Raw genomic sequence first — 576,716 nt, 5'->3', positions numbered from 1 at the left:
CTGAACAGATGTCTCTTCTTCTGTAATCACCTCTGTTTGCAGTCTTACTATGTTTCAAATGCAAGGTCAGACAGAGCTGCAGCCAGCTCCAAGTTAGTGAGAGTTGTAACTGTTGTGAAGTTCATAAGAACATTGAAATTAGTCATAGAATCACAGAATCATAGAACAGTTTGGGTTGGAAGGGACCTTAAAGATCAGCTAGTTCCAATACCCTGCCATGGACAGGGTCATGTCCCACTAGGTCAGGCTGCCCAAGGCCCCATCCAACCTGGCCTTGAACACCTCCAGGGCTGGGGCAGCCACAGCTTCCCTGGGCAACCAGCGCCAGTGCCTCACCACTCTCATCGTTGTGAGAATTAATTAATAAGTTTTGCTGCAAATGGTTTGTATGCTTAATTATCTTGTAGTATAAATCTGTCTTGTATCAAGAGATAACATGCAGACAATCTCCAGACATGGATAAATAACCTGAAAGAATAAACACTCTCTTAGAGTTGCAAGAATTTATTGACAAGCTTAGTTGTCTAGCAAGATGTGGTTGTCTTAGGTCAAGAGATAACCTGAAGGAATTCTCCAGACATGGTTGGATAATACAAAAAATAATGAGCATTCTTTGAAGATTTATATGGTTCTTTGTGTAAAACTAGTATATATACCAACTGCTTTTGTAAGATGCTATGTCTTTTTCAGAAGGGCATCCAATTCAGCGCTGAATTGTAAAATAAAAATATTATTGCCTTTGCTTTGAAGACTTTGTCCTTTTCAATATTTTACCAGTGAATGAGTGTTTTTCACATCCTGAAGAAATTCCTCCTTATATCTAGTTTAAATCTGCCCCTCTCCAGTTTTATACCCACTGCCCTTCGTCCTATCACCACCAGCCTTTGTAAAGAGTCCCTCCCCAGCTTTCCTGTAGCCCCTCCAGGTATTGGGAAGTCGCTGTAAGGTCTCCTCAGAGTCTTCGCTTCTCCAAGCTGAACAACCCCAACTCTCTCAGCCTGTCCTCGTATGGGAGGTGCTCCAGGCCTTGTAAAGTAATGGAATATGTATAAGATTTCAGGGAAGATTTATCCGTGTGCTTCTAAGTGGGAAATGCATGCTGTCCGAGCTCTCGCCTCGCTGCGCAGCATCGATGGAGATGGCTCCCTCGCGTTGCCCAGCCCTGACAGAGGATGCTCGCTTCCTAAAACTCCCAAACGTATCTTAAGAGAGTTTATTTGCCTGCATTTTCAGTATCAGAGCGCTGAGGGCTGCACAGCCAGAAGGGCACAATCTCCTCATTGCTCTCTACAACTACCTGAAAGGAGGCTGTAGAGAGGAGGGTGCTGGCCTCTTCTCTCAAGTGACAGGGGACAGGACAAGAGGGAATGGCCTCAAGCTCCACCAGGGGAGAATTAGGCTGGACATTAGGAAAAAATTCTTCACAGAAAGGGTCATTGGGCACTGGCAGAGGCTGCCCAGGGAGGTGGTTGGGTCACCTTCCCTGGAGGTGTTTAAGGCACGGGTGGACGAGGTGCTAAGGGGCATGGTTTAGTGTTTGATAGGAATGGTTGGACTCGATGATCCAGTGGGTCTCTTCCAACCTGGTTATTCCATGATTCTATGATTCCTCCCTCGACCTGCTGGCCGCGCCCCTCCAGCCGCAGCCCCCGCCTTACCCGGCGGGAGGGGCCGCCCCCGCCCCCTCGACGCGGCGAGTCTTCGCGTTCTGACTGGGCAAACGGAGCGCCACTCAAATCCAGGCCGCGCCCCGTCTCAGCTGACACATCAGCCACGTGACAGGGCAGGCTCTCCGACGATTGGTCAGTTCTGCCTGTCACTCCCGCCTGATCCCGCCCCCCGCCCCCATCCTCGCCTGCTGATTGGCTTCTGCTCTTGTCCGTCACCACGCGTGGGCGGGGCGTCCGCGCCCCCTCCTCGCTCTCGTTCAGTCTCGGCGGCGGTGATAGTGCTGGAGGCCATGGGGCGGCGCGGCGGGGCTCCCCGGGCCCCGGGGGCGGTGGCTCTGCTGCTGGCATCGGCTCTTCTCGCCGGTGAGCGAGCGGGGAGGGCGGGAGAACCCGGTCGCGGCGCTGGGAAAGGGGTTGGGGCGCAGGCCTGGGGGCCCTCGGGGGCAGCGGTCGTGGGGCGAGTGATGTGTGGGGTTTATTGGGTGGGGAGGAGTGATATGGGGTGGAGGGGGGGTTATGGGGTGTGGAAGGAGGGGTTATGGGGTGTGGGGGAGTTGTGAGGAGTGGGGGTTATGGGGGTGTGGAGGATTGGGGGGGCTGTGGGGGGCTGAGGTCTATGGGGTGTGGGGGTGTAGGGGTATGTGTGGGGTGGAATGGGGTTATGGGGTGTAGGGGGGTGGCATGGGGGTTATGGGGTGTGGGGGTATGTGGGAGTGTGGCATGGGAGTTATGGGGGGTAGGTATGTGGGGGGACGGCATGGGAGTTATGGGGTGTAGAAGAGGTGTCATAGGAGTTATGGGTTTATGGGGTGTGTGGGAGGGTGGCATGGGAGTTATGGGGTGGGGGGGCAGCATGAGGGATGGGGGCGTTATGGGGTGCAGGGGTGTAGGGGGACGGCATGGGGGTTATAGGGGTAGGGATGTGGGGTTACACGGTTTGCAGGGTGGCAGGGGAAGCTGGGGTGTTACGGTGTTTGTGTGTGTGTGTGGATGAGGTTGTAGGATGTAGGTGGGGGAGTTATAGCATCTAGATGGGGTGTGGGCGGTGGCAAGGGGAGTTCTGGAGTGGTGGGGTGGCAGGGGTTTATGGGATGTAGATCATAGAATCACCAGGTTGGAAAAGACCCATCGGATCATTGAGTCCAAGCATTCCTATCAAATACTAAATCATACCTCTCAGCACCTTGTCCACCCGTCCCTTAAACATCTCCAGGGAAGGTGACTCAACCACCTCCCTGGGCAGCCTGTTAAAGATGGCGGGTTATGGGGTGGTGGGTGGCATGGAGGTTATGGGGTGGGGGTTATGGGGTGTAGGGATGCGTGTTATGGGGTGCGGGGGGGATATGGTGTGTAGGTGTATGGGGTGGGTATGTTTAGGAGGATGTGGGGCAAATGTGTGGGGTGTGGAGGGCTGCCCTCTTGCTGCAGTTCCCTGCCTGTGTTCTCCCCACTCACCTCAGCTCCTCTAGATGCTGTGCTAGGAGACTTGCCTCTCCCTTTCTAGCTAAGGGCAGTGTGGAGCATTTTATACATGCATGATTCTGTTACTTTGTTTGAATTTTCATGATTTGGGGAGCTGCTTTTGTGGTCACTGGAGGCTTCCTGTCATTTGTTGGGAGTCAGGCTTGTGATTGGCAGTTAAGACTTCTTAGGCCCCATAAATAATTTTCACTCAGTATTCCTTAGCTCTTCAGTCCAGGTTCTTTTGAGAGCCAAAGTTGTCCTCATGTACACCTTCCATAAGGTTTGATTAAGTTTTCTGTGGGCGGGTGGAAAATGGTATACAAGATGGATTGCATCTCAGGATTTACTCTCTAGAACTCACTGGGCCAGTGGAGTATCGTGGTCAAGCAATTGTAGTGTGTCGAGGAAAAGCCTTGTGTTCCCAAGTTCAAATCCAGTTTTACTCACTGCGATCTTTAACAACCCTAGCAGGGCAAATTTGGTTAAATAAGGTAATGCTCTAACTTTATCCACATAGGCAGTCTAGTCCTGAGTAAGCCAACTTGTCCTAAATAACATGTGTGATTGTCTTATAGCCTTGTGGAAAATTAAAGCAACGTGTGAAAGTCTACAGAGTGAGCAAAAATGTTTAGAGCAATTTTCTATATTCTTTTCTAAACAAATAGGTCTGGAAACATTAATTTTACTCCAAATCCGGGTTGATACACTATTAAAATTGATAGCAGGCTGTCCCAGATGAACACGTATCAATTTAAACCAACAAATGCTCGGATTTACTCCATATATGTCTGTTGGGTTGGCCTGTTCTCATCCTTTTGCCACCCTTCCCTGACCTGCATCGCAGTACTTCATTCCTTTAGTGTGTTTATCATAATACAGCTCAGATTTACAGTCAACATTTGTATGCGTCATCACGATCCAGGCTTTAAAACAACATCTTCAAGGTCAGATTGTTTAAATTGATGTTAGGGAAGATTATAACTGCGCAACACATCGGTTTACTATTATTGCATTGTTTTTGTAAGTAGCCTTTAGATTTGCAGATGCTCTGCAAAACTTTTGTATAGGTGCTTGGATTGATAACTAATTTTCAGTGGTCATGCGAATAAATGCTTCCATTTTCTTTTTTTTATTTTTTTTCCCAGAAGATTATCTTACTCATGTAACTTTGGAGTATGTAGTTAGACTGATTGTATAATTGGAGCTTAAACTTAGATTCCCTCCAAATATTTCTACTTCTCCTACTTGATTTTCTGGAGTCTGGTATCAGATTTAGTTTTCTGGTAGAAACTTACACAGATTATTCATGGGGGGGATATGTTTGAAGTTCTGCTTTGTGCATGTTACTGCTTATACATACCAAATCTGTTCTAAATTTATTTAGATGAATGCTTGTATACATAGTATTGCAGCTACACTTAAGTGACTTTAAAATAGGAAGCTGCATTAAAATCAGCCCGTCTGTCATTTCATGGAGCCCTTTCTGACTTTATTACACAATAAATTACTGCCATCATAGTACAGATCAGAAATAATGCTTTAGTCAACTTAGCTATTCATGGTAATGGGGAACAGAGTGAACTGAGATCCCAAATAAGTGAAAACCCAACACGAGGAGTGTTGCAGATTGTGGCTTCAGACAATCAGCTTAGTTCCAGTACTGCATCAGAGGAAGCAAAATGTCTCTCAATATTATATGCTTGAGAAAGCAGAGCTGAGACACCAGAGCTGTTCTGCAGAAGCCAGATTGTTTGTGGCAGTGCTCTGTTTAAGCCAATACTGACTCTGCTGAGCCTCCTGGCTCTGGGTTCAGTGGCTCAGGCTGTTGTCTGCATGGAAAGGAGTTACGCCAAGCAAACAGAGCCGTGTTGGTGCATGGCTGCTGGTGAGCTAACAGGATTTTGGAGTCTGCCTGGCTCTACTGAGAGTTAGCTTTACCAACTCTGCACTGTAACACTACTCACATCCTGCTGTGAATACGCAGGAGTGTACTGTGCTGTTAATTAGTTGTCCTGCTTTTGTTAATGTGGATTTGTCCATCTTTAGTCATTGCTGTATAGAAACCTTTATGTTGTATTGCAGAGCATTAAAGCGATTGTTTCTTACTGCTTGCATTACATAAACTGATGGGCATAAGAAGAGAGGAAGAAGTGAAAGCTCTGATTTTTTTTCTGTATTATGTAAAGGTAAGATTGCAAGAACTGACAGTTTTGCTTTTTTTTTGTTCCTTTAGGTGTATGTGCTGATGAATTTAGTGTCTTACGATCACCTCAATCAGTTGTTTTTCGAGATGGAAGTTGGCCTATTCCTGGCGAGCGGATCCCAGATGTGGCTGCATTAACCATGGGCTTTTCTGTTGAAGAAGTATGTTTCAGGTCTTGATTTTGAAACGCCTCTAAAACTACAGACCTACTCACTTAGCATGCAAACCTTCCTGTCATGTGCTGGAAGACAGAGTATCATCCTGTTTTGTCTTGAGGCATGTATGACTTGTACGGGGTAGTTTCCAAGCACAGAGCTCTATCAGTCATATGAGTAGCAACAGGCTGTGCTAGCTAATTTGAATCATCTCCTATAGAAGGAAACAAGCCTGCAGAGTCTTTACAGTGCTGCTCTTCAGTTCCTCTTGAGACCTAGCTACATGCTGTATTCCACCATCTGTGTTCATGTATTGAAAGTCTCTGGAAACCACTGTCATTCTGAGCTCTCGGTGGGGCTCTGCTCTTGGGTACTTTGCAGATTGTGAGAAATAGGTTGGCTAGGAAGGCACTTTGTCAGGCCAGCAAGCTTGTCTGATGAGTACAGTTAATACAAACGAGTAGACTGGATACTTAAGAAGTAATCCAAAGACCTGAAACCCTAATTTTTTGTAGTGTTTTCTCAAATTAGCTTTTTGAATGTAACTTCAGTGATGTTTAAAGTGGGACACGTGCTTAGGAGGGCTTGGATTGATTCCATTTTGCCTGCTGAATGTTTTGCTGGGCTTCAGCAGCTGTTGTGGCTCTTGAAGCAGTACATAAAAGTGTAATAGCCAGGCATCTTTAGCAGGGTCTATGTGTGGTGAGATACCACAAGCTGGGATATTATCACAATGCTGATGAGGGAAGCCAGTTCCTATTTGTTCCATTCTGCAGCTAGGCGTGAGGTCTGATGAGTCTGTTTTGAATGTAGGTCTGTTTAGCCTGTGTTTCAGACTTTTCTGAAAATATCTTGCTGTCAATGAATTATGCTTTTTTGTTATTAAACTAGTACCAAACTCTTATGAGCAGTATTCCTAAGAAGTATATTTTGATTATTTTATCAAGAAAAAACAATACATCAGATGGTGTCTTGTGAATTGCATGTAAAGACATCCAGCAAAACAGGGGGGGTTGGCCCGTTTTGAACACTTCTGCCATACTGGTCATCTGGAGATACGGACTCATTTGCTGTGATGGGTCTGTAGCATCCTTTAGAAATAGTCCTCTATGAGTATTATTTCAAATCCTAGAACTGGGCAGGGAAGGAAGTGATTTCTCTATTCAGTTAAGCTGCGAAACTGAAAGTTATCACTGCTGTCACTAAGGCAGGCCTGCAGTGTAGGCAGCTTCCAATCCTGTTATGGAGAAGACTGCAGCGCCCAGACACTCATTTGCAGTTTACATCAAGGCTATAGTCTAGGAACATAAACTGACAGTGCAGTAGGTGCACCATAGCAAATTTAGAATTCTTAATGTGTTATTCTGGGGATTCTCAGAAACGGTCATTCAATATTCCTCCCCTGTTAAGGCAAGATAAAACTGAACCATTTTTTGTCACTTGTGATACGTTAAAAGTTTTTTTGTTTGTTTCTTTGAGGTCATGTAGATCTTAACATCTATGACACTTAATTCTAAAATTCAAATAAATTTGTTTAATGGAACTTAAGCAAGTACTTATGTCTTTTGCAGAAATGGAGAAATCCATTTGTTTGAATTCATTCCAAAAAAATGCATTTGTGCCTGAATGCACCAGCCAGATAGTCTTGCCTGTGCTCTTACTGATACATTATATAACTGTAGTAAGCTCCTAAGGGATCTTTTTATGTTTTGATGCAAATTTGTAAGTTTTAGATGAGTATACTGTCAGTATGATTGATGCTACCCCCCACCCCCCCCTTTCTCTCTAGTGCAGAAAATATCAAGGTGTTGGTGTTTTAATGTGACTAAGCCTAGTTTTATGGTGTTTTGTAAAAGGGTTTAGATTATGGGTTTTGTGTGGTTTGTTTTTTTTTGGTTTTTTTTTTTTTTAATTCAGCCTTCACTGATCAAACACAGACTATGATATTTCTTATTTAATTATATCTTGATATATTCAGGATGTATAATGCTTTCTCAGTGTAGGCTTTGCTGTGAAGTTACTGGCAGCTTTTAAACTGTTTCCTCATGGTTAATTTGAGACAGAATTGTTCAAGATGGAAGAATTCTAGTGTTAAATCCATGAAATTTCTAGTAGGCTGTCCTGCACAGAGATATTAGAAAGGTAGTATGTTATTTTGCTGTAATGGTGGATGAGACCTTCTTCCTTTCTCCCTGTGAAATACAAGTCTTACTATTTTTGTAATAGGACCTTCCCTGGCCTGGGCTTGGAGTGGGTGATCTGTTTCACCGACCACGAGCTACTGTGCTGGTAACAGTGAAAGGTGTAGACAAGCTGGCATTACCTGCAAAAGGGATTTCTTATCCAATTGAGAACGTGAGTATTCGTCTTTGGAACTGTTGTGTGATTTCTGAGTCCTGTGATCTAATGAGCAGCACATGACTCTCTCATGTAGTCCTTGATGTTTACTTGTTTCTTACTTCACTTGAAGTTCACTTACTGCCCGCCTAGAATGATGGATCAGGCTAAATAAATAATCCGGTCTGAATCCTGTACAAGGTGAGAGGCCTTTAAGATCCCCCAGGGCCTCCTGTGTTGAGTTGAATAACTTATTGACCAAAGTATGTTCTCCTTGAAAAGCATATAGTTTTAATATGTTTGCACCAAGAGGCAGAGAATCCACTGCTTCCAATATTAGCTTTTACTTTTTTTTGCTTCAGCTGAGTGTTTGTGATAGTGTTCTATATGATGTTGATTCCTTGATGTCCTGTATCGCCCCCTAAGCAGTCTGAATTTTCTTCAAGTACTTAGGATAATAGTATAGAATCATAGAATGGTTTGGGTTGGAAGTGACCCTAGAGATCATCCAGTTCATACTCTCCTGTCATGGGCAGGGACACATTACATTACCTGTCATTGTCTGTCTTTGCTGGGACTCTTTCTTACACTTGTCACACGATCACAGAACTGTCAAGGTTGGGAAGGGGCCTTTTGAAATCATCTAGTCCAACCCTGTGATCAAGCAGGCATAGCTAGAGCAGGTTGTCCAGAACTGTGTCCAGTTGGATTTTTAATATGTCCACAGACCCCACCAGCTCACTGGGCAGGCTGTGCCAGTATTTGACCATGCTTGCAGTAACAAATGTTTTTATATTTATGTTCAGATAGAATTTCCTCTTTTTAAATTTATGCCTATTGCCTCTTGTCATGTGATTTTTGTCCACACACATCTTAACAGGAACTTAGAAAATATTGGTAACAGTACAGTGTCTTCTCTTTTCTCCTTAATAAATACATCGTCTGCTTTAATCCATTTTGCTGCAATGTTACACAGGTTTTTTTCAGGCTGAGCCATTGTTGGTCCAGTGTGAACCCATGGACCATTTTCAATTAAGTTGTTTTTCAGGTTATTTCTAGTTAGTTAATTCTGCTTCTGCCTGTCTTGGAAAACTGTTTTGCACCAGTTTACCATGCATTTTGGCTTTGTGTGACTGCTGCACTCCCCTAAAGAATAATTTATTATTTCATCAAACTGTGGAGTGACCAGTGGCAATGTTGAGTACGGTTTTGTTTGCTATCAACACCTTATTGCACACCTCAAGATGTGGTGATGATTTCCCTTGGAAATCACTTTTGTATCAAGCAGTCTTTTAATCTGTTTTAAAATATTGGCATTTAATTGGAATGTTATGTGTCTTTACATTGAACTCTGGTCAAATTCAGCTTAGCATAGATCTACTTTGACATCAGCTTTCAAGCACAGCTTATTTGTTGAGCCACAACTGTATATTGGCATTGCTGAAATGATATTTGGACCAAAATTGAGTTAGGATTGCCTTGTACCTAACTGTGTGGGCATTACTGACTTGCAGAAACTGTAGATATGCTTGAAGTCTTTAGTCATATTTGTGCTTGTGACTTTATCAAAGTTCTCATGTTCATAATGCATATTTTCTTTGTTTCCCACTAATTGTTTCAGTTAACTGCTACTATGGCTTCAAATGAGCTGCTCCAAATGTGAGCTGGCAAAGTATTGGTTCTCTGTTATTCAAGAATAGTTTCAAAGATTGTCAGAGTTCCACGTTCAGGACTCTTGGGTGCAAATTATGGCAGCTTACAAATGTACTAAAATGTATTAGGAAAACTAATTTTTATGCTCTTTAACTATTGAATGGAAATGTACTATTCTGCCTCTTTTTTTTTTTTTTTTTTTTAGATATAACCAGGAAGTAAGTGTTTGGAAAAACTGGCAGTTTTATTAGCTTGCCAGTAGTGGCACTGTACCATGCTAGCATTTCTTTTATTGTCAGTACTTTTTATATGGCTCTTTTCTTTGGTGTTTCAGCATTTGGTCTTAATACTGGTGTATTTTCATTCATCAGTTTTCTGTGGTTCATAACTTTGTTTGTACTAGGATTGTTTTCCCCTTTTGTATTGCTTCTCTATTTGTAGGTCTTGTTTTACTGATAAACAAGGCTGTACTCTTAGCTTATGTAAGCCTCTTCATTACACAATCTTGGCCCTTTGGCATTATTAAAACGTATTGTCTCTTGTCATACGTAGAAATAAACTGTCTGTTCATAGATACACAGATACACATAGATACAATGTTTTGTTTTGCACGCTGGCTCCTATTATTTGTTATGTCACTTTAGAAATAACCATACTCTTTGCTGAAAAAGAGGTTGTCCTATTTTTCCAGACTTCTGTAGTTAAGCAAATTATCTCCTTTTTTATTGTTAGGCCCTGTTTAGCCCCAACATCTAACTTTGTCTTCCAGGCTGTTCCTTTCAGTCTCGACAGTGTTGCAAATGCTATTCATAGTTTGTTCTCTGAGGAAACTCCTGTGGTCTTGCAGCTGGCCCCCAGCGAGGAAGTGAGTATTGCTCCACTTCGGGTTAAACAGTAAACCTCTTTCCACTTATGTGGCTGAAGCAGAACCGATTGTTTATATGAAATACTTTGCATTGGAGGGAGATTGCAAGTATGATTGATTATTAATATGTGACTGTAAAAAATAAATATAACCTTGGTTGTTATTAAACAACGGCTGTTCCCACAGAGAGTGTACATGGTGGGCAAGGCAAACTCCGTATTTGAAGATCTTTCTGTCACGCTGCGCCAGCTGCGAAACCGCTTATTCCAGGACAACTCCATTCTCAGCTCCCTTCCTCTCAACTCCCTCAGCAGAAACAGTGAGGTAACAAAATGTAATTGGTGTGAAGTCCTGTGATTTTTTTTCTAATATTCTTAGTTAGGTTGTGCTTTTCCTATGTTTTTTCCCTTTTTTTTAATTCCTTGCTTTGTCTAATACAGCCCTCTAATTTTTTGTAACTGAACTCTAAGAACTAAGTTTTAAATTCGTTTGTAAGTAACTTTATTGAAAGAGTCATTTCTCGTGCTGTAATAAACATAACCTGTTATAAAATACTGAGACTTACAACAAAATGAGGCTTCTCTAACTTTGGTTTCATCAAAGGAAATGCCTGTTTCTTTCTCTCTCCCTCTTCCCCCAGGCTGACTTGCTTTTTCTGTCAGAACTACAAGTCCTACATGATATTTCAAGCCTGGTAAGATATTTTTGAAACACTTTCCCCATCTTATGTCTCAAACTTCAGATCTCATTTAAAGGTGGAGAAGCTGTAGCCAGAATACTTGCAACCAGTGGTATCTGTACAAGCGCATCATCAGTTTAAATAATGCATTTTCAAGTTATTTGTATCAGCCCTGTCCCTGGCAGAAGAAAAAGAGAACATTTAATGATCTGTAGTTTATTTTGTATTGTGTTTGGTGAGAACAGGGGGAGTTCTGAGCTGCTGTTCCTCCATACCCAAAGACACAGGAAATATTCAATGAAGACTTTGCCAGTGCTTTCCTTGTTTTCTTACTTGAGAAGCAGAGTGGTAGTTAAGGATATGTTCTTTGCCCTGTCTACCATTTAACTTCAAAATATCACAGTAACATTTTATCTGAAAAGACTGTAGGGACTTTTGTAGTGTGAATAGTGGTGGTGACAGAAATGTTCCAATGGAAGTGTGAGCTTTTAACTCTGATCTTTTTAAGCCAAAAGCTTCTTAGGGTCTTTTTACTATGAAGCTACTTTCTTCTTGCTGAGGTTTAGGGTTTCTTTGAGGGATTTTGGAAGGGGTTCCTGGGTGGGATTTGATTTTGGTTTGTTTTGTTTGTTTGTTTTCCCTTTAAGCTGCAGCCCTCAGCTACTTGAGGTGAAAGAGTCATGAAAAACTTAGAAGTTCACATTAGGTGAAGGGCTGCTGGAGAGAAATGGGGCTCTTGAGAAAATGAGGTAGAACAACTTGTTTTCATCTTGTAGACTAGAAATGCTGTAAAGTGGAGGGAAAGATTAGGAACAGATTAGATTAGTTGCTTTTGGAGACTGTTCTGTGCGCAGGCCAATGTTAGTGCTGCAGCTTCACACCTGTAGAAGTGCAAGAGTAGCCCTACTCTCCTTTGAGATAACTTGGATTATATTGATTGGATTTTATGACAATGGGATGGTGCTCCTTAAGTAAATTACTTTTGTACATAGACAACAGCAATGTGTAAGTTGTAACCTACTCAATGCTGCAAGGGCCAGCTTCAGCAAAGGGAAGAGAAGTATCCAAGTATTGTAGTTAAATTTTCTTTTTTCTCCGAGGTCTATTTTTACAGCAATTGCAGAACAAGGATTCTGATGTGAATAAGTATAATATTTCTTTTTAGTAGAGCTCTCTATTGCATGTACATAACCTCATGTTAGGAGTTGATGTTATATGATAATCATTGCTTCTGTAGAATAAGAAACAATTGTGAACATCTTCTAGTTAAGTTGAAAAGAAATCCTGCTTCCTGATCAATACGGAATATGACTGGAAAATGAGGCTGGATTAGTCCCAGCAAACTGATCTGTGAAATGTGTTTTTAAAGTAACCTGTGTATGAATTTGACTTCTTTCTGCCCTCATTGGTGTGCCAAAGCTGTCTCGACACAAGCACTTAGCCAAGGATCGCTCTCCTGACCTGTATTCTCTGGAACTGGCTGGTTTGGAAGAGATTGGAAAACGATATGGCGAAGACTCTCAGCAGTTCAAGGATGCTTCTCAAATTCTTGTAGACTCTTTGCAAAAGGTATAGTTTCTACCTGGTAAACAGGAATACTAAGGAAATATTTTTTTGTTAACTACAAGGGAGTTAGTTTCTTGACTGTCTTGCACTTTAAATTGTCACTTCTTTCGTGATGGCTTGAATGGTGCTTGTTTTTGTTGTTGGGTTCTTAAAATGCAGTTGTTCAGTTATAAAATCAAATGTTCCAATTTGTTACTCTGGAAAGTGTTGATGTGATTCTACAATGTGTAAGATATTTTGCCTAAAGGAGTAGGAGTATATTGAAACCATATATCAACGTGACTCAATAAGTTTGTTTTTTCCTCAACAAATATCTTGCATTTAAAACCACCAGTATGTCTCATGAAAACCAACTCTCAGAAATACGGAAATTACTTCATCCCAAGGTACAGAGGTTTGTTCCTCCTTGGCAACAAAGCTGTATAAATCTAAATTTCCAGGTCCCTGGAATGATTGCTTTTCGTCTATCAGTGTGCTCAAGGAAGTAATTTAGCAAGCCTTGTATAATCATTAGATAAGATCTGTATTAAGACTAGTTACTTTTTGAGAGCTTCAGAAGCATGGTGGACAAGTGTAGAAGAAGCATGAATTTGCTAAGCAAGGTAACTTTCCTCTGAACATTATTCTTTGCCTCTTTGTAGTTAAGCAAATATATTTAAGCACTAGACATACTAGTCTTTGGACCAAATTGAAATATTGGAGTTCATTTTCCCAGTGAAAAGCTAAGAACCTAAATATTTTGTTGAAACTGGCAGACATATAAATGGGAAACTGTATGGCGATGGGCCTTTTGTAAAAGGGATGAAAGAGCCAGTTTCTGCCCAGAAAGCAGTCATAAGCTACAGCTGTCAAACAGTGATTAAGGGATTTTAAAGAGATGTTGCACACCAGGTGAAAGTTGGCACTTTCTTAGTGGAATTCTAAAATACTGTAAATGTTTACAACTTCTGTAAGCTTCTTATTCCTGAAGCTGACATCTTATGGTTTAGTACATTTTGCTAACAAAACTCTCCTTGATTCCTGGCTACAGTTTGGCTTGTAATATAAGTCACTTTTGCTTTTCCAGTTTGCAGATGAGATGTTTAATTTGTATGGTGGGAATGCGGTAGTAGAAGTGGTGGCTGTAAAAGCCTTTAATTCTCCCCTCACGAGGAAGTCTCGCTCCATTCTCCAGTCTTCACAGGTAGTAGATGTGCATTTTTCTATTTTGCGTTATTAGAAGTGATCCAAGCTGCATTACTCCTTCACTTGAGTTTAACTGTTTTAAGGACTATAATACTGGCTGATTTTAGGCATGAGTGTGAAGAGGTCAGGTTATCTGACTTGATCTTCACTTGTATAGTAATTTAGATTGAAGAGGGCTTCTGGAGGTCATCTACTGCAACTTACTGCTCAAAGCACAATTAATTTAAGAGTTAGATGAGGCTGCTCAGTCCTTGTCTAGCCAAGTTCCTGGTAAGTCCACCGCTGGAAATCCTAGAGCCTCTCTGTTTCAGTGCCTTAATCACTTTCACTGTGAAAACTTTTTCCCTTATGTCTTGTTAGAATTTGCATTTCTGCCATTTTCTCCCCAGTAGTGGATGCAAGTCCTGCCTCATTATGGGGGAAAAAGTTGTTTTCCCTTGACTTGCTGCCTATGCTCCTGATGCAGCCCAGGGTGCAGTTGCCCTTTGTCACTGCAGGGGCACCGCTGACTCCTGTTCACCTTGTCCACCAGGACCTCCAGGCCCCCTCTGCAGAGCTGCTGCCCTGCTGGTCAGTCCCCAGCCCGTGCTGTCATGTGGTGCTGCTCTGTCCCAGGTGAAGGGCTTCATGTTTGCCCTTCTTGAATTCAGTGAGGCACCTGTCAGCCCATTCCTTTGGATTCCTTTGTCAGTCACGTAATCACTTTTGCATTTTGTGTCCTAGCGTCAGAATTCTCTGGACAAAAAATGCATCTTTCCTGTTCTTGTTCAGATTTTCAGTGTAGTTGGGATGCATATTGCATGCAAGCTGCCTTGAAAATAATACACTTATTTTCTTCACTACAGAGCGAAACAGAAACTCCGTATAACCTTGCTTATCCATATAACTACGATTACTCTGTGATCTTCAACATTATTCTGTGGATGATGATAGGTCTTGCGTTGGCTGTGATAGTTATCTCCTACAACCTCTGGAACATGGATCCTGGGTATGATAGCATTATTTATAGGATGACAAATCAGAAGATAAGAATGGATTGAACTACAGTGTATTTCAGCGCAAGGAGTTGATGAAGAGTAAGGTCTTATTTAAACTGTGTGGAAAACGAGTATTCTGATATAGTTAATTGTGGAATTTTTTTAAAGGTGTATTTATTTCCAAGTTTTTTTGGTTTTTGCCCTTCTCAAGCTTATGTTAAATGTTAGTAGTAGCACTAGATGGGATTTAGAAATTGAAATCTGCTTGTTTGAAAAAAACAAAAAAACCCAGCCAATAATCCCCAACCTAATTGTTATTAAACTAATGTCATTCCATCTTTTTTGTCATGTAACACGAGGTTTTGAAATGCCCTGTACTGCCTGTGACTGTGTGCAAAACAGATCAGTTGAAATTATGATAGAAACATGTTGCTTGAAACTTTTACACTGGAGGATTAGAAATTATAGCTAAATTGTTGTGTTGTATATTATGAACCAGTTGTAAATGTTTGATGTAAATATTTATAATGCCTATATGTAATTTCTGAGAGGATAGTAATTATTCTTCACTAAAATACTAAATATAGAAATATTTCTACAAGACTACGATTCTAGTGGCACAAATGGCATTTTGGTCTTGCATCGATGGCTCATATGGAAGCTGTAGGCAGAAGGATACTTTACCTACAGAGACTATAAATTTTGAAGTAGCACCAGTCTGATTGTGGTCTAAGGTCACCTGCAGCTGAAAGTTCCTATTATGCTTCATATTCCTTCCATTTGTGTTGATGTTGTTATAAAAAAACCTAAATCAATTCTTTTTGATTATAAGAGTGGACCAACACTTGATTTAAATATACCTGGATTATAGTCCTGCTTCAGTCATTCAATAAAACAAAGAACCTTCATTTTGGAATGTGTTTATTCTTTGTAGCTTCATAGGTGTGGCTACTTCTGTTTAATATTAGTTTAGCAGAAGAGGGTCCGTGCTGGCAGCCTCCTGTATGTGGCAGTTTAGTTTTAACTGTCTTTCAAGAGCAAATATTGGAAGATCACTTTGTATGGATTAATTTTCCTAAACCATATAGCGAGCAGTTAAAACAAGGTTAATCTATGGCTTGAATCTTTTTTATAAAATACTTTTTAATATAAACTACCTAGTTTTTGGAAACTAATTTTTTCTTGTGGTAAAAGGAATTCTTCCAGACTACAGCAATGTGGATGGAAATACTCTTTTCATCTTCTTGTCTTTCTAGTGTTCCCTGTTGTTAGGAGAGATTTGTTCCACTTCCAGAAAAGATCTGCTTGTTGAATTCTTGTCTCGTTTACTGGGAATGTCAGATCTGAAGAGGTGAAGTTTTCATGTTTTGGACATCCTGGACAGTGTGTTGTGTTGAATTGAGTAACATGCTGCAGCTTTGCACAAAATGTACACAAAAAGTGTATATTTTACAATCATTTGAAATTACTTTTAATAACATTACAAGTTAATCTGGGTGATTAATAGAAAGGAAGAGTTGCACTGCCTGCTTCTTTGACAAGAATGTGTAGTCTAATTATTGAGCACTCTTAACACTTGCAGTGTTCAATGAGAATCAAACCTGATTAAGCTGTACAACTTTATTATGAAAACAATTAAAATACAGCTCTATTGTTCTATTTGATGGGCATGAAGCCTAATGTTATAAGTAGACTATTACATGATAGTTGTTTTTCTAAATTTCTTTGACTGTTTCGAGATCACTTAATACAGAAGACAATAACTCAGAACTTCATAAAGAAGCACAGTCTAGGGTAAGAAAGGGAGTAGTGTATTAATAGTAGAATCTTTCCAACCAAACTATACTGTAAAATTACCTATATGGCAGGAAGAAGAATGACCACTGTCAGGTTACTGTCAGTTTGCAGTGAAAGGTTAAAAGGGCTAACAAACAAAAAGGTAAGGCAGAGGTAAGTGCTCTGGGAATATTTAGAAGCTTGCATTGTTTTCAGCTGTCTTGGGCGTAAAGCAGTTGAAATGGAGTAAGCCACTTTATGGGATTCTGCTTGTCCTAAACAATACTAAGAGGTTTAAAAAGTTAAAATGCTCTTTAAAAAAAGAATGCCACAATAAAGTTCCTGTGGGCACATCCCACTGGACCAGGCTGCCCAAGGCCCCATCCAACCTGGCCTTGAACACCTCCAGGGATGGGGCAGCCACAGCTTCCCTGGGCAACCTGTGCCAGTGCCTCACCACCCACATCTGGTACTAGGATTCCCAATGCCTTTTCAAGATTAGGCTCTCTGGGCTGTGGGATTGTTCATTTTAAACAAAGCAAAGTATTGGTTGTCTGAAAATTAGTCATGCTGCAGACTTTTTGGTGAGGATTTACTTCAACTTGATCTTACTGGTCTATGTTGAATTAATGCATTCCTAGTTTACTTAATTCGGAAGTTTAATCAGATTAATAATCCACTTCTGTAAAGATCTGGACCAGTATCCAGAGTTAGTTGTTTAAAGTGACTGTATAATTAATTGTAAGTCTAATGCCTGCATGCCAGCTATACCTGGTTAGCTGTATTGTAATTGGCCTGAATTTGTCAGCATGGAGTTCTGTCAGCTCTGTTCCAGCTGCTTGCTGCTGCTGCAGGCTCTAATTTTACTTGTTAAAGCTGGTCTTAGACTACTGCCACTTTCTGCCATCTGTTTGAAGGGTGCATTTGAATTCCCACTTCTTTTAGCACCGCATTTGTTCATTCTCATGGCTGTAAGCCCTCATCTGGTCCCAAAGGTGTTGTTGAGGACTCTAATGTGTGCTGTTCCTTAAATACCAGTGTGTGTTGTGCAGCACAAGCTCCTTTTTGAACCAGTCTAAAGCCACTGTGCTTTAGTTTGAGCTTGGTAAGCAAGACACATTATGCTGTACAGTGTTGCTCATTCTTAACTGCTAATCAAGGAGGCAATTACAATACTGATCCCTATGCCAGAAACAGCCTTTTTGTACTTAGAATGCAGTAAATTAGAGTGAAGGTGCTGTTGACATCATTAGACCTGCTATTGATCATTCTATTTAAATTTAATCATCCCAATAATATAAGGCTGTAAAAGGATCTGTGATATGGCAGAAACTGTATGGTTTGCATGGTGCAATCAGGGATGTGATGAAGCTTTCACTTGAAGCTCTGTGAAGGAAAACAACAGTGAGAGCAGAAACCCACAGTTTTGTTTTTCAAAGGGAAGTTATCACTGTTCTTTTGAAGCACTCCTGTGAGGCCAAGAGAGGGGTGCAAGGAAAAAATAGCCTGTATTGGGGTCCTGTCTGCTCGAAGTGAGACAGGAAGGAGAGTCATTGTGCAATAGTCAGCAGCAAGCAACTTTCAGCCAGGCCTGGAAGAGCTTGATATAGTGCTGTCTGTAGTATTTAGGATGCAGCTGCTGCATGGAGTGATAATCCCATCACCAAAGGATTTTTTCTTGGGGAGCTTGTTCCCAGAAGGATGCTAAAAGGATGAGATGCATTTAATAGGGTCGGCTTCAGAGCTTAGTCACATATTGTCCAGTATTTGGATTGGAGAGTCTGGGTATCTGTTCTGATGAAGCACTGACGCTTCTGAAAAATAACTCTGAGTCAGTGTTGAAGCCTGAATGTTTCTTTTAGTATTTAAAATGAAAAGAGAAAATGAACTATAAAATAAAGGATTCTTTGAAGATTCAGTACACTGCTTTTTCTACATAATCCCCCAAAGTCTGAATTTGGCAGAAGGGAGGTGTAATTCTCACCTTTGTGTATGCCTCAACTCCTCAGACTTCCCTGGGGCAGGAACAGCAACTTTCAAAGTTCTTCCAGCCACCGTGCTGCCCTTGCAACAGGCAGGCAAGGGAAGCCTAAATGAGCAACTGGAAATGAAGAAATCTTACTCAAATGCAAATATGGAGCAACCTTGCAAGTGGTTGCTGAGATTTATAGGTCAGCCTTAATGGAGGCAACAAGAACACTGCTTGAATTTAGTGTAAGGTGTCTCAAAACAAACCCCCCACAATTACAATGACCTTTAGAATCCTATTACTATCACTTTTTTTTTTTTGATATGGTGAAATGAGTTTTAGCTTTGAGCTAAAATTCATGAATGTTCTCTAGAAAAATACATTAGGTTGCTGCAAAAATAATTGTCCTTCTCAACCATCAAGTTTAAAGCAATATATCTTGGCTTAGAATAACACTTATTAGTCAAAACAAGAACAATTTGAATCTATGTATTTTTGCTAACAAGGAACAAGTCTGTTTATACCAGTAATGCATAATTCTGGAGCCCTCAAACTGATTAATTCTTCAAAGGCATTTTGAACTGCTGGTTGGTTGTGGAAAACCTCTTGCAGAAAGTTGTTGAGATGCTTGAAAATGTGGTAATTGGTGGGAGAGCGGTCGGGGGAGGAAGCTGGGGGAGGTAGAGCTTCGTAGCCCAGTTCATGCAGCTTCTGCAGAGTCATTTGTGAGACATGGAGCCAGGCACTGTCAGAAAGAAGAACTGGTCCTTTTTGATTGACCAACGTTGGATGTAAATGTTGTGTTTCTTGGTTCATTTTGTTGCTTTCCTGGCCATATTTCTCTGCTGTGATAGTTTCACCAGGATTCAGGAGGTTGCAGTGGACGATTCCACTTGATGACCACCAAACAGTGACCATAACCTTTGATGCAGCTTGGGTTTGGGGAGTTGTTTTGGTGCTTCATCTCAGCCCAGCCACTGTACAGAGCACTGTTGGTTGTCATATAGAATCCATTTTTCATCCCATGTCAAAAAACAATCAAGAAATGGATTGGTTTTGTTGCACAAGAAAGCGCAGAGCAGACTTCATAATGGCAGCGGTTTTTATTTTGATTTAACTCGCGTAGCACCCATTTGTCAACCTTTTTTGATTTTCCAGTTTGGTGCAAATATCAGACAGCTGGTGAGTGGTCAACATTTAGTTCTGCAACCTCCTGAGTTGTTTTGTGTGGGTCTGCCTCAATGGTTGTCATCTACTGCAGAAGAACGTCCGTGACACTCCTCATCTTCAACTCTCTCATTTCTGTTATTAAATGTATCTGTATGTTCATTCACCAGCCCTGGCCAAATGTGCTTTGTTGATATTGCTAGCAGTTTTACTGCTTTATATCCCCTTTTGAATTCAAAATTGCTTGAATTTGCTTCTTTCCTATCTTTAATTTGACAGCAAAATATAAAAGAGAATGAACAGTGAGAACAAAACCACTAGTGTAAATAAGTAGAGTGAATTTTGGGCTTTATAATGGTGTACAGCATGAACACAGTTAAATAAAAGTTTAATCAAAAATAAGCATCGCAGTTTACAATGACAAAACCAGCAATTATTTTTGCACCAACCTAATATAAAGGGCTTCTGCAGCTGACAATGCGATGGAGAGAAATGAGTGAAAGTTAGGGGGTGTACACAGAAAATGTATTCCTGGAGAAGCAGGGCTGGTGTGTGACGAGTCACTGGATCGGAGAGCAAAGACTCCCAACAACTCCTTTCATGCAGGGCTAGTACAGACACTGGCACCGCTGCTGCGAAACCGTCTCCAGGAGCTGCTTGCAACCACCACAGGTCTCGGGACCACTCCCAGACAAGTCTTTGGTCTTGGTGTGAATGACTGCAATCTCCTGGTGTAGTGACAAATTCAGGTCGCTCAGCTTGTGGGGTTTTTTCAGGAAGGAAACAGCAGTACTTATTGGAGTGCTAGCAGGTAAAACATTTCCGCACTTCTCAAGAGACTTGTGCCCTGGCACAATGCAGCTGCTGTGAAATCACTGCTGTTCTTTCTACTCAGGCTTGTGTTACGTGTGTCCTGCCTGACCAGTGATGAGGTACAGGGTACAGAAAGCCCAGGTGAATACATTCCTCTCAAATAAACAGAGCAGAAACTGATGGATGGTGAAGCCGTGCATCCAACTAGCCTGCTCCAGTGCACTCTCCTACCTGAACTGCTGGAAAATCAACTGCTACAAATGGTGTCTATGACAGGCAGGAGCTGGGGCTGCTGGAAGTGCTCTGAAACTGCAGATTCTGATAGGTGTCTACAACAAAATTATCAGGAGTTCTTTTCTATAATAGGTCAAAAAGGCATGTTAAACTGTCTCTACTCAAGAGTGGTTGAGGACAGGTTTTAGAATAAAAATCCCATCCTTAAATAGGGACTTACCTTGCCAGTGTGCTTTCAGAGATTAAAGAGATTCTTCTGTTGCTGAAGAACAGTTTCACATTAAAGGAGCCTGGCAATCAATTCTACTAATGCCATCGGTGTCACCTGATATCACCAAAAATAAATAGCTAAGTTCTTGGCATGAATACACATTATAAAATATGTAGAATGCTTCATAAGGGAAACAAAATTCATGATTGCACTAAATGTTTTTATAAAGGCAGTACGATTCCGCTTTAATTATGCTCCAGTGCATAAATTTATGATGACTAATTTACGTGCCCTTAATCTAGTCAGCATATGCGTTTCATTAGGCAACAGTGACAGAAGAAGTGTGGCTAGGATAAATTCTTAGTAATTTAGGTCGTATCTTATGTAAGGTCAGTAACTTGAACAACTGCCGTGCTGCCTACCTAGGAACCTGCTCAACCCCCTTATTTTATGTACTTCCTTAAAATGCCGTGGTCTAAGTGCCCAAGGAATTGATGAAGTCTGTTGCAATGGCCCTGTAATCAATTACAGCGTTTGGAACACAGCAGAGCTAAATGGGAGCTCTAACTACACCCTACAGTAGGTCATCAATCAAAATCTTGACTAATGTACAGCACCAGCGCAGAAAGAAAAAGAGGTTTCAGTGATCAGACAGCTCTCAACTGCTAAGAATCTATTTCTGTCACAATTAGTCTGCTGCAGCAAAAAAGGAGGGGAAAAAATACCCCAACATAAAACTAGCTGTACCAATTATTTTCAATTGACCTACCTCAAATGATTCCGCTAGTTGACAGAGCCAAGAGGAGGCAGCAAGACTGCACTGCCAGTGCTCACCAGGGCTGAGCTGCCACCTCCACAGCAGCTGGAGCCCCTCTGACTGGGGCAGCCAACCTCCAGAAAGTCAGCAGCTCTGCAAACAGGCAAGTTACTGGAACCTAAGCCATGTTGATGAACGTGCAGCTCTGCTCTCTGGAAATCTTTAGGTTATTATACATATATATTCATAATATCATAGAATTATTTTAGAATTATTTTTACATTCTTTCCATATTTTAAAAGAGTTGGTTTTTTTAAAAAAAAGTATGCTCAATATTTTGTAAAGATGAGGATTTATAAGGAATGGATCCACATAAGATGTCCAGTAAAAACACCTGCAGGAAAACTCTGCCCGTACCACTAACGTCCCAAAGGTGATGCTGACTACCAGAAAGTGGCTTTGATGTGTGTTACTTTTGGAGATAAACAAAATAAATACACCAAAAAAAAAGGCACAAGTGAATCAGAAAAATAAACATATCGGGACATAAATAGTGTCAAAGCATAATGGCCTCGGTGGCAACCTGCAGCACAGAGGTCACTTCATTTTGCTTTTGTCCCTGAACTACTCTTTTTTTATCCAGGGTAATGGAAGAGTCAGTACTAAAGCAAATTCAGAAGGAGTCGTGCACAAAACTGAAAGAAATTCTATCATCTCCTGCAGGCAGCTGCTGATGCTGCAGGACACGTGCCAAGCCTGTGGTCACCAGCTTCTCCATCTTCTCTCCTGGCTTTCAGGGAAGGCAGGGACAGGCTCTTGCAGGGTTCCAGGCTGCTGGGTGCAGGCAGCCCAGCCCACTGCTGCTTCCTTACGCTTCCCCACCACCCTGCCGAGAAGCAACTTGGCCAAGCAGCTGTGGAAAGCCTGAAACTTTAGAAGTTGTTTCTGGGCACAGCTCCCTGAAAGCCTCTTCCCTGCTGTATCAGGGCAGAGCCAGAGCCTCCTGTGCTCCTAGCAAGGAGCTGCCAGACAAACTGCTCCATCCCAGGAACCTCACTTGGGAAACCAGCCTCTGATGTGTGGCAAAGGAGTCATGATCATTGTCATGAGACCAGCTTCCTTATCTTGAACAGACCGTCTAGGTTTAAACACCACAAACAACCATTCTGCATTTTAGTTCCTCCTCTACTCTCGCTCTTTTTTCCCCCTCTTGTTTTTTCTCTTAATCCCAGAGGTTCCTAGATCATCCACACAGGAATCACATTAATTTCTTCCTTCCACCCCCATATTTGGCCACTTCCACACCACAGACCTGATTCTTGGCAAATTCCACAGCTGCTGAACTATTCAGATTGTGGGCAGTGGTAAAACAAGTCCCACCCACTATCAATTCCAGCACTGTGTAGGAGCCCTTGGTTACTGTAGCCTGAATGAACTATTTGGCAGAGAGCAAAAACAAGTCTAGAAAGCAGAAGTCCTTAAATCCTATCACCTACCAAATTCCTTTATGAATTTCCCTGTAATATGCAACATAACCTTAGCTAGGAAATAAGTACACTTACATTCTTACATTTTTTTCTTCCTCAAACTCTTCCTCTGCAGTCTGTTAAAACGTGGGATTTATCACGTTTCTATTTTTCTAAGCGTTGTAGCCTCTGCACTTTGTCCTTCAAAAAGTTCTTTATAATCTGCATCTCTTGCAAGTAATGGAGTGCACAAATAGACAAAAATATTCTGATGGAACAAAGTATTACAACATAAAGTGCCTTATTTTGCTGGTAACTGATGTTTAAAGTGCAGCTGGGTGTTCTCTAGCCAGAAATAAACATTTCTGATCTTGGACTCCCCCATGAACTGCAAAAAAATAATGGTGGTTAAATTATTTTAAAAGCTACAAATCAGAGTAGGGATCTAGAGAAGACTGAGAAACACCTGAAATACATGGGATAAGATGATGGGAAGACAGGGGAGGGACCATTTACAAAGGTGTGTAGTGATAGGACGAGGGGCAAAGGGTATAAACTGGAGAGGGGCAGATTTAGACTAGACATGAGGAGGAATTTCTTCACCATGAGGGTGGTGAGGCACTGGCACAGGTTGCCATGGCCATGGACACCTCCCACCAGCCCAGGCTACCCGAGGCCCCATCCAACCTGACCTTGAACACCTCCAGGGATGGGGCAGCCACAGCTTCCCTGGGCAACCTGTGCCAGTGCCTCACCATCCTCAAAGGACAAAATATCTTCCCAATATCTCACCTAAATGTTCCCTCTTTCAGCTTAAACCCCTTACACCTTGTTCTATCCCTCCACTTCCTGATAAAGATCCCTCCCCCTCATCTTTTCTGCAGGCCCCCTTTAAGTACTGGAGGCTGCTAAGAGGTCTCCCCAGAGCCTTCTCTTCACCAGGCTGAAGAACCCCAACTCTTCTCAGCCTGTCCTCACAGGGAAGGTGCCCTCAGCCCTCAGATCATCTTCATGCCCTCAGCCCTCAGATCATCTTCATGGCCCTCGTCCGGACTCACTCTAACAGGTCCATGTCCTTCCTGGGCTGAGGGCTCCAGAACTGAACACAGTACTCCAGATGAGGTCTCACAAAAGCAGAGTGGCAGAATCACCTCCCTTGCCCTCCTGGCCACATTTCTTTTGATGCAGCCCAGGATACAGTTGGCCTTCTAGGCTAGAATTGCAGATTGCCAGCTCATGTTGAGCTTCTCATCCACCAGCACCCCTAAATCCTTCTCTTCAGGGCTGCTCTCCACCCATTCTCTCTGCCCAGCCTGTATTTGTGCTTGGGATTGTCCCTACCCAGCCATGGGACCTCGCACCTGGCCTTGTCGGACTTCGCAAGATTCGCACTGGCTCAAGTCTCCCTTTAATCTCAGGTCAGGAATGTAATACCATAACCATCTGTATGAGTTTACATACTATTATTATCATCACTACTATTATTTGGTTTTCTCCCCACCCTGTGGGAATACCTACTCCCTGCACTCTGCTTTCAACCCCTGAGGCTCTTGGGCAGGGGGGTGTGTCCCCACCAGCCCGCTCACCTGCCCCTTAACACAAAGAATAGCAAATGCTTCTATCCCTATCAGAAAGCTGCTTATAGGCACAGGAATGATCAGACCTCGACTCTGGACCGGTAGCCAGCGTAACAGCCAGTCTTTTTCAGACACACTTTTATCACCTCTGAATTTGAAAACATTGGTTTAAGTGTGGAAAGACAGAAATACAATTTTTTCCCAATGGGGTAGAAGCTGGAAAATGAAATCTAAAGACATTTAGAGATTGCCAAGGTTTTCACTCCAGTGGTTGACTCATTTGTCAGAAGCAGAAACTGTGTAACCACCTGTAGATATACACAAGGCAAAGAAGTACTGATAAGGTAATGATACCCTAACCCACATGTTCAAGGCTGGAATCTGAAGTGGACACCAACCAGATTATTTCTAATGGCAAGAGCTTTGAAAAAAAAGCCTCATTCATTCAGAGGGAAAGCAGCATTGTGACAGCTGTGGGGGCAACAAGCAGCCCTAGAGCCAGCAAAGCAGGCTAGAATACACCCACTAAAAGATTTTTTAAATTATTTTAGAACATCCTTCAGATGAACAGAGATCTGACAGAGCTCTGCAAAGGGAGCAAGGCAGAACAGCACAAAGCTACTTTTGCAGGAAGTCAGGACGCCAACTTGAACTCAATAAAAGAATTGAGACTACTGATCCATGAAGACAAATGGTTAAATGACTGAGTACTTCCTAAGGATGGAAATTTTGTTCAATTACAAGAACCTTCAGTCATCACTGGCAAAATTATCTACATCCTTCTAATTCAAGAAGTTAAATGCGATGCTGTTCCTGTTCTGGATCAGCTTTTTTAGATCAGCCTCTCCAATGTCATGGTAAACAGTTCAAGCTTCTACCTCACCTGCCTTTGCAAGAAGACAAATAAGAGTCAATAATATTAACTACAGGGGTACCTTTAACTACAAACTACATGAAAGACTAGAAAAACAGCTTTCTCCCACTGAACCTTGCTTTTGGGACAGGAAAGATGTAGTTCTTTATGACTATAAGAAATGAAGCATTGCTTTAAGCAATTACTGATTATTTATACAATCAGGAAAATGAACAAACTTTGTTTTCCTATGACTTGGGACAAATCAAAGCCACAGAATAAATACATAAGGCTTTGCTTTGTTTTTTCAAGTTAGCAGTGTGCGTTTGTAAACAAAATCACATACAGAAATAGCCAAGTAAGTGTAAATACACAAGGTGAAGCCTTGGAACAGGCTGCCCAGAGAAATGGTTGAGTCAGCATCCCTGGAGGTATTTAAAAGACCTGTAGATGTGGTGCTTAGGGATGTGGTGCAGTGGTGGGCTGGGCAGTGTTAGGTTAGCAGTTGGCCTTGATGATCTTAAAGGTCTTTTCCAACCTAAACGATTCTGCGATCTGGCCAGTGGCTCTAGTGGAGAGGAATAAAGTTTAAGATTATACAACATTGAGTTTAAGATTTTTAAATCCAGTTTATTAAATATTGCTTTTTGGGGACATGTTTACAACAAGCCCAAATAAATTGTTTAAGGATTCAAAGCAGTCATATTAAAATACAGCTTCAATATAAAGTTTGTCACAGTTTTACAGTATTCAAAAATGACAGACCTGCCTTAAAAAAAGACTATTACACCAAAACATAAGAAAAACAGAAAAACAAACAAGTTTGGCATTTTCATAATCTTTATAGTATAAAACAGAATATTAAATCTATTACCAGCAAGCTGATACTTCAATCTATTACCTAGTCTGAAGTGTCTCCCATTAAAACACACTATACAACAGCACTATACAAAAAGTCGTGGTGATATTCATCTGATGAAAGTGCATCCCTGAAAGTTTGCCAGTTTATTATAGTTAGCTCTTAAAAAAAGGGTAAAATTAAAATGTCCTCTTTTAACCGAAGGCTTTATTTTATATATATATATTTTATTTTTTTTTTTGCTGTTTTGTCTCACTTTCAGCCTTCTTTTAAAAGTGTCTACGGACGCCCACCAGGGGGCAGCGTAAGATTAACCATCAAATCACGAACGGCTGCAAATATTGTGCATTCACCTGGAACAGGGAAAAGAGACAGGTTAGCATCACGCCACAGACAGGCCTTCATCTAACAACCTCGCGAGGCAGCGCTACGCTGACTCCCACCACGCCGGCACGATGCCGGTACAGGCAGGGGCTGACGATACACGGTGACCCCGACTCTCAAATCCCAGCAACCTCCGAGGACGTCAGCATTTGTATTGATTTTAACTGAAGTAGCTCCGGCTTTCCCAGCAGGACCGCTCTTGTTGGGCATGAAATTGCAAGATGCTCTTAATTTTTAATTGCTTTTCAATGTCAGATTGAAGCTAAACTAGAATTCATCATGTGTGGCACGGCAATATGAATTTTTCTGTATGTTATTAATTAAAAACACTGCATCTTACAAAGGGAAAAAAAACATTTTTCAAGTTCTATTTGTATTGATTAAGAGCAGAAATTAAACATTTTAAAAGATTCAAGTCTGAAACAGCCAGGAGATGTCTTTTGTCCTAAGCCCAGTTTTGGAAACATTTTTAATTCCAAGACTGGGCAAAAGTAAGAAATCTGTTTGTTTCAACTGAATTACTCTGGCTTCACCCTTGATATCTAAACTGCAAAATAAAATACAAAGCAAATGGACTTCTGTTTCAAACGACTGAGATCTAAGATAGAGAGGAAAAATCAGCCACAGCTGTCTCAAGTTTTGAATACCAGCATTTTTTGACAAAAAAACACACACATTCTGAAACAGCTTAAGAAAGTTAAAACCAATACAAGCAAGATGGTTTAATTAGAACAAGAAAAGGTGAAATATTAGGCAGCTGTGACTTCCACCTACAGTCTCCTGATAAGAGAATATAATTAACAGCCACTATTGTACCCTAATCACTGCAGGCTGAATTTTTCCTGCTTATTTCAAGAAACATTAATTAGAAGACATCAAATTTTGTTGCTGAAGAAGCAATAGCGTGACCAGAGAGACAACAGCCGAGCCTGTTTGGTTGCATTAATCCTAACTGCCAAACTAGGGATTCCCAAGATTATTTTGGGCAAGGCATTATCATATCAAAGCTCCAAATCTGGGCTAAATACCATCCACTGCACCACTGAAAACAAGATATTTTTCAAAGCTCGGTCATGAAGTTCTTTAAGAAATGTCATGAGTCCCTTGAGCTCCCCCTCTAAGGGTCACTTCCAACATCTGTAGGCACTTTTTTTTCCTTACCAGACTGAGGTCCTTTATATAATGCAGGTTTTAGACTTATAGCTCAAGTTCAACCCTATTATTCCAGGGCATTGATTCCATCTCAGTTCATGTAATTATTTCCCAAAAATAAAATACTTTTTTTTTCCCCTATGTTGGCATAGGTAAAGTGATCTCAGAAAGCCAGTGTACTCACAATGAGTCAATGTTTTACTGTTAAACACAGCAGGATGTGTTTGCCCACAGATCTGAAAAGAAAACTCTTCCAAAAGAACTTACTTTTCAGGCACTAACATTTTATTAAGAGGAAAATTAAGCTGAATACAAAATACTTTCTCACAAGGAGAGAAAGGTAAAAAATATACAGCCAAAATGAGGCAACACTGATTATGGGTTACAATGAAAGTGCCAGTAGTATCAAATGTGCATGATGGGAAGCCCTGGTTCTGACTGAAACAGTGAAAAATTCACTTAACCAAGCAAATTGCAACTAGTGCAGCAGAAGAGTCAATAAGGTAGGAAAACCCTAGATACAGCACAATAGCACCACAAGAGAAAGTACTACTGTGGTAAAAGAAGTCTCCCAGCTACTACTACTCTTTGACCTGTTGGCTCTCCTACCATCTTTCAATGGCAAAGAAAAGAAGGTATCTTGCTCTCTTTTATCAGATATAATAAGTTTTAAGTGTCCTGAGGGAAGATTTGACTTTGGCTGGGTGGTGGTGGAAATCAATACATAAATCCATATAGACTCATTCTTTCTTTCAGAAGTCAGAAGAACGACTATTAGATATATCCTCTGCTCAGCTAGCTACCTTCTTCTGGATGAGGTCCTGCTTAGGGACACAAGCTCTTTTTATGTGTTTTTTTCCCCCGTCTCTACTCTCCTCTGTGTACCTCTTTTCAAAACTACTTCAAAACTTGTGTGACAAATAAAAATTGTCTATCCTGATCTATCTAACAATCATCAGAAGACTTCTCACCTGGGATACTCAAGAGCAGCTTTGAAAATTACTCCCTGTGTGGCAGTATTTTGTGGAGGGCTTACTTTAAAACACAATTTAGCGCAGTAACAAACAGGAAAACAAGTATCTCTCCTTCCCCACACTAGGGGAACTCAGTGAGGAAGCACCTTCCACAAGAAACACCTTAAGTTTAGTTAACGTATCTTGAAATAAAAGTGCTCTACAAACAACAGTTCTGTACCTCATACAGAACTCTTACAGGTAATCCCACACTCCTTCAAGGCTATTCCCTCTCCTATTTACCTACACTATTACTATATGTTAAACAGAAAATGCATGTTAATTTCATCTCATCACAATTTTCAGAAATGTACGCATATCCACATTAATTTAAATAAACATTGCTCATGTTCTAGCAATCAAAATAAACCATTGAGCACAGTTAAAATTACCGCATAACAACGAGATGAATAATTATACATTAGAGAAGTAGAATTCAATCTCTGGATTCACGATTTCAATCTATTTACTGGGTTACTGCAAAAAGGCTTTGTTCCCCAGTATGTAACAACTACATCAGAACTGAAAATTACTGTTCTTATGAGCCATCTGTGTTACTAGGACCCCAAACCACTGCTTACAGACAACATGCTGCCCAAAGAACCTGCTACTGTTGTTCCACGTTTCAGATATTAAAAAAAATAAATAAAAAGCATGACAAACGAGGGAAAGCAAAGCACAACGTTGCTCACAGTGCACTACCTACAGGCTGATGAACATTCAGAACAACCTATTTAGGTCAAGAACTTCACAGCACGTCTGGTGGACAGTATTGCATGCGCCTTTGTCAGTGTGCACACTGACAAAGGAGTATACAATCACTCCAATTACTTTTTAATCATTCACAGCACGCGGACAAGTTCTGATAACTATTTTAACATCCCTTTATATTCTACTGTTAAGCTCCGTAACGTCATAATTAACCAAAGAAACTGACACTTGACCATATAGCTTATTTCCTGTGACTCATTCTGGGGCCATTTCTTAAACAGTATGACTCCTACTGTGCAGCAACAGTTAGGCCAACAAGAGGTGTGTTCTATCACTCTGGCAGAAGAGCAAAATCCAGCCTGAATCATCATTGTAACCTTCTGGCATAAATGTCTGCTGTGCTGCCAGTACTTGCTATTAATTTATGCACCAGCTGTCGCACCAGGAGTTTATAACTGCTAGAGAAGTATGACAGAAACCAGAATTAAGAGAGATTTAGTTTTACACTGGAGATTTGTCACAGGAGTCTGGGTGAAGAGAATATATCTACTGGACATGTACAGTACCTGGTCGTGGTGAATTCAGTTCAGCAAACCTCTTTAGAATATTGCTAACCATCATTGGAGCAGCAACAGAAGAGTTCTGCTGCCTGGGAATGTCAGCCTGTTGCGTTGTACCCGAAGCCATATCATAAATAATTGGAACAATAATACTAACAGCTTCCTGTGGGACTGTAGTTTTCTGTGTTAGCTGAAGCTGCAGGAAAAACAAAAGTGTGTGTTAAATCGAATGAACATCCATCTTCAGTGGAACTTTCAACATTGTTAAACACTCTAGACCTACAGACAGCATGCACTTTCACCTCATCAGTTTTCAGACATCAACTCTGTAACAAAAAGTTGTCCATCATATGTAGACGATTTTATTCTCAAAAGCACCCTACAGTGAGCATTGCTTCAGAGACAACACCAATACAGATTTGGTCTAAACACCTCATTCCTGCTAATCTCTCCCAGCACCACTAATGTGTATATTGCTTAATCTAGGTGGTTAGAGCCTCAAAGAAGAATAAAGTCCCCAGAAGGTGAGCATTTGAAGACAAACACAGCCCAGAGAGAACTGAGCGTTAGGATACATTGTCAATATCCCTCCAAAGACACAGAACACAAAGAGTTGCCATATTTTTATAGGAGTGAGAATAGGAATACTATCTGAACCTATTACAAGAGAGATGCATGCAAATCTAGGATTCCAAACGGCAGAACATTTTTGGCTATTATGGTTCCCATATATAGCATATGCTTATGTTTTGCTACTAACTGGTGATGATTTCAAAGACATGCAGCCCGCAACATTTTAAAACAGATAAGCTTTACTTACAAAAAATAACATTTTGGATTTCAGCACAACAGCAGGTGTTCCTGGAGGCGCAATTGGTGGTGCACTAGGAGGAATTGTTAAACAAAACTGCACATTCCATTTCAGCTGACTTGCCTGATCAGGGAACTGTTTAGAAAGAGAAGCACAAAGAAAAAACAACAAAGGTCTCATGTTAGTGACATACATATTAAAAAAAAAATAACTGTAAATAAAGTTGGGTAAACTCAATAGAATGTTTCACTTACCAACTCAAGTTTCATGATGTGTACGCAGTCCCTGAGGATGTGCGTTGGAGCCCCTAGTAATTTTGTGAAGGCTATTAGGGTGTTCGCTTTAAAAGGTGGTCCTGCAACCTAAAGACAGACACTATTTAGCGCTGCCTATTTACAAAATAGCTGTATCATTTAATAAAGTATCCCAACATGCACAGCTTCTTATGTTTTGCAGCCCTTACACGTGCCAAGCAAAATCAATGAACAACTTAAAACATTAGCAGAGATTAAAAGCAATGCATATAAATTTAAACATTAATGATTTGAGTATGTACCCTTGTTTCAAAGAACTTCTCCAAAACTTGTAACTCCTCCGATTTCCACTGTCCTGTATTTTCAGGTGTTACTTTCAGTTGCAAGGTCTGGTTGGTTTTGGGATTGAGAGCAACCCTGCACTTCAGTGCCTCCGTCTTAAACATAATTACACCTGGTTCATTGGAGTTTATTAACTGTAGCTGCATAAAAAGAAATATCACATTCAATAAGTCATTCATTAAATAGCATGAGCCCACATGCATTCACTCCCATGACTCTAGTGATCAATCTGCCCTCTTTCCAGAACGAAACATGTGACATTTATATACAGGTAAAATTGCCTTAAGAATTAAGCTTATGCAAGATTTGTCTTCTTCCTCTGTCACTGAATCAATGCCAAAAGTGAAGAGGTGGGCATTGTCTGTCTCAAATCCTAATGCAACATTCATGACTGAACAGTTCAGTTATTGTGAACTGGTAACTAATTTCTTGGTCACCCCTGCCGAGTACTGGCATCCATAGGGACCCTGTGGCTGTTCCAGTTAACTCCCAACAGACATGCTAAACTCACAGAAGTCATAGCATCGGAAAATCAGATCTGCATCTGAAAGTCTTGCTATCAGACCAGTTATCATATTCTACCTGACCAAACAGGTTTTCCACTTGTAATTTGTGTGGAAAAGAAGAAGAATTATACACTTTCTCTAAATTTTGACACTTTAGACAGCAAGGTTCAGAAGCGTAGCATGAGTGCAACAGCAAATACTTATTATATTTAAAGCATTTCAGTATGTGCCTGATTTGAAAGACATGAAGTACAGCAGAATTAAAAAAAATAAGTTATAAAGTCATACTTGCAGGTCAATATTAAAGCAACCTAAACCATACCGTTTCCTGCTGTATGATTCTCTGAAGATGCCTCCTCATAATAACTGATCCAAGGAATCGCTCAAGAGGGGAGCAGAGATAGCTGCCAGCGAGTCCCGGCACAAGCCCAGGGGTAGGAGAGGGCAACAGCAGAATATTCAAGGCACTGTGGGTAAGGATTGTAGGTATGGATGCAGCCCAAGACCGCTGAGGTAGTTTACGAGGTGGAGGCATGCTAGTCGGCATTGCTTGGGAACCTATTGATACAGAAAAAGTACTTGGAGTAAGGAAGGATCTAAACTGAAACATATGTGTTCACTTTGTTGTTGCTATGCAAGCAACAAGTTCTCTTGACCAAAGCTTAACCGTTATTATTCAAAAATTGGCTGCATAGTGATAGACAACAAAAAATAATTAGAATATTGACCCTCCACCCATGCAAAACGTCTCAGTAGCACCAAAATCCTATTCCTTTTTCCTCTTTCTGCAGCATGCCAGCAGATATCAGGTTTGTACAACAAACTCAATGAGATGTAAAGATGGTTAAATCAGCCATGCAAGAGCAGCATTACAACCCCATGATGTGAAAAGTTAGTATTTGCGTAGGCAAATACACCTATCATTGCCTTCATCTTGAACAATTTTCTCTCAGTCACAGAGCTCCAGTTTCAGACTAAAACCTGCAGTGCAACAAGAGGGATCAAGCCTCCTGAAGTTTATGCTATCTGATTTGTTTTGAAATTTGTTACAGAAGACTTGAACAAGGACAAAATAAAGTCTTCATTTCCTGAGATCTTTTATTGCACAAGGACAGTAAGGACTGGTAGGCTGACACACCAAACTGCCAAAAAAGAACAGAACTAGAAATGTTAAAAATGAGTGTTTCACAGTCATAACACTGATAAAGAAACCTACTTGTTCCAGCTCGTGGGGAATGAGAGACATCTGGGATAGGTGAGTGAAGGGAAGGGTTGGCTGGTGACATTCCAGGCATTCGTGCTGCTGGTGATGGACCAGAGACCTGGGGAGATCCTGGCCAGTTCCCTGCACGCTGACTGGGTGACATCATGGTGTATGGTGAGCTTGGGTCTATGGTACCTACAGATGTTACAAGATTATTGTTATTTTTTTTAAAAGTACAAGGTTTTCTAACCTAGAGATCTAAAAAAGGCTTACCAAAATCTGTAAAGCATGACAGGGTCTGCAAGTCTTTAGACTACACTTTACAACCACATAAAAACATAAGGCAGGGGGAAATCGAGACACAGATTCGAGGGTTTTCTGGTCATATATTTTAAAAAGTAAAATGAAAATAAATGTGAAGACAAATTGGCACGTTTAACATATAACGGCATCCAAACTAAGAAGAGCTGTTGCCTATAGACTTGCATTTTTACTGCTCCTTAGTAAGTGAAAGCCTCAATGAGACTGTTCCTTATCTATTCAGCATCTTGCAGTTACCTCTGCAAAATATCTTTTTTTTTTGTACTCCACTAATCAGAACAAGCTTCTTAAACAGTCTGTTGTATATCTACCTCACTTTGTTCATACTGACAGTTAAATTGGCATGCTACAATGATAATCTGAACCGTTCGTTTATTGTGATCTATGGAACAGTTTCCAACGCCCTGCAATTACAAAAAAACCCTATTGTTTTGGCAGCTTTCAAAAAAAAACCACAAAACAACTTAATAAAGGAACAACCAAAAGGCAGAGTGTGTGCGCGCGTGTGTGTGTGTGTGTGTAACCAGCAAGACTCTGACAATGTTTTCAAATCGTAAATATTTGAATTCCTAACCTGCTCCAGGTATTTTTCCAGGAAATGTAAGCAGTGGAAACACATTAATCAATGTAACAAGAGACAATGCTCATTAGAAGCTGCAGCCATTGTTCTGCTACAAGACCACATGGAATTTCCCCACATTAGTAAGCAGGAAGGAGTGACCGATAGTCTATTTTTAAAATGTTAGGAACACCTCAATGTGCCATGCAGCTACTTTTGACAACTGTTAAAAGTTACACCACATGTATGAAAACAGTTAATTCAGAAAAATTCATGTTTTGTAATTGGTTTAAATAGCTGAAGAAGCTCCAGAAGACTTAATTTCAAGAAGCAAATGCGCTCCCCCTATCTCTATATACACACACCTGCCAGTAAAGAACTTACCGTGTGGGCTGGCAAAGTTAGCTGTTTGTCCCATTGTGATTCCAAGAGAGGAAGGTGAAGGAGTTGGACCAAAGGATGCTGGTGATGGTGCCCTTAAAGCTCCGCTAGGCGAGCTTGCAGCATGCAAAGTTCCTAATCAAAGACATCATGTCACTCAACATACACAGTTCCCATTTTCCTGTTATTTTTTTCTATCAGCTACTATAGCTCTATCTCCTTTTTAGGGATACAGCAAACAAGATTAATGAGAGCTTGCTTTTACACTCAAACAGCTGCATTTTGTACGCGCAAGAGCACTGTATCTTCCAGATTATTTCACTACATAAAGGAAATTTTGAAGATATTTGATGTGAACAACGGCATTTCCCCCCTGCCCAGCCCTTCCCCAAATTTAAGTATTTTTAGCTGTTGCAATGTAACAGCTGGAAGCAGGAAGCAAAGCCTTGGTGATGACAAGCTTTTCTAAAAAAACAGGTATTTAAAATTAACAGGTTTTGATCTGAGCAAGTTGTAAGCCATAAAAATTAAACGGTCCCAAATCCTACACAGCTAAAGATGACAGTTTCACTGAATGCTTTTTTTTTTAATCTTAAAAAATGTACTTTCCAAAGCATGTGCGGTAGTACTTGGCTACTTTTCCACAATGTAAGGTGCAGTCTCTTGGTTACCTTGGCGCTAAACACAGCTCAAAAAACACATGCATACAAGAAGAGCTGTGTGTCTATTTCCAGCACGTGATCAGCACACAAACTCAGCCATCTTACCTGGTGACTGCGTGTGCATCATAGATGGAGATGGCGTGACTGTATTGTGATAGGAGGTGGGTGGTGAAGTAAGAGGATATGCTCCCGATGCTCCTGCCTGTTTTGCAAATGGCTGAAATTGTGAACACAGGATAAAAAAAAAAAATCTTTGATCGTTTTATGCTAAAACATAACTATGTGCAGGAGAATACCAATGAGTTTAGTCCCCACCTATGAAATCTGATAGGTCCATCAACATAGTTATTTGATTCTTCATAACACCCTGTTTAGTGAGTCATCACTATCTTTTTTCAGGGGCTTTTTGTGGTTTTTCCTCAAGACATAATACCTCTGCACCTCACTCCTTTTTATCTGCCTCCTGACTCCCCCTCTCATCTTTTATCTTAAACAGGTGCTTTTCCTCCCTCAGTTTGTTGTTTCTAAGGCAGTAAGTCTTATGTGACCTTCCAAAGCTGCTGTTTGTATGCTATGGGCTGTTTACACTGGAATGAGAAATGGCAAAATAAATTAATATGTTTTTCCCCAAGGGGAATTCCACAGCAGAACAGTTTCAGAGTGTCCCTTTCTATTTTTTACTATTAAACCATTTAGAAACTAAGTTTTTAAAAACCTACAGCCATGGAAGACAATAAACATTTCCTATTTTGCCCAGGGCATACCTGTTGTTGTGGTTGCTGTGGTGGCTGCTGGGGTTGAAGCTGTGATATTAAAGAATCCATCATGTCTCCTCCAATAGGAGAAGGTGGGTTATCATCTTCATTTACAGATCGTCTTCGTGCATCCTGATTGCTGTCAACAAACGTGTTCAGGAACGTCTGCGGAAAAATCAGTTTTGTGAGCAGTTTCCCCATTTAAATTTTATTACATGAATGAGCACAGTATTTGCTGTGCTCATTCTAATTCTAATTCATTTCTAATACTGCCTTTATAATCTACAGTACATAAAAAACAGGCAGGTCTCTAGACCTAACTACTAGTGACATTCATCACACACGCTATGAATAGCTTGCAAAATGCTTCAATTCATAAACAGAGTTCAATTTCCTTTTTATTTTAAAAAGAGGGTCTTGCACTGCCAGAAACAGGAAACTTTCTTCATTAACATGAAATATCTCTAGTTAATTGAAATACCAATATTCTTTTTTTCCTTAAATATAAGGAAAAGCCTATACCTGGAAATACCCATTTCAGAACAACTCATCAGTATACAGAACCTATCGGGCTGTTGTACCACAACTACAACTGCGCAGATCACCTCCTCCACAGCATTTTCTTGTACCCAGAGGAATTTGCCAGCCCTCTTGAATTAGTTCCTCCACTACCTTCACAATTTCATTCTCTTATACTTTTCCACTTATATCTACAGTCCCCTATCTCTTCCCATTAGCCTTCCACTTAGAACTGGAAAAGTGGTAGCTATTTAGGATTAGCTAAACGCAGTGCTAGAGAATTAGTGTTCAGTTGCAACTGTCAGAAGGCAGAATTAGCAAACTTGTTTCACAATGGGTGCCACTTTCCAATAGTTCAGTATAACCAGCACTGGTACAAGCTGCCCCCAGCTAAGCTACTCCATCAAACTGCGTGCAGATTTTTTTGCCAGCTCCCTATTCAGAAGGCTCTTGCCACACACTGATGGAAATTGTTTTAAATGAGAACTTTCTCTCTAGAATCATCTGACATAAAGCACTTCCTCACCTGCAACATACGAGCACTGTCCTGCCACACAATGCAGTTTCTGAGGAGCAGTTGTTGTTAATCCAGGAGAACACATCTAGCCTGGTCACAAAGCTTCAGCAAGTTTTAACAAGCGGATGCCTGAAGTAGCCTTTATGTTACTTTGTTGCATAGATAAGAACCCTCCCCCAACACTTGATACTAATTTTCTTAAAGGGCAGTGTTTTAATTCAAACTAATTAACAAATGTACTTCAAAAATTCCTTCTGTGCTCAGAATTTTGGAAGGATTGTAGCTCTTTGCAGTTTCACAAAACTCTTCACCTCAGACCCATGCATAAAGTTAGAAGCTCCCTTATTTACAACATGCCAGAAAACACAGAAACGGTCACCTTTAATCCAGGTGCAGGGTAAAAACCTTCAACTATTTTGCTGTTGTCAAAGAGACTGTACGCTCCATCACGTATTGCTACAACACCACGACTCCGGCAGTAGATGTCAATGCAGTACATATTCCTAAAAGCCAGCCTGATATGCGTGGGTGACTGTGGTAGAATTGAGAAGCACTGATAGGCAGTGTTGGTGCGTTGAGTCAGACCCAGCATGGGCACAGTTGGAAGTTTGTTGATGGCATTTAACGGAGCCTGAGTATCAAACAAAACCTGAGAGAGAACAGATATTGAGAGATGAGGTAGCCTACCTTTAAGTAAAGGTCAGTGAAAATGGGGCACAGGGAGGGTACAATCTTCCCCAAGCCATGTAATTTTGAAGAGAACAGTTTAATGAGAATTCAGCTTTTAATTATCCTGCATTTGTCTTGAGAGAAGATTTTAAAACATTACCTGTAACAACTGCACCACATTTGGTGTTTTATTAAACATCTCCTGGAGCTGATGCAGAATTGTGTTGTGACAATTACTGCAACCAGAGTTCGGGCCAACAGTTCCCAGTGAAATGTGGAACTTCTGGAGTATGGAGTTCCACTGAATGCTGATCTGCAATGTCAAGAACATAAAATGGTCTGGGAAACTACAGCAACTATGAAGTTATAAACAAGAAAGCTGGTCTGCTGTCATTTTTCATCAAACCTCAACAGATTCCTAACTCGCCTCCCTCAAAAGTTGTTGTGTGCTCTTAGCTTTAACAATCCATTTAGCTAGCTCAATTGCTGGCAACTGCAAAACTGGGGAATTATTTTAGCAAGTCAATCAGAAAGAACAAAAGTCTTTTCTGCCAAAGGTGAGACAGAGAAAACTAAACTTCGGGCACTTGTGCTGCAGAAAAGTGATTAACGAGTTGCTGGAGGTAGACTGGTTTTCTCAGTCATACTACACAAACCCAAGAACTGGACATGCTAATATGAAAGGAAGTGACATGGAAAATCCACACAGCTACTCCTGCTACTTATTGCCTGTCCCAGTAAAATGCACACAGAGATAATCTTTAAAAATTCAGTACAGAACATGAACACAAAAACCTTCCAGAAGTTAATTTCAAGTGCATCAGCTACTTTGCACTGGTTGCACACAAAAATACATCCTTACTCTGTAATAAACGTGCACTTACTTCCTCTTCTATCTTGCATTTAATGCAAAGGTGTGAACAAGCACACAGTTATCAAAGTAATTAATAAACTGTAAATTCAAATACTAAAGACTAAGCTAGAGTTCTGAGCAAGGGAATAGCACTTCTACAAAATAATTCAGGACTACCTCATTTGAAAGCTCAGTGCTACACTTAAAACTTTGTTAGAGTTCTTTCTTCTAAGGCAGCATTAAGCACATTGCTTACATATATGCATACATCCCAGTACACAACAGCGACCAGTAGCAACACTTAGCAAAAGCCTGCCACGCCAGCTTTCATCAAGCAGAAACACTCAACTGTCCTTCCCACAATCTGAAGCATCTTATATAAATTCTGAACACCTAGTAGCATGGCAAATTAGTAATCTGACATCTTCCATCTCTGTCTTTTCTACGCTCATCAATATTAATACCACAATAATGCAATACAGGCAAATATTTTGTAGCACAATTATGAGAACTCTAAGTCTACCCATTCTGTTTTCAAACATACATTTTAAGTGCACTTAGGAATGACTTACTGAGCTTCCCTTGGTAGTTCCATAGCAAAGGATAAGTTTTCGGTAATTGTAGATACGAACTTCTGAAAAAACGTTTAAGTGGTTGGGTATGTCTTTGAAGAGAGGAGGGAAAAGAGGGTGAGAAAACCATACTCATCTGTAAACTCATCATTTTAATGAAAAGGAGATGATTTCTGTACCTGGTAAGGTTCGTGCAAACTCCAGGACACACTCATACAGCCGAGCAATACTGCTCCAGTCATTAAGGAACATCTCAACAACTTTGCGACCTCCAACTGGTTCAGACAATTGGTTTTCATATGTCAGGTAAACATGACGGGTTGGTCCTGCAGTGTTAGGAGGTGGTAAATATTGATTAAACTAGTGTTTCTTAAACAGCGGTTTACAGACTGAGTGAACTGTGGCAAGTGACCAGGAAGCATATTTAAATAATAAAATTGCATCAGCTCAGCAGTCTAAAATTTGATTCACGTGCACTGTGGTTTATTAGCAAACTTAAGAGTTGTCAAGTAGCACCAAAACATTAGAACTACTGGAACAGTAATGTAAAACACGAAGAAACAAAATTTACCAGTCTTCTTAAATAAAACTTACCTTGCTCCCTAGATGAAGTGCTATTAAGTGGACAGTTTGCAAATACCAGCTCAGCCACCCATGTGCGATTATTTCTACCTTGTAATCGGAAAGTGCAATCAAGAAGAGATCGGTCCAGAGCCTTCTGTGTTTCCTCATTTACACCTTTACAGGGAGGAATTCTATTCATGAAGATAAAAGGATCTCAATTAAACACAGTACAGTGCTAAAATTAAAAACACTACCTTTTAACATTTCTTGAAGGACTTCCAATGCTGGACATGAAAGAATGAACAAATCAGCAGCAAAGATAGCTGGAGTGCACAGTGAGATATTCTGTTCCTCTTCAAGGACTGTAATAAGTGTGTTACCAAGAGTTCAGACCAATTTTTATATGCATTCAACACTTGCAAATTACAAACATTTAAGGGATCTGTTGAATGCCCTAATCTCCTGGTGAAAGTAAGAGAACACTGATATGAAGTTTTTATACAGAGAAACAAGCCAAAAAAGATAAAAACAGTAAGTTCTGTGGCAACTTGTATTCCTAAAACTGTTTGCCTTCTAGAACAAGCTCACTCTAAATGCAATAAACAACTTGGCAGTTACCTTAGTACCCAACTGATTTATTCATATCCCAGTGAGAGAATTGAACTCAGGGGACAGGCTAAATCAAGCTTAAGTAAAAACATGTCAAACTTTTTCAAATCCTTTGAGAGTCTATCCAGACATTTCACGTACCACCTTTCAGCTCCTAAGTTCTCAGTACTACTCTGCTCATTAGCAACACTAAAAATGTAGGTTCTGATGCATTTAGAGACTGACACCTTTTATCACTGCATATTTCTGCAGCATAAAAGTTAAGAAGGTTTTACTCTACAAGGCATCCTCCTGGTTTTGGGCTTGTTTAAAATCTTTTAAATCAGTAGATGATGTTTTACTTCATAATACAATCCAAAGTTTAACTGGTGAGGCTTGAAGTAGGCCCAAGTAGTGTGAAAAACTGGATGGACTGCCAAGTAGAAAGCACTGTGGTCAACAGCTGCATGTCCAGTTAGCAGCTGGATGATTGTGGCATTCCTCGGGGTTAACAAAGAGGCCAATACTATTTAACAATTTCAATAACCTATGTGATGCAAAGGAATAGAAAACTTGCAGATGACACCAAACTGTATGCAGCACTTAATACGCTGGAGGACAAGGCTGGCATTCACCTCAGCTGGCTGGAGCAATGAGTTAGCGAGAACCTCATGAAGTTCACAGAAAACAAATGCAAAGTTCTGCGCTTGGACCTAAATAATCTCAAGCAACAGCACAAGGTGGGGACTGACTGAACTTGGGGGTCTGGCAGATAGCCTGAAAAGGAGTCAGCAGCGTGCCTTTGCAGCAATGACAGATGCTGCATCCTGGGCTCTATTAACCAGGCAATCAAGTGACTACTAGTCAGCATTTGAGATCACTGTGCCCAGAGCAAGCACAAAAACTCCTGGAGATTGGAGAAAACAGTTGATCAGCTGTGCTTTGAGAAAAAGGTTGGACTAGATGACCTCCCCGGGTCCCTTCCATTCTTAAACTACTGTACGATTCTCTTATGCTTCCTCTACAGCTTTTTCCTTGATTCCTTCCATTTTCCTCTGCAGTATCACATAATGGTAATAGTCAAATAACATACGGAGCATGTAGGCCTCTGATCTGATCTCAAATTGCGATTAGGTGCTCATGAATCATTACCACATCTTCCTTAGCACTGCCTGGATTGTAGGACTGAGGACTGTCAGATTGTTTCAGAGCTTCCCAGTTCAGGCTTATGAAGGAATTATACTTGGCTCTGTGTCTACTCTTATTTTCCTCCTTCTCCAGCACTGGCTTACGTGAGAGTGCAAGATGCAGAATAACTAAAAAAAACCTCACAATCAAAAAACTCAAACCTCCAAATCCTTCCCATTCTGATATTTTTAGTGATACTTTCCAAACAATGCTTTTTTTCCCTTTCAAATGTATGTACAGTAATAAATCAAAACACAGGAGTATATCCTCTTACTTTAATAAACGTATGGCATGGCTGAAGCCATCTCCTTCTACTTGTACTCCTTGGTGAGGAATGTCCATATTGGATAACTAGGAATGAAAAAGAAAAATGTTATTCCAAGCGAAATAACTGTACCTTTTCAATGATTTTTTTTTTCCCCTGAAGGGGACAGATGTTTCACATCGTCAAGCACTGGAAAGCCAGAAAACAGTCTATGCAAATCTGGTATAAAGTCGTCTCCCACCCTCTCCCACAAGTGTGTCCTTCATCCTCTCATTTTCCCTCTTCTCTCAACTTTTAAAGCTTTAGTAGTGCTTAGTACCAGAGAACTAGCTACAAGACAAAAGCAACCCAGTGTAGAACATCAGTCACTCATTCCTCAGCTGGCGGAGGAAGGACAGTGAACACATGACCGCAAGTTTGCTTAATAGTCGCATCTAGACAAGAGAACTAGGAGCATTAGAGAAGAAGAAAACAAACTATTTCTTAACACATACCTCCATACGAAGCCCTATAAATGGCATATTTGTATCACACATGGCTACAATATGAGCTAGCACTTTATTGAAGGCACACATGTCTCCTGACCGTTTTGGCTTCTTAGGTTCTACAGAACATGGATCATCAGATAACTAGAATTAAAATAAAGACAAATTTACTTGCATATTTCAAATAAACATTTTGAAAAGATGTCGGAGAATAATCTAACTTATTCAAATTTAAAATGAATCCCAACCTGAGCACAGATCCCTGAAAGGATCTGGTCCACTTCAGAACTGAAGCAATTCAGTTTTATAATCACTTTCATCTTTAAAACAGCATTTGCATATCATTAAGCTCTATCAGCCTGACCCTGAGAAGTAACTCTCTCAGTCCCTGCAAGTCTTTCAAAGATCATACCTAACACAGCACAAAGAATATCATGCAGATATCGGTGCTTTGCATACACAATCCACTCTAGCCATCTCAGCACAGTGCTCTTTAGAACAGCTGAGAAGTCCTGCCATAAATTAAGAGATAATTGTTACAAAACAGTTTGCCAACATCTCCCTAGGGAAGCAGTCCAGAGAATCAAGCTGCAATATCAGTAAGATGTCAGCCAAGCAAACTTTTAAACAACGCTACTAAAGCTGGTACTGCTGCGCAGAACATATGTTTAGATTTCACACCCTGTAACTAGCCCAATGGCTTCTGAAGCACATACCTTACGCTTGACACCACTTTTCACTTGTTTCCCACTTTTTGTGTCTAGAACCAACTCTTCAATGTTTGGTTTGAACTGCTGTAGTAAAAGTGCAGTAGCAGGGCTGTCATCTCCTTCAGCATAGCTCACAGAGAGAAAATGGTACTTATACTCCAGTTCTGTGGAGTTGCCAGGAACATCGAACATCTCTACAACCTACATTTAAACAAAACAACAATTGAGAAAACTGTCAAGCAAAGAATATCGGTTCCTATCTCCCCCTCCACCTCCAGAATAAAAGGCATTAGTATTTTTAAGACATTAATACTGTGGCTAGGAAAGGGATCCATGGAGGGAAGGAAGACTAAACTTTCAGGAAACAAAGAGAAGTGAAAAGCTGCTGAGTAATAAACCTTTAGGTCTCATCCTCTCTATGCTTAACAAATGCACTGACTGAGAGAAGGGAGGGAGAGGTAAGAGTTGAGGATTACATCACCTTAGTTCCTAACCTTATAGTTAACAGTACAAGCTGACTGGTATATCCATGCCTGCGAGCAAAAGAGAGAAGCATTCAGTTACTTACAATGTAGTACTGTGGAAGGCGCGTGAGTTTGATAAACAACTTATGTTTTGAAAGGTTTCCCACTGGATGGCTAGCATAATTAGCTAGTTGAAGAGTTTCACTGCTCACTGTAGGCAGATGTTTTATAGACTGCTTGCAACGCTGTTGTCCAAGCCAGAACCTTGCATTGAAATAAAGGTATTAGTACCCCGAGACTGTTTTATGTTATTACAGTATATTTCTTTTTAGAGTATTAGTGTCAAATGAAGAGTCAGTCATATTCTAAGTCAACATCTATCATTGCTGCACAAGTTATACACAGAAAATCACACAAAAAAATTAAGAGTTTATGTTTTCTTATTACTATCTTTACATATTGTCTTAAGCTGCAGTAAAAGATAGGTGTTAATTTAAGAAGAAAAGCCCTAAAATTATTATCTGAAGGAATACATAAATCTATTTTTATACATCACAACACACAATTACACTATAAAAACGAAGGGACAAATTAAAAAACAGGCAGATTACAGTTATTTTGCAATGTGGAATCTTTGATTATTTTTTGGTATAGAAAAAAATCTTTGCTCCCCTATGCTGGTAAGCAAGACAGTAAAAAAGGCCACCAAAGTTGGATTAACATCACTCTGAATTATGCTATAAATAAACTAATTCCCCTGAATAGGTTTGGACATGAAGGATCACATGCAAGACACCAAATTTATTCTTATGTTCAAAATTAAACTTGTTCTATTCCAACACGTTTTAACTAAAGTGGCAAGGGCAGAAAGTCTAGCTAGGCTTGAAAGTGGCTCAGAAATGCATGGCTTGATTTTTAGTCAAACTTCCGATGAAAACAGCATTGGAAATTTTGGGTGTTCAGCATCTCTCCATCACAACAAACCTTATTTATTCTTGTAGATCCACATTTGATATAGCTGTCCTAAAAGATGTTTCATAGGACTGCCTAGCTTCCTCAAAAACTGCAACGCTACCCATGCCATTATCTCAAGTACAAGATTTATAACAAAGGGAGGTTGATTAGTTTCTCCAGGGTGCCAGTGCTTCATGCGTCATCGTGCTTCTTTTAGAAGCAACATTCCTCAAACAGAGGTTTCACCCTGCAATTAGCTCAGAGTACTGGGAATTTCCAAAACGACAGAGCCGGTGGAACTTGGTGTTCACGCAGATGCAAACTCTATTTGTATTATTTGCTACAACCTCTTCAGGGAGCCTAAATCTCAAGGCTTTGTGGAACAAAGATTACAGGTTTAAACCAGCAGGCACTGAACTATTAGAAGATAAACAGATATTATTTAAATCATCCTAAGCCACTTCCTGCTTTTCCCTCTGTTGTGAAAAGTGAGATGATTCTTGACGAGGAACAAGCAGAGTTCAGCTGTACAAACAGAGTGGAATAAAGGAGATAGAAAATGAACATGAACACTGAGATCCTCTGGAAGCAAGTGGTCTGCTACTGACTTAAACTGAAAAGACTTCACGCAGAGCATGTGCACAGCAATGCATGAGGCTGCGTGTAATGAGGCAGACTACAGGAGAACTATGGAATCAACTCCAAGCAAATGCAGAATATCCTCCACTCATTTACAGGACACGGCAAATACTCAAAGTTGCTTAACAAAATGTCCTGGTTTCAGCTCGGATAGAGTTAATTTTCTGTCCAGTAGCTGCTGCATGTTTTGGATTTAGTATGAGAATAGCGTTGATAACACTTATTGGTTTAATTGTTGCCAGGTAATGCCTATGCTCAGCTGCGACAGAGCTAATTTTTCTCCCAGCGGCTGCTGTGTTTTAAATTTAGTGCGAGAAGAATGTTGATAATACACTGATGTTTTTAGTTGCTGCTAAGAAATTAAGGACTTCTTCAGTTTCCCATGCTGTGCTAGAGAGCAGATGTACAAGAAGCTGGGAGGGAGCATAGCCAGGCAGCTGACCCAAGCTGGCCAAACTGCTGTTTGATAGCACATGAGGTGATATTCAGTATATAAACAGGAAGTTGGCTGGGGTTCACTGCTTGGGGACAGGCTGGGTATCAATCATCGGGTGGTCAACAATTCATTGCACACCACTTCTTTTGTATATTCTATATTATTATTATTATTGCTATCCTTATTCTCTCTTCCTTTGTTGTCCTATTAAACTGTCTTCATCTCAACCCACAAGTTCTTTTTTCTCAATTCTCCTCATCCCACAGGGGAAGGAGAGAGAGAGACAGAGAGTGGCTGTGCGTTCCTAGTTGCCAGCTGGAGCTAAAACCATGACAAACAGCAGGAAAGTATATTCCCTACTGTAATAAAACATAAAGCCATGCAAGTGTGATCATCCAAAATACAAACACGGTGATTTATTCTATGCAATCTAAGTGAATCATTCAAGTCTCTTACTTGAGCTGCTGGAGCCAAGGAATGATACGCTTCATATCATCATTAACAGACTTCTCTATGTCATCGAGCGTCAGTTGATCTACAAGAACAATTGGTGAGTGAATGGTCTTAATATCGACTCTTCAAACAAAATCCTGTCCTTTTAATGAAAGTGTCTTATAGATTTTAACAAAAAGCCACAGAACCATACAACAGTTGGAAGGGACCTAAAAAGATCATCTGGTCCAACCTTTTATGTGAACGGGAGCCTAGTTGAGGTTATCTAACACTCTGGCCAATTGGATCTTGAAAACCTCCAGTCATGAGGACTGCACAGCATCCCCTAGGGAGGTTGTTCCATTGGTTGTTTTCACTGTAATTTTTTTTTCTTATGCTGAGATGAAAACTCTCCTGGTGCAACTTGTAATTGTTGCCCCTTGTCTTCTCCATGTGGCTCATTTTGAAAAGAGAGATTGAAGTACATAACAAATAATCTGTAATGCTTGTAAAGCCATAGCAGTATGTTCCTAGGCAAATAAACTAGAACTCACTTCATTTCTTAAGTGATCTGAAACTTGAAGTTAAGTCTTGAACAGTAACTCAAGATGTATACGGTCACGTAATACAACTCTCAATCAGGTTCATATGAAATGACTGCATCCATTAACAGCACTACCCAGGAATCACGAGTCATAAAGAAAATTTATTGTAATGATGTCTAACAATGTTTAATTTGTTGTCCTCTAAAAATATATCTAGTTTAACTGTGCTCTTAAGCACAAAGACCTACTTCTCTGTTCCTCAAACTCAAATACCTAGATGATGATCCAAGTGCAGTGTTCATTTACTTACAGAACTTTGCAGATTTGACAGAATTATTCATACAAAATTACCTCAAAATGCAGTATTCTTGGAAGATATTAAATACAGCCTGGTTTTGCACCTACTTACCAACACCATACAGCATCAGTTGAAACATTCCAGAGTGGAGATCAACAAATACATGTAGGCACTCTGATCGACCACATGGTTCCAAAATCGGAATTACAAGTGTTGGAAGAGCTGTCTCGATGAACGCTAAACAAAAATTGATGTTAATAATTTCACCCCAAAATCAAGTTAATCATATTAAAACTTAGTCCATCATAATCACAAATCTTGTTTGTTTTCATAGAAAAGCACTTGTACATTATCATACAGTTAACAAAAACAGAGAACTGAATACAAGGATGTCTCTGTGAAAACAGAGCTAGTAACAAACCAACGAGAAAAGTCAGACCAAATTTGAAGATTATTAATTCTTGAACATCTTTTAACTCAAATGCTTCACAATTACAGGCTCAATTTGAATCCAAATAGTTTCAAGTTTAAGCAAAGTCTCAGCCAAAGCTAGCTCATGAAAGTAAAGGATTTGCTTTCATTCCTGAACACATACAAGTTTAACAGTAGACAATTTTTAAGCCATCAAACCAATCTATAACATTCTATCAGCTTCATCTGTTACACTACCTTTAGAGGTATAAGTATTTCACAGTCATTCATGCAGAACAGTTTAAAGTTGTCTTGTTAATTCTGAACACATCTCCACTTATTTTTTTCATATTTTTTATTTAAATTAATGAAAACACACAATAAACATTAAGAAAAAATGAAATAATTCCTGGCATAAATGGAAATTAACTTGAAACTAACTTCTGAAGATAACACCTACAATTGTCATTAGCATTGTAGCTCTTGAGAATGGCTTTCAGCTCCTGGAGTTTTTGATGAGATCTTGCATGGACACTATCTATTAGGAGTTTTTCTATCGATAGGTGGTCAATCTGTAAAAAAGGAAAGTACTTATGCAAGTTCAAATTTGATGTATAGACTTCCGCATTAGCACATTCAAACAAAGCTACATAACTTAATAAAACAACTGCCTAAGAAAGAATTTGCTCAGAACTGTAGAGAACCAAATGAAATATTAACTTCAGTATTTGGATCACTACAAAATACAGCAAATTAACATAAGATTCTGTCTGCGCAGCAGACAGTGGGAGGGGTTTTTAGAGATGATGAGAAGAAAATGTAATACAAAAGAAGTTTCACAAACTAATCTGTTACCACTCCCTGTGCAGACCTACTTGTTTTGGATGAAGGCCAGGATACTTCACAGCTCAGCATGCACCCCCACCCCAAAATAAAAACCCCAACACAAGAACATGGTTGACCCCACACATATATGTAGCTGTACCATGAAATACAACACACTAGTTTTTGTCCAGCTAATGGGGTAACAGAGCAGTCAGTGAAGATGCAGTGGCAGATGGTGAATATGAGCAACCCTATTGAACCCAGAGTATCTAAAGGCCTGTTGCACCGCCAATGCTGAAGCTTATGCCACTGCTTATATTAACTGCAGCTTACTTGTGAAACCTAAAGCATTCACACTTGTATACATTCACATTACAGTCATATTATTTACATATTTTGCATAAGTAAAGCTACAGATTCCTGCCAAACTTATGTCTAGTTAACCTCACACTGCTTTCAAAACCGTTCAAGGTGATGTAAACTCAAATTTTATTCTAGCCTAAGAGATAAATGCAGAATAGGTTTATACCAGAACAGAGGTATACAAGATTTCAGTACATGCCTTCATATATACCAGATGACCCTCCCCTAAAGACCGAGTTTCCAAGACAAGGCCTTAAAAATCAAATGTTTATCCACCCACAAGAGCATTTCAACTCAGCAGCTGCTATGAGCTAAATGTTACTCGCAAACAAACGGCCACAAGTTTTGTAACTACATCCAATTTTCAGTAGGTTAATGTATAATAACCTGCTCAGACAAACATATTTGTTCGTGCCACTGTTTTATACAGTATCTTAAATAAACAGAAGCTCAGTGTCCTGTCTACGTCATTACAGCTGAGATCATTATTCAAACATGATCTCTGGGAACTGGCATTAATTTTGCTAAATCCCAAATTTACAGCAGCCTCGTATCTTAACCTACAGTCTGCACTCCTGATTCAATGAGCTTAGATTGCATCAGCTCCCATGGAACTTCAGCAGATGTTCTAGATAAAGCATATTTTCCTGAGTTTACACATAAATACTGCATCATCACTAAATTAACTGTATATTTGGCAGCCTAAATATGCTAATTTGGGCTGTTAAAGTAACACATTCATGATATAGTAGAACTTCTACTCTAGATACACAGCAGAAGGCTACTACTCTTCGCTACGTTTTGCACATTCCTCTGTTGCCCAAAGATAAAATGTTCTTGGTATTCACCATATAGAGACCTGTCCATCAGATATGGTGAACAAGATGCAGGCAAGAGGCTCAAATACAAAGTATGTGCAGTAGGTGAAAGCTATTATCAGTAGAAAGTTCTGTAAGACAGCTGAAGAATTCAAACTGGAGAGTTTTTCCTGTGTGGAAAAACTATACTGAAAGTTTGAAAACTACTCCATTCCCTCCAGTTTAATAACTCTTGACAAACTCAAACACTGTAATAAATAATGACAAATACACTTTCTGATATATCACAGCCAGACTTGCTGAGGAACTTAGAAGACTTGCAATGAGAAGGCAGAATCTCTTAGATATCATTAATCAAGATATAAAATTCTTACCAATGAAGCTTTAAACAAGTAAGAAGTTTACTGCAGTTACTCATTTTGGATGATTTCAGCAATGCCACCCTTAACATATGGCAATGTGAACAACAAAGGCGCATTCAGATAGGGCACATGACAATCTGGTTAGCGATCGTCTATAAACAAGCTTCACCCAGCACTGGTAACATGTAAACCACATTAGATTTTCTGCACAAGACTTCCAAATCATAACGTAAGATTTTCTAAAGTGAACAGCACTGCTGGGTAGCGAACTTGAGCAACCTGGGGAAGCTGATATTCAGAGGAAGTTTACACAGCATCTCCAAGACACGAATGGGAAGAACTGGCTGTCTAAAAAAAATTTCAAGCCAAACACTAAACAAAACTGAAACTTTGCTGCTGTTTCCCTCCAGCCTCAGCATTCTATCTCATAAGGGGTATAAAATGTACTGTCAAGTAGCTGTAATTTCTAAGGCCAAGTCAAGGCAAATAACTTGTAACACAAGATTTAAGTTCCAACATAAACACAACCTAGACTAACTGCTGAGAAGAAATCTTCAAAACATCTCCTTAAATAGAACCCAAGTGAAACAAACTGACAATGCAAAGCATTTTTAACTTTTTGATTTATAAAACTAGGTGCCTCTTGTGAAGCAAACCTTTACCTTCATGGCTCTTTCCATCAGTTTGGAATCACAGGCTGGCAGTGGAGGCTCATGAGATATTTGTAAGGGTTTTGAGACATCAGTCTCATCAATCTTAATAGTGACCTTATGAACAGATGCTGTCCCCGTTTTTCTGCCAAGCACCTGTTGACTTAAAATAAAAAGAATAATTAAACCATGTAAGTGGAATAGCAGAAAATATGCTTGTCAGTAGCTAATCCTTGCTTCTGAGAGTTCTGCATAAAAATAGGATTGTTAAAAAAAGCATTTGTTTAAGTTTACACTTCAATACAGAACTGATGGTAAACTCTAACTATATAAAGACAGTTTAGATGGCTGCAAATTCAACACAATCAGAAAAGCATTCGGATTGCTTTTTCAAATTTTATCTAGTACAAATTAAGCAACAAATACAGTGAAAGATTGTCAAAGAATTGCTTATTTCATTTACTGAGTCAGCTAACCACATAAATATTTACGAATATATCTACAGTTCTCCCGTACACTGATGCACATCCCTCACTTCTTTGCAAGTCAAGCAACATGTTTAGGTACATAAGTAAAAAAATTTAGGAGTCTCACATCAAAAAGAAATTACAATTCTGAAAATTCTGGCTCAAGCTTAGTAAATAAAAACTCTCCTGTTATTTCATTTATTGCCTGTTTATAGCCCTTTTAAAATTAACTTACTTCCAAACAGAGAGCGAGAGACATTTCCCTGCATGATATCGCTCCACTTGCACAAGGTCACCCCAGCGCTCTCGAATCAGCATTAGCGTTTGTGAATGCAAAACTTCCAACTGAAGTGCTAAACAGAAGGAGTCTAACAAACTGAGTTAAGAAAATATAAGAACTTCAAAGAGTCTGTATGCTACATAAATCCATTTATCAGAAAAGTTAGACAAAATGCTGTCTGAAAACACACTAACGTACTAATCCAGAGATAAAGACACACAAACAGCATCAAATATTTCTCTTTTTTTTTTTTTGCTTTTCTAATAACTCTTATTTAGGGCAGACTGTTAGGCAAGAGTGTCATGATAGCTTTGTTTTGTAGATTTTTAACTCTGATCCCCTTTTAAGGAAAATAAGTTTACTACCAAAGAAATCCAATTCACCCTATAGTTACCACTAGCCCCATCTTCCATGGTCACCCTAAACCAACATGATTCTATTTGTTTCTGCAGAAACTATTCACTGAAAACTGTTTCACATTGTCAAGCAACTTGTCCTTTGTACGCAAAATGTCGTTGCACTACTTCCTGCAAAAGCTATACCCCTTTTTATTAATTGTATCGGTGCAATACAGTTAACACATCATCATCACCTCATTGCAGTTCTTGGTAGTAACAATTGTCAGCTCCCATACCTTCCAAGTTAGCACCATATTCTGTCTCCAAAATTAGCACATGAAGCCAGCTGTTGCTGCTCTGACTAACCACATAACCTGCTGACCTGGCTACTTCACCTTTACTTTTGCCAATTAAGCGTGTAAAACAGAACTTCACATGCTGGCACAGGAGAAAAACTGTTTCCACAGTCATCGTTTTTACTTCACATCCTGACATTTTCCCCTGGCTTAACAAGGAACCCATCCTTCTTGACCTCCAGCTACTATGAAAAGAGCAAGACTATGTTACACAGCTTATTCAGAAACAACTTTCAGAAGGATACGTAGACAGTTGTACATGTCCTGAAGTGGCTTTTCATCAGCAAACAGTCGTGACTGGACCAACTGATGAATGAAGCTGATCTGCATGCTATGAACCAAGGCTCGACCATCTTTTGTGAATTAAAAATAATTCACATTAGACATGAGGAAACCAGATATTTAAAATAATTAAATAAAATAATAAATTAAAAAGAAAAAACATACAACTGTACTGAGCAGTATCCGTACCAGAATGTCTAACAAGGTAACAACATCCTTGGTTTACTCTAGAAATTTCAGGCAGTTTACTGCACAGTCTACCGCTGTTAAGGAATCAAAAGCATACAGAGCAAGGAGAAAACAGTACAAATATATACAGCTGCATTATCTTAAGTTATGATCCACAAAAGACAATGTATAAACAAGACCCATACAGCATCAGAGATGAACATCATGCCAAAAAGAAAGTGCAGAGGTTTGATTTTTTTTTACCACCAGTTTCCTTGTCTTCAACCAAAATTTCCAGTTTGAGAAGGCGCCAAGGGATGTCAGGGTCATCACCCATTACTGTCAAGGTGGCCTCAAACTCGCCCTCAACTCGGAACTTCACACGGCCATTGGCTAAGGAAGAAAAAAGTGTTTTATGTTTTATTTCACCCAGTCTCCTAAAAGGCCTCAAAGTATCAGTGTTCCTCCTCCTGGCATTCACAATGGATTACTTCCCTATAGTTTCTGCTCTGCTGCACAAGTTTCTGTGGAACTCTGAAGACTTCACAGCTGCTTCTGGAACGGAACCAGTGTCAATAAGCAGCATGGACAGATGTCCCAAACTGTCCTGAACAGCAGGACAGTTATCTGATGGTCAACAAGGTAACTTGTTAAACACCCATGCTACTATAACACAGAGCCGACCACCAGCCTGAAAAGTTACACAGAAAAACCACCTGGCTTAATTTTGCCAAGTCTTTGCTATATCAACAATGAATACTTTAAACAATCTTCAAAAGAGGTTCAGAATGGACTCTCAGCTCAGGCTGAAATCTAGTCCTGGAAACTCATCTCACTGCAAAACATCTATTTAACATTAAAATATTATAACTCCATTTTCACGTGAGAAAGATAATCTTTTGCATAATTCACATATATGCACACAAGCAGAGATTACACACAGTATTTATCTAATTGATTTATATATCGTCAGACCTTTATGAACACTGCTATTAGTCTTAAGAACTGGGAACCAAGACTGCCTAAGCTACATAAGTAAGGTCATAAAGAGGATGAGTGCCAGAGCAAAGAACAAGTCCTTACTATAAACTGCAGGTCTACCTTCTCAACCACTTAACAAAATATGCTATATACCTTTACAGTTATAGACATACAGAAATATAGCTGTAGAAATTGTAAACATTTTAACTTAGAAAGTTTCCTTTTCTAAAGCATCCCACATTAGCTCCTAAAACAAAGCAAATCCCAAACCAGAAACAAATAGTCATTGAAATGTTTAGTTAACCGAAAAATCTGAAGAGCTCAGACATATCCATTTATACTTCTGTTAGACAAAAACATCTCTAATACTCATATTGTAAGCATTCACACAGAGACCAGTGAAAACCAAGACTTATCAGAAACATCGTTCATCTAGGTCTGAGTGAGGGGTATGGTTTACACACAGGTAACCTTATCTCCATGCCAGTCCTAGTCCAATTTATAGCCATCTTTCCTATAAAAAAGATTGTCTTAATGTCTACCACTGCTCAAGCTAATGTGAAAACAGATTAAGAGATCTGGCACTGCAGTGAGCCACAGAACAAAAGGCATGCATAAATACAAACAGATAAGCATGAAGATGAATATCAAAACAGATTAAAAAAGCACCACTAGAGTTACTTGTTTAACCTAACATTCAAAGAGTTCCTACAGAAAGAACTAACAGTTTAATTAAATTGCATTTTAAAATTAACTTAAGGTAAAGCAGCTTTACTGTTAGGCCTAAGACTCTTTCATAACACATGCTGAAAGAGCAAGGCAATATCTACAGCCTTTTACCATTACCCACACAGGATTTCTTCTTGTAATATTGAATTTGAATATTTGTAATATAGAATCATAGAATGGGTTGGGTTGGAAGGGACCTTAAAGATCATTGAGTTCCAACCCCTCTGCCATGGGCAAGGACACCTCCCACTAGATCAGGCAGCACAAGACCACATCAACCTGGCCTTGAACATCTCCGAAGATAGGGCAGCCACAGCTTCCCTGGGCAACCTGTGCCAGTGCCTCACCACTCTCATTGTGAAGAATTTCTTCTTAATGTCTAGTCTAAATCTTCCCCTCTCCAATTTAAAGCCATTCCCCCTCCTCCTGTCATTACATGTCCTTGTAAAAAGTCCCACCCCAGCTTTCTTGTAGCCCCCCTTCAGGTACTGAAGAGATGCTATAATGTCTCCCCAGAGCCTTCTCTTCTCCAGGCTGAACAAACCTAACTCTCTCAGCCTGTCCTCATATGAGAGGTGCTCCAGCCCTGTGATCATCTTTGTAGCCCTCCTCTGGAACCGTTCCAACAGTTCCATATCCTTCTTATGTCGGGGATTCCAGAACTGGACTTAATACTCCAGCGGGTAGTCTCACAAGAGTGCAGTAGAGCAATATTGCATTTTCAGCAATATCATCAGCGCCCTGATTTTACAAAAGGGGAAAAGATACATTTTGATGTCATACAAGATCCTAGCCTTACTAGATTAAGCATTCCTAATAGTCTAATTAAAGCTATCTTTAAGCTGCATTAAAGCAACAATTTTAAATCAGCCTGCAATAACGTATACTTTAAAAAATAATTCCAGTTCTTACCAACTGTAAGATTTGCCAGCTGTGGAGGGAGATCTGTAGTCACTAGTCGATGTCGAAGAATCTGGTTTAACTGATGAAGTGTGGTTTGCTTCTCACTCTTTGTTATTGGGTCAGGAGGGATTATTTTATCCTGTTAGAATAAACACAAACATATCAATATATCTCAAACATATATAACACAGTGACAGCAGTAGTGGTGAAAGCTAACCAGACTAGAACTCTGAAAATATAAATCCTACAGGCCATTCATTACACGAGTGAAGTTTTATACCTTACATTCACATTTGCTTTCTAGTTGATTATGTTTTACCTGAGACTGATCACTGAATAAAATCATTCAACTTGGTTAAATTAAACAAATTCAGGGCCTTACATCAGGCTAAACTTGTTTGTTTTGAAAGCCAATCCTTATCCGCAGCTATAGATCTAACTCACAGGTACTACGGTTTATGTTACTTCACCAAATCCCATTATTCTGCATTTTATCACTAAGAAAAGGCAGCAGCATAAAAGAGAGCAGCAAGTCTGTCAGTGCATTTCCAAATACAGGCAAAACCTCCAAGAACAACACATGTCAGTATTTCCTTTTCACACTTCATTTTTCTTGAATGGTGGCTTAACACGTGCAAATACTTAAAAAGAACCAAGGAAGAAGAGTTGCTACTACACATCCTAGAGCAGAACTAGCTTACATGGCGAGAATGTTTTACTTGAAAAGTATAACTTGTTCTAACAGAAACTGCTCTGAATGAGAAACTGACACTACAGAAACTCGGCACAAGGCCTATATTGAACTAAGTTCCATTTGCACAATTAGTTTCACTAACATGCATCTGATACTGTAATGGGGATATTTCCTGCCCCACCCTCCCCTTCCTACCCCTCAACATATGGTAACATGATTTACCCTGATGCAGGTCGGCAGACGTGGGTACGATCCAGTTGTCAGGACATCAATAGCATATGGGATAGCAAAACTAGGTAGACGAGCGTGAACCAAAGCATCTCTAGCTAGCGATGCCAGACGATCAGCAGTGTCCACAAACAGAATGGCTTGCTGATCCAAAAAACTTGATATCATCTGTAGAGAACAAGGAGGGGAAAAAACCCCCACAACAACGTGTGTCCAAAAAATGCACAAATCAATGCCCCTTTATATTCAGTTTATCTGGTGCACACAACCAAGATGATTTTATCTGCCACTTTCAATTCAAGTAATCATATCTATAAAACAGAGAGAACAACTGTTCTGGCTATTTCTTACATTCGTACACAAGGACACTTTAAATCTGTGTGTCATTTCTGATACTGTGGAGGATCTGTAAAGCCTCACAGCTCTTTATCTGATGATTGCTACTGGAATGCAACCATACTTGTTCGTAATCACTCAGGCCTTGTTTTTTTTGCAACATTCCGAACTTTATTCCTATTGAACTAATAGCAGGATGGAAGCGATAATAAGAACTAACATACCGAGATCACCATCTTGCCTGTCCTATCACCTAATCCTCAAGCACTCCTGAAACTACCTTTCGCTTTCTGCTGCTGCTGAAGATTATGCAGTTTCTAAATAGGAAGAAATTGCTTACAATTTAATATTTATTTGCGTACAAAATAGGCTTTTTAAAAAAAACACTTCTATACTAAAGAGAAGCAAAGATGTACCTTAGAGATTATTTCATACCAAACTCTATTGCCAACTTACCGCACATTTTTCCACCTTTCCAGCATTATTAGCCCATTTGACTAAGGCTAATAAACGAACAAACAGTTGACGAGTGCGACTTGCAAACTGTACTATTTCTATTTTTCTGGAAATAAAAACAAATGTACATTAGGCCAGTGCTCAGATATATAACAATAAAAAAACCCGTAATGATAACTTCTAATTTGTTAATTGTCACTAACATATGGTTTCTTTGATTAAACCATCAGAAACCAAAATAGCTCACTATTGTTAATACCTAAATGTTAACAACATACACGGATTCTAACCAACCAAGATTGTCTGGGGAAACAAAAAACCAAACTCACGTGATTTAATCAGCAGTTTTATTAAGAAACCATTCCACAGTGAACTCAACTGAATTATTTTTCTAACTTTTACAGGATTTTCCCAGGGCTTATGATTCAGTTTAAAGCAGACAAGGCAACACACTTAAGGGTTTCTGGATCTGGCAGTAACATTGCACTGACCTTCACTAAAACAAATAAATAAATAAATCAGATACTGAATACAATATCACTCTAGCAATTCTAAAACATATCTACACAGCATGTTACAATGTACTACCATTTTGCCAAGAAACAGTGTGGTAGCAGGGAAGACCACAAAAATCCACTACCCTTTTATATTTCTATCCATTTCTGCCTTGCAAAGAAACTGGGATAAGGAGAAACAACCCCTAGCCAATACTCCTCCCACTGTGCTTTGTATGAAATAGTCAAAATGAGGCAGGGTGCGTTTGCATGTCTTAAGAGTTATATTTTGCAAAAGAGAATGTAACAGAGACACATCCCGATTTTCCCCCTTCATTACAGATCAATGTTGTAGATGTATTACACAAGGTGCAGATAAACAATGTAGACCTGTGATATGAAACAGTCCGAAATATGGTTTCACTTACTGTTTATAATTTCCTCCCTTTCTACAGCTTCAATCCACTATTTTCATCACTATTTTCTACTTATTTTGAACAAAAACCAAACCCAAGATGTTTTTCTGAGATGCTTTTCTGAATTAACAAAAGCATTTGGACAAAAAAAAACCCCACGAATCTGTGCAGCAGATATTGGTCTCTACCAAACAGAAGTTGTACCTCCTTCTATTCTGATCTGTAAAACATATACTCACAAAATACATAGAACCTGTTTCTGCTGAAAGTGTTGGTGTAATGAGGTTAACTCTTTTGTGCAATACATAAAGCCTAATCTCCTTGTAGCAGATGAACATCTAGGCCAGAAGCACAATACCATCTGGTCCAGTTTCTTGCATTACATGCTACAAACCTCATCCAAGGACTTGGGCATCAAGCCAATAACTTCTTTGCCTTCTACAGCATACATTTTAGAATTACATTCAGCCTGATACTAAAATTTCAAGCAGTGGACAAGCCACTGTATGTATTACATATACTGTTCTAAAATTAACTACACTATGAAAACAAGATGTTGAGCATTTTGAAACATTCAGAAAAACCGTATGGGATTTGAAAGACTTCAGAAAGCCAGTAATCCCTCAAACTCCATATAAAAGCTGCCGAAAACTAGAAGTAGTTATGTCAATCAAACTTCTGTGGTGAAAATGGCAGTACAGCAAGTTCAAACTAATATTCTGTGGCCAGAAATCAATGGTAGATAAAAACAAAATAAACTCCAAAACCAGGAAAAAAGCACAGTGATTAAATAGTTATTGATAAAACTGACTGATAATTCCAGTAACTGTTCTAACAACATCACGTATATGAAGGTACAGAAGACTTGTTACTTCTACTTCGCATAATCCTGCTTTCAGAACCATTCTTGACTGACAACTGCAATCGGAATTCACATCCATCTACTTCTCTACTATGAACCCCAAGTTTTTCAGTTTTGCTGTGTTCCTTGGTTCTTCATTTTAGCTCTAGGACCTCATGCTGGGCAGCACAAAAAAAATTATTTGAGAAAGATGAAATTCTGAGGAAGAGTACATTTACAAGGCCTATAGAAGCAAAGCAAAGTACACGAAAAAGCTTTCTAACGACCACAGTACTCAGTACATTCTCAGTTCCTCAGTCATTACTGGTAAGTTCTGATCTTGTGTGCTTAGACCCTTCAGCCTAGTGGCTGAGTCTGGGAGAGTAAAAGAAGAATATCAAGTTAAGGACCACTTAAGCAAGCTTGACATTTACAAGTCCACCAGTGCGCATGGGATGCATCCAAGGGTGGTCAGGGAACTGACCTGTGCCACTGTAAAGTTGCTCTTTCTCATTTTCAAAAGGCCATAGCAATCAGAAGTCTTGATGACTGGAAAAAGGTAGATATTGTTCCATTCTTTAAGAAGGCCAAGAAAGACCCAGGGAACTACAGGCTAGTCAATCTAAACTCAGCCAAGAAGAAAATTAATAGAACAAGTCTTTCCAGTAGCTATGTCCAGATGACATGATAATGAACACGAAAGTAGCCTGGGAAGAGCCAAAGAGCCAGCACAGATCTGCCAAGGGCAAACCATCCCTGAACAATGAGACTGCATTCTACAGGATGGACAGCTCTATGATCAACAGGAGAACTGAAGAAGGATTTATGTTGACTTTTGCACAGCTTTTGACACGCTCTCCCATAGTATCCTTGTAGGCAAACTGGTGAGATGAGAAATTACTAAGTGGACTACAAGGTAAGTGAACAACTGGCTGGACTGCCAGGAATAAAAGGCTGTGAGTAGCTACCAGCTGGATTTCTTTAATAGTGGTTACTAGTGGCGTTCCTTAAGGGTCAATACAATTTAACACATCCATCAACAACCTGCATGATGTGAAACAACATGCTCTATGGACGTTTGCAGGTGATGCCAAACAGGTCAGAGCAAACAGAAGGACCCCAGCTGGCTGAAGGAACTGACTGACAGGAGCCTAATGAAAGTTGGGCAAAAAACACAGTCAAAGTCTTGCATCTGGAACAAATCTCATGTAACAGCACAAGCAGGGTACGAAGCAGTAGCTGGGCAGCAGCTCTGCAGAAGTGGACCTGAGGATCCTGGTGGACAGGTGAACAGGCATCAGCAATGTGCCCTTGCTGTATTAGGAGCAGTGCAGCTGAGGTCAAGGAAGGTGATGCCAATCTTGAGTCCAGCAGCTGTGAGAATGCATCTGAAGCACAAACTATATACAGTTTCATACTCCTTAAGAAAGATATTGCCGTACAGGTGTGGTTAGGGGCTGGAACACAAAGAAAGGCTAAGGAAGCTGTGTTTGCTTCTGCTTGAGAAGGGTGTGGTGAGATCCTACTGCCATCTTCAAGTATCTAAAGGGGCATTACAGAGAAGATGGAACCAGATTCTTCTCAAAAGTGCAAAAGGCTGAGGGACAACAGCCATAGAACAAAACGAAAAAAAAAAAAAGTTAGACACCAAGAAAACAAACAAATACACAGCAGGACGGTCAAAGATTGAAGTATGCTCCTCAGAAAGGTTGCAGCATTTCCATCTTCGAAGATATTTAAAACTCAACTGGATATGATCCTGGGCAATCCAACCCAACTTTGAAACTGTATTTTACTTCAAGCAGAGGGTTGGACTAGGTATCTCCAAAGTAGCATTTCCAAACAGAGTTATCATCCATGTCTATGAAAGGAGTGAAAGAACACTCATTTTATCATCAGAAAAGAATGGAACTCAATGGTTCACAAAAATTAGGTGTGCCATTGCACTGTGGTTGAAGTCATAAATAATGTTCTCTTCTTCCAGCAGCTCTGAATGCCTTTTTTTAAAATCTTATGCAGATGATAATCTTCACTGCAAATTTGAGAATCAAGTCTTCTTCACTAACCACTGCAAAACCAGTAGGAAAAGTGCCTGTTTTTATGAAAGCAGTATCTTTATATAGCTCTTGGAAGTATTTAAACCATAATTCTCTTTTAAATACTTCTTAGTAAGAATGTTCATTCAAGAGTGCAGGTGTAGAATTTTTACCTTCCATTTCCTCACAACAGAAGACAGGGCCGTGTAAATTCATTATAATCCAAGTTCCACTTAAATCTCTACACGCATTCATATGTTTATCTAAGAGTTTGCCACATATTACGCTTTACTGGAAGATAAGGAATACTGAGCAAAAAAAAAAAGTCTCCATTACGAAGAAGCAAACCCCTGGATTTTCCCCAGGGCTCAGCACTATTTATTTCACAACAGAGTTCTAACATTTTTTTGGTGTGCCTTTTTTTTTTTTTTAATTCAACCACTTCTTTCTTGTTGCAAAACTTACTTATTCCTATCATTGATAACCAATAAATGACACTTTACAAAGAAAGGCCACATTATAATATGATGCATAATTTCTTGTCAGTTGTTCTTATCGCAGTGCCTTTTAGCTGGGCACTGTAGTAATGAACTTGCATTTTATGTGAATTTTATTAAAGAATATATCACATCTTCATTAATGTGTGTGTATCATGTCACCACACTAGCTTCGAGAAAGAGGTCTTGCAGCTACTGCTGCAGAAGACCAGCTACTGCTGCCATTACAGCTCTCAAAGTTAGGAAAATAAAATAATGTGGATAATTAAACTACATTCCTTAGACTTCCTCCAAGAACTGGAAAACCAAAAACAAAAAACAAAATCAAAAAAAACCCTAACCACAAGCCAAACAACAAAAATCAGATTGTTTCCCTTCATAAAATATTATGCATAAGGAAAAAGGGCACAGAGAATTATCCCAGCTCATAATTTCCTAAAAACGGGATTAATTCCACAACATGTTATGAGAGTTTTGGAAGATTTGAGATAACTGAATTAATGATCATCCTGGTACACAGAATTCTTTATTAACATTCTTAGGAATATCATAGCTAATATACTTCTCCAAAGAAAATTAGGTCAACTGGCATGTCAACACAAATAAAGGAAACAATTTTCTGACATAAAATTTATTCATAGAGACAAAAATGTAAATCAAGGGCTTTCATCTGCAGGTGGGAAGGGAGGAAAGGCCTGTTCTGGTCTCTTACATTTGTTCCCCAATAATCTTCACACTTCAAAACCACACAGACCAGAAGCAGAAAACAATGCTTGGGATCAGAAAGATCAGTAACATCGAAAAAAAAAGCAGAAAAGTTTTTACATTGTTTCCACTGTTTAACTGCTTCTTCTGAACAAAAGGTTTCTTTATCACACTAACTAGAATCTATTTAGGTTCTTCAGTTCTCTTCCACATCCATGAAAAGTAAAATGCCTAAAATGTCCTTAACAGAGTTCACCTACTGTAAGAGCAACAGCAGGCTACTGAGCAGTGCAACCACAAAAAAAAGCCCAAACAACAAAACCAAAGCCCAATAAAAACTAATATCACCATTGATGCTGAGAAAAATCTTGAAACTATGTAGTGACAGCAAGACACACAAGGCTCGTTTTCTAGCATAAAATCTAAAATTAAGAAAGAAATATTTTATTTAACCAGTTCTATATTATTCTTAACATCCTAAACAAAGTTCTGTTTTTTAACATACATTACAGGTTGTCTTATTGCAACTCACCTTTCCATATCAGTCTTTCTTGGTAATCTATATCAAAAAGGAAATTAAAAAAAGTGCATTATATAGTGCTCTATTACATTTCAGACTCCTAGAAATTTTGTTAGTAACCTTCAACTAAGTACAAGAATTTCTACATACTTATAAAGAGCATTTCAAAATTTTTACAGTTGTAAATGTTTCCTAAATACAATGAAATAACATGTTTGATTAAGGAAGTATGTAGACAGCTTTAGACAGCAGCCTAGTTAAGGGGGAAAAGTACATAAAGTCAGGTGTTTAACAGCACCACAAGCCACCTGCCACTACTCTGTACCAGGTAAACTGGAACTGGCCAAGCTAATTCAAAAGCTTGATGAAGGGTGTCAAAATCCCAAGATTTCTGCTAATCTAGTCAGACACACAGTATCACTGCCTGTGCTTTGTAATTGAAAACTCTCACTAAGCATCCATGACTAGAGTTAATTAATTCATAATAGTAATCCTAGAACATCTGCAGGTGTTAAATTGGTTGTTTCCCAACTTCCCCAAACTGAGATTCTCTTCCCTTTTTCATCAATCTGAAAGTGAAGAAATGCAATACTCCAGAACTTCATCAACGACCTGTGTGACAGATACTGCTGCATAGAGGGGACTGCATTTCTGTCATGTTCTACAGGTATCACAGGCATCTCATTTTAAAAGATGTGGTTTTTTAATTCTAGGACTAGGCTGGTGCTGGTAGAAGAAATCATATGGTTGGAGGTAAGGGGGAGAATATTTTCTAGCTGGGCTTACTAACTAGCCAAGTCCATATATCATGGGGAAATACGGTAGGAAAAAAAAAAAATCTAGCTCACTCTGCTTTTGGAGGAGACATCATATAGCTTATAAACTACTTGGTGAATCCAAGCAAGAACGTTTGTTCAGGAGCGCAGGTGTTGTTCACACCATCCATTTTATTTCATACCTTAACTATATTCTTAAGGCAAACGGACCTGTTCTATCCCTTAAAACAAGAATAAGAGACATCACAGGCACACGCTCCTGTAAGAACGCGTACAGTATCAATTACTGTCTACACACACCATAAACACACAGGAAAGACTCCTTGACTGACATTTGGAAGTCCTCGCAAGGCAAACTAAAATTCTAAAACTCCTCGTCCTTTCCAAAGTTTGAACATTCTTAACCCCAACTCAAACAAAACACTGTTTGCATACTTACCAGATACGGCATTTTATAAAGAACTAGACTTACTTTTTTCTCTTTGGTCTGTATGTCACTTCTTAAAACATACAGTTTCCCCACAAAAACCTCTAAGGTTAAACAAAGTAAAAAGGAAAGTGATTTATTCAGAGTTTGAATGCTTTCAGGGAAGTTTTCATGGCTCAAACCCACGCCTTTGTTTTGCCACTTAGAACACAACACTGGCACAGCAGTTCACGAAGTGAATCTAAATAACTTGTCTATTACCCCAAAATAATCAAACGGCACTTTTAAAAGTACCCAGGTAACTCAAAGAGTTGCAGCACCTGATGACCTCTCAGTGCCACACGTTTCAGTTTGACATAATTTGGTATCAGTACAAAAGTTACAATCGTTTTTTTTCACAGTAACTTTTGGGGGTAAATGTAAATATTTAGAAGCCTTACAGCAACCTTCCAGTACTTAAAGCAAAGCTGGGAAGGGGCTCTTTATCAGGGAGTGCAATGACAGGATGAGAGGTAATGGTTTTAAGCTGAAAGAGGGGAGATTTAGATGAAATATTAGTAAGAAATCTGTGTGAGGGTGGTGAGGCACTGGCACAGGATACCCAGAAAAGTCAGAGATATCCCATCCCTAGAGGTGTTAAAAGGCCAGGTTGGACAGGGCCTTGAACAACCTACCCAGTGGGAGGTGTCCCTGCCCATGGCAGGAAGGTTGGAACTGGATGATCTTTAAGGTTCCTTCCAACCCAAACCACACTATGATTCTATGAGTTAACCAGACAACGTACATCCAGCTGCTTTACCATTCCTCACAATCATTTTCTCTCTCTGACACACCACTCGTCAGTTTTCCCCAGGCTCCCCCAAACAGCCCTTCACACAGACAAACCCACAGGTCAGTTCCCTGGGGTGGGAAAAGGGGAAGGAGCAACCACCTCCTCCGGCTACAGCCCCCTCCCCCAGGAGAGATCCCTGGCAAGGCTTCCTCATCCTCCCGGGCCGCTGGGAGATGGAATCACTAGCTCGGGGGAGATTCCTAGCAAGGCTTTGTCACCCCCCCGACATGCCGGGAGGCGGCACCGCCAGCCCAGGCGAAGGAGAGGCGCAGGAGCGGGCCGGGAGGGACCGAGGGCACTCACAGGTCAGCCAGCACGGTGAGCTCGGCATAAGTCCGGTGCAGGAGAAAGTCGATGAGGGTGCTGAGCCGGTACCCGGGGCTGGCGGCCGCCGTCACGACGCCGGGGCCCGGCGGGACGGGAGCTGAGGCGGGGCCCCCGCCGGCCGGCACCAGCTGGTTGCTCTCCAGCTGCACCGGCGCCATGGCGGCGGCGGCGCCTCAGCCCCGCGCGGGGACCGCTCGGCAGCCCGAGGCGCCCGGCGGCACCGGCGCCCGAGCCCGGCTCGCCCCGCGCGGAGAGGGCGGGGATGCCGGGGGCGGGCGCGGGCCCCGGCGCTGGGGCGGGCGGCGGCACCGAGGGGGGCTCCGCGGCGCTCAGAGCCCGCCGGGCGCAGGGGCCGCCGCCATGATGGGGGCACGGAACCGGAAGCGAACGCCTGCGGCGGACCGGAAAGAGAACCTTTCCGGGAACGCGGAACTCGGAGGGGAAGGTGGGAGGGGGGGAGGCCGGAAGCGGGAGAACCGGATAGTGCGCGAGCGGGCGGGGCCGGCAGGGGGCGCGGTCGTAGCCGTACTAGGCGTGGTCACACTGAGCGGGCGTGGTCAAAGCACAAGTGGGCGTGGCCTAGGCGGAGGGGGCGGGGCTAGGGCTGCGCTCGACGGGGGGAAGTGAGGGGGCCGCCATTTAGTGGGCGTAGCCGAAGCCCGGGTGGGAGCGGCCAGCAGGCGGCTGGCAGAGTGGGCGTGGCCTCGTCTGAGTGGGCGTGGCCGGCGTTGCGCGGGAGCCGCCGCCGCGTGAGGGGCCGCGCGCGCGCGGGCGGGAGCGGAAGGCGGGAAGCGGGAGCGGCGGTCTGGCTGTCGCCTCGGGCGCCCTGTGAGGGCCCGGGCGGGAAGGGCCTTATCGCTCTCTACAGCTGCCTGAAAGGAGGAGGTGGCGAGGTGGGTGCTGGTCTCTTCTCCCGAGGGACCCGAGGAAACTCTTCTCCCGAGGAAACGGCCTCGAGTTGTGCCAGGGGAGGTTTAGGTTGGATAACAGGAAAATTTTGTTTACTGAGAGAGGGGCGAAACCTTGGAACAGGCTGCCCAGCGGAGAGGTGGAGTTACCATCCCTGGAGATTGGATCAAAAGAAATGTGGCGAGCAGGGTGAGGGAGGGGATTCCACCCCTCTGTTCCTCTCTTGTGAGACCTCACCAGGAGTACTGTGTCCAGTTCTGGAATCCTCAACATAAGAAGGAGATGGAGCTGTTGGAGCGGGTCCAGAGGAGGGCTACAAAGATGATCAGAGGGCTGGAGCATCTCCCATACGAGGACAGGCTGAGAGAGTTGGGCTTGTTCAGCCTGGAGAAGAGAAGGCTCTGGGGAGATGTTACAGCATCTTTCCAGTACCTGAAAGGGCTGCAAGAAAGCTGGAGAAGGACGTTTTGCAAAGACTTGTAGTGACAGGACAAGGGGTAGTAGGTATAAACTGGAGAGGGGCAGATTTAGACTAGACATTAAGAGGAATTTCTTCACCATGAGAGTGGTGAGACACTTGCACACGTTGTCCAGGGAAGCTGTGGCTGCCCCATCCCTGGAGGTGTTTAAGGTCAGGTTGGATGGGGCCTTGGGCAGCCTGATCTGGTGGGAGGTGTCCCTGCCCATGGCAGCGAGGTTGGAACTGGATGATCTTTAAGGTCCCTTCCAACCCAAACTATTTTATGATTCTATGAAAAAGTGTGATGATGTGTCACTTTGGGACATGGTTTAGCAGACGTGGTGCTTTTGGGCTGACGGTTGGACTGAATGATCTTAAAGGTCTTTTCCAACCTTAATGATGTCATGATTCTATGATTCTCCAGGAGGAAAGAATGGAGCCAGCTGCCATTCCTGAAGTGCTTCCCAGCAGCACCAAGTTTGAAAAACCTGCACAAGATAATGGAGGAGAAAAATAGGGATGGGTCTCCCATTGTATCTGGACATGTTAAAGAAACATGGGGTGAAGGAGAACCAGATTACAGATTTAGCGTCTGAAAGAGCCTTTGATGCTGTTCTTCAGGCTGTCAAGGAAAGAACAGTAGGTGTTAGCCTGGATTGGCTAATCCCTTTCTAATGAGTTGGGAAATTCGAAGCATCTGTGAAGGGTTCAAAGCGATGCTAGGTAATGGAGACTAGAGGTAGTTGGCTATGCATTCTCCTTTAAAGTTGCTGTTAAAGCTTGGGAAAGAATTGTCTATGGGGTCTGGTGATGACCACAAAACTATGGGAACTGTTACATATTTCTGTCTTCCAGATAAGCCCACACTTCTGAGGGGAGAAGGAAGATCAGTAATTGGATCCGAACATGGATTTTTTTTTGTGTACCAGTTACCAAAGTGGAATGTGTAAGGAAAGGAATGGTATATGTCCTGAGTGGTTTGTATCATGATTCACTCAAGTGTTAAACCATAAATTTGTGCCTTATGTTTACAAAGAAATCCCCAAAATACACACACTGTAGGCACTAAATATCCAAACTTCTCTAAGTAAGTGCAATAAAAAAGTCCAACATGTTTTGTATTAAATGTAGACTTAAAACCCTCTTCTCTTACTCATCTCTTTCCAAGGGGAAAGTAAGCAAGAAACGGAAACATTTTATTTCCAGCCCGAAGGATGCATTATTAATGGTTTAATTAAAAAAAAAACCAAAAACACAACGTATACACCTATGCCAGCAATGAGGTTAGTCAGTGATGTTCCCACAGGAAGCATGTTTCTTGCTCCAGGTTAATAGCCGGTTGCCAAATGACAGCAGCTTTGCTGGCAGGCAAACTCTCCCATAAGTTCTGAGAAGGACCTAAACAGTTTATTGAGCAAGATGGACCGTTCAGGCCGTGCTGGCACTCCAGCTCCTGCGTCTCTGTACAGGCTGCCAGCTGATGACTCCATTCCAAGGAGAGGAGGCATATGTAGTGAAGCGCTGTCTCTCACCCCTCTGGGTGGGAAGGGGCTGGGCTGGGTTGCTACAATTGTGAATGGTGCCATCCCAGAGCTTTGTGGACTGTTTCAGTGGCAGAGACACAAACCTGTGAGCCTTGGAGAGGCGGTGGGTGCTGATAGTGCTCTGGGAGTTTTTTACTCCTAAATTCACTAGAACTTATTGAGACTTGAGTTTTGCATTTGTTTTTGTTTCTATTTGGCTTTTTTTTTTTTAGGCTAATGAGTTCTTTTTCACTGAAGGTGAAAGAAACATGTACTTTGCACTGTTTAAAAAAATAATCTATAAAGGATGGAACAACAAATGCTCTCTGGGTCATGTTTTGCTACAAGCAAGTTATTCGCTGAATATATTTTAAGTTCTTGCCTCCCTGTGGCAAAGGCGCATTTTTCCTAATTTATGATAATAATTTCTTTCCATTATATGTCAGAATAAATGCAATCTGCCCACTTTATGGTCAATTTGTTCCACTGTTGAAGAAAATACCAACTTACATGTACTATAATGTGACTAGACTATCTATGAGTGCTATAACTTGTAAATACAGGCTTTTTATTGTTCTTTTCCCTTCTTCTCATTTCTTCTCTTCCTATTTAGTCCATAATAAAATTCCATTTGATTTCAGCAGCACAGGCTCAGGCTTTATTGATGAAAAGGCAGGTGGGAAATTGTGATACAATTTGACTTTGGCCCTGTTAGAGTTGTTCTTGCTTGGAGAAGCTCTGGTTTTGGTTAATTTGTCAGTGTTGGCTGGGGAGGGGGAGGATATCCTCAGCTCAGTTGCCTTTCTCCACTTCTCTTGAAGAGGGGAGATTAATCAGAGCTGTGGCAGGGATCATGCTGAGCTCTCCTCTCACATGGCTGCATAGTTAAGAAGCTCTTGATGTTTTCTAAGGAAGGAGGAGCAGAGACAGAGAAATCCTGAAAGCTCAGGGCTTGCACTTCTGTGGACACAACAATCGTGCTTTTGGGAGCCTTGGCAAGATCGGTTGTTTCAGCAGTAAGCTGGGGGGAAGTATTAGGAGTTAAAAAAATCAGGTGACTGTAAAAGAAATACATACATCTGCTGCTTCTTATTGCCTTTCTGAGGCTGGCAGCATTACCACTCTGACACAAGCGCTTCTAAGAAGGATGAGCATTGTGTCTAAATTCAAACTCCCAGCTTGTAGGAATTGGAAATAGTTTTTGGAATCATATTGGGGTGGCAAAGGCAGAACTACAGGAGAGAAAAAGCTGGGGCAGTGGGGCTGCTGAAAAAAGTAAGAGGGCTTCTGGGGGAGAGCACGCTCCCTGCACAGTGCTTTCACATGGACCTGAATAGTTGCACGGTTGTTGGGTAGACTAGAGATAACACTTGTATAATGTATCATTTTCCCTAAGGATAGTGAAGAGAGTTGGATCTTTCACGCTATAAAAAGGGGCAAAGCTTCGTTTCTGATTCAGGCTTTTGGTTCCTCCAGTCCTATAGATCCTCAATTTCTTAACATTTAAGTGCATGGATGAAAAATGATATATCTGATTGTGGACTGCACATCAGGCCTGCAGTCATTTTATAGGCAAATTTGTTGCACATCATAGATAACAAAATTTATTCTTCAAGGTAAATGATGCTTTCTAAATGCAATTCTCCAAGTAGCAAACCAGACTCCAGGTACGGTACAACAGTGCGTTTCTGGAGAATAGTGAAGCAGAAGTAATGACTCATCTGAAACATAATCCAAATTACAGTGTTTCATACAGCAGTGTGTGTTACTAAATTACAGACCCTGAAAGATCCATTGTGAGTTACAGAATTTGCAGTTCGCAAGGGTTAAAGGATAATTCAGCATAAAATAGAATCTGATTTTATTTGATAGGTGTGGTATATTTTTCTGTTAGTTGATCAACCATAATTGATCTGTTTCTATACTGTCTAGTTACTGAGATTATTGTATTTTAGTAAAACTTCTGAATCTGCTGTTGAGGACTTTTTAAAGGCCATGACATTTTAACAGTCTTGAGATTACTGTTGTGCTTTCCTGTCGGTTCTTTGCTAAGAGGTCAGCAGTGCCCGTTTGTGGGGCAGAGGAGGATGGCTGTGTTTGTGTGGGTTTTTCAGACCACTGAAATACAGATTTCTACAGGATTTTCATTTGTGTTCATTCTCTCAATTCAGCAGTTTTTAATCTTCTGCCATTTTAAGCCAATGGCATTTTCTAGTAGTAATGGGAAGAGAACAGGCCTGGCTAGTCTCATGCATGCAGTTGGCTCTCGCTTCAGGATTTCTTGGAGGCAGGCACTGCCTCACACATTCATGCAGTGCAGCACTGGGACTCCTGTCCAGCTGAGTGACCTGATACATGGGGCATGGCTGACACATATATTTAGCTTGGTGACCAGCTCTACCTGCCTCATCTCATCATAGAGCATGGGCAAGGTCTTGGAGCTGCAGGGGATCCCAGGAAGTGCCTGGCAGGAGGATCTGGCAGGGACACAGGGAAACTGGGGGGACGTCCTTGCAGGGGGCTGCCCAGCTTTGTAAGCTGTCTCCAGATGTCAGCTTGGCCAGCTCCTGCTACCTGCATCGTGTCCACTGCTGAGCGATGGATGTCTGGCAGGTTGCACGAGCAGCCTGGTAGTCTGCTACGTTAGGACTGTGCTGTTGTCATAGTGCACTGCGTAGCCTGGCTGAAAGGACATTTGTGCTCAAGAAAGGCTTGGGAATTCCCAGCCCAGGAATACTGCCAGATCTTTCCAGTGCAGATGGTGCCAAGGAATCAGAACATCAGCTTCTTCCAATGTTGTTATTAATAACACTTTGTGACTCCAAGCAAGCCATTTCTTCTCCACGCTTGAGCTTTCCCACTTGTGAAATAGCCACAGTAGTGATTGCAGCCTCTGTACATGAATATTTATCCAAGCGTGCAGCCAAATATTTTAAATTGTCTTCTCTTCGTTACCATAGTGGGGAGCCTAGAAGCCTAACTTCAGACAGGGATTTGTTGTCAAAACCTGTTGATATTTAGCTGTGGTGTGAGCAGTATCATAGAGCTAATGGGAAGGACAGCAGATGGCTTTTTTATTTCCAGAGAAGTTAGACATTTGCTATTCTTTGGAGCCGTGGGACAAATGTTCAGTGGGAAGGAGGTATACAGTATAGCACTCTACAAGACAGCCTCCCTAGCTATCCTCTGTTTGTGTGTTTTAGAGCTTGGTCATTGCATTTCTCTGTCAGTTTTTTTATCAGACAACTGTTTAATCACACAGGCACCTCCTGGACTTGACATTTAAGCATTCTTTTAATAATAAAAAACAATAGCACACAAATATAGTGCAAAGATTTCTTGTTAATCACTTAATTTATAGTGTTGTGACATTTAGCAATGTTATATACAAATGCCTATATGAATTATGACTAATAAGAGTTTGATATCTTTCATCCTTTTCAGAAGACATCAGAGAATCAGATACAGTGTGGGAGAGTTCCCACACATAATATCAGTTCAGGGCTGAATATTATGAACTTGGAAAGCTTCAACTTTGTATTCAATAGAAGTTAAGGTATGTATTTAAATTCTAATGAGATATCATGCATCACTATACTTGAAACACATACCAACAGACAAAAAATATGTAGACATTTCCATTGTAGCACTTGCATGAATGTAAGACTCTATGATGTATTGATAAAAGTCCAGTTGAAAAATATCAATGACCTTTTCATAGCAAATTATTTTATAGCCAGTATCGTTATTAGTGATAACATTATTGCTTGACAGTACAGTACTTTGCAACACAAATTGCCCATTTGTGAATTGTACAAGGCTGTTGTATCTACAGTAGAGCATTCTTTGCAAAAGTGTGTGTGTTAGAGAAAAGGGATTCATAGCTTGTTACTGCACAAGTGCTCTGCTTATTTTTCTGCTTATTAAGAGGGCTACAAAGGGAACCAGTTAAAAAATAAACAACCTATAAGTTTTTAAGAGAAGTTGTGTCTCTTTGATCTACTTTGTTTGTAGGATTAAGTTTGGCAACTATTTTTTGGAAGCGTAGAAAACATATAGTAACAGATTGAGAGTCCTTAGTGAGTCACTTGTAGTTTATGAGACAGTGTGCTGCTGTGAGACAGAGGATCTCTTGTGCAGCGTGTGGTAAAGTACACTACAGTTCTAATTATACGTTGTGAACAACTTAAGAAAAGAAACATTCTTCAAGTCATAAAATAGAATGTTTGATTTTATTTGAATTTACAAAAGTCTCCTGTCTTACAATAATGCAAAATGGATTATTTTTTAAATGCTGGACATAGTCTGAGCTGCTTTGGGGGCCTATTTACTAACAATGCTGATAGCCACTGTAAATTTTAAATTGATTTGTCTTTATCATTTGGGGGCCTATTTACTAACAATGCTGATAGCCACTGTAAATTTTAAATTGATTTGTCTTTATCAGACTGGAACTAAAGCTAGCTAAAGTCCTTGCTATCCTTAAAGGAGTTTATTTTCATTATTATTATTATAATCAAGTTAATTACAACTCAATTTACTATTTCAACCATACAAGCTGCATTTTTTCTGTGGGTCAAAAATGCTTTGTTCACAAGTAATTCTGAAATAGGAGCAAAACAGTAACATTCTTCCCGGACCCCACATCTTTGAAAAGTTAACAAAGGAAATAGAACCCCTGATCTACTGCATGGCAGTGAAGTGATGAATTGCACTGTTCAATCATTGACTTGTACAACTTGACAATACCATCCATAACCTGTGATTTCTCCCTGTCTTAACAGTCCCTGGGTGTTACTCACAGAATTTGAAAAAAACATACGTACGCTAAAAAAATATGAAGTGAGCACTTATTCAACCTAAAAGTACTTTTGGCCTAAAAGATTTATCTGTGCAAACACCTAAAGAGATGGAGAGAGTATCAGGGAAGTAGATCTGATTAGTCATACCCAGTGGGAGAAGGACTGCAGCTGTGAAATATTATGCCCTAAACACAGAAGTAGACAGCTCGATTGTGTTTAACTGCTGCTGGCTAATACATTCAGACAGTGCAAACTCTCACGCTCTTCTAAAGACAAGGGTGGGTACCAGAACATGCTTAATTGCGAATGCTTTGAAGATTGGCAGCTGTGGTCAGATAACATTTAAATGCTTAAAATGGAACAGGTTGCCCAGGGAAGCTGTGGCTGCCCCCTGCGTGGAATTGTTCAGGGCCAGGTTGGATGGGGCCTTGGGCAGCCTGGTCTGGTGGGAGGCAGGGGGATTGGAACTGGCTGATCTTTAAGGTCCCTTCCAACCCAAGCCATTCTATGATTCTATGAAATGCTGACCCTCCCTTTCAGAAATAAGGACGCAAAGAATTATGCCTGAGCTACCATTTTCCACCCAAACTTTGGATGTAAAGGGAGTTGTCTTGAGTTTCTTTGTTAAGATGCTATCCATGAAGTTTCCTTCTTGCAGAGCTTTTAGAACGAGCTATTTTTTTTTCAGAAAAGATAAACCAGCAATTTTTTGTTGCAGTTAGGAGAAACTTACCTGAACTCCACCTGTGTCACAAATCTCTGAAGTGTCAGCTATGGCAGAAGGGGATGCTGAAACAGGTTTGGCTCCAGGGACTGAAGAGCTACTTACATGTCTAGTTGTGAAAGTGCAGACTTGGGTGATTGTTAGCGAACTTCAGCAACCCCTCACTGTCCATTAAAATTGAAAGAAAAGTACAGTGAAAAGGCAGAATATTACATCCATAGCAATGCAGGAATACAGACTCTCTAGTGGATTATAGGGTGTTTTGCTCATGAATAAGAGGAGAAGGTTGCTCTCAGATGCCATAGGGGCCTGTGCATGGGCAGCAGTTCCAGTCAGTGCTAGTTTTGAAAGATCAGTCAGTGTCGGTTGAGGGTGGAGTCACCTCTGTGTGAGGATCCTAGTTCCCCTGGAAGCACAAACTTCGTATACCTAACTAAATATTGGCTGTTGTGCCAGAGGCATATGCAGTGCTTTGTGTGGGGTCAGGCAGCACCTGACTAAGCAGTTGTTTTAGAGACTTTTCTGAGTCACAGGCCTCATCCTGAGAACTGCATATAGCCCCACTGATTGCAAAGGTTGCAGAAGGCACAGTAGAAACTCAGTAAATCCTAGCAACATTTTATTTCCAGTTGAGGTTCGGTTGGGAAAGCTGTAGCTCCTTCTATCTTTTTCTTTTGTTTCTTAGGAAATTATCCTGAAACTGGGCACTTCTTGTGAAAATGCCTTCTCAACAGAAAATACGGCACTGTGTGATGATTCCTTAATGCACACTGAATAAATCACATGGTGAAATGACTGAGCTTCACCTCTGTACGTCACTTATTAAAATTGGTTCCTTCAGGCTTGAGAGCAGGATTGGAAAGAAGAGCAGTAGCAAAGCTGTCTTTCTCCCTCTAGTGCCTACAGAGTCAGGCTTTTCAGAGTGTGACAGCTCAAAGTAAGACTGAAAGAGATGAAAAAAAAAAGATGTCTTTCTGCAATGTATTTGGGACAAGTAAAACCACATTCACAGCTAATTTGAAGCAGCCTTCAGAATGCAATATAACACCTTACTAACTTACTTGTACTTAATCCTGGTATTTTTAGAAGCCATCATGCAATTCAGCAGTACTTTCAGCCCATATTTCCTTTGTAATGGATTGGCCTGGTTTCAGCTGGGACAGAGTTAATTTTCTTCCTAGTAGCTGGTATAGTGCTGTGTTTTGATTTAGAATAATGTTGATAATACACTGATATTTTCATTGTTGCTAAGGAGTCAAGGACTTTTCACCATCTCATACTGGTCTGCTAAGGAGAAGCACAAGAAGCTATCAGTCAGGACAGCTGACCCCAACTGCCCAAAGAGATATTCCATACCATATGACATCACACTCGGTATATAAACTGGAGGAAAGCTGGCCAAGGAAACCGTGGCATGGGAACAGAGTCAGGCATTGGTCCATGGGTGGTAAGCAATGCTGCTGTGCATCGCTTGTTCTGCATATTCTTTTATCATCATTATTTGGGGCACAACAACCCTGTGCAGTGCTACAGACTAGGAGAAGTCTGCCTCGAAAGCTGCCTGGAGGAGAGGGACCTGGGGGTGTTGGTTGACAGCCGACTGAACATGAGCTAGCAGTGTGCCCAGGTGGCCAAGAAGGCCAATGGTGTCTTGGCTTGTATCAGAAATGGTGTGACCAGCAGGTCCAGGGAGGTTATTCTCCCTCTGTACTCGGCACTGGTGAGACTGCACCTCAATTACTGTGTTCAGTTCTGGGCCCCTCACCACAAGAAGGATGTTGAGGCTCTGGAGCGAGTCCAGAGAAGAGCAACAATTCTTCACAGAAAGGGTCACTGGGCACTGGAACAGGCTGCCCAGGGAGGTGGTTGATTCACCTTCCCTGGAAGTGTTTAAGGCACGGGTGGACGAGGTGCTAAGGGGCATGGTTTAGTGTTTGATAGGAACGGTTGGACTCGATGATCCGGTGAGTCTCTTCCAACCTGGTGATTCTATGATTCTATGATTATTATTCTCTTCCTTTTCTGTCCTACTAAACTGTTTTAATCACAACCCATGATTTTTACCTTTTTTCTTCTGTTTCTCTCCTCCATCCTGCTGTGGAAGCGGGGAGTGAGTGAACAACTGTGTGGTTGTTTTAGCTCCCTGATGGGTTAAACCACAACATGCATGACACTGTTCTATTTCTAATTTTTAATTCACAACTCATTTTCTGACAATAAGCTTTGCTCACACACAGAAGATAATACTGATTTAACTAAATTAACTGATTTAACTAATTAAATTAATTTAAGGGAATTAAACATACATGCTCCTTTTTCTCCCCCCCCCCCAGCGTGCCCTTTTTAACTTGGCTAAAGAGTGTGCCCTTTGTCACAATCTAGCATGAACTGGTGAAGGCCTGCCTTCACTGCTTGCCCCTGTCTGATTTTCTGCTACATGATGAGATTTTGATTTAGTTGAACGTTTTTTAATCTGAAACTAGGAGGGTAAAGTCACCTTCATAGACTTGGGGTTCTTTGCCAGAGGGCTACCTCCTTGACCAGTTTTGTAGGGCAAGCACCCCTGCAAGTACTGGATCACAGCAATTTGAATGGATAGAGTTGGAGGCTTTTGAAGACAGTGCCTCTTCCTTTGGTGGTTTATTGTTTTTGATCATATGGGAACTCAGGGTACAGCTGTATCAAGTGTAAACAGTCCTATTTTGTCTGTGCCTGGTTTTATCGTGATGCAGTATCTCCCAGCCAGAAGGCTTAAGTTAGCTTTGGGCTGCAAATGAAAACAAAGTCCTCTAAACCATGGTTTCTCTTTGTTGTGGAATATCTAATCAGGACTCTGGAACAGGCATTTGGAAACCTGTTCTCTGTGCAAGCATACGAATTAAACTTATCAAGTAGATTGTGTTAAGGCTGTGCTGGAACAGAATGGAACTCGCAGAGGTCTCTTTGATGTTTTGTGGGGTTTTTTTTCCCCTAAATGTATAATATGCTTTCTTACAGAGACATGCAGAAAACCCCCTTCAGGATCTCACAGAGCACTGGTCAGAGGTACCATACATGTACCAGTGCAACAAGAGGTAAGAAGTTGGAACAAGGGACACGGAAAATTTTCTGGAGGGAAACAAAGAACGCAAACCAAAACCAATTCTTCTTTCTTCAGCTTGCTAGAATGTAGATAAGAAGAAAACTAATGTTTCTAGGAATTGGTTTGTGTACGTGGCAAGGCTGCTGGGAAATGTGAACACAGGTACTCAGAACATAGTGATGCTGCATCTTTCCCTGCACAGATCCTTTTATTCCATATGAAGAGTGTCCTTTTGTAGTTTAGGTTAATCTGTTTCTAAAATGTGAAAGAAAAGAGACCAGATGGTCCTTTAGTGCAGAATATCTGCTGCAGAGTAACTATCAGACCAATTTCTATATGTGAAGAAGTTCTAGCTTAATTGCGGTTAATCCAGTCAGAAAAGAGCAACAAATCTCTATGCCTAAGAAGTATTTATCAGTCTAAAATGTGAAAAGAAAGCAATGAAAACTTGTCCAGAGAGTGCTGAGTCTAAGGCCTCATCTGGAACTCACCCTTCATTTTACCCCAAGGTTTGGCTGTGTAAGAGATTCACAATTTGTGTTTGTATTGTATCACTGCTTTGTTTGTCACATTACATGAGGAAATTGTTTCTAGGACTTCACTGTGGTGGTAGATTGTATACCCGCCTCCCGGAGAGGGAGGCAAAAAGATAAGTGAATGATGTGGCAAGTGTTTATCAATTGTAGGTATTTTACGTGAGTGCCTGAGTATGGGAGAACTCGGACTCCTCGCATGCTGTCAACTGCACCTAACCTTGATACCCAAAGGAGCTGATGTGAATAGAGCTCCTGTGCACATGCACAAACACAGGTAGTAGAGCTGTGTCTGTGTGCGTAGCAGCAGGGAGGGCTGAACCTGACCAGGGCCATCACCCTCTCCTCTGATAAGCCATAAATCACAGTATTCAGAAAGTGCAGGAGAAGCAGGAAAGAGCACTGAAGATTGCTACTGTCATCCTCCCCCCTCTCTGCCTAAGTAGGAAAACCTGTCTTCAAGCACAGAACAATTTCATTCAGTGGTCTGTTTAGTCCTTCCCTTCAGAGCACTGTTTCATTTTCAAACACAAAACACTCAAACTATCTTGTAGTGATTAAATCCCCTAAGCAGAGCAACCTGCAAATGGTGTTTCTCCAATCTTACTCCAGCATCGCAACATGTCAGAAGGTCTTTTCTATTCTCCTAATTTTTTAAGGAGTTGTCTGGCTCGTTCTCTCAACGCCTGGTAATCTTCTACAACCCACAAATAACTGTTCTTAAACTGGGTCCATCTCTGAACAGATGTGGTTTGCATTAAGATGTGTGATGCTGCAACAGGAAACCAACTTGCTTCAGAACCAGATTCACTATTTGCAGTAGTGCTGGACCATGAGTAGAAACTCGTGACAAACTTTGACTCAAAAAAAATACATTAGTCATAGGAAAAAGGGAGAAAGTTAGAGAAATGAAGAAATCGTAGGAACCCAGAGGAAGCCAGATTGCTTTTAAGTTGGCAAGAGGCAAGAGAAATGTGATCCATAACTTGTCATGACTGATGGGAATGAGAGCTAACTGGGATACTGATTAGGCCACTGGAGAACTCTGGTTTAAGGAGTCTTAGAAAAAAGGTTCTTTTTATTGAACTGATTGCTAGGGCAGGTACCTATTGCTTAGATGTTTGTAGTTTAGACTATATTTTTCTGCATACATTCTGAATGCTAAAAGTTACAATGAAGATAGGAAATGAGAGTAGTTCTGCTTAACCCATGAAAAGAGGTTGAGTGCCTGGCTGAAATAAAGTATCTGTCATCTTCCACAAATTTTGTAATCAGAACAGAGATTACATTTTGAAGGATTCAAAGATCTCCACTTACTATTTAATTTTTGCACCGTTTGGAGTGTGTATTCTGCACATGCTTCTGTCGCAGCCTGAGCAAGAAGGGCTGGGGCAAGGCTGTCATGGGAAAAGCAGAAAATTAGAAAAGCCAGTTCATCGTTAGGAGAATGCTGAGATGCCACATGTGCATTAAAAAATTACTCTTCCAAACAGAGAGAGGACCTGCAGTTTCTGTAATTGCTGGTGTTTGTGTCCACAGAGCAAAAGAAATGGAGCTCTCAACTTGTTAGGTAAGAGAGGGTGGTGGTGTCAGTAGGGACAAACTACTGTTCCAAGATTAAGGGCATAGGGAGAAGTCCTCTTTGTTTTGGAAGAACAGTGGAACTGGTTGTGATAATTACCCCAAAAGTTTCACATTAGTCTCTTTTTTTTCCCTTTATGTAATCTGTACTTTACAGATTTATGGGGTGTAAGATTATCTCCTTTGACCTCCTATATATCACAGACCCTTTTGTTACACTGAGCCAACCCTGTTACTGAGCATAACATGATCAATGAAGTTTACCCTGTCCTTGGTATTGCACATATTGAAGAGGTGTCCAATCTTGGTCTGAAGATACCAAAAGGTGGAGCACCCAAGGTTTCATTTCAGAGAGGAATCACTTTCCTAGTTTGACAGCCATGCTGCTATTAGCTCTGCTTATGCGCTCCTCCATTAGACTCCACAACGGCACAAGTCATCGTTGATACAGTTTTCAGTGTTTCACATATTTGCTATAACATCCCAAGAGACAGATTTTCCTACAGGAGGAAGTTTCAAGTGCTGTACTTGGAGGGGTTCTCTGTAACACTCTCATGCTATGAATTGTGGTAGAACATGCCAGCTGAGCAAAGAAGAGAAAGAAATTGAAATACAAATTCATTACTGCATAGCTAGAACAGTGAAAATAAATTCCCTCTGTTTCTAGGCATCTATAGTGTATTCCCAACTAGGGATAACATTAGTGGAGACAAACTGAGCTCTTTTGATCCCTTTCTGCTGTGAAAAGGGTCAATCCTTCATACTTGCTCTTCATACTCCCTCCTACATGATCCTGACTCATCCTTGGTCTGACTTTCATATTCACTGAGCTGATCCAGCTCATTAACCCATCATCCAAAATGTCCCTTTTTTACTTCTCTGAATTTATTTTCTGCCAGTTCAGTGAGCTGAATCGGCTCAGCAAGGGATCAAGTAAGTGTCCAAAGTGCTGTGAAGAAGCATGGGTGGGCAACATAAAGGTGGAAATAGGGGAAGAGGAAAAAGACAGGAAAAGGCACACAAGGTAAAGGAACAAGACTGCTTCTTTCACTGACAGAAAGCCTTAAAATCCACTGAACTCACCTTGTCTGATCACATCTTTAGGAATGTGATCGGAGTCCCTATGGAGTTAATGTCAACAAGGGATTAGAGTGCCTATGGAGTTAATGTAGACAAGAGAGTTTCTTTAGGGGGTGGTTAAAAAGGAAATAAAGGGAAGTAATCCGATTCCGATGCATACGTTAGGCAAGGTAAATATGTCTGTTCTTTACTGCAAAGACACCTGTGGATTAAAGCTTTAAAACATAGTTAATGACTAAATGCCAGGAAAACAAAAGTAATGGTCTTTAAATGCAGCAGTAGTATTCCAAGAGCTCTAAAAGGCCTCACGTACAATCAGAAAGACCATCTAAGTTCAGAGAGCAGAGCATAGGCTCAGGTAAGTCAGCTGCGTGAAGTCAGTGTCGAGCATATGTTGGTGAAGCTGATGTCACTTGGAGTTTGCTCAGGCAAAAAAAATCCGGAATGATCCTCCAGCATATGCCTTGTTTCCAGCAGACTTTCCCATGCCATTCCCTGCGTGCCACCAGCTCTCTCCCTAACTTTGTTTCTCTCTTGCTCTTTTCACTTCCACCATTATTTGTAAAACTACTACTGAAAATGACCTACATAAATAAATAAATTGAATTAATATATTATGAGGGAGAGAATGAGTGTGTGAGTGTGTGTAGGTGGATGACATGGAGAACCAGGCTGGTGGGAGCAGCAGGAGCTCTCAGTTCATTTGCTGTCAGTGGCAGAGTCCCAGGGAGGATAAGGACATGAAGTATGTGGTTGTGCAAGGTGCAGAGTCCCTTCGTCTTCTGTCATTTTTGGAGATAAATGACAGCATTTCCATACTTTGCCAGTAGAGGCTTCAAGGAAGGAAGAAGAGGGCAGCAGCCTATACCTGGGATTTTCAGCCTTTTTTTTAGTTTGCAAATCCCTAAGGGTTTCTCCCATATAGCAACTCTTTTCATAATTACCTTTCATAGAGCCTTTTAAAATAACCAATGGACCCTCAGGGGCCTGTGCAACTGAGTTGCTCACTTCCGGGTAATGCAATACAGGAGAAACTTCCTTCTTGCAAGAACAAGGCTGGAAGTGTAATTCCAGAGTTGATGTTGGTTGGATCCTCTCAGTTTTAATCTCTTCTCCATGGAAGACACTAGCCATTATGTTAAACAAATAGCTGAGCCACTGGCTATTTGCCATGCCACTGAATCCTAGGATGTTTTCTGTAGGAGAGCATGGGTCAAACTCTGCAGTGCAGTACGGATGCAATGCTCCCTCAAGATTTCCCACATCAGGCTCCAGAGGAGAAATGCACCCATTGCGCTGTGTTGCAGAGCCATGCACGTGAGCAGCTTTGCTCTTCAGGATGGGGCATATACAGCTAGAATTCAACTGCTGGCAGAAAGACATTTATATTATTAAATGGATAAGTGCAGGGGGAAAAAAAGTGGTTTAATTATCAGCAGTGTTTCCAGTAAGCGCTTCATAACCCTGACATAGCAGCAGTCCTCTCTTTTTCTTTTTTTTTTGTAGAGTAGTTAAAATCTTCATATGATATTTCCAGAATAAAAGCTTGTATTATTGTACCTGGTAGATTCAGCATCTTTTTGAAGAATGCTTGGAGATGCGTGTCCATATTTATCCATTTTGCATGCAGACATGTTTCCTCTCGCCTTTTCTGAGAATGTGGCTCTAGAGCACTCTTCATAGGAGTCTCTGTATCGCTTTCAAATGGTAAATAATAGGACTAGAGCTAAAGAAGTCTTTTCCTCCAAAACAAGTGCAGCTTGTTCCTGATCACTTCTAAAAATCCATTGTTGCCTTGACACAACTCACTCTTGACAGTTGTCCACTAGAGCTGTTGTGGGAGGTCCAAATAGCACGCTGCAGCCAGCCCTGAGGTAGATTATCCAATTGCTGCAAAACTCTGGAAAGCAAAACACAATTTGTCAATTTTTTTTTTTTTCAGTATTCAGGGTAGCAGCAGAGAACACAATATAAAGGATGGAGTATTGTTGGTTGAAGGCTATGCCTTGGGGAAGTTGTCATGTTCTGAATTGATTTTTACCTTAAACTTACCGTTTTTTAATGCAGGAGTAGGGATTACAGTAATAAAACCTAGAAATCATAAGTACACTTATAATGCTGGTCAAGTGCAAATCCCTCAGATGATAAGAAAGGGGCATGGTCTGCCTATCAATCACTCACAGAAAGAACAGTCTCTACAGATTACTCTACAGTGATTGCTCTTAATCAACCCTTTACTCATCTGAGAGATGCTGTTAACATGTAAAGTAGGCCAGGTTGCCATCTGACTTATTGACAGTCAGTCGAGAGGCTGAGTCTAGAGTTTGTTGCAGATGTGTGTGTACGTCCAGGGTTACCTAATTTGGTGCAAGAAGAAGAAGAAGGAGAGAATTGAAAGAAAAATCTGGGGAGTTGCACAAGAAACCTCATAAAAGTGAATCTGGGTGCCTCCTGAATTAATGCCTTGTGAATGTCACTGCCAAGGTAAAGGGCATCACCCTGCACTCTTGCAGAAAATACTGCTCCTGTAGGACCCAATTGCTCAACATTGTTTAGACTAGACATAAGGAAGAATTTCTTCATGACAAGAGTGGCGAGGCGCTGGAACAGGTTGTCCAGGGAAGCTGTGGCTGCCCCATCCCTGGAGGTGTTCAAGGCCAGGTTGGAAAGGGCCTTGGGCAGCCTGATCTGGTGGGAGGTGTCCCTGCCCAGGGCAGGGGGAATGGAACTGGATGATCTTTAAGGTCCCTTCCAACCCAAAGCATTCTATGATTTACATGCCACAGAGGCTTGCTCTGTGCCAAGGTAGCCAAAAGGGCTGTACAACAGCATGGCCAGCCCTACCAGCTGGGTTTGAGCCTGAAACCACGGTCTGTTGGCCAGTACTGATGCAGGAGCTGTGATCCTTGCTGCCCTGGATGTGCCACCACCTTTCTGTATCTTTCCTGGCCTTGGACATCTGCTCATGCTCATGGTGTTAGTGTCTTGAAACAGCGGAAGAGGAAGTGAATCTTGGCCATAGGCTGATATGGGCAGCAGTAAAAATGTGGCTCTGTTACAGATTAAGTGTTTTATCTTCGATTTGATTGCTTCTTCAAGTGCCTGAAAACAACAGAAATAATGAAATTATCGACATGACACAGAACCCTGCATCCCATTTTCAGAGAGGACTGGGCCATACAAGTACCTAGGGCCTCACAGATGGCCAGATCTTATATAGAGTATTTAGGGGGCAGACAAAGCACCATGTTTAATGGGATTTCTAGAACGATTCAATTACTTAAGGTTCACATCGATTTAAGAGTAGGTGCCTAATGATATAATCACTTTTGTAAATCTATCAAGTGTGCATTTGTATGTGTAGATGTCTAAATATTTAATTTATTGTGGCAGATGGCAACTCTGAAAATAAGGCTTACTGTCCAGCTCCAGTCCAGGAGCAGTCATGTAGATGTGGGACTGCCTCTCAGCAGGGGTTATGAAGTCTGGCACCACACGGAGCTAACTCAGACATGTGACTTCTCAACCAGAACTGCACTTGCATGCTTTTAAAAATGCTACCTTATTCAGCTAGAGCAACAGAAATAGAGTTAGAACACCACCCTGGCAGTGCCTTCCGCCCCTCTGGATAAGGATTATCTTCATGTCACCGTGTCACAGCATCCACGAGAAACAACAGAGGCAACTGCATTGCACTTTTTTCCAGGTATATAATTGTAAGCTTCTTTGTCAGCTTCTCAATTCTTGAATCTAAAAAAAAAAGAAAAAAAGCAATTAAAAAAGCTTAAAAGGCACAGAGATAACATGCTACTTACACACCTGTGTGAAGTTAAATAATTCATACTGCCTCAGCCACCTTGCCTGATAATGAGGACAGCAATATGGAGCAGTATTGCTTCTCCCTTTCACCTCCACTCTCTCTGTCAGTGCTGCAATCCGGTACCCAGAGCACCATCCTGAATACAGATTTTCTTTTTCCTGCTATGCTTATTTCCTTTAAGGCACTTTTTTCCCTCTTGTGGATTGACAGACTTATCAACACCAGCGAAGAGTCATTTAATATGCCTAACATAAGCTGAACAGTATCCTGTCCTGTTGCACTGTATTCTTTTCTTGTAAAGAATTTTGTTTAGCTGCAATTATCTGCATTACCTGCTTAAATATTTAGCAAATGCGATAGTTTGGTAGTCAGGCATTGCTGTCATCTATTTCAAATTTTAACTATATAAGCCAATTCCTTAGCTTCCTGGTTGAATGTTTTGTTTTGTTTTGTTTTGTTTTGTTTTGTTTTGTTTTGTTTTGTTTTGCTTTTCCTCCAGGCTATCAAGAGCCGATATCCCCAGGAAGCAGGAACACAGCAGCACCTGGGGCGGGATGCTGCACTCCTGTGCCTGCGGCTCTGGCAGAGACATGGAGGGAGATCCTCACGCAGCAGGCCTGCAGAATCCATCCCAGATACCAAATGTGGAGATCAGTGTCACGCAGCAAGGCTTTGACTTTTCATTTTTCATTCATTAAAAGGCAGTCAGGAAGAAAGAAGCTCCGTTCTCATCCTCCGAAGTGCTGTGATGCTCACCCATATGCGGGCACATATACTGCTGCCTTTGCACTTAATATCGAGGAATATAGTAGCATAGTAAGGAGAGTACTGTACCAAATTTACCTGGGTTACAGAGTATATTTTTATGAAACCTGTTGCAGAAGGATTGTTCCTTTTTCCTGTATTTCGCAAGAAATATTTCTTCTCCTTTCTCTCTCCATTTTAAAATCTCCTCTGTCATTAGGCAAAAGGTTTTCCTTACTAATCCCCACAGGTGTAGTCCCAGTGTGCTGCAAATGCTCTGCTGGCTGTCCTGGGTTTTCCCCAGATTGTCACAAACTGTTACTCTGAAAGTGTTTATCTAAAATAAGAGTACTCTCCCCAGCTACCATAACTTTCCTGTGGGCAAGACTCTGTGGAGCGGCTGGTTGTCAGGCAGCAGCTTGCACAGGCGCTTTCATCTGAGGCTACAGGCGACTTCCAAGTGCTGGTGGAGAGAGTGCAGGCAAGGCTGTCAAAGTTGCCATCGGAATACAGAGCAGTCACGAGAATGTCACCTCTTGGTGATAACAGCAGAGGAAAAAAATGCACTTACTCCCTGCCGAGACCGTGGCAAGGCGTGTCCAACTTACCCGCAGTCCCGAAACCAAATGGAGAAAAGGAAAGACTTGCATTTCTTTTCCCTTCTTGCTATTTATAAAACCATCTCTAGCACACCCCAAGGCCCCACGTTCTGTCTCTGACCGATGTGCAAAAGCCTGCAAAGGGTGACTTTGTCCAGCTTCCAAGCTAATGCAAGACTGTAGCTGGTATATCCTGGGTTTTATGCCCTTGATATTTGACACATCAGACTGTGTGACATCACAGGATATCCCGCCCGCAGCTTCCCAGAGTTACAGGGAAATTTTGTGGGAGAATGTGTCTTTTTACAGAGATTGTCATGGACAGACAGCAGTGGCACTGTCACCCTTGGGGAAGCAATGGTGTTGCTACCTCAACAGCACGTTCACCTTGGTGGATGTGTTCTGACTTAAATGCTTCCTAGAAAAATTCTCTCAGTGTATAACTGATACTGGCACATCAGGGACACAATTAACATTCTGCTTGCATGGAAGGGAAATTTTAAAAAAACCCTAACTCAGTCCTAGTATTTTTTGTTTATCATTCACCAAACGTACACTTTTAAATTTTAATACTTGCCTAAGTGTTGTGTGATTTTTAGATTGTTTTTAAAGTTGGTGGGTTTTTTTTCCTCACATCTCTGGTTAGCATTTCCTAATTTGCAAACAAATTTTTTTTCATTCAGGTGGTCTATGCCCCAATTTAATAGGACGATGAAGTCTTTATCAGTATGTCCACATGTATGTACTTCATTCATGAAAGCAGCAGTCTCAGCAGCTGGGGACAGCCCTTTGTCCTTCCTTAAATAAGAGGCTAGAGAAAAGTCCACGCACAAGTCAAATCTCATAGGAGAACTCCTTGAACATTTGTAGTTACAGAACAGCATTCCCCTTCTCTGGCAAAAGTTGTCTCTGATCTTTAGGTGAGCGTGTGGGGTGTGGACACAGCAAAAGCAATGAGCAATCGTAGTCCTTGTAGTTTGCAGACAGGTATTTGTCCCTGTAAGAAGAATATCCTTATGGCAAAGGAAATCAGTCCCAGGAATATAAGAACAAGCAAATTTTTGAGCTATGGACTGCTAGAGATAGGGAAGTGCTGGGAATATGCTTGCTATATTTTTCAAAACTTTTCAAGGCTTCCTGCTCTGGCTGTTATTGTAGAAAGGGGTGCTGGGCTAGATAGTCTATAGATGTAACTCACTGGGATATTCGTTATTAGAAGTAGTTAATGCCTGAAAGAACCAGGTGATCAAGAAACCATTTTTTCATGTATTTTTGCATCTCCATTTGCTTCAGCTAAGACGATAGGTCTCAGATCATAATCAAGCCAACAGCTAAGGAATGTTTTGCCAGCACAAGCAAGTACTTTCTGTTCCTTTTTTTCAAGTTGTATAACTCCACTGAATAGCCTCCATAATCTATTTCATTGTTAAGAAGCAAGTATAAGCCACATACTGTGGATTACATACTCTGTCGTGGTCAGAGGGTGGCAGATGCAGATGAGAGTTGGTCAAGCAACCAATTAGGAAAAGGTGCTTGTCATATAACAAACAGAAGTGACTTATGCAATGTTCTCTTCCCTCTCCAGTAACTGTATGAATCACCTCATCTGTGTCCAAAGAGAAGACAATTCAGTTTCTCGGTTCTTTGATGATTTTTCAATTTAAAAGTGCTGTAGGATCAGGACATTATTTAGTGTGAAGAGGTGTACAAGCTGTTATTCAGTTTCAGCATGTGACTACAGTACAATTCTAGCACTCTGTCTCAAATACACTTAGTGTGATAAACATACATCTTGACTAGCTCTCACTCGCTGCCAACTCATATTTTCTTCTTCCAAAGTCATTTGTTGTTCTCTCTTGCTCTGCTTTGTTACTTTTAATTGTTTGTCTTAGAAATGAAGAGTGAGGAAACAAAATTTTTGCTGGAGGAAGGAGTTCAGACTCATTTTAAAAGGGCCAAGGAATTGGAATTACTAAAATATTACTCTTCATGATATCGGCTGCAAACCCATCTCAATTAGGCTAATAAGGGCATTCGCTTTTTTTTCTTCACCTTCACATTTGGGCAATATTGACCTCTTCCCTGTATCATGAGGACCTGGAGTCCTCAGTACAGGAAGGACATGGATCTGTTAGAGTGAGTCCAGAGTAGTGTCATGAAGATGATCAGAGGGCTGGAGCACCTCCCTGGTGAGGACAGGCTGAGAAAGTTGGGCTTGTTCCACCAGGAGAACAGAAGGCTCTGGGGAGACCTTAGCGCAGCCTCCAGCACCTAAAGGGGGCTACAGAAAAGATGAGGAGGGAGAACTTATCAGGGAGAGCAGTGGAAGGATGAGGGATAACAGTTTCATGCTGAAAGAGAGGAGATTTAGATTAGATACTAGAAAGAAATATTTTACTGTTAGAGCAGTGAGACACTGGCACAGGTTGCCCAGGGAAGCTGTGGCTGCCCCATCCCTGGAGGTGTTCAAGGCCAGGTTGGATGGGGCCTTGGGCAGCCTGGTCTGGTGGGAGGTGTCCCTGCCCATGGCAGGGGGGATCGAACTGGATGATCTTTAAGGTCCCTTCCAACCCAAACCATTCTATGATTCATTCTATGATTCTATCATTCAGAAGTTAAAGGAAGGATAAATGCTGCTCTGGAAAACGTTAGCTTGTCAGAAGTGACACAGTGTTGGTACCAAGAATGCTTCTTTCATCCCATTGCCTGGCTTTTCCATGACCCTCTTCCTGCTCCCAGCCCCATCTATTTCCATATTACATGGTTGTTACCAGGGACTGGAAGAGTATGAGAGCACATTCATCCTAGTATGGATTTATTTCAAGGCACATTTCTCTCGTTCACATTTTGTCTTGATCTTCTGTTAAAAATCATAAGATAAAATCAGGCAGCTTGACATTTTTATTGTGTTTTCCACACCACAGGTTGTATTAACCTGTGTGGGATTCCTGTACGTAATTCACAGCTAATTTATGTGGCAAATATTAACTCTGTTGTACTATCTTGGATTTAAGTTTGAATTAACTACCTCGGTGTAAGAGCAAACCTCATTTCAAAATGAAGACATGATTTTTCCCCATATGTAGTTTATCTTTCTGCACAGATGTAACATAAGGGAACAAATATATCTTTCTGCTGTTTCATTTTCTGAATTTCAATTGTACACTCAAAAAGTGGGGGGTGAATAGAAAAGAGATTCCTGGCAGATCTGGTTACTGCCATTACCATACGTGGCAAAATCGTTAAAGAGGCAGTTAGGCTTTTAAAATAAAATGTTTAGATTCTATACATAGGATTGTGCTTGATATTTTCAAACAAAATCCACCTATTTCTGTCTGCATCTCATGCAAGATTGCGCATGTCCTGCAAAAATCAATTGAAGGGTTTCTGTGTTATGAAACATGGGGACTTTTTGAAAATTATTTCACTTAGCTTAAGGCTATGCTGCTCTGTGACTGCCTAACCTGGATCTGTTAAAACTCCTTTGCAACTCAGAATTCAACAGCATTAGCAGTTTTGATCGCACTAAGTTGCTATTGGAAATGCTTGTGCCGAGTCTGACTTCAAATATAACAAAAGAAAACAGAACTTATCTCTTCCTATTGATTATTTAGCCTGAATACAAAATAATGAGGATGTAATCCTCCATCTTTATGTTAAAAAAAAATATTTGGAGGAGCCAGAATGCAAGTTGTGGTGGATGAAGCAGAAAGAGCACTTTTGCCCACTGGAATATTGGCTTGATAGTGAACAGAATCATTGAGAGTTTTACCAGAGAAGGTCTGAGAAAGCCCATCAAAATGTCTGCACGCAGCCTGGCCCTGCAGCATCGGAGCAGCAGAACGCACTGCCACGAGGGAGATCTGTCTAGGCATTTATACCATGCTCATCGCCATGGTAACAGAAAGCCTTATGAAATGTAGACATTACATACAGAAGTGTTCTGCTTTCCTGTCTCTCTCACACTCATTCTTTCCTTCCCCCCAACACTGGGGCTTTTATGGATACTTTCATAGTGAGGAGGCCCAGTGTCGAAGTTGTGACTTGCGCTAATTCCCAAAACTGGTATTCCTGGCCAGACTGGTCTGGTGCCCCCTGGACTGCACCCATCAGCACTGAGTCCTCCAGCCCTCCACCCATCACAGGTGCTCCTGAGCCTCTCACGTGTGCCTGGTGATTTCAGTGTATGGTAAGAAATCCCTCAATGATATCTGAAGGACATAGCTGTGGAGAAGATTTGGACATTAGTAAAAAATTTTTCACCAGAAGGGTCATCAGGCACTGGCACAGACTGTCCAGGGAAGTGATTGATTCACCATCCCTGGAGGTATTTAAAAGACAGGTAGATGAGGTGCTTACGGATATGGTTTCGTGGCAGATAGGAATGGTTGGACTTGATCTCTAAAGTCTTTTCCAACCTGGTGATTCTATGATTCTATGTCTCTCACCTCCCCAGGAACATGGGACGTGGCAGACATGAGGCAGGACGCACCGACCTCAGACTTTGGTGGTGGGCTATCTCCTAGATGAGTGGAGCAGTCGTGAAGGAATGAGTACAGGAGTCAAGTCTTCACTGCTATACTGTGGAGGAACACCACTCTCTGGGCCTTAAAATGGTTCAGAGCATGGATGTGCCCACCTCCACATAGCTGAGTGTGGTTTTGAAACTCTGGACTAGCACGTACCTAGTGTGCTAGGATGTCCTACTAGTGTACCTAGGATGTCCTACTTCTTGAGAGAAAGCATTTTCTATTCAAGAAGCCCCATTCCAAAATCATTCAAGATGGAAACTCTTCTTTGTGTGTTTATACCTGGCACTGACTGTGTGAATTTTAAATAGGGGTCAGGCTGGACATTAGGAAAAAATTCTTCACAGAAAGGGTCATTGGGCACTGGCAGAGGCTGCCCAGGGAGGGGGTTGAGTCCTTAGTGATTGATAGGAATGGCTGGACTCGATGATCCGGTGGGTCCTTTCCAACCTGGTGATTCTATGGTTCTGTGGTTCTATAATACCTCCATACCTCACTGGCATGTTGTGAGACGTTTTGCACCCTTAGCAAGTTTGCGGATGACACTAAGCTGGGTGGAAGTGTTGATCTGCTGGAGGGTAGGGAGGCTCTGCAAAGGGATCTGAACAGGCTGGACCGCTGGGCTGAGACCAATGGCATGAGGTTTAACAAGGCCAAATGCCGGGTCCTGCACTTGGGGCACAACAACCCTGTGCAGTGCTACAGACTAGGAGAAGTCTGTCTAGAAAGCTGCCTGGAGGAGAGGGACCTGGGCATGTTGGTTGACAGTTGACTGAACATGAGCCAGCAGTGTGTCCAGGTGGCCAAGAAGGCCAATGGCATCTTGGCTTGTATCAGAAACGGCGTGACCAGCAGGTCCAGGGAGGTTATTCTCCCTCTGTACTCGGCACTGGTGAGACCGTTCCTCGAATCCTGTGTTCAGTTCTGGGCCCCTCACCACAAGAAGGATGTTGAGGCTCTGGAGCGAGTCCAGAGAAGAGCAACAAAGCCGGTGAAGGGGCTGGAGAACAGGCCTTATGAGGAATGGCTGAGAGAGCTGGGGTTGTTTAGCCTGGAGAAGAGGAGGCTGAGGGGTGACCTCATTGCTCTCTACAACTACCTGAAAGGAGGTTGTAGAGAGGAGGGTGTTGGCCTCTTCTCCCAAGTGACAGGGGACAGGACAAGAGGGAATGGCCTCAAGCTCCGCCAGGGGAGATTTAGGCTGGACATTAGGAAAAAATTCTTTACAGAAAGGGTCATTGGGCACTGGAACAGGCTGCCCAGGGAGGTGGTTGATTCACCTTCCCTGGAGGTGTTTAAGGCACGGGTGGATGAGGTGCTAAGGGGCATGGGTTAGTGTTTGAGAGGAACGGTTGGACTCGATGATCCGGTGGGTCTCTTCCAACCTGGTTATTCTGTGATTCTGTGATTCTGTGATTCTGTTTTTTCGTTAGTATCACTCTAAAGTACCTGGGAGCTTACCAAATGAAGCTGATACCAAGGAAAGTATCCTAACTGACTTTAAAAGTCAGTTAGTCTATTTCTGCTTCTGCCTATAAATGAGATCCACCGTAAGAGCTGTGTAATTGTTAAGCTTTGGCGCTCCTAACCCTTGTCCATATGATTTGCAAAGCAGGGTTTAATATGGTGCTTCAAGTTAATATGCTGATAGAACTTCATTTTCTAAAGAAAAAGGCTGCCTACAGGTCTTCAGAAGGAAATATTTAGAAATCCTCTGCTTCATTTTGTGGCAATCTGTTGTACTGCCCAAGAAAAACGTAAGACCAGGTTTTGGGCACTTTTAGAGCGGTTAGATTCAGGAGTGCTGTGGAAAGAAAGTGCTTGTTTCCTGTTGCTTCTCATGGACATCTTCTCCATGCTATAAAATATTGCTGTGATGGGTTTCAAGGAAATATACACCACTCTCCTTAACTAGATGGAGAATTTATGAATGGGAGGGAAATTTAGAATACATGGAATTCTGGAATGCGGAACTGGGATGACTACAGCCAATGGAAAGGCGCACTGCAATTACAGTACATTGTTATCTTTCTGAATCTGTTAGTCTATCTGTTTAAAAATGGTCATATTGTCAACATAGTACTTCTTTTGCTGTAGCTATGCACTTAAGTAGGCATGATACAGCACCAGAAATTTCTACCTAGAGATCTGGTATTTCGTACACAGTATGATTTCTAATTGCTTGAATAATCATAGAATCATAGAATAACCACGTTGGAAGAGACCCACCGGATCATCGAGTCCAACCATTCCTATCAAACACTAAACCATGCCCCTTAGCACCTCGTCCACCCGTGCCTTAAACACCTCCAGGGAAGGTGAATCAACCACTTCGCTGGGCAGCCTCTGCCAGTGCCCAGTGACCCTTTCTGTGAAGAATTTTTTCCTAATGTCCAGCCTAAATCTCCCCTGGCGGAGCTTGAGGCCATTCCCTCTTGTCCTGTCCCCTGTCACTTGGGAGAAGAGGCCAACACCCTCCTCTCTACAACCTCCTTTCAGGTAGTTGTAGAGAGCAATGAGGTCTCCCCTCAGCCTCTTCTTCTCAAGGCTAAACAACCCCAGCTCTCTCAGCCACTCCTCATAAGACCTGTTCTCCAGCCCCTTCCCCAGCTTCATTGCTCTTCTCTAGACACACTCCAGGGCCTCAACATCCTTCTTGTGGTGAGGGGCCCAGAACTGAACACAGGATTCGAGGAGCAGTCTCACCAGTGCCGAGTACAGAGGGAGAATAACCTCCCTGGACCTGCTGGTCACGCCATTTCTGATACAAGCCAAGATGCCATTGGCCTTGGCCACCTGGGCACACTGCTGGCTCATGTTCAGTCGACTGTCAACCAACACCCCCAGGTCCCTCTCCTCCAGGCAGCTTTCTAGACAGACTTCTCCTAGTCTGTAGCACTGCACAGGGTTGTTGTGCCCCAAGTGCAGGACCCGGCATTTGGCCTTGTTAAACCTCATGCCATTGGTCTCAGCCCAGCGGTCCAGCCTGTTCAGATCCCTTTGCAGAGCCTCCCTACCCTCCAGCAGATCAACACTTCCACCCAGCTTAGTGTCGTCTGCAAACTTGCTAAGGGTAATACTGCACAATGGAATAATTTCTTACTCGGTAAGAGTTGTTTCTCACTGCTTGAGATATAATAACCTCTTGGGAAGTCACGGAGATGCAAACTATAATGATCTATATAGAGCATTTTTGCTCAGTCTGTATTCTTAAAATGCTTGGCATTCAGAAAAAAAATGAATCAGAAGAAACTGTTAAGTAAGTTGCAGCAACTGAATGAGGTAGCTTTTCAGAATTATATATAGAACCCTTTCTAGACACCCACACTCCCTATATTAAAAACAGTGATTCAGAAAATCAGCCAGCAGATTCCTGAACCATCGTATTGTGTCTAATTTTTGCAGTCCATGTTTAAAAAGACGCATTTTTACAAGAATGAAATAAGCATTACGAGACACTTTTTCAATAAAGCCATTTTGTAGCATAGTCTCTTTACTTGGATAGGAGCTCTTTTGAGGTTGCTATTTTTAATATACCAGTTTGATTTGTTATATGCATCCATGCATTTATAAAAATGAATTTTCTTCTCAGAAGTATATATAAAATAATTCACCAGTAAACGTACACAGGTAGTATTAAAAAAAACCCAGAATGAGCCTGAAAAGAGCAGCAAAATCACATATCCAATATGCCTACAGGAAAGAACCCGGAGTTAGGAAGCTATTGTGGTTAAGCCTCTCAGCATGTCAAGTATTTGCCATCCAAATCCAGAATAAACTTCTACTTTTTAAAAGAAACGTACCCCAGTCACTGAGCAGGACTGAAGTAGCAGACTGCAGCCCAGATGCTGTGTGTGTCACTCTTCCAGACCTCTTTATTGGTTTGTCGGTCAAACCACAGTAGGCAAATGTTAGTTAAACTACTTGGAGGGACAAATTTGGTTTTTTTCACATAAGCTGAGCTGAGTTAAAGGGGAGGAGTCTCTGATATGACACCATCTGCTCCGCTGGCATAGGACCTCCCAAGGATGGGGAGTGTCTTCAGACCTCATTGCCAAGGACCCAGCTGGCATCAGGACCCGGTACAGGAGAACAGCTTCCTGCCCCATCCTCCAGCAAGGTTTAGGGAGCAGCTCCGAACAGGAGCTGTAACGTTATTTAGAGAGCTGCAGATTTTCCATATGAAGGCGTTCTTCCTTCTTACCAAGCAGTGAGACAGGTCAGAGTAAGAAATCTCCTGCTGCAATACACAGCAAACCCTGATGGACAGGAGCCCCATCAGGGGAGGCTCACAGACCCAGTCCTGAGCGTCAGAACTGCAGCTGCTCTTTGCAGAAGAAGACAAGAGGGTTTTGTATCCTTTCCCTTTCCTTCTTCCTCATTTGCAGCAGGGTGGGAGGTTGCCAACCCAGTAAAAGCAACAGAAATGGTGGCTGTGCACATTATGCAGGCATTTCAGTGGACTGGAATCTAAGGCAGCACCAATGCAAGCTAATATATTTCAAAAGGTCATGTGCCCTGAAACAATTTTATATTGGTGTATATATATCATAGAATCATAGAATGGTTTGGGTTGGAAGGGACCTTAAAGATCATCTAGTTCCAACCCGCCTGCCATGGGCAGGGACACCTCCCACTAGATGAGGCTGCCTAAGGCCCCTTCCAACCTTGCCTTGAACACCTCTAGGGATGGGGCAGCCACAGCTTCCCTGGGCAACCTGTGCCAGCACCTCACCACCCTCATTGTGAAGAAATTCCTCCGTATGTCTAGTATATATATGAGCCTAGGTCTATTTTTTATGAAGTTCTTGGTATTACTGACACACCTACTTAGGAGCGTGAACCCAGGCTGCAAAGCTCTAAGCAAATCAATAAATCAGTACAATCAGTGGCCACTCCACTTGCCCAGACTGAGAAGCCGCAGTGCAAGAGCTGTCAACCCTGATGGCAGCTGCCCTGAGCGAGGCAAGAATCCCCCAGAGGGAGGGCCCCCTGTTCAGACCCTGCTGAAGAGCCATAAAAGAGAGGAACCACCTACCACAGAAACCCTCCTTCCCCACCAGAGGAAAACATTGTATGAACTTTTTGAATAACCTTGTACAGCTGAGTATTTCATTTTTGTACTGAGTTATAATCTAGACTCAATACAAAGCAGCACTGACGGTGGCTGTGCATATTTATAGGCATGTAAGCAGGCTGCAAGCTGAGTAACAATTAACAAAAAAGGTGCACCCTCTGGACGTTTTAGGCAATTAGGGCTACCTAGTTGGCCTGAAGAACAGAATCTATTTATTATTATTATTATTATTCCTGGCTTCTCTGCTCCAACTGCAGTGGAGGAGCTTCCTAAAATACCATTCAGTGTTTCATCCACTGCTGCGTGTGATCTTTCTCTTGACTGAATAAATGGTGGGAAGGTCTTCTCTGGCTGGAAACTAAGAGTAAATCTAGTACTTCAGGGAAACGACAAGCCCTTTTTTCTACTGTAGTGTTAGCAAGGTAGAGAGGTCTGCCATATGGGATATGACATAACTAAAGGTAGCTGTCATACAGCCTGAAAGTCAGGTCAAGAATAAGGTAAATATTCACAATAACTTTATTTGCTGTTTCAGACTAGAAATAAGTGCTGTGCCATCTTCCAACGTAATGTGGAGATCAGGCTTTGCTGGACAATAATGTAAAGGGAGAAACTGTGGCGCAAGGGCAATTTCTAGCAGAGTTCCTGTAGATGGTAAGGAAAGGCAGAACTCATACAGGAGGAATTTAAAGCAGTCATTTACATTTTGAGTGTGGCCTCTTGTGTACCATTTCTCCAGTGCTTTTGAAAATGAAGCTGGTTCTCGCAGAAAGGGATGTCTTGCAGGCCTTCATTTCATAGAATCATAGAATCATAAAGGTTGGAAAAGACCTCTAAGATCATCAAAGCCAACCACAGCCCAACAGCACCATGCCTACATTTCCCTGTGGAAAATCCCCCAGCCATGCATTAGCAAGACAATGTTTTCTATGCAGTCCCTTTCTAGCCTGTCTCAGGCCTGCGCTGGAGCAACATGCTTTTAAAATAAGCGTTAGATCCAGGCAGTACTTGACCTCTCTGTAGGAATTGCCAGCAAATGGAACAGCAACCTGGATCATGTGGCCCAGTGGAAGTAACTCAGCCAAGATCTGAGATGGTTATCCATGTATGAACAGTCCAAGAAGCACTGGGCTAAGTCCACAGTGGTGATGCAGACAGGAGATGGAGAGATTTATTCTGTTCCTGTCTTGTGGAGAATTAAAGCTCTTGGAGGTGGCACCAGGAAATAATGAAGTGTCAGCCCTCAGACAAAGCTGTGTTCAAGGAGAAGGAGATACCCCTAATAAACCTTTCACTTGCTTTCTCTGGGATTTTGTCAGCCTGCCACAAGCCTGCAATGCCTTTGTGTAAAACTCCACCTAACCTGGAGCCAGACAAACAACCAGCACTTCTACAAGATGCACGAGGTCCTAGCAAGTGACAATTGTCTTGTTCATCCTGCACAGGAGCATCAGAGGTGTCGATGCCTGCCTGCGTGTTGGTTTGTGTGAAGGGTTGCATTTAAAACTGGGCTCTGACTGTATGAGCTGACCAGTGTGGGGCATTGTGCGGGGTTGTGTAATCTGGATGAAAGACCTCATTGTAGTGGGTGCTGCTTATGGCATAGAAAATTGTTGTGAGATTTTCAGGCTGAAGTCTCCTGTTAACACTATCTCAACACTATGTGGCTTGTGCATAGCTGGTGCCGTGTTCCCTTAAGGAGCTATCAGAAGGCAGTCCAAATGAAAGATGAGCATGCTGGAAGAGAAGAGAAGAGAAGAGAAGAGAAGAGAAGAGAAGAGAAGAGAAGAGAAGAGAAGAGAAGAGAAGAGAAGAGAAGAGAAGAGAAGAGAAGAGAAGAGAAGAGAAGAGAAGAGAAGAGAAGAGAAGAGAAGAGAGAAGAGAAGAGAAAGAGAAGAGAAGAGAAGAGAAGAGAAGAGAAGAGAAGAGAAGAGAGAGAAGAGAAGAGAAGAGAAGAGAAGAGAAGAGAAGAGAAGAGAAGAGAAGAGAAGAGAGAGAAGAGAAGAGAAGAGAAGAGAAGAGAGAAGAGAAGAGAGAGAAGAAAAGGAAACCAGTGTTTTGCACTGCAAAATCAGAGGTATACGGGAAGCCCCATCATCTATTACTGTAGCCATTTACAATGCAGGGTTACATCCACTGTGCACAGCATTTTTCTTTCTTCTATTATACGTTCTTACCCAGCAATTTTGTACTTAATGGTAAGTGCGTGAAGAATATTAATGCATACATAAATTAGGACAAAACCTCAAAGTTGATAAAGCCCGATGTAGACAGTCTGGAGCATTAAAGAAGAAACCAGGAAAATAACAAAAAAAGATCAAGACCTGAGTTGGACTAAAAATGTTTTAAGCCTATGTCTGGACTACAAAAATATCGACAGTTACTTTAGATCACATTTCAGATATTTAGAAGCAATACAAAGTTTCCTCTGTTAGTAAATTATTCCCTTAACTGTCCACTACAGAGTTTCTTTCATTTCCTTTCCCAAACATCTGGCAGTAGATGCTGCAGAAGCCCACAGTCAGCAAGATATGCAAGCAGGATCCTAACTTTAGTTCATGAGTCATCTCTGTGGCTGCAGCGGGACAGTTCAGGTGGTTAAAGTTAAGCATGTACTTAAGCACTAAGCTGAAACTAAATGAATCAGTGCCAGCAAGAGGTTACTGCCTAGGGGGAGAACCAGTCAGCTGCCCAATGGCGCCTCCTTAACCATTTATAAAACTGATTAATTTAAAACATAATTAAAAGACACATCTCTACTGTGAGAGCAGTCATTCATAAAAGCTTTTAGAAAGAGGACCTTTGTCAGCCTCTACAGACTTTGCAGCCCCCCTGTTACTCTCAAGGTGTAAATTCAAAACACTTCTATCAGGTTCAGCAGAGCAGGGACTGATCTAACAGGGTCAGTGAGTCTGCGGGTCACAGATAGAAAAATAGAAGTGGGGTACCTGCTTTGTAATGGAAGTTCTGCTTTTCTGTTAATAACAGTTCAGCTACTGGTCTATAACTACACTTTAAGGCAAAAATGTCAGTTCATGGAGTCATCATTTCTAAACAGAGTGCTTCCTCTCTGCCATCCAAACATTCAGAGAGCTTAAAAATACTGATTTTTTTTAAATCCATTTGGAGTCATTCCATGCAGGCCACGGCGAGCGTGTTCTTTGAAGCCCTAATTACCACCATGCCTGTAATTAATTCTGCTCAGACTGTGGCTACGTCTCCACTTTCCCTCTGGCTCTACAAACCCAGCTGCAGGTAAGCAGCTGGCAGGGAAGATGGCTTTGGGCTTTGCATTGAGCACATCTGAGCGGTGCTCACTTAGACTATGCCCTCTATTATCATGCCTGCACAGGAGCTCTATGATGCTTCCGAATAACCCTTTTACTAGAACCGGATAATTATTTGTAACTGAAAGAATGGTTTCAAAACTCTTTTTAGGAGCATCAGGACTCCTTTTTTTCTGAATATACTGAAAAGAAATTTAACTTTTGCCAAATAAAGAGCAATTTTTTGCTAAGCCCTAATATCTATGTAGTATTTCTCCTTTCACACTTTTCTCCAATCTGTCAAAGTCGTAAGACTGAAAATTATAAAGCCAGCAGCTTTGCTAGAAAATGTCAGGCAGCCACACATTTTTCAGAAGAACAACAGAATCTATTTTATGGTGGGCAGCATTGTTTAAAATTGAGTTTTGAAAGGCCCCAGTTTTTCATTTCCAAGTCAAGGCTAATGGAGAAATTTCACTTCCAAATGTAAGATAGGGAGCAACCAATAACAGGGATTTAGAAAAGAATTGCCATTTCAGCAATCATTTTGAATATTAGTATCTTTTGACATTTTAATACTGGTGGCAGTGATTCACCTAGAAGAGAGACTTAACTAGGATTTGTTTATAAATCTTTCAAATACTAGGTGTCAATCATCAGTCTTTCATGTCTCTGTTTTTTCCTCTACGGGGTCTCTATAAGCTCTCGGGGTTTCTCTCATACACTGAATCATAGTGTGGTATGGACTTTATTATTCACTCCCCATTCAGCATTAAGCAAACTTTTCCTTCCTTCATTAGTTTTATTCCTTGCCTATCGAGCATGGCCTGAATTGGAGACGTGTGCCTGGGGTGGAGGAACCGAGCAAATGCCACATGATGGTGTCTCCTTTTCTATGCGGCTTTAAACACTGCATCACTCAGAGGCTGAGATGATGCACGTGAAAGGCAGATTGTAGCCCAGTTGGTTGAGAAAAATAGTATGAAGATAAGTAACAGCATCAATGCAAGCTCAGAAGAAAGTTTTGAGTTGCCATCTTCAAGAGAAGTTAGCTCAAGGGACTTATTTTCATACACTGCATGGAAAGGTTGCTTTGGCCAGGTCCTAAGGAATGGATGCAAGAGAACATTGTCAGACAGTAATGCTTTCCTGCTGCTAAGCAAATATCATGGCCTTTATTTGAATACACATGCAGAATAAATCCTTGGCAAACAACCCACAAAAGCTACCAGCAGTTTCCTTGAAATTAAAAACATACAAATATTTATTCATTGCAAGAAATTTTCACTGCAATGCCTCTGTTCTAGCTGAGGAGCCTTTTCCAGTTCTGCCACACAAGGAATTACCCACCTTTCTTTTAAACCCCTGCTGGCAAAACCCGAGTGGCAGCCTGCCGTCCTGGGCTGGGAAGGTGCCCGCCTTCATTTCAAGGCAGGCAGAGAGAAGACAATTCACACTATGGGAGAGGAGCAGCATTGAAATGGCAAATGGAAATAACCTACCGTGGCAAGGGAGTAGAGCAGAGTAGTCGAGAAGCAAGACCATTCTCTTCACAGGATCATCATCTGCAGCATTTAAACACATATATATTCCTTGCAGGTGTGTTTCCTCCCTTTTTTTTTGGCTAGAGGAAATAAAGTAGCAGGGAGTACAAAAGGGCTGGGCAAAGGACCTCAGTCAGGGTGTCAGACTCAAATTACAGCTTGTACAGCTGTCCATAAAGCAAGACAAGGCTGCCCAAAGAAGACTAGGGAGGAGAGGACAGTCGGTCTAGTAGAAGAAATCCTTCTTTCTGCTCCCTTTCCCTCAGCACCTCCTTTCCCTTCCCATACCTTTCCCCTGACTCTTCTGTCCTGTTTTCATTCCTCATTGTAACTTCAAAGAATTTCTTGTAGTTTGTCATCAATCTTGTCACGATTTCCCATGCCACCATGAAGAGAGTACAGAAGAGAGTATTGGCGCTGAGCAACTTGCAGCATGGTCTGGAATTAGCTTTTTACATCCTCGATCTCCCTTCTTGTTCCAACCCTGTCCCCACTCAGGTGCTTCAGACTGTACGTGTCTACAACATGGTCACACACACTGCTGCTGAGAGCTGTTGATGAGCTCTTCTTCTAGCAGTCATTTATTTAGCATCCAGCAGGTATATACACTCCATAAAACTTCTTTAAAATAGTTTTCCTTTACATTATCCAAAGCAATTGTTTAATAGTAGCCTAAATTTCTTCAGCTGAAATGCATAACAGGACTTACACATCTATCACAGCTGCCACAGACAGAATCATAGCAATCTGCTGGATTACTGGTCTCTAGAGCTACGTTTTATCACTACAAATGCTTGAAAGAGCTGCTGCAGTGCAAAGGCATACATCCAGGCCAATTACTTATCGAGTGCAAAATTTTCTGAAGATCACTTCCATTTAGAGAAACCTAATTTTCAATTGCTCAATGCTAAAGAAATGCAAGAGTGTTTGGTGCACTAGTCATATTAGTGTGCCTCATAAGTCTGTCTGGAATAGGAAAGGAATATAAACAAATCATTTCATACAGTGTAGTTCTGTCTCTGATGGAGAGGAAGTGAAACTGTGCAATGACACTATTTAACCCTTGAAGGATCAAATAGAATCACAGAATCACAGAATCACAGAATCACAGAATAACCAGGTTGGAAGAGACCCACCGGATCATCGAGTCCAACCATTCCTATCAAACACTAAACCATGCCCCTTAGCACCTCGTCCACCCGTGCCTTAAACACCTCCAGGGAAGGTGAATCAACCACCTCCCTGGGCAGCCTCTGCCAGTGCCCAGTGACCCTTTCTGTGAAGAATTTTTTCCTAATGTCCAGCCTAAATCTCCCCTGGCAAAGCTTGAGGCCATTCCCTCTTGTCCTGTCCCCTGTCACTTGGGAGAAGAGGCCAGCTCCCTCCTCTCTACAACCTCCTTTCAGGTAGTTGTAGAGAGCAATGAGGTCTCCCGTCAGCCTCCTCTTCTCCAGGCTAAACAACCCCAGCTCTCTCAGCCGCTCCTCATAAGACCTGCTCCCCAGCCCCCTCACCAGCTTTGTTGCTCTTCTCTGGACTCGCTCCAGAGCCTCAACATCCTTCTTGTGAGCAGCATAGCTTAAATGACAGCATTGTTTTACGTGTTTTCTCATCCCAAGCAGAAGTAGAGGCAAGGGGATATGCACTCAAGGAGAAAGCACCTGTCAGAGTGTATACCTATCTCCTTTCAAAAACATTATAGGTGTGCATGGTTTTTTAATAAAATGAGATAAATGTCATTAGGCCATGGCCAGTTGTGCCCTCTCATTAAAACTAAACAGCAGATGAAGTCCAAATTTAAGGAGGGTGAAGAACTTGTTTTTAAGCATGTATTTTAAACTTACATGAGCATCTCAGACATGTTAAGAGTAAATGTAATTTGAATAGACTGCATACTCTTTCATAAAATAATGCAGGGGAAGTTTAGCAATCTGTGATGATGTGTGACCATTTAAATAACTCTCTGAAGAGTGTTTGTTGCCATTAATATGCTAAGTAGCCCCTCACCAGCAGCTTCAGAATGAGTGAGTTGAAATCAGCAGTCGAAGCCATTGTTGAAAGAAAGAAAATGTACAGACATCAAGGTCAAGCGCAGTAGGTGCCACAGCTGTACAAAAGTCTAGCCTGTGCGCTCTATTGACAAAACAACCCTGCCCTGGATACTGCTATATCGAAAAACCTTCATTTCTCACTGCTATAGCAGAACCACCACCCTTTGGAGGAAAGGAGTGCTGTCAATAGAATGTTGCAAGTATAGCGTAACCATGTCTGCACAAGGGGTTGCTTCTGGCAGCAAAGAATGCTAGATGTAGGTGTGTTGGCAATTTCTTAGAGCTGGCAAAACACCCTGACTGAGGCCTGGGCTTCTACAGTGAACAGTACAGTGCTATTTCTGAACAATTGTCGCTCTGAGTGTTTACACAGCTCTAAATGTAGATTACTGTTCAGAATAAAAATCAAGTAGCATCTACCTTTGTCTTTAAAGGGAGCCAACTGACGCTATTCTAGACAAGAAATAGATCGCAAGATGCTAATGGTAAACTAAACCAAACCAAATTTCATTACAGGTGTCAAGGCTTAGCTGTAAAGAAGCAGCTGTGTGGTCAGCATCACACTGCACAGAAATATCTGCATCAGTCCAGAACAAAGCTGAATTTGTGGCATTTTTCTTCTTCTTTCAAAAGCTTTTTGTTCTTTGTCCTTTGGAGAATGGAATGCAGTTCCTTCTTTCATCACTACCTTTCCCTCTCAGTCTGATGCAATTTTTAATGACTGCTTTGTGATGAGAATGCATTTATGATTCTGCAAACACAGAGAAATATGTTGCTCACATTTCCTCATCCTTCAGGTCCTGGGAGAGACATGGTGGAATTCCTCTGGCCAAGTGTGTGCTCCAGCAAGCCACTGAAGGCTCTCTGCAGTGTCAGCTGGACAGGCCCTTGTAGGGCATGACTCTCATTTTAGAATAGCTGTCTGTGGAGAGTTTAGCCCCTTTAAAATTTCAGTACGGTATGTGTCACCTTTAGATGTATGTATCTACACCGCGATGGGATGAACTGTGTCCTGAAAGGGCTTGTTTCACTTCAGTTCATAGAATCATAGACTCATAGAATCACTAGGTTGGAAAATACCCACAAGATCATCGAGTCCAACCATTCCCATCAATCACTAAACCATGCCCCTCAGCACCCTATCCACCTGTCCTTTAAACACCTCCAGGGAAGGTGACTCAACCACCTCCCTGGGCAGCCTCTGCCAGTGCCCAATGACCCTTTCCGTGAAAAATTTTTTCCTGATGTCCAGCCTGAACCTCCCCTGGTGGAGCTTGAGGTCCTGTTCCCTGTCGCTTGGGAGAAAAGGCCAGCTCCCTGCTCTTCACAACCTCCTTTCAAGTAGTTGTAGAGAGCAATGAGGTCTCCCCTCAGCCTCCTCTTCTCAAGGCTAAACAACCCCAATTCCCTCAGCTGCTCCTCGTAAGACTTGTTGACTCGAAAGGGAGCCTGGCCAACTACATGAGCAGAGCTGTCTACTCTGGAGGGTTCTAAAGTTATAACAGACCAATCTTGTCCCATAATGTCCTTCTACCTCTACCTCTTCAGTAACACCATTGCACAGGTGTGCATGCTTAGCATGTGCTTTATAGTTCCATAATTCTACTTTAACATCCCCGAGACTGCATTTGACAAGAACCCAGCTGCAGGCTGGCCTGCACACAGAGGTCTAAGCTCTTGAGGTCTATGCCTGCAGCTACTGGAACTCACTCCATCATGGGAACAGGCCCTTTAGGGCTGCAGGTAAAGCTAGCCTTGAATGAGAAGGCAATTGCATTAACAGTATGATAATAAAATGCTGCTGCCCGTCAGGGAGCTGCTGGTAATCGATCCCACACACTCACATAGCCAGATTCAACAGCAACATGGTGTATCCCAAGGTGTGGTTTGACATTACAGCTAAACCTGTCTAACAACCCAGTGCAGCTGAAAAGGTAGTCCTGCTTCCCCTCTGCTGTGTCCAGCTCCCTTCCTCCTCTTCCTCACTGGCACTGGGGCTCCTCCAGCGCTACTGGGAGTCAGTTAAAGCTCACCCTTCAGCAGGAGAGATTTGCTTTCTGCCATTTGGCTCCCTGGTCTGGCTTACTCTGGGGAGGGCAGGGGGACCTAGATGAGGTCAGAGTGATGGGAAAGGGCAGGGACTGCCCTGGCTGAACCTCCAGGGAGTGATTTTCTACCAAGGCACAATAGATTTCAGTTGAAGCATGCTCAGAACATTTTCCCTACCTCAGGTGATGGGAAATAACACTGTAACTTTACCACTTACCTTGAACTTCTGCTTCCCAGCCTCCTAAAACATTAAATCCATTTCCTACGAAGGAGATCAATGCTGCCCTTTAATGTGCTAGATGTGCTCCCACCAAGCACGGGAAGCCTTCTTCTCTAAGACAGAAACAGCAGGTAGAGTTCAAAACCATGGGACTACACGTGCTTCTCTGCTGCCTTTTCTACATCAGAGCTTGCACTGACAGGAGGTGGGTGCCTACAAACCCTGACTAGGCTGTTGTCTCAGATTCCACCTGCCCTTGAAATGGACGTTCAGCAGAGCTAGCAGGTGAGCCACGGAGCAGCACATCACTAGCCCTTTCTTCTACCAAAATGGGTTGTGGTTTTCTGAGTGCCCTTAATATTAATTTACAACAAATCCGTAATCTTTTCAAGTAATTGCTGCTCTATAACCATTTTTTCATTCTTGTAATTATAAAAAGGAGATTAGTTTGATTACTTTGTGTAATTTGAAACAGTTGCCAGTATGTGGTCCCTTTTCCCATCCTGTTACTTTGGTATCTGGAGCCAATAAAGAACCAGCAAATTACCTGGTGCAAAAACTACATGCAAGAGCTAGACCTTAGTTGAGTCAAGGCTAAGTCCTTTCCCAGGGACCTCAAATGAGGCTTCATCAAAAAGGCAGGTATGGGAACAAAGACCATGCTGAATCAGAGAGGCTTCTGTTACCAAGTCATTTTCATGCCCTGACCCAAAAAGCATCAACACAAAGCCAGGGGCCGGGGCCTTTTTTTTTGTTAAATGAGATTGTCCAATTCGTCTTCTATCTATGCAAGTGATAGAACCAGCCCAAAAGACTTCTAACCAATTTGCTGTGGATGTCATTTGCCAGCATCTCTGGCAGCTCTGAGGAAAAGAGCACGTGGCCCCCTCTACTTCCTCTGGGGCTGCTCTGTCAGTGCTCAAAGCAGATGGTGGTGGGAAGGCCCTTGCAGTCTCTTCTCCCTCTGGAAGAAGGTGAGATGAGGTAGATCCTGCCCCTCATCCCAGGAGGTTCCGCTCACGTCCCACATTGCCTGGTAGCAGCTTCTGATTAACTCCAGTCCTGGGCAACACGTCTGTATCCTTCTCAGGAGCAGTTACCATCCCCAATTCCTCCAGGCTGCACTCATTAATGTTTATAATTACAAATTAAGTGGGCCTACTGAGTTCATAATGAAGGCACATTTTTAAACGCTGTAATCAAAGCCCTTTCAATTGGATTAAGACTTCAGTGTATTAATGGTTTAATTACAGGAACATATAAGCACAAATAAGCTTTTGGTGTACTCCCATCCTTCAGGCAGGCCATGGCAAAGTCTTTCTGCCCATTTGTTTTCACTAAATATTTGATGCTAACTGTGGGCTGAGCCTCAATGACCACGACTCCTACACGGTATCCCAGGCAGTGAGAGTGAGAGTCAGCGCCAGACATGCTCAGCTCCTGGGTGAGTTGCCTCTAGAGGCACTTAGTCAACATGACAAATATCAGTGATTGTGAACAATTCCTTAGGAGGAGGCATCACGTGAAATAAAAAGTTAAACTGGTGTACTGTTTGACAAACACTCCAAGTCAGCACAGCCACTGAAAAATATTGTCCTGCTCTCCTCTCGTCTCCAACCATCACACTCAGCCATGCGACCTCCTCCCATCTGCTGGCAAAATTGGTCCAGAATCCACATGGCAAAGTAGCATCAGGAGACAGATATGGTTGAAAACTACTCTTTTATACTTCCTTTTTTTTTTCCTCCCCAGCTATATCAGTTCCTTGAGCAACTGCACAAATATTTACAAGAGCATGAAAAAACAGGGAGCACAGGGACAAGACGCTGGGGGGGAACAGAACCACTTAGTGCGACGGGAGTAGCAGCATCTGCTTAAATGTTGGTAAAGTTAAATCCTAAGGAGAAAGGTGAGAATGACTGTCAGCAGAAGTTTAAAGGTAGTTATTAATCTTGAGTTATTAATCTTGAGGTATTAATCTTGAAGACAAATTGTTGCTAGAATTTGGCAAATGTTAATAATTTCTGCACTGCAGCTCTAGAAAGGGCAACGTATTTAAACAGCATTAAAAAAAAGTGGTCTGTCAAACAGGCTTCAAACAGTCCCTGTTGGCAACTCTCCTAATTTGGGGTACGGTGAGACATAGTACTGCAAAGGAGATCTGAGCAATAAGCAAAACTAAAATAAGTTTTAGTTCTGCTTTACCTTGCTTGCAGCCTAGTCCTTTTCTAGTTACAGTATTTGAACTTCTCCCAAGCCCACACAAGGACTGGTCAGTAGAAAGGATGTGCTGCAAATGCCAGAGACATTAATTGAAAGAAAAGACCATCAGCTGCACACACACACACACTTACCAATTTCACTACTTCAGTTTAGGAAAGACTGAGATAAACAGGTACAATCTTCTTTTTGGACAATATTAGAATGTAAATGCCTTTGGCTTGTCAGGTGCAAAACTGGAGAGCTTTTGAGCTACATCACCGTCAAGAAAGGGAAACTGTGGCTGTGCCTCTATACTAACATTGCTATAACCAAACAGGTATAAAAATACCTAGAGGTATTTTTAAAAATACCTAAAGATATTAAAACCTGGGGGCTTTTTTTGCAGGAATTACATACAGCATACTAAGTGTAGTCATAGTTGATAGCATTTTTTCTAGTTGCAAAGTAATTGTTTTATTTTACTGTGGGGTAGTTTGCTTCATCTATCTGGGATGTGTCTGCGGTGATGTCCTAGCCCCACTGATGCCACTAAAAAGCTGTCAGTGATTTCAGGATGAGCGGGAATTCACATTAAATGACTAAACACAATGGGAAAAGAATTTAACAACTGCAACTCTGGACACTGAATTTTTACTATTATGTAATTTCTGAGATTTCTGAGATTTCATGGACATCTGTATTACATTTATCCAGGTAAGAAGTAAACCCAGAAATGGTTACTATTTCAAACATAAAAACAAACAAATAGCCTTGACCAAGCTGAAGCAACTATGACTGTATCTAAATGCAATTTATCTTCATTATAGAGATTCAGCATTGAAACATGGGTTCTCTGCTGATGAGCATACTAGAAATTACCCCAGCTCCATTTTCAGATATTAATAATAATGATACTAAATTATATTTTATAACTGTGTTGGTTATAATATACAGTATTAGTACATATTTTATTGAACATATTAAAATCATAATATAATCTTATCCAAAAATAGTAATCATCATCATCATCATCATCTCCTTCACCCAGGAGCCCCTGAGGGGATGCAGGGAAGTTTCAAAGCCATTGACAACTGCTTCAGTGGAAGTTTAAAGAAGCTGTTTGCTCCTTCAGCACTGAATCCTCCCGCTCATGAAACACTTGCAGACAATACCAAAGTGGATTTTTCATGAGGTTAATGTCACTTGAAGTATTCATGGGTTTTGCTTTCATTTTCAGTCTGACTGAATTTTATGCTGTAATCATATCAACCCTTTTATTTTAAGTTTTATTTCATGTCTTGCACCAAGGGATGGTTTCTATCACTATGTCTGTAGTTAGTGACAGGCAAGTTTACTCTCTGAGCTGTGTAACAAATTTATAGATCCCATTTTACTCTTCACAGTATTTAGTTCCTCGGACAACAAGCCAACATTTTACTCTTCTAGAGTAGAGTTTCATTTCTTTCTTATGAATATTGACTCCTGAATGATTAAACTTCAGGCTTATTTTGCAAAATTCAATTTCTGCTTCATCCAGCAGCTCTCAGCAGCTTGATGATAGGGTTGTGTGATGCATAGTCAGTGCTGGCAGCCCTGCTTATCCATGAGGATGCCCCTGCCACATCCCGAGGGGTACAAGGAAGAAACTTCCTCTTTTGCCTTTCTCAGAAGGACATGGAAGGAAAGAACAGTCTTGGAGCTACCCTCTTTGGAAGAGCAAACAAGACATCAGCTGCTCCCCGAGGTCTCATTGGGAAACACAGAGCTCAGAGGAGCTCTGGGTATTGCGGTTCCTCCCCATAAATGTTGCCTAAAAATAGAGCCGAAGTGTGACTGTTCAAGATACAGCCTTGCGGTAAACAAGGAAATTGAGCACATAGCCTTGCAAAGCTTTGTTTATTTTTCTATTGTGGTGTGTAAACTGTTAAAATCTATTGATTGCAGCTTCTTATTTCTGGGCCAATTGCCAAGAAGTTTAAGAAAACCTTCTGTTGCTCCACTGGTCTAGCTTGCTGCAAATCTCATGGGCTACTTGCATGTTTACAAGATTTTCTCCAGTAGGTACTTTGATTCATTTAGCTTAGGATTTAAATAAATATATTTGTAGCTACATGGCAACTAGTATAAACATTTACATTACGATTGCTGAAAACTATCCATTATAACTTAACTTTCAGTTGCCTGTGACTTGGGTAAGCATTTTCCAGTTTTTAAATCAGATTAAAAGCATAAGTCCATTTTCAAGGCAAAAAACCCCAACCCACAACCAAACAAAAAAGCCACAAACAGCTCAGACTTTTCAAAATACCGAAACACAGGCAGTCTAGCTAATATTAACCATTCTTGTCTTTAAATTTATCTTGCTTAAACATTTCTAAGAAAACCTGGGAATCATCAGTTGTGGACAAAAATATCTTTTGCTTTCTATGAGAAAGCCCATTCACAGACCTGACAGACTCAGAAGTCTTTGATGTGTACGAGGAACTTGCTGAGAGCTACAAGGAGCAGCACATGCCGGTCTTGTCACAAAGAAGTGAATCTCAGGGAGGATATATACAAAATTGATGATGCTTTTCCAGGCTTACATCACAGAGGGCAACCATGATTCTGGTATTTCCAACATCTGAATTTTCAACCTGAAGGATCCTACAGCTCAGCTTATAGGGTAGACATCAGCTGGTGTGTTTGCATGCGTGCCCACAGTCATTTGCCATCCATGCCTAAAACTTTCCTATGGCATCTTGGAGAAAGGCCACTCAAGAGGGAATGTCAGGGCAGGTACTTGAGGGCCTTGCAATAAGGGATCTAGAAAGCCTAGTGATCAACACTTCTCCTTTCCCAACTTCCTCCGGATGTACAGAGCTGCATCCTCCCACAGGAATGGGAGGAGGGGTGAGATAGAGATGTGTGAGACAGTTGACCCCAGCTATCAAGAAAATCTGCTGCCCTCCCTTGTTTAGAGATGAACACAAGCTGAACTTGCAAGCTTTTCTTCAATGATATTCACCGTAACCTCCCTCCCTGCTTATCTGTTATATACAGTGAAAGTAGAACATCCCAAGTAGGAAGACTCAAACACAGCTGAACCTTCTTTGGGGCAATTTTCAGTGTCTCCTCTACATTCCTCCTTTAGCCTGTACTTCTTGGGATCTGGGATACTTTATTTTACCATAGGTACTCTTTAACCCTGGTAGCTCTTCTCCACAGTTCACCTGTGCTCTGTCCTTCTTAGGAAATACCCTGATATGCAGGTAGCCAGTCAGAAGATCTTGCAGGGATTCTCAAGACTACGTGGAAGAGACTCCAGGAACCTCATTTTTTTGCCACACAACCACAATCATTTACAATTATCTTGCCATTTCTGGCACCCCTGTCAATTGATAGGACTAACAGTCAGCACTGGGAGCAGATTAAACATGTTGAGCTGCAATACTCTGAGGCCGAAGACATAAACCGAGCTGCTTCCCTTCTCTAACACCAAAGCATCACAGACAGCCCAGAAAATTTAGAAAGAGGACAAAAGCAAGAGTATGAAGACTTGATCAATGAGGTTTTAGCAATGTGTGTTGAAGGACTGTAAAAGGTCACGTGAGCCTTTCCAGATAAGCAAAGCATTATTCACACAAGTTTTTTAATGGAATCTGCATCCCGTGTCTTCCTGTCCTGCCTCCTCTCAGCATGCCTGAGAGTTTTCCCACCTAGTATAGCATCTTTGGTCCCCTTACCACCACTTACCTTATAGGTATCTATCAGCAGCCTAGACACTTCCATAAAGGAGTTTATTCCTTAAACCTGTCCATCCTACTCTCAGCTTCAACTCATTTCTCCGACATTCTTGTTTTTTCTCCCAGCCTGGGAGGATGATGCCCACACATTTGTCATGCAGAAGGAATGTCAGACAGTCCATGAAGGTAGACTGGAGGGCAAACTTTATGGGTTTTACCCTGCAACTGACTGACCCTTCCCCCACCAATCTCTCATGCTTTCATTCAGCTCTGAAAAATCCTGGTTGAGTGTTACAGTGGGACTTCACACCAGTCGGAGATGTCTCTTCCTTTCAGATGTTTAATGGGTATTTGTCTTTAGTGTCTCACCTGGAAGAGGATCTAGGAAACTAACCATAAAACTGAAGCACCTAACCTCTGTGATATGGACATCCAACTTTACTTTACATTTTTAAAACATCATGGTGCCAAGTGCAATAACGTTTACAGATGTCTTTTTACTAAATTTACACCTACAGTTTTTGTGCTGCCAATCTCACAAATGACGAGCACAGGCTTACTAAAAATAAGCTGAAAACTGCACAGAGGAACAAGGCTGGGGTGGAAAGGATGTTGTTGTTGTTAAGAATGACATGAATGAAGGAAGCAATGAATTCAACTGCCTTTCATACCTCAGCAGCACAAGAGCTGTGAAGGGGCCTTGACACGCTCAGTGCAACAAAAGAGAGAATGAGAGGGCTCCCTATGACATGTTCTCCAGCATGCAAAAAAAGGAACAGAGACTATAAGAAAATGCCAGAGGGAAGGAAGAAGTAAACACAGAGGAGGCTGGAGAGTCCCTGAAACAGGGAAGGGGGTGGGGGGGGAAGGCATGAGGCTGAGCATTCACTCTGTGAAATCACTCCGGTCACAGCTTCGCCTCTCTTCTCCCTGGGGTGGACAGCAGGAAACTGGGTTATGCTCCCACAACTTCTAGCTGCATATGCACATGCCTAGGGAAAGACTGCAGCTAAACCAGGCAGAGAACATGTGGGATGATGCCATGTGGATAAATGGAAATTTTGCCCATTTCAAACTGTCAGGACAGAAGACAAGGTATGAGCATGTAATGGAGTTAGACGTACTCCTAACTAAATACAATATGTATGTTTTAAATGTCTCAGCCCTAAGAACATAGCATTCTTAAAGCATGCCATAAGGCAGGAATCAGAATAGCTGTTATCCCTTGTCCTTTCAAATGGACAGATCTTTCCAGCAAAGTCCCTCCTTCAGCAAGAGGCTCCAGGAGGACATGAGAAACCGTAGGTCCAGGGCAGCTGGAATGAAACCAAAAAGAGAAAAGGGATTCCCCCAGTGAACCACATGTAGTGGAGGCAGAAGGGCACAAGGGATGGGGCAGCAGGGAGAAAAGGAGAGACTTAGATGGCTTTCACAGCACTCTGGGTAGGAAAGTTTGATTTACAGCTCTGTGACTTGCACTTACATCCAGTGGTTGAAACTGCCTCAGCAGTACAAATCTATGCTTCCCAAGTAGTGATTATTCCTTCTGAACAATAAAAAGGCTCAGAAGCTGTTACTGTTTGTGCTGAGGAATTTGGCACTGGCAGTGGTTGTTATTGCGTGCATTTATAGAAGTCCCCATCACCATCAGTACCTGAGCACACAAGGAAGTTGACAGAGTCGAGGCAGCCAGGTGCAAACCTGCCTACGGCATGTAATGTTCATTGCTTATAATTTTGTAGCTCGTTTGAGGCAGCCTCTGCCCATACTGCTGTACACTATGTACTGAAAAGAAAGCTTCCAGCTCACACACATTTAATTCCATTGATAATTTTAAAATATTTGTCAAGAATTATCAAGACCTATGCCAGAAATTATTTGTACATCGAAGGCATTTATAAAGTGCAGGAGGCTGCCTAGAAAAGCTAGTTTTAGTCTGCAAATGCTGTGGTATCATGATAGTTTTTCATTGACAGTTGTAGCATGTGTGTTCACACTTTCATTATAAATCCTTGTTCAGCTCCTGAAGGAGCTGAAGCCATTCTTAGGTTCTCTAAAAGACCTTTTTAATTCTCCGCTCTCCCTGTGGGGTACTGAAGGCCAGCTATTCTTTCCAGTTGAAGAGCAGGTACCTAGAGTTCATAACAAGTTCTTTGTAAGTGGACAAAAGTGGGCTAGAGGCAAAGATACTTGTTAGGAGTTATTTCATTACTTAGAGAAATTGAGAATTGTTGGGTCTTATCCTGATTTGTCACCCCATTTCTAACATACTCTATGGACTGTTATTCTTGAAGAAAAGACCTTTTTAATGAGAAAAAAAATCATATTTATATTTATATGGTTAAGCTGGCTCCTCACAGATAAGATACGGAAATACGACTACCAGTGACACAGTTTACTCATGGTTGAATAATCTTCCCACAGACTTTGGGGAGTGAATGATCTTGGCAGTTAGACTCTCAGAAATTTATTTATTTAAGTCTTAGCCTATGCTCTTGACAAAGCATTCCCCTTCTCAACACAGAAGAAAGAAGTGAACCCTTTATTTTCAAATATTTTTCTTTATTTTGCTGCTTTTCCCAATATTACATTTTAAACTGGCCTTTAAGCTATGTATACAGCTGCAAGTATAGAGCATGCATACAGCAGCTGTATACATAACTTGTACAGACCAGCTATCCTAGAAGCAAATAACGAATCCAGTGTGTGATTTTTCTTCTTTTAACTATTGTATGATTTTGATTTTCATGATCTGTTTGTAATACATTTGTTGAGGACCACTTAAATTATTGTTTAAGCTGGAAGGCACTCCTAATGTGGTATAAAATATTAAACATGTTTATGTTTTCATAACATAATACAATTCCCCTTTCCAAGCCAGATCCCATGTGCTAAGACAACTTCTTAGATCTTTCCTAATATACATCCACTTTGAAGTCAGGATAATTGGAGACTGCTAGTCCTACTCCAGCACATAGAGGCAATGAGCAGTTGCCTTCATGTTTTAGAGTGCAATTTGTACAGTAACTGGGGGAATTAATGTAATTTAATTTCCTGTGTGTTGGTGTCCCTCATCTCTAGATCGCCTCTCTCACTGAGATATCCTCAGGCACCACTCATATCGCATTGCTTCACCCCAAAAACCTGCCAAGCTCTGTGGCTGCTGGCTGAGTAAGGAGAGACCTGCAGTGGGCTGGGGCGCAAGCCACTCACCAGCCATCGTCCGGAACAGGCGTGACAACCAGCTCCCCTCTCCCAGCAGGATGCTGAGCTGGTCACTCTCTTCTATCCAATCATTCATGACAACTGCAGGAACAAGATTTTTCTGACTTCTTTGTACCACGGGTTTCAAACACAACTGGGTGAGCTGGGACTAACAGAGCAATTGCATTTATCTGAGTTCCTTAGGAAAGTCAAATAAAATTAAGCCAAAAAAGGTGGAAATTAACTCTGTCACCCTGATTTCCTAAACAAGAAAAACACAAGACATGCCCTCAACTGTCTTTATGTGCTCCTTCTCACAAAATAAAATAACACCTTAATGATAATCTTAACAGTTCATGCTTCTCTTTCTTTTAGCTTTCACTCTGTTAGTGAGAGACGAGCAAATTTTTAGAACAAATTACTTCATTTTTGATTGCTTGTTTGTTATTCATGTTCTTCCTAGTATGTGCATTTTCAGCTTTTATATCTTAAAGTGAGGCAACTTTGTCATCTGCAAGTTCATCACATTAATGATTTCATTAATAAAAAGGCAAAACCTGATGCATTTCCTTTAATGTTTTTTGAAGTGAATTCTCCAGGATTAGAAATCCCAACACCTTTTTGCTGCTTGCATTACCAATATTTATTCTTTGCATTTGTCAGTTATTACAACCTTTTCTCCTGCATTACCTCATTTCTTATTAGAAATGCACACTTTTAAAGTGTTAGATACTGTTTCTTTTCACTGTGTTTTGACTGGCAAAAATAAAACAGGAGCACAGCTGGTGGAATTATGCTGTCTTGGTGCCACACTAAGGGTCTTCTTTAATCAAACCCTTTGCTTTTCTTTCATCTTTATGCAGAAATAGCTCTTTAAAGTAATAAGCATTATTTTTAAGAGGCATTCAAGCACTATGTGGGGAATTCCCTTTGGTGATACACTTCTGAATGTTGCATGCCGTTCTGTCTTGTAATCTATGCAGAAAATTGTTAAGTCCTTATATCCCCTACAGGAGAAGATTTTACTTGGCCAGAAATCTCTTCAGGGCTGTCCATCCGAGCCTTTAAACCACTTCCACCATGCACATGATCAGAAGCAAACTCCTCACAGCCTAAAGTATACCAATCACATCTACGTGGCATCTCATCAAATGATGTACAACTCAGCAACTATTGTCCACCACAACTGCAGAGGAAATATGAACTACAGGAGAATAATCCTGCGTCCTCTCCCCAAGTGTCCAGAAATGTGATATACTTTATCCTGTGCATGATAGCGAAGAAATTTGCCCCAGGAAGAATTCACACAAAATATCTAGAGGAAGAAACATCTACTTGCCAGTGGGTGAAAGTTCCTTGCAAAAGGCTCATTTCATCCTAATCCTTCAGTCCTGACCCTCAAGAGAAACCTCCAGAAGATAAGCCTGGGAACTCTGGGCTCATATATAACTGCACAATCACAGAAGCCAGAGACTTAGAAGAGATATATTTTTGACATTTTATAAACTCTCTTCTCCACTGTTAAGCTCTCTGTGTTCTACAGGTTATAAAGTATGAGTCTCTCTTTTTTCCCCCAGGAGGCAGCAAGCCTGACATTTCTTTGTTCATTCTGCATTTTCCCATCTCCTTAAGTATGCCTCATATTTTGCAGATACCAATCACCCTTTTTTCAAAAAAGAAATTATCCAGGTGCAACATAGCTAGTGAAACTATGACCAATCATTCTCAATACCTATTTATCTTACAGACTCATAGAATCATGGGATTGTTTTGGTTGGAAGGAACCTTTAAAGATCACCCAGTCTAATTCCTAGGTCTTTGAAATCTGTGGCTTTTATTTCTGTCCTGAAGAATGACTTTTTTTCTTGCCTGAAAGTTTGTCTGAATTCTTCAACTATGACAGTTGGCATGTACGAGACTCATAGCTGCAGTAAAAAATTCTCTTTGTCTGATATTCCATAACCAATGAATTTATGCATTTTTAAGGTGCTAAAAAAGCCACAGTATACTTTATACTTGTTTCTTAGTTTATAATTAGGCATGCACAGTATATAATCACTTAACAATACATTACATTACCATGTATGACAGGGAAGGACTTAAGGCTGTGTATTTTCTTTTCACATTCACTCCTGTGTGAGCTGATGTGTAGTTGTACCATCATGTAATACAATTTTATATATTTATTTAATACTTCTAATAGAACTGACACTGATCACTCATATTTTGATTAGCATGGGATAGACCTTTTAATTATAATTTGCCTAGATCAAATACATCGCCCATTTTTACTGTACAAAATAACAGAATGTATAGATTATTTCTTCTTGCACTGCTAGGGATATCTATGAAATCAAAAAAAGGTCTCTGTACATATAGACGGAATAGCAAGTGAGAGGTAATTAGTGCAGTGAGAATCTGGGAGAAGAATTTGCTTACTGCCTTTGAAATTTTCCACATCTTAGGTGAGCTGATCAAGCAATAAGTGCTTTATGACAAGCTGCAAGGCTGCTTATATGCTTTGGGGTTTCATTTGTTTCAGATAGCATTTCCATGCTAATACGCAGTAGTTTCCTAAGTGAATGTGTAGCGATTATTTAGGCAAGACTAAGAAATTTTTTTTCTTGTTTACAAGACAATTGGTTTTTAAATTTTGTGTTAATATAAGCTGAGTAACACACTCGATGTGAAGTAATTTTTTGCCCCTTTACTCTACAGTGGGCTTTAGGAGAAGAAACTTCCTTAAGAGATATGTGCCAGAGAGAGGAAAATGTGCTGGTGTACTGTAGCTATGTGGGAAGCAATTAGATAGGTAATTGGAATATTTATTAAGCTTCAACTTTTATAAAAGCTAAAACTTTCATTGTGCATTTTTATTTAATGAGATAAAAAAGTAAGGGCCTTAGCAAGAATAAGAGAGCTTTCTAGCCTGTTCAAAATTCAGTGGGTTATGTCCTAGTGCACCAAACTGGGACATGGGATGAATTCAAGCAATATTCATTGAAAACAGGCAACTTATTCTTCCTTTATTTTTTTTCTATACAGCCAATATGAGACTGAATAATGTGTCAATCAGAAACTTTGATGGTCTTTCATGAGCCCACAAAAGAAAGATGAGAAAGGCAACAATACATTTCTTGTTATTTCTCTGCTTCTGTTGCTGTTTCAATGGTGTTACAATGGCAATCCTCAGTTTCTGACCTCCCTTCTTGGCCTTAACTAAGATTATAGAGTTAAAAAACAATATTCATTCAAGAAAATTAAGAAACAGAGTTTGAGAAAACTCATTTCCGCATGGTTTTGAATTAATCAAGTACTTATCACAGATAATAAGAAGAACTAATATAACTGCAAATACCAAATTTTGGCATTGAAGGCATCTATACGGCTTTCAAGGATGACCTTCCCTCATCATCAAAAGCAGGTGAACAAAAAAGTATCAGCCACATGCAGAAACTGAAAATAAACAAGAATGATCTTCATGAATTCTTCACATGTATGAGACTGAGCTGATCTGTCATGTATTGGTTCTTGCAAACATCACTGGCATCTAAATTCAGCATCCTTAAGGTAACTCCAAGATGCTATACCTGAAATGTGTTCAGCATGATAAGGCCCGAGTCTGTAGTACCATCTTAAAACAATTCTTTGAAGAATAACTTTATGTGCAGCTCCCAAGAAAAATCTGGAACCAAAATTTTCAGTCTATACATTAAACAATAGTCATCTTGCAATTTCTACTCCCTGATACAATGAGTTCAACCTTTGAAGGACAAGAATGAGGAATAATGCTTGACTGAAGTCAGACAGTGAGTATCCTCATGTGCAGGACAGATACTCATTTAGAATACCAGCCATTTCCCAGAGAGCTGACCAGAACTCAAATCATACAAATGTCACTGAACTCTAAGCAAAGGGCATAAACGCAGTTGAATCTAACAGCTGTTTGCTATTACAATGAGTGTTCTCAAGTTCTACGTAGGTAGTATTTGGACAGTATATCCCATTGTTAAGCATAAGCTAAAGAAACTGTTCTCTGGAAATAATTGTTTCTGCTCAGACTCCCGTTATCACATCTCTTTTCTCAGCCTATCTTTGTCTCCCATTAACTGCCATGGCACCTCATCTATGTCTGGTAAAACAGATAAGTTGTTGTCATCAACCCTACTACACGAATTACTCATTGTATCTGCTCTCTGAATATTTCAGATGCTCTGAACAGCACATTTCTCTTCCTCTGGCCCGGACAGTTTGTAATACCCTCGCAGTCTGTGTGCTGACTAAGGGAAATATGAGTTGCAGGGTTCCTCCTGGCCCTGACCTCAGGCACTCACTTGTTAGTAAACTCCTTGTGTGCAGCTTGCTTACAGCTGCAGAACTCACTTCTGGGCAGACACCCCTCTTGCTGAGACCCCAAATTTCATATCACCTAATCATAGAATCATGGAATCATTAGGTTGGAAAAGACCCACCGGATCATCGAGTCCAACCATTCCTACCAATCACTAAACCATGCCCCTCAGCACCTCATCTGCCCATCCTTTAAATGCCTCCATGGAAGGTGACTCAACCACCTCCCTGGGCAGCTAATGCTGGCAGCCTCGAAGTTATGTAGCCATTCACACTTTCTCCACAGCTAAAGGAAAAAGGGAAAGCGGCTCCAAAGGGAGGGCAATGATGGAGCAAGGCGAGTCACGCTCCGGGAGCACTTGCCTTTCCCCAGGGACTGCCCTGGGACACCAAGCAGCCCCACCTGACAAGGTGCCCCACTTGTAGGTGGTTACAGTTCAGTGAGATGTATCCAGTTAAAATGACTGTTGTTTAACATATTAGGAGCCTCCTTCTCCTTTAAAATAGAGACAGACTTATGATGGATTTAGCCCACTAAGTAGGGGCTAGATCTGTGCTAAACTGCAATCAGCCACATTCTTTCAGCCATATGTTTTTGATACTTGTAACATTCCTTGAATTAAAGTTCAACGAAGACTTCAAAGTCTACTATAGCTTAGTGAAATGAATACTACTAATGGCATTAATCCAGGGACTTCGGTTGGACTATCCACCTGAGAAGAGTAAGGAATTAGTCATTTTTAATGACATATAGCCATAACTTAAGGACTACTGGAATTTTTGTTCATCTACTAAAAAAAATCTCATTCAGAGAAAAGAAAAAAACCAGCATAAAATATGGAAGATTTAAGATTTTTTTCTGTCTTTTCAGAAAAGTAAGGAGCAACGATATTGCCTCTGGGAAGTTAATACATTATTTTGTTCATTTAGGGTTTTTTAATTTATTTTCTGTTTAAAACTTTGAGATTTTCTATAAATGGTTTAAAAATATAGAAGTATCCCTAAACATGCGTTACTACATATGCATGTATAAGTACTAACACAAGGAAAAGCAAACAATCAAAGGGACATTATGATATGAAATTTGCCTCTCATTTTAACTTAGGAAATGACCAGTAATAAGTTTAGAAGTAGAAGAAATACAGAATTCTGGTAGCTAAGATTTCAAAAAGGAAAGTAACTTGTTGGTATCAGATTCATCCATTTGTTCTCAATTTGTAACAGAGAGCAGTGCAAAGGATAGAAGTAGTGACAAGTCAATTGGACTTGCAAAGTGTATTTTGCTTAACATTCAAAAAAGCAAAGCACAGAAATAAACTTTTGTTTACAGCATAAACATTACCTTTTGTTCCTATATTCAGATCCTAAATTATATTTACTTTCCAAAAACAATAACAGAAAACAAAAAAATAGAAAAGAATTAGTGCACTGAGAAAGAGCAGATTGCCTCTGGATGATAAAGTATCTACTTATATATTGTTTCAATAGACCAACTGATATGTCTAGTAAGAACAGACAAGCTTTGATGCATACAATCCTGTTTTCAGATCTAATAAAAGATATTACCTCTCCTCACCAGTTCTGGCTTGATTATTGCCTTATGCCATTCTGGCTACAAAGACAGTGCTATTGCTCAAACATTATTACTACTACAAACCTCCCAGCTTAAACAACACTACTACAACAGAAGTCCTAGTATAAGTTACCTCATATTTATCAAATGTAATTTAAATGTATGTAATCTCTCAGGAAGGCTATAGGGCTACATAAAAATATGGTGTAAATTTTACCTGCATTATGTTCCGGAGTGACCTATCACAGTGAGATAATGAAATAGCAGTATAATCGCAGCTGCCAAAATTCAGTCTTTACAAATCAGCAACGTAAACTGACATTCGCTTACTAGATTGTTTCATGAAGAGGCAAATAATTCTTTTTTTAGAGAAGTTTTTGACAACGGGAAATATTTTTGCAGGTGACTGGCAATAAAGCACAGATGCTGAGAAAAGCTTCTGGCAAAAAGAGAAGAGTGGAGTGACAAATATGTAACTAAAGGTTCCAAAATCCTACTACTTCAAATACTGTGCTGTTAGATTCCAATTTAGACTGGAAAAAAAAAAATCTTCAGTCCCAAGAAAGAAAAAGAAAATTGATTTTATGAAATAACAAACTTCCTTCCTGCACGTATTTCTAGATTTAAGCCTTTCTGACAAGCTATTTTACAAAGCTTGGATAAAACTATTGAAACAAGATCTGAAATGGATCTCTGCTTTGTTTCAAATCATGTTAGTGTTTTTGTTTCAAATTTTGTGGTTTACTCTTAAATAATATTTTCCTAACATTTGTTTCTCTCTGATCACATCACTGTGGGTTGGTTTCTTCTTTTTCCCACTCCAAAACTGCAGTAGTATCTTTTCTCCTACCCGACTAACCTGGTTTGAAACTGTTCACTGTTTCTTAATGATACTGCTTTCACACAATCATGTTGTCTTGCTGTCGCCCTGCCTATCAGCTCCTCTTGAGCCTTTTAGCTGACTTCAATAAACTTTGAACAAGGGACAAGGGCTTCCAACGACACGTTAACTCCTACAAATTTTTGGAAGACTGTTAGCAAGAGGAGGAGGAAACACAAAAGAAGTGCCCACTGTTGGAAAAGCAAGTACAATTTTATAACTCCTGCTTGCTATTAGCTAATTAAGCTCCTGACTAGTCCACTATATTTAACATAAACCAGGCACTATAGCATGTGAGAGATGTAACTCAAGGCTGGAGGGAGATCAGGGTTGGAAGGGTGTGAGATGCCCAGCCTTAGGAAAACAAGCTGTTTTGGTTCTACTGTGCACGTAGCAACTCTTGTGTTTAGAAACCCAACGTAAGTAATAATGACCATCACATAATACATGAGGAATATAATTTTGTGAACAACAGTCTCCCTCAGGTTTGCACTGGTGCAACGACAAATGCTCTATGTGTAGAGATGCATTTAGAAAAACTGAGAAAATGGCAGTAATACATGAATCTACAAGATTCCTTGCAGTTTTTTTGACAATGTTCTCATCTAGCACGCTTGGGAATAACACCAACAATTTTTAAGAGCAGTTCCCTTCTTCCCTCATTCTATTCGTAAGGGTGGGAGGAAGTCAGGCTTCTTCAAGGTTCATGTGGATGAAGAAGACCATATGGTTGTCAAATCAATTTGTTGAACTCAGTCCAAATCCTTTGAGATGGATGCTTTTCACATGGACACCACATGGTTTACCCAAGGAGAGTTCAGCAAGAAACAAACTAGACAGTAAAAAGAAAGTATTCTGAATTGATCTCTCACTGAAAGATGGATGAGATGCACTTTTGTGCCTCTAAAAAAAAAGTTTTCACAACCAGTCTCTGATATTTGGTAGATACAGGGAATTTCTGTTGATGCTACTCATTTAACCTTGTTTGAACAATTAAATGAGTAACAGTAAAATGCCATATTTTTCTTACCGTAAGAATTGTTCCTAATCTTTCTTTCTTCACCATTCTTTCTTCAATGTAAGAGACCATAGGTCCATACAAAATCATTTTCTATGATTTCTACCCAAGCACGCATCCTTTTGTACCAGTAAGTATGGAGCATAAAGTGGGTTTAACTGCTTCTATGAGTCTTTCAAGAATAACATGCTCACTTCAACATCACTGTTAACATCTCATACAACCAGAAATCAAAAGTGAAAACACAGAAAGCTCTAACTGCGAAAAGAAGTCTAACACTGATGTGAGGAATGATAATTAAAGCAGCCATCTCAGGAGAAATAAAAGAAATGTCCACGCTCAACATTTATTTGTAACAGAAAAGAGATAGAGCATCACTCCAGAACAGTTTTTTCAACTTACTGAAACATTACTTGTATGGTAATTTTTTTTCTTAATTTTCAATGCTGATTGATATATACAGTAACATATATGTATGCAAGTCTGGTACCTCAGGGTGACGCCTCGAACCACCCCCCCCCCGCCCCAAGTTTTTTAAACTCAGGATAGTATGTAAGGTAGAGATTACATCTGAGTTTTGGACTACGTACAAAGTAGCTAAATATTAAATTTACTGCATTGGGATCCTGGCTTTGTTCCATATAGAAAAGCCTAAATAAATGGTGTATCAATACAGTAATTATATGGTGAACATTTTAAACCCATCTTAATTATTTGCTTTTAGAATAACTTTATTGGGTTTTGCTTATCAATTTAAGGGCTACAGAGGGCAAAGTTCTCACTGAGCTGCTTGGCATTCTCCCATCGGATACACTAATGACCTGCCATATTGACTATAAAATAGAGATGTATCAGGGCCCTGAGGTCACTAACAGGGCCCCTTGGCAGCCTCCCCAGAGCCTACTCATACCCCTGCCCAGGATCCCATCTCAGTCTAGGCAGTCATGCAGGTGCCTGATGCCTGGAGCTGCCTTGGTGGCCCTGGTTGCTCCTAACTGGGCTGGTGGGACAGGACTGGGCTGCCAGGATCTGCTTGGACACCCTGGCAGGCCCCTGATTCTCCCAGCCCCAGGGAAGAGCTGGTCCACGGGATACCCTGATGAAACCCATTTCCTGTCGGGAAAATCTCTGCACATCTTTGGGATCATCTTTTATTTTTGTCACATCAACCAATGCAATGCAACAACACATGCACAGAGTGTGAGGCGAGTGTGAAAATATCAGATACCATCCACCACTCATGTGTTGTATTTGGAACTAGTTATTATGTCCAGTATGAAAACATCATTTAATCCTCTATGTAATGTTCTGTGACTACTATGATATAATTACACTTACATTACTTACATTAGAACTGAGAATTGTGAAAAATATGAGCTCTTCTCTGTAAGGGATGACATCCTACAATTCAGTGTTGTACAAAATGACGTGTACCTGCACATCATTATCACTGAAGTACTACCCAAAACATATGCTGCACAAACCAAACACTTGGGCGAGTGCAAAGTACTATCTTCCTTACTGGTGCTTACAGACAGACTCAAATAAGTCAATGAAAAATTACATAAACCAAGAGCACTACTTGTGTGCTTAAGTGGGTCAGGCACAAAAATACTGAACATGTTGCAAGATTGATCCTTGACATGATCCCTTACAACGAATCCTAATGTACAAGCAGTAGCCTGTTTGATTTTCAAGCAGTGTTTCATTTTCTTTTTAATAGAAACTTTCCTTATCTGCTACAATGCTTATTTTGTTTTCTGAGAGGTACAGATAGTACATAATGCAGTGTCTAAGGGTATGATCCAGGAGAAAAAAAAAATCTTTCATGGGTGTGTGCTACTCCTCTGCATTCTTCTGTTATTGCTTTTTTATGCTACCCAGTTGCAAAGCTCCATAGCATAACCCTGCATCAGTTTCATTTTTGTCTATGGAAAAGCGCAGTGCCAATCAGAGTTTAAGAACTGGGGATAAATGCACCAGTTAACGTAACATAGATTTTCTAAATTCTGAATCATTCTCTCACTGAAATCTTTTATTTTTCATTTCTTTTGGGTTAATCAATGAACAATATAACCAGCTAGTCTGAAACTGGTTTCACTTTTTGTTTGACAGGCTGTCTGCAGTCTGCACTACGTGAGCTGGGAAAACTGCAGGGAAATGCTTCCATTCCCCTTTTTCACACTGAATAAAAAATGTTGCAAAAGCATTCCCGATATAAGTAATGGTTAAGTACGGAGGGGAGTTAACTAGAACTACTGAGGAATAAATTATTCTGTCATAGTTCTTTGTGTAGACACTTGTTTTAGAACAATCAGTGAGTTTTGTGAGTGCCCACTGTCTTCTATCTTCATACCACGGACACTCTTTAATCAGCAATTTATTTCACTCATATCCTTTTGTTTCCATAGTTGCTGCACAAAGATAAACTGATAACACTCATTTGAAGTACCTGAGAGGAAGTTAAAAAAATGTGACGATGCCCAAGAGAACACTGGAAGCCTGAGCAGAAAGGGACAGGCATAGATTTTGGTTAGGGAGAAGAGAAAGAATTCCCCAGTCAGAAGTCTGGTGTGCAGTTTGTTGTTCAGTAACCACAAAGTGCCAATATCTTCTTTTATTTGGTGCCATAAATAGCTGTCTACTTCAGCCTATCGTGACCTTTGATTAGCACGGCTACAAGCAACTGCTGGTCTGTCAAAGTACTTCAGAAAATACTTTCAAAACAGGAAGGAAGTCAAAAAAAGAAGAGAGCAAACATGAGGCTGTGTATTCCTTTTTTTCCCCAATAGAAGTGCAGAATTCCTCTTATATTTCATTATGCTTCTGCAAATTGTACATAAACGTAGAATCTAAAACTGGGAAAACACCACCAAATGTCACAGAAAGCTTAAGAGAAATCGGTTCTTAGTTTGTTCCAAAGCTAAGGTTTCAATTAAATTAATCAGAGCCTCTACTCTTTCTCCTGGCTGAAGGAACCCTTCTTCACAAGAGGGAATACTTGCTGCAACTTGTACCAGTATTGTCTCTACAAGTATTGTTCCTATCTTTTTTTTGTTGACTTTTATGTGAACTGACAGTCAATTTCTTGGTGGACAATTGCCCCCATTATAAAAATCCACTGATGTGTCACTGTACGGCTCTGCCAAAAAAGCCACAGCAGTTACAAGGAACACAATGTTTGGCCTGTCATTAAAACAAGGGTCTGCTTAACAGTAAAAAGAAATGAACATCAATAAACACAGAAGTTTATTTTTAAGGATAAGAACCATACAAAAAAACCGCCAACCAACTACAATTGTTTGAGGTGCTGCTGTGCCTCTGTAAGTCAGCATAAACAGCAAAGAGCTTGAGGGAGGGTACTATGGCAGGCAAGGAAAGTTAAATGCGTTATAGGCACAGTAATTTAAGACCCCTTCCCACGAGAACAGACTGGATAGATTGGAAATAGGAGTGAAAGCCCAAAGTACTTGTTAAGGAACTGAAAAGGAGAGAGAAGGCCACAATAACATGCTCAAAGGCATGAAAATCACAGATATAAAAAGGCTGTTCTTCCTATGATTTACACATATCTCTAACCCAAACATGAATAAGCTTACACTTACACAGATATTTATTGTTATGGTCTGGTTTTATTGTTGGTGAAGAAAACGCATGTAAAACTATTCTTGCAGTAAACAAACTGTTGTATTTGTACAGCATGAAGCAGCTGCATCCTTTGTTTTGTTTACTGAGTGGTTAATGCAGAGACACACTTCAGATTTCCTTCCCAAATAATGCAACCTAGTGATTAGCAAAAACCACACTAACTCTAACTTAATTTAAATAGAAAATAACACTGGGTATCACCATTTGGGTTTGAGCTCTAACAGAAAAACACCCACCCACAGGTCCTGCAATGAGCAACTGGTATTTTAGTCTTTGTCACCGCACGGTCCAAAAGATAAACATTTTGCACACGAGTGAAGGCTGTTAGTCCCAGCCTCTTGAGCAAATTCCAACCTGTGTGACCTGAATTCCTCCTGTGTTTTCAGCTGGACACTGTATTTTTCACTTCCTGCTCTGAAATTCTTGAATGATGTGGTTAAAATGGGACTTTGACCTTGGAACACAAACAAAAGATTAAGCACCATTTCAGGTACTCTCCGAGACCAGGTTCCCTATATCTACCTAACTCTGCCCTTCCACAAGGCATGCTCTCCTATATTTTTCCAGGTTTTAAATCCAGGTTTAAAGCATCCCTGATTGCTAGCTGATTGAGGCAGGTGATTTTCCCACTCTACTCTACACTGATGTGGCCCCACCTTGAATACTGGGTGCAGTTCTGGGTGCTGCAGTGTGAAAGGATGTAAAGCTTGTAAAAAGGATGTAAAAAGGGAGCGTTCAGAGGAGGCCACAAAGTTCGTTAAGGGTTCGGAGGGGAAGCCGTGTGAGAAGTGACTGAAGTCGCTTGGTCTGTTCTGCCTAGAGAAGACTGAGGGGGGACCTCATCCCACTTTACTGCTTCCTCACAAAGGAAGGAGGAGGAGGAGCAGTTGCTGATCTCTTCTCTCTGGTGACCAATGATAGGACCTGAGGGAACGGCAGGAATATGTGCCAGGGGAGGTTTAAGCTGGATGTTAGAAAAGGGTTCTTCACCCAGAGGGTGGTGGAGCACTGGAACAGCTCCCCGGGGAAGCAGTCATAGAACCAAGTCTGGAAATACTCCAGGAGCATTTGTTAAATACCCTCAGACACATGGTGTGAATGCTGGCGTTGTCCCGTGCAGGGACAGGAGTTGCACAGATTCTGTGATCTACACAGGCTGTGGTTCTACCGAGTCCACACTCTAAAGCAGTCATGTACGCAAAGGTGAGCGCACCACAGGAAAAAAATAACAACAAAAGACCCATTTAGCTTTTCAAAATGCCGGTGTCCCCTAACCGGGGATCCGTAGGAGGTAAAGGAGGATGTCCTGATAGGATGAGGGAATGGCCTCAGGCTGCACCAGGGCAGGTTCAGATCGGACACGAGGAAAATTTCTTCACAGGAGGGGCTCTCAGGCGCTGGCACAGGCTGCTCAGGGAGGTGGTCGAGTCCCCATCTCTGGAGGGATTTAAAAGACAGGCAGATGAAGTGCTTAGGGATATAGTTCAGTGGTGGACTGCTACGGTTGGGCTCGATAATCTGAAAGGTATTTTCCAGCCTAGGGATTCTATGATTCTACGAACGAAGCCACCCCCGCGGGCCCAAAGTCGCTCCCAGGCCCTGCCCAACGCCCGCGGCCAGGCCCGAGGCGATCCCAGCTTTCCCCAGGCCACCCCGGCCCCGAGTCCCTCCCCGACAAGGAACCCAAGCGCGGCGGCGGGGGCGCTACGGGGGAGGGGAGGGGGAAGAGCGGGGGGCGGGCGCGCCGGGCGCAGCAGGCAGCGGCCGCGCTGACGTCATCATCCGGGCCCCCCGGCGCGCGCCCGGCCGGGGGTTACAATGGAACCCGCCGCGGCCCAACCGGCGTGAAGCGGCGGCGCGCGCGAGCGCGGAGGGGGGGCGGGGCCGCGGCGCTGAGTGACAGCCCAGCCGTGCGCGCGCGGCGTGTGTGTGTGTGTGTGAGGCGGGGGCGGGGAAAGCCGCCGGCCGGGTCTGCGCCGCGGCCGCCATCTTTGCCCAGGGCCCCGCCAGGCGGGAGCGTTTGCGCCGCCGCGTCTCGCCTCGCTCCCTCCCTCCCCTCCTCCCCCGGCTCTCCCTTTCCCCCCCCTCCCTCTCCCACAACCCCGCACGCACCGAGCAGTCAGCGCGCAGCGCTCCAGCCGCCCGGCCCGGCCCCCCTCCCCAGCCTCTCCCCCCACCCCCCACCCGCCTCAACCTCCATCGCCTCTCGCTGCCTCAGCCCGGCGCGGGGTGCGCGTGCACCGCTCACCCACCCACCCACACACCCCCGCCCCCCATCTCCCCGCGCGGCCCCCGGACGGGGCGGAGCGGCGCGCGCAGGCCCCGGCCGAGCCCCATCGCAGCGCCCGTCGGGCACCCGGCCCGGTGACGCAGGAAAAACGCCCCGCCGGAGCGGCCCCGCCGCCTGAAGCGCCGGAGGGAGCAGCGGCAGCCGCTTCCGTTCTCCTTTCCCACCCCCCCGCCTCGCCGCCGGCGCCCGCCCGAGAAGAAGGAGGAGGAGGGTAGCCGGGACGCGGAGCCGCCCCCTCCCCGCGCCGGCTGCACCGCGGGGCCTGGCATGGGAGCGAGCCCCGCCGGCCGCCGGGGATGAGGCAGCGCCCGGCAGGGCACTGCGCCGCGGGACCGGGGGCAGCCGTGCGGGGGTGAGTGCCGAGCGCCGCGCCCGGGCGGGGCCGAAGGGCCGAGACGGGCCCGCGGGACGGGGAGGGGGACCAGAGACGCTGCCCGGGGTGCGGAGCCGCAGCTACACGGGCCGGGAATGCCGCTTCCCGGGGACGTCGCTCCACTGGGCTCCGTGGGCCAGGCATGGCGTTCCCCGGGGATGTCGCTTTATGGGCCGAGATGGCGCTTCGCGGGGTTGTAGCTCTCTGGGAAGGGCCTTCCCCAGGGATGCCGCTCCGTGGGCCGGAGATATTGCTTTATGGGCCCGGAATGCCGCTTCCCGGGGACGTCGCTCCACTGGGCTCCATGGGCCAGGCATGGCGTTCCCCGGGGATGTCGCTTTATGGGCTGAGATGGCGCTTCCCGGGGTTGTAGCTCTCCGGGAATGGATCTCCCTGGGCCGGGGATGGCGTTCCCCAGGGATGTCGCTCCGTGGGCCGGGAATGGCGCTTCCCGGGGATGTCGCTCCCTGGGCCGGGGCCGGTGTGCCCCGGGGCGGGGGTAACGGGGCCTCGGGCCGTGCGGGGCCAAGGGAAAATGGCCCCTCGCCCTCCCGCCGCGCTCCCGGTGCCCCCGGGCGGCGCCTGCCCCGCTTCTCGCCTCCCCTCGCCCCGAACGCCATTACTGAGGTGGAGCGAGCCGGGGCCGCGTAGGCCCGGGCGACGCCTGGAAATCGGGCCCTGCCGAGGCGCCTTCCCTACGTTCTCAATGAAAAAGCGCCCGCACCGGCTCGTTTACGCCCGCTGTAAACATTATCGACGCGCAGGCCCCTCCTCTGGCCTCGGCTTCCAGCGGGCCCTGCTTCGGTGCGTAGAAAGCGCCGGTGACTTTTCGCGTCTTCGCCCTCCTGCCGCTTCTCCCTTGAGTTCCGTGCCGGGTTTGTCTGTCGCGATGGATTTTAGCCCGAAATGTGCGGCTTGGGGGAGTCGCGGGCGGTTTGGCCGCGGCCGTTTTGTTATTGTCCTCAGGAAAGCGGAGGATTTTACCATTTGGATGGGCTGCTGGGGTGGGTTTTTTTTGTGTTGATAATGACTCTGTTAACTGCTGTGGCAGTTCGCCGTTGCAGTCCTTAAGGAAACCGAGAATTTTACGGATTGGATGGGTTGTTGGTGGGAGGTTGCGTGTTGATAATCTCTCCCTTAACGTGTGCTGTCCCACTTTGTACCGCGTTGTTTGTCTACAGAGAAAACAGCCTTTGAAAATAATTCATTTTATTCTGAAGTAGATTTTGTTCTCAGGGAAGCATCGGAAACCGTTGAGGTGTTTTTTTCTAGATGCCGTGTTTCATTTTCAGGTTGCTCCCTCAGAAGTCCGGTAAAGTATTTTGAAGACGGACGGTAACACAGAACGGTGTAAGGGAGTAAACTCTTGCAGAAAAGAATTGTTCTGAGTAAACGTTCAAGGGACTCCCAGGCTCACAGTAGACATGTTGGGTCTGTCTTCGGCTGTCTTCATGTTGTCTTTGCAACTTGATTTATATTCACAGTTCTGCAGTTGTGTTCGTGTTACTGGACGTTTTTATAAGCCCGAAGACCCTCTGAAGTCATGGAGCTCAGCCGAAGCTAGCACAACGCCCTCTTTTACTGACCTAGTTGCAGAACTGGGGCCTGCATTTTTAAAAAGTTGTTGAAATTACACATTAATATGTAGTGTTAAGTACACTAGTAGCAACACTCTTTGTGACTGACGGCCTATGTAACTTGTCTTTTCCAGCAGGCTTCTCAAATGCCTGACAATTGTATATTAAAATTTTTATGTTTAGGAAGGGACTGTTGATGGGTGTTTGGAAGGTGGTTGGCCTGTATTATGGAATTGAAATGGTGTCTCTAGTAAGAAATATTTAGACTTGAATATGTAGGCAGCTAACTTCATTCTTCATCTTTTAAGGTTTGACTTTGAGAAATTGGCAGGATTCCTCACCATAAATGATCAAGTGACATATTTCAGCAAAATCTTAAGTCATGTGTGAGAGTATTGGAGTGTTTGTTTTCTTGTGGTTGGTTTTTTGTTTGGTTGGTTTTGGTTTTGTTTTGTTTTTTTTTTTGGTTTATTGAGTCTAAGTACTGTTTATTCCTTCAACCAACAAAGTACAGAAGCTAACGTAAGGGGTTTGGGGAAAGCATATAAAATACGTGTATTGGTTATTCTGTGGTAATACACTGAACAGTGGAGATGTTTGATGATAACTTTGAATGAAAACATAAACATAATCATAAAGCTGCAGTGAAAGAAAAGTATCAGTGTTTTTGGACTAGAGGGAAGGATCTAGCTAAAAATAAATGTGAGGTTGTATCATAGTAACTTTTAAACTTTTTTTTCTCTTTCCAATATCTTTTGTACTTTTCTTTTTTGTAATTTTTTTAAATGGCGTTTCTTCCTGGGTAGTCTCTGTCTTGATCTTTCTAGGCTGCTGCTGCTTCATGTCTTGCAGAATTTGCCCTTCTGCCCATTGAATTGACAGGAAGGCTACATATCTGGAGGTGGTAATCAATAAGGATAGCAGCAGCAGAACTGTTTGCTCTTTCTGTATCTGTGGGACACTGTTGCCTTTATATAAACATTTTATTTTCCATATTTTGCGGCATTTGTACTCAGAAATAGACTGATGCATCTACTCTCTGTTTTAAATGCACACTTTTAGGTTTATGGATTTTATTAATACTCTGGAATTTTTACAAGAGAGACTTGGGATAAACAAAAAGAATGGATTAGTGTCTATGCAGCAGGATTAAATAAACCTTTAAAGGTGTCTGTAATACCTTTGTTCTAAGACATCTTATATTTAAAATTAACATTAGTTTAGGACTTTCTCACCTGTATACAACTTTGGGTAAAAATAGATAGGAATTTAGTTATTCATTAGTTGAATAAATTACTTTTAAATGGCTTTAAAGTTATGTTTCTGTCAGGCGTGTGGTGAAAATATATTAATTTCCATGGGAAATACTTCTGTCCTTCCTACTGCAGTTTAGAAATAAGCTCCGAACTTTTTTCAGGTATTTGAATGGCAGACACTTTTGTGTTAGGCAGTACTCTTGAGTGTGTTTGTGTGTATATATATATTTTTTTTCCAGAAATACTGTTTCATATATCCTAAGAGACCAAGAAATTGTAGTTATATTTTGAAGAAATCCTGATCAGGATAGCCTTGTTTGTGAAATAAATGAATCAAAGGTGTCCCTTACTGTTTTCTTACTTAAAGCCTGATTTTTTTTTTTTTTTAAAAAAAGGGCAAGCTACCTCAACCCCCCAAAACTATTACACTTGCTTTAGTTCTTCTTCTTATCACAAACATTGTTTAAACCAAACCAGTAGTCTTGTTTATCCAGCAGTTGCAGAGACCTGTGTGAAGCGGTTGTCTAAAGATGTTAAGAAACTTTGCTGCATTTTCTGGTCACTTGAAAACCTGCACGTGTGGAGGCTTTTGTGTCCTTTATGGTATTGTTTCCTGGATGTTAGCATTAGTACTAATGTGAACATGTGGACATGGTTTCTCTTGTTCAGATGTCTTAAGTTTTTCTTGTAATATGGGTATGTGGTCTTTTGAAACCTGTTGTACCTGCATCCAGTTTTATTATCCGTATCACCCTTGTTTAGAATTAGAGTTACACATTGTAAGCTGTACTTGAGGGTATGTTTAGGGAACACAGCTTCATAATGTCTGTCTTTTATTGTAGTACCTTGCCTTTTGCAAAGCTGGCAATGCTATGTGCTGTTGACATGAGACAAGTCTACAGTATCCATGATGTTTGTGGTGTAGAAATACACTTTTTCTACATGACCAAGCTTTTTATGTATACAGTCTCCCTGACAGAAATGTAATGTATTAAAAATTAATCTATACTGCTATACCTGCCCTTTATCATCAGTGTAGAACATTCACCACAATCTTTTTTTTTTTTTTGCTCCATTTTTCTTAAGAGCTCTCCTTAAGAGGTTCTTATTCTGCAGTATCCAGTAGTGATGAATGTCAGTTGCATAGTGGTCTTGCTGAGCAATTGGTTATATTTAGGAAGAGCAGCTTGGTAAATCTTTGTATTGCAGAATGGTAGTTAAAAGAAAGTCTTTCCATAGCAGAGGCAAGGGATGGTGAGGTCTTTCATAAGCATATGCTTGTGTGCATTGAGACTTAAATTTTTCTACCTGTGAAGTTTGAGCTGCTTTGGATTAATGTGTTAGAAAAATGCTGTGACTTTTTTATATATTACATCTAGGCTTTGTTCCCTTATTAATGTAGGAACGTTAAAATTCTCACGCTGTTATAATGAATGACAGTTCTGTAATGAGTTTTAAAACAGTTTAAGTTGTATTGGCAGCTTCCATTGTTCTGAAGGCTGTAGCATGACTTGAGAATATGGCTAACAGAGGTTCCCTCTGCACATCGTGACAGAACTATGCTTTGACTTAAATCTTCTTGTTCTGAGTCTTTAATAGATAGACAGTGGCAGAAAAACGTTCTGTCATGACTTTGCACCCTCAAAATGTCAGCTACTGCATTTCCGAGACATTGCTTTGTCCACTTGAGTCCATTGGTGCTTCGAGAACTTTCTCTGGATCTGAGTTGGTAAACTTGTTTAAAATATTGAGTGTCAGTAAGGTTTCAGGAGAGCTGTAAACTTTGCCCATGCTACGGAAGAGGAGGAAAGTGAGGTCTTAAAGTAGTCAGTTGTGACTTACTGTAAAATATTTTTGTTTCTTTTTGTTCTTAAAGAAGCTTAACAGCACAGCCAGTTCCTTTTGAACTTTCTGTTGTGAACTTTATGATATTTGCTTCGTATTTTAAGAAGCCGTTAGTTACTCCTTTCATTTGAGAATTGTATTAAATCTGCTTGATATCCATGCTCTTTGGTTGCCAGCTGTTGATGTGTTTTTGAATAAAAATTGAAATGCTGGGAGTAAAAACCATTTGGATACATGTTTGTTCACAGGCTTACTTTCTAAAGGAAACATTACTGATGCCTGGCTTTCTTAAAAGGTTAGTTAGCATTAGCTATGAGAATGATTACTTGCTTTTGTTTAACTTCTTTTGCTATACTAACACCTCCAAGAGCGATCCATGGGATGTAATTTAAAATATAGTCATGGTTTGAATGCTAGTATCTGCAGCTTGCTTCATGAGGTTAAAACAAAGCCTGCTCTAGCAGTAATGGAAAGCTATCAAGAATGTTATTGTGAGAAACTTGTATTTGTAGCATCCTTGATCTGCTTACAAAACCAGTATGTAACTGCCAACAGAATAATGTGATTTTCTTGTATATAGATCTTCTCATGGACATCTTAGCAAATCATACTTTTTTGTAGTTAGCATTTAGCCAGGAATTCACTCAAAAGAGGGGACCTCCACATTGCATCATTCCTGAAGGTTGTACATCTGTGAACAAAGAACCCTCACAGAAAAAACGTGTTTTCCACGTACTTTTTTAAACTGAGGTTTAAGAATATGTTGAAGGCAAGACACAAGTGTGACTCCTTACTGTTTGCTTGTGTTCTCTGCTCCTCTCTGCCATATACCATAAAAGACTTACCTGGTAACTTCAACAGAAGTGGTGTGACATTCGTGCTTCAAAGTAATGAAAAGTATATGGAAGGAGTTTCAGGGCTTACTGTTCGTTAAGCTTCCACGTAAAATAACCAAAAGTCAGGTAAATTGAAAGCTGTCCCTACAAGAGCCTCTAAGACACGTAGCACTTTTTTTGTAACAGCTGAATTGCAACATGTAATGACACAAAAATGTACATTATAAGTTCCATAGGCTTCAATACTTAAGTCGCTTAATTGCTGCTTAACCTTTTCTCTAATTCAGTGGAACTACGTGTGGGAAGAGGAAAAGGCATTGTTTTGTGTTAGGGTCATTTTAGCTATAATGCTCTGAAATAATGGAAGGAGATCATTGAAAATGTGTTCAGTAAAGAAAAAACAGTAGTGATGTGTGCCGAGTAGAATCCATTTGTTAGGGCTTTCTTGGTTGGAGAGAAGTGTCCTTGCCAGTCCTGTGGTGTGGGATAGTGGTGACAGGCCCATATTGGCTGTGAGTGGAATTTTGGTTTTCTTGCCCAGAAATGAAAATTGAAAGCAAGGGTAAGTAAAGTCTTTTACGTTTGTAATATAAGATGAGAATGGCCATTTTTGTTAAAATATATTGGCATTTCAGTAAATGAGCCTTGTATCTTTCAGTGTTTATTTTTTCTGCTCTCTGAGCAATGAAGTACTTCAGTGTGTTTTTGACTAAGCTTCAACAGAACAAGTCCATGAATTTGAAAGTTAAATAAAGATGGATCTTCTTAGCATAATTAAGTGAATAGGTTGGTGAAAGACCAAAGTTTTGATAAACCAGAAGCCTAAACTGTATTTTTTTATCCTATATTTGACTTTGTGTATTTGTAATTCAGAAATAAAATGTTAACTGTTTCTTGATGCTTTGATTTTTCCTTTTAGCACTTTTTTTCTGAATCCTTTAGCTATGAGGATTTACTTCAGTGACTTTTTCTACAGTTTCAGGCTCCAATTTTCCAGAGCCCTTCATATGCCTTGATGTTTCAGGCAATGCTTGGTTAATCACAGTGGGACCTTAAAATCCAAGATACTTTTCCTGAATGCATGTAACTATGTGTGTGTGTGTACACACATGCGCATGCGCACACATATATGCAATGGGACTTCTTTTTTAAGATGATGTACTGACTTTTATTTTCTCTAGGTGAGGTAGTAATGTTAGATTTTTTAAGTGCTTTATAGTTCTCTTGTTCTGTCAGAGTTTCTTCGTGATAGTTCTGGTAATTAGGCAGGTAGATAACTTCCAGACTGCCTGAAAATTCTTACTGTTCTTATTGTAGCAGTTCAGCCAGATTGCTGTAGTTGGCAGTTTGTAACCTGTCTACGTGAGGATCTAACTGGATACTTGATGTGCTGTTTGTTTATGTGCTTCGTATTGGGTGCAGTATCTCACAGGAAGATTGTGATGTTAAGGTATATACATTATCTAGACCAGCAGCAAGTAACCAACAGTTGAGAGTACAGAATCAAAATCTCTCGTGTGAGAACTACCTCATGCTTTTAAGTATGGGCTTATACCACACCTGAAATACGGTTTGGGGGATTTTCATTGTTGGTGAGCCACTGTGGTTCTTCATGGGTCTGAAAGTATGCTAATAGGAGTAGTTGATACCTACAATGAGGGCAAAGTCTTTAGTTCTACTTTTGATTATTCTAACGGCAAAATTTTGCTTTGAATGTGAGTGTATTATTGTATATCACAACTTCTAAATGGCAGTTGTCCACTAGGATTCTTTATTCCTGATTTCTTTAACATAATTAGCTTCTCTGTGTATTTAAGTTCTTTTCTCAGAACGTCTGTGCCAGAATGGGAGGGGACCTGGAGAAGCCTTAACTACTATGTTGACATTTAAACAATTCAGCTGCAGTATTTCTTCCATTTATAGGAGTTAGAAAGATATTGGTTTTGGGGTACATTTCTGTAGATTATTACAGTAGGTATAAAAAACTTCTTTGACAAGCTCTGGAAATGTTTGTTTTCTCTTTAGATAACTGTCTTATGGTTTTTAAGGTGTTTTCTCTTAAGAAGTGAGGATTTTTTTTTTGTTTAAATGTTTATAGTTTGCTACTTGCCTGCTTGGTCTGGTGTTATTAGTCTGCTTTAAAGAAATGCTGTGTTGAGGTTTAATTGCTTTGGTAAAATTAATGTCTATGCATTACCTTTTTTCTTTTCCTTCCTGAATATCCTCTGTTTAATTTGTTCTGCTTTCTCATGCTATTTTTCCTTGAAAATGTTACATATAAATTCAGAATGCCCAATTGTTTTAGTGACTATCTTCCTGTGGACTTCTTTTTTCTCTCTGTCTCTCATGTACTCCTGGGTAGCTACTGCTTCTGGGTAACTAATGCTTTGTTTCACCAAAATTGATGAGGTTAGTTTTAGCCTTTTCGAGAGACTGTCTTGCTGAGAAGAAAGTGTCTTCTTTACAGACAACAGGTTGTCACAGGGAGTATATAAATAGTTGGGTTTTTGCTTTGTTTTGCTTTGAATTTGTGAATATGAGGTTGATGTTTGTACCTTATTTTTGCTCAGATGCTTTAGAAGTGCAAGTGAAAGGTTTGATTCCTTCCCCCAAGTTAAAACATAAATTGAATTTGGATAGGAGTATTACTCTTTTCCCCAGCTATAGTATGTGTTATTTCATCAGGACTTGGGGTTGTAGTAATTCAGGGTGAATTCCTCAGCAGAACTAAAAGCTTGATTTTTAAAATACTTGTGTTATGCATTTTTCAGTTGGATTATCAGATGGCTTTGGTGAAGTTACTTAAAGCTTGTGTGTGACAAAAACCAAGTAATGCAAAGAGCCTTGAAAAATGCACAAGTAATGATCTATTTAAACATTTTACTACTTAAGGGGGATGTTTTCATTTGAGCCACAGGTAATTTCAGAAGGTTCCTCTTTTAAGTTTACATTAAAGTGGAAAGTGGGGAAATATGAGACTTAAACTTGTCGTTTAACCATTGTTGGTTTCCCCCACTTCATTATGAACTCTTTCTCCCACTGGATCCTCGACTCATTCAGTTTGGAAGATGGATTGAATTGGATTGTCATTCAATATTTTATCTTTGGCATTCATTCTGTAAATGCATGTATTACATCAGCTTAAATCCCATACTGAGTAGAAATACGACTCTGTTAATAAACTTGATAGGTGCGTTTCACTCAGTCTGTACATTTCCCAAATAGTGACGTATTTCTCGCATCATGCTGTAGATTAAAGGGCTTGTGTTGTCTTTTGTTTTATTGATGAAGAATTGAGGCACAGAGGTTGTAAACTTCAAAAGTATTCCTGTCGTAACTTTTTAACGAATTTTTGTTAGAAGTTCAGGTGTACAGACATGGTTTACATTGGCTTAAGTTACTGTTGTGCTCCCTTGCTCCTTCTCAGTTTTGCCTTTATCTTGGTACCCCAAAAACTGAGATGAGGGTGATGAGGTTAATCTGAAAAATATGTGATTTCTTTAGCAAGGATATGAACAAGGCACAGACAGAATTAACTTCTCAGGGGTTCTATATACCTGCCTTATAACAGAGAGAGTTCTCTTTGACTTTTGGAGTTCTATTTCGTTTCTTGTGAAACATCATTTAACTTCTGCAACAAATAAGGTGCGGATGATTTTTCTTCTGGGTGTCTCAGTTGACTGCAGTCTACCCAGGGGGCTTAGTTTGATGGAAACAAACTTTAGTTTGATGGAAGTTAAATTACAGTGGAAACAAGATTACTCTGAAAAATACCAAATTATGTAGGAGAAAAATGACAAAATGAGCCTTTGACAAATTGAGAGAGCATGTTCTCTTTCACACAGATGCAAAATTTTGTTACAGAAAAATTTCTTCTGCTAAGAAGTAGCAAAACATTGGCTATCACAGTGGCTACAGCTGTTGTATTCAGTTACTCATACTCTGTCATCTCTAATTCTGGGGGGTTTGACCTGAATTTCTAGATAATATTTGAGTTCTGCACTCTTATTTACAGTTTCATAACTCTAGCTTTTTTCTTTTTTTTTTCCTTTTTTTTTTTTTTGTCAGCAGAAGTAAAATTTTTGCCAGCTTCTGTGTTTTACATCATCTGCATTGTAGCTTTGTCTCTGATTTATGTGCTTGTGGTGAGTTTATTCTAAGTGTTACTGCTAAATTAATTTTCCTGACTCACTGGGATCTGTTAAGTATTCCACTGGCTTTATCATAATTTCCAGCGCAAAGGTAGTTTTTTGCTTTCACCTTTTGAGACTTCTTGCACTTAGCCTTATTTATGCTGGCTACTTACTATATCTTTCATGACTGAACTTGTGCTGTTGATGAACTGACGTTCCTGGCATTTATAGTGTACTCAGCTGCTTTCTCTGTGTGCATTTTCCTGCAATATCCAGTATTCTTGAGAAAAATTATGGTCTTTATGACATTTCTGTGTTGTCAAGACTCATCCCTGCTCTAACATATGTGAACCATAGCTAAATATGTGCTAACTGTAATTATCTATATTCAGTTTCCTTCATTTTTCCTTCTCTTCCAGGGTGTATCTTATGATCAATTTGCACTGGTGCTAGGAAAGTTGGTTCTATCCGTGGTTATATTCTGCCCTTTTTGTGTGCCATTGTTGGTGCTCAGATGACATGTGATGGAGCTGAAAACTAAAATTCTTTTAATTCCTTTCCTCCAAGTTGCCTTACAGCCAGATCAGCTTCTTGATCTGGCTGGCTGTGGTGACACAAGGGCTAATACAAGTGGCGAGAAGCTGGTTATGATGAAAGCGAGCAAGATCACCCTCCTTCTCTTCTGTTGACAGTGGAGACTTCCCTGCTTTCAAATAGACTGTGAAGTGGCACCTTCAGCTACGGCTTGTCCACGTTCAAAAATAGCCTGAATCTTCTGTTCTAAAATTTACCAGGATGTAATACCCTTACTGTGGGATTGCTTTTTTTTTAATGAGGTTCCAACAATGGAAGCTGTTGTGTTGGTTTAAGCACTGTCCCTAAAAAGAACAGTTATGATGTTCCTCTTGTCTCTTTTGGCTTGTTGGTGGATTCAGCTGAAAACTGGTGTCTATTTTGCATACTGAAGGAAGGTGCCCTTTAGCAAGGGGGTTTGGCAGCTAACTGTTTTCAGTGCAGGGAGATGAGTATTAATGTGTGATTTGGATTGATTTTTGGGGGGAGGGAGGGTCGTGTTTGGATTTTTATGACTTTCTGGTTTTCAGGCATAGCTGCAACAAAGTTTTAAAATCTATCCTCAGTCCTTAGGATGTGGTAGTAGTTGATTGCCGTCTCCTGCATTTCTCCATGAAGAACGTTATGACGTTGCTTTTGATAGGCTTTATGGACAAAGGAGTATTAAGTTTCCGGGAGAGGGAGGAGTCACTTTTTGGTTCTGTATGGAGCGAGTGTATTGGAAATAACACTCCTGTTTCCTGCGCTACTTGGTTCTTAATATACTTTCTAGGGGCTTCCTTACTTGTTGCTATACAACTTCCTCTTTCATTTACCTGTTTGGTTCTTTATCAAACCACAGCTTTTGTTGTGTTGGCAGAAGGAGCATTAAGACAGAAGACAAACTGCTGTTCCTGTTGCCACTTTTTATTTCCCTGCAGAGAGGCCAGGATTTTTAAGGGGAGTTGTTACACGAGTTCTCTGGAGCAGATAGATCGTTTTCTGATTCCTTGAACATTCAGTCTGCTTAGGCAGATGGCTTATGTGAGTTTAGTTGGAATGGATCATGTTTGAGGCAGTTTTTAAAAAAAAAAAAATTTAACTATCATCTTACAACACCTCTAGTGAGCTTGTGCAAGCTTGATTTTTCAGAGCAGGTATTGTTGAACTAAAGTGGTTGTAAGGCAACAGGAAATGTCAAAATATTTACTTGCTGATAGTTAGCCTTAAGATTTTTGTACCCTTCTATGCTGAGTTCAGCAGTTGGAAACTTAAACTAGTTGGGAGTTTGGTTAAATTTGTTAAGCAGTTACAAAGAAGCTTACTGAAACATGAACTCTAATGCTAGTATTTTTGTTGTGTATTTGGGACGTTTTAAGTTAATCTTGATGATGGCAATGTCCTGTGCTTACTTAGTGCTCTCTGATTGAACATTAAATAGCATCAGAGAATCATCGTTTAGGTTGGAAAAGACCTCTCACATCATAGGGTCCAGTCATTAACTGAAGGCTGCTAAGTCCACCACTAAACTGTTTTAATGAGTGTTTTAAATCCCTCCTGGGATGATGACTCAATTGTTTCCGTGGGCAGCCTGTGCCATTGCTTGACAACCCTTTTGATAACGAAATATTTCCTGATACCCGGCCTAAACCTCCCCTGATAAAACTTGAGGACATTTCCTCTTGTCCTATCAGTTGTCACCTGGGAGAAGAGACCAACACCTACCTCACTACAACTTCCTTTCAAGTAGTTGTAGAGAGCGATAAAGTCTCCCCTCAGCCTCCTTTTCTTCAGACAACCCAGTGCCCTCACCGGCTCCTTGTAAGACTTGTACTCCAGATCCTACAGAAGCTTCATTGCCCTCCTCTGGGCATGCTCTGGTGCCTCAATGTCTTTCTTGTAGTGAGGGGCCCAAAGATGAACGCAGGATTCAAGGTGCAGCCTCACCAGCGTTGAGTACAGGGGCACAATCCTTTTCCTGCTTCTGGCCACACTGTTTCTGATACAAGCCAGGATGCTGTTGGCCTTGGCCACCTGTGTACACAGAGTTTAAAACGAAGTGCAACTAAGGCTAGCACAATAATGAGGATACTTAAAATATTAGAATTTAAAGCATTTCAGAATACTTTGGTATTTCACAAAGTTAATTTTGTCGTGATTCAAGAATGTAAAAGGTTTACTACTTAATATCTGGTTTAGATGCTGTATCATGCTTTATTTATTATCATGCAGTTAACCAAGCAGTAAATTGTGTTACGTTTTATACTTGGAGGGAAAATGTTGTAATGTGGTGATAATGTCGTAGGATATTAGGAGTATAGACTTAGTGTGTTTAACATATTGTAGTTTTCAGAAGCTCTTAAATTCTCCGTAGAAAACATGAAGAGAGTCAGAAGGGACTAGTCTGATTTTTGAAGACTAACTTTAAAACCTCCCTTTTGTGTCAGAAGCCTTATAGTAGTGGTGGTGGCGGCATTGGGTACTGATGGTGCATGGCACCCAATGGTGCCATGTCAGGTGCTGAATGTGTGATTTAACAAAGAACAGCGTCCAACTAAAATGTATAAGTAACAATGTAGTAATATCTGTAATTCATTGGCTGAATAATTTCACGTAACACTTCAAATATTTATAGTGCTGAGTTTTGCAAAGCCTTAAGTGCAATACGCTATAAATATTCATGTTTTTAAGCCACAAGCAGAATGAAGCTGGATGATGCTGTTATGCTCCCATTCAAATACTTGAGAAAGAATGAAGGTACCAAAAGCCATACAGCACCTACCACTAGCCTGGAAAATGTATGAACCTCTTCAGAAGTAACAGAAGCCACAATATGTTTATGTATCTCTGTTTATGTATCTACGGGTGCTGCTGAGCATGAGAAATGATGATTTAAATATTGGTACAGTTTGACAGGATCTTCCAAGGATGGTATGTTGAATTTCTTCTTTTTCTTTCTCTGTTCCCCCGGAATAACCAAAGTTGTGGATAGTAGAGCAGATGAAAGGGTGTGCTTTTGACTTAAACTTTTTTACTAAGTTTTTGTTGGGTTTTTTTCTGCATTTAATATTTTTCATAATCCTGAGGCACTTGGACTAGATGATCATCATAGGTCCCTTCCAACTGAAAAATATTCTATTCTTAAATATCCTCTTCTGTTCATGGGAGGAGGAGACAGCGGGTACTTCATAGCTTTAGCTCCAACATTCCTGCCTACAAAATTGTGCTATAACAAATCTGAGATTTCTCTCAGAAATCTCTCAGAAATTTCTCTCAGAGCGCTGCAGCAGCAGGAGAACGCAACTTCCAAGGAAGTGTCAAAGGTCGGCAGAGCTAGAGAGTGATGATTGTTGGCAGTCTTTTAGGGTTTGAGCCCAACTCCCAAAAAGAAATGGGTTCTTTCTGGAATTTATAAAACTGATGTTCTTTTCTTGTCCACTATAGGACCTGATTTAGGGAGAAATTGTAGAATCTAATGCAACCTAAAATAATAATAATAACCTCCTGCATAATTTGCGGAACTGAAGTTCTAGATATGTATCAATGGTTTCACTGCTGTCCTCACAATATAAGATAAAAACTCTAAAGCTCAAGAATTTGACCGTTAAAGAGGAAAGGATTATCCCTTCCTAATGATGGAACTGAAGGAGCCTCTGAAGTGGTTAAGAAACTGGAGTTAGCAGTTTGGAGGACGACTGTGTTGATGCATCAACGTGTTTTTTATTTTTGTTAGCCTGAATGTGAATATTGTAGACTTCTTACAGCAAATCTGAACAAAATGGAAAAAAATGGTCTTTGCTGTGAAATAATACAATGTCTAAATATAAACAACACCAAGTAGTCTCAAGCAACTATGAAGTGTAGTATTGATGATGTTAGTCTCACAAAATTAAAGTGAAACAGCTTTTACAAACATATTTTGGCCTTGTTCTTATTTGTTTTAGTACTTTAAAAATAGGTACTGCCCGACACAAGCCTGTAAATATGATAGACTATTTTCTTATGTAAGCTCCATTGCTTAAAAGGTTACATGTTAACAATCAGATTTAATTTGTTTGTTTTAATATTACCTTTTAGAAGCTAGTTATCTTCCTGGCTTGTATGCACTGACTTTCTTGCTTTCAAGAAAACTAGACTTTGGTAAAAATGGTGTTTACAGTGCTCTTGCTGATGTGGTTTAACTCATTTTAGGAGCCTTTTGCTGAAGTGCTATCTTGGCTTTGGTTTTTAGTCCTTTACATATCTGGTAGTAGGTTTTTTTATACCCTCCTGTTTTTTGTTTCAAACCTCTTAAACCTAGAACTTCATCCTCATTTAGTTCTGTATTTTGTCTATATTTCTTATCTGCTGTCTACTTCAATGCTCAATGCAAAACCACAACCATGTCACAATACTTAGTTCCTTATATGTTGGAAGATACAATTACCGACCCTCTTCAGTGGGAGCACTGGATGGAAATACTACTTCAGTGTTACCCACTGTTCTGGGAATGCATTCAGCGTCTTCTCTTCTCCCTTGGTGTGAGCAGTAGTGTCACTGAATATATTACTCTTTGTCACTTATGTTTTAAAAGTTATGCTTAAAGATGGTTTCTGCGTATGGACATCATTTTGGGTTGAAAGTGTGGCTATATATAGTTGGTACTGGTATCAGCTGATGTTCTTAGCTCTGTGTGCTATTTCAGACAGCCAAGAAATGTTTTCTTGCGTGACTAGATGAAAACCAGCAAAACACTTGTTTTAGATGTATTGGTGCTGTTCTTGAAGACTACAGCTTAAAAGCTCTTAGCATGAAATAGTATCTTACTGTATTTATAACTTCAGGCGCTTCAAAACTGAAAAGGAAATATTAAGTTATGTGTTGAAAATGTGTAGGGAAAAGGCAGGTCTTCGCTGCTTTTTCTGAATTTGTTTATGTGCTTGATTGGTGAAGATTGCTTTTTTGAAATTAAAACTTCAGTTACAAATACAGTTCATATAGTACTTGTCTGTTGGCTTCTCAGTTCTTTCTCCTTTGATAGGCCCAAAAGTTGAAGAAGAGAGTAGAAATAGCAGTCTTTAAAGGACATCTTTATACCCTTACTGCAAGGCAATAAGATAAATAGCAGTTAGAAACCCCAGAACAGCTAGACTGCCTTGGAAGTGTACGGTCTCTGGTGTTCTATCCTGTGGACAGTCTTGTAATGGGTTTACGTATTTGATTCGGTATGTTGAACTCTCATCTCACTGGGGCAGCCAGTTGTTGTGGAGGATATCTTTGTTGCTACTTTTTTTTTTTTCCTAGATGTAAAAGGCTGTTATTCACAAGCTTCTTAATGGTTCTGTGACAAAAATTTTATACTTCTGTTAAATAGACAACAGCTCTGAATTTTATTTTTGTTGCGTACATGCCTTTTTGGTGCTGACATGCACTTGCTTCTCTAGAATAACTATTCTAGTCATGTTTCCCAATATATATATAAAGTTTTGGCTATGTCCTTTTTTCCTAGGTGAATGACCTGACCCTGGGTTATGTTAGTGCACATTTTATTATGTCAGTCTTATCAGATGATCCGAATTGTTTTGTGACATGTTCTCATTGCTAATCACCTCAGTAGTTTGTATTGCCATGTGCAAAATTAGCAATTTTAGTTTTCTCTGTGTTAGTGGTAATATCGAGTAGCATGGGACTGAATTGTTATGTGAAGGGTTCAACTAGGAATGTTGTCCCTGTTTGTTAAAGTGATGTTGTTAATTCCTTTTTCAATCACTGGAGATTTTTTTTTTTAATCTGTTTGGTTTTTTTTTACTGTAAATCAGGCATGCGATAAAAGTGCAGTACAGAAAGTCAGGTAGTCTCTAGCACCATTCACTTTTATGATAAAGAAAAGTATTGATTTGATCTTATTTATTAGACTGTAGCAAGTTGAATTAGTGGGTGAGAGTTTCACTAAAAGGAGCTAGGTCCAGAGATGGGAATTTGATTTCTTCTCTCCATTTCCCCTATTCCTCCCACCCTTCCTTGATGTGCTATTTTTTTTGGACTATATCCTCTTTTTCAAGATCCGAGTAGAAGTTACATTTGTAGATTTCTTTGAATTCTTGATCATACAGTAAAAAATCTTGAATGCAGCTTACTTGGTTTTCTGATTTTAAAATATTTAATATATTTTAAGATATGACATCATAAATATTGGGAACTGCGTTTTTTTATTACAACATTGATACAACTTTTGTGTTTAGAATCAGAGCAGAAATATTGTTTAATATCATGGCAGAAAAGGCTGAGAAGTTTAAAATCTATTGAATTATTTATAGGGTAACTGCTAGGATGTTTTTAATGTATTAGTTATGAATGATCATCATATACCTGTACTGGGAAATAGATATTAGGTAAAAAATAAATGTAATAAATTAGAATAAATTTGGAGACCTTGCATGAAATGAATTTCATTAAGGAAAAACCAACTTGGGATATGTAATTCTGTTTTGTTAGTATACTGCAGTAAGTTTACCCAAAACTAATATTGAAATACAAGAAAAATGAGGTTTTGTTTTCTACCTGCACTGGTATACAAACCTATATGTTCTCCTGGAACAGCTTTAAAGACTAATTCCAGTAGAAAATTGAATGTGTTGCTATCACTGTCCAGTTGTTTTCTGAATCACTGCTTGATCTTGATTATGACTAACAAAAAAGGAAACTCAGTGCCAGTACAGAAATATAGTTTGTCTGTCTGCTTTTATGAAGAATGTGAACTGACAAGAATTGTAGACTGTATTGTGTGCATCCTCATGTAGAGACAACTTAGGTGTCTGCTCTGTTATCTCTTTCAGACTTTGTAACACATTCCATTCTGTACGTTCCTGAAGGTTTTCATCACCCGTTTACACTGTGCTTTGGCAGCTGGTAGGAAGCCATTGATACCTCAATGCTCAGAAATTTTTAGATGCTCTTTGTTCCCTAGTGCTTTGCTGTAAAAATTTTTGTCTTGCTTAGAAAAGCCTTTGTTATTTAAGTGAAATTAAGCCTATGTTTCTTGCGACCCATCATACTGAGAATTTATTTTGATTTTCCTGTTGACTTTTTGAGCATCCAATAAAAATGTTCTTTGTAGCAAAAAGGCAGAGCAGTCAAGTTGAATATGAAGTAACATTCAAAGTTAATTATGCTTTTTTAAAAATTAGGTAAGATAATATCTTTTTAAAAGAAGTCTAATAGCGTAGCATCTCCCAACTGATTAGCATTTGGCTTAATGCTTTTAAGGAACAAATGGTGTTCTTAAAGTGATGTGGACAGTGAACTTTGCTATGTAGCTTGGGGAGGTGGAACTATCAGATCCATTTTAGAATTGGATAAACAGCTTGAAAATGTTTGATATAACCATGACCAAAGTACAGATTTAATCATCAGAAATAAGGAACCAACAGAATTTAATCAGTCTTTGCTGCAAACTTCAGACATACATTTTCATGAAGTAGTGTTAAGTAAATGTGATATAATAATATAAATGCTCCATAGATGATGGGCTGTCAGCTGCAGATGTGTGTATTCCTTTTACTCTAGAATATTATTTAAATGTAAACATTAAACCGTTATTTGTCCTTGCTTATAGTGTTCTACTGCTGCCTTTAAAGGACTGAGGCTGTAGTTGGACCCACAGCATCATCTCAATCCTAATTGGCTGTGATGCCAAGAACACAATTTTTTGGTTGTCGAAGGGCAGCTTTCTGAAAAAATGGACTGTAGTGTAATTGGAAAAAAAGTATAGCATTGTTTTGCTTAGCAGTGTGAGACTGAATCTGACTCTGTCCGAAGCAAATGTACCTACTGAAGTTCTTAGATGTGATTTTTTATTTTTTTTGGTTAGAGGTTGTTTCCTGTTGTAGTTCATTCTTTTAAAACAAGGTGAAAGGAAGTTTGTACACTTCTTTGCACGTTCATTGTGAATTCAAGAAAAGGGCTGCGTAGTAAGTGGAAATCATAGTTCAAAACATTTAAGCAAATTTTAAAAAAGATGTTTAGCATTTCCAGATAGAAATTACTTACTGAGTTTTCTTTTCTTGGGTTATAGTGCATGTGTTTACCAGTGCTTTTATTTAAACATTTTTTTCTTTTTAAACTTCATTCTGTTCTTGGAAAGTCTTCTGTGTGTTACTGTTATAACCAAAATCCTCATCTCTCAGCAGAAAAACCCACATTATCATCCAGCTACTTAGCAGCGCTTTAAATGTAGCTTCTTAATCTGTCATTCAGATATATTGAATATCTTTGAGGGTACAGTTTCGTACCAGTTAAACTAGTGTAACTGCCACTGAAAGCTTCTGAGAGTGAGAATGGTCATACTGGGAGAGAGCCCCAGTCTTGCTCAGTGCTCTGTCTTGACAGTGGTCTGAAGTGTGTGCTTACAGAAATGCGTGGCGGCAAGGCCATAGCTCCATCAAGGGAGCACTGTTACTTGCCTTAACGCTTGCTGGTTTGTGTGTAAAGCATTGCCTGCTTGGATTCTTTGTGCTGTATCTTTGGCATTCTCCTCTATTTGCTGTCACGTGAGTGAAACACTCAGAATAGGAACTGAAAGTGAATTTTCTGATTGGTAGCCAGGCCTCTTGTTACCTTAACTAACTAGTGGAACACCGTCTAATTGTTAATGCCCCAAGAATTATTGGCAAGTGGATGTCTTAGAAAAAGGCATTTGGTGCTGCTGTCTAGTTTGCTTTCAGGGCCTGACCTTCATCAATTATTGCCTAGAAGTAAGACCATCCTTTGAGTGGTGTAAAGGGTTTCCTTAGCTTTTTTGAAATCTTTGGGGAAGCTATTCCATGTGGAAACTAGAAGTCAATAGGTGTTGTATATATTGGTTTTGTTACCTTGGTGTGCGGGATCAAATGCTGGGTTCTCAGACTTAGCATGATTACAGGTTGCTTTGCTTAGTATTTGTTTGGGTCCAAGCTTGACACTTCAATGAGAATTTTATATTGAGACTGAAAAACTTTTGACCGAAAGGGGTCAGCTTTAGCCAGAGAAGCCTGAGGAGAGACTTGACTTCCAATCATCTGAAAACGAAATTTGAAAACCATAAGTGTAGGGTACCTGTTGCACAGGAAACGGTTAAATGTAGACAGATTCTGCTCTTTATCAGTACGACTCTAGTCCAGTTACAGGAGAAACCAAGATCAATATCCAGTTTTCTGTCTGAATTCTTTTTTTCAAAAGTTGAAATACTCCAAGTGGTTTTGCTGTAATAGAGCTATGTTTTTTTTAAAAAAAAAGTTATTTGTATCATTAAGTCTTTTGTACCTAGTTGGTTTGGTGTTTTAATAGTGATGGGAGAAATACTGAATTCTCAGTCCCTGTTCTTGATTTCAGCCACATGCAGGAGTATTTTAGCTTTCTTAGCCTGGAGTGTAAACATGGCATTTTCATTTCTTTAAGGTTGTTAAACTTTTGTTTTCACCAAATCTCACTCACATAAAGCTCCAATCTTTGAATGTCCTCAGAACTTTAATTTTTCAACCAGAACTTTGCATAAGTTTCCGTCGCTCTAAAATACGAGCAGGAAGACAGTACGATCAGACTGTCATACTTGTAGTTCTATAATACAGGCATTCATATTTGTTACTCTACAGGGCAACATCATTACTTAAAACCAGCATCTTCTGCAGTATTCTTCTGCAGTGTCTTCAGCATAGAATATTGTGTAGCTGGTACTTGAAGATCTGAGTGCATTTAGATTACTCCTTTGAAACCGTATTTATGGGGTTGAGAGTTGTGGTCCTTTGTCCTTTTCCTGACGGAAAGTGGTGATGCTTTCTTTTGGAAATTCATTTTTTGTGCTTTTACTGCTTGCTTAAGTTCATGTAAATGGCAAGTGTAGTAGCATCTTGTATGAAGAAGTCACATACCATTAAGGAGATGTAACTTAGCTACACTTAATTCTCAATACTAAGTTTTGAAGTTAAAAAAAAATCCTGAAAGAACTGAAGTATGTTTCAGGACATCATATGACATTTGGTCATGTGATACTGAGGGCAAACAGAATTGTATGTTTGCATGGATGTTCCCAGTGTTCCCAAAACTTATGCTGCCAGGTGGCTTAATTTCAGATGTAGGGTGTTGAAAGATTAAAAAAAAAGGTTACTTGAAATAACCTGTTTTTTCAGTGACAATAGTTTTAGTTCATAACGATTGTAGTTACTCAAAATCTGTCTTTTTACTCTATGACTTAGAAATTTGTGGCTATGAAATAATATGTTGGAACCTGATGCAGTTGGCCACATCCCACGTACACTCAGTTCTTTACTAGGAAAAGGAATCTAAGTTAATTTGCTTTGTAATATAAACTATTTAATATAAATTTCTGTGATCACTGCTAATTCGGGTATTTTTTAAACATTGATAGTTACTCGTCTAGCTGTCCTGACGAGTAGATTAATGACAAGTTTTTCATTAATCATTGAATGAATTTCATGTTCAGTGCATATCAGTGCTAATGAGCAAATTGCTGGGACCACCAGTTTGCTATTCAGATTATATAAATATCCTCCTTCCTGGAATACACAAGGCACAGAGAAGAAAGAAAATGATAAATGCATGTGGGTGTCTATAGATTGTAACTACTGAATTAGGTCAGTGTTACAGTTTTGGGGAGGTGTTTCTAGATGAGAAGGCATTTTGATTGAAAGAAAGGAATAGGGTAGAAGGTTAGGTTCCCAAGAGTAGTATCTTTAGACTAGAATCACATCATAACCCTTGTTACAAGTCAGTATTTATGAGGAGCAAATCCCAGAATCCTATATGAAACAGATCTATGGTGCTTTCCAACCTAAGATATGTGTTGCTGCAGTTAAGCATTTTTTGCACTACAGCACTTAGGATGAAAAGCTCATCTTCTCTGAGGTGCTGTTAACATAGGAATATCATTCTGTAAACAGTGCTGCAGACACAATAATTGTATTTTTTCTTAGCACAGTTGTATGATTTTCAGAAAGCTCTGTTATTCCATGTTGAGTAGGCTGGTATCCTGCCATACACTGTTACCACACTACAGAGTAGATTTTGTGGCATGTACCCTCCCTTGTATATAACCACAAAACTTGATATAAAGGAGAAATAGGTCTATGTCCCTAGATAGGGCTTAGGTAATGCGCAGGTATAGTGAATTGTGTTTTGAATTCTATTCCTGTCATCTGTCACCTTGTATTTGCATTTTTTCTGGGACCCTATATTGTAAGAAGCTTATTCAGGAGAAAGTCTATATTGGGGTATTTCATTTGCTAGGAGGTGTCTTTGAGAAACTCAGATGCAAGTTGTTCTACAAGTCAACTGTATTACAAAATTATATGTGTTCCTTGATCATTATGCTAAAATGTTGTCCTTTGTATGTGCTGTTACATGTTATTCTGCAGCAGAGAAATATGTACATATAAATATATTTTCTGCTTATCTAGCACTTACCCAGGAACCCAGATCTGATGTTTTTTCGCTGGCTTTTGAAAAGGTGCTTGGCTTCTTTTCTTCCCCAAACAAAATTAACTACTTCTGCCACACAGGCACAAGGTTGCTTGCTGTGGAAACTGAGGTGAGGCTCAGATGTGCAGCTGTACTGAATGGTTGGGCCTGAAAGCAGAGGTCTGATCCCTGAGGGCAATGCCATGGCTGGTGTCTGCAGTCTTCCAGTGCTCTGTTGGAATGTGACTTGCAGCAGGTGGTGTCTTCTAAGTGGGGAGTTTGCAGAGTCAAAAAACCTATAGTTATTTTTCCCTGGAGTTAGTAAAATGACAATGAGTCAGGTGAAGCAAAACCTGACTTTCACCTATGATTTAGTGGTGGATCAGGATGACATAGTGAGATGGAAGAAGCATGGCAAATAAGAATTTGCTCAGTAGGCAATCCAAAGCAAATGTCAGTGGAATTCATTTGACTTGGTATTCATAGTCTCAATACAGCGTAGTTAGTTTGTCATTTAAGAGGTATTTGTCTCTGTCTTGACACTGTTGAAACATCCATCCAAAGCTTTGGGTAAAGATTTTTTTTTATCATGTCCTAGTGACCTGAATAAAAAATCAAATGCAATAGAAACTATATATACTTATATATTGGTGTGTGCAAATAAAAATTAATATGTCTCTGTGTGTGTGTATATATATATACACACACATAAAAATTAATATAGGCTCCATTAGAATTCAGCTGGATAACAGGCAGTTGGAATTGTTGCTGTTGGGCTGCCTCAAAACCAAGATGATGTTGCATCAGTTTACATATGTTCATAAATAATCTAATTAATTATAAATCGTTGTAAAGGCTGTTCTTTAGCTGAGCCAAACTCTGCCTTAATGAATTTAACCCTTAAAAATGGAAATAGATTAGTCTGATACAAGAAGTGATGGGAATTCGAAATTTCATGGTTAATCAGTTCAAGAGAGATTTAAAGCAGAAGTGTTTTTTCTGTGGGCATGCAGTTTGTTTTCTCTGAAACAAATGGTTAAATTGGTGGCTGACAACAGGACTTGTAAATTGTTCTCTTCTAATACTGTTTAAAATACATAAATTAGGTTATTTGTGCTTACGAAAACGTTTGTATTGTCTGTAATAAGAGGGAAAACACCCGAACAAGGCTGTCCTTTCAATTTAGAATATGCAGATACAAGAAGAAGCAATCGTAACATTTGTCGGAGGTGACATGGTTTTAGTTAGCTGCAGCATAACTTGGAGTTTCTTTTGTATACCTGAGGAGTGGCAGGGGAGAAACGAGGAGCTCAGCTAAGCAGTTGGCCTTGTTCTATGCACATGGCTGAGCCAAGTGAAGTTCTCTGGAGGCTCTGAAATACACTCTTCTGGGAATGTAATTTAAGTCACGTACATAAAGTATTATGATTAGTCTTAAGCGAATAGTCACTAACTAATAGGAAGAAAAGGGTAAGTTAGTCCTTTATGTAAATGGTCTGTATTTAGCAGTGTCTGCAAAAGTATGATTTACTCTATCAATTTACAAGATTTTGAACAAGTTGGTTAGCTCAGTAGTAGTTTTCTTGTATCTTCTAGTTAAATTATGTCACTTGCCTTGAGCAGAAAGGGATTGGCAGGAATGCTTTGCCAACCAAGACCCTTAAACAGAGACAAAATCTGAGGCTAAATCCGCACTAGCTTAAGTCAGTCTTAACAGAAGAGCTACAGTTTTGTCCTGACACTTTGACTGGCATTAGGATGAGTACTCTGGCCTTGCAGTGTAGTACACCAGTTCAGGTAATTAAAGAAATTGAAAAATAATCAATGTTTGCAAGTTTGGGTTGGGTTTATTTTCATAGTTTATGTTCCTTTAGTTCTCTGAACTGTCTCACTTAATGATAGTTCAGCCAAAAACATTAGAATAAGAGTTAAGATTGAAGCCATTTGCTGCCAGTCGATACTTCTTTCTGTAGTTTAAGGCAGCCTGGTCCAGGATTGCTCCTGAAAGGAGCTGTTTCAGCCTTTCCCTGCTTCTTTGCTACCTGACTCCTGCCAGTTCAAGTTTTGTGTGAGGCTGTGTTATGAAGCAGACCTGTTAAGGAAGAACAGTGGTGATTAAGGAAGGTTTATTGTGGGAGTAGGGTTGACTTTGGGTTCTTGAAAAGTGCAGTTGAAGTTGACAGAAGGTTGATTTCGTTTGTTTGTGCAAGTGCCTAGAAGCGTCAGTCAGGTAGTGCACGGGAGCTGTGTGCATTGAACTGCAGTAGACTACAGTGTGTGTATGTGTAGGCATGGGTATATATGTGCAGGAAAATTAGTCTTGCTAATACTTCCTACCTAGTGATCTTTCTAAACATCAATGGAAAAATACTCAAAGAGGAGGGCATTTAAAAAGAGCATTGGTTAAAATAAGTTAGTTTTAAAGCTTGCATTTAAAACATCAATTTCTTTCTAAAGAAAATTTGAGTCGGTAATGCCTTTGTTCTGAATTTAGCAGGCTTACTAAGCCCTGTGAGTTTGAATTCTGAAGGATGAGGATGGATTACAATTGACTATATTCACAAAGAATACAGTTCTTTGATATTAGGGAAGTCTAAATTTGTTGGACTTGTTAATATTGGAGACTGAGTACGGCAGGAATAGCATATTCAGTCAAATTATTTATTGTATATGTAACTGGGCTTGCAAATTTGCACAGTTTAGGGCAGTATTTTAAAGTATCTTGGAGAAAGATTACAATGTTGAAAATAATTTGAGATGTTATAATAAACCAGTTACAAATATGCAAAGTGTTACAGCAGAAATTTAATTCTAACTTGTTAACTCAAAGCTTTTGCTGACTGAATTGTAAACTTAGCACTGTGAAATTAATCTTGCTTAAGGCTCATACGATTCCCTCTACCTACCTACTTGGCTTTTGAACTTTGAGTACTATTGTTTATTTCGTGCTTGGAAGTCAGAGTTGCTCTGAAAAATTACACTTCGTCTTCTGTGGTTTTACAGTGCCCTGTGGTGTTGAGTGGAATTATTGGTGTAGCTTAATGCAGCTGTTATATCTGTATTTAAATGACACGCAGTGAAGTTGAAATACGTAGTGATTATTGAACTATTGCTATATCATGATACAAGGCTAGCACATAAATCTGATGTTACAGTTTCCTTCATAAAACCTGCTGAAATACTTGGTGGAAACCTGATGGGCTCTGTAGTGGACCTGGAAGGCCAGAGGAGAACAGACTACAGTTCACATGCTCTGAGTAAATACAGATGTGCTAATTTTGGTTGTAGAGTATCCATGAGCCTTAGCTGAGGTAAAAGCAATTTCTAAGGCCCTCTCAGACATCTGCAGTTGGACTGTGTCAGGAGAAGAGAACTGAAAAAGATGACAGATTTGGCTGTTTATGCTCTTAACTAGGCAATTTCTACCTAAACCTTGATCAGTGCCTTGAATTCAAATTGGAAATGTACTGTAGCAATGGAAGTAGAGTCGAGTCAGAGTACACAGCTGCATTTTTGATCTGTGTGTCCCAGTTTAGCCCCCCTTCCCCTGGGGAAAGGGAAATGAGAGACTTATTGGTTAGGAAGTAAAACTGCTTTAATGAAACAATAATAATAAAAAGGAAATAAGAAAGTATGTACAAGTATATAAAGAATAATAAAGTATATACAAGTATATAAACCAAGTCAGATTTCCGGGTGATTGTACATCACCACTGATGCTGCAGGGCATGTGCAGGGAAAATCCTGGACTGGAATCGGCAACAGAGAGGGAACCTGAAATCAGGAACTGGATTCAGGAACGCATGGACTGGGATCAGGAGCAGACAGACAAGATCCTCACTGGATGTGGGCCATCAAAGAGGGCTTGACCCTCCTGATGCCTCTGCTTTATACAGAGTATGGTGTATATGGCATGAAACACTCTGGCCAGTTTGGGGTCACCTGTCCTGTCTGGGCAGGTGTGACCCTTTCTGTGACTTTGACTTGTGGCATTCTACCCACCCTAAGATGGCTTTGATTGGCATAGGAATAGGAATAAGTATAGGCAATTGCCTCTTTACATACCAGTGACTCGTTTCCTTGGTGATAAACATCAGGCTTTATTACTTCTAGAGGCAGTCACTGTCTAAAACACATTGTTGACTTTCAGAAAATGATGTTACTTAGAAGAGGCTGAATAGTTAGAAAATGGATTCTGCTTTAGCTCAGGCCAGAACAGTGTGTCAGTCTCTTAGTGGCATAGAGGTAATTGAGTGTAATTTTTACTTGGAACATGAAAACCATGTTAAATATTTAAAATATTTCCTTCTTCTGATGTCAGCTGTATTCAATAAAAATAAATGCTAAGTCTAAAACAAAAGTTTCTTTATAACAGTGTGTTTGTTTTTGTAGTAGTCTTTTCTAGGTATGAATGACATTTATGTGCATATGTCGGTATAATGTATTGTTGTTTTGGGGTTTTTTTCAGGTTATGCAATGGTCTCTGCAAGATGTCATGTTCTTGAGTTGGAGCTTTTTAAGACGAGCATATGCTGGTACTTCAACTTTACTAAGCGGACTATAATTTCTTCTTTCACAACAACTACATAAGCAGACAAAATTGCAAAGATCTGCCCTGTGTCGAGTATGACAGCCACGACTCGTGGCTCTCCGGTAGGAGGGAATGACAGCCAGGGCCAGGCTCCTGATGGACAGTCCCAGCCTCCCCTCCAGCAGAATCAGGTATGATATTAATGAAATGATCAAGCTGTCTGAAAATGAAGGGATTAGTTCTTTAGAAATGATGTTTTCGAATTATTTGAGTTTGTATATTCCTAGAGATGTCTAGTCAAGTTAGATATACATTTTGTGCATGTGTTTGGAAGTACAAAAATATTTTGAGGAATGAAGGCAGTGGTGTTGACAAAGTAAATACTCTTGGGGAGCACTGCATTGCAAAAGATGCACCGTTTTCAGGCAGTGACATAGTTCTTTCAAGCATGTTTCTTTGGGTTAAGAACCCTTCTTGCAGTACTATCAGAAGCTTCCTCAGAACCACATTGTAGGCTTAACGGTCACAGAAGCTACTCTCTGAGTTCTCTTTATGCTCAGCTCTGCAAAAGCACTTTTTGGATAAAACGTCTTACAGAGCTGATACATGCTTGTAAGTTCAGCTTCATTGTGCTAGACTTCTTGAACAACTTAGCGTTTCTGTTGAACAGCTTATCTGTCTTCAAAAGACAAGTATGAACTTTTAAATACTACATCATAATGTGGTGATTCTTTTTTTGTTGGGGAAAAATAACCAGAAAAGGTGGTTTTAAACAGTGCAGCAAAACCCATTTAAAAGTCACACTTGTGTCATGTAATTCAGTATGGCGATGATATTTGTTCAATACCGTAACGTTTAATGATTGTTACTTCCCAAGGATGAATTGTTTTTTGGAATGTTTGTGATTGCCTGACCGTGGCTACTATGTAAGCCCCCACTCTGTCACTCACTCTGTCTCAGTGGGAGAGAGGAATAGAATTGGAAGAGGAAAGTGGAATATTTTATAGGTTGAGATAAAGGCAATTTAATAATTGAAGGGGTAAGGGAGGAAACAGGTGATGCAAATGCTGTCACTCACCACCAGCCTAGTCCCCAAGCAACTGCTACCTCGTTAAAAATTGTCCTGTGTTTTATTGTCAAGCATGACGCTATATGGTATGGAGTATCTCTTTGGTCAGTTCACATCAGCTGTCCCGGCTGTGTCCCCTCCCACCCTCTTGCCCGTTCCCAGCCTGCTTACTGCTAGGGGCAAAATGATAAACCCAGGGCTTTGAATCTGTGCAAGCACTATTCAGCAACAGCCAAAACACTGATGCGTTATCAATACTGTTTTGTTCACGGATCCAAAACACAGCACCATGAAGGGTGCTGTGAAGAAAATTACCTCCCTGACAACTAGTTGCAGTGCAACATGTCAAAAGTGTTCTTGAGGTTTTGGTACTCCTTTTTTCTCCTAAATCTTGCTGTTCTGATTTGAATTGTTATTGTCAATTCATACTATTTCTGAATATGAATAAGCCCGTGTCTACCAAATGCATTGTATTTTGCATGGCCCATCAAAACAGTCTGAACTGATTGTGTTCTTGAAGGTTAGTTAGCCAGCAGTAATAATGTGTTACTCGTGTTTAGCAAACTTGTTCAGAAAATGTGTCATGATCATTTCCTTCTCTTTTCCTGAAGTTGGTCGTTCTACCTGAAATAGTCATCTTTCCTGCAGAAGATTTATAGAAGCTGGACCATCTCTATTGTCTTTATTTTCACTTTCTAGTGAAAGTGGTCTGCTGAAAGTAATGGTCTGTTACAAAAATACCTATGTTCGTCACTGGAAAAGTGGCTAATTTTTATGCTGTCAAGATAGAAAGCATGTAGCACTTCTTATGCTCTAGCTTTTGTCAGTAAATCCTGAAACAAATTGATTTTGTTATATTTTATGATGACAGGTACTTCCTTTATGTGATTCTTGGAATCAGTGTGAAGGAAAAATACCAAAATAAGTGGCTTATAAGTGCAGGCAATATTTAAAGTATTTTCTATACCGATTCTAGACTTCTTCACCTGATTCTTCCAATGAGAACTCCCCAGCTACCCCGCCAGATGAGCAGGGCCAAGCAGATGCTCCACCCCAGCTTGAAGATGAGGAGCCTGCGTTTCCACACACAGACCTGGCAAAGTTGGATGACATGATCAACAGGTATTTTCAAACTTTTTTTCAAGGGTGTACATTATTTTTGCTAACATCTTGATAGTGAAATCAAAATTCTTGCATCTTTTTTATTTCGGTGGATTTCTTGAAATACTTTAATTGAGTTAGAGTTGTAAAGAGAAAGAGGCTTAAATCAGAAGTTCTTTTTTTTTTTTTTTATTTGAAAATGGAGTGCTCATCAGGGCCTTTAAAAGTGTATGTTCTTACCATGTGTTAAAAGCATTAGAAATGGGCAAGGATGCTTGATTATTAAGAAACACAATTGAAATACTGAGCGGGCGTCATTTTGTTTTTTAATATAGGCCTCGATGGGTTGTTCCTGTGTTGCCGAAAGGGGAATTAGAAGTTCTTCTAGAAGCTGCTATTGACCTAAGTAAAAGAGGTAAGCTGAAAAGACAGTTAATGATTATTGGAACATTATGTAGTCTTATCTTGCTCTTTTCAGTCTCTGGCAGAGGCTTAAATTCTTAATTATTTGTTACAGCCCTGGTCCTAAAAATTGTGTCAGAGTGCTATGCATGCAGAACCTTCATAGATCACAAATTTTAGGAAGCCATCAATGTACTTCGAAATTAGTTGCCTTACCATGAGTAGGGAAGTTAAATAAGCTCACAGCAGTAAAAGTCTTGTCTTTCCTGTCTTACCTGTTTTCTGCATTGAGCATGATATCAGACCTAGTGGGTTTGGTCTTTATAACAAACTCTAAAACTCAGAGAATTCTTGTTTTTTAAAAATAAGTTGCTCATCTAGCTTGCCGAGTGTCTTGCCTTAAATTTTTGTATATACTTTTGAAAATAATAGAGAGAAGGTTGAGTTCTAAAAGCATAGCTCAGACTGATTCTACTGTATTGCTTGCTGTGCTTGGAAGTAGAAGGGTTCCATATCAGGACTGTGTGAGGGTTTGATAAAATGTACCAGTCAGATTTCGTAGTCTCTCACGTGTTCAGGAAAGTTCTCTTCTTCTGGGAAGTCGCTTTGGTCTCCTGTTTCAATCAGTATTTATGGCCCCAGGATTTGAGTAATGCTAAAAGTCACATCAAAATATTTGTCTAGATTTCCGCTTACCAGCTAGTTATGTTTTAAACATAGTGACATATAAAGTGCCTGTTCCTTAGTTGTGCATAGCTGGACCAGGTTGACTTCATTTCCATGTTCATTTCAATGTTAATTCTTAGGCAGCTTTAAGAATAAAAAGCTCATTGTGGTCATGATATTCTGGCTTAACTTGATAGTCTTCTGCAAGTCTTTGTTGCTTTGGACCATTCTTGGAAGAAACAAAAATGAAGGTGCACCTTTGTGATCCAGAATAACATAATGACATGTTATTGCCAATGTGATTTATCAGTTGTAGTTGAATTTGGATTTGCCATCTTTGCATGCAGCTAGGTCTGGCAGGAATGCTAAAGTGAGGGTAGAATTTTCAACTGATTGCATGTGTCCAGGAGCAGAAGAAATGCCGACTTACGGAAAGAAGATGCAGCTATCTATGTATCTAGTCTGTTGGAAGAGTGCAGTAAAAAGAAATTCTCTGCTTGTGATTTGTGAGAGAGGAGATATATGTACTGCCAGCTGTTAAGTCATCATTTAAAAAAAAAAAAAGGGACAAACACAAAAAACCGCCAGTGCAATGAAGCAATAAGAGCAGACTGAGTTTTTTGGCTATTCCTAACATCAGTGTACTTCTCCAGGGTGTTGGACTTAGTTGAAAGGAAAGCCGTTGGAATTAGTTGTTTAACTGTTATCTTTACAATTACAGCCTGGATTTTTTTTTCCTTGCTACTTGAAGTTACACGATGGCTAAGTTGGTTCTTTTTAGAATAACTTTTAGTACTTAAGGAATGTAATAGGTTGCTTGCTTGGTGTAACTGACACTGGGTAGCTCAAAACTTGGCGGACTGTGTTTCAGAGCTGTTTCTATATAGGGAAGTAATAGAAACGGTTCTGTTGTGTACATTTTTTTTTTACTAGAGCAAAACCATGTTTAGATCTTAGTAAGATCTAAAATCGGACACCTTGCTACCTGTCTGCAGGCATATTTCTTCATCTGAGGAGTTCTGTTTTGAAAGGGAAGAACTGAAAGGTGAAATAGAAAAACCAGCTGTTGAGTTACATAAATTTTTGTATTACAATCTGTAACTCATTTTGATTGTGAAGCAACAAAACCTTTAAAGAGCCTGCTAAATTTTGTTACCAGCTACTGTTTTCTGGTGGTTAGGGTTCTTTAGCTTTCATTCCTAACATTGCCAGTGGCAATCAACACTGGCTTTCTGGAGTAAATCTGGGGTAACTGCTGTCTTTGTGACCCTGTCTAAAGCAAGAGTTATATTTGCGTCCTCTTTAAATCTTTTCAGGAACTGAAATTGAAAGGGACAGAACTGAACCACATTGAGAGTACTTGTAAGAACTAAATGTTATCATTACCACTTTCAAGTGCAAGGAACAAATTTGACAGAGTAGTATGAGTCCTGTCTAGCTGTGACTTGCATTCTTCCTGGCAGATGCATTTGTTTGTGGAAGATTATCTTCTTACGTGTAGGCATCAATGTAGTATTCCTCATTAAACAAGCCATGAGACTATGAAGTGATAGTCTGGAGTTACTTGCTAATAGAAGGAAACCTATTTGAAAAATAGCGTTTAATAGCAAGACTGATGTTTATCTTTACAATAATTCTGGAGTACTTATGCAGTGTTTTGAGCGATGAGATTTGCCCCATAAATAAATGTCATAAGTAAGTTGGATGCTATCAATTTAAAAGTTAAAAAAAAAAATTTGCCTTAGATTTTTGTGGATTTTATAGGCTAGAATATTATCCACTCTTTCTTTCAAAATCCCCTGAACAGCTCTGTGCTGCTGCTCTGCTTTGTTGTGGGTTTTATTATTCTGAATAGTTAAGTTCAATCTTTAACATGCTGCCAAAACTTTCCAGTGTGAAACCCAAGCAAAATGCAAGGCAACTTTTAGAATTTTTATCTTATTTAAACTGAAATGAGATTTCACTGCTCAACTTAAGCCTTCGGTTTTGATCCCAAATCTTTGTTTATGAGGAGTTACAAAGGACTGGCCCTAGAGCCTCAAAAAACTTACGTATGTGTGCGCATGCATACAAAATCTAGGCAGCCCTGTAAGGGGAATTCTCTTTCTGGGTGATCCATCTACGTTTCTGTGGGACATTCTTGAGTTCCTTACCAAAGCTGTATCTTCTGCACTTTGTTGAAATCATTTAGCTCTTGGCCCAAAGCAGGGGCATCAGATTTGTGTTGTCATGTCCTGAAGTTTCTTAACCAGGTATTTGGGCTAGAACCAGTTCAGTGAAATGAACTGCAGCAGTGCCAGTGCAGTGTCTTGATGCAGAAGGACTGTCCTACTCTTGATAATTTAGTCATAGAAAGTCTGACGGAATCTGAGAGTGCCATGTTGTAGCCACTGGGCTGATGGACAACTGTGGGTTTCCTTAGAGCTTCTTAGGTCCAGGTCACTGTCGGTTCTGCAGGGTCTGAGCCAGGCCCTACCAAGCTGCTGAAAGGTTTTTGTGCTGCACTTCCTGCAGCTCCAGGTTTTGGGGGGCTTTCACCAGCAGCACAGCACCACAGCAGTGTGTGCAGCCAGCTCAGCTCTGGGGTGACAGCTACAAAGTTGGGTAATCAAAAGTCCTGTAGAAGAGGAGGAGGTGGGTGATTTTGCTTGAGACCTTGGTGCTCCAACCCTGTATTGCTGAATACCCTTCAGATGCATCAGAGTTTGTTCAGCTACAGTTGCATCTGGACTGACAAATTTTATGGACCCAGAGTGTTTCTGCTCTTATGGTTTATTTTCTGTGGCTTATCTGGCAAACTGGCCACTTTTAAGCACAGGTACAGAAATCCAATGGCCCTCTATTCTTCCTTTAATCCCTTAATTGCAGCTCCTGTACACTGTACGTTGCATTTCACCATTTCCTTCCAAGTTTACTTTTTTCCCCGGTGCATAGTCAATTTCCCTAGCTTTTCGCTAAATATTTAGCTCAAGGCTGTATGCACTTAGTTCTCTTGTTTTCTTCCTTATCCTTCTGTACCCACAGAATCTGGAGAACAGGGAGGAAAATGGCTGCTTGTGGTCTTAGACCTAAGAGTCTGATTCAAGACCTTAGAACCTGATTCAAGTAGTAGATACTAGGTGTTCAGTGCAATTGCTGTTCTCTTCTCACTGTCTTTGGATTGCTTTTGCTTCCTTTCCCAAGCTGAGTTTTCCAGGACTCCTGTACCCTGCTCTTGATGATACTCCAGTCCTTGTCGGCACCCGGTCTTGTTTCCTTTCATAAGTGTAATCTGTTGTTGCAGCAGTGTGCAGTATTTTGAGGAAAGGTAGAAGGTGATGTATATCCAGGAGTTATACAGGTATCTTCAGAGATTCTACGTCTTCTCTCTCTTTTTGAGTGCAGTGAAGTGCAGAAAGGACAGTGTATTTGTGTTAAGTGTACACGTTCAATGTATTTTTCTGTTGACTTACAGCCTTATTTAGATTTTCTAACTGAACCTTTGAAGATTTCTTTAATTACTGGGTTATGAATAACTACAAAATATTAAAATAGCTGAAAGAAAATTATGGACTACTGTTTTATAAAGTTAAACTTGACAGGCATACATTGACTGCAAATGTTTACAGCGGTGTTGGGGTCTAGGTGTGTAGGGTCTTGTGAGAAGAATTACAAGAAACGGTACCTAAGCTGAGGACGAGAGACAGAAGGATTCATGTTTAGTTTTGCAGGTTAATAGTGTTTGGGAAGCTGAGCAGGACTCGTCCTTTTTCCTCTTCACTCCGTTTTATTGGTAGCAACTAAGCAAGAAAACAACATAAATGCATGTGCAACAGCAGAATGGAAGATAAAGATTGTGCTTACTGTTAATTTTGCTGCTCTGTCTTTGAGTGTTACAGGCAGAGGGGGGGAACCTGATCACATGTTTATAAAATAATGTAAAAATTAATCTAGAGGGGAGTGCAGTTTCTGAGGTTGCTTTAGTAGAACATTAATCCATCAGGATTTTGTGCATTCAAGCTTACGTAAGCTTGTCTTCTTCCAAGGCTTCTCTTTTTAAAATAATTCAGAAACTTTGAACACCAAACCTCTGAAGTCCACATAGCTGTTTTCAGTATCTAAAAGTTCATGTAACAGCTAATGAATTTCGTAATTCTAATTATGTATCTGATAGTTTTTTCTTTTATTTTTGTTTTAAAATAGGCCTTGATGTCAAAAGTGAAGCATGCCAGCGATTTTTTCGAGATGGGTTAACAATATCTTTCACAAAGATCCTTACAGATGAAGCAGTGAGTGGCTGGAAGTTTGAGATTCATGTGAGTTTTTAAACTTGTGTTTCTGTGAAGTGTAGTAATTTAAATGAGAAAGGAAGCTGCCTTTTTGTGACTGTGAGGAGACTGCAGAGACTGAATCTCAATTTTGAAACTCGCCTAACATAGAACTGGGAGAACTATTGTATGCATGCCTCTTGGCAGGAACAAAAAAGAAGTCATCCTTCTATCGTTGTTTCATCTTATTGCCTCTGGTGTTTCTGGAAGGAAAGAAAGCATGAGAGATGATATGGGGAGGACCTGAACTGTGTACAGTCGTGCAGCTCTTGTTAGGCAGGCTGCCTTTCACCACATGTATAGAGTCCTGCTTATTTTTATGTGCATGCTAGGACATGAAAACTTGCTTTTTTTAGTAGAGGCTTTTAGCAACCAGGAAAGGCTTTTATCAGCCCGCTGACATCTGCATGTTTGTAGCAGCTGTTTGAATATAAAAACTACCTGTTGGACAGCTGGTCACATGCCAAATGAGAAACTATGAAGATCCTCATAAGCAAACTAAAGTCTGTGAGAGAAGTGGATGAAAGAACGAAAAGTTAACAGTTCAGTGGTGATTTATGAATGTCTCAAGTAGCCAGAAATATTTTTACCTTTTCCACTAAAAATTTAATCTAGGAAAAGCAAATAGTTTAAAGTTTGTTTAAAGCCTTTATTGGAGGAAGTACAAATTAAAATGCAACATTGTAAAACTTACACAACTCTGCATGCCAGGTACAAATGATTCAGAGTTTATAGTTCATATTTGTCATACGGTCACTTGCCATATTCGTGGTTGTTGGTTGTTTTTTAATAGAGATGTATTATTAACAACACTCATCGGCTAGTGGAACTCTGTGTGGCCAAGCTGTCCCAAGATTGGTTTCCCCTTCTTGAACTTCTTGCCATGGCCTTAAATCCTCACTGCAAGTTCCATCTATACAATGGTACTCGTCCCTCAGAAACAGTTCCTGCAGGAGTCCAGCTTGCTGAAGATGAACTTTATGCCCGTCCTCCTGACCCACGGTCACCAAAGGTACGAGAGTGTTCTGAGACCTGTATTTTTAATTTTATGCAGTGTTACCTAATTACACAGCAGCCATAGAAATGTGTTTTTATGGGGGTGAGGCAAACCACTGTTTTTGTCACTAAGCTATTTTGCTGCTTTTTGACTTGTACATTAAATTGTGATTGGTTCAATGTCCCTTCCCTCAGTCTGGGATTCACAATCAGTGTCATGTGTTTCTGCAGTAAGCTGGCACAGCCCTATTGGAATGCCATTCCTACTATGTTAATTGGCTTGCTTGTATTTGCCAGCTGATGGATTTACCTCTTCAGTCAACATGGTTTTGTAGGTGTCTTTTTGAAGAGAAGATTGTGATAAAGAAGGAATTTTCTCTCACATTTCTTGTAGTTCCCAACGATGGGAGAAATGTTTTCAGTTGGACATGGGATGGTAGTGTTGGTGTGGGTTTTTGAGGGGTTGGTGGTGAGGTTTTGCTGGGTTTTATTTTGGTGGTCGTGGTTTTTGTTTTCTTTTGTTTGTTTCTTTGGTTAGTTTTTTTTTAACTGGCAGTGTAGATCTAGTAATCTGTTCTGATTCTTCAGTTAGAATTTTTCAGAATTGTGTTCTAAATGGCATTGGTACACCTTCAGAAACTACCCGAATCATATTTTTGTTGCTTTCTTCTTTTATTTTAATATTTATATAGCCAGAGATAATTAACTCTGTGTCCTTGGATTTTCTTACATTGTTAACAGTGTTTAAAAGACAGTTATTTTGCATTCTTACTGCTTTTACACATTATCACATCCAGGACCAGAAAAAAGTAATGGAACTGTCATGCTTTCTCTAGTAAATTGAACCTGAGGGATAGTCATTTTTATTCCTTTATGTTTGATAAAATCCTTCGAATAACTAATATGTGGCATCTGTTTTTCGATACGACTGAAAAGATTACATTGCTTATGCCTAAGCATTTCCTTAAAACAGTGTATTCAAAATACATGGGCAAACTCACTGTCAATTCTATTAGCCCTAACATTTTATTGTGTGAGGACTTTTTAAAAACAAGTTTTTTTACTAACGGGTACTTGAAAGTATTCTTAGATGGTAATTTGTAAATGTCAGAAAATAACTTGTTTGTTGTATTGCAGGGTTGGCTAGTAGATCTTATCAACAAGTTTGGCACGTTAAATGGATTTCAGATCTTGCATGATCGCTTCATGAGTGGATCAGCGTTGAATGTTCAGATAATTGCAGCTCTCATCAAGTAAGTTTCTGAAAAAATAATAATTTACATATTTTGAAAAGTTGGACTAAGTAAAATATTATGTTAGCACAAACCTTAGTTTTTCCTTGAAGCACATCCCCTCACTCCATCTGTCACGGTTGTTTCTTGAATGAATTGCTCCTCACTCTCTTAATACTGTGCAGCTACCGAGTATGGCACTTTGATCCATTTTGTCTTTCTTTTTAGGCCATTTGGACAATGTTATGAGTTCTTAACATTACATACCGTGAAGAAGTATTTCCTTCCAATTATAGAAATGGTTCCACAATTTTTAGAAAATTTAACAGATGATGAACTGAAAAAAGAAGCAAAGAATGAAGCCAAAAATGATGCTTTGTCAATGATAATCAAATCTCTAAAGAACTTAGCTTCGAGAGTTCCAGGACAAGAAGAAACTGTAAAAAACTTAGAAATATTTAGATTAAAAATGATACTTAGGTAAGATGCTACTCCTAATATGATACACTACTTCTGACTTTCTTTTCCACACTTCTTACATTTAGTTTCTCTTACAGGTTGTTACAAATTTCTTCTTTCAATGGTAAAATGAATGCACTAAATGAAGTTAACAAAGTAATATCCAGTGTGTCATATTATACGCATCGGCATGGTAATCCTGAAGAGGAAGAGTGGCTTACAGCTGAAAGAATGGCAGTAAGTTCTCCTCTTCACTGAAATTCATTGAATAGATTTTCTTCCTTTGTATTACTTTACTAGTGGAAGTAGCCGTATGTTGTTATCCTGCACACACTGCTAGTTTTCATATCTGGTGTTGTAAGCAGTAGGTGTCATGTCATGGTAATAAGTCATTTTAATAGTAGTCTTTCTGTGGAAAAACTGCTGTATTAGTTTCAAAGCTGCTGTTAATTATATTCAGTGCTGCTAAAAACATGCTTTAAGGAGGGATTGTTGAGTAGTATGGGGTTTATATTATGTTTAAAAATCAAACCAAACAACCATAGGTAATACAGGTATGATTAATTTGAAACTTCAGTGTTACTGTACTTAAAAATTAAATGTTCATTTAAATAAGGCTTTAGTCTTTTTGTGATTTAAGTAATTTTTTTTTCTTATTAGAGTTCTAAGTGACTGCTCTGCTTTTCATGTTTCAAAAGCTGGGTTCTTTGGTACAAAAAGTTGTAGATATCACATTTATATTTTATTTAATATTTACATACTGTGCTGTTTCATGCTTGAGTGCATATGTAGGGAACTTAAAATCGGCATTTATGAAGTGAAAGTAAGGACAGTTTTCTCTTCATCTTTGTGAAATTTAATTGTGTTAAGTGATTTTTGCACTGTTCTGCCTCATCTTTGACTACCTGTTATGAGGTTTACGGTCGGCAAAAGGGCTGCTGTCAAAAAAAAGAAGACTACACTTCACTTTTTTAAAATGTCTCTTTTTTTAACATACTCCTTTTAGTTTGACATTTCAGACCAGACCCCTGTTTTTTAAATGAAAATGTCTAGATTTCCGTATTTCATGAGCGTAGCTTGAATATTAAAGGTCTATAATCAAGGATGCTGTTGGACCATATGATGCTGTGTATGTTACAGTTTTTTCAGTGTTCAAAGCACTCACTGCTATGCTTCAGTTGAAACAAAAATTGTGACCCTGATCTGACTGAGTCAATGACACCACTGAAACGAATTGCATCTACTTAAATAAAACTTTAATATTTCCCTCTAATTCAGTTAGAAGCATTTTTCAAAACCCTGTAAGTGGCAGTACTTAAAAACATCTAACCTTTCCATAATTCAATCCTTACTACCTTTTTCATGATATACTGTATGGGTACCAGTAAAGCTACGAGTGTCTTGAACACTTGGTGAATTGGAAGAGAAAAAATTTGTTCCTTGAATAGAAGAGTTAACAATCAAGTTTATCTTTATATACCTGAGAAAATATTTCCCCTTAAGACATCACAGGTGACTAGCATAGTGGATTGTTTCAGATGCTGGGTTTTTTTAAAGAAGAAATGAAAACAAAGAGATAAATACCTTCCTCTTATGACGCATCTTTCTCACTTCTCCCAATTAGAATATTGTATATAAAGTCATTGATGTGTAGCAGGTTGAAATTTTTCTTTTTAGGTTAATTATCAGTGACAACACTTCAGTAATTTGAGATAACATTGCTTTATTTTTATATTCAGGAATGGATCCAGCAGAATAATATTTTATCAATTGTGTTGAGAGATAGTCTTCATCAACCTCAATACGTAGAGAAGTTAGAGAAAATTCTTCGTTTTGTCATCAAAGAGAAAGCTCTCACTTTACAGGATCTCGACAACATTTGGGCTGCACAGGTAAAGAATTCAGCTGCTTATCTGCTGTTGTTCTGCATCATGTACTGAGAAGACGATGACTCGTACTTTTTATGCTTGGTGTTAGACAACACTAAAAAAAATTGAAATCAAATGGTGGGTTTTTTTGGGGGTCCTGAATCTCAAAAATATCTTCTAAAATGTCTTCAGTAGAAGGAGTCAGTTACACGTGTATATGAAGTCTAAAGGAGCAGTTCAGAACATGGTGCGACGTATTTTTTAAGTATTAAAGAACTTTTCACATTGAGCAAAGTTTAGATTATGAAAGAACATGATACACTATGAATTAATATTTAAAAATGCATTAAGATTACGGAACACCTACCCTATGAAGAGAGGCTGAGAGAAGACCCTGAGGAGACCTTATTGTGGCCTTTCAGTACTTAAAGGGGCCTTATAAGAAAGAAGGGGAAGAACTGTTTAGCAGGGCCTGTAGAAATAGGACAAGGGGTAATTCTTTTAAACTGAGAGAGGAGAGGTTTAGACTAGATATTGGGAAAAAATGTTTTTCACTGAGGATAATGAAACACTGGAACAGATTCCCCAGAGAGGTGATAGATGCGCTATCCCTGGAAGCACTCAAGGTGTCAGGTTTGATGGGGCTCTGAGCAACCTGATCTGGTTGAAGATGTTCCTGCTTACCACAGGGGGATTGTACTGGGTGATCTTCATGGTCCCTTCCAACCCGAAGCATTCTGTGATTATGTATTACTAAGCTCCGAGTTTACCACAGCTGTATTATTTTTTTCTAGGCAGAGTGCTATATAATGACTTGGTTTATAGTAATGACTGATGTGGAAGTTGTTTAGCAGAAAATTATTTTCTTTGTGTTATAATTATTACTTTGGAAAAATTATAAATTCTGTCTATTGGCTTCTTTAGTTAAGTGATTGATGACACCGGGCTTCCTAGCTGTGGGCTCTGTTGGTATAGCCCACGTAAAGAGTAGTTGAAGAGAAAAAAATCCTAATTATTTATTGAGTAGACAGGGAAAAAAAGGTCATTTTAGGACAGAAACAAGCGTGAGTGCATATATCTTTGTTCATAAGTAATTGGTAGTGAAACTAACTTAATTGTAGAAGTAAGCCATTAGGCTAGTTTTTCAAGTGTGGGAAGGCTAAGTCCAGTTTCCAAGATAGAGGGTTGTACTGATTGTTGCAGAGATAGAGTTAAATTTCTTCATAGTAGCTTATATGGGGCTGTGTAGGTAAAGCAAAAGATTTATATTCGACTCTTATTCAGCCACAGATTTTGTCACTCTTAACGTTCTGATTCTCTCCCATCCCACTGTGGGGAAGGGAGTGAGCGAGTGGCTTGGTGGTGCTTAGTTCCCACCTGGGGTTGTACCACAACAAGGGTTAACACAGAAATTAGGTAGTTCTATATCCCTAGTTTGCGTGTTCACATTCTTCTGAAACTGTTAGTTTGACTTTAGTGGACTTATCCAGGGGTGTCTATTTTCAGGCATGCTATTTTCAGGTTGTTTGAAGCACTTGAGATTACAGGTGATGTAGTGGTGGTCTGACTTGAGATCTTAGGTGTTTCAACTAACTTCATAATCTCTAGCCTTCAATTTCAGCATGATAGTAACTGCGCAGGCTGAAACCTGAAACTTTTCTTGTCATCCCCAAGTCCTATTGAGAAAATTACATCATGTAACAGAGTAATAGGCAGCTTGCTTTAATAAGGTTTGTGATCATACTGTTAGTTCTCTATTTGGGGTCTGTAGACCTTTCCAGACTATCTTTGTAAGAAGTCTGTGAGGAAAAGAAGATTTGGAGAAGTTAGTTTGTTGTTATTGGGCTTGTATTAGCTATTTTAGAGCTCAGGTTTTATAAGAAGAAAAAAATCTGAAATTTGGAAAAAAGTCTTCCAAGTAATTACATTACTCATAGTGCTTGGAAATGGGATGTGTGGATAAATTAGCTTAAGCCAAACTTTTTACCCTTCCAGAAAAGTGTGAGCAAGAAGTGCAACTCTTAAAAGGTAGGGATAGTCCACCCCAAAAATTGCAAAAAGGAATTTGGAATAAGTTTCCCATGCTTTCACATACCTGGCTTTCTATTAGGTAGTTGCCACAGCACACTTGCTGCAGTTTAGCCCTGCATTATTTTTTGTGTGAAAGTTGATTTTTAGTGAGTATTAATTAGATAGATGGTTTCACTGTCACTTTGCCCATGGAATTAAAATAGACTAAAAAGGTAAGAATACCAAAATCTGCTAATGCAGAATGATTTTTACTAACTTCACTACTCCTTGTGTTTAATATTTCTTAGATGTTCTTTTTAAATGAGTGCTGCTAAGAGTAGCTGGAGCATGAAATTCAGTAGCAAAGGTGTTGATTTACTGTGCAGCTTTATATAACAGGCAGGCTATTTTAGCTCTGGCTTAGTGCAGCAATGGTGTGGTTTTCTTTCAGGCTAGAGCCACAGTGTTGCTGCCTGAGTTTAGAGGGTGAGCATGCATAAATTTACAGTTGAAGGTATAGAAGTGCCCTGAGAATCTCAGTATAGAAATAAAACAAGTTGTTTATTAAAAAAAAATATGCTGCTTTTGCCTTTAGAAGGCAACGTAAGTTTTATGTTTTATTGAAGTGTTTTCATGTCTAAAAATGAGTGTTCACAAAATAAAAGTATATTTGATACAGAGAATACTGTTGGAAGTCTCTGAAGGCAAGCATTAAGTTGCAGCCTGCTGAGTTGCAGGGAAGAATCCAGTTAGACAAGAAATAAAATCGCAGAGATTACTGTTGGAATCTCATTACTTACATTCTGGAGAATTTACCTAGAACTTGATGCGTGCTTCCTTGTATGAGCACAGCAAGCTGGCAGTTCACACACCAGGTTCCTTACCTCCCCCTTGAGCTTTCCCATGCCTGTTAAAATCCTCCCAATACAAGATTGTCCTATGCCTTATTCTTAGTCTTTTTGCCCTGCTCACCCCCCATGGTAGCTGTGCATACTTCTTCTTTTATTTGTTACATTGTAGATGCTCTTTCTGCCCTGTATACTCTCCTGTTTTCCCTTCTATCCAGGAAATGGTCTGGTCAGAGAAAAAAATTTCATGATGATTTGCAGAATCAAGTGGAATAAGTTGTTTACCAACTCCTTCTCTCAGTCTCACCCATAACATGAAAACAAATGTTACTACTTAATTTCAGTTTGGGATTTTTAAAGAAAAATGTATGGCGCACTGTAAAGAATTTGTGGCACAGTATGTAACAAAGTTATTAGTCTTGTTTTTGTTGTTTTTTTAAGTGAACTACTGATGCAGGCTTTTAGAAGGAAATGGATTTCAAAACTGCTTGTGCGTGCATTTTTAATACTGTATGAGATTAATTGCATCAGAGTTTGTTTTCTAGGTATTTGTTTTTTGGTTTTTATTCTAAACTTACAGGAAGTTTATCTACAGTAAATCAGCTATTGAGTCACATGGCCCAAAATTGTTGGGTTTGGGTGCACATTGCGTTTTCCAAACCTGGGCATGTAGGAAGGAGACTTTCTTCTTGATGGAGTTAAAATGGAGCTAGCTGCTTTTTCATTGTTGTCTTCTTCCTTAATTGTTACAAGTGTGATATACACCAAACTCAAATTTAAAACTAGTATATAACTCAACATCTTGCCTTTAGTTGCTTGATTGTTAGACTTCCAAAGATAATAAGCTGCTGGACTTTAAAATGCTATCTGCCAAGTAGCCGTTTGTCACAGGAGGCTTTAGTTACCCATGAATCCAGTAGCACAAAGGAGGTACTTCAGCCTGAGAAACTATTTAGAAATGATAAAAATTGGTTTATACCTTAAAACACATCACTGAAATTCATTGAGGAAGTGAATTTTGAGTACTTCCTTTAGAAAAAAACTGAAAGCTACATGAAATGAAAATGCTGATTTGCAATTTAAAGCGCCTTTTAGACTTTGGTGTCTACCGTCCCAGCATGATTGTGGTAAAAAAAATCAATATTGTGACACCACTGTTGTTATATTCAAAATAAGTACTTGCGTGCATGCACGTGGATCACACTTACATACTTACATATACAAGGGAAATTTAAATGTCTGACTTCCCGATGAAGTAGGTATTCAGTTTGTTACGCTGCTCCCACGGCATCAGCTTTTCTTCCTGGACACCTTGAACAGTTTTCTTGTAAAAATCATGTAGGATGTCTTGCTGCTTGGCTTAATATTGGTTGCTACAAATGTTGGTCGATTCTTTTTGTCTTCTTGACAGGCAGGAAAACATGAAGCAATTGTAAAAAATGTACATGACCTCCTTGCAAAATTAGCTTGGGATTTCTCTCCTGAACAGCTTGATCACCTGTTTGATTGTTTTAAGGTAACTGTGCATGTTTTGACTGTATTCAGGAAATGGCTTGTGAAGTTAGATACAGATTTGTGATTCTTTCAATGTTTACTTTCTACTTACTTTAGATACAGGCAGTTTCCTTGTGCTGGAAGGCTTTAATGTGTGTAACAAGTCTGTGATATTTAATATTACAAATGCTGGATTGTGCTATGCTTTACTGAGCATTCATTGTGAGATTTTTCTGTTAACTTCCTGTCTAAAGCAGAGACTAGCTATGCTAGTTTAATTTACAGTTTTGTTTTCTGGTGTAAACACTTAGATAATGCGCATGTGTTGAGACCTGCAGTATTGAAGTGTCATTTAGCAATCCTAGCAATATTGAATTTTGCAAATAAAATATTTGTCCAAAGTACCTTTTTTTGCATTTGTTACAAAAAAAGTGTTGGTGGTTTAGTAAACTGTCTTAACATTAGAGTAGGCTTCATGAAGTTTACCAGGCATTGCTGCTTTCGATCTTTAAGTAGAAGAGATCAAGGACTTCCGTTCCCCGCTCCCACAGCTTCCTCTTTATCATGTAGTAATTTTTTTCTCTGGTTAACTTAGATATAGAAAGAATCACTCTCTGGAAGATGATATTGAATGTTTAGAAACTTATAATGGTTTGATTTGAAATTGCAAAACAACTTGTTTCTGAAGGTTTGTTGTTCATTGACTTTTCATGTACACTAATACTGACGTTTGTAGTTTCGAGTAGTGGTGCTATCCAGCTTGTTTTCCTATTTCACTGCTAGGACATGATCTGCTGTACTAGGAAACACAAGCCAGTTTTGTAGACTCAGTTTTCTGTTTATAGATATATGCATTATAGCCACATTTGGGCTTATGTGCAGTTTGTGCTTCAATTAGTGGGGGGCTCCTAGTTTGGTCTGATATTCTGCTATCTAGATACTGATCTAAATGCTAAGGAATTGTACATGTAAGCTGCTGCAAGTTGTGTCTGACCTTGAGATATGAATATGAAGTAATGTTATATTGGAAAGTTATTCAGAAAAAGGTTAGCTTAGTGCAGAGGGTGTTTGTTTCAGACAGATTCAGATGCACCAGTGATATTAAAATTTTATTTAATTAGTGATTATAAGTTATTTAAGAAATCTTTTAAGTATAAGCACAGGAGTTTTGAGAAGGCATTTGCAAGGAACAGCTGAGTCTGCTCCGTTTGGACTGTTGGTGAGGTTGTCAGTGGTAGTGTTAACTTTTACACGCATCCTGTGATCTTGAAATGAAGATTTTTTTTTTTAAAGTCTCAAATACACTTTAGTTGTAAACACTAGAAGATCTATTCAATTGTGTGACTTATGTATTGATCTAATGTGTTACTTCTAATGGAAGGAATTAATGTGTAAGTTCTTCATATAGTTGCATCAGTTTATTGTTGCATCTTTTGTTAACAGTGCAGGTTATGTGTGGAATTTTAAAAAAAAGAAAGAGACTGGTTTTCGTATCAAATAAAATCTTTTCTTAGGCAAGTTGGACAAATGCAAGCAAGAAACAGCGTGAGAAACTACTTGAGTTAATTCGTCGTCTTGCAGAGGATGACAAGGATGGTGTGATGGCACACAAAGTGCTGAACCTCTTGTGGAATTTGGCTCATAGTGATGATGTTCCGGTTGATATCATGGACCAGGCCCTTAGTGCCCATATTAAAATCTTAGACTACAGCTGTTCACAGGTGAGTATTCTCGTATGTTCTTCTGTTAAATCAGTAGGAGTCAGTCTCCTTCCATCACCCGTGAAAAATTCAAGGGGTTTAGTAATTTAACAGAAATGTTCCTTAACATAGATTAGTATTATTCTACTAACATCCAGCTATTTTTAAAATGTTACAGGACATGTTTTAAATTACGTAGTCTGTGCTTTAATTGAAGGGAGTCTGCCTGTCTTGTTGCAGTCAATGATGTACTGACTACATTGGAGGAGTTGGAAAAAAACCCCACTGAAGTAAACAGGGGGAAAGAAAAAGTAGTTCCCCTCCCCACCCCTGCTTTTTCTCGAGCTTAATTATACCGTTATGTTTGGATGGACTTTTTTTCCCAATAAGTCCTAATATTGGAAAGGACCTAGCAAAGGACAGGAAAAGCTATTAACACGCTCTTGTTTCCCACCCAAACTTCTGTGGAAGTCTGCTAGAAAAATCATTCACAGGGGTTCAAAATGAATCCATTATCTGTCTTGACAGCCACTGGCAGGTTTTATTCTTAGTTGTTAAGAAAGAGTTTCTCATTGTTTCATGATATTTTATAGTGGTTTACTCTGAATACCAGTGAGCAGAAATAAAGGAAGGGAGGAGATAAGCAAATTATTTAAACACTGATGATCCTATCTAGCCACAAGCTTTCTTAAATATGTGCTGAATGGTTGAATGTTTGAGGGCAGAGTTTGTAACACACTGATAGCTTCTGCCAATGTGTAGTGCTGCTCAGATATTTTTCTTATGTTTGTATGCTTCAGAACTCAGTTGTTTGTATGTGTGTGTAACTTATACATTCTGTTCTATCTTGGAAACAGATAAAGTATGGGAATTACAGTAGCTTCTGCAGTATACTTGATTTTGATTATAAACACTTGTTCTTTAAGGATCGAGATACACAAAAGATCCAGTGGATAGATCGTTTTATAGAAGAGCTTCGCACAAATGACAAATGGGTCATTCCTGCGCTGAAACAAATTAGAGAAATTTGCAGTTTGTTTGGTGAAGCGCCACAAAATTTAAGGTAAGAATGGAATGCAGATTAAATTTTGTCTGTTAAAAGTTAAGTGGGTTGGAATGAGGCAGAGGCTAAATCTTTTTACAAGAGTCGGAGAAAGCTTAGGTGAAATCATAACTTGTGTTTGAAGATGTTCTTGAATTTGTTTTAATCTGTATAAATAGCCTCTAAAAATTCAGACACCTGGATTCAGTAAGAGAGTATTAACTCTTCAAACACACTTTTATTAATTTTTAGAGTGCTTTCTGGGATTGTTTTCCTGTTATCCACGGAGTTCTCAGCCTAACAACGGAATTAGCTTAGAAAATATAAACATGTGCATTTGAGTATGCATGGACACACATACATTCACACAAAGATACCCACCCATCCCTATTCTTTAACAATAAATTAGTTTGGGTCATGTCATTTATTTGCTTTATATCAAAAGTGACTGTTTTGGGAGGAATGCTGGTTCTTCTGAATGGAATAGATTAGAAATGTGTTGTGTTTGGTTGGGGGGAGGGGGTGGGGAGTGGGGGACAGACACACGTTGTTTCTTTGTTTGCTTTTAAAAGGCAGAAGAAAAGGAAAGGAAAAGCAGAGCCGTTGTCGTTTCGAACTCGCTAAAATATACGTGATTATTTCCATTATTTTAAATGTCTTCCTATTACAGAAATATCTGAGCGTTTCTGCTCCTAACTTTTTTTTTGTATCCACATGAGAGTTTTTACAAACCCCATAAAAATGTTATTTGCTTATCAGTGTTGCTTAATGGCTTTGGTTTAGTTCTTGTAAGTGGATAAACTGTTCAAATCAATGTTGCTGTCACAGTGTGCTTAGAAGAAGGATTAAGGCAGGGAAGATTGAAGAAAATAAGCCTTCAGTTTACACTTTGCTTTCTTCTTCCTGATACACTTTTTAAGGAGTTGTGATAATATAGCATTCCTGGCTTTTGGAGGTATCTTTATTCATTGTTTTCCACATCTTTCTCAGTTTTCATGGCATTTTAATCCTTTACAGTTTCACATTAATGATCGTTTGAGATTTTTCCAATGAGGTTAAAAAGTTACCTGCTTAGTAGCAGACAAGTTTGTTTTCTGTGTCTTGGAGTGCTTAGCTGTTTACTTGGTTGTTCATGGTAGTTGTTCAAGTTGGAGGCTTTGCTGTAAGTAATTACTGAAGTAGAGCTCATTTCAGACACTAATGAGGTTTCTGTTCTGAATTGATCTTGGGAGGAACCTACCTTATTTTGATTGTGGAAGTTTAGGTAACATATGTGTACAGTTAAATGGCTTGAGTATCTCTCGATTTTTTTTTTTTTTTATCTGTCAGATTTTAGCGCAGTCTACATTACAGTATGTGATAATACCTCATTTTTATGCAGAATTTGAAAATGGGCTTGGTAGGAAAGTAAACTTTGAATTAAAGATTTTAATCAAGGGGTTTAAAGATCTCTTCCTGTTGAGAAGCCTTTGTTGGTAAGATACTGTTGAGGGAGTATTTTTTAGTCAGATAGTATTGCTGCCCACATTACTGGGAAAACCCAGTGAATGAAAACATCTTTTTGAGGTAATTGATGACTTCCCAGTCATCTGAGTTTTCTGATAACTCTTGCATTGATACAGCTTGTAGATTGCAATGCATGCATCTAATACCTGTTTATACCAACTTCCCTTATCTGACCTACTCTAATCTCTATCGTCTTTATAGAATTTGGATCAAAACCACATTAAATCAAATGTTTGAGAGAACTGCCTCAAAAATATTCTACAGAGCTTTGTGTGCAACATTAATCCCATAATTCATATACTACTCTTTTGGTGTGGTTCAGTTTGACACTTAAAAGTTTGATCCAGAATGACTAAGGTGCTGATTTTTTGGGGAAAAAAAACGTTGTGAATTATCTTATTCCATTCACACTGTAGGGATTCTTTTGAGGAAGAAGGTTTTAATTGTTGCTAGTTGCTCATACAGTTGAGCAAAGTGACAAATTGACTATACAGTTGTTTTGACAGAATATAATTCTCTGACCACAAAGATATGCTATGTGTTTTGGGAAGTTTTAGCTTAGCCAGAATTGCAACAGCGTAAGAAAATAATCTGTATTTAGGTGGGAGTATACTTATTAAGAAATAGTCAACTTTATTTCCTAACATACTGACCCTTAGTGTATGGATAATTAATTATCTTCATTTTCCTGGTGATGGCTGATGGAGACAGAGCCTCCTATAGACCAATTTTAAGCACTTAACTTTGACCCGTAACTTTGACCCATGTATTCAAGCAGTTTAAGATAGGTCTCCTGAATTGCTTGCCCAGAAGAATTAACTGAATGTTGAGAGGACCTTCTGTAAGAGTTTTGGGGTTTCATTAGTGCTTGAAGGCAACAGTAATGTGAGCTTCAAGTCACTTTTTAGCCTGAAAAGTAGAATTTGCCGGGCCAGGTTCCTATTATTTGGATCTCAAATATCTGCTTTTAATGGTACGTAGCACTTGTTAGTCTCATAGAAGAACTCTCGACTTCAAAAGCAGAGTTACATATGCAGTATTATGTTGTGTAAGTTATATGTGCAAATTAATACTTTAAAGAAAATTTTTAATTGTTTGGAATTTTGCCTTTGTCGCTTTGCCAATATTTTTCTAGCAAGTAATCATGTATTTTAACTATTAAATGTCCTTTTCAGTATTTCCGAAGTTCTTTGGCACCAGTTTCAAAAGGCTAATTTTAGTTCATACACATAGGCTTTTTGTTACCGATTTAGTAGAAACACAATGAAAAGAGGAGTTTTGCTGTTAGCTGAGGAACATGAAAAATTGAAGTTAGTACGAAAGGAATATGTCCGGGTGGCAACATCATTGTTTAGCTTAACCTCACATGCTTAAGGAATGATTCTGTAGTTGCTTGTGGAGCTTGCTTTAATTCTAGAAACGGAGTCTTCTCAGATCAGCTTTTTTCTGTGCCCAAAGACAATTGTCTTGCCTTTGACTCCGTGCTAGCAGCTGAGGAAAATAGTATCTTACATGTTCCTCATAAATGCTACGAAACAACTCTAGTTCTTAGAACTGTTCAGCTTTTACAAGTAATTGCTAAGGAAGACAAATCCGTGTGCCAAATTTACTATTTGGGCACGTGGGTGAGAAAGGAGAAGAGTATAAAATGTATAGGGCAGAAGATTTTAGTTTTCTGCCAATAAGGCTTTCCTTTTGTAATAATTTGTAAGATTGATACAAATGCATAAAATCATAAATGTATAAATATACACATCAATAGCGTCATTCAGCAAAATATACTGTCTTTCTGCTTGTTCCTTCAGTTGTTTCATCGTATGTATTTCCCAGATAGTCAGTGTTCATATATACTGTTATCTTATATGAATACACTCTAGAGGTAACATCTTAGGTAGCCACTAGAACAGAGACATCAAATCCTTTGCTATTTTTGCTGCTGATTTATGTCGACCAAGGAGGGTCAGTGGAGATGGGATTAAATGTAATTGAAAAGTAGTTCATAGTGAAAACAGAGGATTTTTTTTTTCCTGGGTAAATGCAGTCCTGTATGTTTTCATCCTTCATGCTTACATCTGTTTTGTTTTCTCTGACAAATGTCTGGGTCTCTTTTAAATGCAGTTTGTGTTTTGAATTGCCTCTTCCACACTTTGGGAAAGCTCTGCATGTTCTGAAACTTAATCGTCTGAAGATCTCTATGCTCAGCAGGCCAAATTCTGTTGATTGCAGATAACAAAATGATTGGAAGTGTGTTGATGGCTTCTGTCTTTTAAACCCAGATTGACAGGGATCTTCGGTTGAGTGAATGAATTTATCTTTCATTCCTACATGTACAGTGAAATGTGGTTAACAGCTGCAAGATCATTATCAGCTGATGCTGGAGCTGGGAGCTGGGGTTTCTTGCCTTCTCCGCTGTTCTCAAAAGATGTGGTGATGCTGTAGAGTGCTTTAGGTCGCCTAGTGTGGAGACCCCCTTTCCTAGGAATGATGAGAGTTTCTACCTGTAATCCTTTCAGCTAATTCTGTAGTCTCCTTAATCTTAACTCTTGAAGGAAAGTAGAATGGTTCTGGAATCACATTTACACTTCTTCAGGGCAGGCTTTGGGATCAGCTGAGTAGCAATGCAACAAGGCATGCTTCTCTCTTACGTTCTTCTTGTTCATCTTGTGTGTCCCCCTTGCTTTCTTTCTTTCCTTCTTTACTGTGGAAGAGCAGTGCAAGTCTGCATTGTTTATGCAGCCAATATCAGTGCTGTGATCTACAGAAACTGAGATGTTTTGAGACTATTCTGCAGAGGTGATTGGTCCCCAATTTCTAGAATTTTAGTGTTCATGCCATGTGGGTTTTGGACCCAAGCACTATATTTTGTTTGAACAACATTTTTGGTCAGATCTTTATAATGGACTCACTTTATCATATAATTATAAATTTAAGTAATAATTTATTAAATTACCATATAATTATGTATGTGGGGTATTTATTTTCTTAAATGTTGGGGTTTTTTCCTAGATTGTATGCTCTGCATAACTCTGCTTTTTTGTTGTACCAACGTTCTTTCAGATAGATTTTCTTAGGAAAAAACAATGAAAAGTTGTGCATTTTTTTTTTTTTCAAAGTATTGAAAGAGTTGTCATGTTTATAGTTTTAAGACCATAAGCATTTGTTTTGCAAATTGACCTGGTTCTACTTGATGTTTTAATATTAAATTTAGAAAATGAATATCAGATGGAATAAACTGTAGTTATGTGTATTGTAGTTATAGTACAGTTGAGGGTCTCTGCTATACAATTTGTGGGCAGGTATTTCTATTCCTGTCTTGCCGCAGACGTTTACTGCAGCATACAGAGCTGGTCAGATTGCTTTGGTATTTTTCATACATACTGTAATTGTGTAATCCTTGTTAATTAACTGCTTTTAATAACCGGTAAGAACTGTTGATGTGATGGAATAAAAAATACTGTCAGAGACTTTAATATGCTTTCTGATAGAGATCATGTAGAAAATTGTTAATTGCATCAAAGACCAGTTTTTTAAATGGATTTCTGAACTGTTACAAGTTCTGTACTGTTCCAAATACTAGTACAAGACTTCCCTGCTTTTCTTATAATGCTTGTATTTTAATTTCAGTCAAACTCAGCGAAGTCCTCACGTGTTTTACCGACATGACTTAATCAATCAACTTCAGCACAATCATGCCCTAGTCACATTGGTTGCAGAAAATCTATCTGCCTATATGGAAAGCATGAGGCAGTATGCTAAAGGTAAGTTTGAAAATAAAAATTGCCTCATAAATGGTGCAGGTGAAAGCTCCAGTTGCAAATGGAGTTACAAGGAAATTGTCAAAATAACTATTAACCTTGTTTGTATAATGTTTGAGCATCTGTGCAGTTGATAGACTTCCTGGTATCTGAGTGGGCAAAAAAGGCTTAAAATGCAGACGTTTTCATAGAATAACCAGGTTGGAAGAGACCCACCAGATCATAGAGTCCAACCTTTCCTATCAAACACTAAACCGTGCCCCTTAACATCTCGTCCACCCATGCCTTAAATACCTCCAGGGAAGGTGACTCAACCACCTCCCTGGGCAGCCTCTGCCAGTGCCCAATGACCCTTTCTGTGAAGAATTGTTGCTCTTCTCTGGACTCGCTCCAGAGCCTCAACATCCTCCTTGTGGTGAGGGGCCCAGAACTGAACACAGGATTCGAGGAGCGGTCTCACCAGTGCCAAGTACAGAGGGAGAATAACCTCCCTGGACCTGCTGGTCATGCCGTTTCTGATACAGGCCAAGATGCCATTGGCCTTCTTGGCCACCTGGGCACACTGCTGGCTCATGTTCAGTCGGCTGTCAACCAACACCCCCAGGTCCCTCTCCTCCAGGCAGCTTTCCAGCCAGGCTTCTCCTAGTCTGTAGCACTGCACACGGTTGTTGTGCCCCAAGTGCAGGACCCGGCATTTGGCCTTGTTAAACCTCATGCCATTGGTCTCAGCCCAGCAGTCCAGCCTGTTCAGATCCCTTTGCAGAGCCTCCCTACCCTCCAGCAGATTGACACTTCCACCCAGCTTAGTGTCGTCCGCAAACTTGCTAAGGGTGCACTCGATGCCTTCATCCAGGTCATTGATAAAGACATTGAACAGGGCTGGACCCAGCACCGAGCCCTGGGGAACCGCACTTGTCACTGGCCTCCAGCTGGATTTCACACCATTTCCCACCACTCTCTGGGCCCGGCCATCCAACCAGTTTTCCACCCAGGAGAGCGTGCGCCTGTCCAGGCCAGAGGCTGACATTTTCCTAAGCAGAATGCTGTGAGAAACTGTGTCAAAGGCTTTACTGAAGTCCAGGAAGACCACATGCACAGCCTTTCCCTCATCCAGCAGCCGAGTCACTTTGTCATAGAAGGCGATCAGGTTAGTTTGGCAAGACCTGCCTTTTGTGAACCCATGTTGACTGGGCCTGATCACCCGGTTCTCTTGCATGTGCTTCATGATAGCACTCAAGATCACCTGCTCCATGACTTTCCCTGGCACTGAGGTCAGACTGACAGGCCTGTAGTTCCCTGGATCCTCCCTGCGACCCTTCTTGTAGATGGGCACAACATCAGCCAGCCTCCAGTCCAGTGGGACTTCCCCAGTCTTCCAGGACTGTTGGAAGATGACGGAAAGGGGTTTGGCCAGCACATCTGCCTGCTCCTTCAATGCGCTTGGATGAATCCCATCCGGCCCCATAGACTTGTGGGTGTCTAGTCGGGCTAGCAAGGCTCTGACCACCTCCTCTTGAATCATGGGAGCCTCATTTTGCTCCTCTAGCTCCTAGGTTTGTACACAGACAGAAGGACTTTCTTTGCAATTAAAGACTGAGGCAAAGAAGGCATTAAGTACCTCAGCCTTTTCCTCATCCCCTGTCACTGTTGTTCCTTCTGCGTCCAACAGGGACTGTATGGTCTCCCTAGTCTTCCTTTTATTATTTATATTTTTGTGTATTTATAGAAGGATTTTTTGTTATCTTTCACAGACTTTGCCAATCTCATTTCTAGTTGAGCCTTAGCCCTTCTGATTTTTTCTCTACACAATCTCACTTCCCTCCTGTAGTCCACCCTAGAGGCCTGTCCCCTCTTCCAGAGCCCATAAACATTTCTCTTCTTCTTGATATCACTTAAGATCTCTCTGTTCAACCAAGCTGGCTTTCTCCCCTGCCGGCTTTTTTTTCCAGAACATGGGGATGGCTTTCTCCTGAGCTGCTAGGATTTCCTTTTTGAAGAACTCCCAGCCCTCATGGGCTCCCTTGCCCTTAAGTACTGTCTCCCATGAGACTTTGCCAACCAGCCTTCTGAAGAGTTCAGGGTCTGCCCTCTGAAAATTAAGTGCTACTGTGCTACTAACCACCCTCTTCACTTCACCTAGAACAGAAAACCCTATCATGTCGTGATCACTTAGTCCTAGGCGTCCACCTACTGCCACATCCCCCACAAGGCCTTCTGTGTTCACAAACAGCAGGTCCAGGAGGGCACCCTCCCTTGTTGGTTCATTCACCAGCTGTGCGAGGAAGTTGTCTTCCACGCACTCCAGGGACTTCCTAGACTGCTTCCTTTCTGCTCTATTGTACTTCCAGTAGATATCAGGAAGATTGAAGTCTCCCACAAGAACAAGAGGCATTGATCTAGAGATTAACCCCAGCTGTTTATAGAAGAGCTCATCAGCTGCTTCTCCTTGGCTGGGTGGTCTGTAACAGACTCCCATCACAAAATCTACCTTCTTATGGGCTCCTCTGATTTTAACCCACAGGCACTCAATCTCCTCATCACCACAATCCATCTCAATGGTGTCCAAGTCCTCCCTTACAAAGAGGGCTACCCCGCCTCCTCTCCTGCCCTTCCTATCCCGCCTGAAGAGTTTGTACCCTGCCATACCTGCGCTCCAGTTGTATGAGTCGTCCCACCATGTTTCCGTGATGGCAACAACATCATAGGCTCCTTGCACTATGACAGCTTCCAGCTCTTCCTTCTTACTCCCCATGCTGTGTGAATTGGTGTAAATGCACTTCAGCTGAGCTGCCGAGCCTTCAGCCCTCTTAGAGGGAACAGAGTTTGTTCCCAATTGCCTGGTAACTGGAGTACCTAGCACCAGGGTGCCCGTATCTCCCTTAGCACCCCTAGGTGTGTTCTCCCCCACTTTCTGTGTGGTGAGGTACTGGTGGTCCACACCAGCACACCCTCTCCAAATCACCATTGCCCCACGTCCAGGCTCGTTCCTGTCTAGCCTGGTCTCAACCCCCTCCCCCTTCACATCTAGTTTAAAGCTCGATTTATGAGCTTAGCTAGGTTTCTAGCAAGGGCTTTAGTCCCCCTCAGAGACACACGTGTCCCATCCTTAGCAAGAAAGCTTGAGGGTGCGTGAGCCACCCCATCATCAAAGAAGCCGAAGCCCCTCTCCTCACACCAGGCTCGGAGCCAGGCATTAATCGAATTCTTCTTCCTTACTTCCAGCTCCTCTCTGTTTAGCCTTGGGATGGAGCAGAATACTATTTGTGCCCCAGAGCCCTCCATCATTTTCCCAATGGCCGTGAAGTCATTCTTGATGGTTTTGGTCTTTTTGTTTACTAGATCATCGTTACCAGTTTGGACTACTATCAGAGGATAGTAGTCTGTCTCGTGGACCAGGGAAGGAAGTTTTCTAGCTGCCTCCTTCACTGATGCCCCTGGTGAGCAGCAGACCTCTCTGTGGAGCGGGTCCAGTCTGCAAATGGGTCCCTCTGTTCCTTTTAGGAGGGAGTCTCCTACAACAATCACCCTCCTCTTCTTCTTGATGGAGCATGTTTTTATCTTTTTCTGAGGATGGTGCAGCCTAGGGAAGGATTCTAGGCTGTGGGAGCCATCATCCTTATCCTCAGGGTTGGATTTCACCTGCAGCACCTGGTACTTGTTCACCAGGGGGATCTGGGGTTTTGGTGTCTGGGTGAGGGGAGCAGGTTTCTTTCGTCTGGCAGGAACTTGCTGCCATTCCCCATCTCTTGTTCCCCCAACCTTGCAGTTTGCAGGTGGATGGTGTTTGGACACACCAGCTCCAGCAGGCTGCTGAGTTAGTGAGAGGGCGCTATTCCACTGGTCTACCTTACTCTCACACTCCCTGATGGTCCTCAGCCTCTTTACCTACTCCCTTAACTCCTCCACCATGTGAAGGAGTTCCCCGACTCGAGCGCAGCTTTCACAAGTGGAGCCAGTACCAAAGGCACGAGCCGGTGTGGGAGGGGGGCACTGCCTGCAGCCCAGGCTCTGGGGAGCTGCCTGCACCCACTGTGGCTCTGGCTGGGTGGCAGCATCCATCCTGCCTGCTGCAGCACACGGAGCAGCTTTAATCTTCTGCCGGGTGGCCACCATGGTCCTCGGTGTCTTCTGTCTAGTCTCTAGGTCCTCTCTGCGCCCTGCCTTCTCGAACTGCCGCTCAGACTGCCCCGCACCTCTTCGCGGTGCTCCCTGGGGACTGTTTAAATCTCCCGCGGCAACCGCCGGGACCGCCCCCTCCCGTCAGGCACCGCGCGGGACCAGCGTGTGGGGCTGTCAGGACCCCCGCCCCCGCCTGGGTTTTTCTGGGATTTTCCCGCCTCAGGGAAGCTCCCATCGCCTCAGAAAGTCCACCCCACCACAGAACTCACGGTCCTGCTGCTGGGGGCTGCCGAAGCAGCCTTGTTTCACTATTGAAAATGTGGCATTTCACAGCAGAAAATGGGGAAGTGGAAGCACTTGTTTATCTGTGAAACAATAAACATCATCTACTAGTTAGGCTAGGGCAGTTATTTTTGCAGAAGATCCTAATTGATAATACTAATACTGGATTTTGTCCCACTTCTAGTTTTGAATTTTTGTAGGCTTCTTTGAGAACTTTTTTAATCACCTCTGTTTGAAGGCACTTGTTGGCATTGGTCATGGAGAAGGACTTTAGACCATGGGGATACTGTTTCTTTTTACCGTGCAACTCTATTCCTGTTCAGTTGCCTTCTGACTGCATTTGCTACCAGCAGCACTTTGGCAGCACATCATGTTAGTGTTTACGTGTTTCAGGCAGTACTCAGCCCTTGGCTAATGAGTTTAGGCTTCTGTTCTGCAGTAGATTTCTAGCTACTGAGTTAGAAGTAGGGAAGTGAAGAATAATGGTCTAGAAAACACTTGTTACGCTGGACTACAGTATTTCATGTATTGAAATGGAAATGAGAGATTTGCTCACTCCCACGTCTACTGGCTAGAACTAGGGACTGCTCTACCCTGCCATCGTAACATCTTACCAGCCTTTCAGTTACATCTCAAAAATGACACAGTATGTTATTTAAGAATTCATTGTAGATTGTTTGGAGAGGACAGGATATTTGCACATTGCAAAGCATGTGTGTGGGTCTTCCAGTGCTTAGGTGAGTTGCCTGGACACCTTTACTTTTGGAGTACTTGATAAAAGATATCCAAAATACATCCTTGAAGACTTTTTTGAACAGTAGTTCTCTATGAAGATGATAGCTCCAGCCTGGTGAAGGTCAGTGAGAACATTTAAGCTAAATCCACATGCTGCAGCTGTATTTCTCTGTCTAGGAATACTTGAGGGGGTTTACCCTAATTTAAGTTCCTTAATTAATTATCATTAATTAGTATTGCACTAAGTAATGTTAAAACACTTTGTTCTGTTTTCAAGCCATAGTGTCTTAGCCTCAGTCTTTTTCAGGAAGGTGGAATAGACCAAGTATTTTTTCCTGTAACTTCTGCAAGTTATTGGAGTTCTCTTCAATTTTGCTTAAGTGATGCAAAAACTTCATTTCATTTCTACTGAACCTTGCATCTTAACTATGTGGATAGTTTAGAATCTGATTTTACGATTCTCTCCTTCTAGGATTTGGCTACAGAGGTATGAAGGAAATATAAACAACTGTATTCTAATGCTGTGTTGTTGTTGTCCAAAAATAACCTACATGTTCTATTCATGTATGGAATATTATTCATTAATTTATTATTTTTAAACTCTGAACCCAAGGTCATTTTTGACAATTTTGTTTACCTACCAGATTGTTGGTGTCTTTGGCAGAAAAGTTAGGCTATTTTCTTGCGTAATTCTTTCTTGTGCCAAATACCACATCCCATTGCCCTGCCCCTCTCCATCTGGAATGACTTGGTAAAGCATTAGTGTATAAACATCATCTGCACGATATGAATTACAACTGTGCGAACTGAATCTAATTACAAAGGAATTAAGTGTTACGTTGCTGAGATGAAGCTACTGCAGAACTTTTACTCATTTGCATTAGAGAGCAAAACCAGATGAGCAACAGTGTGGATTTTTTTAATTAGTTCTTTATTAAATTATTAAGAGCAGAGAAAAAATTTCTCCTAATGTTCTATACGCTGTACTAAGACTCTAAACACAGCTCCTGTGCATCTTCTTCGGTTTCTGTTTCATATACTAAATGGAGCAGAACATAAAGCATGGTGAAGTTTGCCTTCCATGCCTCCTGGGGGAGGAGGAAAGGGGGAAGGGCAGGGAAGGGAATAAATGAAAGAAGATTATAATTATGAGGGCAGAAAGAAAGAACTGGACAGCTGTAGAATTAAGCTGAACTGGAGAAGGTGAATGAGGCAAAGGGAGAAAATTCAAGGCAAACATCCAAATAGCAGAAGTCAAAAAAATTCTGTAGGAAAAAAGAAAATCAGTTGCCCACAGATCATTTTGGCGCTTAATGCCACAATTACCGTGCAATTAATGATTTTTTTTAATTATTATTCATTTTGAATTTGACATGTTTTTGTTTTCCTTGAAGGCTTCCATAGTTATGTTCTGTGATGGAGAACAGTATTCCTATTCTCCTGTTACTTACTAATGCGTATTATTTTCTGATATACTCCCTTTTATAAGATTGCCTTATTTAGGTTAAAGAAAAGCCTAATCTATGTTTCAGAATTTTTTCCATGATCTGTGACTTTCTCTTCTACTGAACTCAGCCTTTCCTCCAACTCTGTAAAGTCCTCTCTGAGCTGAGACAACAGCTGTTTCATTGTGTAGTCCTGCAGGAGGAGGTTTCATCTTTTTTAGCTATTTATCCAAGACCTTTTGGAAATCTTGAGACCAAAGCTGCTCAGTTCTTCTTTATCTTCTGCTTATCTAAAATTATAAAAAACCCTAAAGTATTAGCAAATGTAATTATTTTTAGAAGTCATGCTGTATGATCTTCTATATGTGTTTATTACTAATTATACTTAAATTTTCAAGCAGTCGTTTTTGATTTAAAATTTCTCTGTTCTTTTTTGTGCTCCTGTATGTAGAAAGAATTAAGAACATCAAACTCGGGTTTGCTGTGGGAAGTGCAGTGTAGAAAACAAATCAGGAAAATGTAGGAAGAAGCTGAAACAGAGAATATTATGGGAGACTGAAGTTTTTTTTGTAGTTCAGAGTTTTTCAGAATGCTGAAGTATATGCGTATTGCCTTTGGGCAGCTGACTGGAATTTATTACTTGGATTCTTTTATCATTGCCACTTGTGTCTGCGAATTAATCTCTATTCAGAAAAAAAGAAAAAGACCAGATAGTCCCTGTAGTTAAAACAAACACTGCCATGACCTCCTCACAACAAAACCAAATCAAACAAAAAAAAAGACCCCACCCAAACCACCTAACACTTCAAGTAATTTGTTTTAACTTCTCTGCAATATACTTACCTACTGTAATTGTTTCTTCTACCTCACACACAGTATATTTTTCAGACTTTCTACTTCTGAAATAAATTTCTTCTGTTACTTTTTTTTTTCATATTTTTCACATTTCTTCTTTTGATACTTTCCCATTTGTGCTTACTAGGATTATAATTTAAATTTTTTAAGGATTTCTGGTGAACTGATGTCTACAAAACTGGAGACATAACGTTAACTACTAATCTTCTGGTTTCCCTTTTATGTAATTTTTAAGCCGATGTACCTTTTGCATTTGTATCTAGAGAGCAGTATTTGTGACACTTGCTTATCTCCTAATTTTGAAACACTGATGATGCACTTTAGCTGTTAGACTTGAGTTCACCACCACCACTGATCTTCAGTTCTGAAGATAAGTTTTACCGTGAGTCTGGATGATGTCATAATAGTGTCTCACAGCTGGGTCATCAGTCCATATACCTTTGCAAATAATACATGTACCATTACTTAGTTTATTTTGGAGTTGTGATAGTGACCATGTGTCATGATGAAGTATTAGGAGTACAGATTAAGGCAGTGCAAGGACGGATCTAGATTGTATCTTTTTTAAAAAAATAAAACCCAAACAAAAGCGCACCAAAACCAGGTTCCTCTGAAGCAAACGGCTGTTTGTTAAACTGAATATTCTATTGGGATTTGATAAAATACAGATAGAATTTTGACTTCTTGACTTACCTGCAAATTATTCCAACTACTTCTGTTTCAGGCTTGTCAGTGTTACAGGCATCTGTTTTTAGCATTTGGAAATCTGCAGTAAATAAAGTCGTTGTTTGCTCTCCTCCTCCAAGCGATGTCACATACATAGCTGCTTAGAAAGGAGTTAAAGAACTGGAGTCATGATTTCATCTGCAAGGGAGAAACCCCTAAAAATGTAAAACTGAAATATTTGAAAATATGCTTTGTATTGAAATTAAAGCATCCTCAGAAAAAAAACAGTGGACAATCTGAGCTATGTACTTGAAGTGTGTTTAACTGAATTCTGGCTTGAAAATGACTAGTTGAAATAAGAATTCATCTGAATCAGTAGAATGCAAATTCGTAATTCTGCTGTAATGCTTACCTTCTACTGAATGATGAGCCCATGTGTTTGTACATAAATGTGTGTTGATTTGGCTGTAGCCCTCAGTAATCTTTGCTTTATACCCATTTTAAGTTAGGATAAAATACAAATTGGTAGCAGCCTGCTGAAAATGAATTTCATACACCATACCAAAAATCTATTGTTGAGTGGTTTAAATTATGTTCAGACTAACAAGTATTTAAACATGACCTGTCTTTTAGAGTCAACATGTCCTTTCTGAGTATATTGTCTAATAAAACTTTTTATATTTGCAGAGCATGGGGAATATGATCCTCAAACTGTAAGACCAGGAAGCAGGTACAGTCACGTGCAGGAAGTACAGGAGCGACTTAATTTTTTACGGTTAGTTTTAACTTGGTAATTTGTTTAACTTCTGTAAGAGTAGTTTTATTATTTTGAAGGGAAAAACCTGTCTTTTTCTCTCACCTAGTTTTAAATTAAGATGTTACCTTCTTTCAAAACACAAATGCAAAAATACACTTGAGTGGGTTTGGTTTGGTTTCTTTTTGTTCTGTGTTTTCCCCAGAGGGCTTCTATGTATCAGTATATTCAAATTAAGTTTACTGGGTTTTTTGCAATCCAAGGCTCTCATTCTACACTATCATTTGTATGGGCTTTTTCTGTTTCTTTGCAGAACCTAAATGACTTTAATACAGTGCGCGTGTGAATGCAGTTACATATATACTGGGGTAACTTAGCTGAAAATTTAATAAAATCTTCCATGTAGGGATATGCCTGTGTCCTCACGTGTTGTACCATACCAGAGTTAAATCCATGATCATAAACTGAGCGTTATAAAGAGGTTGGAATAAAAAAATTATTTGTTGGACTTTTGACCAGCTGCTTGAGTAAAATAAGAAAACAAAGTATCTTTGCTCATGGCAGAGTTGCAGAATGCTGATGCTTTTTAAGCTCTGTCTCTCTTGGCTATTTCTTTTTTGGTTTTAACCTTTTCTAGATGAGTAAAAATACATGAACTGTCAAGTTCTGAAGTATTTTTTGCTTGTTTTCTGAGATGGTTTTTGCTTTTAAAATTTCTACCAAGAATTTTATTAATTAAACTGAAGTGTTTAAACAACTGTTTAATGAAATTTTACTATAGAATATGCATAGCAGTCTTAATTTATCACCCCTGCACATTAAAAACTGTAACTTCCTTTATTTTCACTAGTTGACAATGTAGAGGAATGAATGCAGTTCCATGGCTGTCAAATGTAGAATACGTGGGTAGTGATTTCTGAAAAGCAGTGCTGCAACATAGTTTCAGATTTCTCTTACAAAGAAAAGCTTTTGAATCCGAAAAATTATTCTGAAGAACTTAAGTTATTGTTTGTTCTTAGTGACATGTTCTTAGTGCTAACTCTCAGCATTGAAGTTCTTAATAGTTCTTTAATAACAATTTAACACAAAAAGTTATTTCAATAAAAAGAAAAATTTACAGTTCATTGACTTCTGCATCTGGTTCTATTCTACAGAATTGATACTTTATTTTGTAATTTTGCTGAAGTGAGTGCTAAATGACTGAATGATTACGGAAGTTATTTAATCTCTTGTGTTGTGATCTGACTTTTAATGTAAATAGTTTACGTTGAGAGATGTGTATTTATTTGTATATAATAGGTAAACAGTGCTTGGTATTTTTGTCATAAACTTTTTTTTGATGAATTTTATTCTTTTTTTTGTTTGGACTGATGGTTTTGATCCATTCAAATTTGCTAAGAAATCGGGGGGCTAGTTATGACTGGACTCGTAATCTAAATAGTGTTTTCAGGTCATGCTTTTGACATATACGTATATAACATACATATTCATCTTTATGCCTGTACTTTTTTCTGAATTATAAATGTAGATGTCTATTACACTGTGCTGTTAATTGTCTCTTTGTTTTGCTCAAGATTTTTGTTGAAGGATGGTCAGCTGTGGCTCTGTGCCCCTCAGGCGAAGCAAATATGGAAGTGTTTAGCTGAAAATGCGGTTTATCTTTGTGATCGCGAAGCCTGTTTTAAATGGTATTCCAAACTAATGGGGGACGAACCAGACTTAGACCCTGACATTAATAAGGACTTCTTTGAAAATAATGTGCTTCAGCTGGATCCTTCCCTATTAACAGAAAATGGAATGAAATGTTTTGAACGTTTCTTCAAAGCTGTGAACTGTCGAGAAGGAAAGCTAGTAGCAAAGAGACGAGCCTATATGATGGATGATCTGGAATTAATAGGATTAGACTACCTTTGGAGGGTAAGTTAATTGGAGGAAACATCTGAAAGGCAACTGCTAAGGCTTTCTCAGTTTCTTTTTATATTTTTAGGAATGTCTAATTTACTAGTTAGACTGATATTACAAAAAGATGCTTTTTCAAACTAAATGCATGGATATTGACTCCACTGTTTTTCCAGCAAGTATGCAAGTTGGTAACTTTGCAGGCTGATGCTTAAAGAATAGTTATTTGAAACATTAAGTGTATTTGAGTATGCACAACATAAAAAATTTGTCTATACTGTTGAAGAAGAAAGGTGAATTAACTGTAGTTTTCTCTTACACGCGTTAGAACTAAACTTTTGGTTTGTGCACTTCATGAGCCAGTTAATGTTATTTAAGCTGGAGTGATTCTAGATAAGACCAAGTGATCACTGGTCTGATTCTTACTCTTCTATATCCACAGCTTTTTGCATAAATGTGTTTATAGCTTTTCAGTAGGAAGACTCTTGCTTTCTGAAGCTTGCCAGATCTATTGGTGAAAAGCATCAGTTTTTCAATTTGACTCTTGATTTTTCCAGAATATTGCTGGTTTTCAATCAGCATTAGAACCCACAGTAGCTCACTGGTATGGTTGTCATGGCTGTGTTTTGTAAAACGTGCTGTACGTAAAGCAGCAGTCGTCAGTAATTTTGGTTGTGCCTCGTTGAAGGGCTAGGTAGCTTAATCATAGTTAATTAACAGTTGAAACCAATGTAGATCACAGTTTTTATACAACTAAGTTTTCACATGGTGTTTATATATGGAGTGCCCACATAATGCTAGCATGTTTTACTTTTGGGAATCAACTTACTTATATCTGCACTGCTGTTTGGCAGCATGGCAGAGCTCATGAAGCCTAAGTTCTGTATCCTGCAGGAGTTGTTTGTAAGGGCTACTTTCAGACCTAATGGCTAGTAATTAAAATGTAGGTTATCAGGTTAGAAACTGAACTCATTTGCCAGTCCTCCTCATACTATCTCACAGCTATTTAAATACTTTAAAATTCTGTTTTTAAATCTTCGGTAATGTAGATTGTTCAAGCATCTGAAAAACAGTTGTCTCGTTCTCTGAAATGAGTGAAAATGGAACTGTAATATGAAGATTAACACATAAGCAGTACTGACTTTCTGTTTATAAAGCACTGACTTTTCTGCTAACTGAACTCCATTAAATTAATTCATTCTTAATTTTGACTCTTTAATGTAAGCTGTATCAACTGTATTTTGTAACTAAGCATCTTGGTCATTTTCACCTCAAAATAATTAGGCATCCTGTTGTATCTATGTGTTTATTTAGTCATTTTGTTTTAAAATTTTGTACCAGAAACTTCCGAAATGTTCTAATGCTGCTTTTTTTTTTTTATTTCTGCTAGGTTGTGATTCAGGGAAATGACGACATTGCAAATAGAGCAATAGATCTTCTTAAAGAGATCTATACTAATCTTGGCCCAAGATTACAAGTTAATCAGGTAAAAAAAAAAAAGAAAACAACAAAACCCAAAACCAACCAAACCAAACAAGCAACAAGAAAACGGGAATATAATATGACAGAAAAACAGTGATAGAATTCAATTTGGTGATGTTTTTATACTTGAGAGCTTTGAAAACGGAATGGTTTTCGTGTTTTGGAGAGTTATGTCCTAAGTCCAGCTGTCAGGTTCTGGGCAGGTACAAAATTAAGAAGTTTTTTCTGATATTTGTAGACTGAACTCTGATTTTTTTTTTTTTTTAATATTAAATTGATCTGCTGTATTTGTTCCTCCTACTCAGAAAATGGTTCGTGTCTCACTCATATGTAAGCCTGTTGTTGAACTTCCAGTTGAGGTAATTACTTGTACTAGTATGTTCACTGGATGGGTCTGTTGAGTGTTGTTACAAGCTAGTCTTATCCTTTTTGTCACATGCCTTAAGAGGTCACAGAGTTTCCATGTAAGGGTCAAGTTGAGCTCTAGCAAACTAGGTTTTTTCTTGCAATGTTAATATTTGCTAGGAATTGTGTGTCAGTGGACAGAGAGAAGAGATAATCAGTTTCTGAAAGGTTAGAGGAAGTAAACTGTTGGAATTTCACAAATCTGGGGGAAATGTTGTCTTCCAGACAAACTCCAGATGGTAGCTTGCCAGTTGTATTTCTTAAAACTCTGATTTTCATTCTTGTCCTCAAAAACACTTTTATACTGTCTAGAGCTGCCAGTCTGCTAGATACAGCACAGCTGCTATAGGTGGTGCATTTACAGCCATTCGAGCTATATCTTACTGTAGTGGCAGATGGACTGTGTGCTTCTTTCTTGCTATAGGTCTGGGCTTGCCAAGCATACATAGATCTGTCCAACTGCACGTGGTTAGATCTGATGCTTACAGGAAGGGTTGGATTTATTTAACGTGCACGGAAGTGTTTTGTTCAGTGTGCTGGTAACTCCTCTGGTGCTAAGCTGCCTTTGAGAAAAGCAGCTACTGGACTGTTGTACTGCTCTATCTACGACTGTTAGTGTTTCCATTGCAGTACCTGGAGACGCTGCGGAGTGTTTATAGGGGTGCCATAGGTTATACGTCAGTCTAGGTCAGGAGCAAGGAGATGTTGGGTATCGAACAGAAAGAGGAGATTTGCTGCAGCTGCCACTGTACTTAATCTAGCTCAAAGTCCATTTCTGAGTGTATCTGGAACTGGATTATGTGATGTGGGGAGCAGGAATAGTTGTCTTAGTGGTCTATAAATGTTTTTTGTTCACTCTTGGTGCAAAGTTAACCTGTGCTAGATTATCAGCTAGGGATTCTTTAGCATTGTCTAAGGAAATAAATGAGAGAAAGTGCCAGTTTAGTGTTCTCTGTGCAGACTTTCCCTTATCGTGTTTAAGTGCAGGTTTGAACTGTAGTTAAGGCTACTTATGACATGCAAGGTTTTTGAAGTGCACATTAAATGAGAGCTATTTGTCAATGGGAGTTTATTCTGAAGTGAAATAAAACAGCTTTATAGAGTAACTTACCTGGTTTGGTTTGGGTTGTTTTTTTTTTAACTTCTGCCAGCAAGGATCCTCCTGAAAAGATGGGGTTTAATATTTCTTTTAATTGTGCCTTTTTTTTTAATATTATTAGGTAGTGATTCATGAAGACTTTATTCAGTCCTGTTTTGATCGTCTGAAAGCCTCCTATGACACGTTATGTGTGTTGGATGGAGATAAAGACAGTATCAATTGTGCGAGGCAAGAAGCAATACGAATGGTGAGAGTGCTGACTGTTTTAAGAGAGTACATAAATGAATGTGACAGTGATTACCATGAAGAGAGAACTATTCTACCTATGTCAAGGTATGTGTGAAAATGCACTACTGTGATTTTCATTTCTGTTAACTAACATATTACTAGTATCTTGTGATTTTTACATTGTAAAGGGCTTCTGTTCAGGGAATGTGTTTACAGAGTTTAAAAACTCCATTTTCTCTGCTAGTACATCTAAACTCCCATTTGTAGTAAAAAGAAAAAAAAAAAATTGAAATATAGGGCAAATGCAGGCTTATGAGAGAGGGACAGCAGACCTGAGAATAAACTTGTTTCTGGTGGTTTGTTCTATAGCTAGCACAATGTACCTTGTGGCTAGATTGTTTTGACTGTATTTCTTGTTCTCAGATAATTTTTTCAAAGCAATACCATTCTTAAAGTTAGCGTAGGCAAACCTTTGTTTTTCTTAGTTGTGTTATACAAAAAATATATCGTTAAAGTGGATATTCACGTTCCAGTCATTTACAGAGAGGCTAAACTTTGCAAGCTTAAAATTAATATTATCTTAAAGTTAATATTAATATCTAAGTGACATATTCTGTGTAAGTTCCTTATAAAAAGTGGAAGAAAACAGCACTTTGAAGTGTGTTTATTTTCTGTGTACCTTCACTGCTCTTATACTTGTCCCTGAGTAAGAACTTAAGTCCTAGCTGCTCCTCCAACTATCTTTGGTACAAAGAAAGCAGTAACACTTAAATCCAGTGTAGTGTAGATAGTTTCACAAACAAAATACTTCATTTCCTGAGAGAGGAAAGCAGAACAGAAAACTGTTTAATTGTTCCAGTGTTAGTAGCTGCTGTCTGTGGGAAGAAAGTCTCAAAAATACATATGGAATACACTGAGATTGCTGTGGATTTATGATGCAGATAACGTATTTTTAGACTTGGTGGTGGTTTGTTGTCCCCTGATTTTAAATGCCCTTTTTGTCAAGAAAATTTGAGATTGCTGTTTCTTCATGATGTGTCAGTAATTTGCAGTGCTCCTACAGCATCTTTATTCTACATGTTGATTGATTAGGACTAAGTTCTCTGATTGATTGCAGATGCACCTTTCTTACATGGGTTGCCCATTTGATTAGATTAACTTTGTCACAGGTCCTGTAAGCAAGAAGCTTCTGTGAGGAGTACTTGCTAGTTTATCATAGAATGGGAAGTGTTGATTTGGCTTATCTGGTCACGTCTTTCCTAATGAGTTCCTCATCACTGTGGAAAGTATGATCACTGCCAGTGTGAAAACTTTCCTCCTTTTTTGACCTCCTTGAATGTTAAAGAGCATTTTATTTTTAAAATCAGGTTACTAATATAAAACTTTAAACGGCTTTTGGCAAAAGGCATTAAGACTTGTTGACCTGATGGTGTTTTCTGATCTTGATGTATTTAAAACTGAGTTGTTCTGCTACAACAGCATGGTTGCCAGTCTGAGCTTTAGTTGTACATTTTAATCAGGACATTACAAGCAAAAGAGAGGATCTAAAACTTATGAAGTGGGTTGTTAAAATTCTGCCAATGTTGCTAACCTGACTTTAAAGTTGACCATGTGTTTAATGCGCTTGTGCGGAATGTGACTTTTTGAAAGTTTCTCTGTTACATTTGCATAATTGTTGCTGCCCCCATGAAATAACGTCGTGCCGGAATATATATACCACCATACGTAAAAATTTGATGCTGAAAGATCTGCAACACAAAATATGACAGGAAAAATTAATTATTTAATGAGGCAAAAAGATATAACTTTGTCTGGTTTTTTTTTTTTTATTTTCAGAGCTTTCCGTGGTAAACATATCACACTGGTAGTTCGTTTTCCAAACCAAGGCCGACAGGTGGAAGATTTGGATATTTGGTCTCATACAAATGACACAATTGGCCAAGTACGGCGTTGTATTCTCAATCGTATTAAAGCCAATAGTGCGCACACAAAAGTAGAACTCTTCATTGGTGGTGAGCTGGTGGACCCTGCAGACGACAGAAAATTAATAGGACAGTTGAATCTTAAAGATAAAACGGTAAGTGTTTTGGGTTGATTACTTCTGTCCGTTCAAGTGTTGGTTCCTTTTTGGAAATGCTTGGAAAAGGCCCTGCATGGGATCTCTTGTTCTTGTAAAATAGTTCCTTTCTTCCTCCTTGTGTTATGCTGTTAATGTATCAGATTCTTATTTAGTAAAGAATCTTCAGGTTTGCATAGTATTGAAACTGTGGTTTTGTTTTTCAGCTAATTACAGCTAAGCTTACACAGATAAATTCTAACATGCCCTCGAGTCCAGATAGTTCTTCTGACTCTTCAACTGGTTCTCCAGGCAACCATGGCAACCACTACAGTGATGGTCCAAATCCAGAAGTTGAAAGCTGTTTGCCTGGAGTGGTAAGCATATACTTAGATTCTGAAATGAACAGTTTAAAGCATTCTTTCCCTATTCTTTGTCTTTAACTAATTTTTTTTTTTTTATTTGTTTATTTTAAGATCATGTCATTGCATCCTCGATACATCTCTTTTCTTTGGCAAGTTGCAGACTTGGGCAGTAGCCTAAATATGCCACCTCTTAGAGATGGAGCACGTGTTCTTATGAAGCTCATGCCACCAGGTAAAAGTTCATTTTATGGTCTTTTGTATTATAATATCCCATATAATAATTTCTCACCTGTTACATAAAATGAAGTTAGGGAAGTGTTTTCCACTTTCTGGTAATTTAAAACTGATATTCTAAGTAGGATTGTATGCATAATATTTCCCAAATAGTTACTTCTTGTCTGTCATATAAAGTTGCAGAGTTTGCAGTTAGCACTGGGATTCAGTGCCGTGCCGCAGTGAAAATGGGGAGAAGAGTTGTCTTTTGAAGTGGTTTTGTAGCAGTACTTTCATAGGATCACTTTTGTACTGACAGTAAAAGCATTGCAGAACACTGTCATTTGGTCTTGTCTGTCAGTTACATTTTTTAAACTTCTGATACATGTAAAATTGTTCAGATTTGTAATTTCGCATTCTGCTGGCTTATTCTGGAGTAGTTGTGTTCTAACATGTTTAAAAGTTGTGTTTTTATTGCAGATAACACTACGGTTGAGAAACTAAGAGCTATATGTTTAGATCACGCGAAGCTTGGGGAAAGCAGCCTTAGTCCATCCCTTGATTCTCTCTTCTTTGGTCCCTCTGCCTCGCAAGTGTTATATCTAACAGAGGTTTGTGATGCTTTGCCTGATCTTTAAAAGTCTTCAATTCTGTCATTGTCAGTCCTTTCTGTAACATTGTGGAAGCCTAAGATCAAATTCTGGTTTGAAATCAATGGTGTAAATATTTTCAATTGTTAATTCCATTAAATTGTTATGGCCAATGCTGTCAAAGCATTTCTTAAGCAGTATTCCAGTATAGTCTCATGTTTAGTCATCTATATTCAAGCATTTCGCTTACTGAACTCTGTTTTGTTCTACAGGTAGTTTATGCCTTGCTAATGCCTGCCAGTGCACCTCTGGGAGAAGACGCCAGCGACTTCCAATACAATTTCTTAAAAAGTGGTGGTTTGCCTCTTGTATTGAGCATGCTGACTAGAAATAACTTCCTGCCAAATGCAGATATGGAAACTCGAAGGGGTGCCTACCTTAATGCTCTAAAAATAGCCAAATTATTGCTAACAGCAATTGGATATGGCCATGTTCGAGCTGTGGCAGAAGCTTGTCAGCCAGTTGTGGAAGGCACAAGTACAATTTCACCGGTAATATAAATCTTCCTTGATGGAAATAGCAATGTACTGGTTTTTATATTGTCTGCAGCAATATCTGTCTACTTTCCATTAACAGTCTCTTTGAGTGAGTTGCATGTCAAAAACTCATGGTGCTTTCTGATAACCTTGACTGGAGAAATGTTGTGTGAGAGATCCACCTGCTGTGTGTATGATATTCAATGGTTTGCATGATTGACATCTCAAGTACCTTTCCATTTTGATGTGTATCTCTTCCATTAATGTGTGTCCTGATCTTTTGAGCTGTTGGGTCTGTTGAATCATGTGCCTCTGAATAACTTGTATCTCCTATTTATGATTTCTCAGAAAAGGAGAAGTGTAACATGGGTGTTCTAAACTGTGGTCTCCCATGTCTGTAGTAGTAGATTTTGTGTGTATTTGATACTGGCTAGTTAGTTATTCTGTGTCTGGGCAAATATGTTATGGATCGAGATTTTATTTCTGCCCCCTTACAGCAGGTGTACAGCAGAGAGCCCAGAAATTAAAGTGTGCTGCTGTCCTTCTTGGGCATTTCTTTCCAGCTATTACAGCTTTTTTTTTTTTTTTTGTGAAGTTCTGTCCCAAGTAGCTTGAGCTGTCAGCCTGTACTCAAGAATACGTGCAGGGCCCCACTTCAGAGCACCTTGTTCCAGAATATTTACTAAAATCCATCCCTGAAGCAGAGAAGTACGTTCCCCTCAAGTCTGAAAAATAAATACCTGTTCTGGGTAGCTCCAGGATCATTCCTTTTGAAGGAAATCAAAATTCTTGATTAAGAGATGAAGATTCCCTTTTCATGTCTCATGTTAGAATATAATAGAAATGTCTCAAAGCAAACATATTTACCACTCTATTCTTCATCTATTTAAAATCAGTAAATTTTACTCCCTGTTTTCTAATGACAATAATTCAGAAGGCAATTAGGACACAGATAACATCAGTTGAGGCTGCAGCCATGTTCTATCCTAGATGCTATTAGCACTCCCTGGACAGAGGGAGTCCCATTTCTTTTAAAAGCAGTTTCTTACATCAACATCAAGAAAGGGAAGGAGATGTAGTTCTAAACATTCTGTTAACTTGAAATAGCCTGATCAGTACACAAACCCCCAAACGTAAGTAGTTTGAGCATATGCCTCTCCTCTTAACTACTTGTACTCTATGATTGTGCAGTGTAGCATACAGTGTCTTCAGATGCAATGGTACCTCTTTGAAAAGGGGGGAGTTTCTTTTTCTTGGTGTTTGCAGTTTCTAAAAGTACTTTCCTTTCCAAGATCATCTCTGTTTCTACTAAACCTTTCCAGATAACTCTGTATTACTGTATTTTCTTGCTTTCTTTTTTTCTGTGTGAAAATAAGTATAAGAAATACTTTATTCCAGATAAACCAGGCTACGCATGACCAGGCAGTGGTGCTACAAAATGCCCTACAAAACATTCCTAATCCGACATCAGAATGCATGCTCAGAAATGTAGCAATTCGTCTTGCACAGCAAATATCTGATGAGGTTAGTGAATTCCTTTCCCCTTTGTTTCTTGTATCTTTAAAAATAAATCCTTAAATTTATTACTTTGTAAGACATGGATTTTTCTTCTGAAGTGTCCTGAAACATTGTAGGTAATGTTCTTGTGGTTAATAAGCTGTTAACTTAATTAAAAGCTTTTAATTGTTTCCTTATGCAATTACAAAATGCAGACACTCATGCTACTAGTCTAAAGAGGCTTAAGTGAACTAGGCAGGTTCTCTACAAGCTTTTTAATGAATTGTGAATATTGTTACACTTGGATCAGAACTTTAGAAGCTTCATGTAATAGACTTAAATAAATGGTTTTGGTTTCTGAGTAATTTTCTCATCTTGAAAAGAAACAGAAAAGGGTAGAGAGTTTCTAAATCTTGAACGTGATTTTTAAAAGCCGGAAAAGTCTCAAAACATTGAAAATGCTTTAATGATGGGAGTGAAAAAGTGGATTGTAGAGCTTGGTAGGGCTAAACAATGTGCTTTGCAAATATAGTAGTCTTATCTGTGTGGTGTGACGTAACTCCATTTGGATTTGGAATGAAGAATTGTGTTAGTGACTACATTAGTGAATTCTGCTGAATTCAGCAGGAGCTAAAATAAAAACTACTGCAACTTCCTCTTCACAGTGATTTGGGATTCCTCAGTTCCCAGCGTTGAAGCAGTGAATATTGTGTTTCTGTAATGCATAGAATCTCTGCAAAACTATCTCTAAAGCAATTCTAAGCTATCTAAATAACGGTGTTCTTGTATTACTATCCTAATGTTGCAAAGTACACTTTCTTTTGAACAAAGAGCAGTGTCTAAAGAAAGCACAATGTACTAGGCCACAAGACTGAACCGTCTGCCTTCCATTAGTGGTGGTATTGCATCCGTAAGTGATTGTATGTGCAAAATTAGCCAGTTGCACTCTGATTCAGTTAAATACATTCCACAGAAGAAAGGTCTTTTGAGGTGAGGTATGAAGAAAGGTTTTTAATTGTCTTTGTCCTTTTTGTAGGACATCTCATAAATAAATAAATAATTTTTCTTTGATGAAGCACTTTGAAACAGACAAAACCTGAACCTCTTTTACGAGAGCCTGCACAGTATTAATCTTAAAATATTGTCTATAATTTTCTGAAATTATGAAAGCTTCTGTACATCTGTATTTCATATGTATTGTAGTTTGCCTTTGAAAGACATTTCTTTCATTTAATGTTTTAATGGTCAAAGACTATTTTTCAACTGAACTCGCTTAAGAAAAAGTCCGACATGATTTCCATAGGCCAGACAGACGACAGCACAGAAATCTTTTGCCTTGTTAAATTTTAGTACTTCAGGGTTTTAAAGCTACAAAGATGTATAGAAAGAACATCGTCTTTTTCTATGTGCCAAATTTTGCTTGTGATGCTGTTACTGTAAGGTTGCATTGCTTGTGGCAAAGGTGAAATACCTACTATTTTTCTTGTAACTATTGTAAATGTCCATATCAGTAGCCAGCAGCTACTGATATGTTGCAGCTAGCTTGTCAGTTAAGCTTCTTGGTCTCCCTTTTCTGTTAAGGCTAAGCATTAGAAAATGGAAGTTTGAAATTTTTGAGAACTTGTCTAATATCTGCTTATAAGGTTTCCCTGATTTTTTGGAGAGTTTTACTTCAGATACAGACTCCAGATAGGCTGGAGAGTTTTTTGAAAGTTGATGCAGACTATAAATAATGACAGTTGGAGTATATTTTGTAGTGTTTGAATATCAGTAGAAACTATTGGATGGCTAACTCTGACTATCCCCAGAACTCACTGTAGAGTGAGTCTGCATTTGGAGGATCCATGATCTGTGTTCTTGTTAATTTTAAACTCTGTATAACTTGAGTATAGAACGATCACTTTTTATCTCTGTCATGTATTTGATAAGCATTAGTTTGCCTAGCTAGCAGCACAGTAGATATCACAGGGGAGACAAACCCTAAAATAACTTCAACTTCTTCTATTACTTAAGAGGCCAGCTGCCTTCTAAATGGAGGCTTTGTAGTTTGTTGTGGGTTTTTTTCCCTCGGAAACAAGAATGGTTTAGTATTGAAGTTGGTAGTTTCTGGCAAATATAACTTGGAATCAAAGATTTACTGGTTATTAATTGAAAATGTTCTCTTTCTTGTAATTCCTGGTACTTGCAACATTGTGGTTTAAGAATCTGTGGTGTATCTAAAATACATGCTACTTTCTATTAAAAAATTAACTTTTACATAACTGAATTACAAATGCTTTTCTATGGGGTTTTTCCCTTTACTTAAGAACAAATTATTTTTTAGTTTTTAAATACATTTGTGATAAATTAGAGTCCACTGTAATATTATTTGCAGCTGCCTTTTAATGTTGCTTTTGTCTATTCCTCTTTCTTCAGGCTTCAAAATACATCCCTGATATCTGTGTTATTAGGGCAGTACAAAAAATTGTTTGGGCATCAGGTTGTGGGTCAGTGCAGCTGGTTTTCAGCTCGAATGAGGAAATAAGTAAAATCTATGAAAAGGTAAGAATTCTTAAGCAACTTCTTTTCTGTATAACTGTTCAACCAGCATCAACCATGTCAGGCTTATAATGTGATGTACTTGCATGAGTATAAAATGCACTTTGCCTTTCTGTTACATCTCTCCACCTATGCAGAATAACTTTATTTTCTAAACAGGGACTTGATGCAAAGCAAACACAGCCCTGAACTTGTTGAAAGCATTCTGCTTTTACTTTCATATCTTGAGATGTGTCAGAATTACCACATCCTCCCACTGCAGTGGTAGTGACTGTCGCTGATTTTTAGCTGTTGTGCAAAGACAAAGTAGTGTCTGTTGCCAGACAGAAACATACTTTGTCCTCTGCTGCTGTTTACATTTAGTTGTCTCTTCTGCATTGTAATCCTTCTTTCTGCCTACTTAATTTTGATAATCTTTCCATGTATAAAACAAACACATGATGTCTCTGGTTAATGTTGCTAATCTGCAGCTGTGATTAAAGATTTAAGATACAAACCTGCTGAGATTCAGTGTCTTCAAAACTCTTCAAATTAAATCATTTTGGCTTATATGGAGGAGAGGGCTTGCTTTTTTTTCCCTCAAATTATTTATTTTGGGAATATGCACCAAAATCAACTAATTTGATTTGAGCATTTAATTGAAATAATAGCCTATTTACCAATCAGGAGTGTTATCCTTTAATATTTCAAAAGTCACCACAGCAAGTGTTTGAAATTTGGTTTGGCTGTTTTGTGTTTCTGAAAAATGGTGAAGTGCTGAATAAATACCAGCAGTGTTAAGAAGCTTTTGATCAAATAAGTTCTGGAAATCAAAGCTTTGTAAAACTGGATTTTGTGACGAGTTATACAGCACTGCAGCCTTTATACAGCCTTTCTCTGTTTAAATAGTAACTGTTTCCAAAACTTTAAACTCCAGATTCTGAGTAGTGAAGAAAAGCAAGTTAAAAAGTTTAAAAAAACCTAAACAAATAGACCCAAAACCAAAGAAAGAAACCCAACAGTACTTACTAACTGATGTAATTTTTGCCTACAAGCTTTCTGTTTAACTTCTGATTCCTTAAGTGCTTGGAATGGATGGCACGGGTGGACGAGGTGCTGAGGGATATGGTTTAGTGTTTGGTAGGAACGGTTGGACTTGGTGATCCGGTGGGTCTCTTCCAACCTGGTTATTCTGTGATTCTGTGATTCTGTGAATCCTCCACTAAGAAGCACAGTACTGAAACTTCAGGCATAATGCTTTGAATTACATCTGAGTGGAGTGCATAAATACTTTGAAGTGATAATCACTTAGTATACAAATTAGTGGTTTGTATTTGTATTGTGTGTATACCTTGGAATTGGTTTGGTTTCTCAGGATTTTTTTTATACTCACTTTGTTGCTCTCTTGTTTATTTTCACAGACAAATGCAGGAAATGAACCAGACATGGAAGATGAACAAGTTTGCTGTGAAGCATTGGAGGTGATGACACTATGTTTTGCATTGATTCCAACAGCACTGGATGCCCTCAGTAAAGAAAAGGCATGGCAGACGTTTATCATTGATTTACTATTGCACTGTCACAGCAAGTAAGTTTTAGTGGGTGTTTTTTTTTTAATCACATGTATTATTTTACAATTAAAAACCAATATAAAGCCTAAACACAGAATGGTCACTTTTTATTTAGATGATTTTTCTGCAATTTTCTTAATTTATTGTTCAGCTATGTATTTTTGTTATTTGAGTACCTGCCCAAAAGTGGTAGCTACATCAGTCCCATCTTCTTTGTACTCATGAAGAGGAGATTATCAAGCCAGATGCTTGATAGTGTGCTATTGATTGCTTTGGAACATCTTCTTTAGAACAAAACAATAGGTACTTTCCACTTCTGAGAAATACTGCGAATACTTACTACAGTAGAATATTTAAATTGCAGTTACTTAGGTATAGAACTCTCCTATGCTTTCTCTGGTAAGTGAAGACAAGATACAGTGCTAGCGGTTTGAGGAAAGAGCAAAGTTAAGACTGAATCTTGTGGTTTTCTTGCATTGGAGTGGTGCGATTCTATTTTTCATGTGATTCACATGTTTCACGTAGAGCCATCGCACTGGAGCTGTCATCTGGTGCAGTAACAGCATCATGGTAGAACCCTTAACCCTGTTGGGGGACAGATGGACAGGGAAAACCAGCAGGAGCTGCCAAGGGCACTGTGGTTCAGTTGCCCTTACTGTAGAGTTCATGGCTCTCTTGTTATTTCTAAGCTGTCCCTACAGTTCTCCCTAAACAGCATCTGCATGACTCAGCATCTGTATGATGTGTGGCTTGAGACTTGTAGCCCATCTGAAATTGGGTTGTGTAGCACTGGGGGGCATGTTGGGTGTTTTTAGAAGCCATCCAAGTGGAAAGGCTTTGTGTGTCGTTATTAAACTTAGTTTCCAATGCTCTGAACTGTTACTAAAGATCTCTGCTGTACTTCCATGAATGTTTTAACTTTTCTTTGAGAAATGACAGAGATCAGAAATTAGTGGAGTTGTCTAAGCCTTTCGTACTTTTTAAATGGAGTGAGGTTGTGGTGGTCCGAGATGACTGGGGTCAGAGTTCCAGCACCATGTTTTGGGGTTTTTACTCCTCTGGGTAAAACAAATTGGAAAAATCTTATGTTCAGGAATATTCAGCATAATAGAAAGATCGATAGTATCATCAGAATACGTCTTTACAATAAACTACTTTGCACACGTTGGTGAAACTGTGGAGTGTTGATAGAATCCCCCAAGTTTTATTAGTTTGCAACCTGTGATATGGGATATTGAATTTTGGGCTTCACTGAAGCTTGTTATTACTGCTTCAGTTAGATAAGATTTACAAAACGTGCTGACAAATGTATGTTGTAATTTTACACGTTAAGCAAAACAAGCTGTCTTTCACTATTTTTGGTAACTTTCAAGGCTGATGAGTAAGAAATCACTGAATTTTATTTTTAAAACTGTCAACAGTTGATATCAAGTTACTGTTTTGACAGCAAGTGCATGTTGGCCGCTTGTCAAATTTGGAGTACCAGTACAGCCAAATAGCATGGACAAATGCTATAGCTGCCTTATGATTTTCTTTTTTTATGTGGGTTCAGAGATTTATGAGATTGTGGCTTTTATATCATCTCAATTGTACAAATATAAGTAATAGGAGATAATTTTTGCAATAAATTTCATTGTGTTATCAGACTTTCTGGCATTGTACTTGGAAGTTAAGTGACATTTCTCAAGTGTTCACCATCATTTGTTTATATTTCAGTTAGTGCTTGGTATCTACACTTTGCAGACAGAAGTATTTCTTTGCATATTAAGTTCAGTGAGCATTTGTTGGCTTAAGTTTGCAAATAAGTTTATTTGCACAAATAATATCTTTGGGGAACTTAGAGATTATTGTCTAAGAGTGACCAAATCTGCATGATCTCCGTGCTTATTTATTGGCCGTATTGCAACATTAAAACTTCTGGAGCTGCTTCTGTTGTGATGTCTCTTATGAAATGGTCATAAAACCTTTCTTTAAGCTGTGGATTTGAAACTGAGGTTCTTGTTGCTTTATGCGGGCTGGAAAGCTATCATTACAGCTGGGTATCTCAATTTTTTTTTTTATCTCTGCCAACATTTACCAGGTGTTAGAGTTTAAAGTTTCTTGTTTGCTATTACTTTCACCGGTTTGGGTTAATAGGCTAGGATTTTGTTGTGAAGAATAACTGAAAGAAGAAAATACTGGAATATTCTTTCTTTGCTATGAATCTTATTTCGTGATCCTTCCTGCTCTAAAAGTGTTGTATCTGTAATGCCTTTTTTGCTGTTTTAATGTTCACTCTAAAAAAGAAAGAAACAAACAAAACTAAGTATAAGTACGTTTAACTTTTAATTGGTTACAAAAAATAATTAGTCTGCTTTGTTTTACAGCATAATCTAAAATATTAAAATAGTTACTAGGCAGATAGCAATATTCTGCTTTTACAAACAGAACACTGCCGATGACAAACTTTCATCAAAGATGACTTCTTGCCACTCTTTCAGTCTTCAAAAATTGCAGATACTCTTCATAAGGATCTTTCTCTTCTGGTCATATTTCCCTAAGAAACTGAAGTACTGGTTCCAGTTAGGAGCTTCTAAATCTTTAAGTCTTAAGCATTTTAGTCTGTAAATTTCATTTTAGAGGTTCCATCTCACACAGTTTGTGATGGAGTTAGTCTTTTTAGCAAAACCTACAGTCTTGATATACTGATGGGAATACTTGTCATGGTTCTGTCAGCCCCTTCCAGTGTTTACCCTTCTTGCTGATTGGAGTTTTGATTGAGTTTGATTCTCAGCTATTTCATATTGTTATTCCTAGTGAATAGTTGCTTGGTGTACTTTTCTTCCTAAAATACTGGAATAAACTAGATGTATCCCCTCACTGGGGCTTCTCTTTCCGCTTACTTTGTTGGAATGTCAGCCCAAGTATGAACAGCAGTGGCTTAATTCCCCATGTATGTTAGCTTTTTGGCCTTTAAAAATACGAGTAGCATATATGGATGGGGGTTTGGTTTTTTTGTCAGAAGTGATACAATTTTTAAGGGCTTCTTTTAGCCAAGTAGACTTACACTTGGCTCCTTATCTCTCTTCTCTTTCTCCGTGAGTGTGGGAAATGAGCTGAATTATTTGTATGGAAAAATGGTTCGTACTGTCAACACAAGAAGCTAACCGTTGAGCTCTTTCCTCTCATATGCTTGTAAAATTTCCGCTATGTATGACTATCACTTAGAATGCAACTAAGTTCATTGTTACATGATGGTTAGAGTAGCATAAACATGAGTAGAAATGGAAGACTGCTTTGCAAATTAAGGCAGTGAAGTTGGAACTAAGCAGAAACAAACCTTGCAGCTCAGAGAAAGTTTAGCAAATAACAGAAGGAATTCTGAATATCCTTCCATTTTCAATAATTGTTCCCTGATCTCCTGTCCTCAATCAGAGAACAATGTGAGCAAAAATAAATGTTTGGGGAAAGGAAGATCATAAGAGTTCAGATCTCACGAACGTGATAATGGTGGAAAAAAAATCAGATTGGTGGGTTTTGTTTTTCTTTCAGAGGTTGAGTTTGTATGGAACATCTGCTGTTTCATTGTAGCATACTTGTAAATTGAGAAACAGGTTGCAGAATATTTAATACTAAACACTAGAGCAGTTCTTATTCTCCAAGGTAATAGATTTTGTAGTGGTGACCCCTGAATACACTGGCTTTGTCAACATGAGCTAGCTAAACAGTTAGTCCTAAATGATCCTTAAAACCCAGAAGTACTCTGGTGGTGGCTGCAGTGTGTGGTGGTCATAAAAATGTCATAAAGATTCTCACTGCCAGTGGCACTAAGTCCCGTTGAAGAGGATGATTTTTGTTAGGTAAATATGAATCTGTGTTGTGGAGTATTAGTAGGACGGGATCGAGGTGGCTTGGTTTGGCTTGGCTTAATGGAGGTGTTTGCCCTCCAGCTGTGGAACCAAGTGAGTGGGAGTTGATCCTGCAATTCATGTCCTAGCTGCCAGCTCTGTACTGTTGTCATGGTGTCTATCATGGCATTAGCTGCATTGAGGCAGCTGCATCCCTCCCATGATTCCTTATGAGCTCTTAGATTGTTACAGCCTTGTGAATGTATAATACTAGTGTTCAAATACTGCGTGTTCCTTAGAGACAATGGTGGGAAGTATGCATTGCCTTGGTCACGTTTCTCTCTTTAGGAAAATACCACCCTTATTGATTTCATTCTGCTTTTTAAGTCCATGAACCTGAGGATTGTCTGAGATGTGTCCCAGGCAGCTGAAGGACATATTAAAAAGAAATTTCCATGAGAAGTTTTATGAAAATGTCAGCTCAGCAATTGGATCCAATAGCAGCCCCTCTCCACCACATGGTCTTGTGTGACTCAAAGCGGTGTAGTGTAGTAGAACTTCGAAAGATCAGAGAAGGATGACAAGGGACATCAGTGTTCTGAAATCCCTTCCGTCTGAGGAACAGATGAATAGCTTGGGGCACTTAGTCTTTGAGAAGAGATAAATGGTGAAAGGAGAATGCCGCAAAGACCTTTAAATTCAGAAATAGCAACGGGAGGATAGAGAACAATGTTTCTTGTATAAGAACTTCTTGACCATAACATTTAAGCAGGGTAAACCTTAGGTTTGGAAATCGTTTGAAGAGTTCTTTTATTAATTTATTCAGTGAGTGGTATAAAATACTGCTTTTGGTAGACTTCCTGAACCACAAATTGTTGGAAGCTGAATCAACATCCTGGAGAAATGTCACTGCGTGCTTCCTTCTTGTTGTGTGCTTTCTTACCTGTGTACCAGGGATGGAGTGATCTGCTGAGTGCATCTTCGCTCTGACCTCACAGTCATTCTTGCACATCATTGAAGCACAGTTAACCACACATGAAAGAATCTGAGGGAAATAGAATTCTTCCATGTGCAGTCACCTCATAGGCCAAGATATAATGCTCAATCAGTCTTACAACTTCAAAGAATAGGGTTTGCATTTTGGGTTTTGGGTTTTTTTTCCTTAAGCTTATGCATTCCCATACTATTCCATTGGTTAGGTTAAGTTCTTGGATGGAAATGTCCTTTATTTTAGCCACTTGATTTTTCAGAGGGCCATCTTTTCTCATTTTTACTAATGGTAAATTCGTATCACTTCATAGGCCCTCAGCAAGCTGCTGCAGTGATACACGAGGGAGGCTTTACTAGAGTAGTTCCGTTTTGTCTTTCAGGCACAACTGGTGTGTGAATATAAAAACACAAAAATTTATTTAGGGTTGCAAATTCCTATTTGTGTTATCCAGTATTTGCTGGCAGTTGCAAGGGTTTAGTGGTTAGGTGCTGATAACTTTGGTTTACCTTTAAATATTTGATTTGTGCAACATGTTTTATAATAAGAATTCATGTGTCTAAAATTTCACTACAGGAGAAACAGTGTGATGGGTAGTGAATAATTGAAGTATTCTCATTTATTACATTATGTGCTCTTTTAGAAGATGGCTTTAAGCAGATCAGCACAAATTTAATTGGTTTTTTTAATGTCCTGGTTGGATTGGGAGATTGTATTTAATGTTTCTATTAAATGATTTCCAGAACTGTTCGTCAGATGGCGCAGGAGCAATTCTTTTTAATGGCTACCAGGTGTTGCATGGGACAGAGACCTCTCCTGTTCTTCATAACCCTGCTGTTCACTGTTCTAGGGGTAAGTTTTTAGAGGTAAAGGCCTCAGCGCAGTGTGAATTCCTGTAGAAAGTAATAAGACAGAATATTTACAAGAAAAATTGCTGCTAACAGCAGTCAGTAAAATTCAGATTCCTTTTGAGTTATAGGCAAGCAGCACAGTCAGATTCAATCTGACTTAGATTGTGGGGGGGAAGGGACTGTTTTGCATTTTCTGATAAGAACATGAACAATAAGCTTTAATATATGCATTTCACCTTCAGTGAATGCTAAACTTCAAGTAAAAATCATTAACAGATCAGATAAGATACCTGCAGGGTTTGCTTCATTTTACAGGCTTGTTGGGGCTTTTCAGTTCTGCATGTTCATGGATCTTGAACATACCACTACACTGTTTCCCATTCGGGTATAGAGATTGCTACTAAAATAGTCCAGAAGTCATACATTAACAGCTAAATAAAATCACACACTTCTAAAAGGTTAAAAATGATCTTACACTTTTTTACTTCATATTTACTTCCAGTTTTAGGGAAAATGATAGTGTTTCACTGTAAGTAGAAGCACATGTGAATTACATGTAATGTTTTTTGGCTTATGTAGAGTACTGCAAGAGAGAGAGCTAAGCATTCTGGAGACTACTTCACTCTCTTAAGACATCTTCTTAACTATGCTTACAACAGTAACATCAATGTACCCAATGCTGAAGTTCTTCTCAATAATGAAATTGACTGGCTTAAGAGGATTAGGGTAAGTTTTAGGACCAGTTTGTTTCTGTAAATCAGCTATTTGCTGCTTTGTTCTGAAGTACAGTTTTAAGCTTGGAAATGTTTATAATTTAGAGTATCCCAAATTTCTTTTAAATGGCAGGATGAAGTAAAAAGAACGGGGGAAACAGGTGTTGAAGAAACTATCTTAGAAGGTCACCTTGGAGTAACAAAAGAGTTGTTAGCATTCCAGACACCTGAGAAGAAATACCATATTGGTTGTGAAAAAGGAGGTGCTAATCTCATTAAAGTAAGTTCAGGGGGTTTTCGACCTGTTGAGTTATTTGGATTTTATTTATTTATTTATTACTATATATAGGTAAAAAGAAGCTTTCCATCTTGTGGTCTGTAACCATAAAAAGTCCTAATTGAACTGTTTGATAAGGGCTTCTAAATGGAATTTAATGTTTTCTTCTAAAACTAGACGTTTTGTTCGTTAGAGTACTTAACGTTCTCGTTCTTCAGAACCGCTGTGTATGGAGCAGCTGTGATCTGGAGAGCTTTTACTCCAAGACTTGGCAAACAACACACAAAGATAGTGAGCTAGATACAGGATATTGCTGTACAGGACTGCTTTCTTTCATTACACCTGTATTGTCTTTTTTCCACATATTCTTAATTAGTGATCTTAATGTTTGTGTCAGGTTAGAACAAACGCATGACATGTGAATGTCTCTTTAATCAGCTGTGTTTGCTTTGTAGCTCCGATATTCTTGTTCTTTTCAGCACTAATTGATAAAGAGCTTTGTAGATAATGCTGACTTGTTTTTAATTTGCACTGAGAAGGTGGGTTTGCAGGGAGCCACCTCAGGATGGAGCTATTCATTTCTAAGTTTAAAAGCTTGTTATGGTGTTTTAACTTGTTTTTTTTTACATACTACTCTGGGTTTTAGATGTTCATTTATAGAGCAACTCCTGTTTTATTATAAAACAGTGTGCATTTCTATGGTAACAGGTGATTTTTTTTTCTTCTTTATTTTTCAGGAGTTGATAGATGATTTCATCTTTCCAGCATCCAATGTTTATCTGCAATACATGAGAAATGGAGAGTTGCCTGCTGAGCAGGCCATACCAGTCTGTAGTTCACCAGCTACTATTAATGCTGGCTTTGAGCTACTAGTTGCACTAGCAGTTGGATGTGTCCGAAATCTCAAACAGATAGTAGACACCTTGACCGAAATGTATTACATAGGTACAGCAATCACTAGTATGTAATACTTTTAATTATCTTATTTTCTACTTTTTAATGTATATATTATGCATAGGATTTGTTTATATTATCAGCTGAACTAATTACTGGATTTTTTGTTGGCATTTGTTGGTGGCTGCTTTTCATGTTGCAAAGTCTGGCTCTCAAAATTTAGACAAGTTAGTATTGCAGCCTTGATTTGTTCTTCTTTATGTAGTGAATGTACTGACTTATATTACATGGTTGCATCCAAGTTCCAGCCCTGATCACTTACACAGTCTGATCCTTTCTACCCTAATTTCTGACTACTGCCCTTTGTCCATACCAGCTCCCAGGAACCTCATTTGATCGGTCTTCTCCTTTTGTCTCATTGTCTCAGGCGCTGCCTAACCAATCCCAAAACCCCACAAAGTATCCTCACGTTAGTTTTAGTGCTAGTCTCTTGGTTGTTCACCTAATTTGTCGTCGTTACCCACACAGGCACACGTCCCTTGCCCCGTTTCCCTTTTTAGCTCTGTACGTATTCTGTGCTTGTCGTAGTCCTTTCTCAAATGTTTGTTCCCTCAGTTTTGGCCCTGTCTGAGCACAGCTCTGCATTTAAAGAACTTCCTCTTCACTGGAAAAAAAAAAAAGATTATAGCCATCATTGTATGTACAAAACTTTAGAGATTAATCAAAGGTGGTAGTCAAATGAAATGGGCTAGTTTTCACAAGGATGGCAAAGGGCATGTACATAACACAGACTTCTTTTTTAACCAATAAAAAAGCATATAAGTCTTTCTTAAAGAAACAGGAGCATATTTTCTGCAGCCCTGAATGTGATAGCTTAACAGTTTTGGCTGTAGTATAAACAAGGAAGGAAAGGGGGGTGTAATTAACACACACCTAACTCAAGGTAATAATGGGAATAAAGACAGAGAGTTGTGGTTGTTCAGCCTGTAGAAGAGATTTTAGAGGAGACGTTACTGTGGCCTTTCAATATATAAAGTGGGCTCGAGGAGGGACTTTTTACCAGGGCCTGTAGTGACAAGACAAGGGGCAATGATTTTAAACTGAAAGAAGGTAGATTTAAGTTGAACATAACGAACACAAAATCTTTACAATGAGGCCTGCGAGCCACTGCAGCAGATTGCCCTGAGAAATTGCAGGTTCCTCATCATTGGAAGTATCTAAAGTCAAGATGTTTGGAGCTTTGGGGAACTTAATCTAGTGGAACATGTACCTGCCTATGGCAGGACAGCTGAACTTAGGTGGTCTTTAAAGGTCTTTTCCAACCCGAACTATTCTGTGATCTAACAGAACGTTTAAACTTAGTTAAGCAAAACTATAGGCAACTTGTAATAGTATCCCATAGTGGAAGTTGACCGTTGTCTCTCAGGATGACAGTGCTACTTGCCCAATCTTTCTTGTTTGATTCCATCTCAAATGAACAAATGAAAAAGGCAGCTTTATGGTTTTCCCCTGCTTCATCCTTTTTTCTTCACCCTTTTCTATTGGGAAGTATCATATTTCTTACCACCTCACAACTTGAAGGATTTTACGGCATTTCCTTCTATTCACGTCTTTGATAAGCGCAATAGAATTTGAGATCACCATGGTACATCAGGCAGAAGAGAGAACACATAAATGATGCACCCAGCATGCACAGTTCATACATCAAGCAAAGCTTGCTTGTAAGCGTGCATACTCTTTTACTTTCTTTTACAATTTTTGTTAAAAAAACACAGATTAGTGTAGTGAATCTGTGATCATAAATGTTATCTGAAGATAAGTGAGAGGTCTGAGGGAGACGACTCAGGCAAAAAAATCTTATCATGAATCATAGATTGCATTATCTAAAACTATTTCCCATTCTGACAAGGAAAAGTGAAACATAAGGGAAATATTATAATTTTTAAAGGCTTATGAATTTGCTAAAGACTTGTGAATTGGTTATATGTTCTAGACTTGTTCATCTGAATTCTTCAGCTAAGACATTGGTTGATAGTGAGGGAAGGCTTCTGTTTGATACATAAATAGACTGAATTTTTGTCTGGCCACATTTTTGGTACAAGAAAATGGTGTAATGCTAAGTTTACAGATGCAACTACCATTTATGGAAGTTGTGTTCATTTTAGTAATTAAATTTCCTGGTGGAATGTTTGTTGTATTACACAGCAGTGTGATACAGGCTGATACTAATTTTATGTGACAGATATACTTCACTGACTACATACTTCAGACTTTGTATTTTCTTGATGGTCTCATTCCTTTGTAACAAAATAGTTTACTAATCGCATTCTGCCATTTTCTTTTAGCTTGTGAAGCGCTTACAGAATGGGAATATCTTCCACCTGTTGGACCTCGACCACCAAAGGGATTTGTAGGACTAAAAAATGCTGGTGCCACATGTTACATGAATTCTGTCATTCAGCAGCTGTACATGATTCCAGCCATCAGGAATGGGATTCTCGCGATTGAAGGCACAGGCAGTGATGTAGATGATGACATGTCTGGAGATGAAAAGCAGGACAATGAGGTAAATTTAACTATATAGAACTTGGTTATCTTTAAGATAAAATTCTGCTTTATGAAAAGGTTGTGAGAAATTTAAGTTACTAATTGTTTTGCTCTCTCCTGCTAGCAGTGAGGACAGTAGTGTGAGGACTGATATTCTTAGTCGAATAGGCTTAGTGCTAGAGAGGCGGTTCAAAACATCAAAGTAGCAAGGTTTGCAGTCTTCCTCCTGGTGGCCTTGTACTTGAAATCACTGTACATTACTTCTTCCACTAGAACTCTGTTAATGCATACAAAGGCATTATTTGTTTCTTTAGATGAGATATGAAACACCTTAGATTGTTAAATTAAAGAAGTGGTACAGCTAGCTCTGAGACAGCTACATGTTGAAGTTAACTGCACAAATTTTCTTCTGCTTTTCAGAGTAATGTTGACCCACGAGATGATGTGTTTGGTTATCCACATCAGTATGAAGACAAACCGGCACTGAGTAAAACAGAAGATAGAAAAGAGTACAATATTGGAGTCCTGAGGCATCTCCAAGTTATTTTTGGTCATTTAGCAGCTTCCAGGCTACAGTACTATGTGCCAAGAGGGTTTTGGAAACAATTTAGGTAAATAGAAAATATAGTATTGATAGATGTTCACTGAACCACTGAAAAGCAACAGAACTGATCGTAGTAGAAGACATGATAGTGATATTAAGTGTAAATTAGCAGAAATTGTTCAGCATTCTATCTGTTACCCTACCTTTCACCATTCTTTATAAGTCTTAATAATCCAAAATTCACAGCAAGGTGTAGTTGTTTTGAATTCTAGTGATTGTTGACCTTGATACTGACTTTGAATTAAGTGCGATGTTATATGCAAAAGCTTGGGTTTACTTACCAGTCAGTGTCAAGGAGAGAGTAACAGTTGCTATACTACATCACAAACCAATAAATAGTTTTACCCACTAAGGAGGAGGGATTAAGACCTTGAATACTGTTGTTTGGGCTTTCTGAGAAAATAAATTTTTGGACAATAAAGCAAAAAAATATTTGATGAGAATGTGCTTTTGTTTTCAGACTTTGGGGTGAACCTGTAAATCTCCGTGAACAACATGATGCTTTAGAATTTTTTAATTCCTTGGTGGACAGTTTAGACGAAGCTTTAAAAGCTCTGGGCCATCCAGCTATGTTAAGTAAAGTTTTGGGAGGGTCCTTTGCTGATCAGAAGATTTGTCAAGGATGCCCGCATCGGTAAGTGCTTAAGATGATTCTTTCTTACAGAAAACCAACCTGTGTTTTTATCCTTATAAAAGGTACTAAAGAGTCAAGAGTGATGTTCTTGTGGTGGTTGGGTTGGGTTTTTTTCTTAAATTAATGGAATTTGCTACTGTATTTTTTCTACAGCCTTAACATTATTTTGTCTTCAAGTGCCTTCAAATACTTGATTATTTCTTCTGCTTAGCAGATTTTATATGAAGCATTGTGTATTGATCAGGGAAGGAAAAGCTACAGCTTTTTCATGTTAAGAGTGAAGACAACTCATGGACCAAACGCAATGTGTAAAATTTCAAGACGTGACCAATAGCTGTTGATGTCTTTTGTCTTCCGTAGTGTGGAAGACTGACCCAAGTATGAGTTTTTAATTCCAGTAATTAAAACTCCATTCGTGTACCCACTGTGTAACCTGTAATTAAGAAGAATGATGTAGAAAGTTCCTCTTTTTTCTTCATATTTCTGCTGTATTTTTAATTGAATTCAAATGTGAATATTTGAAGTTCAGCTTCATGTGAGGTATATATGAAACCACTCATACCAAATCAGACTGCCCACTATCTTGATGATGGTGATCAATGACAAGTGCTTAGTGAAAGAGTAGAACTAGCCGTTGTACAGTTATACTTTCCTAAACTTTTTATTTGAGGTGGATGATTAGAAATCTGTATTTTGTATCGCTGACTTCTTACTGTTCACCACATCTTTCAGAATATGCATTACTCTTAAACCATATGCATCTCTGCACATTACCATTGTGCATTCTCATTATTGTGAAAGCTGGCCGTTTAGTTTTATCCATCAGTTAGCAATTAAAGTACATGAAAAAACTTGGTACTCTTTCAAATTCAATTGAGCTGAGTTGAGTTTAGGGAGATGAAAACCAAGGCTAAACTAAACTGTTGGACTGAGGTGTGACAGATTAAAAGGCTTTCTAAATTTGTGAGTTACTTACTAGGTTAATGAATATTACTGTTTTGGTTGAAGAGTTTCTAAATACTAATTTATTCACATTTATGGAACTCTTTGTGCTTGACTGCATATCAGAGAAGCAAACCCTGCAGGGGTATGTTGGTATAGATGCAGCTTTTTAAATTTAATCATCACTTCTTTAAAGATTTGTTTCCAAGATGTCTTAACTGGTTGTCTCTCAAACATTGCTGGTTCATTGCTAGGAATTTGTTTCAAGGTCGTAGCAGAACACAGTAAGTCAAAGCCAGTCGTAAATATGCAAAGTGAATTTATGAAGACAGCTATTCAGTTGTTTGGGGTTTTTTTAAGATAGAAAATTTAAAAAGCTGCTTTTCAAGAAGGAAAGTCTATTTTGTACTACTGTCTTTAGATCTGATGCAATATTTGTGTTTATCAGTGTAATCCGTTTGTCAAGTTCAGCATGGAAAGTACCCTGCTTTGCCATCTTTACAAGCTTAAGTTAGCCAGCAGTCTGTCACACTACTTTAGCTGCTTTAAAACCAAAATGTGCTAAAAGATTCGACTTCCACAATCTTTTCAGTGAACTCGAGACATACAAGTTGCTTCTGTCATCTTTGTAAAATAGCTATAGCTGGTGCAGATCAAAAAATACACTATGCAGAGACCGTAATCTAATCTAAGGAAGACTGCAATAAGAAGATTCGGTAATTTTTTTCTTTACTGCTTCATTTCTTTTGTCAGAAGTTAACATCGAATGCTGAGTAACAGTTTTGCAGTAAGGTGCTGTGTAGCACTTATAAAACATGACGATTGAACACATTTCTACCTTTCTCTTACCATCTGTCTGTACATTGGTAGGTATGAATGTGAGGAATCCTTCACAACTCTGAATGTAGATATAAGAAATCACCAAAACCTTCTTGATTCTCTGGAACAGTACGTCAAAGGGGATTTATTGGAAGGTGCAAATGCGTATCATTGTGAAAAATGCAACAAAAAGGTAATTATTCCTTATATATTGAATTTGTGTGCCACTGTGGTGTTATAGCTGTACTAAGTTCAGTCTTAGTTCATGTTCCGGGGAAAAAGTTTATCCTTTAATTACTGAATTCATTTGTTGGTTAGAGTATGTATAACTGTTCGTGACCTTTTTTTAGGTCGACACCGTGAAACGCTTGTTGATTAAGAAGTTGCCTCCAGTTCTTGCAATCCAGTTGAAACGATTTGATTACGACTGGGAAAGGGAATGTGCAATCAAGTTCAATGATTATTTTGAATTTCCGCGAGAGCTGGACATGGAGCCTTACACAGTGGCAGGTGTAGCTAAGTTGGAAGGAGATGATGTAAATCCTGAAAATCAGATAATACAAAATGAACAGTCAGAAAATGAACACTCTGGGAGCACGAAATACCGGCTTGTAGGTGTACTTGTACACAGTGGCCAGGCCAGTGGTGGACATTATTACTCTTACATTATCCAGAGAAATGGTGGAGATGGCGAGAAAAACCGGTGGTATAAATTTGACGATGGAGATGTGACAGAGTGTAAAATGGATGATGATGAAGAAATGAAAAACCAGTGTTTTGGTGGAGAGTACATGGGAGAAGTTTTCGATCATATGATGAAGCGTATGTCTTACAGACGCCAGAAGAGGTGGTGGAATGCTTATATTCTTTTTTATGAACGTATGGACACGATAGACAAAGACAATGAACTAATAAAGTATATTTCAGAACTTGCTATCACCACTAAACCCCATCAGATTAAAATGCCATCAGCCATTGAACGAAGTGTACGGAAGCAGAATGTGCAGTTCATGCATAATCGTATGCAGTACAGCCTAGAATACTTCCAGTTCATAAAGAAGTTGCTTACTTGTAATAGTGTCTACTTAAACCCTCCTCCAGGTTAGTATGTTAATGCAGTAATTATGGATTAGTTTCTTGCAAGAAGAATTTTGATTTGTATTGTCAAGTATTTGTCTAGCAAGTGAAAACTTCGTGTGTTCTGCTTTGAATACTCTGTGGTTCTGGAGTCCTGCAGTTAAACATCTGTTGTTGAGTTCATCAGTGATAACATGCCAGAATATTTAGCAAAAAATACATTGATAAAGTATTCAGTTTATGTAGTAAGTCATGTTTAAATACTGAAGTTTCTGGACTGCTCTGCTGAAGACAGTTCTCAAAGCGGAGATGCTGCATTTTGAAAAATCAGATCTGTGTTAGCCTCCAGGTAGTTGTTAAAGTTTTAAAGCTTGCGTTTTCAAATGATGCACTACATAAGCTAGAGGCTGTTTTGATCAGGTTTCCTTTTAAAACTGGAACACAATGTCAGACAAAATAGTAATCTGGACTGAGTTAAATTATTAAGTAAATTGCTTTTACTTTGTCTACATGTGAGTATTTTGATTTTTCTTTAGGACAAGATCATCTGTTGCCTGAAGCAGAAGAAATAACTATGATTAGTATTCAGCTCGCTGCTAGATTTCTCTTCACCACAGGATTTCATACCAAGAAAATAGTCCGTGGTCCTGCTAGTGATTGGTATCTTGTCTTTTAAAACCAATTACTGTTCTGGAAGTTCAGTGTCTGCTACAAGATCTCAGTTGTATACATATGACAATAAAAAGTGTTAGCGGTCTATCCCATTTTTGCCCCTCCCTCAAATACACAGTTGAGGTGCATGTGAAAATGGGGGAAAACTTGGAACAGAAAATACTGTGAAGAAACTGAGTTGTAAAGTAAGCTGCTGAGCTGAACAGCTTCGAAATTAATTTTCATACAGAGCTTATATCTACCTTTTGTCTGTCTTGTAAAAAGGAAAAAGGAGTAAAATCTGTTGCTAACGCAAAAGTAACAGGTCATATATTCGGACTTGAATTCAGAAGGGCTTGCTTCTCGTTTTAGTAATTTTAAACAATGCTCTTATAAACCTGCTTTTGCAGCTTATATTTTTATTCTGTTTCTGAAAGATATCTATATAAAGTCTGTTAGCAGAATGCTTTATGTACATTGCTATGGGGTCTGTAATTCAAATCTGTAGTACAACAAACACTGCAGTCTTATTCATAGCACCACAGCATTTTCATCTTTAAGCTGTTTTTATTGGTTGGGAAGCATGAGTTTGCTACTAGTAGAACTATAGAGAAATATCTAGTATTCATGATGACCAGTAGTTTGCCAGCTACTACTATGTAGTTCTGTAACACATGGCAAATACATCCCTCAAATTTTTCTCCAATAGCAACTTTCAAGGGTATGTAAGTTGCTCCTTTTATTTTAAGAGATCAAGAGGAATTCAAATATTGCTGCAGGAAGGGGGGTTGCAGTCACACAAGACCCTCGCTGGAACAGATATTTTACTCTTTGGGGTTCTGGGTTTTTCTAGATATGTAAATGAGAATATAAATTCCTAATAGCTTGCATAATTAGTTACCTGTCATTTTACAAAGCTTACGAAGTCCACCTCACGTGTTCTTTGCTATTTGCCCTCTCTTCTAGTAGTTTGGGAGTTGGAGGATGTAATACTGTCTTAGAAGTATCTTTTTACATCGTGATTGCTAGTAAGACAGTATCACTGTAGGAACTAAAATTTTTCTAATTTTGAGAATTTTCTGAGCAAAAATGTTTGTGGAGTCTCTCTTAACGTATGTTCTATTCAAATTCTGTCCAAATTTGTTAATGTCTACATTTGGTCAGTTGTGTCATCTTCTATTTCAGGTATGATGCATTATGCATCCTTCTTCGTCACAGCAAGAATGTACGCTTTTGGTTTGCACACAATGTCCTTTTTAATGTTTCAAACCGCTTCTCTGAGTATCTTTTGGAATGCCCTAGTGCTGAAGTGAGGGGTGCATTTGCAAAACTTATAGTATTTATTGCACATTTTTCATTGCAAGACGGACCATGTCCTTCACCTTTTGCCTCTCCTGGACCTTCCAGTCAGGTATTTAATTTTCTACCTAAAAGCTTTTGAAACTTATTCTTACTTCTTCATGATAAGTGTTGTAACTTAAGTTCTGGAGTGCATAAATCGGTACTTGACAAGCAAGCTATACAGTCTGCTTTGTGCTACATACATCATGTTACCTTGACTAGTTTGTGTGAGTTGCTCTCAGAGGGGTTCAGTTTCATCTCATTTATAAATCTCTGTGAAGACTAAGTAGGGAGAACTTCTGAGTTTTGTGAAATCTGCAACATAAAAGGAAACCCTTGGTTTTCATTTAGAATTTGCAAACAAAATACAAACCCCCAAACAAATCAAACAAGCAAAACAATAAAACAACAAAGAAACCCAAACAAAACCCACAAGAACATACAGGGGTTCCCTAAGTGTTCTTCTTCTGGGTCATACAACGTTTAAATTGTCGAAACTTGTAACTTTGCAAAGGAATAGACAGCAAATTGCTTAATTCTATACACGTAGAACTAGCAATCAAAAAAATCCAAAATCTTAATGTAATACTTGCCACAACATTTTTCTTTCAACTGTACTCAAATTTTAAAGATAACTTTTTTGAGCCTTTGCTATGTCTTATTTTTAGTGTCTACAGTAAGACAGTTTTGTTTGTATTCTCCTATTTACCTTCTCAGGATGTTTTCATTACTGTATACAGCAAATTTGTGTTAACTTAAAGCTACATATGCTTTGATAGTGTTTTGTTTCATGAGGTGTTTGAGATATACCTGTACAGATGATTCCATTGTCTTTCTTAGTCTATGAAAGTTCACAATGGAAGTGCATGTGCTTTTCTGAGTATTTAAGCCTAACTGCTATTGGAGAAAATGCTCATTTAAAAGCTCCAATGCTTGCATAATTTCTTGGACTTACACGGTATGTAGCTATGGGAGTCATTCCCTGTTTTTCTGTCTGTCTTTGTGTGAGATAACTAACCAGCTGCTAGTATTTTGGAGCTTGTGTGAATCCCATACCTCTTAATCAATTCTGTTTTCTGCCGTAGTAGAAAGTATGACCTAAATTAAGATTTGATAGTTCAACCACTAAATTAAAACTTTCTTTAATAGGCTTATGATAACTTAAGTTTAAGTGATCATTTACTGAGAGCGGTACTAAATCTTCTGAGAAGAGAAGTATCTGAACACGGGCGCCATTTGCAGCAATATTTCAATCTGTTTGTGATGTATGCCAATCTAGGTAAGCAAATTTCACACATTTTACTGACAGCACAGTAATGAACTGTTTTTTAATGGTGAACCAGTTGTACAGATAACAGCTGGAGAATCCAGTTTTTCAGGCTCGGGCTGATTGTTATCGTTAAATGCCATATGGATGTTCTTTAGAGCATTTGTCTTCCTCCAGTTTGGAGCCTGGGGCTTTAGTCCTCCTGCCACCCTTGGAAGGTGAATCTTGGAGCAATAAGAGTGTGTCGTTCTAAGAGGGTGTGGGGGGTTAAAAAATGGCAAGAGATGGTGCTTTGTTCAGGGCTCCTCTGCAGGGAGGTCAGGAGACCCAAGAAGCATGTGCGGCTGTTGGCTGTTTTGAGCCTGAAGAAGGTGAGGAGGATAAAATTTCAAAAGCGAGATACATGATTCTCCTTTATGGAAACATCAATTCAGATGGTCATGCTTTGTCTATGTATTCCAACTGTGTCCTTTCAATATTAATTTATTTAGTTCACCTTTAAAGTTCACAACTCTGAATGCAACTCCCTATCTGTATTCCTTTTGAAGACTTTTTGGAAAGCTGAGGCAATAGCTTAGTCTGTATATGCTCTTAGACCTCATTGCTTGCCAGAATGCTTTCACCATAGACATCATAGGAGGTAAAAGAATGCAGGAAAGTATTACTTATCAGGTATTCTAATTCTTTCATGATAAACAGGCAAGAAAATCCAGTGTTTATGCAGTATAGGAAGGCTTAAGTAAAGTTCTCCCTTGCTTGAGACAGTGGTTCTTTTCATAAAGACTATGGAGTCCTAAATTTTCTGGTGAACGGTTAGATTAGAGATAGAGTATGACCACAAATGAGTTTTTTTAAGCACCTTTGAATGCAAGATTAGTAGGACTGCCTGTATTTGCAGGTGCTACACTTAAAACCCCCTATACATGTGTTATGATACAGCTGAGATGAAGTGGTTATATGTTTTTGTGGTGATCCACATGAAATACTGGCTGTAGCATTTCCAGCATCACTCATTTTTCTTCAGAATCTTTCAATATTCAACCTTATGAAGATTGAAAATAAGTACATGCATATAAGTATTTATAAACTTGTATTAGATTCTGAATTATATAGGTTCTCTGCATAGAAAGTAACTAGACTGTGTACTAAGAATAAAATGATGCCAATGGTATCTGAAATAACTATTCCAAACAAAAATACTTTTTGCAGTTAAACTAAGATCAGTCCTATTTGCATTCACGTGGACAGCTATAATCATGCTTTTTCTTAACATTGTCAGCATGCTGAAAATCAATTGATGATTGATCAAATAAACTGTTTCTCAGGTGGGCTAATCCATTGCTGCTTTATATTTTTGCCATGAGGAAGAGAAATTATGAGTTATAAAATGCAACTCAAATGAATAAAGGATTGCTTTTTCCCTTTCAGGTTGATGAGAGTAGTCACAGGTGATGAATTTTGACAGAGCTCTGTGTTTTTATTTCTGCCAGTTATCTGGGTCTTCTATTAGGGACCTGTTTTGTATTAAGTGACAAAGCATCTTTCTCTATGGCAGTTCCTAACCAATATATAATATTCTTCCATAGTGGAAAAATGCTCTCCCCCTCTTACTTAAATACAAGATATTTTCATCCTTTCCTGTGAAGTTGTATGAAGTTAGGAGATCCAGTTCCTTTGGAAATCTCACAGAATGCCCATAATACAGAGCAGTTCAGCCATTGCTGGTTATGGGCTTTTGCAGGCGAGTCATACCTCTGAGTTTCTGTTAGATTAGTTGCGGCTGAAGTATTTAGCAAATGCATGAGTCCGTATGGAGCTTTTTCACGATTTCTGCATAGAATAGACACATACAGAGTTCTGGAAGCTCTTTTAAAATTGGCTACCCACATGAGAGAAATTTAATTTCCTGTGGTTGTCTTACTACTGCTAACTGAAGGCTTCCACATGGATGGAGTGTGTTCATTCAGTAAAAGCCACAATACATCATTCCTTCAGTGCCCCAGGTTCTGGGAAAAAGGTTAAATTGTCCGACATTTTGAGAAGTCAACTAATATATTGTTCACATCAAAGCAAGTGAGACATCAGTTCTACAAAGGATGCAACTACAAAATAACATAATAAAAAGGTACTGTAGAAGAGCTCTATTAAGATGCTATCTGGATTCCTCATTCTTATCAGAAAGATGGTAGGTAAGGTCCAGTTGTATTCCAGAGTAAGAAAACCCTTGGAAACGTATGAAAAATCATGATCTTTAGCCAAATTGTGAATCAGAATACGAGATCAGAAGGGATATTATTTAATTTACTGGTAAGTACCTCTGTAGTATGCAGAACATATTCTTGCAGTCAAACTAGCTGTATGTTTGGATATTTTTGGTTGGTTGGGGTTTTTGTTGATTTTGGTTTTTGTTTTTTTTCTTGAGTTGATCTTGTTGCTTTTATTTACACTGGCTGCGTATCATGTACGTTTGGAAATGTCCAAAGTTTCTAATTGATGTATCTAGGATGTGATAGAAAAATAAGGAAATACGCTGTGGGGGTGTTCATGCTATCCTGGGCCACACAATGTAGAGATCAGTCTTGGTCCAAAAGTCTTCTCTGAGGCTTTACTGTCAACACCGATGTGTGTTACTTAAGTACTAAGGAGCACTGTTAAGAACTTCGTTATTTGCAGCTCTCCTCTGATGTGATTTTTCAGCTGAACGTAATTTTCTTGTGCGTCTTTACTGATTTAGTTATTTTCCCCCAGAAAGCGTAAATGATGATTATAATATAACCCAGCAAGAGAAAAGTTACAAGTCATGTAAATAGTAGTTACTTTTCTTTTTAAGAAAAAAAGTATTGTCAGTGCCAGAAAGAAGTATCTTTTTTTTTTTCCTCCTCCTTGTAAAGGCGTAGCAGAGAAGACACAACTTCTGAAACTAAATGTTCCTGCAACCTTCATGCTTGTGGCTCTGGATGAAGGTCCAGGTCCTCCAATTAAATACCAGTATGCTGAACTGGGGAAGCTGTACACAGTTGTGTCACAACTGATCCGTTGTTGCAATGTGTCATCGAGGATGCAGTCTTCTATCAATGGTATAATGAATTTTAAGTTTCCCTTAGATTAATTGAATCTATCAGTAAATGTCTTTTCTATGTGTTAGGCTATTATGTATAACTTGGATAAGCTGGAAAAAATGTTTAACGCTTTAAGTTTAGCAACTTCTTTTGTTTAAAGAGAGAAATCTATTTGTTGTAAGCAAAACTGATTTCTTATACCAACATACTAAAAAGTACAAGGTAGAAATCTGTTCTATATTTTACATATCTTGGCTTATTCCTTAAAGATACGGGAAAACAAAGGGGTAGTAAAGTAGTAGTTCGTTGATTACAAAATAATAATGATTTTAGAATAGATTAAACTCATTGTAAAGAGTTGCATAAGGATTTTTTGATTCTGAGTATGCACTAAAATAATAGATTACTTCGGTGTAACCAGCATAAAAGTAATCTGTACAGGAAAAACACTGCAGCACGCTCTACAATAGCCGATACTGCTTACCAGTAAAGATATTTTGCATTGTCCTGGGTAGCTGTTGAAAATTATTTGGTACTTGTTCTCAGTCAGGAAGACAAACAGAAGCCAGCACGTTTAATTTATGATAGATAAAGAATCGGCTAGAAATTGGTTGACCACGGTGTAAATCATTAATATCTCCAGTAGCTGAATGGAGTGCAGTTATTTTTGAGAAATGATGGTAGAATACTGGGCTATGTGGACTCTACAGCCTGTACATACTGCATTAAGCATATTTTAGAAAACCTGATTAGGAGTCTGTAGAGAAGCTATTTAATGGTAAACTCATTACAGCTTGATGTGTCAGGCTATAAAGTCAATAGGCTAGAATGTGCTATAGTAAGATTAATGAACTGGAAATTTTACTGAGCCATAATAAGCTTCAGAACCATTTGGCAGTTATTATTTGGTTTTTGTTTGCGGCGTGTGGAGTCTTACACTGAAAAGGTACTATTATTTTTCACAGGTAGGATATATTCACTGTATTCGTAATGTACTAAAAAAATTACTTTGAACATTACTGTGGCTACTGTTTATGATTACTATTTGTAGAGTAAAGCTAATTTTTTTGCTTCAGCATAACTAAAGAACACTGCTATATTTGGAAACATCAGGAGCAAACCAACAGTCTTTTCTTACACAAAATGAAGCTTACTAAGCAAGATATATTAATTTATATTGTTTCAGAAGTGTATTATTTCTCTACACTTGAGATTCTGGTGTGATTATTGTGGCAGATACTCCTCTGAAACTTTTCCATTGCCTAGTGAAGTAAATAGGCCTTGTGTCCCAAAATAGATTTGGCTTGTGTTACACAAGCAGTGAAGCAGATAAATTCAAGAGAATATAGAAGATTTCACTGAGCAAACTCTGCGAACCTCAGTAATTTCTCTTCTTGCATATGGACGTCTCCAGCTGCTCTGTTTTCATTGTCGCTGCATAATGTTACCTGAGAGGGGGAGTTAGCATCAAGCTTCACAGTCAGGAAACTTAATTATTTCACAACATAGTATTTTTCGAAGAAAATCAACTGCTATGCAGGGGTTGGATTTTTCCTACATCTATTGGGTTTTGAGTTTTATATCAGTTATACAAATTTATACTAATTTATATTTTATGTCTACGCTGAAAGTAGTTCAGTACCTTTTCATCTGTAATAACTGTTTGTCCTAGGTAATCCCCCGCTTGCCAACCCTTACGGTGATCCTAATATATCTCAACCTATAATGGCACTTCAGCAGAACGTAGCAGACATTTTGTTTGTGAGAACTAGTTACGTGAAGAAAATTATTGAAGATTGCAGCAACTCTGAGGAGACCATCAAGCTACTTCGTTTCTGCTGTTGGGAGAATCCTCAATTCTCGTCCACTGTCCTCAGTGAATTACTTTGGCAGGTAAAAATAGAAAGCTAGGAGAAAGACAGGAGTATAAATGTGTATGAAGGAAGATTCTATATTTATATTTAAAAGATTCTATATTTATATATAGGAATGTTGTATTAAATACTGAAGAGGCACTTTATAAACTTCCCTTAAGGTGCCATCCTGTATTTAAGACTGTATTTACAGTCTTAAAGTCTGCATCATGTTGGAGTACTATTAGAAGTCCTTTTATGACTTTAGGAAAGCAGCTGACCTCTTGTGAGTTAGGAACACTGTGGTAAGGATAGAAAACAAGTAGACTGAGGAGGATTGCAAAAGCATTTCCTTCATCTTTTCTGTCATTGTCCATAAAAGAACTTCTTAACGTTGCATGGAAAGTTAGAATAATTTCATAAGATCTCTCTTGTGCTTATCTTGCGTATGTTCATAAGCTGCATTTTACTAGTCTGCAGAACATACTTGGCTTCAGACACAGGAAAGAATCTTTGAGACTGTCTTGTTTCTCATTTGTAATCTCTGTAAGGTTGGTTACTTTTCCACTCAAAGTAGAATTTTTTACTTCTGTTGCTTCCCCTTTATATTCACACTTTTTTTTCCCCATGCAAACTTCACATTTTTATATGTCCTTTTGTTAGGCATTTTAAGGAATAATAATAAAAATCACTTTACTAATAGTTTGCTAGCTGTGTATTTGGGGTTGTTTAGCCTGGAGAAGAGGAGGCTGAGGGGAGACTTCATTGCTCTCTATAACTACCTGAAAGGAGGTTGTAGAGAGGAGGGTGCTGGCCTCTTCTCCCAAGTGACAGGGGACAGGACAAGAGGGAATGGCCTCAAGCTCTGCCTGGGGAGGTTCAGGCTGGACATTAGGAAAAAAATTTTCGCAGAAAGGGTCATTGGGCACTGGAACAGGCTGCCCAGGGAGGTGGTTGAGTCCCCTTCTCTGGAGGTGTTTAAGGCACGGGTGGACAAGTTGCTGAGGGGCATGGGTTAGTGTTTGATAGGAATGGTTGGACTCGATGATCCCGTGGGTCTCTTCCAACCTGGTTATTCTATGATTCTATTTTATAGTTCAGCATCACCTTTGAACACACTGTGTAAAAACAGCAATATCAGTGAAAAATAGCAGTTTGTAATTGTGCTTTTCTGAAAGTACTTTTTCCAAGGTAGATTCTTAGCATTTCATGCTTGGGGCTTCAGATAATTGTGTTAGAAACTCCTGAGGAAATACTTTGTCATTTCCGAAACCTACTATATTTAAAGCAAACAAACCAACCAGCTCAGAGACAAACAACAGAACTAAAACCACAACACCCAAAAAAGCCTGACACAATCAGCATTTTTTGAAAAACAAAGTATGCATTGTATCTTGAAATATCCTTTAAATTACAGTAAACGTAACTTCAAATGAATTGTGTTCTTCTACTGCAATGTGTAATCTGCATGCTTCAGAGAATCCTTTCTTATGTACTCTGCATTTTTACTTTTGAAGGTTGCATATTCATATACTTATGAGCTTCGACCATATTTGGATCTGCTTCTGCAAATCCTATTAATTGAGGACTCCTGGCAAACTCACAGGTTAGTATTTACCTGTCTTTATAATTCAAAATTGTTGTGTTTTGTGTAGCTTGTTTTCTCAGTGATTCTCTTGCTAATCCTTTCAAGAAGTTTGTTTTAAGTGGATATTTCTTAAGAACACAGAAATAAAGCAAGGCAGTTGCTTTTCCTGCAGTGAGTGTAGCTCCTTGTAGGTCTCATCCCCTCCTCTGGCTTTTTTTCCCCCCCTCCCCCGACCCCCAAAGCCAGAAGTGTGTTGATTCTCAGTTCTTGCACAGTTTCAGGGTGGTAGTTAACTCTTCTACCCCTTGTTTAAGAGCAGAAGGCACAGAAAGTGGGCTTAGTTCCAGGAAGTGCCCAAGTCCCTTATCCCCTTGCACAAATATGTACAATTCATTCCTCTGCAGAGGAACTGCATCTGAAATAGTGTAGCTTTGGGAAGCATGATTATAATGTAAGTTAACCACTCTACTGAGAATTTAACCGTTCCAATTCTGTATCGACCTTTTGGGTTAACAAGTCTATTTTGTAAATGCAGTTGATTTTTAAAATAAGTAATAAAAATTAATCAAAGTTGATTGCTGCGACTAGAATTATACTCGCATGTTTTATATATCACATTCAGAGAGTTTAAATACTACCATAATACGGGACATGGTGTGTCAAGTTAGTTCTGTGGTTTTGAAAAAACATCTCAGTAAAACCAGAAGTCAGAATATGAGATATCCCTTTTATAATTACATTGAAAGTGAAGCCTTTATTCAGATCCTAAAACTCTTTAACACTTGAAGTTGCCGGTTTGTTTTTTTTATTTGTAGGATTCACAATGCACTTAAAGGGATCCCAGATGACAGGGATGGATTATTTGACACCATTCAGCGATCTAAGAATCACTATCAGAAAAGAGCTTACCAGTGTATAAAGTGCATGGTGGCTCTCTTCAGCAACTGCCCTGTAGCCTACCAGATCCTTCAGGTGATACTTTTCATTCTGTTTCTTGCTATTTTTATCCCAGTTCTGTGTATTAAAAAAAAAAAAACTACCACCAAGCCCACTATTAGTCAGTTTTTATTACCTTGGTGAAAGCACTGCTTCCAAGTACAGCTCATTTTGAACCTTCCTAGATGAGAAGGTCAAGAGATGGGATTGAAAGCAATTTGCTTAAACTTGCACTTGTAATTCTATGGTTCTATGAAATCCACAGACTTCATTTCTGATTTGAAGTTTTCTTTGTGAAAAAAAAAAAGATATTTCACTGAGTCTTTTAAACAGCAACATGTGTTGGTGGTCAGTTTTCTGATAGATAATGTATAGGAAGGGAAAAATATTTCTATTTTGAAGAACAGAGAAAATAATACTGAATTACTGATTTTTCCATCTGCAGAGCAATGGAGATTTGAAGAGAAAATGGACCTGGGCAGTAGAATGGCTTGGAGACGAGCTTGAGCGTAGACCATACACTGGCAATCCCCAATACACCTATAACAATTGGTCTCCACCAATACAAAGCAATGAGACATCAAATGGCTACTTCCTAGAGAGATCACACAGTGCTAGAATGACTCTTGCAAAAGCTTGTGAACTCTGTCCAGAGGAGGTAAAGAATTAATTTGACTTCTGTTAAAAAAAAATGATTGAAGTGCTTATATAAATAATGAGCCTTTGCAACCATCTCCAGTCATTTTAGGGCTAACGCATTTTAGAAGTGCTTTATAAATATGTGTTCCTGGTTTTTTTGGCAGGTTATATGCTGCTGTGCATTTTTTTACTTCTGTTACTGTTTCTACAGATATCTGTCTCTTTAGGAATTAGTAATATAGAATTTGACCGTTTGAAGTAGATTATGAAGAGGTCTGTTTTTCTAGTAATATGTTGATGGTGGGAATTTTTATGTAGTGCAGTACAAGCTATGGCTGACACAGTGGGGCAGAGGTTTTCTCTGAGGGTGTTTGAAAGTCAACTGCATGTAGGTTTGGTTCTGGATAGAATAATTGTAGTATGTTTCATCTAAGTATATTATTTTTCAAACTGTAGGAACCAGATGATCCTGATGCTCCAGATGAGCATGAGTCTTCTCCACCTGAAGATGCCCCTCTTTATCCTCATTCACCTAGTTCCCAGTATCAACAGGTAAAAGCTCAGAGCTGAACCATTTATTCAGACATCGGATAGCTTTTTGTACCATTTGTGGTTAATTAAACTCTAAGCAGTTAGCCAGAAGTATATCATGGTCAAATATCACATTTGGAGGACCAAAGATAAAGACACACCTCTATTTTGCCAGGAACAGTTACACCATTAGGTGAAAATTTTAACGTTATCAGGTCAGGGATTAATGATCCCTAGACAGAACAGGGGCACAGATGTGGCAGTCTAGCACATAATGAATTTGGTTCTGCCATATGTGTTGACATTGATAATAATTAGTGAGTTGCTTTTGTTTTTTTAAAAAAAAAAAAAAACCTCAAGGCCTGAATTTCGATTTGGGTAATTGGAAGGCTTTCAGAAAAATGCAGGTGACTTTTACATATAACTTGTGCTATGAACGCTGATCTCTAAATCTTAAGTACTTACAAAATGTGGTTTTATATTAAAAGGCTGCTTTGTTAATATGTTTCACTGGAAAGCCAGATCTGAAAGAAACCATAACCAGGCTTTTTATCGAATTGACCAAGTTAGTAGATCCCCCACTTAGTTGCCATTTTTTGTTCCAATTCATTTGATATATTCCAAACCTGCTAATTTAATTTCCTTTCCTGCCCAAACCCATTTCCCTCCATCTTGCTTTCCTTACTTGATGTTCTCAGCAGAGCAGTTGGTAAGTTATGCAGATTTTCCCACTCCTTTCTGAGCTCCTGAGTTCAGACACATACCGTAACCTCACCGTTACCTGTGTGATGTGTTCACTTTCTTGCAAGAGATGGCAATTCTCACTAACACACACAAAATCCTTGTATTCCTAGTTTCTCCACAGTTGGTTAAACTGCAAAACAGTAGCTAGATGAGATGTTCTCATTTGCTAGATGAGTGTATGACTTCTTAAAACTGAGACAGAACATCTGGAGAAAACTACTGGTCTAGATTTCATTCAGTTGTTTAACATTAAAGTTTTATCTTTTGAAAAGTTTGCTGCATAAATACAGGTAGACTTTTTCTATTGCCTTAGGAAAACAATTCAAGCTGGTCAAATGCGTTCATAAAATATTTGCACAGTTTAATGTCCACAGCACATAGGCAGCCTCTTTTCGTCTCCCTTTTTTTTCCTTTCTTGCTGCTTTTGCTTTGCATGTGAATGTTTGTTATTCAGAAGCTGAGGTAACTGTATTAACTAATCCTTTTATTTTTACAAGTTGAAAGTTTGTTTACCTTCTGTGTAAATTATAGGGGTAAGCAAAGGATGTGATTCATAGAAATGAAGAAACTGTGATGTGTGTTCATGCAGAAGTTCCGTGTGCTTGAGAGTAATTTTCAGTGGTCTGAATGCAAAGGTGTGAAGCGAGTAATGGGTTGGGAAATGGTCCACAAGCTTAATGTCCCTTTAAAATGATTGTGCTTTATTACAGAATAACCATGTGCATGGACAGCCATATACAGGCCCGGCAGCACATCATATGAACAACCCTCAGCGAACTGGCCAACGAGCACAAGAAAACTATGAAGGCAGTGAAGAAGTTTCCCCGCCTCAAACAAAAGATTAGTGAAATGCACATAATCAATTAACTTGCTCCATCAAGACTGTGCACCCAGGCCTTACAGTCCAACCTTTCTCTGTGTCTGGCTAATATTTAAAACTAGAAAAACTATTCCTAATCAACATGGAGTGGAGAGTCTATTCACTGTCTTATCTGCAGAAAATTGCTGTCAATATATAACCCGCCTGCAGTGGAAAGTGTATAGTGTTTTGTAATAAATGGCCTGATGCTAATGTGTAAATGGCAAAGGTGTATATAGTATATTAATGTTTGACTGTTAATTCTTGAGCAAGAAACATTTTTTTTGTCTTGATGAGACTCACAGATCTACAAAAACAAAAAAATAATTTCTTGATATATCTGCTGCGCTCTGCAACCAGTGTTGCCTGCCTCATGGCAGTTGGATCAACTCCTTTACAAAAAAGCCTATCCATGTCAACCACAAAATAGTTTCATGTTAATTCTTTGCCACTGGAGTCGATTTTACTATGAGCAACGTAATGGCTGGTAACCTTTTAATTATTTGGTTGATGTGGAAAATTGGTGATGTAACATTGTTTCTAGATCTTTTTTCATTGCCTTTTTCATTCTGGTATTAGGTTAATCACTTTGAAGCTATAGTTATGCTGTAACATTTAGCATGGCTTCACACCAAGTTAGTGTAGCCAATGAGGGGGAAAAAAAAAAACGTGACAGCAGTTGTCCCAATGTGACAACTGTATTGCTCAGAACTTTTTCTTCTTACACCTAGACTATAAAATGGGGAGGGAAAATGTGACAAACAAATGGGTTTCAGTTTCACATATGTTCCTCACATCTGATGTTTGACAGTTCTGTCTCTGGGTGGGATAAAGAACACTTAGTTTTCAGTAATAGGAATTTAAAGGATTTAAAACAAATATGCAAAAATTTGCTATGCCAGGATGCCTGGAGCATAATAGACTGTATTTGGTGTGCTTGTTTTGTTTCTTTGGTAGAGCTTATTAGATAAACTTCTAACACTTTCCTTCTACTGCATCCCAGTGAAGTGGAAGTCATTAAAATCACACAGTACTTGTGAGTGCCACTGCACCGAGTTAACTTGCTGGTTTTCTGCTCGTTCACAGTTCTACTTGAAAGCGAGAATTGTCTTAGCTCTTTATCCATTATACAGGAAATCTTACCGTTAGAAGCAGGGTTTAATTATAAAAGAAACTACTGGTTAGTCAAATACAATTCTGAGGTATCTCTATTCCAGAATAAACATTTGTTTGAAGACTTCAAGAAACGCATCAGTAAATACTGTATTTAAATGAAAATTGGTAACTTGAATGTGTGTAATTTTTTTGGAACCTGTCTAAAAACCAAATACCCCTGCAAAACAGATACAGCCCACCCTATACTATTTAAATATTTTGCTGTTTTATTTTATAGAAATTATTTTGCTGAATTCACAAATAGAATTTGATTTAAGAAGAATGTTTTGTCCTGTGGTGTGTGTTGTTTTTTGGGTTTTTTTTTTTTTTAAATGGACTGCACAGAAAGGTGAATTCTGTGCAGCGGCATTATGCTGAATTCTGGAACAACAGTCGTTGAGATTCTGTGCACAAAAAAAATTGGCCCTTAAGAATAAAATAATCAGGACGATTACAATGTAAAAGTTTCTTAATGTGATTTATCTTGTACTTTTTGTATGTTTTTATATATACATATATATATTTAATGAGCACAAGCTTGATGGTGTTTTTTACAAATGAGTTGATAGAAACAAAGCTGCTGCTTATCAAATTCAAGGTCTGTAATTTTGAAATGAACAAGGGAAAACTCAGTCGCAAGTGCATTCCTATGCATTTAGCATAATAAGGAAGAGACACGGAAGATTTTTTGAATATGCGATGATCATTTTTATGCTTCCATGTTTTCCCTAGTGCTCAAGTTAATTCAGATTTTTTCATAGTTTTTTAGTAATACCATTTTACCTGGACTTAGTAAATTTGAATAAAGTGTTCCCATTTATGTTTGGGAATGCTTTGTGGAAGTTTTTACTCAAAAATTCTTCCCTGAGTACTCGAGTTGAAATAGTTCTTATTTATTTGGACCAGTAATTCTTAAACAAGCTATCTCAGAGGCGATTGTTATGTATTTTTTACTATATCGGTAAAATATATAATGTGCTAGTTCAGCCTTGCCAAATGTGTTTGCTTTTGATAGTGCAATGATTGTGGAGACACGTCAAACCTGTGACACTTTAAGGCTGTGACTCTCTTCAGTCATATACTCCTCTGCCCCTGAATTGAAAACGACTGCAGTGGCAGTTGTTTTTCAGGTGGCAAGCTGAAAATATTGTGCATCTTTGTGACTTTGAAGGAGAACAGCCCGTTCTGCTTGTTGCAGCTGCTGCTTTTAAACAGACGGCTACAGTGAGAGGGTGCAATGTTTTCTTCACTCTAGGCAGGCAAAACAGATTTGAACTGTACTTAACAAATAATTGTACAAGCAAAAAGTTTCATATGCGTGTTACTGTCACAGCATTTTGACAGCGGTGTCGTGTTGAGGTGATGCACAGTACCTCGTTGTTGATGGCACACTTTAAAATAGCAGTCCTCAAAGTGCCTAAAAATTTCATCCCCCCATCGCTAATTTCAGTCCTCTTTTCTGTTTAGAACAGTTACTAGGGAATCTCTGGTCTTCCATGAAATGAGACAATAAGTAGTAAAGTAATTGCTTATGTTTCTGACAATGTAACATCAAATGCATAGAAGCTGAAAATTCATAGGTGATGTTATGTGGGGTTAACGTATAGTTTGACCTAGGAGGGAATCCATAACATTACTATGCGGCGTTTCTCCCTCGTACATTTGGATTGTGATGGTTTTAGTGACTAAAATAAGCTTTTAACACTTGTTCTGTTAGTGTTAAAAGATCAAGACAGTGATAAACAAAAGGAATTTGCTTACGATTTGTGTATTAGTAAATGTACTATGTTTCAGTCACAGACTTGGTCACCTATACCTGTGTTGTCCCATTGACAACAATGAGGTTGCACAGGGTTTCATCCAAGCTTATTTGCCCTTATTTGCCCAGTACAATAGTGATTCATAAGCAGAAAAGTTATTTTCTGATTGTTTTCCCTGCTGACTTACCAGGTCAAAAAAGTAACTTATCTGTTTTTAAAGCTAGTGTATCTTGCTGAAATTGAGACAGAAAGAAATGAAATTCCACTATGACATTACTTTTTTTTTTTTCCAGAAAAAAATTAGACAACAGGAGAAAATTGGGTTATGGTGATTGCTGTTATGCCTTCTCAGCCACTTTTTTTGTGCCTAGCTTGTGCATTTTAGCATACCTATAATCAAAAAGCACTTATGGTTCCAAAACTTTCTATACATTTCCTGAGTTCTAGGGGAGAACAAGATTAGCCATTCTGCCTAAGTTAAAATGCGCAGAAGTTGGCTGCTGTAGCAATTTACTTCTTTTTTTGGTTTCAATACATTTTGTCTACCTCTGATTCTTTTGCTAGAAATGAATAGGCTGATAACCTATGTCAAAGCAAAGTGGCTCAACGTTTTTGTTGGCATGTGTTTCAGTTTCAGGCACTGCAGTGAGGCTTTGAGTGCAATGAATTTAACTTCAAATGAAAGTTACAGACTGGTGATTTAAACAAGAGGAAGAAGTGGCATATTAGGAAATTCGCAGTGTGCCGAGTTAAGTGTTTTAATATCTTCATTCAACATTCTTAGTCCACACTTGAAAATCCACATTGAAAGCACATTCACCCCTGTGGTGAAAGACACACACCTTAATTTTTGGGAGAGTGAGATGCTGATGCCCACCTTGTATTTCTTAAGACAAGTGGGAATTTCCCACTTGTGGCCCTGTTCCAGCACAGTGTAATCAGGACAACAGTAATTTTGGCTCCCTGTCTTACTGCCTTCTGTGTTCTCCATCATGTTCACAGTATCATTTTTCTCACAGCCAAGAGGTCTTGGGAATAAAGTCTAAACCTGCCTTCTATCTAGAGCAAAACTAGAGGCTTTCTGGTGGAGAAGTAGGAACCAGTGATACTACAGTGAACAAGGTGAAAGAAACCCAGCCACATCCTGCATGATTTCTGTTCCTCTTGCGAGTGGTCTCATGAGGAAGATAAAAGCAAATGGGTCTTGAAAGCTTCGTGTATTTTCTCTCTAGCGTGCAGCTAGAATCAGTCTACACCAGTGCAGTGAAGATCTCTGTGCAGCAGCAGCACAAGCAACACTCCTTGTGCCCTCTGTGCTGTTCCAGGGTGTAACTATTGGTCTTTGGGGACTGTCATGTTAATACATTCAGTTAGACTTGCCCTCTGAGATAGACTAGACAGCTCTACTGCACTAGAAGGGCTTTAACCCAGTCTGAGCACTGTCACTTTTTACGCTGTGTAACTTCTTAAGGTTAGTACTATAAATGTCTTTCTAAGGTATAAAAGAAGATCTTTCAGACTAACTGTTTTACAAAAATAGCCATTCTTTTGTCCTTTTTTACAAGAGAAAATGTTCGGTCCTGCCTCCGTGGTGTCTGTTGTGGTAGGCTGTTACAGAAGTGTGTTGACAAAGCTTCCAGCACCTCAATTCAGATATTTTAATCCTGTCATCTGATTTTTCCAATGCAACTTGTGGTGTATCTGTGGATTTCAGTGGCATTTGTATGAGCCCTGTTGATTTCAGCACCGTAGGAGTTGAAGTTGGTGATGTTTTGCAGGAATCCACACAGATAAGTCAGTAGGTGGCACAAAAAACTTAACTTACTTGGTTTATTTACACTTATTTGCAGACAATGAGATCAAAACAAGCACAGGAGAAATAGTTTCTGAAGGAGAAAAAGAGTCACCTAAATAAGGGCTAGCTTTTCATCAGATTTTAAATACTCAACTCTGTATTTTTTAGCTTTATAATTCCTTAAAGCCACTTTTTGATAATACAACTGACCTACAGGCTGTTTCCTTGGAAGAATTTAATATAGCCTTAATTATATCAGCACAATTCTGAAATGACAGTGTCATTCTTCAAAATTACGTGCAGATGTCTTCTCGTTTTTAACAATGAGCTAACGATGAATAACAAAGACAGCAGGAAAAAATAGAAATCAGGTTCTATGAATTCACAGAAAATCTAACCATAGAAAAGCATCCAGTGCAGGAAAACAAGGTCATTCCCTTCTTCTCTGCCTCTGAACTACTTAAAATGTCTGATAATGTTATTTTTTTATTCTTCCTTTACAACTGCTGTTCTAGTAGCTTGGTTTATGTTGCCCTAAGCAGCGTTAGCTGCACAGATTGCAGCTTCCTGATGCATTTGCAGTTCTCTCCCCTTTAATCCTTACCAGAGCAAAGTGTGTGTTTGTTTTTCCCCATACGAGCTGGTTCCCTCTTCTTGCATTTTGGTGGTTGTGATGTGCTGTTTCTGTTCTCATGCAATGATGGGACTGGATGAATACTTTCCAAGCGTGGTTTCACCTGAGCCATTAAGCGAGCAGTTCTGTTCCTTTTCTGTAATGATACCTCTGTGGGTGCAGCTTTTAAAGGTACTGGTCTTTTCCGTAGCTTTGTTTACTGGTTCTTGGCTGCTTGGCTCTTGTCTATCACCTCTAAATTTCTGTTTGTTTCTTCCCATTTTTTTCTTACAAAGTTTCTCTCTCTGGATTGGCAGGATCACTTTCTAGTTAATATTTTTGTATTTTCTTGGAATCAAATCCCTTCACTTGCTAGGCTAAGCTTTTTAACTCCTTTTCTACCTACGCCTGATGTTTTGTGGTTAGCTGCTACAAAAAAACTATGTTTGCCAGACTGCCCAGTGCTCCCAACCGGAGCCTTTTCATGTGTGGAAGCAGCAGCCACAGCCTTGACCGAGTAGGCTTTGTCATCTCTTGAGTCTTCTCAGAATTTATGTGGGATAGGAAAGCTTCATGCTGCTGATGGCAACCTTGAATTCAAGGAGTTGGTCACTTATTGGGGATTTTTTTGTTTGTTTTGCTTCATTTTTCTATCTTGAGTAGTTTCTACAAGTGAATAAGAATGGTAGCTCTTGCAGGAAACTGCTTTGGGAAAAAGGCTAATTGAAAACTTGGACACTTCTTAATATACTTGATTGTATTTAAATATCTGGTAGGTGCTTTAAAGTCCTTAGAAAGCCTTCTGCAAACAAATTCAGAAGCTTAGAACCATGAAGACTAGGTCTTCAAGATTGAGTGATACTCACAAGTTCTATCTACCTGTCCTGCTGTGTGATTAAGAACAGGTGAAATAGCAGAAATGGAAGGGAAAGAGGTCGTGCTATGTGAAACCTCTTGGGAATCAGAAATGCCTGAGCATGCGTTGCCTGGGCTCACTCTGCTCACTGGTGGAGTGAGTGAACCTGCCTGAACCACAGGCTTTACCAAGGACCGAAGAATTGATTTTTAGCAAGAACTAGCATAAGGAGCATTTTGTATAAGTTTTCTCCTCTAAGATCTGTCTACGAAGTTGAATCCTATGAGCAAATAAAGACAGGGAGTGGGCTGAGGGAGAGCCTTCGCGTGCTTGTTCTGATAATACTTTCTACCTCTTGATGTTCATTGCCGAGTCGCTGCAGGCTGGTGTGCCAGTAAGTGGCTTTAGCGGCACGACAGCTTCTTGTGGGTCAGGCCAATACAGGCGCAGAAATACATGGACAGGCACAGAGGGGTCCCTGTGTCCCCCTGGGGATGGATTAAATCCTTCGAAACATGACTCTAGGTGCGGACATTTTCATCCAGAAGAAGGAACTGGCGTTTTTCAGGTGGCACCACATGGACTCACAAAATGCTTCTACTCAGTCTCTCGTGCTACCTCCTTACCAATGTGAAGTAGCAAAAAATCTTTTCACAACTCATGTTGTTCAAACGATGTAACTGCAGGGAGGTATCCTGGTTTCTAGCTATGTTGACATAGCAAAGGGTTAGAAAGGGGGAGATGCCAGAATGTGAAAAGCCAGAATTCTGCAGATAACCCAGGTGTTTAGAAAGAAATGTTACCGATTGCTACTGTGGTTGTGTGTTAAGACTGAAATGCTGAAAGAGAACTGTAACCCTCCCACTCCGAGTCTGAGAGACACCTGGCATTGGCTGTCTGACTACTTCTGCAACCTGAACCAAAAAACTGCTGTGGGAATGTAGACTTACCATATAGCTGTGGAAGAAAACTTCAATCGTGTCACTTCTCTCGGTCTTCAGAGCAGTCAACATGATTTTGATGTAGGTTTTAGATTATGTATATATAAATCTGATTGAAGTACCAACAGCAAACCGTAAATAAAATGTGGACTTAACTGAAGAATGGGCTAGTGGAGGACTCTTGTGTTGAATTTATTAAAATATGATATGACAAAGTTGTCAACGGAAGAGACTGGCTGCGATGAAGACAGGGAAATAGAGCTGGGGTGTCCTCAACTTGGGAGAATAGCCAGATTCTCTGTTGCCTTCAAATCTATAATTGCACATAAGGACCAAACTGGCTGCGTTGTATTCACTGGAGGAGTTGGCTGCGTGGGAATGCACCTGAGGGTCACTCCACCTTCTCACTTGCTAAGGTCAAAGCCTTCTCTAACTACACTTTCCTCTCCTAGGCACCAAGTGGTTATTCCAGGGACAGATGTCCTTCCACCTTTCTGATGGTTAAAAGCAGATACAGGCTGGGGCATCGCTGGTGTTACCCCTGTGTTTCCCTAAGGTGCCGATTACCCAGTCTCTCTGCTCCACCAGAGCCAGGGGCTTTGTGTAAAATGAATTCAAAGTGGGTGTAATGGAGAGTTAACAGAAACCCCTGGTTTGCATCTTGGCACTGGTTTTCAAGATGTGTGAACGATAACACAAACCAATGGCAAATTACTGAGGGTTTGTAGTACTATCATTAAATGAAAAACTATTTAAACGAGGCATATGTGGAAGCAGGTAACACCCAAGTTTATCATGGCTCTGTTTCGTTGATGAAACCTGTCTGAGGGGACGTGTGTGTGAATTCTCTGGATGTCGACGTGTTAGCAAAAATAAGAATTCAAGACAAGTTTTATATGTATCCATTACCAGTTGGGGGGGTTGCTGTTAATTGGGAGAAGAAAGCTTTTGAACAAGGGGGCACACCTGTAAAATGACTCCTGTCAATATGTTCTGGTCTCATGTTTCTCTCTAAGAAATAGTTAAAGCCACAAAAAAAAAAAATAATTTAGCTTCTGTGGGGAGTGAGAAACGTGTAATGATTTATTGATCTCCTGACTCCCTGAAGCCCTTTAGAATTTGGGTTCCTGTGATTTTTACATGAGGTGAAACCATGGCCCAAAGCTTTTCTGCTGGTTTGGGTTTGGATCCTCACCTGGTTACTTCTACATAACCAAGCGCTATTTTTTTTGCTGAAGTTAGTTTTTCTCTCTTTATGCGAAACCTCTCTGGACGGATTTGCTCCGACCTTTTTCTACCTTACATGTTCTCCTTGTCTCTCCCTTTGTGCCTCTTCCCCCCACACTGGTGCGTAGCAGGTTGTGAATCCTCCAGAAATGCCCCCCCGGGGTGATTTATCGAGGGTGTTTCCTTTCCAGGGCTCCCAGTAGTGCTGGGAGATGCCAGTGTGGAAATCACCAGAGAGCTGAGCCTGACCCAGCTTTGGATGAAGTCTTGCTTCTGCTTTTTGTGTTTCAGCACAAGTTAGAATCGCGCACTGTCTGATCAGGCCACTTGAGATGTTGGTGGAGCAGTAGATGGCAAAGGGATAATGATGTTAACAAGGGTGTTATGTTATGGTGAAAGAATTTGTGATCCATGTTGGTGCTTAGGACCTGGTGTTTCACAACACACCTTTGAGAAAGTATGAAGAAAATGCTGTCTGGTCTTTCAGTAGGTGGAAATTTGACCCCCTTCTAAAGGAAGACTTTTTAGTGCTTCACTGGTAGGTTGGATTTTTGTTTCTTTTCTTCCTTTTGTCAAACCAAGATTTGCACTGAAATTGCTGCAAAAACACTTAACGTTTTCCTTTAAAACAGAGTTTGCTTCATTTCAAGATTTCTGATGTCCTTGTAGCCATGATAATCGTTATGGGAGATTTCTTTTATTATTATTTTTTTAGTAATAAGCCTGGCTGCAGTTTTTGAAGCTTAACTAATATGCATAGTGGCTCATTTCCTCTGAGCACCACTAGGGCGGGGAATTGAACGGTCACCTGTGAAGTAAGCATCCTGGATATAAACTATAGAAGCAAATCAACTCTGTAGTCTGTCATGCTGATAAGAACAGCTGGTTTGAGCAAGAGATTGCTGAATATGGTATAAATCTAAAATATAATTACTAGGAGCAAATATAAATGCATACAATGAGGTGTGAGGGTAGGAGAAACACAAGACTGTGTGAAGGGACCTGGACAATCTGGAGAAGTGGGTCTGTGCAAACCTCATGAGGTTCAACAAGGCCAAGTGCAAGATCCTGTACCTGGGTTGGGGCAATCCCCGATTTCAGTACAGGATGGGGGACTGAGAGCTGCCCTGCAGAGAAGGACTTGGGCGTGCTGATTGATGAGAAGCTTAATACGAGCTAGCAACGAGTTCCCACAGCCCAGAAGGCCAACTGTATCCTGGGCTGCATCAAAAGAAGCGTGGCCAGCAGGGCGAGGGAGGTGATTCTGCCCTTCTATTCCTCTCTTGTGAGACCTCATCTGGAGTACTGTGTCCAGTTCTGGAATCCTCAACATAAGAAGGATATGGAGCTGTTGGAACGGGCCCAGAGAAGGGCTACAAGGATGATCAGAGGGCTGGAGCACCTCCCATACGAGGACAGGCTGAGAGAGTTGGGGTTGTTCAGCCTCAAGAAGAGAAGGCTCTGAGGAGATCTTGTAGCGACCTCCCAGTACCTAAAAAGGGCTACAAGAAAGCTGGAGAGGGACCATTTACAAAGGTAGGTAGAGATAGGACACGGGGAATGGGTATAAACTGGAGAGGGGCAGATTTAGGCTAGACATAAGGAAGAATTTCTTCACCATGCGGGTGGTGAGGCTCTGGCACAGGTTGCCCAGGGAAGCTGTGGCTGCCCCATCCCTGGAGGTGTTCATGGCCAGGTTGGATGGGGCCTTGGGCAGCCTGGTCTGATGGAAGGTGTCTGTGCCCATGGTAGGGGGGTGGAACTGGCTGATCTTTAAGGTCCCTTCCAACCCAAACTGTTCTACGATTCCATGAGGATGCCGTGTGTTTTCTATTGAATGTGGTTTGTGTTTATTTTGCTAACGTACATTTGAAAGTGGTTTTGTGTTAAAGCTTCTCCGTTAAACCTAAGAGCTCAGACATACATCCACTTCACCACCAGGACAGCAGTTCTCTTTCCCAGCATCTGTGGTCAGCAATTTCTCAACTGAAAGGGGGGCTTGGAGACACGGGTGGAAGGAACTCGCTGCCGGGGGGAACTGGTGCCTTGTGCAGGCCCAGGGGAAGGGTGCGAGAGGGGGATGCTCAAGTTCTGATTTCTTCTGTTGTCACTTTATGACTGTAGTGGTACCTGAGCTGTGTCACAGCAGCCACCTGTGTCCTGCAGGATGGAGGTGATGTCAACCGAGGCAGGAGATAAGAGGGGCTGTTTCCAACTGGTGTACTTCACTGTATGATCTCTCACCCATCAATTCCAGCACCAGCCAGAGCTTGTGGCTCAATGTGCCAGATCACGGTGACGAAACACTCTTGCTCTGATGGACTGAATGCTGTCCCACTTGATGTTGCCACCTCTGCACCGCATTTCTGCTGTTTGAAAGTGACGAGCCTACACTGAGGATCTTGCCAGCCGAGGTGGCGAAGGAAGGCAGCCTGCTGCTTTGTAGCGTCCCTGTCTTGCTTAGTTTGATTTCCACAGTGTAAAATCTGGAGCCGCTACCCTGTTCATCTGAACCTCCTGCCCTGCCTGAGGAGGCTGATGCTCCTTTCAGTCCACACGAGGGCCAGCAGCTGACCTTAACTTCAGTCCCATTTTCATCTTCTATTCAGTGCTTTTACAGCTCCTCCGTGGCTGAAGCAACCTTGTTAGTAACTCAGCAGTGTGTTTTTATATTTTGGGCCTTTTTTTTTAATCCTTTCCTTGTCATGTTGTTGCTTCTCTTAATTTCCCCTATTATGGGATCTGCTGGAGTTAAGATAAACCGTGGAACAGAGGGATAAGTTCAAACTTCAGTTTGAAAAACTTATTACAGCTTATTAAAATTTTTCATTTTCACCCTCTCACCACAAGAAGGATGTTGAGGCTCTGGAGCGAGTCCAGAGAAGAGCAACAAAGCTGGTGAAGGGACTGGAGAACAGGCCTTATGAGGAACGGCTGAGAGAGCTGGGGCTGTTTAGCCTGGAGAAGAGGAGGCTGAGGGGAGACCTCATTGCTCTCTACAACTACCTGAAAGGAGGTTGTAGAGAGGAGGGAGCTGGCTTCTTCTCCCAAGTGACAGGGGACAGGACAAGAGGGAATGGCCTCAAGCTCCACCAGGGAAGGTTTAGGCTGAATATTAGGAAAAATTTTTTCATGGAAAGGGTCATTGGGCACTGGAACAGGCTGCCCAGGGAGATGGTTGATTCACCTTCCCTGGAGGTGTTTAAGGGACGGGTGGATGAGGTGCTAAGGGGCATGGTTTAGTGTCTGATAGGAATGGTTGGACTCTATGATCCGGTGGGTCTTTTCCAACCTGGTGATTCTATGATTTGATTGGTTTCTATAGAGCCTCTGATTTTTCAGTCATTCCCTTTGTTTAATTCATTCTTCGCTCCCATTTCTTTGCTTACATATTTAGCCCCCACCACGCTAGTGCTGGGGGAAGCATTTTGCCCCCTGGAGAATGTTTGTCTTGTGCTGTGGTCGCTCGCTAGTATCACTGCAGCTTTTAAAATTTAAGTTAACCTGTTACTGGATTTCAAGTCTCTTAAGAGCGATTTTCCCTCGGAAAGAATCAAGTTCTGGTATTACTCCTCTATATTTAGCCCTGGGGGCTGCTTTGGCAGCCTGGCTGTGGACACCCAGTTTCACTAAGAAGCTGCTTCTTTTATGCCTCTCCACCCGGCATCAAGGGGCTGGGCTCGATGCCACCAAGGCTGAGGGCTGACTCCCTGGCTGCTAGTGGCTCTTGTGCCACCCTCCCCAGTTCCCCAGGAAACACACATCAACTAATCCAAGTGTGACTGGAAACCATCGTTTCTGTGAGTCCTCTGAATGCAAATTGTTCTGGAAGTTCACTGTAACAACAGCCTGAAAGTAGAGCGCTCAGCTGAGGAAACTTCTACTGCATTCAATGTACTGTCAAATCTTTTTTTAACTTGGCTCTCATCATGGTTGTCATTTGAACATTAAATATTGTTCTCATACTGTTTGGGAGGAGTCCTAAATTTAGCTCCATGGCAGAATACAGGCACATAATCAAAAGCTTGTGGCAAAAATGAGCTGTGAACTGTCACCAACTCTGATGGTATTAGGGGCATATAAAAAGCAAGAAAACTTGTCAAATTGCTTTTTATATTTTTCCCCAAATGCAATCCATTTCCTTTCTTCAAGGTGGGTTTTTTGATGCTCTTTTCCTCTCAATACTGTATCTCGCCCCAGGACTAATTTTTGTGGAAAGACATAGAAAATAATTTATCTTGCTCTGCATTCCATGGGATTCCTATTAATATGCTGTCATACTCACATGTGCAGATATAGCACAGGCATTTCGGGATCCGTGGATATTTTGGTTCCTGTAGGTGAACTACCCTGCACCTTAAGGGAAAGCACCTCTTTGCCCTGAAGAGCAAAACTGGTTTTCCATTCTGTATCTCTTCGTGTAGTGTCTTCCTAACGATCATCACTCCTAAGTTTGGGAACATCTAGCCCTCAGAGGAATCCACATCTATTCCGGTAGCACTTCCAGCTCTGCCACAGTTAACGGTAACAGATTGAATGATAAGGTGAGAGACTCGGTTTTTAGAACCTGGACCCGACTGCTTCCCTCTGCTGTGTCCTGCTACCATTGAGATACTGGCTGCAGTCAAGTTATGAACTCAGCTGAAATGGTTAAAGGGTGCACAGTTTTCTAAGTTAAACCAGGTAAGCAAGGGATTACTCGCTCCATCTGTAACACTTTGTTAGGCCTAAGCAAGGCTGTAACTAGGCCAGCGTTAACATCACACCCAGGCACAAAAGCACGTACACCAAGCATTATTCCAGCCTGTAGCACCAGCTTACGGACTGAAAGCATCCCTCCTTTTGAATGCAGGGGAACAAAACCTTTGTCTCCACTCCCACTTTCCCCTGGTGAAGCTGAATATTGTCCCTATTTTAGGCAGATGTGAGCAACAGGTAACTGGAACATCACACAAGCTCTGTTTTAAAAATTTATTCTGTAACCTCCACGCTGGATCCTTAGTTCTCCTTTTCCTGCACAGTCTTTGTTCCACGCAGTCTGCCCGTGCGACGGGCAGCAATGAGACCAACTTTGCGCCCAGCAGGAGCGTCTCTCCTGATGGTTGAAGGCTTCCCGATGTGCTGATGGTTACCACCACCAAAGGGATGTTCTACAGGCTGTGAGAAAGGAAATCGAATTGTCAGTGTAATTAACAACATAAATTAGTGATGATGTTTAAAATCAATACATTCCTCATGCCCTTAAATCAATTTAACTGCCTGATTTTTTTCAGACGGTGCAGTAACTATCGAGTATTGCTAACTAATTAGTGTGGGAAGCTATTTTTCCAGGTAGAGGTCAGACTCCTCCCCCTATCAAACAAATCCTTTCCAAACCGTAAAAGAGGAAAAAGAAAACTCTATCTGAAAATGGACTCACGTTCATGGCCACACCACGGACACGCGGCCAGCAGTTTCTCTTTGCCTTGTATTTGTGATAGGCACGGCCAGCCTTCAGGATGGGCTTGTCAATACGACCTCCACCAGCAACAATTCCTGAAAGAAATACAGGAGTGGTAACACACACGGAATGGACAAGAGTGTAGAAGGAACAGTTTTAAGAGCAAAGTGACTGACCCCTAATAAATCCAAGTTCTAAGAATAAGATTAAGCTCAAGCTACCAGCCACACATGAAGACACCTGCAAGGAGGCACATACTGCAATTACTGTTCTTCTATCCATCCACGCAGGATTAATCTTGGCAATTTTCTAAAGCAGTACCAGTTTTATTACTAGAATTTCTTCAGGAAAGTTTTGTTAGTGTGACAGATAAGGAAACTATGACTTGAAAGAGCTCAGTGGAGTTTAGAGCCCTTTGAAGTCTAATACTTGAGTTATTCCCTTATTCATTTAATCAATTTTCCTGGAGTAACAGGCCACAGATGATTAATTTTGCAGTCTTCTGTTTGGATGCAGGGATGTTTGGTAATTTGTGTCTTATCGGGACCAGCAGAACTGCTTGAGCCCAACAATTCTCTCTCCTTCCACCTTTAATGCTTGCCTGGAATGACATCAAAATGTCAAAACCCAACTACAGCTGCCAGCCAAGTATTTTAACAAACCTGGTCAAACATTTCCTCCTCAAAAATGATATTTTTATTCATTGTCAGACCCTCCACAGTACTTCATACCCAGCTGAGGACACCCACCACAGACCTTTGGCCCTGCACCTACAGCCTCCACTGCTGTATCAAAGGTGCTGAACCATCAACACTATTTTCTGCAGTTTTTCTCAGAGGACTGTGGATTTTACAGGCTGAGCGACTCCATTACAGCCTGAAGACAATTAACATGTATTTTACTGCCCTCTCACCGGGTCAAACTTTCTCAAAGTTTAAGTTCCCATTACCACAGGTAACACAGATGTAACAGACAAGTTAGGCACCTGTGCACAGACTATTCCTGTGCATAACCCTGGGTCCAGCCTGTAAATGATGCAGTTTTCTAGACTGTATTAGGAACGGGGGCCCTGTCTGCAAATCTGCTTAAGCAGCAGGTAAACCCAGGGACAAAAGAAGTTCCTAGTTGCCACTCCTTACCCACAATAGCTCTATTTGCAGAAGAAATCACTTTCTTGGAGCCAGAAGGCAGCTTCACTCTGGTTTTCTTGGTTTCAGGGTTATGAGAGATAACGGTGGCATAGTTTCCAGAAGCACGGGCCAGCTTTCCACGGTCACCAGGTTTCTCCTCGAGGCAGCACACGATGGTGCCTTCCGGCATGGTGCCAACAGGCAGAACATTGCCAATGTTTAGCTGAGCTGTGAAGAGCAATCAGAGCATCAACAGCTTCCTTCAGGCTCCTGTACTTGAGCTACAATTCTATATAACGCGGCCCTCTCTGCACAGCAGGGCACTGCACAAATGCTGGCAGGGCCAGTTCATACAGTTTGAGTTTAAACACAAGTTTCGTGTTCAGTGTAAGAGAAAAGCAATCCCAACACTTGGCAAGAACTGCAGTTAAGACTTGTCAATCAAAGCAGGCTGCATGAGGAGACTGCTGTCTCCAAGAAGGAAAACTAGGTTTGCTTGAAGGCAGCAGGAGGTGCCACTTTGTGATGGCTCCCAACTGCACTTAAACAACCTGAACTTCACTTATTCAGATGACACCTGCTTTAGCCTTCTGAAACTGCTCAGGCAACACACTTCGCATCTTCACTCACCTTTCTTGCCGCAGTAAACGAACTGACCAGTATGAATGCCCTCAGCAGCAATGAAAAGCTCAGTTCTTTTCTTAAACCTGTACGGGTCGCGGAAGGCAATCTTGGCTAGGGGAGCACCTCGGCCAGGATCATGAATGATGTCCTGTTGGAACACAGATGGGCTTTAGAACAGAATACAGCATTTGTCATGGGTTCTGTAGAAACCTAAGAACTAGAAAAACTGGAGATGATTACTACTGAGGTAATTCACATCAGGATCTCGCCTCTCCTCTCAGAGGGATCTTGACTTCTGCTCACGTGAACGAGCTGAAGATTCACATTTGTAAGAACACAACCCCAAGTATCTGTTATCACAAAATAGTGACTCTGGATAAATACGCTGCTTGAAACTAATTGCGTCTGAGCTGTTTTATTCATGACATTCCACAGGTACCAGATCTCTCCGTACTAAGAAATTCACTTTTGCTAGCTGTCCAATCACCTCTGGGCAAAGACACAAGCAGCAACTTCTGAAAAGCGTTTTCTTAAAATGGAAGTGTTTCTATCCACCTGACATAAAGTACAACGAAATTCTATATGCCCCTAAATGAGGAAGCACACTTATTGTTTTATTTTCCCTTGGAAAAATATGTCAATTCTGATCCTGAAGCACACTGAGATTCCAATACACAACCATATTTTCAGACCGCAACTATGTGACTGAAGAGGTGTCTATTTTCTAGGAAAGCTCAGATGCTGGCGGTGCCCAGTGTCTGCTATTTTCCACCTTCCAGGCACCCTGTCTCCCCCAGGTGTTACATAAATTAAAGTAAAACCTACCTACCTACTTTTCATCATCAAACTCAATTATGGGGAGCACGAAGAAACTTCTTTCCACCACCTGCAGATGACCTTGCTCTAAAAGGCTGAGGGACAACCAGATGTCCAGAGCACCAAGCTAGGTACCTGGTGGCACCGTTTTCTGCATGTTGATGACTTTGACAGTAAATACCTACAGCACACCTAGACACTGTGCTGTACCCCAAATAAGAGCGCTGCCCTGCTCCCACTGCTAAGACAGTGGACAGCACTTCAGTCTTTATAAAGTGCTGTTTTTCTTTTTAAAAGATGTGATCAACTACAGGGAAGACTCTCCCTGCCCACGTTTTGTGAGGTATTGAGTTCTTAGCCACTATCAAAGCACACTGATATTCCTACAGTAGTGAAGCTCTATCACCAGACCATACCGCTATCTCCATGCTACCAGCTTCTCCATTTACATGCTGTCATACGTCCAAAGTAGCTTCCAAGGATGATGAGTTATTTGACAAAGCACAACAGCCCTGAACAAGGAACACGACTAGCTCAAGTGCAGCTGATGAGGCTTCAGCGCACTTGCAGAGGCGCCGAGCTCCTCAGGACCCCCAGCACTCTGTGACCGGGATGCTCCTACCTTGACGATGCCCTTGATGTAGCCGTGCCTCTCAGCGAAGTCGACGGCGCGCAGCTTGGCTGGGCCCTTTCGGTGCTTCACATGGGCACGGAAGACGGAGCCCGCGCCTTTCCTCTGGCCTCGGATGACACGGCCCATGGTGCCCTGCGGGCAGAGCAGGGTCAGCACCACACTGACCAACCAAGGGGACAGAAGGACAGAGGAGACGGACCAAGCGGACCTACTACACCTCCCCACTTCTTCCTACTCCCTCTTTCCCTACTTCCTCCCTCTTTCCCCTTTCTCCCTCCCTTCCTCCTCCTCCCTCCATCACCTTCTCCTCTCTGACCCCTTCCCTTCTCCCTCTTTCCCCCTTCCTTTCTTCCTCTTTTCACGCCTTCCTCCTTCTTTCTGTCCTCCTTCTCTCCTTCCTCCTCTCCCTGCTTCCTTTTTCCCCTCCCTCCTTTCTCCCTTCGTTCGTTCCTTCCTTCCTCCTTTCCTTCCCCCTCCCACCCGCTCCATCCGTCCCCCTCCCTCCTTTGCTTCTCCCTCCCTCCCCCTTCCCCGGTTCCCTCCCTCCCCCTTCCCCGGTTCCCTCCCCTCTCTCCTCGCCCCGGTTTCCCCGTTCCCGGCGCGGATGGCGGCGGATTGAGGCCTAGGGAGGGGGAGACGCGGCGGCCACTCCGCTACCTCCTGCTCGGGGCCGGCTGGGAAAGAAGGAAGCGGAAACGTCAGCGCCGCGCCGAGGCCCTTCCGGGGCGGGGCGGAGGGGCGGCTGTCGCGCCGCTGTGACGTCAGTGACCGCGTCGAGGCGGTGTCTCGGGGCTCTTCCCGGCGGCTCCGCGCATCCCGGGGTTTGGGTTCCGGGGAAGCGAGCGGCCCCCGCAGCGTCACGCAGGGCTTGGCTGCTCCGAAGGAGCTGGAGCTGGGAGGGACAGCGGGAATGCCGGCAAATCAACCCCCCAGGGCTCGGTTTGGAGTGTTGGGAAGCGAGCAGAACTCTGCCAGGGCTGAGCAACGCCAGGGAGCGGTCCCCACCGATCCTGCGCAGCGAGACGAGAGCTGGGACGGGATGAATTTCCCACTTAAACGCATATGGATAAATCCTCCCAGAAATCTTAGGCCTATTCTGTTACTTTCCAAGGATTGATTTTAATGTTACTGTGAACTTTACAACCATTAAACCTCTTGCTGATTTGGAGCTGGCTCCATCTCTCTGTCTGACCTTGCATGTGAGACGGGGAGAGGCTGCAAAGAGAGGTGCTGGAGCGCCTCCCATACGAGGACGGGCTGGGAGAGTTGGGCTTGTTCAGCCTGGGGAAGAGAAGGCTCTGAGGAGATCTTATAGTGGTCTTCCAGTACCTGAAGGAGCTACAAGAAAGCTGGGGAGGGGCTGTTTACAAAGGCTTGTAGTGATAGGACTAGGGGCAGTGGGTATAAACTGGAGAGGGGCAGATTTGGACTAGACATAAAGAAGAAATTCTTCACCATGAGGGTGGTGAGGCCCTAGCACAGGTTGCCCAGGGAAGCTGTGGCTGCCCCATCCCTGGGGACGTTCAAGGCCAGGTTGGATGGGGCCTAGGGCAGCCTGGGCTGGTGGGAGGTGTCCCTGCCTGTTGCACGGGGGTTGGAACTGATAAGGTCCCTTCCAACCCAAACTATTCTATGATTACAAAAGAAGAGATGTCTGTTCAGCACAGATCACACTGAACACAAGATGTTATCATCTCTAATGAATGACCAGTGTCTGGAAAACAGTTCTAAAGAAAACATGCTATCAGACGGACATTCTGTTTAACTTTCAAAGAACACAGTTACTTGGATGAAACTTAACTCTATCTCGAATCAAAAATATTCCGCTTTTTGTAATAGTAACTACTTGTATTAAGAGAGCTGGGGTTGTTCAGCCTGGAGAAGAGAAGGCTCTGGGGAGACCTTATAGCAACCTTCCAGTACTTAAAGGGGGCTACAGAGAGGGGCTCTTTATCAGGGAGTGCAGTGATAGGATGAGAGGTAATGGTTTTAAACTGAAAGAGGGGAGACTGAGATTAGATATTAGGAAGAAATATTCTAGTGTGAGGGTGGTGAGGCACTGGCACAGGTGGCCCAAGGACTTCAAGGCTGCCCCATCCCTGGAGGGGTTCAAGGCCAGACTGGATGAGGTTTTGAGCAACCTGATCCAGTGGGAGGTGTCCCTGTCCATGGCAGGGGGGTTGGAACTACAGTATCTTTAAGGTCCTTTCAAGCCCAAACTATTCTATGACTCTTCAGATTTTTTTGAAGCAAATACTCTTTTAAAACTGAGAGGGCTGATAGTCTGTGACCTGGAGACCTGGCATAAACAGCAAAGCTCCCCAGCCAAGAGCCATTCCTGAAATACACTGTCATGCCCAAACTTTTCTTAGCTGGACCAAATATGCTGTTTGCAGGAAGAGGATTCTTGACTGATTATACTTACTTTTTTTTAAGATTTTATATTGTGCACTTTAACCACTGCAGATTTCAGACCAGGAATTAGCTGAAGATTATTAAAGTAGGTTATTACCCACTTTAAGCTGCTTTCACCGGGTTTTTGTCAATATTAATTAAAACATAACTGAGATAGAATGCAAAGCAGAGGTAATCATCTTCAAGTTCCTAATCAACTCGTGCTACACCCTGGAAGGGGAAATGAAAAGTGCCTTCACTTCTTCAACAGTCTACCAGGTTTTCAGCATCAGAGGCCCTTCTTCCCAAAGAGGTCACTACAAACAGACTATTTGACTTTAGATAGACTCATGGGAAGTTAGGAAAAGTTCGTTAGTATAGTCCCATAGATGCAATTGCTTTCCTTGCCTTGAACTGAGAAGAACCTAAATATCCACCATTTCTTGTTAAATAAGCTTTCCCACATTGGTCTCCCCAGGACAAATGCAAGTCACCCCCCTCATTACAGGCAAAAAATCCCAATACTAAGAGCTCAGTCATGGTCCTTGTCAGATTTAGCCACTACAGGTATTAGATCAGCACAGCCAGTTGCCCCTTCTGCCCATCTGCTGGAAGCTACTGTCCCTGCCGCAAACAGCCGGTGTGCCAGCTTTGCAGCCTGAGCCTCGTTTGACATACTGCAGCTCGATGTATTACAACAAACTGCCTCTTATTTTGGTTTACATTGAGTGTGAATAGCTGGAGACTCTGATATATGGTCCCTGTTGGCTTCAGCTGGGTGGGCAGGAGCATCGTTAGATTTTCCTACTATATCTGACAAGAATCAGAGCCCTAAGGAACTAGCTGACTTTCCAAATTATGTCCATATATCCCGCAAATTACCTTGGTCACTCCTCTTTCATGCTCATTGTAGCGAATTAATTAAAGGGCTTAATAATCGGTCATATAAGAAGACAAGTAGTTGTGTAATGATTTAGTACACTCATTTGTTTTATTATCCTGTATCAACTCTGCTTCATATTCATGTTATTATTACTTAATTCACGATGCAGTCTTCCATACTACTGTCACCATCTGTAAAGCTGAAACCTCTGTTATGTTGTGAGCTTGGTCAGCCACCTCGATGCTAAGGTATTGCTGCAACACAGAGTAAGGCTAAAAACCAAAATAACCCCTTGCTCCTCCCTACCTGCTTTTTGGATGTTTTAAATATTGTTAGAAACATTCATCTTGTGTCAGGGTTCACCACTGCAAGAGATGCTGTTTCAACCTTTCATGCCAGTAATGTTGAATGGTTATTACCTATTTGTACCACCTCAGGCTGTGTTTATGCTTCCCTCTGCATGCTTTGTGCCCAGGATTCCAGTGCTGTTATCATTCAAACTGGCTCTTAAGTGTTTTTCCATTAGAGAAAAAACAGGCAGAGGCTGGGAACGCTCTGCATCTATGTCTCATCTCTGTCAGTGCTAATAATTTCCTTAGGGTACACTCCTGGATGCAAAACTCTGAAAGCCTCACAGGTTTTCTAGCCTTGATGGAGTTTGGGAATCAGAGAAGATATGCAAACAAACGACAGCTGTGTCAGTGATGACTTAGCTTTGTAATTGATTTCTCCTGCTGTAAGAGACAATGTGGGCTAAATTCATCATCAAGTAGTAATGGCAATTATGTTCCCTGACCCAGCCGAGCACCGATTGAACTCACAATGAGGTTAAATATTTTGTTTTGCTATGCCATCAAAATGTCATGGATCCAGAGAAATGTGAGAAAGTAGTTTACACCTGATGACAATTAAAAAAAATACCGTCAGGGGTTCATCAGAACAATGTGGCTATGTATGGTACCTCTCAAATCTTGGTGCCGAAGAAAAAGGAATGTTGGGCACTACTAACGATCATTATTCTGTTAAACTTTTAGGAGGGCAGAGGTGGCGCTGCGGTTTGAAATGAGGCTGTTCCTGCTGCTTATAAACTCCTGTTCCGTGGGGTGATGTTGAGTCTCCATCCACAGGGGATTTCGCTGCATGAGGAGGAGGGGCATTGTCAGACGTACAGCAGAACAAGCCCATGCTGGACAACACAACGTGAGACATGGGGTACAGATAGCACAACAAAAGCATTTTCCACCGATATAGGTATCACCTGGCAGAGCCTAGCAGCAGCACTGCTGGGCGGCAACTGTTCTCTAGTGCAGCTTCGAGTCCTGAGATTTTGGCCTTCAGGACATCAACTCACCATGGTGACTGCAGCTGCTTTGGCTTAAGATGTTACTGCCTTTATCGGCTGCCCTGCCTCTCTGCCAGGAGTTACAGCTGTGTGGGAAGAGAAGCAGAGGCTGGGCCAGCATGCTGGATTTCCCCAGCCAATGCCTGTTTTCCCACCAGAACTCAGGCTGTGCTGGAGCTGGAGGAACCGGCTTCTCTGCCTGAGGGTCCTCTGAGGCCTGGCAGCAAGCACAGGGACATCTGGATAACCTGGGCATGTCCTGCACATGTGCACGGGTCAGTTTTGCCGTACAAGGGTTGAGGTCTAAGGGTCTTGGGAAGCCAGATATGTGCACAGGAATCTGCATGGAAATCTGACAGTGTGAGGCAAAATAGGGTATGTTTGCAAACCCACAGCTGCTGTATATCACAGCCTGATATTTTGGCAGCAAATGCCTTCTTTGACTGCTTAAACTACAAAACTGAGCTTAGGTGGCTGAGGCACAGCCCCACTTACTTGCTACCAGGGCAGTAACATCCAGCAATCCACCCCTGCTGCTGGGAAAGGCCAGGTCTTACATCACCATAACTATAACTATCTCCATGGGTCTGTTGGAGCCCTCCCTCATGCATCTCCCCACGCCTAACAAATTTGCTGAGATAATGCAGAAACAGGTAAAAAAGTACCTCCGTGATTCTGGGCAGTTTTTGGTGGAGTTGTGGGTATGCTGCTGCAAACACAGCGCACTGTGTGCACGGTGGGAACAAGTCAAAGGTGTGTTGCCTTAATTAATCCTTTCTTGGCACTCCCAGGCTAATTTGCTAAAGGTTAATTGCACTGTAAATAGCAAAAGGGGTGGTGTTCTGCTTGCGACAGATGGCAGCTACTGCGAAAATTTGATGAGATTGCTGTTTGGAGAGGGGGAAGAACCAGCCTTGAGAAGGGAACTGAGAAGGGAAGCCCCTAACTCAATGCTACAATACAAATAATCCTGACCTCCTTCAGGTGGGCACATGCCTCTTTTCATGGTCTTGCTGACCTCTCTGGGGCTTTGCACGGGGTCAGGAACTGACACATGGACTCTAGCCAGGCTGCAGTGTCACAGTTCCAGTTTGCAAAAATAACATACCTGCTAATCTCCAGCAAACACTCAGGGTGATCCTATTACCGCGGGCTGCTGCTCCCAGGGCAGGGCACAAGGGGTGCAAGCCACCTGCTGAAACTGAAGCAAAGGAGGTTCCATGGAAAGGAGCTAGCAGACAGACTGTTGAAGAGGCCAAGACTAATTTCCTGCTGTGCAGCCAGAAAAACTCCCTGAACTTAGAGGAAATGTCCTGAGCCTGCAGAATCCTGTATCTAAAAGCAAAGGAGCCCTTTGTGAGGATTCCCTCACAGTAGCCCTCCCCTCTTCCCTGCTGGCACCCTCAGCATTCTGGAGAGGCACAGGTCCCTTGTCTGTTTTCAACTCTTTTGGTTTCTCAGAGGAGATGATAATCTCTGCTGAGACACCACAGGCCTCCACTCCAGCGACTGCTCCCCAAATAAGTATCTTTGCTCTCTTCAGAGGAGCTTCTTCTGAAAGGACCAGCTTCTGTTTGTGGTCTTGAAATAAATGTTCTCCCTCAGCTGTCTGTACCCAGCTCCCTCGTCCCCAGCCTGTCTCATTCTTAAACCCTGGAGGGAGCTCCAGGAAAATTACTTGCGCTTTCCCTTCTCTTCTCGCATGAAGCAGATGAGGTCTCTAGGCTCATGACAACCACTTAATCATAGTTAAATTGTAGCTTCTCTTTAAACCTGCCCTATAGATATAGGACCTGAAAAGAAACCTTACTCTTTACACGGGTTTACACGGGTTTCTCATGTCTGCAGATCATAATTTGCAAGGTGAAAATATATACATAGAAAATATATACATAGAAAAATCCTTGCCAGTTACCTAATCTGCACAATCAGCCTGCGCACTACCTTTGAGTTACTGCTTTCATGTGTCAGCACAAGAGAAAGAACTGGCATCCCCCTCCCTTTGGTAATACTCACAGCATTCACAGGGCTTACAAAGGTGTGGCAAAGCCATTGCCCATGGGGCACAAGAGACTCAAGCTGTGCCAGGGCAGGTTTTATCGCAGAAGCACGCAGGTAAGACTGGAACTGTGCGCAGAGGAAAAGATGCCAATGAGGTGACACTGCTTTTGTACACAAAAGAGAGTTGATTTCTGTATAGCCAAGCCTCTCCGGGCGGGTATGGATTTGCAAGCATTTCATGGTATTTGCCATCTAATGACAGTCTGGATTTCTTGCGAGAGGGAAGATCCAGAGCTGCAGAGGTGGAAAGTCCCAATCAAAACAAAGCAATTTACACTTCACAGATGGGTTTAGCAATGCTTATTAATTAGGTTCTGGTGACCTCTAGAGGCCTTTAACCCAAAGCACCTAATTTCTGAGGATCTTTCACAATAACAAGCCCGACAAGAGTTCTGCTTTATTTTAGTTTCAAATCAAGATTAATTTTAGCCTTAACAGGGAAGGTATTGGAGAATAGTAATTGATAGTTATTCTTTTCCTCCTCCTAAAGACGGTAATAGTAATTCCCTGTGTGTAGCAACCTCAAAGTCTGCACAGGAACTGTTACAGGTATTCTGGATATTCCCCTTTTGCAAGAAATTGGCTTTGTGCACTGTCAAGCAAGAGAGGAACTACTTTGTTTCCTTCATTATCTCTAACAATATACTCAACTAATCACTTACTCTGGAAAAACTGCCCACCCTTGTGGCATGATAATCAAGTTGCTTACATGCATATAAATTATGTGTGCCTAAGACACAGGTAGATGCATGAAGACGTCTTTGCAAAACACAGCCTCTGTGGACTAGTCTTTGGGAATACTCAAATACTGTGCCTGTCCTCTCAGAACGGAATATGACCATATTTTCTGATAAATTATTTTCAGCTGCAGGGAAAAATTGACAACCCACAAGGTTCAGGGCCAAGCAACACTGTATGCAGGAAAATTGCCTTCTACTTGTATGGTAAAATAACAATAAAATTACCTGGAGGGAAGAGTGATGTGAGAAAATGTCTAAGAAAAAAATGTGTTGTTTTAGTTGTACATCTGGATCAGCTTTTTTTTCCTTAATGAGATATATAATAGGGGCAGCTGATGGAGAAGGAGAGAAATCCACTGAGCTAATTTTCTTTCCCCTTGAGCAGCTGAGATATGGGATTGAAACCAAACTGAGGAACTAAGAAAACTGGAAGGAGAGAGAGAAGAGCAGTGAGACCTGCCCAGAGAGACATTGGGGAGTTAACCCAAAGAGGCTTACAGCTATAGAGAAGCTTAGCAAGAAACAGATAGAGAGGTGGAGGAGGTGAAGCATATCTGCAGCAATGCACAGCTCAAAACACTCTTCGGGAAACTTGAAATCTTACAGGGATGTGTGGGAGACCTCCTAAAGATTTCTAATTTAAGAGCACCCAGCTGTACTTTCAGATTTAGTTATTAGTTACTTTCCCTACCCAACCCCCACCAAAACTGTTTTTCTCTTTTCCTAAAGGACCTCCTGCCAACACTTTAATGGCAGCATTCGTTTGGAGACAACATCCCTGGAGGCTTCAGCCGGAGCAGTGTGTGCATCCAGCTTAGAAAATAAATAGAATAGCACAGGATTTTCTCTTGCTTAATAGATGTGACCTGTAAGAGAGGAAAAATAAAGTGTATGTTTTTGTATTTTTTGTCTTCTTATGGCATACTGATGGATAAGCTTTTTTAAAAAAAAATAAATTTCATTATTTTATTGGGGTTTTTTTCATAATCTCTTGCTTTGTTCTTGCTCCTTTTGCCATGTAGGCAGTAAAGCCAAAGGGATTTCATGCCACAAACAGAAAGGAATCCTGAGCTCCTCAGGAGAATTAAAAATGGAGTGAGGGGGAAAGATTAAAAAAATATTTTAAAAGAATATTTATACAGACCACATAAAAATTTTCTGAGATTCTTTGGGTCAAAACTCCTGAGAAACACATGGGAGAAAAGCTCAGTTGGTTAAAGATCTACATTATCCTGTATCTTCTCAATGCAGCCTACAAAACTAATTTGATTTCTTTGATCCTCTGAGAAATCCTCAAGCAAAAGAAGGGGGGGGGAAATCTCTCTTTTTCAGGTGAGATAAAAAGAAAACGAAGCTCTAAGGCCACTTCTGTAAACTTTGTAAAGCAATGCGACGTTAGTAAAAATGGCATTTCTTCTCTAGTCACCAATAAATGCTGACTCCATATAGTCCACAGGCATTTTTAATTTACATAGATTTTTTGGCTGAATAGTTTGGATTAACAGTACAACAGTGCTAACCAGAAACTGACAGGTACTTTTCAGGGTGGACTTTTTCTAGGTAAAACCTTTTGAACTTTTCGAATGTCTTAACCAAAAATAAGAAGAAATATTGTTCCTGCCTTTCCTCCAGATGCTATTTTTCCTCTCTTTTTCAATGATAAAAGAAGAGAATGAGTAAAAGCAAAGATGGAAGAAAGAGTAAGAGGAAAGAAGGGAGAAAGAAAAAATAACATAAAAACATAGGAAAACAGAGAAGTGAAACTTCCTTCCCTCCAAGTAACTATTGTTTTTTTCATTAAATATGCCATTGCATTTAGATTTCCATTTCCAAATGGAAAAAATGTGACAGGCTGCAAATACAAGAACAATGCTTGAGGGCAGGCCTAAAGAGAGCAATAAATCAGAGCAGAAAGTATTTTTCTCAGGGAACACATCATGATTAGAACATAAATAATCCTCTTTTCTTCTATATGCAACATAAAATAAACACAACTGTGTGCGCAGGCGCACGCATATCCACATGCTCGTACACATAGACACGTCTCGGCCCCATTTCCCCAGGGCAGTTCTCTGACGGCACGAGAGGTGAAGGGTTATGACAGATGGATCGGTGTCATTGTGTCTGCTGGAAATCTCCATAAAACAGAGTAGGAGAGCCAAGCTCACGGGGAGCACTCGGAGATGTTACCAAGAGGAAGCAACCCCTTGGTTGCTGGCCAACAGGAAACTCTGCGTAGCAGTCTCCACAATAAAACGCTACTTATTTCTTAACGATGGTGACAGTCACAAATTATTTGCTTCTCTGTGGCAGGATCACAGAGTGGAGGATGGCCTTAAATTGCTGAGAGGCTTGCCAGGGTTTTCTGTCTACTCTGAGCTTTACTCTGGAGCACAAACCACACACAGGTTGCCTGTGTAGGCTTAGATGCTTGTATGGGGCTGATTTAAAGCACAGTATCTGACCTGGGCTCTCAGGAGCCTGTTGCTAGCACACAGCAAGTTTAAGGGTCATGCTGCTGAACCTGGCCTTGCTGCACAGACCATGCACAGACCTATCTCAAGGCCCATGGGAGAGAGGTTGCTCCCCGGGCTGGGCAAACCCAAAGCACTGCGGGTACTGCAGATGAGCCTGTGCACTCCCCCTGTGCCCTCCTGATTCTCAGCTCAGTCTCAAGCACAAGATTTTCCCCATTTTGGGCCCTCTCAATAGCCTTCCAGAGTTTGCTCTCCCAATAAATGTGGTGTTATTCTTCCTTGTCCACTGTACAGCTTCTTGGTCGTTTTCAGCACCAGACATGAATAGAGAGGTTTTTCCATTAAAGAGCCCTGAGGAAAGGTAGCTTACCCCAGTGTCCTTGGGGACACTTCCAAAATCCAGCCACGTAAGCGGGAGTGATGCTGGGGCAACTGCTTTCCTTACTGGTCCTGAGGAACTTCCAAGATTAAAACAATTTAAAGTGATTTTGAAGCATTTAGAAGGATCCTGTTTGAGCCAAAGCTCTTTTGCAGGGAGAAAAGCAAATTCATATACTAGCTGGGATTTGTGTGGCAAATTCCTCCTTCTTAGATATTCCAGTGAATTTTTCCATGACAGGGATAATCCAACTTAATCACTTCCATTTGACCCAGTTTAATCACCACCTTCCTGAAATGGAGTTAATAGGTGCTAGATGCTAACCAGTGAGTGAGGAGGATGGTTCATAAAAGATCTTGGAAAATCACTCAACAGTTCTTATCACACTCTGTTGTTTTTTTTAATTTTAATTCATTAATCAGAGCTGCTAATTTCTGCGGACGAAACGACACATCTTGAGCTCACTAAGATAAAAATACTGACTTACCAATGAGAGAATACTAATGAATTCTCCACAGGAAAACTAATCTGTCATTTCCTTCCCTGCAGGAACACACAAAAAATGGTTAAATACCTAAAGATTTTGTATAACCTCTCTGCCTGTAACATTGTGCACGAAGATATTGTTCAGGGTACTGTAGGCATATATTTTCCTTCTTTTAAGTCTTGTTTTTGGCTTATTATTTGATGTCTGTCATCCTGCAATAGCACTAATTTTAATTTTGCTTTGCAAGTGTGACAGCATTCATAAATAGCCTGATCTAGTGGGACGTGTCCCTGCCCATGGCAGGAGGGTTGGAACTAGATGATCTTTAAGGACCCTTCCAACCCAAACTATTCCATGATTCTATGATTCTATGAAATAGAACCACACTTTTGAGATGGTTTTGGTTTTACTGTTAGATATATGTCAGACAGCAGCAGGAGCAAGGCTGCTCCATGCCAGGGGATGAGCCAGGCAGAGTCCTTACCACCATCGTACAGACCCAAGCATGGTGCTCCCAAACCAACACGTGCTGGGGTGTGGGTCCTGGGTTGGGCTCCTTGGGAAGGCTCAGGGCAATTAGTCCACCCAGGCCCACAGCAGGACAACAGTATTGTCCTAGTTAAAGCTCAAGTCTCCTTCTTGGTTTAGCCTATTCCGTATTCTCTAATATTCACATCTGTCACATAGTCTTGAAACCTCTTGGAAGCAAGGGAATAGAGCAATTTTGATCGGTCATTTGAGCTGGGGTTGTCAAGTTGCAGGCACCTCCTCCTCCTTCATCCAAGAAAGTAATTGTATGCATATTTCCATGTTCTCCTTTGAGTGACAACATTTGTAACCGCTGTGCTGTGGTGATGCTGTGTGTACATGGTACGCCATGCTCTGTGCTAAGAGCACAAGAATGCTCACTGAGTTCATTGTGTTTCACCTCCATTACCTGACCCGAGATGGGAGTTTCTTCCTTCAGCAAGACCACTGCATCTTAGCCACTTTATGCATTTGTCATCTAATTAGACCAAAAGTTGGTTTTCTCCCTTCTCTGCTGCCTATTGACAACTCTTTTTTGGATTGTGGAATTTTTTTGCCACTTTATTACTACTTTTTTTTTTTATTTTTGTTTGTTTGCTTAGGCTTTAAACATGGATCTTTGAAATAGAAGAGATACTTAATGCTTTCAATCCCTGGAAAAATCTCACATCCCAGGCTTGGGGCCCTAGTGGACTTATATTGCAACAATCTCAATTGCCTATTTATTGTCTTCTCATCAGTCACTGATGATACCATCACCCTCTCTGACTTCAACACCAAGGTCACCTGCTCTTGTTCTGCTGAGAAAAGGAGCTTGGCATCATGTGTGGACAGAGTGCATTTACTGTGTTCAACCTCATAAGCAGGATCAGGGGTGAGTGGGATTCAATGTTCACACAGGTATCCTACCAGGGGCATTTCTCTCATGCCCCAGCCAGAGGTGGGTATCATAGAAGAACTGGAAGTTTTCCTATCAAGTACAGTTTCTGGCTCCTTGCTACTGGAAACTTATTCATTCATGGCAATGTGGTAGTTTAAGGCAGAGGCTCAAATAGCAAGTGCTTACGTTGTCAGCCTAAGACCCACCGTGCTATACTCCTGGCTTCCCCAAAACCAGCAAGACTGAAGATGAGAAGGGATTCAGGGACAGCTCAAGGACTTGCGCTGGCTGTGGATTCTCACTGGCAGCACCGTTGCCAAGGCAGGGGAGGCAGTGGAGGTGCACAGCTGGGCTTTGATAGATGTTGATCCTGAAGAATAACTATCTAATGAATAAACCGACAAGACATTATATCCCCACAAGCATTGTTAGCAGTGAATCATAGAATCATTAGGTTGGAAAAGACCTTAGAGATCATCAGCTCCAACGGTACCTGTCTACTGCTGAATCACGTCCCCAGGTACCTCATCGACCCACCTTTTAAACACCTCAGGGATGGTGACTCAACCACTTCCCTGGGCAGCCTCCGACAGTGCTTGATGACCTTTTCTGTGAAGAAATTTTTCCTAATGTCCAATCTCAACTTCCCCTGATGCAGCTTGAGGCCATTCCCTCTTGTCCCGTCACCCATCACTTGGGAGAAGAGACCAACATCCACCTCTCTACCTTTTAGGTAGCTGTAGAGAGCAATAAGATCTTCTTTCAGCCTCCTCTTCTCCAAGTGGGTTCCTTGTGGAGCCTCACAACTGTCTTAACAAATTAAGATGATCTATGCTTAATCCTTTGAAAGTTCCCAAATAAGAATTCTTTTGACATGAACTGGAATCTCTGGCCACCATAAAATACACGGTAAAGTTACATGGCCCTGCTTCCTCCTTGTTGCCGCAGTACGGCCTTTGTACTTCTGTGTTTGAATCAGCAGGTTTCCAGTGCTAACACCCAGTCTCCAGCAGTGTTACTACACAGTAGGTAAACAGAACACGCGTCAGACAAAACCTGACAAAGCAACACTTGGATTTAGGTCAGGCACAGCAAACAGGAGTTACTTGTATGCTATAACTGGCTTCCATTCAAACACGGAACCTGATGAATTCACACTAGCCCAGACATGCAGAACGGTATCTCCATTTTCCCTTTCCACAGAGATTTCTTTTCAGGCAGTACCTTCAGCTCTTTGTGTCTGTGCCCCCACAACTACCATTCATGGAGACGGCCTGACTGCTGACCCCCATGGCAAGAAGACACACTTGTGTTGCTCCTACTATTAACCCAAACTGCAGAATTTACTGCCGATACAGGGCACGTTTGAACCATCAAGACACACGTACCTCTCTTACTGCAACCACAGCTCTGCCAGCACGCTGCTCTTCACTCACCCATTCACTATTCAATACTGCTACAACTAATGTCATAAAGTAGGCAGCAGACAGGGCTGAAACTCCAACTGCACGTCTTAAACCATCCAGGTTGTCTAGATTGGCCTCCTGCATAACTGACCAAGAGATCCTCTGCAGGACCTAAGACTCACAGGGCATCCAGCCTTCATTTGATGACACTCGTGATGCCAAATTCACCTTTCATCTTCATGGTCTTTTAGCTTTTGTATCTCACCCCACTGTTTCTCGATCCATTCCCATTTTCCCCTGGCTGCTATCGCTTCCTGCTGGTGAAAGAAGACTTTATTTTCTGTTCCAGAATTGGCAGAGGTTTTTTAACTCTGCACTTTTAGTCTGGTTTTGCAAAGGCTTCAGTTTGTAATACCTCAGCTCTTCCTTTGGTGGTCGCTGGAGCTGACTTCTGTCCCGTCCTGTCTTTTGGATCAGTTCAAGGCTCTGTGGTGCAGCCCACTCTGGACTAATGAAATTATGGGCCAAGGTTACAAAATTTTTTATTAATATAATTATTAATTATTCAATAATAAGTGCCTGATAAGTTTACACATTTATAGGGATTATCTTTGCTTACGTTTTATGTTCGAAATAGAGAAGTATAAATATCGGAAACACATAAATATGCTGAATTTAGCCATAAAGTATTTCTCAGTGCTGCCAGTTCCTGATGGAAAGGAGATTAAATCAGACTGGGAATGTAGTAACCTCCCCTACAAATTTAAGACTGATTTGGTGGTAGGAGTTCATATAGATCCTGGTGATTTTTATAGGATGACTTGGAATTATGTGGCAGCGTGAGTATTTCCTCGGGCTGTATAAGAAGCCAATTTAGCATAGCTCTATTGGTGCATGAGAAGCTGGACATGAGTCGGCAACGTACACTCGCAGCCCAGAAGGCCAATCGTATCCTGGGCTTCAAAAGAAGCATTACCAGCAGGTTGAGGGAGGTGATTCTGCCCTTCTGTTCTGCTCTGGTGAGACCAGACCTGGAATACTGCATTTAGCTCTGGAGCCCTCAGCACAGGAAAGACATGGACCTGTTGTAGTGGACCCAAAGGAGGGCCACAAAAATGGCCAAAGGCCTAGAACACCTCCACTATAAAAAGAGGCTGAGAGAGATGGGGTTGTTCAGCTTAGAGAAGACTCTATGGAGGCCTTATTGCAGCTTTTCAATACTTAAAGGGGGCTTATAAGAAAGATGGGGGAAAACTTTTTAGCAGGACCTGTAGCAATAGGACAAGGGGTAATGGTTTTAAGCTAAAAGAGGAGATGTTTAGACTAGATACTTGGGAGAATATTTCTTGCTGAGGGTGGTGAAACACTGGAACAGGTTGCCCAGAGAGGTGGTAGATGCCCCTTCCCTGGAAACATTCAAGGTCAGGTTGGATGGGGCTCTGAGCAACCTGATTGAGTTGAGGATGTCCCTGCTCACTGCAGGGGGCTTGGACTGGATGATCTTCCTTCCAGTACCTGAAAGGAGCCTATAAGAAAACTGGAGAGGGACTATTCATAAAGGCTTGTGGTGATAGGACAAGGGGCAACAGGTATAAACTGGAGAGGGGCAGATTTAAATTAGACATTAGGAAGAATTTCTTCACCATGAGAGTAGTAAGACACTGGAAGAGCTTATCAAGGGAGGTTGTAGCTGCTCCATTCCTGGAGGTTTTTAAGGCCAGGCTGGATGGGGCCTTGGGTAACCTGATATAGTGGGATGTCCTTGCCCATGGTGGGGGTTTGGAACTGGATGATCTTTAAGGTCCCTTCCAACCCTAACTATTCTATGATTCTGTGATCTTTGTGGTCCCTTCCAATCCAAACCATTATATGATTGTATGATTCTATTTGTTCTTCAGCTTATACTCAAGGTTTAATATCCATATACCTCAACTTTGAAACAATTTTCAATGTTTCTATTGAAAACACATGTGATCTAGGCACAGTCAACCATGGCATGATTTCTCTTAGTGGTATCTTAAGTGCTGGGACTCCTCAAAAGCTTTCAGGCTGTTCTGAAGGGAAACACACAGCTCCTGTCTACGGCATGTGTCACACCCAGCTTCTGCATTTGTGTGCAGGCCTGTAAGGCCAAGTTCATAGAATACAATAACTCTTGTGCTCCCAATTTCTCCATACTCAGTGCTTTAAAACAGTTAACATGTGTGGGTTTGCTTCACATGGCTAATTCTTTGTTGGCTCTCGTGTGCATGGGCATCCCTTCCATAGCAAGCAGAGTAACTTCCCAGACATCATATTTTCAGCGCCCATTTAAATGTCTGGAATGGGGCAGGGAATTTGAACCCTAATGGTTGCTGTGTGCTGTAATTGTTGATTTGGATATACTCACTTCTTTCCTTTTCTACCTTTATAGCACATTTATATAAAAATTAAGAATCCTGGCAGATATTTTTAGTGAAGGTTCCAGGGGCTTCAGAATTTTCTTAAAGGTTTAGATAGGGGACTCCAAGTCCTTTGTTAGCCAGTGTGTTGTCTGTACTGGCGCCATACATTAAATGAGCTGAAATAAAATTGGCAGAATATCCAGTTTCACCCAAATGAGGCTGTTGAACAGGATCCAGAAGATCTGTATCCACAGAGGGCAAACACAGTTTTTTAAAACAGAAACAAAGCCTGTGATTTATTTCATTATTTACTAAGTGCTGTCATGGTGTTCAGAACTATATAAACATTCTCTGCCCCAGGTTAATACTACTAGGCACAAGCAGGTTCAAGGTTAAAGAAACTTTACATTAAATACTCCGAGAACAAAAACTTGAACAACAAGTTAAAAGGACAAGTTATCTGTAGAGGAATCGTGTTAATGAAAATTCAGACTTAAAAAATAGCTACATGTTCCAAACAGAAAAAAATTGCATTTGAGAACCTAACTCTCTACTTATCCCCTATAACTACCTCTTACTGACTATTGCTCTAATACATTGTCTGCACTGTTGGGTGTGTAAGTGCTGCCAGAATGGTCTTTTTGTTGCATGATAAGGAATATTCACCTCTCCAACAAACGCGGAGAACTAGTAAGAGATCAGATTTTATGGGTTATACTACATAATGATCCCATGTTTAAGACAGACAAGAACGTCTTTAGACTGGTCAGCTCTGGTAGTGCTAGGGAGTCACTGGAGGGTCCCCAGCCTGTGTTGTAAGTGGGTGGACAGTAAAATAGAAAAAGTGCTGGAGGAAAGACAGTATAAAAAGACTGTTAAAGGGCATGTCTTTAACTCTCATAGAAGAAGAATTGTTTTACTTAAAGATAACTTAAATGCATTATAAAACCTTGAGAAAGGCTGGGGAAACTCTGTTGTTACTTACACATATCAGGTTGAAGCAACCCCAAAGGTATAGGATTCCTTGATGAAAACATCAATAAATATAAAAAAATGTGTCTGCATGCTTAGGTCACTGAAGATTATATCTTCTGAAAGGCCACTTAAAAGACAGAGCTCTCACAAGAATTACAAATTATTCTGGGCCCATGAAAATCATCCTGGATTTAATTACAGCATTAAAGACAAACCCACAAAGTTATAAGTTCTGCTGGCATAGCAAGCAATGATTATAAATCTGGACAAGGGATCACACAGAATTTGTAAATAATGACTGTGAGAGATTTCAGTACTAGCTATTTTTGTCTTTAGAAATGTTTTTCATTTTAAAAAAGTCATTAGCACTTGTGCTCAGCCAAAACTTGCTTATAAGACTAACCAGGATTTCTTAACATAAACTGTTCTTAAAAGGGCACTGTCAACTCTCAGCTAGTCAGTTTTTCAGAAGAATTTTAAAGATGTTTCAGTACATTAATCCCTGGGGGGATGCCTTGTCCTTTTCTCACAGTATTTTACCTTTTTTTTTTTTTTTCAGAGCCTTACCTTGCCCGTTGCAACATCAAAGGCTCCACACACGCTCAGGGAACCAGAAAATAGGGAGGAAGCAATGAAACTGAGATCCTGAAAAGCACTGTCAAAGCTGAAAATAAGCCAGAGAAGGTAAACAAAGGAACAAAAAGGTACGTCTTAGTTTATTAATTTTCAGTTCCAGGAATAGTTTAGAAAAGAGAGAAAAGACGGGTACTTATGTCTCTGTTTAATGTTTAATTACAACCAATATTGCAGTAAAAAGAGGAAAGACAGACAGAAAGAAAATTATCATCTGATATTAAGATGACTTTAAAAAATAAAAACATTTTTAAATAGACAAAAAAATCAGCCAAAGCAAGAGTGCAGAATGTCGTGGAACAGTTGTGCAATAGAATTCCTCTGTCTTGGCAGTTAAAACCAAAAGTTTGTCATGAATGTCATGATCCAATGCCAGGTCGAGTTGTTGGAGATTGTTACTCTGATTTCAGTGGGTACTTAAGGCCAGACTAGGAGAGGAGTCCCTCAGATCATCAGACAAGAGTTGTACAAATCTGTAATGTGTTTTATTACATCACAGGTGTTTCAGCAGCTCTACCCTGACAGAATAGGATGGAAAGTTCTCCAAAGCTTGAGCTGATAGAGTTTAAACTACACTGCTTCTTCAGGTTTATCTCAGGACTAGTCACATAATTAGTACCACACGAGGAAAAAAACTCTGACTTTCAGATTCTAGCTATTTTGTCATTTTGCCTGGAGTGTGACAAGGATAACTGCATGTTTATCCAACTTTGGCTGATGACTTTTTGGGAAAGTATTTGTAAAGACGGAAAACTCTAACTCTTCCTGTTTGTTGGAATAGTCTAGATGCCTGGAAATTTGTGACTGGTTAGACAAAAACTTGTACAGATAGACCTGTATGAGTAAGAAGCATTTACTATTACCATGGCCTGATAAGTGGGATTTCACAACATTAAAGTACCACCCAAGAATCAGTTCCTACGTGAGTGGAAGGCAGAGGTGGTTGAAGGGGAAGAACTGCTGACAGTGGGCTGGATACATCTGCTGTATAATCCTTTCCCTTCTCTCAGCCTCTTTTTAGCAACTTCCTTACCAGAATTCCACCACTGTTGCCCTGCTTCTGGTGCTAGATTTGTATGAATGTGAAACCTACCAGTACCTTCATTTAGCCTTTTCTCGCCTTTTGCTTTTTTTTTTTTTTTTTTTGCATTTTTTTGCATTCTTGAGAAGGGCTGCAAGAGGGGGTCTAAAAAACAGCCACTGCTATCCCTGCCCAGTCTAACACCGTGTTTACTCCAGATTAAGAGGTTTGGATCTGGTAATCCAGATCATCCATGCAAAATGAAATTCATGCATAAGCAAGCATGCATATGTGCCTGTCATTATAGGCTCATACCACATAACTTTAGCTGTCTAACATTAGATGACAAGTAGGCAGAAGGACAGTTTGGAGGTGCTTGTGCCTCCTGTTGACTCAGCAGGATGACTAACCTCCTCACTGGTGCCCACAGCCAGGCTGGGCATGTTCCCCCTCCCACTGTGCCAGACCCTCACTACGCAGCTTTCCATATACAGCAGGCAACTCACACACTGCATGTACATCGCTCGTGGTGTCTGCTAATATCTTAAGACACAATTATAAAATAGTTATTTGGAAATGGCAGAGCTTCTTAGAAAGGCAGACTAAGCTAAAGCTTGGGACACAACTCTTCTCTGGTTTCTTCTTTCCATTTGTCTTCTCAGCTACTCTCATTTTTGTTTAGCATTTGGCGCTGCTGTAAAAGTTGTTGTGCCAGAGTGTTTAAAAAAATAGGGTTACCTTCTGCTGTGTTTTATATTGGGTCCATTCATGAAGACCAGAACTTTCTGTCTTGCAGTGACAATGAGTTAATATCCCCGAGATATTCTGCTATTATACAGCTGTAAGAAAAAAAAAAGAACGCAAATAAAACCTAAAAGAATTTAGTATGGAAAACATATTCCAGCTTTAATGACACACTGGGATTTTGTTTAGGTTTCTTTATTACAATGAGTCATAGTATGTAAACTTCACAGAGTTACTGAAGTCACTTGGTTGCCCTATGTTAGCTTTGGAAGAGCAGCAGTGCCAACATATTTTGCTGCCTTTGAGGGAGGACTTGAGAAGTACCAAAACACAACGATGTTATGGTACCCTAATAAGCAATGTGTTGCTTTTTCATCCTTTGGCTAGAAAATAAAGTGGTAGATTCTCTAGGCAAACCTTCTCCACATTAAGTCTTCCTATAAACACTTTGACGTTGCTAATCCTGGCTCAGCTTTCCTGGTGGCAGCAATGGTGGCAATTCCCATTTGGGTCGCTCTAACAAAAGGATTTCTTCTGTATCTATCTGGCCCACCTTAAGCAGAAGTAAGCCAAGCACAGAGGAAATCAGCAGAGCTCTGTCAGCACTGGTAGTTCCACTGCTACTTTTATTACTGGAGCTGTACTGATCAGAAACCCCTTCAGAAGGGTTAAGTTGAACGGAGTCCAAAACCAGCTCACCACCTCTATTCTTACCTTTCAACTAGGCCCTACAAGACTTAAACTAAGCAGAGAGATTTCCACTGTTCTTATTCATCAGGTGAGTTTCCTGCAGTGCACCTCTGCAGCCCTGCAAATAGACTCACAGAGAGAGAGGAATGGAAAGGTAGACAGAAGACTTTCCTGGTTCAGTAAACGCAATGCCCATTCTTGCAGGTATAAAAGGGCAGCATGCAGTCATCTATATAAAGAATGTTCTTCAGATGGGTTATGTATAACTCCCCAATGGCAAGGGTATCAAATGAAGGTCGAACATCAGAGACCTTTAGGCTATTACGAAATATGACTCATGGATTAGTTAACTGCCTGTCAGATTTTCCATTATGAAACTTTAACCACAGCCCATATCTACATGGCACCAACACCTGTAGATTCACAAACAAACAAGTGGTTATGTATGTATTTGCACTGAAGTGGGTCAGGAGGTGTGCTATAGTATCAAGAGAACCTTTTTCCTTAATTACAGACTGTTAGCAAAGCAATAAAAATGGGAAAGGGAGAAAATTCTATGGCCTTCAAAAAGATTACTTTGAAGTATATATTTTCTAAAGATTCTGCAAGATGAATCTTTACAGTTGAACTGTATCAGATGAATCAGCCTAAAAATCCCCCTCTGTAGAATGTAATTATTTTAGCTATGATAAATATCAGTGATTACTAACCCAAGCATTTTCTTTTCCAGCTCCACATGCTGGCATGAGCAGAAGTGAAAAAGCAATTGTTTCTGTTCCAAAAAAATGATTATGTAAATACTAAACTAAAAGAGAAGGAGCCATGACATCTGGCTGTTTTGAGGTGGCTGTAAATTCAAAAAGGCAGAAGGTGTGCTCTGAAAATTCCCCATAGGATGTAGGGCTTTTGACCTGTGCGTCATCAGTTTAATGGCTCCACAGGTGAGATTGAGCTCACCTAATTTTAAATGTCTGCAGCATCTATCTCTACATCTAAGCCTGTTGCCCCACAGGCACTTTAAAGATATGTCTTATCTGATCTGTTTTAAATATCTACCTTAAGATGAGATGATTCATGATCTCAGAGTGTCTTTTTCTCCTTTGTGGCTGTAGCAGGGGCCTGAGGAGCGTGGCTTGGCTGAAAAGCCTTCTTTGCAGCCATCTACAACTGATTAGATGAACCCTGCCTGAACGCTCTGCCTCCACAAGGCTGGTAATTTATGTGAAATGAGTTGGTTAACACTCCTCATTGCTAATGCAATGTTTTGTCTGTATCGAAAAAATACTACCACATCTGGCACAAACGAATCCTAGCAGGCTGAAACAGCCTAGAGGCTACTGATTAAAGAGGAAATCTGAACCACGTAGATAAATTTCATCACTACATCATCTTGCCTCGAGAGATGCTCCAGATCACAGGTTTAGTATGGAGTTCTCACTACACCTACCTCTGTGGCGTATAATCTGTGAAGACAGAAGTCTCCATTTCCATGCCTGTTAGTCCAGCTCATTTCATAAACACTACATTCATTTAAATCTTAAGCTGCTGCTCTAATGGAAGTTCAGAAGATATAAACTGTAAGGCACAATGAAAAACAATTTAGTCTCAAGAAGCGAAGTCTGAGGAGAGGCAAAATGACACTACACACAAATATATAAAAAGTAACTGCAACAAGGAAGGAAATAAACTACTCTTCCTGTTTACCAGGAATAGGCTAAAACGCAATAGGCTTATAGTAGAAGGAGATTTAAGTTACTCCAAAGCAAGGTAGCATGCAACACTGAGACATGCAGACACTAAGCTGGGTGGAAATGTCGATCTGCTGGAGGGTAGGGAGGCTGTGCAAAGGGATCTGAACAGGCTGGACCGCTGGGCTGAGACCAATGGCATGAGGTTTAACAAGGCCAAATGCCGGGTCCTGCACTTGGGGCACAACAACCCTATGCAGTGCTACAGACTAGGAGAAGCCTGGCTGGAAAGCTGCCTGGAGGAGAGGACCTAGGAGTGTTGGTCGACAGCGACTGAACATGAGCCAGCAGTGTGCCCAGGTGGCCAAGAAGGCCAATGGCATCTTGGCTTGTATCAGAAACGGCGTGACCAGCAGGTCCAGGGAGGTTATCCTCCCTCTGTACTTGGCACTGGTGAGACCGCTCCTCGAATCCTGTGTTCAGTTCTGGGCCCCTCACCACAAGAAGGATGTTGAGGCTCTGGAGCGAGTCCAGAGAAGAGCAACAAAGCTGGTGAAGGGGCTGGAGAACAGGCCTTATGAGGAGTGGCTGAGAGAGCTGGGGTTGTTTAGCCTGGAGAAGAGGAGGCTGAGGGGAGACCTTATTGCTCTCTACAACTACCTGAAGGGAGGTTGTGGAGAGGAGGGTGCTGGCCTCTTCCCCCAAGTGACAGGGGACAGGACAAGAGGGAATGGCCTCAAGCTCTGCCAGGGGAGGTTCAGGCTGGACATAAGGAAAAAATTCTTCACAGAAAGGGTCATTAGGCAATGGAACGGTCTGCCCAGGGAGGTGGTTGACTCGCCTTCCCTGGAGGTGTTTAAGGTGCGGGTGGATGAGGTACTGAGGGGCATGGTTTAGAGATTGGTGGGAATAGTTGGACTCGATGATCCGGTGGGTCTCTTCCAACCTGGTGATTCTATGATTCTATGATTCTTGGAGGTGAACAGCAGCATTGTGCAGTCTTTTAGACACAGGGGAAGTCAACTATTGACTTAAGTGGGAAGGTTGCAATGTGCCAACTGAAGCCTGAGCTAACCCTCTTACAATGGAGTGGGACAGAGCTTCATCTGTGTGAGCTGCACCACTTACAAAAGCCTGCAAAAGGGACAGGGTGGTCTTTGAAAAAAGCCATCTAGAAAGAAAAGCCTCTTTTCTCCTAAAATAACTTTTTTATGGTTCTTTCTCTGCTGCCATCACAAGAGACGTGACTGAAAGATGATGCAGCTGGGTGCTTTCATTGCTGCTCCTTCTTCCTCTGTAGGAAATACTGTTGCAACACTGTACCAACAACATAAACAAAAATGGGGGGGGGAGGAGGGGGAGAGGGACCCCACGACAGCAGGGACTGGATAGGGATGGGACAATTGAACAGACCAAGCCATCCACCCAAAATCCTGGTATAATGAAGACTGTGCCCAGGTTCTGTTGTGATGCCATGGAGAGCAAGGGATGCCAGCTATCAAGTACTTTTCATGTCTTCTGGGTTATTCTTGGGTTGGTGGCCATGCACAAGGCTTTGATATCTTTTCTGCATCTTTTTGGAACTGACAGTATCTCCATCCTGTCCCAACTTCAGCAGTCAGCAGGACTAATCACTTTTGTCTCCAGATCCCAGTGTCTTGTGAAAGATCACATAGATGCCCTGCTGTCTTGATGACCTGGTAATCTGGATGTCATTAATCCAAGGCATTCAGAGAGCCCTTCCCCTGCTGAGCGAGTGCTCCTTCTGGTGTCTTCACACCCAGGTCTTCCCACTCCTTTTCTGTTCAGACCTATATGAACCTTTGTATTACATTACAAGTCTGTACACTGCTTCTATTCCCTTGGGGTTGCTGGAGACCCTTCACTGGCCAAGGGACAGAGCTAATCAATACTCAACAGCAATAGTGAGGCAACTAGGAATGTGGGCCTTCTTCCCCTTTTCTCCTGAAGACCTCTGCTGGGTTTGGTTCATTTGTCCCTCAGCCTTCATTATTTAGGTCTCTTAGTTCCTGGCAGAGCACAGCAAGAACAGCAGCTCCATTGGAGCTGGGGACCAGGACTGCAGGGGCTCCCTGGAGCATAAGGGCAGAGCTGGGCAGAGCCTGGCAGCCCAGGGCTGTCCCATTACCTAACCAGAAGCAGCTGCGGGTACCAGGGCAGCCTCAACCCTAGGTACTAGGCACCTTCCCAGCTCAGGAACAGCCAAGGCTGGGCCAGGTCACCGGCCCATGGCTGGGCAGGGCAGGGCTGTGGAAAATGGAGACCCCAGTCCTGCTGTGTGGGCTGATGTCCCTGGGGAAGTGACATGGCATCCTGGACTGTGAGCAGCTTGGGGAGTAGCAGGAGCCTGACATGGGGTAGTCGGGCTGGTTGATGCCCTCAGGGCCCCAGTAATCACATAGGCACTTTAGAGCTGCCATCATCTTAGTATTTGGTCAGTGACCCTCTAAGAGGTTTTCAAAGAAAACTCTAACGGTGACATTGAAGTTACATTTGGTATTTAGAAATCGTAATTGGAAGACAAAAAGTTTACAGAAATCCAACTGGGAAGCACTAGTGCCTTCTTCAAAGTACAATACTGATGCTGCTTAATACTGGAGTCATCTTGACTAGGTGCCTGTTTGGATTTAGGTAAGTACTAGCTTACCAGTTCAAACCTGTTCCTAATGAGAATGAACAGCACCCAAGATATATGGATGTGCCTCTTTAATTTCTTCTTGCTGCTACAAATCCCCCCCCTTTTGTCTTTACCTTCTGTTACTTTGAGCTTGCCTACAAGAGAAAGGCACACTCATAAAATTCCAGTCTGCTTGTAAACCAATACAGTTAACTGCAGGGATTCATGCAGTGTTCAAAGAGGGGCAGTAGATGGATACACATAACTTCTTTCAGTTGAGCAAGACTGTACTGTAACTTTTGTTTGGCAAAGGACTAAATTTGTAATACCTGCAGGAATGCAGTGGAAGCCAATACTTTGCACAGAGGCAGCAGTGCCTGCTCCTACTCTGAGAGTGCTGTGGACCAGGCTGCCTTGGGTAGGAAAAAGGCAGTTGCTGCAGTGTGAAGCAGCCTGCTTCACCGCATGTGCCAGAACTTAATGGCAGCAGAGACTGCTGTTTTCATGGGACTAGCTGACTGGTGGTATGTTACCTCTGTCCAGCAGATTGTGGCTCCTGCTGAGGTCAAGAACATGTCCTCAAATCTTCTTCCCATTTGGAGGACATAATCTGCAGAAGCAGCTGTTGGATTCTTTGTTCTTTGGTAGGAAAATATATTGCTTTGCAAGTTCTTCCTGTTCCTAGCTGACCTGATCTAACGTGAAATAAGCCATTTGTATTCCTGCAAATGAATACCAGGTATCCACATGGCTTTTTGCCCAGGTTTAACATAATTTCTTTAAAGCAAACTGCAAATTAATAGTAGCACAACTTTCCTGTGCAGGCAAGCCCTTAATCTAATCCAAACATGGGAAGAAGTATTTGGGAAAACAAAGTAGTGTATAAACTTGGGGAGTGAGAGGAGGGAGGCAATGTAATTTGGAGTCCAATGGACATGATGGAGAGATCTGAATGCAGAAAGACAAAAGTGATTAAGGTTTTTAAAATCCAAGCCAGCAAGGCATCTAGGGATATGAAAAACAGAGCCCAACTCAGAACTTTTCAATGTTCATAGAACTGCCATCTTCTTTCCATTTGTTCTTCCAACAGGGTCAACAACCCTTGCCATTTTAGTCCAAATGCACTCTCCCTTCCATCCTGTACAACTCTGAGCCACAGAAAAAGCCCAACATGGCTCTGGCAGCACACAAGTTGGAACATTTAGTTAGTGCTGCCTCTCAGTAACAATACTTCGTACTTCAAAATCTCTCTCTCACTTAATACAGAATACTAGCAATCCTGGGCATTCCTCAGATAGTTGGCACCACTGCTAGTTAACCCAAAGACTCCTGGCAGCTCACCATGCCACCATGTTGCATAACCACCAGCTTAAAAAAAAAATTAAAAATTGTAGGCTTTTAGCAAACAGCATGGTTGTATCTTTGCTAACTCTGGCCTCAAAGGGAGACTTACTCCAAGACCCAAGCAAGAGACACACAAAAAGGGAATTCCACTTAGAACTACTCACTTATAGCAGAGAGCTAAAATTAATTAGTTCTTTTCTTATCTCCCATCCCTTTGTCCATACTCTTGTTCCTCTCTTCTGCCATTTCAGTGGCACCCTTAGGCAGCACTCAGGTCACGATGTTCCTGGGCCCTGACCCCAGCTCAAGAAGTATCCCTGGTTAGTGATGGAGGAAAAACCTGAATGAAATTTATGTACTTATTCTTTCCCATGTCTGATCCTAGTGTAACGGAAGAAACACGGACAAAACAAGACCTGTACTTTCTCAGTTCCTACAAAAGCCTATGACTACTGGATATTGTCACTAAACTATTACAGAAAAGAAAAAGAGCCCCGAGTGCTGCCTCAAATAAGGACTAGCATGTCTGAAATGACCAAATCCTCTCTGTGTATCCCTATTCTAGAGTTACAACTTGTAAGACTTTTCTAATGCTCTCCTCTCTGTAAAGTCTCTGCTTCTTGTAAACAGCGTTTTGTGGCTTTTCAGGACAAGATGTGAACGTCTTTGAAGTCTTCAAACATGCTCCAGGCATCTTTTCAGAGAATCATCATGAATCTGCTCTTCATCAAGGCCTCCTCAATCAATTATGCACATTCTACCAGCCTCTACCAGTCTGGTAGCGTGGAGAGACAATGGAAGAGGAGCCAGCAAGGCCTGGGTGGCAATACACCAGCCAAAGAACAGAGGAGCCCTTAATCAGATTGCTTTTTAATTCTTCATGTGAGTTAAACACATACTGTCCTCTCTAAGACTTAGGGGGAAGGTGTACTCAGCATAGGCAATGATAAAACAAAGTGTTGCAGCACAGCGGAAAATTTTGTAAATACTCTGTGCAAGCATAGTTTAATAATAACATTTTTATTATTAGCAACTTCCTTTATTCCTTGGAGTACAATTTTGTATCAAAACAGAGATAAAATGACCCAAATCAGAAAAACAACTGCACATTTTGGCTAAAATACCTATTGTAATTCTACAGGCAAAGGAAAACTGCTTACATTTTCCTGAGATGTAGTGATTAAGGCACAGACCCCGTTGATGAGGCAACAAGCGAGATCACCTGTATTGAGAGGATGCAAACCTTATACAGTGTTTCTGTATCCAGTCAGCAGCTACCCCAGTGAATTTCCACCTGTGAGAAACCCGCAGTTACAGCGATAGAGTGCAACTCACTATTTACCACAGATGTGCCCCTTATCTTCACGTTTTCCATCTAATGCATTCTTTTCTTATTAACTCAGGGGTCTTGGTAGAGATTCCAAGGTCTCAACAAACTAGCAAGCATTAGCACACCGGCCGTTTGCTCTGTGCTTGCTGCTAATATCACGGGTATGCCAAGGCATCGGCTGCTTGTCCCAGCATACAGGCCACAGTGAAATCTTTTGTGCCCACACTAAGCCTCCTTGCTGACCCCCCCAGTTTGTGTAATGAGCACCTCAGTGCATTCCTTCCCTAAGAAAATGTGGGTGCGCATCCTGTGCTCTCCTGTTCTGCTCCTGCCTACCCAGAGGGGAGGCTGTGGCTCTTCTGCACAGGCTTCTTCAGCAGCTGTGCTGGCTGCAGCAGCTCCCAGCCCCTGTCTTCCCTGCCTGGGGTTAGCTACCCTGCTCTTGTTGGACTGGCATAGACATTTGTGTAGCCACCCCAACCAGACTGGAGGACTGATCCAGGTGAAAAATAATACCCACTGGTTTGTTTGAGAGGCTGAAATGAGCTCGCGATGCAGAGGAAGGTAGGGACTATGTAAGCTGGCAATGCCGTTGAAAGAAATGCTTGGCTGATGTGTACCAGCTTTCCTCTGCACATGAAGTTAAGATGCGTGGCAGGAAACATTCACTGAACTGAAGAAACTCATTGCCTATAAACCAATATCCTGCAGGCATTCCTCTGGGCAGAGAATTGACTCAGGCAGGTTTTTTTTCTTATGCCTATGAACAGACAGGGTTATTTTAAACTCGGATCAGTTCCTTCATTCACTGCACTGACTGGCATCACTAACAGCTACACTTACAGGGACAGCCAAGGGGACAGACACCTTGAGGACAGGAATAAATGGCAAATGCCAGGAACTGCCTACACCAGTACTGCTGCCAAGAGAAACGTCTGACTAATGACAGCCTCCCAAAAGTGAGGAACCTGGGAAGACCATCCAACGCAACAGGCTTGATTCTGTTCTGAAGTTAGAGGAAGGGTGCCAGCTTTAAAAATGCGCTTTTTTTTTTTTCATTTTATTCTGCCACACAGATTGCTTTTACATGTATTATTTTAAAACTTAACCATTCGTCCAAAGAGTTTTGTAGGTACTGCTGTAGAGAAACGCAGACTTTGTAGTCAAGTGTATCAATGGTTGTGTGGGACTCTTCATATTATTCCTCCAAATAAGTAAGACTCTGCCTTTGGATGCCTAAAAATGTCCCTAAAATCTTGGGAACTGATCAGATGCAACATTGTAAAATTATGCTGTTAAAGACAGACTTCTGGTATTACTGAGAAATATACGCTGTTTACTAAAGACTGTTTCTCTGTCCTTTTGCTAACTAGTGGCTGGACAACATTAACAAGAAACAAGTTTTCAGTACTGCAACCTAAGAATTATATCCATGGTAGGATTTCAGGGCCTAAGTCTGAGTTGTTTTACCCTTAGTAAAATCTGTCCTTCCCTCAGAAGTAGGCCTATAGTTCTGTAAGATGGGAAATCTGCTTGTTATGATGGCTAGTACTGTATGACCTGCTGGTAGTCTCAACACAGATAAGAGAACTCATGCACTCAAGGCCAGCCTCTATCAGCTTCAGCTAAAAATATTCTAAAAGTCAATTACAACTTCATAAACACTGTTGTCTCTACAACCTACATTGCTTGGTGGCAATAAGGGATACTGCTTTCCTAAAGCACAGCAACGATCTCCTCAACACTGAGAAAGCTATCGCTCTAGCTGTTTTGAGGCCAAAAGTGTAGCCTTTGAGAACACCTACAGGAGGCTCTGCAGGTAAAGGAACAGTGAATTTGCCAGGATTTAAAAACAGAGTGTCCAAGCATTCAGCAGTGCAAGGTTTTAAGCAGTTTTGTTCAAGTCCATCAGAAAAACATTCCTGAGTTTATTAGCCAGTGACTAGGATTTGTGAGGACTCCAGCTTCAGCTTAATGCTTGACTCAAGTACTCATTAGCTGCTCAACTTCCTCCAGCAAATTGTTTGAGTCAGCTGCAGGAAAATAAAAAGTGAAACTGAGAACACGTAGTCCTGCCTAATGCAGATGGTAACTTAATAACAAAGGGAAAACTGACTTCCCTAAGCAATAGGAGCATTTATGTGCCTGCAGCAGAAGACTCCGACTTTCTAATTTGCTCTGCCTTGCATGGACTATCTTGAAGCACACTGCCAGAGTGATGCAGTATGACACATACAGCCCCCTTTACTAACCAGTCACAGAGACAAGTGGGTCCACCTGCTTCCCTGTCTGCAAGACCAGGAATTAAATTACTGTGATACTTCTAAAACCTGTACAGTGAAGAAGGATTAACTAATGTCATTTTCTAGTGCTTATGCATTATAGCAAACAATGTTCTTGTTTACAACAACACTGAGGACATTGCAGGGATGTAAACATTGCAGAATTGTTTAGAATTGTCTGTCAAGTAAAAAGAAAACGAATGAAAAGATTTATTTGAAAGTTCATAGAATAACCAGGTTGGAAGAGACCCACCGGATCATCGAGTCCAACCATTCCTATCAAACACTACACCATGCCCCTTAGCACCTCGTCCACCCGTGCCTTAAACACCTCCAGGGAAGGTAACCACCTCCCTGGGTAGCCTGTTCCAGTGCCCAATGACCCTTTCTGTGAAGATTTTTTTCCTAACGTCCAGCCTAAATCTCCCCTGGCAGAGCTTGAGCCCATTCCCTCTTGTCCTGTCCCCTGTCACTTGGGGGAAGAGGCCAGCACCCTCCTCTCTACAACCTCCTTTCAGGTAGTTGTAGAGAGCAATGAGGTCACCCCTCAGCCTCCTCTTCTCCAGGCTAAACCACCCCAGCTCTCTCAGCCACTCCTCATAAGGCCTGTTCTCCAGCCCCCTCACCAGCTTCGTTGCTCTTCTCTGGACTCGCTCCAGAGCCTCAACACCCTTCTTGTGGTGAGGGGCCCAGAACTGAACACAGGATTCGAGGAGCGGTCTCACCAGTGCAGAGTATAGAGGGAGAAGAACCTCCCTGGACCTGCTGGTCACGCTGCTTCTGATACAAGCCAAGATGCCATTGGCCTTCTTGGCCACCTGGGCACACTGCTGGCTCATGTTCAGTCGGCTGTCAACCAATACTCCTAGGTCCCTCTCCTCCAGGCAGCTTTCTAGACAGACTTCTCCTAGTCTGTAGCACTGCACAGGGTTGTTGTGCCCCAAGTGCAGGACCTGGCACTTGGCCTTGTTAAACCTCATGCCATTGGACTCTGCCCAGCGGTCCAGCCTGTTCAGATCCCTTTGCAGCCTCCCTGCCCTCCAGCAGATCAACACTTCCACCCAGCTTAGTGTCGTCTGCAAACTTGCTAAGGGTGCACTCGATGCCTTCATCCAGGTCATTGATAAAGACATTGAACAGGGCTGGACCCAGCACTGAGCCCTGGGGAACCCCACTTGTAACTGGCCTCCAGCTGGATTTCACACCATTTCCCACCACTCTCTGGGCCCGGCCATCCAACCAGTTTTCCACCCAGGAGAGTGTGCGCCTGTCCAGGCCAGAGGCTGACAGTTTCTCAAGCAGAATGCTGTGAGAAACTGTGTCAAAGGCTTTACTGCAGTCCAGGAAGACCACATCCACAGCCTTTCCCTCATCCAGCAGCCGAGTCACTTTGTCATAGAAGGCGATCAGGTTAGTTTGGCAAGACCTGCCTTTTGTGAACCCATGTTGACTGGGCCTGATCACCCGGTTCTCTTGCATGTGCTTCATGATAGCACTCAAGATCACCTGCTCCATGACTTTCCCTGGCACTGAGGTCAGACTGACAGGCCTGTAGTTCCCTGGATCCTCCCTGCGACCCTTCCTGTAGATGGGCACATCAGCCAGCCTCCAGTCCAGTGGAACTTTCCCAGTCTTCCAGGACTGTTGGAAGATGATGGAAAGGGGAAAGGGGTTGCTTTCAAATAAGCCCAAAATTTGGCCTAAGCCAATTAACAGCTTTTTAAAAAATACAGACTTTATTTTTTTTCGCCTTTTAATTGTCAGACAGCCTTGGTGAACTCCTCTGCAAGCACTTAAATTATATAATTAGGTTCACCTGAGGAAGAAATCAAAGTATAAACCTTCAGCTCTGGAGCTGTAGGTGGCTAGAGAAGCATTATGGGAGACTGGAGCAGAAAAACAGTAAATGTTTAGTTTAAGGACAGGTCCTACCCTGCACAGAACTGTCTGATTTGTCTGTGAGGAGCATGTGTTGCTCATTTAAGGATTTGTTTGTGGATGTTTAAATCTTGTAGGGCTTAGTTTCTGGAATTGAAGGACTTCTGCTCTAGAGCTCCAACTTTAATGGCACTCTGTGAAAGAATGCTCTGTTAATGCAAAAAAAATAGGTGAGTTTATGTAGGAGTACTGTGGAAAAGCTTTGTCTTGCTTTTAAATCCCATAGTGAATCTAGCCATCCTTCTGGAGTATGCATCTTCCTTATACTTTCTTGTTGGAAGATGCAGGAGCCTGAGAAGGAGGGAAATGGAGGAGTAATTGCTACGTGCGGATCACGAATGGCCAAACCCCACATCCTTTTCCTTCTGACTTAATAGCCTCAGAGGTATCCTGATCCTGTAAGCGTGTTTGTCAGTACTTTTACTGACCCAAATTCAAGGAAACAGCTCTGGTATTTTCTGTGTCAGCAGGCGTGGAAGGCTATGGGGGTATTCCTCTTTTTTTCAAAAGTGGCAGGTAGCTTAATGCTCATTATTTGAATGGCATTTTACAGGCTAACAGTAAATGTGAGTCCTAATGAATCCCAGGTTGGTATTTTTTGTGGATATTATAGGAATAGCTTTGCAAAACTGTCACCACGGGGAAAAGAGGGGTGACATTTGGCATTTTAATAGATTTGACAGCTATTTGAAGGGTTTGGGGAAAAGATGTGTGCCTGCAATAGTGTCCACCACTGTGTTGGGGTGAGCGGCTTGCAGAGATTTACCACTGGACAGGAGGCACAGTGGATCATTTTGTAACCCTGCAGGCATGGCTATAGCCGCAAGTCAATGCATCTGCATCCACGTTGAGGGCAGCTGAGTTGTGGTGGCCAAAGCAGGTGAGGGGGCCACCTGGAAAAGGGTGAGGTGACAGAACTTCTTAGGGAAACATGCAAGGAACGCCAGGGTACGCAGCAGTGGGGGCTGTAAAGTGAAGGACCCAAGTTCCTACCCTGCAAAGGTGATACAAGAGGCAGTTACTATTAAAAAATTGGAATATTTTGATTTAAGCTAAAGTTGTTTCATCTCAGTAATTGTTTTCTTTTAAAGTCAGACAGAATGTCCTTCTGATAGCATGTTTTCTTTAAAATGGTGCTTTCCCAGACACTGTTCATTCTTTGGAGATGACAATGTCTTGTGTTCAGTGTGATCTGTGCTGAACAGATGTCTGCTGTAATCACCTCTGGAGTTTTCTGCCTCAAAGGCAAGGTCAAGCAGAGAGCTGGAGCCCGTTCCGAATTAGCAATTGACTGTTGCTAAGTTTCATAATCATATTAAGATTAGACTTTGGAAAGTAAAATAGACGTGAGATTTCTGGGAGGATTTATCCATATGCAAGTAGGAAATCCATACTGTCCCAGCCAAGTCTCGGAGAATTTATTTGCCGACATTTTCGGTGGGAAAGGCACCAAACAGGGACTGCTGATGGAGTGGGGGGGGCGGGGAAGGCGAAGCAGCCCCCCGCCGGCCCCAGCCCCAGCCGCCGCTCTAGGCGGCACTGCAGCCGGGCTGGCCCCACACGGCGCCGCTATTGGTGCCCTCCCGCTTCCCTCGGCGCGGCCGGGCGGGTCGCTGGGGGGCTGGCGGGGTCTCCATGAGGAGCTACGCCACTGCGGCGGGGGGAGGGGGAGGCAGCGCACAAGATGGCGCCGGGCGGAGCGGCCGGCCCGCCCACGTGACCGGCTCCTTGCTGAGGCACCGCGGCCGCGCGCGCTGGGGCGCTCTCGCGAGCGCGGCGAACAAAGCGGAGGCGGGGGGAGACGTGGCGTAATATCGCGAGACTTCGTGGCCTCTCACTTTCCTCCCTATTCCTTCCCCCCGCTGCTGCGGGGAGAGAGGGAAGGAGAAAGATAGAGGGCGGCCAGGGGTGGGAGTGTGTGTGTGCAGGGGGAACCTCGCAGTTATGGCCAGCCCGGGAGACCCAGGCCAGGGGCGCGCGCGAGGCCCGCCGCCCAAAGTCTCGCGAGACCCGCGCGGGGCGCCCTTTCCCGCGGGGCTGGGGTCTCGCGATAGCTCGGCCCTCGCTTCACCCGCCGGCGCCGCGCGGCCGCTCGTCTCGCGAGATTACGCAGGGCCCCGAGGAGACGGGGGGGTGGGGGGAAGGGGAGAGCGTGCGCGGTGAGGTCAGCGCGCAGCAGCCGGGCACGCGCGGGGGGGCGGAACCTATATAAAGGCCGGGCCGGAGGCCGGGGGGGGCTCAGTCAGGAAAGCGATTCGTGGTGAGCGGGCGAGCTGTAGCGAGTTCGCGGCGAATCTGAATTTCTCGATTGGGAGCGGGACAACCCGAGACGATCTCTCGTTATGAGTCATGTGGCGGTGGAAAATGCCCTCAGTCTAGACCAGCAGGTGAGGGAAAGAGGGGACCCGGAATAGCGCGGGGGTGTGGGGGTAGGTGGTAGATTCCGGGGGGGGTGGTAGCGGGGGTTGGGTCGCTTGGGGGGGGCAGGGGTTGTGGGGGCGTAGCGGCGGGCGCCTCCGTTAACCGCAGGGCGGCGCGGAGGGGGCGGGAGGAGAGGCGCAAGAAAGGTTGCGAGCGTCTCTGGGCAGGGATGGCGCCATTCCCGGCGTAGGGCCGGCCTCGGTGCTCGGTTGTGTCGCGATTTCGCCTCTTCCTTCCTCCTTTTCCCCCCCCCACCCCCGTTCCCCGCCTTATTTGGGCCCACGATCCGGTTCCCTTGCCCCGCGGCCGGTTTGTGGCGTATGCGGTTGTTGCGCAGTCGCCATCCTGCGGCGGCCCCGGTGCCGCGCTCCCGCTCCATCGCCGCGGCGGGGGCTGGGGAAGGACCAGCCGGGAGCGCCGCGCCTGCCCCCGCCGCCACCTCGCCACGTTCCAGGCCCGGCTTTTGTGTGTGGCGAGGATGGTAAAAAAAAAAAAAAAAGGAAAAAAAAAAAATCAACCAAACACAAAACGCGACGCTGTGGGTGCCGCGACCTCTGGCGGCGGGGAGAGAAGTGCGGGTGGGCAGGGGGGAGGAGGGGGAGGAACGGGACGGGGGGGAGAGGGGGGAGGGGAAAAGGGGGGACGGAGAGGGGGGAGGGGAAAAGGGGGGACGGAGAGGGGGGAGGGGAAAAGGGGGGACGGAGAGGGGGGAGGGGAAAAGGGGGGACGGAGAGGGGGGAGGGGAAAAGGGGGGACGGAGAGGGGGGAGGGGAAAAGGGACGGAGAGGGGGGAGGGGAAAAGGGGGGACGGAGAGGGCAAAGGGAGGGATGGAGAGAGGGGCAGGAAGGAAGGGGGAAGGGGGGAGGAAGGAAGGAAGGGGGAAGGGGGGAGGAAGGAAGGAAGGGGGAAGGGGGGAGGAAGGAAGGAAGGGGGAAGGGGGGAGGAAGGAAGGAAGGGGGAAGGGGGGAGGAAGGAAGGAAGGGGGAAGGGGGGAGGAAGGAAGGAAGGGGGAAGGGGGGAGGAAGGAAGGAAGGGGGAAGGGGGGAGGAAGGAAGGAAGGGGGAAGGGGGGAGGAAGGAAGGAAGGGGGAAGGGGGGAGGAAGGAAGGAAGGGGGAAGGGGGGAGGAAGGAAGGAAGGGGGAAGGGGGGAGGAAGGAAGGGGGAAGGAAGGGGGAAGGGGGGAGGAAGGAAGGAAGGGGGGAGGAAGGAAGGAAGGGGGAAGGAAGGAAGGGGGGAGGAAGGAAGGAAGGGGGGAGGAAGGAAGGAAGGGGGAAGGAAGGAAGGGGGGAGGAAGGGAGGGGGGAGAAGAGGTGAGGACGAAAGGGGTGGGGGTAGGAGGAGGCAGGGGGGAGCCCGCGAGGAGGGGGAAGGATGCGATAAATGGCGGCCATTGTGTTGCTGACGAGGCGAGGCGGGAGGGGGAGGACGGCGCTTTGTGTTGGCGGCGCCTTCCGCGGGGAGGGGGCTCGGTGGGGAGGGAGGGGGCGCTGGCGGCCGCCTTTGTTAGAGCTGCGTCAGCAGAGCTCGGGCGCTGCCTTTCGCGCTCTTCCCGGTGCTGCCCGCGGGCCTCGGCCGTGACGCAGTTGGGCCTGGACGAGGAGCGGCTGCCGGGGCCGCGGTGGCGGCGTTCTTCCCTCCTTTTTCTCTTCTTCCCCCCACCTTCCTCCTCCCTCTCTTCTGCTCCGTTCGTCTCTGCCCCCCCCCGCTGGGCGGAGCCAGGCGTGGATAGATGGTTATCTAATCCGTGCATGGGGGGGCGGGAGGAGGAGGCCCCAGCGCTCCAGAGAGCCGGGGCCGCGCTAGTGCTGGGCGGCCGCCGATCTCGAGTCTTGGGCGAAGTAGGTCAGGGAGACGGTGTCGGTACCCGCTTCCCCCCCCCCCCTCCCCCCCAAACCACAGCACGTGACGGGTGCCGGCTGCCGGATTAGCTGGGCGGCTGCGGCTGCTCCTGCTGTGCCGAAAATCCCAACCCGCAGTGCCGGCTGCACCGCCGCACTGAGATGGCGGCCGCCCGGGCCTCGTCGCTGCGCCATCTCCGAGCGGGCGTTTTCGGCAGGCGTAGTGGGGCCCAGGGGAAGTCCTGATCCACGCATTCCTTCTTTGGACTGCACCTGGAGAGCCGCCTGTGCCTCGTAGAGAGCCTTTGTTGTTATTTGCTCTTAAAATTAGAGTGATTGTTTAGTCTCATGCTGATGAACTAGAGAGATGAGACTTTATAAGTAGTGACTTTAAGGAGGATGATACAAGGTCTGCCGTGGCAGGAGTTGTTAATAATCTCAAGTGTCCCAAATAGATAGTAGCCCGTACGACTCAACATCTAATAGGGTAGTGCAGTTGGGTCTTTGTTGTGGATTGGTTCGGGTTGTACTGGAATACGCTTGTGCAGTTAGTCTTGCATAAAATTGAATTTTATTTAAACACTTCTTAGTTTTCCCAAATGAATTCCTAATCTTGCCATGTAGAAAAACAGCTGCGGTAAGCTGGTCCTTGAGCTTTGCTACTTGACCACTGCCTTCTACTGAAATGAGTTCCTATTGTGTTTGACTTAAACCAGTTACATGCTGGTAATGCCTGGACTGAAAGAATGAAGGTTGCAAATGGAGTTTTAAAAAAGCAAAAGAAAAACATTACTTCCTGAAGTAACTGTAGGAGTAAGTCACTTGATGGCTTGTGCACAGCAGCTGCCTTTATTGTGAAGACTATAATGTCTTGGCAGCATTAATGCAATGTAGAGAAGTAACTGAATTTCTGCAAGCTCAGTGTACTACTAAATTGATGTTATTGGGGTTTTAATCTCTGTACACCTCTTAAAAAAGGCCATTTATCTTGAACCAGAATGCTTTTGAATGAACCTAAAGATAATTTTAAGTGGCTGATAAGCCTGCATGTAGTATGTGAAGCAGAAATCTGTGAAGTTTGATTTGGTGGGTGCAAGATGCTTCTCTAGCCTGCCTGCCTATGTGGTGCACGTTTATTGTGGAGGAAGACACTCTTGGCTTTTCTTTACAGGAGATGTAACTGACATTATAGATTTCTTTCTAGCAATAACTTGTCAGGATACTATTTGATCTTTATTAGCAATAGAGCTCTTTGTATCTTAATATAAATGCATGATGTTATATGTTAATATCTGTTTTATTTTTTCGTAGTTTTCTGGTCTAGACTTGAATTCCTCAGATTCTCAGAGTGAAGGAAGCTCTACAAGCAGTAAGTACATGCAAGTTCTGAAGCTTACATGCATAGTTTTGAAAATAAAGGCTTTTTTCGTGCTTAGATAGGAATGTTTAATTTAGCAGTGGCGTGGCATATGTACATTTCTTAAGTACTTAACTAACTTGAGAGAGAACTTAGTGTTCCAGTTTTGTCCCAGATTATCTGTAGCCCCTAGACAAACAACAGCTGGGGCCACTGATTGTAGTAGTAATGTGATCATTTGTTTTTTTAAAACATCCAGCTAGAGTTGGAATGTTCTAAGGCAAAACTTATAATAGTAACTGTACTATTACTAATTAATTGAGTAGAGGCTGCATTTTCTGACATACATGTCAGGAGAGGAGAATCTTCAGGAATTCACAGTTCAGCTCATGCCTGTTACATTGTGATTCATGTTGCTTAGCAGAGAGATGCTTCTGGATTGTAAATGAAGAATGCTATTCAGAGGCAATTATGTGTGGCTTCTGGTTTGATCTGAGCTGAACTGATGGGGATGGTTGAATTTAAGGGGAAGGAAAAATACTGCGTGTGCCAGCGCTTGAATCTTAAGCTGCTCAAATGTCTGGCACTAGGTTAAGCCTTAATGAGTTCTAGGGAGATGGGCATTTGTGACAGGGAATGACATCCTTAAAGGGCACGTGTGACTTGGTCAAAAAAATAGCAAGATATTGGTGCCTCTAAGAAAAAGCAGCTATCCAAGTGTGTATGCAAGGACTAACTCTTAGTTGCATTGACAGTCTTAGCAAAGAATATTAAATGTTGTATTAAAGGATTCTTGTTTTAAAGATGCTGTAAGAAGCCTTAAAGCTGGTGAGGCAGACAGGTATTTTCTAAGCAAAAGCTGTTGGGGTGACTTGTATCTCAAAAGGTGCCAACACTAATCTTGTAACGCTGTTTCTTTTCTTGTTTAGAAGGCCGATACATTCCTCCTCACTTGCGGAACAGGGAAGCTTCAAGACAGGGTAGGTATCAGAGATACTTGTAACAGGTTCTTGGCCTCCTTCTGAATCTTTAGGAACAGACTGTTAAAGGTGGTTGTACAAACAACTTGACAAGTGTGTGCAAAACGTTGCAACTTAAATCTTAAGCTTTTAGTGTTCTATTCTTGATTTCCTTTTCCAGGTTTTAATCTAAGCTCAAGTTTAATAGATGGCTGGCAAAATATCTTCCATATCTCATTAAGCTATTACCCGACTGAGGCAAGATGGAGTCTCCTGTTTTAATTTGACTAACTCCGCAATCTTGAGTATAAATCTTAACGGATTTTGGGAGTACCAACATTTCTGCTAGTGAATAATGTGGAACTTGTAGGATCCAGTTGTTTAACATGAACAAATACCACAGTTACAGTTTGCATATGGGTATTTTACACAACTTGCTCTTAACTGGGGAGCATGAGAAACAAAGGAGTTGTAGATGTTATCCCTGTTCAGCATCTTGCAGTTTTATGGAAGCTGGCAAGAGTAATTGCAGAAGGAAATGCAGGATGCTGGTGTGTGAAATGTGAAATATGACACATGTTGGTCATATGTTAACGCTGTGGGATTTGTGCTGAGAAATAGTATCTTGCAGTTGATTTTTTTTTTTAACAAAGCGTGTTAAAGAAGAAATGTTTTATGGAATCCCACAGGGAAGCAAATTTTGCGCTTTCTTTATAAGATACAAAGATTGCAGATGCTGCAGTATTCTTCTAATGGATATGAAAGTATTGTAATGTAGGAACTAAAGTACTTTCTGCTACTCCAGAGCTTAAGATTTGGAAATGTCATACTGTGAGAGGTCGTAAATGTCATCTGTTTCTAAAGTAGTGGACTTCAACAGATTCTCTTTTCAGTACTGCAAAAGGACTGTTTTAGGAGTGAGAGAGAGAGAGTGTTGAAATACATACTGATATATCTCACAATACTTCTGGAGCTATGTAACTAAATTTGACTAGATGAGAAGTGCTCCACTCCAGTTGTATGCCATTTGAAGAAACAAATCAGATTGTTTTTTTGCTTTGGATTTGCATGTATCTAAGCTAGTAGGGTTTTTTTTTCTGTGTGTGTTTTTTTCAACCTAAAAGAAGGATGGCCTAAAGCAACAAGTGATGAAAAGCCTGTTAAGACAGCTGCATGTTTTGGGGAAAGTAAAGGGACTGGTAGGTGGCTCCATGCTCTTGGAAGTTCCTCACCACATTATTCTCGGATGTGAACAGTCATTCCAAGAAATCAACTAGGTGAACCTGAGAGGAATCTGCAGCTTTCTCAAAAGCAGGAAAAAAGCGATTGATTTGTGGACCTTTGCTGGTTATAGATGTCTTTTCCCAGTATAGTAGTTGGTACCAAGCTCTAGTTTAATCTTTGTTGTGGAGGGGTAATTTAGTTTCCAATTTGAGTTCATGTTGTGACCTTATGTATAGGACTGTCACTGTCATGTTCTGTGTGTAAGACCGGAGTTCAAACATTGCAGCGTTAGGTGGTGATGTGTGGCTTTTCAGGGGGCTTCAAGCTTCACCTTGCCAAAAAGTAAACAAACTGTGAAACAAGTTTGACACATGGCTTGTTCCATTAACTCTCCTTGGTAAACCTAACGTTTTGAATCTTCCTTTAAACTTGGTTTGAATACAGTATCACTGGATTTGTGGCTCCCTGTGACAGGGTTCATAATGGCTAAATGAAAAAGCTGCTACTCCAGTTCAGACTCCCTTCTGAGCAACCAAGTGCATTAGCACAGTGATGTAAAGTTGAGCTATTTTATAGGATGATTTCAAGTCTTGCACTTAAAGTCATCTTGGCTTCTGTTATTCACAACTGAATTAACAATTGCTGCTTTAACTGTTTGAAGCTGTTCTGTAAGTTGACTGGAATAGTTAATAACAGGTTTTTCAGGGTGTATGCATTAGCAGGCAACAGGCAAGAGAGATCTTGGATAGTAGTGGCATTTGACCGTGTATCAGAACTCTTGATGCGGCCTTATGAGTGTAGTAAACGGAAACATTTATTGATATAAAAATCTACAAGGTAGAACTATTTCTGTAGTCTGTAATCCAGTAGAATTTTCTTGCTCGGGTACCTTATGGACATCTGTGAAAGAGTTAAGTAACTGTTACTGCATTCAAATACTTGAAACTGTTGTTCCCTGTGTACTTTTGAGCTTGGGTTTCTTGCTGTCTTTTGTAGCTGATGACAGCATAGTAATTCATCAGCACTACTGGAGTAGCACAGGGGTTTATAGCTAAGTAAAATTGCTTAAATAATGTTCTTTGTTCAGGAAGAGCGGAGCATTTTCATGATCTTGGTAGGTATTGATGGGAAAATGCACTGAGGGATCTAGAGTATTTCTGTTTAAGAGTCCTGCTTTCTTCATCTTACTCTTTCTGTTATTATAAATTCCTGTCAGAATAATCTGGTTAGCATTGCAGGTGGGAACAAGACAATACAGACGTGCAGGAAATAAATAAATGCGTAAAAATGTGCGTAGGTTACTTAACAGCAGTTCTGTTTTTCAGCTGTTGAAGCTACAGTATATGGAGCTCAGTATGCAGGGTTACCTGTTCTTATATTGCTTTCAACAGCTTGACTTGGTAACGCTAAAGCTTGATGTTTTAAAATGGTGATGATGTCTTCTGCTAGGTGGTTACTTAGCATTGATTTGTGTGGCTTGGTGCTCTGTTCTGTGGTAATCCACAAGTAAAATCGAACTAGGAATACCAAACTAAAACTGGAATTAATCATCCTAATTGTCAAGTAAGATGTATATATGTGTATTTGTAAAAGACTGCACTACCTTAAAGAAAAATGTGACAAGGTACGAGCTTCAGAAACTAATGTAGCAACAAGCTAGATGACTAAGCTTACTTAATATGCTGTTTGGAGTATAAAATTTTAAATTTCTGGAACTTTACTGACTTTGTAGAAGATTTTAATGTTGTACAGTCAGCCCAATTTTTTTTCACTAATGAGAAACTACATCTCTATTCCTGATGATTGCTCTGCAAGTACCACTGCTGTTGGATATCTTGGCAGGATGACATAGCCCAGTATTTTTAGTGTGGTTTGAAAGTTGCTCATACTTAAGCTAGAGTTTAGATGCCTTGTGAACAAGCTCACAAGTATCTTTTTCTTGTGTTAATAAAGCGATTATGGTATTCCTGATGTGTCACCAGTCTCTGTAATGAAGTTTATTTATTGTTATGGACTAAAGCTACTTCTAAAAGCACTTTGGAGGTCTTGAAACATTCCACAACTTTGTGTGCTAATAAGCTTGTGTGCGCGTTACTTTTGCTGCCTGCTTCAGTTAGCCAGCCCAAATGAGTTGCAGTTAACACACTGGCTTTAAGGTTCCCTTGTGACTATTGCATGTGTGGATGGATTCTGGAGAGTAGAATTTCTTAGTTTAAAAAAAAGTGGAGGGACAGGGGAATGACACTACCCTGCAAGAATCTAACGAGAGTTGTTGTAGCAAAGCTTTTTCAGTGGGATAAGGCCTAGCACAACCCTTTTGTTTGCTGTAATTTTGTTTTTCCGTTGGTTTTATTGTCTGGTACATAGGTCTTCACTAGTTCTGTGCTGTGGAGCTGGCAAAAGCACATTCACTAGTAGGAGTGACATGATCCGTTTATCTGTTTTTCTCTTATTCTCTGCCAGAATCCCATAGCTGAGTCACTAGTTGAGTCATACTTTAAACTTGGGACTTCTAAGTTCTTGGCCTAGTTCAAAGCAGTGTTGTTACCAAAGTGCTGTTGACTGCTCTACGTTTCTGCCTACCTCCCAACCCTCTGTCTGAATGAAAATGAGGCTTTTTACTTTATAGTATTGATTGCCAGGCCCTTTTTGTTCTACATGGTTGTTTTCCTTTGAGTTAACAAACCAAAGTAGGGAACTGCTGCAGATAGGTGTATAAAGGCTATGGGAAAAAGTAATGTTATAATACATTGTGAAGAATTCCACGTTCCTTATTTCTTTCTGCACGGTGTTGTATAACTTGTTAGTCTGTGTAGATCAGATTGCTTTGTGTGCTTTCAGTATGTGACAAAGCATTCTAAATCCGACATGAATTTCTAATGCAAGGGTTGATGCCATTTATTAAACACCATTTGGGGCCTTATTAACCTCACAAAAATAAAATGCATTGTCCAGTATTTATGTTGAAGCTGGAGTGAAAATGTAGACCAGACTTAACATCTGTACATCTTCCATTCTTGAAGGACTGCTTGCCTTTCAGTCCTGTAGACCTTCCAGTGAAGAATTACTGGACAAAACTTAGTTTTGTCTTATAAAAGCCTAGACCATGTAATGCATGGCTAAAATACTTCCCTCTACTAGGTTTTGACAGCGGTGGATGGAGTTCTAGCAGGGACAAGGATGCATACAGCAGCTTTGGTGCGCGGTCTGACCGTGGAGCGAAACCAAGCTTCTTTGACCGTGGAAATGGATCAAGAGGAGGAAGGCAAGTACCGATAGTCTGGCTGGTGCAATATGGAGTCTGTATCAGTTCTAATTAATAGTGCATCTATAATCTTGTTATTGAAATTGGAGTTCTAGGTGTAAACAACATAAGGTAGGAGGAACCTGGGAGGGGAGGAAAATGTGAGAGAACCTTTGCTTTCAAAGCTGCACAAGTTCAAGGATGGGAGACTTGCATGTATTGAAAGGTGTGCCCTGTAGTGTACCACCAGCCACTCGCTGCAGCTGTAATGACTTGCTGACTTCACCATTTCACCAAAAAAGTGCTAGATGGGTGGCTACTTCCAGAAAAATCATGAAGAGGTGTCGGGAGCACATAAAATACATTGAAACAGATTTTTATATTTTTTTAATATCATTTTTTTCCTTGTCAAAGAAGTGTAGTTAATAAACTGGGTGAGACTCTTGCAGGTTCTCTACCTTACTTGATCAGTCTTACACACATCATGCGTTGTATGCACAAGTGTGGTGAGAGTGGCCTTTATCGACTAGTAAAGCTGAAGCTAGTCCTGTATCCAGACTTTTCTCAAACATGATTTACCAGAACAAAAACTAAACAGTTGAGGTAAGGACTTCTTCCACCTTCCTTCCAAGTCAGTAATACAGGTGAGCTCCCTCTTCGTAAAACAATGTGACGTGTAACAGAGGTATTTAATTTGGTCACGTGTGGTGGGGGAGTAGAGGGACAAATCACAGTACTGGAGGGTTTTGTCTGGACTTGGGAGACCTATGTAGAAAGAGACACAGAAAAAGGGGCTGGGGGAGGGAGCTACTGAACAGTATCTCTGAAGAGGTTTAAGTGGAGCTCCTTAGCAAAAATGGCAAAGACTGAGCGGCTTAAATTGCAATTCTACTGACAAATAACTGATTCTTTACATTTATTACACTTAACCAAATCAAAATTCCAATACAAGATTCAGTGTGTTAAGCTAAATTCAGCTGCCAAATCATAGCAAGCTCTCCTGTCTGTAATGCAGAGTAATATGACCTATTCCGATGGCTGGGATTAAACTCATTTCAGTTGGTAGGTCAAGAAGTAATATTTGCAGTTGTATATATGCAGAGCGCATGCTACTAGATTATTATAGCTTTACTTTGGCATGTCAAAAATCCTGTTGCCCAGGAGTGGTGGCCTGATGTTCTTGCTGCATTTAGGTATGATGAACGTGGAAGAGGTAGCGACTACGATAGGAGTGGGTTTGGTAGATTTGACCGTGGTGGTGGAAACAGCCGCTGGTGTGACAAACCAGACGAGGATGACTGGTCAAAGCCTCTTCCCCCAAGTGAACGCCTGGAACAGTGAGTAATGGAATAGCATGGGTTCACATGGCAGGGTCAGTTGATAAATGCAATAACTAAAACATTCTCTTCTGTTTATAGAGAGCTCTTTTCAGGAAGCAATACTGGCATTAACTTTGAGAAATACGATGATATTCCTGTTGAAGCAACAGGCAGCAACTGTCCTCCACATATTGAAAGTGTAAGTTTGTTGTTTGTGGTTTTTTTTTTAATCAGATTTGCTCATGTATCTGTTGGTAACTTCTGCACATGAAACACGTCATACTGTGTTAGAAGAAAAGAAGGCACTGTTTTGCTTTCCTACAGCTGAACTGCTTTACAGAGGAGGGTGGCATGTGATGAGCTAAGCCATGGGGATGTTGTGTAAGCTTGTTCAGTTAACATGTTGGTCAGTAGCTCAATTGACATGTTTAAAGACAAGTCATGTAAAGAAGTGAAAGTGCTTGAAAGTGCTGATTTGTTGGAGAGACTGCTTAGGTGTAGGCATTTTTTCTGTGCTAAGCATAGTATGCTAGTGTTGTCTGCAGTTCAGGCTTGGGTGGCTTTTTAAGAATTACACGCATGTCTGGACTAAGTACATACTAGGCTCTCAGTTACTACCTGAGAGCATCACTAAACTTAGTAGGGTTTTTCTACAGGAAGAGGTGTAATAAAAGCTACTTTACAAGTGACTACTTTTTTTGAATGATGTGTTGCATGATGGCTGAAGGGAAGGATCCCCATATGATTATTTTTCAATACCTTGCAGTTCAGTGATGTTGACATGGGAGAAATTATTATGGGAAACATTGAGCTCACACGTTACACCCGTCCTACACCAGTCCAGAAACATGCAATACCTATTATTAAGGAAAAGAGAGACTTGATGGCCTGTGCACAGACAGGTAAGTTAGTAACTCTTTACTGCTTAGTTTGTCTCTCTAGGAGTAACCAATACGGTCTTGTATTCCTTAAGGTGCAGGTAAGAGGTCTGTAAGGTAGTACAGCTTTCTGTTCAGAGTATACAGAAATTCTTGCTGTGTTGGAAATTGGTTAGCTTTAGTCTTGCCACTGCTTTAGATGTAGCTTGACTGGATTGGCTGTGTTTGTCCTCAAAAAATTCATGGCTTAAGTCGTGTTTGCCTTAGGGTTTTGTGGTGTGGAGTGATAGGTCTTTGTAGATAACAGCTGCTTGCTAAGAGGTGAACTCCAGTGGCATAGGCAGAGTCGATGTACTAGTGGAGATGTTACTGAGAGTATGCTAGTGATAAAGGATTAATGCTGCAGTTGACAGTACAATAGCTTTGAAAATAACTATTAGTAATACTGAGTTGTGTCCTAATAGGGTCTGGGAAAACGGCTGCATTTCTCCTACCAATATTGAGCCAGATCTATGCAGATGGCCCTGGTGATGCCTTGAGAGCTATGAAGGCAAGTATTTAAATACTCAGTCCTTGAAAAGCTATGACCAGTGTGTGTTTTAGCCCTGTATACTGATGTCTGCTACTGAATGCAATAGGTGGGCTTAAATGTTACCACTATTTTGGGTACGATAAACAAGCTTCTCAATGGGTAGAAGACTGTAGTTGTTGCCCTTGAAAAATGCAGGCTGTGAAACTTTTTTCCCTTGCATAAAGAACTGATCTGTCTAGAAGAAAGATGGTTTGAGCATTGCGCAAGCTTTAAAGATTCTTCCCTTTCTTCAAAAAAAGGTAGTCACAGGTCTAGTGACTTTAGGATAGGTAATAATAGGTTTTATGACTGTTATTTCTCTGCTGCTTAAGTTATGGATGATAGCAGGTAGCAGAGACCAAGCTTGTGCAGTGGTGTTGCTGTTAACTAGCAGCTGAATCTTGGTTACTGTAGTGGGGAAGAGTCTTTCAAGTGCAGTGCTTTAAACAAGTTGACTGTCAGCCATTCTTGTTCTTTCTTGTGGGGACAAATCTAATCTTAAGTATTGTCTATAGTAGCTGTTAAAATTGTGGGGTGCTCATTCCATGAATATATTTTTTGTCTTCAGGAGAATGGAAGGTATGGTCGCCGTAAACAATATCCAATCTCACTGGTCTTGGCTCCCACTAGAGAACTGGCTGTGCAGATCTATGAGGAAGCCAGAAAGGTATAACTAAGAATTCCTCATTATAAATAAAATAGCTTAGGTAGGTATAGTTTTCCTTAAAGCTAATTTTCTTTGTTTTATAGTTTGCATACCGTTCCAGAGTTCGTCCCTGTGTTGTATATGGTGGTGCAGACATTGGGCAGCAGATACGTGACTTAGAACGTGGATGTCACTTGCTTGTAGCAACTCCAGGACGACTGGTTGATATGATGGAGAGGGGAAAGATTGGATTGGATTTCTGCAAGTAAGTGATGTGTTCTTGTCCATATGCTAAAGACTTGGCAACTAGAAACTGTACCTTTTTAAAGTGAGATCTGGAGTTAATTACGCTTAAGTTCTAGCTTTCAAACTGTAAATATCTAGTTGAGACTTTGTAACCCAGCGCAGATACTGGACTACAGCTTGATGAAAGAGCTATGAAGAATAATGTTTTTAAATACTATTTAGGTACCTGGTGCTTGATGAAGCTGACAGAATGCTTGATATGGGTTTTGAACCTCAAATTCGTCGAATTGTTGAACAAGATACTATGCCACCAAAAGGGGTTCGTCACACCATGATGTTCAGTGCTACTTTCCCCAAGGAAATCCAGGTACTTTACAGAAGTTCAAATAGTCTAAGTTCAGACACCAAGACTGCATCTGTGGAAAGAGAAAAAGTACTGTTCTGATTTTTTTTTCTCTTCCTTTTTTTCAGATGCTTGCTCGTGACTTCCTTGATGAGTATATCTTTCTGGCTGTTGGCAGAGTAGGTTCTACATCTGAGAATATCACACAGAAAGTGGTGTGGGTGGAAGAGTCAGACAAACGATCATTTTTGCTTGACCTGCTAAATGCTACAGGTAAAGACCAGTTTCAGATAAGCAAGTAAAACAAAATGCGTACAGGGCAAGTCTAATGATTCAAGTGATATTCTGTTGAGTAGGTGAATGAATGGGTATTTCCTTAACATGCAGTGAATGTATTCCACTGACTAATTTTTTATTTTAAGTTTATGTAAGCTCTTCTGGTAATAGAGAACAAGGAGAGATCCGTTCTAGAATAAGTGGAAGCAGGGAGCTGAAACTGCCCTTTACCAGATGATGGAGCCAAGTATTTGTCTCGGCAGCTTTTCTTTTGCTTAACCTATGCTTTAATTGCTCTTTAGGCAAGGATTCCTTGACCCTGGTGTTTGTGGAAACAAAAAAGGGTGCAGACGCTCTTGAGGACTTCTTGTACCATGAAGGATATGCCTGTACAAGTATACATGGAGATCGCTCTCAAAGAGACAGAGAGGAAGCGCTGCACCAGTTCCGTTCGGGCAAGAGTCCAATTCTTGTTGCCACAGCAGTAAGTGAAATCTATGAAGTTTGAGCCAATAAGCATATTACTTGTGGAATTTTACTAAGACTCTATTCAATCCTTTAACCACTAGGTAGCAGCAAGAGGACTGGATATCTCAAACGTAAAGCATGTCATAAACTTTGACTTGCCCAGTGACATTGAAGAATATGTACATCGTATTGGTCGTACGGGCCGTGTAGGAAACCTTGGTAAGTATGGTCTAGAATTGTCACAGACAGTGCTTTGTACCAGTCAGTAGGTGTAGTATTGTTGACTAAGTTGGTGACCAGCTGTGGTAGAACAATGGTCTTTAAACAGCTTTCTTTTCAGGTAGTTGTAGTGTTCTCAAGGTTGGCTGTAAGGAGTCTGATAGTGTACTTGTCACAGCCACAAGTGGAGCTTGGAATAGGTTTAAGTGCTGTGGTGTATTTGCCTTGTCTGAGGGTTAACCACCTGAATTTTTACTTTAGGTCTTGCCACCTCATTCTTCAATGAGAGAAACATAAACATCACTAAGGACTTGCTTGATCTTCTTGTGGAGGCTAAGCAAGAAGTACCATCTTGGCTGGAAAACATGGCTTATGAACAGCATCACAAAGGAGGTGGCAGCCGTGGGCGATCTAAGAGGTAATGGTCGTAATTTTGGCTAAAGGTGTACTCAAAGCCGTTGTGAGAGGCAGTTCTGTGACTTGTTTTGAATCTATAAATACTGTTAGAGGAAGACAAACGAGTGCAGTGTAGATAGTTGGGTACATCAGAAGGCAATGTCTTAATGTCTGGTTTTTCTATCTTATCATAAGGCAGCTAACACAAGACTTTTCTCAAGTAGACAATTAGATGTGGCTGAGGTAGGATGACATGTAGCAAAATGGCTTTAGAACTTTTTGCAAGTACTTAAACATTTACTAGAAATGCATGCCTGCATGTGCCAGAGATGTACCTTAAGCAGCTGTTGTGATGTTTAGGAGGTGGTGGCACGTGCCTCCTGACATAAAGCAAGAAAGGTATGAGAGTTAAGTTGCAGGCATGAGGCCACTTGTAAAATTGTTTCACTGTGGAAGCCTAAAATACTTTGTAAGCTGGAATTATGAACTTGCGTTTAATGTCTTAAAGGGGTAGGAGGAGAAAACTCTTCTTTTTAATGTAATTAACACGCTGTGACTACATGAATTCTAGTTTTTCTCTTACCCAGAAGTAGGCTTCTAAAATTATTGTCCTTTCTGCAACACGAAAGCTGGTCATAAATGCTGCACTTCAGGATTAAGATAGGTTTAGAAATTCTGTGGAGCAGGGATTGCACTGAATCAAATCTTGGCGGTACCTGAGAAAGTAGTTCTTGGTGTAACACGAGTTCAACATAACCCTACTTGAACAGTAAATTATCCTTTGCTATCTTGAATGCTCTTTCACAAGTAGCACTGGGAAGCTTACAAAGTGTTGCAGAACTCAACACTTGGCATTGGTGTTGGCTGACTGTAGTTGATAATGAGAGTTAAAGTAGTCTAGTACTTGAATCTCAATGTCTGCAGTGCTTAAAATACCACTGACTTTACTCAAATGTGTGTTTTCTTCCTTTATACAGCAGCAGATTCAGTGGAGGATTTGGTGCCAGAGACTATCGAACAAGTAGCAGTGCTGGCAGCAGTAGCTTTAGTAGCAGTCGATCAACCAGCAGCCGCCCTGGAGGAAGTGGCAGCAGAGGCTTTGGAGGTAAGAAAAACTGGGCAGGCAATGCTGGCAAATACAAAACCGGATCTAAAATGCTTGATATAGTAGAACTTCTGGAGGTAACGTTTAAATACAAAGTCAGCTGGCGCTTGCTATGTGAGGTCCCAGCATTTTATTTTAAATGTGTGCATTTGACAGTACTTTAGGGTGGGTTTCCCTTAATAGACAATAGACATCTTGTTTGTGTGTCTGCTGGACTGTTTTCTTGTTGTGAAGGCTTAGATCTTCAGCAGGTTAATAACTAAGCATCACTTTCTTTTGCCTTTCGTAGGTGGTGGTTATGGAGGCTTCTACAACAGTGATGGATATGGAGGAAATTATAACTCCCAGGGCGTTGACTGGTGGGGTAACTGAATCTGCTTGCAGCAGATACACTACCAAACAACCAAGCTGATATGGAAACCACATGTAACTTAGCCAGACTATACCTTGTGTAGCTTCAAGAACTCGCAGTACATTACCAGCTGTGATTCTCCACTGAAATTTTTTTTAAGGGAGCTCAAGGTCACAAGATGGAAACAAAGGAACAACTAGTCCTATCTTGAAGGTGGTTTTGAAGACACTATTGCTGTAGTCAGGATTAACTCCCCTCCCACCCATCCCCACCCAGAAACTGCATTTATGATTTTGTGACTGAGGATCATTTGTTTGTTAATGTACTGTGCCTTTAACTTTAGACAAATTTTATTTTGATGTCCTGTTGGCTCAGTAATGCTCAAGATATCAATTGTTTTGACAAAATAAAAATTACTGAACTTGGGCTAAAATCAAACCTTGGCACACAGGTGTGATACAACTTAAACAGGAATCACCGATTCATCCATAATACTACAAAGAAAAAACTTATGCGGTAGCCTGCATTAGGGCTTTTGATATTTGCAGATTTGAAAAATAAAACATCTTGAAGCATATCAATGCGATTAGTTTCTAATGTGGCAAAACTGTACTAAGTTAAAGTTCTGATTTGCTCACTCTATCCTGGATAGGTACTTAGAACCTGATAGCCTTTAATAAGCCATTCCAGTCATGATGAGATGATGTATGGATACATGCATACATTAAAAGCACTGTTTTTGAAGTTAATGCAAGTAAATACAGCAATTCCTTTTTCAATATTTAGGCAGATCATTAATGTGAGCTAGCCAAATGTGGGCAGAACATTACAGGGAATGTTTAAAGGTCTGATAACTTGAAATAGTTTTAGGAGAATTCATCTATTTAGACTTCTTAAAAATGCCTGCCATATGAAATTGAAATGGTAGAATGGCTGACCATGGCAGTGATTGGTCCTCCTTAAGGGCCTGACTGAATTTTTGGTCTAATAACGCATGCTAGTGTTGATGTTTTTTGGTCAAGAGGGTATGAACAGGAAGAATTATGCAGCAGGCTTTATTTTAATGCAGATTCACATTACTCTGTTCAAGCTGCGTGGAGATGTTAAACTGGCTTACTGTAGACTTTGTAAAATGGCTCCAGAAGAGTAACAAGCAAACCTGAGATCACAGAGGTTGGAAATGTACATAAACTGCACAAGGTTTCAATTCTGCTGTTAAAGTGCAGTTTTAGTCAGTTTTAGTTGCATAGGTTTCCATTGTATTTATAGTCTGTTTATGCTAAATCTGGCCAAAGATAAGTATTGTCCACCAGAAAAACGCCTGTGCCACTTGGAATTTCTGTGCTAACTTCATGGCCAGAGCAGTTAACAACTAATCTATAGTGGCACAGGAAAATGGCAAAAATCTCCTAAAGTGCAATAGGTTTTTTCAAGTGTATTGTGCCTTGTTCTGAAACTTTTATTAAGTAGGTGCACTTGACAGTATTGAGGTCATTTGTTATGGTGCTATTTCAAGTCTAGGTTTAGGCCCTTGTACATTTTGCCCATAACTTTTTACAAAATACTTCTTTTATTGCACATTCAGAGAATTTTATATATGTCTTGTGTGCGTGTCCTTAACTTCCAATCTTATTTTGTCTCTTGGAGATTGAACGCAGCTTGTTTAAGGAGAAGGAAATAGATTCTAAAACTTATTTGGGACCATGGGTATGATAGCTGGGAGGAAAACTATTTGCACACGACAGATTTCTAGATACTTTTTGCTGCTAGTTTTGTGTAATATTTATTGAACATTTTTGACAAATATTTATTTTTGTAAGCCTAAAAGTGATTCTTTGAAAGTTTAAAGAAACTTGACCAAAAGACAGTACAAAAACACTGGCACTTGAATGTTGAATGTCACCGTATGCGTGAAATTATATATTTCGGGGTAGTGTGAGCTTTTAATGTTTAAGTCATATTAAACTCTTAAGTCAAATTAAGCAGACCCGGCATTGGCAGTGTAGCCATAACTTTCTGATAGTAAAACAAAAATTGGCAACTTTAAAATTTAAACATGCCAAGGTTTTGATACACTTGTCTTAAGATATTAATGAAACACTTCTAAACACTGATGTGAAGTGTCCAGATTCTCAGATGTTTGTTGCGTGAGTTTTGTTTAGTTGTGTGTTTATTTTTTTTTTCAGTGAATGTCTGGCACATTGCAATCCTCAAAACATGTGGTTATCTTTGTTGTATTGGCATAATCAGTGACTTGTGCATTTTAGCAAGTTTTATCAGCTAGCAATATTTTCAGTTAAGATACAAGGATTCAAAACAATATGCAAGAATGGATTTAAACTTGCTGAATGTGAAAATTGAACTTCAAGTCACTGTAGGTTTAGAATTGCTTATTGTATTAGTTTAGATGCTAGCACTGCATGTGCTGTGCATATTCTTGGTTTTATTAAAATAAAAATGTTAAACAGCACACTCTACTCATTTGTGAAGCGTCACTCTTCTGGTTTACAAGATCTGTAGCCCAAGTAGTCTCGTTCACGTGCAACTCTTGGCAGCAGGTGAATCTAGTGTGGTACACATCAGGGTGCTTGTAAATGGCAGCTTTAGGCTTAGGGCTGTGGCTAGAGTGGTAGCAACCTCCACGGTGGTGGATACTTGTACGGGTTTTCTAGAGAATGAGATAAAGCAGAGGTGGGATGGGTGAGGGAACGTACATTCCTTAAGGGTGCTGCGTTTGGCTGCCTTGAAGAGATTAAAGTTTCTTCAGCTTGCACTCAGACTGAAATCGAGGAACTCATCTCGCAGTTCTGCCTCTGAACTAAGAAAACATGCCTTGGAGTAGACAGCTTTAATTTTCACGTTTCACCTGCTGACTGTTGAGGCTAGGCAGCCTTGAGGAAAACTGCATGTGCAATTCTGTGGGAAAAGTGCAGCACATTATCCTGTTTCCTCCTTGGGGTGGGGGAGCCGGGGGGAAGCTTCCTCCCCATTTCTCTCCTGCACAGTTGGCAATGTATACCTGCACTCCAGTTTTCAACTGGGCTTTAAAACCAAGCTATGCGCGCTGTCCTTAGGCTGGAATGAGGCTAAGCCAAGATGATACAGCAGGAGGCACAGGTTCATGTTTCCAGTTCATCTGCGTAGCGAGACAAAAAAGTCTTCGCTTCAGTTTGAATGATTTAGAAAGAGCCTGGTTTTAAAGGTCTGTGCTGAAATGACCGTAGAAAACAGGTGAATCCCTAGCAAGCAGGGAAAAGTAATGCCTGGGAATGCTGATTTACAAAAGTAGGTATTAGTTGGAGACAGGTGAAGATGTGATGTGGATTCAATGTCCTGGACCTGTATTGTACACACCTGTAAATGGAGTCTTGGTACACTGCCAGTCAGTAACATGTATGAGCTTTGAAGAGTCATGGAAAGGAGGAGATAGGCATACTTAGCAGGTCAGCTTACTGGAGGATCTGCATTAAGCACTCTGAGTGTGGACCACACTAAATTAACCTGCTTTAGACTTGCACTAATTATCAATCTCATCGTGCAGGCCTTTGTGTTTGTCATGCTATGTCCCTGGATGTGCAACGTGCACTTTTCTTCCAAACCTTTAACCTGGCTGTGTTTTCCTCTGCCTGTACATCACGTAGCTAAAATGGTAGGAATGCACTGTGGGAATCTAGAAGTTGAGCCTGGAATGTTAAGGCTTGTGCTCAACCATGAGCCTGAGGCTTGTTCCTGGTGAAGGCTGTCGCAGAACATGGCAGAAGGCATCGGGCAGCCAAAACTGCAGGAGCACAGTGGAGCAGCTCAGAAGGCCAGACGTGTGAGCCCTGCCCTCTGGGCCAGGGCTTGTAAAGGCGGTGAAGTGGTCAGTGTAAAGCAAGGGGACCTCCTGAGGGCTAAGTGGTGTGGGAAGAAGGCTCAGGAAGATTCTTTGAGGATGGAGTTGCAAACAGGCTACTGGGCAAAATGCAGGTATGAGGAATGTTAGGACATGTCAGTACTGTGGCAAGAGAAGCATGGGGTGTATTCGAGTTGGGAGTTCGTACTTCAGTAGTCCTTGGCATACTGGGCAGTATAGTTTTTCCCATGATAAATGGGAAAAGACTTGGGAATGGGTGTTCAAAACTAATCCTAAGGTAAGGAAAAGTGCTGAAGTTAGATGGTGAAAATGATTAGTGATTTATCCTTGTAAAGCTGTGTTGTATCAGGCCTTCAAATTATGCAGTAAAATCACTCCTCGTGCTATAGTGGCAGAGTTTATAGTAAAAAGGCTGTAGTAAAACCTACTCTTGTTTCTGCCAGTGCGGTTACTGTGACGTGTGCAGATAAGCAGCAGTCTTTCAACAATATCCCTTTGCCAAGAGTGACAAGGGGTGGGAGGTATTTAGATTAATGTCCCATTGTGGATTCTCATAAAGGTGGGGGTTGCAGTGGGGTTGCTGGAGGGAATTGTTTACTGGTTTGTTAGGTGCAAGCATGAAGCCTAGGCAATGATTGAGTACAGGAAAGGACTTGCTCAAGCAGGATGCTGCTGAGTCTGTCACCATGGCAAACAAAGTTATACATCTTTAAAACTGTGTGTCTGTAGCCTGAGTTTGTGAATCCTCATCAAGTGCAGTGTTGACTTGCTCATGTTGATCAATGTGTTCATGAAAGTAACCTGAAGTTAGTTATAGTCCACATTGTATTCCAGATCTTGAGTGTTGGCTCTCACTCTTTGGAGGAGGGGAGTCTGTGGTTTCACTCCTACTTTGTTGTGAGCTCTTCAGTCAACCTCGCTAGATCAGTTGCAGTAACACACAAGCTAACCTCACGGGATAGTAGTGATTGGATTATTTTTGAGTGGAGGCTATAGCAATGACAAAATATTGCATGAAACTCTTAGTTGCTGTGTTGTGTGAGAAAACATGCAAGCTCTTCTCTTCTCTTCTCTTCTCTTCTCTTCTCTTCTCTTCTCTTCTCTTCTCTTCTCTTCTCTTCTCTTCTCTTCTCTTCTCTTCTCTTCTCTTCTCTTCTCTTCTCTTCTCTTTTCTCTTCTCTTCTCTTCTCTTCTCGAAATGTTTCCCTTGTACACAGGATTGCTCCTATGCAGCAGTCATGTAAGTATCCCTGGAAAGCAATCAACTTAATTATCTCCCATTCACAGAAAATGTACTTGCCAAGATGAAGGAACTTGCTGCTGGTTAGCAAAGCAGGTCTGGACCAGAGCCAAGACAGGGAAAAGCATAAGTGGTGGTAATGATCCACCCCCTGAGCTGCTATAATGTGGTCCTCTACTGCTACTCTGAATTATTGGTGTTATTTAGGGAAGGTCTGGAAAGGCTGTCAGTGCTATGGAACTCTTAAGTCCAGTCAGTCCACTTAGGATGAGGGTAGAAGGAAATTTGGTTCTGTATTTAGTCATTAGGGGCATTGCATCAAAGGACAACAAAGCTGGTCAAGGGGCTGTAGAGCAAGTGTTATGAGGGGTGACTGAGGGAACTGGGATTGTTTAGTTTGGAGAAAAGGGAGTTGAGGGGAGAACTTATCATTGTCTACAACTACCTGAAAGGAGGTTGTAGGGAGGTGGGTGTTGGTCTTTTCTCCTGAGTGATAGGTGATAGGATGAGAGGAAATGGCCCCAAGCTGCACCAGGAGAGGTTCACACTAGACATCAAGAAAAATTTCTTGATTGAAAGTGTTACCAGACACTGCCAGAGTCTACCCAGGGAGGTGGTTGAGTCACCATCCCTGGAGGGAATCAAAAGATGGGTGGACAAGGTGTTCAGGGATATAATCCAGTGGTGAACAGTTGGACTTGATGATCTTAAAGGTCTTTTCCAACCAAACGATTCTACGGTCTCTGCAGAGAGCTTTTGCAACAATTGAAATCCTGCTCTAAACTGCCTTTTTTCAAGAATAGGTTGGCTCTTAGTCCTTCCACTTCAGAAGCAATTTACCATGCATATAATCTGATTTGTTAGCAAAATATATTGTTGCTAAAGGAATTGCATTGTTCAAATAGATGTTCAATACACAGCATGGCATCTGGTTCAGTACACTCTGGTTTCAGAACAGTCTCGGTGTCAAATTACATTCTTGGTGTAATGAAAACTTTGTTTCCACTGATGCCTTACACAAACTAGATTTCTCAGGAGAAGCGTTTACTCTTCAAGGGGCATTCTTTATTCAGCTAGGACTATAGGCTGAAGCACAATCTGGAGTAAATAGATAGAAATCTGTTGGTATTACGTACTTAGATAGTCAGTGCAAAGCACGCAATAGTGTTTCTTCAAGGAGGGACCTCAGTACCAGAGTGATTTCAGTGGCTAAGGCTTTTATCTAGTCTCCTTCAGTTGGTGACTCAGTGGGAAAGTAATAGTAGTGATACGTTTGAAGAGGAAACAATAAAGGGTTAGGCAAAGACACAAGGCATCTGTTTCAAGCTGCACTGCTGATCTGGGTTACCTGAGGCCAGTCCCATCATCATGCTGCAGCTGCTCTCCTTGTCTGTTTTTCATCCTGTCAGTGTAAGATGTGAACTTTTCCAAGCGAGGACTGCAGTTCCCTGTCTTATCTGTCATCTCACCTTGGACTCCCTAGTTTCTACTGAAAACCAGTAATTTGCAGGTAGATTCAGCTTAAAAAAAATCACTGCCCAATGAGAGCATGGGACACCTTAGTATACTCTCGATTATTCTACTATAACAAGATAGATAAATGAGATTTATGATAGCATCTCTCAAATAATTGCTTTTCCTGTTCTTTCTAATCCAACTTCCATTGTTTTCTAGTTTACAATTTTTTTGATAAATGCTTATTTCTTCTTGCACTCAAACCAAACATTGCTTGGCATGGTTCTTGAGATCTCAGAGGTTCATGAGATTGAAAGCATTTCTTGTGAAGCAATGGAAACAGACAATTAGGGCTGTTTACAAAGAAGGAACGGCCAGAAATTAAGTGAACCAGGAGTTGTAATTGAAGCTGTTTGTTAAACACCACTTGTGTGCTGAGCTTACTCAGAGATTAGATTCAGGTTATGGGAAGTGTTCTCTGAAGAAATGTAAAAACACTTGAAAGCTGAGGGCTGGCTTATGGAAAAGGAGTGCCTTGTTGATCTTCAGCTCTCTCATCTTCCTCTGTGTATGACGAAGATACGCTAGGGGCTCTTGAGTGAAAAGACTCCATATGTATTTTATTATGTTATTTAAATTGTGTAGGTCTAGGATTATAATGGGATCATACACTTGAAAGGTTGCCTGTGTTTTCTAACTATGTCAGCTGGTCCAAAGAAGGATATATTTCACTCTTCAAACAGCCAAGGAAACTGATAACTAGTCCACTGTCAAATCACAATGTAGTTATGGACAAAATAGATTAATTCCCAGTGGGACTCAAGTACTTGCCTGTTTTATGGAGATAAATTAAAATGATAGGCCCACCGCAACCACTGGTGCTTCTGCATTACTGATCACAAGTGAGTCTCTGCATGCTTTGAGCAGGAGGACAGCCTCATCAGGGAACTGAGACACAAAACAGTCCAGTGAAAGGCCAGTGACCGAGTTAGAATCCAGAGACCGAAGTGCTGCCCTCTAAGAGTGTGACCCCATGTTGCTACTGTGATGCAAACATCAAGTCCATTTCATGATAACCTGGCAAGCTTGGAGCAGCGTGAGGCACTCTGTCCTAGCATGGGAACTAACAGACTGCAGCCATTGTACTTGCCTTGGCAGTCGTTACTCTTTCAGTCATAGCTCCCTGGGACTAAAAGTTCCCCTGGCAAGGTTAGTCTTATGGTGGTCATCAGAGTTTTAGGAGGTGTTTTCTGCTACTGGTCTGGCCTTCAGTTTAGCTGCATCAGAGGTGATGCAGCCTTGCTTCCTTTGCTGTAAAACTGAGGTATTCTTATAATCATGACTTTGAAATACACTTGAAAGGAAGCACTCATGAAATGGAGGCAAGTTTCAGCATATACTGTACAAGACAACCTTCCAGTAACTAGCAGCAAATAAAAGAGTTGAACCCTGCAGCGCGCTGCTGAATTTTCTGGCATGGGCTGTGCCATAGGATTATTAATGTCTTAACAAGGACACCTCTGGGTTCTTGTTGATGTCTGCTTGAGCAAGTCTGCTCAAAGAACTCCTACTTGGTAACCACACCACCAATCACATTTCTGGGGCTTTTGCTAACTCAGTGGAGACTCTAGGATGCACTGGAGGTCAAATAACGTTGTGCTTTTTAGTTCTGATACTAGAATCTCACTCCAGTGTAAGGGAAGGATCATACTGCTTTCACTAGATCTTCTGATGTTAAGAGTAGAATCTTGATGTAGAAATTCGATCATTTTTCTCAATTCAAGCCCACAGGGACAGCCTATAGACACCCCTTACAGGTTCAACCCTACCTCAGATTCAGTTCTTCAGCTGAAGGCATTGGATCAGAGGTGGAACAGCAATTTAAATCTTTAAGAGCAGCTTAAATGAAGACTTGTGAAGAGTTACACAAATATCATAGATCATGTTTAGGAACAATGGATGAGTTTTCACCTGGATGGTTCAATTGGAAATCCATTTATTTTGTTTTTTTTTTTTTTTGTGGTATGTAGTTTCCTAGTTACCCTAGCTGTTGAGTGCTTTTCTTTCTGCAGTCACCAGATGCTTTGTGATTAGGCATTACTTCTGTGCCAAGTTTTGCCTCCATCAGTGTTTAGGCAGGTTGTTAAATTGCCAGCCATGAAGTCAGAGACCAGTAGCCATTTATTGCCTTGTGTTTGTGCTGTTTGGCCCACTTCCTTTCTATCTCTGACTCTTTCTGCTAAGCCCAGAAACCTATACCTTCCTCTGAGTCCTAAAGATCTACCTTCATCCTTCTGAACCAGGTCACCCTTCCTTTTTTTTTTTCCCCAAGTTTTTCAGCCATCATCTGCGACCTCTGCTTAGTCTGTTTACTTTCAGAGATCCAAATTGGACACTTCCTACTATGGTTTCCTTTGAGGTTCCTGCTCCCTGAGGCCTTTTTCTACCGTACTGTACGTATTACCTCGGGTGTGAAGGTCTCCTTTTTATAGGTGGGTGTGACTACAGCTGCAATGCTCTTCAGGGTGGCAAATCTATGCCTCCAGGTGAAGAGTTTGCAGGGCTGCTCACACAGGACCTCATAAGGAATGGGTCCTGTCTGAGCTGCAGGAAGATCACTCTTCAAGGCTTTTTCTCAGCAGAATTCTTACTGGAGTTTTTTCAAACATAGCTTCTCCAGGTTATTGAACTCTTTTAACCCAGAGCAGTAGCTGGCAAACCTGTAAATGGATATTTACATATCCATTAGTAGCTATCAAATTTGTGTGTAATCCTTAAAAATTGCTTTATGAGCTACTCAGTATCTGAATTCTCATCACTTCAGGAGAAGACACAGCTGTATGTTGAGAAGCATTTATTTTTAACTTATTTTTTCGGTAGTATAATAATACCAGAGTGCAGCGACCGAATAACCCCCAATGTGAGGAAGAAGCTTGTTTATATTTGCATGCTATGTTTAATTTTGTTTACTAGAGCATGCTGTACTGTTGAAATTAGACCTGGGTGGAACGATTTTTCCTTTTCCGTTGAATCTTTCAATTAACTTTCTTTCCTCCCTACCAATACAGAACATAGGATCAAAATTAGCAGTGTCTTTGAGGTAACATTATCTGTGGGTCATTTGATAACTCCAGATTATCTGTTGCAATGCTCCCTTAATTAAAAATTACATTAACATGGCTTTAGTTTTGAAATCTGATTCTCAAAATAGACTTTTTTTTAAAGAAAGAATGCCCAAGATTGACTTTTTTACATTTCTGAACCGCTTTTCACAACGGCTCCGCCTTACAAATGTTTTTTGAAGTATCAACGTTTTCTATTGGCCACAAAATGGTTTTGCTGAAGAATTCCTGAGCATCTCTATTGTAATTTTGTATCAGTGTGTGACACCGTTTTCTGTGTTGCAGCATGACTTAAAATTTATACCACGTGTCACCAATTCATCCTTGGGTGCTGTAGGTTTGGGATGCATGCATAGGTGCCATTCAACAACAAAAACCTGGGAGTAAGCTGCAGGGGCATCTGGGCCACCAGCAGTTTTGCCTTGTTATTCATTGTATTATTTTATATGTTCGTTATACAGAGTTGGCACCAATTTATGAAAGTACAGCCTCAGCAGCCTGCATGATCAGTATATGGATTGTAGAGTATATCCGATTTATAGCCCCATCCTGCTCTCAGAAATGTTGTAGAGAAAATGTCTATTGGATTTTTGAGAACAAAAGTGAACCTTTACACTCCAGGATCATTTGTCTCCTTTTGTGCACTATACAGAGTTGATTCTGCTGAGGCCTAGGCTACAGTTACATCATTTTGATTAATGCTCTACAAAGCACTTTTCCAAGCTTAGAGGAGACAGTGGAGGCAGTATTTCCAAAGCATCCTGGCTCCTGGTTTACCGTAACTGCTGTTTTCTTGAAATGAAAGTTTTCTGCTGATGCTAAATAGGAAGAAAGTTAGTTTAGCAGCTCACACCTCTCCTGATTTTATGTTCCTGCTAGGCACTTGAGGACAGTCCTTCCTCCACTGCTTCATGCCACTTGATCGAAGGATGGGTCTTTTTAAACCTTGAATGCAGCAAGTGGTTATCAGTGGTATTCTTGTTACTTGCTGCTTTAAATGAGGCTTTCGGTGAGTCTACCACGAGTTGAGGGGAACTATGTTTTTTTGATTGAAAAACAGGGCAGCCTGCTGCAGTAAACTGTGGCGTAGGCTTTGTGCTCTGGCATGCACAGCAAGGTGGGAATGGGATCAAAGCTTTGGATCTTCCTGTTTTAAAGACGTGGGAAGGGCATAACGGCTCACAGTCTACATCCAGATCTGCGAGGCTGTGTGCTGTGGGGGCTAGGCTGGGAATGGCGGAGACGCTGGCTTGTGGGGGAGGTAGGAGGGATGACAGCTGCGTATGTTGGCGCCGGTGCAAGCTGGCTGCTGACGCTCGCAGGCTGGCGGGAGGATATGCTTGATCAGCTTTGTGGGTAGAGAAAATGTCCTGGATTAGTTAGTGCTGGCAAAAGCCAAAGTGAGAAAAATACTATGAGACTGAAGCGGTGGATGTGAGTCTTTCCTGGGCTTTCCATGCAGAGCTTCCCAGAGTCTCTCCTTGCTTACGAGCCACGTAAACCACATTTTTCCTCTAAACAGCTTTATATATCACTGAACTGATCCTGACTCGCTACACAATTGTCTCAATTTCCTTCCCAATGTGGGATTATTTAGCTATTCAACTTGTGGGTGTCTGGGTTTTACCCTTCATTCCTGTTGTCTCTCCTGAAAGTCAGATGGAAAGTGAGGAAAGGCTTGTGACTGTAGGTTGACACCCCCACCCAGCTTGATTTAACTTTGTGGTGCTGCTCTCAGAAGGAGGTCTGGAGCAGATAGTGCTTTTCCCTTTCTCCCAGCGGGAAGTTCCCATCATGTCCCAATTCCACTGGGATCACTGGCAGGTCCTTGGAATGCTGGCCTGGAATAGTGCTGAGCATGGGACAGCAAGCAAAGCAGCAGCTAAAATGGAGATGCTGGTGGGATTGATTTCTGTTCTTGTACATTGTATTACTAGTGACTTTCAGAGCACATTTTCAATTATGTGGGGGACCTTGCCTGTAAGACGATATTACAGTATTAATAAAGGAGCAGGCAGGAGGGAAAGATGTCCAAGTTTTTCCACATCAAACTGGAAAAGAAACAGTTAGAGAGTAAGGAAATAGTGATTTCAGTGAAGCAGAGAAGGCTGTCAGGCTCAGCAGGATAATTGCTGATTGGCAAGAGGCATTGAGAGTGGAGTACATTAGTGTCAGAACATTTCCATCCCATGTTGCTTCAAGTCTCCACAGCCCTAGTGCTACAAGATGCGTGTTTGCCTTGTGAAATGCTGGTAAAACAGGCTACAGCAGAACCAAGCTTATCCCAACTGACTTAAATAAGGTAAAACTACTGTCCTTTATTGTGAGATCATGCTGTAGCCCCTTCAATGTCATGAGAAATTAAATTTTTAACCCAGTATAGCCAATAGTGAGATTAATTCTTACTTCAAGTTCTAACATTAATCTTTCTGCCTCTTCATCTAGCTGAGAGAGCTCAATATCTCCTGACTGTCCTTTCTTGACCAGAGACACTGTCCTTCAAGAGCTGTAACGCCCTTACCCCACTCTCCAACACAGTGATCCTAGATACAGATCTGTACTTATTTCCATGAACAGTCCTGCTAGTAAAGATATTTGCTGTAAGCAGCCCTTCTTCCTTTTACATGCAGAGCACATGTGTGGGAGGGAAGCATTTATGTACCTCGCTTTTAGGCACTTGGATCCTACGTGCATTCTGGTCCCGTGGGCAGCACCTGCTCCTCTGCAGAGCTCCCCTGCCGAGCTCCCCACCATGGCTGGGGCTGCAGACAGCCCTCGAGTATTTCTGTTCAGTCCACTGCTTGGAAAGCTGAGCCTGTTTGATTTTGATGACTTGCAGATGGGTGAGTGCATATACTATTGTTTTTGGAACTGGGCAGTTAAACAGTGTAGAAGTCTTTCCTTTTCAACTGGTCATAATTCAGTTTGCCTTGGATAAGGATTTTGGATGTTCAAATAGATCCTTTCACTCTTCTGTTCCAGCTTTTGTTTTTTGGTACAAAGCCATGTGTCATGTGTATTTCAGGTGCTCATGTGTATTTTGATGTACTGAAGCAAGTTCAGATGAAATCTGATGCCCCTGATGGCACAGGGCTATAAGGCACAGGACTGCACAAGTCCCAGCCTCCAAACTTCTTCCATCTGTTTCATCATCCCTCTCTTGTCTTCTTCCCAGGTGCTTTCATTGTAACACTTCCAGAATTCCTGTCCAAACTCTTTCTGGACCATCTTTTTATGCCTTGTCCCACTTTGTCAGTTGTGGGATATGTCTCCTTAATATAATTTATTTCCTTTACCCAAATGGAATCATCTGTCCCCAAGGGTGTTGTGCGGCAGTGCATGTGCCAGCTACCTCTAGCAAGATCCCATCTGTGATGTCCTGTTGCCTTTTGTTCCATGTTTGTATAGCATCTAATGGAGTAGCATCTTACCTGAATGCTGTGCAAATACATAGCAATACTCATGAAAATACGGAGGATTAGTTCTGTAATTCATACAGATTGATGCTAATGATCTTCTTAGGGCTTCATAGCCATCTCCTAGAAATGCTTTTCTTCTGTTCTCCCCAAGTATCAAGTGTGGGCTTGGAGTGTGTTTTGGCAAACTGTAGTCAGATGTTACAGACCTCATTTGATGAAATTCTTGTCTAAGGGGAATAAGAAAGCCTTGTTGTATGTTTTGCTTTAGGAAATTCAGAGATTAGCTAAGCTTGTGTTTTAAACCTTCTCCATAAACAGATTCCAGCTGTGACAGTCCTGGGATCTGTACCCTCTCGCTCCAAGCTGTGGTGCCAAAATAGAAACAGGCTTTTTCCTGGACAGGCTTTGTCCTGAGATGATCTCTCTGTTGTGAATGTGCTCTGACTTGGCAAAAAAAGCAGCCATTTAAAATATTCTGTGTGACAGCTGTGAAACTGTGCACTCTGTGGTCTGGTGGCTGAGTGGAGGAGTAACAAGTGCCCTCTGCAGAATGACACAGTCAATGCTGGCATCAGTTCGGACAGCTCCAGCCTCTCTTATTTGTGAACACATCACCACTCACCTTTCGTAGCCGAGAGATGGAGGTGCAGCTTTTGCCATGAGAAAGAGAAGCAGGAGATGCAAGACAAAAAGCAAAGGTCATAAAATCGATTGGCAGCCTGGGAATGCATTGGTGTTTGCATTGTAGTTTTCCACATCCAAGGCTAAAATAGGATACGTCTTTATGTAGCTTTACAAGGACAGAATGCTCCATTGACCTTCCTAGGCTGTAAACTTCAGATTTGATCATGATGTCTGTTTACAGGTAAAGAACCAAATATTTGGGCTGCAAAGGCTTGTCGCCAATTTGCCCAGCATCCCACTTGTATAAATCTCAATATAAGACATTTCTTACGATGGAAAAGGAAGGCCAGCACTTAGAACAAACCCCATGACAGTGCGTTTCTCACAGTACAAGTTAGACAAATGAATAGCAGTATTCGGAGGAAATTCCTGCAAGCTTCTTGGTGGTTACTGTCAACAGTACTGCACTGTAGAATGACATGTATGATTTGTCCAGGTGGAAGCCCCTGCTGTGCCCCCAGCTTGAGCTCATATACAGCACTGTAGATATTATACAAGGATGGTTGGGTACCCACTGTGCTCCTTCTCTTCTTCAGAGATGCTTACTTGCAACTTTCACTCATGCTTATACGTGGACATGCAAGTCCCATGTGAAAGCACTGAGTTTTCCAGTCTTATCAGTGGATTAAAGATGCCAAGAAAGTTGAAACCTCAGCTGATTCTTTTTGGCTAGCTTATGATATATGAAGGAACTATCTAGTCTCTCTTTTGCTCCCCAAATGAGGAATGTCAGATAGACAATTTCCTGCCTCTCCTTTCTTAAGAATATGGCAGGGGAGGTCTCAGAAGTATAAAATGGCTTTTCCTTAATCAAAAAGGCAAGAGTCTCGGAGCTTTAACAGAGACATATTTTCTTTTCAACAGTTCTCAAATGTTTGCACTATCTTGGATTTAATGATACAGGAGTTTCAAAAGGGAGGAATAAATAACTTCTTTTGTTTTTCATCAAGTGACATGCTGGTGATATATCCTCTGTTAGGAGTTCTGGTAGACCTTTCAAGAAAAAACAACATTAAAACCAGACTGAATTTGCTGTGTTTAAAAAGCAGCAGTGGAAAAAACGTGCCTAACATACATAAATGTTACTGTTAAATGCAAAAACGTTGGATGGGCATGAAGTATCTTCTTGGAGACTTTGGATATTTGGAAAGTGTAGTCAGTTACTAGCGGTAACTTGGAAGATACTTAAGTGTGGGGAAGAGATGGAGGGATAGCGAAGCAGAAGGCTGACAAGGGGTTGCAGCTATGGAAGCATGCACTGGCTGGCTGAAGCTGTGGTGCAGCAACCATGGGTTGAGTTAAAGCTCTGGTAGGTCACAACGCAGTTTGTACTTTCCAATTTATGAATCCTACACTTTGAGTATGTCTTTGATTTGCTGTGTTAAGGGCTTCAGTACCCAGGAGTATATGAGTATCTTAATTGCGCACCAGTATTGTGCCTATGTTAACCATCAGGCAGTGATATGTAATCGCACTGCTATGTTCTCACCCACTTGAAGAAGCTTTTGCTGTGCTAAATGTAAAGCCAGGAGTATGTCACTGCGTCTTCTAAACTGGACCCTAAAGAGAGTTGTTAGTAACTAATAAGGACGCAAATAGCTCTTATTTCCTTTACAGTTAGATCAAGTTTATTGTGCATTACCGTGTGAACATCACAACCCATATTTCCAGCACAGTCACTCAGCTCTCATGCATAGATGCTGTCAAACCAGGGAGAAGGAAAATCAACAATGCCAAAAATAAACATAACAACACACTTAAATGTATTGCAAGTACATCACATCTTGTTTATGACATGCAATTCTTATGCAACTCCTCCCACCCTGTTAATAAAAATGTCCTTAAGGTTTCAAAGTGGAAAGCTCAGCAGTTGCCAGTGCAAAATGACAGCAGCAGAGTGATGATGATTTACACCACCCACAGATCAAGTCTGAAGGCTTTATTTACATGCTGCAAGACTGTTTGCATAAGGTTTTGCCCAATTTGGTGCATGGGAAATCTGGTGGTGAAACAATTCTGTTGCATTATGAAATTAAATAGCATTCTAAAGACTTAAGGCATTGAGTGCTCTTTGTGTGCTGCTGTATTACATTCATAAAATGCTCAAGCTTGGCTCTAGCGGGCCGTAAATGAGTTCTTGGTGAAAAATATATAAAATTAAAACTACAGACAGCCTGGGAGAGTGCCTTCCAAGTTCCTCATAAAGGCTTTATAACAATTAGCAAAGCTAGTTTCAGAGTGCATAACAAGCTTTACACAACCTTGCAGAAGCTGGACAGGACTTTGTTTTTTTACAATACCAATATTTACACTGAGTATGGGCTTGCGTGTTAGAAAACGCAAGATTTTCAGTGAAAGCAAGGCAAATGGTATCATTTGGAAGGGAAGATAAACAAAACTTGCTACCAAGAAAGTGGGAACTCAGAACTGTGTGGGCTGAGTCCTGTCCTTATTTGGCTTCAGGAAATTACATGATTTTGCTCTATGACTCAGAGTTGTTTTTACAGCATTTGCGTCACCCAGAAAAGTTGAATCTGCATAAGACCCAGTGTGTTCCAGGAGAGAATATTTTGTTCTGTAATGTGAACTCACTAACAGACACTGACAGCTTTCATGGTTTGCTTTTTTAATTATTGCCATTCAGGATAAACTGCAAAATGTCTCAGAGCTATCAGGTTGTGTTACCGCTGCAAGTACATGCAGTATCAGGGAGCATCTGAACACCTGGAGAATCATTTCACAAATCAGAAATAGTGAATTTCATTTTTGGAGCTTTTAGATAGCCTCCTTCAGCCTCTGTTCACACGTTGAAAAACAAACACAGCCTCTGTATGAACTAGATAATGTAACTGCTTCCCCTTAGTTCTACCCAGATCTGACCATATTATTGCACTTGCAGAGTCTCACACATGATAGGTGACACAAATTAGTCACTGCCCTGAAGTGTAAATGCCTGCGGTTTTCCATCCGGGGAAGTTGTTAGAGGATTTGGTGCATAATGCTGTAAGGAGATGACAAAACTAAAAGTAGGTGAGCTGAGGCACTGGTTTGAAGATGCAGCAAGTCCAAGCAAATTCAGGGCTTTGAAGGCTGGATCACAAGTGCTGCAGCCCTCTGATGCAAAGTGCTGATCCAATATTGGCTCACTCTGCGTGTTTAGACGTGTTCAAGTGTTTCTGAGAAGTTATTTTTGTGCTGGCAGGCTTTATGAGAGATCAGGTGGTGTCTGCCCATGCCGCTCTGCGTATCCACAAGGCTGGATATCAGCTCTCTTCCTGCAGCTGGCACGGAGCTGTTGCAGAAGTATCACACTGATATAAACACCGCTCGGGCTAATTAGACAGAAATGAAGTTGTGTGCCTACACCCAGCCTGGAGCATGTTAGTGGCATCGTGCAGACTAGGTTTTATTAAGGGCTGTGGAAGACCCTCAACCTCCCATCCAGGGAGCCTCAGGACCAAATAACAGCTCAGACATAATTGAAATCCTTATTAAAATGAGATTTTTTTTCTTGTTCCAAGCACCTTGCACTAGTTTGAGGGAGTGAGGGAGGGACACTCACCTTTTACCCCCTATCTTTGCTGGAGAGTGCTGTCACCAGACTTTGATTCCAGTTCACTGTGTCACTTGTTTGGCTCTGAACTTGGGCAGGAGGGTGCGTCATGACCCGGCAAGCTGTTTATGTAAAGGAAACTTCCTTCTCTCTCACCTACTAATGTATTTATTTTTTAACAGCTGCATTTTGCCAGTGATCTGCTTTTGGCTTTTGCTTTTCGTTTGCTTAGGTTTTGCCAAGAAAAAAAAAGGCCAAGGCTGAGTAAGGTGAAGTCATCCTGGGCTGCAGCCTGGAAGGGGGAGGCACTGTGCTACATTCCTGATCTCTCTCTCTGCTCTTGGGTACAGAGGAGGAGAAAATGAAGCTGACATGATCATCAGATAGTTCATTAACTGAATCCCACCAGAACTGGTCACTCTGCAAGTTCTTGGTGATTCAATTCCCCCATTTAATTAATTCTTCCCCTAGAAATGATTAGCTCACATTACAGACAAATTACCTGTTAATTTTCCATTTGATAATTACTGCTCTTCTAGGTCCTGCCCAAGCTTTCTTGCCTTATGTCAGAGCTGTTCAAAACCATTTGGGTTTCTGTTAATCTTGCCATTTCCCATTTTATTTGTGAGAGCACAGGCTGCCCTGTGGTTAAAGCTGCCCTGTGGTCTGATAATGCCATATGGGCCTCCTGGAGATGTGGTTCCCTTCCTGTCTCTGTTGTGGACTTCCCAAGTGCCTGGGAGAGACAGCAACACAACTCAAAATTAATTACAGTGCGAAACTCTAACCTTTTCAGCTTCTGCTCTGCTGGTGCCCAGAGTCTCCGGGTCTTGTATTTTTTATCTGTGTGTGTTTGTCAGGCGCAGGGCTGGGGCATAGTGTCCTTGAGAGGATTTGCAGCAGCCAGGGCTGGCTGTGAAGGCTTTCACGGAGAATGGGGGAATTTTCTTCAGGTCTGGTCTCTGCTACGAAGGCCACTTCTGCGTTTTTCACTACAGATTGGCTCAATGCAAAAATGCAGAAACTGTCCAGGAAACAGAAGGCAATGCTTCCCCCTCCCACCACCCCCGCGGATGCGTTTGCAAATCCTGGTCTCCTCTTTCAGTATACTTCTGCCAGATAAAAGCCTGCTGACATTAATTTTGCTGCACAGTGTCATGGTTTCAACAGGAGGGGGGGATAGTCCCCTTTTGATCCATACTTCTGTTGGTAGGGCACTTCTGTAGGGAAGAGGAAGGTGGGGGTTGGCTTTCCCCATAGGGTGGAAAGCCGGGAACCTGGGGCTGCTGCTTGCCAGGTGAGCATTCAAAAAACTGCTGGTTGTACAAACCTTGGGTGACATCGCTCGTGTTAACTATTGCTGCGTGCCACAGAGCAGGGTTTGTTGCTGCATGCTGCCAGGGGTGTGGTGGCAAATCATAGAATCATAGAATAACCAGGTTGGAAGAGACCCATCGGATCATCGAGTCCAACCATTCCTATCAAACACTAAACCATGCCCCTTAGCACCTTGTCCACCCGTGCCTTAAACACCACCTCCCTGGGCAGCCTGTTCCAGTGCCCAATGACCCTTTCTGTGAAGAATTTTTTCCTAATGTCCAGCCTAAACCTCCCCTGGTGGAGCTTGAGGCCATTCCCTCTTGTCCTGTCCCCTGTCACCTGGGAAATGTTCTCTTCAGCCTTGCCTAGGATGGAGGTCAGAGTGCTTGCTGGAGAGGCTGCTCTCCTCGTACCCAAAATAAGGTGGAGGAGTGGAAGGTCTGTGAGCAGTGCCCCAGTGACAACCAACAGAGTGTAGTTGGACTGGGCTGGTCACACACAGGCATGATGGAGGAAAGTCAAACGCCCAGCTGACTTTTGTTTATGGAAAGCTTGGCACGTTCAGCACTTAAATAAATGCAATGTTTAGATCTCCCTCAACTGCTGCCTAAGCTTCAAGACTCCCAAAACATTTCCTTGGTGGGTCAAACCTGCAGGCTCAGAACCTCAAGGCTATTTCAGCCCCTGTGCTGCTGATATCCGCTGGCTAACGCATAATTCTTTTTAGGTCTCTCAAGTGTGAATGAAGCCACCTAAATGCAGGTGGCCCAGCACAGCCCCAAACACAGGGGAGGGGAGGTATCTCAGATAAGGTGTGTTCAGAACTGAGCTTTGCTGGCACGAGCCAACATTGCTATAAGCACGTTACTGCCCTGGCTGCCTCTCCCATTCCCCTGAGGATGCTGCTGCCTTTCCCTGAGTGGGAAAGGACCCATGTGTGCTATTTACCACACCCTGTGGTGAGGATGGATGCTGTGGCTCTTCAGCTAGTGGCCCTCAGGCAACATGCAGCCAACTGGTACATCTGGTAGGGTTCCTCAGACCTGATGGAATACTCTGTCAAAGGCATCTACTGAGCATCTACTCAAAATAATAGACTGAAGGTGTCCCGGCTTGGTGCTTTCACTCATCACTTCCACAGTCTACTCTTTGTTTTGCAATTTTTAAAATTCACAGTGCCAAAAAGCAAAGTTGTCCTCCGCATTTAAGGGCAAGGCAAGCATTTCTGTTACACCAGTGAGCCAATTGCTCTGGTAAGGAAGAGTGATTGTGAATGGGCTGTCACTGAGAGTACCTGAGCAGCTGCTGCGAATGCTCAGTGAGTGCCAAGGAGGGAGAGAGGATGTATTTTGGTTGCCCCATGGGGTGCTGCGGGTCACCAGGGTGAAGGGAGGCACAGCCCTGCTTGGCTGAACACGCTGCCTGTTCCCCATCCCACAGCCTCGAGTGTCAAACGCCCCAGCACAGTAAGAATTTCAGAGAAGTAGTGTGAAATCTCTGCCTAAATCAAAGGGAAATAATAACCACAGTAAGAAATTCTGGGTAGAGGACAGGTTTTTTTTGGGGCTGCAGTGTCTTGCAGAGTCCAGGTGTGCTTTTTTTTTCATGCTGAACATTTAGCCCTCCTTTGTATCTCCCACAACTTGGCTTGATAATGCACCTCTGCTGTGTTTCTCCCCCTGCCTCCCGTGCATGGTGTTTACCTTCTCATTTTTTTTCTTTTACCCACCATACTTGCAGAACAGATGTTCCTGACTCTCAGTTATAACTCAAGTCTGGCTCAGTAGCTCAAACAACTTGTTGCAACACATTTGTTGCTAAAGCACAGCTGTTGCTAACATGGCTTTTTTGAGAAATGCAAAGAGAGTTTTTTCCCCAATTCTGCGGGCTGCTGCGAACCCGACACGACCCGCATCACTAGATGCAACCTAGAAATGGTTAAGGAACTTGCAGGCTGCAGCTTTGCTGCTATTGAGCTAGATGGAGTGGAGCTTTCTCTTCATGTTACCAGTTGCTAGGCTTGGGACTCAGGGCCATCCTATCCGAGGGTGTAGTATTCATCATTTCCTGTCACTGTTAATTTGACGTCTCAGAGAGGACTGTTGTGCCCCTTCTCCCTCAGGTGTTGTGGTGTTCTGCAGCTAGCAGGAAACAAAGCCTTTTGCTTGCACAGAAGTGTTGTAGTTCTACTGTCAGTAAATACACTCCAGTGTGAGGGATTTGCTGTGTTTGCCTGTAGCGTGGCCACGGGGGCTTTTTTGGTGATGCCCAGTGCCAGCACAGAGGTGTCAGCAGCCCATAAAATCACAGGCAGGGAATAAGTGGGAAGCAGAGTATGTGGGTGTAAATGTATGCTTATCTACTGCAATGGCTGTTCCACTCCCTCCTCCAAGCTCTGCTAGCTTTAATCATCTTAGGCTCATTTAAAAACTCTGCATATGTCAGGTGGTGGATGTTTGAGTAGCTGCATTACTGTAGCTGGAGAATCTAAACCCCTTGCAAATGAACTCGGTGGAGGCTTGGAGAAAGCAGCATGGCAGATGGCTGCTGTCAGCTGTGCCGGCTGCTCCCAGGGCAGCTTCCAGCCCCAGCAGCTGCTGTGTCTCCTCTCTGGTGCACCTTGGAGTGATGCTCGGTTTCTTACCAGAGTTTCATGTTTTCCCTGTTTGAGCTCTCTGAGTTTCTTTGTCCTTCAACTGTGACACATCCTTTCTCAGTGGTCCAATATGTGCCATTCAGATGCGGTCTACCATGTAGGGAAGCTTTTACTCATGCAGCTGTGGGGAGGAGCACTGGAGACTTTCTTAAGCCCCTTTCTTTTGTTGGGAGGGGGTCACGGGTGAAAGGTGTGTAATGCCACTATCTGTACTGTAATGTTAGCTGGAAAGAGGATTTAGCTATAGGCACCAGTTTTTAGTAAGTTCTCTTGCTGTGCTTTCAGCCCAGTCCTTTCACTGATCTGGGCTTGGCTATGCACTGAATGCATTGCCATTACATGCTCAGGAAGGCGTGATAAGATCATTTGATAAATCTTCCAGATCATCTGTAAGTGCTCTAACCTCCTGTTTAGTGTGCTGGTTATTATGTTATTGAAGTTTATTCCTGATTTCATGATTGGCTCATGTGATACCCTCCCTTCCTATCTCCCAGCATCTTGGACAGACAACAGAATCACCCTTTTAGATCTCTTGCCAGGTAATTATGGCTGCTTGGCGTGATTGGTTGCTCCCTGTAACTTGACTTTCAGAAGCATTAGGCAGGGGAAAGTACCGTGATAGGCAGAACAAAGATTATAGTTGCAACCCCTCGAGCTCTTGATCCAAAAGTCATAGAATCATAGAATCAAAGAATCATAGAATTATTTAGGGAAAAGACCTTTAAGATTATTGAGTCTAACGATAATCCTAGCACTCTCAAGTCTACCATTAAACCATGCCCCTAAGCACCTACATGCCTTTAAATACCTCCAGCGATTGTGACTCAACCACTTCCCTGTAAAAGCCTTTCCAGTGCTTGACAATCCTTTCAGTGAAGAATTTTTTTCTAATATCCAGTCTGAACCTCCCTTGGTGCAACTTGAGCCCATTTCCTTTTGTCCTGTTGCTTATCACTGGGGAGATTTCAACAGCAAGAGAACAATGAGGCCTCCCCTCAGTCTCCTTTTTTTCTAGACTAAACAACCCCTGTTCCCTCAGCTACTCCTCATAAGACTTGTGCTCCAGACCCTTCATCAGCTTTATTGCTCTTCTTTGCACACACTCCAGCATCTCAATGTCTTTCTCGAAGTAAGGGGTGCAAAACTGAACACAGTATTTGAGCCCCAGAACTTTAAGTTAATTCTCACTGAGTATCTGACCCTGTTGCAAGAGCAAGCTCCTGACAGAAGTGCCTGAGTTAAGTGGACACAGGTAAGTAATGAATCTGCCCTAAATGTTGATGTTGTACAGCGGAGAGAAGGTGGCACTGATCCTTTAATGTAGGTGGGAGAGGTGAATTGCTAAGAAGTAAATAAACTGTGTGGCAAGGCCCGGGAGGGCTGCTGGCTTGGATAATGAATTGCCTGCTGGGTGTTCAGTGCGGAAAGACTGTTTCAAAAGGCGTTTTGCAGAGCTGTGGTTTAAGTTCATTGTGCATTGCTTGTATGTGGCTATGGAGGCAGCTTTATTAAGAATAATGGACTCACTAGCCATTAATGGGGAATTAATTGGAGCTCACTGTGATGTGCCCTTGCCTTCATGGGTGTATTACACAGCCTTCCCACTAGATAACAAGGATCTATGGATCTACAAGTAGTCACTGCCTTGGATGGCAGCCTGCAGAAAGCACAGCATGAGAGGCTTGGCAGGAGACAAGCAGCTCCCTGTTTAGTACACAGGATAGAAATGACCCAGCAGATGCGAAAGGGCTGGGACAGCTGCTAGTAATTGCCCAAACCCTCCCATGTCTCCCTAGCTATGCATGCCCACACTACTTGCACCCTTGGAGTGATTTCAGCAAGGAAGGTGGATTGGCCAGTGTGGGCACTGCCAGTAGACTTTCCCTGTCTGCTGGTAGGAGATGTGAACAGCAGCAGCCCGCTTGGCTGCATGCTGGGCAAAAATGATGATGCACCACAGCACACTCAGCGGAGGGCTGCTCGAAGGCAGAAGCAAGGGCATGGCTCATCACATGCTGCAGAAAAAGGTGGGTGGCACAGACCCTGTTCAGGCTTCACCAGCAGTGGCTCACCCCTGAAATGATAAGTCTGCCAGCTAATTTTAGAAAAAAAAACCCAAATCATAGCAGAGACCAAGAGTCACAGAGCAGATGTGGGAGTTGTCAAGTCAAGTTCCTCTTCAGCTTTAGTTAATACAGATCTGAGCCCAGCTTCCCTCCCCAGGGCTGCTCTGGGTATTGTGGGGAGTCACCTGGTAACCCCAGTGATGTTGTTTTTCAGCACTGCATCCAAACACAGGTATTGAAACGGGAAGTGGGAACTTGTTTCCCAGGCAAGTGCCCAGCCCCTCACTGCAGAGCAGTCCATGCTACTCGTTTTTCGACAGGCACATTACTGTTTGATTAGCACAAGTGAGACCTGAAGCCACAAGATGGACCTTGTGAGCTGATGTAAAAGCCAGTGGCATGGAAAGTCTTGGAGAGAGTCTCTACCCTGCTTTTGCATGAAGCAGTGGGAGGATTTGATCTTGATAGAGCTATGCTCCATCCGCCAGGCTCCTTGTCCCCTTTACATGGGGTCTGTGATGTCTAACTGGGTTGTTGGCAGAGGTTTGGGCTGGCAGGTGAATGCACTAGCCTGTGGTTTGCTGTGCGCTGCATCTGCTTCAGTCTTCCTACCCTAGAGTGTGCTGTTCCCTTTCAGAAGACACTACTGCTGTAGCTGTGGGATCCTGGGCCTTTATTCCTGCTGCAGAAGGTAGCCTGACGAGGATGTGGCACAGCAGCCTGAGGGTGCAGTGACAATGTGCAACCTGCAGCACCTACACTGGGCATGGAACAATGTCCCTGGACCAGGATGAAAAAGGACCCCCAGGCCCATGGGCAGGGGTGGCATCAGGAGAGAGCCCTCCCTAAGACCCCTGCTGGTGCTCATACAGTGTACCCTAGAGCTTAATGCCTCAGCAAAATCTGGGGCCTGAGCCTCAGCCCAGACAAAAATGAAGCCTCTGGCAGGAGAAGAAAAGATGTCGTCTCTCCTGAGCAAGGGAATGTCTTTTAAATCTTTGCTCTTGAAGTCTTGTTTGACTCCTCTGCCTCTCCAGTAAGCAGCAGCATTGTGCGTGCACCGAGCACTATTTCTGGTAGTGGCATGGGCTGTGCTAAAGTTGCAAAACCCAGCACAGCTGCACTGGTGTCCATCCTGTCCACTTGCAGCACAGCTGTCTCACCACAGAGGACTCCTCTTCCCTGTCCCATGTGGTCTGGAGCTGTGCACGCAGCAGAGCGGCCGGTTGGGTAACCACCATCCAGGCAGAGATGAAAACAGGAGCCCTGGCAAGAGATGCTGAGGCAGCTACTTCAAAGGTCACCCCAGTGGCCTATGTGCACAGGAAAGGGTCAGATATATGACACAGCTGCTACTGTGAGAAGAGGGGAAGTATGCACTGAGCTGTGGCCGCTATTATAGAAACTCAGGAAACCAAAACCCTGGGCAAGCGGAGTGGTTCGAGCACTCTGTGGTGCTGGGACCTTACTCCCCTGCACTAGTCCCATAAACGCAAGCAGCAAGCAGAGATAAAAAATAGGGGAGTGAAAGTGTTCAGCCACTGGAGTCAAGCAAGCAGCTGTGCCTCTTCACTGCTCTAAGGAGGGCAGCATTGGGCTGGAAGCATTTGGATAAGCGATGCTTGGGATCCAACTAACCTAGCGCTGTTGTCTAATGATGTTGAGGTGTCTCCAAAGTCGCATGGCCTTGGCTGTGTTGTCATCCTCTGTCAGGAGAAACGGGCCCTCCTGAGGCCCATGACAGCACCCACAGGCAGGCAGCTACACTGGGTGAGACGAGACCTCTCTCACCTTAGGTTAGGTCAGATAACTTCCACTAGGTGGGTTTAACCAGCCTTTGAAAATAAAATGAGTATTTTAACCTGCAGCTGAACCGTTGCAAGAAGTGATCCCCAGGGATGATTTTAGATTATATCAGTGTGTATCAGAGATGGGAGCTACATTCAGATCCATAACACACTGTCACATGAAATGCCCCTGGCCATGAAGAAGTGGGTTGTTAGAAGCAATCATGCACTGAGTCTGCACAGGCTTCCCTGCAAGGCAGGTTTGTCCTTGCTGCCAGCTTGTGAAGCTGTGCCAAAGTTTATGTCCCCTGTATGCACTGCTGGTGCACAGTGGGCTCCTCTGGTCAGAGCTGAATTCTGCAAATTCTTTTGGTGGAAGATTAGATGTAAACATAAATATATGTGTGTGTGTGTGTATATATATATATAGGTATTTTCAGTGGCAGCACAGCTGTGCTGCTCTCTGGGCTCAGCTCCATCACTATGTCGACCTCTGGCTCCTCTGAGTTCCCAGAGATTATAAAGGGCCTTGCGGGTTATGAGGAAGAGCCCTTGGTGGCAAAAAAAGTTACAGTGCAGAGCCACTGTCGCAAGGTCTGTGTCTTCCGAGTCCGCTTCCAACCCAGCAGCCACAGCTGCTTCCCAGCACTAAGCATCTGCAGTGTGATCAACCCTCAGTGTTAACCAGCTGTGAGTCATGCTTTGAAAAATGTTGAGGTGTGGTTTAAAGCCCCAGCTTGTTTTTTTTTTTTTAAGACTACATGCAGTTCTCCTGTATGTACCTCTGGTATTTAAGTTTTTCAGCGTAAGACTAGAAGCTTCTTACCAGGTCTCTTTCTCATATTGTCATGGACTTCCAAAGCTTCTCAAAGCTTTATCAAAGATTCAGGTGTTACAAGACCTGGCAGAAGTTCACAGGAGGCACAGGGGGCAAGCTTGGTGCTCCTGTTGTGCTCTGCTGAAGCCACTCTCAGAATGATGCTTCCCAACCAGCTGGCTGCCTGCAGTGACAGACTTTCCTAGAAACTGTGACCACGGTGTGTCTCCCAGCCCCCCCTTATGCTGTGATGTTTATAACTTCTCTGTATTTTAGTCTCGAGGTGTGCAAGGCTCCTGCCCACAGATGATACACAGAAATATGCTGCAGTAAGCCTTGTATCTGCTGCTGCTGGCCAGGCAGTAGCTCCAGGTGTGCCAACACAGCAGGACTGGTGAGGCTGTGGGTGGGAGGGCTCATGCTGTGGCAGGACACAGGCTGTTTCAGCTGTTCCTACCTTGAGCCACAGAAGAAAAGATCAGAGTGGGGTTGGGCTTTCACACCAGGCCAGCTGCAGCCGCCAAGCTATGTGTGCGGGACACTGATGCCAGAGCTGCTGCCAGAAGCACCTGCAGGAGCTAAAGATACCTGTGCTGATCTATGGTGAGGCTGCCTGTTGCAGTAGCTCTCCAAGAGATGTTCCCTGTCAGCCTCCCTCCAGTTTCTGCTAGAACCTGCTTTGGCAGCATTGCTAATGACATCACGGCTGGTGATTTTGCAACAGGCACCTACTGCAACCATCCCTCATCCCCAAAAACTGCTGAGGTGCATACAGCTCCCAGTTTACCAAGCACCCCCAATCTCCAACCTATCAGACGCCATCCACTCACTGTACATAGCGTAGGCTCAGAGTCCTCTTTAGAGAATGTGTTTTGCCAGGTCCTGCAAGGTGCTCCTTCGGGGTAGCTGGCTGTGCAGATCCCAGAAACAGTTTCAGGAGCTCAGTGGTTGTTCATGTCCCTTCTCCACTAGTACTAGTACTGTACACATGGAATAAGACCAGCAAGGCACAGGAGAGCCCCAGAGTCTCAGCAGAAATACTGTGCCTTGGTGCACATGGCCCCTTTTTGTTTCTGACCAGTAGGTTAATTATTGCTTTACAAAGCAAGCAGCCGGTCAATTCCCTGGGGAACTGCTGACCGATCACATGCCAAATTGTCCCTGTCCCGCACACCCTCCTTGCCCACTGCCTCCACCCCTTGTCCACAGCATGTGTGTGCCTGGAGAGAAACAAGATTTCAGGTACCACCATCAGGGCTCTGGTAAATGCCGGGGGAGAAGGAGCTGGGAATAATGCTCCCTGCTCCTCCTGTCAAATTTGTTCATGGCCGAAAGGCCAGTCATCTCGTTTCTGCGACCAGACAGATTGTGGCTTCCTGCCATCCCCATGGGAACCAGGGTCTTCAGAGAAAACACAGCTGTCCCAGTGCTGGCAAGCACCCAGTCAGTAGCACTTCTGTCTGCCACCACAAGGTCTCCAACAGTTTCAGCTCCTTGGTGGGGGCAATAACACCCTTGTATGCAACTTTGCAAATCTCTTTCCTCCTCTGTGCTTTGCAAAGAGGTTTTGCTTTTGCAAGAGGTTTGCAAAGTTGCGTGCACAGAGGTGCAAAGCTTCGGGGGGGGGGGGGGGGGCAGGGAGAGTGGGGGGGCTGGTACAACAATGTGGTGCGGAAAGGTATCCTTTGGGTAAAATCAGTGTTAAATGGGTCATCCTCTTCCCTCCAGCCTGTCCCCCAGCACCAGCCTGCTTACACCCTGTTTAGCCAGACACAAATTTCCTGAGGCGCCAGCCACATGCCTCAAGTCTGAGAGAAAGCCAAACCAAAATAAACACGATGTAACTGGGTGCTTTAATTTACAGGAAGAGCCCAGCAGCAGCAGGCTGTTTCCAAGATGAATCTTTCCTGCAGTATCAAGCATAAATTCATCAGGTATTCCGTTTCCTAAAACAAAGCATGAATAGTTCACTTTTTAGAAATAAAGGGTAGAGCTATTTTTCCCTCTGACATGGTGAATGTAATTACCTAAGGCATGGGAGGCTGAGATAACTCATGTATTCAGCCCCCACTCTCCAAAGAAACCATCACCATTCTGTCGGAAAGGGCTTTAAAAAACAATTCACGTCCTGAATGCTAAAACATTGCCATGTACAGAACCTGTTCTTATGATTTCTACGCACAAGCTGCAGCAGCACAACCAAAGCACGCTCACAGGCAGGGCAGAGTTCATGATTATCAAGGCCACATACACCACACAAGCTCCATGTGTTTGCTGACCCCTCTCGCTGTGCTGTTGGTGTCTTCTTGTCCTTCAGGAGTGATTCTCAGCAAAGCAAAGCACAGTGGCATCCTTTTAGCAGCACATGAACTATGCTGGGGCTGGTGAAGTGTCCACAGGGGAAGAGAATCTCAATCAGTGTCTGTTTGGAGAGCTCAATGAATAAAAATCATGAGCCTGCACTTATCCGAAAATATAATCCCGTTTAGGCTGCACCCTCCACTCCCACCTCCTCTACCATTACATAATGGGGAATGGAGTAATGACTTTCAGAATGCTGTTTGAATGGCAGCGGTCCAATTCTGGACTGTGTTTTTTTTTTCTTCTTTTTTGTTAATGATGGGGGGAGAGTAGGTTGGAAGAGGGGAGAAAGCATCAGGTCGGTTTGTCTGCAATCCCTATTTTGCTTTGGGAGCTTTAGAGGACAGACACATTCTTCCATCTCTGCTAATCCTCTTCTGATACAGAGGATTTCCCTGCCATTAAATGATAGCTTGTGAGAAAAAAAAAGCCAGTTTTTTTTTTTTTTGGAGACTGACTCGTATGGCTAATGGCAGCCTCATGAGCAGGAGGGAGGACACAGCCATTGCCTGGCTAGGTAAGCAATGTATCTAGATGATTTTTGTTGGGAATTTTGGTTTTGACTGTTTGATGCTAAACTGGTTAAATTCCTCTGTATCAGCACCTACTGCCTATGAAGAGGGACAACCTCTTACTGTTGCTGATCTTTTCCCACTTCAGATGACAGGAACCTGTCCTCGGCACAGCTACTGGGAAGGATGCGACTGAGCTTGTGAAAAGGAGTAGCACAAAGCTTCAGGATTTCCTGAGGTCAATTGTGGAAGAAAGATATTCTCCAAGAAGGTGCTGGGGACTTCTTCAGTTTGCAAACATGTGGGAGAGGAACTTTTTCCTTCATCTTCCTTTCCCAACATAGAGTTTGTTGTGAAAAATGATGCAAGAAAAGGACAGAGGATGAGACGTGTCTTTGCTCTTCCTGTGTGCTTTTAGATCCCTCAAGTTCACTTGCCAGACCTGAAATGCCACTAGTGAATAATCAAGGTAATGTTTGCCATCATTTTAAATGGTGAGTATACTCTTATTCTTATTACCTAGTAGTGGATTAGACAGATGATTCCGAAGTGTGCAGGTTAAATACTCCATTATTGCAATCATTGTCTCATTATACCCTTCTCAAAACTCTGCAAACATTTTTTGGTCTCACTCTTCCTTTCAAATACTGAGTTACTGTAGTATGTAAAAGAGCAAATGAGATCATGCTAGGGTACAACTTTGTTTATTCCCTAATCTTACTAATATTTTGATCGTATTGCTGAATTTCACCCTTTTTCATAAACACATCTCATTTGAGCACCCTCTGTGTCAATAAGTTGGAGGCATCATCCAGCTGCTGCCCTTTCTGCTGCCGTGGTATGGAAAGCAAAGAACACCAGTTTTGGGGAAGGAGTAAGGAAGGAGAGGTGGGAATGTTTCACATTAAGTTAGTCAGAGGAGATCTGGCCAACAGTGGAGATCTAATCTCCTGTGCTTTGAGCAGCAGCTCTCCTGAGGGTTTGGTGGAGTTTTGATGCTGAAGGATTCCTCTAAGCTCCTATTACCAGTGGTTTGTTTTATAATTGGATGATCCTCAAGTGTTTGTTTTCCATTGCACTGCACAATGCAAAGAGATACACATGTAAACAGAGATCTCAGAAGTGTGCTGTGAAATGCCACTAGCAGAAGACCCAGATTTGGCACTAAACCCCCCTGTGTTTGAGAACACGCTGGATGTGGCTTGGGTGCAGACATTTCCTTTATCAGGTGATTAGAGAACAAGCAGGGAGGAGGGCTGGTTATCTGTGTGCTCATTCCTACTCTGCACACAGTGTACACAGCTGCTGGGGGAGGTCTGGTCCTGAAGGCCAGAGACATGCCTGAGCCTGGGGTAGCTGTAGGTAAATATTGAACTTGTTTGGGACAGTCTCACATATAGGACAGCCTATGCACACATTCCCCTTTGGATGTCACTCTGAGCCTGTGCAAGGCTCTCGTTCCAGCAGCAACACTTCCATCCATCGTTTCCAGACAGCCACCTGTGGTCAGGCATTTGGCAACAGGCAAATCCTTAATCTGTCTGGTCCTCTGTTTATGTAACTGCCTAACAAAAACAACATATGCCTCTGTTTGCAAGCAACATCATGGACTGGTGCAAAGGGTAGCAACTGAGGCAACCCCTGGGCAGCCCACGCGAAGAAAGAGCAATCTGAGACCAGTGCGTTAGCCCCTCACTTGTTCTTAGACTCCTCACCTCTTGTCTCTCCAGGGCCCTGACTGAAGGGGACTTTGCTTTAGCTGTGGCTGTTAGATAAGGGCTCAAGAAAAAGGAGAAGAACACACAAACAAAGGAAACGGCAATCTGTCTAAAATCCCCCTGCCTCTCAGAGTCCTTCACTAGCACTAAGACTTGAAGTGATGCTGTTTTGCTAATTCGCTGGTCATGATTGCATTGCTCGGCTTGATGGGACCTGAATTTTGATAAAGATGTCACAGCTAAAATCCTTCTAGGATGCTTCCTCCACATATCTGAATTCCTCTTCTACATGCAATGATCAGGTTGGTTTGAACAGAACCAGGCTGGGTGGCTCCTGGGTTGATGACCAGTTCCCAGCAACTGCTTTTGCAAGTCTCCTGCTTGAATAAACCACAGGCAGCACAACTTATAAATATGATACTGTGCGTGTTGCCTTTAAAAAGGATGGAGAAAGGGCAGAGCAATTGCAGTTTGAACTGTAGTTTTGTCTCTACGTTGAAGCTGTAAGGACTGCAAAGATATAAGCTTGACACTTGCTGAAGCTTCCTGGCATATCACCTCACAAGTCTATCTTAATAACAAGTCCCTTGGGAGTACACCTGTAGTGGGCAATTGCTGCAAACACAGCAGGGAGAGGCAGCCGAGCTGCTGGGACCTTCTCTCTCCAGTCAACAGGAACATGTGGGAAAGCCTGTTCTTCGTCTCCTGGGGCCAGACGTGCATGCAGCAGCAACCATGTCTTCCCAGCAATGCTGTAATAAGGGTGATTGTTGGTAGAGGTGCTATCTTGTGTCTTGTTGAAAAAAATATAAAAGGCTTGTGCTTGTGTGAAAGCCAATAAACCACAGCAGAAAACCCGATCAGTAGCAACACCACTGTTTCCTGCTAGTGACTACGTGGAGAGTTCGCTGGTGTGGGTGCTCATTTTGTTGAGTGGCAAGATATTCCTGTAAGCAATTACAAAATGAGCTCTGCCTTCAGTTCTTCCTCCCTAATGAGTATATTTTTGCTGATGTCTAGCTGACTGGATATTTTTTCTCCACAAAAATCCCTGTCCGTATATGAGACTGATGTCTCCTGTTCCTTTTGTTCTTCTCTGATTTGTCCCGAAGACCTTTTACTTTCTCTTCCTCTTTGTATATCCACCTGTGTGGACCTAACTTGAAAAGAAACCTAAACAGCCACAGAACTCCCATGTCAGACTAAAAAACCGAGAAAGCAGCTGCTCCCATTAACAGTGAGACATTATCACAACTGTCTTGAGAACTGGCAAAGCAGTGAAAACTGTGCTGGAGGAGTGGAGCGAGATCTGTGGTGAGATCATGAATGAAACAGTTGACCAGTATCCCTTAATTTGTTTTAAATCGTGCCCTTCTACCAAAACAGTGGGAATGTGCTTTTAAACACTGTAGTTCATCCTTAGCAGCTGGTAGTTCCCCTTGCCTGCTGCACCATCTCAGGGCTCTGGTGGAGAAAGATTAGGTTAAATAAACAAAGAAAAGAAAGAAGCAAAACAGGATGAATTTTGCATGTCCCAGGCAACTAACTGATCTCCCCTGTCCACTGCTGGACTAGTATATGCTGCCCCCCCCTTCCCTAACCAGAAATACTGCAACCCATCCACAGCTGCTGGCCTTCAAAGCGTATCTCTGCCTGCCTCCTGGCCAAGCAGTGTCCCTGTCAGCTTGCAGAGAGACCAGTCACAGAGTTACTTATAATACTTCAGTTTAGGTGATTCCCCCTCTTGGAGACAGAAATTAATCAGAAATGACGAGCTAGATGACATTATGTGTACACATACACATCTTTCCAGAGGATTAAAAAAACCCAGCAGAAGATTTTTAGGACTATTTCATGAGAACTCCTTGGTCAGCGCAGGCATGCAAGTAGCAGGTGACAATTAGCCTGGCTAGAAGGGAGGAAAAGGCAGCATAATTTCTTTCTCCTCTTGCCATGAATGTGTTTGCTAATGATGCATCCTGATTCTCTCCTCGCATGCCGCCATGGGGATGATGTGTTTCTCTCTCACAGTGATCCTTTGGGTCCCCCGCGTCCATGCAGTGTGGGCCTGTGTGCGGTCCTGCCCGGCCAACTGTGTGTGCACCCAGGAGCGGAGCTGCTCTGTCCTCTGCGATCGTGCCGGACTGGGGCAGATCCCTAGTGAGTTCCCTTGTGAAGCCTCCTCTATCAACCTGGACAAAAACAGCATCAAGTTCCTCTCTGAGAGAGCCTTTGGGACCTTGCCTTCCCTCAAATCCCTGTCGCTCAACCACAACAATATTTCCTTCATCACCCCAGGGGCTTTCAAGGGGCTGCCCAGCCTCACCGAGCTGAAGATGGCCCACAACGAGTACATTCGCTATCTCCACACGCGGACTTTCACTGCTCTCAAACGGCTGGTCAGGCTGGACCTGGCAGACTGCAACCTTTTCAACATCCCAGACAGGATCTTCATCGAGCTGCCTGCTCTGCAGGAGCTCTTTTGCTTCCAGAACAACTTCCGGAGGATCCCAGGTGCCATCAGGGGCATGGAGAACCTGACCCACGTTTACCTGGAGAGAAACAGGATTGAAGCGGTAGCCTATAACTCCTTGCAGGGCCTGACTAAGCTGAAATACCTGAATCTGCAGGACAACAGGATAAATGTTGTTCACGAGAGAGCTTTTCAGGGCTGCCAGAAGATGGAGTACCTATACCTAAACGACAATTTGATCAGTGAGCTTCCAGAAAATTCCTTTGATGGCCTGAGGTGCCTGAAGATGCTCAACCTTGGGGGGAATTCCCTCAGGAACGTTTCCAATACTTGGTTCAGGGACCTGGGGGAGCTGGAGGTCCTCTACCTGGACCGTAATAGGATCAGCTACATTGAGGAAGGGGCTTTTGAAAACCTCACCAGCCTAGTCGCTTTGCACTTGAACAGCAACAACCTGACGACCCTGCCCTTTTCTGTCTTCCAGCCGGTGTACTTCCTCGGACGGCTCTACCTCTTCCGAAACCCCTGGGAGTGTGACTGCCGCATTGAGTGGCTGAAGGAGTGGATGGAGAACTACAGGCTTGTCAGGGACATTCCCTGTGCATCCCCCTCCTCAGTAGCTGGGATTGACCTGATGGATGTGCTCTATGAGAGATCACCAGAAGGTTACTGTCTTGACCCAGAGGAGCTAAATGTCACATCTGAAGGCCCCACCCCAAGTGGAGAGCCTTGGTCTACCACAGAGAGCAAGTTCAACAGCCTTATCTCTAAACTCTTGCTCCAGATGGGCCTTCCCGAAGAGGTGTCAAACACGACTGAAATCTTCGTTAATGCCACACAGCTCGATGGACTGATTGATGGGGTTTCTTCTGGGGTGGGAGAAGACAATATTGAAGCTGCCTCCTCTTTTTACCTCTCAGCACTTCTTACAGTGCTTGTTTTACAGATCAAATAGTCCAAGGGCTGCCTGGAGTATGACTCCTGCTTAAGCATTTAGTTCCCATACCTATTTAGTTTTTAGGGAAAGTTCGTATAGCGGGCCTCGGATACATAGCTGGCTCCAAACTCTCCTGGGCAGGTTGGTTGGCTCTGGCTCTAGATTCCTCTGGCAGCTGGTGGGATCTAGCTCAAGACTGAGTGCCACTCTGGATGAGAAACCTGCCCTGTATGGTCTCTGAGGCTCCCGGACACTGGGGGAGCCGTGTGGAAGATGAGCAATGAAAGAACAGCAGTAAGGCTGAGTTTTGCTTAGAGTTGAGCATCTCCCCAGCTGGGAGTGAAGGGAAGAGGGGTCGGTATGGCTGGCAGTGCAGTGCTGTTTATTCCAGTGCATTAACTCCAGCTGACCCTCTCAATGACTTTATGAGAACAAGATGAGGCAGCAAAACTGGATCCTCTCTTTGTACCCTGACAGACACCCACATCCACAGCGGGTGCTGCTGAACACTGGTGAGTTAGTCTTGACTTTCACCAGTGTTTGTGGGGGGAGCAGGACTGTCCTGGGCAGTGCCCAGGAATGCAACACGGGCCCTCGTGAACAGCATCTGGGGAGAGTGCTGGGTCTGTGATGGGCACAGTGTTTTGGCCGCCTCTGTAGATGGGATTTTGATCCTTTCTCCCCCTGCTATCCTGGCACAGGTACAGGAGAATGACACGAACCCATGTTTGTCAAAGCATTCTTCCTGGAGACAAAGCTATTTAACCTTAACAGCATACTTATTAACATCCTTTCAATGTGTTTTTATTTTTCAATGAATATATTGTTTCAAGGAATATATTGTTTTTATTTGTAGATTACTTCATGGCATGACAGGATGAGCAGAACATGGTGATGACAAAGCAACCAGGAGCTACTAAATATTTTTCTATTATTTCCACCACTAATGAGTATGACATCATGTGTCACATTATGCCATGATAACCAAATATGCCATCATTTTTTTTATATGGCATCTTACATATTTTATCTTTGAGATCATTAATAGGACCAGAAATATTTATTACATTTTATGTGTCAGAGCACATTAATAAAGTAACTTGATATTTTGCTCACAAAAATAAATTAACTACGCATAATGCATATTTTTTGAGATTCTTGAATTACACTGGTAATGTAATCTTTTTTGTAGGCTACTAAAATAGGTGCACATGAATGTCCTTTTTATGGTCTAGAGCAAATGGTAAGCTATTTATTGCAGCAAAAAGAATAGACACTTTAACTTAGAACATGACTATGCTTACATTTGTGTTCGGTAGTAATGCTTTAAAAAATAAGTGACTATATAGAGATACACTTCCGTGTTACTTTATCTATATAAAATCATTATACATGGCTTATCATACTATGATGTATGTGTTCATGTGAAACGATACAACATATACAATCCTTCATTACTGCTAAAATGTCATGAAATAGGAATAAAATTGAAATGAATTAAAAAAAACTTTTGAAACATTTTCCTAACCCCTTTCCTCTGCCAAGCCCCTGCTTTTTCATGAGCAGTTCAACATGAATGTGATCTCCATCCCTGCCCCTGCTCATTCCTCAAGGGTGCTGGAGCAGCAGTGGCAGGCAGGGGTTGCCCTGGTTCACGCTTTGCTAAAGTGGTGGTTCAGTATGGACAACAAATTGGTTAAAACCAGCTGAGAGGAGCTGTCTTTGCCTCTGCCCCCTCTCCCAGTCACACGCTGGTGGATGTCCAAAAATTTATGCAAAGAACGGGCCAGCTGCAGATGGACTTTGGGCATAGAACAGCTGATAAGTGGTGGGTAACATACAAATTTGTGCATGAAGACCTTTTCTTGGCAACTCCTGTGCTCTCTTATATCTGTAATTGCCTGGCAGAACCAGGGCAAGAAAGAAACTTTTTCAAAAAGGGCTCAATGCTTCAGCAAAGGTGCCTTGGGTTGGGTCTGCTCACACTGGGTGGGCCAGGGCTTGGCCTCAAGCAGCACTGACACACCAGCGTGTCTGTGAACAACCCCACAAATGGTCCCACAGCCCATAAACAGTGCTGGAAAAAGCCAGCATCGGTTCACGTGCAAACTGACCGTGCGTTTCTGAACTACTGGAGCAGCTGCTGTGTGAAACAGGGAAGCTGCTATGTTTATTTTTGCCTGCATGTTTTGCTACTGAAAAAGCAGCAACTCCAGTGGCTTCAAGACATGCCTTGGGGCAGCCTGCTTAGGTCTGCAGCGCACTGTCCAAAAAGATCTGGTGCTTTTGAAGGAGCACCGGAGATTTCTAGAGGAAAGCTGAGCATGGGGCAAAACCCCCCACCCTGTTGCAATGGCTCCTCAGCTATCTATAGGTAGACCACAGTTTTTTTTCCCCAGGGAAGAAAGATGCCAGATGGTTTGATAAATGCCTATTTGACCTGTTCCGCGAACTAAATTCAATGAGTTTGGATTTCCAGGCTATTTATGAATCCATTAATCTTCTTAAGTGCTGAATTCATCTGTGTATTATAAAATGCTGCTTCTCAAACCTGGTCCAGCCCAATGCTGTAGAGGCGTATTATGTTAAAGATGCCTTTACAGGAGCAGTATTTCATCCTGTCAGTGAAGGTTTATCAATAGGTTTGGTGCAGATGCTAGGACATTGGGCACAAACAATTGTATTTCACTTCCTGTAAGTACAAATGCCTCATGAATTGTTTTTATAACCCACATTTTCATTTCCAATGCTGAAATACATTAAAACACAAGATTGTCTTGCTGTGTAATTGTTGATTATGGTTTTCAAGTTAATTTGTGCTTCAAAGATACTTCTGTTTTTTCTGCAAGAATGGCATATCTGAATGTGAAACACCTTGAAATGTAGATTTTAGCAGAGGTTGCGCCGTCAGGTGATGGACAAAGGAACTGTTTATCCTCTTTTACTGTGTATTATAATGGGGCCAGTTACCTTGGGCATTAATGCATGCCTGTTGTAGCCAAATACCCTAAATTGCCCCAGAAATCTTTCTCTGTGCTACTGTAATGTAGCTGTGCCTGCCTGGCATCATGCTGCATGTAATGGGCTTTCAGCTTCCCTGCAGTAACAGGGACAGACTTTTTGCTCTCCAGCTTTCAATTTCTGCTCTTCCCTGTGAGCTGACAGATCAGCAAAGTGTGTTTGCAGTGATACAGAGCACATGGCAAGTGAACACTCTGAGTCCAGCAGGAAAAAAAGGAGGGTTTATGATCTTTGGAAGAAAGGGCAGGCAACTCAGGAAGACTGCAAAGATGCTGTGAGGTTATACAGAGAGAAAATTAGAAGGGCCAGAGCCCAACCAGAAGTTAATCTGGTTACTGCAATAAAGGACAATAAAAAATGGTTCTAGAAATACATTAGCAGCAAAAAGAGGGCTAAGGCGAATCTGCAGTCTTTATTGGGTGTGGGGGGAAAATGTAGTAACAAAGGATAAGGAAAAGGCTGAGGTACTTAATGCCTTGTTTGCCACAGTCTTTAGTAGTAAGACCAATTGTTCTCTGGGTACCCAGCCCCATGAGCTTTAGTGAAGCTTTAAAACCAGTTCCATACAGCGTTCTCCTAGAGAAGCTGGTAGCTCATGGCTTAGACAAGTGTACTCTTTGCTGGGCTAAAAACTGGCTGGATGGCCAGGCCCAGGGAGTTGTGGTCAATGGAGTTAAATCTAGTTGGTGGCCAGTCACAAGTGATGATCCCCAGGGCTCAGTGCTGGGGCCAGTTCTGTTCAATATCTTTACTAATACTTCGGATGTTGGGATCTAGTGCACCCTCAGTAAGTTTGTAGACAACACCAAGTTGAGCGGGAATTTTGATGTGCTTGAGAGTAGGGAGGCTCCACAGAGGGGTATGGACAGGCTGGATTGATGGGCCGGCTGTACGGGGTTCAACAAGGCCAAGTGCTGAGTCCTGCACTTGGGCCACAACAACCCCATGCAACACTACACTCTTGGGGACAAATGGCTGGAAAGCTGCCTGCTGGAAAAGGATCTGAGGGTACTGGTTGACAGCTGGCTGAATATAAGCTAGCAGTGTGCCCAGGTGGCCAAGAAGGCCAACAGCATCCTGGTTTGTAGAACTAGGGCAGCAATTGTTTCCCTGTACTTGGCACGGGTGATGCTGCACCTCAAATACTGTGTTTGGTTTTGGGCCCCTCAGTGCAAGAAAGATGTTGAGGTGCTGGAGTGCATCCAGAGAAGGGCAATGAAACTGGTGAAGAGTCTGGAGAACAAGTCTTATGAGGAACAGCTGAGGAAACAGCCTGGAGAAAAAGAGGCTGAGGAGAGACCTTATCCCTGTCTACTACTACCTGAAAGGAGGTTGTAGCAAGGAGGGTGTAAGTCTCTTCTCCCAAGTAACAAGTGATAGGACAAGAGCAAAGGGCCTCAAATTGTGCCAGGGGAGGTTTAGACTGGATGTATTACTTTGCTGAAAGGGTTGTCAAGCACTGGAACAGGTTTCCCAGGGAACTGGCTGAGTCACCATCCCTGAAGATAGATCAGTAGATGTGGTACCTAGGAACATGGTTGAGGGGTGAACTTGGCAATGTTAGGTTTATGGTTGAACTCGATGATCTTAAAGTTTCCAACCTAATTGATTCTGTGAAAGGCTCATGAGTCTGTGCATTGTTCTTCGTTCCCATCCCCTCCGTTTCACTCCTTCCTTGTAACTCTTTGTTCAGTTCGGGAATCATCTTTTGCATGCACTTACATGGAAGAGCAGTAGCTTTCTGGGAAGCACAGCAAAGTAGGGCTGCTCAAAAGCCCTGAAGTTCATTCTTTCATGATCCTTGTTTCTGAGGTCTTAGCAAAGTTCCCTGATTACATGGGTGATACCAACTCATAACTACTTTTTTTTTTCCTTCTTTGTTTTGAATCTCTTGATTAGAAAACAAAATTAAACCAGGGATACAACTTTTGCATGAATAATTAGACTTTTGATGTTTCTTGTACTGGAGTGCTGCAAAACTGTGCTTCAGCTGGTAAACTAGCTGCTGCTTGTTACAAGTTCATGGCTCGGAGTCACTTCACAAATCAATGCTATTTTGTGACTGAGACACCTCCAAAGATGTCACAGACCTGCAGGTCAAACCCAGCTGAGATGCCAGCTGCAATTTACACTGGCTTTGGAATGTCCATGTCACTCTGTCATGGGCTGAGGTACTCATGAAGTGGGTTAAAGGTGCAGTGCTGTGGGGCCTGAGGATGTCTTGGGGCAAGAGGGCGGCAGAAGGGACAACTCACAAGCACAAGGAGTACTTAGTCACCTAGTCACCTGCCATGCACTTTGATGCTACTCCCACAGGAGCATGTGGGCATAAAAACCTGATGATGTGGCTGCACTCACATCCTCCAGTGCCCTGCTCGCCATGTACTGATGAGGGTAAAATCATAATGGCCTGACAGAGACGGGGTGTTCGTTTCATTGGTTCTCCAGTGGGTGTTCTTCAGTTGAAGTGATTTGATTCCGTGCATTGGGAGGACATCATTCTAGTGCTTACCCATGATATCTTTTCAGTAGGGTCCCAGGTTACAAAATCACTACTTTACACAAACTGCACTACTGTCCCAGGTCAGGCAGAAACTGGGGTAGGAGCTGGTAGGAAACCTTCAAAGGATTTTTTTCTACTGATTGCTTGGTTTTCATTACACTGACTGCCTGTGATCTGAAAGGCATGGAAAATAGCTTAAAACATCTACCAAAACAGTAACTGTATGGACTAACTATGAATATTTTCAGCAAAGCTCCATCTGGGAGGGTGATACAGCCATTCTTCTGTCCTGCCCACGGTGTGAGGTGCTGGGCATTTACTTCAAGCAGCGAGGAGGGATACTTGCTAATTGCCTGGTGTTAATACGTACCTCCTGACAGAGGCTTATTCTGAGAGCCGGTGATTCCAGACCAAAGCATCTGAGGCCCTGGGAGAAGGCAGTTTATTTTAATGTATGGCACCTATTAACACAGAGCTCTTCAACAGTGCAACTGTAATCTATGCTCTATGACCATTGCTAGTAAATTACAAAGGAGAAATCGTCAAAGTAAATAGAAAAAAGAAACGACCTGATGCTGGATATGGATATTATCTCTTGGCCTCAGAATTCCATTCCCGTGTTGCATTCCCAGGGGTTATACTCAAACATGGACACTGGCTTTACGACCCTTTTTTCACTTTAAATTTACAGACACAGCCAGTAACCACCTGTGAAATATAGTTATCAGTTATTTTTCTTATCTTGTGGAGTCTTATATTGTTTTTCTGATTCAGAAAGAAATATGAAGTCCAGGGTAAGAAGAATCAATGTAAATAAAGATAACATTTACAGCAGATACTGGCTAGCAGAGACTTGAGAAGTTCATGGCCAGTTTTGAAGTGGATTTTTATGTATTTTAGCTAATTCTTGTCTTTACGACATCTGGCTGCTAGAGCTTAAAAAAATTTTGAATTTCCACTTGATAATTTTTGTGGTCACAAATTCAAGAGGAACCAAGTCAACTGAGTTAAAGTTTCTTACTTCAGAAAAGTTCTGGTCTTCCTTCAGAGTATATGAAGCCTTGAACAAAAATAGCCTGTAATGATTACTGCTGCTCCAGGGTAAAGTTCAGAAGATGGGGCTAGTTTGGGTAAGAAAAAAATGCTTTTTAGTTATATCAAGCATACCTTTCTACACGTCTGCTTTTGTAGAGGCAAAGTATGGCTTTGTCACACAAACACTTTATTGTTCCTTGCTTTCCCCCCACCCAAATAGATAGAGATCCCACCTGACAGAGATCTGTGGAGTTGAAGATTGCCAAAGTGACCTCCAAAACACTTTAAAAGAGCCTTGCAGAAAATGTTAACCATGGAATACAGACCATGAATTAAAAAAAAAAAAAAAGAGAGAGAGAGAAAAAGCATCACAAGTATTACTTTAAAGAAAAACCTGCAGTTATTTTTTTAAACATAAAAAAATAAAGTTGATGCTGAAAATTCCTAAGGTCTAAGAAACAACAGTGTCATGGGACACTACCGAGCGGGCAGCTGTTGGACAGGCTTTAGATTTTACATAATGAAGCAGCACCTATATGTCAAAAGCTAAACATGCACAAAATCAGCATCAGAAGGCTAGAGCAAAGCTGGTCTTTCAAACTCTAACATAAGGATGAATACAAATATGGCAAATAGATATTTCTGGACAGAGTAGGTCTTGTCCAAAGCCTAATGTTGTTGATCGTGTGGTTAGTTGAACCAGTCTGATCTTGTAGTCTGTGGTTAGTTTTAGCCTTGCAAAAAGTTCATTACTTCTGCAGTTTTTCTCATCTTTGACCTTTACCACATCCTCTGATTTTTTATTATACTTCCCCTCTTCATCTATCTTTTAAGGATGGATTTAGGGTTAATTCTTAACTTGTACAACATAAATCTTATATTCCCTACAAAGAAACCCAAGGCATTTTAAAAATACCTAAAACTTCCATTAGCTTTACTATACTCACTCGTCCCATGGTTTATTTGCTTTTCGGATTATCAACCAATTTGATTTGGTGGTTGTTCAGCATCTATGACAGGGAGTTTTACCTGTGGCAGGAGCCCCGTGGTGTGGCTGTAGTTTTGCAAGGAGATAAGCTTAAGGGGTCCTTGTTCTGCTCCCTTTGGCCCCCCCATACCCTCTTTTCCCATTTGCAATTGTTTGTTCTAGTTCCAAGCCAAAACTTGCCTGTGCCCTCATTGTGCTGCTGCAGCAGGGCTGCCTGTGCTTGAAACCGGATCGCTGAAATGTCCCAGTTAAAAAGAATAGCTGCTTCCTCCCATTTTTGATGGTTAGGAGCTCAGTTATTTCCCTTAAACATCTTCGAATCAGGTTGGGTGTAAGTGGGCTACACCGGAGGAAAGAAGAAAATGCAGTTGCTATATTTGAAAGGAGGACAAGACCAATTGAAAAGATGAGAACTCAATTGCTGGTTTGCACCATATGATTTACTCATGCCAGCATGGATTTGGTATGAAGGTACAGGGAGAGGTGTTCTCTTTTTTTTCAGGACCCAAATAAATTAGCAATTTAATTTAAGAAACACTTCAGCAAAATAGGCCCTACACCGTAGTTTAAGACACACTGCAAAACGCTCTTATTCTGACTTCTAGCAGGGACTGTAGCAATAGGACAAGGGATAATGGCTTTAAACTAAAATAAGAGAAGTTTAGACTAGATATTCAGACAAAATTTTCATGCTGAGAGTGGTGAAACACTGGAACAGGTTATCCAGGAAGGTGGTAGATGCCCCATCCCTGGAAACCTTCAAGGTCAGGTTGGATGGGACTCTAAGCAACCTGATTGAGTTGAAGATGGACATCACTGCAGGGGGGGTGGACTAGGTGACCTGTAAAGATCCCCTCCAAACTCAAACCTTTCTACTATCATTAGCTTTTGTCATTAGCCCTACATAGTGCAACCAGCTTTTATTTTTTGAAGATGACGTCTTGGCAGCTTGTCCATCTCCTCTTGCATCTCCTCTGAAACACATGAGCAGCCTCTGAGCTGGTTACTTTTGTGCTTTAATTAAAACGGTAAGCAACAAGTAAATATGTAACAACTCATCAGATCTGACCACGTACTGCGAAAATGACTGCTGGGAGTTTTCTGGTTTCAGCTGCAACAGAGCCAAACCGTGCCTTAGTCTAGTAAGAAAAGAGGAGCTTGTGTGGGATCTGCAGGGAGCTTAAACCACCACAGCCCTGACCTGAACTGTAGCCCAAATGAGGTGGGTATCATCAGGTAGAGGTCCTGTTCTCCCTCTCTCCTGGGCTACCGCAAGCATTTGTACAGCTGTGCACAGCTGGATTAGGAACCACTGTCCCTGGGTCAGTTTTGGACAAAACTGGGTTCCTAAACTGGCTCTTGGGGAATAAGAACATGGGAAATGGATTCCTGAGCTGTCAGTACCAATGGAGATGGAGAGTATAGTTCAGTGGAGAGGATAGATCCATGGAGAATATAGAGCCATAGCATAGCGTGAATTTCAGCAGCCATGTGGACACAGACCTCACTACTCTGAAAATCTTGTCTTGGAGCATTGTGGCAAGGGCTACACCTGCAGATTGTTAACCCCTGGTGAAGGGTGAGCTGTGAGCAGCCGTGAAGGAAGCAAAGCGTGGGACTGGCAGGAGCCAAGCCGAGGCAGAGGGCAGCAGCCAGGGCTCCCTGCACACCCCTCTGCAGGCTGGCGACTACTCCTTGCCCGCAGAGCTACCTCGCCTCGCCCATAACCTCTGCTCATCACCATCCTTGTGGATGTGTACAGCCCTCAAGTTCATCCTGCACAGGAATTGAGTGTCAGGTGAAGTGGCAGGGGACAGGCATTGATGTAGAGGCAGCGAGGGCTGGAGGTGGCAGGAGTTTGCTCCAGCTCTGGATGGGTGAGACAGGATTGTGCTGGGAACCCTGTAGGGCATGTCTGTAGCTGAGAGAACAGGGGCATTAATTCTTGAATAACAGTTCTATTTTTTTTTAAATTCTCCTTACACTGAGGGCTGCCTCATGGGCAGAAAGATAATGGGGAGGATGGAGAAGTCTGGGGAGGCTTGGGCTTTGTGAGCGCAGACAGGCAAGTTTCCTCACTGCAAGCAAGGAAACACCAAGTACCTGGTGGGTGAGGATTTGCTGGACGCAAACTGTGTCATGCAGGCAGGTGTAAAAATACATATAGCTCAGTGGGATTTTACTTCGGGGCTTTTGATGATGAAAACAAAGCAGAGTGCATAGTGCCAGGGGTAAGCAAGTGGGCAAACATGATAAATCAGTAACAAAGGACAACTGGCTGTGTGCATATAAATTGGGATGGAGTTGGCAGCAGCAATTCCTCACCAAGCTGAATGATTATGTCTCTATGTGCTGTGACAGTAAGATATAGATCAGACGCTACGTGACAGGCACTTTCTTGATATATGAGACTGGCAAATAGTCAGAAGAGAAAGTACAGAAATAAATTATAAACTTGCAATCAGACAAAGCTTGTTGTAAATATCTGTGCTAAAACAGGTGATTGATTATTTTAATAGGCAAAAAGTAGCACTGAAATTTGCAGATGCAGAGTATTTTTAGGCCAGTAAAGCTTAAAGTAGGTTTTGATGAATTCCAAACTACTTGAAAAAGCAGGTAATTTGGAGCAATGTGATAGATAAAATATATGTTGACATACGTAAGGTAATACATATCACAAGACACTAAATGAACTTCTCACAGGCGTGGCTGGGCTCTTGTGCAAAAAAAGACCTGAAAATTGCTGTGAAGGCCTGGCAGATCAACTAATACACTGAACAAAATGCTCTAAGTAACAAAGACTGCAATGGGAAAACCAGCAAATGATATTCCAATAGACGATTATGCCCTTTATCAGTACATCCTGATCTGGAATATGTCCAGCCTACATCTTGCCACCTCAGAAAAGACAGAGCAGAAATAAAGTTTGGTGAAGAATTAAATGAGATAAGTCACGGAACTAAGACTTCTCTTTGGTCAGGACTGAAAAGACTGGCTTTGTTTAGAAGGGAGACCTAGAAAGTGGCAAGTCGTGTTTAGATGGAAATACCTAGGCAGTGGTCTTATGGGAGCTTTAAAGCTCTGTCTTCTTTTAAAGCAGAGCAGTTAACTGACACTGCACAGATCATGAGCAGCGTGGGACACAAATGATTACAAATTCTAGAGAGGATTGAGACACCTCTGCTCTGTGCCACAGGGCACAATGACCTTCACTAGAGGATCCTCTGGGGATGTGGAGGTTCACTGCTTTGATTCATGAGGCTTTTCTACTCTCTCCCTCCTAGCTGTCGCTTTTAAGAGTGGAGATGGATTTCCCAGTTCTTGGCTCAGATCTTGTCTATGGTGGTTCCTCAGCAATGACTGACAACAACTTATAACTAAGTCAAAACAGGAACTGATGCTAGAAAACAGCTGTAAGGTTACCTACATCCCACACACTGTGAACTCCCTCATTTTAAACTCTGTGAGCAGCTGCCTTGGCACAGTGAAGCCTTCCCGATGATTGCTCATCCTGAGCCAAGAAAACCCTCCTCCTTTCTTCTATTTCTGGGAATTTCTCATTTCTTAGTCTTCAGTTAATGGAAGTTCTTAGACAGGACACTGCCTGTGCAGCTTTGTATTAAAAAAGTTTGTTAGTGTTTAATGTCTCTGATTTACATACTTGCATACACACATACACAGTGGAAAGCTACCTGTCCTTTTGGGCAGACGGCTGACTCACGGCTGTATCTACAGCTCCTACTGAAATCCAGATTTGAACACCACTGAGTGTTACTGTGATGGGGTAAAATCAGTGACAAACCCCTGTTATTTTACATGGATAACATCTGCAAATGCTGCTCAGAGGCTGGGGACTGTTCAGCCTCACTGCCAGCTTTACGGTCCGGAAGAGTTGGTAATACCTGTATATTCTGGTATCACCTCATAGCCTTACCTATGCTTGACACTCTAAACCATGTGGTACACATCAGATCCTCATCCTTGCAGCTTACAACCTAAACAGTCAGCAAGTAACAATGCAGGAGAGGACTTACAGGGAGCAGTAACTTACCCCATCTTGTACAGCAGGTGACTCCTGGAGTCAAGCACAGTGCTCATACTCCCAAATGCTGTTTTGTTCCCAAGCCCTTGACTATTTATTTTCTCTGCAAGAAACTTATCTTCCTTTTTTTTCACTCAATCCTAATGTTTAATTTCTATTGACAGGTACCTTATACATCCAAATCAGGTTGGGTGTGAACTCTCCAAGAGAGCATGTGGATTACTTAAGTAAGCTTCAGGGATCTTCCAATGACAAGAGTTAAAAACCATGGTAACTAAAACCTTAGTTTAAACTGCCTTGCTCTGTGGATGGGATTTGGTAACTTACAATCACCTTGTCTGATCTCTTGTATTCAGACAGGCACATAATTTTATTTAGTAAAATGTTTCCTGTTGCATTTTAAGTTTTCAGCTTTTGTTGTTGACTGTTGCCCTAGACTGGGACCAAAAACTCTCAAAAGTTCTCTGCTTTAGCAGTCTTGTGACTTGGGGCTCTGCTCACAGGCACATGAAATTCCCCAGCAAATGCAAGCTTTCCTACACAGTAACTGTTGAGATGTGTCTGTCCTGGACAAGGTTTGTCTCTATTTCGGGAGAAAAGTCACAGACCCTGACCCCAAGACTCTCTAAGATTTCGTCTTATATACCATCCTGAGCAGCAATGTTACCCTTTCCTCATGCCAAATTTCCGTATGCAACCAAGAACAGAGCTTATGAGATCTCATGGTTGTGCGGATCCTAAAAGGTTCTTTCTAGAGTGAGACTCAGTATGAGAACTCCACACAGCAGCTGAGCCTACAAAGCAACCCACCTGTTGTACAGCTGGGACAGAGAGCAGGAATGAGAAAGCAGACAGCAGCACCCTCAGTGATCTCCCACTTTTAAGCTAATTGCTTTAACAATTTAAACTTATTAGCAAAAGTACATGGCTAGACCAAAGCTTCTTGAAATTACTGGCAGTCTTTCCATTCCTTCAATGAATTCGTATCACACTGAAGGAGCACTCCAAATTACAGCCAAAGGGAAAACATTGATCACAGCAATACACACACATGCACAAGAAAACTAAAGCTTTTTTGTTTTCTACCTGAAATCTTGATCATTTAAAATCACAAATCACAACAAGACAATGATGGCAGAGTGGAACCTTCAAAGTGCTGGCACTAAAACCCTTCCAAAGCAGACCTGGCAGGTTGGCCTTTCAAAATCAACTAAGTAATTTTGCTAATGAAGTTTCTGAAGTAGGTGGTGATATTTTCACTTAGAGGCTAGTGGCACAGCATCTTTCTTGACCCAAATCAAATAAAAAGAAAACCAGCGCTAAGACGTATCGAAGAATTCAGTTTTGGTGGTGAGATTAAAATGTCCCTTTGATTTTAAACAAATGCATGCTGTGGGTTGCCTTACAGTGGCCAGCATTGTCTAAACTAGGTTACCATTCCCATGCAATAATCTTACCACTCTGAGACATTGAATAACCTAGTGTAGTTTTATTAAGTAAATGGAAGCAGAGGTTAATGAACATTTATTGGACCAACTTAACACCTTGAAATCACAGGCATCAGTCAGACTGAGAGGCAGCATACTGGCAAGATCAAGTTTTCTTTACAAATCTATGAGCCCCTGTACAAAAATAAAGTATAAAAGGGGCAAACGGAAACATTTGTTTCTTCCCAATCCCAGGGCTGCTTCTGAGGTCATATTCAGCATAAATTTAGAGAAGTCCAAGAGGTGCTCTAAATTACGCAGTGATATTTACAGTACTAGGAGGATCCTTCTCCAGCTGAAGATTGAAATAAAAAAATCATAACATTAGCTCTGCATCTGCATGAGTCTTTCCTTCCCTATGCAAGCGAATCTTCCAGCTGAATTTATGGCAGCCTTCTGCCCTCTACGTACCACAGAAATAACAGAGATGAATCAGAAGGGTTTGGCCAGGAGGCAGAGGAGGTGTGGATCGGGTAGACTGAGGAGTTCTGGGCTTGCTCTATGCTTCCTGGGACTGTGCTGAAACCGGTTCATGGAGCTCACTGGGCTGCGTGGTTCAGCAGTACTTAAAGCCTAGGAGTGTTCCAAGTTAATCTTTTGCCACTGAAGGCTCCTATAAGGAAAACAGTCTGTGGTAAAGAGGAGGCAGGTCAGTACGCTAACTGATGCGCTTTACAGTTTTTGTCTCTTGATAAAAGGCTGTACAGTGAGAATAAAAGACCCAAAGCTCTCCAAGTTAGTCTTTCTACTGTGTAATATTAACTAACGGTAGCTCCACTTGAGAAGAAAAACAGATTAGTTACATTAAATCACTACTTATTCTCATCTACATAAGGCAGAAGCACCCTCATGGGCCTTATGAGTTTTCTTTCCTAACAGGCTGGATACACAGAAACTCCAAAAAATTCACATTAACAGAGTCAAAAGTGTGTAGTCAAAACATCTATGATGGTCTATACCCCAATTATCAAAATTACTTTACCTGTTTAATGTCGTAAACATGTGAGATGAAGAATGTGTCACTGAAGTCAGATACTGATGCTTACCAGAGAAGTAGTTTGTATTTCTAACATCAGAAACACTCCACTGCTTGATTTTCAGTAGGTCTTCTCATCTTTGTGCTTTACTGGGAAAAGAGGTAGTTTTGAGAGTGAATGAACCTGTCACTTTCATGAGCTCAGCTAGAGTGTAATACTACCACTGCAAGAGAAGATCCACAGGAAGACCTGCTAAGGTTCATCCAGGACTAAAATCACACAGCACAACTACTTGAAAAATTACCTCTTACTCACTAAATAGTTCACAGTTTGTACCTATCCCCTTTCACAGGGGCTAAAACGAGAACAAATGAGCAGCTGCTATTACTCCTACTCCAGTAAGCTCCCTCTTGCTTGCTGGCTTGCTTACACGAGGCCCACACAGGTAGTTCCTCATTGGCTGGTTTGCAAGTTTCCACAAACTACAGACTCAAGGAACTCAGTTACAGTTCATGTTTTGGGACGCAGTCACAGAACTGTGATTGCAGCTGTAGCGTAAGTGGGTTCAGCAGGTGGGGTAAACCCAAGGATCAAGTTCCCTTCTGTGCTGCAGGCTGCAAGCTGTGCTGGGAATGCTGCACAGCCTTAACACCTTGCCTCATCTGGTTGGCTGGGATATGCAGCTGGACCTAGATTTCACCTAAAAATTTTACAAGAAGGACAGAGATTTGGCCACCCAACCTGCATTAGAAATTGGCAGGAGTAAAGTAGCAACCTATGTACTTTATGTTAGTTACACTTGTGATAAGGGTTCAACCACGAGACCTTTTCTGATGACATGTGCAGCGGTCCCAAACAACCGTAACAGCCCACAGACCAATTACAGCTGACAGTTCAACTTTGAGGATAAATCCTTTGAGAACATTTTGATCATTTTAATATAATGACTAAACTTCACACTATGCAGCAGCACAGCCAACGAAGCTTTTAAGAGAAATAATTTTAAGGAACACCTCTTGGTGGCAATGCTTGCTTCTGTTAACCATTTTCAGAAAAAAACCCATGCAAACGATCTGAATCAGAGAAAGCACGAAGAAGGGAAACAAGATACCAGGTCAGCACATGGTTAAATGCTCTTCCTTGGTTCTGCTTTAATTCTAAATTAGTTATATCGTGCTCAAACAGGTGGAGCAGAGCTCCTGGAACAGACTACAGGCTGTGCCCCTACCAGCACCTTCCCTTAACAGACTCTAAGAAACCTTTTCTCACTGCAAGAGTCACTGATTTGTTCTTGAAACTCCCTGTGATGAAATGAAGGACCCAAAAACATTTAATCGTTGAACACATAAAAGGAAGTATATTTAAAATAAAAAAAATTGGTCAGACTGGAAAGTCAATTACCATTTTGAAAGGAATTTACAGGGCTGTTGTAGATGAGTCTTTTGGAATAGTCAGTTTATCGCAATGCCTAAACTGGTTTCTTCATTGCACAGTATTTTCTTTTAAAATGTGTGCATTTTTAAACAATTACATACATATTAAAAACCGGCATTTCTTTGCTTAAACTTAATTAAAACGTTAATACTCTCAGACAACACAGATCTGAAATGGTGAAACCAGTAATTGCCCCCTCCCACCTTACAACAAATTAAATTGAGACAAAATTACAAACACATTTCACTACATGATTATTATTAATAAAAATCAGTTTGTTTTTTTTTTTTTATAAAGTTGCCCAGAATGCAAGGGATGTGCATAGGTTTACAACTTAGTCAGAATAATATTTTAGTTTATTCCCTTGGGTACGTGTTCCCATGAACGGAATGTACTTTGCTGTAGAATACAGGTTTTTTCAACACAGATACACCAACGGCATGAACGCTTGCGACTGTCCACATGCATTAAGAGTCAAGACCCAATTTCAAATTTCTAAAAGTTTTACAGAGTTCTTCAAAGAGACAGTATCACATTATCTGGATGTTACACAAAAGTACTTAAAAATACTATCCTAGAAAAAAAAAAAGCGAAGAAAGGCCTTTAAAATTTATGAATTTGTTTCGTAACCACTAGACTAATTATTTCAAATAAATAAAGGAAAGGAAAGTATTCCAATCCATAAAATCAGACTCTAAAAAGAATGTAGTGTTCCACCCCCAAGTTAAGGTAACAGAATCATATTATTATTACTATTAAAATAGATTATAGAAAGCAGCATCTATTTTGTGCAGTTTTTAGGGGCCCTTGAAATAAAAAGCTATGATTTCAAAAAATATAACATTCCAAAGGACTGAATAATACATATATTTAAAGATACATTTTATTAAAGTTTAGGAGAAATGATTAAAAAAAAGATACTGTCTCTTTAAATTAGTGTTTAATTTGTTTTTCCCCCTCCTCCTATCTATTCGGACATGACAATAATTATAAATTTAGGTCACACTACATCTAGGTAGTCTCTAGGGGCCAAGACCTGTTGACACAAGGTCAATAACAAAGAGGTTTTCCATGTATGAGGCGGTTCCCAGTAATGACAGATTTTTTTTTCAATCCTATCGTGACCGGTCTAGTAGACCCAGGAGACCGGGACCCACTGTGAGGCTGTACACACAAGCTCGATGGCTTCCTCCAGGTGCCTGATAGTTTCATCAATTTCGTTGTTGATAATTGTTAGGTCAAAGTAGTGTGCATATGTTCTCTGTAAGATTTCAGACTCCTTCTGCAGGCGCTGAAGGGATTCGTCCTGTGCAGCGGTCAGAAAAGAAAATGGGAGAGAGAAAAGTTGACTCCTTTTGTTCTCTGCCACGATGGCTTTCTAACTATTGCTATGGAGAAGGAAATGGGCAAAGAAGCCTTAGGGAGGCCTGGGTGGTTCAGATTCTCCACCTGAATCTATGGAAACCACACAGGAGAAATGGCACAATTTCTCTCTTGAAGCTGACATTCAAACAGCACTCAGTTATTGACTTACTGGAGGCCAAACACAAGCCTAGCATTAAAAAAGCAAGGTAGAGAATGGAAGTTTAGAAAAGCAGCACAGACATGGAGCAATGGAGACCGTATGTAAATAAAATGTACCAAGTGCACAAATAGGAGCTATGGGGCCTGTGTCCAGGTAAGAACACAAGAAACAGGAGTGGGTATATTGTCAGGCATCAGCTGTTCCTGGTTTCAGTAGTGTTTTACTATTCAACATCAGTCTTCTGGGTCTACTTCCTTTAATAACCATTTGCTGATAAGGAAGTTCTCACTCCGCATTACTCTGTGGTTCTTATTTCAGATCGTGTCATTTTCAACATCTCTTAGTGTGAGATCCGGAAGATGAACTACACACGCAGCCTGCACTCAAGAAGAGCCTGCGACACCAGTCTTGGTGCTTTCCATGGCTTTGTGTCAATTCCCTCACAGAAACAAGTGCATCCTGCTCTGTGGGTGCACTATGGGACATAGTGGTGAGCTTCGCTGCCGAGGTCTGCCTTTCTGAGAGAGTGGGATTGCAAAAGGCTTTTTTCTAGGGCTCTGGAGCAATTATAAATTTGAATCCTTTTCCTGCAATTTCCCTTAGAAATTAAAAAAAAAACAACAGTAATTTGATGCTTTTGGGAACCTTGAAATAGCCGCAGGAAAGCAATAAATTCTTTCTCATCCCACAGGTTTGAGATATGAGGCAAAACTAAATATGAACAGTATAGACTCTATAGTATGTATAGGGTCACCCTACTTAATCAATCAACTGAGATACACTTTATTATAACAGAGCTTAGGCTGTAGGAAGTACAAACACATTGTCTATAGCTGTTTTCCCAAGAAATTATTCTGCAAACAGAATTTTATCTACCTAATGAGAGACCCTACCCTTTGAGTTGTTTAAACTTCCTAAGTGTTTGTAATTATGGTGGCAAGTAGCTGTGGAACAGCAGCTTTCAGGTCCTCTGCAGGGAACAACCTGCACTGAGACAGTTCTCCTTCCTCGTAGTTGCGAAACCAGCCAGTTCTGGAGGAGAAGTTCTGTACCAAAGTTACCAGTTCTGCTTCTCTCCTGAAGCTGCAGCCCCAAATGAGGGAGAATTGTCAGCTTCATTCAATAATAACCATGAATTTAATTCAAACACAGCCAGACAAATACTTCTCACACAAGAAAATCTACAGGGTATGCTCCTTGTATACGCTCCTTGTATGTATATGCTCCTTGACCATTATGCACCACTGGAACTTCCATAGAAGATACTAGTGCACGCAAATTAAATTCATGCTGTTATCAAATTGAACAACACGGATTAATACTAATACTAAATATGTTTGTAGAACATTTCATATAGCTCAGTGTCTTTAAGCCAAAAACTTAGTTAGGCAAACTGCCTAGTCATAGATTCCAAAAGAAACATTAATTTATATCAGCTGAAGATTCAAACTTTTCTGATTTTTCCTACAAAGGAAAAAAAATACACTTGCCAAGCACATATTTTCAGTGCTTTACAAATCTAGCTAAGATTAACTTTATATTTTAAAGCCAGTCTTAGCAAAACCACACTGCACCTTTAGAAGAGTTTTAATTTCACATAACAAGGCTAACACTAGCTGAAAAACCCCCATAAAGCCTTAGAACTGTTAACTGATATGTAGCTTTTTAACTGTTACTCAGGTTGTGCATTAGCATCATCTTTACCTGCTACAAATATCACAATGAACTTTTCTCACTAAAGCAAGGGACTGACATAAAAAAAATCTGAAAACCTTATAGCTATCTTATTTTTTTAAAAAAAACAACTGGTAGGTAGAGAAGAATGAAGGTTAACATTTCCCTTGCACACACAGATGTGACAAAACTAAGAATTTCAAAAACTCATAATATTTTAATATTTCCCTTTGCTGTTCCTAAATCTATCTTTACCAGGGATCGAAGTGGGCTGTATTTTGGAATATCTAAATTTCCTAGCCTCTTGGAAATGTATGAATGGCCACAACTTCAGTATTTTCACATCTGGGAGCAGAATATCTGTTTTTTCCTCTGCCGTCAGCTCATGCAATAGGCATTTTATCTGGGTCTAGTTGCAATGTGTCCATTAGTGGAACATTCTTTTCTTTCCTGTCTCTAGAATTCAGTTGATTTTCCTAATCTGCTCTTTTTCTTCACCATAGCTAGGACAGAAAGGAGCGAAATATGGCTTTTATCTACAAAATCTCTTCATGTGGATAATGGCCACAGTGATCTCTTCAGTCTCTGAGGGTTGTGGTTTTTTTTTCCTTAAAGTACATAGGACAATAGCTGCCACTTGTGACAGTCAAAGCACAGCCTAACAAATTACTAATATTTCCTTCTAAGGCTGCAAACAGCATATAAACACACTACCAGGCCTTTGCCAATTTTGGTCCAAGAGAAAGAACTTCTCCTCAATTTAAAGAGCTAGTGGACTGCAAACTTCTTAAGAAAATTTCCTTTTATTCTTTGGCTGTAGGAACAGAGGAAGCATAGCTAAAATTCAGAAGAATTTGGCTCAATAAAGATTTAGATCAAAAACGCAGAGCCTGTCAACTCCTCTGTGCTGCTGTCTAGGCAACAGGAGGTAGAAAACAGCTGGAGGAATGAGGAACTGCTCCACTGTTTCTTTATATGCTCTCTCCTCCCTGTCTTAGCACAGGAATCATCTGATTTAAGTTTCCTTTGTGATTAGACAAGTGGGTACACTCTGGCAGATTGCCTCTATGATTTAAATTGGTTTTGTGCTCTGCAGAACTGCCCATAGTGCACTCTATATTCAGTTGAAAACATGTTATTTTGTCTTCTAACTCTTGCTAAGTGGTCCTTGATTTCTGAGATATTTTGTGTCTTCTGTGATAAAGTGTCTCAAGACAGATACTTTTCCGAGCAGACCTCTGCATTGATTTTATCACAAAATTCAGATGTACAGCTGTAAGAATAGAAATTTTACTCTCTAGTTTCTTTCTACTAGCAGATAATTTTAGTGCAGATATATGAAGTCATTATTAACATTAAATTTTTATTCCAATAAAAAGTAATGTTGAATGGGAACGAGCGCATCTACATTCTAAAACTACTGAAATAACCAAGACTACCTTGTCAGTCCCTAGCTGGTACTTACAGGCAATTTTCTGCACCATTTTGGCAGCTATGTACAATTAGCATGAATGCAGGAAAATGAAAAGAAAAGCAAAGATGAAATTTAAGAAAACATAAGGGGGGAAAAAGGATAGTCATTTACAGAAGTGTTCTCAAAAAGCCTAAGTAAAATAAACAAAGTTGTATAAGAGGATAAACAGAAAGGGATACTCATTAGGCAAATAAACCTTTCAAAAACGAAGCATGAATGGGAAATATGACACACACACCCTCCACCCTTGTTTGCCGCCTTGCAGGCTTGTAACACAGACACAATTTGCATATCTCCCTTTATGCAGCACAGTAAATCTTGGAAAACAGGATACTGTACTCGGGTAAAGTCTTGCTATTACCATTTTCTGCCCTTCCCCTTCCTTAAATTTAATTGATCCATAAATTAACATTCCTTATATGTGTGGGCCCAGTTCAGCAATTCATGTGCCTGAGTGAATATCTGCATGCACGTAGACTTTAGTCACAAGAGCTTAAAATAAAGACAACCTCTTCATTGCACATGAATGCAAATATTCAGAACATAATACTTTGCTTGTAGTAATATTTCTTTGGCACAAACAAATATTTCTCCATCACTACTGTAAAAGGTACATTTCTGTCCTCTTCCCAGTGTACTATGGAAAACATTTTCTTCCATGAACTGTCCCAAATTTCTCTGTGTTATATTCTGCAGCTGGAAGATTAAAAGTTAAGTACCAATGACAGAGAAGTGAGGCCAAGGGAGACTATTTGGGAGCTGAAACACAGGTACTGAGGCAACAAACCCAGGCAGTTATATAATTTCACATGGTTCCTGGCCTCCTGACCACTGCTGTAAGCATAATGCTTGCCTGACACATCCTAAGAACAATTCTATTTTTTTTTTTAAGTGATGCCACACCATTTGCTGGCACAAATGCAAATTCAGTGTAGAATACAACATTTTGGTATTTTGTCAAGATTGTACTGACTTACATTATATGCCAATATCAGCAGTTCGACAAAGTGTCGCTGCACTTCAATAACACTGCAAATTGTGATGTTCTGAAATCTTCATCTGTACTGTCATGACATTTACCAGCCAGGGCATGGGTCCATAAGAGACAGTGAAATGACATAACTTACTGTTGTGAAAGTTAAAAGACCCTTCCTCCCCCTCTCTCTTCCTGGCTATACACTCTCACTGCTTGTTTCGTCATTGGTGCTTGTCAGACACTTTGTGAGCTGCTTGAAAACTGACAAAAATCCAACTTGGAGCTAATGTAGCTCACTGAAGGATCTGGTGAGTGCCACGCCAGTGCAGATGGGCAGTGTACGTCCCAGAAGCAAGTTAGAAAGAACTGTACCCTTCAGCAACAGGGAACCAGTAGAATGCCTCAGGCTGCCAGCAAAATTGCAGCTTGAGGCCAATATTTTTCACTCTCACTTACTACTTTAACCATAATTCAGAGTATTTGCATTTAAATACATGTGTATTGTTCCTTATTTTCCTGCAAGCCTCTGCAGTGATGTCATAGTTTCATACTTGGGATACTGTAATTACATTTCCATAGAAACAGGATGTAGAGACAGGGCTTCTGATTTTATTTTTGTGTGATCAAGGAGACATCTAAGAGATTTGGAACAGATTCATGGACATATCCAATGAATTAAATACATTAGTATCACAGTTTAAAAAGGCCTGAGCAGATAAGTGTTTGTATAAATACTATTTGCCCTGTTGTGAGCTAAGTCCAGAACTGAATTTGAAATCAGTAGCAATCTGCAGAGCAGATATTCTACTGAAACTTAAAAAGGTGTTCAGGATGTGGGCCTCCGTGAATCCTTAATATTTTTGCACAAGCAATTACACTTTTGGTTAAAGCTTCCAATTCTTAGAGAACAGTCTTTGAAATTAACAAGCCTACTTCCGATATATATTCGCTGTACAGGAAAAATACTAAAAGACAAAGGTGGGATGACAGCACAGTCATGTACACTCATGTCTTCAGTTCAGGCCAGCTGTAATCTAGTGCTAGTATTGCAACTCAGAGCTGAGTAATCTGTGCTAATGATTTAGCAAGGATTTGGAAATGGATATTTGAGCTAGGGCAGGGAATGAAATAAAAAAACGTATTTTTAGAATACATCATGAGGATCCTTCAATTTGAAGTTCATATTTTGAACTAGGAAAAAAAGTTAATAAACAATAAATACATGTCAATCAACTAAATAATGCTGCCTGACAACTGCCTTTCTGCCTCTCCATATGCAGACAAGGAAACAATTGAAGACACTTATCTGTACATTTCATTAATTCTTAATTAATTCTTAATTCTCTCTCTGATAGGACATTAGATTCCAACATGTCATACCTCATTAATGCCTGGGGTAATTGTAGGTGCAGCAATAAAAACAACAAAAGGAGCAAACTCTGCTGTTCTCAGGACCTTCAACGCCTAGGTGAAAAAAAAATCAAATACTTCAGAAGAATACCCCAACAATGAATACAAAATAAGTTTAGTCACACAAGCAAAAGATGCAAAATCATGATTTACCCACAGTGGTATCTGTTTTTAACTGCTCTGGAGTCAAGACCTTACACTAGACCTACAGACATGTAAATTTTTGTATTATTTTACATTTTGTGGTGGTGTATTGATCCTTAATAAAAGTGAATTTTTCTTGAATGAAAGAGCATCTCTTTGCATTTAAATTGAATGATTAACAACAGGTAAAAAATGCCATTATATCATAAATAAAGAAGAGAACTAACTGTATTTTAGAATAAGTATTGATTAGAATATAATATTTTGTCTGAGTTTTTCTCCTTACCAACACTTTTATTATTATTTTCTGAAATAAACGAAAACATGATGCAAGAAGTTCCAAGTTTTTAAAAAATAAGCCTTACCATGTTTTTAAAAAGTGAGCATAGTACTAATATCCTGAACCAAATCTATGCAAAAGAGAAGAGTTCTCATTAAAAAGTTGACTTGGTCATACTTACTGAGTGATACACAGGACAGTCATAAATGAAACTTTGGTACAGATCCAAGCTAGACTGAAGTGCAGTGGAAGCAAGTAAACACACCTCAGCTGAACTCAAATGGATGGACAAGATGAAGTGAAACCATCAAAGGTCAGTCTTTTTTTCATCCTTCTGCTTCCTGTCTTCTCCAAAGCTTTTTTTTTTTTCAAAGAAACCTCCAACAAGAAATCCCAATCTATACTTTTCCCAAGTTAAAGAGATTTGTATCTTTGCTGCTTGAAACCATCCGTACACATCATCACCCATGCCAACCTCCTCTAAACAAGTGATTAATCCCTTATGTGAAAGTCATGAAAACTCAAGCAACTAAGAGTACTCAAGGGAAAACAGTCAAGCACTGCAAGATCATTGGGAATAAGTCCACAGAGGGGCTGGCTGTAATGAGCTGCGATGGATGCATGAGGAAGCTGGTTAAGACGCATGCTAGAAACATGCTGGAGGAAGTATAGCAAAGGCGGCCGGTGCCAAAAGTAAATATATTCTAACAAAGATTAAAATGGCTCCTGAGAATTGTAATGCTTCTGAATAATGCAAGTTGAAAAGATTTATCATGAGTTTGCTTTAAACAGCTGCTCCATTAGAACTAACTATGAACTAACTGCTCTCCCTGAAAACTTTTAGATGTAGGATTTCATTTTTCAGAACAGCACCACACCAGCATACTATGTGAACTCTCCTAAATAATTTAGTCAGGTATCTTATTTTTGTTATGCAATTCTTAAAGAATTTTAACATCTTGAATCCATTCACAAGGAAGAAAGAATGCAGCAAACTATAACCCTGGTCACAATTTTTATTCGTCTATCCTCCCATTTCCTTTAATCTGCTAGAATAACATAAACATCTTGCTTAACCATATTCATGTTATTCCAGTTGACATATAAACACATCCCTGTGAACTGAAAGTCATGACCATATGGATGTTTCAGAGGAAATGTATCAGAATTTTCCCACTGAAGATTTAGATAGTGAATGAACTAATGATTAGTGTTTCTTGAGAGCCTGATTTTCCTTCCTACCTTCTTCTGAAAAGTATAACACTGGTCATTGTGCAAACAGAATCAGTACTGGTGACTGACCACAAATGTTTCTGACCATGCTCAATACTGATATGGAGCCAAGAGTCAGTATGGGACAAGATTACTGTCTAATACAGCACCAAAGAGACATTTTTGAAAATACTGAAACATTACTCCTGACAGGCAATGATAATCACTTGCTTTCACACATTTCACTGGACATGAGAGTAATATATTAAGAAGTTACACAGCTAGTAGATTTTCAAGCTATGGTGGTTGCACACTAAGCTAAACTACAAATTAGTTTCTGCTGTATGTTCTACTAACCAGATGACTACCAGAATTCCACTTCACAAATTGATAACTTGCTGTCCCAGAGTCTTTTGTCCAACTTACTGTATGCATTACTTATCTAGTGTGCAATCAATAAAAATAAATATATCTCAATAAAATATGGTTCAAGGATTTGGGATGAGTCCCATTTTCATATACTTCTGATTAGTTACCTGAGGTTCTACATCAAGTATTGCAATTAGTCCCTGCTCATGGATCTTTCGTATTGTTTCCAGTTTTGTCCCATACATTGCATCCTCATGGCTGCCGTATTCCAAATATTCATTGTTTGATATATCCTGCATCATTTGGTCATGTGATACGAAGTAGTAATTTTTCCCATTTTCTTCATCTTTCTTTGGAGGTCGGGTTGTGTCTAAAAATACAAAATATTTTTAGTACAAAAGCAATATTAAGTTTAATGGCCTTTTCTTTGGTTTATCAATACTTATTCACTGAATGATGACCTGTCAAATCACATAGAGAACAAAGCAGCATGAACTCGGGGTAGGCAGAATGACAGGGGCTGGAAAAAGCAGGAGATGAAGGGAAAAGCAGCTCTTCAGAAAAAGCTGTGGAGGTTATCCTGGTAGACACTCAGTTACTTAAATATAAGCCACCATGTGCCCCTGTGGCAAAGAATGGCTAAAGGTATCCTGGGCTGCATTAGACAAAGCATTGGCAGGAGGTGGAGGGAGGTGATTCTTCCCCTCTACTCAGCACTGGTGAGGCCACACCTAGAGTGCCGTGTCCAGTTCTGGGTTCCCTAGTACAAGAGACACATGGACATACTGGAGAAAGTCCAGCGAAGAGGCATCAAAGGACTGGAGCATCTCTCCTAGGACAAAAGGCTGAGAAAGCTGGGATTGTTCAGCCTTGAGGAGAGAAGGCTTAGGGGGAATCTCCTCAATGAGTACAAATACCTAAAGTGAAAGTGTAGAGAAGATGGAGCCAGTCTCTTTTCAGTGGTGTCCAGTGACAGGACCAGAGGTAATGGGCACACACTGTAACATAGGAGCTTCCATCTGAATGTTCTTCAGTGTGACGTTGACTAAGCACTGGCACAGGTTGTTCAGAGAGGTGGTGGAGTCTCCATCCTTGGAGATAATAAAAAGCCATCTGGACATGGTCCTGGGCAACTAGCTCTAGATGGTCCTGTTTGAGCACGGGGCATTGGACCACATGACTTCAAGAGGTAAGGACCTTAACCGTTCAGTGATCCTGTAGATCATCTGCTTCTCTTTTCCCTACAGTCATGCTGACATCCACTTGCTTACCTTTCTTCTCATATTCCCTCATAAACTGATTTACTGTCATATTTTTCCACTATCACATTTATGTTGGTGACATGTCTGAAACACTACATCTCTTCCTAACCTAATCCAGTATCTTCCAACAAACTTTATCTTAATTTCAAACAAGTTATCCAAAATTTGAACTGATATCCTGTTTTTAATTATACCAATTACTGTTCTAAAGATTAATTAGAAATGTTCTGAAGATTAATTGGCATATTTCACAGAAGTATTATAGATCACGGTTATTATTTCAAGAAATTAAAGAACAATGGATTATATAAACCATATAATATCACCGTAATACTCACTGCTGCCCTAGGTCTACTGAACTTACATGCTCTTACACATCCCCCAGATCTCCCTCTTCTGTAAAAGTATTCCTGTATATTCCTTTTCTACTTAAATTCTTATGATGTTTTCTTGTTCTGATTGTGAAAGTGTAAGTCTAAAAAGTGGGTGAGAGAGATGAAAGCTACTTAGTAATAACATTTTGAATATATTGATTGTGCAGACCTATGTGGCAAGAGATTTGTGGCCTACTAATCCTTTTAATTAACTTCCATTGTGAGTGACGTGACCTTTATGATCAGATTTTCAGTAGGTAGATAATTTCTTCATAAAGCATTCCCCAAAACTCCATGACCAACTTAAATTACCTACTACTACCATAGTTCTGTAAAAGAATACAGAAAATGCAGTAAAATCCATCCCTGGATGTTGGTGAGAGTAAATTCAATCACCTAGAGTCAGCTGAAAGACAGATCAGGTCAAAGAAAATGAAATTGGTACATAATCACAGAGTCACAGAATAGGTGGTTTGGAAGGGACCCTTAAATGTCATCTAGTCCAACCACCTGCAATGAGCAGGGACATCTTCACCCAGGCCAGGTTGCTCAGAGCCCCATCCAACCTGACCTTGTTTCTAGGGATCTATCTATCTACCACCTCTCCAAGCAACCTGTTCCAATGTTTCACCACCCTCATTGTAAAAAATCTCTTCCTTATATCTAGTCTGAATCTATCCTCTTGTAGCTTGAAACCATTACACCTTGTCCTGTTTGCTACAGGCCCTATTAAAAAGTCTGCCCCATCTTTCTTATAAGGCCCTTTAAAGTAACGAAGTCATCACAATGGCTGACAATGTCACTTCTGAGCCATGTATTGTGTTTCTAAAGTCAGCCAGGAAGATTTGGCCACTGGATGCTCTCGTTTCGCAATGCCCAGCTTGAGGAAAAAGGGTGCACCTCCAAGAGATCATGTAGTAGAATATATAGTTCCTGTCATGGGTGAGACTGCCATGAAGTGAAAACACTCCCGTGCTCTTCATAACAACCCACTTGTAAGTAGTGAAGTTATATGAGTTTTCTTTTTCTTATTTTCATCTCTGGAAATTTGAAGTTATTTTAGTACAATACTAGTCCTCAAGGCTGGGCTGTGAAAAGCAATTTAAAACTGACAGATGACACACACATTAAAAGCTTCCTCTAAATCCAGTTTATATTTCTTCTCATGGGAATTATACAAGGTTTTAAACATGATGGCTGTTCCAGTCTTCTCCAAACTGTAAAGGTAAAATTAGCACAGAAAAATGAAAAATGAAAAATGTTCTAGCCTTCACTCCAAATTTAGAAATATTTGGGGCAGAGAGAAGCATGCTTACCAAGAAATTTTGTGAATACTACGAAACTTACAATGTAAAGTGGTGTTTCTTACTACCTCTGTCTCTGAAAAAACCAAAAGAATAAATACACTCAGTCCTTTCACAGTTTCCACCTTTCAGATAGCATTGCCTCAGCAGAACCAAACACATAGTAGTACAGTGGGATGTTGTCAAGGATGACACGAACAGTTTTGCACTACATAGAACGTTGCTACTTACGAGGAATGGGGTAAGCAAATCTGTCCGGGTGTTTTGTGATGAGTGTGTTTTTTATGTGTCTTCTTCCAACACCGTGTGCACCTAATCCACAACACAAAAATCAATTATAAATTTTCGACCAGAAGGGGCTCAAAAATATGCAGTTTTATTCAGAATAATAGTTTAAAATTACCTAGTAAGACTAGTGTTTTCCTTTTGAATGCTGGCAGTTTTACTACTTCTTCATATGTGACGAGATCTAATTGATCAAACACTAAAATACAAAAGAAACCCCCACACGGATGAGAAAAAAAGACACATAAAGGGTGATACTTAGTTGTGCTACAAATTATAATTTTAGCAAGTTTTAGATTTACAATACAAATTAATATGCTACAGAAAATAAAATCATTTTATTATGCAATTTTAACAAGTGTTCATTCAAAAAAACCATTAAAAAGCAATAACAAAGCTACTGAAATGCTCAGGAAAGTTTGCATGTCCCTTCATGCAGTATTCAGCAAACCACAAAAATTAGCTAAAATGGCATGCCATTCATGTTTGCATTCCTAAGTAATAGCAATGCTAAAGAAAAATCTGTAGACAGTGACCAACATGAATACAATATGAGAACATCTATTTACACTAAAGATAGGAATACTTCCATAATCACGTTTTAATAAGATCTTTGAAAAATGTATAGAGACGAGTGTTAATACTTTACAGTACTTATTCTTCAAAACTACCACCATATTAATTGTAATTAGAGTTCTCTTTAAACACACGTGCTGGTTGAACTGACATGCTTTTAAAACTTGTGACAGAATGAAGAATTCTAATGAAAAGCGATGGCATTACATAAAAGAACCTCCATCATATTTAGGGAAAAATTGTAAAAGTATTATTTCAGAAATAATTTCAAATGCAGTTGAAATTGGATGCATTCCATTATGCTTATCAATCTAGTATCAATTGCCAAGGTATATAATAATTGACAAATCAAGTTTTGTTCATTAAAAACAGCTCATTCCTCCTGTGCCAAATAACAGAACAACCGTGGTACTTCTTGCAGAATTCTAATGAAAAAGAAGCCAGGAGGCAGCTGATTATATTTATAAAGATTACACAAACCATCAGTCGTGAGCAGAATAATGAACAAGTTTTCAGTTCTGTATTTAGGCATGCTGGAAAAAAGATGGGAGGAGAAACTGCATCTTAAGTATGGGATCTTTGAGTATTTCAAAGTTCTAAGCTGGTGTACGCACCTTATCTATATCCAAATCCATCTTTTAGGATAAGTCCAGATATATCCTTCTCCCCCTTATCCAAAACCCCTTAGGTAAGTAGGAGCTGGTGGGAGCTTTAGTTTCCTTACTCAAGTCCCCTGCCACCAAGATTAACATTAAGACTGAAAGCATATACTTTTAGTACTAAAGTCCCAGTTAAAGGAGCAAAGATTTAACTTAATGTGTTTCGTTTTATGGGGTAGATTTTTCAATTCAATGGCAGTCTTTTTACCCCAAAGAAAAAGTACAACTACTTATTTTTGGTCAAACTACGAATTAGTAAATGGACATAGTCAAATCTTTAAGATCTTGAAAACATACAGACATGAAAACTTCATTTGAAGCATTTTCAATTTCATCATAAACAAGAATCTCTTTCAACCTTTCCCCAAATATTACAAGCAAGAATTTAATCATATTCTTCTTCCATTCCACAAACTTACAAACATGGAATTCTTAGTACTTCCTTTTTTGCAACTTCACACTATTTAAACTAATAATTAATTTCATATTATAAAGAGCTAACAACCTACAACATGTGAAATAGCGTTACCATTCTAACCATCTAGGCCTGCAAGTATTTTTTCCCATAAAAAATCAAAAATAAAACCCAATCCTTTATTTTTTTCACCTTACGTTAGATACAAAGAACAGGAACAAACAACAGAAATGGTGCATATTAATCCCTTCATCACAAACTAGCAGTGTGGAGATGAAGTGTCTCAGTCTACACAGAGTTAACTCATGATTGTAGGGTTTTAAAATGCAAAAGAAAAATGATCAATTTTTTAACATACACGAGATATGAGGAATAGAGGGCACATTTAAAGACTGAACTCTAATGCTTCTGTGTTACTAGCTAATAAAGAAAAGGAGTTTTTGAAACAAAACAGTAAGAAGCAAATCAAGAGGCATTGTCACTTGACAGGTTACTTACATGCACAGAGGCCATTGGGAGTAAGACAGCATGAAAAATGTACAGGGGTCATTGAGATATGGCTCGTAATATATTAGTAAAATAAAAAGTATATGCACAAAATAAACTTTACCATGCAATAGTCTAAACACAAGGCAAATAAATCACATTAAGAAATGATAAACGTATTTTGTAAAAGCTTGGCAATCTTCTACATTATGCATAATATGAAGCATAATTTTAGTGTGTTCTAAAGAGTGTTCTTTTATGAAGTACTGAAATGTTATTGTAGTATATCTCTAGAACATTTATAAAAATCTCAGTGACCCTAACAATGAAAAATACTTGTTTTTTTTCTGTGGGCTTTGGTTTAAAAGTGACTTCAAAATGATAAAATGTATGATTGTGAAATTGTTTCTTGGAGGACACAATACTCTAGAAAAATATGATATTTTTCTTGTGAGGGAGAATATGTTTCTTTTTATTTTAAAAAGTAACTGAAATATTCTCCTCTTTATAAACAATGTCTGATTTGCAGAAAATCTCATTTCTATTTCCAGTACTATCTCAACATACCACATTAAAATCTTAATTGACTATTAAGTATTTTACTAGGTCAATTCTCAGCTCCCCAGTTCATACCTAAGACAAAAATAACATGTATGATCAAATAGACTACATAATGCTAAACACTTTATTGATTTTATACTGAGATTTAAGAGAAATAAATTCTACTTCCTTGTAAGAACAACATTTTGACACCTGGATTAGACTTCCCAGTTCTACATTAATTATACTTATTTTGGCGCCAACAGAAGATCTGGTTTTCACTCTGATGCAGGTGCACTGAAAGCCTGCAAAACCCAGTGTTACCATATTTCTGACTGACAACACCAGATGTGAGAGAGTAGCTCAGAGAAGGGAAATTCAGTATCACCTTAGTTAAACTTAACAAACTCATGTGAGTATCATAGTATTTGAGGCATCACTCCCTGGAATATTACTGACATCACCTTTAATACCTCAAGTACATAAGATGAATAAACATTTCTAAAAGTAATCTTTATCCCAATCTGCATTTTCATTAACTTTTTGACTTCTTTGGGGGGAGGGGAAGAGTCAGATGTTATTCTGAATAGAACAATTTTTTTTCACAGTCATTTTGATAACTATTAATGTTAATTTTTCTCTTTCTGAAGAACACTGTGCTCGGATGTAAAAAGGCTAACAGCATTGATGGCGGTGAGCACTAAGGCAGGCTATCAACCTTCCAAAATGTTCCCCCTACATCATGATAGGAAAGTCTAGATTACCTTATTTTCAGGGATTTCATTGAGCTAGTCTTGTTCCTAAAGTATTGCCTGCTCCTCCTTCCTTGGCCATCCTCTTTTGTTTGCATATTCCTTTGTAGCATGCCATGCTTAGTCACAATGACATTATTAATACTATTCACTGTGCAACTGCATAGCTAAGAAATGTAATTGCCCTGAAGAAAAAGAATCAATGCTTTTTGTTGGATTACTCTTCAGTTAACCCAGTTAACAGCATGGCCATGCAAAATTATACTGAAGGGAGCAGCAATGCTGTGGGAAATGTATGCTGGAAGCAATTGGTAGTACTTTAAAACCAGTATTGTCTAAGAGTTTAGGCCATAAAATCCATTATATTCTCAACAGTTTTTGCTAAGGTCATGATCAGTAAAACAGTGTTTAGTTCTACTGCAATGAAGTGTAAACCAGAATGTCAAACCAGCAAAAGGAAGGAAACAAGTTAAACCTTGAAATCTCTTCTTGTCTCATAATCAAATATGTAGAGACAATGCAGAAGGGTTTTCAGGGAGATGAGTAATTACATATTTAACTGTGAACATCTTAACTGAGATGGTGAACTAAGGCGTATAAATGACAATTACTGTTCTTTGACTCCCTTAGATTTTGTTTACAGATTACTTTTAAGCAATTATAAATTCCGTAGTACTGATATGAGCTCTGACACTGCACACAGATTGTACAGGCAAGGAGACATGTGAAAATACAATTTGATGTTGTTTAATTGGTGCAGTTAAGAATGAAACTGAAAAAAACCCAGAAACTAATGCAATATATAAACCACTTCTACTATACTGTTTGACAGGTATATCTTTTAATTCTAATAAAAACCTCTGCAAATCTCCCAAGAGACCACAACAATGTATTTATCATCACAGTATGTGATATCAATGCAAAAGCAATAGAAACAGTTTCAACACATAGGAGTGTTTTATATGAAAAGAACTAATTTCTGATTATGAGTGAAGGGTTCTCTTTCTTCTTAATTGCTAAAACTACTGAACTTTTATCAGTAAGGATCTTTTACTCTACAGTCTTTTAGTTTCATAACTTTCTAAAACAATTCAGCTTTTCAGCAGTCTAAACAGAAACCCATAAATTAAGATTCAGGCAGAAATCATTGCAAGGATGATAAACTTCCAGAGTTTGCTCTATTTGGTAACTGTAAATAACACAATCACTACACAATAGCTCTTATTCCACTTCCAGCTGTATATGCTTCAAGAAAAATGACCTTTCATGATGTTTTCATGTATATAAGGTTAAACACAATGAACACACGGTTACAAAGATGCTACTGAAAAGTCTTTTGTAGAGCACAGCACAGTACAGTTATATAGATTGCAATATTTATATCCTGTTGGTTTCTAGTGCTCCTTTAAATAAAAAAACCCAAACCAATGCAAGCCCCTATTAGAACATATTATGATGCATTTATTTTGATGCAGCTTGCCTTTCACTGATTAAGCTATATATTTAAGCAGCAAAGAACAAGCAGAGTTATGTTGTTATAATTAGAATTTTATGTTTTCCTAAGTAACTCATTATGTTTATATATCAGTGCCAGCTGAACAATTAAAGGCAAAGTTTAGATTGCAAGAAATTTAACCTATTAAAGATACTTGCATTTTTTGTTTTCATACCTGCATTGTGCTTTGCCAAATATTTGTCTTTGTACTGCTTTTTTTTCTTTCCAAACCAAGTACAGCTGGCCTGTTGCTCCTGTTTGGTCTTCTCCATGGCAATACAAGCAACTCGCCTGGTATATGGAGGAGAAAAAAATGTTTGTTGTTGTAATTGATGTATTTTTAAAAGGCCACACAAAATTAATAAGAAAAATAAGACTTTTTAATAGTACAAGAGTACAGTAAAACTTTTACAACTTATGTCTCCCTTATGTCAGGGCTTGCAAGTAAGCCCTTGAGAAGGAATGAAATGTCTGTCTATCTCTGTTTTCTTTTCTAGCAAAATTTCCCTTAGCTACTCCAGGTGGCATAGGCGCTGTTAAACTCTTTAGAACACTTAATTCTTTTACATAGCAAAACTTGTATGAAATATTTTGGGCTAGATCATCCATACTGATAAACTTTATTGAGTTATGGCTCACGACCTGCTTGCTAAAGGTTGTGCTGATATGCTGATACATTTAAGATATTTACTAAAGAGCTTTGGCAAGAGCTTTACATTGCTTTTGCGGTACTCGGTACCATTGCCGTTCATTGAATCTGTCACTCAGGAAGGTTTGCACTACAATATCTTCCTACTTTTTGGCTTTCACATGAAAAAGGAAAAGGAGAGAAAACCCCAGTAGTCCCTCAATGGCTTTTGCACTTGACATCTTGCTAACAACTTATTCCTGCAGTAGTACTAACGAAAACAGCGTTTAGAACCTAAGAGACATTAATTTGATCCCCTTACATAAAGCATTTGTATGTAGCCTTCATTCCTGGTTTCCTACAGTCTATATGAAAGCACAGCTGTTTTATTTTTCTATTGTAACCACACATATGATATTGCATGCAACCCTTACTGCTATGTATGTACAAGAAAAAAAAAATCAATGCCACATTAACTGAGGCAATATATACTCTTTTTCAAAAATACGAAAATTATACAAAAACTAACTACACAACAATGAAAAGCATGAAAGACAAAAATAAAAGCAGCGCTAAACTGATTTTTATAAATGTAAGTCATACCATTCTTGAAGTTCAGGAGAAGGAATAAGGCCTGCAGTACCATTTTTGGAGTTCTCAAGTTTACCCTGCCACCAGTTGTGATCATCTTTGCTAATGATTTGGATAATATCACCAACTCGGAATCTGATGCCAGCTTCTTTGCAAGGAATGAGGTCATCCTTTGCTGGATCATATTCAAATTGTGCTCTTACATATATCTATTAAAAAGAATTTATGAAAAACACTTATATTAATACCAGTAAAGTATTAAGAGTAACAGGTGAAAATTTGATCTGTGCATGTAGTTACGCATACTGTTTGCAACAAGCAAAGGAAGAAACAGAACGGGAAAAGTGTTAAGTGATAGTTGAAAATGAAACAGACCCCCCTCCCCCAGCAAACAATGGAGACCTATAATGTTATTTTGAAAGCTCATGTATTTTCCATACTGTAAAACCTGAACAGCAAAAATGAACACATGCGATAAACTGATAAGAGTCCTTCCAGTTGGTGTTAACTGTCATGAATTATTACAAGCTAAAAGCTGGCAGCTTACAATTTGAACTGTACTGTATTTTCCAACAGAAATTCCATGACGCATTTTAAAATTGTGTATGGCAGGAAATTTTTTTTGGACAGTATAAAGAACTTTGGCTACCTTACTGATCTATAGTATTTAGACTGAAAACTTAGTAGCTTTTTTTTTAGATTAAATAGGAATTCTTTTTTTTTTGCACCTATTGCATATAGTTATCTAATCTGGGAATACTTTGCATGGGTTTTTCAACAGAACTCTACTCCCAGATAAATGAAAACTAATGATTTGACTAAGCTATTCTCTAAGGAACACTAACAGAAAGAGTTCAGATTCTGACTTCACCATTTAAAATAATACACCAATCCTTGCTTTGTGTGTTAGTGAGGTCTCAAGTTTTGGTTGCTAATTACAGCCTTGATGCATCCAAGTATCTTAAAATCAGAATTAAATGTCATGTCCATGACAGGGAATTTCTACAGTTTATGAACTTCAAACATCACTCTATACCATCTCAGACAGCCATGTATATTCTACTGCTGATTTTCGCACTAGAAATTGACTAGATTTTTTAAAAGAAAACTCATATCAAAGTAATATCCTTAATTTTAACTGCAACACTTTTCAACTGTGCTTAAATTCTGCTCCAAAAATAGTTGTAACTATGCAGGGTTAGCACTACTCATGGCACTTTAAACTTACAGTAATGCAACTTGCAGCTCAACACGTGAATAAATTAACTTTAAATGGCTAATCACTACTATCTTGTACCTGATGCATTTTTATCTGATTACAGTGAGAGCATCACATGGGAATACCAATAGAGAATGCAAATTCTAATATATTAAATCTGACCCTTCTTCTGCTATGCATTGAGCGTGTGAGTTTAGAGAAGCAATCCAATTTCTTTTAGTCACCTGAAAAACAGGGTATTTTGAAATCAACCACATTCATTTAGTAAGTGGCTTTCTGTGACGTAATTGCTACTGAATCAATTCCTTATTTTCTCTCAACTTATCTGACACAGGTCTAGAAAACTGAGCAGTATTTTTACCATCTAGAAACTTCCTTGTTTCTCAAGTCCTTGCTCCAGTTTGAGCCATTATCCACCATATACTGCCTGTTCATGGAATGGAACAGACTGCTATACAGATTGCAAAGTAACTGTTACCCAAGCCCTGACTGTTTTCAAGGACAACAAGCTATCAGAAAAATATGTTGGTTCAATGGGAATACACTCTTGAAAACAACAGGTAACTATAAATAGTGTGAGTGCAAGGAACACCATTATTCTGATATTGCCTTGAACAAACACTCTTCTCCTGTGAAGAATACCTTCGGAGAGGAAAACTAAACCTAACAGAATAGCTTGGAAGGTCTTCCATGGAGCCTTTCCAGGACTATGTTCACGCAGCTGGAAACTCCATAAAATAAAAGAAAGTTGAAAGAACCATATAGCTGCAAGCTTTAAAAATGGGGAAAAGAAATGAGAGCAATCCATCCTGGTAATAGCTATTCCAGTCAACTTAACCAGACAGTAGTAGAAAAAGATTGTCAAAGACAACAGATCATGGAGTCCAATGACTCTTTTGCATGGAATTGCAAGAGTCAATATTAAAACTCTTGATAGAATAAGAGGTTGAGTCCATGGTTAAGGTTCAGATTCTGGAAGGGCTATATATAAATGAGGCAGTTACTGAAGCTGAATCACAAATCGCTTGATGGAATGTGTTGATTTGGCAACTAGAGTAAAACCTCCCAAATTCTCAAGACTGCAAAGGGAATCATCAGGAATCCTCTGCGGAGCCCTTAAAGGCTTTCTTGGAATTCGCTTGAGAGGGAAGATCTTTTTTTGGTCCATGGTGACAGTGACTACCGCCAAGGTAACAAAATTAAGGGAGGTTACTGAATCTTGGCCTTAGGACTGAAAATTTAAGAGGCTACCTCCAGACTTATCAGCTCTTTACAGAAATTGTCCTTAATATTTTTCTCTGAAGAGCTTTGTTAGTGTCAATAAGTAGTTATAGATGAAGTTAAGCTTTAGAAACTTTGTCTGTACAATGTTTTAGAGCAGAGTATTAGACATTTGCCATACTGGTCTCCATTTCAGCTAAAATATAAATCTGAGCTTTCCTCTAAGATCTAAAACTGCACAGGTCACTGCACAACAGTAAGTTTCAATGCATTCTGAACTAAAACAGTATCTCCAGTTAAATTTACAATGACTTTGTAACTCTCACACATATGGACACGTGAAAAAAATGGTATTTTGAATTAGCCACAAACAAATGAGTTAAAAACAAAAATGAAAAAACGGAACAAATTTTCCAAGCTTAAATGTTTTAGTCGAGCATATACAGAACATGAAGGGAAAAAAAGATAAGGAGGGATGTTCACTAGCAGCTAAGTTTACAAAAATTCCCATGGAGGACATCTATTCACCTGTCGTCCTTTTGGTTGTGTTGTCGATGGCAAGTCCTGCAGAATAAAGTCAACCCAGGAGAAGAAATTTTCATTTTACTTTTTAAGGGTATACAACACCATTTGTTAGTGATTCATACTACATTACAATATAATGGTAAGTCAGACAAAAATAGAAGCATTGACCCATGTTTAGAAATACTGTTTTTCTTAAAGAAAAATCAAACCCAGGCTGTTTAGCAGCAAGCTGAAGAAAGCAGGTAAAAAGTTTAAGCAGATAGAGAATGTGCTTTTTAATAAATAATTCAGCATCTTCAACACAAAAGCACTGTCAAGTGAAAGAGGCTCTTTATGAGAATGCCTTTTCCACTCAACACTTAGTCTGGCTCTTAAGAGAGGGACAACTATTATAAATACAAAAAATTTTATTATTAAGGATGTATACTGTGATTAATTGCACTAAGGAACAACTACTATTTATGTTACAAATTCGATTTAATTCACAAAAATTTCTTAAATTTTTCATCCACAATTAGATTTCATTGTATTAATTAATAAGCACTTTTTTTAGCTAGTCCCATGAACTTGTGATATTGATAGCGCTCTTACTGAAGGAACTTGTGTGTACAGTTACTACATTGGTTCAAACAATGACAAATGATAAACAACACAGATTTTGACATTAATATACTTTAGAAAAACAGGAAATCAACAGCACCTTTCGAACCTGAACACATAGAAAACAGGAGTACTTTGTGTTAAAGATGTGATAATAATAGCTTTTTTTGTAGTGCAGTTTAAAGCCACTTCCTTTTGCTTTTCATATCCAGGCAAGGCTCATATTTCACAATGTATGTGCACGTACCACAACAGCAGAGGGCACACCAATTCGTTAACTCAGATAGCGGAAACTGGTACATGTTCCAGAGGTCTCTCAAAACACAAAACTTAAAGAGTCTAACATGTCTTGAAATACCAGCTGCACAGTTAATCTTTCTTCAAACACTGCTTCCAAAGTTCAGGATGGAAATAAAACTTCCATTTTAAACCTTTACTTAGTTTTGAGGAAACTGCTAACAATGATTTAAGGATGACTGAAGTGTCACAACACTGTTATTAACATTTAATTCACTATATGGCTTTTAACGAGAAGAAAATGTTGGACAAAAACCTTAAAAAAGAAAACGGGGAGTTACATGTGTAGTAACTTTGGTTCTATCAGCAGGACAACATTTTCCACTGACCACACGATAAGTATAACAGTAATGGCAGATGAGCACCAACAAAACTTTCACACTTTCTCTGTGTGGAACTGGAAATCTTACCGAAACAGAATTGTTAGTGCTGCTATGACCATTAGCTGGGGACTGTCTGGATGTAGAGGGGGAATCTCTCTGAAATAAGACACAAGGTTCATTAACAACACAACACTATCACAGGAACACAGATATATTTAAAAGAACAGTTACATCCACAGCCTTATAACCACTTGCTTAGCTGCTTTATCTGTGAAAGTTTCCACGCTACAAACTCTCTAAATCTGAGATGTTTTTCCATTGTTTAAGATTCAGTTTTGAGACTTTGATATATCCTAGGTAATAACTATTTTTATACTACCTCTGCAATCAAACAGCTTTTTAATTACTGAATAGCTGGGACCTCTTAGATCTCAAGTGTCTGAGAATGCAAAAGGCCTTTCATCACACTGGTGTCTTTGTTCAAGGAAATTACCTGAAATTTATATGCTGAACAGTACGTTGAATAGAATGAGGCACATGTCATATTTTAAAGATACTTCTAATTTTTTTTCAGCTACATGGTGGATGTCAATGTTGATTAGTTTCTACTCTGTAAGATGCATCTCTCCACAGTGCCTCACAGACACTGAACCTAACACCTGAGAAAGAAGTTGGACACTCTCTTCTTCCTCCTCTATTTTACAGCACACTGAGGTTTTTTTTCCCCTCTAACCTTCTTATGGGCTTAAAAATATTAAGCCATGCCAAAATATATCACTTTAAAAAAGCCACCTCTCCTGACTCAGACTACCAGTGTGGTCCTAACATTTCAGTGAGGAGACAGCAGGTGCAGGGTGCATACCAGGAAATTCTATGGAAAGGAAAACAGGAACTTCTGAACTGGGTTTTGCAAAGGCAAGGAAGTCACTTGCAGAGCAATCTGTTTCACATGCCATTTTGATTCTAAAGTACTTAATTCCATAAAATCAGATAACTGACCCACCTCTTCAGGAAATCAAATAACTCACTCACACATTAAAAAAAAAAAAGTCCACTTTATCCTCAAAGGAATTTTGGAACATAATATTCCATGTCAATGGTCAGTTTATGAAAGGCTGATCATTTTGCATAATATCAAGGATAGCAGAAAAGAAGGGCTAAAACACTTTTCGAAGAAAAGTTATTCTTGTCACATTTTATCAATAAAAGTGGCCTGTATGAACAGATTAAAAACCAGACTTGGAGCTAAACTGTTCATGCAACATTAATCAGGTAAAGGTCCTCTACTAATATTCTTGAATTTATAGTATTTAAGTGGTAACACTCATAGCTATTTGAAAGCATCAGAAGTTAAAATGATAGGCAATACTTCATCCCACTTGCTGCCTGTACGACCTGATGTGCAACAAACTCATGTAGAACTTGTGCACTTTTTCGTGGACTTATTAAATATGATTTCACAGAAAGTTCTGTATGTATCTACCTAGACACTTGCTTAGGTTTTAACACAGTTAACGTAAGATCTGACATTTGTGGTACAAAGTATGTAGGTCTGTATACTGCTACTACATGAGTAAGAGCAAAATGCTCATTTGGGTCCCACAACTACTTGCAACAGGTAACACAGTGGGAGAAATCAGCTCCAATTCTATTTACAAAATCACTTAAAATGTTCAGATGAGACCAAATAAGCTATTCAATAATAAAAACAATAGAAAACCCCAAAGGCCTAAAGGAACTATTATTCCTTTTTTTTCATTTTGTATACAGGATTGTCAGGATCACCTTTATCAAATAGCAGCTGGGAGATACTTTTTTCCAAAACATCAGTGAGTTTTTTCTTTCAGAAAGTAATTTTCTGCTTGCTCTGCAATTCTGTCTCTGCCATTTTCTTCTTTCATGAGGTAAAAAAATTTTACCTTTCCCCCCACCCCTTTTTATTTTTCTTTTAAATCTAGCTTGTTACAACCTGCTAGTCACTGATGGTTTAGCAAGGGAAAGCTTTGGCAAGTGATGCAAGCACCCAAGTCATTCAGAGAAAAACAAGTTCAGAGTAACTTGGAGAATGTCACTATTTCCAGACTCTCTTGAGGGCTTCTCCCTTGGAAGGAAATTTTCTTCATTTGAGAATGTTTTGATTTGTATTCCTCCAACAATTCTCAACAGAAGGCAGCTGATTACTCAAAGCAAACATTGATCATAACATACTGAGGAAAAAACATATTTTCAGTGCTATTGGTAACTTCAGTACCGAATATAAGAAATTAATCTACCAAGCTAGTCAAGAGGTTTATGTACAATTTTAAATAATTAGGCAGTTCAGCCACTATTTCAAAGGTATTTAGAGTCTTAATTTCCTAGCGACTTGGTCCTTCTTTCAAAAAATATCATACTCAAAAGTTAAGAGAAAAGCTGTATTATGCACAGCCTAATGTAACGAATCAATGAGTAGAGAGATCCTTGTAGAAAGCTGGGACTGCTTAAAACTGGATTGGAAAACTTCAGCGTTGTTTGTGAGTTTGTCTCTCCAGTAAATCAGAAAAAGCCCTAGTTCTCCCAGGAAGAAGGGCAGAAAAACACTTGAAGGATCCAATGATTCTAAGCAGTGTAAAGTGGTATCATCATATTTCAGTATAACTCAACTATCTAGACTTCCCAACCTTGCTTAACTCCAAGCCAAATAACAAATTGGCAATCATTTGGATCCTTGTCATTCAGTTAAAGCACCAGGAGCCTTTCTGGCAGTATTTTTAATGCAAATAGGTTTAAGACTATAAAAAAATTCCTATTGTCTGAGCACTAAGACTAAAGTTAAAAATCCACGGTGATTATCACCAGATTTTTAAAAGCTCATATATATTAAGGTTTTTCTTCTAATTGAAACAACTTAAGTGTTTCACAAAGACAATGTGAAACATAAAGGATGTTTATAAGGAAAGAAAAAAAGCAATTCTCTTACTATTCTCACATATCTGACACCATAAAAAGTTACTCAGGGTCTTGTGTCAGTACAAAGTAAGAATACAAAATGAAGCTCAAGCAAAATGCTTACAAAATACTCCATCTGGAGACAGTTGAAACATATAAACAGCATATGAAGTCATCAGCCATAAGAGGAATGTGTTGCAAGAGTTACTTAAGTTGATATTTATGTAAGTCTATAATTTCCTGGTTATCTGAAGCAGAAAAATACAACATCCTGACCACTGTGTTATCTAGATCCCTGAGTAACTCGGACTATTTGCCACACCAATGACTAAACAGGTCACCCCAGAGTAGATCAGCTGGTCAAATTTTTATACGAGGGAATTCATGCGTATTACGGTTTCAAGTTAAGTCTGCTCAATGAAATAGAAGGCCTGGTAACTGAAAGGAAGACACGGGTGCAGGAAGAGCCACAAATTCCTAAGAAACCTGAAATTATTCAATTGAGATTTTAAAATCTGCCTAGTAACACTGAAACACCATTACATACTATAGGAACAAGATTTCCCTAAATATCTGAAAGTGGCTTAATATTTAGAAGTCACCGCTACAACACTTCTTTTAAATGCCTACAAAAGAAGAAAACTATAGCGAGAGAAATGCAAATGTCAGTTATTTAAAAAATAATATACTGCACTTCCCCTCACCTTGGTATATGAAGACATATAGACAGATTCTATATAAAAGGCATATCACAAATGATTCTACTGTTTAGTTTTTCTTATTCAAGATATTAAGAAGATGTTTTGCAATCCAATGATGCAATTGGATCACTGGATTGCAAAACATCTTCTTAATATCTTTTGAGATGCCTACCAATCCAATGATGCAATTGGATCATTGGATTGGTAGGTGTCTCAAAAATTCCCCAGATATTGATTCTGTTCTATATTTCTTTTCTGGTGAAAACTACCAGTCCATGACTGAAGGGAGGGAATCAAACATAAATTTATACTGAAACATTGCCAAAAAAAAGTTAACTAGTAAGAGTATACTAGTGAAGACAGTATCTCTGAATTTATCCTGCTTGAGATCATGAGAAGCAAAATTTCTGTATCTTACTAATGTCATTTGATATTCATTTTTATCCCTTACCAATGGTTAATAATTTGATTCATCTCTGAATCAGAATCCTAAAAAAAAATCAGTGAGAAAAACCTCTCTCTGTACTAAATGTGATGCTTTAATAGGATGATTTCAAAATGCTAGCTTTTTGTGTACATTTATACCAGCTGAAAATTTAGCCAAGTAGGTGGAATAGACTCAGCCTCCTCTGATTAAATGAATGCTAAATGCCATGAAGTATGATAATTAGACATGTCTTTTTCCCCCCCCAGCATCTTTGACCACAACTTTCTAGTTTTGCTGGTTTTTTAACCAAAGAAGGCAAGAGTCCATTATCTTCTCTTTTGTGAAACAGTCATGAAAAAAATAAGGACATGAAGCTAAGGAAAAGAGTTGACCAGCTACTACTGAAATTGCACCACATAGTATTAATTTAAAGCTGCATGCTGAACTATTTTTTCCAAACAACTGTCTTCCCAGCAGGTTTACAGCTTTACCAATTTCTGTATTTCAACACTGGGAAGTAGATAGCTTTTATTAACACTGCTATTTACAACACAGAAGTCAATACATAAATTCGTCAGCACATTCTAGAATTTCTATTTGAGGTATTTTTTTAAAGCCTTTGCAGTTAATGAAAAACTTTTGCTTTCATATTTATACCTTTTAAGAAAATCAGACTCATAAGGTGAAAATCTGCCAAACCTTCTAACTCTAAAACCTTTTAGTTCTTGTTGACTTCTATTAGAAGTAGAGAAGGCAACCAAAAAGCGTAATGTTTTCTTGCAAACAGATTGTTCTGACAATTACAATAGCAGTTTCTGTGTGGTCTAGCATCTGCTGAGACATAAAAACAATTAGGGTGAAATCACAGCTCTAATTAAGATAAGGCGCTTGACTTCAACAGGGATTGTGACTTCACTCTTGGAATTGTAATTTGGGAACTGTTTGCGCAGTTAAGCATGTGGCACAAAGACTGGCATCATCTACATTGCCCATATGCCATCTGTGTGCTTAAATTGGAACAGTATCTCTCAAGTAACCATTTTCTAGAATTGAATTCCCTTCAATTGCAACCTGGAACAACTTTGTGAGCAGAAGGGAATTAAACGTTACTGCGCAAAAACCGTAATACCAAGTTTCTAGTTCAGTAAGAACCAACTCCAAATCTGTTTTTCTTCTGTAATGACAAATACCATTTTTTTATGGAAACATAATATTAAGCCACATGTAACTGTTACAGACGACCATCACAAATTTACCTCAACAGGGTTATACAGAAACAGATTCTTCAATTAACCCTTAACAGCCCAAAACAGCAAAACAATTTTTAATGCCTAAAAAAATGAGGATTGTTCCTCCACTTAGGAACTTCAATAGATTTCCGGGAGAATGTGTTTAAATTGTAATTTTTTTAAAGGGGCTTCCTAAACGCATGAGTTGAGGATCCCCTTCCCTATGTTTTTTTTTAATAGGCTGTAAAGAGTTAGTTAAGGTGCTGATGAGATGAATATGAAGGCAGGGCTGAGTAGGTAGGTAGGACCTACTCGTGTTCCGTTATCTTTGTTGTAAAATTGGTGTGCGTGATCTAACAGGACAGGCAGAAACAATTTCCCAGAAAGCAGTAACATTCAGCCATCAGCAGGCAGTTAGTTACAGGACTGAGGAAGAAATGGGATTATTTATTATATTCATTACCTCACAGGATGAAGACTGCGTGCGATAACTTGGCACAATCTTAAAGGTAATACTTCCACGCATTTCCCTCTGCAAAAAGAGAAGTAGTTCTTTAAGGACTAAGAAATTGAAGAAAAAATTTCCATATTCTTAATGCTTGAAAGGAAAGCGCCATAGTTCAAGGGCAACAGTATGTTTTCCTAGAGTAAGCATTTGGAAAAGCTAAAATGCTACAGTTAATTTATCATTTCACTTATAAATAAATATTTAAATCCCCTATCATTAATCTAGAAGATAAAAATGCATTATTAGTTTGTATGCCTGACCAGTTTTTGAATGCCTAGAATCTGCAGCTGTATTTTAAGGTGAGAGATTCAGAGATGTGTAGGTTTCTTCCATGTGAATCTTTTCTTTGCAGCTAAATTCTTGTGATCCGCAGGTTCTTGCTACTAAAGTGACATTTTCTTCCCATTCATCATACATGTTAAATAGCAAAAGAACATTCAAAGTTTCTGAAAAGCTGCGTGTTACTGCACTAAAGGTAGAAATGCAAGAAATAGTCTTTCATCAAAACAGAACATGGGATCTGCTAGTTTGCATTTACTGTAGTATAAGAATATTCATAACAAGTAGTAACAAGGCAGATTATGGCAACATACTTGCTCAGCTGTATTTTCTTAAATGACAGTTTGAATTAAAGTGCTACCACGTGGCTGACAACTGCAGGACTCAGTCTGCAGAAAGGTAAGTAAATCACTTCAAGCAATCCTGGAGTTTTTCCCATTTTTTTTTTGGCTGGCTTATTGTAAACCAAAAAAAAAAAAAAATGCTATTTGCCTCAACTCACTTAGGCTTGTTTATATGGTTCTGGGCATAACAAAAACATCAGTGATGTCATCCAAGATCCCAAGGTTAGGTTTACATGCAGAAAAATTTGCAATCTCAAACTGACTCTACTAGTGAGGCCCAAGACTTGAGTTTTCCTGGAAGAAGTCTGACTGTCTGAGCTCAAAATATTTTTTTTCTTTGTAACATTAATAACCATGAGCCACAATAGTTATAAATTGCAAGATAAGATGTTCCAGCTACATATAAGGAATACATTTTTCTCCATGATCATAATTAAATATTGGAACACATTGCCCAAAGAGACACCTGTTATGCCAAATCTGTGTTCTTGGATATTAGCAAGGCTTACCCAGACAAAGACCTGAGCAACCTGGGCTGCACTCACTGTTAACCCTGCTTTGTGTAGGAGATTGGATTGGAGATCTCTTGATGTTTCTTCCAACCCAAATGTTTCTATGATTTATTGTCTTCGTCTTTGTGTAGCAATTACACCCAACTGTCAAGAAAAGATTCTCTTCTTTCATAGTATACTCAGTGAACACACTTGGAGTAGATTGAATATTTAAAATAAGAGCATGATCTTTACAGACTAACTTGAGATGGGTAATAGAAGGAAAGCAGTATTTTTTCTTTTATGTCCACTAGAGACAGAAGAAACTCCTGCGTTTCAACAAAGGAAACTCAAGCATTAGAGAAAACTTTCTAAAAAATAATGAGTTACACACTAAAGTCAACTGCTTGGAGAATTTGGGGAACCTCCAGTACTCATGCTATTTAAGAGCTGGTCAGATAGACATCTGTCAGGAATGGTTGAGTGTCAATGATCTTTTCTATGGGACTAAATGGAATAAATAAAAGGACGCTTGGAGTTCCTTCAACCATTCGTGGGCATAACGTGCAAAAAAGCCACTACTGAAAAACAAGGGAGAGGCTTTAACAGCGGAACACAGGACTTTGTGGTACATGCATACGTAAGCTATCAAGAATAAAAGAAAAAGGGGAAGTCACAATGCAGTTATATAAAAGTTTTGTCAAAGCAAGATAGGCACTTTTATAAAAGACACGAGAAAGACTTCAAGCACTTACAAGCATTTTTTGTAGCTGTTCTACAGTTTGATTTGCCACACTGATTCCGTTTATTTCTCGGATTTCATCCCCTACATGTAGCGTACCTGTGAAGTTAGCAAAACACAGATTTACCTCAAACGTGTTTTTACAAATTGGGATAATTGTAAGACAGTACTGATATTCATACAAAGGCACAAATATGAAACAACATTAAAGCAAATTTTTTGCCCAGATTCGGAAAATTACTTTGTTAGCTACGGATTAGCTAACAAAGACAGACACCTGCAGCTAGTTACCTGGAATGGTTCAACAGAGATATTCAAGCAGTATTTTATCAGATGACTACTTAATGCAGTTTGCTTTCTAGATATTGTCTTTAATTTTATCTGCCAGATCTGTATTTTTTTCATTTATCTGATTCTGATTTGGGATAGTTACGGCATGTATTTTCTGTACATACACTTGACTTCAGCTTGAATGTAAATGATTGGTGTGACTCCCATAATGTCAGATGATGAAACAGATATCTGCTTAGCTTAGGCAAGGCATAAACTACCTGCTGAAGCTGGGATGGGAATGGCATGCCACAACATGGCTGTACGACACTACAAAAGCTCAACGGGGAGGAGGCTGCACATGAATCTTCAGGATTAAAAGCAATCTAGGAGGCTCTTTTGGATGATAATTTCTGAACTGAATAGCTCAAGGCCACCTCCTCTTCTAGAAGTTCTCAAAAAACAACTTTCTACAGTTCGTTATTAGTCAGAAGATGTTTTTCATATATAATGAGATATGACAAGATCATTTACTTCACATACATTTCTTTCTGCTGTATAATGTAAAACATCTGTGCAAGTATACTTTTCTAAATACTGTACAATAAGTGCACCTAGTATAATTAATCTGAATTGGAAAAAAACCCAACGGCAAGCATTTCCTAAATTACAACATATCTATGGAAAATTAACTGAAAAAAAAAATCTATAAGGTAGAATTCTGAAAAATCTTTAAAATTCTTTTCCTGAACCAAAATAGTCAGTTTTTCCAAAGCATAACATGAAACTAGAACTTTCAACTTGGCAATCGTATGAAAATCAAACTGTATGCCTGCTGAACACAAAAACATCCTGAACCAAGAATAAGAATCCTGAAACATCTCTGTTGCTATGATTCTCTTTGAGGTCTCTTCTGTGCAACATTTGGCAGTGTTACAAGAGACAGTCCAAAATTTACAAAAACTTTCAGTACTCTTGAGAGTAAGTCATTCAGCCACGTTAAATGCTCCAAACAATTCTACAGGAGCTGATCTGCTGATAGTGAAATTATAAAAAAAATTCTCATCACAATTCTTCTGCCCCTCTTCAGTGGAAAAATCTTCATAATTAATAGTTCACTGAATGTGAATGCAACAGCTCTGTATCTGAATTTCAAATAATCTAGTTCACATCTAGAATATTAATGACCCAGCCTCTAGTGAAACACGTTGAAAGTTCAGTTTTGGCACTTCCTCAGGAAGGCATTCAATACCCAAATTAAAAAAAAATATTCGTAAAAAAAAAGGCTCTGTATCGACTGTATCATGCAAAAATTAAATTGTTTTTGAAGTGAGCGTAGTTGTTATTAAACAATAATACTGAATGAGAAGAAGCATATGTCCTGGAATAGTGTAAAGGTTCTTTGGCATCGTTCAAAATATAAATTGGATGGAATTAAATATTAGAATGAGAATCGGACTCTGTAATATCACTGCATCAAATAATTTCAATAGTGTACTTAAATAAAATCCCCTCTTCTGGAGCACTTCCTGTTTCTACTACTCTGACAGAAATGAGTATTGTTCTGTTCATGCCTGGAATGGATGTATTTCTGAGTAAATAATTTCCTTCTTCGTCTTCACAAGCCAGAGTGAAGACAGTTTTAGGAAGTGTGTGTTCTTACTCTGCATGAAGTATGAGAGATCCTACCCTAACAGGAAGAAGACAGAACAAACATTTTGGTTTGTAGTCAAATCAAAATTCTATAGATTGAAAAGAGAAAGGCTGTGAACACATAATCATGTTTTCATCTATTTATCATATACATTTTGTTAGAATGGAATAAACCTTATCAGAGATATCAGTTTAAAAAATTGGTGTGGTTTCACTTTGAGAATGTAACATAGGCAACGTAAAGCTGCTATTCTTCTGGTGATGTTAAATGGACAGCCAGTAAATCCTCTTCCTTCTTTGGAAATCTTTTTAAGTGCCATATTGGGACCTCTTCTTAAATGCATCTTATGAATGAATTACTATTTAAGCATGTACATCCCAAACCAGACAGCAGCAAAAGACCTACGAGTTAAGATATTGAGAGCTGCTGAGAATGCAGACTATGTGCAGATTCCCTGAAAATATTATTTACAGCATGAGCAGTCTAAACAGAATCCACAGGTAAAAAGTGAATGGATAACTGAGCTATGTTAAGGAACAGACACAAAGGTGAAAGCCAAGACATAATTAAAAGACAGAGATCTAAGATACTTCGATACTAAGATACTAGATCTAAGATACTACGATACTTTTACTTATTGTAAAAAAGCAAACAAGTCAACAAAAAGACAAGTTTAATGACTGTAACTGGTGTTTTAGCTGAATCCTCTGGAAAGTGTAAGTAGATAATATCTTTACAACCCTATCTTCCCACTTCAACTAGTGGAACTAGATGCACCTGGCATAGTGACAGGAGGCAGATTTCACAGCAGCTACTATTTTGTGATTGGGAATTAATGTGGTTTTTACTTAATATTGATAAACCTGAATTATACAGTTCCTATAAACCCCCGTTAGACCTATTATCCAGTCATTGCTGTTATTCGCTGGTAGTTTTCCATACAGCAAGAGGACACAGCAGAAGTAAAAACACAAAAAAACCCCAAACAAATAAATGTCACACACCCTGTCAACAGGATTCAGACATATGTGATTCAGATTATATGTGCATTGTTTTATTTTGTAAAAATATTCTAAATATATGTATGCTCAATGAAGCATTGAACCCAAGCGGCATCTAGAGCACTACCAAAATTAGAAACATTTAAAAAAAGATGACACTACTACAGAAATACTGAAATACAGCTCATTTTTGAACTAAACTTATGTGAATAATAGCTGTCTTAGTTAGGTGGAGCTCACATAGAATAGGTTAAATTTCCCAAATCTTTAGAAATAAAAGACACTGGATAATTACAAAGAAAAGCACAGAGTTTTAATGGGCATGGTAGGATATTTTATTTTTACCCAGTTTTAACAGGTTTAAAAGTTTTATTACCCTTATTATGGAAACAGTGTCATCTGAAACAATATTCTGCAGAGGATCACAGCTACCCAAGTACAGTTGGAAGAAAACCTTCTTCCTGTGCATCTTAGAGCAATCTCCTTTTAAAATTCACTTTTAGAATCCGAATAAATTTCTTTTCAGAGGGTCCTTTAAAAGAATGCAGAAGTCTATATGAATTGCACCTTTGTTTATACGTAAAGTTTTCTCTTTCCTGCTTCTTGACAGGTTTGATTACATTAAGGAGATAAAATGAATATATCAGGGAAAGGATCGCTGTAACCTTTCCCTGTTCTATGTTTTGTCTTCCTTCCTAAGTACCTGCCCCTAGCTTCCTTTGAAACAAAGCAGCAAGTTAGAAGGAACTTTCTGATGATGAAAATTTCTGTGTTAGTCAAAAGATGGCAAACTGGAAAACTAAAGTAACCCTTTCAAGGTTGCAATCCAAGCTTGCAGCTACCCACCTAGCAAGGAAGTTACTTGTATAAAGTAGGACAAAGCTCAGCTTTTTTTGACACTTGATCTGGACCCACAAAATGGAAAAAAAGTAGTAGACTGGAGATGAGAAAAGATGCATGTTTGCAGGGTTTGCTGTTGCAGTGAAAATTGAAAATTAGATTCAAGTTCTAGGCAGAAAAAACAAATTTATTTAAAAAATAATTTTTATGAGCCTCAACATAAGAAAGATCCTCAAGAATTGTGTGGAAACATAAGAAGAATTTTTTTTTTTTTTTGTGAACAAAACTCTTTCATTTTTTGCAAGGACAAGTACTGCAACTAGTCCAATGAGATTTATATAGATATATATTTTAAAAACCAGACGATTAAATAAGTACAACTCCAGAAATTATTGGCATTTCCATCTCTTACTGGGCTATAGTCTCATTATCCTAACTAGGGCCTAAATGAAACACAGTGGACTCTCATGTAATAATGCTGGCAGACCTCTGCAATTGGAAGGTAACAAAGGCAGATATCAGGACTCCATCCAGAAACAGAGGTACGCTAGGACAGAATAGTAGCAATCAACATGAGGAGTATGTACTATTACACAGTTTGTTCAATATTATCTAAAAAATTGTGTTTGAAGACAAAACTATTAATAACACATGATTACCTTGCCGATGAATCATTCCTCCATGCATAATTCTTGCCACAATGCAATGGTTCAGCTCATTCATTTTTAAAGTGATTCCCTAGAAAAAAGAAATGTTTATACTTCTAAAATAAAACACTAAGCAGTGCAATTTTTGGTGAATAACAGTCAATTTTCCTAAAAGCTTGAAGGCACTGTATAAATTTTAAGTTTAAAATAAGAACTTTGCCACTCATTTAAATCTAGGCAATGAAAACAGATAATACTTTAATATATGAGCATATAAGACTCTGGTTTGTTAAAAATGTAATTTTGTATTGAAGTCAAGGTGTCCATTTTGGTTTAAAGCCTAATCTGCTATAAATACTATAAGGTTGTTTTTAAACAAAACCAGCTCTAGTGGTATAGCAGTAGTATGAATGCACACATAGCATTTTAAGTTAAGGATATATGTAAGAGGATAAATATCTACAGTAGCTGCTGAACGATACCAGCCATACTGGCAACCCTACTTCAAAGTGCAGAATCTGTCATTAAAATCATTATCACACTGGTCATTCTAATAAAGACAGACTGTGGACTAGCACTGCCTGACAGAATAAAATACTCTTTTTTGTTCTTTACTAGCATAATGACTTCTGTATTCTCCCCTTCCCCTACAGCACGGACCCAGCACGATTACACAGAGTTATGACAAATATTGAGGTTCCCTCCATACCATTGGTTCATCTGTGTTCTTCTGGAACTGCACCAGTCGAACCCGTGTTACATTCTCCATATCCATGTCGCCGTTGGCACTTTCTGGAGAATCTCCGTTTAAGTATGGAGAGGTGGGAGGAGGAGTAACTCTCAGCGCTTCATCACTGTAAACTTCATGTGCCACTACATCATGAGTTTGAAGTAAGGCCTAGAGAAGATTGCAGCAATAATATATCAGACTTCTGTCATCTCTGATGCCCCCCCCACTTCCTTGTAAGTATTTTTGAAGCTTTCAGAAATGACAGGAAATCCAAGATATTTGTGCCTCACTTTCTATATGGGAACTTTTCCCTTAACAGAGTCTAATATAAACTTCAGCAGACGGCAAATGCATACACACGTATCTAGCATTTGAAATCTGCATGAGTACATCTTATTTTCTACTGTAGATACCTAATGAGAATGATGCTGCTTCCCTCTCCCTCATCTGCTTGACACCTGCATGGTGCCAGAATTAAGACATCTTTGTGTGCCTAGACACAGAATTAGAAAGCCACCTTCCTGAGCAAACCATTCTATAGTAATTAACACAGTAAAATGGGAAGGTATTCAGACCTCCTGGTATTTCATCCTAATAAATCATAGAATCATAGAATAACCAGGTTGGAAGAGACCCACCGGATCATCGAGTCCAACCATTTTTATCAACCACTAAACCATGCCCCCCAGCACCTCGTCCACCCGTGCCTTAAACACCTCCAGGGAAGGTGACTCAACCACCTCAACCTGTTCCAGTGCCCAATGACCCTTTCCGTGAAAAATTTTTTCCTAATGTCCAGCCTAAACCTCCCCTGGCGGAGGTTTAGGCTGTGGACAGACTGTGGATCCATAGACAGACTGTGGATCGGTATTGACTGGAAGAATGAAAAACCTTTTTTTGTTGTTTACGGGCATAATCACTTCGATATTCTGCCCTTCCACTAAAGCGCAGACCCAGCACACCCACACTGAGTTCAAGATGCCTGACAAAAATTACAATCAAAACCAACACACTATTCAAATACTGCTTCGTTAGTTTTACTCTGCTTCTTGATGCAAAGAATGGTACAACAGGTAATGGATTGAGTGTATTTAATCTTTGATAAGTGGAACAACTGCCTATGTAAGAACTCTAAGCTAGGAAAAAGATATGAAGCCTGTGTAAGTGTAAGAACTGTAACACAGTATGACAAGATAAATGTTGGACAAAGTGTAAGCATTTGCAAAAGAGTATTCAACAGAACCAAGCTTTTTTATTGTGTGACATTCCACTGCTTTCCAGGATATCTTTAGGAGTCCTGTATCACATTCATTTCACATTAACCACATTAATTTTGACTGTTAATAATGGGTATATTATAACTAGCTCGCTCCTCTCCAAAAACTAAATACAACTTAAATGTGAACATGCTAGTTCTACTCCTATATTAACTCATCAAGGGCCAGAGATAGATACTGCTTCTATACCCAAATGGGCAGAGGTTTCTCAGATAGAGATTGATAAATCAAGCAACAGCAAAGATATCAGCCACCAGCACCATTAGGTCAATCTATATTATAGTTAACAACTTCTTAATTTAAATTCTCATAGGTCTTAACTTGCAAAACCTATCAATCTTGCAAGACTTGAGATTGACCATCCAGAATTTGTTTTGGCAGAGAAATCTGACTCTGCAACTTCAATTAAAATGTTTAAGCAGAACAAAACCAGAAAAAAAAGTGATAACAAACTATCCTTACACAATGTATTTCTGAAGTGGAATCTAAGGCAGAAATGTTTCTTACATGGCTTCTACAAAATTCTAAATTTATTCCTAAGGTAGCACTTCTAAAGTGTACTATGCTATAAAAGATAACTTTATGAACAGTTTAAGTTCCCTTTCATCAAATCAGTTTCCAACTATAGTTAGCAATTCAGCATTACAATGATGGTACAGAATTCCCTAAACTAGAAATGCTCTACCCACATTTCCTCCTTTTTTTTTTTTCCCCCAGTGTTTCAAGCCCACCTACACATATACTATTTTGGGTTAAATACTAACCTGTATCTGCATCTTCTGTTTTTCATTTTATTTTGTCAACTACTAAGCTCAAACTTGCAACAACTCCTCTGCATTATTCCATACTACCAAAGCAACAACTTATACTAGAGATCTGGACCATATATGTATATGAAATAATTTTAATTAAACAAATTCTTTAATTTGATTTATTTAATTGGAGGTAAACTTATGCATGAATACTCCTATATAGGTTTAGGGATTTAGCATAGTTCTCCTTTTAGTATCCAAAAATTGTCTGCCGTTGTCCCAAATAAGACAAGCAGCCATGCACAATCATGCCTTAGCTCTGGTTGTTACAAAACGCTGCCATTCTAGGAGTGAGTGTGATCTTGGCTTTGCACAGAAGCACTCTTTAAAAGAGGACATGGATCTTCTGTGCTTGCTTCAGCTCAATCTACTCAAAGCTCCATAAGCGACTTCATGTACCTGTCTATACTTGTTATACTCTCCACACTTCAAAACTACATTTCTTTATGTGACTCAGGGCCTTACATTTGTCTCACATCAAATATTTGCCTTGCTTTATACTAGATTTTTAGCAACAATATATACCTTGTAGGTTATAAATATGGTAATTTGAACATTTTTAAAGGTTCATAATTACACTAGGTGACTTCAGAAGGTGTTAACAAAGTTTAATACAAATTCAGAAACATCAGATATTAAAGCACGGCAAGCTCAACTTAAATGTTGAAAACCTTCAATATAAAGACGGATACTGGACTTAAAGATACTTGTTTTCATGCATTTCTGTTAATTTTGATAATTTAGATTTTTTCCCCCTGTCTCTTTTTCCTTTGCATAACATGATAATCCTGCTGAAAATAAGTTTAGTGAGAACAACTGCTTACTAGTACATCACAGGACTATTGTCTGCAAAGAACAGCAAACATTTCGATTGGTGCTGCGTACTAAACATCTATAATAGAACCTTCCGCAGATAAAACTGGCAGATCTGAAAATTTACTTGAAGTAATGTAACAGAATAAAAGCTCCTTGAAATTTGTACACAACAAATGAGGTACTTGATAATCTTCTAAAGAATTCTTAAATTAATTATCTTTTGAAAGACCTTTATGTAAAATTTACTTACATTTCTTTAAATCAAAACGTTAAGCATGTACAGACTAAATTAATAATTTATTCCTGTTCCCATAAAGCACACAAAGACAAAACAAAACTAAAACATAAAAAAATTTGACCATGAAGATCTAAATGCCAATTAGAGTACTTACAAATACATACTTCATTGGCTTTGGTTCCGTAAAGCCGTAAGCCCAAACTCTAAGCCACTAACACCATGTTCAAGTAAACGAGACAGACTATACACCATTGTCTTCCAATTAGGTACACACATTAGATAATAATATAAATAACAGCAAAATACTCTTGTTATCATACAGGTGTCACTGCACACAATCCTAGTCATTTCATCTTATTACTTCAGTCTCTATGCATCAAAGCTCAGCAACTTACTAACCCGAGCACTGATCTGTTCACTGCTTGGTGAACACATTGAGTATAAGCCGACAATATTGCTTTATACGATTATTGCCTTTCCTAATAGTATCCATTTTAAAGGCTTTGTCTCTAAAGGAAAGTTTGGCATAATGCCACATTCATAATTTTGTAAGGTCTGTGGATTTCTAAAAGGTCTATCAGGCAGCAGGAATGGAATGATAGGAGTCTACATCAGTAGGCTCTGGTATATGCACCCTAAAGGTATGGATCCACAGCAACATATGCTGATTTGACTGTTGCTTTACACTTTTGTGCCATTCCTCCCTAACACGGACTATGTGTTTTTGTGTCCTTGCTCATTCTGGCTCTGGCAGTATTCCACTTGTCCTTAATTCTTTTTGCTAAATGGATCAATTTTTTTTTTATTGGAATGGTATTCTACTAGTTTAGCACAGTGCAATACCAAAGTGCAGTGTCAAATGAATGTCAGAACAATTGCAAGGGAGAGGATGAAACACAGGGAAAAGAGATGTCGCTCCATGAAATAGAAATTAAGCTTGGGATGCCACAGATTAAATTACTGAATTTACTCCTCATCAAAAATACTTGTTATGGAATGGGAACTTATTTCTTATAAAAAATACCTTCTATAGAATTGCAGCAAAAGAATTCCGACAGTTGGCTTTAAGTTTATGAGGACATCAGGTGGAACTAGAGATACCTATAAAATATGACTTCCAAATCACTTTTCCTGTTGCTTGATTTGATACATGAAATTTTTATATACCACAATAATTTTTATTGATGTCTACCCTAAAAATAATTTAGACTTAAAAAATGCTTTCTCCACAGTGCCTGTTGTTTTTGAAATACCATATGGTAATTATGCAAAAAAAGGTAAATCAAATCAACCTGTCAGATTACAAATAAAAATGTTGAGTGTCAGACAGTTTGTTCTTGGGATTTTTCTTTTTTTTTTGGCTGAGAACCTGAGTACCATTCCACCTTGCTTTATGTTCTATTCCAAGCAAGTATTCCTGTTAAATGTTGAACCAGATTTGTATCATCAGACAGGTATCATCTCCATCATCATATCAGTGTGTTGCTGAGTACAACATAAAAGCCAATGCCTGCCTTAGTAATTAGTGCAAAGAAATAGGAATGAATCAAGAAGTAAAACAACTGGGTAAGTGAGGACCCAATGTACACGCTGAGTACATTGCAGGAGTTTTTACTTCTGAGCAGCTTCCATCTCGCCCTGTGGACGGAATGGCCACCAGATGCTGGATTAGGCTGGCTTCTAGCATACATCTTCAAGTTTAATTTTATCTGCAAGGAGTCTAGTTTGCGTGCTCCAAGACCAAACACACTCCTGATCTGATTTAAAAGTGCTATAATAAATGCACCTAAAGCTACATTGGCCATCAAAAGCACACACTGGCACATGCAGCTACTCAGATTTCATCTTATACCTGAATATGAGGTTGGTTTCAGCTCACTCTTCCCTGGAATTTAGGTTTATCCTTCAGACTTACAGTAACTCAGGTTTCAGGTGAGCAAATTCCACAAAGCCCCCTGCATATAATCTTTGTATTAGGGAAAGTCAAATTCATGATTTCATACTGACAATAGCATAAGGCAGACTCAAGCGAACACTTTTATTTCTGAACTTATGAACATCATCCACGGCATAAAGAAAAGAAATCCTTTATGTAGTTTCAAAAGACTGGAGTTCAGTAACTCAAACCAAGTTACTAAGCAGTCACATACCTGAACAATTAATTGCCCACAAATTGTGTTTCTGAAACAGATGCAGTAGGAGTTTATACGTAGCACAAATTCACTAGACTTTACAAGATATTGATTTATTATAACATAATGTTAAAGAAACACTTATTTTGCAATGAACTCAAACATAGACCTTGGGAAAAAGCAAAAGGAGGATCTCAGCTCTACCTCCCAACATCCAAAAGGGTTCATCATTCTTCTATGTGCAATACAGCCCCCAAAAAAGACAATGAAACCGCACCATAATGGGGACCAATATCAGTAGCAATAATAACCATTTTGCCAAACCAGCAGAGTAGAAAGTTATTAATAGGTATATTGTATTGCAGGCAGTTTCATCACTTGCAGATTTTAGAGAGAACTTGCTTCTAACATGAAGAATATTAAAAAACCAAAACCATCAAAAGAATAGCACTTGTTTACCATGAAATGAGGTTGTGTTAAAATACGCTTTAGCTCCTTTGCATCATTGTTCTCTGGGTAACATGAAATTTCTTCCAATACCTGCAAAATAAGCAGGAGAGATGCCCATTGTAACATGCTTTTAAATAAAGCTATTAGTCAAATGAATAAACACCCTCACTATTCAGTCAGAATCTCCAAATGCTTATATAAAAGAATGTTTTTGACAGGAAAGGGTTTAGGACAATGTGTCGCCCCCCCCAAGAAACTGTTAGCCTTTTTTGAATTGGGAATATTCCTCCAACAGCTAAATGTGGAGAAAGAAATGAAATGCAAACTGAGAGGTGACCCCTATCACCACCACCAGTTGTTATTTTCACATGTGGTCTCGGTTTATTAAAACATTCACACGTGGTCTCAATTTATTAAAACAATCAGTTTAAAAGCAGTATTTTTATACTCATAAAACTTTCTCTCCACAAATTAAATTGTTAAAGACACCAAGTGTTGATAGTCTATCTGCTACCCCACCTCCAAGCTCCGGAGTTTATAAAATCTGAGCAATACTCAGCTTATCATTTAGGGAAGGAGGAGGGAGTAAGTATGGTTTAACTCATTTGCCTGCAACCTGATACTTACACCTTTATTTTCACATGCAATGACATGGACAATGAAAGCAGAGTATTTGGCTTCTGGAAGTACTTTGCAGGATTAACTGCCAGAAAATTTTGCAGAACAGGACTTCAGGGTGTCTATCAGTGTGACTTTAGTTATTACATAGTTGTCTTCTTGTTCATTCTATTTTAATAGTTCCATAAACAGTGCTTTCCTATGACATTATCCCCAACAACTGTACTTATTTTTATGATAACATATAATACCATTTTCATTGCATTCCTAGGTCTGCTTTTCTAAGAACTAGCTATGATAAACTTAGTTCAGGTATCCATGACAGATTTTGTTAAAGCTGATACCTAGAAATATATCTTATTTTGTGACTAAGCCATATAAACATCAAACTTTTGCAGCAGATAAATGAACTGAACATGAAAGATAATGCATTTACCCAACAGGAGTATTTCTTTTAACATCGCAATTAATGCAGCAAAGGTTAAATGATGAAACTGAATAATATATATAAGCCTTACTGACATAATGGAATTCTGCAAGTTTATGCAACATGTTAAGTAACTTAACTAAACAACAGTGGAATTTCAGAAATAATTCAGATTATAAGCCTGAATACATACCAGTATCCTAATGAAGAAAAAAACGTTCCACTTTAAATACAAATAAACTTGCAAAGCAAAAAAACATATTTTAAAGCCATTACCTCTTTGGCTCTCTGTACAGCATCACTTGGAGGATTCCTGATTTGTGGTGAAGATTTTGTGTTTATTTTGTCATAAAGCTGAAACAGCAAGAAAACAAACTGCTGAAATCATATGATACTTTATATAAAGTAACGAGGAGCACTGACAGGAGTCTGCTTTTTGTCACTGTGACCAAGATGATTGTTAAACTGCAAGACCCGCAGATGTTTTATATACAAAATCTAGCAGCTTAGGGTTCTGACTTCTAATTTTTAAACATTTCCTGATATGAACAGTGCATAGATTCAGAGTTCATGGGATGACATGGGAAAGTTCAAGAGGTTAAGGGATTCTGCAGACCTTCTTTGCTTTTTCCACAGATTTACAGAAACTATATTCCTGTATCAGAAGTGATCCTATGAATCTTGAATAAACGCTGTAAATCATACATTCTGCTAAAAATTCAAATTAATTTACATATACTTCTCAACAAATCAAATCACCAAACATTCCAAACAGTAATTTAAATAAACCTCAGAACATGGGAAAATGCTCTTGAAAACAGAATGGTACAAACTTTGCAAGAAAGAGTGCTCACAAAACTAAAATTTTCAACTGAAATTCAAAAGTGTATGTAAATAAACATTCAAAATATGCAAGTGACTAATATCTTTAGCAAATTTAACACTGTAAAGGATGAGTTGATAAGAACCGCTCTATTTAGGCTGCTCAGCAAGGAGTTCACAGAAGTTTACTCTGAGAAGCTTACAGCTCCATTGTTTGGCTGAGGACAGCCTTGGATGTTTGAAAAAGGGAACCTTGTCAAGCTATACATGCACCTCTTCTCTTTCTCACATGAGATACCATTCAGCTTTAGAAGAGAAGTAAATTTGAACAAACGCAATCCAATATCATCATTTTCCTTGGGTTTCTTAACAATCTAATGCACATGTTAAATATTTCAAGTCCATATGCGAACAAATACAAAACCAGGAAACAATATCACTTCCAGGACAGTTAAACCACTATCTTGGGGAAAAAAAAGTAGAAAAGTCAAGTTACGTGAGTTCCTTTCACATCCAACAATTTGTGCTTCCAAAACACTCCAATACTCAACATGTTTAACAGCCCTGATGAAGTTTTTAAAATAAGAGCTTTCTGCTACCTTACAGTTCTGGAAACACTTCAGTCGCATACACAATTATTTGTTTTTAGTTTTTCTTAAGTAAGTAAGCAAAATATACCCAAATGCTCGCAACTTATTAAGTATCACATTTATACATCTGTTAAGAAATTGCACTAACCACGGTGCACTGAGTAAGAGTTGTTGAAAATGCAGGATACCCAACATGTGCATTATTGAATGCATTTTTCTAAAAGATTCACACATGAATCCTGTTTAAGATTAATGAAATTACAGAAAAGATAGCATGAAAATATTATTTATTTGTAGCAATTGTTTAAAACTAAGTTGCAGACTTCATTCAAGTTGTTGTGTTATTGTGATCCAAAACAACCGGATCACAACTGGCAGTTTACAGAAACAATTTTTTCTCACTTTCAAGGGAAAGGATAACTTATCTTCTGAGACTGGGAAGGAGGTAAAAAGGAAAGTAGGAAGCAAAGTGCCTCTAAGAATGTTTATTAAAAAAATCAAGGCAAAGTTCAGACTGAACAAGGATGCATTTATTTTTCCCTAGTGCCTTCATGCTGAGAAGTGACACTTAAATTTAATCTTCCAGGAGTGCTGCTTACTGAGATTTTCTTCCAAGGCACTAGGAGAGATTCTGATAGCACTTAAAAGAAAAACCTTCATATTTGCATTAAGGTTAAAGCCTATATACTACCCAAGTCGTGGGATTCACTTGTTGTTTCTCGGAGTAGAAGACAGCCTCAACTACAGAAAGAATGTATTTTTGTAGCTGCACTAGCAGTAGCAGATCTCTTCTAGAGACTCTTCTTAGGTGTTCTACCTCCAAATTTCATTACAGTGGAAGGCACTCGTTCCAGGATCCAATGGAAACACAATGCAAACAGCCTACAATGCATTACATTTTTACCAAGAGTATAATACATTTTTCACTAAAATTCTGTCCAATATAAACTCTAAAAAGCAAAAAGCAAACAAATTTCACAATACATCTGAAAAGAAACTTGAACCTCTCTAACTTGATATGCATTTTTAAATGGTAAATCCCTAATTAAAACCAGGGAAGGCATAGCGATTTAAGAAAAAAAAAAAACCAACCCTACCATTTCCTCATTTGTTTAACTGGGCTATCATTACTTTTACATCTGCATGAAGGAAAAAGAAAAGTAAATTTTCTGCCCCTCAAAAGGACCATACATCTAAAACCAAAGAATAAAAATAATACTTACAAGAGGGAACACTATCTTGGCAGGAGGAAGGAGGAGTCTCAAGCAGTGAGAAAGCATAAAGTTGGCTATGTATCAATTTCTCCCAAGGAAGACTGCAGCCAAATGCCACAGTATGAGAACATCTACTAGAGACTGTTACATGTGTTTGTGGCATGCCGACTATAAGTCACTGTTCAGTTCTACATTAAAAACACAGGAAGGATGTCAAGAGGCAGAGAAGGCTTAGGAAAAGTTTTCAAAAAATATCAATCATATCTCCTCCTCGTATATTATAAAACGTTTAAAGAAGACAGGAGTTTGATAACGTAAGGGAAGGCAATTTAAATGACGAAACTATCGCATGACAGGAAGCTGTCACGACAAATTCAGAATAGAATTAAAGCACAGGTATCAACATTGCATGTAATTAAGGATGTAATTTATTTAGTCTCTTGGGAATTTTTAAAATGTCAGAAACGGACTTTTTGAAATGGTATACTCTAATTCAAATTTGTTCATGGAATTTTTAGCTTACAAGAGTACTGGGCTACATAGTTAAAATTGCTTCTCCTAGCCACATATTCCACAAACAACAAATTAAGCTTTAAGATTTCAGTGTAGTTATTTTATTTTTTAATCTGCTGGAAAATGGTATCTACATCAATAAAACTGTTTTTTTGTGAATTATCCTAAAGGGAGTCAGTAGCAATAGTGAAAGATTTATTTTTGTACATGAAGTTAACAATAGTCAAAGAAGATTTCCACATTAGAAAATCCAAATGACATAAAAAAAAAAAAGTCAATTCCTGTACAGTATTTTTTAAGCACACTATAGGTGTTCAACTAGTTGTTACTATCTCTGAGATCAAAATTACTTTTAAAACAGGAGCTAACCATGGCTTTCGTCATGTCAACTTTTTTGTCATTTCACAGATGGGCCACAAATTCTTAGGTTTTAATTGTGGCTCTTGAAATGATGATGAACACTGTCTTGACCTAGAACTGTTTCTAATCCCTTTTAACAACAAAACAATTTCCTAGTAGAGACAACCACTATTGTTACCAAACTGTCTCAGTGTCTATTTTCACATCTCATCTGGAAACAACCTTTTGTTTGGGCCATACAACTCCTCTCTGGTATAATGCATAATAACACTAAACTACTTCGAGTAGCAGCACAAATTACTATACACAAGACAAATGTAATATTACAACACAGTGAGGACAGTGAAATGACAAGACTGTTTATAAATCTATAAATACATACACAGCAGCACCCCACAAATTATTTATCTTGTTCTGGTTTACATGTCATTATGTGTTTCTAATACACCCTTGGGAGAAATTAAAGTAATATTACGTACAATATTGTATCAGAGGTACTATTTCTTCATTAACTGCTTATGTGTAGTCAAAGCAAAAATAAGAACATACAACTAAGATACGTGGTTTTAAAAACATGATACTACTAACTAAAAAAAGCCATAGTAATACTAAATAAACCCAGAAACAAAGGAATTACTACTGCCTCTTAGTATTTGTGTTAGATTTTAATTTTTTCAATATACTATCTCAACAGTGCTTTCACAGCATTTTTTTTGACATTAAAAAATTAGTCTGGTTCCAAACTGTCTCTTGTTTGGTATGTCTCTTATAAACAGAAAGACGAATCCAGGATATTATTTTGTATCTCTCATTGCCAATTTTAGTAGTTGTGTGTTCAGTCTGGATAGAATTTTTAGCATTACATTATTAAGACTATTTAAAAAAAACCACACTAACTCTAACAGTAATTAGTCATTACTGGTTACAGAAGATGATTAGAAGCTTTCCACCAGAAACTGGTAAGAGGAGCAAAGCATATACTACACATTAATGCACCAGAGCTGATGAAGCAGTCCTACCTTATTTGCAATCTTCAAAAAAAGACTGTTTTGCAATACTCTTCAAATAGTTTTGCACTTAAATAGCTATAGCAGAAGCAATTTAGAAGAAGGAATTTACAGCTCCATAATTCATTTCTGAAAACATCTGAATTTAGAGATTTCATAGAGACACATTAAGAACAATATTTTTCCCTTAGAAAGAATCCAGTATACCTCTACACTAATGTTTTACAAAACGTTTAAGAAAACTGTAAATTAAACATGTTTGCACACATTGAAGTAAACATCAATGGCAATTACAGCCAGGCTTTACATGCTCCTGTGGTACAGGACACATTACTACATGTCGTTAGCCACACAATTTTAATCACAGAAAACCAGCCTGTTTATGATGCTTTTGTCTTTCAGCAGCCCTGCAACCCTAAGTCCTTCAGGGACCATACCAAAGGTGGTTTCTTGTGGAACAGAATGAACTGGTTCATTTTGCACTGTCCACAACAGAATGCTTTTCTATGTAATATCAACAGACATTCAGCAGTGCGAACTCTGTATGTGCCCTAATGATGGGCTTTCTTTTTGCTGGGACACTCTGTTTTCAAGCAAATAACTCTGCCTCCTCACCCCAGTAGCCCAACCTCCAACAATTTCACTCAACAATAAGAATAAATAAAGCAATAAAAGAATTCTAATAATTAAAACAAATACTTGCTGTAAAATGTCACAGCAATCATAACCTTTGGAATTCCCAGACTTTTGAATACTTTGCATCTGAGTCTCATTGTTCAGCACCAGTTCTTCTGCATTTGCTAGCCAGGAAATCTACATTAAGAGCTTGCTCTAGAAAAGCTTAACAATCACAATTAACATGTTATATAAACATGTTATAACAAACATAAGTTGACAATATAGATAATTAACAGAATAGTTCTGCTTATTAAAAAGACAAGTTTTGCTTTAAATTTTGCATGCTAGAACATAAATGTTATGAAAAGAACACCCATAACAACTAAATAGTTTGTTAATTGTCTGTTGACCAGCCTTGCAATAGCAACTCTTACTACAAATAGGCTTGTTGTTCTCTTACCTGTCATAGCTTCCTATTGTATTACTCTATTTACCCCAGAGATTTCACCTGCAAGTCTGAAAGAAATCTATGACTTACCAAGCAAAACAATATTCACAAGCAGTATCATGAAAGAAGCACTAAAATTAAAGAGCAACTTAGATAATTGATAGACCACATCTTTCTTTCTTCTGCCAATTCCATTTCACATATCCTTTTCCATGCAAAATGTTACACTTCTCATGGCTTCTCTTTCCTTGGGATTCTATGCCCTCAAGGAAACACATCCCTGAAGATAACTGCTACTACAAAACACACTGAATAACAAGGTCACAGTCAACAAGAGCTTTATCTTCAACTTTGTTTAAAGACAGTTTGTTCTTTTAAGCCCTCTGTTTTTTATTATTACGGACTGTGCATAAAGTTTACAGTCACTGTTTTTGCATCAGTGACCTAATGTTCATTTTCCCAGCATAATCCTACAGCATGTTACAGTCCTGTCTCACATGAAAGTTTGAAACATATTTAAGACCCCACTTTGTGACCTCTAGAGCAGTACAGGTTACAGTTGTCCACAGCTTCAAACTTTCTTCTGTGTGATACACTTACTGTAGAATAGGAGTTCAATCAACCTTTGCATTCAAGTCCCTTACACAGTGAAATGCTGTGCAGTTAAAAGGTGAACAGAACTACTGCAATAGAATGTTTCAGGAAGTAGTTTATCAGCCGAAATGAAGATTGTCCAACACAGTATTCACAGCACAAGGCAGTCAGATGCAGAACATGAATTCTGTCTGCACCAACAAGTGTTTGCTTCTGTCATGCCACAGAACTGACAGCTCCCATCATTGCAGCTTGTTACTTCAAGCACTCAGACTTTCAGTAACCCTGACAGAGGTTATGCTAATTTGAAATACTCGGTTTCTTTCTACATATTCACCTTCATGCAACACAAAATAAAAAAAAATCTAATAGTAACAATGAGAATCCTGACTTCCACTTAAATTTTGATACATATTACACATATTATTACATAATACACATACATAATATACATATTATTCTTATAATTTTTAGAGGAACTTTTATCTGCAAAGTCTAGGCCAACTGTAATTTGTTTTTAAGTCATCTGCATCCCTACATAGCCATAATGTGTTACCTGTAGGATAGAGTTACACTTGCTGCTACTTGTGTCAGAAAAGAATATGAACCCAGATTTTCTTATGCTTTTCCCTATGAGAACAGCTAAGAAAAAAATATGCCAGGTAAACTCAATCAACCCTACGGCTTTCCAACTTTTACTCCAAGCTGCTTGTGTTTTTTGGAATCATTCCATATTTGGATTTCGTCACTTGTTTTATTTTCAATCAAGAACTTAACTTTTGGGGGGAAGGAGAGAAGAGAGAAAACCCAACCAAACTGGTCAAAACATTTTCCTTTGTATATTCCTTCAAGTCTCACTCTACACGACTGGCAAACAATTGTCTTCTACAGAGTAAGAATGGCAAATTTCATTGTGTTGCATATATAAATCCTGAAATTATGAGCATGCAAAACTAACATACCAATGAAGCTAAATGCCAACTGGAAAGCATTTAATAATGTTAGCAAGTTACCAATGACCAGACTTCCAATGATCACAGAGGATATTTCGTCTTTCTTAGTGGTCAATGCCTTATTGCTGGAGAAGGAGAAAACGTACTAACTGATCTACTTCAAGAACTGCTGGAATAAAATCGTGTGTGTGTATGTGTATGTGTGTGTGTGAAGAAATGACAACACTGACTGTCAGATGTGGTGATACCAGTTGCCAGAACAACATCTTAGTAAAGCATAAATGATCAAGGTTCATTCTGCTGAGATAAATATAAACTAAAGGACAGAAGGTGACAGATACGGTATCTGTTTTATTTCGGTGGAACCTTGAGATGATCACAGGCTTCCTTTCAGGGGGAAATCACATCCCCTCAAGTCCCCAAGAAGTACACAGCCAAAGCATTCTGTATGTGTTGTCTTCATAGTAATCCAAGGGATAAAAAGGAACTCAGAAAGAACTCCTCCTCATTGCCTTCGGAGGGTCTGCGTATTGGTAGCAATTTGTTACCTGACAGCTGGAAGGAAAGCATACATTCCTTTGATAGTACTGGCAATAGGCAAAGATGCCAAATGGCATTACACATGCTACCACTCAATATTTTATCATGTGAATTTTGCGTTGATATATTTTTGTATGCCTGGAAACACCCACGGAACTAGAAGGTTAAGGTACAGGGCTCTGAAAAGGTTTTTTATTCTGTTATGCAGCTAAATGTGGGGATACCTGTTATATCTATAATTTGATCATAACTTAAAATAAGTGAAAATCTACCCAAGTTTAAATTCTCTCAACAGGTTACAGTCCTGTGGTGAAATGTCCAATGGCATGAGGTTTAACAAGGCCAAATGCTGGGTCCTGCACTTGGGGCACAACAACCCTATGCAGTGCTACAGACTAGGAGAAGTCTGTCTAGAAAGCTGCCTGGAGGAGAGCGACCTGGGGGTGTTGGTTGACAGTCGACTGAACATGAGCCAGCAGTGTGCCCAGGTGGCCAAGAAGGCCAATGGCATCTTGGCTTGTATCAGAAACGGCGTGACCAGCAGGTCCAGGGAGGTTATCCTCCCTCTGTACTCGGCACTGGTGAAACCGCTCCTCGAATACTGTGTTCAGTTCTGGGCCCCTCACCATAAGAAGGATGTTGAGGCTCTGGAGAGAGTCCAGAGAAGAGCAACAAAGCTGGTGAGGGGGCTGGAGAACAGGCCTTATGAGGAGCGGCTGAGAGAGCTGGGGTTGTTTAGCCTGGAGAAGAGGAGGCTGAGGGGAGACCTCATTGCTCTCTACAACTACCTGAAAGGACGTTGTAGAGAGGAGGGTGCTGGCCTCTTCTCCCAAGTGACAGGGGACAGGACAAGAGGGAATGGCCTCAAGCTCCGCCAGGGGAGGTTTAGGCTAGACGTTAGGAAAAAATTCTTTACAGAAAGGGTCATTGGGCACTGGAACAGGCTGCCCAGGGAGGTGGTTCAGTCACCTTCCCTGGAGGTGTTTAAGGCACGGGTGGATGAGGTGCTGAGGGATATGGTTTAGTGTTTGATAGGAATGGTTGGACTCGATGATCCGGTGGGTCTCTTCCAACCTGGTTATTCTGTGATTCTGTGATTCTGTGAAACTGCAAGCAGTCAAGAACTGTGGGAAATCACATGAAGGTCAATCTGAAGCTAAGACTATACAAATCTGTGCAGTCCGTACATTAAATACACTTTGATTATGTATGTAAGTGCAACCACGTTTTTCTTGTATAGCTTCTTATCCTGCTGCTTCAGAAAAGCAGCAATTTTAGCTTTTAAAATTATAAAGAAAATGCATTACATGACACAATGTTTTTTACAGTCTTCATAAAACATAAAATATTTTCACAGGTTGTTCTAAGCCAATCTTTGATCTAATTTTATTTTTTTAAAATGATATAGTTAAAAGCAAATTCAAAGAAACACTTATGCTTATTCTGGCTCAGACCACAGGGTCAAGTGGCAAGCAGTTCAGTAATATCTGACTTGTATGTTCTATTTCTTTGTTAGGGGATAACTTTTTAACTTCAGTATATGCAAGTTACAAACAAATTTTAGCTCTATTGTAGAATGCATTCCTTTTTAGCAGAAACTACCATGTGCTATGCACTTGCTCTGTAAATTCAAAGCCTTCTCACTTTGGAGGTAAAAGAGCCAAGGATAGGACAATATTCTTACAAAACAGACTGCAAGGTGTGTGCATTTTTTTTCCTACAGCTGCCTTTTAAAATTATGCCTCTTGATTTGCTTCATATTTACCAAGAAGCAATTGTTTCACAGACACACTGATAAGAAACAGTTATGCTACTCCTCAAAGTCACACAAGACATTATTTCCTTCTATTCAATTTCAGGTGCCCTTAAATGCTTCATTCATGTATAATGAATCCAGACTCCAGTATATGGCAGCATTGTATTTCACTATAAATTAGGATCTAACATAGTAGAATGTCACATATTTTTAGAAAAACCCATATTAACACTCATCATAAAAATTCTGTTGACTTTAGAAGCTGTAGTTCTCAACAAGTGGCAGCAGATGTTAAAAGATATGCCAGACAGTACATGTATGCAACTTGCCAAAGAGGAAGAGGTCGCAATTCAGCTAAATCCTACATCATATGTGATACATGTAGGTGAACTTATATTCTCTCAAGCTGGAAATTGTGGTAAGCAAAGCCTGGGATTGAAAAATCGTAAATACATGCTACAATCTCAAACCATAGTGACAAACCAAAGATCAAACAGATTTAAGTAGTCTAAGATGTTTTCCTACCTCCTCAGAGGAGCTGAGAACACTTTAATTTCTGCTGCCGGGAGCTGACTGCAGATATCTAGGATACTGTTGAGTCCTGCACTATACACTACAAGGTATCTTCACTACAACATCTAATCTATTTCAGGAACTCTGCCACAACTCCCTCCAGACATTTTTTTAGGGTGCGCGTGTCTCAACTCCGCTCCTTTGTCATAAACCAGACTTTTCTCTATTGATATTGGAAACATTTTAACTCCTACAGAAAGATGAAAGAATAAAAACTAGGATGAGATAACAGTACTGCTTTGCACATAGCAGTACCAAGAAAACAGCTGAAAGATCAACATAATGAAATTCAATGATCCCAATAAGAAAAAAACAAACTGCTCTCATTCTGGAATGTACCAGTAGCATTGTTGTGTAAGACACAGGCTTAGATCATTCTTTCACAAGGTACTTCAACATATGTGTAATTTCAAGAACACAGAAATCCCATTACTTCAATAATGTAGCCACTTGATATTTTTCCTGCATCAGGTATCTAATTGAAGCTGATCTTAACAAAAACATGGTAAATCACCTTTAAAGATGACACCATGCACCTGAATAGAAAAAAGTAAGTATAAATGACACTGAGGTACTGAAGCATGTGCAAAGAAAGACAACAAAGCTGGTGAAGGGTCTGGAGAGCAAGTCTGAGGAGTGTCTGAGGGAACTGGGGTTGTTTAGCCTGGAGAAGAGGCAGCGAGAGGAGACATTATTGTCCTCTATTACAACCTGAAAGGAGGTGTTGGTCTCTTCCAAGTAACAAGAGGAAATGTCCTCAAATTGCACCAATGAAGGTTTAGGTTGGATATTAGAAAAAATTTCTTCACCGCAAGGGTTGTCAATCACTGGAACAGGCTTTCCCAGGAAAATGGTTGAGTCACAATCCCTGCAGGTATTTAAAAGACATGTAGATGTGGTGCTTAGGGACATGGTTTAGTGGTGGACTTGGCAGTGCCAGGATTACGGTTTAACTTGATAATCTTAAAGATCTTTTCCAACCTAAATGATTCTATGGTTCTATAAGCATCAGGGAAAACGAATCCCTCAATACAGGAAGGGCTACAAAAGTTACGTTAGATGGACAAAGCCTTGATATACCCCACTGAAGAACCTTTGCCCCTGTCTTGTTCCCACTACACCCTTCCAACACGGACTACCAACCTACAGTAGGAACTACAGACTCAGGTTAAACTTAAATATGCTTCATATTCAATTCTGCCAACTGAATTAACTCTTCAGGTTTAAATCACCATCTCAAAGAAAAGGATGCTAGTGACCACAAGTTTTATTCCAGGGGGATACAAAACCCATATAAAACTAGTTAAATCCACAATGATTGCAGAAGGTTGTCAAAGAACAGTTTCTCACTGGATTTGTGACACTGAGGCACCAGGAGGTACCAATATTTGAGTTACAATATTTTTTGTTTCTCCTTACCCATGTAAATATTTTGTAATTATATACTGAGACTAAAAACATACTCAAATGAGCTCATTAGTACAAAGAACAGCCAACATTTACCAGCCAACTACTTGAATAACTGGAAGTAAGAGGCCTGACTGACTTCAAAGATAGGAAAACAGCTTACTGGAGTGTTACTACATTGCCTTTGAGACCTTTAATGTAAGCTAAGTGTAAACTCAAACAACATTCAGAAGAAATCTCCCAGTATCAACAAAACAGAAGTGTTATTCAAGATTTGTGGACTGTATCCCAAGCACTATAGCATTTCTTTATTTTTGTCATTTCTCAGAGTAAGTCCCAAGTTTCTGAAGAAATAATAAATCTGAGAATCTGAAGTTTTAGAAGGAAAAAAAAGAATCTAATTCCTTATGGCTAATAATGGAATTGAAACTAACTTGAACTATACTAAACACAAGTGAATAAAATGTAGAACATCAAATATGAAAATGAACCTCTTTACTTGAAAACATTATCAGTGAGGTTAATTAAATGTTCTACAAGAGACAGGAATACGATTATAGTGTTCTTTGACAGACCAGGGCCCAGTAACATAAAAATAACCTGTAATTCAGGGAATTTTTAGTTCTACATTCTAAAAAAGTCATCTGTGGATTTATGCTTTTGGAGAAAGTTATGTCGGTGCACACAGACAGATACACACACTTCCATAGACACCCAGAATGACACACCACTGAGAGAGGGAAGATGACATTAGGTTGAGAGGAATGGACTATATAGTACAACTATCATTTGAAATACATACTTTACTAAGCCCGATTTCAATTTCACTTGATGATTCACCACATCAGTATTATGCTCATAAATACTCAGGAATAATGGAACACTTCAGAAAGAAAACAAGATGAGTGCAAGAAAGCAACTATCACAATGTCATGCAATCCAACCCAGAATTCTGCATTGTCAGAAACAGGTTGACACATAAATTTCTCAAAAATGAATCTTAATCATCAATGTTACCTTTAGCTCTTATTTGTACTAATCTTGTATTTAAGAGACTCGGTCATCTATCACTGTTACATAAGGTATTAAAGAAACATGGAACAAAAATGGTTTCTGCTCAGAATACTAAATACAAGACAAATTTCCTATATAAATTAGTGAGAAACAGGAAGAACAAGAAAGCAATGAGATCATGCTGACTAGCACAGTGATCTACATATCTGAGGAATACGGAAAAAGAAATGCAAAGATATGAAGGAAGTTGAAAATGGAAGGTACTTCAGAGAATGACTATGAAATAACACAAAAGAAAATCTCAAACGGCCTCTGCTTTTAGTGTTCTTTCAGACAAGGCCTTCCAGAGAAGTTACCTTTTAGAGAAAAAAGCATACTTCACTGGTGATGATGATCTAGCCCACCTGCTGAAGAAATTCCTCAAACAGTTTTCTCTAAGGCTCGGTCACTATTCCTCTACACTACTTGGGAAAGGAGTTTCCACTGCAGTGTGAGAGACAGTCCCTCCCACTCGCTGGGGCAGCAAGCTGCCTCTGCTGGACTGGGATAAAAGCCAGATTTGATTCCCCAAATAGCAAGGTGCTTTCCTGCCAACATAGTTTCTTTTTCTTTTTTTAAACAAAGATTTTCCATTTGCTTTTGTCCTACAAATATATCAATTAAAAGATAATTAAAAATAGGAAAACAAGGTGTTTTTAAAATGAGAAAGGATTATTTCACATAAAGATAACACATTCTGAGGGAGTTTAGCAAGACATCTACCTCACAATTTTCGGTTTTTTGGTTTTTTTTAAATGAAACATAGTTATATTTCACTAAAATCTGTTCCGCTTATTAAATGTAATCAGTGTTCAAGAGAGTAAGGACCAACGTTAATCCAAAAAACTGGAACCCCACTATGTGATTCACATAGAAAGCCATTCTTATTCAAATCAAAACACAGAAAACCTAGATGATACATGAAAATATTTAGGTTTTTTATACACAGCTGCTGGTTTTATTTTCTTTTCTATATAATCTGACAGTTATTCCACCAATCTATTTGTGATTTAAAAGAAAAAAAAAGATGGAAATGAAAGCATCCTGAAAATAGAAATCAAAATGTCTCTTGCTTTGTTTTTTTTTCCTCAAGTATATAATAGAATTGTTAATGTAATACACTTTGCACAGAAAAGAGCAAATAGGGATAATTGTAGGAAGAGTTTAAAACAGAGAAGCCATGGCTGGACAGCGCTTATTAACTGATACATTTACAGAAGATATTCAGATTTACCATGCCAACATTAAACATTGAGAGGGTAAATAGAACAAACCAAAACAAATCCAGTAGAAAGCTTTAGCCAACCACATAGGAGGCTAAAATGAGGTCCCAACAACATTCTTTCTAGCAAAAGAGAAAATGTTTCCTTAAAAGTCAGGACTGCAAGACCAGATGTCTCTGGACAACAGAGTTAAAAAAAATACTAAGGGGACTCTGAAGTGTGCATGTAAGCATATTCCTCTGAAACATTACCATTAGCAGCAAAGGGTAACAGACATAAAAGCCAGATGCTCTTGAAAAATCAGTATATCTTAAATATGTGCACTATTAACCTAAATTAAAATCTAAATGGAAGAAGAGGCTATCCATATAGATATGATACATATAGCTACTCCCAAATTTATTTAATCTCATTGAGTTAAAATTGTACACGTGCAATGTTTTATGCTAGCAAAACATAAAATAAAATGTCTTTAATGCTTGCAGAAATAACAACACTTACCTTAACGATTCCATCTATGAAAATAATGTGACAAACTTCTTAAATTAACAGCCAAAAGATATCAGCTTAGAGAACTATCTGACTCAGGACAGACAGATGCAGACAAAGCCAGTAGCATAGAGAGGCCCCACTCACACAAAAGCTGATATTGTTCTCCTGCTGAGCAAAAATCTCACTTGTAAATCGAACGACATCTGCATTCAGAATCACCCACAGAAAGCGTTCCTGCAGAGGTGACCAAACTGCTTGACTCAACAGAAGAAAGATTTCTCTTGTTTCCTTCAATGTAGGGAGCTGCATAAAACAGCAGCTTATATATTTTGTTTTTTTTAGCAAACCTTGCCTCCTTTGATGCACTGATAAAGATGAAACACAATGTGTGAAGATCTTCCTCATCAGGCACAGCCATGAAGCCCAGTATAATTTTCAAAACAAATAATCATTAAAGTAATCTTTTGTCATGATACAGAAAATAGCCAAATGCCAATGTCTCCAAAATTAGTAACCTCTTCATACTTACTACCAATTTCGTCATCAGTACCGCTGACACAAGAGAGCAATGCCTCTCAGGATCTCTTTCATGCAAGTCAATAAGAAATTCTTAATCAAAGTATTTGCTAAAGCCTCTAAAAATCTGTCACTGGTAATAAAAAGCTGCTTCAATACTTAAATTTAACTCAGTTTTTCCAGAAAGTTATTTATATCCTTTACTTAACTTCATTACATTCTTTATGATCCAAACTGGATTTCAGAACAAAACAACCTATAAAGCTTTATATAGGCATAAACCCAGACAGTTCTAAGTCACACACAGGAATGTCCTACATCATTCACCAAAATTTTGATTATCACATTTCTAACAGAAGTGAAGAAGAAAGAAAAGCTTTTCAACCCAAAGTTACTCTTTTGCTTTACAAGAAAAAGCAATTATTTAAAAATATTTTTTAAGATAGTGATTATTTCTAAACGGTTGTTTCTAGAAGACCTTTTATTTACACTCCCCAGAAAACAAAAAAAAGTTTCTAATAATGAATTGCGCAACTTTTGTACACAGAAAAACACTCAACATAACAGAGGGATTCCATAGAACTATATATAAAAAATCACCCAGTGAAAGCATTCAGTAAGCTCACATCAAGATGTGCTGGTTTAATGTAATATTTGGCCTAGGGAGAATATGAATTACTCTCTAAGTAGTTGGACCTTTTTCCTCCTTGTCTTGACCAGCTTTGACACCCAAGTAAAGTGAAACAGTCTTAAGACAGTTATCTAAACTGACATACACAAACTAATCAATTGAAAACAACTGATGATAGAAACACCGCTTTCTATGGCCTTCAGAGGTGCCTGTCCTCCTAACAACTCAGTTAATGAGTTACTGAGAAAGAAAACTTCTATCTTGTGATCTCTCTTACTTGAAAAAAACACGTAGGTAACTTTTATTCTTAACACAGACTGTTCTTTCTTTTTTTTTGCTTTACAAAAAAGAGTTAGTTCAGAAGCAAAGGAAGGTATTTGAGCAGAAGGAGTGACCTATCACCATGTGCCTAATCTAAAAATAAGGATAACTCTTGAGAAAGAGTAGGAACATGAGAACAAATTTAACTGTGGAAAAAGGCCATGGAAGAGAAACAGTAGTTTTAATGCAAAGTGACAGCCACAACTGCACAACAGATTAGACAATTCCTACTTAGTGGAATAAAATGCTTTGCAGGTGACTTGTTCTGGTAGCCTCATTAACCCCAAATACTCTAAGAGCGATATACAGTTTCTCTGACAGGACTTCATCCAAGTACAACTGGTGATTTTTTTAGAGTTCTAAGAGAAACTGGAATAGTATTGATGCATAAACAGAAATCAATCTCCCACATTCATGTTACTGAAATGAAAAAGCTACTCTTTGAAATGGTACTGTTTGTAAGTTGCTTCAGTTTTTCAACTATGTATTTCATGACATTGCAGTCTTTTAGAATTTTATTTTCTATTATTTTAATTAAAGTATCTTTGGGAAGATTCTATCATCCCACTTCCACACAGCAAAATAAAACAAAAATGTTTTTTGATAGTGTTTTGTTCTCACAAGTATGTTATTACAGTGTACATTTAAATTTCTTTCTAAGAGAATGACCATGACTTTTAAATGAAGAACAGGAAAATAGTATGAATTCATTTCAGTTTTTTCTTGTTTAAAAGGCTACAGCAGATTATTACAGAAATAACAGATCATTAGTGAAGCAACATGAATCAGATTCATTGTTGAAGGTGCAATTCAGGAAAGTCATAAGCTCCTACTCCCTTCTTCAGGCATGCTTCATGTAATTTTATGTGATGCCTGCTTAATGTGAAATGCACAAACAGTTATCAAGAACAAAGATTAGAACTGTGAAGTCTAGTGCCATCACTTCTAACTGTCTTTGGTTTCTTGAGTTACACAGGCAGCTATGCTGTGGGGAAGCTTTACCAGAAGGCTTATGTTCCTACGTAGGCCAGTTCAGAACCCTGCAGCTGAGTCCTCTTCTGGAAGGACGTATGTGTGGATTTGAATCCTTTAAACTTGAAGGATGCACAGAATCCAGGTGGCCCACTATCCACCAGTCACTAAACAAACTGTAAGAAGTGTAGAAATCATCTATTACACTTTAAAGAATTAGGATGTCAAAGGAACTATGGCACCATTTACATACTCCTGAAAAGATGCATAATGGAGCTAAAGCATTCAACTATTTTTTCAGGAATTCTTTAAAGTTTCTACAACCATAAATATCGACCTGCAGATCAGATAGCTGGAATGATTCTTATTCATGCTCGTCTTTACTGGGTAAAAAGCACAGACATCTTGTTAGATTTGTGATATTCACTGAGGTATCAAAGCTGCTAAATTTAAGACATAGTAGTAAAATATCATCTATATCATCACAAGAGCATTTTGGTGTGATTCAGGAGTGCATTTTTGAAATGAATCTCCTGATTATGCTCACCTATCTTTCTTTAGGTTTCATTGTATAGTGTTACCAGAGCATATATACTCTCATATGACACTAAAACAGAAGATGCTCTTCACCTACCGGTAGTTATTCTGTCCCTAGGACTGCAGCATAGCTAGTATAAACTAAAAGCCCACAAAATACACAGAATTGTCAACAGAGGGTCCTCAGCGTCAACTGCTTTGCTCTACAGAGCTGCTGCTGTTATCTTGTAGTACATTCTAATGTGGACATATCCTGTGCCCCTGTGAATTTGGTCCCATCATGAGTTTTTATCACTGGAGTGTGTAGATTGGTTTAAAAAACTTTATCTGTTCTGAAAGCAAGTCCTCCATCTTCAACATTAAGTATCCATATATCCCAGAAAAAAATTAGGTAAAGTTTTCCTTGCTTTGTTTTGACCTTTATTTTAAACTCCAATACTGTGTAGACACAGAAATCAATAAGAGCATGACATGCTTTGCAATTTCTTCTTCAATAAGAGTCACGGCGCTCAATGTGAGGGATGGATTGTAAGGCTGCAGTGATGCAGAAGCTCCCTATTTTTGCAGAGAGCTGAAGTTCAATAAGTACCTCTACCGCAAAATGATATGTATGTTTTTCCAAATTCACACAGTTTTGGAAGAGAATAATGTATTTGCTTGTTAGGCCTGCTTGACTAAAAAACTATTGGGAAATACAAACAGGATTTCCGCATGTGACAAGATAACAAACTTTGAAAACAGGAAATCCTCAAGGCGCAGAAAGATAAGTAGTGTGCAAGCATTTTTCTCTCAAACACTAGACCACTTGCCTTTAAAAATAATTTTTGCAAAACAGAGCACTTGAGTTTTCTGGAAGAAAAAAAAAAAAAATCTGTGGACTATCCAATACTGAAGTTGGTCTGCACATGTAGCCAGACAACGAACTATGCTTACGGACAGTGAAGAAAAAGGAACCGGACCCTGATTATGTCTACCAGAAGGCACTAACCTGTATCTTCCAGCTTCATAACATTTGCATACTTTCTTGTGGTACATCCGTTGCTGTCTTACAGAGCAATAGCTCTCATGAACCACAGAATAATACAGATTTCAGTGACTGAGCTTATTGCATACTGTGTTCAAGTACAGGACAGAAACAAGCCCACCTAGATGCTCCACACAAGAAATGTCATACTTTTAAGAGTATCCACAGAACTGGTCTAAGATTATTATATTACATAAAAATAATAATAAAAAAAAGGAATGAATCTGTACAGTTATAAAGTTACAATTCATATTTAAAATAAAAAACCAAATTCAGTCTTTATCAAAAGAAAAAAGTGTATTCTGATAAATTAGCTATTGATGCAAGCCAAGTCATCAAGCACTTACACATTCGAAAATATTCTGTATGCATAGTCCTAAAACGTATTTTTGTGCAAAGTGCTAGTTGATTGTTACCTTCCACACCTAAATACCGGTATCAGTATATACACATTTTCATATGAAACATAAAAAAGAGAATATATTTGGTATGAAACAAAATATTATCCAATTAACAAGAGTTACAGAAATGCGTTCAAATTGCTTATACACAGAAAACTTACATCTAGTAGCGTGTGAAGATGCTGATCCTGGAAAACACTGTGAAGAAAATCTAAGTCTTTTTCACTGCAGTCTGTAAGTGCATGAATTTCTTCCAGGCTGTCCAGCACCTGTGAGACTGCTCCTATGGGGAAATAAACAGGAGGGGGAAAAAAAAGAAAGAATAAAAATCAATAAAGCAAAGGCTCACAGTAAACTGAACTTTGGAAAAGGCAACTTTTACTTCATCTGGTACAACTGGAACAGGAACTTTAAAAAGCTGGAGTTCTTACAAGAAAACTCAATGAAACTATGTGTACCAACAGTGCCCACACATAGTGCAACAATACATAAGAAATGGTTTAACTGAAGAGGAATTAAAACCTGTTTTTATTAAGCTTAGCTTTGTGGTATTTTAGCCTGGTTTCCAATAATGTCTCACAAAGTTACTTAGATTATCTGCCCAACTGCCTGTCCTCACCATTTCTCACCTCTTTTGTTTCACTTTCTGACCTGCTGTACAATTTAAAATACACATTCTAAATCAGAATAATCTTGAAAAAAAACAACAATTCTGTTAAAATCAGCATCTGGATAGGGGAGGAAAGAGAAAGAAAGACCTGATTGCTGTGAAAATAGGCTGTAACAGAATTGTTTAGGTTGGAAAAGACCTTTAAGATCATTGAGTCCAACCGTAATCACAGCACTGCCAACTCCACCATTAAATTGTGTCTCCAAGTGCCACATCTACCTGTCTTTTAAATACCTCTAAGGATGGTGACTCAACCACTTCCCCAGGCAGCCTGTTCCAATGCTTGACAACCCTTTCAGTAATTTTTCATAATATCCAAACTAAACCTCCCATGACACAACTCGAGGCCGTTTCCTCTCGTCCTATCACTTGTTACTTGCTACTTCCTTTCAGGTAGTTGTAAAGAGTGATATGGTCTCCCCTCTGCCTCCTTTTCTCCAGACTAAACAATCTCCATTCTGTCAGCTGCTCCTCATAAGACCTGTGCTCCAAATCCTTCACCAGCTTCGCTGCCCTTCATCGGACATGCTCCAGCACCTCAAGGTCTTTCTTGTAGTTAGGGGGATTTGAGCAGCACTGCTGGCTCACATGCATCTGGCTGTCGATCAGCACTCCCAGGTCCTTTTCTAGCAGACAGCTATCCAGCCATTCATCCCCAAGCCTGTAGTGTCGCATTCAGTTGTTGTGACCAAAGTGCAAGACCCCACACTTACGTCTTGTTGAACCCCACAAAGCTGGCTTCAGCCCATCAATCCAGCCTGTCCAGATCTCTCTGCAGAGCCTTTCTTCCCTCAAGCAGATCAATAATCCTGCATAATTTGGTGTCACATGAGCTCTATTTTTTGTTCTGTTTGCTCTGCTTGCCTATTTATCTCAGACCCAGTCAAAGTATTTGCTGTCTTTTGACCAGTGGATTGTTTTGGGTAATAGGAAGATGTGGATGATATTAATATGGCGTATGGGTGAAAAGAGGAACAAGGGATATAGGGACAAAAAGGAGTAACAGGATACATTATAGAAGGTGGAAATCCATGAGGAGAGTTGAACTCACAGCAGGGGAGAATACAGAAACACAACATAAATCTATAGTAAGCCAGTCCCTATTTGTTCCTTGTGGAAAAACTTGTTATAACAATCAGACATCAGTGGTGGCTGCTACTTGTGTGCATTACTAGAATGCTAAATTTGGCTTATCTAAACATGCACAGCCCATGTCTTCAGTATTTCCACAGTGGTATAAACATCTGGAAAGATGGCATTATGTCCAGTGTTAGTCAGCAAAAAACATGGTGCCTGACACTGAACTGCTGAATGCTTTTTCATAAATAAATTCATAACACATTCTGCATTTCACTCATTTCTCCTTAACATATTTATTCTGTTTATTTATTCATTTACCAGTGTCCTTTTGTCAAGATAGATAATACCCCAAAATTTGCTATATTTCTTGAAATTCCATTCCCCGCAATATGAAAAATTCTTACCAGACTTCCTTAACTCAAGCCCTCCTGTAATTTATTGCACTTTCAGAACACAATAAAAAAACCAAACCCAATCCCTACCTAACCACACAAGGAAACGAGTTAAATTCACTTATTTCTCTGAAAACCTTGAAAAACTGGAATAAACATAACAAACCAGCCCAAAACAATTACACAAAACTTGTGACCTCATGGCTTAGAAGGAAAAGTAAGTTACAAGGCTAGAAATTCTTGCATCACATTTAGGACGAATTTCAATGAAAGATTCTCACAGTTCCTTGTACACCAAGGTGAAGAAATGCCACAGTATTGCGTTCGCTCACAGCTCACGGTTCTGGAGCAATAAGATTTCTTAAGACTTCTCCCATTAAATGCATCTGAATACTTTTTTCCAACTGATGTATTAACTTAAGTTAGGTTCATTTACAAAAGTGGCTGGTCAGCAAAAAGCATTTGCTTTTTTTGTCATTGTAAACTGTGATGCTTCTTATGGATTAAATTTTTCACTAACCATGTTCATGTTGTATACCATTTTAAAGGGCAAATTTCGCTCTTATTTATGCTAAAGGTTTTGTTTTCACTTTTCTTTTTCATATCATGATGTTAAAGATGGATAAAAAAGAAAATTTGAGCGATTTTCTTGTACAAGTTCAAAAGGGGATGTAAAGCAGCAAAAACTGCTAGCAATATCAACCAAGCATTTGGCCAAGGGACTGTCAACAAGCGTAGAGCTTGACATTGGTTCCAAAAAATTTGTTAACAGAAAGCAGATATCCTGTGATGGATTCATTATTGATCTATGCAAAACAACTCAAGAGGTTGCAGAAGAACTAAACGCTGACCACTCAGCTGTTGTTGACATTTGCATCAAACTGGAAAATCAAATAAAGTCAACAAATGGGTGCTGCATGAGCTGAATGAAAATAAAAAAGTCACCACTGCTCTCTGTTTCTTTTGCACAAGAGAACTGATATACTTCCATTGTGACATGGGATGAAAAATGTATTCTATATGACAACTGATGGCATTCCATGCAGCGGCTGGGCCAAGGTGAACCACCAAAACTTTCCCAGACCCAAGCTGCATCAAAAGGTTATCATCACTGTCTGGTAGATGGCAAATGGAATCATCCATTACAACTTCTTGAATCCTGGTGAAATCATCACAGCAGAGACACAGTGCTAGGAAATCAACAAAATGAACCAATAACCGCAACGTTTACATCCAACATTGGTCAATCAAAAAGGACTAGTTCTTCTCCATGACAACGCCCAGACACGTCTCACAAATGAGTCTGCAGAAGCTGCACAAAGTAGGCTACGAAGCTCTACCTCACCCAGCTTACTCGCCAGACCTCTCTCCCACCAATTACCACATTTTCAAGCATCCCAACAACTTCCTGCAAGAGAAGTTTTTTAACAACCAAGCAGCAGCTCAAAACACCTTTGAAGAATTAATCAGTTCCAGGAGTCCAGATTTCTATGCTACCAGAACATACAGACTTTTTTCTTGTTGCCATCAGTGCATCTATTCTAATGGTTCTTGTTTCGATTAATAAGTTTTATTATAAGCTGAGACATACTACTTTAAAGTTGATGGTTAATAAAGGGCAATTATTTTGGTAGCAACCTAACAGTTGCTCCACAGGGGGTCAGGTGCACTGGAGAAGAGAAAAAACTGCTCCTTTATTGATAATTTACAAGCATGCTAAGCTGAAAGGTGCCATTAATATTCCTCTGCCTGTAGCACAGTTTCTACACTGGGAGACACAGCAGAAAACCTGAGAAAATATAGGGATTGAGAATCTGCTGGTAAAAGCATGGAGAGATCACAGATAAGCTTCACAGGCAAGAAAGAAAAACATTACCGATGGAACCAAAAGTGACTGCACTAAGTTTCTTTCAGCATTTTCAGTATGTCAGTTAAAGGCTGATGAACTGAAGAGATCTTCAAGCCTGAAGGAAAGTGCTTGACTTTCCAAGATGCAGCTGGCAGAAGGAAATTTGTTGGAATTATCTTTTATTTCTCCTCTTGTCATGCTCAGAGTTTAAATTAATTATTTTCTTTTCTAGCAAAACTGCTCTTTCTCGGTTCAAAGCCCTTACTGTGCATTTAGAATGTTTAAGGAAAACTAAAGAGAAGAAGCTCCACCAGGGGAGGTTTAGGCTAGACGTGAGGAAAAAATTCTTTACAGAAAGGGTCATTGGGCACTGGAACAGGCTGCCCAGGGAGGTGGTTCAGTCACCTTCCCTGGAGGTGTTTAAGGCACGGGTGGACGAGGTGCTGAGGGATATGGTTTAGTGTTTGATAGGAACGGTTGGACTCGATGATCCGGTGGGTCTCTTCTAACCTGGTTATTCTGTGATTCTGTGATTCTGTGATTCACTACAGGCATTTCACAAGGCAGGATTTACCTTTCACTTTGTTTAGGAAGAGGTCTGAGGCTAGCGCATACAGCAAGGACATATGAAAAAACATCAGAAATCGTTCAACTTAGGAGAGATCAAATAGTCGAATCATTCAATGAAGTCACTGAATCCAATCTCATAAAAACCAAGTATAGGCATTATTATAAAGTACAGTTATTTTCAGAAAAAAATCTTTCAAGTATTATGAGATTCTGAAAGGACACATCCGGTGAAGTGACAATAAGATAAGTTTTGCTAACTCTATGATGTGGAATTCAAGTTTCATGTGTTTTATTTTTATTTTTCATGTATGACAGGTAAAACAAAGACTCCTTGCTTCTACTTTAAGACTCCAGTGCCACTTATGCTTTTAAATGACCTAATTTAGTGATAACTGTATAAATTGGTGCCTCTATTTTTTTGTTTCCTTGGCATCTGATTACTATGATGTAAAAACCACAAGGGATAAATGTTTAACGTGTTAGATCATTAAGCAATATATCAAAATGCTGTGGAAATGATGGGGTATCTATCACCTGAAGTTTTCAAATCACAATCACATACATGTTTAAAATTGTTTACTTTAGTGAAACATGAAAGCCTAGGCTTAATTTCAGCATAATTACAAAGTACTATGCCCAGCTTCTATACAAGGCCTGGTCTGCCTTAGCAGCAGTTGACAGGAGTTAAAAATGTACAGGTAAGAACACCTCTATTTCCTGTTGGTCTTGTAAATAAAATTCTGAACATACGCTGTTTCCATCAAAGGCAAGAAAAGTATCTTGATTAGGATCTTTCCACTATTTGTGCTGATGTAACCTCTTAGATTCAGAGAAAGCCAACTGAGGACCAGATGCTCATCGCCACACCTGCAAGAATCACTAGAGTTGACATCAGGGAGCATCTAGGGACAGAACTAGAAAGATGGAGATTTGTGGAGACTACAGTGAAACTGCAGAAAGATGACAGTGCAGTGGAGGGTTATTGGGATTTACTACTAAATGAAAGAAGGTAGGAACACCTATGGAATACAAGAAGGAAAAGAAAGGCATGTAAAAGTCAGAGAAGAAAATGAAAGGAAATAGGTGTAGGAGAGAAAAACAGGGAGAAAAACACCAAACAAAATAACAAAAAAGAAGGGAGAAGATATAAAAGAGAAAACAAGCGCTCCTAAACATGAGCAGGAACACATACTATATATGGAAATACAAAAAGGGAAGAGGGGGAAGGGAAGGGAAGGGAAGGGAAGGGAAGGGAAGGGAGGGGAGGGGAGGGGAGGGGAGGGGAGGGGAGGGGAGGGGAGGGAGGGAAGGGAAGGGAAGGGAAGGGAAGGGAAGGGAAGGGAAGGGAAGGGAAGGGAAGGGAAGGGAGGGGAGGGGAGGGGAGGGGAGGGGAGGGGAGGGGAGGGGAGGGGAGGGGAGGGGAGGGGAGGGGAGGGGAGGGGAGGGGAGGGGAGGGGAGGGGAGGGGAGGGGAGGGGAGGGGAGGGGAGGGGAGGGGAGGGGAGGGGAGGGGAGGGGAGGGGAGGGGAGGGGAGGGGAGGGGAGGGGAGGGGAGGGAAGGGAAGGGAAGGGAAGGGAAGGGAAGGGAAGGGAAGGGAAGGGAAGGGAAGGGAAGGGAAGGGAAGGGAAGGGAAGGGAAGGGAAGGGAAGGGAAGGGAAGGGAAGGGAAGGGAAGGGAAGGGAAGGGAAGGGAAGGGAAGGGAAGGGAAGGGAAGGGAAGGGAAGGGAAGGGAAGGGAAGGGAAGGGAAGGGAAGGGAAGGGAAGGGAAGGGAAGGGAAGGGAAGGGAAGGGAAGGGAAGGGAAGGGAAGGGAAGGGAAGGGAAGGGAAGGGAAGGGAAGGGAAGGGGGAGAAGAGGGAATGGGGAGAAACTGATGTTCTATTTTGAAGATAGTCTTAATTTTATTCTGCACACACAGGGGAACTGTGTACATGCATCTCCCCAGCTTTCTCCTATCTCCGTAAGTCTGCTAATTCCTTTTCCCAGTTATCTCTCACTGTAAAACTATGCATAAATATAACAGAAGGCAGTCTAGTGTGATGGTAAAGAAATACGTAGTGAAAAGGTATTGATTTTCAGACCAAACATGCACCTTACACTCACATGCAACTAAACAAATCAGCAAAGTAAAAGATACTTTCTTCCTCATTATAAAAACATATGGAAACCCTCTTCTGACCAGTACAAACACAACACCCTCTCTATCAGTCGATAAGTTTACTAAAGAAAGTCTCTATGTACAAACAAACCCCCAAAATCACTGGCAAAGGCTCTGTATGAGGATCTTTCCCCCCTGCAACTGTATAGAAGTAGTACTGTTGCAGAACTTTTATGTAACAAATCCACTGGTTTCTTACTCTCATGTTACCAGACAGGCATTATGAGACAGAAAAATAGGAAGGCAAGGCAAAACATCCCCTAAAACCTATGAGGCTGGAAGAATGAACCAAACAACAACCACAACAAAATCCACTTGTGTAATCAGAAGCGGAGTGATGGACATGTGTCTCGCTGCCCTGGCTTTGGATTGAAGATCTGTTAGCCTACAAATCTTAAAATGCTGCAGGAAATCCCCCACTTTTCACAGCGTGTGTTTTGAGATGCTGAATTTGTTGACTTTGAAATGGTTGTGGTTTGTTATCAAAGGATCTACAATTTCACACTTTTTCCTCTGTCTAGTATAGTCTGCAGGTTTTAGAAGTGCTTGCATTTTCAGTCTTTTATGAAGTGTTTAGCTAACTTGCAGCAGAACCTCCTCTCTACATGCCAATAATATTCCTTCATTAAGGAGACACATATTGGACAGTTATTTAAATTAGATGTATGCATATACACAATGTATATATCATATCACATAAACACAGAATGATGAAGTAAGTTCATGCAAGGGCATAGCAAGAAAATAATATGACTGACGCTAGAGTATATGTTCAGTGTTATGAGAAAAACATCCCATTAGCCCGTGAAAACACTAATTTTGGAACTAAAACACAAAAATAATACCATTTTTCCTTTAGTAATTTAATGAAAATTAAATTTTATTTCAGTTGTGTTGCAAATATTGAAAACAAAAAACCAGGTAATTTTAATACTGCCTTTTTACTAGAATCTTCAGAATTCCCTGGAAATCATATTACTTCTGGTTAATTATGCTTGCAAAGTTGCAGACAGATTTAGTCAAAAACATAGAGGTTATTTTTCTTGAACAGGCAGTATTAAAACTGAGCAAAGAGAAGAAAGCTGATCTTTAAACATGCAAAGACACACATCATTGCTGAATGATATGCCTTAAAGGAAAACAAAGGGATACCTACTTTCTGCTGCTAGAAGTCCTAGTAGGAAGGCAGCATTTGGACAAACAACAAACAGTATGAAGATTTCAGAACAAGCGATTTAAAAGCTGCAACCTAGCACACTAGTTTAGCCACAAAAGAAGACAAGACCCCCCCCCCCCATATTTTAATATGGTTTCTATGTGTGAAGCAAATGGGACTTGCAGGCCGGGGTGGGAGGAAAACAAACACTTGGCATAGGGAAGGTAGCACATGTATGCAGTGTTAGGTATCTATAATGTCAGACTTTTTCCAACATAGGATAAACTATTTTAAAAAGCTCATGGATGAAAAATGATTTCAGTGATATCATAAGAGGTGAACTGACAAACTATTTCAACAGACTGCAAACAATGTGTAACACATTATTTAATATATTTACTGACTAGAATTTAGCAATATTACATTGAAATTACATTTTTACAAAAATATCAGTATGAAGCATTATGAGAACGATTTAGAAATACACCTTTACTATTGTTTTTAATTAATAGTGAATTTATATACTCAAAACCTTTTGAATTTACATACCAGAATAAAGATTAAATAGCTGAGAGATCATAAAAATAACAATGGAACACTGCAAACACTCAAATTCATGATCTCAAACCTGATAGTCAGTTACACCTGCAATACTAGATAAGGAATTAATAACAACAGCAACTTACAAGGCGAATGTAATTTTTTTCCCCGAAGTTCTCATACTTAAAAATGCTGCACAGGACCATTTGCAAATATTTACAAAATCAGTGGCAATTTTTGCATAACAACAGTATTTCTTTTTCTTCCCTGTGTCGATAAGATGGATCATTTTTAAGATATGGGCTTATATTGCCCTTATTTCATGGAATCTAAACCCCACGAAACTACTAACCACTCGCTATCTTGTCTCTAAGTCAGTTCCATATATGTTGGAAACAGTGATCTTAAAACTTGGCCATACATTTGCTCTTTGATCTCACTCTGAAAGACTAACAGATTTAGCTTTTTTCCCATTATTATTACTTTCGGATTTGAAAATCAAGATCTGATGCTGTTAAAAATTCCTCATTTGATATGACGATATCAAGTTTAACAAGATAAAAAAACCACAGTTTACATACAGCAATCCTGAGACAAAATATAAAAATGCATTTATCAAAATGCCATTTAAAATTTGTGTATTGCTCTTTGAGAAAACAAGCTGGAAACGCTGATGTAGATTAAATGTGCCTGTGTTCTGTGCATTGCCAAAGTTCATCACCTTACACCACTACCACAGAGCTCAGAAAGCACACAAAGGTCAGGAAATTCTGCAACCGTGCTGCATAAGAGGCTAAATAAGTACAATTGGTTAGTCAGTCCTTTATAAAATACACTGCTAAACTTTCTTTGTGGTTAGACTGAACCACAGCACTATAAAATGCCTTACAGGAATCTAGAATTGTTTGCAGCAAAAAGCTATCCTGAAACCTGTTGGTCACACTTCAGAATATGAGCACTATAAACCAAGCAATTAAAGCAGGCATTATAAAGTCCTTTAACCAAAGGTAAGGCTTGTTTTAATCTAAAAATCAATTACACAGTTTTCCAAAGATTCTCCACTGTCTGAACTCCAACACTGACTCAGTAATTCCGAAAATGTGGCTATAAAAAGTTTTTTTGAAATACAAAGTTATAAAAACCCTTTTTAAGTTACGGGCTTTTCTAACTATGGGCCTATAAACCTAAACATCTCAAATCTACTTAAAACACCAATAATCTAGATAGTTTTCCTGGATTCAGCTCCCCAACTCAAAATGTCAAGCAATTCCACAGCCTTCCCTTGGCCTGCTGCAGAATGGGGGAGCTGAAAAAGCAAAAGGAGGAAACATGAAAAGCTTTACAATAGTGATGTTTGTTCTTCAGCCTGAGGCACTGTTACCAACACACTTGAAAATTATATCTCTTTGTTGATGGTTAGGGTACAAATGGTCAGCATGACACAAGCAGAGGAAATCCTCTGCCTTGATCTAGTGTCCATCAGGTGATAGGAGAGACAGGGAGGGTGAGGAACAGGAACCTAATTAATTTCATGGTCCACTTCAAATACTCTCTAGTGGGCCAAATCTTCTCATGTGCCATGTTTAGCCTTAACGGCTGCTGATTGATGACTTCTGATTTATATTTGTTTCAGCATTTTAGAAATATCCAAAACACTCACTGCCTTGGGAAACCAACATTTTACAAGGGCTTGTAGACAGGCAACCTGAAAGTTAAATGTTTTACATTCTAGCAAAAAATATTTGCGAGATGTTTGACATTTCAGCTGTTTAGTGGCTTTACTAAATAAGTTCCTGAGCACAGCCTATCATCAGTAAAGTAATATTTTAGTTTAATAAATATTTACATAATTTCCCCCAACATTTTAAAAGCCTTTATCATACTCTCCAAGTTCAGCAAGGCTGACTTGTGCCATGTTACCAAGAGAATGATAGCAGGATCAAGTTAAGTCCTTCAAAGCACAGTTGCTGATGGAAGAGGAAATAGGTCACCCAGAACAAGCTGCGGGAACCAAGAATTATTTGCACACACTGTGAACGCAAGGAAGACGTGTACAGAAAAAAACTGGTTGACTTTAAATTTAATTTAATTTATTTATGTAATAAATTCGATCGGAATGAACACAATTTGCCAACCCTCATGGGTAACGGAAAGCTTTCTGACAAGAACATAGTTTGTGACTCTGCATCTAAGAAAGTAATCTGACTTGCTACCTATAGTGCCTTCATAACCCAGGTTATTACTCTAGTGGTATAGGAAGATGCTCAGAGGGTCCAGCGATCCCAGGTTCTGGTGTTCAGAGGAAGAACACCTCTAGAACAATCTGGAAAAAGGACAAAACTGAAATGTTCTCTTTCTGGTTTTAGAAAGACCTGGAGAACAGGATGTAACACTTGCATAACCTAATAAGAATTAAGATTTCAGCCTCTTTATTTCAGTAGGAGTTCCACATTTGCCTATTTCTGACAAATAATTTAATTTTAATGGTAAACTTCATGGAGCTTTATGGGAGGATTAAATAGGTAGCAACGTTTAAAATATTAAATGCTCTTCATTAGAGTTTATGATGTGGAATAACATTATGAGATGTTAGAAAGGAAACTTAACCTTAAGATAGTCAAGTTTCTACTGCAATTCAAAAGTTTTATGTCATATTTCTACAAACTGGTTCAGTTCAGAATCACCACAAGAGACTGTCTTTATAAGCTAGAAACAACTGAAAACTTCATCAGTGTATTTCTGAAGAGGAAACAAAATAGATTTCCATATCTAGCAATTTCAGAAGCTGAAAGTTGTAGTATCTTCTCTTGCAAGCCTCAGTGTTTATCCTGAGATACTAATGCAGTTGGGTCAGGGAAAGAAACATCATGAAAACTATCCACTTAGTATGGTTTTTGAATCATTGTGATCTCTCATTAGTGAGGTCAATGAGGTTATTTTAGAAAACAACTATTCTTTCCTGAGAAATTCAAGTTATCATTTCAGTTATTTTGGAGAAGAACACAAGATTAAAATGAATCCAGCATTGATATTCTGTAGAATTGACATGCGTACTGGATTAATGTGAGCGGAAAAAAAATAGAATTTTTACCTTTGCTGTATACTGATATCTGAAATTACATCATCCTATGAGGAAGGCACATGCCCTGTTGACGTGAGACTGAAACTGGAAAGAGGAACTGCAGTTTTTAGACTAGGAAAGTTGCCACTGCCAATTGTGCTGATGGCCTGTTTGTTTTATTGAAATGGGGGAAGTAGCTGGAAACAAAAATTAAAGCACTTCAAGTAATTCTGGATGAAGCAAACTCAACTTATTCTTTCTTTAAAAGAATATATGGATCCTTACTTACAAGTACATCAAGTATTCAAAAGCTGGCTGCCTGAAATTAAGCCACGAGGCTGTGATTACACATTTGCAATAAATGATGTGAGATTCCCATTCACTTCTACGAAAATGATGAGTAGCCTGCATCACTAAGGATGAAGCACTCTTGATTTAAGCACTCAAACATGAATTCCAAGAAGTGAAATTGAAGAATTTCAAGAAAAAGCTGTCCCCAATTCCTATATTAATGGCATTGAAATAATTAATAACAATTACTTGCTGATGTGAAAAAGCAGAAAAGGAACACTTAATATATGCAGTCAGTAAGTAATTTTCTCACCTATAAAAGTATTGGTAAGGGGAGTCATCAGCACATGTAATTAAACACCTGAAATGTCTCCTGGTAAAGTCAGTGTATAGCTAAAATATTCTGCCAGTACTATTTATTTCTTTAGAAACATAAAAGTGAATCCCATTGGCATTAGATTTTTCTTAGACGTTCATTTAACTTGATCCTAAATCCTAATTTTAGATCAGATATACCAACCCTGACTTTCACAATGCAAACACTTTATGTCAAAATTAAGATACATAACTATGACAGGGCTGGGTTAGTACAGGGACCGCTGGATTATTTAAATCCCCAAACATGGGCTGAAGACAAAAGGACTGCTTGGAGTAACATCACTGTCCTGCCCAAGGCCTAGTGATGCGCTCACAGCACAGCAAAGGCATTATCTCCTCTTTGAAGCACGTTGGGAAGTCTCTGAAGTACAGGTCTTGTCTGAAGGTCTGGGGATCTGGGTTATAGTATCAGAGATACTGCCCAGCCTGCTTTGAAGAGGAGACATCTTAATCATACTGTTCTCTAACACAGGAAGTCACGAAACTCTGGTACATAGTGGCTTCTTTTTATAAATAACTATTAGTAAGGCAGAGAACCTTGCTCCTTTGTCCAGACAAAATTTCAATAAGCTTTTACACTCAAGTAATACAGAGAAATATGAGTTTATAGCGGTATTTGTAATTAAATGCACATGCAACAACAAAAACTCAGACAGAATTTCTGTAAAAACTTAAAACTGCAGAGATTTTATCTTCATTTTCTCCAGCCACTAATATGATTATGACCGAAAATGATTTATGCTTTCACATTTAAATGTTAACTTAAGTTGCAACTTCATGAAATAATGAGAAATTAGTAAGCATTTGGTACTCTAGTCACTATAGAATTAAGACAAGTTAACTGCATTAAATAAACTTTATGTGAAAATACCTGAGGAGGTGGGGTCTTCAGAGAAGTCTGGCAGCTCTTCAGGGGGGTCACCATAGAAAGAGTTGAATTTGTGGCTTGACACAGCTGCTAGTACTGCCCCCTAAACAAAAATACCCACAAAGTCTAAATTACATGAAGACGGAAAATGAAACATTTCCAGACACCTTGTATCACTCGGTCTCCCAAGGTCTGTCCTGTGCTGACTTTCTCAGTGAAGAGTAGACAAATTTTATAGTTTTCGGTGCTGCTTCAATGTTATCACTGACCACATCTAACAGAAGACTTGGTCATATACTACTCTAATAAACAGTAAATAAATTCTTTGTGAGGAGATTAATGAGAACAATTCTTCACAGAAAAGCACTTTAAATAATTGTGAGGCATAAATTCCCATAGTACGATGTAAAAAAAAAACTGATTTATTTCTTTTTCCCTCTTACCTAGACTGAGTAGCTTAGCAAGTATAAAAATTTACTCTGTAAAGCAATGCAATATGCTGGTATTTGAGAAATTGTCAGAATCTAAGACTGACAGCACTAGGATATTTGACATCTATCATGTATCTACATGAAAGCGTAATAATTTCAGACTCCCAGAATGAGGGTTACATGGGAAGTTATACAACCAGAAAAACAGTTACCTGCCCTGACATATATTTACTTGTTCAAGTAAATTACAGTTTACCCACTCAGGTTTTAATACCTTACAGCTGTGGCAGTAGGCAAAATGGACAACAAAGAATTTCTGGAAACATTCTGCAGAACACTGCTTTGGACAAATGGTAGAAAACAAATTGTGCAGGTAAAAAAGTTCTTGGGAAACTAAATATAATGGCCTCCCTAGGAAGAAATCTGTGAAAGATTTGAAACTACGTTCAGAGCAGGAAAACAGGACACATTCTAAAATGTACTAGCTAACATTTTATTCAAAGTATTACCTGGACATACCAACCACCCACGAGAAAGTGCGGTTAATCATGAACTACAGCAATTATTGCATCCTAATCATAGTTAGTTTTGCAGCTACATTAAACTTTTGCAAAGGGACAACTCAACATGCAGAACTGAACGTGTGTTTTACTATAAATTATAAAAAAACTCATGAATCATAATGCTGCAAGTTCCAGTTAAAATTTTCTCAACCTTTCAGTGAATTTAAAAATGTTTCTTTCAAACTTGCCAAGATGGAACTGCAGGAAAGCCACGTTGTTTTGGGCTAAAATGTTAACATTCTTCTCAATATGGCTGAGAAATAATCTCATGCATAGTTATGCATAAAGAGGATAAACTGAAGAATACATCTTTGCACTTCTTAAAAAAAGACACTGAAACATTATTATGCTACTTTTATTATAAATGTAACAATAATAACAACAATAACAGAAGTCATTGTACTATTCTCTCTTCTCCAATAATTCCTATTACACAGAATCACTGAACTGATTTATTATGAAGACCTCATACATACCTTGGTTGATAACAGAGAATTTGGGCTGAAATTTAGTTTGAAAAATAAGTATTAAGAAAGAAAGGACAAACATCCTTAAGAAAACATTATTGCAATTAATGAGTGTGAAGGTCTGTTTCAACTTTTTATTTTATTGTTGACTTCAGAGCACAGGTTTCTCTCAGCACTTTTAAAATGAATAAAGTATCACACAAAATGCATGTTATATAATTAGATTATTTTACCACTACATTCATTTTACCTTTAGTTTTCGTCTTGCATTGAATTTTCTCAATTGTTCTACTGTTTCTGGAAGATGAATCTTGTATGCATAGCGATCTCTCTCCTTAAAAAAAAACAAAAAAAACACACAGAAAAAGAAGAAACTGTAAATACAAGCTCTTAATACACTCTTGACATTAAGAAACTAGGCAAGAAATGTACAGCTAATAAGTGTCCTAAGGAGAATGATGATTTGTTGCACCTTAACGAAAACGTCAATAAACAGAGGGGGTTAAAATATTTTGAAATAATCCTTAACTTGGGTCAGGGGTATTTCCTACTTTGTAGTAAGACTCTAGTCTTTTTTACGGTTAAGTCAGTCTGTGACTAGCATTGACCTTTCAAGCTGGCAAGCACAAAGTAATTCTGCTTTTTGGGAGTCACAAATCCCAGCGAAGCATTGTGTTCAAGCACTCTTTTAAGGCGTGCTAGACACTTCAGGAGATGAGGTATGTGTCTGACATAGCAGTAAGTGCCAGCTGGATGGCTGGTAGCACCAGGTGCTAGCTCATTGGAAGAATCCTCTCCATTGCAGACACAGATCAAAATCTTGCCAATGTACAGCAGACGGTGAGGCAGAACTTGCAGCAGCTGGCCAGTTTCTTCCCCCACCCTAAATCACCACAGAAGCACTTATTAATTTAATGTAAATGTTTATAACATGCATCCCCTGAATCAGTGCGAAATCACTAGCAGTAGTAATTCAGTCTCTCTATGGCTCTAACTATGTCTCTGTCTCATGCCATATTTGGCTGCTATCTAAAAATGATTTTAAGAAAATTTGAGTCAACAGGGAAGGCAGTTTATCACAGGCAAAAATAAGACAGGACTGACTGACAGGATGCTGGCCTAAGCTTAGAAACAAACTTGTCTCAAACTAAATCTTCTCTCTTCTTCCTTGTCTTTCAATAAATAACGGCAAGATCAGAGAGACCACAGACATCACAAGTGCTACGCTATATACAGAGAACTTGCACATTCGCATTACAGAATTATTGTTTTAAAAAGCCTAACCTGCTTAGTTGCTCGAAGAGCAAAAATGGCAAAGTTTTCTGTCAAAACAATGTTTAACAAATACCTTGCCTTGGCATTTAAATGTGGGTAAGCTAACAAAGTGAGGGACAAGTCAAATTCCAAGCAGGTAAAACCACATCACCTGTGTTTACCACAGACTCAATAACTGGAGTATGATCATCCGGGACTCCCAAGCATAGAATCATAGAATCATAGAATCACCAGGTTGGAAGAGACTCACCGGATCATCGAGTCCAACCATTCCTATCAAACACTAAACCATGCCCCTTAGCACCTCGTCCACCCGTGTCTTAAACACCTCCAAGGAAGGTGACTCAACCACCTCCCTGGGCAGCCTGTCCCAGTGCCCAATGACCCTTCTTGTGAAATTTTTTTTCCTAATATCTTTGAAATATTGATGCACTATGCGTGCCCCCCATGAACAGACAGAACTTTAGCTCCTTTGAAGGGGCAAGGTTTGAACTTACAGTTCCTCAATATTCAGAAAAGTGCCTTAACCACTTGTATTCCCAAAAACCACACATGCCTTTTATAAGCTGGATCATTCTGCAGCTTTGAATGTAAGAGTCCGAGCCAGAAAGAGAGCAGAGAAGTTTAAGAATGACTCCAATCACTACCAGTTATACCATTTACTTGGAGGGAGGTGAAAAACATACAAGCCTGTGCTTCCTAGGTTCTTTTTATGTGGCGTTTTGGGGTTTTTTGAGTGTAAATATTTGTCTAATGTAGAACATATAAACAGTCCAGGTGCAGACACCAGAACAGCACCCTTTCCAAATAAGTGCCCTCTTTCAGTTGACAGTATGACTCTCTACCTTGGGTCCACACTACAGAAAAAAAATGAGAAGATAGCAAAGAAAAATAGTTATTTCATCAGTTTCTGCCAAAGAAAAGACAACACTCTGAACCAGTACTTGCCAGCTTTTAAATCTGCAACACACTCATCATTCTCCAATTCCAATATTTAGCACAGCCTATTAATGGGAATGCTGAGAAGTTAGGTGTATATTCTCCTGCTCCTGTTGTTAATCTTCAGTGTCCAGCACTGGCTCAAACTGTGTTGCAAATTCTGCCACCACTGAAAAATAATTTGATTACCAGGAGCCATATAATTTTATGTAGTTACAGTGGCCTTTGAGGAACACACCACTACATGCTTTCTTCACTTTGGTGGGATGTTTCAGAAATCTAATGTAAGAAAGCAGCACAGTTAAGTTGCATAAGGCACTGCAATAAACTGCACAGCTACATGCCTAATAGGAAAGAGGTCTACATAGGACTGAGTAAAGAAGAGCTCAGAAACGACTCCTGTGGAGTTTGAGTGCCACAGAAAGACACATAAATACCTTCTTCAAACTTTATTCTATGCAGCCCTACTCCCTTTACTCTGATGCTGCTGAAGATGCCTAAGTGAGTTTGCTCTCGCTGATAAGCAAGACTTCAGGCCTCACAATTATAAAAACGTCAGGCTCTAATCTTACAAAGCATTTAAAGTATATTATCACACATGTTGTACAACGACATGTCTACTTAAAAAGCTCAAATAAGTAAATAAATATTTTTCTACCTTGAAGAGGAAACTGGTATGTAAACAGCTGCTTTTACTACCTTTAACCAGGGATGATTCAGTGCTTCATATACTGTTATCCTTTCTGCTGGATCCAACATAAGCATGCGGCGTACCAGATCTTTGGCACTTTCAGAAATATGGCTCCATTGCCTAGGATTCATCTGATCACAAGCAAGAAAAAAGAAATTAAATTAGAAATGAGAATATAGAAAATAACCTACTTTTTATGTAAACTAGTTGCAGAGATATAACAGTGGCTGGTACTTGCAAACTTAATGTAAAAGGAAGTTATAAATTTTTTTAATAACTTACATAATTGTGCATTAGTTGCATGAAATGGCATAAAAAATTGAAAACAGTGAGCACCGTATCATATAGAATCCGATATATCCTTGGTATTGTGTTAATATCACATTATAATTTTCTACACATGCTACAGTTTGTTCAGATAAAAGTGACCCTTCATTGGAAAAAAGAAAAAAAACAAGGCTTCATCTGAAAGCTAACTATGCATACGATAAATATGAAAATTAAATCTCCTCCTGAAATCAACATAAAGAATGGCATGACAGTCTGTCTGTATCAACCCAGAACTTCATGCCAGTGATGCTGATCAAGAAGAGGGTGGGCTAATGCCTCCTGTGAGCTACTGTGGTCCCGTCCCACAGGTATCATGGACAAAGGCTTTTCCCAATAAATTCCTTTCAACTTTACAACAGTTAGGCATCTTCAGGCACCAGGGTAGGAAAGCACACTGGCATGTGACAAACAACACAAACAACTGCAACACTTTTTAGAGCAGAACTCTATCTATAGGAGACAGTGATGTGAAGGATGATTTAGAATATATTTTCATCTTGTGCATACGCAGGTTAGTGTTCAACTATGCAAGATGATGGACACCTGATAAGACCACATCAAAGTAAAAAAAAAAATCCTTCTGTGATAAAAGATTTACACCTTAAACTACTTCTAAAAATTCTTTGATTTATGGAATATTATTTTTAATTTAAATGGTACACTGCTAACTTTACAAGGTACTAAATGAAAATTCAAAATCTGTTATTTTAAAGAGGTCCATTTTATTTAAAATCAGTCTTTACAAAAGATGATCGCTTTAAATTGGAGCACTTGGGAACATTATCTGGCTATGAAATGCACATTTATAGTTGTGATTTGCCATTTCTTTTTCTCATGTAATGAAATGAAGGTAATTGCAAATTTGCAGCAGGACTGCTTTGAAAGCCTTATAGTATTTTCATTAAATAAACATATTATTGTGGAAGCAAGAACAGAAAAGGAACTGAGAAGACACAATGTGCTGGCTGTGACTTTTTTGTAAACAAAGAAAAGTTAACTTGTAGGCTTCCAAAAGGTTTTAGCTCCTTAAGTGCTTCCATGAAGAAATCTTCCACAAAGTGAAACCAGAATGCCTTACAGTCCATACAATCCCCAAACCAGTGCCATGAAGAAATCCTGCTGTTTCTAACAATACAAAACTTAAACAACAAAAAATGTGCTCCTGACCAAGTGCAGTACCATTGCTGTCACTTACATTTTAGCAGACTTCATATAATAAAATACTTCCTAAACCATATAACAGGCTATCAGACAGTTTTGGGAGTTTCCACTCATGATCTGCTAATACACAGCTCATGTATGACCTTGGTTGCAAAGTAGAGCAAAAGTGATCTCAGACAAAACTACAAAAATAGTGAACTCCAAGCTTTAAATTTGTGTCCATAATGGCTCAAGGATATTGACGTTATGAAACACGCTTATCTTGCACACAGACAGATTTGCTTTCAGTTGCAAGCGGCTCCTTTTGAATTATCAGCTGCACTTTACCACATACTGTACTGAAAAGAAAAATGCATAACTACGTTTTTACAGTAGCATACAAGTTGTTTTAAATCAAGACAATACGATGACCAGCCTTTACAATAGTTCTTTTATTCAATTAAAAAATTAAATGATCTATAAAACTAAGTTAACACGTAGTATGTCACACTTTACAGCCTAAACTTATGCAATCCTACCGAGCTCCATGTACAATTAGGGACTAGTTATTGCACCCATTTATTAGTTCATCTGAGTAAATACTTCTGTACTCTAATTCCTAACACTGATACAAAACACAGCAGGAACAAGAAAGACTGGAGAGAGAAAAACACCTCTTTCTCTATGTAACACAGACAAGATTTCTATAAGCTTCAAATTTAAATCAGGCTAAACACAAAAGCCCATTTCCAGAAATTTTAGCAGCAGAGCTCATTTCACTGGAAAAGGACTCGGGTATACTGTCATTTACCTTGTATTTTCCTTTAATAATGCCTTCAAATAATCTTTCCTTGGTTCCATAAAAAGGCAAACAACCACTTAGCAGAATAAAAAGGATCACGCCACAACCCCAAACATCTACAGGCTTCCCATAAGGTTCCCTTTTTACCACTTCTGGGGCCATAAAATGAGGCGTTCCTACACGTCCTAAATGGAAATAAAAACAAAATTGAGTCAAAGCAATGTGTGTCAAGCATCAAAATGAAGAATTATTACTGCATTAAAATAAAACAGTTCTACTAAGTTTTCCTCATGGGTTAAACATTTAACATAATCCTTTTTTTCCCCTTAAGTTTAGTATTTATTAAACATATCCAGTGAGACAAATCAGTAGTTTCCCTTTTGCTCAATTTCTACTTTTGTAAGTTGAGGAATACTCTCTTCTACCCTGCAGATTGTGAAACAAGATTTATATGAGAGCACTAAGATTCTTCAGTAAAATACCCACCATGAAAATATTAATTTGAATAACCTTTGAAACAGGAATTATTAATCTAGAGAGCATGAACAAACATATTGCAGAGTTCTAGTCTACTTGAAAAAGTCTAGTCTTACTTGAAAAAGCTGCCTTTAATTAGCAAGAGCACAGCTTGGTCTGATGCTCTGTTCAAACCTTAGCCAACACACTGAAACTGCCAACAAGAATGCAGAATGCTAGCAAATGTGTTAACTTCTTTGGAGTAGGCAATATCTTAGCACAGATAAAAAGATAACACTAATATGTTTCACAGAGTGTTTTCAACAAAAGCCACATAGTAATGGTTCTGAGACTTACTTATTTTGGATTGGTAACGAATGCCAACCCACAGAAACAAAACATATTTAGTACCCAATAATCTTTTGAGTAGATAAACCAATTAGAATAAATTCATGCAACTTCTATGTAATACATGAAATCCACAACAGCAGCAAACTGTTACCACTTGTACCAGCTTCTATTTTTGCTCACTGATACTACATTGGACTTCAGAGGCTCCATTCCAATACTTGTAGCAACTTTGTGGAGGCTAGGAGAGTTTACAATGCAACCTAGAGAATGTGAGGTGTTTAAAAAAGCATGTATTTAATTTAATCTTGTGTTGTAAAGAGACCATTGCTAGACAAGCCTATCCCGCACACCATTTGAACATAAGTTAGCTAAGTCACGGCACTGGTAATGAGCACCTAGTAGATTATCTGGCAGTAGCTTACTCAGAAAAGACCATACTTCATTTATACCACCTAATACAGGAACGTGATCTAACAACACTTGGTTAACTAGCCCCCAGTACATCTATGAGTATTAAAAAAACCCCACAGAAAGTAACTTTTTCACCATGCTATTCTTAAAGAGAAACAGCACCTACTTCACCTGGCTTTGTGTTAAACCTTTTCATTCCCAGCTTATGAAGCAATCCTTCTGCCATGCAAATGTTAGGAATTTGCCTGTGACAAAGGCATTTTCCTTCACCACTAAGCTAGGTCAGCATCTTAAAAAGTCTTTGGAGTCTAGGCTGATGTGAAGCATAGAGCAGCAAGACAGTAAGATGCTGGTAATCCACCTCATCCTTTGTATCACTGGAGGGAAAGGAGGGACTCTGGACAGAGAAAGACAGATATTGTAAGCCTAACTGATTAACCTCAAAGCCAAACCTCCAAGCTCACAAAAATGAGGGGAAGAGTTATTTCCTTGGATGCCCCAGAGTCTCTCTCTTTTAGATGCCTGCTGATGGGGACAGAAAGGAAAATGGTAAGTATGCATCACAGAATCACAGATGGCAGTGGGTGGAAGGGACCTGTGGAAATCATCTAGTTCAACTCCCCTGCTAAAGCAGGTTTACCTCAAGCAGGTTGCACAGAAGCACATCCAGGTGGATTTTCCAATATCTCCAAAGAAGAAGACTCCACAACCTCTCTTGGCAGCCTGTCCAGTGCCCTGTCACCCTCACAGTAAAGAAGTTTTTCCTCATGATCAGATGGAACTTCCCATGTTCCAGTTTGTGCCTGTTGCCCCTTGTCCTGTCGCTGGGCACCACTGAAAAGAGTCTGGCCCCATCCTCCTGATGCTTGCCCTTTAGATAATTATAAGCAGTAAAAAGATCCCTTCGCAGTCTTCTCTTCTCCAGGCTAAACAGACCCAGGTCTCTCAGCCTTTTCTCCTGAGAGAGATCCTCCAGTCCCTGACCATCTCCATGGCCCTCCACTGGACTCTCTTCAGTAGTTGTCCTTCCTGACCTAGGGAGCCCAGAACTGGACACAGTACTCTTGATGCAGCCTCACTAGGACAGAGCAGAGACAGTGGATGACCTCCTTTGACTTGCTTGCTACACTCATCTTAATGCACACCAGGATACCATTGGCCTTCTTTGGCAATGAGGGCACATTGTTGGCTCATAGTTAACTTGCTGTCCACCACGGCAGAGCTGCTTTCCAGCAGGTCACCCTCTAACCTGTACTGGTGGAGTTATATATATCCAGCATACACAAGTTGCTAAGAACTCAGTGGCTTTCTCCTGCCACTCTTTTTTTTTCCTGCCTACAAATCTCTGTTTATAAGGGTTTTCTAACTTTTTTTTTTTTCCTCCTAAGATGCCATCATTTGTGGCAGCAAAAGCATCAGCATTTCCAGCTCTGCACCAGGCTATGTGTGTACATAAGCAGCAACATCTGTCAAACAGTATCTGTACATCACTTAGATTGCTCGTGTGGCATTAGTGGTATGCATACCAGAGTCCGGAAATCTTTAGCACAGATGATATCATGCAAGACCACAGTGCAGCCTGGCTTCCCCAAGTCTGCTTGTCTTAGCAGTAAACTTCCTGCTGTTTGGGTGCATAGTCACCCATTTGCAATTTTAGAGCAGGTGTAACCTTTCTTACACATTGAAAACAACATTTGTGGTAATAAAGCTTGTTCAAATATTTTTTACTAATATGAATGGAAAATCATATATATTCTGAGGATTCTGTGTTCCTATCAAGCTTTTCAATTGCTGTTATGAAATCTGGGAACTCTAGAGAAAACTGAGTATTCAAAAGACAAACAGCATAAATCACTAGAAGACAAGGTAACACAAAGTCAAACAAAGCTACTTAAAAGTGGCATTAAACTTTAGATCAAGGAGTCAATGAAATTAAGAATCCTATGTAGAAAACAATATCTAAGTTGATTTAATGTGTATTTCCAATAACTATGTACCACTCCTGTCAGCTCAGGACCTTCTTTGTGTTTTAAGCAACAAATTGCAGAGTTGAACAAGGGGAGAAAACTATATGCTGTGAGAAGATGATCTAAAGGTTTAGGCTTTCTATTTGTTTTTCAGTGTTCGTTTTGGCCAATGCATTTCAGTCTGCAGTGCATTTGCATTACAGTGAAGGCCAAAGTACAGAACATCTCATTCTGAAGAAAATGTGCCCTTGCAGTCACCCATCCGACGTTTTCTCCCATAGTGTAAAATAACATATATAGCAGCAACTTATGCTAAATAAACAATAAAATAGTATTACTGGGAGTAGGTGTTTAGTTATAAAGGTGCTGGCAGCAGGAGGGGCTGCAGGGGTGGTCTTTGTGAAGAGTGGCTGGGCTTGTTCCAGACACAGCTGGTTCAAATGGACCCTCTGCAGGGCACAGCTGAGCCCAGCAGCCAAGACGATGGTACATTCCTAAGATGAGAATGCATGTGTAAGAAAGGGCAAAACATTCCCCAGCAGTGAGGAGTATGGGAAAAAGCATGAGAAACAGCCTGTGAGCACCAAGAGCAGGAGGAAGCAGTGCTCCAAGGAAGTCCTGCACAGATTTCCCTGGAGAGGGTGGAGGAGGTACCTCCCTGCCACCCAACCCCTGGAGGACCCTGCACAGGAGCAGGTGTCCACCCTGCAGCCTGTAGGCAGAGGATCCTGTGCTGGAGCAGGTGGATATTCCCTGAAGAAACCGTGGCCTGTGGAGGACCCATGCAGAAGCAACCTTGTCCTGAAGGACTGCAGCCCATGGGAGGATCCATGCTGGAGAACAGCGTGAAGAGGAGAGCATGGCAGAGTGGGGCTGTTATGGACTGACCGTGCCCCACCGCTCCCCACACCACTTGGGGCTTGGGAGTAAAGGAGTCAGTCAGGAGCAAGGGGGTGAAGTTGAGCCTCGGAACAGAAGAAAAGGAGATGGTGTTTTCAGTTTTGTCTTTATTTCTGACTACCCAAATCTATTTGAATTGGAAATAAATTAAAACTGGTTTTCCCTAAGTCAAGTCTGGTTTTGTTTTCCTCTGATGGTACCTGGTAAACAGTTTGCATGTATTTACCTTGAACTATGAGCTCTTTTTTGCCCTATTTTATACCCCTGCTCTGTTGAGGAGAGGATGTGAATGAACAGGTGGTGGGAGTTTGACCCTTAGTCAAGGTCAACCTACCACGTGCAGTTATGCTGGTCTTAACATGCAGAATACTGATTAAATGGGGAAAATCAAAACTAATCTCCCTCCAAAGATACAGCTTGTTTCTTTTATTTCTAGTTTTCAAATATGGCCTGACCTGATGTCAAGGGCTGTATAAAATAAGTAATCTATGCTGTCAAGAGTGTATCAAAAGTAGGTAGTTTTTTCCTTTCTCCTCCCCTCCAGCAAGTAATGCTTCAGATTAAAATTACTTGGCAGAAATAGATAAGCAAGAAAAATATTTCATTATTTGTATGCTTTCATAATATATGCAGAACAGAATAGTTTCTCAAAACCAACCATTAATCAGCTTCCCTAAATTTTGCAAAGCAGGGTCTTGATGGTGGACAATAATTTCAGATCTCCTCCCCTGCTCTACTTTGCTTCCTGACCACAGGGCAAGAAAATGCAAGTACAAACACACTTACAAAACTATTGAATCTAACAAACAGCAACCATAACTTGTAACAGTGTGCTTATCAAAACTGCAGACAAAACATAATGGCTTTTCTTAGCCATCTGCTGCCAGAGCTTTGTTCATTATCAATAACATTAATCATATTATATTTTTTTTTCCATAGGCACATTTTTCTCTAACAGAAGAAGCTTCTTGAGGTTTGTTTCCTACGTTTTATGTAATAATGGAGAAATTATAGCCTTTTCATACTTTAAATTTTTTTTTTTTGCTTTATCTGGTGACGTCACATCAGAATGTGAGATTGCTTGTTTCCTTAGTACTCAAGAGCTCTAACAGACAAACTGATAGAAGTTATGGTTAAGAACCACTGGCTCCCTCTCACCATCCCAAATTTTGTTCCTGGAATTTAAAGAACATAGATCGCAAGTGGAAAAAATGGATCTTTGTTGCCCTGGTTAAAACCAGCATACAATAAAAATCCACTGCAATGAACTGTTTGATGCTAAACAGAAGGAATAGACTAGTTCAGTAACAGGTAACATTCTACACATCTGCTTAAGACCTCAAAAGACTGCTGCTATAAACCAGATGAAAAATGGATGCTATTTAATAGCACGGTGAAAAATCAGTACTACTAAACCTTAATACTCACTTTTATATTTAAAATGAGAACTCCACAAATTCAAATGAAATGAGAAAGAAGGCTAGGCTAAAAATAAAGTCCTGCCATTTAACTGTTAGATTATACTCAGTGAAAATAACTACAGAATGATTTGGTTTTATTATCTTTTTAGTGAAGATTACAAGATCCTGATATTAGATGGAGAGTGATGATAGAAATCACAATTTCATCTCCATGAAAAAGCAAACTCAGAGAAAACAGACTCTTAGTAGGTTGAGACTTAAAAAAAAGCATATATGTGTGTATGTATGTATTAGAAACTTAAAAGGCTGAAGTCATTCTGGGACAGTGGTCATCTGGACGACAATTAACCGCTTCTCTGGGTTCACCAAAGCAGCAAATGTTGATTTGAGGCTATTCTAAGAACTGACCTGAGGAAGGACAGCTGAGCTGCACTTCTGAGCAGCGCTTAGCTCAGCAAAATGAACTGACTACCCACATGAATTTACACAGATCTAGGGTTTTCCTGTGTTGCAACTACAAGAATGTAAGGTGAATGTCATTAACAGGAATTAACAAAATCTACAGACAGCAGGTTTTTAAAATCATGGATATTCACAGCTCTTTAGAACAAGTATCACTTCTGCTGAAAATCACCTACTAGAAAATTTGCCTTCTAAATACACCCAGTGTAAAATTTTAAAATTTTTCTCAACAGTTCAATTGTTTTAAAATATTTTAAGAACTTTTGAACTTTCTTTGGTGTTATGGGAGAGGCTTTGCATGTTTTTGAAGGCAGTAAGCAAAGGCATTTTTCTGTCTTTAATAGAAAATTTCTGCCTTCCACAGGTCTTCTATTCTTCAAGCTATAAGAACATTCATGGATATATTCAAATGACTGTGCATGAACAAATAACTTTGCTTTATCTAAATAAATACTGCATGCATGCATACACACATGATTTCCAGTTATATCTGTATGTGAGAAGAGACCATATGGAAGACAGGAGTCAATTTGTTGTTCACTTGCTTCTAGGTTCTTTCTGTGTGTTTGAGAGTGGCATTAACTGAAAATCACAATATATAGACTCAGCAGTGGTACTGTATTCAATGTGGTACTCTATCCAATTAACTGTAAAAAAATGACTACATCAAAGTGTTTGTTGCCTTAGGAAGCACACAATGCCTGATTGGTACAGGCATTTGACATCTTATTTCTAGAGGCAAGTTTTCTTATCAGCTAGTTTTGAGGCAGTAAGTTTGAGTCTGTAAGTTTATAAAACTGCTAATTTTGCTGATTTTTCCTGCGGATAAACAGAGAGCTTCAGTCTTCAGGTGTTGTCAATCTGATATCATTCACAAGCACTGAAGATAAATTTTGACTTACCTTTGATAATTTAGTTTCTATGACTCTTTCCATATTATTCCAGACAATAGGGCTATGTTTTCCACAAGAAGAAGAGTATATACAGAGACCCAATCAGATTTTGTCATCCCTAAGGCAGGGGATTGACGACCAAGATACCAGAAGAAGATTCTTTCAACAGCAGTAGTATCTGAACGATGTATAAGGAAACAACTGGAACAAATAATTTTTAGGAAAAAAATGTGAGGTACTAATAAACATCAGCATCTGACCTCTCACAATAGTGTAATAAGAATTATGTTCATAAATTAAGGAGTTTCTAAATGAGCGGGATGTCCAGAATAATGTGGAAAGAATCAAAGAACCACATTCAACAGGTCAGATCGGTCAATACTTTACTACTTTTAATTCCTTTCCACATTACTCCAGACAACAGAGATGTTTAAAGCAGGTGTACAGAGAAGATGAGTAGATTTAAAAAAAAAAAAAGGACAATTCAGCTTCAGACAGCAGGCTGTCTGAAGAAAATGTATTTTAGAAGATGCATCAGCAGACAACTGGACACCTGGGTATCAGTGTCCAGAAAATGAACAAAGATCACATATTAACTAGACACATTATAATAGACTCAATGGCCTCTATAGCCATAAAACTATGATGGAGCAAGTAAACCTAAATTGACTTTTAAACACATTAGTCTCCTGTATGCACTCTCAAAACCACCTAGATGTGAAGTGGAATTTCTGAGACTGTAAACCACAGTTGTATCTTTTAAATAAAACAAAGTCTATCAAAGGCAAAGTTTTGAAGAGGCTCACATATTTATTATTCAGTGAAAATTAAAAAAAAAAATAGTGCTCTAGCTTTGCAATGGAAAGAAACACTACTGTTCAAGTGAAAGAAGAACACAAATGTAGGACCTCAGCTTACAAACATTTACCTCTTCTTGGAAAACAAAAGAAAGATTTGCTATGTCATGCAGACACTGATGATGAAAAGGAAAAAAAGTCTATGCAGTGTGAAAAAACATTTAAAAAATGTTTTTTAAACTGGGGTTTATAAAACCACCAAGAAGATCCACTTTGGTAAAGCACTGAAACAGGCTGTCCAGAGAGGTGGTAGATGCTCCACCCCTGGAAACACATTCAAGGTCAGGTTGGATGGGGCTCTGAGCAACCTGATTGAGTTGAAGATGCCCCTGCTCATTGAAGGCGATGGTGAACTAGATGACTTCTAAAGGTCCCTTCCAATCCAAACCATTCAATGATTTTATGATAATTTTTACATTGATGGGAATAAAATAAAAATAAGGAGCTTAAAAGATCCACCCCTAATGCTCCTCCCCCAAATTCCATAGTCTTATTTACATGGAAATTTATGGTAATGCCTGCTTTTGCTATTTTTGCAGTAAGTCTAGAAGGCTAGCTGATGAAGAATCAAGAACTTGATATTTCTGACTGATATTTCTGCGCTGTACTTCTATTAAGAACATATAAGATGTTTTCCAGTAAGATGATGGTGGTTGTGTGAGGATACCTGAAGACATTATAAGATTCTGGAGCAACTTAGGGGAGCTAACTAATAATACATAAAAGTCAATACTGGACTGGATTAGCATCATTGTACTTGTGATGATTTACTGCTAAAAGTAAAATGTGAAAAGCAGCTGATTATCCATAGATAAGACGTGACAGTTAGTATCGAATCTCATAGCATTTAAGTCTATACAGTTATTTCATTTTGCACTAGATGACACGCAGAGAAAATAAGTAGATTAAGTGGAGAAGATAGCACTTGTAGACTCAGTGGCTTTTGTTCCTTCAGACTTTTATACCATGTACTAACTAAAAATCCCAAGATGTAGCATCCAAGATATTAGATAGCTGATAAATCTGATGCCACATTTATTTAAGAAAATATTGTGACAATTCATACCACATTCTGAAAGAAAAGTTCTCCAAGGAAGAAGAAAGAAATCATAATGTGAGATTGCTCTATTAAGTCACAGGCTTCCCAGAGATTCTAGTACTCCAGCTGCATCATAACTATGCCGAAATGGGCTGCTCCCTGTCTGCATCCTGTTCCATAAACAAGTTCACTTATAAATTATGATGAACTGTAACTACTGTGTATACAGCAAGAATTCCATCGTAAGGTACCTACTTCAATGTTTCAGATTAATACACTTAGTAAAATTTGCTGCTTCTGACAGTAAGAACTGCAAGAAGAGACCTTCATGTATTGGTATCTCATGAAAAGAATTTCCTGTAACTCAGGAGATGACACATACTTCTTTTTCATTGTATTGCAGCTTATGGACAAACATAGTGGAGCAAATAGTATTTCCTCATTTCCCTGTTTAGTCTTATACAAAATGAGTTATGGCTATGTCCTTTTCTTGTTACTTAATAATAACTAAACTCTCCTAAAAATAAACGTGTCTGTGTTGTTACCTGATAAAATGCAGTCACATTCCTAAAATCTATTCCACAGATATTTTCATTAATGACAGACATCTAGTATGACATCATTGCTTGTTATCATGAGCTCCCTTACACTTCTGTGAAATAACCCTCTACCTGCTTGAAAAAATACTGTAGTTATAATTCTTCTAAACAACACAAGTTTATCTTTGGATTTACATCAAAAGATTGGGACAAAAGACTGGTCTACTTTCAATATCTGAGACTTAGTGTAACTTTATTACAAAAATCCCCCAAAAACCAATTTTTGCACACTAGGAAAAAGATGTCTTTTGTTAAGTTAAAAGAATTCCATAGTCCAAACAAAGCAAAGGCTGTACCCTAGAAGGCAGGCTTTGAAGACACTGAGGGAGAAAATTCCCTTCTGTTTTTGTCCTGGGGCCACACACAGTCTAAGTTTGTCAGACACAGGTGTGTCAATATAAAACAGTGCGCAAAATGGCACCAATGCAAATGCATGAATGCAAGAAAAAAACCTTTAGAGCAACGGTAACTCTTGAATGTTTTACATACATCAGCTCCTGTGTTAGGAGAAAAATTCTGCCACAGTGGTCATCACAGATATTGAAGAGCATTTGCACAACGTCTGGGTTCTTGTGCAAGATTAAAGGAAGAGTCCTATCAGTTGAACTTTCCCACAGTTACATTACTTTCAATGTTGACATGCTTTTTCTAAAGGAAAGCTGTCTTCTTCTAGTTTAAAAGATAAACTCATCCAAGCAATGTAAAATAAAATAAAATAAAATATTTCCATTCTTGAATGCCAGGCTCATCTCCATAGGAATTTGCACTAGTAATGAGTATATTCTGCTAGGGCATCGTGGCAATACACACTACCTAGATAAAGAAAGATTAATAAGTACTGCACTTCCTGTATTTATAGGGCTGTGTGTTTTCAGTACTATTAAAAAATGTAAGGTATACAGAGCACTGAAATGGTACAGGAAGTTTTTTAGGGTCAGTAAGAGAACCTTTATTTAATAGAGAATTTTCTTTTTGACATGTTAACCACCAAATACAGAAATTGCCATGCTGAAAGGGAAATAATTGACTACGTTAAGCTGAATCAACGTTTTCCACTAAAAATTACGAAAAAGAATGTGAAAGCAAACAGGTTGCTTATTATTATATTGCTCAAACTTGTCCATAAGGAGGAGTTCCCATTCATTTAGGAGACAACTGAGAAGTACATAGTGCCTGTAATTTATCATTATAATTATTACAAACTGAAACGTATCTATAGGGCATATGGATAACTTATATATGTAAATAAACAATTTTTTACAAGAAATGTATAATTCAGTTGAAACAGACTGTATTGTTAACCTTCATAGAACACATATGGGGTGATATTGTAAAGTTGAAGAAAAAATCTTGCAAGTGTTGTGTAAGGGACTGTTTAGTAATATGCCTTCAGGTGGGACTCTGGAGGGGAAAAGAATTGCCAGATAACAGATACAGCTTGTGGTATAAAACCTGGAATGGAAGACGAGAAGAAAGAGAAAAGGTGTCTGGTAAAGAGAAAGCTTGAAACAAGCAGTAGAACTGAGACCTTCCATGGTATCCCAATAAAGTGGAATTACTCTGGGTATCTTTGAAAGTGAGAGGAATTTGAAGCTGAAAGTAACAACTGCTACAAATTGGAATTACAGTTTAGAGAGAAGAAAAAAGATAGCAAGGCAGAGCGATATAGCAAAAGTGGAGATGGATGAGGCAAAAGATACAGACACAGACAAATATTATACTGACAAAGCTTAAGCTTCTGTAAGTACTGCAAACAGAACCAGTGAGGAATGAAAACATTTTAGCATAGAAGAGGAAAGACCAGACCAGCGTTGACAATTGCACGGAGCTTGAGCACATGAACAATGAACGGAATCGCAGAATAGTGAATGATAACAGGAAAGGAAAGACATGACAAATTTGGGGAAAAGCATAGGATTTTTTTTTCCAAGTTGAACTTAAGGTTTCTTGCGAGATAGCTAGTAGTCTGAAACAGAGTACATTGTATCTGACTACCTCCAGAGGAGCAGCTGAAACTGAAGAAATGGATAAAGTTGCTCAGTGAGAACATAAAGAAGAAAAACAAGAACCGCAAACAAAAGCATTGGATCTATCACACATGAAAAAAAGCAGTGGCTGAAGTACAAAAAATTTGAGTAATATAAGAAAACTAAAGAACAGAGTGACCTTTTTATTAAGGAAACAACAGTAGCTTAACTAAATAGGTATTTTCTTTAAAAGATGTATCTGAGTCTTTAGGTAATGAGATACCTGGATATTTCTAGGGAAGAGAATGGAAGTCGTTGGTATGTTTATACTTCATTTACTTTTAATTTTACAAAGCACAATAAAGTCAAAGTGACACAGACCTTTAAAGTAATTAGATCAGGAAATCTGAGTTTTTGAAGAAGCATGGTGAGGAGAGGAAGTTACTTGTTTTGAAGAAAAAAAAATTAAAACTAGCAAATCTTTTGTTGTGGTCTCCTACTCTGGCATTGAAAGCATCAGAAAATTGATTGGGTCTTCATCTGTGCAGGCTGATTTAAGCATAACCCTATTGTCTGGAACAATATGGAAGGCAGCTAGAGGAAATAAAATCCACAGAAAACAAAACACACTTAGTCAAAAAATATACATATGCATCAAGATATTGATGTCTTACGCAATAATTACAATGAAATATTAAAACACAGAAAAGAGTCACATGTGAAAATTAGTAAGATTCTGCTATTCAATAGTGTAGCATTCTGACAGAAATTGCCTAAGAAACATAGGTGAGAATTGACGATGCTGTTGTAATTGCTTACTCAATTACTTTGACATACATTTCAATCCTGACAGCATTTTTATTTGATTTGTTTTGTCAAGCATGGAAAAATTATGCCAAAGATTTTATTAAAGTGGAAAATTCTTTGCTTTTTTCGATTTTATTTTAATCAAACCAGCATGAGCTCCTGTTGAATAACATTTAGAGGGATTTAATACTCACTATATGCATGCGCAACAATGCCACATTCTACTAGCAATTTAGCTTAACTATGTGCATTTATAATGTTAACAAAGTCTTCAGTGACAGACTAATTTGGAGCTCTTGTTTTGCAGGCCAGGCTGTGTTGGAAGAACAGAATTCTGCAGTAAAACATGCATAATACTATATAACCCCAAAGGAAAATTCCTTACCTCCAGCAACTAGCCCAGATTCTCCTAACTGAATTGCTACCCCGAAGCCACCAAGCTTTACTGGGGCTGAATTCTCTTTTGAGGCAAGCAGTACACAGTGTGGCTGAAAAGACAAAACCCCAGACAAATTATTATATTATTTGAGAAACATAACAAGCATTTTAGAACTTATTCTTATCAATTTGCAAACAGAAGCTAGAATTTTGTGGTTTCTTTGAAGTAATATCTTAATTTCAGATATTTTTTTCTTCTGGCACGGACTCCTCTTTCTTCATTGGCTTTCCTTTAAATCGTCCCAGGCATAGCAAAATCCTTTCAGGAATTATCAGAACTTGCAAGGAACACACAGTGAAATGATAACAAAACGGAGTTAAAAATTAACATCTATAATGCCTGACCTGGTATTACTTTTTCTTATTACCCTCCACCCATAAGTCTGACACTGCTTCAATTCTCCAGCAGAAATATCCTGCCTATGATACACTTTGTGGGATCTTATCCTTCACATAGAGAACACAAAACACTATTTGAACTTTAATCACAGAATTCACTGATCACCTTCCAAATGCAGAAAAGAAAAGGAATAACCTTATGATGTTTCTAATAAATATTCCAGTGAGGGGGGAAATGGTTCAGGTTTCTAAACTGGATTCAGGCACAGTCATCCATAGCTTTGATTTTCCCCAGTCTTTCCACTAAGAGTGAGGTGTAATGTATAAAAATTAAATACTATCCAACAATCTGGATGGATACTGACTGGTATAGCAGCAACATACAGACAAAATCTAATAGAACACGATTTAGTATTTAATAAACACAGTCAAACTACTGCATTTAATACCGAATGACTTCCTGCATTTACTCAAAGCCTCCCTTCACAGTTAAGTATGTTATTTAAAAGGAAGAATGTCAGATTTGTATACTGCTTCTTGAAAATACATTGCTGCTTAAAGTACCAATCTAAGAACATCAGTGTAAAGAAGCTAAAAGCCCAATCTGACTACCTGTAAAATCATAATCTGTAACCGCCCATGTTTTCTTTTAAGAAGTTTCAATTGCATGAGAACAAGCACCTTCAAATAAGAATGCATAGCCTGTTTAGAATTCTGACCGAAATCTGCAGAATCCCAGAAAAGCTTGAATCCTAAACAAATGATGTTATTAAGAAAGTTAACATGGAAATTCTCATTTCCAATGCTAAGGTGAATACTAAGCCAAGACAATGTTCTTGAGATGATCATTATATTTAGGCTACCTTATATCAGGATTTCCAGGATTAATTTTCAAATTTGCAATTTATAAATGTAATTTTCAATCTCTTCTAACCCATTTAAAATAATATCACCAAGTGGTATTATCTCTGCATATTGTATTTCACTTCTGCCTTATTGAAATTGTGCAAGCTGCACACTTCTGGCTCTTTCACATCCTCTCCTTGCTGTCATTTTAAGTGAAAGAGATCAACCACTAATTTCTATCCCAGGCAAGAAGGAGGGTAGATGGGAGAGCTACACCAGCATAAGCAAAATGTACCATCTCACCATGGTGTCAATTTACCATTAGCCTACATTTGAAAAGGTGAGACTATTTCTATGATAGTATTAAAAAGAAGACAAGCTGTACCAACACAAACTATTCTGTGACCATAACTGTCATCCAGAAAGGAAGCTACTAACGCTGCTCACCACAAACAAAGTGTCTGAGAAAAAACCTATATCTCCAATACAGAGTGAAACTCATGGAAAACTTTATTGTAGAACCTCTCCCAGGGAAGTCCAAATTAATAGCAATATTGATCTTTCAAACAAACTCAGTTTTGCTAGGTAAAAATATCTTTAAAAATACCCAGTTACAACACTAGTTAAACTTCCCCTTGTTGCCATTTGTACTGTGTCAGCTGATTCTCACCACTTTCATAGAGAAGCTGGTGCTTAAGCTTTCTAATAAGAGAGCTTGCATGTCACTCCTCCCTGTCTTCACCAGCGGTTTTGGAAATCAGCAGAAGTTTTTAACATATAAATGGTAAGTGGCTTCTTTTATACTTTAGCTATAGTAAACCAGATTGTTGTTAAAACTCCTTTTAACTGGAAAGGTACTAATGACCTTCAAGCCCTCTGTTAATTAAATATACCTATGTTTAAGTATGCCTGCTTGCTTACAGATGACAAAACTTAGGATGGCAAAAAGTTATGTTTCTAAAGTATCTGCAGTGTAATAGATTTTTCTCTCTCGTTGACCTAAAACTTGCTGCTATTTACACAAGATATGATGTCGAGCATTTTTATAGAAAAGCAACATAAACAAGAAATTATAGTAGTAGATAGGCTTCAAAATGTATTTAAAAGCATCATGTTATGTTTTTTAATCAAGCTTTTAAAATCACTTCTTGCCCTGACAATATGAAAACAGAAATACTTTCAAAACTGCTAACATATTGCACAAATTTAATGCAACTGTAAGAGCAGGCAACACAGGATGATAAAACATTTTAGATTGCCCTCTCAATAATTCAGATTCTGTATGTGCGTTAGGTCTCATTAAGAATTTTACCTAAAGTGCTGCCATTTTCAATGCTATATCACACATTTAAAAATAAATTTTCATTTTTAAGACCTAGCACGCAAATGAGAAAATATTTCAAAGTTATGTATATGACAGTGTTTTGTTGCCTTTTTCTTGTTACTGTTGTTGGACAACTAAGCTCAGACTACCGAACCCAACTCGGAAGTCTTTGTGAGATATGTCCCTTTTAAAAAAAACCCTTTTAATATATTTTAGATATTATTTTATATATTTTAATATATATGCTTTAAAGATGTTTTAAAATAAAATTTATTTATCCATAAATAAATAAAATTATTTATGGAAACTTTTATTACTGTGACATACAAATTGAGGACAAAAGTTGCACCATTACTAATCAGTATTAACTAACTCTCCAAACAGCTCCTTGTGATCCTGTCCTCCTAATTACATGCTTTTTACAGTTTTCTTTCTTTTTTTAAAGCTGACTTCTACCTTCCAGATTCTAACTTCCTGGTCAAAAATAAGTTTAGTGAAATTAAAAACTCTGAAATGAAAACAACAAAAGCAGTAAAAGCAAGGAAGATTTGAAAACAATATGCTACTGCATTAATGGTGTTTCCAGTTACTTTTAAGTTTCTTTGCAGAATATTGATTTGTGAACTTAAATTTACATGAAGATATAAATTATTAAAAACAAGCTACTGTAACAGTTCTGACTCAGTTTTACTTATAACAGATTACACAGTCAAGTAAATACTAATTGACAAATGCTTTTCTAACTGAAAACTACTGACTTGCATGTGAGAGATCTGTACTTATTTCAAACAACCACCGACTGAGTTTAGATTTGGTTTGATGTATTTCTATGTACCTTGTATCATCACTGAGAATTCTTCATTTAGCTGTGATACCATATTTTTATATCCTTATGAAAAATTTTTCTATGTCAGAAAGACAATCTTAATACCAAAATGTAAAAAAATTATTTATACTCAAAAAAAATTAAATTTCTAAAGTTTGCAGCCAAACATAACAGTTAATTTTCAAAACAATACAAGACAGTAAATACAAAAATAGTTATCTGTGTGAGTAGTCTGTTCCATCTGTTCATGTCTAGTTCACATGAAGAAAAAAAGGGAACTGATTTATCTAGACTTACATTGTATATATGTATATAGAGACTTACACAATAACCAGCTCAAAGCTCTACTCAGCTACTTTGGTGTATTTCCTTTTTTCAGTTACCATACTCTATGTTTATATCACATAAGACTGTACGCAATAAAGCAAGAATACGTGAAAATGATCCAACAGCATTTTAATTCTTAAAATTTCTCTTTGCATTCCTACAGAGCAGCTAAAAAATCCTCACAAATGATGGCGACAGTTGCAGCTGATTTACTGACCACTCTTCCACACGAGAAAGTCTTCTGGAGTAATCAAACTAAACTAGCCATAAATGCCTCGGAAATTAAAAACAACACCAATTGTCCCTTAGATGAAAACTCACTATCACTTGCTTTGATAATTTTTTACTCCATTATTTTTGTCATTGGACTGGTTGGAAATATTGTAGCCCTGTTTGCTTTCCTGTGCATTCATCAGAAAAGGAATTCTATCCAAATTTACTTGCTTAATGTGGCTGTCGCAGACCTTCTGCTGATCTTCTGTCTTCCCTTCCGAATACTCTATCACATTACCAAAAACACCTGGATGTTTGGACGGATTTTATGCAAGACTGTAGGAACTCTATTTTATATGAACATGTATATCAGCATAGTACTGTTGGGACTAATTAGTCTAGATCGTTACATAAAAATAAACAAGTCTGTGAAGCGTCCTAAAATGTTAACTACTACACGAAGCATACATATTTGTTGCGTGGTGTGGGCACTTGCACTAACAGGATTTATAATAGTAGTTGTACCATCTTTCTCTAAAAGCAAGGACAGCAATTCTACTATGTGCTTCCATTACCGAAATAAACAGAATGCAAAGACAGAAGCAATTTTAAATTATATTGTTGTAATAATTTTTTGGATAGTTTTTTTCCTTTTGATACTTTCATACGTTAAAATTGCCAAGAACCTTCTGAAAATTTCAAAGAAAAGAGCAAATTTTCCCAATGCAGGAAAATACATCCAGACAGCAAGGAATTCCTTCATTGTACTTGTTATTTTCACCATATGTTTTGTTCCTTACCATGTGTTCCGGTTTGTCTACATTACATCACAGTTACAAACCACATCTTGTTATTGGAAGGAAATAATTCACAAATGCAATGAGGTGATGCTCATCTTTTCATCTTTTAACAGCTGCCTAGACCCCGTTATGTATTTCTTCATGTCCAGAAGTGTCCGTAAGACTGTGTTCCAACTTATTTGCAGAAAACTTCATGGAGATTCAGGCCTGCCTCTGGAAAGTACTTCGGAAATAAAACTTGGACAATATACACAAGACCGATCTACTACCACTCCCTACTCAAGTTCTTTAAAGAAGAAATCTTTGATTTGATTGTTTAAAGTGAATGGATGCTGGCCTCTCTCTGTCACTCCAGGACAACGATTTGAGATGTACAAAATGCAATACTGTACAGCTACTAATCCTGCCTCTTTCTTCCTGTTAAAAAATGAGAAGTCTGATTGTGAAAAGGAGAAGTTACTTTTCAGAAGTATTATGCTCTTATTTATCCAAGAAAACAAAATAGGAAGTTCTTACACATCACCTACTGGACTAAAGTAGAACACTAACTGTTTAAGGAGATTTCCACAAAGTGGTTTGAACCTGTATAAGGCATCTTGTATATAGACATTAATACTACCAATTTACATATGTAAATAATAGATTAATTTTGCAAAAAGTAAATTGTGTCCTAAAAAGCTATATAAACCATTACAGATTTTATGTATTTCTCTGTTTTAATAGATTTCAGAGATCAGCATTTTAAATACATTTATAGAAGTGTTTTTCCAAGAAAATATTTGAGAATTTAGCAACATGTGGCTTATAAATGAGGTAAAGAATACAACTGCCATTAGTTCAGTTATAATTACAGAAGATACACTTTATTTTATTAAACAACAAAATTAAAATATTCAAGCCTCCTATGCCCTTTACTATATTTCAACATGTTAATGACTATCAAAGCCAAACTCCCGAGGAAAACAAAGCAATTGTTTTTGAAAGTCAGAAATTAAAGAAGGGGAGATGACATACAGGTGTTTTCAGTTACCCAAGATTTCCTTCAAACTCGGACAAATTCGGTGACTGCACTGACACAAAGTAGTTCACCGAGGAAAATAAACTCAAAAAAACTGGGCATACAGAGTAGAATAGAAAAAACAGCTCTTGTGAATACCTGATAAATCAGCTCTGATCTTTGCTCAGGCTCAATCACACTGCTTATAGACTTCCAAAGCCACATATTTGAGCTGCACACTTCCTCACTTCCTTCCTGGCACAGATCTTCTCTCTTCACATGATTAAAATAATCTTGATCATTGCTGATGCTAAGTAAATAATAGTATAATAGCAATGTCCAACAGACACAACTATATTTTCAGATTAAAACCAAACAGGTTTATGTATTTAGGCACAACCAAAAATTTCAAATCATAACATTGTTTACAAAAGGGGAGCTGAAAGTTGTTTGACCCAAAGATGAGTAAAGAGGGTGTTCAGTTGCTTACAAGAACAATTAAATGTCTGGCATGACATTAGATGTTAAGCTCCATAAAATTAAGATTCTATTATCCTGAACACATACAAACAGTATTGCTCAACTCAGCTGGAGTAAAGAAGTTAGTTCTAATACAACTACCAGTAACTTCTCTGATGGGTCATCAGACTTTTTATGGCAAATCTGTGTCAAACTTCTGGACTTTTAACAGAAATGCATTCCACAGGACAAAACCCAGACCACCTTAGCATTCTGGACTTGCTTTTATAAACTATGTACTGTTAACTTACTGTTATTTTGTAAGCAACTAAATACTTAAAAGAACAGGAAAACAATCTTGCAGCACAAGTTCAAGATTCTGGTTCATCACATGTATAGTATCATGTGGGCTTTGTTGTGAAATCCAGTCGGTATTTTCTTCAAGAGAAGCCTTAAACACCTACACCTATTTGCATTGATCAGATGTGTTTCACGTGACACCAAGGAGCACCAAGGAAGCCCTGCACAGTATCAGCAAAGTTTCAAAAAAAAATATTTTAGAAGAATTATCAGAGAGTAGAGCTTTCCCAGGACTACATGCTACACATAAAAATGTTTCAAAAGCATTTCAATACAGGATAACTTACCGCTTAACCCAGCTTCTGTGCACAAGCAGTAACTATGACCCAAATATTTTAAAGGGATTTCAGGAGTTACAGTGTAATGTTTGTATTGGGAAAATCTGTAGTACTTATAAAGAAAAATAAAATTAGGCAAGCTTGGGTATATAAGGTATTAGAAGGAAAAATGAATAATTTGTTTTAGGGAAGCCACGTACCAGAAAAATCAATAGCAAAGGAGTTCTCTGGAAAAACTGAGAAGCATTGGGATAAAGCTGATACTTTGACCTCAGCAAGATCACTTGACTAAAGGCTCTAAGAAACACTATGATGTCAGACTGTTTTAAAACTGGTTAAAAATTGAGGGGAAAAAAAGCTTTAAAATACATAGTCTTTTTTCTTAATGATATTCCAAAAGAATCTGCAAATAGATATGTTTACAAACATGTTTAACACCACAATCTGAAATGAGTGAGAATAAGGAGATGACAAAGCTTTCAAGTTTTTAAATGCACAATATTTCAAGGTAGACAAAACTAAGAAAAGTTCAAGATATAACTTTCTGCTCAACAGCAATAAAACAGCAAGCAGACTGTTAAAACTAGGAGGAAAAAAACCTGAGAAATTATCATTGTGCTATTATATATTTTATATGATACAGATTCTATACTGACTGCAGGAAATAAATGAACCCTTCAGCTCAGCCATGAAAACCTGTAAGAGAGCTCAACAAGTCTATAACAGCAGGTGTGGCACAGAAGAAGGAGCTATGACTGTAAGATCTTTGTCAAAGTGTGACATTAAGGGAGGAGGAGCACAAAAAAAAACCCAACTCCCAAAAGCAACCAGACAAGCAGAAAATACTTATGGATTTCCACAGATGTGTGAATCAGTGCTTCAAGATGCTAAAGGCCACATGTATCAAGTGGCTCAGCAAGAGATGTGGAACTACACAGCACTGTTATGTAGGAAACAATTACTACTCATTAAAAACCAAAAGCAGGTATCTCTACTGTTTAAAAAAAAAAACCAACAACTTCCTATGTATTTTTTTTCTGCAATCAATTTTTCCCAGATTTGAGTGTAAAATTCCAGCCTCTGCAAACCAGTGCTACTGAAGAGCAAACAGTTCTGAAGCTTCTTGGCAGGTAGGTCTGCTGAAGGTTACACTGTGACATGTCAAATGATGGTATAATTGGTCAGTTTAGTATTGTCTCTGACTTCTCATCTTAGCAGTGCTTTGTAAGTAACATCAGGGCCAACTATAGCAACTAGTTGAGCCTTCAGCTGATCTCAACATGAAAATCATTCTATTTATTGTTCTTTCTGTAGGTAAAGGCTAAGTGTCACAGTTAGTGGCTGCTGGCAACAAAGACCCACTTGACCCCCTGCTCACTTAACCCCTTGCTCCTGGATAGGGTCAGGAGAAGAATCAGAAAAAAACCCCAAGCCCCTCAAACTCACAGGCTGAGGTGAGAACACTTTAAGAGGGCAGCAAAGGGAGAGAAAATACAAGAATAATAACAGCAAAATAAATAAAGCGAGTGATCAACTGCTCACTGCTTGAAGGCCACCAAATGGTGAACTGAACCCTTCTGTACAAGCTGTGCCACCTGGCCAACCACCTCCTCTTATATGTCCATGGCTTGGAATATCTTATTGGCCAGTTTGGTCAGCTGCCCCAGCTGTGTCCTTTCCCCTGCTTCTTGCCAAAATTAACTCTTTCCTTATCCAAACCAGGAAATTAACCCTTTCCCAGATGAATCCAGTACACTTACTCAATGCACATCTCCACATAACCTACATGAACCTAATTTTCCTTTTTAATGAAACCTACAACACATCCTCAAACTTCAGTTGACATACCAAAATATTGCCTCTTTATTACTATGTGAAAATGAGCACATATTCTTCACTAGAATAAATACTAATAACAAAATGCATATAAAATATACATTCTGGACATAACTACTTCGATAAAAACATTGCCATGCATAGATTATTTAATGGAAAACATGAACCAATAAACAAAACTGTTTGCCAGATAAAAGCTTATAACTTGAACCACAAACATATCAAATTGTGGCTGGTTTGAGTAAACAGCTGCACTGGTTTTTGTTGGGGTAGAGTTACATTTCTTCACAGTAGCTCATATGGGACTATGATTTGGGTTTGTGATAAAAGTGATGCTGATAACACAGGGCTGTTTTGGTTATCAGGGAACAGAGCTTGCACAGCGTGAAAATCTTTTTTTCCTCTCACATTGCCCTACCAGTGATCAGGCTTCCAACCAAGAAGTTGTGAGGGGACAAAGCCAGGACAGCCGATACCAACTTACCAAATATACATCCCAAAACACATGGCCTTGTACTCAGCAATAAAAGCGGAGGAAGAAATTTGCCAGAGCTGCCATTTCTCAGGAACTGACTAGACATTCATTGGTCAGCTGGTGGCAAGCAACTGGGTGTTCTTCCTGTTCTGTGTTTATCTCAAATCATGAGTTTTCTCACTTTTACCCTACCAATTCTACACCCAGCCCACTGGAGGTGGAGTAAGTGCCTACATGGGGCTTAGCTGCCTACCAGGCTTAAACCACAACAACCCTTTTTGGCACCCAATGTAGGGCTCAAAGGATTCAACATAATGACATATTTGACCACGGCATGTTAGAAGGAATGGGAGGGAACATCACAAGAGGCAGCTTGTTCTGCAGCACAACAGCCACAAGAAAGGAAGGGGAAAGAGACAGAAATCATAAACAAGTTTTCATACTTTCACCCTTCTGATTTTTCTCTTCTCCACACAAAGAGGGGCAGTGAGCAAGCAGCTGTGTGGGGCTTACCTGCCTACCAGGGTTAAACCACAACATCAACTTTCATTTTCCACACTGAAATAAACTGAAGTTATGGTTTTAACCTGCAAATCAGTATTTTTCATGAGGGCCATATCTATTGTTTTGATAACAATTGTCACTCAGACCCTATTTAAAATAATTCTTCCTCCAGGTCACTTCATAAAGAGGGTTTACAATCAGTCTGTAGTTTGGAACGTACATCACCCCAAACCTCACAATGCTTAAGAAAGTTTGTGTTTCCTTTTTGCTGGTTGGTAAAGACATAGCTGCTATTCTGTTGATCACATCCCACTGGGATCTGACAATGCCCATCTTGCCATTTTGTTCCTAAAAACTGGATCTCCCATGCAGGTCCCCTGATCTTGCTTTGGCTTATGGCAAAAGTGGCTTCCAGAACACTTTGAACTATTTTACTCTCTTTCTCAAAAACTTCTTCTGCTGTTTTCCCCCAAACAACGACATCATTGCTATTCTGTAGCTTCACCCTGTTCCGGTACAGTCCATAGGAAATGTTAGGGTTGTGTTTCCAACCCTGGGACAGTTGGTACCAGGTGTATTGGATGCCCCTCCATATGAATGCAAACTGGCCTGCACTCTTCTGCCAAGGAGATTGAGAAAAACCCATTAGTGATATCAGTTGTGGCCTACTACTTAGCTGCCAGTTTGTATTGAAGTTCTAGCATGTCTGGCACAGCAGCACTCAATGGCGGCACAACTCCATTCAGACCACAATAGTCTACTGTTAGTCTCCACTCTCCATCAGACTGGCCATATGTGACTGTTAAGGGTGAGTGAGTCTTGCTTATCACTCCTTGAATCTCTAGTTGACAAACAACCTTATGGATGGGAATCAGAGTCTTGGTTGGTGCAATAATGCCACAGATGTACCGTTGCAGTAGGGATCGGAATCTGTTGTTCTTTGACCCTCAGCAGCTCTACATCAGAAGGGTCCTCCCAAGAGACCAGGCAAGGTAGACAGCTGTCTAATTTAATCTGTCTCCAAGGCCACAATACTGAGAGCCCATCAGTTCTCTTTTGGGTTCTTGAAATACCCTCTTCTGAGGTAGTCTATGGCAGGGACGCACGTGACCTCTGGGTCAGTCACCATCAGGTGCTTTTGCCAGTCATTCCCAGTCAGATTCGTTTTGGCTTACAATACAGTTAACTGTTGGGATCTTTCTGTCCCTCCAGTAATACAGATGGGTTCTCCCCTTTTATAGCTTCATGGCATTAGGGTACATTGTGCACAAGTGTCCACTAGAGTCTTATACTTTTGTGGATCTGATGCACTAAGCCATCAAATCCACACAGTCCAATAAAGCCGAGAGTCCATTTCCTCTACCTGACTGGAGGTAAGGCCCTTCTAATCCTGATAATAGTATTCACTACTTTTTGTAAAAATTAATCATAATTCCCTTAAAGGGGATCAGAAGTAAGATCAGCACTTTTACTCTGTCTTGGGAATTGCCCACTGGAAAGTGGCACAGCATCTTTACTGGAAGAATCCCTTTTTGTGGTTGCTTTTCCTTGCAACTCACATACTCATGCCTCTAGGGTCAAGGTAGGCTTTCCATCCCACTTCCTCATGTCACCTCCATGGTTATTCAGGAAAAAACACAGGGTGGCTTGTGGTGTGTACCTTCAATATCCTTTCTCTTGAGCAAAGAAACATGCACTCCTAATAGCTGAGATACTGGTCCATACAGGCAGGGAATTGGATACTCTATGAGTTGCTGGACCTCCTGGGACAGTTTTTTCACTGCCAAGAAGCAAGCCCATAGGGAGGAAGAGAGACCTCCTTTGTATTATCAGACTTGTCCAGCCAATTAATCCACCATTTTCACCCTTACCTTCTCTCCAGGTCTTTACTGCCAATAAGCTGGAATATGATGATGGTGCACTTTGTAGAAACTTCCATGGCATGGGTCATGTGCACTAGACTTCATCTGGATCTGTGGGTAACTGCAAGTTATCTGGATCATAAATCACTTCAGCACAGCTTATCCCCTCAGGTACTGGTTACCTCTCTCCATGGCGGCCCACATGCATGGGTGACATGTAATAGCTTCCTAGAAAGGGTACCCTTCATTCACGCCTGACAGGAATCACCTCCAGAGGATGAAGGCTTGTGTCTTCTATTTAATCACCTTGTCAATGTCACCTTCCCCAGACAGACATTCCGGCTGCCTGACTTTCCTATCCTCTAATTCCAAGGTACTAGCCCCATTATTCTAGAATCAGTACAGCCAAATAACAACACCTGGATGGTGGTTGAAATCTTTCTGCATATCTCACAGCTCACTCAGGGACAGGGATTGGGTTATTATCTCTGGTTCTGCCTCTTCCTCCTGTTCTCATTATGGCCCTGGTTCATTGTCATCCTTCACTAAGTGAACTGATTTTTTTTTGTGTTTTTCTTCTTTTGTATAGGGGTGGCTGGTAGTCATGTGTTGCTTCTCTGGTTCAGCTACAGTGCCTGTTGTCAGAGTCTAAGCAGTCGCAGTGACTGTTACTAGGGTTGGAGTAGCTGCAGTGCTTGTCATGAGAGCTGGAGTACCTGCAGTGTTTGTCAGTCTGTTTTCCCCCTTTTCCTCCTAAAGGTGCTGCATAATACTGTGCAGTGTTTGATAGATACTGGCCAGGGCCCAGCAGCGTGATAAACCCTGCTTCTCTGGAACAGCCACAGCATTTTCCGTTCAAATATTCTACCACTTCATCAGGGTCCTGTAGATGTTCAGGAGTTCCAAACCACTGGAAGTGAGAAGTCTTCTAAATTATCTGCCCATATTCTCCAACACACCACACCACCCATGACTGTCCAGATCTGCCTTGGGGCAGATCCCTGGGTACTATTCTTAAAAGAAAATTTTGTAACCCTAAAGAAGACCTGAAACACATCCAGGAGACATAGCAATAAAGAGCATGCTGGATTGAACATCCCAAGAATATTAAAAATTCCCAAAAGCTGTTGTAACTAGCCTGTAACTAGCCTGAGGAAAAAAGCAGAGGTGGCAAGTGAGAGAAAGCAGGAAACAGAAATAAGAACATGAATGGCAGAGACACAGCTAATTGTGTATCACAGTACTGCTAAATGAGAAACAAAAAGAGGAGAAAAAAGCTAGGGTTTACTTATAAGCCTATGTTTTAACAAGCTGCACAAAGAATGTCTCGGGGAAAAAATTACATTAGCATTAGAGACCTGAAGTACAAAAGGTTTGAAGATTATTTTTATTAGTACTGTCAGCTTCAAGCTAAGTTTTCTTGCCTAAAAGACATAGTTTTGGCTTATGTTTTGTCTATGTAAAAAACCCAAAACTATCTGGAGCCTGTGAAACACTTAACTTTGTATATTTTATGACAACCAAAGAATTGAAGCCACGAGTGCAATATATCCTCATTTCTATGTCCCTAAGGATGCATGGAGTTACACTGCATACACTTGTATCTCTTCAAACAACATAAGAACTTTCATTCTAGGTCTGCTTTGTTGAACTGGTGAAAATAAGCCATTAGTGAAAACAAACGCAGACCCAGCTCAAACCTGTCAAATATTTTATCTTCACTGATTCAGCATTGTGCTCAATCCAACTAGAGTCCATTTAAATCTGAGCCTAGATGATTTTGCTTTGATGAACACTTCTTACAATAACAAATACATATATTGACTATAGCCAAAATCCTCATTGTATCAAATCAGAAGAAAGGCTGTGCACAGACTGGCTCATCCCTGCACAGAAAGCTGACAAGCAGGCAGAGAGGAACCATAGTGCTCAGCAACAATTCTCCCGATATATGCCCAAATAAAAATGGTTATTGTGTAGTGTATTGTGTAGGTCTGAATGTTAAGAGTTTATGCAGTCAGAAGCCCCTTTCATATTAATGTTTAAGTTAAAAAAAACCCCAACCCAACAGAACTTCGTACCAAAAGTCAAAGTTCCAGGCAAGCTAAGTGATAAATGATTTTTTTTTTAAAGAAAAGATGGATTCTAGTTGTGTAGTAACTCATTCATCTTAAAGACTTATTTTGGTATTAAATGCCATACAGTAGACTGAGTTCTAAGTGTAAGAAAATAAATCTCAAGTTAAAGGCTGCTACACATTTGGTGCATGCTATACATTTATTCAGGCACCCATAGTAGCCATACCCAGGGTTGCATACTTTTCTGTGCCCTATTTTCAGCTGTTGCCTTCCATCCTTAAAATGCAGAGACTGAGTGCATCTCTTGGGCCTTCCACAGCACAGAGGGAGCCAGGACTGCTACAAGAGCCAGAGGTAACTGAGCTGCTGCCTTCTTGAATCCCGCAAAGAGCGACTGCTGCCAACACATTATGTACTCTGATGTACAGCAGGAACAGTCCAGTTCTCCATTTGATTTGTGACAGGCATAAGGATATATGAAGGATATATGCATATATGCATATAAAATGCATATAAAATGCAACATATGCCGCTTACTGGGATAAAAACTCTAGTAAAGTGGATGAATTAAAAAGTGATTATGGTTTAATAATACAGTAAGAACAAATACTTGAGACAAAGAACGCACATGAAGGTCATTATGAAGAACGTAAGAGTGAATTGTGTTAAAAAAATGCTCTTTTACCATTTGAATATTATCAAACATATTTTAGATAAAATACGGCATTTATATGTTAAGTGAATAGAAACAGTCCACTAATGGTGCTTACTAGAGCTTAGAACCAACTGCAAATGTATTTCTGTGGCTGGGTTGTTTTTTTTTTTTTTTTCTTCAAACCTGTAATATCCCCTCCTCAGTTCCAAAGTGACAGCTGACAGACTGTAATTCACTATTTATTATTGTACAATAACCGTGGAAAAAAGAATGCAGCATTATCTCTTCCTACAGCAAGAGTTATGGACATTGAATTATAAATACTACAAGCTACGGTTAATAACTAACCAATTAACAAATAAAATATCCCTGTTAACTGGAATTGCTCACACCATTTTTTTGGCATGTCTCCTCTTAGCAAAATTTCAAGATATGTGTTTTTGTGTCTAAACCTGGATGGAACACCACAGTAACAGGGACTTCTAAGACTGTCTGGGAGACTCTTACATATTTAATTAATATGAGATTCTTTCTGTTACAACACATTTTAATATGACTATACATTCAAAAGTAGAAAAAATAAAACCAAGGTAGAGCTAAATCTGACTGAAACAAAAATTAGTCTACTCACAAATTATGTACAGCATTACAAACTAAACTAATGCTCCACATACTACCCCATACAAATTTAATCTTAAATGAGATCAACTATGTAGTCTAAATAGAAGGTCAGCATACACAACTATCATAAGTAATAGATAAACAAACAAACAAGCAAACAAATAATAAGTAAATAAAATTGACCCTGAACAATAAAATGGATAGATCACTGAGGTGGATTCTCATGGTCTGTTTAAACATAAAAGCAAAAGTAACAAAACAAGAACATTACCAAAATTGCAGAAGTTGTTATATGGTATCTCTTCTGTTCTCATAAAGGAACTTATAGCTGTTGAAAAGTTCTGTCTGACAACCACAGACGTATCAGACAGAAAGAAACTCTAAGGTCTGAAGCTCTGCAAAGCTAAACAAGAGTTTGATAATCAAACCTTTCCTGTGGAGGAAGGACACTGTCCTGTGCATACGTTTGGATGATTTGTATAAAATACTGTATTTCTTGGACATAGAGTCAGGTTTCCCCAGCTGATGCCTAGAACGCATCATCTGCAAATTGCTTCCACACAACCTGACTAGACGTGCAAGATGTGTTCATTTGGTCACTCATATAAGGCCAGACAGCATTATTGCATGGATACAGTATTACTCCATGTGGACTTCAGGAACTGTCAAGTCAGCTTTGTGATAGCTCTTGGAGCTGAAGAAGAGTTAAATGTCATTAAAAATACAAGTCTTGATGCATAAAATAGAAACTTTTTTCCCCCCATGCTGCAAAGTGGGCAGTCCTAAAGAGAATGACGGTAACAATCCCTCCACCCCCACAAAAGAAGAAACCACTACATAAAGGATTGTAAGGTGTTTCTGTGCCATAGCTACATGACCAAAGAAGTGTTACTCTTCCACACTATCTCATTCTTTTTATTTTTCTAATGGAGCTGCATCCTGACCTAATTTCAAAGTCTCTTTTACACAGACAACACCTTCTTGTCTGAACTTTAAATGCCTAGCAGTTTTCTGTCACTGTAAAAGAAAGGTGCACATTCTAAAGACCTACTTATGTCAGAGAGATACTTTTCTTAATTGTACTTTTCCAGATTCAAATATCATCCTTTTCATTGCAGCAGTGGAGATAAAAAGGACATCAGACAGAAAAATTTTCCTCTTTGCAAAGGAAGGTGCCTGCAGCTTGCACATGTAAGTTTAAAGCTCCTATTTCTTTGTTCCACCTAACCAAATTTGGGAATTGACACAAAAATGGTTATTAGACTTCTAAATGACTGAATTCAACAATTACTTTGTGAATGTAACTATTTGTAATTAAAGAATTCAGTAATTTTTCATTCAGCAAGCCATACGGGACACAGTGTACACTATGGTGCAACAGCTATGAAAGTTCGTTTAATTTTCAAGTTGCAAATGGGACCCACAGCATAGTTTTTAAATATGACTTTTTGTTATCTAAGTGACTTAGTGTCTGGGCTTTTTGTCATAGGAACATAGAATTCTCTTTGGTATCTGAATTAATTTGCTTACAGCTGTTGCAAAAATAATTATCAGTCTAAGTTTGAAATCTGTTAATATGTTCCATATGATCCATACATCTCTTCATTATAGGTCAGTAAGCTGAAATGCCAATTTTATATGCAGTCATTGTATAGAGCTTTGATTACTTATTTTCAGCCTGGAAATTGGGAAAAGATAGAAAATTCAACTTGGAAAAAATATATTGCAGTTTACAACAACCATTTTGTATGTTTAACAATAAAGACTGAATTGTTCATGCATAATGTACATCTAAGATTAAAGTTCTGAGCGAAGTAACATTAGATAGAGACATCATCACAAAATAAGTGCATCTAGTCAGATTCCTGCATCATACATAGTTTAACTCGTACTTAAATGGAGGTACAGGATACCTCTCTGTATTTCTGCAACTGAAGTAATACTTTGTGCTTATTTAACTTAAAATAGTCTAGAAGTGGTTTCCAAAGAAGGTTAGATGTTTCAAAAGATTGAGAAATAAACCAAGACCACACAAGTTATAGTCAGACCCTAGCTTTAACATTCTGTTTCCTCATTTATTTTACTATATTCTGTGCATGTAAGATCTTTGGGGTTTAAGAGCCAACTTTTCTTCACAAAGTCTCAGTGGAAGAGAACACTCAAATAGCGGCCTCATGCAAATTCAAGATGATAACCCCAGAGGACAAACATCAGTTACTAAAACTGAAAAGCAGAGGAGAAAACGGAACAATTAAAATAAGAGAAAATATAAAAAGAGATATCAGATGCACATTACAGAAGAGTAATTATTTTAATTGTGTTTCAGCTCTGACCATTCATTCCAGGAATATCAGCATAAATGAGAAATTCAACATGTCTTCTTCGGCCATCGTCAGCTACTACTGTAGCTCTACCAGTCATCTACTCTTTCCTATTTCCTCTTGGAAGTTTTGGAAATATTCTTGCTGCCTGGGTATTTTCAAGGCAAGCACCCACAAAAAGAACACAATATATTTACCTGGTAAACCTTGTCACTGCAAACTTACTCATATGTAGCACAATGCCCTTTCTGGTTGCCTATTTTGCTAGAGGGTACCAATGGACTTACGACTCTACAGTATGTAAAATAGCAAATCACTTTGGGACTGTCATTATGCATGTCAGTATGTATGTTACAATTACAATTTTATGTTCAACTGCTCTAAATCAGTATGCAACACTGAAGAAAAGCAGTGATGCACAATACTTGCCAGCATTTAATGAAAACTTTTACAGATGTGTGCTTGAAAAGTTTCGTCAGCCAAAATTTGCTAAATATTTGTGCCTCGTTATATGGCTTACTGTGCTCTGCATAACAGTAACAGCTATAACATATAATGTCCAGGCAAGGGCTTTGGAGGAATTTCACAGATGCTACAACATCAGGGTAGAAGTCGGTGAATTTACCACAATGGTTGCAGCTTGTCTAGCCACTGCATGTTTTTTTGTATCTTTTATGACAGTTTTGTTGTCATATTATTCTCTTACCAGGCATCTGAGTAAAATACAAAAAAATACTTGTATTGGGGAAAAACATCTAATTTACCACACAGTGAAAAGAAACATTCTTGTCATTCAGTTGATACTAACTGTCTGCTTTCTTCCATATCATATTTTTAAGCCAATTTTTTATGTCCTGATTGCAAATAATGATTGCTCAATGTTAAACTATCTAGTGGAAATTAAAAATTTCCTTACTTGTCTTGCTGCTGTTAAAAGTAGTTTAGATCCAGTTATAACCCTTCTGCTAGATAAAACATTTAAGAAAAGTCTGTATAGCCTGTTTACAAAATCCACACCAGAACACCACAAACATAAAGCTGCTGTTTTCACTGAAGACTCCCAAAGTGTGAAGGAAAATGGAAAGAATATAAGTAACAATAAACTCATTTTAACTACCTATAATGAGACTTTGATATGAAATGGTAAATATTTAAATAAAATTAGAACATAATACTTGTATTTTGTTTTCAAATTATCTTGCTTGCCACATCAACATTAGCCATAATAAATCTGATGTGTATAACCAAATGAATCCAAGTAATTTATACAGTGATCTGTGTAATACCCCTTTATCCATGCAATGCAAAAGACATTTTAAGTTTTACCTAAGGACAGTGTTTTCTACCTAAGTAATCAAGGAAGAATGCAGAAGCTAGGCTAAAGTCTGGGACTCAGTTTCCTTTTATTATCAATAATAGAGTCCTAGGTTTTGGACACGGGTATCCTTTATAAAAAAGGCTGAACAAAACACAAACATTTTTTTCCAGAATGGCTGAACCATATATCAAAGGCTTAAGGAAGCAGGCATGAAGTGCTACAAACCACATTCAAGATTAACATATATTTTTAGTTCAGGAGTATTGGGTTAAAGGTTGTTTCCCTTTTTTTTTTTTTAATGGTGGATGCATCATGAGATGTTAAAAGTCTTTAGTGAATACAGAAAAGTTCTTGATGACATCTTATTCTAAAGTTACCGAAAAATGTCATTACTTACTTTAGCTGTGTCTATCCCATTGGGATTTTACTATAGTAACTGGTTTTTATGGGAGTAAAAAATTGTGGTAAGAAACTATGCACTTTTGAAATTCTAGTCTTCACAGAAAAAACTTTGCTACAGCTTTTTAATAATATACCAGAAATCTTAGATTTAAGTTTTAAATAATTTATCAGTGAAGGAGAAAAAAAGGATGAAATACTTACATGCATTAATTTCTAACCTCTGGTACCCCAACAAACCAAATCACTGGAATTTCCATACTCTTTGTCTAATCTTATGAGGTAAATTCTACTAATCATCCCTGGAGATGTTCAAGGCCAGGTTGGATGGGGCCTTGGGCAGCCTGGTCTAGTGGAAGGTGTCCCTGCCCATGGCAGGAGGGGTGGAACTGGATGATCTTTAAGGTCCCTTCCAACCCAAACCAGTTTAGGATTCTATGATCATATATAACTTTGTGATAGACTCCTACCAAGATCCCATTCCACCGTTTCTGCATTATACCAAGAAAATAATATACACTTTACTTTTTTCCTATGTAGTCCATTCAAGATAATGTCTGCTTTCAATTTTTTTAAAAAATTTATTTATTTGAAATAGCAGAAAAGCTTTTGTGCAGTACAGGCAATTTGAGAAACTACAAACAGGGTGATACGTTGCTCTGTCATTTCACAGAATAGTACATGGAGGAAAAATCCTCCAAAACAGAAAGGCATAAGAGAGAGAAAGAGAAATATTTCAGCAAAACACAGCTTACACACTAAACTTTTTGTGCTGCTTAGGCATCCCAATGTCTGCTCAGAAGTTAGCAGGTGACTTGTGAATTATATAATAAAAAAATAAAACAATTCATTCCCATAGCAGGGAATACAAAATTGTAAGGGAAACACACGGAGTGCACCATTTACAAAGCAGTTCAAAAGACTGCAAGTGTCTGTCTGCTTTCTGGTTAATCTGCTCAGATGTACTGCATGGCTAACCGGCTCATTGATCAGAAGATACATGTTTTCTGACTGGCTGGGCAAATAAATGGAATATATAAACTTCCTGACCAGAAAGTGTGTACATACTTCTCAGAAAAACTGCTTCTGAATGCCTAGCAGACAGCTAATGGTACACTAGGGAAAGGGCAGGACAAAAGAAGAATAGGTGACTCCAACACAGTAAGTACACACACAGGAGTTGACATAAATGGCTGGAAAAAAGCACCACTTGAAGAAATATTGAGGAAAAAATACTGAAAGCTTTATCCCTGGAGACTCTCAACTTCTGCACTGAATAAGGAAGCGCTCATAAGAGAAACACATCCAGACAGGACAGCTGAATTCCACCTCTGCTATTGATTCTACAGCTTTAATAACTTTTTCATCAATTTAATGTGTAACAAAATCCTCACAGTTGCTACTTGACCTCAAGGATCTAATAACTTCCAGGGTATACATAATAAAAAGCACCAGTTATTAGTGGCTGTCCCCAGAAAGCACATAACAGGTTCCATGCCAAAGAGAAAAGAGTAGAAGGAAAGCAACACCCAATTGATTTCTTGTTTTGAATATTCAAAGACTGGAAAGAGAAGATAGTCTTATAGAAGAGCTTCCATTCCACTTATTTTTATATATTTGAATATATACTTAAATAAACATACACAAAAACATATGTACAAGCCTTACTCATTTTCTAGATACACCTAAAAGCATAAGAGTTTTGAACTCTGCTGGCAAAATCTGAAGTGCCTAACTAAAAGGAATGAAAGACAGAAGCGTTAACTGAGTGCATTCTCAGAATCTATATGATTAAATAAATCTGCATAGCACATAAATCAACATGCAAATCTATCCATAGATCATGTCTCAAGTCACCCGGACCAACTAAGACTTGTGAATGACACACAACACAGCACATAATGCTTAGTCCTCACTTTCTAGAAAAAAGTGTGTTTACTTCCAGTCACAAAAATATTTAACTGATTCTTAACAGCAGAGAAGGCAGCATCCATGTATTTTTGCTTTAGTAGTTTTATCTATTTAGATGATCATATGTTGGAAATAAGTAGTCATACCTATAGAGATAAACCTATAATAAAAAGTTCGGATGTCTATATTTAGCTAACATGCTTGCCCTGACTCCAGTTGCACACCAAACATTTTACTGGTCATAGAAACATATACAAATACTCAAACTATATGGAAATCATAGAACAAAGTTGGAGTATTTGGAGTCAACCTTACTGATAAAAATCCATTCCATTGACGTTATTGCAAAAATATCAGTGGTATCCTTCACAGTTAAGAGTTTTGGAGGCATACTATTGATTTTTTTCTTTCTCGAAGAAAGATTACAGCTATAGAGCACATTTTAGTTATAAACGTCCTCTCCCACTTATCACTTTTTACTGACTGTATTAACAAAATATTTTGTTATTGTTGAACAGAGACAGCTCAGGAGAAAGTGGCTGACTTAACTGAGAAATGGTACTCAAACTCTAGCAAGGGTTTCATGGAAAAAGACAAGCATGTCATTTCACACCCACATTTCTCCATTTCCCTATTTTGTTCTCTTACACAGAGATAATTCTGCATACAAACTACTGTGCAATAAAATTCTATCTTGGGAAAAAACAGAATCACAGAATCACAGGATCACAGAATAACCAGGTTGGAAGAGACCCACCGGATCATCGAGTCCAACCGTTCCCATCAAACACTAAACCATATCCCTCAGCACCTCATCCACCCGTGCCTTAAACACCTCCAGGGAAGGTGACTCAACCACCTCCCTGGGCAGCCTGTTCCAGTGCCCAGTGACCCTTTCTGTAAAGAATTTTTTCCTAACGTCTAGCCTAAACCTCCCCTGTCGGAGCTTGAGGCCATTCCCTCTTGTCCTGTCCCCTGTCACTTGGGAGAAGAGGCCAGCACCCTCCTCTCTACAACCTCCTTTTGGGTAGTTGTAGAGAGCAATGAGGTCTCCCCTCAGCCTCCTCTTCTCCAGGCTAAACAACCCCAGCTCTCTCAGCTGCTCCTCATAAGGCCTGTTCTCCAGCCCCCTCACCAGTTTCATTGCTCTTCTCTGAACTTGCTCCAGAGCCTCAACATCCTTCTTATGGTGAGGGGCCCAGAACTGAACACAGTATTCGAGGAGCGGTCTCACCAGTGCCGAGTACAGAGGGAGAATAACCTCCCTGGACCTGCTGGTCACGCCGTTTCTGATACAAGCCAAGATGCCACTGGCCTTCTTGGCCACCTGGGCACACTGCTGGCTCATATTCAGTCACTGTCAACCAACACCCCCAGGTCCCTCTCCTCCAGGCAGCTTTCTAGACAGACTTCTCCTAGTCTGTAGCACTGCACAGGGTTGTTGTGCCCCAAGTGCAGGACCCGGCATTTGGCCTTGTTAAACCTCATGCCATTGGACTCTGCCCAGCGGTCCAGCCTGTTCAGATCCCTTTGCAGAGCCTCCCTACCCTCTGCAAAGGGATCTGAACCCAACCCATTTCAATGTTGCTATTTTCAGTAGCCACCTTTGGGTATTTCTGACAGCAAGGTTCGGAAAGAATAAAAGGAATGGCTGAGTCCCGTATCAGGACGTTGGCAGAACAGGAATAAATGTTGTGGTATGGGAAAAAGTTCTTGACATTCACATTTCTGATGCATAGCTGTCTTTAGTTTTCCACCTTCCTGCACCAGCATTTTCTGCTTTCCTTATCATATGATCCAACTTCCAAGCAGCAAATGAATGCAGGATCACATTATCTGAAGGTTAAGAAAGGTGCAATTATCGCCGATCATAAAGCCTTTAAGCAGTGCTGAAGGGGGCTCAAATGATATACAGATGCTCAAGAAACATTTGGTCTCACAGAGCAGTGAAGTAAATTGAGACAATTACATGCCACTGTGTGAAAGCTTTCATGTTTTGGTTCTGTCACTGGAGTTTATCACACGTGGCAGTCATAGTGCCCAGCAGCTTTGGTAGATTTTGTCCCTTTGAGAAGTCTGTGAAGTTTCTGGCACCAGACCACAGCTAATCAAAGTATTTCTGTCTAACACTTCCCAATCAGTCAAGACCTAAGGGATCACAAAAGTAGCTAAAAGACAATTAGTTCTTACAGGAACTATATTGTGCAAGTTTTCCTGTGCATCAGATAATGATCAAACATTTTGCAGTTCAAAACAACATACAGGGAAAAAATGTAATAGGACTATATCAAATTTACAGGTTTTTATTAATTCACTTCCATCCATTCAGATAACTTGGAAATTGATCATTTAGTCTACTCTCTTTCAAAACAATGCCTACAGTGACATCTAGAGTTGGGATATAGCAGTTAGCTTAATATGTTCTACACTCAAATATAATACATTTCTGCACCGTGGTCTCCAAAATAAAAGTCTGTTGGTTTACACTTCTTTAGACTGACAGATTACAAATTATTACTCACTCACATAAATTAACAGGTTTATTGCTAAGGATGGTACTTAATAAAACCTGTGATTTTAAATTTTTCAGAGTCTGGATAAACTGCAAAATTAAGCTCTCCCTCAGAAGCCCTTGCAACTGAAATTTATTTTTGTTCAGAAACATAGTTCAACAAAAACAGGTGCAGCTTTCAGGAAGATATAGCAACATAAAGATGATGTTAATTCAAGTACCACTTTGCAGTGTGCTACCAAAAATGAACAATTAAAAGAACTTAGACCCTTCAAGACAGAATAGGTTGAGACATTCTAGCAGCAATTAAGAAGCTGTCTTTAGAATTTGCTGTAAGAAATTACTTTTACAACACTGAACTTAAGAAAAAGCCTATTAGCCTATTATGCAGGATAATTGTCTTGATTTTAGAAGGAAAGGGAAAAGACACTGGAATGGACTGCAATGCCTGCATAGGCAAGACCAAATGACTCCTTAAATGAAAATCATCAGTTCAGTCCACACTCTCTTCCCTTGCAGATCACCTGCAGGAGTTTGAAGCACAGGCTACCCTCTCTTGATTTCTATTCACTAAACCCCATGATTCACTCCTCAAACTGCACCATCAGAGCCCATTAGAATTTTCATTAATTCCTGTAGTGCTTGACTCACTTGGGATTAAAAGTGCACTCTTAGAGAAGACAAGTGGGAATAACTATCTTAGAAAATGATGTTAATAAAGAATATATATATTTAAACTGAAGAAAGTCAAACCCACTTAGGTTAAAACTCCCAGTTATTTACAGTAACTAGGATAAAATAGTTCCAAAACCAACCACAGAAATAGTACAAAATTAATCAGATCAAAAAGAGTATGTTCTTAAACACTGTGTTTCTCCTCAAAACTTATTTGTATTAGAAAAATTTTCATAATAATAAATGTTTAAGGTTGCTTGCAAAAAGTAGATATTACTACCAACACTGTAGAATTTAAGCACGCACATCTCTCTGAAATCTTACCTTGGATGAAAACTGTCATTACACTGTCAAAACAATGCCATTAATTTACCAATCTATGCAATTGATCTATATACACATTTTTCCTAACAAGAAAAAATGCAAGGAAATTCCATACGAATATTCAAAAAGCAGAACATAAACAGACTTTCAAAGTAAACTGCAATCCAACGCATATGTAATCTGTGAATAAAGGCCTCCAAAATGTTCTATGTTGCTGGAATTAGAGATGGGCTTTAATCTTTCATGACACAGTAAGAGTAAACAGACACAGAACAAACATACATTCATTTTCTACCACTTCCGCTTCCTCTAAATTACAGGAATTAAAACTTTGCAGTTTATATTACTGTGGTGAAGGAAAAAAAAAATTAAACCCTCTTACCTTCACATCCCTGTGAATTATATTATTATCATGACAGTAACGTAGAGCTTCCAATATCTGTCTCATGTAATGACTGAAAAAACAAAGACATCATACATAAGTCTGCATGAAAAATTACTATAAATATATAACAAACTAAGTTTTAAGAGTCTAACTATAAAAACTCCTCAACCAACTTAACCTTAAATATACACAGTCCAGTAGAAAGAAGTTTGTGTTTATAATAACAATTAACAAAATCTAAAGTTTGAGGATTATTGTGGTTGAAGCCAAGGAAAATCAGAAAATAAAAATCTGCATTTTCCATTTCGTACATCTTTCAAATATTCAATAATTCTGCTTCATATGACAAAGAAGTCAGAACTCTTTGTTTTTTTAATAAAAAAACACACAATGGAAAAAAGTGAGTATCAGTGCCTGATTTATTTAGAAAGGGATAGAATGAAGATCTTGGCTTGCCTGATGCAGATTGAAGAATTAACTTTTCTCCCCTGTGTCCAAAGAATCCCCTAACAGATTATTGACAATACTAGAAAACCAAGAAAGCCCATAGCATCCTGCAGTGCATCAGGCAGAGCATTACTAGGAGATTAAGGGAAGTAAATCTTGTCCTCCAGAGATTTCAGCTGGTTACAGTGAAAATTCTTTCCTTAGGAACATAAATTATACACACATTCAAGTTGCCAAGGGAGGCTGTGGAATCTCCATCCTTGGAGGTTTCTAGACCTCATTGGACAAAGCCTTGAGTAACATTATCCACATGTAATGTTGACCTTGCCTGGAGCAGGAGGCCAAAATAGAGACCCCTTTACGTCTCTTCGAGCCTTGGTTTCTATGATGCTAGCTATGGTGGCGTAAGCATCTCCCATAGGCTTTGAGCACAATTATCATGCCAATAGGACATAGTTGTTTTTTTTCCCCCACCTTTCTTCAATGATATAGATTCCTTGATTTTGGTTTACCTTGTAAATTAAAAGTTGAAGTGATCATAAATAAAGAAATACATGGGGGGGAAAAAAAAAGAAAAAAGACATGACTCCATCCAGCAAGACCAATAAAACTCACACCTGTCAGACATGTCACATAATGCCATTGTACATGAGATCCATAGAAGGCAAAGACAGAGAACTAAGTCTTGGATGTGAAATGATGCTTTGTTTCATAATCTCACCCAAATATATGACAAAATGCTCCAAAATTCTACTTCTATAATGCTAATTATTGTAATAAACATTCAGACTGCAGAAGCAGGATTATTTATAGCATTCCAACTTTTAGCTACCAGCTTTTACAACACCGTATTTCATTCTTTTCCATCTATCCTATGGGATTAATTACAATTATGATACATACCTGGCTACAGCCTCACTGTACACAAATCCAGCATCTGCTCTCTTCACAATTTCAAAACACAGATCTGCTCCATCCATACTGCAGGTAAGAATAAGAAAAAACCGCTTAAGACAGATAACTACAACCAGTTACATTAAAATTCTCCAAAAAAAGGCTATTGACTCCATTTATATAAATATTACATGAAATAGTCTGGACACATGTACAGTGCATTATTAACTAAAACAGCATTTAACAAACAATCTAATAGAATTAGGCCAACCACAGGTTAATTGTTTTATGCCCCTCAGGTTGTTTAAAAATTCTCTCAAAACATTACCAAGCCAAATATTTCTTCCATTGCTAAAACTGCTCATTGAACAAGGTGTGCAAAACAGCAGAAAGTCAATGTACAAGAAGGCTCAGCAAGTTAACAATTAATGCATGATGTTAAGTGTGTTCTTAAAAGCATTATAAGTGCAGCTCTATAATAAAGACTGTAGTTATAAATAGACTTATTAAAACTGAATTTTAAATACTGACTTTAAAATATATTTTAGAAATGTAGTATAGTCTTTCCAGTTAGCATTCTGATAAAGATAATTAAGGACTCAGGAAGATATTTTACATCTCACAGCCTCACTGAAGGCACCTGAAAACAGTGTCGGCACACATACCATATCACTACCCCTGATACTTTGCTCCTTCTGTCCCCAGCTATCTATGGTCCATCTAATAACCTAACTTTCCACAATGAGTACTATAAGCATTTTTAGATGCACATATATTTAGTCCTTAGGCTACAATTAGACTACCATTTCTCTAAAACCAAAAAAGGTTGGTGTGACATAACTGCCCTCCTTTTCTTTCTTCTCTAAGTAACATAAAACACAGTTACATCTAAAAGTGTTCATTGATTGATGGGGCAAGAAGAGATTAACAAGAGTTACCAGGAACGATAAAAATCACTTATTATAGTTCATATTTAACAAGGCACTTGCAAAAACATCAAGTGTAATGTGTCATTTTCAGCCTTCACACTTTTCCCCCTCCACCACAGATGCAAGGGGGAAAAAGAGAAGCAGAACTTGCAAGGTATCCAGAAAGCCAATATAATCAGGGCCATTTTGGTTAGCTAACCAGAATGTCAGCATACAATCTCTTCTGCTTTGTTACACATCTGCAATGTAAAACTTCCACTTAGAGAGTCACAAGCATCATGCAGAAGCTTTCATTCCTAAGTAAACCTAGAAATCATCCCCATGCAAAATGCACTATCATGTGGATAGAGCACTGACAACTATACGAGAGAGGAAACCAAAAGAAAAGCACATTCATATAATCAGGTAGAAAAAACATTCCTGGTCAGTTCTATCAGCACCTTAGTACTATTTTTAGATTTAACAATCCCCACAAATCAGAAGCCCATATCGCCAAACCATGAGTGCTCATCAATGCTTCAATGTATTTCTTTGCAGTTTTTTTTTCTCAGAGGTTTTTCTGCCTTGCCTAATTTCATACAGTGAGTCTACATACATAGTTAAATATCAGTCAGACAGAGAAGATGCTGTGCTATGCTTTATCCTGTACTGCACAGCAGCAACAGGGTTAGATTCAATGAGAACAGCATAATCTGGATTTAGCTAGAACATTGGAAAAAACCATCATGTTGATGCTTCATCCCCAAAATTTGTTTGAGCTAGTTGGGAAACAAAACTGAAACGTTAGCAACACCAGGCATAGTAGAAATGTATCATTTATCTACCAAAAATTATAGAACAATCAATCATAGAACATCCAGGTTGGAAGAGACCCACTGGATCATCGAGTCCAACCATTCCTATCAAACACTAAACCATGCCCCTCAGCACCTCGTCCACCCGTGCCTTAGACACCTCCAGGGAAGGCGACTGAACCACCTCCCTGGGCAGCCTGTTCCAATGACCCTTTCTGTGAAGAATTTTTTCCTAACGTCCAGCCTAAATCTCCCCTGGTGGAGCTTGAGGCCATTCCCTCTTGTCCTGTCCCCTGTCACTTGGGAGAAGAGGCCAGCTCCCTCCTCTCTACAACCTCCTTTCAGGTAGTTGTAGAGCGCAATGAGGTCTCCCCTCAGCCTCCTCTTCTGAAGCAGCAGAAGCTTTTAGAAGACTACTTTCCCTCTGACTTTTTATAAACTCCAGATGAGTAAAGATCTAGAATCACTTAAGATAGTTGTTGAGACCCAAAGCAGAGAGTGTTGTTCCCTTACACTAACTTTTCTATTAAACAAGGTATTTATAATCAGAATGGTCTTTAATAGCTTTTTCTACCTCCCACTTATGCATTTTTCATTTCAATTTTGTCACAGTAAGTGGCTGTTTGATTTCTTTTTTTCAAATATTTTTCAATTAGTTTTAGTTAAGTTGATATTAAAAATGGCTACAGGCTGTGAACAGTAATATTTGAAAGTTTTATTCCATTAAGATAAACTTTATTGATCTCAAAAGCACAAATGTGGCAGGTGTATTTTAAACTCTGACTTTAACTATTTTTTCAAGGCAAAATCTTATCTTACAAGTAGATTTTTCTTCATCTATAAATAGAGCTTGTATCACCCTAATGATGTTGAATTTTAACTGAAAGTCTTATGAGACTTTTTTCTAGGTGTGTCTGCAAAACCAAGAGTCAGCCTCAGTTATAACGAACCCCAGAAAATTTGGCATACTAACAGACTGAAAACTCAGCAACAGTGACCACTTGAAAGATGACTTTGCAAAAACGGAAAGGCTTATGTGATGCAAGAGCATTAAACTTTCCAGATACTGATGAAATGGAAGTTCAGGAAGTCTCAAGGTTTTGTAAGGACTCTCAGCATCAGGCATGGGAAAACTGTAAAAATAAAAACCCTAAGATTTTAAGTTAAAATCCACTAAAATAAACACACATGAGACCTATACATGCTGAAGAGTAAGAGGGAGATGCAAAAAATTTGATAAAATGACAGCACGCTCATCATCTGAGAAAGAATCACTTGATCCCAGTAGAGGGCACTCATGGAAGCTACATTAATCAAACCAGACAGTTTCTGGCATTTATGCTGAGAAGCGCCAGCTAAAGCAACTCTGAACAGGGAGTTAATGTAACAGACACAACCACATCCGATTTGTTTTGGGCATTAGTATGAACTATGTTCCCCAATTTTCCATTTTCTACTCTTGATTCTTCCGTATCTGTAGCAGAACTGTGCCTGGATAAATGTTTCTTTCCATAGCTCTGACCAGTGCTAGTGTGCACCTTGAAAATCTTTCCCTTATGTTGCCCAAAGCTGATGATAAGTTGCAACTTGCCCAGAAAGTTTACTCCTGAGTCATGTTCAGAGCAGAAATCTATTCTGAGGTTAAAAATGACTCTGATGAATAGACAGTATACTTCATAAGGGATCTAAATTTTAATGCTGGAGTATGATAGCTTAATTTTATCCTAGATAATGTATTATGCAAGTATGAAAGAAGTACAGTAAAGCCATATAAAAGATGAAGGACTACAGGTGAGACTGCATTTCAAAATAAAACCATAACTGGAATCTTAACATTATTAAGTAAATAATGAAAAATAGTTTTCTCTCCATAAACTAAGAAGCTGTGCTATTTCACAGTATTGTAATGCAGCAGAATAAACAGCATTCTTTCCCACCTCTCCACATGATTGAATACACCATCATTTAAAAGCTCAACAGCTTACGCTTAATGTAAATCTAAGTAACTGCAGCCATTTTAAAGTACTGTTTCTATAAATATGAGATTTTAAAACTAAAGCATTTTTGTTAGTTAGGTTAAACTGCAAAATTATATGTATATAACTATATATGTGTACGCACACACACATACACAGCCTAACCGGTAAATCTAAATAAGTTTAGTTCTTCTAATGTCCCAAAAGAGACATTAGAAGTGAAACAATATTCTGCAAATGACCAGATATTAAGGTACCTGCAACTCACTCACTACTCGTATCTGAGTTCTCCAGCATGAAAGCAAGTACTCTCAGCCTACATATTTTAATTACACTGAGAATAAACTACATACAATATACTTTAAGTCTAAAATGTGGACTTCAGGCACTTCACTCTGTTTTAGAAATACTACAAGTAGCTGACCTCTCTCAAAGTATTCTCATTGACAAAGACCAACAGTCATTAGAAAAAAATGCAAGAAGCAGTAGAACATAAGAGCAAGTGATCATTGTATACCAAATGGAAAACAACACTATGTAAAACCAGTGTCCCTCCCTTCCCGACATGCATAAACTACCAAGCAAACATCATGTGACATGGACAGTGCAGTCTAGAAGAGCACATTACTGAAAAAACACAAAAGAAATCAGATTGCACCCCATTTCATAAATGGAATTTTTAAATAGCAGGAGAGTTTTGCATATTACTTTGTTCTTTAGGCACAAAAAGGCACAGACTTAAAAAGAAGATTGTTTTCATCTGTTTTGACACTGCAAAATACATCTGTTTGATGCACTTCTATTGACTACATGCTTGTATTATGTAAAAACTCAGTCAGCTCAAGTCTAATGATTGATCATTTGATATACAGCAACCAGCAAATAACACCATAGAATAGGAAAGAAAATTGTGACTGGATGATAAAGACTAGAGCTGGATTTATCGCAGACAAAGGTGCTCTCTAGAGCCTCCAAGGGATCTCTTTCATCAGTGGAAAGAGTCTGTTACCTTTCTGGGGAGCAGCTGGGGAGTGTGTGGGAAATCAGTTGACACAGGCACATACTCTCTCATTTATAATGTAATAACACCTAAGTACTTTTAAAACAATAAGGTCTGCCTCTTACTTTACACATGCACTACATCTATAGACCAACTGCTTCAATGCAGTTTATTATAGCAGTACCTAACGGCTAATGGCAACCTAATGGTAACATGACATGATGGCCCCAGGCTCAAGTGCTTGAATTTGTGTATGAATAATGTCTAAAACCATGGCTAACACTTTGGTATGAAACCTGATGCTACTGTTCACGTTCATCAGTGCTTCTACGAATTGTGATAGTTTTAAAAATGTTTATTTTAACAAAATTTTTCAAAATTGGGCACATATTGTGTTTTTTCCAGAGTGATATAGTCTCTTGTTATCAGATATATGCTATGTTTGCTTATTTAACTTGTAGTTTTTCATAATGATAGATTCCACAAGATATTCAGTGTCATTTTAGCAGCTGCTAAATGGTAGCTCACAGCTTATGAAATAGTGGTGGACCTACATATCATGTATGAGCAGCTGATGGCATAAAGTTTTAGGTTTGGTTATTCTATGCATTTCCTGTGGGGGACTTGAATTAATTTTCACAAAAAGCACCTGCCATTCCACAAGGCCATCACCAGGTGGACTTGTTACCTCCTCTGCAGATCTATACTGTATGTCTTTCCCTTTTCTGTCATTTCAGAATAACTAGATCCTAATAAAATACATTTTATTACTGTAGAAAGAACTTTGTTACAAAGCAGTTAAGTTTGTTATAGCAATAGCATAACTAGCAGAACGTAGTATGAGTGAAAATAAGTTACCTAAACATATACAGATGCTTTTCTACTAACTACAAGTTTCCTATTATGGTCACAATTACCCAATCAAACTCAGACAACACAGTCTTACATCATAGCAAATGTTAGTCTTCTGTTGAATCACTCTAGCACAGCATCCCCTCCAGCTGAACCCACACCTCTCCCAGTGCCAGATACATTTTGAGCACAGGTATTCCTAATGTCTCATTTTCTATCACTGTTACAAGACGCTGGTGCCTTGTAGTGTGTAGGGGAGACAAGGACATACAAAACAGTAAGGAATTATTATCCTCTGAATAATTTAGCCTCTTATTCCTTCTTTCATGTGGCCTAAAGTCAGGTATAGTATTTGTGTAGTAATCCTAATTGTTCACACTTACTTTTTATGTACACAAACATAAATAATACGCTTGTCATTAAAAAATAATTACTGCTTTTGTCTCATATTTCTGAGCTACTGCCGTGATAAAAATAGAAGCAAACACGTTTTTCCATTTCAAAATCTTGCTAATTATCACAGTATGTCTCCCCAAGGTATACATAATTATTTTGTAATAGGATAATTAAAGTCCCTTGGTCCATGCTTTGGGATTTACAAAATAAAACCGAAGCCAGTATTGAATCAAAACTTACAGAAAGGAAAGCATAAAGAAATTATTTCACACAATCATAAGTTTATAAACTCACCTAAAAAAAATCCCAGAAGACTTTCAAGCAACAATTTTCAGCTTTACATTTTCTCTGCTTCCACCTAACATCTGCTTTACTAACATGCATTTAAAATAATTCTCACATATCTCAAGTTAAATTCTTGTCTCTTGTGGACGTCCCAATTCAGCTTAGAATTATAAACACACATGCCCAGATACACTAGGAATGCATACTTGGGGAGCATAAAAGGAAGAGCTGGTAGCTACAGACATGAGAAAGAACACTGAATACAGATGCACAAATTAACATTCTGCATGTTTGTTTTCTTCCCTTCCAGTTAGCTAAAACCTAACTCAAAAAGAACTAATTATCTTCCCTCAAACAAAGTATGTGGTGATTTAGGGGCTGCTCCTCATTTTGTTTCTTGTTGTAGATCAAAAATACCTGAACGCTGCTGAAAAACCATGTTTTGTTCATCCTTCCATATGCCAATAGTAACTGAACTCCTACATTCAAGCTTCCAAAACATCTCTTTTAGACAAATGCCCCTTTCATATGATGTGAACAGATATAATTGATTTACAAGAACACTTAAATAATCCCATAAGCTTCACTTTCTTATCCAGTAAAGGAAAAGCAGTACTAAAGAAACAATAGTCTGGAAAAAAAACCAAACAAAACTTCACTACTGGAATGGAATACCACCAGCAGACTATCAGCAGACTTTTAACTCATTCTCAGGAAGCTATTAGGGATACAGCAGCAACCAATGAACAGCATGTCTGCTCTTAGAAAGCACCTTACAAAGAATCAGTCTGATGTTAGCCACTTAGCCAGTGTGACACCTATTTTTATTTGTAACAACCCGTACTTGCCAGAAGTAAGTATTTTCATAGTACTCAAGACTCCTGAGCTACAAAACAAGCAGATGAAAGCAGACATACTTTTAAGGTCTATTTTTTTTTTTTAAGCAAATGGCAACAAACAAAGGTAAAATCAAAGAGAGAAACTTACAACTCAAAGACCATATAAAGCATTCCATCTGAGCTGTATGTCTCCAATAGTTCAACAATATGAGGATGCTTCAGCATGTGACAAATACTGGCTTCTCTCTTCAGATCTATGGAAGATAATAAAGTAGCATATTAGCTATAAATTCAAGCTGTTGAATAAAAAAAAAGAAAAGAATTTGAATACAATGTTTGGAAAGCTGTACATATCAGATATTTCTATCAAATTCTTTAATCTTTATAAAGAACACTGATGAGATATTTATCCTCCTTCAGAACTTAAGAGTGAAATTAAGTTAAAAATCTCTCATAAAACTCAAAACATAAACACACAAAACTTAATCTTCTTCATTTGACCTATTTATAAAAGATCTCCTTAGTCATAATATGAAGAACTGTATAGTAATAATTTCTTTCAACGCACATATGCAAACTACACCAAGATTTTCATTGTAAACATTCAACACCACTGTGAAATTATCTCCAGATACACAGGACAGGCTCTTTCATCACACCACAGAGCTATTAAAACTTGGAGGTCTCTAGTACAATCCCTCTGCTAAAAGCTATGTTAACTAGAGCAGGTTGCCCATGACTCTACAAACTGTCTAGGCAAGAAATGACACTGGCATAAATCTTAACTAGCATAAACTAGATTGCATCTCTGTCCTAAAGAAGCGGGAGAAAAGCAGAAACAGTTGTGAATAAAGAAACAGCAGAAACCACTGTGACATCTCCCAAAGTTTGAGATACTTTGTTTCTGACCAGACAACACACTTACTTCTTCGGATCACAAATCTATCCTCAGATTCATGCTAGACTTTTTTGACCTTTTAGTAATTTAAACATTTGGAAAATTACTGATTTTTAAACCAAGGCAACATTTCAGATTTAAAGTGCAGTTTTTCTTTACCAGAGCTTTCATATTACACTTTCATTATGTGATTCCTTGCAAATACAATCTAAAACCAAAATGAGCAGAGCAACCCCTTAGAAACTATTAAATAAGGTAATCTTAGGAAGTGCAAACATAACAGCAAAAGGTAGCAAATAACTGTCAAATTTGTAATTTATACAGAGATGAAATTCTATCAAGAAAGAAAACAGCAGTGAACCTTTCGCTATTGAAGATACTTGCATATCAGTTCTTACACCATCATCATGCAGATAAACTACTGAAACAATATCGTAATGTTCCATTCCCTTACACTTAGGCATTGATTAGACACTAAATGATTACCACCTCTGTTCTAGGCACTGAGGTTCTCCTTGCCTTTCACTGAAGTACACATCCAGACCCCCAACAGGATCACTGGTAAGCATACTGACCGATAGCGTAAGAGAACAGAAAAATACGTGATTCTGTGATGACTATAACCTCCAGAAAAAAACAGCACTTTTATTTTGTCTCTTACTGTGTAATGGCTTCAATGCTACCACACTTCACCACCGTATCTGGCACCTATTTTAGATGGAAAGCAAAGCAAAATTCTAATAGGAAACTACAGAAAAGTCCTGCTTTATTTATGGGTAAAAATTGCATTCAAAAGAGTTTATTTTGGCTCCTTATTTTATTAATTTCTTGTGGACTTCATTTACATTTTGAAGGATGTAGAACTGTAAGGAAGAAAACTTATGCTAGCCTTTACCTCATTCCTTTGCATAATACTTGAGAAACAACTGCTCACAAATGGAGCATCAGCAGCAGAGGAAGGAGAAACAGAAAGGGGAAAATAAAATCTCCACATAGGAAACCAAATTAATAGAATTCACAGAAAAAGGTTTTGTAAGACCAAAGGGTCTTGGCGATAATAGCAGAACAAAGTCCTATTTTAAAAACATCAAAGACTCGTTTAACTGTAGACCTATTAAGGAAGAAAAAAACTAGGTATAGAGAGACAGATAGGTACACACTACATTGACTCAACAAAGCCACAGGGCAGAAAAGAGGTGACTGATTCTGCAGTCCATTTGGACTGTGACCCAAATGTCAAATTATGTCATGTTTAAGACCAGTAAAAAGGAAGGAGAAGTGAGGAGAAAAGGCAGAGATAGCACATATATGTCATTTTCACTTAAAAAAAAAATAATATAATCACTTCCTAGTCAATCCTTTCTCAAATGCTTTTACCAGACTGAATTACATTTTATGCCCATACATTCCTTAAGAGGTAATTAAAATCCCAAGTGCGTACAGATACTGTTAGAGTTCTGAACACAACATAAACCCAAGGAGATGTTTGGCTGCAAGCAGGTGACTGAAGATTTCCTAAGAAAAATCCCATTGCTATCTTGTGAGCCACCATATTATCTGTAACTTATCAGTATGAATACAACATCATATGAACTACTTGCTACCTCCTGTTACATTTTCTAAACCTCTGCCGAGAATTTTAGCCATGTTGTGTAGTAATAAAGGTCCTGCACATCCTGTATCAAAATAAGCCTTTCGTATCATCCAACTACTAGAGCTTTGGGACAACTCTAGAATCTGCCAGTGGAGTAAGTCAGCTTTAAGGAGCAAGAGGTGACACGCACTATTTACTAATGGTTCTGCATCTCATATTTAGAACAGTCTTCTTCACTGGTAAACAAAATTTAGCTAAAGGAATATATCCTAAGGCAAGACAAGGTCTTAGAATCCAAAACAGTCATCTTTAAATTGCCGGACTACTTCACTTTCCATTTGAATCTTTTTTGAAGACATAATCTATTAAGTTTTCGCTTCTTGATATGGCTGAAGAAATGACTTTCCAAGTCCATTCTTTAAGACTTCTCTGTCAGCACTTCTTTCAAAATTAAACGTTAATGAAAACAGTGATAATAAATAGAACACTAAGGTTTAAAAGCACAAGCTTTAAAAGCTCCTCTGCCAACTGCATGAAAAATATTGTTACACAACCAGAAATAAGGAGAAAGATGTGGTGTTTCATGTAACTTGCTTAGCACACAGTCTGATACTTTACATTGCAATTTCAAAAGCATTTAAGAGGCATCATATTACACTAACATTACCAAGAAATGTTCCAGACTTTCAGTCCATTTACAGAACTTTGAGGTTTGTTTTAAGTAACTGGAGACACATTCGAATTTCCATTTTCCATGGCTAATAATTTAGAGAGTTGATGAAGTTGTTAAAGTGGCATAAAACTTCAGACTTCTGTAACAAATAGAAAAGTTCTAAGATTCTAAGACGGAAAAGGTTATTCCTGGCATTAACCAGCACACAGAGAAAAATGCAGCCTTGGTTTTGGATAGGGACACTGAAAATGAATTACTGGAAATATCAAAAAGATAACTGCTTTAAATAATCCCAAAGAATGATTTGATAGTCTTTTAACATGAGCAACACTTAAAATTTCCATGGAGGTTAGCTACCTAATATCCTATGCATCTCTGAGTATTCTGGAAAACACCTTATTTCAGTTGAAAACCTGATACTCAACGTTTAAAACATCTCAAACATAGTGAATAGCCACATTCTTGGGGGGGGGGGGGGGGCGGCACTGGGAGGAGGACGGCATGAAGTTTCTTAGCAAGATGAGAAGACGTATGTAATTTTTAAACATACAGCATTCTGATTTTCCAGGTCCAGTGCTTTAAAGGATTAGTCCTCCATTCACACACTTGGGTATAACAGTATTTTGAAAGGAAGTATCTGTATCAGTTGTAAAATTCTTGCTTAAAATGCTTCTATGTATTTTGTACATTGAGAATATGATTACGAATAATTTAAACAGATGTGGTAGTATTAAGTTTTAAAAGGAAATCAATACGCTTTTTTCATTTGGTTGTGTCATTCTCACCTATCATCCGTTGGTGCACATCATGGAGAAGCTGCTGACCACTCCCAACCAGAATTCTTTCAGATACAACTAAGCTGAATGATGTGCTTCAGAAATGTGCCTGATGCACACCAGTCTTGTACAGACCACAAGGCCAGACTAGTCCTAGTTCAAAGGAACCTCCTGAATCCCGTATAAGGAAGACACTGAAACCTCGGCACCAAGTGTTCCACTGTACAAATACACTGGTTTCTGTCTTGTGGATTAACCTTTGCTAGCTGCTAAACTTCTACCCAGGCTCTTGCTCATCTCTGTTTTCAGCAGGGAAGGGAGTAGAAAATATGAACAAGAGGAACAAATAAGCTCATGAGTTGACATAAAGTCAGGGAGATTGCTTATCAGTTACTACTGTAGGCAAAATAGCCTTACTTGATGAAGTTAATTTATTGCCAACTAAAATAAATACTTATTGATTTGGGCAGAGGGAATCAAATAGATAAACATTAAAACAACAAATTTCTTCCCTCCTTTCCTAGGTTCAATTTCACTCCTTCACTGCAGACTCCTTTGCCTCTCAGCTCTGAGTGGTACAAGGGGTGGGGGTCATGCTCAGTATATAGTAGTTCCTCTCTGCTGCTCCCTCCTTCTCACACCTTTCTGTTCTTCCAGCATGGGTCCTCCATGGGCTGCAGGGGATATCTGCTCTAACATGATGAACCTCCTCCTTCCCTGATCTTGGTATTCCTCCTTTTTGTCCTGCACTTCCCACACCTCACTCCAGCATTTCCTACCCTTTCTTAAACATATTTTCACAGAAGCACTACACATGACTGATGGGTTCAGATGCGGTCCACTGGAGCCAATTGGAACCAGCTGCATCCAGCACAGGGCAGCCCCAAGCCTCTACCTATGGAAGCTGCCCCTGCAACCTCTCATTACAAAAAAACCCTTGCCACTTATATTTAATACAGGTCTGCTCCATTTTCTGGTAGCCAAAACTGCACTAGACATCATGCTTCAAGATGCTCCAGAGGAGCTGAATGCATCCAAGCTGAGCACGCAACTATTGCACCTCTTCCTCAAGACAGCACATAACAAGCACGCAACACATTCTGAACAACAGCAAACTCTAGTTTAACCAATCATACTATACTTGAGGTCACACTGGTGAACTTTCAGGGCAATTCTGCTTAAAAAGTTTTCCTTCTCTCTGTTTGCTCATTCTTGCTCTTCTGTGAAAGTTATTTTTAGGCTTTAATATTCTAATAAAATAGCAAGAAGCCAGAAAAGCCTGCAGCACAGCCAACATTCCGCAACAGGAATGAGCAGCTGGAGGTGGAAACATCGTATATTGACATTGGCAATGAAATTCGTATACTACAGAACCACAGTGACGTTTCTGCCCCAAAGATTTTTTTTAATTATTTTTTCTTCCATGTGAAGAGTATTTCCCTTTCTCTTAATTAAAACTGTACTGCCTGCCTTCCTGGGATACGTGACCAACTCCTCATCACCCAGATACACTGGACCAGTTAATGACGCCTTCCTTCAACAAGTAGTAAAGTAAAAGTAGTAAAGGCTTTCCTGTCTCCCCTCCCACACATTTTGGGGTGGCTAAAGCTGCATGGTAGCCAATCTGATTTAACTGCTGGTTGTTCCTTCCTCCATCCCACACACATTCTTGACCCCTGTTCCACTGTGCAGCAGTGTGGAGCCTGTCACACCACACACTAAACCATTTCAATGTTAACTCAGTAAAAAACATTCTTTTTTTCCCCCACTGCAGCCTTAGAATGTAAAATGGCTCAGTGAGCAATCGCTAGTACACTAGCTGACTTAAAAGAGAGAAAAGGAATAGGGAAGACAAAGCAAATAAGACTATGAAATCCAGCACTCAGAGCTGCTTAGGACGTCACAAAACGCAAGTATAAGCACAAGTAAACACACTTCCTTGCAAAGTGTCTCCATCGTTATCTAATCTTTTACTGTATAATCGACCCATACCTTAACAAACATGCTTAAAACATATACCTAAAAGGAACAAATGCATACAGCTTGTGAATGGCCCTTGATAAAAACACCATGGTTATCAGCAATTACAATCACAATGCAAGATAATTAATCTCTAGTCAGTACCTTTTGTTTTAATGCTACTATAGCACTGGGAAACAAAACAATGACATGACCAAAACACAGTTACAGCTAATACTAAACAACCAGAATCGACTTCTGAGCCTCTCATGCAGCGACCTGTTGAAACCTCCATTTCATAGACTCACAGAATCATAAAACCATTTCGTGGAATCAGACTTTATAGACGCTCGCTAAATTGTGAATAACTTCTATTTTCTACTCTATCCCTTCTCAGTGTTTGGACATAAATATAAACACATTAATGGCTTTTTAGCTGGAGCAGGATGTCTTGGGAGACTTAAAAGGCAATTTTCCTTCCCGAGTTTATACTCCATTAGATATGAAGAACATTAAATTGGGTGTGAAAAACCACTTTCCTTTCCTTTTTCTCTCACGACTTCTGATACATCCATGAGACTTGTCCAGAATCACATATCTGTCAGACATTAAGCTGTTTTGCATGGTTGCGTTCACGAAAGCAAACCTCCCCTCCTTTTACTCATTTCCTCATTTCTACTGGCATATAAATAAACAACGCTTCATTAATAAGATGGTGTATTTTAGGAAATGAGTCAATCTGAACTAATAAAAATGCTTAAGAATGTCTGAAAGAACATATACAGCTGTCAACTACAGATAATTAAAATCAAATCATTTAACTTCATTTAATTAATTTAATTAAATTTCTACTAACTTTTTACAAAGCACCCGAGAGAAAAATAAAAAAAAAAACAATCTAATGTTTGTTAAGCAGGAACAAAGACTGGATAAGGCCATATCTCTCCTCTAAGATATCCTGCATCCTTTCAGTTTATACTCAACAGCAGGTTCAGTGAGGCAGGGGTACAGAGGAAGAAGAGGGGAGACACAGAAAAGTGAAACCATCACTTCCTGGAATAGTTTTTTCTAGGTGCACTATCTGTATTTCAAAACACTCTCAGTAGTTTTCCCTGCTGCAAAGTAGCAGTTTCAAAATAGTTTTGATAATCAGAATTGGTGTTATAAACTCCATATATTAATCTTAAAGGGAGTAAGGAGTGTTCTCTCTGTCACAAGTTTGGACTTCCAAACAGAAACGGAGTTGCTGCTGAAAGCATTTTGGAACCTCTGCTGTAAAGTCTGGAACATTTTCCTTTTCTCCTAGCATTGCTCTGTTTTCAATAATTAATGAAAGGAAATTGAAAATAGTCATTGATTCTCAAGCTGTGATCAATCAAATTATGAAAGTGGGTTCTCTACTGATAGTTATAATATATTAAATCCCATGTTCCCACCTGTTATGCAGCACTGTGTAATAGTCTGAAACCCAACACCTTCCCAATTACCTCAGACCAGGTGTTGTTACGCTACAAACAATAATTTTATCACCTTGTAACACAATGAATTCTTTAACAGAAGGAAGTGAAAGGGTATGTGCAGCAGCAGAACTGTCAGAATATGCTGTGAAACTTCTTTAACAAAATAAAACAAAAAATTAGGAAAACAATTAGACGCAAGGTATGTATTTAGTAAAATGCTTCATGTTGGCTGAAGCACTGAACTAGCAATATGTTCAGCAGAAAGTTCCCAGTGGTCGTATTCATTGAAATGACTGGAAGGTCATAACTTCATAAAGTCATGCAGATTCTTTATTCTTGTTGTGGAAACTATCTAATAAACACTTACAACTAGCAGCCGCATTAAAAGCAGCAGATGTTCCCTCTTCTGTCAACTCATTCTCTCCTACTGCACCATCTCTCTCCTTCATGCTACTGCAACTATTCCAACAATAAATGGAATCAAGGAATCGATCAGACTACGAACAATCTTTTTTCCTCTCCCTTTAGAGCTATTTTTCAATCAGACAAATTCTGGCTAGTTCTGGGTATCTGCACATACATTTAGGAGCACAATCACGTTGACAGCACAACAATATAAACAAATGCCTGGATTATAGCAGTCTTGCTCATCTCAGCAGCAGCAGCACTGGCTTAAAATGTTTGACAACATGTCAAATCAAAACTCTCTGTAATATTGCTGTCCTCCTTCCAAAGAGTTAAGATGTCAAAAAACTAAGAACACCAGATCATAGAATCGTTTGGGTTGGAAAAGACCTTAAAGTTCATCTAGTTCCAACCCCCCTGCCATGGGCAAGGACACCTACCCAAAGCCCCATCCAACCTGGTCTTGAACACCTCCAGGGATGGGGAAACCACAGCTTCCCTGGGAAACCTGTGCTAGTGCCTCACCACTCTCATCGTGAAGAAATTCTTCCTTATGTCTAGTCTAAATCTGTCCTTCTCCAGTTTATACCCATTGCCCTTAGTGCTATCACTACAAGCCTCTTTTACAAAGACCCTCCCCGGCTTTCTTGTAGGCCCCCTTCAGGTACTGGAAGGTCACTATAAGATCTCCTTGGAGACTTTTCTTCTCCAGGCTAAACAACCCCAACTCTCTAGCCTGTCCTCATAGCAGAGGTGTTCCAACAGCTCCATCTCCTTCTTATGTTGAGGATTCCAGAACTGGACACAGTACTCCAGATGAGGTCTCACAAGAGAGGAACAGAGGGGCAGGATCACCTCCCTGGACCTGCTGGCCACGCTTCTTTTGATGCAGCTCAGGATACAGTTGGCCTTCTGGGCTGCAGGCACACATTATCGGCTCATGTCAAGCTTCTCATCGATCAGCACACCGAGTCCTTCTCTGCAGGGCAGCTCTCAATCATATCATTTGCTATCCTGTACTGAAATCAGGGATTTCACAGTATTATCAGGAAATGCTAACTTGAAGTAGCTTTATACTTGCATATATTTTACTCAAACTGAAATTAAAATCGAAAAGTGAACTTCTAAGTCAGGTCCCATTTCTCTTTCCCCCTTCGTAACTTCCTATGTTTATGCAACTCCAAGTCAAAATGTATACCTACATGTTCCTCACTAGGTGGCAATACAGCTCTTACTTTGATCAGGACCTGCGGTCAGCAACTGAATACAAAAGGTGGCTGCATTTTTTTAGCCACTGAGAGCTTTATGTTTGGCCAGTCTTATAACATTGATCTGATTAATGATGATTACAGTTGCCTAAGGACAAAAAAAAGTATGCCACCCTAAAATAATTAAGGTACATCCGGGGCTAAGCGCCCTTTGATCCAGATTCTGTGGAAGATCATTCTCTCCTCCACACCTAACTAGCCATTCAGAGCTGAATCCACTACCCTGCACTCACAGACAATTGTATTATATAATTAGAATAAATTTAAACATAGTTTCCTCATGCAAGCCACAAGTCCTTTGTTTGACCCACAAAATTATAACAGAGCTGTGTGTTTACTGCTTTGAAATCCAGCAAAACCCTTTAGAAAGCTAGAATCAGCAAGTAGTTCAGTTTATATAATTTGCAATGTCTCCTTTTTAAAGGTTAATCACACATTTTTGTTTTGTTTTGTTTTTTTTTGTTTTGTTTTGTTTGCCTGTTTGTTTCTGGGGATCCTTTTCTGCAAGGGTGTGCATATGTGCATGCACATATTTGTGTCTGTGCTTTGTCTTCAGTCTCTGGCCAGAGCAACACAGGCAATGTGTATCTCAGAATGTGTTAAAAGCATCATTATCCATGTTAAATTCAGATTGGCAGAAAATTTTTACACCAAACGTTGACTTCTCTTTAAGATTTTGGCCAAAATTCACTTAGGTTAACTAAAGGTTAGATTTTGCAGTCCTTTAAATTAGTTTTTAGTACTCATGTACTAAAATGTAATGACATCACATCAAGTAAATGCCCTCAAAGGCATCGGAACATTTCAAGAAAATAATGTTACTTCATTCTGAAAAATTAAAAGTTACCTCTGTTGCCAATGATTCTAATATTTGCAGCTTTATTTTTGTTCGAAATGTCTTTTCATCTGTGGCTTAGCCTTTATCTGAACATAGTGACAGGGAAATTTTCCTTCTGGTATTAGCAAAGAATCTCAACTTTACAGGAAAAAATCTGGACTTTGAAGGACAGAAAGGAAATCTATTCATAACAGATTCAACTAGTCCAGACAAACTGTCCCTAACCCCTAGTCTAGGAAGGATTGAATAACCCATTGTACTGCTGCTGTCGAACACTAATAGGCAGAAACAGAGTGCCCAATGGCACTCAGAAGAGTGAGTTGACTGCTTGAGATGCTTCTAATACAAAATTTACTTGTTTATTTGCATTGAACAAAGTTTCTTTGGTTTTGAACTGATAGGCTCTGCACAACCAACACCAAACCAGTTCCTCACTAATGCCAGAAAGGCAACAGCCTATTTTGCCATATCAAGTCTAGACAACTCAGGAAAAAACAGTATCTCAGATGAGTCTACTGCGACGAAATTAATCCTACAATGTCACACAGCTCAGTGAGTGACAGCATTTTAATAGTGACAGCTGTGATATGCGGTACAGGTGACTTTACAATTTTTTCTCAGTTAAGTAAAATAGCACAAGCTGCATTATATGCTGTCCTATTGAGACAGCCTGAGTACTGACAGCTCCCTCCACAGCACACTGAACTCCAGGACAAACAGCATCTCCGTGGACATGCACTCTTAGTAATAGATATGGGTGATATCAATTCTGCCCAACTAGAAAATCCTGTAGCAGAGTGATATCTGAATGGTGGAGAACAGTTATCTTAATAAAACTTGTTTTCTGTTTCAGTGACAGCACAAGGTCAGGAACCAGAAAACTCTTTCCAAGTAGTGGTAATCCAGGGTAACGAAAGGTTAGTTTTGGTTTGTTCCACTTCTGCACATGCTTCTCTTTGCAATTATTACCAAAAGGCACAGAATTTTTTCTTTTCTTTGTTAATTATAAAGTGTGTTTTGCAAAACAGGCGTGCGGGTCTTAGTTGAGTAATAAAAAAAATAACATTACAGAATGCATTCTTTACCAGCACTTTCAGGATTTCATGCCAAGAACCAACAAAATTTAACTAGATTTGTTATTTCCACATAAAATACTTAAAAATCCTATTTATTTAAGTCACATTGCTTTAAAAAGCCCTTTTCTGCTTGTGCAGTTGCAATACTCCTGAAATTGTGAGTTGCAATACTCTGAAACCAGTGCCCTTGAAATATATCACCCCTTTCATTCCATAAAATTCAAATGCTAGTGACGAAACCAGCACAACCAAGCCCAGACTTGTTTCTAGCAATTCAAGTCACAGCTTTAAGAATACAGTTTAACTTGCTTAACTTGTCTTGGACTGTACAACAGGCTGAAAATACTGCAACATTTTACACAGTCACCTAAGCTTCTCTCTGTAAACTAGCCAAAAGCGACAGGAAACGTACTCTCATGAAGAGGTTGTCCAATGACAATTTTGCATATGAATGGGTTTGAATCCTTTTGCAACTAAAGGTCATCTGACAAATATTTTCTTTCATAATAGTCATACACTTCAGCTATTTAAAGGATAATTCCTCTGCACCAACAAAGATATGAAGCGTTTACTACTTAATCTCACTCAAGCAGTAAGAAGACAGTATTTCATTTCCTCTCCTTATTTTCTGGTGATGAACAAGGAATGGAAAATACCTAAAATTTATATTTTGCAAATCTGAGTTATTCAGTCTGTGAACATGGAAATTATATCAGAGAGCAGGACATACAGACTTAGAAACAGTACCTTTTCATTGTTTTTTAACTAATTTCTGAAGGAGTTTCCCATTGCCTCTGAAACTCCAGGTGATGCCAATGGCAGGAAACACATAGTAATACAAAACAATTTCCTTCCCTGCGTGCATTGCAAGGGACTGGCCTTGATCTGCAAGCCTTGCAATAACCAGCTGGGATAATGCATTGCTCCTCCTGCTTGACAGAGCAAAGACTATAAAAGTACTTACACTCATAGCACTTGCATGTGAAATACTCAGAGCTGAATGAACCTTCTTAAGGTGTTAAAGGCTTGACTCAAATTTGTTACAACAGCTAACCTGTGCTCTCTCGTTTCAGAAGGCTTAGCATGAGCTCCATTTTCTTTCTTTGGTATCCAAATATGAAATGATGATAAAATTAGGGTAAGAACAGAACCTTATAGATTCTGCCCATTTTTCTTGCTCTAAGTTCAAAAGCAACAATATGCTTGCATATACATTAAATGGTCAAAGCATATGTCCACCACTATATTTGAGATGTCCACAGAAGTAGAATAATTTATAATCCACATCCTCTCTACAAAACAAGAGTTTTATGAGCACTGAAACAAACAGTTAACAGGATCCTTTCGTTAAAAGGGAGAACCAGAATTCCTTTCCTCTACAGTTTTAAAAAAAAAAAGCATTAAGTATCTGTCTACATTAAATATCACTAGGATAAAGAATTTCTTTGATGAGACAGGGTACTCCAAAATGTAAAACAACACACACAGGTCAGCGGAACTAAACAGAGCCCTGACTCATTCCACAGATTCTTTAGACCACTATTCCTGTTTGCACAACAAAATCAAACCCATGTCTTAACACGACAATACATGACTCCCAGGGTGAATGCAGCGTTGTCCAGATCCTGCAAATAATCTTCAGCACAGTTAGCTGCAGATCTGTACCCCCACTCCTTCCTTGAGGGTGGAAGCAAACAGTAGTTTGAGCCCGACCTTCCTTCCCTCACAAATCTCTTCTGGTTAAACAACCTGTTCAGCATGCCTTGAGCTGCACAACCATCTTCTCATTTTTCCAGTGTACTGCAGCAGGCAGAGGAAAACATGAAACTGAGGCAGGAACAGGATGAGTAACTTTGACATAAAAAGTCAAATTTGAAAATTCGTGAGTTTTTTATGCAGGTTGTGTATGTGTCTGCAACAATATTAAGACCCAGCTCAGGTCTAGCAGAATTTATTAGCTTAAATGCAGTATACAGAAAACAGCTATGTTGCTTCAGGGCATGATGATACAGTCTCTCCCAGTCAATACCTAAATTAATAAACCATGATGGACTTGAGCTAGGGTCCATGTAAGGTCATTTGAAAGGCAGTGACCTCATTTCTGGGGTTGTTTAGCTTGGAGAAGAGGAGGCTGAGGGGAGAGCTCACTGCTCTCTATAACTACCTGAGAGGAGGTTGTGGAGAGGAGGGAGCTGGCCTCTTCTTCCAAGTGACAGGGGACAGGACAAGAGGGAATGGCCTCAAGCTCCGCCAGGGGAGGTTTAGGCTGGACATTAGGAAAAAATTTTTCACAGAAAGGGTCACTGGGCACTGGCAGAGGCTGCCCAGGGAGGTGGTTAAGTCACCTTCCCTGGAGGTGTTTAAGGCACAGGTGGACGAGGTGCTGAGGGGCATGGTTTGGTGTTTGATAGGAATGGTTGGACTCGATGATCCAGTAGGTCTCTTCCAACCTGGTTATTCTATGATTCTATGATTCTCATTCAGGGTTTATTCACCCAGCTAAACGTAAGCTGCGGATACGCTAACAAACACACCTAGAAATGTAGTGCCAAGAAAATAAGGCTGATACCCTCCAAACGGTCAGTTCAGGAGGGGTGCTAAGATAGAGCTCACATATTTGACGGACACAAATATATCGTACATGTTCAGCACATTCACATGCTTTGTAACATATCGCACTGTACCTGTATTATTGCACTTCTTTCTTATTAGCTACAGAACCTCAGTCTCCATTTACCATAGACAATTAAATCACCCTGTTGCATAAATCTTCATCCATAAACAACTAATTAGGGAAATAAAATGGCCTCAGAACACACAGAAATTCATACAGTTTATACACACTCTATGTTTTCCACACACTACAGTCAAATTAGAAAGACTGTAATTTATAGGTAAGAATGCTGAAACACAATAAACCGTGTCATAACATTCTAAAGCTGAAAAAAAACCACCCCACCTCTCAACATCTTTTTTTAAACCTTTGAACCTTTCAGCATTCTTGAGATGTGCTTTATTAACTAAGTAATCTTTCATATTTCATCTTTTTTTTCCAAATGCCACAGAAAATCATGAAATTGGAATCCTTTTAAATCTTGCATTACCACAAGCAATATTATTCAAATGAAGCTTGTGCCATTTTAAGAGCACAGACATGAAACTGCAATGTGTTGCCAACAACAAATGTTGAAGCCAAAGATTGGTGAAAGCAGACAATGTATCCGTCATAACCTACTTCTAAGAGGTTTTGCAAAAATACATGTATCAAAAGTCTAAGTTATATGGCAAATTAAACTTTGAGGATAGTTATAATGTCCTGTGGATTTTAGTAAGAGCACTGAGTGAATTTTAGCTTACTGTACATAAGCATAAATCTAAATACTGCACAAATGTAACAACCATTTCTCCTACAGACTTTATTTGTTTGGCTGTCTTTTAACCGAAAATTTATCTTCAGGTTCCTAAAATACCAATACAATTCATGTGATAAAAATTAAGTAAAACCAGTTGCCAGCTAATAGCAATGAAATCTGGTTGATTGTCCTTAGTTTGGAAAAGGACATTAGTATAAAAATCTGTTACTTGCATATAATGTAACTAGCAAGCACAAAAAACTTGTAAGAAAATTTACTAAAAAAGTAATTTTCTAATTTTAGAAGTTAAAAAATTTTCTTCTGGTTCTTGTATACACATATTCCTCATTACATTACATTTTCAGTATGCTGAAAGTTACAAGACCTACAGCAATAAGCGATCTTTGAGTTGGGATTTGACCACCCTGAGTAGTTAAAAATCTGTTGAGGAGTGGACTTGGACATAGAAATAAAGTATTAACATAGTATCAAATGAAAGGGAAAACAATAATTTTTCAAGATCTAAGGGGCCACAGAGTTGCAACAGGATCCAAAACGGACCTGCCCAGACATCAGGCTTACCAAATAAAGGCCTAGAACAGAGCTTGCTTGTTTTTACACACTCTTTCCTTAAGTCCCAATACATGAAATGCCACTTGTTTTTTCAGGAACAGTTCAGATGGATAAAGTAAACCCCATTGCTGTAACAACCAAAGCAAACTACTTGACCTCAGAACACTCTTCTGGGTTAGCCAACAAACCAAATGCAAATGACAACTTACATCTCTATAATAGAGGAACTATATATTATGCTACACAAACAAAACTGCTCCTTTTCCTGTTTTAACAGGTTGTTACAATGGCTGCCACACTATGGCATCACATCAAAATGCAACATGTAAATCACTCAATGGCCACAAGCAAGTCAAAAAAGCAAACAGGGAGTGCATGCCCATCTAGATCATGCTAGATGTGAAAGGAAAATTGCCCAGGTTTAACTCTTTTTACCAGTCTGCATCACCAGAACACATACAAAAGAAACATTGCAAAGACACTTCTATGTTCCCTTTTGGGCCTAAACAGATGCAGTTTCAGAGAAGTGGGAGGGTGGAGAGAAAAGAACAAAAGTGAATGTACATGTAGGCTTCACTGCTCAAACACATGAATAGCCCTAAAAAAGGGCAGTGTTCATGAAATTAGGGGGAGGTTTTTCATTGGTGTTTTTTTTGTTTCGTTGTGTTTGGTTTTTGTATTTTTTAAAATCAGATTTGAGAGACTCCAGGAGCCCATAATGGGAAGTTATTGAAAGCGGAATCTCCTCAAACTGCAGGACCACCTCTGTCAAGATGGACACTTAGCACAGCGTATCACTTACTTAAAATGTGGATGGAGCTCCCACTGGCTGTTGAAAAAATACTATGGATGGAGATACTACTCAACAAGGCAACCAACATATTTACTGCCTTAGAGTGTATTTTTACAATTGAAAAGTTGTCCACTTTGACAGTGTTACAGTAGACCTTTATTGCAACCATAATTCTCTCGAGTCAGTGTGCGGGAACGGGTACTCCTACAGATACATCAGTGCAAAAAGCATCAGGCCACCCTTAAGAATCTGGTCCTGTTATCACTGAAAATTTTCCTCTGTGGGTCTATGATGTAAAAAAATACCTTCTCTTTTGTGCTTTCAAAAAACTGTACTTCTGCGGCAAAAGCTAACACCCTGTTTTAGGTGGAACTCATCTTTGGAAGAATACTTGAGGAAACACCTTATCTTTAAAGAACAGCATGAGAAGAACTAACTGTAGAGAAGCTTGTCCTCCTCATGCCACTTAAGAGGAGTGACAGCTACCAAGATCATAATTTACACAAATAAATAACAAGACATATTGCATTCCAAAAAAAAAAAAAATTAAGTGTTGCTCCACTGTAGTCCCTAAAACCTCTAAACTCTGTTGGGAATTCTTCAGTAAGTTCAACCTTTCATACATGCAAACATCTAAGGAAGCCCAATTAATCTCCTACTAACACATGACAAGAATTGCTGCTAGACAGACTCCATCCAACCATGAAAGAAACAAGATTCCTTAAGCTCACATAGCCCCAGACAACTGCAGGAGAAGGTTCAATCTGTAGAAATACTAAGTCAGAATCTATTCCACTTGGTGAGGTAAGGAAGCCCTACTTTCCTTATAAGAAAGATCCTCATTAATAGCCAGAAGGGCAAAATAAAACTACACGCAAGTGCCACCCAGCATCTCCAAAACTAAGTGTGGCAAATATGGAGTGATACACCACTCAGAAATTCCATACTAACTGATAAAGAAGGAGGATAGAATCTCCTGAGACAGATGAAGCAAATCCTGAAATTGGCATCATCTCGGCAAAGCCAGTGCACTCAACTTGAGCAGTTCCCATTCTTTACAAGAAAACTTAAAATTAGAGCAATGGTATTTGTTTCTTTTTGGGCCACTGGATCACAAGCAGAGCCAACAAACCAAGGAAGTAAAGCATGTACAGGAACTGAAGGTCCTAGGCTTGTTACTATGAAGAGTGAGCACAGTTCTAGAAAAAAAAAAAAAGAGTAGCTAAATCCTTTTCACCTGATATGACATTCTTCAGAGAAGCTGCTTCTCTTGGGCAAATTCAGCAATCAGGTTGCAGGAGGCAAAATGGGAAACCAAATAGGAGACCAAAAATGGGAAACTGTTTGTGTGGGAGCCTGGTAGTCCAGATATTTTCTGGAACAGAACACATATCTTCAAATCCTTAATTGACACACAGCTGCAGACCAGTCCTACCAGATGGACAGTAGCACAGACACGGACAGCAGCTTTGAGAAGATTTAAGGCTTTTTCCTCTCATCCCAATGGTTAATGTTACCTTGCACATGCACTTTCTCCAGCTAGCCTGCTTGTTTGTTATTTAAGGCAAAAATTAAAACTGAACAATGCCTAGGAGCTATTTAGGAAGGAACTGAGGTAGCAACCACAGTTATTTACAAGACATGCTCCTATAGTTACTAGTCCAAACCCAGGTTGCATTCATGTGTTAAACAAAGTCACTGGTAGCCCTTAGAAGTGAATGTCTCTATTTTCTAAGCATCCCACACCAGTTTATTACCTCAGATTCTAGACTAACACAAAATATACATAAATATTTTCTTTTAAAGACAATATTGAAATTCCCATCTGAATAAATTCAAACCATGCTCCCTTACACTTTCCCCTTAACAAGGTAATGTTTCTTTAACCCTTACAGGTTTCTAAATAACATGGATTTAAAAAGGAAGCAAGCCTATCGATAAAAAAGCAGGGACTAGGAAACTTAGGGTCCAAGTCCTTTGTTCACTTTTCTTCCCAACCTGAGTTAAAATAAATCAGTCTGAAGGTCAATAAAGTACCAAAGTCAACGCAAATGAAGGAACAGGACTGCATAGTAAGGAACCTGGGTTTAAGAAACAGGACTTTCCCTCCCTCATCAGCAGTCAGGAGCTGTTAAATCAGCTCAGCTGCTTTTATGAGGGGGAAGGAAATGCAAAGCAGTGAGACTCACCTGCACACTGCACAGATGATAAGGGGCCTCTAATAATCCTAAATGTTAGCATCCTACATTTGCAGGGCATACTAGTTTCTTTACTTTCCCCTCAAATTGGTAACTTTCCAAGAGAGAGAAACAGTAGGGTGCTGTACCCCTTTGCAGCACAAGAGTAACAGAGGTTCTTGTAAAACTACAGCATCAGAGATGAAAAGCATCTTTCTGAACATGTCAACCTCACCTGTCCAGCCCTGCAAATACAGGCTACAGTTTGGCACAGTTTTTCAAAGAAAACTATGAGGACAAAAGAGACTACAGCGACGATAACATGCTGTGACCTGAAAACGCTGATGTGTAACATGCTTTGTAATAAACACTTATGTGGTGGCAACCTGGATTCAAATACTTACTTGATTTAGCAAAGGAAAAAAACCCAAAACCTTACTCAGGCAAAGCAGCATTTCATAAGCTATTTGTGCTATTTATGATGCTATAAACTAAGGCAATATTTTCACCAGGACATGCAACTGTTAATTGTTACTAGATCACAGGCAACGTTAAAAACGACAGATATTAAGAAATCTACAATAACTAGTTATGTCACAGCAGATCAAACAATACTTTTTTTAACCTGACTTTATTTAGTTAGTATTCTGGGAAACTAGAGGAAATGAAGAAGCTTGGGTTTTACATCACTGACTCTGCTAGTAACTTTATGTAGAACTTAGAAGATATCATAAAAGTAATGTGTCAGTTCTGTGAAGTATTAAAATTAAATTCTCATTTAAGTGCATTAAGAAATGCTAAGGCATTCTGAAAGAATAAACTGGTACTTCTTAGTACCAGTATCATTTGTAATCAGGCTTTTTCTTCTATGGTAACTTCAAAAAAAGAAGGAATTTGACCACTGAATAAATACATAGAACAATCCTCTCCCCCAACCAAGAAACACACTGTAAATCTTACTCATGTGTGATTTTTAAAAATAATGTTCAAGAAAAATATGTCACAGATTTTAAGTAAATCAACTATAGATCACAGTATTTTTATTTGCATTGCCAAGTTACTTACTGTCACTGTATATTTGTTTGCTGGATTCGTATTAGGGAATCAAGTACATAAAATACATCCAGTGTGTGCAGGCTACCCAGGTGTCCCTGATAAGTGTCTTCATTAAAATAAACAACTTGTAGCTAGAAAATGCCAGTAAGCCCTGTTTCAGAGAGCTCAAACTACAGTAATATATAGAGCTGTTAAAAACAGGTCTCTCTCCTAAAGCCTTTAGCACTTAAAAACCCCCAAATTGCTATGCTATAAACCTAAGAAAATACAAGTATCTTGCAGTGCTTAGTTAGATATAATACATCAAGTGACACATTAAGTGATCAAAGTGTTTTAAAACCATACATCTACTATTCCGTTACTCTGCAGCAGGGAGAATGACAGTCGTCTCAGTCAAATTCTTAAAGTTACTGCTTATACCTGTAATGGTTTTAAAATGCAGAATTAGGAGGAAATTCAAGGCAGTATTAAAGTTAAAGATAAAATTGAATCCATACATCATGTTCATTCGAGTGTTTTTTAAGTGGATTTTTACCTTAACTGCACAGACAATCACTTACTGTTTGTACCAAACATGTTTCATTCTATTAAAATAATTAATACACTGGAAGACGACTGTTGCCCTTCTCTGGACACTCTCCAGCAATTCAATATCTTTCTTGTAGTGAGGGGTCCAAACTGAAGACTATATTCAAGGTGTGGTCGCACCAGGGCTGACTACAAGGGGACCATCGCTTCCCTAGTCCTGCTGGTTAAACTATTTGATACAAGCCAGAATGCTGTTGGCCTTCTTGGCCACTTGGCCACACTGCTAGCTCATATTCAGTCAGTTGTCAAACAGCACTCAGGTCTTTTTCTGCCAGGCAGCTTTCCAGCCATTCATTCCCCAGACTTGTGGCATTGCATGGGGTTGTTGTATCCCAAATGCAGGATCTGTCACTTGGCCTTGTTGAACTTCGTAAAATTTACCTGGGCCCACTGATCCAGCCTGTCCAGGTCCCTTTGCAGAGCCTTCCTACCCTCAAGCAGATCAACACTCCTGCCCAATTTAGCATCATCTGCAGACTTACTGAGGGAGCATTCAATTCCCTCATCTAAATCATTGATAAAGATATTAAACAAGGCAGGCCCCAACACTGAAACCTGGGGACCACCACTTGTGACCAGCTGCTAACTGGACTTAGCTCCATTCACCACTAGTCTCTGGGCTCAGTTTTTTTACTCTGCAAAGAATAAACGCATCAAAGGTATACTAAAGTGTCAAAGCGTATACTAAAGTCCAAGTGGATAACATCCATAGGCTTTCCCTCCTCTGCTAGGCGGGTCATCTGGTCATAGGAGATCAGGTTTGTCAAGCAGGACCTGCCCTTCACCAACCCATGCTGGTGGGGCCTGATCCTCTAGTTGTCTTGTAAGTGCCTGGTGAGCACACTCAAGATGAACCACTCCATAATCTTCCCCAGCTCTGAGGTCAGTCTGACAGAGCTGTAGTCCCCCAGATCCTCCCTCTCACCCTTCTTGTAGATGGGAATCACACCAGTAAGCCTCCAGTCATTTGGGACCTCCCCTGTTAACCAGAACTGCTGACAAATGATGGAGAGTGGCTTGGCAAGCTCTTCTGCCAGCTCCTTCAGCACTCTCGGTTGGATCCTATCTGGCCTCATAGACCTGTGAGTGCCCAGGTGGTGTAGCATGTTGCTAAATGCTTCCTCCTGGATTATGCGGGGGTTTATTCTGCTCTCTATATCCCTGCCTTCCAACTCAGGGCATAAGTGGTCTGACTGTTAAAGACTGAGGCAAAGAAGGCATTTAATACCATTAAGCCTTTGCCTCCAAGGATAAGGAAATGTTCCCCACCTTGCATCCAGTAAAAGATGGAGATTCTCCTTGGCTCCATTTTTATTATTAATGTATTCATAGAAGCATTTTTTTATTACCTCTTACAACAGTAGCCAGATTGAGTTCTAGATGGGCTTTTGTCTTTCTAATTTTCCTCTCTGTGTGACCACACGAGAACCCTGTACTCTTCCTGGGCTACTTGCCCCTTCTTCCAAAAACCCTCCTGTTTTTACTGAGTCCCAGCAGAAGCTTCCTGTTCAGCCATTTACATTCTCCCACATAATGACATATGAGGGACATGGTTTAGTGATTGACAGGAATGGTTGGATTCGATGATCTGGTAGGTCTCTTCCAACCTGGTGATTCTATGATTCTATATTATGGACATCTCACAACTTCTGTATACTTCATTTATTAGTCATATATACTGGCTGATGCAGATGTTAGAGTGAAAGTCTCCATGAAGATTCAAATTTGTCATTTTAACATGAATGGCAGTTTTAGAAGAGCAATATTGCATAGGGGTCATTATTTATCATATCACAGTGATATATATATTTTACATTCACAAAACCCAGCATTTAAGAGTCAAAGAAAGTTCTCTTTGGACCAATGAAGTAACAGAAATTGCAGCTCAGCCGCAATTAATTTTGAGTTCTGTTAACTGCAAAACCCAGAACAGAATACATGCTCACAACCAAACAGAAAATATTTGAAAATACAGCTGATGCTTATCATCTTCCCTGTGTTTGTAACCAGCTTGAATTATGGGAAGCACAGTTAGAAGCCTTTTTTCTGGACTACTGGCAAGAATCATAATCCGTTAGACGAGTACAAACTGTGTACAAAGACAGAAATGTTTTGGAAAGCATTTTTATTCTTCAGAACAGAAGTCAGACACCTCACACATTTTGCGAGATTAAAGAGAACAGTGTTTAATAATGAAGACTTGAGCATGTTCTCAAAATAAATCTTTAAAAAAAACACATTTCCAGATCTCTTTACATAAATTATAACTTTGTTTGCAAAGAGGGTGAAGAAACACCTTTGTCATTTGGCTTACTGTACTGGTTAAAGCTCTAGGCACTGCTTACTACTTTAGGAACACCAGAGCAGGAATTATCCTTGCCTCCCTATCCAACTTACATCTGTTCTTCAAACAAACTCACTTTTCTCAAACTCCTTCCCAAACAGTTTGTTTTCTTAAGCAAGAAGCAGCTATAATCAAACAAGAGTTTTAGAAAAGAAAAATGTTGTTACCTTATGTGATAAAACCTCACCTGTACACCCACAAAGGAGCACAGAGAGACAGTGGTGTGTGGGGCAGAGGGGAGCCCAAATAATAACCTGCTCAGTTGCTCCCAGACCCATCACAGGAGAGTCATCCACCCATCAAAGAAATTACCAAGCTGCATTTGTAGAATCTGTGAATGGCTGAGGTTGGAAGAGACCTCTGGAGGTCATCTTGTCCAACACCCTGCTCAAGCAAGACCACATAGTTCTAGTTGCCCAGGGCCATGTCCTGATAGCTATTGAATACCTCCATAATGGAAACTCTATTTAGAGAATCATGGAATCATAGAATGATTTGGGTTGAAAGAGACCTTAAAGATTGTATAGTTCCACCTCAAGTGTCATGGGCAGGGGGCACCTCCCACTAGATCAGGTCACTCAAAGCCCCGTCCAACCTGGCCTTGAATACCAACCTCTTTGGATAATTTGTGCCAGTGCCTGTCAACCCTCATAGGAAAAGGTGTTCCCTGGTGTTCAGATGGAGCCTCCTGTGTTTCAGCTTGCGCCCACTGCTTCCTGTCTTGTCACTAGGCACAGCTGAAAAAAACCCTGGCTCCATCCTCTTTGCACTCTACCTTCAGGTATTTGTAGACATTGATGAGAGCCCTCCTGAGCCTTCCCATCTCTGGCTGAGCACTCTCAGCTTTTCCTCACAGGACACATGCTCCATTTCCTCCACTGTCTTAGTGGTGGCCCTTTGCTAGACTCTCAGCAGTAGCTCCATTTCTTCAGCAAAAAGGTACAATGTTATTTCTTACCCAAAAATATTTCTCATATTTAACAATACTAGTTAACTCAGGAAAGATTTTAATCAAAATGTCTCTAAACCCTATTTTACATGTACAAAGAGGAATTAACTTTTAAATTACAAACCATATTCATTGACTTTCACTGACTTAAATGACATTAGGTTTAAAGAAACTTTTCATAACAAGATTTGCATAGGTCTTATTTTCTTGTTCACATACATGAACAAGTATTCTTGTTCCACATACATAGAAGCCAGATATCTTTTGCTTACGATCTGGATGAAAGGCCGTATTTCCTTACAGAACTTCCAATTTGCTTTGTTTGACCAACAAAATTTGGATGCAGAACTCCAAAAGAGGCCAAAACAACGAAAACCTGATGAGCATCCTAACTCCTGGAAGCCTGCGTCTGGCCACATGCTAGAAAGAGCAGCAAAAAAGGACACCAAAAGATAATCCTTTATTTTACACTTTAAAAAGCAAATTATAGTATGTCAAGTTCTGCCCAGGACTGTATTCTGTATTTCCAATCAGAAAACCACATGCACCATTTTTGCAGTGAACCGACTTCCAGTTAAATAAAAAAAATAAAATCCTTGTTGCGTTTCCATGCATTTTTGTAATTAATTGTATCTATTACATGGTTAGCATGCTTGAACACTTGCAGAAATGTCTTCTGGGGAAAAAAGTTTAGTTCCATCTCTTACATTATGTTTCTGCACAGAGTATTTAATTCCAATGACACTTTGTTTATGAAAGTTACAGCAGATCTATAGAACAGTCAGACCTTTATGAAATTTATACATACAAATTGGTTGAACTGATTTGGAACCACACCTGCCTACGGCTTTTCCAGAACAACAAAAGAAGAAAACTTAATGAAGTCTTTCATTAAGTGAAACAAACACCTCAAAGGCTTTGGTAACATTTCCCGTACCAAAACAGGAACAGTTCTACCCGTGTGTGAAAGAAGAACTCTTGAAATGGCAAAATATCAAAGGTGGTTTTGAGCATCAGTCTTCAAGTTCGTTGACAGGCACAAACTCTAGTACAGGTCCCTTTCATCATGACCTTGGCATCTTTTTTTTTTTTTTTTTAAAGCATTCTATTTATACTTGATTTTGTATCACTATAGCTACATGGTAAACTAAAATGCTTCCTACATTTTACCCCATCCTGCTTTATTATTTGTACAAAATACACAGAAACTATAGTGGTATTTAAATGACCAGCAGTATGAGCCTTCAACCTTCACATTTGCTTGTGCGTATTTTGTATTTTTTGATCTCTGCAGTTTGAAAGTGTAGTAAACTGTAGCAGAATCTGTCCTCATGTAAAATAGCCAGCATTAATCCAGTAGATCACGTGGCCACTTGAGCAGTGACAAGGTGTCAATATACTTCATTAACGTGGATGAATTACAATACTGCAGAGATTGATGACACATGGTATGCAAGACAGGAATACTAATAGTCATATCCAATAGAATTTAGCCTAAATTAGATTTGTTAGCTGTCAGGCATCGTTACATTTCATTATTTTTTTTTCCTGTTAACAAACCCACTGTTCAAGATGCCTGTGTCTCTGTACACTGCGTGTACTGAGCAGCTTTATGGAAGGAATGACATACCAGATAAAATTTTGCCTTGCAAGATAGTGGCTTCTCTATCATACATCACAAATGCTCATGGCAGTACCAACTGATAAACACAAATTAGCCTAGATAAGCAACAATTTTTCAAAGTTTGATTGTTTTTGCTACTGTGATAAGGCAGATACCATTAATATAAGACTTCTTACTTTAACGAATTGTTTAGACTGTTAAAAGGTGTCCATGGTAAATCTCCTCTCACTTTAAACAAATTGAAATGTTGTAGCAAATGCGATTTTAATTGACTCTTTTTTAATGCACAGTACAGTTAACGCCAAATTTTCTCCCTAAACAGCATCAGTTACATTGATGCACAGATTATACGCAGATTGTTGATGCTAACGCCAGAGAATCACATAGGTTGGAAAAGACCTCAGCAGGTCACTGAGTCCAAACCCTTGCTCAAAGCAGGTCAAAGTAGATCAGGCAACTGAGCCTTGTGCAGTCTAGTCCCGTGAATCTCCAAGGATGTTCACTACAGTCACTCTATGCAACCTGCAGCAGTTTCAACACCCACTGGTGATTTTTTTCTTGCTTTTCCCACTTGTCTCCAACTGGAATTTTTCACATTGCAACACGTCCACATGGGCCTAGCCTTTTCACTGTGCACTTACATGAAAAGTTTGGCTCCATCTGCTCTATACCCTTCTGTGAAGCGGTTGAAGGCAGCACTAAATGTCACCTTAGCTTCTCTTCTAAGGCTAGACAAACCCAGTTCTCTGTTGGACTTGTGCCAGTACATCATTGTTTTTCTTGTACTGGGGAAACCAAGCCGGTATAAAGTGCTCCAGATGTGGTCTCACAAGGGATGAATAGAGAGAATAATCACTTCCTTTGACTTCCTGATTAGACTTGTGCAACAGTCTGCCATGCAGTTGGCTGCCTTTGCCACAAGAGTACACTGCTGACAAATATAAAGAAGAGGTTCTTGCCCATAAACACATATCAGCCCACATGAGTACTTACGCAAAAGCACTCAAGAATAGGTATGCTTTAGATTTGACTCATAAGTGTGAAGGCATATTGGGTCCTTTACCTCTCTGTACTCTACATGTATGTGAAGTTAATAGAAGGAATTGTCATCAGCTCCCTCACATGCCAAATGTCCTGTTCCCCAACTCCTGTGCCTCGAAGACAGCCTGAAGATGAAAAGTTGTACAAAGGTAAACTTCAGGACCAAAATGGTTGTGCAAAGGGCAGAACTTTGAGGTAAAGAATGTTCCTAAGGATTAATCTTACTTACTATTCTATTCCAACTCAGACTTTAACACAATTTACAAATACCGCTTCCTCCCAGAGAAGTTATCTAATTTTACGCAAGTATCGTTATCATGGTTCCCCATCAATGTGTTTAAGGAATACCATACCAGAAATAAATGAAACAAATCTAAAAAAAAAAAAAAAATAAACATAAACCTAAAACCTGGATAGAGGAGAGGCCCACAAACAACAAAAAAAAGCACAGAAGAATAACAAAATAAAGAGTACACAAGATAGAAAGAATCTGTGAAAACCAGGCTCAGATTCTTAGAGTTAAGGACTTGCTCTGTATTCACTTATATATCTTAGGTATCTTAATATTAGAAATCTTATGTATATCAATTCAAAACCTTAAAAAAATTGCACAAACCAACAGCAATCCAACGCCAAAACCACAAAACAAAAACCCACTAAACCCAGAAAAATATTTATGATCTGCTAACTCAATGACATGCTAGTCTGAGTTATAGCTATATCAATATAACACAAGTGGAATTAAGAAAACAAAACTTCTTACTGTATTCCCAAGCTGTTTCTTTAGACCCAGGCAAAAAAGGCAAACTATCAACAGCTATCCTTCATTTTTCTGTGAATCTATTACTACTGTTGGCTTCTCTTTTCCTCCTGATGAGTCCGTCCTGTTTTGTTTACTTCTCCCTTTCATCAATTCCTTAACAGCCACAAAAGGTCAAACTCTACTGTCATGGAATGATGAAAAAAATACCCCACTAGAAGTAGAGATGTGTTCTAGCATCAGTAATTAAGATGAGGCTCGGATAAAGTCTAGAATACAGACAGAACTTCTTTAAAAGATACCAAATAATTTTAGTGAAATCCCACTATCTCAAAATGCAATGGATTATGTATAATCAGCCAAAAACCACATTGTGTCTATACACAAGCTGAATATTATGGAAAGGATGGCTTATAGTCTATTGAAGGGGCTAGGAAAAAGAAACTAGCAATGGTGTTATCAGATGGTGTTAAAAACATTACTCTACAAAAGAATACGATCTCCAGCAAAAATGTACCAGACATGGAATATACAGTGATTGCCATTCAGTTACCATGCACTTCTTCATATAGTGTAAAAGAAGAACTTCATGCACAAGAGTTGCATATTCAATTTGGAAAAGACATTTTGTTTTACCCTAAAACAGGAAATGTTAAGAGTTACAGATTTTTATTTACACTCTAGCAGTTCTACAGCACTGTTTCAGAATCCTGACTATAATGAAAAAGTATATAGTGTTTATATAATTTTGCATACTTTATTGCAAGTTGTCACCCATTTTATATAGTTACTTGCTGAATCTAGACCAGTAAAAACATAAGTGATGTGTTCTTTACTTCCTTTGTATATTTTTTCGACTCAGAATTAACTTTTAAGAAATTTACGTTCTTAAAAAAAAAAAATCCAAACAGAAACATCAATGGCTTAGAGTTAATACAAACCTACTATGCTTTCTAATGTTTATCATAACTGAACAGTTGTAGGAACTACTAAGGATTAGAAATGTATGCACTAAAAGTTATATCAAGATAAACTTGAGATGCAAGACCTTGCTTTAAACCTATAAAATATAAAACAGAGAGGATCTTGCAAAGCAAGCAAACACAGAAAGGGCTGACAAATCAAAAGACCTGTCAACTTAGAATTGACCTAATTGTTCATTCTTACCTTCTGTGCTTAATCCAGGACTTGAAGTGAATTTTGCTACATCGACAATCTTTACAGCAAACTGTTGCCCTGTTTCCCTGTTGATACATCGCCGCACAACGCTGAATGGACCCCTGAAAGACAAACATAGAGAAGACCCATAAATAACCTATTATCTTTTATGCATTGAGCTACAATTCTGGTATTTCTAAGCAAAGTTTTGATTCCAACATTCAAGTGCACTGTTTACTCAGAAGCTTATAGCTCTCATCCTTGCCGCCCATTCTACATAAAATTCATAACTTGAACTACAGATTAGTGTAAAGAAAACTTTTCTGGTAGGAGCTTTTCCTTGCTCCCATCATACAATGAAACTCTCCGCAGTGATGGCTATTTTCTCCTCCAAATCCAAACCCACTATTATTCAGTATCTGGTCTTTTACCAACAGTTACCACGGATATTTTTAAAAAGATGATCAATTAAGGCTCTTATACACAGAAATCCATCTACATCTGTAAATGCAAAAGGTTCAACTGACTTCATTTGGCATCTGAAAGATGAAATCCCCTCTCCACATTTCAAAAAGTAATATTTTATTGAGAAGTTCCATTCTATATAGATCAGTGTCACTTTCTTATCTTAAGTCTCTGCTTACCCTTTCAGCATCTGTCAAAGTAAAACCACTTTGAAATAGTATAAAAACAAATTATGGTAATTTAAAAAAATTTCAGAACCTAAACCACAGCTTTGGAATAACATTGGCAATACTCATTTTAATTTGTACTTGTCATGAATTACTAGAAACTACAGAAATGTCATTAAAATGATTCCTTTTCAGTCTCATTGTCCCCCCAGCCCCCAAGCCTTAATGTCTTAATGAAGACATTAAACAACACTTCTAACATATTCTGATGCAGAATGGTAGATCACTACAGTATACAGATGCCTGACAAGACCATATCCTTACTTATAGGTAAACCCTTGACTGCTGTTCATTCACATCAGTTCTGTCAGCATAAATACTTATTTCTGTTGACCACGATACTTCAAGATTTCCTGGCTTCATCGAGTCTGGGCTGGAGAGCTTGCCCATCTGCCTGAGTATGTGTACATACTTCAAGCAGCCAAGGAGAGATAGTTGGAGGAATCATAAATCAAAAAGGAGCACATAAACTGCAGCTCTAAGAAGCATCAGACTTGTGGCCAACTCTACCTTTCTCACGTTACCATGATTTATTTTTTCCTTCTGTTATATATTAATATTTTAGAATCCTGACTTGAGCAATTTGCTTCCTGCATATTAAGTCTAGGACAAACAAAATAAAGCATTTTATTCAGTTCTGTAACAGAGAGGGTACAAGAAACATTCATACACTCTCAACTTTTATGGTTGAAACTTCGCTATGGTTTTAACAGAGCCTTCTCTACTTTGAATGAGGAATGCCAAAGACACCGAAGTAAATCAAAGGTTATATAGAAATCAAAAGATTTTTAAAGATAACTTGCAGATTCAGCTTCAGCTGAATACAAGCTTCAGATTTCCAACTTTTTCAAAACTAGCACTCTCATATTCAAGCCGCAGACAGCCTCAAAACATCATATTTTGTGACACTACATTAGATGAATACATTCCATGACAATCGCAGCATAATAAAGGCTTGGATTTTACAATTTTAGGTAATTTTAAAACACTCATGAGAGGTACCCTCATCAATTAAGCAGACACCACTGCTTCCACTTGCCAAGTAACAGGAAGAAACTTTTAAATAACAGTTGTAGTTAGTTATCCCTGCTTCTCAACACAGTAGTTTTAAACCTTATTTGGGAATTAAGTAACAGAAGTCTTTCAAGCCAGCCTCAGTCTGGAGACTAAAAACACACTCTTCTCAGTCAGGAAGAATACTACAATATTTCACCTCTCAAATTAGACAAGGAGATATCCAACAGCTGTGTCTGCTACTGGGGAAGCATGTATTGCATCCTCACTAAATGAAAATTTCTATAGCTTATCTTATTCACCCTGCAGCTCGAATTATACAGATATAAAATAGAAAGATGATGCAGATAGGGGAAGGAACAACTATAACTCTAGATACAGATCATCAAAACTATAGATCAGACTACTTATTTGTTTATTTATGAAAATATAGGAACTGAATTGAGTTGCATAATAAGACTTCACGTTGTAACAGCCACACAAACTAAAAATATAATGTACTACGCTTTACACTTCATTTCTCTCTGTGCTAACCTTAGCAGACATACGCTGCTGAGATAAGAAAATCCTTGATTTCAGACCCATTCTCCCACCTCCCCATAAACTTTCAAAAATCTTACAATACAGTTAGCACAGACACAACAGATGACACTAGCTCTAAGTATGAGAATCATTAAAATACTCAAGTAGGAAAGACAGATGATTTTTTTCCCTGATATTTAGTTCTTGTCATGCTTCCAAAACTTTGAGTAAGCAAGGCAGGTCCTGATGTAACCCTTCAGACTACTGAAACTAGTTTTTGGTGATTATCTTTATGGTCTTGCACAGAACAATTAATTTTACATCAGCCAGGCAGAAACGAAGAAAATCAATTATTAATTACTCTCTCTTTCAGGAGAGATACTTGAATTAGAATAAAATCCTAAAAATGAGGCTTTTCTTAATCATCTCTGTCACTTCAAATGATTTTATTTAGTGTACGTCACTAAGGATAAGGACAAAGATCATAAGCTGATACTTGGCAAACTTTGTTGTTTTTTACTGGAATCAATGGTTTATCTGTCCACTCAGCTTTCTTTCCCCATTCCTCCAATCCATGTGGGATTGGAAGAATGAGAACTGCTTGTGATTAAAATATACCTTGTCAATTCCTAGAAAGCACGAATACTTGCAACCAGTACCCAAAGCCCGTTCCCTTCCCATGTCTTGAACAAACTGAGCTGACCTGTGGGGGAATGGACTTCCTACTGACTGATGGTGTAAAGACAATTTTGGAACCTCTATGCTTCAGAACCCCAAAACTCGAGATTTTAAGTCATTTACATATCAGATCACCAAGAATTTGTTCAACACCCCTCCTAAGTGAGTCAATTCTTTGAGGAACTTAACAAAAAATACATAAAATAAGTATTTTGGCTCTTAAATTCAATTTAATTAATTTCTGTTCAACACAAAAAGAAACACAGGCTCAACATTTTGTCAGTAAAGCCAACAACAATAAACAACATCTCTAGTAGTGGTCCATTAGCTTCCATTGAAAAGTAAAAGGCCTTAGATTCCTTTTCTTATTTAACAGAGCTTAACTATCAAGAACTTGAAACATGCAATATAGGACTTCAAGTTACCTTTATTAAACATTTTAAATGGAAAAATCAATATTTTCTAGAAGGGATTACGTCTGTTTGTTGCACAAAGATACTATAATGTAAATGTATACAGATAAAGTCACATAAGATATACATACCCAGACTTTTTTTTATTCCATTTATAGGCTAAGCATTTGCTTACCTAAGCAGCAGATAACACTGCTTTGAAGTGACATGGTTAATATTTCCAAAACAACTGTATAAAAATTGATGAAAATTGTCAGGAAGCAAGAAAATTACAATCTCAATTTGAAGAGACAGATCTCTCCCCCTCTTCACTCACCCATGCCATTTGTAATACATACTTTTTCTTTAATTTTCATTTTAACTTTCTTTAACTGAAGTGAAACTATTTTGAAAATTAAGTATTTCTGTTATTAAACCTGTAGTTAGCCATGCTATCAGGTCATTTGCACATCAAATTGCAGCTCAAAAAAAGTGATTGAGCCTCCGTGAACTAGCATATTGAGCTAGAGAGCCTCCCCATTTAAAAATCATCACCGGTAATGCTGGGTAGACATGTTTTGTTTTATTCTCAAAGGGAAATTGAAAACATCGCATTATGACTGTGGCAGAGAAGAATATGTGTTGAAGATGTGATACTTCAAAAAACTAGATATTCCAGTACAAGTCACAAAACTGAGTTGCCAAGCAGCAACATTTCTATCACACCTAACCTTCAAGAGTTCACATTTTCAAAACCGAGTCCATGTTTTAACTGAGCTTTAGGATAAAACATATGAAGAACAGAACACAAGACAGTGGTTCCCTGGATTTCAGGCCATGCATACTTTCTAATACTAATCCAACAGAAAAAAACAATATACAGAGCACTGAAGCTGTGATCCCAAGGCAGAGAAAAAAAATTAATAAAAGAACAACTCGCAGGTCTCCCCTTAACAATCATTTTTGCGAGATGTGATCACTTAAATGCCTTTGAAAGTACTCAATCATAGTGCTTACATAAAATATTTGAGAACATTGCAATTTTATTTTCTAATGATTTTTTAAATAATTAAATAACTGCAAAAAGCCTACTGAAAAAAAGCAGTGGAGTTTGAAACAGGGCATTTAAAACCAGCAAAACTAAAGTCAAAACAATTCTGGAAGTAGTAGGCATTTTTAAATAATAGCATTTATAGAATTTAAAAGACATTAGTGGAGTGATAAAACATGATTTATAAGAAATCATTGTTATAGCTTAAAAATATTCAAGTACTGTCTATTTTAAAGATTCAAGCCAGCTTTTATATACAGAACAAAAACTTCAGGGAAAACAGTTGTCAACGAAACTTGGAAGAACTTAAACTTGGTCACGCAATGCAGAAATAGCTGGTATGGGGCGAGGAAACACAGAAGTGGGGAAAAACACAGTCATATTGATGCAGTGCACTGTAAGAGCTAATTAGACACCAAGAATGACCTTACGACTTTCTACTGTCAGAAGCAACTGTGGTCAGAAGCAGTGGCTGTTAGTTTGGACCAGAAACCAAGTCACGGTTTTCCTTCCAACCTATTGCACTGTTTTCCTCATTGCAATGATATTAGAACCTACTTTTCCAGCCCTCCTCCAAGCCTCATCAGACACAGAAACAGAGGAAATGAAAAGTTAAATTAAAAATCCTACCAATCAAGATCAGCACCAAAACACTGGCAGAGCTGAACGTTCCACAGTAAACTACAGAAGGAGTACCACGGCAGTGGTTGTGGAAGGGAAACACTCCCCCACCTTAGGGAAGAACATGCAACAAACTGAAAAAATATTCACTTCCAATTTTATAATTTTCTTGTATAATTCAGAAGCTTGTTTACACGTTTCCGTTGCTATAAAAGCAAAACACTTCTGTTATCCTGTCTTTCCTGTCTCCATTCCACAAGGGCGATAAGTTATCCTTAACTGATCCATAACCTCTTATCAACAGAAATGTTAAGTTTGTGGCCTGATTTTTCTTATCAGGCAAAAACTCAAGAATTAATAAGTCATTTCACATTTTAATATAAGAGGTCTCTATCTACTAAATATCTTAGGCATACATATGCTATAAACAGATGCCGATATGTAAAAATATCTTCAAAGTATCTGTAGTTTGTAAACAGCTCTTATTTGACATTGACTGGCTGGGATATTGAGGGGATGGGAAAGGCAGAGCATTGAGATGAGATGCTCGCTAGATTCTCTATTCTATTACCATGAAACAAGAATTTCAGCACCAGTCACAAACAACATTAGTCACATGCAAGCTACTCAGAAACTATTTTTATGTTCACATACACTACAGGGCTCTTCATTTTCAGAGTTGCGTAATTACTAGGTAACACTGACCTTACACTTGTGAATTCTCCCATTTTATTCATAGACTCATTGAAGAATTTAAGCTGAACCGTACCTCTGAAGGGACAGGCTTAATACACTTTGTCAGAATATTTACTTCTTGCTATCTCAAACAATGCTATCGTGTTTTTACTCATTTCTTCTTTTAAAGAAAACTGCAGAATCTATCTCACTCTCTGAAAACAACCATTACAAATAATTATTCAGCCTAGCATGCAGACAGGCAAATTCTGCTTTCAATAATTATCGTAGAAAGAGACTTCATGGTCTTAAGTTGGTGTACAAGCTACAGCTGTGGCAGGAATAGTAATAGGAGGTATACTTCATTCAGACCTACAGGCTTTTTGGAACAAGATGAGATGTTACCTGCTGGCTGGCTTGCGAGGGGCATGCTTCCACACAAAAGGCCACATGATACATGCAGAAGGTTGAAGGGGTTTTTAGAGCAAAATTACAGTACATCATTTCAAGTTCATGTCTAGATGATACTGAAGTATGATGACTTTTAAACATAAGCAGTAGATACATACTAAGAACAGCTCTTTCAAGAGACTGTACTCGGACCTTCCTTTACATGCTATTTTTCAACTCATTAAAGGTCATTTTCAAGACCTCTTAAGTAGCCTCCTTAGAGAGTTCAGGTTCTTGGCTCTACAGATTCCATTTTTAGCTCACTTTTACTTTAATAATCTGTTTCCAGTGATTCACTTCTAATTTGCTTTTGCTTCAAGATTAGATATTGAATACTATTTTCACTTTCCTAAATCCTACGCTACGCTAGCAGCCTCAGTCTTCAAGAAAGTAATGGTGACTGTGTGCTCTGTTTCCAGATGCATGAAAGAAGGAACAAAAAATTCTTTATAAGCCCAATATCTACTAAGCATGCACTGGTAAATTATGAGACATTCACTTAACTGAGATATAAACAGTTATAATGGTCTCAAAAAATTGTGCTGTTTTTTAAATGTTGTTGAGGAAGAAGCATGAAACTTGGTTTGTTAAGCTGAGATGAAACATCCTGTCCCTTCATCAGTAAAGAACTCAACTGACAACAAATATCACTCTCCTCTCCCGTTGTTTCACCTTAAGGTAGGTGAGAAACTACATCTCACACAATAAGTGATTTACGGCAGGTGGAGACTGGCAATCAAAGCATAAACCTACTCTTTGACAGAAGCGGGGGGAAACAAGGAGAGCTTTGTTCACTGATAAATTCCCACTGGAAAGGCTGCAATAAAAGCATGGAATTGAAATTCTCAAATTTTTATTTTAATGCTCTTTCTGTAACACCTCACAGAAAAATACAACACATCAGCAGCTGAATCAAGAGCATCAGTTCAAAATAGTTCAGAAAAAGCAATGCTGTTCTAACAGACTCCCTCAATACCTGACCAAATATTCTGCCCCTCTCTTTTCTTTGTGAAGAAAGACCTAGTGCACAAGATAAGAAGGCAGCGAAGGAAATTTAAAAAAAAAAAAAATAATTCATAAAACTACATGAGGTATAAAATCATTCAACAGTGAGAAGAAAAGCAGCAAGAATGAAAAAATGTGTTAAAAAGATCACCTCAATCACAGGAACAAAAGGGAGTCTATTAAATATAATAGCTTTGCTTTCAAAAGAATAGAGAAAGGTTGTAGAGTACCTTCAGCCTCAACAGCTTAAAGACAATGATCATTACTTTTCTCTTTCCCTATCCAAAGAACCTTTTCACCCTGTTCAGGTATTATCACAGCCTTGTCCCATCTCAGGCTGTGGCTTCACCAGCATTTCTCCAGCAGCAGTACTGACCAAACCAGCAATCTCCTAGCTATTGTGTCATCCTGAAACAGTTTTGGCATGGTTACACTAACCCAAACCAAAGAAGAAACAAACCCCACTCAAATATCCCACAAAAATCACTTTTTTTTTTTACAGTGTTACTTTTCATGTAACACAGTTGGCTTTATTTAGCTTAAAGCAAGGCTACCAAAAACCTGTGTAAAAACAGTTAAAACATGGGACAAAAGGCTAGAACACAGGGAGTGCTTAAGCAGCACTGCTGCCAAAAGTGAATCTAGTCTCAGACCACAGTGATTTTCAGCACGGTTCCACAGTCACCTGTAGGACCTGCACTAACACAGCGCATGTGCACTCATGCAATGAAGCAAAGGAATGCATCTAAGAAAGTCTTAGGTAAATCCACACATAGCTGGCTCCACTGTGCATAGCCTGTCTTATAAGTGCTTCCAATAACACTTAGCACACAGAGCAAGACCAGAAATTAGAATGGGAATATGTCAGCCACGGCCATTGCCAAAAATTCCTTCTTAAGGTTAGTTACACTCTCAGGTGAACTTACATGCATTAACTGCTTCCTACATCATCTATTCCTCCTGCATGGTGGTTCTACTTGCAATTTCCACTTTATCAATGGTTACTTTTTATCTAATTAGTCCTGCTAACAAGAATGACCTTACGTACTACTTCCTCTTCTCTCTCTCACTCACAGATTTTGCCAAGCCTAACAAAAGGCCTTTTTTTCAAAATTATGAGCTTTCTCATTTCAGAATCTGTTCCTTACATCTGTTCCAATTTTAATTTTTTCTCAACAAAAGCAACCAGAACTGTGGGTAGGACTCCAGATGAGGTATTAGCAAAAATTTGTACAATGTTGACAATGCTCTCTTTTAAAACACATACACACACTAGAAATCATTATCTCCCACAAAACTAATACCAGAATCTAAACAGAATTTATTCTGATAATTAGTTCAACCAAAATTCCTTCCAGTATAGATTCATACAATAGAATCATAGAACGGTTTGGATTGGAATGGACCTTAAAGCCCATCCAGTTCCAACCCCACTGCCACAGGCAGGTACACGTCCCACTAGACCAGGCTATACAAGGCCCCATCCAATCCGACCTTGAACACCTAAAGGGAGAGGACATCCACTATTTCTCTTGGCAACCTGTGCCAGTGCCTCACGATACTCATAATGAAGATTTTCTTCCTAACATTCAATCTAAATCTTCCCCCTTCCAATTTAAAGCCATTCCCTCTCATTCTACCACTCCATGCCTTTGCAAAAAGTTCCTCCCCAGCTTTCCTGCAGCCCCTTCAGGTACTGGAAGGTTGCTATAAGGTCTCCCTTGAGCCTTCTCTTCTCTGGGCTGAAAACTCCAAGTCTCTCAGCCTGTCCTTGTAGAAGAGGTGCTCCAGTGCTCTGATCATCTTTATGGCCTCCTCTGGACCCACTCCAACAGTTTCATATCCTTCTTATGTTGGGGATTCCATAACTGAACACAGTGCCCCAGGTGGGGTCTCATGAGCTCAGTATTTAAATTTGGATTTTTTTTTTTTTTAAATCTCAGCTCAGTTTAGCCGTCACTTAAAAATCACAACCTCAAGCATATTTCTGTGTCCATGCCAACTCATAAGATCCTTTGGAACCAATAAATAGAAGTCAGTGGGAGACATCAAGTTCCCAAGTGCGAAAGTTCTCTGGTGTTGCACTGAACAGTAAAGTTAAATTATTTGAAGAATCTTCATCCAGACAGGCAGCTCTCTGTACTTCCCGCAGGAGTTTGGACTCTGACATGCCAAAAATCTTCATGTGTTAGGAAAACAAAAAAGAGTCTGTAAAGAAAGTCTGTCTTGCATGCCTCAGAAGTATGCAGAAGAGTATTAAATTTCACAAGTTGTCACCAAGATCATGTATGAAGTGAAAGAAAACAAATATTTGAGGTTTTCTTTTAAAGATGTTGGAAGACTTCAGAGATCAAATTTAGGACTCAGATCACCAACTTTTAGGGTGATTCATAGCATTTTAAGTTGTGGAAGGATTATAGGATTTATTAAGAACTGTCAGTTTAATACGTGGAAAAAACATCCTGGTTACGACAGTCAAATAAGGTTGTTGAATTCTCTCTCCAGGGAAGAACTGAATGAATTCTGAAGTCTTGAAATCTGAAGCTTTCAACAATGTACTCGAATAAAAAAAAATCTGTCACAGGGCAGAAAAAAACATTCAGATGCAGGAGAGAAACTAAATCTGTTGCGTTTCTGAATTCCTTGTAGTTTTGTGGTTAATGCATGTAAACTACTGTTCAAAGTCATGGCATGTGGCTTTGTTGGTTTATTTTAATTTCTTTATTTTTTTAAGTACAGATTGCATTTAATAGCCTAGATACCTTTAGTCTATACCATTTGTATTAGTTCAGCCTTTTTCTAAACTTCAAACAAGTTACTCTCTAGTAGTTTATTTAGAAATGTCATTACTATCACTAACTTGAAAAATTAATTATGTCTTGAAAAAAGCTAATGCAGCTACAAGAAAAACCTCTCAAACTAAATAGGGCTATTTGCCCTACTAAGTATTTGAAAAGTATATTGTTACGTAAGTATAATAGGAAAATTAACCACCGTTGTTTGTAAAAGTAACAAATACTCTTAAGTATTTAAACATGAGAAACCAGCTTCCTGTAAAACAATAATTTATGAATTTTAAATTCAACTCTTTTCTTCATGTGCTAATTTAAAGTTCTCGCTTTTGCGTGACCTTGTCATTAGAAAGACTCCATAATATAAAATAACTTATGTTAACTACAGGACAATTATTTCTATATGAACCATAATCACCTACAAGAGAATTATTAATACACATACAGCATAATGTATTGTATGATGATTTCACAACCTATATACTGAAAAAAGTCACAGATTATTTTTCTAATCACTAAACATTTAACAGAACTGTTAACAATCTGAAACTAAATGTAAAGCCTTTACTTAAAGATCACATTTAATATTTTTGCTTTTTTTTTTATTACAAGAAAAGGAAAACCCGTCTGGATGAATTGCCCAGTCAGCTCTTGAGACACAGTTGCACTAATGTTTGTGCCCGTACCAATAAGAAGATAGCACAGCTATACTATATTTTTCTAAAAAGATATTATTCCTGGAACTATGAAATCAGACCATTGACTCCATCTCTGCATGACCATTTAACATGCACACACCAAAGGATCCCACACTCTTGCAAGTGATTATTTGACCTTTGGGATATTGACAAAAATAGGAAGTTGAAATCATGTCCAGGTCAGGAACAGCATCTGACATTTCGCCAGTTTCCAGCTGCCCCTTATTAATTTTATTCAAGGACTGAATAGTGAAGCCAGGCAGATGAGTAACACCTTGGGTCCAAGAGTAGATCTTAAAGTTTGTTTCCTTACATACTCTCACATCAACAAGCAAAAAGTTGATGTACTCTTTCAGTTACAGCACTCTAAATTCAAATCACACTAAAAATGATTTCAACTGCAGTAATAAATGCTGTAGTCCCCGACCACAGTATCAAAGTCATTTCCACACAGTGAAACTGGTAGAAGTCCTAAAAAGAATCAGGACACTGTTTAGTAAGAAACTTGCTGGTGCCTGTCTGAGGCATTCCCAAGCTTAGCTTGCTTGGCTGCCACAATTAGCTGGTGGCAGCTGCTACTGCTGTCACCAGAAAGGAGTCCAGCAGTAGAAATGCAGCTTCCAGCTTTGTTCTAGGCTATACACACACAAAGGAGTAAGCAGACACCCACACCAACTTCCCTGACGAGGTGCTAAGGGGCATGGTTTAGTGTTTGATAGGAATGGTTGGACTCGATGATCTGGTAGGTCTCTTCCAACCTGGTTATTCCATGATTCTATGATTCTAAAAAGACAGACAAAAAATAGAGCATTCAGCGAGCATTATGGCTTGAATGATGGCACATTCATGAAGCTCTGAAGAATGTCAAGTATTCAAACAGCAAGGTTACAAATTTGAACTAAACTAGAATTTAAAACTGCAGGTTAGTTTTGGACTAAACATAGGAATGTGTGCTACAGAACCCTACCACAGCACCTCCCTCTAACCATATTTTTAGAATGATGAACTACAGCTATACAAAACAGAAACAGAGTGAACTGCTAAGAAAGGCAACATTTAAGAAAAAGTGAGTGAGGAGTGCTGATAGTTGAGGATGAGGGAGAGGGAAATGAGAAGAAGAAATCAAATTGAAATACCCAGATGTACTCTTATAATTACGGCTTTATTAGGAGCTCAGCAATATCCTTGCAGACAGAAACTTTATTGGTTGACTATACTAAACTAAGTTTCACATTAAAACAAACATGCGACAACATATTTAGAGCAGTGATTCCCTAAATGATGAGTAATTCCTATACCAGATTCCTGGCAAATCTGCCATAATAATAAAAACTCACTCTAACAGCAATTTCAAGTAGATATCCAAACTGGATCTAGCCTTTCCATGGAGTTTCAGTTGAGGTAGGTAACCGAGCACATTATTAATAAATATAAATTGGCATAGATGTGCATGATGCATATTTATACACATACACAAACTCCCCATCCCCCCCTACGTACACACACAGTTAAAATATGGTATGCCAAAGCAATTCCATACCAATACATGTTCAAGTCAAGTCTTTTGCAAACACTTTTGAAATCTAGTTTCCCTCTCTGAAAATTAAATACATCCAAGACTGCATTACCGGGCCATCATTAAATAGCTTGGATCATTCTTCCATACTTTATTCTACTGGAGTTCTTACTCTGCAAAGCCCAAGTATGCAAGCTAAGCCATGTTAAGAGCAGAAAGCTATCAGATGAAGTTATTTCATTCTGAAAAAAAGCATCATAAAAGCATTATTTAAATTAAGTTTTCAGTTCTATTCACTTCTGCATAAAATGCAGAGGGTCTGAGGTATAAATTTTCACTACCTTGAAGTTACATATTTAGTTATTGTAGCACACCAGCATGAAACATCCTGTGCAATGGGTCAACAATGAGGCAACCCCCCAATTATTTAAGACCTGATATTAAATTTGATAGCATTCAGAAGCATTTATCAACAATGCAGTTGCTGATCAGAAAACAATCCATCCAGTAAAAGTTATAGCTGAGCAAAATGAATTTGTTACAGTTCTTACTTTGCTAAAAGACAGAAAAGCGCTGATGTCTATGAAGTGACTTAAGATTCAGTTTCACAGAACAGGAAAAAAAAATTCAGCAGGATTGGCTTTGATAACTCTTTCATTAGCTGTCCTATGTACTTCACTCTTTTCACTGATTAGCTAAAATCTGTGCAACAGTACGAACAGAAAAACAAGGGTAGACATTTTGTTTCTTTAAGAAATTTTAAAAAATTAAATCCCAATAAAACCGTAAGCTCAGCACATTACCGAAATTTACCATTCCTCCTGGCAATTACTGCTGTGCAATTCTCAAGAATAACTGTCTTCAGTACATGGAAAACTTCTACAAATTCCAAGCTAAATAGCAACATAAGGAGCCTTTTCCAGTTCTGCAAAGTCTATGTTCATGATATATAATAATATATAATAATGACTTTCTTTAATGTATTTTAGTGAAATGCAGATTTGTGGTTTTGGTTAGAATGCATGGGTAGTTCCCATCGCCTCTGTTTCCCTATCCATCTTTCCGACCTATTGAAAAAGGTGTAGCTTCAGATCACAATCTTAGGAAAGACAATCCTACACAAATATTATAATCAAAATTATTATGTTGTGTATCAGATCTTTATCTAGGAACACCGCGCAGTGAATTCAAGTTAAAAAAATTCCTATACAGAAACAGAAATGGAACAACAGAATACATTTATAATACAGACTATTTTCAACAGCTGATGGTTATTTAAATCTACAGTTAAGATTAAAAAAAATTAAATAAATTATCTGAGTACCGCAGAAGTCTCATTTCTGAAGTTGTTACAGAAAAGGCATGCTAAAGGCTCTGAACATCAGGTAAACACTCAAAAAAGTGAAAATCAGAAAAAAATTAGTCACAGCTTATCAACTACAGTTCCTGGAAATGAAAAAAACTTAATTTTAACCTGACTACTCGCCTTACACAGAGCATCTTTCTTTGCACCTTAAGGTCAACATAGTCCACACCAAAGCGGTTGAACGTTACAACTGTGACAAGGTTAAATACTCTTTACAATTCAATATAAGGTGCAAAAACATTTATACTGTATCTGAAGAACAGTCTTTCAATACTGGCTGCTTTTCCAGCAACCTTACTTCCTGAGAGCAACCAGACAGCAGCCTGCTAATATCTGCCAGGGGCCGCTAACCCCATTCTACAACCGTTCTGCTAGACACAGAATGAGGTGTTTATAATAAAATGCTGGGCATACTGAATCTCTGCCTTTACAGTAGGTTTGACAGCCCTTCACTCCAGTCCCATGCTTAGGTATTGCAAGAGGACAAAGAAATCTCCTTAAGGCAGGAATAAGTTGAGAGATTCAAGCTGGCTGCAAAAGTCAAATTCTCTAGCACAACAGCTGTCTCTGCGACACTTGTATGCACCGCTCTGCCAAACAACAAATGTTAACAAAAAACCCTAAAAAACTAAGTTGCAAATCTTCACAGTTCAAACAATTATCAAAAAAGTCATCCAAGATGAACATCTCCAGTTCCTCTCTGGAGAACGTCAATCAGTTCTGTGTTGCTTATGATTCTTTAAGACACAAGCAGATTTTTTTTTAAGAGTTTTTGACATATAAGTTCCAGGTTCTGTATGTATCTGCAGCTTTTATCACTACCTTGCCTCTAAAACCATCTCTCTTCTGCCACTGACAAGTGGCTTTAGCAAGAAATGTTCAGAATTTTAGCAAACATAACTTAAATATTAATAAAACAATTTATGCCCAAAGCGTATTTAGCCAATTAGCTATCCAGAAATTACAACAAAAAGGTTATTCGTGGATATGTAATTAGCAAAGCTGAGAATGTAATATTTATGCATGACTTGGTAGTATATTTACCAAGACTAGTAAGTACATTCTGTTTTTATTATTTAACAAATAATTGCACGTTAGATTTCAGATCGCTTCTTTGCACCTAAAATACAGATCATAAAGTACTTTCATTTTATTCAAAAGTATATTTCCTGGCCTCAATGCATCACATCATAAACAGAATACAGACTTACTAAAAAATGGTATAAATGTTTCAATACATGCCTCGCTAATTTAAATGTAATTTAGGTATCATATTGGGTCAAAACCAACTAGCACCAATTAATAAAAACGTATTACTTAGAACGAATTCACAGCACAAGCAGACAGCTTTCCATGCTAGACAAGTAAGTATATACCTCATTTACGCACAAGTAGATTATTTTGGCCAGACTTCAATGATTCTTTCCTGTGCTCTACAGCATCTCTGGACCTTTTTCAAGGGCAGAAATGTTAGGGAGATGCCAAAAATGACTCCAGCTGCCAACTGGACTACGGCCTGATGATTGCTTTAGGATCAACCATTATAAAAGCAGTCACCAAATGAGGAAATCCTGTCCTTCCAAGCATGCACTTCTGCTGGGATTTTTGTATTGCCACTGGTAGTTGTGTGGCCACAGGAGTGGACAGGTAAGAAATGTCCCCAGTGGAAAACAACCCAGCATAAAGAATTTGGCTTAGATAAGCTGGCTTTCAGTTCTCTTCTGGTCAGTCTCGATCATCTCTTTCAGAAACATGTTACTGCAATCAGCTTGAAACAAAGAAACGAAAGCATAACTGAAGCACTTCTAAATGCTAAAGGACAAAAAATTGTTAGCAGAACCAGACTGGTTTAAAAAAAAGATTTGAAGAATCCTATTTACAAGACAAGTTTGGCTCCTCTTTTATACTGATATTCTTCTACCTTAAATAAATTAAAATTACAGCTGCAGCTGTCACGGTCAGAAACTTACTTAAAGCTAAGATCTCACTCCTATGAAAGCAAAATTGACATTCCATGACTTTGTTTCTGTCAAAAGTCACTTTTGCCTAAAGTTCACATGCAAAGAATCACTCAAAATTATTTTTTAAATAGTTGAGAATCACGCAATATAAAACTCTGAAACAAAACCTTTTTTGCTGTTCCTACAAACAGCCATTTAAAATAGTCATGGAATCTTAATATGCTTTAGTATGCAACCAGATCATCATAAAAACAGCTCTCCAAAACACATCTCATTCTCAATTAGATCACTCACACTGCACTTGTGTAATTATGCAAGTTCAGAGATTATTTTAGGCATAACACCTACTTGAAATAATCTTCCAGGTCCCACGCCAAATGTGACAAAAGGAAAATAATTTTAAATAAGCAGTATTTGGTAAATCTTCCAAAATATACTGCTTATATAAGCTTCCTAAATGATCTCTGCAAAAATCTTATTTTAAAACAGAAGCCACAATTTAAAACACTGCAGCATTACTTCCCACAAATTTCAGAGCACCTGACCACCTACATTTGTTTCCACATTTGCTTTTTAACTGTAAAATGTATGCCACTGGTTGGAAGGGACCTCTGGAGGTCAAGCAAGGCCACCTAGAGTCAGTTGCTCAGGACCATGTCCAGGTGGCTTTTGAATATCTCCAAGGATGGAGACTCCACAGGCTCCTCGGGCCACCTGTGCCAGTGCTCGATAACCCTCACAGGGTGAAAGTGAAAAAAGTGCTTCCTGGTGTTCAGATGGAGCCTCCTATGTTTCAGTTTGCCCACTGCCTCTTGTCCTGTCACTGGGCACCACTGAAAAGAGGCTGACTCCATCTTCTTTCACCTTCATTTTAGATTATTATACTCATCAATGAGATTCTCTTCTCTTTGTCCAGGCTGAAGAGTCCCAGCTCTGTCTTTCCTCATAGAACAGATGCTCCACTTCCTTCATCATCTCAAGTAGTGGCCCTTTGCTGGACTCACTCCAGTAATTCCATGTGTCTCTTGTACTGAGGAGCCCTGAACTGGACACAGCAGCCTGGTTTTGGCCTCACCAATGCTGAGTAGAGGGGAAGAATCACCTCCTCACATCTGTTGGCAACACTCTTCTGAAGGCAGCCCATATAAGGTTAGCCTTTTTCTGTGGCAAGAGCACATTGCCAGTTCACGTTGAGCGTGGTGTCCAGGAAGACCTCCACAGGGACTTCTCTGCAAAGATGCTGTCCAGCTGGGTGACTTGCAGCATGTACTCGTTATTTCTCCCCACCTGCAGGACTTCGCACACCTTGCCTTGGTGAACTTCAGGAGGTTTCCGTCAATCCATTGGACTCATTATTGACTCTTGGGGTACAACAGTAGTTACTGGCCTCCAACTAGACTTTGGGCCACTAATGAGCACTCTCTGGGCCCAGCTGTTCAGCTAGTTTTCAATCCTCCTCACTATATGCTCAAAAAGCTCTTACTCTTTCCGTTTCTTTCTGAGGGCCTTCCTGAAGTCTAGGCAGTGCGAATTCCTTGCTCTCCTTCATCTACCAGGCCAGTCATTTCATCTTGGAAGTTTCTCAAGTTGTTCAAATATGACTTCCCCTTGGTGAATCCATGCTGAGTACATCTGTAGCATCCTTATTTAATTCAGATCATTTCCCAATCCTTTAGAAAACCCATCACTTCTTTTTCAAAAAATGAACGTGAACTACAAAAAGCACTAGTAACACTACAATATTTATATTATACAATGCACTGTATATTAAACTACAGTGGTTGTTTCTGCTATTACAGGACAGCCCAGCTACACACAAAACGATCTCTTCAAATTTGTGTTGACGTCACTCAACCAGGTTTGTGCAAGTCATGACACACATCACGGCCAACATCTGAAATGTCACAAATCAAAAGCTGTTTGTCAAAAGCCATCTCTCATGCTGGCACAATTTGGTCACATGCACACACAAAGAGTGCAGAACCTTTTCCTTGGAGAAATCAGAGTGTGATACCATCCCTGACAAGTTTTCCAGATAGCAATCCCTCCAGTAAAAGTTACCATATTTACATCTGCCAAGACAAAACTTCAAGGTAAACAGAACACAATTCTGTAGTCTCTTTTCAACACCTAGCATGGCTAGCATAGGAGGGTTTAATGAGCTACATGAAGCCCAAAAGCCCAGGAAAAGGAGATTCAGCTCTGAAGTTCTTCCTTAAAACTATAAAAGCACACTAGAGCAGTTTCAAATGTATTCATGTAAGAGGTGACATATTTCTGCATTCTCAAGTGTCACTTTCATCCCTAGTTGGGTATGACAAACCCATCCCAGGTGGTGACTGATAAACCAAATGTACAAGAAACTGCAGCTCTGCCAATAACTACCACTAGATCCACCTGTAATTCCTAAGCAATTTCCCTGACTTTGGGAGGACTGTCCTTTGTGAGCATTGCCCAGCACCAAATAAAACTGCCTGGACAGTCAGAGCTGGCCTTCAGTACTTTGGCTTAAAAGCTGTCAGTTTCTTGCCTCACTCTTCTCACACTATATTTCAGAAGCTAGGTGCAGCTAACCTACTGAGCAGCACAGACCTTCAACCTGCGCACTGCCACATCCAGGACCTGGAGCACAGGTGCACTGTTGCTGAACAAGCCTCCACAAAGCAAACACCCCCACCCCCTCAAGAGTTTCACTTAAAAGAAATCATACTCTAGTAATGCAAGACAGTACATAGCTTGGTCTTTAAGTGAAGGGGAGGCTCTGTAAAAATAGAACATTAATAATGAAGCTTTCACCTTTGTTATTACAATTTGAAATATGACTGAAATGTGATAGGGCTAAATCAGTTCAAGCTAACCAAGTCAAATCCATGTGATGAAGGTAATAGTGGAAGAAGTCGGTTATTCCTGCCCTTTCCCACCTCCATCAGAAAAGCAATAGCTCCCTACTTTCATATGGTAGCAGTCTACACCTAAAGAAATACAGCCACTAACCAACCTGACATCCCTCATACTTTGTTGCTGCTGTAATTACATACCATAAAATGTTTCAGCAAATCATGCTGTAACAAAACTTTGGTACCATATACATCTGAAAAGAGAGAAAACGTAAGAGATAAAAGCACTTGCCAAATACACTAAGACAGCTAAAGGTGAACATTCTGCAACACCTCTCCTGTCAAAAAAAATCTCGAATTACGTACCAGAGCACAAGTTTGCATCTACAAGAGGTGTAGTACAATAGGAATAGATTGGTAGAGTGAAAGAGTATTAAGAATACAAACATTAACACTGAAAGCATTTTCAGGTTTTGCTCTGAACTAGCTCTAGTCTGGTTCCATGGACTAAATACCCATTAGTAGCTGGAGAATATTACATTCACCTTCAGAGCACATTATTCAGTTTTGTTTAATTCAAAATTAATTCACTTCACATGCTCTGAGATCACTCTACCATATGAAATGCACCAAAGCACATTAAGGCTGGATGATGGAGAGATTTAATTTAAAAGAACACTCATGACCTGAAATAAAACACCAATGGAGACACATCCATATTGCAGGTTCACTGATTTAAAAAATAGGTTAGTTTTCCATTACAAAGAAATCTAAAACCCACATTGGAAACATGGAAAAATACATTGCATACTTCAAAACAACACTCGCTGCAAGCAGAAAAGTATTTACAGTGTTTTATCTTTCTTGTACATCTATTCTTGGGGAAAATGCAATGTTCATGTATTAGAATGGTAAATTCCTTAGTGCCTAAAAATGTTTTGATGAAGTTCAGAAAAGTAGTATGGCTTCCACAGTTCTGATAAAGCCTCACGTTAAAGAGCCATCCTCTTCTCTCCAAAGCCATTTAGAGTTAAACTATGATATATCTTGATGCGACTTGGAAGCACCAAGACATACTATTGTGAGGCAGACATCAGGGAAAACAACAACAAAAATCCCCCTAATAAAATATCAGACATGCACAATTTTAACAAATAATAAAAATTTAATTGTTTCCCTTTGAAGAACTAATAAAAGAAGTGACTGGAGAGTTCAATATGCTCTATAACAAATTTATTTACATTGCCAAATTAATCTCTTGATTTTCCCTTTTACTTCCACAGATTTCACAAGGGAAATAGTAAATTAACATATAAGTGCTTTTGCAGCAGTTTTCTAAAGATACTCTATCAAGAGATACACCATGTAATCTAAGAGTAGAAATACTGTTACACTCTTTTTCACTTCTCCACTCTTATTAGACCTCAGGAGATCATATTTGGTTTTCCATACTGCAGCTTTGGTGTGTGTAGTTAATTTTTGCTATTTCATGCCTTTTTTAAAAATTAATTCTGACTGGCTTTCCACCTCGTCACCCTGAAATCACACCAACTGGCAGTTTAGATGATTTAGGAAGGCAATATTTAAAATACGTGTCCATACTGTACTTGCTACAGATAATCTGCTACATAGTGTGGAACACTACCTTCCTAACTGCAAGCAATAGTTAAAGTTCAGCTCTGCAGAAGTTTGTTTTGAAGAGAGGCAGTAGGAGCAACCAAAAACTAAGACAAGGAGAGAGTTAACTATGCAATTTAAACATCTGGACGCTTTTTACTGGGTGTTTTTCAGGATTACAGGCATATGCCCTAAAGCATAATGTAGTCAGACCATCTAGATGGCCAGATGCATGCAAGTTTCATGAAATCTATCCACATTCACTGTATCAGTGTTAAAAATAGATCTATTAAGATAATTTCTCTCCTTGGCTCACAGTCTCACTGTTAGTTAATGGTTATGTTGGTAGCCAAACATAAAGAAGTTTCCAAAAAATAATGACTTTAAAAAGTCGGTGGAATTTATTTAGTTGTACACTACAGAAGTTCATAGAAGTTTCAGTCCCAGACATCACTGCTCAAGTTACAGTCTTAACCTGGGTTTGTTTGGTTTTTTTTCCCAGTCCGTATCAGGGTCTGTAAGAATTTGCTACCAGAAGAGATGTTTCAGCTAGGATGCAACATAAATGCCTTCCACAAAATCTCTTCAGTTTCAAAGGTCAGACTCCAAAGTGAACAGCTAGCTACTGTAAGCAATGCTCTGAAACCTAGTTGCCATCACTGAAACTTGGTGGGACTAATCCCGTGACTGGAGTGTGGCTATCGATGGCTACAGGCTGTTCAGAAGAGACAGACAGAGAAAGAGGGGTGGCGGTGTTGCCCTCTGTATCAGGAAAGGGACAGAATGTGAAGAGCTGTCATTGAAGAGTAGCCAGGAACAGGCTGAAAGCTTGTGGGTCGGAATTACAGACAAAGGCACCAACAGGAACCTTGTGGTTGGTGCATACTACAGGCCACCCGATCAAGGAGAACCAACCGATGAAGTCTTCTTCCTCCAGCTACAGGAGGCTTCATGTTCACAAGCTCTCATCCCATGCAGGGACTTCAACCACCCTGACATATGCTGGAAGAGCAGCACAGCAAGCTGTAGGCAATCCAGGTGACTCCTGGAGTGCACTGAGGATAACTTCTTAGCCTAGCTGATAGAGACCCCCATCCGAGAAGATGCAATACAGGACCTGATGGTCACCAATACAAGCAAACTCATCAATGATATTAGGATTGGAGGCAGCCTGAGCTGCAGTGCTCATGCACCAGTGGAGCTCAAGGTCCAGAGGGATTATGGGACAGGCAAAGAGCCTAAATTTCAGGAAAGCAGACTTCCAGCTCTTCAAGGAGCTAGAAGGAAGGATCTCCTGGATGTGGTCCTCTGAGACAAGGGAGTGGAACAGAGCTGCAAAATATTTAAGGATGCTTTCTATAAAGCACAAGAGCGCTCAGTCCCCATATGTAGAAAATCAGGCAGGGAATGGAAGAGACCAGTGTGGCTGAGTTGAGACCTGCTGATTAAACTAAAGAAGAAGAAACTGCACAAGCAGTGCAAGCAGGGACAGGTAACCTGGGACATATATAGGGACACTGCCTGAATGTGTAGGGCTGAGGTCAGGAAGGCCCAGGCACAGGTGGAGCTAAACTTGGCAAGGGGAGTAAAGACTAACAAGAAGGGCTTCTACAGGTATGTCCGCCAGAAGACAAAGGTGAAAGAGAATGTACCCTCACTGATTGTTGGAAATGGTGATCACATATCAACAGATGAGAATGCTGAAGTACTTAACAAGTTTTTGCCTCAGTCTTCACCAATAACTGCTCTCCTCTCCCCTCCTGGGTCATGGGACAGCAAGATGGTGACCACAGGGACAAACTCCCACCCATTATAGAGGAGGATCAGGTTTGTGACCACCTGAGGAACTTGAACATATATAAGTCTATGGGACCTGACGAGATGCATCCCAGAGTCCTGAGGGAATTGTTTGATGTGGTGGCCATGATACTCGAAAAGTCATGGCAATCAGAAGTCCCTCGTGACTGGAAGAAGGGTAGAAAAGACGACCCTGAGAACTACTGACCTGTCAGCCTCACCTCTGTGCCTGGGAAGATCATGGAACAGATCCTCCTAGAAGCTATTCTAAAGCACATGGAGGTGATTATTGGCAGCCAGCACAGCTTCACCAGGGGGAAATCCTGTATGACCAACTTAGTGGCTTTCCATGATGGAGTAACCCCAGCATTATGCACGGGTAAACCCGATCACAACCGACGGATGTGATCTATCTAGACTTCTGTAAAGCCTTTGACACAGTCCCCCACAGCATTCTTCTCTCTAAATTGGAGAGATATGGATTTGATGGCTGGACGGTACAGTGGATAAGAAACTGGTTGGATGGTTGTATTCAGAAAGTAGTGGTCAATGGCTCAAAGTCCAGATTTAGATCCACGGCAAGTGGTGTCCTTCAGGGGTCTCTACTGTGACCGGTGCTGTTTAATATCTTCCTCAATGTTATCAACAGTGAGATTGAGTGCACCCTCAGCAAGCCTGCAGATGACACCAAGCTAAGTGGTGTAGTTGCCACACCGGAAGGATGGGATGTCATCTAGAGGGACCTGGACAGGCTAGAGAAGTGGGCCTATGAGAACCTCATGAGGTTCAACAAGGCCAAGTGCAAGGTTCTACACGTGGGTCAGGACAATCCCTGATTTCAGTACAGGATGGGGGATGATGTGATTGAGAGCTGCCCTGCAGAGAAGGACTTAGGAGTGCTGGGCGATGAGAAGCTCGACATGAGCTGGCAATGTGTGCTCACAGGCCAGAAGGCCAACTGTATCCCTGGGCTGCATCAAAAGAAGTGTGGCCAGCAGGTCCAGGGAGGTGATCCTGCCCCTCTATTCCTCTCTTGTGAGACTTCATCTGGAGTACTGTGTCCAGTTCTGGAATCCTCAGCATAAGGAGGATATGGAGCTGTTGGAATGGGTCCAGAGGAGGGCTACAAAGATCACCTGAAGGCTGGAACACCTCCCATACAAGCACAGGCTGAGAGAGTTGGGCTTGTTCAGCCTGGAGAAGAGAAGGCTCTGAGGAGATCTTATAGCGACCTTCAAGTACATGAAAGGGGCCTACAAGAAAGAGGGACTGTTCATAAAGGCTTGTGATAGGACAAGGGGGAACAGGTATAAACTGGAGAGAGGCAGATTTAGGCTTGATATAAGGAAGAATTTCTTCACCATGAGAGTGGTGAGGCACTGGCATAGGTTGCAAAGGGAAGCTGTGGATGCCCCATCCCTGGAGGTGTTCAAGGCCAGGCTGGATGGGGCCTTGGGCAGCCTGATCCAGTGGGATGTCCCTGCCCATTGCAGGGGGGTTGGAACTGGATGATCTTTAAGCTCCCTTCAACCCAAACTATTCTATGATTCTATGAACAAAACCAGCTTGATCAGCTTTGAAATGCACAGCTATGTACAGATAATACTGTTAACACAGTAATGTTTGAATGCTGGAAATTTAAATCACAGTTCTATTCTGTTAATAAAATCAATAAGCTGAGTTTGCTAGATATAACATTTCTCAACTTATTCTGAAGTGCAAGTAGCACCTGAGCACAGTTTTAGTAAAAATGACACTACCCAATGAAAGGATTTTTTTTTTAATAGTGAAAATATCAACCCTAAGTTATCTGCAAAAAACCTTAAGGTACATTATAATCTACTTCCATGTATTTAGAAAAGACAATACAGAATTCTATTTGAACCACGGGTAACTCAATTTACCTAAAGTATTTTGACTGCAGGAGTAAAGTAAACCATAATCCAGAAATGGTGACATCTACTAAAAGCCTGTATATCTGAATTATAGTCTTATTGTTTCTCTGAATTATAGCCTTACTATTACCGATAGCGAAAAAATTAAGCAAATACTTGTAGCAATAGTGCAATATGCTTAGACCATGAAAGAATAGCATTTATAGGAAGAAGTTATGCTATTTCTACTCATACAGATTTCAAATAGCTTTCAGACAACACTTGCTCTAATGAGATCTGACAGTAGAGTTCAACATAACTCTAATCCCATAACAACATGCATTTTACTGATTGCATCCCAGTTTTGTTAGAATATTTTAGCATGGACAAGCAGTTATTCTAACAATATTAAATTTCCAAAACACACACAAAGTGTAAGGCCAAAACACTTGTTCCAACTAATAAATATTCTAGGCAACCAATAATTTTCCCTCAGAAACAGAACTAAGTAGCTCTCATTGATTCCTAAAATTTCATAGACAGGAATGATGAAAATGACAAAGCAAGGCACTCTGATCCAGTTTTAACCACCCGTCAGTGACATTGACATGCTAGAAGAGCTACACAGCATTAAAAAAGAGGAGTTTAGATAACCATAGTCTGAGTATCTAACACAGAAAATAGGAAGCTACTCTTAATGGCCACAACAAAATAAAGCCCCTTGCAGACCAAAGTGATTTAATCTGAGATGTATTTAAAACTAAATACATAGAACTAAGTTCTGCACATATTCATTATGGTCACCATATTCACTTAATGTTATTTTATTACTTGAACCACTACAGAACTCCCATACACACAGAATGTGGCTCTTCAATACAAAATGTGTGTCAGCTGCTGGGAGAGAACTGTACCTTGTATGTGTTTGTGAGGTTTTGTTTTGTTGTAGGGTTTGTTTCAGTTTTCTTGTGGGATTTTGTTCTGGTTTTGTTTTGTTGTGGGGTTTTTGTCATTTAAAAACAATCAAACAAAACCAGACTTAACATTTCAGTCACAGTGCACAGGTGTACTATAAAAAGCACTTCTAATTGTGGTTATAGGAAAGCATTTCAGTATTACTTTTGAGATGTATTTCAGCTGCTGGAGATGATGTATGGGGATCAGTCTATTATGATGTACAGTGGTAGTACAGCAATCTTTACAGGATGCAAGAAAAAGTTACTTGGAAAACATACATGAATTCCACAAGCACTTTAATGATTATTAGCTCTTCGGTAAGGATTTGCATCTTCTTTTATGTGAAATTATTCTTTGGTTTTGAACAGAAAGATTATCAGATCCATAAGGAATATAAGTAAAGCAGTTATAGGTAAAGTTATAAAGAAGAAAAACACAGACTTAAAGATGTCAAGAAAGTTGTCATTGTGTCTAACTTACACCATTGTGCTTGGAATAAAAAACAGTAGCACTGTTGTTTTATACTAAAGAATCACTGCTCAGTGGTAGCTGAATAGGAAACTCCCTCATTTCTGCTTTCATTTAATTGAAAATGGTCTGGTCATTCATAAGTATGGCCACAACTTTGGGTTTAGAGAACCTTAAACAAAAGAAATGAAATCACTAAAACTACTGTTTAAGCACTACACTATTAAGTGTTACTGCATGCAGGATAAACTCACTTAAACATTGCTTATATTAATAAGTCACACTATTTCCAAAACAATAGAACCTGATTAATTATACTACTCATTTGCTGCTGCTAGTGATGCTCCTGTCATGAACCTCTCTTACATGTGTGTGTCATACATAGATCACATTGATGAAATAATGTGTACGGTAAAATACATCAGCTTGGGGAAGCACATGAATCAAACCACCACATAGTTCTGTGTTTCCTGGAAAAGTTCAAGCCTCACAAAGTATCTAATACAGTTCAATTTTAAGTACACTGTGTTTCCAAGACAATGAAAGAAACCAATGATAAATGTTAATTTTTCTCCATAATGCTCTAAGATGAACCTTCAGACAAATTTGTATTTGACATTTTCAAAGAGACATTATTAGGTACCCTATAAATCATGTCAAAATACTTAAAAAGCACATTCTATAGAACAACTTCAAAATACTGTGCATGATGATATTAATGTAGAGTCAAGTCTGAGAAATTTGTATCTTTATTTCTTCACTTGTCTTACAGTAAAAGAAAATTAAAATTCTAAGTAACATGCCTAAATAATATATTCTCCAGTTATTAGTGAAACAAATTTCTTTATTTCACTCTGTATCTACAAACCCAGTACTTTTCAGGATTGGAAGGGGAAATGGGCTCATGCAATTAATTGTCTTTATGTACCAATACTAAAATCGTGTTACAAAACAGTTTTCTTACAGAATAATAGAATTTCCAGTATCATAACCGGCATTAAGGCTATAGCTACCTCCTTAAACCCCAAACAAATGCTCAGAGGAAATGCATACAAGCATGCACAATGCTCTTTGCACGAAGGAACACAAAAAACCCAAAACAAACCAAAACCTTGCAACGCTTTTCCCAAACTGTTATTTGCTGCCATACGATTTTTCAGCTCAGAAACATCACGAGACATCATTAGTTCCCCAGCTGACTGGGCTGGAAATCAGAAATATGCTTAATGTCCTAAGCAGTCAATACTGCAACACAAGTGGCTACTGCAACTAATTCCAGTATTAGGTAGAAAAGCAAAATCAGCTTACAGACAGCATATAACTGACAGGTTTCAATACAACCGGCCATTAAACAGAAATCTTGGCACTGTTAATCAGGAAGCTGCTTTGTCTCTGATGAAATTCCTCCATCAATTTGTCACTGTACTGTGCAGAAAAGAAGGCATGCTGCTTTGCATAAAGCAGTTACAGTATAAAGTATAGCATCTCAAATATATATCTCGGGGTTTTGTTTTTACAGCTAATGCTTAACAGAGAAATTTTTTGTTATGCACTTCAGCCACTTCTATATGTGTGTATTCAGAAATAAATCTAAACATACATTTATTAAAGGCCTAATTATTTCTCAAATGTCTACAAGAGCATTTAAAGGGGAAAAAAAGCACCATGCTCTCCCGAAAAATATTGAAATAATTTTCCTACTGAGAGATAAAATTAAAAAAAATCTGATCCCTCATTACCTTAACATTTCTCTAAAACTTTAAATTATGTATCTAAAACAGTTCAGGTCATCTCTGTTTTCCCATTCTAATGTAGCAAATTTTGAGGATTTTCTTCCCAATTACCTTATTTGTACCCTAAATTGGGACAAACACTTAAGTATAATTTAACTACAGGAAGGGTATTTTATGTTTACTCTTCGTAAGTAGCAACTCTGGAGCAGGTGATCCTTTATACTCTTTTACATATAAGATCTTTACTTATGTCTTTTTCAACCACTGAGGAAAGTATAAATTATATCAATTGTCATGTGTTAACTGTAATATACTCAAGAGAAAATCAGAATACTCGTTGGATACTGGATAATCAATTTATTAATCTAATTACTGAGATAGCACAGGTATGCTGTTAACTCTCGAAAATTTCATAAAGGCTAAAATCGCTAGATGGATCCAGCCCCCTGTCTCTTCTCCCATGCCTATAAATTTTACTTCTTTTTTTATTTGCTTTCACCACTGAAAAAGAGGTCCATTTAAAAAGTGAGCTTACTTACCAGGTGGGTCTCCCAGACATCCACAGTTCTAGCTGTAAAGCCACACAGAAGCCTGTTAAGCGGCCTGCTGCCAAGGACTGGCTTTAGATCTATTTATAGCATAAATGTGGTGAAGGCCGGATAAGTCTTATTAGCCTATTTAACAGTTATTTGAAGATTTGTTTGTTTAAGATGCAATAACTTAAAAATAACTGCATAAGCCTCAGTTTCTTCAAAACATTTTAAAGCATAAGCAACACCCTATTAAGATTGTTACCAACACTACTCTTGAAAGCCCTTGACATCTTTAATAACTACAGAGGATGTTACATTAAAGGATGTCATGAATTCAAACAAACTGAACCACCACAGCAAACAAACCACTCATTATACCACCTTCAAGTAAAAGCCTGTATATGCACACTAAATCACCAAGAATGACAAACTCAAGAACTAATACCTTTTTGTAACCGGATTTAAATAAGCTAATTTTGTTCTTTGGCATTGGGTCTCAGTAACAGGAGGGAGGTTTAAAATCACAGACCCGTATGACTAAAACAGAGAAGAGTAAACACTGCTGCACAGATGTCATAGAATCATAGAATAACCAGGTCAGAAGAGACCCACCGGATCATCGAGTCCAACCGTTCCTATCAAACACTAAACCATGCCCCTTAGCACCTGGTCCACCCGTGCCTTAAACACCTCCAGGGAAGGTGACTCAACCACCTCCCTGGGTAGCCTGTTCCAGTGCCCAATGACCCTTTCTGTGAAAAATTTTTTCCTAATGTCCAGCCTAAACCTCCTCTGGCGGAGCTTGAGGCCATTCCCTCTTGTCCTGTCCCCTGTCACTTGGGAGAAGAGGCCAGCATCCTCCTCTCTACAACCTCCTTTCAGGTAGTTGTAGAGAGCAATGAGGTCTGCCCTCAGCCTCCTCTTCACCAGGATAAACAACCCCAGCTCTCTCAGCCGTTCCTCACAAGGCCTGATCTCCAGCCCCCTCACCAGCTTCATTGCTCTTCTCTGGACTCGCTCCAGAGCCTCAACATCCTTCTTGTGGTGAGGGGCCCAGAACTGAACACAGGATTCGAGGAGCGGTCTCACCAGTGCCGAGTACAGAGGGAGAATAACCTCCCTGGACCTGCTGGTCACGCTGTTTCTGATACAAGCCAAGATGCCATTGGCCTTCTTGGCCACCTGGGCACACTGCTGGCTCATGTTCAGTCGGCTGTCAACCAACACCCCCAGGTCCCTCTCCTCCAGGCAGCTTTCCAGACAGACTTCTCCTAGTCTGTAGCACTGCACAGGGTTGTTGTGCCCCAAGTGCAGGACCCGGCATTTGGCCTTGTTAAACCTCATGCCGTTGGACTCTGCCCAGCGGTCCAGCCTGTTCAGATCCCTTTGCAGAGCCTCCCTGCCCTCCAGCAGACCAACACTTCCACCCAGCTTAGTGTCATCTGCAAACTTGCTAAGGGAGCACTCAATGCCTTCATCCAGATCATTGATGAAGACATTGAACAGGGCTGGACCCAGCACTGAGCCCTGGGGAACCCCACTTGTCACTGGCCTCCAGCTGGATTTCACACCATTTCCCACCACTCTCAGGGCCCGGCCATCCAACCAGTTTTCCACCCAGGAGAGTGTGCGCCTGTCCAGCCCAGAGGCTGACAGTTTCTCAAGCAGAATGCTGTGAGAAACTGTGTCAAAGGCTTTACTGAAGTCCAGGAAGACCACATCCACAGCCTTGCCCTCATCCAGCAGCCAAGTCACTTTGTCATAGAAGGCGATCAGGTTAGTTTGGCAAGACCTGCCTTTTGTGAACCCATGTTGAGTGGGCCTGATCACCCGGTTCTCTTGCATGTGCTTCATGATAGCACTCAAGATCACCTGCTCCATGACTTTCCCTGGCACTGAGGTCAGACTGACAGGCCTGTAGTTTTCTGGGACCTCCCTGCGACCCTTCTTGTAGATGGGCACAACATCAGCCAGCCTCCAGTCCAGTGGGACTTCCCCAGTCTTCCAGGACTGTTGGAAGATGATGGAAAGGGGTTTGGCCAGCACATCCGCCAGCTCCTTCAATACCCTTGGGTGAATCCCATCCGGCCCCATAGACTTGTGGGTGTCTAGTTGGGCTAGCAAGGATCTGACCACCTCCTCTTGGATCATGGGAGCCTCATTTTGCTCCTCTGGCTCCTGTGCTTGTACACAGAGGGAACGATTTTCTTTACAATTAAAGACTGAGGCAAAGAAGGCATTAAGTACCTCAGCCTTTTCCTCATCCCCTGTCACTGTTATTCCTTCTGCATCCAATAGGGACTGTATGGTCTCCCTAGTCCTCCTTTTATTATTTATATATTTATAGAAAGATTTTTTGTTATCTTTCACAGACTGTGCCAATCTGATTTGTAGCTGAGCCTTAGCCCTTCTGATTTTTTCTCTACACAATCTCACTTCCCTCCTGTAGTCCACCCAGGAGGCCTGTCCCCTCTTCCAGAGCCCATAAACATTTCTCTTCTTCTTGATATCACTCAAGATCTCTCTGTTCAACCAAGCTGGTTTTCTCCCCTGCCGGCTTTTTTTCCAGAACATGGGGATGGCTTTCTCCTGAGCTGCTAGGATTTCCTTTTTGAAGAGCTCCCAGCCCTCCTGGGCTCCCTTGCCCTTGAGTACTGTCTCCCATGAGACTTTGCCAACCAGCCTTCTGAAGAGTTCAAAGTCTGCCCTCTGGAAATTTAATGCTACTGTCCTACTAACCACCCTCTTCACCTAGAACAGAAAACCCTATCATCTCATGATCACTTTGTCGTAGGTATCCACCTGCTCTCACATCCCCCACAAGGCCTTCTCTGTTCACAAACAACAGGTCCAGGAGGGCACCTTCCCTTGTTGCTTCATTCACCAGCTGTGCAAGGAAGTTGTCTTCCATGCACTCCAGGAACCTCCTAGACTGCTTCCTTTCTGCTCTATTGTTCTTCCAGCATATATTAGGAAGACTGAAGTCTCCCACAAGAATGAGGGGCATTGATCTAGAGATTAACCCCAGCTGTTTATAGAAAAGCTCATCAGCTGCTTCTCCTTGGCTGGGTGGTCTGTAACAGACTCCCATCACAAAATCTACCTTCTTATGGGCTCCTCTGATTTTAACCCACAGGCACTCAATCTCCTCATCACCACAATCCATCTCAACAGTGTCCAAGTCCTCCCTTACAAAGAGGGTTACCCCGCCTCCTCTCTTACCCTTCCTACCCTGCCTGAAGAGTTTGTACCCCATCATAGCTGCACTCCAGTTATATGAGTCGTCCCACCATGTTTCCGTGATGGCAACAACATCATGGGCTCCTTGCCCTATGACAGCTTCCAGCTCTTCCTTCTTACTCCCCATGCTGCATGCATTGGTGTAAATGCACTTCAGCTGAGCTGCTGAGCCTTCAGCCCTCTTAAAGGGAACAGAGTTCGTTCCCAATTGCCTGGTAACTGGAGTAGCTAGCTCCAGGGTGCCCGTATCTCCCTTAGCACCCCTAGGTGTGTTCTCCCCCACTTTCTGTGTGGTGATGTACTGATGGTCCTCACCAGCACACTCACTCCAAATCACCAGTGCCCCACGTCCAGGCTTGCGCCTGTCTAGCCTGGTCTCAACCCTCTCCCCCTTCACATCTAGTTTAAAGCTCGGTTTATGAGCTTAGCTAGGTTTTTAGCAAGGGCTTTAGCCCCCCTCAGAGACACACGTATCCCATCCTTAGCAACAAAGTCTGGGGGTGCATGAGCCACCCCATGATCAAAGAAGCTGAAGCCCCTTTTCCTCACACCAGGCTCGGAGCCAGGCATTAATCGAATTATTCTTCCTTACTTCCAGCTCCTCTCTGTTTAGCCTTGGGATGGAGCAGAATACTATTTGTGCCCCAGAGCCCTCCATCATTTTCCCAATGGCAGTGAAGTCATTCTTGATGGCTTTGGTCTTTCTGTTTACTAGATCATCATTACCAGTTTGGACTACTACCAGAGTAGTAGTTCATGGACTGGGGAAGGAAGTTTTCTAGCTGCCTCCTTCACTGATGCCCCCGGTAAGCAGCAGACCTCTCTGTGGAGCGGGTCCGGTCTGCAAATGGGTCCCTCCGTTCCTTTTAGAAGGGAGTCCCCTACAACAATCACCCTCCTCCTCTTCTTAATGGAGGATGTTTTTATCTTTTTCTGAGGATGGTGCGGCCTAGGGAAAACATTGCAATATCATTGCAAGCAGAAGGACGCAACTCTAAGAAAAACACGATAAAAAGATTTTGTAAAAAAAGAAATAAAAAACAATTTGAACTTAGTGTATGCAATGGCGTGAAGAGGAAAATATTTGAAGAACATGCCAAAAAAAAGCAAAGAAAGCTCTATTAGACTCATTCACAGCCATATTAGTGTAAAAGTCTTAAGAAACAACTTCCTCTCAGGAAACAAATTCTGGATTCACAATTAAGAACAAAAAAAAAGAGGTGGGTGGAAATCACATGCAGAACAGACAACTATTTATGAACTGCAAGCAGCTGGGCACATTTTGTTACAGGAAATAAAACAACTGATCATGCCTGGAGTTTACTATGTCTCACATTCAATGGGAAGTGTATCTTAGTATAACATCCCACTGGTTTAACATTTCTGCCTAAATTCCACTGTCATTTAAGGAGAGAGAAGGGGAAATTAACTTCATAATTAAACAAAATTAAATAACAGTTTTAAGTTAAGCTCTTTTTTTTCCACTCCTGTGCAGGAGGATATTCACTTCTGGTTTAGTAAAGCTGGTCCAATGACTTAGCCAAACGTCTACATTAATTTAGCAGAGGGTCATTGGGCACTGGCAGAGGCTGCCCAGGGAGGTGGTTGAGTCACTGTCCCTAGATGTGTTTAAAAGACGCATGGATGAGATGCTGAGGGGTATGGTTTAGTGGTTGATAGGAATGGTCGGACTGGATGATCCTGGAGGTCTTTTCCTACCTAGTGATTCTGAAGTGGAAAAAAAAAAAACAAACTACCTTATATCCAGGTGTCTCATCTACTGTTATTATCACCCTTTTCTATAGAAGTCCACATGGAAAACCTATGAGGAACATGTATGTTCACTCATGTTTCTGTGACAAGTGCAGTGAAAAAGCTACCTTTGAAAAATATTCCAGTTCTTGCTTCTGTTTACAATGTAAAATGAGAGGAGACCGCAAAGCCACTAAAGCTTTAACAATTATTAGATTTACTAATACAACTCCATGCAAGCCTTGTCCTTGCTCACAGCTTTCTATGATAACAAACATTAACTCGAATGTGATGTTCATAAGGTGAAAACTATTAGGATCCTTCGTAGCGGTAGCACCGTTGTCTTACACCCTTTTAAAGAACCATTTATTTCAGTTCTGTTAGCTAGCTTTACAGAGCTGAACACAATAGCACCACACTGTGGGAGAAAGAACTGTCATACATACATAGTGAGTGAGGCAGCAATTAGGAACTGAGGTGCCATAAAAAAATGTTTGTTTTGGTAATTTGTGTGCCTCCCAAGTTTAGAAGGATATGAGGTCTAGAATGCTGTCTTCTAACTTTCAGTACTAAATGAAAGATCCAACTTAAGATGACAAACTTAAAGGTATATTACAGCCAGATTTTCTGATCACAGCAAACCTGAGCATGTAGAACTGTGCATGGTTTTCTCATTACTTTTATAAACTGCAAGATACAGAATATGGTATCACAGGCCATTCCACTCTTAGAAACATCAAAAGCAGCTCCCACATGCAAATCTGGGTTGGATCCAATTAAAAACTCAAGCCTTCGGCTTACTGCTGAGGAAGCTTGCTACAGCACTTATGAAAAAACATGAGATATACCATCTATTTCTCTAAATCATGTCTACGGAGTCAGAGAACAGCCAGCTCAAGCAAGGCCGCTTAGAGCAAGCTGCTAAGGACCCTCAGCTTCTAAATAATTCCAAGGATGGAGATTCCACAACATCTCTAAGTAACCTCTGCCAGTTCTCAGTCATCCTCACAGTAAAAAAAACCAACTGCTTCCTGATGTTCAGACAGTCTCCTGTGTTTCAGTTTACGCCCACCACCTTGCTCGCTTCCCTCAACCTCCTGGTACCACTCCTAAGGCAGCCTAGGACACCGATAGCCCTCCTTTGGGTCAAGGGCACACTGCTGGCTCATGGTGAGCTTGGTGTTCACCAGAACCACTACAGGAATTTTTCTATAAAGATGCTTTCCAGTTAGTCAGCCCCCATCACATTGTTTCTCCACACCTGCAGGACTTTGCACAGTTCCCCTTGTTGAACTTCATAAGGTTGCCATCAGTCACTGTCAGGGACTCTATATGGCAGCACAATACTCTGCTACATCAACCACTCCTCCCAGTTTGGTGTCATCGGCAATTTTGCTGAGGACACACTTTGTCCTACATCACACAGAACATTAATGCAGACATGGAAGAGGACCCTGGGGTATAACGGCACTACTGGTCTTCAACCAGACTTTGTGCCACTGATGAACACTATCTAGGTCCACCCATTCATCCACTTTTCAACCCACCTCACTGTCTGCTCATCCATCCCATCCTCCTTCAGCTTCTCTACAGAGGATCTTACGGGAGACAGTGTCAAAATCCTTCCTGAAGTCTAGACAGACAATAATCACTGCTTTCCCTCAACTACCATGATCTTTTTTCAATTTTTAAAAAAAGAAAAAGATAGAGGTGTGCCAACTGTACATAGTGATCGAAGGTCCTTGAAAAAAATATGACAAATCTAGAATCCCATTAAGTTTCAAAAGTTTGGCCTATGAGAACAAGCTGAGGGAAGTTCGCTAGTATAGCCCAGAGAAGAAAAAAACCATAGCCTTTTAAGAAGATAGAGCCAAGCTCTTTGCAAACATGTACAGTGGAAAAATGTGCCACAACAGTCAAAGATAAACAGTGAAGGTTCCATCTGGATATATGAAAAGCATTTTTCCCTAGGAAAATAATTAAACACTGGAACACGCTGCCCAGGGAAATTATGGCTGTCCGTCCTTTTCTACATCCCAACTGGACAAAGCCTTGAGCAATCCGCTTTGAGCGGATTGGACTGAAGACCTCTCAAAGGCTCCTTAATCTCAATGATTCTATGAAATCAATTTTACTTTATGCTTGCAGTGACCTAACAGCACACATACAGTAGGCATACACAGCACAGCTCATTCATTCCCAAAATCTCATTCACTTATCTGAGCCTTCAGGGGTTTTGGTTTGTTTTGCTAAAGGAAGAATATAACACAGATCCATCCATCCTGCTGCCTACGCACTGATGGGTCACCATACAGGAAAGAAAACTGCCATAAGCAATAATGGCTTAAAGGAATATTCTTCATTTTTCTCACCCATCGATCTTCAGACATTCAAAGAGGGTAGCAGGAAGAGTTTGTACTGCATTCATACTATATAGTACATTAAGCATCTCCAGTTTTATTAGTCTGAGGCAGAGAGTTGAGAGCCACCTGCTTCTTTCCAGCAGGAAAAAAAAAACAAACTCCAAAAAAACCCAACACCCCAAACCCCAGAAAAAAAATCCACTGGGAGGAGGGACAAAGTACCTTTTCCTATTGTTGACTGAATATAAACAACTGACTGACACAAAACCCCATCCTCTGACTACATTGGAATCTTCTCCTTCAGTGACAGATAACCCCATCGCACAATTCTATAGAGAGATGGAAAGCTGAGTGGTATCATGCTATCTCGCATATTTTTAAGAAGGAAATTTAAAAATTACAATGCTTGATTTCTGTTAAGGCAGTACACAAAAATACCATAGCAGCTATAGTAATTTTTCTATTGTATCTATACAGAAGGTTCTTTTACAGAAAAGCAGCACTTAAGCAGAAGGTACTTTACAGGTTTATATTTGTAAAATGGGTATTTCTATATGGCAACATCCTCCCAAGAACGTTTAATCAAGTACTTTCTTTGTAATGTGCCATCAACAACAGCAGTACTGCAAACTGAATTCTATGTGTCAGTAAGCTTGTACAATCCTACCCTTACTCAAGGAGACTTGAAGGATATGATATAGAAAATCATTGCCAGTTTAACAAGCACATGTCTACTTCTGTGCAACTCATTCAAGTCTAGATCGTGGATTTCTGGTAATAGTATTCACACTGCACATCAGAAGAAGGGCGGAAGGAATCACACTTGCTAATTTTAATTTTGCAATACTATTGATATAATTTTTTTTCTTTCTGTCTGGTTTGCTCCCCCCCCTTAAACCATTGACTTGTATACATCATATGGAAATGTTAATGAAGGACAGAGAAACTCAAGAAGTAGTGAAACAATTCTTTTATAAGACAAACAGAAATACCCAGTATGTAGCTAAAAAATCCACAGGAATTAGAACCATAATATTAACACAGAATATATTGAGCACTCAGATTTGCAAGACTGAAAAGAAACCCAAGAAACACCCAAAACCACACCAAAAACCTCAAACCAACCAAACAAAAAGCAAACAGTCTGCTGTGACCTCAAGATTTCAGGAAAATCTATCAAAAGTGAAAAGTCTATTTTCTGTACTGTCTGAAAATAATCAGTCTGTCAGAAGGCAGCGTGTCACCAAATTTTGTCCAGAAAACATCTTCAAGCTAGGTTGCACCAACAGATAAATATATTAAAATAATTTTTAATATATTAGAAATTTGCATAACCTTTGCATAATGGAGTTTGTATTAAAAAAATAGTAACTTTTATTAAATTGTGAATTTATATGTATTCACAAGACAGTTGCAGTAAGATACATGTATACAGGATCAGAGAATACAAGCTGGCACAGAGCTGTCAAACCTAGCTATAACCTAATGTTGTTTCCTCTGTCAGTGTTCAAGTGTGCTTTTATCCCTCCCCTTGGCTGTTCGTGCAACTGTTCCCTAACCTGCTTTAATCTGAATGAGTTAGGTTAGCAAGAGGTAATATTTGAAATAATTAATCTGGTAAATTTAAAACAAAAGGAGCTGTGCAGTAAGCACTGGGGATAAAGGGGAAGGAAGAGTAAGAACAAAGATTCAGGAGTAATTTAATCAGTTAAAATGCAGGATGAAGAAACAGGCAAAATGCAGCTTGAGATAGCTGACAAAAGTCAACTGTTACCACTTACTATTGTTGCCTGTGATTATTATACTTTCTAAAATCAACATCTTTCTTCAAAGTTTACTTTAACATACTAATAACTTCTAGTGCTCGCTCACGTAGCTAAAAGACACACAAAGAAAGAAATAAATTACTGCAATTAGGAGACATTCTACTTAAAAGCCACTATATGCTGGAGGAAGAATTGATGGCAATAACCTTGTCAAACATACCATCCCTACTCACAAATCAATCTTTATACCCTTCTGCCTACTCTGCTTTGCTAAAATGGTCTCTCTCATGTCTGATTATCACCTCACTAATCCTAATCTTGCCTTTCATGATTCTCATCTCACTTCCAGCCCCTCTTCCTCCAGACCTTCTCAGGCACCAGCTGCTTCTTTTCCACAACCTTTATCTCAGCTGGGATGTTTTTCCTCTCACATCTACAAACCTTCTGCTATTAACCTGTAAAACAATTTTTACTTGATCCACCTCTTCAAACCATTTTCTCTGTGCAGGCTGGCAATCATAAATACTCCTCTTCTAGCTAGTTATTCAATTTCATGTTTAAAAATAGTTCCTTATTCCTTCCTTCCTTCCTATCAACCTGTCCTACTCATCCTTTCCTCTCCCTCTTCCTCTCACATTCACCATCAGCAGCTTCCAATTCCAACTTCTGTTCCCCCCGTTCTCATCTTGCAGCAACCGTAAATGCTGTGCTGAGCAGAGCTGAGCAGGAACATGCACCACTTAAAAAAAGCTTCCACAATCCCCTTGGCCAAGTTTCAATGATTCCAGCTCTCAACCCTTCAGAATAATAAAAAAAAGGCATAACATTGAGAAGTTATGCATTTATTTTAAACTAGCATATAGCTTTAAACAAAATACATTTTCACAGGTTATCAGAGCCCTTTGCTTACCAAACACATAAATAATCAATCAGTTGTAAAAGTTGCTATAAGAACTCTCAGAATTATCACTTTTCTGATGTATTTACGTTATATGTACCAATGACTGCTTTTTCCTCCCTTTCCCATAAAATGCTATAATACTGTAATCCCTAATAAGAGGGAGGATTTTTTTTTTACTTTAAATTACCTTGTATTCTCTAGAACATATTTGCTTGTTCTTTTCTACTGTCTTTATTTCTTTGTATTTATGTTCCTTATAGAAGTTTTGTATATTGAACCTAAAATGTAAAAATAACCAATTTAACGGAATTCCAAGAATTTAAGAAGCTCATTTAAAGACTGACATCTATTCTATATCTTCCTTTTTCTAGAATTCCCTCTGAAGTTTGTAAAGCTGTCTTTAAGATCATTGATGACATTCATCAATTTTTACCTTTACTACTTTCATTATGATATACCTTATATCTTTTTATAAGAGCTAGAAAGTGTTTTTTATTATTGCATATAAAGACGGCTCACTTGAAAAACCAATCTGACTCTCCAAAGGAAAAAAAAAAAAACCACAATCAAAAAACCAAGCACTAGCTATCATGAGCTGAACTGTACACAAAAAGCCAGAAAAAGCGGATCATAGCTTTGCAGATATACTGGAATTACCAGCAGGTCTAACACTTCTGCTCCAAAGACTTATTTACTCTTCATTACAGTAGCACTGAACAAGGTGCATGAATGACATTAGGAACTCCAACCTGCACAGTGCAGTTCTTCCCACAGGCAAGAATACAATTTAAACTCCCCACTGCCTGTAGCCGTGCAGTATTTTATTCTTGGGTGACTTGGCTAGAACAGTAGGATTGCTTGACAGGTCATTCTGACTTCTAACATAGTAGACAGGACATTCAGCCACATTCAGGTCTCCAACAGCCCTGGATGGTGCACAAACCATGCACTGGACAAACGGAAGTTGCTTCCTACTCTCCCCCTCATTGTCTCCTCTTCCTCCAGTTTTGGTCAGAAGTAACCAAAATTGATGAATTCTTCACAACGTTCAAGATATTCTAAAATGGTCAGACTTGACCTGAGAAAGTTTTTGGTTAATATTAAGCAACTACACCTGAGCAGATGGGATTTGAGCACAAGTTCAAAGACATTGCTAAGAACACTTCCAATTTACTGTTCCAAAACGTAGCTATCCATTATTTTTAGCACCATGTGAAATTAAACTACATTTGAAGATTCAAATAGATAGATAGACAGACAGATAGATAACCACAATCAAATCACAACCTACAACTGACACTGTGCCAGACTTCTGAAAGTAGAATAAAATCCTTGGTCTAAATGTAGCCTTGAATCAACTCCATTTAACATAAAAGGCAGATTTTTCCTGGACAGTTCTATTCAAGCAGGGGGAAGAAAATTAAATGACACTTCAGAAATATTAAACTTTTTTTTAATGCAGAACTTCATCCCTAGAAACTGCACATTTACTCTTATCAGGACAAAAAGCCCAATGATTAACTCAATGCCACTGAATCACAGATACTAACACCTTCAGTTTGTCACAATATAAAAGCTCAAAATTTTAATTTACTTTTACACCTTATAGCCCATAAGAGATACAAATATGTTACAAAAACATCTCTGCTGGGGATATTTGGGAAACCATAACTGTTTCATTCTTCTTAAAGCAACAATGGCAAAATACTAATTAGATAAAACTCAGCATCTCAATATGAGTGACAGGTAAAAAAAAAAGCAAAAATTTCCACAAAACTTAATATTCAGTTACGTTTGGAACAAAAACATGTTTTTCAGATACTACAGTAAGTGCACCTACCTGCCTCAAGTTTGGGTGCAGGCAAAGCACAGTCTTGGGAATGAATAACTGGTAAAAGAACTGAAGGATGCATACTGACAGGTAGTGAAAGCCTTCTGTAGATGCAGTAGCAGGTGATAAACCTGACACAGCCTTCTACAGAGATGCGACTTCAGTACAGCTAGAACAAGTAGAAAAAGGTTCCAAGGCTGTACTGCATGAAACTTCACAGCTGGAGTGAGGCTGAATGCTGAAAGGAAGGATTCACTGCTGAGCAGTTTATATAAATTCTTTTTTCCCCCCAACATACTAAAAATGATGTCATGCATATCCTCTAAAAAGAAACAAATGAGCAAACCCTTTTTCACCTCCCACCAGACAGTTATTAGTGTTTTTTAAAATTCCCTTGGGTAAGCTTAGGCAGTATTTCAGAAGGTAATGTACTAATTAAAATAAGGACTTGCAGTAGCTGAGTAAAGTTTTCTTTGATCAGTTTGTCCAAGCATCAATTTCAAATTTATCCTAACTTGCAAGAAATTAAGCCTCATTTACTGCTACCTGAAGACCCTAGTTCAGTAAGAACTAGGACAGTGGTCACTACTATTACCTGCTTTTCTATCCACATTCAACTGAGAAGCAGTTGAACAGGTCAAGAGCTGTAACCTTAACTAGCCCCGACTGAATGGGGATCCCGCTGTTGATTCTCTGTGCAAGCACAGAAATTGAATCATAACTCCCTTCATTTTTAGGTTAAAAGTGCAACCAAAAGAACTAAAGCAACCCTTTAGACACTTCTTAAGATTCAAGTCTTGTTTTTTCTCTCTTTTCTGGGCGCAGACTTGGAATGCAGAATAAACATCTCCTCTAGACTTTGAGTATTTTACCTCTGAATGCATAGGTGGTGATCCCCCCACTTGTTACAGAAATCTTACTGGACATCAGCTGCTACAGTCAAAACCAGATACTACTACAGTGAAAACCAGAATATATATAATCCACGAAAACAGTGCTCTAAGACACCTAGAAATCATTTGACATAGTTCAAAGGTGTCATAATTCAACTGTACATCTAGGGTGGCAGTATTTTTTTAATGGTTGAGACACTTTCAAAATTGATTATCTATTTCCAATTGACTGCTCATCTCCTACCTTAAGGAGAAAGAGTCCCTTCCTAAGGCTAGAAAACTCCATTTTTACAGTCTTGTCCTTTTTGCAAGGATGTGCCCTGAACAAGCTTCAAAACTGGTACTTTATTATTTGCCAGTCTAGTCTGAGTGTGGCTTCAAATACAAGCTGGAAGAAGATGATGCCAAACTAAAAGAAGTTTTTTAAAAATAGGTGCATTCAAAACTGCTAATGATCTCTAGGTCCTCCTCTTAATGGGCTTTTTTTTGAACATTCAAGAAAGGCGCTGACCTTGTAGTCCACAAAAGAATTTCTACACGTGGGCTACTCAAGGGACAGATAAATCTGTTTACTCCTCTCTGACAAGCTAGATTCTAAACATCACACATTTCATGCATCACTAAGGTAGCATGACTGAAAGAGAGCAAACACCAAAAGCTCCTTCAACCCCTTCTTTTTACAGGATGCAACAACTGCACATAATCCACTAAGAAACAGAGAATATTTCCCTGAGGGGTAAATATTTTCCTGATAGATCCTCCTGGAAACTCTGCTGATGCACATGGAAAAATAAGGAGGTGATTTGTGACAGCCAGCATAGCTTCACTAAGGGCAAATAATGCCAGATGAATTTGGTGACCTTCCATGACGGGACTACAGCACTGGTGGATAAGGGAAGAGTAACAGAGTAACTGACATCATCTACCTGGACTTGTGCAAAGCATCTGACACAGGCCCCATGCAACATTCTTGTCTCTAAATTAGAGAAACATGGATTTGATGGATGGACTGCTCAGTGGATAAGGAATTGGCTGGATGGTTGCACTCAGAGTTGTGGTCAACAGCTCAGTGTCTAAGAGGAATGAAGTTCTGCAGGCATCAGTATTGGGACTGGAATTATTGAACATCTTTGTCATGGACAGTGGGATTGAGGGCACCCTGAGCAAGTTTGCAGATGACACCACGCTGTGTGGCACAGTCAGCACGCTGGAGGGAATGGATACCATCCAGCAGGACCTCGACAGGCCTGAGAGGTGGGCCTGTGCAAGCCTCATGAAGTTCAACAAGGGCAAGTCCCGCACCCGGGTAGGGGTAATCCCAAGCACAAATACAGACTGGGCAGAGAGTGGACTGAGAGCAGCCCTGAAGAGGAGGATTTAGGGGTGCAGGTGGTAAGAAGCTCGGCATGACCTAGCAATGAGTACTCAAAGCCCAGAAAGCCAACCGCATCCTGGGCTCCATTAAAAGAGGTATGGGCAAGGGAGGTGATTCTCCCCTTCTACTCTGCTCTCATGAGCCCTCACCTGAAGTACTGCATTCAGTTCTGGAACCTCAGCAAAGGAAGGATATGGACCTGTTAAGAGTGAGCCCAAAGGAGGGCCACAAAGATGATTTCCTGGAGTACCTTCCCTATAAGGACAGGCTGAGAGAGTTGAAGTTGTTCAGCCTAGAGAAAAGAAGGCTCCATGGAGAACTTACAGCCACCTTCCAGTACCTGAAGGGGGCCTACAGGAAACCTCAGGAGAGGGGTAACAGTTTTAAGCTAAAAGAAGGGAGATTTAGAACAGATATTGGTAAGAAATTTTTTAGTGTGAGGGTGGTGAGGCCCTGGCACAGGTTGCCCAGAGAAGTCATGGATGCCCCATCCCTAGAGGTGTTCAAGGCCAGGCTGGATGAAGTTTTGACCAACCTGATCCAGTGGAAGGCACCCCTGCCCATGACAAGGGGGTTGGAATTGGACAATCTTAAAGTTGCTTCCAATCCAAAAAATAAAGGATACTTTCACACTAGATTAATACTGTCTACTTTCTCATTCCTACTGTATGCAATTAAGTATGCTAGAATCAAAATTTGCTCCTGAGCAAGACACTGATCATTAACAACTCAGGTCACATCCATCAAAGCAGACAAAAATACAGGGTTTTTGCATGTTTCGTGGGGTCTTAAGTCTAACCAAGAAAAACACTTAATTAGCACTTGGTCAGGTGTGAATTTGCACTTAGCACACCTCTGCGCATTTAAGCACTCCAAAGAATGCTGATCAAAGATTTCTACATGTCATTAAAGAACAGCATACTTTCTGAAGGTTTGTAAAAGCCACATTTCAGCATTTAAGCTGATACGATGAAAGATCATATTTAAGTTTACTAGAAGTCAAGAAGAGTGGGAGGAAAAAAGAAAGGAAGAATTTTGCCACCAGCTAATGTCCTGCAGAAGACATTTTACAGTTTCAGACTTGGGAGACAGACCTTTCTCCTTTTCCTTGAAGTGTTATATTTCCAGAAGTAACAGGACCTTGAACATTGGTTGTAGGCACACAAGTTTCCATTTACTGAGATTTCAAGAATTATCCCGTAAAACAGCAGCAGCTTAACAAATGTAGCAGGAATAAAAAAAAAAAAAGCTATTTCAATCATTCTTCGTCAACCACCCCCTGCCTCCGACAAGAACCCCGCCCCCCAACTCACAGAGATCAGATAAAGTAGAAAAATGTGAAAAATATAAACAAGTATTTTCACCTACTTACAGTTTACATGAAAAACAGGAGCAGGTTGTACTTATTAGGCAAAAAACATTCTTGTGTGCTGGAAAACCCTTCTTTTCCCCTAAATGTGGGGGGGACTACATACTTTCACAGAAAAGAAGGCCAAGATCTTACCCTCCCCTCATGACAAATGATTAGGTAAACTTCCTTCTTCCACACATGCTCAAAAGGACACAGCGTGGAGAACTACCTCTCTGCCTTGAATTCTAGGCAGAAGCAGTGAAGCCCAAAAAATTTATTTTTCTATGGTGCAGAGGCAAAGTCAAACTGCTAAAAGGAAAGTTGTTTCCCCTACAGCTTTCACAAATACTGTGAAAAAAAATAAAAGGCTGGGAGGGAATCATCATATACTGAATACCTCAATTGTCATTAGCACTTTCTCAGGAGACAGTTACAGAACAGGTTAATGTGTACCACTCCCTCTAAGGAAAACAATGCGGGTTGCAACACTACTGTCTGCAGTTGGCTACAGATTCAAAGATAAAACTGTAATAATGACATTTCTTCAAAGGTTCTGGTTCTAGCAACTATGAGGACTAGAGAATTTTTTTGTTAGTTTTGATTTCAGAAACTGAAATTGTAGTTCAATTCTGCAGCAAAGCAGTTTTCGCGTGAGCAAAATTCTGATTGACGTCCTACAGTTTGCTGGGAGACCAGTGGGCCTGAAGAACACTAACCCAGAATTCAGTGTATGCCTGGACATACATTTTTTCACACTGTATAAAAGTATTGATATGAAAAAGAAATGGAAGGCAAAGCAGGGGAAAAAATACCAGAAAGAAGCTTTGGCAGAGGTACCAAGGAGCTTTATATTATAAAAGAAACGCTGAAAGAATGAAAACAGGCAGAAAAACCCTTAAAAATACATTAAGGTATACCAACACTCAAGCTGGAAATAAAATGTTGATACTGAAGAGATTAGCAAAAAGTAAAACCTACATTCCTTAACCAAACAACAGAGAAGGCAGAGTCAGACCCAGTATACAATTTTCTTCAAGATATTCTGAAAGCACTCAAACGTGTTGGAAGGAGGAAGACAAACAAAAGTACTTCTTACAAAAGATATAAATATTACGCATAAAAGTGGCATAAGAAAGTATATTCACCACTAAAGCTAAACTATATTCTTTCTTAAACATCTCTCAAAGTAACAGAAAATAAACTAAAATTAGAAAATTAAGTTACTGTATCATAGTAAGAACACTAACAGGAGTGTGACTTGCAAGTTTTCCACAGACAAGACCTAGAAGTGGTGAAAGTTTGCTTGTTAACTACAGCTGCATCTGAAAATGAGGCAAGAAAGAATACAAAATATTTCTCTTTATTAAATAAACTTCCTTATGTTTTCCAAAGGAAATAAACACAGGACGCCACTATCATCTTCACTAGTACAGGCATTACAAAATAAACACTTCTAACAGCAGCCAGTCATGAAATCAGGCCAAAATTTGTCTTTTCAAGAGTACAGATGAAAATGCAGGACCAAATAGCAGCTCAAGATAAATTTCATGAAGAAACTAGAGATGGCAGCAAAGTCTCGAGCTATTAGTTGAGAGTAAGAGAAAAAGTTAAATGAAAAGGGAAGTTCTGAATAATTCTTACAGCTTTGTTCAAACAGTGAACATTTCAAGCTGGATTTTTCTTCTTTTTAGAAAAGTGACAAAAAAAATGGAAAATCATTAGAAAAAAACAGGTATAAACCACTGTACAGGTTTATTTTTAAATGCAATGGCTTCACAGATCAATTTTTAGCACATATCAGAAAACACATTTCAAAACAGCTTTCAACCAAGTATGCATGTTTAAATCTACCATGTATCAATATTCTCTAAAGTCACGACTGATTTCTGAATGTTCCAGCCACATATCCAAAACGAAATTTCAGGAAGGCATTATTCTTATTCTTTTCTACTCTTAGTTTTCTGCAACACTTCAAATTTTTTTAAAATATATTAGCAATATAGGAAACTAAGCCCTATTCTGAAAAGCAACAACAGTTCTGCTATGTATTTTGTGTAGCTACTAAGACATTCTCAGACCCAACTTGGCAGTCCACACTCAGTGCAGCTGCTACTCACACACCAGTGCTTGGAACATTCACTCTGAAATTAGAAGGCATATATACAAGTCATTCCCTAACACACAACACCTGAAAAAGCACTCATCAGGCTAGAAGATATGGGAAACAAAGGTATTCTCAACATCTCAGTTGATGTTTTAATGTTTTGATCATTTAATATTCACCAGATGACTAAGAAGGGAAAAGATGCACCCATGATCACACTCACTAAGCAGAAAAGAAGAAATCCAATTCCCAGTTCCTCTTCTGAGAGAATTGTATTTCATACACACAACATAAGCAAACCAACTTCACAGCCAGCAGTCTACTTGAAAACATCTGTAACCAGCAGAGCAAGCAGACACTTCAGAACTTTGACAACTTCAAAAAACTAAGAATCTGAGAAAGAATATACATCTGCAAGAGCTGAGAAAGTATCCTGTCTCAATGGCAGCTATGAAGTAATGAATGCTTTCCAACTGGAAGTGCCTACAGCTGATAAAAAAAAAAAGACACACTTGAGATATAAGATTACAGAAAGAGCTCCTGATATTTTAAGCACCCTGTTTACTTTACGCTTTTAAAGATAATTGAACCTTAAGGGCTGAACATCCGAGAAACCCAGCCAACAGGTAACCATTTTTTCCAAAGAGGAAAAAGTAAAAAAAAAAAATAAAATCTTAATCTAATAGTTCTAACTGAGCAAAACAGTTCTGTTTGACCTTCAGTTCTGAAAGCCCCTCTTGTTGCTTTCATCTTTATAGTGCTGAAGCTCTGGAAATAAGATGCTTGCAGGAACACACTTACAAAGAGATTACCTCTAGTTTGGGGGCTGTAGAAAGGAAAACTGTAAGCAGAAGTTGGTAACTGTAAATCTAAACTTGATCTAGATACAAATATTTTAAGTGAAACAAGTTCTTGATCAATCCAATACATTTTAAACTCAGGTTCAGAGCACAAAATCTGAAAAAAGGTGCCTAAGGAAAAGATTCAGTTTCAATTTCTTCATTTTTTTTCTAAATATGTTATCAGTACCTTTGCACATAATTGTGTGCAAGAAGAACCAGAAGACTCAGATTTGGTTTCTATAAAAATTAGAAGCACTTAAAAACATAAAGCATGCTTGAGGTTCGGAGTACATCCAACTGCTAATACTAAAGTCCTGAAGGACCCAACAGAACACATGCACACTTGAAGAGCAGCTAACCATGCCATGAACTAATATGCTTCAAAGAATCAATTTAAATATTCAAAAAAAAGAAATCCTAGATTCACAGTTGCCTTTCAAATGTCAATTTGACTCTGTTATGTATCAAATTTAAGTCCTGAATGACATGAGGTCCTGCCATAAAGTTAGTGCTTGCTTTTAATTACAGGGAACATCTATGTGTATAGAAAGGAAGAAACAAATTAAGAATATAAAAGCAACTAAGTGTGATTTTTGTGTGTGTGTGTTAATAATTCTTTGTTAGTTTGCAACTTATTTTTTCTCTAAAATGAAAAAATATCTCTTCCTTCTTTCCCTCCCCCTTCCTTACCGCCTTCTGGATTATTGCAGGAAAGTTTTGAGGCCATCTTCCTGCTTAATCAGCAAAAAAAGCCAAACGTTTTAAAAAAAAAACAACAATAAAGCATTTTATGATATGGCCTTTGTAGTTCATTACTGTCAAAGGGCAGAGCCCTGCACACCTTAACCTTCTCCATCCCTGAGTCTTCTAACTTGAGCTAGCCCTGACTGCACCGTAGGTCTAGTCAAGTGCATGAAAACAGCAGAACAATAACCCATCCAGCAGCTGAATATTTTTGTAATGCACCTGGTTTATACAGATCAGATGAGTGATAAAGCTGGCAAAGGAGAGGGTGCATCACTCAAGGCACATTAAGAGGGCAAGACCTCCCTCTTCCAGCAACAGCAAACTTAAATCATATTGCAAAATTGCATACATATACTCCCACAGTGCCTCACATGGTGGGGTGGTGGGGGGAGGAGAAAGGCTACTACTACACATTTACAGACTCTACAGATCAGCTACAACTCAATACAGTTTTCCTTCAGGAACCATGACATACTTAAAGGCTGCAGGATTTCACATCGATTCCTGCCCTGTTTAGCTGTTCTGTACAGCTAGACCAGCGCTGACCAGACAGATGTTTTCCTCTAAACCCATCTGAATCCAGCCTATCTGGTCCTGCTAGATTCAAGTTCAGTCCTGGCAAACATGAAGTTTCACAAAGGTCTGCTACGTTCCAGGAAAAGTTACTAGGTCAGATCAATATTGATGCAGGAAATATCCTACCAATAAAATATACAATTCCTTACTTTTTTTGTCATCTTCCCAGGCTACCCTTATTTCCACCTCCTATATCATCTTTTCCTAACCAATAAGAGGAGCTTGGTTTGCAGAAGGGAGATAAGACTGCCTCATTTGCTTTTTCACTGCACCTTCCATTTATAGGTACACAGATCCCTCTAATCAAGTGGAAATTAGTGCTTTCTCACTGTTTAGGACAGGCCCCCTCTGCTCAGTATCAAGAACACCACCTGGAGTCAATAAAAAGAAGGGCAGCAGACAACTTTATTCACAGCAACAGCTGCAGGATTTCCCTGGAGCCACGTGGAAGTAAAGTAATAGATCTTTTGGCTAGCTTCTCTAAGCTAGAACATCAGGAATGCAGCCAAAGGTTTTACTCATAGACCCTTTCCCCAAAACAGAATTGGGAGAACAAAGAAGATGGAAGAACACCTCCGAATATCTTGTCAAGACAAGTTAAACTTCCTTGTAGGAGGAATACTAAGGACTTTTTTCTTTCCACTTGTGGTTGTTTTGTTTTTTTTTTTTTTTAATTGTGCTTTCAAAAATTTTTTTATTGTGCTTTTGATTTTTGGTTTGTTTGTTGACTTTGGGTTTTGTTGAGAAGAGGCTGCAGGGTGACAAAACCCAATGAACTGGGGGACCATCTTCATAAAGGTTTTTTTTTTTTTAAGGAAAAAAAGAAAAAGAGTTCATAAAGTTCTGAATATCTTACAGGCCACTGTACCTGAGGAGTCTTCTCACTACAGCTAAGATTTTTGTCCTTACCCTTAGAGCTATTTGGATCAAAAATTTCTAAATGTGTACTACTTTTCAAACCCTGCTAGCAGTGAGTTTAAATAAATCATAGAATAATTAAGGCTGGAAAAGACCTCTAACATCATCAAGGCCAATCATCAGCACAACACCACCATGCCGACTAAACTGCATCCCAAAGTGCCACATCCACATGTCGTTTGAACATCTCCAGGGATGGCAACTCCACCACTTCCCTAGGCAGCCTATTCCAATGCTCCACCTCTCATTCAGTAATGAATTTTTTCCTAATATCCAATCTAAACCTTCCCTGGCACAACTTGAGGCCATTCCTTTTCATCCTATAGCTTGTTAATTGGGAGAAGAAAGCAATACCCACTTCACTACAACCTCCTTTCAGGTAGTTCTAGAGAGCAATAAGGTCTCCCCTTAGCCTCTTCTTCTCCAAGTCACACCAGTTCCCTCAGCCGATCCTCCTAAGAGTTGTTCTCTAGAGCCTTCAAAAGCTTTGTTGCCCTTCTCTGGATTCTTTCCAGTACCTTAATATCTGCCTTGTAGTGAGAGGCCCAAAAGTGAACACTGTTTGAGGTGTGGTCCCACCAGTGCCAACTTGCTGGCCACACTACTTCTGATACAAGCTAGAATGCTGTCGGCCTTCTTGGCCACGTGGGCACACTGCTGGCTCATGTTCAGCCACGCTGTCAACCAGCACCCCCAGGTCCTTCTCTGCCAGGCAGCTGTCCAGCCATTTGCCCCAAAGCCTGTAGCATTGCATGGGGTTGTTGTGACCGAAACGTAGGACCCAGTACCAAGACTTGTTGAATCTCATATAACTGGCTTTGGCCCACCAATTCAGCCTGTCCAGCTCCCTCTGCAAAGCTTTCCTGTCCTCAAGTAGATCAACACTCGCACCCAACTTGGTGTCATCGGCAAACTTACTGAGAGTGCACTTCATCCAGATCATTGGTAAAGATAATAAAGAAGTCACAAGTTACCAAAGAATCACGTGTTCTCCAGAAAAGGTACACTTACAAGTTGTGTTTCTTATCTCAACTACAACAGAACTGAAACATTGATGAGATAAATAATAGGTTTTCAGCTTAGCTGAAAGTGATTCCTAAACAACTGAAATTGAACATCTTGCATGCCAGTTTAAATGCCCATACATGACTTATATCCCAGCTTTCACTCCAAAAAAAATTTGTTCAGAGGCAAATTCTTTGCAGCTTTCTTAACTCAAATATCCCAGGAAATCTGCTCAGAAATAAAAGCTAGGACTACTGCTTATGAGTCCACACTATCCAGAAAAGGAAATGGAATTGTTAGCAAAAACTGAAATCTGAGTACCTGCAACAATTGCATATGCCATTGTGTAGCCAAAGAAACAGGTGAAAGAGCCAAATGACAAATCTATTTAACCAAACACTATCTAGAAACCTCTGGTGAAGGCAAACTATAAAGAACTCAAGAAGCACACAATGACCTTTCTAAATGTGTAAGAATTCTGCATCAATTATAATCATTTTCATATGGTGAAGACATGTTTTAACTACAGTTACTGAAAAAGTTAAATTGATACAGAAATTGACAAAATATTGATGATACAAAAATTCTGACAAAGCCTAAGCCTGCCAATAAAGTACAGCCCCACTGCACCTTGAACACTGCATTAAAAGACACAAAGCATGTAGCAACTTTCTCGGTAGCCCTTCTCACACTGATTCCAGCAAAAAGATATTAAAGTAAAAGAGCAAAACACCTGTTAACCGAGGAAGGGTCACTTCAGTCATTAGAGAATATATTAGCAAATAGTCCTTGATCTTTTTGGTCCTAAGTTTATCCCACCACAGTTTTCTAGTTGTTTCTCTGAAAAGATGTCTTTGCTTCTCATACAAACCAAACTGAAAAACTAACGTCTAATTAAAATGCAAAAGTTTTCTATGGTCAAGCTCCAAAAATTATTCCAAACCTTACTTAGCTGTTTTCATTTCTGGAAAACAAAGATATTGGTAAGAACGGGGCTTAACCACTAGTAACACTATAGTAACTGAAACACCAAAGCTTGCTGTGGGCTTGTTTCTGAACAGGACACCTCCATGAAACAATGTAGCTAACTCTGAATACAGCAGAACTTTATTAAAAGTTACTAGACCCACACTCTAAAACACAGTTCAGTTTACAGTAACACTGAAGCGATAGCTCTCTCTTCCCATGCTTTGGAGGCCTTACCTATGTATCCTCTTACATGTTTATCTGATGTATGCAAAGAGAAAGGAAAGTGTTTCTTGGGGCTCTTTTGGTGGGCATGTTAGGTACTTGGTAAACTGTCTTAAGAGATCAGTCTAACTTTTTAGACATCTTGGGATGATAATTCTGGCCATGCATGTAATACACCCTGTATGCACAGTTTCACACTATATATTAAAAATGTACTCACTCCTGGTAAAAGAAGAATGCATAAAAATTATTTTAACTCCATAATTTGGCATAAAATCCCTACTTCTAACAACCACCACTTTCGATCCTGAAGTTACCATTCTTTAGATGACACATATAAACTGACTACAGGTTTTTGAAAAGTGATCTTTGGAAACATCATATTAGGATTAATACTGCTTGATTACCTTCCATTGTCATGACATCTGTATAACAGACTACAAAAAATGCCAGTGAATCAAGGGAGGGCTAAGCAGATAAGTGTCAGTTGACATAAAATATGGGTCTTTTATTTCCCTAATATTTCTTTATCCTGAAGCATTTATGTCAAGTATTGTGTTTGAATTGAAATTATTATGATCACTAGGGTCCTAAAGCCTAGGCCGTATTCTTGAAGGGTACAAAGTTTCATACTAGTTAAAAAAAAAAAATCAAACTCTTAACTTAGCAAATCTTCAAGACAAGGTACCCTTTTTTTCGTCCCACAGCTACTCCACAATGTCAGTAGTAAATAGCTCTAAAATTTTGGAACTTACAGCCTCAAATTATTCAGGACTAGTCTGCACACATTTGCTCATCTGCTCTTACCTTTCATGGCTCCCTTGTCTTGGGTGTTTAAGCACAAAATTATATTTGCAAAGCCCTTGCACAATCTTTCTCGATTTGCATTTTGCTAGATCAAGTTCCTTCAAACTCCCCTCTTACGCAAGCCTCTACTTCCCAATCTTTATAGTTGTCTTGTTCACATCATAAGGATGTCTCCAGGAATGCACCTGCTTATCTAAACAACACTAGAAAAAGCCACACAAATGGTGAGTACTGATTAAAATGTACTCTGCAAGTAGGTATATTAACTTTATTCTGTGTTCAGCAACAGTTTAACCTCTTAAGTAGACAGAACCTCTGAAGCAGAAACATGTGACTATTATGTTAAAGTCCATAACAGAATAACTTGGCTAAGGAGATATTATAGCAACTGTACACTTCAAATAATCTACTGTTATTTTCCTGAAGCAATGCACATTATGACCTCATGCTTAAATATAATATCCATTATCATCTGCTCATTTTAAACACTAACAGAGATAACAGCTGTGAATGTTTTATTAGTACACTAGTATTTCAAATGATACTAAGAAACTCAACACTACACTAGATCAATCACTTTCCATATCCCAGAGAAGTTCCCTCCCCTCTTTCTCCTTTCCAAACAGCAAGTGCATAATACAGTTGTTTCACATTTTCATTTGATTTGTCAAAATTATAGCCACCAGTGATTTGAATTGGTTTTACAGGAGATGCAAAATTTCAGTGGTGTACTGGAGAAAAAGCACATTTGAGAGACAACAGTATTGAGAGACAGTGTGCATAGAAAACGGAGGAAATGAAAAACAATATCACTGAAATCATCAAGATACTTCTACATAGTTTCGTTATCACAATACTTAAAATTATTAAAATATTAATATTTCTTGGACAAGGAATTAATGAGCTATTTTCTCCCTTTCCTAAATACTCCCAGACTTGCGCATAAACCTAAAGCATCTCAAGACAATCCACCTCAAGACAATAGCTTAGGATGGAAATGCAACCATCACCCCTCTTGTTTGACTTCGATGTGATACAAGCCTTCATAATTCAATGTGAAAAGAATCCCCTGTCCCACTTTCCAGCCCAACACCTTGCATGCTCCCCTCATTACTCCAGCAGTATTGGTAGGCTGAGGAAGAGACAAACACTGGCAGGCTCTAGGTACTTGAACTCTTCTGTACTAGATGGAAGAGACCAAGCAGAGTGAATCGTCCCATTGCAGGGGAAGGAATGGTAAAAATGATCTAAAATCCTCAGCACACAGTGCAGAAAAGCACTAGACTGAACCCAGTCATAATGCAGAGAACATCCTTAAAGCTACGACAGTATTGGCACTTATCATCACCTTGTACTTTGGTATTAAAAATACCGACTACACTACGACTATGCTCAATGATTAGACATATGTATGGTCCACAAATGGAAGACAATTATGTGACTGCTAATACAATGACTAATTATTTCTGTTCCAATCAATGCCCTTTCTAAAAGAAAAACTTTTATCAACTTTATCACATAGTACTTAAAAATTTGGAGAAATCTTTAAGCAACTTGCAATCGTACTGTTAGAAAGATCAGACAATCTTTATGGTACTCCTCTAAAGCTAACATAAACCTACACGAATCAAAAGAGGTACAGAAACTCAAGCCCAGATAATGTAAAATAAAATCCTTGCAGAACAAGGACTATCATGAAAGCCAAGCTTCCATCTTCTAGATTCAATATCAGCTTTGCATGCTCTCACTTAAAAACAGGCATTCTCTTTGGCATCAAGAAAACCACTGCTACCTGTATGTGGAGGTCGGGCGATAAACTCAGAACAGTTTTCACCTCAGATGAATACCCAAGATGTTTCAACTCTACACCTACTATGTTTTACTCAATGCATTCCAAATGAAAATTTTTATCAAAAAGTAGTATACTTAGCACTATTACCTGTGAACTGTCAATCAAATGCATGGTTTGATCAACGTAAAAAAAGGCTTTTAGCTCTTGTGCTTCTAAAGCAATATACAGGGAGAATCTCTGCAAATTTACCTGGGAGCAAGTTTGCGAGAAAAAAAAAAAAGAAAGACACATCTGTGTTTTTCATCACCGTCAGTTATCCCAAGATATGTTAAAACAGTTTTGAAGGCTAACACAGAAATCCCCAAATTAAGTCTTGCTTGAAGTGTGTTTGTGTCAGTCAAGTCTGAAGACAAGGCAGCAACCCAGAGCATGACGCATCTGGTAAAGTAAAACTACATTACAAATGTTAGTGCCATAAATTACACTTTAAAAAGTTTAAGAAATTAGGTTATTATTCCAATTTTTATCTTGATACAGTTTTCAGTGATGGAAAGATATATTGGAAATACATGCAAATGAAGATTTTGCTTATTTTATTCTTTTTCTAAAGGAAACTGAACTAAAATTTCCCTCTACCCTCCTGAACTTTCTTTTTTTCCTGCACCATTTAAAATGAAAAAAAGCATGTTTGTAGAACTTAAACACATTAAATCGCAAACAATAAACACTATCACTGTCATTGCAATCAATTCATTCATGTACTACTGCAAACACTCCAGCACACCAACAGCTATTATCACTGCGTTTACACAAAGTAAGTATTATCAGTTTATCGTATTTAAAAGTGTTTAAAGTTGATACTTGGATCGGAATACAGCTCAACAAATTGGGCTGCATCCTGTCAGCTAAGAGGCTACCATCGTTTTTCTCCAGTAAATTGAATGGGAACTTTGGGACTTCTCTTAGACTAAAGATTCAGATATTTTACAGGCAAAGATATCTTTCCCACACCCTTTATGAAAATATCTTTTACTACGTTAAATGACAACAGTTACTAGCTATTTAGGAAAGATAAATTACACATTTTAATATTTCATGTGTCTGAAACGCAAATCAGGGCCAGATGTGCTATTTGCAAGAACTAAATTACTGTATCAATCAATAATAAATCACAGGAATGTGCAGACATTTAGTGAATGTTTCACTGAAAGATTTTTAGCAAGATGCATATGCAGCAATTCAAATCAGATTTACAGCAGCTTTCCTCAAGTGGCTTAAAGACGGGCAAGGTGGTACCCAAAATCTGCAAGCTAAATAAAGATGCTGTATCGTTGGCTCCCTGGAAGTCACCTATGTAGTACTGTAAAGGAAAACGACTACTACTTACACAAACATACATGAAATTGTGTATTTATTTTAAGTGTTCTTTTAGAGGACTGACATGACTTCTGTGCGGAAAAGCAAGAGCAATCACAATAAGCTATCAACCATTCACACCATCACTGCTGCTATTTTCAGTGATCCACCCTGGTTTTGCTCTTGGCATCATTACGCTACAGTGATTCCATATTTTTCTGTTAGATCTAGTTACATTGTAACACTATATATACTCCCTAAATCTCACCTAGAACTTCTGCAGCTAATACCTAATCCAGTGTAGTTGAGCTCTCTCTTCAAAATTCTCTGATCACAAAACAAAAAGTCATTTGAGACGTGCAGCCATCTGGACCCCTGTGAATCATCCATTCTCTAAAAGGGTGTGTGGTCATGCATAATCACTGCACCTTCTTTCTAGTGATAACCAGGTATGAATAAAATACTGTGTGAACTGCAGTGGCTAGCATAAAACCACTTGTGAAAGGAACGTACCAAAAATTGCCTTCAAAACACGTTCAATAACAGAGTTTTGTTTCTCAGCTACAGAAGCTCCTCACCAACAACCAGTATTAAGTTAAGGCAATCACTTACTGTTTATGACAGCAAACGAGGCCTTTGAAGCTTAATATTTTTTTTAAAGTTGTCTATGTTAAGAGAAAGGTAGTAATACCTTGTGAAATGACACCGAGTGCTGAAACTTCCGCTGGCAACAAAGTCACCTGCTGAGTCCAAGACTAGCATTTTAGTATAATCCCAAGGAAAGATTAATTCTAGAATATTTTTAGCCCCAGCTTTGAAAGTAGACAGCACTTGACATAAACTGAAAAGCATACTGGTGGAGAGCAGGCAATAGAATACATATAGATAAAATTCTTTCTTATAATCAAAACACAGCCAATAATTATTGTTATAATATTCATTGTCAGGAAGAAGATAGTGCAAAAACACTAAACAGTGCCACTGCTAAGGTTTCCACAGTAATCTCAGCTTTGGAATCAGAAACATACAGAAAACCAGGAAGTCACAATATTGTTACATCTTTCATGCCCACTTTGCAACACAGACACAACTACAGAAAATATGTAAAAGACAAAGAATAAATAAAAAATGGATTTCAAAACAAAAACATGGGAGGAGAGTTGAATTTTTCATCACTAGCCAATTTGGGGGATTCTTTGCATTTTCATGGTGTGATTACACCAACCGAGACCTGAACAGTCATTTCCATTCCCCCCCTACAACAGCGGTAACCTGAAACAGGCAACTGGGGAACGCCAGCAACTACCTCAACTCCTAGCTTTGATACAAGCCTCGAACATCGGTTTAACAGCAGTTGCATAATAAGACTCAAAAGGCCAAACACTCCTACCGCCTTATACATCTCTATTTCCACACGAATTAGAAGGGAGGGAAAGATCTGGAGGAAAAACGAGCACTACCCAAGCGTCATCGGTACTGCCACTAACCAGCCGGTTATTATTGCAGCAAAGAGGAGGAAAACCCAACACCTGGCGCACAAATACGCAGACACGCAGCGAATAGGTGGATCTAGAGAGAGACATCTTCCCTCTCCCTTCCCCAACAGGCAACCCTCGATGGGTGTGCCAGGAATGGGATATGGGGAGGGGGGGGTTGGGGGGTGGAGGAGGAGAAGAAGAAGAAAAGGGGTGGGAAGTGGTTGCCGCTTGCTGCAGCCAGCCCGAGCGATGGTTAATCATGGTGGCTGAGGAAACATCGGGTCACTTCTTTCCTTCACACCCACCCCCCCCCACCTCCTTCCCTCCTCCCGAAGGTGGGCAGCGCGTCCCGGCGGCGGCGGGGAGGGACACACAGACACACACAGACGGACAGACAGGCGCCCCCCGCACGGACCCGCGGGCGGCGACGACTCAGGTGGGTGCGGAGCGGAGGAGCAGAGCATCCATCCCAACCTCCCCTCCCCTCCCTCCCTCCCGCTTTCCCCTCGCCCCCTCGGGGCTGGCCCGGGCCTCCCCCTCCCCCGCGGGACTCACTTGCCGATCACCTCGCAGAGCTCGTACACGTCCTCGAACAGCACGTCGTCGTCGGCCATGGTCCCCGAGCGCGGGGGGCGCCGCGGGGGGCACCGCGGGGGGCGCGCTCCCCCGCCGCTCAGCCACCGCCGCCGCGGTAAATCCCGGCCGCGACCGCCGCCTCCGCCACCGCCGCCCGGGGGCTCCCGCGGCCGCGCCGGGGCTCCCCGCTCCTCCTCCCTCCTCCTCCTCCTCCCTACGCGACCCCACCTTCCTGCTCAGCCTGGCCCCCCCCTCTCTCCCTCCTCCTCCTCCTCCTCCTCCCTCCGCTCCCGGCTCCGGCTAGCGGGGCGGCGCGAGCTCCATGGAGGGGCCGCCGGCGGGCGGGGGAAGGCGCCCTCCGCGCTCCCTCGCCGGGTGGGAAAGAAAAGGTGCCGGGGGGGAAGGGGGGTGCGCGCGCCGCGAGGGAGGATAATAGTGGGGAAAGGCGCGGGGCCGGGGGGGGGGGGAGGTGCAACCGCAGCCGTCGATTACGCTCGGATGGAGGAGGAGGAGGAGGAGGTGAAGAGGCAGCGGCGGCCGCGATAGGCGCTGGCTTTACAGGGAGGGAGGGAGGGAGGAAGGGAGGGAGGGGGAACGCACGCGCGCGCGCGCACCCAGCCCGCCGTCACGCAAAGCCGCGCGCGCGCGCTCTGAAGCCGGGGTGGTGGTGGGGGGGGGAGAAAGGGGGGAGGCGCGCGCACGCACGCACGCAGAGAGGCGGGGGGGGGGGGGGGGGGGGGGGCTGTGTTCGCTTCCGCTGCTTTTATTACACACACGCACCCCCCCCCGCCTTCCCCTTCAATACAACACAACGCGGCGCGCGCTCTCGCGAGGCCACGCCTGCCCGAGCCGGTTTGCGGGGTGGGGGGGGGGGCGGAGGGTCGGTGCGCGCAGGCGCGGGGTGGGATGACGTCATGGCGCGGGAAAGGGAGGCGGCGGGGATGGGGGCCGCCGGGGTGGGGAAAGGGGAGGGCGAGCGGTATCATCAGTCGCACCCTCAGCCCTACCCTCCTGCCTGGCTTCCCTGCCCGCTGAACGGCAGCGGTTCTGTTGAGGGGTCGGGGACTGGGGGTGCGGCCCTTCCCGTTTCCCCCGGCTCCGGTGTAGCCATTGTGAGAATGAATGGATGATTTTTGTTTGCGCGTTTAATTGTCTTGTAGCGTGAATCTGCCTTGTATCGACATGCAGACAGTCTCCCGGCGTGGACAAATAGCCTGGAAGGATAAACGCGGTCTTAAGGTTGCGTGAATGTATTGATAATGCTTAATTGTCTTGCAGTTGTCTTAGGTCAAGAGGGAACGTGAAGGGAGTCTCCAGACATGGTTGGATAACCAGAAAAAATAAGCGTTCTTTGAGGACTTACACGGCTCTTTGTCTAAAACTAGTCAATATACCCACTGCTTTTGTAAGATCACAGAATTGCCAGGTTGCAAAAGACCTCTTGGATCATCGAGTCCAACCATTCCTATCTGCCACTAAACCGTGTCCCTCAGCACCCTATCCACCCATCTTTTTAACACCTCCAGGGAAGGTGACTCAACCACCTCCCTGGGCAGCCTGTTCCAGTGCCCAGTGACCCTTTCTGTGAAAAATTTTTTTCTGATGTCCAGCCTGAGCCTCCCTGGCAGAGCTTGAGGCCATTCCCTCTTGTCCTGTCCCCTGTCACTTGGGAGAAGAGGCCAGCTCCCTCCTTTCCACAACCTCCTTTCAGGTAGTTGTAGAGAGCAATGAAGTCTCCCCTCAGCCTCCTCTTCTCAAGGCTAAAGATGGGATGCCTTATTTAGAAGGGCATCTGAGTCAGTGGTCAATTGTAAAATAAAATATTATTGCCTATGCTTCAAAGACTTTTTTCAATATTTTACTAGTTAATAAGTGTTTCTTGTATAATTAAGAGCCTCTGCGTGATACTAAAAATGTACCTCTTGCATCATGTGCAAAACTGGGAGTGTGGAGCTTTGTCCGGGGGGGGTGGGTGAAGTGATTAGTTGTTTGTTTGGGGCTTTTTTTCCCAGATGTCTTAAGTATTTTCTAGAGCACAATTTGAACCCTCTTTGTTATTAGGAAAGCAGCCATCTTCTTATTATCCCTAAAAGCGCTGAATGAAAAGAACCTTTTGGGAGTGCTTTTAGATATGCTTTCCCAGTTGGGCAAGTAACTGGTGGCTGTTGTTGCTCTTAATAACTACTTAAAAACAATGTCTAAGACACCTGGTGAATTTTAAGACTCTTGAATACATACCTAATACATTGCATTCCACAATGTTCAACATGTTGCACTGAAACCTGTATAGGAAAGACAAGTTGTGTGTGTGTGCTTTCCCAAGTTTTGAGTTAGATGGTTTGTAGAAGGAAGCAAATTTTCTTAAGGGAATTAGTCAGGAACAGTTGCAGTTTACAAACTATTTATTTTTTACTGTAGTGCTTTAGCACACATGGAAATTCTTAAAAGTCCTTAACAAAGGTAAATTAAATGGTTGTTGCATACAAACAGAGGAAAAAAAGAACTGTCAAAGCAGAATGATCTGATGAAATGGTTTAAAGGTTAGCTTTAAAATGCAGAGCTGACAGCAGTTTACCAAGAACACCTCGTTCCCATCTCCACACAAATTCAAAATAAAAAGATAAATCAAGAAAAGCAGTGAAAATAATTGTGTCTATCTCCTACATGATGGTAGCATGTAAGGTGAGAGGCATTCTCATGAGCCTGTTCTCCATGGCATAAAAACCTTTAAAAAATATTTAAACACCATCTGCTATGTGGAACGCAAACAAAAAGCCATTATATTTAGATTGTTCCCTCACACATCTAAGCATTTCTTTTCACAAGGCAGTCGAGCTGAGTACCACATAGGCCTCACAGTAGCTAAGTTTTAGAACCTGGGTTTTTCAAAGTGAACAAGAAAAAACAATACGAAAATGCACAATGAAGAAAAATGCTCATAACAGATCCCTTCCTGAGTTGACGCGAACACTTGCCACTCTAGCAGCATCACTTCACAGGGGTCTCGCCTTCCTCTGAATGCCAAGTGCTGAATGTCACTCAAGGTTTTGTCACTCAGGTGTGACAGGTTAAACTTAAAACAAGGAATACCAAGTATAATGTATGGGGGGCCTTTGGCCAAAGCCCTTAAAGAACTTTGGAGGGTAGTTGGCTGTCTGTTGGGATGGCACAGTATAGAAACATGGTTTTCTGTTGGAACAGGTCCAGAGGAGGGCTACAAGATGATCCGGGGGGCTGGAGCACCTCTCATACAAGGGCAGGCTGAGAGTTGGTCTTGTTCAGCCTGGAGAAGAGAAGCTATGAGGAGACCTTATAGCGACCTTCCAGTACCTGGAAGGGGCTACAAGAAAGCTGAGGAGGGACTGTTCACAAAGGTTTATGGTGATAGGACAAGGGGTAATGGGTATGAACTGGAGAGGGGCAGATTTAGGCTAGACATAAGGAGGAATTTCTTCACGATGAGGGCGGTAAGGCACTGGCACAGGTTGGCTAGGAAAGCTGTGGCTGCCCCAGCCCTGGAGGTGTTCAAGGCCAGGTTGGATGGGACCTTGGGCAGCCTGATCTAGTGAGAGGTGTCCCTGCCAGGGAGGTTGGAACTGGATGATCTTTAAGATTCCTTCCAACCCAAGCTATTCTATGATTCTGCTAATGGGCGAGGTCTAAGTTGAAGAGTTAGAGTTGTTGTTGTGGGAAGGTAGTTTCCTGAAAGACACTGAATAAAAATGGCTTTCCCTAAGAGAGGCAGGTCATGCCCTGGCATCTAGCATAATTGAAGGGTCCTGCTACCTTCCAGTAAGGAGGATTGCAGCTGCTTTTTAATCTTATGGGCTGAGCTTTTCCACTCCCCCTCCCCCTCCTTATTTTTTTCTTTCCTCCCATTCTGGAGCAAAGAAGACAAGACTGTTATAGCAGCTGTAGCATTCATTGCTGAGGCTGTCAAGAAGCATGGCAAATCTGTCAAAGGCTAAAAAATGTGACAGTGTCCATATTCACTGCAGAGGGAGAGAAAAATGGGTGCTACCTACTTCTGCATGGGAAGAATCTCATCTGAACTAGGATTTGTGTGCAGATCTGTATCATAAAAAGTTGCGTACTGAACCAGCAAGAACAGCAAAGATACCACTACGTCAGCAATTACTGGAACAAATGAGAATTATGCTGTAACTAATCCTAGTTTCACATTGAATGGGCTCAAGAAAATACAAGTGTGAGTTTGCCAAGTGTGTCAGCAACCGATACCCAATGATATGACCATCCAGGCAATGCATATACAGATACGTTTGTGATCATCAATTTCATCCACAAGTCTGAAAGTAGTCATTCACCTTCCCTTTCAGAGGCAGGCATTACCAATTATCACCCACATATACAATGCATCTCCTTGTAAATTCTGTGTTTAATTTAAAAGTTTAAGGTAAATTATTAAATAGGCACATCTAACATCTCATTTAAAAGTACATAACAATAGAGTTTGAAATACAAGCATAAGAAACTTTACACTTGAGACCTGAAATGGTTTGCTTGCAATGATAATGATTGACTTCAAAACAGTTCAGGGCATCAGTCATTTCAGGCCTGAGGGGGAGGGACTTCTTCATCGGGAAACAGGACAAAAAGGTTCTTGAGTGTTCGAGTTAAGGAAATGCTTTAAAATCCCTAGAAGCCCTCCCCAAACCACTGCACATGTTGGAACTGCCTGTTTATCATATTCTGAAGTACCAGGTGGCATATTTTTAGGCAAACTAGTATTGTTGCTTTATTCAAAAGTTTATTTTAAAGTCCTAGGAAGTAGTTGAGTATGGGCTTGGGCACTAGAAAGCCCATTTCTTAAAATTTTATGGGGTTTTCAAGTTTTCTTTGGCTTTGTAGGGTGTGCACATATGATCTGTGCGCTGTTGGTGAGCTACGGGGCAGGTGAGTTGTTCAAAGGTTGTCTATGGAACCCTGGTTACCAGCTACATCCAAAACACCCTTATAGTGTTTTCATTTAAAAGTGTGATGTAAAAGGTATGTGATTATGAACAAGACATTTTAAGGGTTTGGCAGTGTTTTGTAATCCAAAAGGTATACGAAGCACCACATTTTGTGCCTCAGATTCCAAATATAACAGGGACACAAGTACTTTGGTCTGTAGCCAAGCTATTCATCCACTCCTTCCTACAGAATTTGAGGATGGTATTGACACTGAAGGTGAGTGTGAACTGTTAATACTTGGTAAGAGAGAATATCAGAGGCCTACCAGATTTCTGAGAAACTCCACTGTATCATTTAAGAGTGCTAATTCTGTGAACTGAAAATAGTTCCTATTTTGGGCAATAGGAATGTATTTTGATTGCAGTGAAAGGAGACAATGTTTTGATCATGACAGAGTTAGACGTTTGCAATCATTTTAAAAATTGTCTATCAAAAGAATCCTAAAAAGCCATCATCCATGCCTGAATTAGTCCAACTAACTTGTTACAGAAGTATATAGTTAAATCAGCTTGGAAATCTACTCTGTGATGGGGCAGCCTGCAGCTCCAGACCTCAGGTATAGCACACGGCACAAGTCATGCCGCACCGTAATTAAGGAGGCAGAGTTTCCCATGAATGTGTGTCTTAACAAGTGAATTATGTTTGTCTAGGAAGATAAATCTCTGACTGCATTTTCCCCTTAGTTTTTAAGTTCCCCCAGTGTCAATTCTGCATTGTTCAATGAGAAGTGGACTTTCACTGCCACCCTTCTTCACTGAAGTCACTATCAGGTCCCTTGTCTTTTCTTCAGCCTCCTATCTTCAAAGGTTGTTTGAAGTTTATCGCTGGGATCCGTACCTTGCCCACATATAATTCAGCTGAAATTGACCCCCAGGTTCAAAAGTTCTTGGGAAAGATACAGACATGTAGGTATATGTGAACACGGCAAAACATAAGTTAAGAGCTGCCTCTTTTGAGTGAGGAATTCTTTTGCATTTGCCCTTCAGACATGGTGACCACATCCCCTTCCCCAGACGCTCAACTCATAGTGACCCAGCCACCCAGCTAGAAGAGTGTTAGGTTAAGTAATCAGCCAGGTCTTGGTCAGGGAATGGTGCGAGAGGTAGTCATGTTCATCATCTGTAATTAGACCATAGTCATGATTAAACACAAATTACAGTAACACTACTGAAGATACATAATAACCTTGACCAAAGCTGAGATCCTCTGAAACTACCAAAGAAACTGGTGGTCACCCTTCAAAGTCGATTTCCAAACATGAAACATTCCCATACAGAAACAGCTGGTAACATCAAAAGAGAAAGGAAAACTTAAAAATTGCACAAACCCCTGCTTAATGGAGTTTCTTTTTTAGCTATTTCTTGCAATTCTGTTTTTTCTTTTACTTTCCTTGTGTACAGTGTACCTGTGAACAATCTTGATTGGATTACTGGAGATGCTTATTTCGTCTCTCCCTTGTTGCATTTTTCCTCATTGACGGGTATGAATTAAATAATATGAATTGTGGAGGAAATCTCCCTGTGATCCTTCTATTGAAACTTTTTTAAATTAAAAAGATCTTACAAGATTTATAGGGGATAAAACCAGGTCATAAAAAGAACTCAAAATTCCGGTTCTCTTTTAATCATTATCCTAAACAGAAATTTGCAAGTATGTGCTAGTCATGCACCAATATACAGAAAAATAATTAAAACCCACCTTATAAGGACAGTATCAAAATGCTATGTACTAGCACTGAAATAAACCAAACCAAACAAACACACATTTTCCTTTCATATCTTTCTTTTCTTCTCTGTTGCATTTCTCACCCTCCTACTATCTTTTGTAGAAGTACATTAAGCTCTTCGGAGTATATGGATGCCTCCCTAATGGTTAGAAACTCCTGAAGGGCCCCACAGAACAGAGTAAGCGCCCAGAGGAACTTTGGTGTAGATAAATGGCAAGGAATACTGCATCTACAGGAAATCCTTATCTACAGTGTCCCTGTGAGACGCCCAACTTGGAATTCCTAATTGAAACTCTGGAAAGAGCACTCAGACTCACCCTGGCAGTTCTCTGAAGGCATTACCAAAGGGTGCAGTGGCGGTATAAAAAAGAAACCAACAAAGCGATATTAGGCGTATCAGGACAGGCATGACAATAAGGCAGAAGGTATAATTTTGCCTCTATGTAAAACTCTGGTGCACCCATGGCTAGAGGGCTGGGACGTTTCAGGCCTCCCCATCTCCAGAAGAAAAGAGAAGAGTTTGCAAGGGGAAGGAGAAGGGCAATGACAAGAAACCAAGGATGAGCCATATGCCTTGCTAGGAGAGGGCAAAAGTCTGGAACCTGTCAATGTGCAGAGGAGACACCTGGGGTGGGATAGGGTGGAGGTTTGCAAAATCATGAAAGTGGTAGATCAAGTGAAGGCAGAACTGTTGCAGTCCTGCAATAATAGAAGTGTGCTCAGTGAAACAAGTAGGAAGGTAGTTTAGGATGAATACATGAAAATACTTTCTTTTAAATATATGCACACACCAAATACTGAGCTTTGAGGATGTGCTTCTACAGAAGGCTGTGGACACCAGAAGTATCAATACGATCAAAAATTAATTAGACCATATTAGGAATGACATGTCATTATAAACAAATAGCGGAAGGAATAGGCAGGGACATGCACGGAGCATTGCTAATATAGGAAATGTTGATACTGGAGAAGTGGAAGGGCAACCAACTGCAGATAGTGGCTAGGCTTTCATGTACTTTCTAAACTATCTCCTACTGCCACTGCTCTCTTTCCATTTTTAAAGGTATAAATATAGTCTCTCACTACAAATTATGCAGTCAGCTTCTCCACATTCAGGGAAATCACGAGAGTCAGCATACCTGGTATGCAAAGAATATCCTTACCCAGGAAGGCCATGTTATTGATCTCAGTCTATCCCCTGTCAGGCAGGTAAGTAGTCCTAGGTGGACCCATTAGGGCATTTCTTACATTTTCAACCTTTTAGTCTCATCCTGTGGTTCATTTTTCATTTCCAACTTTGTCTTTTATTTCGTCCTGACTCTGCCACCAATTTATTTTCCAAACCCTATTTGTAAGTTTTGAGATACCTATTTTTTTCCTACTGAATTTCCCAGCTCACTATTACTATTAATGTGCAGCAATACAAACTAAAAGCTGTCAAGGCTTGCAGTTGAAGACTTCTAAGACACAGCTATGGCTTTACTACTTATTCCATAGCCTTAGGGTAAGCCAAGCTTACCACAGTTTATAACTTCAGAATAGGATACTAATTCTGTAAATAATTATTTGCCAAATGTTCTGTATTCCTCGTTGTCATCCAGTGTTTCTTCTTTTCATCCTGCATTTTCAACCTACTTTTTTTTTTTTTTCAGATGGGATACAGCTTCACAGAAGAGAGCAAACACGGCTCTGCCTGGCCATTTAGTTAATTCCCACTTCCTTCTCCCTTTTTCTTATCCTTTCCATTTCTGAAGTGTTATGCTGACAGTATGTGATTATTCACACTCAAACTTCAAGGCTCTTGTATCCTTCAAGAGCAAAACTACCTGCAACGGAAGGAGTTAGTATCAGCTTCCTGATTCAGACAGGCCAAGTTATCATTGAGAAAGCTTCTTGTAAATCTTTCCCCTGCAGAAATCCAATCCATAGATTGTCTGCAATGGATCTGTGAAATTTAGCAAGGAAAACTCCCTGCAGGGCAAAGATGTGTGGGTTTCTGTCCCCCATGAAATTCTATTCAGGTCTAACAAAAAAACCCAGAGAAATATTTTTTTTTCCTATGGCTTATGTTGGCAGCAGCACTCTGGCAGTCACCCAAGGGGACTGGCCGTAAGCATTTTCATCCCGGGCAGCATCCAGTGCATGCAGCATTGTGCTGGGAGCCTGACATGCTCTGGCTGTAGCTAATACACTGTCATGAAAGTGAAGTTTGGAGACAATAGAGAGAGAAAAAACAAAACCATGCTCTGTAATAGCACTCTCTAAACAACACACAGCATCTCTTTGATCTCTTCCTTCATGGGCTTGAGAACATCCTTATTTTAGAGAAATTTGAGCCATGCTCCCCTGATGATCACCTGTGTGCTGCACAAGGTCCAAATCTCAGCATAGATTTTTATGAGTAGGTTGGGGCCTTTTCATTTAGGAGGAAAATAATACTTCCACAAGGCGAGACGTTTTTTCTTTGGGAAAAGGTATTTATGTGCTACGGGTGAGACTATTTTCAGGACTGCTGCTCTATTTGGTCTCACTATTGGAATGTCAATGGAGAATGTAACAGAAGGTGGGAACATGTAGGAGGAGGGTCCTGATGTTAGGACAGGGGATTGACACATAGGTGAACAAATTCTCATTTACCTTGTAAAGCATGGTCCCCAGTGGTGTTTTTCCTCACTGTTTTCACATGAGGCCAGTATGATCAGCTTCAGGGTTTTTTTAGCCATCAGTGCTCATCTGGAGACAAAACTTTGCCCTCAGTTTTCTCATAGCTCCAGGTGTACATCAACATCAAACACATCTCTCTGCTCTTTCGTCAATGTAAAATCCATATGAGGAAAACCAAAGATGATGGGAATACATAAACACTTTTTAAAGAAATGTGCATACCTATTATAATATAGAATGTATTTTACAGATGCTGACTTCTAATCAGAAGCTCTGTCTGATGCTGGTGATGTCCTCTGCACAACTAACACAAAAGTATCTAGCAAAACTAAAATCTCAGGGTTATATTTTAACTGTAAATTAAGGACAACAGAGTTTTAGGTGTAATTATGTTTTCTGTGAGGAGAAGAGCCAGAAGTAACACTTTTTGTTTAATTCTAAGTAATTTCTGCTGTAGTTACTGTAATGCTGGGCTCTGGATGGATGTATTTGCTTCTTTAGAAGGAACTTAAGAAAATTAGGGCTCCGGTGATGAAGAAAGGGGGATCTATTTTAATGTCTTTGTCTTCCCCAGTCTATGGAATGGACAGCTGTGTTGCCTATCAGAGCCTGAACTACCCACCCACTTACAGTGCAGTGTTTTGGGGCTAATTAAAGCCATCCCTCTTGCTGACAGCCACCCCCCCACCAAACGTCTGTGCTGTAACAGGCACGGAAACAGAAAAGTACCTCTGAGGCCAGCCCAGAGCAGGAATACACACAGTGTCCCCACCATGCTGTTACTACATGTCAGTCAAATCCCTCAGACTTCCTTGCTGTTCGGCTTCTCTTTGAGGAAGATTTACAGGTCCCATGGTGTCCATTACGTGCTCCATATCCACAGGCTTTGGATGTACCTGTGCTCAGTCATTACAGTTTTGGATAAAGGGCAGTTTTTAGGAGGCACAAGTTGAGTCGTAAGTGATTATTTCAAATAAGAGCAAAAATGATCAAGTGTATTCCTTGTTTCAGAAGAAAGGAGATACTATCTAAAAGGCTTCTAACTTAGCATTGGTATCTAATAATTGACTGCTGAGTACTGACTTACAGTTATTGTCAGAACAATGGGTAAATTAAACAATGAGTGAAAAAGCTATGATTCCTAGTCCAAGGCCTGGTGGTCGTTGTGTTGTCCCTCCTTTGGTGCCTTTGGTTGGAAGTATGAACATAATCACAGAGCAGATGTGACCCACAGTAGTTGATCCTGTCCAGAAGCACGTCAACTCAAGACTACGGTGGGCATGTACACCAGGAATGGAATATATATAAAAGGATACATGATACATGTTATTATTCCCTCTGCGCTATAGTTACAGCCAGTGCCCAGCTGGTCAAGTAAACAAAGATTTTGGCAAGTGATGATTAATTCTGTTTTCTTGTCTTGTGAGCTTCTAATATGAAGAATCTCATGTAACTTTAGACACCAATGGTATAAAGGTTTACATATGAGATAGTTATCTTTGGCTTCCGTTACAGCCAGTCAACAGAAGCAGGCATTTCTGCGGCATAATTATTCTAGTTCTCACATGGACGTGTAAAACAGGGCAAGAGGAACTGTACTTTTTCAAGTGTCAGTTTCCATCCATGGACTGGTTAGGTATGGGTGTGTAGCACTTCTGGCACCAAGGTTAGATGGTCAGTAGGGCTACAACAGGAGATTTATGTGCTCACTCTGGGTATGCAGTGAGTAGCTCCAGCAAAGTTCCTAGTTTTCTCTATGAAAAATAGGGATATTTTGCCTTTGATCTTTCAGAGGGGATGCTTTAAACTATTCCATTAGCATAGTAATGGATGCCCTAAAAGAAAAGGAGAAAATTGCTACCTTTTGAAAAGTAATGAGAAATGTATTATTTTTTCCTGGTTTGGCTTTCACCTGCCATGGAAGGGAAAAAGATGTCTCTTCCATCTATCTGAATTGTCTTGTGACCAGCAGGCACCAAGGATAGGGATCTGCCTTACATGGAGTGGGCGCTTTGAACAAGAGCATTGCATTTGGCAACCCTGTATGTAACCACTGTTTGAAGCCAGAAGCTCTTAAAGACATGGTTTCCAGCAACTGCCCTCTGCATCTTGAAATTAAGCGTTAACATAATAAGGAAGTTCAGATACTAACTTAATCTAACTTAATGAACAAGCACACATTCAATTAGTCTCCGAGGTACTCGGCGCTGATTCATGGAATTGGAAATCTCTCCCAGAGTATCAATACTCTCGCTGTCAGGTGACAGCAAATCTGTTTGTTCCATTTGTGCCATGTCCTGAAACTAATTCATCTCAACTTGCTGTGGCTGCTGTCTGTCAGAGTTTCTTAGATAAAAGGGCTGTGTCAGTAGTTCTTTGGATACAGTGTCACTTATTCCTCTGCATATGTCCACCTCGTGTGTCAAATTTGTCTCTGACCACGGGATATTTCTTTTGACATTATTGCTGTTTGCAGTCATTGTTTTTCATTATTGATATTCACACAGTTGGTTTTTACAAAACAGTGACAACTCCCAGCACCCCAGATAATGTTTTCTTTTTACCTTCTCCTCAACCTCATCTTTTTTCCCCTATATCTGCCAGCTGCCGTGACTTTGATGTGAGTTCCTAATAGGTGCTCAAGACCAAGCACTTTTGTTTTCAGTTTTCTGTTGAATAAAATGTCAGCAGGTAACAAGTCATGTTACGTTGGTAGCACTCTGTCATTTAACAAGTACGGATCAGTGTTGGGATCCGTTCCTGTATATTCTTTAACATATTTTCTGCTAGCCTTCAGGGGATGGAGATAATGGAGTTTATGGTTATATGACTAAACTTACATTTCAGAGTGCATTGATTAAACACAAATGTGAAAAATGCCAGACATTAGTATATCAGGTACACCAGGCCCAGCATATCGAATCAAATTTGGGATGTTATTTTTCTTACCTGTTACGTTTTCTAGCTACACTATCTCAGGAAAATGAGAATTCTCTAAATACATATCTAAAAGTAAGGTACTGCTGACTATATTTTCCTGTTCCAGCCAGGACATGCAAGTCTTTTTCTCCTTTGCATTGGGAACAAGTACTTTCTGTGCCATGTGACAAGTCTTACCATTTCCTTAATGGCATTGTTTAGGATCAGGACAAATGTCTAGTTCTTCTCTTAGACTTTTCAATCCCTAAATCAGTTTACTTTGTCCATTTTATCATTTTCCAATTACATTGTAAAATGACCACTCCAGTCTCTAAGCACCTATCTGGTGCAAACAGCTTCCTCCAATTCTAAAGGGATAAAGATTATCAGTAAAGACAGCATAATGTGCTGGGTAGAGTATGTAAATACTTTTAGTTACAATTTATAATGAACTTTGTTGTAAGAGCAATTTTGACAGCCCAAGTCTGTATTCTGTTTTCTTCTGTTGCTTTTTATCTCTGCGATTCATGTAAAGTCTGACTCTGGACTTTGAACCACAGCCCTGTTGTTAACCACCAAACCTTTTCTAGGTTTACATTTAACTTGCAAATGTCTTATCTATACCTGAATATGCTTCTTTAAAGTACTTTTCCCCAGATTCCTGGCCAAAAGTGACTGCCAGCCAAAACTGAACTCTGGGAGATGAAAGTGTGAACCTTTCTGGATGTAGGGCTGTCGAACATCGTGTCCCTCTCCTTTTGAGGACACTGGCATTTTGCTGATACTTGCGACATGCATGCTACTGCCGTGCAGCTCCAAGAGGACTCATGCTACTGCCCTTCTTGGAGCGGGTGGCAGAAACTTTGTGTTGTGATTACTTTTACAGGCCTCTTTAACTCCTTCAGTTTCTCAAAAGCTTTGTCACTAGTGGTGGCACTCATTTCTCAAGGACTTCGCCATGTCCTCTGTTTTGTCGAGTGGCAGGCTTAAAAAGCTGGTTCTGGCAGCTCTGTCAGGCACAAATTTGCCTACAACATTCATCTCTCCAAGGAATCTTTAAACCCTTTCTTGTCTGTCAGGCTAGGTGTGCTAATGATAACATCAACCTCCCTCGTGTGATCATTTCCTAAACTATTCTGGAAAATGAGCTGGATTAATGAAGACTTATTATTTAAATTGCTGAAGCTACCCAGCTCATTTTGACTGAACACATAAGCTTCTACCACAACTGCCACAACCGGAATGGATGTCTATTGGTCCCTAAGCATCCAGCATGTCCCAGTTGCAAAATTATATGCCTTAGTCTAAACCTCATAAACTAAAGCTGCTATGACTAAATGTCTGAGAGTGTGCTCATAAGCTAAGCTGGTTGCATATGACAGCATGAAGCTCTGCACAGGTTAATTTGCTCTGCTTAAAGCTCATTAATTTAAGTTTGGCTCAAATATCTGTGCTGACCATTGCCGTCTTTGGTGAAGTTATACCCTTAGTCCATTTTATTTTTGGTCCCAGGCTTTGTTCTGTAAGCATACAGGGCCAAGATGTTTAAGTAAAATCTGATTCATTCACTGTCTGGTATCTCACTGACTGCCATGGCTTAACCTGGCTTTCTGCACCAGCTCCTGACTTTTTTCAGCTCTGGAAAGCTGCGCTTCCCTGCACTGGTCTTACAGCTGATGCTGTCAGCTAACAGAGGCTACAGCACATAAAATGTTCTCAGGTCTTGTATGTTGTAGTCTATGGATGGCATTTGTAACTATCAGTTATCTCTCAAACATTTTAACAAATGCTGAAAATATTTATATAAATAATTTGCTGTGGACAGGCAAAAAAATGCTGGCAATTCAATTGTAAGTTAAAAATTTTATTTTCAACACTCCAGGGATTCCATCTTAAAAGTGAAAATGTCACAGGTCCCAGTGGTTCTGTTACCCTCATCAGACCTGTATGCTGTTACTCAGCATAGTCTTGTTTTACTGGAATTACAGTTGAAATAAAAAGTTAAGATTTTTCAATGAAATTCTGCTTTTTTAGGTTTAATCTCTCACTTCCAGTAAGAGGAGGCTGGTAACATCATTTGCTCTGTTTCTTACACAGCATATTATGGATTTGCCTGATTTTTCATTTTACCTTTTCCTCTTTATGCTTTGATTTTTCATGTCACACAAATGACACAGTAGTCCTAAATATAGCAGAAGATTGCTCATGAGACTCTCTTAAATTAATCTTATGAAAAGAATTGATTAAACTTGGTTCTTGACTAAAAATTAAATCTTTTTTCTCTTTGTTTGACTCAAGGTCAATTTTAAGCACCTCCGTCATTCTTCGACAGACAGGCAAAATGTTTTGGAAAACATTTTGAGAAGGATAAATAGCATAGGAAAAGCCTTGTTCTCACACAATCTTAAAGCCCTGGGCTCTAATCCTGCAACACAGAAAGACCACGTCTATAATCTGTTCCTTAGACTCGAGATCTCTGGTATGTAAGATTAAGTGTATGTTTAAGTATATGAAGACTTTGTTCTGTCTGTTTAACTGAATCAGCCTTCTGTACAGTGATATCAAACTCAAGTACACTCTGAAAGCATGCCTGGCTCATTTTCAGCCACTGCAATGAAAAGACATTCCTCCAAGGGGAAAGTAATGTTGGAGAGATACTAACTGAGGAATCCTCCATGAAATTCAGCATACAGCCTGTCCTGGATACTTATTTTTTTGCTGCTGCTTTGTGCTGCAGAACAACAAGCCTTTAGAGTAGATCTTCAGGTCATGTAGGCTGGACATACAATGTGAAGAAAACATTACTCCCTTACCCAATTCTGTATAATTTTATCAGTCATCTTAGTACGCTTATGAGAGAGATACTAAGTAAAAAGTAACCAAAGCAGGATCTGTACAGTACAACAGTTTGTTGCCAGGAATTCAGTATGAACAATCAAACGGTTTTACTCTTTGTTCTTCAATGCAGCAATAGTTTCCTACAGAAATATAGCACAAAATCAGAATAACATTTTTTGATTCAAGTACCAGCATGTGGAAAAGAAGAAGAAAATTTTCTCTGAAGTCAGAGGTTTAGATGGTGCTTTGGCAGAGGGGTAGTCAAGAGTTCTGCTGAAATAAGGGAAGAAATATGTGGAACATGGAGATCAAAGCCAGCCTACACTGCAAGAGGGCCAACTGGCATTAGCTGATGTCTCTGTGATGTATTTATTTAAATACAATTTTAAATACATATGTATTCAAATAGTAATAGATCTAAATTTCTAAAGCTCTATTCTTTCCCTTACATTTATATACTGGTTTTGCATCAAATTGAACAGCAGTAAATTGCCTCACTAATTTTGATGTCAGCTACTAATATTTCAAATGAAGCTGCCAAAAAGTTACAACCATAATTTACCCAATAGAATTACTGCTATGAACTTTGCTACAAGCTACTGACTGAGTAAATAAATTCAGAATTCAAGTTGTATAGTTTATCTCGAACTTTCTGCAGTTAGGGTCCTATGCAACACTTCATGAAGTTAAAAACCAATACAGTGTTAAAATTACAACACTGGAACAAAGTATTCACGTTCTCTAATGATGTTAGGTGCGTTAAGAACTTGAAACTGTATCTGCAGCATACCAGTGCATTAGCACTAGGACTGTATAGTTCTGGCTTTGAGAAAGAAGATACACATTTGACAAAAAAAGTTTGTATCTGTGATTACAATGATCATTTAAAGGACAGGTTTGGGCAGGAAAGAATGAAGATCATTGAGACAGAAACCAGAAAAATGAGCAGTATTAAACATTTGTTCAGCAAGATTTGGATTGTCATGAAAATTCCCCCCAGCTCAGTGCTAGAATGGTTAAACTTGAGCTGAAACATTTGGCAACTGTGCCCTGCTTGGAAATATTTATAGAAGGCTAATACTTAGCAGGTGGTAAGATTTTCTTTCCAAGGATCTCCAAACATTTTACAAAACATTAAAAATCAACCTTCATAAAAAATTCATGTGTGTCTTTTCCAGATGTGTCTGTTCCTGTAGGCAGGCAGTTTGAATCCCTGCTGTCTAGCTCTGCAGAGCCAGCCTCCGCTCAGTGCCCGCAAGGTATTCCCTGTCCCAACCAGAAAGGAAATCCTTGGAAAGCTTGAGGGGCTTACAGAAACGTACAGAGGAGGAGGACACTCTGCTTTCACCATGCTTATTTACCCTGGCTTCTGATGCTCTGATGGAAACATGTAACAACCCTCCAGAAATCAATTCTGAGACAAACAGAATGACCTGTCAAATCTGTTCCTGTGGCATTGTTAAGCACCGTCTGCACTGGAGAAAGGAGGGAGGTGCAGAAAGGTTAGAAAATTTACTTAAGGTTACACTGCCAGTAGCTGGCAGAACTGGAGAAGGAATCCAGTGTTGACTTCAAATCTTCTGCCTGCACCACCAGGCTGGCTTTTATTCCAGGGAGGTACAGCACAAATGGGAAATGAGGTGCTGCAAAGGTATTAGACAGCTGAACAGATTGTGAGCGTTCTGGACAATCTTGTGATTACAGCCCTTGTGAGCTTTGCTTCACTGCTGGGTAAATTGGATTAAACAATCATGAATAGGTACAAGAGACTTAAATGGATGTAACATGGTAGGAACAAACGTTTTTCCAGCAAAGAAAATGGAAGATTTTCTACAGAAATTAAGAAAAAATATTTTCATTCTGAAAAAGTTCTTTTTAGGAACCTGTGAAAAAAGCTAACTGTGTGGGAAGGGAAAGTTGTTGTAGAAACACCATGAGACACATAACTGTGTAAAGAAGTTGTGGACTGGCCTGAGGCTGAGTACCGGTGCTTAGTGATTAATACAATTCACAGTCTGTAAAAGAATGGTCTGTCTGGTGGCAGCAATATGACAAAATTGTTTGGGATAATTAAAACAAGAGAAAACCTTAGAGTACTACTGAGATAGTTAAACTAGGTCCCCAAGCATCAGGTGAAATTTGATGTGGGTATTGCTTTTTGAAAGAATTGCCTGAGCTGCTTATACAGATGTCAGAGCTCAAAGTTAGTGGCAACTAATAAGAAAGAAAGTTTTTATGAAAACTTCAGTGCAAATCTAGGAGTGGCAAGGAAGAAGGTATGGATTTATATGCTAGGTAATTCTGTGGTGTGTTTATTTGTATCCTTTCAGTTCTGGTTATTATATGAAAAGTATGAACAGGAGAAAAGAAAAATTTAGAAGCAACTGGGGAGAATGACACAGAAAAAATTCCATATAAACTTGAAACTAGGATAATCTAGAGAAGCAGTAAATGGGTAACTGTAGAAGTGCACATTAAAACTAGTTAAGTGAAGATATTTAATGTTCCTGTATTTTTAATTATAATACAAGAGCAAGAAGAAGTACAATCAATCCAAATGTAAAAATTAAAAAAAGAGATAAAACTTACCATTTTTAAGTAAAGGCAGAATACATAATGGCAGCAATGGATGCAATACTAGACAATAACCCTGAGGCCAGGAGTAAAACCAGATGGAGGAAGTGATAAGGTATTTATGTCCTCAATTAGGACATACCACAGTATGCACAGGACTGAAAAGGAAGGATAGTAAAAATTATCATCATTCAGGGACTTAAAAACAAACATTTAACTAAGGAAATGGACTGGCTATTTCATCTTTGCACAAAGAAGAGGATTTTGTCTCCTTCATCTGAAGCATCTGGGACTGTCAACAGCTGCTGATGTGATCCTAGATTAGATAGTATCATCTTGTCTACCCATTTGGAAGCTGAAGGTGCTAATTAGAGGAATCAAGATCATGGGCATATGAACAATAGAAAACCCCAACAGATTGTGTCACTTCCATATTTTGGACGATGAAATGCTTCATTTTGTTTAATCAGGAAATTTACTTTTTGCAGGAGGTATATAAAATTGAGCATAATAATTAGTTTAGGCAGTATGTTCATCCTTAGATTCAGATATTGCTGTTTATAATGAGCACTTTTATAGCTGTTCTCAGCCTTAATCAGCAGGAGACAGACAATGTATAGGCATGGAGGGGTTCTTTATCAGTGTTGAAGAGAACATGACCTATGTATTCCTGCCATCTGCCTGTCTTTTACCTTGAGGCAAATCTGCCTCAGTAAAGTACTTCATAAAAGAAAGGAAATACAGCTATGGCAAATGTATTATTAATAACCAGAAATCTTCAACTGTCTTATAAACATCAGAATGAGGATCAGAACAAAGTTGTTCTGCCGTTTTACCACTGGGTTTCCTATCTTGGATAAGAAAAAAAATGCTTAAGATGTGTCTAACCTCATAGCCTTGTCCTTTTGTACTGCTGAGTTTATGTCTTTTCCATCTTCTTAGTAGTGTGGGTGGCCACAGACTAAGAAGTCTCATGCACTGTATCTTGTCAACTGATCTTAAATTTTGATGGGCTCCATGCAATGTGTTATAAAGGACATAAATCGCAGGGAAGACAGCTTTCTTTTTTTGATGTAATTGGAGCAAAGGCCAAAGTCAAGCAGTACAGACCATGAAAGGATGTCAATTACATGACTCAATTTGAAAACCTCTTTAGCATACACTTCCTTTGGAAAGAGATTTACATGTTGTGGGTTCTGGGGTAGTAGAATAATAACAGAATAACCATACCTGTTTGCAGTGACCTGAGTTCTCTTCCTCACATCTCATGGAGCAGCACCACATCATGCAGAAGTGGCTGCCCTGTCTGCAAGCTGTGAACCCCCATTTACCTGGGTCTGCCTCTAGCTTAGTGTAACTGGGTATAAATAACCACGAGTTTCCTAATCTGCTTGTTACAGGAACCTTCTCCCCACACTGTGTTATTTTAACATATCATTAAAAGTAGTCGCCTTGCCCCTGTGAAAGGGTTAGGTTTTGATGGAATGGGTTCACACATGGACCTACAGAGAACAGAGTTTGTAGGCATCTTGCTGCATGCTGAAGACTTTACATTTTTCTCATAATGAAGACAAATATTGAGTTTTGTGTTTAAAATATAGATCAGCTACTGTTTAAAGGTGTAGCATTTAAATAGCTTGCTGTAACTCTTCGGTCAACACTTCAATCCAGGATTTTCTTTTCCCGTGAAAAATATCAACTGGTTCCTATCTTCCACTATAGTGTTCAGTAGGTAGTGAAAGGAAGCTGAGTCCCCACTTCGCTAAGGCTGTGTCAGTGTTTTAGCTTCCCAGGCATGAGCACTCAGGTGTAGCTAACAGCTGCACCATGGTAGCTGAACTGGGACCCCTTTGCTCTCCTGTCAGAGCTCAACATGCTCCATCTCTGTGGTCCAAAGACAGTGGATGGAGTTTTCTCTAAAGTAAGAGATCTTAGGCAGAAGAGAGGACATGAGCATTTTTCCTCGCAGCCATTTGCTGCTGTATGCTGTGGAGCTGCACTGGGTAAGCATGCACTGCTTCTGCCAAATGCCCAGTTAGCTATTTCCGTAGCATCCCTGGAGGACAGGGAATAAAAGTGTCATTCTGGACCTCCTGAAGTGTTATAGCTTATTTAGAAACATCTTCATCTCCAGTCACATGTTATAGCCTGTACTCTAGAGAACTGAAGTTGATTGGAAGTAAGTGATAGTCATTATAGGATGTTCACAGCCTAGCTCCTTAAATGTCGAGGGATTCTAATCTAAGAGCTTGGTCTTCTGTTACAGAAACAAGTCTTATTTATACCAAGCCTTTTCTTAGTTCTATATTTTAGAACCAATACTTACAGACTTTCAGGTTTTTAGTACACCTAAGCTTTCTTTGTCCTCTCTTTAGTCTAAAAATATGTAGCTTTATTCTTTACTTGGAACTATAATTAAAAGTGTTTTTACATTAATCTCGAATCTATAGCTCTATGTTCATATGAGTCCTGATCAAAAATACACATTTGAAGTTTAAAATCTTTTCTACAGAATATTCCCATATTATTCTACATGCCTCATTTTGATCTTTAACTAGTTTCTTACATTCTTCTCATGCTTACTTCTGATACCTTCTTTCTCTGTCCAGCCTGCCTTGCAGTCTCTATGAACCTCAGTCTATGTCAGTGTCTGTTTTATCACACTTGACTCCCACTGCTGGAACCTTCTTTTTAATGAACAGTTCAGATTTTGAGAGTTTCCTAATTTCTCTTTGAGTGATCTTTCCTAAGAAATATCACCCCTGTCAATTCAGCCATTACCACTCACCAATATTAGGGCTTTGGGAATTTTTTTTTTTTAAGCTACATCCTTGTTGCATTTAAAGCCTATAGATTTTAGAAAGCCAAGTCACTAAAAAGTCACAGAGTGAAAGCTGGGAGAGTAATATACAGAATTTCACCTTAGCCATTAAAGGAGAGTGGTTTCTAAACATAAGAAGTATTGCTAGTGAGACACTGCCCAGGGCCCTGGAAACACCCCAGCCAACAGCATACAAGTTTTTTTCAGGGTGTGTGCAATTACATCTCTACCAACCGTTCAGCTTGGATGATTGTTGTGGGCCAGTTCAGCTGGCTAGCAGTGCCAGAGACAAATGCCATGAACAAGAGATCACAGACTGCAATGATTAGACAATCACCTGATGTAAGGATATAGTAAGGACCCTCGAACCTCTATAGGGCTGTGGTGCATGTGCTATTCTGTGCCCCCTTACCTCTCCCTGTACCCATCTTCTCCTAAGATGGTGCCACAAAGTCTGTTTTGTGATGGAGTGATTGAAGATGAGGCTCACCTGCTGTGATTAAATCAGGTTCAGCAAGGTTAATGCAGCCACTCTAACCATCTGGCAGACTAGAGGGAGGATCTCCATTTTTCTGGCTGTGCTGATTTCAGATGTTCCCCTCCCAGAAATCCAGCTGATTTGATAAGGATTCAGAAGATTCAGCTCCCAAGTCCGCTTTTTCTGGGAGGTTAGCAATTGGTTAGCCTGGCTTTTGTGATCCAGATCAAGGAATGCTATTAACTTGCTATGTGTTCAAGAAACCCCCAGCTAAAAGTGCTGTTAGGACACTGCAGCTCTGGACTGAAACAACGCTGTAAAACTGGTGACCGGAGGGCTCCAGAGAGACAGCTTCTGTCATTTCTATGTGAGATGTATTGCTTTGTCAGATGCCAGCCTAGCAGATGTATCCTGCAAATTAAGAATTGTGTTTCTCTATAGCTTTGGAATGACCAGCAGCAGGTTTTCTGACTTTGGGATGCAGTAAATGGAAATCTAATGTTTCATAAAGACACCCCAATTTAGGCTCCCAGAGGTGTATGCAGTACTTGTAAAAGCAAGAAGTAGTAAAGACTAACATTTGTCTATAAAGATTTGGTGACTCAATCTGTAAAAGGAGCAAACCAACTCAACGGAGAATTGCCATTTCTAAAATAGTTTCCTTCCATAACTGCATTACAGGTTACTTTATTGGGAGATCCTGTTTACACAGAAATAAAAGCATGGGATTTCAAATTTCATATCACGCTATTTAATTTCACAATAAGCAAAGACAAAATTTGAAATAAACATAGAGTAAGTTGTTTGTATCGATGTGCAATACTGAAACCAATCAAGTCCCTTGAATAAAATCGCATGGAAGAAACACTGTGCTTAAAAACCCAATTGCTTTTTGATGAGTCTGAGAAAAATGTTGTTTTTTCCTCCAGCCCAAATACTGTCAAAAAGATATTCATATATGTATGCTCTCTGGCTCTTTGGTAGGAAGATTGCTACAAGCCTTGCTTATCTGGATATTTGTGATGTATGTGTTATGACATCATCTCAAAATGTATTGCTGACAATACTGGAAGTTTGTAGAAAGTATAGAAGTTTATGTTCATATTGTTTTAATTTTTCTGATTTATCCACTACACTAGGGGATTCTCTTGTCTAGTGTTTGATATGCATGCTGTCACTGAAGACATAATGATGAATACCTCTAATAGGCAGAGTGAGGAAAGTGCCAGTGGTATTTTAAATATCTTTACAATATTGGACAGTTTGCAAGTTATCTATTCACTATCAACCTATTCAATATCTAAGAGTTAAATCAGAAGAGGACAGTACAGGAAAAATACACAGGAGGTGAAACAATGGGAGAAGGTCATTGATTAAGGAAAGATAGCAGAAGAAGGGGGAAAAAAACCCAACCCACGTGCCTGACTTCACCCAGTTTAGGAGTGTTTACTCTTCCCAAGGCTTGAAATGAAAGAGCATGCTTGGACCTTGCAAATTGTCATCCCAGGAACTGAAAGTGAATTGCCAGCAATTGGAAGCTGATATTCACACTAAGAGAGAGGTGGGTAGGAAGACATGCACAGCAACTAGAATAGCTTGTTATTTCACAGATGGGTCTCCTGGAGCTAAGGGTGGTAGAGATAAGGCCAGGGCAGGGAAATGTACGTCTATGGATATCAGTGACTATGTGAGTGCACTTTCCCAAACATCTTGTACCTTTCAGGGGAATGAATGGATAGTGCTGTGTTTCATGGCATCAGTTTAGGATGACATTGTTAACTTGGCTGGATACCTAGACCTGTTCTGGTACAGTGATTAGATTACCTGGTTTCACCTAGGTGGGGATACAGGGAGCCATACCCTTAACCTACCAGTGCAGTTCTAAGAGACAAAATAGGCATTGTTTTCCCTAAGATACATACCCATATGAAATTAAATTCTGTGTAAAATGATATACTTAAAGCACTGTGGGTATTTCAATAGCAACTGATTAAAATTCTAAAACAGTTGGTAATTTCTTCTGAAAAATTAAATTGCAATCTAGACAAAAGTCTTGTTTACTGAGTTACAAGTCATACTCAGATACATTTTTTTCAGAAGTAAAACAATAATCATTATTATTTTTATTAAAATGGCAACATTGCATTGTAAGCCTTCATGAATGCAGTGCTGTTTGATTTATAAAAACCTGCATGTAGTTTCCTGTATTCCAACTAATAAGCATTTGAAACAGAAAAAGGAAGATTTTAATGAGAGCACTTCTGCTGTAATCAAAGTTTCACTTTTTACCTCTGAAGTGTATAACAAGTGCCAAGGTCGATTTTCTTTATTTTGCTTTCACTACCATACACCTGTCAGCAGTCTAGGGTTGTTCTGACCTTAGTGCACCCAAGGCTGTCCTGATGTCATCCGTGCTAGGATGCAAGAGAAGTTCATCTATCCATCAGGAAGGTCTTTGTAAGGACTTTTATTTAAATAAATGGTGGCTTTATTCAGGTAAGGTCTCATTCACATTGCAGCTGCTTTGGCTATATGGCTCCTTAGCTAAATCTCTCATCCTTACCACCCTGAGACTGAGTTTCCTCCTGTCTCTGAATCAACAGACCCATGCTGGTCTGTTCCACATATCTCTCTTACTTCTGGGAAGCAGCTAAAGGATCAAACCTTATTTTTGAGCACTTCTTCCCTCCCTGTGGCACATCAATCGCTCTGGAAGGGCCGCAGCTGCTGCAGTGTGGATAGTTATTGCTTGTTTACATTTGAAATTGCAGCCTGCTCTATGAAGGTTGCTATTGTCATGCAAGCGTTAGATAGCAAATGGAGCTAAATATTTTAGGCCATTTATTGACTGCTCTTACCAAGTGTCCAGCATTAAGGAAAGAACATGTTTTAGTCTGCCTCTTGCACACTCTCATTGCTGTGTGAGGACATCAGTATCTCCGTATTTTCCCTAAACAGGCTGGTCGTTTTGGGCC

At 40.0% G+C, this 576,716-nt stretch overlaps 9 protein-coding genes across 29 annotated transcripts; 6 read left to right on the top strand and 3 right to left on the bottom strand.

Annotated features, from left to right (window-relative positions):
• The first annotated feature begins 1,945 nt into the window (after positions 1–1,945).
• ATP6AP2 (ATPase H+ transporting accessory protein 2) lies at positions 1,946–15,662 on the top strand. 2 transcript variants are annotated; one of them, XM_069872898.1, is made up of 9 exons: positions 1,946–2,033; positions 5,368–5,498; positions 7,719–7,847; positions 10,252–10,347; positions 10,534–10,671; positions 10,988–11,041; positions 12,446–12,595; positions 13,659–13,775; positions 14,623–15,662. In XM_069872898.1, the coding sequence occupies exons 1-9, from the start codon at positions 1,961–1,963 to the stop codon at positions 14,815–14,817; spliced, it is 1,083 nt and encodes a 360-aa protein (XP_069728999.1). In that variant the 5' UTR covers positions 1,946–1,960; the 3' UTR covers positions 14,818–15,662. The 2 variants fall into 2 exon arrangements, with proteins under 2 accessions (XP_069728999.1, XP_069729008.1); XM_069872907.1 differs by lacking the exon at positions 1,946–2,033 and adding an exon at positions 4,082–4,154.
• A 10,405-nt stretch (positions 15,663–26,067) lies between these two features.
• MED14 (mediator complex subunit 14) lies at positions 26,068–64,656 on the bottom strand. Of its 2 annotated transcripts, XM_069872881.1 has the most exons (31): positions 64,244–64,656; positions 61,918–61,944; positions 56,397–56,502; positions 55,599–55,772; positions 54,692–54,821; positions 52,334–52,462; positions 51,865–51,972; positions 50,881–51,013; positions 50,191–50,341; positions 47,621–47,732; positions 46,861–46,986; positions 45,931–46,009; positions 43,550–43,709; positions 42,988–43,182; positions 42,281–42,415; positions 41,796–41,872; positions 39,776–39,936; positions 39,361–39,507; positions 39,182–39,273; positions 37,917–38,069; positions 37,467–37,736; positions 36,061–36,216; positions 35,402–35,513; positions 34,638–34,769; positions 33,386–33,568; positions 32,492–32,727; positions 31,624–31,803; positions 31,322–31,429; positions 31,077–31,202; positions 30,263–30,452; positions 26,071–26,789 (listed from the first exon to the last, which is right to left on the bottom strand). In XM_069872881.1, the coding sequence occupies exons 1-31, from the start codon at positions 64,423–64,425 to the stop codon at positions 26,716–26,718; spliced, it is 4,344 nt and encodes a 1,447-aa protein (XP_069728982.1). In that variant the 5' UTR covers positions 64,426–64,656; the 3' UTR covers positions 26,071–26,715. The 2 variants fall into 2 exon arrangements, with proteins under 2 accessions (XP_069728986.1, XP_069728982.1); XM_069872885.1 differs by lacking the exon at positions 33,386–33,568 and having other exon boundaries at positions 26,068–26,789.
• A 61,281-nt stretch (positions 64,657–125,937) lies between these two features.
• USP9X (ubiquitin specific peptidase 9 X-linked) lies at positions 125,938–229,131 on the top strand. Of its 2 annotated transcripts, none has more exons than XM_069872924.1 (45): positions 125,938–126,102; positions 152,221–152,474; positions 154,329–154,474; positions 154,789–154,868; positions 159,704–159,816; positions 160,622–160,840; positions 161,962–162,077; positions 162,285–162,536; positions 162,614–162,752; positions 164,255–164,407; positions 168,653–168,757; positions 170,250–170,456; positions 171,362–171,498; positions 176,608–176,741; positions 185,528–185,615; positions 187,169–187,511; positions 188,884–188,979; positions 190,601–190,812; positions 192,544–192,784; positions 192,991–193,140; positions 193,240–193,360; positions 193,822–193,952; positions 194,204–194,482; positions 195,866–195,991; positions 198,380–198,505; positions 199,903–200,069; positions 205,611–205,719; positions 206,298–206,444; positions 206,565–206,711; positions 207,446–207,653; positions 209,948–210,168; positions 210,570–210,760; positions 211,214–211,387; positions 213,200–213,341; positions 213,499–214,249; positions 214,762–214,885; positions 216,062–216,287; positions 217,367–217,496; positions 220,376–220,561; positions 222,216–222,436; positions 223,914–224,002; positions 224,800–224,956; positions 225,366–225,578; positions 226,016–226,111; positions 227,545–229,131. In XM_069872924.1, the coding sequence occupies exons 2-45, from the start codon at positions 152,379–152,381 to the stop codon at positions 227,677–227,679; spliced, it is 7,644 nt and encodes a 2,547-aa protein (XP_069729025.1). In that variant the 5' UTR covers positions 125,938–126,102; positions 152,221–152,378; the 3' UTR covers positions 227,680–229,131. The 2 variants fall into 2 exon arrangements, with proteins under 2 accessions (XP_069729025.1, XP_069729018.1); XM_069872917.1 differs by having other exon boundaries at positions 125,941–126,102; positions 207,446–207,668.
• Positions 229,132–240,997: 11,866 nt separating this feature from the next.
• Positions 240,998–244,849, bottom strand: RPL8 (ribosomal protein L8). The gene is made up of 5 exons (XM_069872870.1): positions 244,673–244,849; positions 243,241–243,382; positions 242,620–242,838; positions 241,460–241,575; positions 240,998–241,197 (listed from the first exon to the last, which is right to left on the bottom strand). The coding sequence occupies exons 1-5, from the start codon at positions 244,808–244,810 to the stop codon at positions 241,039–241,041; spliced, it is 774 nt and encodes a 257-aa protein (XP_069728971.1). The 5' UTR covers positions 244,811–244,849; the 3' UTR covers positions 240,998–241,038.
• A 33,314-nt stretch (positions 244,850–278,163) lies between these two features.
• Positions 278,164–296,268, top strand: DDX3X (DEAD-box helicase 3 X-linked). The gene is made up of 17 exons (XM_069872855.1): positions 278,164–278,315; positions 281,500–281,557; positions 282,475–282,525; positions 286,870–286,993; positions 288,166–288,309; positions 288,391–288,490; positions 289,058–289,193; positions 289,634–289,719; positions 290,309–290,407; positions 290,491–290,651; positions 290,855–290,999; positions 291,104–291,248; positions 291,554–291,735; positions 291,821–291,938; positions 292,200–292,356; positions 293,312–293,439; positions 293,729–296,268. The coding sequence occupies exons 1-17, from the start codon at positions 278,271–278,273 to the stop codon at positions 293,809–293,811; spliced, it is 1,962 nt and encodes a 653-aa protein (XP_069728956.1). The 5' UTR covers positions 278,164–278,270; the 3' UTR covers positions 293,812–296,268.
• A 26,533-nt stretch (positions 296,269–322,801) lies between these two features.
• NYX (nyctalopin) lies at positions 322,802–335,696 on the top strand. 4 transcript variants are annotated; one of them, XM_069872842.1, is made up of 3 exons: positions 322,802–322,910; positions 323,058–323,133; positions 326,389–328,426. In XM_069872842.1, exons 2-3 carry the CDS (start codon positions 323,112–323,114, stop codon positions 327,783–327,785), a joined length of 1,419 nt encoding a protein of 472 aa, XP_069728943.1. In that variant the 5' UTR covers positions 322,802–322,910; positions 323,058–323,111; the 3' UTR covers positions 327,786–328,426. The 4 variants fall into 4 exon arrangements, 2 of the variants coding, with proteins under 2 accessions (XP_069728943.1, XP_069728934.1); XM_069872833.1 differs by having other exon boundaries at positions 322,848–323,133; positions 326,389–328,425; XR_011338804.1 differs by lacking the exons at positions 322,802–322,910; positions 323,058–323,133 and adding an exon at positions 335,639–335,696 and having other exon boundaries at positions 324,934–328,279.
• Positions 335,697–343,592: 7,896 nt separating this feature from the next.
• On the bottom strand, positions 343,593–552,835 carry CASK (calcium/calmodulin dependent serine protein kinase). 15 transcript variants are annotated; one of them, XM_069873017.1, is made up of 28 exons: positions 552,727–552,835; positions 496,644–496,756; positions 469,420–469,525; positions 462,210–462,287; positions 460,857–460,929; positions 436,162–436,264; positions 423,656–423,831; positions 421,383–421,505; positions 418,720–418,803; positions 417,012–417,111; positions 411,871–411,888; positions 404,158–404,279; positions 385,708–385,785; positions 384,396–384,476; positions 378,641–378,829; positions 377,944–378,022; positions 373,533–373,618; positions 371,619–371,687; positions 365,958–366,026; positions 364,654–364,689; positions 361,698–361,894; positions 360,642–360,757; positions 355,662–355,742; positions 355,490–355,570; positions 352,486–352,688; positions 350,284–350,367; positions 347,919–347,945; positions 343,593–344,560 (listed from the first exon to the last, which is right to left on the bottom strand). In XM_069873017.1, the coding sequence occupies exons 1-28, from the start codon at positions 552,783–552,785 to the stop codon at positions 344,384–344,386; spliced, it is 2,808 nt and encodes a 935-aa protein (XP_069729118.1). In that variant the 5' UTR covers positions 552,786–552,835; the 3' UTR covers positions 343,593–344,383. The 15 variants fall into 15 exon arrangements, with proteins under 15 accessions (XP_069729118.1, XP_069729128.1, XP_069729150.1 ...); XM_069873027.1 differs by having other exon boundaries at positions 355,662–355,727; XM_069873049.1 differs by lacking the exon at positions 347,919–347,945.
• GPR34 (G protein-coupled receptor 34) lies at positions 438,094–441,764 on the top strand. Its single transcript, XM_069849948.1, has 2 exons — positions 438,094–438,183; positions 440,040–441,764. Exon 2 carries the CDS (start codon positions 440,062–440,064, stop codon positions 441,199–441,201), a length of 1,140 nt encoding a protein of 379 aa, XP_069706049.1. The 5' UTR covers positions 438,094–438,183; positions 440,040–440,061; the 3' UTR covers positions 441,202–441,764.
• GPR82 (G protein-coupled receptor 82) lies at positions 451,881–454,550 on the top strand. The gene is made up of 3 exons (XM_069849947.1): positions 451,881–452,044; positions 452,133–452,205; positions 453,341–454,550. The coding sequence occupies exon 3, from the start codon at positions 453,374–453,376 to the stop codon at positions 454,472–454,474; it is 1,101 nt and encodes a 366-aa protein (XP_069706048.1). The 5' UTR covers positions 451,881–452,044; positions 452,133–452,205; positions 453,341–453,373; the 3' UTR covers positions 454,475–454,550.
• Positions 552,836–576,716: the final 23,881 nt, after the last annotated feature.

This window comes from Phaenicophaeus curvirostris, chromosome 1 (assembly GCF_032191515.1).
Source record: "Phaenicophaeus curvirostris isolate KB17595 chromosome 1, BPBGC_Pcur_1.0, whole genome shotgun sequence".
Taxonomy (NCBI): domain Eukaryota; kingdom Metazoa; phylum Chordata; class Aves; order Cuculiformes; family Cuculidae; genus Phaenicophaeus; species Phaenicophaeus curvirostris.
Note: the sequence above shows the minus strand (reverse complement) of the source record. Positions and strands in the feature narration are given on the sequence as shown.

What these genes read in the sequence shown, in the direction of transcription:
- ATP6AP2 (XM_069872898.1), top strand. Translation starts at nt 1,961, where the DNA reads ATGGGGCGGCGCGGCGGGGCTCCCCGGGCCCCGGGGGCGGTGGCTCTG. An exon ending in AGCTGGCCCCCAGCGAGGAA is followed by an intron (nt 10,348 to 10,533) that starts GTGAGTATTGCT and finishes CTGTTCCCACAG; the next exon opens with AGAGTGTACATGGTGGGCAA. An exon ending in CCCTCAGCAGAAACAGTGAG is followed by an intron (nt 10,672 to 10,987) that starts GTAACAAAATGT and finishes CTCTTCCCCCAG; the next exon opens with GCTGACTTGCTTTTTCTGTC.
- MED14 (XM_069872881.1), bottom strand. Translation starts at nt 64,425, where the DNA reads ATGGCGCCGGTGCAGCTGGAGAGCAACCAGCTGGTGCCGGCCGGCGGG. An exon ending in TGATGGAAAGAGCCATGAAG is followed by an intron (nt 47,733 to 50,190) that starts GTAAAGGTTTGC and finishes CCTTTTTTACAG; the next exon opens with ATTGACCACCTATCGATAGA. An exon ending in ACATCATGAAACTTGAGTTG is followed by an intron (nt 31,203 to 31,321) that starts GTAAGTGAAACA and finishes CTTTCTAAACAG; the next exon opens with TTCCCTGATCAGGCAAGTCA.
- USP9X (XM_069872917.1), top strand. Translation starts at nt 152,379, where the DNA reads ATGACAGCCACGACTCGTGGCTCTCCGGTAGGAGGGAATGACAGCCAG. An exon ending in CTATTGCACTGTCACAGCAA is followed by an intron (nt 200,070 to 205,610) that starts GTAAGTTTTAGT and finishes AATGATTTCCAG; the next exon opens with AACTGTTCGTCAGATGGCGC. An exon ending in GTGAAAAATGCAACAAAAAG is followed by an intron (nt 213,342 to 213,498) that starts GTAATTATTCCT and finishes ACCTTTTTTTAG; the next exon opens with GTCGACACCGTGAAACGCTT.
- RPL8 (XM_069872870.1), bottom strand. Translation starts at nt 244,810, where the DNA reads ATGGGCCGTGTCATCCGAGGCCAGAGGAAAGGCGCGGGCTCCGTCTTC. An exon ending in TGCAAATAGAGCTATTGTGG is followed by an intron (nt 241,576 to 242,619) that starts GTAAGGAGTGGC and finishes TATTTCTTTCAG; the next exon opens with GAATTGTTGCTGGTGGAGGT. An exon ending in TCCGTGGTGTGGCCATGAAC is followed by an intron (nt 241,198 to 241,459) that starts GTGAGTCCATTT and finishes CCTTTCTCACAG; the next exon opens with CCTGTAGAACATCCCTTTGG.
- DDX3X (XM_069872855.1), top strand. Translation starts at nt 278,271, where the DNA reads ATGAGTCATGTGGCGGTGGAAAATGCCCTCAGTCTAGACCAGCAG. An exon ending in CCCTCAGTCTAGACCAGCAG is followed by an intron (nt 278,316 to 281,499) that starts GTGAGGGAAAGA and finishes ATTTTTTCGTAG; the next exon opens with TTTTCTGGTCTAGACTTGAA. An exon ending in CCAAGTGAACGCCTGGAACA is followed by an intron (nt 288,310 to 288,390) that starts GTGAGTAATGGA and finishes TTCTGTTTATAG; the next exon opens with AGAGCTCTTTTCAGGAAGCA.
- NYX (XM_069872842.1), top strand. Translation starts at nt 323,112, where the DNA reads ATGTTTGCCATCATTTTAAATG. An exon ending in GTTTGCCATCATTTTAAATG is followed by an intron (nt 323,134 to 326,388) that starts GTGAGTATACTC and finishes TCTCTCTCACAG; the next exon opens with TGATCCTTTGGGTCCCCCGC.
- GPR34 (XM_069849948.1), top strand. Translation starts at nt 440,062, where the DNA reads ATGATGGCGACAGTTGCAGCTGATTTACTGACCACTCTTCCACACGAG.
- GPR82 (XM_069849947.1), top strand. Translation starts at nt 453,374, where the DNA reads ATGAGAAATTCAACATGTCTTCTTCGGCCATCGTCAGCTACTACTGTA.
- CASK (XM_069873017.1), bottom strand. Translation starts at nt 552,785, where the DNA reads ATGGCCGACGACGACGTGCTGTTCGAGGACGTGTACGAGCTCTGCGAG. An exon ending in TACAGTGAGGCTGTAGCCAG is followed by an intron (nt 460,930 to 462,209) that starts GTATGTATCATA and finishes TTGTTTTTTCAG; the next exon opens with TCATTACATGAGACAGATAT. An exon ending in AACAGCTACAAAAAATGCTT is followed by an intron (nt 371,688 to 373,532) that starts GTAAGTGCTTGA and finishes CTCTTTTTGCAG; the next exon opens with AGGGAAATGCGTGGAAGTAT.